Genomic DNA, 556,845 nt, shown 5'->3' on the forward strand with positions numbered 1-556,845 from the left:
GTCAACTTTGTCCCCAAATGACCTTATTTGAACACAAAATATCATGATATCTCACAATATTATTAGTTGAGGTAGTGCAGATTTATTTCTCGTATTGAGGGCGCTGTTATAGCTACAGCGGTAAATTTGAAAATAATAAATAAACATGTTGACGCGCAAGGTCAAAATCGACGTGCGCACTGAACAGAGATCAGCAATATAAACATGTTGTTTGGCCTAACAGCAAGAACAATGTGGTGACATATGACCTTTAAAGGGACATTCCTGAGTTTGCTGCAATTTTTAAGTTGTTATCGACTAACAGAGACTTTTTAACGATTGTAATTACTTATTAAATATATTTTTCAGCATCAAATATTAGTGGCTGTATATTAAACGTGTTTCTGATCGTTCTAATATTTGTACTAGGTTAAATTTATTTTGTTTCCTAAAATAATGTTTTTTCGTACGTACAAAATTATTTGAAGACAAAATCCAGTTTGGGCTTCTTACAAATATTAAGACGACCAGAAACACATTGAATATACAGACACTGATATTCTAAACAAGAAAATACATTTAATATGTAAATTTAATCGTAGAAATATTTTATTAGTCGGAAACATCTTACAATGCAGCAAACTCGGGAATGTCCCTTTAAAACAGTGTTGTAAAATGTCTATTACAGCTTTTTAACCCTTATCTTAACCTAGCAACTTTTTGCTTCGATTATTCATTTTGCTAATTCCAACGATGTTTTGTTTTGGGTTTTTTGGTTGTCGTGGTATTAGGGGTATCCACCTCCCTCCAGAAATCTCGATATGCCCCGACAGACTAAATGTTTTATAAATCTGAACGACAAAACTTAACACATGATAGACTAGAAGAGTCTCGTTCCAGCCAGTGCACCACGACTGGGATATCAATGGCCGTGGTATGTGCTATCCTGTCTGTGGGACGATGCATATAAAAGATCCCTTGCTACTAATGGGAAAATGTAGCAGGTTTCCCCTATGACTGTGTCAAAATGGCCATATGTTTGACATCCAATAGCCGATGATTACAAATCAGTGTGCTCTAGTGGTGTCGTTAAACTAAACAAACTTTAACGTTTTAAAAACTATTAGTCTATATTAGAGTTTTATACTGAGATTCTTTACTGGAGATTCCATCAGTCTTACAATCCCATAAAGAGGACTGCCACTCACATACTATTTTACTAAATGAAACCTAGCACGGGACATAAGCCGGGACTCGAGCTTATAAAACATTTAGAGTCCAAACCCAATCTCTAATGACGTCACAAGCATACAATTTGTATGGATTTGCCATGGCCTTAAAGGGACATTCCCGAGTTTGTTGTATTGTTTAAGATGTTATCGACTAACAGAGACTTTTTAACGATTGTAATTACATATCAAATATATTTGTCTGCATAACATATTAGTTGCTGTATATTAAACGTGTTTCTTATCGTCCTAATATTTGTACTAGGTTAAATTTCATTTTATTTCCTATTTTATTTCATTTTATTTCATTTTATTATTCGTACGTACGAAATTATTTGAAGACAATCTCCACAGACATTGATATTGTAAACAAGTTAATATATTTAATATGTAAGTTTAATCGTAGAAATATTTTTGTAGTCGGAAACATCTTACAATGCAGCAAACTCAGGAAATGTCCCTTTAAAGTCCTAGTCTCTATTAAATTTTTCTTTTCTTTTTACACAGTTCTTTACACTGTGTTTTTATTTAACTGTTGAATTTTTATATTGATGTTGATCATCACTTTAGATTTGCGTTTACCATAGTTTGACACCCAATAGCTGATGTATTTTCGTGCTGGGGTGTCGTTAAATATTAATTCATTCATTCTATTAAAATTTTGAGTTCAGATTAGAGTTTTATAAGCGCGCGCCAGGATACTCACGACGAAGCCTGTGTTTGCTGACGTCACAACACACACGACTGTGGTGGTGGACCCTAGGCGAGCGTCAATGTCATCTTCCTCTATGTCAGCCGATTCTGATGACTCAGCATGATTGGAGATGAGGCAGACAAAAAGTACTGAAATTACAGGACAAAGAATTCCGCCGAATTAGATATCTCTAATACCATAAACATATTCGGTGAATGAACAAATAGTTTGTGACGTTATACCGGCCTTGGTTGGCGCAGTGGATAAGCCATCGGACTACAGGCTGGTAGGTACAGGGTTCCCAGCCCGGTACCGGCTCCAACTCAGTGGGTATGTGTGAGGCCACTACACCCTATTCTCTCTGACTAACCACTAACAACTAACCACTGTCCTGGACTGACAGCCCAGATAGCTGAGGTGTGTGCCCAGGACAGCGTGCTTGAACCTCAATTGGATATAAGCACGAAAATAAGTTGAAATGAAATGTGATAATAAGATTTTTTATTATTATTCAAAACATTTTTGAGATGAATATATATCCACGTGCAGCTATGAATTTACACTTTTCTTTGATCTAGGTCTTATAATGTGTGTGTGTGATAGATGTATTGCCCGTTTGCTTGAAAAGGGAACTCTATAATGAATGTTAAATCTTATATTAAAACATATTACTGAGTTTTAAAGGGACATTCCCGAGTTGTTGTTTTTTAATTATTTTTTTTTTTTTAAACATGCATTGAGATGAATATATATATATATATATATATCCACGTGCAGCTATGAACTTACACTTTTCTTCGATCTAGGACTTATAATAGATGTAATGCGTGAAAAAAAGGAACTCTATAATGAATGTTAAATCTTATATTAAAACATATACTGATATTAGTTGTTGTTGTTTTTTATTAAAAAAATTTTTAAACATGCATTGAGATGAATATATATATATATATATCCACGTGCAGCTATGAACTTACACTTTTCTTCGATCTAGGACTTATAATGTGTGTGTGTGATAGATGTATTGCCCGTTTGCGTGAAAAAGGAACTCTATAATGAATGTTAAATCTTATATTAAAACATATTACTGAGTTTCAAAAGGGACATTCCTGAGTTTGCTGCAATTTTTAAGTTTTTATCGACTAACAGAGACTTTTTAACGATTGTAATTACATATCAAAGATATTTTTTGCATAAAATAAAATAAAATAGCATTTAACCTAGTACAAATATTAGAACGATCAGAAACACGTTTAATATACAGCCACTGATATTTTATGCAGAAAAATATCTTTGATATGTAATTACAATCGTTAAAAAGTCTCTGTTGGTCGATAACATCTTAAAAATTGTAGTAAACGCAGGATTTGTCCCTTTAATACAGGGGTGACGACAAAACACTAGCACAGCTTTAGCTGCATTGCTATCGAAGTTATCGATAATGCAGTACACTGAGACGGTGCGTTCTCTACGTTGGCTGTTCCATCAGTTGTCTTCACACCTGCGTTGTAAAACAACATATAACCTATGAAATTTGATGATAATTTGTAGAGAAACTTTTTTAAATACACTACACTACAGTTTACTATGGTGCACTACACTACTCTACACTACACTACACAACATTACTCTACACTACACTACACAACACTACTCTACACTGCACTGCATTGCATAACACTGTACTGCACTACACTACACTAAACTACACTACACTACACTACACTACACTACACTGCGCAACACTGCGCAACACTGCACTGCACTGCACTGCACAACACTGCACTATACTACACTATACTGTGCAACACTACACTACACTGCACTGTACTACACTACACTATACTATAGCATACTATACTATAGCATACTACACTACTCTACACTACACTACACTACACTGCACTAGACTGCATTGCACTACACTACCCTTGTCTTGCACTACACTTCACTGCATAGCACTACACTACACGACACTACACCATACTATACTACACTAAATTTCATTACACTACACCGTATTGCACCACACTACATTGCATTACACTACACTACACTAGTATACACTAGACTACACTATACTACACTAGAAAACACTATACTGAACCACACTACATCTTAATACACCATACTATAATACAATACAATACAATACAATACAATACAATAAACAAGGTTATACTCTACTATACCATACCATATTATACTATACTACTTGTGACGGAACATGCTCTTATCTTTTCGCCTGTGGCGATGTTAATTGTTTTAGAGGGCCGTGTGCGGCTGGGTTACATAATACCCCCGCGCGACGGTGGTCGAGCTGTTCCCAATACACACCCAGACCAAGTGTGGAGGCCATGTGGCCAGTGGTTACGTAATACCTCCGCGAGTTCTGTTTTACGACCTTGTATTCCTAGCGGAATGGCGACAGTAAGTCTGGTCATCTAAGAAAAAAATGCCGTCTTGGTCTCTGTGGAAATATCCCATGATAGGGGTAGTACCGCGATGTGCCCCCAGGCGATATTCGGGTTTTGTAATAAATAGCTAGGATTTTAGATATATCGGGGAGAAACATTGGAAGTATCCAGGGGAAACGGACGTCGTCCACTGAACGAAATATATAAGTTCAGTCCGGACGTGGTAAATATATTTTTCTGCTCTGTTGTATAACCTTGATGTGATTGATGTGACTTTAAATATTTTAATACTGTATTATACCAATATTATTTAGACAGTGTTTCCGGTAAACTGACGAAGTAAATTGTAGGCTTCACTGTCTAATATTTTATACGAGTATTTGGTAATATAAAGCTTAGCCGGTCATCCTAGAGGACCTAGGTAAACTGTAGGTTATTGTCTTTATTGTGATAGGTACCAGTATTAATTCTGTATTACAAGGTTACTGAATGAGTAGTTAAAGGTTAATTAAAAATTAACCAGTTAGGAATAGAGTTGTAATTCCTTTATTAATTAAGTTCCCCTGGAAGCGTTTCTCAATTATCACACGTGTGCGTGTTGTATCACGGTGAAGTGATTAGAATATTGTGTAAACTAGACACCTAGTGATTAACTAATTAAGTGATTAGTTCTGGGTTGTTATTATTTGTTGTTGTTAATTAACTACTGCGGCAAGTATATTTGTCAGCGTAGTGTTAATACAAATTCCAAAGAGTATTGTGTTTTGTTGTGTTTTCTAGTGCTATATATATTATATATTTATATAAGATCTTATCTCTGATATACCTAGAGCCGAGCCACTCGGGTATAGACTGCCCGATACAGAGAGATCTAATAGATATACAGTTAGGAGAGATATTTGGATAATCGAGTTTTATTCAGTTACGGGTATTATAGGATCCTCGTGACACTACTCTACAATACAATACATTAAACTGCAGTAAACTACATTACATCTTAACACTATACTACACTACACTACACCACACTACACTACACTATAAAATACAATACAATACAATACAATACACAATAAAATAATAAAATACAATAAACTAGATTATACTATATTCAATACATTAAACTACATTACCATACAGAGTAAACCACACTACACCAAGATAATACACTAGACTATAAATTAATAAATTACGCTACATTATAGTATAGTATGCTATGGTATGCTATATCTACATTTTTATATAAAATTAGGGTGCTCTCTTACCTAACACTAATAACCATAGGCACCTCGCCATTGGAGAATGCTCGTTCACTTTTATAGATTCCACGAGTGTGTTTTGTAACATAGAAAACAAAACATTTGCATTATTGCAAGTGACGTTACCAGTTCAGTAAGTTCGATATTTATGACTTATAATGACGTTTTCGTGACTTATCCGTAATGCATCCGTGATGTGTCCATGGGGTTTCCATCACATGATCATGATATATGTTCAACTGATTACCATTTAAATGCTGTAGCTAGTTATCTTGAACTTTAAAACAAAAATGAAATCCTAATTTTCCGAAGGAAATAAAAACGAATACCACGCAAAGGTCGATCAACGTATAGAACATCTACACAATAAGGAGTTATTATATTCCCTTGTTGTCACAGTAAAGTACAAACACCGTGGTTCAAATCAGCACAGTGATTCGAGACACCTAGCGTCCGTGGAGTAAAGAACATATCCTACACGTGAACAGGCACGAACAAAACAGACAACCTTGTCGAACTCCTCCTATCGACAATTCAAATATCTTTCCTTATGCTTTAAACATGGCAGCTTTTTCACCACACTCGTTTGATCCAGTTGTTTTCGGCAGTGGAACGTAAGTGACAACTGCTTTAGTAAGTGGCAATAAAACCAGAATAAATCGTCTGATGGCAAGACAATGAATTGCATTGCGGGTCAAGCTTTCCACTTGAATAAATCTGCTTCGTCATAGATGTATAGACGACTGGGCGGTCTGGGATAGAATATACCAGTGAGTCAGGGGACAATGGCTTCAATAGCGGGTGGTATTTAGTAGTAATATATCACTCAGGGAAAGACCGCTGTATTGGTGGTGTGATGGTTGAGAAATTAATGCAGTCGGTTTTAAGGGTGATGGGTAATTGGTTAGCATCCAGCACACACACACGGTTGTACGTATGATCACACATAAATGTAAACGCGCGCGAGCGCCAGTACACACACACACACACACACACACACACACACACACACGGGAAGATACATCAATACATACATACACACACGCAAACATATACATAGAATGTACGCGAGCACACGTTTACACATACACACACAGGCGCGCTCGCAAATACATAATTATATATATACGCGAGCTCCCTTCTCTCTCTCTCTCTCTCTCTCTCTCTCTCTCTCCTCTCTCTCTCTCTCTCTCTCTCTCTCTCTCTCTCTCTCTCTCTCTCTTCCCCTCACCGCCCCTTTCTAATCAATTCTGGAACCGCCCTTGCGTGATACATATGACGCACTTAGGTGTTTGTTCAAATCGTGACCAGATTTTTTATTTCTGTCTTCTTCTTCTTCTTTTTTCTTTTTTTTTCTTTTTGTTTGTTGTTGTTGTTGTTTCGGCTTATGTTTTTTTTTATCGTTTTTTCCTCCCAAAGTGCAACTGATACTTTTATATTTATTACTCGTTCTAACAAACACGGTGCGGGATGCTGGTCAGTTGTGGAGTCCTTCCCTAGGGTGCGACGATCGATCGCCTCAAGCGGAATTGAGCTCCTTGGATGGATGGATGGATGGATGGATTGATGGATGATTGGATGGATGGATGGATGGACGGATGGATGATTGGGTGGTTGGGTGGATGGATGGATGGAAGGATGGGTGGATGAATGAATGGATGCATACGAGATAGCACATATCACGGCGTTTGATATACAAGTCGTGTTGCACTGGCAGGAACGGAAAATAGCACAATGGGCCCTGCGAGAGTCGATCCTAGATCTACCGCGCATCAGACAAGCGCTAAAATATTTTAAATTAAAGTTATACAAAAAATCCATGACTCTTTTCCTATTCTGTTTTGTACAGGTGACGTGTTTCTCCGTTAAATTCTACCAATTATATAGAATTTAGAATTATGTGTACTAGTATACCGGCCTCGGTGGCATCGTGGTTAGGCCATCGGTCTACAGGCTGGTAGGTACTGGGTTCGGATCCCAGTCGAGGCATGGGATTTTTAATCCAGATACCGACTCCAAACCCTGAGTGAGTGCTCCGCAAGGCTCAATGGGTAGGTGTAAACCACTTGCACCAACCAGTGATCCATAACTGGTTCAACAAAGGCCATGGTTTGTGCTATCCTGCCTGTGGGAAGCGCAAATAAAAGATCCCTTGCTGCTAATCGGAAAGAGTATCCCATGTAGTGGCGACAGCGGGTCTCCTCTCAAAATCTGTGTGGTCCTTAGCCATATGTCTGATGCCATATAACCGTAAATAAAATGTGTTGAGTGCGTCGTTAAATAAAACATTTCTTTTTCTTTTTTTTAATTACTAGTACTACCAAATTGCGTTACGGGTGTTACAATAAATGGGAAAATCTTTTTTCAAGAAATACATTTTGCGAAAAATCGGTGTCTGGGTAATTTTAATCAAACTTGTATCATATGAGTAGGATGGCTTAGGTAATTTTTGGAATGCAGCTTAGGTCTCACTACTGAGAGTTCATTCATCACAGTCCACTATAGTTTCCAGTTGTGACATATGTTGTGGTTCAGATATTCACTTCTAGGAATTGGGGAAGAATTAAAACAATATGTATGTTTAATGATAAGCCTTCTGGCTGTATTTTGTCCATGTTATTTTGTAATATTGTGCATTGACCTTTTGGGGCATGGGTGTATAGCGCAAGAGACAGCCGGGGTGAATCGGATTGGTACTAAAGTCAGATGCGGTCATATAGCAAACAAAAAAACTGAGAAAGAAATGTTCTCAATTTTGGAATGAAAATAAATTATTATATAATGTATGTTCGCAATGGGGCACATGTCGTTAGTGCCAACGAGAACCTGTTCTACCGGCAATCTTCATTTAAAGTTGGGCAATTTAACATGGGTTTCAGTGGCTAATGACATCTGTGTAGTAAGACCTTAGTTTAACGGGTTTGCAGATATTAAGTCAGGTGTGCACATTAATATTTGTTACGGCAACGGCCAGAGAGTAAATAAAGTCTTGTCTTGTCTTGGTGTTACGTTACGGGAGTTAAATGTTTGCCCGTCACGCTAGGAGCAATAGACCATGAATTTCAGCTCCCATATTTCTTATATTTTAACTACCTAGGGGCGGGACGTAGCCCAGTGGTACAGCGCCCGCTCGATGTGCGGTCGGTGTGGGATCGATCCCCGTTAGTGGGCCCATTGGGCTATTTCTCGTTCCAGTCAGTGCTCCACGACTGGTATATCAAAGGCCGTGGTATGTACTAACCTGTCTGTGGGATGGTGCATATAAAAGATCCCTTGCTGCTAATCGGAAAGCGTAGCCCATGAAGTGGCGACAGCGGGTTTCCTCTCTCAATATCTGTGTGGTCCTTAACTATATGTCTGACGCCATATAACCGTAAATAAAAGGTGTTCAGTGCGTTGTTAAATAAAACATGTCTTTCTTTCTTTCTTTCTTTAACCATCTAAATGTGTAAACCTGGAGCCAGTTTCACAAAATATCGTAAGTTTACGTCTGCAACTAGCAGTTATACCCGTCATACCTTTACACGTGTTTGGCGTCTATTCCACGCAGAAAATGACATCATAACAGAAGATAGAGCACGTTAAGGACAAAAGAATATGAAATTTTATTATCTGTATTTATTGTTCTTTTAATAGCAATAACAATTGTGGTTTAGTCATAGATTTATGTTTAAGTGCACAAATAGGCTTACGATGCTTTGTGAAATTGGGTTATATAACACCGATTTATTAGTCTCCTAACATTACAAACAGAGATGACTGTAGATTTTCTCTCTCCGTAGGTCTGTCCATCTGTCCCTCGTGGTATTTCAGTCTCTTTTTTTTTCTTTTTTTTTCTTCTTTTTGTTCAATGCTTCGAGATATAGAGTTGTCATTTTGCGTACAACTGTATCCAGTGCCGGATTTATAACGGGGCCAAGGGGGCAATTGACCCGGTCTCCCCTGCCAGAGGGACCCCCAGACTAAGGACTTCCTTTATAAAAAAAAAATTAATACTTATAAAATTATTTTTTTTATTTTTATTTGTCATGTAATTTAATTTCTATGTTGAGGGGCCCCTGAACCTGAAGTGCCCCGGGCCCCTGCCCTGGGTCCCCCCCCCCCCCCAAGGTCTAAATCCGGCCCTGACTGTGCGAGTAATTTTTACATGCTCATATACCACTAGAGTTTCGAGCATGTCCGTCCCGGGGCCTGTCTCTGGATAGCCAGGGGATTGTCCCGGGACAGAAAATATTTAAGGGGACAATTTTGAAATTTACATCTAAAAATTAAATAGTTGGGCTTTAAAATTTTCATGCGCATCTCTAATTAATATAATTAATAAAGAAAATTGTACTTATTAAATTTGGTCGCTAGATTAGATCGGGCGGTCAAAAACAAATTAGATAAGATCGGTGGCCTGACTCGGGATTGGGGGAGGGGGTTAGAGTTGAAAATGGGCAGAATTTTGAATATAGCAATTAGTAAAAAAAAGTTATTAGAATTTAAAAAAAAAAAAAAAAAAAAGTTACAAGCCAAAAATAAAATGAATTGACTGCTTGGTCGAAAATTTATATAATTTGGAGCATTTTAGAAGGACAGTCCAAAAATAAATAAGAGAAAGAAGAGAGGATCGGACTATTTAATAATACCCAGGGGGAGGGTAAGTTGGAGGTGGGCGGAATTTGGAATACGAATTTAATAGTTAGGTCAAAGACCCAAAACCAAAATGAGCTACAAAAATTTAAGTCCAAACAATAAAATTAGAGTGCTCGACCGAAAAGGTTTTAAGGTGATTTGAGCAATTTAGACGGGCTGCCAAAATAAACTGCGTCGGACTGTTTATAAAAAACACAAACATAAAATTTTGAATGCCGGCCACAAATTTTAATGTCCGACTAAGCCCTTGGAACGGTTGGCGCCTACGGAGAGGCGATGAGGGGCGTGGTTGACATGTTCGGGATCTCGTTCTTCCGTTGCATGAGTGCAGGGATGACTTGACTATAGACGGCACCGACGACTGACTTGCAGATCCTGTGGATGGTCTGGCTATCCATTTCCCGCAGCAGGATCGCTTGGGGTAGAGGTCGTTGCGTCGTACGGTCAAGACGAGTTCAGAATGTCCCGAATCCGTTCTAATGGTGTGGAGTTCGAAGTGACTTCCATCAGTCAACTGTTGCCAGGCCTGGTTGAAACATATCCCCATCAGCTTTTTCGGGTCCTGAGTGTCCCCCTGCACGCAGTGCCGAAAGGCTGGCTTGATCTTCCCAACTTGGAGAGACTAATCAGCTTCCTGCTGGATTGGTGGGTACAAGCACGGACTGGGGCGGCTTCACCTTGTCTGGCTGGCTGGCCTCGCAGTCCCAACAACCGTCTCCATAGCCGACTCGACGGGAGCGGTTGGTAGAGTTATCCGCTGCACCGGAGTCGGCTTGAGTGATGAAGATGAACGTCGCGGCTTGGGCTGGTACATTGCTGTGTCGAGCGGTCCGCATGAGGCGTCGGTTGACTGGTCCGCCGGTGGCGAGCTGGTCTTCTTCCGCCGAGGTGAAGCGGGGGGCGGCGACGCAGACGGAACCGCCGCTGGCGGTTGAGCCGCCAGGTTAGGTTCCCCCTGTGCCGCCCCTGGCGCACGTCTCCTCTTCCCACGTCCTCTACTCTTCCTCTTGGGGGTATCGGCATTGCCGTACACCAAAGTCACGGTCGACCGTAACCCTGTGTACGTGACGCGATACTCCTTCAAAACCCCGTAACTGGCTAAAAGACCCCCCAGGTGGGGGGGGGGGGGGGGGGGGGCAGCTCGAGAGCGCAGACAGACACATCTTTCCTCATAGCTCGAGTAACTCGGAGTGTATCATATAGAGTTGGACATTAGCCTCTTTCTGACATAGGGGGCGAGACGTAGCCCAGTGGTAAAGCGCTCGCTTGATGCGCGGTCGTTTGGGGATTGATCCCCGTAGGTGGACCCATTGGGTTATTTCTCGCTTCAGCTAGTGCACCACGACTGGTACATCAAAGGTTGTGATATGTGCTATCCTGTCTATGGGATGGTGCATATAAAAGATCTCCTGCTGCTAATCGAAAAAGAGTAGCCCATGAAGTGGCGACAGCGGGTTTCCTCCCTCAGTACCTGTGTGGTCCTTAACCATATGTCCGACGCCATATACCGGGTAATCGTAAATAAAATGTGTTGAGTGTGTCGTTAAATAAACCATTTTCCTTCCTTCCTTCCTTTCTGACATATGTTATGGCCCATGAACTTAAAGGGACACTCCTGAGTTTGCTGCAATGTTTTAAGATGTTGTCAACTAATAAAATATTTCTACGATTAAACTTACATATTAAATATATTTTCTTGTTTAGGATATTAGTGGCTGTATATTAAACGTGTTTCTGATCGTTCTAATATTTGTACTAGATTAATTTTCATTTTATTTCCTAAAAAATATTTTTTGGTACGTACGAAATTATTTGAAGACAAAATCCAGTTTGGGCTTCTTACAAATATTAAGACGACCAGAAACACATTGAGTATACAGACATTGATATTCTAAACAAGAAAATATATTTAATATGTAAGTTTAATCGTAGAAATATTTTATTAGTCGGAAATATCTTACAATGCAGCAAACTCAGGAATGTCCCTTTAAGAGATATTAGCCTACAGCCATCACAACAACGTCGACTTCATATCCTACACGACGTCGCGCTCTATAGGTAGAAGACCACAGTTATTTGTAATCTTCAGCTGAGATTTATGCATGCCAGCTCATTCCATCCTAAATGTCCACCTATGGTTTAAAAATAAAGAAAGATACAGTTATTTTTAGTTTCAAGGAAATTACAAAAAGGGGTCATAATTATAAAGACAACTCATTTTAAATATTTTTAGTTAAATGTTTGTGTTACTTTTATCATAATGCATTTTTGACACCCATACAAATCACACCCAGGCGGAAGTTGATGGATATCACACATATATTTTTGACACCCATACAAATCACACCCAGGCGGAAGTTGATGGATATCACACATATATTTTTGACACCCATACAAATCACACCCAGGCGGAAGTTGATGGATATCACATATATATTTTTGGAAGCTTTGCTCATCAAACTTTACAAAAAACCTCATTTGAATAAAGCTTTAGATATTCAATTTTTCACAAAATCAGCTTGTTTGAACACTTACCCAAAATTATTGCGCCCACCTTTGTCACAAGGAAAACCCGGTGTATGAATACCAAGCCTGTTTACAGCTAAACCGGTTGCACTGCAGGGCAAAAAACAATTATTGTCATGTTTAAAAACAAAGAGCGATCTTATAGGATAAAATAATTGTGGTGTTTTTCTCTCGTCCCAACCCGTGCCCAGCGATTCTTAAACCGTTGTTTATGCGATGCGAGACAAACTTCACTTCCAAGTGTCAAACAATTGCGTGACGTCATTTGTCATTGTAACATAGTGGCAATATTCAGCTTCGGGGGTAGAGCGCGATGTCGTGTAGGATATGAAGTCGATGTTTGCTTTTTTCTAGTCGCAACCACTGACCAACGATTCTTAGATCGGTGCTGTTAATTTTGAGAGTCAAACGTTTCTGTCAAGAGTCTAACAAATGCGTAACGTAGTTCGTTAGAAATATAACGATAATATTTAGTTTAGCGGGTAGAGCACTCGCTTGAGTCGCGATGTCTTGTAGGATAATTAGTTGTGGTGTTTTTCTCGTCCCGACCTGTGCCCAGCTATTCTTAAATCGTTGTTTATGCGGTGGGAGCCAAACTTCACTTTCAAGCGTCAAACAATTGCGTGACGTCATTTATCATTGTAACATAATGGCAATATTCAGCTTGATGGCAGTCAAAATTCACTTCCAAGGAACAAGAGAATAGAAGGCACGGCGACGACCCGGCCTCAACTTGTTTAAAACCGTGGTGTCTTTATTTTCGGTCGGGTTGCGTTAAATGTTTTGTTTGTTTGTTTTAAAAGGGGGGGGGGGGGGGGGGGGGGCGTGAGCAGTAACATTAAAATACAAGGCGTAGGGGAATGCTATCAGTGTATTATAATTTTATGCACGAAAGGTTACAAAACTACGGCAGGATACAATCGCATGTGCTAAAATTATGCAAGCAGTGGTTTAGATTGTGAGATTGCGAAGTTTATGGGGGTGTATTCTTATAGCGTTGACAAACCAAATACGGTTCTCTCCATTGCGTATAAATCCGGATCAATGCGTGTTGATCTGTATTGCGTTTCGCCGTTGACACACCGCCGACCAATGCGGGTCAATACGGATCAACCCGGTTTGCACCGAGACACACCAAATACACTTCGTAGAGCTAGGAATGTGTGGAATTCCAACAAATGACGTCATACATTCTACAGGATTGTGGGATATTGGGAAGTTCCTTCTCGCGTCAAATACAAAATGGAGGAAACTTACCAACCATGGTTTTCCGCAGAAATATCGTGTTTAATTTAAATATGGTCGGACGATAGTGTACAAGGCCAGTTAAATGGTCTCATACAAATTAAGAAGGTTCATGTGAGAATTGCAGCTGAATTGGAATTTAGGTCTCACTACACAGATGTCATCTGCCATTGAAACCCATGTTAAACTGCCCAACTTCAAGCGAAGATTGCCCATAGAACGGGTTCTCGTTGGCACTAACAACATACACCATTGCAAACATACATTATATTAGCATTTATTTTCACTCCAAAATTGAGAACATTTCCGTCTCAGTTTTTTGCTATATGACCGCATCTGGCTGTAGTACCGGTCCGAATAGGTGGTTCATTAACCGATTCACTCCGGCTGTCACTTGCGCTATATACCCATGTCCCAAAAGGTCGATGCACAATATTACAAAATAACATGGGCAAAATACAGCCAGAAGGCTTACCATTAAACATACATATTGTTTTAATTCTTCACCATTTGCTAGAAGTGAATATGTGACCCATAACATGTGTCCCAATTAGGAACTATAGTGGACCGTGATGAATGAACTGTCACCCGGAAGTGATCTGTGTAGTGAGACCTTAGGCCTACGGTGTTGAACGCCGCCATTTTCCAAACGGAATGTCACATGACTTGCACCACGTGACCTAAACCGACCCGTGCTGATGCGTATTCGCCAATGTACCGATGACACACCAGAATCCAATACCGTACTGGCCCGTAAGCGTGTTGCTCAATCCATATACATGTGAGAATGGCCAACACGGCACAAATTGTAATTTTGAGTAAAAGTCAGTATCTATCTGTGATATTTGTATTTTTGTACAGTTCTTTACACTGTTTTTATTTAAATCTTGAATTTTTCTATTGATGTTGATCATCACCTTATTTGTTTGCATTACCATAGTTTGATACCCAATAGCCGATGTATTTTTCGTGCTGTGTCGTCGTTAAACATTCATTCATTCATGTATGTGAATTGAGACCAAAACGGATTGATCCGGTCTGGCACCCGTATTTGGTGTGTCACGACCCATATCCTATCTGGATCAATCCGGGTTGATACGGTTTAGACTTTGGTGTGTCAACGGTATTACACAGCTGCACTGCTTGAACCAACCGATATACGGCACTTGCCCTATTTATGAAACCAAAGCAATACACGCAATTTAAAAAAAAAAATCACAACTGGCATAGCTAGAGGGTGAGTTGGTGGGGATCACATCTTTGGGTATACTAACATATTGGCCCGTCTTCGTTTTGACACGACCTCTGTACGTTTGGGTGTCCCATCCCCTCTTTATAAAATCAGGCTGTCCAGCACACCCTTTTGAAAAAGTTGGACACAATTAGGAATGAAAATATAGAAAATGTAGGATAAAAGTAAGAAAACGTAGAACAAAAGTAGGACTGAAACAGTACGTAGCGATATTATTCATGCTCATATTGAGAAAACACCTTTTTATGTGGTGCTCAGTTTGTACATACATTTTGTGTTCTATCAAAAATAATGTAAATCTTATGTAACGGTCACGTTATACAGTTATTTCAAATTACTGTACACTATATTAATCAATGTATTATTCTATTTTTTAAATCCTCAAATACCAGGTTTTAATCAAATTTTAACATCTTTTTTGACTAAAAGTTATTAACAGCCATTTCACTTGTAGCGAACTTACGCGTCACAGAAACATGATTGTCAGGTTAAATATACGTCACATTGTAATCTATTTCCAAAGTGTTGTTTTTCATTGGCTGCATGGCACTGATGACCTAGTCATCACCTAGGAGTAGCCAGTCGTATGTCTTGAAATTGTTAACAAGTCCATGTGTTATTAAAAATAATATATGGTGTTCTCACCAGCGGATGTGTAAGAAATCAACACTTCAATATACTTTGTTCACGTATTTTCGTAACATGCTTTTTCAGGGGATAAATTTAGTTTAAGTCAACGTACTGAAATTTTTAATGGTTAAGTGTTTTAAAAATAGGAAAAGTTACTACTTGTGTCTACAGTAATGGGTTTCAAACCAATTGGTTTTGAAATATTATTTTGCACCATAGTCGTATGTGTTAAAATAATAGTGAAAAGGATATGACTATAGTCTACACTAAAATATCGCGGCTATTTCAACACAGCCTGTGGAGAAAACCGATTGTTTTGAAATTGGTACACAAAATAGTATATTAAATTTTCTTTGATTTCCAAAACACTTACATCTGTATCAATATATGGACTCAAACCAAGATTTATCTCCGAAAAAGCATGTTACCAAAAATCATCCACCAAATAAAAAATAATAATAACAATAAATACCCACACAAACATCAAAACAAAAATGTGGAGAGAGTAGGGGAAGGGAATGTTTTATTTAACGACGCACTCAACACATTTTATTTACGGTTATATGGCGTCGGACATATGGTTAAGGACCACACACAAATATTGAGAGAGGAAACCCGCCGTTGCAACTTCATGGGCTACTCTTCTCGATTAGCAGCAAGGAATCTTTTATATGCACCATCTCACAGACAGGATAGTATATACCACGGCCTTTGTTACACCAATTGTGGAGCACTGGCTGGAACGAGAAATAGCCCAATGGGCCCACCGACGGGAATCGATCCTAGATCAATCGCGCGTCAAGCGAGCGCTGTACCACTGAGCTACGTCCCGCCCCCTGGAGAGAGTAGGCCTATATACCATATATGTTTTTTTGTCAACAAGCCGCTCGTACTCGGCGGCAACAACGAAAACAACACTGACAAACAACTGACAGGCCGAATAAAATATACATTTTCTACTGAACACTCTCCGAAGTGGTCAGACTAAGCCCACAGCTAAAAGCTGATGGGGAATGACAGGTGTGTGGCACCGCTAGCCACAAGAGACACGCACCTGTCGCAGTTAGAGAGACAAGGACTGGGATGTGGAGGTGGACAGCGAAAGAAGTTGAAAGACAGGAGGAGTTGCCAGATCGGGAAGAAATGAGATGGAATTCAAAGGAGTCAAAGGAAAGGGGGCAGTGGGGTTAAAACAATAATTATATATATATATACATAATGATATATGCATTCACTGAGAAGTTGTTTACTAAGCTTAGTGGACAAGGTTGTTCGCGACATGCCCACATGGCCAGTCACACTGACAATCAACGTTCGTGGCTATCATTCAGATGTTTACAGGGAAAATATACACATATAAATTATAATTCGCATATTTATAAACAATCAAGTCAATAATTAAATAAATGAAATATCACGCACATGAAAAAAGTGTTTTAATTAACGATACCACTAGAGCACATTGATTATTAATCATCGGCTGTTGGATGTCAAACATATGGTAATTTTGACATATAGTCTTAGAGGGGAAACCCACTACATGTTTTCCATTAGTTGCAAGGGATATTTTATATGCACCATGCCACAGACAGGGTAGCACATACCACGGTCTTTGATATACCAGTCGTGGTGCACTGGCTGGAACGATAAATAGCCCGATAGGCCCACCGACGGGTATGAATCCTACACCGACCACGCATCAAGCGAGCGCTGGGCTACTTTCCGCCCATGCACATGAAATGACTTACCTATCGGCGCTGACATTGATAATGCAGATCATAGTTAGTTAGTTATGACCTCTTTTCGACTCAACCCCTATAGCCTCGTTTTGGATACCACCTTGACAAGGGTGAGTGACCGGACGCTTAGTAACGAATACCTCCAATTGTTTAACGCTTGGGAGCAATGTTTGCCTCCCAACGCATAAACAACGATTTAAAGGGACATTCCTGAGTTTGCTGCAATTTTTAAGATGTTATCGACTAACAGAGACTTTTTGACGAGTGTAATTACATATCAAATATATTTTTCTGCATAAAATATTAGTAGCCGTATATTAAACGTGTTTCTGATTGTTCTAATATTTGTAAAAGGTTAAATTTCATTTTATTTCCTAAAAAATATTTTTTCGTATGTACAAAGTATTTGAAGACAAAATCCAGTTTGGGCTTCTTACAAATAAAAAGACGACCAGAAACACATTAAATATACAGACACTGATATTCTAAACAAGAAAATATATTTAATATGTAAGTTTAATCGTAGAAATATTTTATTAGTCGGAAACATCTTACAATGCAGCAAACTCGGGTATGTCCCTTTAAGAATCGCTGGGCACGGGTTGTCACGAGAGAAAAAAAACTTATTACCTTACCCACTAAACTAAATATTGTCATTACATTACTAACAAACTATGTCACACAGTTCTTAAACTCTGGAAAGAAAAGTTCGGCTACCCATCAGGCCCGTAGGACGGATTTTCAAAGTGTGTGTGTGGGGGGTGGGGGGGGGGCTCATTTTTATGGTTGTATAAAATGTGTTGTGCGAAACCGCGAGCGCCGCCCCAAAGCCCCATAAGGAAAGAAAAAGTGGTGGGGCTGGGCCCCCCCCCCCCCCCCCCCGGCTCCTACGGGCCTGCCCATAGCAAAAGTACCGATAAAAGAATCGTTAGGCACTGGTTGGGACGAGGAAAAACAACATCAACTTCATATCCTATACGGGTTGTCTCCCATTTGTTACCCATCCCATTAGTTACACACCTGCATATTTCCAGTTCTTACATAGTGAGCCTAGGGACTAATTAAGCAAACCCCTATAAGCTTAGTGGAACAGTCTAGTCCAATTCAACCGTTCAATTCAATTCATCTTTATTCCATCAAACCAATCACATTGGTACATAATATGTGTATGCATTTGTAAATTGATATGCATACTGTAAATCGGGAAAATAACGCGTGTTTAAAACTTTAAAAAATCCAGGCGCATGCGATAAACGTTTACAGTGTCAATATCACATACTAGTACATGATCGTAGTATGCCGTAATAAGCCAGTACTCACGAATCGAAAATCAAACTCTAAATAATGCAAAAATAACACGGACAAGCTAATATAATTGTCAAGTTTTTTCTTCTTCTACTATTAATTAAAGGGACATTCCTGAGTTTGCTGCACTTTTTAAGATGTTATCGACTAACAAAGACTTTTTAACGATTGTAATTACATATCAAATACATTTTGCTGCATAAAATAGTAGTGGCTGTATATTAAATGTGTTTTTGATCGTTCTAATATTTGTACTAGGTTAAAATAATAATAATAATAATAAAAATAAAAACAATTCGTACGTACGAAATTATTTGAAGACAAAATCCAGTTTGGGCTTCTTACAAATTTTAAGACGACCAGAAACACATTGAATATACAGACACTGATATTCTAAACCAGAAAATATATTTAATATGTAAGTTTAATCGTAGAAATATTTTGTTGGTCGGAAACATCTTACAATGCAGCAAACTCAGGAATGTCGCTTTAATGCCTAGAACTTAAATCAGTTGCGACTTAGCGTTGCTTGTTTTACTTTCTAAACGGGTCTTAATTGTTAACAACTGAAGCCGTGAGCAATATTATTCCAGTTTACAATACATGAGCTACACGCATAGATCTTTTATATGCACCATCCCACAGACAGGATAGTACATACCACGGCATTTGTTACACCAGTCGTGGTGCACTAGGTGGAACGAGAAATAGCCCAATGAGGCCACCGACGGGGCAATGACGAATGACGTCCAGCAGTTGTTTGACGCCTGAAAGCGAAGTTTGGCTCCCATCGCATAAACAACGATTGTTGGGACGAGAAAAAAAAGCAAAAAAAATTATTACCCTACCCACTAAACTAAATATTGTCATTATATTACTAATAAACAACGTCATACATTTCTTAAACTCTTGAAAGAAATGATGATGATAACTAGTTTAACGTGCCCATATACCACTAGGGTTTCGAACACGCCCATCCCGAGTCCGACCTCCGATAAGATCGGCGGCCTGACTCGGGATGGAGGGGGGGGGGGGTTGAAACTGGGCAGAATTTTGAAAATAGCAATTAGTAAAGAAGTTAATAGATAAAATAAAAAAAATAAAAAGGTTACGAGCCAAAAAAAAAAAAAAATTGACTGCTCGGTCGAATATTTATATAATTTGGAGCATTTTCGAAGGACAGTCCAAAATTAAATAAGAGAAAGAAGAGAGGATCGGACTATTTAATAATATTAAAAAAAAATAATAATAATTTCTATATAAAATTTTGAACGCAGATCTAAAAGTTTAAAGTCCGATCGATATGTCCACGCGAGTGGCCTCGTTAAGGCCGTTTGGGTGCACAGCATCTACGGGGAGGTGATGATGTTCCTCTCCTCAAAGTGAGACACCAGTCTCCTGTAGCTGTGGGTGCTATGGCAGTGGACCATCTGTGGGTACTGGGCGCCGGTGACGATCTCCATGATTCTGTGGATGGTGTTGTTATCCATGTCATGGCTGAGGAATCCCTGTCGGTAAAGATCATCCCGGCGCGATGTCACTACAATAGCTTCCACTCCCCATAGTTTGATCGTGTGGATGGCGACCTGGTGGCCATCGGGAAACGTCTTGAAGTTTTCCTGAAAGAAAAGATTGGCTGTCCACAGCAAAATCACTGATCTAAGAATCGTTGATCACTGGGTGGGAGGAGAAAAAAAAACGTATCGACTTCATATCCTACACGACACCACGCTCTACCCTCTAAGGTCTCACTACACAGATGTCATCTGCCATTGAAACCCATGTTAAATTGCTCAACGTCAAACGAAGATTGCCAACAGAACGGGTTCTCGTTGGCACTAACAACATACACCATTGCGAACATACATTATATAAGCATTTATTTTCACTTCAAAATTGAGAACATTTCCGTCTCAGTTTTTTGCTATATGACCGCATCTGGCTGTAGTACCGGTCCGAACAGGTGGTTCATTAACCGATTCACTCCGGCTGTCTCTTGCGCTGTACACCCATGTCCCAAAAGGTCGATGCACAATATTACAAAATAACATGGGTAAAATACAGCCAGAAGGCTTACCATTACACATGCATATTGTTTTAATTCTTCACCATTTCCTAGAAGTGAATATGTGAACCATAACTTGTGTCACAAGTAGGAACTATAGTGGACCGTGATCAATGAACTCTCACCCGGAAGTGATCTGTGTAGTGAGAAAGCTGAATATTGCCATTATGTTACGATGACAAATGACGTCAAGTAGGAACTATAGTGGACCGTGATCAATGAACTCTCACCCGGAAGTGATCTGTGTAGTGAGAAAGCTGAATATTGCCGTTATGTTACGATGACAAATGACGTCACGTAGGAACTATAGTGGACCGTGATCAATGAACTCTCACCCGGAAGTGATCTGTGTAGTGAGAAAGCTGAATATTGCCGTTATGTTACGATGACAAATGACGTCAAGTAGGAACTATAGTGGACCGTGATCAATGAACTCTCACCCGGAAGTGATCTGTGTAGTGAGAAAGCTGAATATTGCCGTTATGTTACGATGACAAATGACGTCAAGTAGGAACTATAGTGGACCGTGATCAATGAACTCTCACCCGGAAGTGATCTGTGTAGTGAGAAAGCTGAATATTGCCGTTATGTTACGATGACAAATGACGTCACGTAGGAACTATAGTGGACCGTGATCAATGAACTCTCACCCGGAAGTGATCTGTGTAGTGAGAAAGCTGAATATTGCCGTTATGTTACGATGACAAATGACGTCAAGTAGGAACTATAGTGGACCGTGATCAATGAACTCTCACCCGGAAGTGATCTGTGTAGTGAGAAAGCTGAATATTGCCGTTATGTTACGATGACAAATGACGTCACGTAGGAACTATAGTGGACCGTGATCAATGAACTCTCACCCGGAAGTGATCTGTGTAGTGAGAAAGCTGAATATTGCCGTTATGTTACGATGACAAATGACGTCAAGTAGGAACTATAGTGGACCGTGATCAATGAACTCTCACCCGGAAGTGATCTGTGTAGTGAGAAAGCTGAATATTGCCGTTATGTTACGATGACAAATGACGTCACGCTTGGAATCCAAATTTAGCTCCCACCACATACACAATGATTTAAGAATCGCTCGGCACGGGTTGGAACGAGAAAAATAAAAATCAACTTCATATCTTACACGACATCGTGCTTTAGCCCCTTTAAGTCAGTTAACTTGCATACATCCATCCACTGCACCACGAATGGTATATCAAAGGCCGTGGTATGTGCTATTCTGTATGTGAGATGTTGCATATAAAAGATCCCTTGCTACTAATGAAAAAAAAAATGTAGGGGGTTTCCTCTCTAAGACAATATATCGAAATTACCAAATGTTTTACATGTAATAGTCGATGATTAATAAATCAATGTGCTCTAGTGGTGTCGTTAAACAAAACAATATGTTTGCTTACGGACATAATCGTTGAACTCATGGGATTTAAATAATGGGAGATAACTCACTAGCGTTATTGGATGTCAATAATATTAAAGGCATATTGTCACAGACCACTGACCTATTTAATGGCCTAACAAAGTAGTACCTGAACAAAACATAATTTGATTTAATTTTTTAACCATCTTTATAACCACCATACTCCACTTATTAATGATATTTTGTAAAAAAAACAATTGTTAAAAAATCGAATTATGGCATTGGTCCATAATTCAAAAACTAAAATTGCTGAGATTATTGACATGGATTTCACTCCATCATGGTTCAGTTAGGGTGATGCGATAGCTAGATTTGGTTTCCAACAATTAATGTAATTTTTATTTACTATTCTTTTTCAGAGAAATAAGGTCTTTAAATCCGTGACAGTATGCCTTTAATTTTTTTAATTCTGACACGTAATATTCAGAAGAAACCCACTACATGTATATATATATATCTTTTCATTTACAGCAAGGATCTTTTATGCGGGTTTTTTTTCCATAGACAAGACAGTACATACCACAATCTTTAATATATCAGTCGTGGGGCAATGGCTGGAACGGAGACAAATTAGAGAATGTGTTCGCCGAGAAGGTTCGATCCTACGACCCAAGCAAGTTTGTTTTGTTTAACGACACCACTAGAGCACATTGATGTATTAATCATCGGCTATTGGATATTAAACATTTCGTAATTCTGACTTATAGTCTTAGAGAGGAAACCTGTGTTCAGTTTTTCATTAGTAGCAAGGGTCTTTTATATCCATTATCCCACAGACAGGATAGCACATACCACGCCCTTTGATATACCAGTAGTGGTGCACTGGCTGGAATGAGAAATAACCTAGTGGGCCCACCGACGGGGATCGACCCCAAAGCGAACGGCTTTACCACTGGGCTAAAGTAAAGTAAAGTTTGTTTTATTTAACGACGCCACTAGAGAACATTGATTTTTTATCTTATCATCGGCTATTGGACGTCAAACATATGGTCATTCTGACACTTTTTTCGAGGAAACCGGCTGTCGCCACATAGGCTACTCTTTTACGACAGGCAGCATGGGATCTTTTATTTGCGCTTATGGATCACTGGTCGGTGCAAGTGGTTTATACCTACCCACTGAGCCTTGCGGAGCACTCACTCAGGGTTTGGAGTCGGTATCTGGATTAAAAATCCCATGCCTCGACTGGGATCCGAACCCAGTACCTACCAGCCTGTAGACCGATGGCCTAACCACGACGCCACCGAGGCCGATACCACTGGGCTACGTCCTGCCCCGTTACCACCCCGATTCAAATGTGGGAGACTGTGTCCCACAGTGGAATATTATATGTTCTAGCTCTGAAAAGACTACATGTAGCAACATTCCGTCCTACCTCCAGTGATTAGCAACAAAAACAGATGTAGGGTGGGGTTTGGGCGTTAGGGGAGCGACAGTCACATCTCTTTAGATCATATCATGGGACGCTACCCCATCCCTGCAAACACACACACCCTCCCCCTCATATATGCAGCATGACCACCACAAAATTCCATACAAAGTGGAGACACTCATGTCTCTTACTTACTACACTTAAACATTTTTATGAATTCGTTAACTTTTATTTTCGTGTGTTTAGCGAGAGTTAAAGTTTCTTTTGTTTAACGACACCACTGGAGCACATTGATTTATTAATTATCGGCTACTGGATGTCAAACATTTGGTAATTATGATATGAGAAAACCCGCTACATTTTTCGATTAGTAGCAATGGTACTTTTATATGCACCATCACACAGAAAGAATAACATATGCAACGGCCCTTCATATACCAGTCGTGGAGCTCTGGCTGGAATGAGAAATAACCCAATGGGCTCACCGACGCGGATTGACCCCAGACCGACCGCGCATCAAGCGAGTACTATATCACTGGGCTACATCTTATTTATTCACTAACGTGATTATTGAAGTACGACACCACTAGAGCATATTGATTTACTAATCATCGGCTATTATATTGGATGCCAAACATTTTGGTAATTTTGACATGAGGAAACCCGCTATATTTTTCCTTTAGTAGGAAGAATTGTTTTATTCACCATCCCACAGACAGAATAACACCTTTGAAATACCAGTCTTGGTAAACTGGTTGGAACGGAAACATTGGTGCAGTAACCTTACCCCTCCCCACTGAGTCGTTAAAACTCGCTGTGGGTGGGAATTGCATCCATTGCCTGCACACACACACACACACACACACACCCTCCTCCCCCCCCCCCCCCCCTACACACACACCGTTGCCGTTGGCGTTGCCTATATAGTAGTAGTAATATGCCATCAGAGAACAATATGCACATTTGGACAGGAATAGTGTTGTCATTATAACTGTTCAAATGTCGGTCTTGATTTCTGACGGCAGAGTAGTTCTCGGACAAAGGAAATAGCAACAGATAACAACAATTGAAGAAGAATTTGCTAAACACATCGGTCGTGCATTTAATCCAAGTCATTACTTTCATAAAAGACGAATTTATGAGAAACGCTCGATGATTTAGTCTCGTATTGATATTACGTGTTGATTTAATGGCCGACATTTTGTCCCTGTTCAACAAGCCAATATTTGCCTCTGTTTTTATCTATTGAAAGTACGCCCAGACTAAGCTGAACAAATTTTGTTAAGGATTTTACACACACAAAACAGCTTTTAGCCTGACCTTGAAGCTCTTGAGATAGGAAAACAAGTTAGGGATTGTCGTAAACTTCATGTATCTGTTTGTTTGACGTGAATTCAGCTTAAAATTATGTTCATATTAAAGAAAAAAAGAAAGAAATGTTTTATTTAACGACGCACTCAACACATTTGATTTACGGTTATATGGCGTCAGACAAATGGTTAAGGACCACACAGATATTGAGAGGAAACCCGCTGTCGCCACTTCATGGACTACTCTTTTCGATTAGCAGCAAGGGATCTTTTATATGCACCATCCTATAGACAGGATAGCACATACCACGGCCTTTGAAATACCAGTCGTGGTGCACTGTCTGGAGCCAGAAATAGCCCAATAGGCCCACTGACGGGGATCGATCCCAAACCGACCGCGCATCAAAACTTTAACATGGTATAAATCAATAAATAAATAAATAAATAAATAAATAAATAAAATAAATAAAAAATAAAACAAAAATAAAAATAAATATATCTTCTCTGTACAACAATATTTAAATTTTCACATAACATATAAATAACTTCAAATTGGATTGGACTTAAGCATTATCTTTCTATAATTAAAGGGACATTCCTGAGTTTGCTGTATTGTAAGATGTTTCCGACTAATAAAATATTTCTATGATTAAACTTACATATTAAAGCTCCAGTCCCTGGAATCTTTTTATTATTTACGCATTTAGAACAGATGATCCAGTTTTGTTTGGTACATATAAGGTCCACCACATCATTATAGTTTGGCAATGCTCGCTTATCTACATAATCTAGGTCAACTACAAACGCAATGGCCAGCTTTATTTTTGTTCATTTAGCGGGACGTCAGTAGAACTGAGACTTTACAAATTTAACTGTCTTGTTTGAGGAGTCGTCTCATATCTCCAAAACATATTTATATCCATAGAGGTATGGTACAACATCTTACCAGGGGTCGGTGGGGGATTTGCCTTGAAATTTTGACAGTGGCCATCGTCACATGTAAGGGGGTGTTAATAATTATGTAACGCTCTAAGGGGAGAGGAAGAGGTCAGTGTATTCGATTTACGTATCATTTATCAAGACTATATGTTATTTCTATTCATTACTTAGACATAAAAAGGGGGAGGTAATTGCGCGGTCGGTCTAGGATCGATCCCCATCGGCGGGCGCGTTCCTGCCAGTGCGCCATGACTGGTATATAAAAGGCCATGGTATGTGATATCCTGTCTGTGTTATGGTGCGTATAAACGATCCCTTGCTAAAAAAAAATTGTAGCGGGTTTCCAAGGCGCGCGTGCAGGGATTTTAGCGGGTTTCGGGGTTACAGACTGTGTTGCATATGGCGTCATGCTCCCCCAGAAAATATATTTCAATTTTGTTTAGCTTGGGCATGTAAGTGTTTCGACCCCCAATACCCTCCCCCTTCACATATACCCGTTTCCTCTTTAAGATTTTATTTCAAAATTACCAAATGTTTGACATCCAATAGCCGGTGTTTAATAAATCAATATGCTGTAACAGTGATGTCGTTAAACAAAACAAACTAACTTTACCCTTTCCATACGAAAGAATATTTATTTGAATTTGTTGATTATAACACTCGTAAAATTAAGAAGTGAAAACGTCCAATGTCTGCTATAGTATATTTTATTAAAAAATATATACATGTTCAATGTGTTATACAAACTAAACTTTGAAAGTTCTACTAACACTTTATAAAATATTAATTCTGAAATAGGAAGGTACGATTGTTGATAATACGTTGTGAAGATCAAACCGGTTTTAACGAAAGATTCTAGTACCGTATCATCAACCGAACGTTCTTCGTACAGCGCAAGATTTCTCATTTCATTTTTTGAGACGACCCCTACGATTTCAAATCCGCAAACGCACGTGTTAACTGAAACTGACAACAGGCTGTCGTTAGTGCTTTGCCGAGCAATGGCGGCATAGGCGACGAATCACATAAATTTTTTAAAAGTGCATTTGAGCTTGTATTTCATATTTGTACATAATGTTATAATATGGTAACCAGAGACTTTAACTTTAAACATATTTCTTGTTTAGAATATCAGTGTCTGTATATTCAATGTTTTTCTTAATATTTGTAAGAAGCCCAAACTGGATTTTGTCTTCAAATAATTTCGTACCTAGGAAAAAATCTTTTTTAGGAAATAAAATGAAATTTAACCTAGTACAAATATTAGAACGATCAGAAACACCTTTCATATACAGCCACTAATATTTTATACAGAAAAATATTTTTTATATGTAACAAATTACAATCGTTATAAAGTCTCCGTCAGTCAATAATATCTTAAAAACTGCAGCAAACTCAGGAATGTCCTTTTAACTCTATCATAATACCAGAGACTGGACCCAGGGTGGACATGCTTGAACTTAATGGATGTGGGCTTGGGAGAAAAAATTTGGAATTGGATATCTGTTAACAAGTATGTTATCAAAAATAACGAATGATGTTCTCACCAACAGGGGTGTAAGAATGTCATTTCTTGCACACAGCTTTTGCTCGTTAGATACGTTTTAAAACAACTCGTTGTAAGATCAATGGAATCTAATCAAGTAGTCTCTCTATATTTAGGGCCGTATTGACTTTTTTTTAAATGGGCGTTATGAATTTTTCATTTTGGCCGTTTTGACTTTTCTTAAGAACTGTTTGACTTTTACATTTTGGCCGTTTTGACTCTTTTTAGGGCCGTTTTGACCAATTATTGTTAGGGCCGTTTTGTACTGGGGCCGACATGACAGAGATACAGACAGTGAGAAGAAATAACACAATATTGTTAGGGCCGTTTTGTAGTGGGGCCGACATGACAGAGATACAGACAGTGAGAAGAAATAACACAATATTGTTAGGGCCGTTTTGTACTGGGGCCGACATGACAGAGATACAGACAGTGAGAAGAAATAACACAATATTGTTAGGGCCGTTTTGTACTGGGGCCGACATGACAGAGATACAGACAGTGAAAAGAAATAACACAAGGGAGATTTCTCGAATAATTTGTGGCTAGATAGCATGGCCACAACCTTTGTTTCTTTTGTCAGTTGAAAAATTCTGGGTAAACTTAGTGTGTTGAATGTGTACTCATAAAACAGTGACGTCACTATTTAATGCGTGTGACAAACTCTCAAGATCCCCCCCCCCCCCCCAAAAAAAAAAAAAAAAATTATTTGGTTCAAAGCTAAAATTAATCAATATGTTTGGCGAAACCGCCATTATTGCAACTTTGACATAGCACCTTTAAACATAAAATTATAAAATGCATTTAATTTTAGTTTTATAATATTATGAATCAGGAAAGAAGTCAAATAGTTTACTGTTATTTGATAAATTGTTCGCCTTCTATAGTCATTTTAAGCGACTAAAATTGCATATTAAATTTTTTTTTTTTTTTATTTATGCAAAGATAAAAATGAAAAAGTAGAAAGACAGAGAACGGACGATAAAGGGAGGTTAGTGGATAGACAGAGAAATATTATACGGTAGAGCGACAAAAACAGACAAGCTAGAAACTATGGCGAGAAAGATGAATATGCACAAAATCACAACCCCATATAATTAATTACACACACAGAGAGAGAGAGAGAGAGAGAGAGAGAGAGAGAGAGAGAGAGAGAGAGAGAGAGAGAGAGAGAGAGAGAGAGAGAGAGAGAGAGAGAGAGAGAGAGAGAGACCCAGACAGACAGACAGACAGACAGTGAGAAGAAACATATTGTTTATATTCTTCGTAAATACTTGGGAAAAGAAAACTAACTAATCAACCCCCTTTCCCCCGGCTCAAGTAAAAAAAACAATTTAAATATATTTTCCTCTACCCACCTACCTAGAACTTTTTTTCGCCACAGTTTAGACTCCACCCCACCCCCACCCTGCATAAATTGCTGCACATGCGCCTGGTATATTGGAGTTCTGCAGGGATGACCACTTCTCCCGTGTGTGTATTCAGTATTGGTGAAAGGTGTACAAAAATGCCATCTTTTTTTAATCCCGTGAACGAGATGACAAAGACTGATTGTTAAAACAACAGTACATATGCAGTACACCAGCACGTTTGGTTACGTCATGCCGCGCGTCGCCAGACCGAGACGGCGCATGGCGGGTTCTTCGGTCTCTGTGTGCAGATCGGTCTTATTACACTGTGTTACATCTGAGATAGAGAGGGGGGGGGGGGGGCAAAATATGTGGAATCGGGAATATTCGGATATTTTCGTAACATCTGTTAAAAAGTTAAAGTTTGTTTTATTTAACGACACCACTAGAGCACATTGATTTATTAAACATCAGCTACTGGATATCAAACATAATATGGTCATTTTGACAGTGTTAGAGAGAGAAGAAACCCGTTAGATTTTTCCATTAGTGGCAAGGGATCTTTTTAATGCACCATTCCATAAATAGGATAGTACATACCACGGCCTTTGATATACCAGTCGTGGTGCACTGACTAGAACGAGAAATAGACCAATGGGGCCACCGACGGGGGTTGATCCTAGACGGATGGGACATTAGGCTAAGTCCAGATGCTACCATGTGTTCAGTACGATCATTGTGTAGTATATCAACCATTTTAGTTTTCACGCCATATTAGACAGTTGGAATTGTGTGCCCAAGATAATTTCCTTTAACTTTACTTCCCAACCCTACTGACGCTCGGTATAACTTGTGTTCGTGACGTTCTTTATTTCGCGTTACCTCCCAAATATATTCAAGTTTTTCTTGCTTTTTTAAAAATTTCCATTGGGTTTTCCTTTTCACGGATCCATGTGCCTATTTCCCCTTAGTCCAACCCCAAAAACAATTACTGGAACCGCCCCCGCGAACAACAACAATCCGAACTTCACTTCAGGTTTTAAACTAAACAGATTAAGTAAATTATATGTAGTAAATTGCCCCCAGTATTCAAACAACCCCCTTTCTGTCCCGATCGAAGGAAATGTTGTATTTAACGACTCACTCAGCACATTTTATTCACGGTTATATGGCGTCACACATATGGTTAAGGACCACACATATATCGAGGGAGGAAACCCGCTGTCGCCACTTCATGGGTTACTCTTTTCGATTAGTAGCAAGGGATCTTTTATATGCACCATCCCACAGACAGGGTAGTATATACCAGTCGTGGTGCACTGGCTGAGACGAGAAATAGCCCAATGGGCCCACCAACGGGGATTGATCCCAGACCGACCGCGCATCAAGTGGGCGCTTTTCCACTTAGCTACGTCCTGTCCTCATCAGTGGATAAAGACATATAGATAGACTTTTGGCTGGTTGGTGTATGCAACAGAATTCCAGTCTTACTAGATGGTAAATTTAATAGATAAATATATTATAAATTTTCCAGTCGATACATCAGAGATGTTATACCTTCCCGTCGAAATTGTCCTATTCATTATACAAAACACCTCCCATCTCTACCCATTATACAACTCTGCATCCCTTCCACATCCATTCCACCACTACCACTACCACCACCACCACCACCACCACCACCACCACCGTCCAGGGTCCCGTTCCACGAAGCGATCTTAGCACTAAGATCACCTTAGTGTGATTGTAGCTATGCTCCATGGAACGGGGCCCTGGACTTTATTTCAACTTATTTTCGTGCTTATATCCAATTAAGGTGCAAGCACGCTGTCCTGGGCACACTCCTCGGCTATCTGGGCTGTCTGTTCAGGACAGTGGGTTAGTTGTTATAGTGGTTAGTGAGAAAAGAGGGTGTAGTGGTCTTACATCCACCCAAATGAGTCGTTAAATCTGGCTGTGAGTGGGAGCCGGTACCGGGCTGCGAACCCAGTACCTACCAGCATTATGTCCGATTGCTTAACCACGACACAACCGATGCCGGTTAGATTTAATCACTGGCAAAGTCAGAAGCTGTGTTCGGGTCAGGTCGTAGGGTTTAAAGGCATACTGTCACGGATTTAAGGACCTTATTTCTCTAAAAATGGATAATAAATAAAAATTACATTAATTGTTGAAAACCAAATCTAGCTATCGCATCACCTTAACTGAACCATGATGGAGTGAAATCCATGTCAACCCTCTCTGCACTTTTAGTTTTTGAATTATGGACCATTGCCATAATTCAATTATTTTTACAAAATATCATTAATAAATGGAGTATGGTGGTTATGAAGATGGTTGAATAAAGTACATTTAGGGACAAATCAAATTATTTTTATTCACGTAATACTTTGTTAGACCATTAAATAGGTCAGTGGTCTGTGACAATATGCCTTTAACGGGCACATTCAGAACAAGATGTTGTAGCGCACGCTTGTCATGGGCGCAGGTGTCGGCCTCGGCCGGCTCCTCCGTCCAGGACAGGAAAAAGGTTTGGGGTGGGTGGTAGGTGACCGCGCATGCTCTTAAGTGTAAGAGAACACCAGCAGCCTAAACTTTTTAGTGGACCAACAAACCAAAACTCTACTTACGTGCAGTTTAGATTGGTGTACATTTAATGTCTGTCTGAAAAAAAAGCAAATATAGGAGGTTGTTTTTAGTGGATGTTGGAATGTGAAATATCCTTGTATTTGGATTGGAAGATGAATTGTAAATTGTCTGCAGAATTCGTTGGTGCTCAGTCATTCGTAAAACATCCCGAAGTTGTCGTTATTATTTCACACCATCGCAGACATTCGGTCATTCTCTCTGGAACTAGGGCGTCAAGATTACTCTGGTAATAGCTGTGAAAGATTTTCTTTTGGCGTGTCGTTGTTTTCTTCAACCGCTTCATGTTCCACGACACGTGTATATTCGGGTCGCGACGTTGAAGAATGTGTGACGATATTTTCTCTTTAAATATGTTGTTAAACAAAATTCTGCACAGTAACGTTTGATACTACAGCATCTGATAGCCGATATAGTCTGCTCTGACGGGTTTTTTTTTTTTAGAGGAAACGATTGTGTGTTTCAATTTTTGTTTTTGGGGTAAGTTAATATTTTATTTTGGTTTATTTTATTTTATATCTAAGCAGAGGATAGCTTTTGATAATAATATTGTGAAAATTAAACGTGCATATACAGGTACGACGGAAGCAAGGAGAAATTGGGGGACGGGGGCTGACTGAGATTGATGGCACAAAGCAAAGTTTCTAGGGGGTCGGGGTATGCTTCCCCGTAACATTTTTAAAACTAGATGTCCTAAAATGCAATTTCCTGCATTCTACATTTAATCTCTGCCTTAAGATTTACTATCAATAATATATATGTATATATATATCGCGTCGTTATTTATTTTATTTTAATCTAAAAAATTACTTGTTTACTATAAATATAGTATTAGTTGTTTATAGAACAAAACATTTTGTAAATATTTTATTTTATATTCGAATTAATGACAGTTTGTGTTTAACAATACTGTGAACATTAAACATATTTCAACATTTGTTAATTTTGACATATAGTCTTAGAGAGGAAACCCGCTACATTGTTCCAATAGTAGCAAGGGATCTTTTATATGCACCATCCCAGAATTGCACATACCACAGTCTTTGATATACCAGTCGTGATGTAATGGCTGGAACGAAAAACAGCCCAATGAGCCATTGTCGGGGGGCGATCTAAGACCGACCGTGTATCAGCCGAGCGCTTTACCACTCTATAGCTTATACCTTAGATAGGTGAAACATCCAACAGTTAACAAATTAATAGAATGAAAACATTTGTTACCTTGTACTACGTCATGAATATTAATAATTAATTATCTACAATGAATTTGTGACACCCAATAGCCGATATGTATTTTTGTGCTGGTATTGGGTGTCGTTAAACATTCATTCATTCATTCATTCATTCCTACAATTAATTTGTTATTAACATTTTATTTATAGCAGAAAAATAAATTTGGCATTATTAACGGTTTATTTACAACAGAAAAATAAATTTGATATTAACGTTTTTTTATAGCAGAGAAATAAATTTGGCATTATTAACGGTTTATTTATAGCACAAACAAATTACTTTGATATTAACGTTTTATTTATAGCACAAACAAATTACTTTGATATTAACGTTTTATTTATAGCACAAACAAATTACTTTGATATTAACGTTTTATTTATTGCAGAAAAATAAAAATGGTGTTGTTAATGGTTTATTTATAGTAGAAAAATATTGATTTTCATTTTTATTTTTTACAACTATTTGCTGATCGGCTACCTGCCAAACAGTTACAGTATGTTCCAACTCCTTGAGATTTGGCCGCGAGCAAACAATAGGGAAAAGTACGGCTTCTTTAAACATCTAAACATACCATTGTTTTGTCTTCCGCGCATGCGTAAAACGAAATATGCAAACTGCTAAATATTTTTGTAAGACGCTGTATTGTGTGTTTATGTTTTGTGAAGAATGGACGTAGGAGGCGATCTTGTTGGGATTTATACTCAGTGTTTTTGAACAGAAAACAAAAGGTAACATAATCATAACTTGAACAGTGTAAATAAGTTTCACATTAAAAATTAAAATATATAGATTTAAAAGTGGCTCAGATTTTAAAGACACTAGCTTGACTTTACTGCATTGTAAAATGTTTCTTTCTGACATAACTGTTTTAACGATTAAAATTGCATATGAAATACATTTTCTTCTTTAGCATGTATGTTCTGGTAATTCTGAAATTTGTAGTAGTCCCAGTGGCGGATCCAGAAAATCTATTTAGGGGGTAATGACATGCCAAGGGAACTTTGCGGGAGGTTTGGAGGGGGATCGCAAAAAATCTTTAAATTAATATATAATAAAATTATAACTGTCGCAAAATTTAGGGGAGCGGGCCCCCTCCTAGACCCTGCCCCCCCCCCCTCCTAGACCCCGCCCCCCCCCCCCCCCCCCCCCCCGATCCGCATCTGAGTCCGAACAGGATTTTACTTGATAGGATTAATTGCCTCCCATATTTAAATTATAGGGCGCCGTTTAAGATATTAAAGGCGCAGAACCTAGTTTTAGCACGTGAAAATGGACACCAGGTTTATTAGTTAATCTACTAAAATGCAAACACAGTTGGATACGAATGAATGAATGTTCAACGTCATCCCAGCACGTAAAATACATCGGCTATTGGGTGTCAAACTATGGTAAATGCAAAACAATTGTCATTTGGATACGATTATAATAGAGAGAAGCTAGTCTGTGATTTTAAATGGGGAAAGGGGCGGGATGTAGCTCAGTGGTACAGCGCTCGCTCGATGCGCGGTCGGTCTGGGATCGATCCCCGTCAGTGGGCCCATTGGTCTATTTCTCGTCACAGCCAGTGCACCACGACTGGTATATCCAAGGCCGTGGTATGTGTTATCCTGTGTATAAAAAAAAATCCCTTGCTGCTAATCGAAAAGAGTAGCCCATGAAGTGGTGACAGCGGGTTTCCTCTTTCAATATCTTTGTGGTCCTTAACCATGTCTGACGCCATATAACCGTAAATAAAATGTGTTGAGTGCGTCGTTAAATAAAACATTTCCTTCCTTCTTTATTAGTGAATGTACTAAAATGCAAACACATTTGGGTAAGATTATAACACACAGAAGCTAGTCTGTGATATTTAAATGGGGGAAATACCTTCTAAAAATAACTAGAGCTTGTCTCGATAACCATTACTTCTCAGACGAACGTGCGTTTTTAAAATTATGGAAAATGCATTTTGGTGTATTACAAAAACCTGGATGACCAGAACTACTTCAGATGTACGAAAATTGATATTCTAAATAATAAAATGTAAGTACTTCTAATTTAAATGATCAAAAAACGGCGTTAATAGTAAAAATACGTCGTAGTGTGTAAAAACTAGGGTATGTCGCTTTAACATATTAAGTCTCTTTATATAATCCTTTTTTTCAGTGCGTTTTATTTTATTTAAAAAAAAAAATCATATACTTAATTAAGCTAGATTCATACTTTATCGGTGACTCTTGCTGACGAGTAGTTGACTCGCCCAGTCCTGCATCCTGTTTAGACCTAATCCTCAGTGAAGATTTTTCAGTGAAGTCAGTGTGGTTATAACACAGTTCATAATTACACTTTAGTGCGCGTTGGTTCAACGCTTTTTAGCTTACTGAATAATAAAAAATAATAATAAAAAATTGCATGAGGTCGGCAAGTATGAATTGATATTAAAGCAATTGTCCTGAGTTTCATGCACTGTAAGATGTTTCCGACTAATAAAAAATCTTTTTAACGTCTAAAAACACGCATTAAATATATTTTTTTGTTTAGAATATCAGTATCTGTATATTCAATGTGTTTTTGGTCGTCTTAATATTTGTAAGAAGCCCAAACTGGATTTTGTCTTCAAATAATTTCGTACGTAAATAAAATGAAAATTAACCTAGTACAAATACTAGAACGATCAGAAACACGTTTAATATAAAGCCACTAATATTTTATGCAGAAAAATATATTTGATATGTAATTACAATCGTTAAAAAGTCTCTGTTTGTCTATAACATGTTAAAAATTGCAGCAAACTCAGGAGTATCCCTTTCTTTAAGGGGAGCTGAAAAATAACGTCCTTCAACTAGTCTCAATGAGTGATGGGGAGACGGTGTGATAGCTCCCCTGGAACAGTGACGTCTACGTATGACAAAACAATATACTAGTGAAACCTGTTTAAACCGGATCACGCCGTTTACCTAATATTAATCCGATTTAAACAGGACCCGGTGTTTTAGAGGGTCGCGTTTTACATTTTAGAAAATTTGGGACCGTGAACCTTGGCCGGATTCCGGCTTATTCAGGGTCCGGTTTAGACGTTTTTCGTTGTATACAAATGTACATATATATATATATATATATATATATATATATATATATATATATATATATATATATATATATATATATATATATATATATATATATATATATATATATATATATATATACTGGTCAGTTGGTCGTTTACAAAACAAGATTATTTTTAAATACTTCTTGGTGACTTTATCATCTTGTTACAGGCAAGAGAAAATTACAATTCAAAATCCTATATATATTTAACACCTAGATTTTCCTGGTTTTATATAATGTAGTTTAGCCATAGGTACCTCATGTTAGCGTAGTCAGTCAGTCATTTCAAGAGTTAGTTAGACAATCATTTATCTAGTTATATTGGTTCATATGAAAAATGTCTGTAATTCATAGTTTAATACAAGTATAGTTGTCTGTCCACATTAGCAATGGGCGGTATATTTCATAAACATAATAATAATACATTTAGAGTTTTCTGTCAAATATCAGTGTACAATCATTTTTTAATATAAACACAAATGCATATTTATACGCATAATTATACATAAAACTCACACACACACACACTCACACATATATACAAATAGGCAAACACACACACACACACACACATTATGACACTGGCGTGCCCAGAATTTAATATGGGGGTACCTAAACAAACTTAGTACCTTAAGACAAGCCAATATGCTAGTATATAGTGGCACAAAACAATATCTGACCCTCCCCCCCCCCCCCGTGGCAACACCAGTGCACTATGACCCCCATCTTCTAGGTATATATCATCTAAGTTTTAGGAATAGTTTTTTACTCATACCATTGTCTTAAGAATCTTGACTCATCCCTCCACCCACCACTAGAATACATTGATTCATCGGTAATTTAGACATATTGTCTTAGAGAGGAAACCCGCTACATTTTTTCCATTAGTAGCAAGGAATCTTTTAATATGCACCATCCCACAGACAGATTTAGCACATAACACGGCCTATGATATACCAGTCGTGGGGCACTGGCTGTAACAAAAAATAGCCTAATGTGCCCACCGACGGGGATCGATCCCACTCCCTCCACATCCCCCTCCGCAGCTACACAAATGCACTATAACCTCCATCTCCTTAGTGTATATCATCAAATTTTAGGAATAACCATACAATTGTCTTTACAACTAAATCTTGACTTATCTCTCCCCGATCCACCCCCAGTAGCTATACAATTCACTATGACCCCCATCTCTTAAGTGTATATCATCAAAGTTTCTCGCATAACCCCACAATTGTCTTTACGATCGAATCTTGACCTCATTTTCGGACCTAAGAATAAAAGCTACACTTTGAGTTAAATATATTTATAAATACACTGGTCTCTTGCCACCAATAGACACATCTGTTCTGTTTTTGGATGGAATTCGACAGGTAAATTTCTCAAGTGGCGAGACAGGTATTTCTGTCGTTCAGTCAACTGGTCCGAGCGAAAAATAAATACCTGGTACAGACAGGTCTTAATTTGAACAACCTGTTGTCTAGCTTCGTTTTTAACACACAGTTCAAACACGCTATGTAGGCATATTTTTTATCAAGAGACTTTGTTTTTTGCAATTAGATTTTGCGATTAGAAATTGTTTTGTTTTCTCTGACCAGAACATAAGTGGTGTTGTTTTGTAAATGACGAATTTTATTTTATTTCGGTATGAAACGTTTTGTTATAAATATTTAGCTTATAGTTAACAAGTTGGGTTTTTTCATTGGTGGGGTGGGGAGGTATTATTTATTTTTAATTATTAAAACATGTCTTATGTTCTACAACAAATCATAATCAAAACTGCACTTCAGATCGTTCCAGTAGCTCGTACGGTGTGAACGCACTTTCAGTTAGTGCTGGGTGTGAAACGCTTTGTTTTAAAATATTTACACCGCAGCTGACAGCTAAGTCCTTTAACACACGGCAAATATAACAAGACAAACCCCTTGATCCAACTGTAAAAAGTCAACCATCTAAACATCGGCTAATGCGGTAATCCAAAGACCGACACACCCAGACACGTCACAAGTTGATTTTACTCAAATACACTCGGCAAAGTTGACTAAAATTAGCTATGCTAGATTTAAATATAAAGGTACGTTTACACTCATGAACAATGTTTACTAGTATCTCCATATATATACTTGTTAAATAAAATAAAATATTAGGAAGATCGTACAAATTGTATACTAGCATACAGACATTGATATCTACACAAGAAAATGTATTTTGACATGTAATTCTAATTCAGTCTGCAGAAAATGCGAAATTTTATTGGCTAATCATTTCATTTTATTTCAACTTATTTTTGAGCTTATATCTAATTAAAGTTCAAGCACGCTGTTCTGGGCACACACCTCAGCTATCTGGGCTGTCTGTCCGGACAGTGAGTTAGTTGTTAGTTGTCAGTGAGAGAAAAGGGGTGTAGTGATCTTACACCTACCCAATGAGTCGTTAAAACTCGGCCTGTGTGTGAGCCGGTACCGGGCTGCGAACCCAGTACCTACCAGCCTTATGGATGACGGCTTAACTACAACACTACCGAGGCCGGTCTGGCTATACAAATCCATTTGCGACACCAAAACCAGCATTAACGTTCGAAAATGGTTAAATATACATAGTTATCCACTAATTTTACTTGTTTTAAAGGTTCTGGTAGTCGGTAACATTTTAACAATGGCTAGTAAACTCAGGGCAGTACCTTTTAAACGAATACTGATTTCTTTCAAACGATAATTTGTTAAAGGGACATTCCTGAGTTTATTGCATTGTAAGATGTTTTCAACTAATAAAATATTTCTACGATTAAACTTACATATTAAATATATTTTTTGTTTAGAATATCATGTCTGTATATTCAATGTGTTTCTGGCCGTCTTAATAATTGTAAGAAACCCAAACTGGATTTTGTCTTCAAATAATTTCGTACATACGAAAACAATACATTTTAGGACATAAAATTAAATTTAAACAAATACAAATATTAGAAGGATCAGAAACACGTTTAATATACAGCCACTAATACTTTATGTTGAACAATATATTTCATGTGTAATTATACTCGTTAAAAAGTCTCTGTTAGTAGATAGCATCTTAAAAATTGCAGCAAACTCGGGAATGTTCCTTTAAAGGGACTGTCCTGAGTTTCCTACCATTGAAGCATACATATGACCAGTATATCAGTTTTTATCACTAACATTACATATTAAAGGGACATACTTTAGTTTTTAAACACTAAGGCATATTGTTGACTATTAGAGCCGTTTTTGATAACTGAAATCATACTTAACTTAGATTTTATTGTTTAAATTATCCATTTCCGTGCATTCGAAGTGTTGGGGTTCTTTTTGTCATCCTGGTGTTTTTAATATCACAAAATGCATTTCTCATATTTTGAAAAACGCACGTGCGTCTGAGAGGTAACAGCTATGGAGTCGAATGTTAGTTTATTTTTTAGAGGGTATTTCACCATTTCAAAGTCACAGACTCATGTTTCCCGCAATTGTAACTTTATCCAAATGTGTTACAGGTTTGTAGATTAACTAAACTCAGTGTTAATTTGCATGGGTTGAAACTAGTATATGTCCCTATAATGATAGTTTAGAATATTAGAATATTGGTACCTGCATAAACAATGTACTTTTCGTTCTAATGTTTATAGTAGCCCAAACCAATTTTACCTTCCAATAATTTCGTATGTATAAAAAAAAATATTTTACGAAGTGAAATAAAAAAGAAATTCTACAAACATTAGCACACGACTACAAACACATTGGATATACAGACACTGGTATTCTAAACAAGAAAATGTATTTAATATGTAATGTTAGTCGCCGAAAATTAGTATTATTGTTAAGTGGTTTAACGTGTCCAGACTCGGGTCTGACTCGTGACAGGGATTTCCTAACTACTACGGCCAATTTAGAAATTTAGAATATTAAAGCCAAAATAGTAATAATGGTGGAATGCAGGTTAATAAATGTTTGCTGCGCCCGTAAAAACAAAATTTATCTTTAAACTACTTAAAATAATCGCCAAAAAGTCTCCCTTAATCGGAAACATCTTACAATGGCCGCAAACTCAGGACAATCCTTTTAATATGTAAAATAATTTTACTCGTTTAAAAGGTTATGAACGTCGATAACATCTTAACAATGACAGCAAGCTAAAACGAAATTTGTAAAAGTTCACGAGGCTGTAACAATTTTACTCAATTCACAACATGACTCATAAAACGTCTATGAAATTATTGGCTGTATTTTGATAAACATAGATCCCTATTGTTAGCTTGTATTACATTGTACGTCATACTACACTGTACACTCGCAATTATTTTCTCACATATTGAAAGCCTACATAATAAAAAATGCTATAAAAAAAAAACACCCTCCATTAGCTACACACCTGTACAGATCCCACGCATTGCTAACTCATGTTTCAAATATATTTCAAGACATTGATGTTCTGTGGCTTTTTCACACCGATTTGTTTTTTTTTTTTTTTAACATCCAAACCAGACACCCACGAACTGGTTTTGCTCTCTCTCTCTCTCTCTCTCTCTCTCTCTCTCTCTCTCTCTCTCTCTCTCTCTCTCTCTCTCTCTCTCTCTCTCTCTCTCTCTCTATCTCTCTCTCTATTTCTGTCTGTCTGTATCTGTCTTTCCACGAACATATAGAACCGGCCAAGCTTCTCTAGGCTCTTTGGGTGTGCAGTTTTAACCTACCCTCATGTTTTTTAAACATGATTTTTAATATTTCTTTATTATTATTATTATTATTATTATGCAACTTTATAGCTCATTATGATTTTATGATAACAACTGTCGACTGGAAACTGATATTTTAAAATTAAAAAACAAAAACCACTAGAATAATTGCATTATTTTCAAACTTAAGACAACATATTACTTCTTTAAAAAACTGTTAATTTTCTAACGTGTACATATCGCTCTCCAAAGAGCGATAGCGTGAAAGTGCGAGGTATTTTCTCTGAAAGATGCCTTTGTAAGACAGGGATCGAAATTCACAGATACGAGACAGGGTAAACACAAAATTGCAGATGTTAGTTTGGGCTTAGACCTTCGCACCTCAGTGGTATCTGTGAAATCCAGAACAGGTGTCTGTAAGCGGGGCCGCCGTCACGTTGTCGCATAACAACGTCATGGATTTGTCGACGATGTCTTTTTACGTTGGCAGGCGCGGATTCGGGCGGCAAAAACCAGCCTCCCCCTACCCCGCCCTACAAAAACGGGAGCCCGTACGCATATGAGTAAATGAATGTTTCGTTTTTAATTTAGTGTTCGAGGATGATTTGAACATTATGAAGTAGTGTGGTGCAAATTTTATATTACTACATTTCTAGCATTAGACATGATCAAGTCAAATGTTTTTTTACCGGCCTCAGTGGTGTCGTGGTTAAGCTCTCACACATAAGACTGGTAGGTACTGGGTTCGCAGCCCGGTACCGGCTCCCATCATGAGAGAGTTTTAATGACTCAATGGGTAGGTGTAAGACCACTACACCCTTTTTCTCTCACTGGACAGACAGCCCAGATAGCTGAGGTGTGCGCCCAGGACAGGGTGCTAGAACCTTAATTGGATTATAAGCACGAAAATAAGTTGAAATGAAGCGAATGATTTTCTAACTTTTTTCACTTTGGGGGTGTTGGGCAAACGCCTCTGCTATCATTGCTTTTTGTTAATGGATCAATTAGCCAAAACATTACACAAAAGACCGGATCTATGTTTTTTCCCCATTACGGCCTGTGTTCTTACTACGTCTTGCTGCAACTTGTTCCTCTTTGAAACTCTTAACTGTAGAACAAATTAATACATGCTACATGAGCAGCCAAGCAAATAGTCCCTGTAATTTCGGCTTTTTAGTCTTACAACAACTTTAACTTGGATTTAGATGTGTATATATATTTCTAGTAAAAGATAAAGTTCCTGGTGATTTTTTGGGGGAAAAAAGGATAAATTAAAAGGTAAGCTACTATTCGAAATGTTTGTACCTGTAGATTTGAAAATTATTTAAAAAAAAAACATTTTCGTACAAATATGTTAAGGGGACTATCCTAAGTTTTCGGTAATTATTAAGATGAAAAAAAAAATACTTTGTTTAACAACACCACTAGAGCACATTGAATTTGTATTATTCATCGGCTATGGGATGTCAAACATATTGTAATTTTGACATAGAGAGGAAACCCGCTACAGTTTTCCATTAGTAGCAAGGGATCTTTTATATGCACCATCCCACTGACAGGACAGCACATACGACGTTCTTTGATATACCAGTCGTGATGTACTGGCTGGAACAAGAAATAGCCTAATGGGCTCACCGACGGGGATCGATTCCAGACCGACCGCGCATTAAGCGAACGCTTTACCAGTGGGCTACGTCCTGCCCGGCAATTATTAAAATGATATAGACTGTAAACCGGCCTCGATGGCGTCGTGGTTAGGCCATCGGTCTACAGGCTGGTAGGTACTGGGTTCGGATCCCAGTCGAGGCATGGGATTTTTAATCCAGATACCGATTCCAAACCCCGAGTGAGTTCCCCGCAAGGCTCAATGGGTAGTTGTAAATCACTTGCACCGACCAGTGATCCATAACTGGTTCAACAAAGGCCATGGTTTGTGCTATCCTGCCTGTGGGAAGCGCAAATAAAAGATCCCTTGCTGCCAATCGGAAGAGTAGCCCATGTAGTGGCGACAGCGGGTTTCCTCTCAAAGTCTGTGTGGTCCTGAACCATATGTCTGACGCCATATAACCGTAAATAAAATGTGTTGAGTGCGTCGTTAAATAAAACATTTCTTTCTTTCTTTTTAACGACTGTAATTACATAAATACAATATTGGGGCGGGACGTAGCCCAGTGGTAAAGCGCACGCGTGATGCGCGGTCGGTCTAGGATATGTTTGACATTCAATAGTCGATGATTAATAAACAAATGCGCTCTAGTGGTGTCGTTAAACAAAACAAAAACATAAAATAATATATTAGCAGTTGTATATTAAACATGTTTCTGATCGTCGTAGTGTTTGCATTACATCAAACTTGATTATATTTCCTAATATACATTTTTTTTTTGTATGTACGAAATGGAATAGGCAGGAAATGTTTTATTTAACAAAGCACTCAACACATTTTATTTACGGTTATATGGCGTCAGACATATGGTTAAGGACCACACAGATATTGAAAGAGGAAACCCGCTGTCGCCACTTCATGGGCTACTCTTTTCGATTAGCAGCAAGGGATCTTTTATATGTACCATCTCACAGACAGGATAGCACATACCACGGCCTTTGATATACCAGTCGTGCTGCACTGGCTGGAACGAGAAATAGCCCAATGGGCCCACCGACCGGGATCGATCCTAGACCGACCGCACGCCAAGTGAACGTTTTACCACTGGGCTACACCAAATTGAGTTTGGGTTACTTACCAATGTTAGAATGATCAGTAACGCCTTCAATATATTGACACTGATATTCTAAACAAGAAAATATATGTAATATGACAGTCACACCATCATTTCATTCATTTGAACTTATTTGCATGCTTATATCCAATTAAGGTTCAAGCACGCTGTCCTGGGCACACATCTAAGCTATCTGGGCTGTTTATCCAGGACAGTGGGTTAGTTGTTAGTTGGTTAGTGCTTAGTGAGAGAGGAGAGGATGTAGTGGTCTTACACCTACTCATTGAGTCCTAAAGAACTCGCTCTGGGTTGGAGCCTGTACCGGGCTGCGAACTCTGTACTTACCAGCCTGTACTCCGATAACTTAACCACTGCGCCACCGAGACCGGCCTGTACTCCGATAACTTAACCACTGCGCCACCGAGACCGGTCACACCATCAGCTGCACCACTGTTTTTATTCATGTCCGTTATTTGTATTTGAATTAATGATTTGACCAATAAAGTTATATTTTACCTACATCGTATTCATTCACATATTATTTGTATAGTCTCAATATTTAGAGAATTATTTTAAGTAGCCTGCAGTAAATACCTTTGCTTATTTAGAATCAGAAAGAGACCAACAATAGGTTATTCGGGATTTTTTATGTTCAGATCAATTTTCTAAAACAATGTTATAGGGGTGACAGGTCACCCTCCCCCTCCCCCGCCCCCGCCCCCACACTTTTAAAACAGGATCGACGCCAATGCAATGTGCTCTAGTGGTGTCGTTAAATCAAACTTCAACTTCTATAGTAATTAAGCGTTTATAGTAACTCGGTTTTAAAATAAATACGGTAAAAGTAAAAGTAGTTTCTATGTACGTGTATTTAAAATCGTACCTTTGTACACAATAGCAAGATTGGTATGTTGAAAACAAAAATGTACTATTAAATAGTAATAAGTATGCGTTCACAAATGTAATATTGTTAGCCAGATATTTTAATACGCTTTTAAAACAGAATGTGAGAAGTAGATACATTTTATAATATTATTTGATGGTTGTAATTTAAAGGTTACTTTAAACACAGTATTAACAAATTTATCTTTTCGACTTGGCAACATGACTGGGACGGTGCGTTTGCGAACAAGCTTCATGGTATCAAGCCAGACTTGAGATAGTGGCAGTCCTCCTACAGGTAGTGCAAGAAGGATGAAATAGTCTTGTGACGTGCTCGCATCGGTCATACTTACTTGACCCATTCATTTATTTTGAAGAAGGATCCTCCACCTCAGGGTGAGCATTGTCAGTGTACTCTGACGGTACGCCACATTTTGGTGGAGTGTACTCATCTCAAAGAAACTAGAAAATATATATTTGGACAACGAAATGTGATGGAATCCTTTTGATATCATTCTGAACTTTTATTACAATTTTTACGTGATACTGACTTTTATATTAAATTTTAATTTTATTTATCTGTGATGTTTGTATTTTTACACAGTTCTTTACACTGTGTTTTAATTTCACTGTTGAATTTTTATCTTGATGATGTTCATCACTTACTGTTTGCATTTACCATAGTTAGACGCCCAGTAGCCGATGTATATTTCGTGCCGGGATGTCGTTAAACATCTAGTCTATTCTATTCTATTTTAAAGGTTACATATAGTGGGAGAATATCCTACACATCAGTGTTGGTTGGCGAGGGAGTAATTTTAATCAAATATCAATTTGTAAAACGTTAGGGTCTAGTTAACATTAATCAAACACTAGGTTTTAAGTCAGATTTTAATAATTAGGAGTAATAAAACTATTTCTGTCAAAAAGAGCATTAGTGTTTTTATTCTTCAAAATGTCTCCTCTTTTATTCCCACGTTACAGACTGGTGATTTTAAGTAGCAGCATTACACTGGGGAACGCTCCCCTGCTGCGCCGTAGTGCGTTACAACATGCATGCAGTTATTAGACTGGTTCTTTGCAGGTTGACAAATCACTCGATAAAGTCAATTGGTTGAGTTCAAAGTGTTGTTTTGTATAGGAGTATTAAAAAACATAATTTAGAATTTAGAACCGACACGCGGTACTATTTTCTAAAGAACTACGCTGATATTAATTATAATTTAAATACTGGTTCTGGTATTAAATGTAATTTATTAATACAGGTATTGTAAGAGATTTATACTGCAGTAAAATGTATTATTATTTTTTTTTAATCTTTGAATTTTATAGTCATCGAAAATAATGTATGAAAAGATTAATTAAAAGACTGAATATTTTATCAAGAAGTTAGTGACGTGCAACATGTGTTGTATAGATAATATACAATGTATAATATTTAAATTCAGTATAACAGTAAATATAGGCTACATAGTAAATACACTGTATTGGAAAGAAAGAAAGAAAGAAATGTTTTATTTAACGACGCACTCAATACATTTTATTTACGGTTATATGGCGTTAGACATATGGTTAAGGACCACACAGATTCTAAGAGGAAACCCGCTGTCACCACTACATGGACTACTCTTCCGATTAGCAGCAAGGGATCTTTTATTTGCGCTTCCCACAGGCAGGATAGCACAAACCATGGCCTTTGTTGAACCAGTTATGGATCACTGGTCGGTGCAAGTGGTTTACACCTACCCATTGAGCCTTGCGGAGCACTCACTCAGGCTTTGGAGTCAGTATTTGGATTAAAAATCCCATGCCTCGTCTGGGATCCGAACCCAGTACCTACCAGCCTGTAGACCGATGGCCTGCCACGACGCCTCCGAGGCCGGTACACACTGTATTGGAAGCATAGTACTTGTGGTTCAGCGATTTTATGTTCATATTTCATTTTAATATTCATGTAATAGTAATACATGTGGCAGACGTCATAAAGTTTGTTGTAGAGATAATATACTAATTATAATATTTAAATTCAGTTTAATAGTAAACGTAGGTTACTTAGTAAATACACAATTTTGCTGAAGCGTGGTGCTAGTGGTTAAGCTATTTGCGTTCATATTCCATTTTAATAATCACGTAATACATGTGACAGTCATCGATCTATCAAAGACAAAAACTTTATTCTTAACTTCGATCACTTTTTTAAAATTCTGTATTCAGCAATCTCATGGACGGGTCGTAGCCCAGTGGTAAATCGCTTGCCTGATGCGCAGTCGGTCTAGGATTGATGGGATTTTTCTCGTTCCAGTCAGTGCAGTAAGAGTGGTATATCAAAGGCCGTGGTGTGTGCTATCCTGCAGAGTATGACAAATCAGGATTCCTGTCTGTGGGATGGTGCATATAAAAGATCCCTTGCTACTAATGGGAACATGTAGCGGGTTTCCTCTCTAAGACTATGCCATAATTACCTAATGTTTGTCATCCAACAGCCAGTGTACCAGGAGTAGTGTATTAAAGGCCATGGTATGTGCTATCCTATTTGTGAGATGATGCATATAAAAGATGCCTTGCTACTAATATAAAACATGTAGCGGGTTTCCTCTCTAAGACTATGCCATAATTACCTAATGTTTGTCATCCAACAGCCAGTGTACCAGGAGTAGTATATTAAAGGCCATGGTATGTGCTATCCTATTTGTGAGATGATGCATATAAAAGATGCCTTGCTACTAATATAAAACATGTAGCGGGTTTCCTCTCTAAGACTATGTCATAATTATCTAATGTTTGTCATCCAACAGCCAGTGTACCAGGAGTAGTATATTAAAGGCCATGGTATGTGCTATCCTATTTGTGAGATGATGCATATAAAAGATGCCTTTCTAATGGGAACATGTAGCGGGAACTATGCCATAATTACCTTGTTTGTTCCAACAGCCAGTGTACCAGGAGTAGTGTATTAAAGGATTGGTATGTGCTATCCTATTTGTGAGATGATGCATATAAAAGATGCCTTGCTACTAATGGGAACATGAGCGGGTTTCCTCTCTAAAGACTATGTCATAATTACGTTTGTCATCCAACAGCCAGTGGGAGTAGTGTATTAAAGGCCATGGTATGTGCTATGGATTTTGAGATGATGCATATTGCTTGCTACTGTTTCCTCTCTCATGTCTTTCTGGTCCAACAGCCAGTGTACCAGTAGTGTAAAGGCCATGGACTATCCGACATATATAAAAGGTTAGAATATCATTTATTAAAATGTTTGTCATGCATTATAAGTAGTGTATTTGGACATGCCATGTGCTATCCCTAAGGAGATGATGCATATAAAAGATGCCTTGCTACTAAATAAATACATGTAGCGGGTTTCCTCTCTAAGACTATTTTAATTACCTAATGTTTGTCATCCAACAGCCAGTGTACCAGGAGTAGTATATTGCCATGGTATGTGCTACTATATTGTGAGAATCATATATGCCTTGCCTTTTTATAAAACTGCAGCGGGTAAATCTAAACTATGATAAGGGACCTTCCTGTTTTGTCATTGGTGCAAGTAGTTTTAAAGATGGTATCGACTAACCTATTTGTGAGATTTATAAACGATTCTACTAATATAAAACATGTAGCGGGTTTTTTAAGGACTATGTCATAAAATGTTTGTCATCCAACAGCCAGTGTACCAGGAGTAGTGTATTAAAGGCCATGGTATGTGCTATCCTATTTGTGAGATGATGCATATAAAAGATGCCTTGCTACTAATATAAAACATGTAGCGGGTTTCCTCTCTAAGACTATGTCATAATTATCTAATGTTTGTCATCCAACAGCCAGTGTACCAGGAGTAGTATATTAAAGGCCATGGTATGTGCTATCCTATTTGTGAGATGATGCATATAAAAGATGCCTTGCTACTAATGGGAACATGTAGCGGGTTTCCTCTCTAAGACTATGTCGGAATTACCCAGTGTTTGACATCCAGTCGCCGACGATTAATAAATCAATGTGCTCTAGTGGTGTCGTTAAACAAAACAAACCTTACTTTCGACAATCTCAAAGTAAACACCGTATAACCCTGACTGGATATCCGGGATCCGGGATATGTTTTATATATCAACTTCGTGTTTGAAGTAGTTCTTTAAAAATATTTTGGATGAGATTCAAATGCTAGAACTCAATATGATTGTGAATGGTGAAACGATGAAATTTCAATCAGTGGGCGTGGATCGAGGCATGTGTTCTTGGATTGGTCAGCATTTGCTTGTCTGTCAGCTTTCTGGTCTTCAATGTCCGACTCCGACATATAAGGTTAGAAGTCATTTTTTAAAAGTGCATGCATTATAAGAATATTTGGACAGCCACTCCCAAGGAGATCCTGTACTTGATAATAAATAAATTATTTAAGTTTTAATTAATTGTTGTACATTTATATTGTTGCCACTATATATGGCAAATCAATATTTTTTTTTACTGGTAAATAAAAATGAAAGGGACATTTCTGAGTTTGGTGCAATTTTTAAGATGTGATCGACTAACAGATATTTTTTAACGATTGTAATTATATATCAAATATATTTTTTGGCATAAAATTTAGTGGATATTTGTTTCTGATCGTTCTAATAGTGGTACTAGGTTAAATTTTTTATTTCCTAAAATAAAAAACATGAATACACAGGGCACTGATATTCGTGGATATATGGGTAATTTTAATCGTTGAAATATTTTATTAGTCGGAAACATCTTACAATGCAGCAAACTCAGGAATGCCCCTTTAAATTACTTGGTTGTAATGTTTTGTGGAATTTTTGTTTATTTGTTATTGTTTGATTTGTCTTTTTTGTGGGGTTTTGTTTTTCTCAATATTCCACTTTCGTGGAAGCGGTTTTCGAGAATTTGATGTGCATTGTATATATATATATATATATCGTCCGTGGCCCTGTTTCGGTGAGGGCCCTGTTTCGGTGGTTTCGTCGTTTGTGCTCAATAGTACGCACATTTGAAGATTTCTGACATCGTTGACTTTTGCATGGGGGAAAGTAAACAAATGTCTATCACATTCACAGAAATGTTCGTAAAAATAAGGTTAAAATGAGCAAAAAAATCAAGATCGAACTTTAGCCAGTCATAAACACGGCACATTTCTTAATACCTTTTTTAATGATTTTCAAAGACTGTTATTTGAAAGAAAACTTATTTTTAAAACTATTTTTTCTGTTCTCAGCTGTACTGCTATTTTGTTATTGAAGTCACATGATTGTCACGGCGTCTGCTGGCAAAACTCTCTTTACAGATACTTGCCAAAAATATATGGTCCTTATATGTTTTAACATAAACATATTTCTGGATATCTGTATATTTATTAAAATTCAGAATGCAGCGTATATTTTTTAACCAAACAATTTTACTATTATAACTATTCATTTTTTTCAACTATTAACACAATTGCATGACATCAGAAGTGTTATATTCGTGTTCCTAAAATGTTATCCGTTAACATTGGTTCTCGAGGACTCCATTTTATAATTTGTCTTAAAATATTTAAATTATTTTTTATAAATTATTATAAGTGCATGTTTTGTTGAACAACATACATGTTTTGATAAAACACTGAAAAGTTTTGTGTTGGAAAGTTTTGGCTGTAAACTATACCACTAAACGTTTCACTCACCGAAACAGGTGACGTAGTTAACAATATTTACTGTTGATGCATGCTACAGTTTTTGACGCACGTGCCCAGTGATCTTTGTTACATAGCGGCCAGTTTATTGCTCATTTGAAGCGTAGAAATACTAATAAAAGGGTAGCTATTTGAATAACAAATCTGTGTATGAATATTGATATGATTTAGAATCGAATGTTTATGCTCACCGAAACTGGTCCACCCATGATATATATATATATATATATATATATATATAAACAAAATGTTTTGTATATAGAAAAAACAGCAATGCTCATCCACAGTGAAGAATATTGTCGGCTTATAAAAGTTAAAATTAAATTTTTTGTTGATTAGTTTAACATACAAAACTAACTGATTAGTCACAAGTAATTTGTTATTTGTCTCTACAAGTTGGAAATGATGTGCACCTCCGTTCACCCCAACCCCGATTTTTTTTCGCCGGGCCTGTCATTTGAGCGTTTATTTTCGCGAATTATCAAAGTAGATATATTTTAATTTTGTTTTTCTTCAGAGTGATCAAGATGTCGAGTCCCAACCTGAACGTTGTTATTGCGTGTGGCGGTATACTGGCAAGTGTCGGCTGCTTGATGTTTGGAATGGACTATTTTCTGGAAAGCGATTACTCCGCGATGTCAACATTGTGTCAGGTACTAAACTTAGTGCGGGCTAACAACGAGAAGTGGTTATGTCCACTATTTGCCCCCACCCCCCCCCCCCCCCCCACCCACCCCCCGCAAAAAAAAAAAAAAATTAAAAAAAATTTTTTTTAAAAGTAATCAACTATTTCAGTGGGTTGTTTGGTTTTGGGGTTTTGGGGAATTGTTTTTCTTATTCATGTCTTTTCTTCTTTCTTGTCGGGTTTTTTTTTCTTTTGTTTGTTTGGGATTTGTTTTGTTTTTTTTTTTTTTGGGGGGGGGGGGGGGGTGTAATGGTTTAGGGTGTGTGAGTGGTTAGGTGGGTGCGGAAATGTTTGTTTTTGGGTTTTGTTTTTGTTGGGAAGCTGTTCGGTTTTGGTTTTGAATTGCTTGTGTTTATTTTATTTTTTATTTTTGTATGTGTGTTGGGATAAACGTGAAACTAGTATCTTAATTATTTTTAATGTTTATCATTACCAGTATTCCAGCTGCACTTTATGACTTACAAGTAGACGACTTATCGTTTCGCTGTCGAAATACTTCACAAATAATTATTTTCCTCTTTGTTGTTTTTATTTTATTTTTATTTTATTTTATTTAGATTCGTGTGACTGCTGTTGTCATGGCAACAAGTCTTGTCTTCGGTCCTATGTTCGCAAAAGCCTGGCGGGTTCATAAAATATTCCAGCAGGCGGCCACAAGAAAAGTGGTAAGTCGGTTATTGTGCTGGAACAGGCGCCTAAACATTAATTTCGAGTTCTATGCAGTTCGATACAATTTTTGTTAGAATATATTGTGTGAAAAATACAACACTATCGAGAGGGTTATGTGACTACTAATTTCAGGGAGTGCTCTCAACTGATACCGGCCTCGGTGGCGTCGTGGTAGGCCATCGGTCTACAGGTTGGTAGGTACTGGGTTCGGATCCCAGTCGAGGCATGGGATTTTTAATCCAGATACCGACTCCAAACTCTGAGTGAGTGCTCCGCAAGGCTCAATGGGTAGGTGTAAACCACTTGCACCGACCAGTGATCTATAACTGCCATGGTTTGTGCTATCCTGCCTGTGGGAAGCGCAAATAAAAGATCCTTTGCTGCTAATCGGAAGAGTAGCCCATGTAGTGGCGACAGCGGGTTTCCTCTCAAAATCTGTGTGGTCCATAACCATATGTCTGACGCCATATAACCGTAAATAAAATGTGTTGAGTGCGTCGTTAAATAAAACATTTCTTTCTTTCTTTTGCTCTCAACTGATAAGTAACGTGTACAAAAAGTTCAACATAGATCGCAGTAGCGGATCCGGGGGGTGGGGGGGGGGGTGGGGGGGTGTGGGGGGGGTCCATGGGTCCGGACCCACCCACCCCTCCTTGAAAACCGCCCATAACCGTAAAGGAGAAACGTGATATATTAACTGTTCTAAATGCTTAAATAATAAAAAATATAACATTTTGACCCCCCCCCCCTTTCAAATTTGGACCCCCCTTTCAGAAATCCTGCATCCGCGCCTGGATCGATATTTTTCAGTTAGCTACCCTTATGCCAGAGCACTGCCTCGTGGCACTATATCATTATTGTTATAGTATACCACTTGCACAGTTAGTACTACATATAACAAGTAACTTTAAACCAATGGGTTATTTAAATGCTACAGACAATTTCAAAAGGCATATCAGAATTTTGTAGTTTTATTTATTTTTTATGAGGAACTATTTCTTAAACCGAACTATATTAATCTGCTACAACAAGTAACGACACGCCAAATGGTGGAGTGGTGCCCTTTCCATCAGCGATGCATTAACGGTTGTAGAGATCGTGGGCACTTGCATGAAACACTTTCAACTTCAGAACAGCCTATCTCTTTGTTTTCTATTAATGTTATAAATTTATAAAAATTTATGGGTTTTTTTTTAAAGGCCATTTATTTATCTTTTGTTACTGCATAGACCTATAATATATCAAATGCGAACTTTAGTATAAAAAATAAATAAATAAATAAATAAATAAATAAATTCAAGGGCAAGCACCACCTTATAAACTGATAATATCCCAAGTAGCCCAGATGGATGCTAAAACATGAAATGTTTTATTTAACGACGCACTCAGCACATTTTATTTACGGTTATATGGCGTCAGACATATGGTTAAATGAAATGGTTTATTTAACGATGCACTCAACACATTTTATTTATGGTTATATGGCATCAGACATATTGTTAAGGACCACACAGATATTGAGAGAGGAAACTCGCTGTCGTCAGTTCATGGGCGACTCTTTTTGATTAGCAGCAAGGGATTTTCTATATGTTCCATCCCACAGACAGGGTAGTACACACCACGGGTTTTGATATACCAGTGACTCGTGGTGCACTGGTTGAAAAGAGAAATAGCCCAATGGGAAAACATATTGAGATACATGTATAATTATGTCTATTATTTAGGCTCTTTGTCGGTTAAATCTGAATCAAATAATCAACACAAATATATTTATTTCATTTCTGACACTACTTTAGTTTACAGTTATATACTGAACAAAATAAGAAACTTCCGCTAACTTTGCTTGAACATAACTTGATGAAAACAAACCGGGGGAATAATTGTTATATATGCGTTTAAAGAGTGTTCCATGATGCATCGTTTGGTGCAAAAATCATGGCCATAGGTTAACAGAAACTGGGAGAAATTTTGACCAAGTGTGGTAGGGGTTAAAAAAAATAACACCCACTTAATAACAGGTATGTCCACATCTTGAATTCACCACTGCAGTGCATCGCAGGCGCATAGAATTGACTAAAGTGTTGCTTTCTGCCTGTGGAATATTGTCCCATTCCTGAATGAGCGCTTGACGAAGTTCGTTGACGTTAGCGGATGGGTTGGGACGACGCCTCAATCGTCTGTTCAGACTATCCCAGACAAGCTCGATGGGGTTGAGATCAGGACTTTTAGCGGGCCAGTCATCAATGAAATCAATGTTATTTGTCCTAAGAAAATTTACAGTGTCTCTAGCTGTATGAGAGGTGGCATTATCATGCTGAAAAATCGAGATATTGGCGTTGTTATGGAACAGAGGAATGACGTGATGAGCGAGAATGTCATTGCGGTAACGTTGAGCATTTAAATTGCCATCAATGATGACTAGTGGTGAACGATAACCATGGGCAATGGCTGCCCAGACCATGACACAACCCCCACCCCCGAAACAGTCAGAATAGCGTTCATTTCTCCTACGGTAGACGCGCACCCTGCCATCACCACTTTGTAAAGAAAATCTGGATTCATCCGAAAAAAGAATGGTATTCCAGCGTCGCCGTATCCAACGAGTGTGTACACGTGCCCAATTAAGACGATTTAGACGCTGACGTTGCGTTAAAACGCATCCGACGTAAGGACGTCGTGCATGTAAACCGTTCTCCCGCAAACGCCCACTGATTCGGTTATTATGAAGCCCAGGTGTATTAGCAGCAGTAGCAGTGGCAGTTTGGAATCGATTGCGCAAATGCGTGTTCATGATATAGCGGTCTTGACCACGCGTTATAACACGTGGACGTCCACGACGTGGCAAGTCGTTGGTGCTTCCTGTCGTTCGAAATCTTACGCGAAGATTTCGTATCGCTCGACTAGAACTCCCAACATGCCTTGCAACGTCTTCTGTCAACATGCCAGCATCAAAAATGCCAATCGCCCGTTCGCGTAAATTATTGTGTATTCTTGGCATACTGAAAATGTTACAATGTAAAAAAACGTTATTTTTTTTACAAATTTTGAAGCGTTTTCGTTCACTTGACAACAATGTCAGTAAGACAAATAAAACAAATTGACCGAATACTACACGGGACATGTCGAACCATGCATGCACGTGCAATTGAATTTCACGTTGTCGACGATTAACAGTGCAAAAATAATCAATAAAATTCATGAATCCTGATAATACAGCTCACGGCTAATACTACCTATATAATTTCATTACACAATGAATTCTTTAACACAACAAATACTATATGTACAAATCGGAAGTTTCTTTTTTTGTTCAGTATATATGCAAAGTGTATTGAATGTTATAACAGCAGGGTCTTGCCACGGTTGGATTGGGTGGGGTGGGGTGGGGTGGGTCAACAGTCCGATTCTATTTTATACTGCCATCCCCCCATTACTATAGGTTTAGTAGGCATCTAGCTATCAAAATGAGTAATCGTGTGGTTTTCATATTGTTGTTGTTATCATTATTGTTTTGTTTTTTTATTATTATTATTATTATTATTATTATTATTATTATTATTTATCATTTTAGGTAATACGGGATAACAAGCTGTTCTTGATAATCTCCGCCATCTTGGTTTGTGACGTCACTGTTATTGTCGTCTGGCAGAGCATCGATCCCCTTCATTGGATGACGTCTGTGGTAACCAGTCAGGTGAGGCTTGTCATAACCAATCAGAAGTTTGATCATCTAATTAACATAATTTAGTGATTATAAATACCAGCTTGTGATTTTGTAAGAAAATTAGTTTCGTTATGTTAAAAAGTAAATGTTTCAAATATTGCCTTGTTCCAGGAATTTGAGGTTATAACAGCAGGAGCATGTTCAGGGGAGGGTTTTGGCGATCGACACCCTTCCATGCTCAAGCAAATTCTTTTTGTATATTTTCAGGAGGAGCATGATTTGACCCTCCTATAAACTTCGCTTGTCAGTCTAGACTCCCCCATCTTCATAAATCAAGGCTAATATTCGTTCCTCGTATTCAGCCTTGATACATGTCGTCAAGAAATCGTGCCACAAAATGCTTAAATTTCATTGGATGCGATGAGATCTGATTGCAACGAATCGCAACGCTCCTTATAGATTCCCTTGTTATTGTAAACAAAGATGGCAGCGTCAGCGTCCGGCGGTTAATTTTTGATATTGCTTTCAAGATTGTCACATGTTACCGATGCTGTGATAGGTCAGCGATGTCATCGTGTAAGGGACATAATCGGTGTTACCAATTTTCTTCCAATAGAGGGCGCTAGTAGTGGATATCAGTAATCTTGACTACATGTATCAAGGCTGAATACGAGGAACGAATATTAGCCTTGATTTATGAAGATGAGACTCCCCCTGCATAAATTGTTCAGGGTCGTGTAGAAATTTAGGCAAGGGTTGGAGGAGGAATCTAAACTCTGGTCACCAGTTTCAATAGCTTGATATTGCATTGTAAAAAAAAAATGTTTTAGCCTCAGTGGGGAGTTGGAGGTGGGGGTTGGCTGAGGTCTGAACGAACTCCAAACTATACCTTGATGTATAATTAAAAACAGAAAACATTTCCTAGTATTTTGCAGTATATTATTTTCAAGTCACTATGTAGGTCTTTGTATTTAAAAACTGAACTGTACTCATTTCACACCCTTCTATCTTACTTCAGGTTCTACCCGACTCATCCTCCAACGTCTCGACGCCGAACGTGGTGACCGTGCACTGGTGTTCGTCACGTGACGCCGACATGTGGGTGGCGGGCTTGTTCACGTTTAAAGTCGTCATGCTTCTGTACGGGCTGTACCTGGCGTGGCAAGTGCGCAACGTCACACTCCCGTCCATGAACGACGCCAATCCGATCATCATCACTTCCTTGACGACCATGGTGATGGCGACATTTACGTCATCCGTGACGACGATGCTGAGGGCGTGGCCTAACGCAGTCTACGCGTGCGTCATCTTCGCGATCTGGTTCTGCAATGTGGTGGCCATGATGGCGGTCTTCTTGCCAAAGGTACAGAAACAGGTTTCATGAAATGGGCTGACAACCAGTAAATAGTTATATCCAAAGACCTGTTTTTATTCTAGAAGAAGAATAGAAACAACAATAAAAAAACACCCAAAAATCCCAAACGTTTTGACGTTTGAAAAATACAGATGAATCTGAAAGACAGCAATCACTCCTATTACAAGTATGTCCTCCCCCTTTAAAAACAAAAAGCTAAACAATTACATTTCTTTAAACGAGGGCTTTATGAATTAGCGCCCTGGTTGTCAGCCCTCGATGTTATTACATGTATAATATTTATAGGATATTAAACGAGCTTCCATTTTGTATCGTGTTTATGTCCCGAGAGAAATAATTTTCAATTGTCACGAGCTTTAGCGAGTGATAATGACAATCATTTCACGAGGGACATAAACACGATACGAAATGGAAGCTAGTTTAATATCCTATATATTACCCATAATCGATCGTAATTTATATCACTCATCTCGTTTCGTTGACATTCCTTTAAGCTTCTAGTGCAACAATTGATGACGTCATTGTGTGACGTCAAAAGTGTTACATCCCACTTGGCTAATATATCTATAACCATATGGGTAATAAACTACTTAATGATGAGTGGGACAAGAGGTTCAAAAATGGAATCTTTAGTAGTTGAATTTGTGTATGTTCAGATGTTCCGAATGTGTGCGTGTGCATGTGCGTGTTGTCCCCCCCCCCCCCCCCTATTTTTATCGTATCTCTCTAACTAGCGCCATCGTATGTGATATTATGACTTTAGCGAGAAGGTACATTTAAAGGGTCTTTGACTGTAGTCAAACTCGAATTAAAAGCAGTTAGCCTAGATATTATGAAGTGGGTTCTGTGGATGCATACTAGATATTTATTTGCATGATCAACAGAACGTGTATTAATATATATGGCAGAGTTCCATGCATGTATGGTAGATTTCTTATTGTATAATACAATTCTGTTTGGAGCATAGCTGTGAATCACTCATCTGAGATTTGCTAAAGGAGTTATGTTAAGCTCCCCTTAACAGGTAAAATTTATATGGTATCAATATGGTAATATCTTAAATGGCTCCCAGGGCTTCTAGATTATTGTAGCCCCACTCCCATGGCTAGTGATATTCAATTTTGGGCTGGTAAATAACTACTATTGTCATGCCCGACGGCTAGTGAATTTGTGTTGGTCAAATGTTGAAGTCGTCTCTTTTGTAAATATGAATATCCTGACCTCACCCCACCCCCCAATGTTAGTGTTTTAAGCTCTATCTCCCTCTTTAGACATATTTGATTATTACTATTATTTAGTAAAATTGTAAAGTAGGGCTAGTTAATGTTTAATCATGGCTAGTAAATTAAAAAAAATCACTGATCCCATGGCTAGCAGATTTTATAAAAAAAAATCTAGAAACCCTGGGCTCCCCATAATATAAATTAGGGGACAATTTAATCACTCTCCTCAATTTGCTTTTCACATTGAAGTCTGCTGGAATATGGTTCAGATTTGCTCACTCTATGCTGCCTGGTTTCAGGTTCGCCAGTGGAAGAAGACTCCGGACAGGTCTCAGTTCAGGGTGAGCATCGCCTCCGGCAACATGGCGTCAGGGCTGCAGTCGTTCGAGCAGGTGGAGGAGGAGCTGTATCACATGGTCAAAGAAAACATCTCCTTACAGAAGTCTCTACAAGATGTAAGTTAGCAACTTTTCACGAGTACTTAATAAAAGAAAACATCTCCTTACAGAAGTCACTGCAAGACTTAAGTTAGCAACTCTTCACTTGTGCTTAAGTTAGCAATTTTTCACGACCTTACTAAGCTTCTAAATCTTTAATAAACGAAAACATCTTTAGTTGAGCATTGCTTACCATTCCCAAAAAAAATCCAAGGTTTTCACCTAAGGCATATTTTAGTTGGTCATATTATCACAACTAAAATGTAATCAAAACTTAATTACATTTGTGCCAAGATTTTCATATTTATTAATGATATAGTCGCATTAGTGGTGGTAGTGGTAGCAGTAGCAATGGTAGAAGTAGTGTCAGTTGATGTTATTGCATAGCCTTCATTTTGTCGCATTGTTCTTAATGTGAATATTATTTTTTAATATAATCTTATCTGTTTTTAAACCAGAAAAATGAAAACATCCAAGTTCTTCAGAAACACCTCGACAATGCCCAGGAGAAGTTAACTCAAATCAAAGTCAACCAAGAGGGCAAGCAGGACAGTGGCCTTGACCTTTCATCTTCCATCAGCCACGAGGACGGCTGCGAGATCACAGTTCTCCACAAGGACCACTACAACATTGAGAGTTATGAGAGCTACATGGACATGAATGGGACAATAACACAGAGCTGCCAGAAGGCCAAACGACCATCAAGTCTTTACAGTATGGCCAGTGTTGCCAGCTTGAGTAAACTCGCCAAGATAAGAGATGCAGTCGTGGACGATATTTCTCAAGCCAATGTTCTGGGCTCCAATCTACGGAATTCACTCTCCAAGGACATGGACAAAGCTGGGAAGCGCAGATCCTGGATGTACGATTCAGTCAGATCGAGGCAGGAGCTGGCTGGTGCTATAGCAAAATCATACAACTTGGAAGACAATTGCGACACATATTCTTACGTCTCCAGTTACCTCCCTTCCTCTAGCTCTCTTTTCCATAACAAGGATCCTTATCACCGTCATTGTTCTTCTGATGAAAGTCTGACTACTCTAGCCAATGACAGGCTGTATCCAGAGTGTTCTAAGCAGAGGCGCGAGGAGAGAAATCAGAAAAGACGTAATTTGAAGCATGATGCAAGTAAAAGTGAAAATACTGTAGATCAACATCAGACACAGATCGAGCCACCATATTTAATAGAAAGTGATGCCCAGTCGAGAGCTTTACAGAGAGATACCTTTGTATAAAACATTTTGTATAAAAATTTTTGTATAAAACTTTTTGTATAAAACTCCAGTGTTAAATGCAGGATCTTGTGAGGGACATTGATACCTTTATATATTCACGGTGTGAAATACAGGATATCGTGAAGCATACAGATATCTGTATGTCCACAGTGTGATACAGGATATTGTGAGGATATATAGATACTTTTGTATGTTCGTGGTGTGAAATACAGGATATCGTGAAGCATACAGATATCTGTATGTCCACAGTGTGATACAGGATATTGTGAGGATATATAGATACTTTTGTATGTTCGTGGTGTGAAATACAGGATATCGTGAAGCATACAGATATCTGTATGTCCACAGTGTGATACAGGATATTGTGAGGATATATAGATACTTTTGTATGTTCGTGGTGTGAAATACAGGATATCGTGAAGCATACAGATATCTGTATGTCCACAGTGTGATACAGGATATTGTGAGGATATATAGATACTTTTGTATGTTCGTGGTGTGAAATACAGGATATCGTGAAGCATACAGATATCTGTATGTCCACAGTGTGATACAGGATATTGTGAGGATATATAGATACTTTTGTATGTTCGTGGTGTGAAATACAGGATATCGTGAAGCATACAGATATCTGTATGTCCACAGTGTGATACAGGATATTGTGAGGATATATAGATACTTTTGTATGTTCGTGGTGTGAAATACAGGATATCGTGAAGCATACAGATATCTGTATGTCCACAGTGTGATACAGGATATTGTGAGGATATATAGATACTTTTGTATGTTCGTGGTGTGAAATACAGGATATCGTGAAGCATACAGATATCTGTATGTCCACAGTGTGATACAGGATATTGTGAGGATATATAGATACTTTTGTATGTTCGTGGTGTGAAATACAGGATATCGTGAAGCATACAGATATCTGTATGTCCACAGTGTGATACAGGATATTGTGAGGATATATAGATACTTTTGTATGTTCGTGGTGTGAAATACAGGATATCGTGAAGCATACAGATATCTGTATGTCCACAGTGTGATACAGGATATTGTGAGGATATATAGATACTTTTGTATGTTCGTGGTGTGAAATACAGGATATCGTGAAGCATACAGATATCTGTATGTCCACAGTGTGATACAGGATATTGTGAGGATATATAGATACTTTTGTATGTTCGTGGTGTGAAATACAGGATATCGTGAAGCATACAGATATCTGTATGTCCACAGTGTGATACAGGATATTGTGAGGATATATAGATACTTTTGTATGTTCGTGGTGTGAAATACAGGATATCGTGAAGCATACAGATATCTGTATGTCCACAGTGTGATACAGGATATTGTGAGGATATATAGATACTTTTGTATGTTCGTGGTGTGAAATACAGGGTATTGTGAGGCATACAGATATCTTTGTGTGATACAGGATATTGTAGGGGATACAGATGCCATTTTCTCCCATCCCTAGCCATGCAAGACAAGACTCATTCCATGACGTCAGCCCATGCGGAATAAATCTGTCTAGCATCGGCTATGATGTCATTGAATTTAACATGAGGAGTATTACGACGTTGGTAGTATATGACGCCATATCAATTCGAGTTGGTTAGTTTTAGATTGATATTTTGTTATTAAAACTTTCATTATAAAAGCTATCTTGTTAATTTTTAGTGTTAAATTATATCTACATGAAACAGACGTGGCAAATATGATTCTGTAGTTTATTTGTGATAAAACGGTCAAATAAAGAAGTTACTTTTTCAGCCATCTTTGTTTGTTCGTGTAAAATAATGGTTCATTTATCGAATGGATGGGAGAAAAAGACTCCATCATATGCGGTCATGTGGGATAGAAAAAGTACACCCTAGGTGGTGGAAATTTTGACCCTGGGACCCAGCAAGCCTCGTCCCGGGTCGAAATTTCCACCACCTCGGGTGTACTTTTTCATATGATGGGAGTCTACATGTAGTATGAAAAACTATGTCGACTGTCTTGAAATTCAGAATGTCCACAATATGAGATACAGGATACATTTGTATGAGAATTCTTATGTCTATTGTGAGAACTCTTATATCCATTGTATCGAAGTGTTTTAAGTCATTCTAATATCTGTAGCAGCTCAAGGAACACTGGATACACAAATAAAATAATTCTGAATAAAACATATTGGTAGTAAATCTTAAGGCAGAGATGAATTTTACTTGTCGAATGCAGGGAATTGCATTTCAGGTCATCTAGTTTTTAGAAGTTTACAGGGGAGCATACCCCTAAACTCCCTAGAAAATTTGCTTTGAGCCTTCGATTTCAGTCTACTTGCTTCTACTGTGCCTGCAGGATATTGTTGGGGGAAGAGACACATGCTTACTGGAGTATTGATACTAAACACAACTGAGGGACGAACATAGGACTATGCTGACATAGTGCAGTTTGCAACCATCACTCTTGTAAATTCAACTGTTTTATGAGAAATATTGTATTTAGTGTGGAAGCAGCTTCTATCCATATAGATGAACTCCTACCTACCAACCATTAAAAACATCAATTAATTTCTTTGAACAATATTTTGTTGTTTTTGTTTCTTTTTGTGCTACATGAAACACAAAAAAGAAGGGGATAAAATCACAATAAAATTGTCAAAAAAAAAAAATTAAAAAAAAAAAAAACCCTAACAAATAATAATAATAATAAAAAATAAAATAATAATAAATCAATAATAAAAAGTATATAAGTAATTTTAATTACAAAAAAGGCTCTTCTAGTCTGAAATATATTACAATGGTAGCAAACTCTTGATAACAATAACATTTGATTTCAATTAAAAAACAAACAAACAACGAAACTCATTTGCACATTATTTATTTGTTTGGTACTTTTTTTTGTCTTGCACACAGCACAAGCATGACCATTCAACCATACACAGTGTACAAAAATAACTTAAAACTGACCAACCACTGTTGACGTTACAGACATCACATGACCAAAAACAACTGGCCTTGTCATATGGATTAATGTGTAATATGATAAACCTGTATGATTCAACAAATTTAACAATATATAAATAAAATATCTTAAATTTCTGCTTCCATGTCGATATGTTCTAAGCTGGTTGTGGTATTCAAAGAAAAAACAATGTGTATTGAAAAGGACATGTATTCCTGAATTGCAGCTATTGTAACATATTTTCCCACCTAATATTGTCATTGTCAAAGAAATTACACGTGGATTGTTTGTTTGTTGTTGCATTGGGTTTTTTTTGTGTGTGATTGGGGTGGGGGTGTTGTTGGTTTTTTTTTTTTTTGGGGGGGGAGGGTTGTTGTTTTTTTTGCTTAGATATGACTGTATATCTAAGTGTTTTTGGTCATTATAATGTATATCCAAGTGTTTGTAGTACCTCAAACTGGATTTTAACTCCTAATCCTTTTTTAATTTTACTACAAACATTAGAATAAAAAACATTGTATACAGATATTCTAAACATTTAATTTTTAACTTGTTTTACATTTAATTTTTATTTCACTTGCTAGCTCTAAAATGGACTGCTTTTTTTTGCTTTTTGCAGGCTGCTATTTTGACCCCTGACAGTTTATAAAAATATCTCATAGTTGAAAACATGCGACAATAACTGCAACATCAGGAATGTCCCTTTAATGTTACATTATTCTAGACTGAGATTAAAATCTAGTTGTACAAACAGTATAGTTTTACTGTTTCTTTAACTCCTTACAATGAATAAGAAAACAAATCATGAGACCTGTTAAAAGGTTGAAGTCAGAACAAAAGATATAGATATTAAAAATTCTTAACAATATTTGAGGTTAAAGTTTAAATCACAAAAATTAAAATAACAAAATAAAAGATTATTGGGGATAATCTTCATCCCTAGCACAGTACTTTGACTTAAGTGAGAATAGGTAGAATAGCATTGTGGGTAAACCATGACACATATATCTGTGATAATTAAAAATACTTTAAAATAAAGCATTAAGCACTGTATCCAAAGTGCACATTAATAAATAACAGCATGGTACGATACAATGAACAAACACATTTTGTGGAACTTACATGGTATAACAGCAGTGATTTCAGTTTTAAATTATTATTATTATTATTTAAATGTATTATCATTATCATTAATATATATATATATATATATATATATATATATATATATATATATATATATATATATATATATATATTATATAACGATGATAAATTTAAATAATAATAATTGTTTTGTTTTTTTGTTGTTGTTTTTTTGCATCTAAATTTTCTGTAAATCTGTCATTTTTTATTCTTATTTTTTTTTAAATGATTATTATTTTTACTGGTATTTATTTATTGTATTTTTTTTTTATTTTTTTTTGTAGTTAGAGGGGTTTTTTGGGGGAGAGGGGGTTCATCAAAAACCAAAACATTTTTGGTTTTTTGGGGGGGGTTTTCATTAAAAAAAAAAAGCAAAAAAGGTAAATAATAGAATAGATAGAATAGATGTTTAACAACACCCCAGCAAGAAAAATACACCAGCTGTTGGATGTCAAACTATGGTAAATGCAAAAAAAAATTAATTAGTACATTTTGCAGCAAATTTTTATTTTATTTATTTAAGACACTGTAAAGCATCATTTCTTTTTAATTTTTTTTTTTTTTTTTTTTTTTTTTGAAAACAGCAAATTGCTGAATGCTAACTTGCATGTAACTATGGATACATGTATTTTTCCCTTTTCATCTGGTGTATTTTACCTAACTTTAAATAAACGAAACCTCTACTCTAAACCATATATTCTCGTACCAACACAAAGCACTGCAGATGAGTTCGATGACAGAACAATAAAAGCACCATTTCGGCATTTCAGAAACACAGACACTCATTATGATATTAGGTGGTATACATCTGTATAATTATCTTAACATTTATTTACATTAAACTTACAAAATATACTACATATATACAATACATAATATAGCACACACACAAAAATAATGCAACTTTTTAAGAACGAAATGAAAATTATTTAATGGTTTCAAATACAAATGAATGCTTTTATTTAAGTTTATATTTCTATAAACGTACTGCAGGGATGAACCTGAATAGGTTTTTATCTTAGCTTCCTCTTCCTATTTAAGTTTATATTTCTATAAACGTACTGCAGGGATGAACCTGAATAGGTTTTTATCTTAGCTTCCTCTTCCTATTTAAGTTTATTTTTTAATATAGTAGTATCTGTTAAATGATTAAAATACTAAATATTGTTAACCAAATAAAATAAATAACAAAAATTTAATTTAAAAAAAAAATCATTACTGACAGAATAATCCCTACTATAATCTACTATAATACAATAGTTTTGTCAAATAAAACAAATTTGATAACTACTTTTTTTAGTGCATAAAAACGTAAGTGGCTACATATAAATGACGACACTGCTAACAAAGTGATGAAAAGGAATTCTGTGACAGCTTTCATACCGTGTATTCTCATCACACGAGGGGGACATTTTTGAGCACACAAATTACCAGGTAAGGATTGGTTCAGAATATTTTGAAAAATAACTGGAGAAATCTTCTTTTCATTTACTTCTTTGATTAACTGCAAGTTTTAAAAATGACAAAATATATCAAATCCAAACACCTTTGACATTGGAAGACATGGACGGATCAAAGTAAATTGATTGAAAGTAAATATACTGTATAAAACTAATATACTGGATTTCTGATGGAAAACAAGTCAATAACTTGAATTCCACGTACCGGGTAGCTCATCATAAAGCCTTCGTAATAAAGCCACTGACCCTAGCTTCAGAAATACATACCTTTTCTGTTTCACTTTAAAAAACATTTTCAATTATTAAAAATACCCGTATAATCAGAAACTCGCTGAATTTGCCAACTGTAATTTAATCAAAAAGTTCTTAAAAGGCTATAATAGCCTAAAATATACCAAAAATAAATGCAAATATTTTAATATATAAATCTTTATACTTATTAATATATATATATATATATATTAATGATAAAAATGTGTCTAAAATGTTCACAAGACATCAATAATTTCAACAGACTTAAAATCTACTGTGATTCAGATTGAATAATGTAAAATAAAATTAAAGAAAACTGAATCTTTTGTTGGTCAGTATGTTTTTCTATACCTGAAAGCTGGGCTCAGCGGCTTTAATAGTTTTAAAGCTGCAATCTCACTTCACCTTCTCATAACAACTTAATGCAAAAACAAACAAATAAAATGACTGGAATTTCTGAAAAAACAGTTAAATAGGGGTTTTGACAAAGAAAAATAATGATATAGTTTGTTATTTTTAATGTACAATGATTACTGCCAATTGATCATCGACCACTGGATGTCAAACATTAGATAATTCTGACACATAATCTTCAAAGGAAACTTGCTACATTTTTCCATTAGCAGCACGGGATATATATATATATATATATATATGCGCACTTTCCCACAGGCAGGCAGCACATATCAAAATCAGTCATGCTGGATGGGATCGGGGAAAACTCATCATACAATTAATCCATCGAGGGGATTTGATCCTATGAGCCAAGCAACCCATCGACCGAGCTAGATCCAATCCCTAAGAATAAGCATAGGAAAAGGAACAATTTGGATGACACAAAATTCAACAATTCCAAACAATGTGTGTGTATATAAAAAATATACACTTTAAAAAAACAAAAAAAACAAATATAACTACTGCCATATAGTCTTAATTAATTTACTCGAGATTGCAGCTTTAAAAGTAAAAAGACGATAAAAGGAACAAAAAGTAAAATAAACATCACCCATATAATTAAGTGACAAAGGAATTAAACCCATCTATGTAGCCTACTTCCAACACAAAATTATTAAGTACTAACATAAAATAAAGGACTCCTCCATAACATACATGTAACTAGAAAAAACACAACCTTGAGATTCCATGGTAAGAAACATCCACATAGTAAAACTAAGGACAATTAACAGTAACTAGTGCCAGTAACAACAAATACTGTATCATAGCTTGTGTGACAAAGAGAAGATTTTTATGATGGTAAAAATTAGCCAAAAATAGACTTTAACAATGTAAAATTTTGCTCTTTTAAAAAAAGAAGCTTTACACCATCAAGCCAACTTTATATAATTACTTTATCATAAACAGCACTGTTTTTGCTATTTCTAGTAAAGAATATTCAGTAAAGTTAACATTTTGTCAGATTACTAAATTTACTTTAAAATATGGTAACCATGCATGCAGTCAAAACTCCCCTTGTCAACATCTCCTGATCAAACCCCCACCCGTAAATATTTACATAATATATTGTTTGATTTATTAGTTCCATGCTTTATTGATTTAAATGAATGAATGAGTGCAACCTCTGACATTACTATAAGCCTATTATCAAGTATAGTATGCAGTGCTTTGTTTTAGGGATACATGCAATTTGGATGGAATAAAATTTATTGTATTAAACGGTTTAAATTAGTACTTGACAATGAACCATTAAATAATATAATATTAATATTTAGAAACAGTGAGATTTTTTACCAGGATGGGTTCTACACAGAAGTAGTTCTGACAAGGAAGATTCTGACTGCGAGAGGACATTTTAACCTGGTCCCGTACTTATAAACCCTGAGTCTAGACTCAAGACTTTAATAAAGTCTGAGACATTAATGCCATGACAACACCATACAAATGTATGCCTATGACATCGTTAGAGTCTAGACTCTAAAAGTTTCATAAGCCCAGGCCCTGGATACAAATATATATATATATTGCCATGAACACAGTTCACACAAACGTCACATAAATGAAACAACAACAAAGACTCTTGCCCCTGCTGCCAATGAAACCACTATAACTGGAATCCGGTAACAATGATTGGTCTAAAGCTACATACGCCAGCGATATTCACAATATTCTTGATTATACACTTTCTTAAATCCTATTAACACAGCTGCAAAATCTTGCAAACAATATTTCTAACATGATGACAAGGATAATATTACACATATAATATGATAATATAATTATTATGCATAGATTTGTTTTGTCACAACACCGCCTTCCTCATATTCTCTGTATCACGGAGGGTCCATCAGTATACAGTTTGCGAAACACATAAATCAAAGTCAACTGGCAACCCATAGTTGGTATTGTAAGCTGGGGTTTTCTATTGTGTTTACCTGAACTGAATACACCAGCGAAATGGTTATGACCCAGAAACTTCTAAAATATGCTCAACAGTTCATACAACTATTTTTGCACTCTATTCCGGTTACACCAACCACACTGACAATCTGTTAAACAATTTAAGATGGAGAACTCTAGTCCTTCCCACAACTATGGAATTTACTAAAGTTATTTCTTTCCAAGCAGATTGGGTTTCTTTTTTAAATTGCACAATTTAGTTTTTTTTTGTTATTTCCAAAACACTTTTACTTTTCTTCTTACATTAAACCAAACTGAAATTATTTACAAAAAAACAAAAACATTTTTGTAGGAGGATGGGACAGGCAAGAGCAGTGCTGTCACTCTGTATTTTAAAAAAAAGAGTATGGAATCGTGCAAAAACCAAAAGGATCAAAATGGTGTAAAAAAAAAAAAAAAGTATTAAAAAAAGTCTCATTTTTTCTGCTGCTTATGACCAACCTCAAGGAATGGTGTCCCATATGTTGTGAGGATTTGTGATTGTTGAACACTCTGTTCTGCATATTTCAGTACCCTGCCACTTGGTCACTGAGAGCAGCAGGATCAGAGAGCTCTACAAACACTCAACTAACAAAGAACAAACCACTCCTGAAAAAAAAATAGTAGCAAACTATAAATCTTACGATGGTCAAATTTGAAACTGGATTTCTTAAAGTTATTTTTGGCAGAAAAAAAAGTATTAAAAAAAAGTATTTTCATGTAAAAAAAAAAAGTATTAAAAAAGTATAAAGAGTAGTATTTCTAAGAAAAAAGTATAATAATTTTTAAAAAGTATAAAGTGGCAATACTGCTATAGGTAACCATCTATGTCTCATTGGCTTCCTCGATGGCTTCTGTACTGTAATGTTGGTATATAATACATAAATCTGCACCTACCCTTTGATCATCTGTAAGAATATCTTCCAATAAGAAACTGGAATTTAAACATTTATGATCATTAGAGAAAGAAAAAATGTCTGTATTTCTGCTCACTCCATATGTTAAGACACAGATTATAAAACCAATAATACTGTATTGTGAATCTTCTTCAAGATAACTGGAGTTGTTTCCCTTGATAAGCTCTTCTGTAGTAAATGATATGTGATACTGTATCATGAATATTCATAAAGTCTTGTAGACAAACCACCTAAAAACTTGTTACGATGAATGATATACTGGCACATGTTCGAATGTTTGCAAGCATGTAAAAGAGAATAAAAATGGTGTTCGAGGTAAACATTTAGCCAATGAAAATAGCTGTTACAAGTGAGACAAAATATTTCACACATGCCGATGACATCGTGAATCAAATTTTTATCCAATAACATTATCTTATGTGTACGATACATATTTTCATCCAATTGGATTACTTGATTCATACATGTGACACAAATTTTTATCCAGTGAGATTACTTGATATATATATGATGCAGATTTACATCCAATGGGATTACTCAATATATGTGACACAGGTTTCTATCCAATGACATCAAGTGATGCAAGTGCAATTGTTTATTGAAGTTCAAATCTCATTAACAGATAGAGACTGTTCATCATCCCATCAAAACAGATTTTGAAGCGTGAAAATTCTCTCTTAGGATTCCTCTCTTCACAGAAGGTTCCGAGTTCAAATCACACTTCCTCTTATCACATCCAACCGTGTATTTAAAATCTATATACATTTCAATTAATATCCAAAATTGACTACTGTGGAGAATAATCTTAAATGGTGAGCATCATCCATAGAACAAAGGAAGATTACCTGTGGATTTTTAAATGTTTTTTGGCACTTTAACTACTAAGCTACACAAATATGATCTTATCTCCGACCACATTATCACTCTTAAAGAACTACATATGTACCTGATCATTCCTCACACAGAACATTCTGTAATTCAAAGAAGAACGATAACATTTTAACTTCCAGTAATATCCTCTGCCTTGGAAAGATCAAAAGAACATGAATTTTCCCAGCTCCTGGAACTAACGAACATTATTTATCCAGCTCTTGGCAATAATGAACATTATTTCCCCATCTCCTGGAAATAAGGAACATTATTTCCCCATCTCCTGGAATAACAAACATTATTTCCCCAGCTCCTGTGAATAACGAACATTAATATTATTTCCCCAGCTCCTGGATATAACGAACATTATTTCTCCAGCTCCACTAAATCGTCTCATTAAAAAGGAGGGAAAATCTCCAACATAGTTACATGTACACACAAAAGAATTTTCATTTCAAATAATCGAATATAAAATTTCTCTTATTATTTATGCAGCAGCTGCAAATCAGTTAAATCTCTATTATATGTGCATAGATTGCAGGAAGGTGGTTATATATTAACACTTTTCTTCGCTATACAAGGTATCCTCGCATTTCCGAGCCATTGTATACGTGCATATCTTCCGGCAAGTTGCTCATCGTAGGCCCATCATAGTTGGGATTGTTTATTATATTGGGTGACAAAGCTCCGAAGGATCCTGAAAAAAAAAAAACACAAACAAAAAATAATAACAATGAAATGTTAAAAGATTTAACAATGATGAGACAAACTACTGAAACAAGCATTCTGAGAGTACGACTAACGCAACACATGTCCCCTAACGGGCCCAAAAGTTTTTGGTATCTTCTTAGTTCAACACTGAAATATTATAAGATTTTATCCTTATAGGCCCAAAAGTTTTTGGTATCTTCTTAGTTTAAGACTGAAATATTATAAGATTTTATCCTTACGGGCCCCAAAGTTTTTGGTATCTTCTTAGTTTAACACTGAAATATTATAAGATTTTATCCTTACGGGCCCCAAAGTTTTTGTTATCTTCTTAGTTTAACACTGAAATATTATAAGATTTTATCCTTACGGGCCCCAAAGTTTTTGGTATCTTCTTAGTTCAACACTGAAATATTATAAGATTTTATCTTTACGGGCCCCAAAGTTTTTGGTATCTTCTTAGTTTAAGACTGAAATATTATAAGATTTTATCCTAACGGGCCCAAAAGTTTTTGGTATCTTCTTAGTTCAACACTGAAATATTATAAGATTTTATCCTAACGGGCCCAAATGTTTTTGGTATCTTCTTAGTTCAACACTGAAATATTATAAGATTTAATAATGATGAGAAGCTACTGAAATAAATGAAAAGGAGAGGAAAGAAACGATTGTGTGAAAACACCCTGATACATTTTAAACTAAACATTATTCATTGTTCTGGACAGATGGCCCAGACAGTTGAGACATGTGCCCAGGACAGCATGCTTGAAGCCTAACACGATACAGGCATGAAAATAAATTGAAGAATGCATAATTATAGTCAAATTTTGTTGTGTTTAAGGACACCACTACAGTATGTTGATTTATTAATCATCAGCTGTTGTATGTCAAACATTGGTAATTCTGACATACAGTCTTAGAGAGGAAACCTGCTACATTTTCCCATTAGTACCAGATCCTTTATATGCACCATCCCACAGACAGGATAGCACATGCCATGGTGTTTGATATACTAGTCATGGTGCACTAACTGGAACAAGAAATAACCCAATGAGTCCACCAATGGGGACAGATCCCAGCTGAAACAGTACTACGGCCAGTGAACATAAAACAATAGTACTGGTGAGGTACATGATATGCCCATCAAAAGGTCACATTGACCTAATTATGTTATGTTACACACCACCATCACAAGTTGTACTTGCATGCAATATTTGATGATCCTATATGAATTGATAAGGAACATACGGCTAGGACAAGTTCATGAAAAGTAAGTCACAATGACCTAGTTATGGTATGCGACATACATTCATCCCATGTTATACCTGCATGCAAGGTTTGATGATCCTATATGAACTGATAAAAACGATATGCCCCAGAAACAAAATGTTTACAGATGGATGTATGGGCGGAAGGACAATGCCCTACCATAATATGACCCGTCAAAGGCTATGTTTCAAAATAATACCTCATAACATAGAAACATTATTTCCCCATGCTTTAGCATTTGGTATTCAAAAATCATTGCCAAAGGATTGATCTCCTATATGTTACTAAATATAAGCTACTCTAAAATGATCACTTGAGTGAGTATGTAGGCTATGGGTGTAGGTGAGATATGTATAGTATAGGTGGGGAGGCACTATATTCACATTTATTTAATGATAAACAGTTTTATTTAAATAGGGTGCAAAGTTAGGCTCATTGATTCACTGTTAATCCCATTCCATGCCACTATCCATGCCACAGTCCATGGGGAACCAGAGCATTAAATAATTACCCCACCACACCCCACCCTACCCCTCTGTGATCATCTCTGGAGAAGCCTTTATTTTAATATTTCAAAAACAATAAACAAGAGAAAACGTTTAAACAATGAATTAATAAAGAGTGCTGGTCGATACATACACTAACTGGTGAATATTAAGTAAGTAAAACATCTATAGAAACAGCCACCAAGAAGAGATTGCACCTATTGTTTGTTTCACGTGTATTGTGCAGTATTTAACAACACCCCAGCATGTTTTAAACTACAGCTATTTGGAGTCTAACATAAGGTTATTCAACAGTTGGCTAACAAAGGAAAACCTATTGTCCTGATTTGTTAAACGACACCTCAGCACATATTAAAGTACTGCTATTTCGAGTCTTAGCATATGGTTCTTTCATCACTTGGATGAGAGACAGAAAACCTGTGGCCCATTCCTACTGAAAACCAACCAACCAAAACTCTATTTACGTGCCTATATCCATTGAAGGTTTAGGCACGTCCATCCCGATTGCCACCTCCCAAAAATGTTGGTTGTACCAATGGGGACAGAAACCTACTGAAAAGCAGCAAGGGGTCTTTTTAATAGAGAATAACTAGTTAACGACATCGGATATCTGCTTTATCCTGTGACGGTAAGAATGGGAAATTCTGTGAGGCTCTGCCGAGTGGAATTTCTCATTCGGCCGTAACAGAATAAAGCAGATATCCGACGTCATTAACTAGTTATTATCTTTATCTTGCAGACCATAAAAATTAAGGGAAAAGCTATTATTTCTGTTATTTCAGCCACATTGTATGATGACCTAGAGGTCAAATGAGCTATTTTGTAATGTAGCTATGTGTGTGACGTCACATGAGTGACATCAAAAGTCATATCGTGCTAGTAGCAGCATATGACTTTCCTTGATCCGTCATCATATTCTGTCAATAGAAACGGTGGTTTCAGGATAATATCCCATATCAAGACAGTATTTACCCTGGGTTTTGGTGTACTGGTCATGAGGCAATGCATGGTTTGAGTGCAGAATAAAGCTATAGGTCCATTAAGTATGACTGATTTTATGACCCATGACACTTGAGACAAAAGTTCCAGCACTATAAGCTACATCCCTGTTTTGCTACTTGTTACATCAAAAGCAGACATTGTTTCCTATTCCACAAATGATAACTCTATAACTACATTGTATGTAGGTATGTTAAAGTTTGTTTTGTTTAACTAGAGAACATTGATTAATTAATAATAAGCTACATGTATCTGGTAATTCTGACAAACAATGTTTAGAGGAGACCACATTATATATTTTGGGGGGGGCAAGGATTTTTTTTACAGACACGCCTTGGGGTACTGGTTATGATGGGGGAAACCCAATTAGAAAAAGGGTCCATTTAGGGGATTCGATCCTTTGATCCAATCACCTCAGGCAAGCACTCTACTGACTGAGCTAGATCTTGCCCCACCCAGGTATATGTATTCAAAAATACACAACAATTAAATAAATAAACTGTGTTAAAAAATTTCAATGCTTAAAAATCAACAGGGAGCAAAAAGCAACTGCCAATCAAAATACACCATATGCTTTCTGATAATCAATTTTACAAACAGCTTTGCTTTCTATCTTAAAGCACTGTACAACTATTGAGATAAAAAGAAATTGGTGCCAACTGTGGAGATTAGGAAGACCAATATGAAATAAGATATCACAAAAAAAAAAAAGAAAAAAAAAAGATAGAGTACAAATTTACTTAGAATGGGAATAAAGTGGTATAGAACGGTTTCTCAATAATTTCTAGTATTTGCTTCCAGACTACAATGTCACAAGCAAAGATTGCTTCCTATTCCACAAAATAATTTGGTGATTTCAAAGTCCTGTACATGTACTATGGACTGATATTTATTAACTTGTGTTCTGCTTTTGTAGTCATCATCATAAAACCTAAATCAGTCGGTTATAAATAACATGAAAGCTGAAACAAAACGGTATTAGCAATGAAAACCTACGAAGCAAAGCAGAAGAAGGTTAATAACGAACTGAAAATATACTCAACAAAATTAATCTAGGGCCAGCAGAACTTTTAGTCACTGTTTTATGTTAGAAAGTTTTCATCACAGATGATGTCTAAATGTTGACCAATGATGCACGCAGAAATTGTGCATGAGGTGGTTTTATCGTATTCTGTACCATGCATAAAGACAAATGCCCAAAATATCTATTGGCCCTTAATTAATTTTGGTGACTATAAGTATAAAACCAATTAACATCACTTCAAGTGTGCTACAAACTTTTAACAATTTGAGTCAATTATCTCTGGATAAGGTTTTAACATTATATGCTAGATGCTTTAAATACCCTTTTGATTCTGCCTTGCGCAGAGATACGGTTTTGTTTACGGAAAGCAGTCTGGTCATTCAGATTCAGATTCTTTAACCAAATCATTAACCAACTGGGTTTTTTCCACTATTTTAAATTGTAAGTCAATTTAGCCCTTAAGAGTCAAATCTCTTCCAGTTGTACAATTCTACTGATGCCAGAAGTAATCTGTGACGTGGTAATGTGGGAGATACATCCCCTTCAGACAACTTGAAGTGACATTAAAAAGCAGAAACTGACACAGTTAAAGCACATGAGCAATAATAGTAGTAATAAAAATAGAAACAAGAAAAACGGAAATGATTTGAACTTACTAAACCAAGTAAATTGGACTTTCATCATCAACTAATTTCTGGGAGCTAATAAAAAATACAAACATACAATGGAAAAAAATATTAATACACATGATACAATCTATCTATTTACAATATTATATAGATAACACATAAACAGCATGCAAATATATATCATAACTATGAATAATATGCAGATTCTGATTTTAATTTCCCATATACATGTATTACAGGCAATGTCACACTGGGGTTGAATTGGGGGTGTGGGATTGGGGTGGGGATGGGGGTGTGGGGATGGGGGTGTGGGTTGGGGGTTGGATGGCAATTGTCCAACAATGCACAGAACAAAATGTAATAATTTGCACAAGGCAATAATTTTCAATTATCTACAACATAATACTATTGCAAAACATCAAAACGTTAAAAAATTTTTTACTTTTGTGTCCCTCCCCCCCACCTAATCTTCCCCATATAACATGAATTGCACCTTTATCCTCATCTACATGTATGCTTAAATTTAAATTCTATTTCAAAAGGAGATTTTAAAAATGAATTCTGGAAATGCACTTTTTCTATTTTTAAATGCATACATTGATATATAGGAACTTTGAATAGGCATCTTTCCAACAAACCGGCCCTCAGTGGCGTCGTGGCAGGCCATCGGTCTACAGGCTGGTAGGTACTGGGTTTGGATCCCAGTCGAGGCACAGGATTTTAAAATCCAGATACCGACTCCAAACCATGAGTGAGTGCATGGCAAGGCTTAATGGGTAGGTGTAAACCATTTGCACCGACCAGTGATCCATAACTGGTTCAACAAACGCCATGGTTTGTGCTATCCTGCCTGTGGGAAGCGCAAATAAAAGATCCCTTGCTGCTAATCGGAAGAGTAGCCCATGTAGTGGCGACAGCGGGTTTCCTCTCAAAATCTGTGTGGTCCTTAACCATATGTCTGACGCCATTTAACCGTAAATAAAATGTGTTGAGTGCGTCGTTAAATAAAACATTTCTTTCTTTCTTTCTAACAAAGAATGCTTATTTTTCACAATATCACTCCTTTAATATATACAAGTAAACATTACAAAAAAAATAAAAAAGGAAAGGAATGTTTGTTCACTAACACAATGTCATTAACACAGTTTAATCAAACTGCCATTTCATGTCTTAACATATGGTTACTGTGACAACTGGTCAAGTTAGTCAAATATACAGGCATAACTATCAAATTTTTTTCTTCAAAAAAATGAACTATCAATTGGAATGGGAAAAAACAACTGGCCCACTTGGTTGGGTGGATCAGACGCCCTGTAGAAACTGAGGTGGATGCTCAGTCAATGGTCTGTACATCTCGATCCAGGGAAAGTAACTGACAGGGAAACAGTACATGTAAATTAGCAGGATGATTAACATGTATGCAGGCTATACTATAGAGTGGCAAATCTTGGGCAACAGTTCTTGGGGTGTACATCCTTGCAGTATCCTTGCAATATACCTGCAAGTCCAGTGTTTAACATTTTAAAAAAACCCAACACAATGACATGCCGGCATGTGGTCTTTGAATTACACCCCCTCTCAAGATGTACTCTGAATCTGCCTTTGATGTATATATGGGAAGAAATTAAAAATGGTAAAATATCAACCAGTTAGTTGGTCAGGCATGCACTAGCTACATGTACATCACACAGAACACACGTAATACACATCCATTAGAATTCTGATTCCATGACAAATTAACAGCCCAGCTCAAACCATCAAAGATATCTGTTGCACTTGACAACTAATTATTTATTATTACCTATATGGTTAAAAATATCTTGGTACATATCAAAGTGATGTCCCACCAGAACGCCAAGTGGGAGTAACATTTCGACGTCACACAATGACGTCATTGATTGGCGATCTACAACCTTACATGAACGTTAACCTAACGAGCTGGATGATATAAATTAAGATCGATTATGGGTAATAAATAGGATATTACACTCATAAATTTTCGTATGTACCACCCATTGCATATTAGTTACTCAATGACATCATATTTGTAAGCAACATCAATCTTCCCTGGCCTTATAACTCTGTATATTTGTATGTCTCGTTGAGTTATGTTGGAAGTAATTGTCATATTTTACATTATTTGAAGGTGGGTACTAAATAAAATACTACACTCATTGTCACTAAATATAATTTTTACGAAACATGAACTTCCCGTGGTATCTGACCTCACTTTCATTCGATCAGACACTAACATGTTGTGAGAAGGGGAGAAAGACAGAGTAACAAATAAACATGGACAAACAGTACGTCAGACGTACATAATTATAGAATCAGACAGTAAGAAAAAGATATATACAAACATAAATTAATTATGGGTACATGTTAACAAGGGAAAGAAAAGCATGTTTGTTTAATGACAAGCTATAATTAAACACACAGACAGGGTGAAAGACAGCAGACCTTGCCATGAAAGAAACCCTGAGGAGAGTGATTAATTGCTCCCCATACGTAGATTTATGGGGAGACATTCAAGATATTACCATATTGATACCAATATTAATTTCACAAGCTGTAAGGGGAGCTAAAATTACTCTCCTTGAAATAGACTCAGGGAAGTGATGGGGAGTGAAAGCGATGGCTCCCCTTAAACAGCGAGGTTTGAGACAGTAATTAGATTATAAAGGAAACCTGGGTATGTCAATTGTTTGTGAAATAACACAAAGTGCAGCTAGACTCGTTACCTGGAAGTGAGGTATATCTGTTTGATGCTACTGGGGATGCAGGGGAAGCTCGACTCGATCGACGAGGGGGCGGCGTGGGAGGGGCTTTTGTCTGAAAAAGTAAAACAAAATAATATAGACTCATTTCTCTTTTCATCCCAGGCAGCTAACAGATGTGAATACAAGAATTAAAATAAAACTATATATTGTTCCTTCCAAAATAATGTTGGGGAAGTCGTGAATTTATCATCTTACAGCTACAGTGACAGTTAAAGTTTCTTTTGTTTAATGACACCACTAGAGCACATTGATTTTTTTTTTATTCATGAGCTATTTTGTGACACACTGCAAGATTGCAAAGTTTTGCGAGTGTAGTAAATTAGACCCCAGGCTTCAGATTTTGTAAGCTATCTTAGCATTACAATATCGTAAAACTGTTGTAGGCCATGACATCACTATGAAACATGCCATTGCCTATGACGGTTTAACGATCTTTTACAATGTATATGCACCATCCCACAAACAGGATAACCAGTCATGGTGCACTGGCTGGAGCAAAAAATAGCCCAATGGGCCCACCGACAGGGATCGATCCCAGACTGACCGTGCATCAAACGAACACTTTACCACTAGGCTACATCCCACCCCTCAGTCTAGATAGAGAAGAAACCTGCTGCCAAAGGCTACTCTTACCAAGAAAACATTAAAGGAATCTTTCACATACACTTTGCCATAGAACAAACAGACCATGGCCTTTGAGGGGGGAGATCTATAGAGCGTTCACCTGAGGTGTGTGGGTTTGAGGATCGAATCCCCTTGGTGGACCTATTATCCCGTGGGGGTTTTCCCATCCCTATCAATGCCCCGTGACTGGTATATAAACGGTCATGCTATGTATGGCTTGCAGGCTTTCTGTCAGAAAGTAATTTGAGGGTATGTAATAAAAACATTCCAGACAGTAAGTATACCCCTACTAATGCAGTTATGGGTTTAAAATTGGACACTGTGTTTCAAGTGTTTTGACAAATTTCAACCTTCTGACTACTAGAGGTAAGATATCTCGCCCGCCGTCACACCAGTCGACGTACTGTACACTGTATAATACAGTGCATTCCCCAATTCATATTTCCCCGCCGCTTTGCACACGGCACTCACCAGAAACAAAAATTGAATATAGGAAACGATTACTTGACAGCATGGTAGCTTTTGCTTAACTGATCTAAAATATCATAAAATTTTAAAAAACCCACAAAAATAATACTTACCGATTCAAATATGAACTTTATTTTATGTATTTATAAAACATTTAAGTAAATATATATGTGAGTTAAAATCATAAACTTGTACCCACTCAATGTTTTTTTTGTCAAAACTTAATCCAGAAGTCTAAACGTTAAACATCATTTCTTTTACTATATGTGTGGCTGCATGACAAAAGGTGCCACATGGTCAAAAAAAAGAAGAAGGTGTTTTTGAAGGAATAAGATAAAGCACATTCTACAGAGCATAATTCTGTTTTAATTATGAAAATCTGATGAAAATTTTCCGAAATATTGAACTTTTTGTACAGACAATTATGATTTTTTTCAAAGGACCATCTTTGAGAAAATGAAGTCCGAAGTTTTACACAAAAAACCTGATTCATTATTGCTTGAAATCTTCATTAATAATAATAATATATGCCAACCAAGTTATTCTGTACTCTGTAACCATGTAATATTTGTTTTAACAGTATATGCCATTGACAAGAATTTATATTGAACCTCCATTATACATTCCCCCCCCCCTTTAAAAAAAAGAAATAAATAAAAAAAAGAAATTAAAAAAAAACAAAAACAAAAAAATGCACAATAGTATCCACCATCAATAAAATGAGAAACTATCAGTGCTCACACCAAATATGAATGCTATGATTAGACAGGAATATTTAGTCAAACATAAGTCAATAGTTCTCCAGCTTTGAACATACAGTAAGTTCTCACATACCAGGTTGTAACACGGCCAGAGTAATGAGCCCGATGACCACCTCGATTTCAGTAAATAGATTCGTTTGATTAGTTTGATTCGAAATCCGATTCCGACTCACTCTGATCCCTAATTACAAAGTAGTCCATAATAATGTCTTGTAACACATCGTCAGAAGCAATGTTTCTCATACTGGCATTGATGTTTAACAGCGAAATCAACTGGCGAGCCACCTCAGCTTCCTTTGTTATTACACATGCTGGTCTCACGGGCGCCGCCATTTTCTCAATTGATACCGTGAATCGAGCAGGCACTTGTTTTTTTACATGCTCGTCTCGATTTAGCTCGATTTAAATACGTTTCACGTCTCGCATTACAACATATACAGTCTTAGTACTACTTCAAATGCATTTTTACTTCATAAATTGAACAGACGATCACACGTTTTTCTTATTTCGTAGTTTGGGAAAAAGTAATTGTTGAATTTTGCCACGGAAATTGTCTCAATGCGCATTACTCATACATGACAAATATATCTGCGCACTTGCTATATTTAGAAAGTAGAGTTCACGACCTTTCCAGTGGCATGCAATACTTGGCGTTGAAAAGTCCAAGATTTTATAATAAACTCGGCCAAATAAGTGATTAATTCTTGCGTAATTAAAGACAATTAGAATTTGACAGGTTGTACACAATCACCAAATAACATGTTTTATTGTTTTATTTTAGGAAAAACTATGTATTAGTATGAAAGTTAAGTTGTTTTAAAAACTGTTTGTGCTAAAAACGAAAAAAATATTTTTTTCATGTATTTTATTGTAATTGGCTGTTACGCGATATTACAATGCGCGACATCCGGCACCTTTTGTCGTGCAGCCACACATATCATCTATCAACTGTTTTGTTTTTTTATATCCATTAATTTCCAAGATTTTAGGGTATGTAATTTTACCCTCCGTACCCTTCTGGCACAAACCCTACCTTGACATGGTCACATTGGTCTGGGAATAATAAATATTAAAAGAAAAAAAACCCCTAAAACAACAACAACAACAAAACCCTCAGATTCAAACCTTTGCTGATGATTTGGGTGATCGTCCTGCTTGCTGATCCTCGTCCCATAGTGACCTGTCCCGTGACCGCGCTCTGTGGGCGCTCGACGAATGCGACCGGTTGTCTTTCTCGCGCGACCCCAAGCTGACGTCACTTCGCGACTCGTCGGCCCAGTCCGGGAACGATTCCCTCTTCTTGGGGCTTCTCGATCCCTCCTGCATCGCCTGCACTTTGTCCTGCATTTGAAGGAAGTCTGAAAAACAAAAGTTTAAATCAAGTTAGGTGTTTGACAGCAACATAAGTAGAGACAGCAACAACAGAAATAGTAAAACATTAGTGTTTGTCTTACTGAAAACTAAAAAAAAAATCCACTTTTTGTTTTACATAATTTATTTTTTTGGGTAGGGGGGTAAGAATTTGTAGCAAATGAAACTCAAAATAGTAGTTTTGTTCCATTAGAATCATAAACAAATATATTTATAGTCCATCCCACAAGGAACGCCTTTTTTCGAATCATACTGTGCAATTTACTACAAGTTATTTATTTCTGAGCCAATTGTTTTGTAAATTGCACACAAAAATAGTTGTTGTTTTTTGTTATTTCCAAAACATTTTTACTTGTCTTTTTAAGTCAAACCAAACTGAAATATTTACAAAAAATTTTTTTGTAGGATGGGATTGACTATAATGTGAAATCACTTTTGTTAGGTGGTCTAATTTTCATGGAATTCATAGACTAGAGCAGTCAACAAATTCAAGAACATAATGAAAATATAATACATTCATATGCCATACATGTAATACGAAATTACGATATTACCATTTCAATATATTGCAAGATTCATACACCCAGCCCTTGCCATTCAAAAAATGTATAAGCAAATACAAAAGCTGACACAAAAGTTGTCTACATCAGCTGAATTACACTTTACCTCAGCATTTGGATTTTAAACACTATTATTCCATAAAACACATTTTCCACGATAATATCCATCAGTCCACAAAAATAGGTTGACGTTAATCAGCTTTTACAATGACAATGCTGAAAACAGACTTAAATTATAAGGTAGTCTTTGCCATGGGCAAAATCAAGGTGAGCTGAAGATCACTCTCCTGAAATGGTGTTAGGGGAGCAATCACACGAAATTCCAAATAATATTTATTTTAAATATTATTTCGAGGCAAGCAATTTGCCACTCTCCTAAAACCTTTCCAGGCGAGCTGTGGAGGAGAGCTGGAGTGATCGCTCGCCTGTCCTGGCTAAGACTGGTTTTAAGGTCTACTTACCATCGTAGTGTGACGTTCGGAACGAGCCTCGTCTCATCTCTTGCTTTGGGTTCGTGCCCATATCATCGTGTCGCTGAGACAACCGGGTCATTTCCTGCTGAAAACACACACAATAACGCACAACATTCACCTACTGTTTCTATTCATTTAAGACACAACCGCAAATAAAACACAATGTCCATACCCTTTTCACATCACAAGGAAAGCGTTTGGGTTTTGGGTTGTTTTTTTCAGTTCATCAATGAACAAATTGCTGTATATAGACGGGTTTCACAACACCACTAAAACACACTTATTAATTTATCATAACATTTGATAATTCTGATATAAAGACTTAGAGGAAGCCTCCTACGTTTTTCCATCAGCAGCAAGGGATCTTTTATACGCGCTTTCTCACAGAGAGGACAAAATGGCCTTTAAAATATTAGTCATAGGACAGCAGCTGGGATGGAGAAAAAACCAAATTAGAAAATGGCTCCATTGATGGTATTTGATGCTTTGAACCAATCACCTCAGGCAAGTGCTCTACCAGTTAACTGAGTTGGTTTACCAAGATCAAATTGTCATACAGCGTAGTGAGAGAAAGAACATTTTAATTATGACAAAATACTCAAACTGAAATAATACACTTTCCAATAACCAGGGGCAGGATGTAAGTAAGTGGCCGAGTGCTTACAAAGAGTCGTTGCATGATCATAAAGCAGTAACCAGATATTATATACATGTATTTAGTTCCGCCAGGCAATGATGGATTCATGCATTTTTGCACCAAACTTAACAAAATTAAGTAATTTTTCAGGTACACATAAATGGAGAAAACCTGGAGTTTTCTTTTCTTTTCACATTACCAGTCCTCAAAACAAATCCTTGAGGACAGATAATGTGAAAAGAAATGGAGAAAACTTGGAGCGTTTTCTCTTTTATGGATACATTACTTGTCCTCAAGGATTTGTTTTGAGGACTGGTAATGTGAAAAGAAAAGAATTTTTTTATGGGTCATGGGTCAGAGCAGGGGTGGGGAAAAATAAAATTATCAATCGGTCCCACTTGATGTCGTCACAACCGGGGGGGGGGGGGGGGGGGGGGGGGGGGGGGGGGGGGAATAATTTTTATTTTTATTTTAAATTAATCACATATGATCAGTGAAAAACCCCACAAATTGTATATACTTTACATAATAGAATAAATAATAAAAAAAAAGGAATAAAAGTATGTATAAAAAGTACGAGTATTCAGTACTGTATCTTGAATTAATAAAAGATGGCACCGTTGAAGCATTTGACAGCCTGAGCTAGCACATGTTTAGACAAAGAGAGTAATAACGTCATCACTGATTGGATGAAATTTGACCTCTACTGGCTCTTGAGATAACAGTACATGTAGCTGTTCTGCTTACTCCCACTTGTTAAAAAAAAGGTGGAAACCTTTTGTTAATTTTAAAATCCTTTATAATTATTGGATACACTACATTGAACAGTCAACAATAAATACATTTATAGATTATTTCAGTATATTTTATGCTATTTCAAGCAGTTTGTATTGCACAAAAGCCTCTTGCTTCGGACTAGGACACTCGACCCGACAGAGCTCCGTACACAGGTGTTGACAGATGTTGATTGTAACCAGTTGCAAATTCTGGGTCCTTTGTTTTAATTGGAGTGTAATACATTGATGGCTCTCTAAACCAAGAATGGTGCTATCGTTAATGTCTGTGTAATCTCTTGACCCACTCAGCGACTTTGACAAATATGTAGTCTAGTGGCAGTCGATTGACACTACTGTAGGTCCGACTTCAGTGACTGGCGATATACTTAGGCAGACTTTAAAATCACAAACGTCTGAAACACCAGACCACTATTGACCACTATTTATTTATTATTTTAAATCATGCACGAGATACCGATGTCTGGGCTGGCCGGTCCGCTTGACCGATAGGAATTTGTTTCAGTAATAGAAATGGACAGGTGCTTCGGACCGACAAGAATGACAAAAGTGGGACCGGCAAACACGCGTTTTTAAAAATTAATTTCGGTCTCATAGATCGAGAATCGGTCCCAGACCGGGAAAAAAGGGCTTTTCCCCACCCCTGGGTCAGAGTGTCAAGGATGGCCAAAGCAGTTTCTTTGGGGCGTTAATTCGTGACAAGTCCGTGCTTACGTGATATTCTCCAGAGTAGTCATCAAGGTACTCATCGAGATTCTTGTCGGGCTCGTAGCTGATGTCATCGCTCGGTTCGTACGGCTTGTACATCTCAAACGTCGTCTTCGCTGAAACAAACACACAAATCTCAACGACATCCACTCACACGGACCCTCATCCCGAGTCAGGCCACCGATCTTATCGAAGGTCAGACTCGGGATGGATGTGCTCGAAACCCTAGTGGTACATGAGCACGTTAAACTAGTTATCTATCTATCTATCTATCTATCTCACACTGACTTCAACACACTGGAATTACAGACTGAAGAAACCTGCCCACCCGCCATGCATCTAAAAACAGTCAAATTAATGTTCAAAACCGTTCAGCAATATTTTTATAACCTACACATTTTTAGCTCTCAAAAACAAAACGCTGAGGTAAAAATACTTTGCTTCAGTTAAAATACTTTACTTTTAGTTAAAATACTTTACCTTTAGTTAAAATACTTTACCTTTAGTTAAAATACTTTACCTTTAGTTAAAATACTTTGCTTCAGTTAAAATACTTTACCTTTAGTTAAAATACTTTGCTTGAGTTAAAATACTTTGCTTCAGTTAAAATACTTTACCTTTAGTTAAAATACTTTGCTTTCAGTTAAAATACTTTGCTTCAGTTAAAATACACTTGGCACCGACATTTTTATTATGAACACCGAAGATAACTGCAAAATAAATGCTGACATGAATCCATTTTACTTCAGATTTTTACATCAGCAATACTGAATGCTGATGCAACTGACAAGGTCTACCATGGTTCTGTCATTCTGAAGAAAATGTAGATCACTCACAAGCCATTGTGTTACAAAATATAGCCCTAGCAATTCAGAAAATTACTCGGCAAAAACATCTGATTTTACATCAGCAATACTGAATGCCGATGCACCTGACAAGGACTGCCATGGTTCTGTCATTCTGAGGTAAGTGAAGATCACTGACAAGACATCTTGTTACAAAACATAGCCCTTTCAATTCCAAAAATTATCTGGCAAATACTGAATGCACGGCCTACCATGGTTCTGACATTCTGCAGTAAGCGTAGATCACTCACAAGCTATCTTCTTACAAAATATAGCCCTAGCAATTCAGAAAATTATCTGGCAAAAACTTCTGTTTTTACATCAGCAATACTGAATGCCGATGCACTTGGCAAGGCCTGCCATGGTTCTATCATTCTCAGGTAAGCGTAGATAACTCACAAGCCATCTTCTTGCGGCGACGCCGGATGAAGAACAATATGAGTCCCACATTAAGAGTGAGGAGAAAGACGCCCACGATGCAGACGATGAGGATGATGATGATGGGAACATCATCTTTGTCCTGCAGCGATGAGGTTGAGATGTCCGCTGTTGGAGCAACATCTGAAATTACAAATATCAAGTATTAGATGTAAGGAATGTAGGAAAGTGGAGGGGAGTGGAGGGGATGATGATGATGGGAACATCTTTCTTGTCCTGCAGCGATGTGGTTGAGATGTCCGCTATTGGAGCAACATCTGTAATAATTAAAGATTATCAGATGATCATAGATCTAAGTAGATATAAAGGAAATGTACACGAAAGAAAAGGGAAGAAGGGAAAAGGAGAGGACAGAGGTGCTGCAAAAGTAGGGGAGTGACAAGGTAGAAAGAAAGGGAAGGCGAGGTGAAAGAGAAGAGAAGAGGGGAGGAGAGCAGAGGGGGAGATAAGAAATGAAAGAAAGGGGAGTGGAGAGGGAGAAGAGAGGCGGACAGGGGGAAAGCTGACAGGAAGTGGAGGGGAACGGAAGGAGAGAAGACTGCAGAGAAGCTGAGAAGCAAAAAAGAAAAGAAAGATTAGGGAAGGAAAGGATAGGGAAGAGAATTAGAGAAGAGAGGAAAAAGGAAGGGAAGGGAAAGTGAAGAGAAACTGTAATACTGATGCAGCTATCTCTTCAAATGTGGAGAGAGGGTGGAGAATCAGGGATATGCAGTGTGTTGGGGAAGCAGTGGCAATATCAATATCAACCAAAGAAGAATATATTAAATCATGGCCAAATCACAACACACTTTTTCCAAGAGACTTTCGGCTTTTCATCTTTTCTTTTCACGTTCTAATATAATTATAACTTTTTTAACATAAACTGATGTATTTCACTCTTACATTTATAAATACAGCATTGACATTACCATGTACAAAACTGCGTAAACACTTACTGGATGTCTTGGCCCGTATAATGTTTGGCTGGAAGATGCTTCTGCCCTTCTCGTTGAACGCTAACACAGTAATCTCATACTCCTTCCCGAGCTTCAGCCCTGCAATAAAGTGATACAAACAATGTATCAGAGTTCAAAATACATGTCACTGTAAAATGTTGTGTAACAGATTCTCAAGTCATGGCACACTGAATAAAACTTTTAAATGGGATACTTTGAATTTTTTTTACTCCAAACAACAGATGTAAATTTTTACTTTACACCCTCGAAGATAAAACACCATGTTAAAATCTAGGACATACATAATTGAAAATCTAATGATATTACTACATCGTATCTTATGTCTGACAGACCGGATACTCTCAGAAAATTTATTTTAATCAGAGATACAACCCACTCACCTCAATAAATAATTTTTTAAATATTGGGGGGGGGGTGGGGGGGGGGGGGGGGGGGGGGGGGGGGGGGGGGGGGGGAGGGGTTGTATCTTCAACTATATTTTATTAATCTTAAAGATGAACTAGGTATTGTAAAGAATGTTTTCACTGTGGAACTGATGGTGCACATCTAACAAATTTGCCTGGACACTGTCAGACATTTATTTTAATTTTAAAAATTGTTTTTGGTCGTATATTAATCTTAGAAACCGTACCTGGTATTGAGAAGACCGTTTTCGCCGTGGAGCTGATGTCGATGTAGACGAATCCCCGCGCTCCCACCAGTCGGTAGCGCACCTGGAAGTTCTGGGCGAGACCGCCGTCGAAGCCCGGTTTCCATGACACCGTGATGGAATTGTGGGTCGCATTCACAAACTGGATATCATACGGAGGGTCCGGAGCACCTAGAGTACAAAGGAAAGAAACATTTGGTTATCAACACCTCGAAACATTTTAAACCATGGCTATATGGTGTCTTAACATGTAGTTATTGCAACACTTGGTCGACAGATTGAGACAAAAGCAACATTTATTTTATGACACCTCAAAACATTTTAAACTACGGCTATCTAATGTCTAACTTTCACTAGGTAAAAAAAAAAAGAAGAGAGGAAAGCAATATTCGTTTAACAAACACCTCGACATATTTTAAATCATGGCTATTTAGTGTCTAACATGATTATTTTGAAACTTGATCAACAGAGATATTTCTTTGAAGACACCTTGACACATTTTAAACTACGGCTATTTGGTGTGTAATATGGTTATTTTGACACTTAGTCACAGAGAGAAGAAAGCAATATTTGTTCAGCAACACCTAGGCACATTTTAAACTACGGCTATTTGGTGTGTAATATGGTTATTTTGACACTTAGTCACAGAGAGAAGAAAGCAATATTTGTTCAGCAACACCTAGGCACATTTTAAACTACGGCCATTTGGTGTGTAATATGGTTATTTTGACACTTAGTCAGAGAGAGAAGAAAGCAATATTTGTTCAGCAACACCTAGGCACATTTTAAACTACAGCTATTTGGTGTCTTAACATGATTATTTCGAAACTTGGTAATGGAGATAGAGAAAAGCAATATTTGACTACAGTGGCTGTACGTGTACTTGGTCTACAGTTTAAAGTACGAAACACACTGATGTGACAGAGACATGAAACGTACTTGTTCCATCCAAGACGATCTCAAAGCGGTCAGTTCCCTTCTCGTTGATGGCGGTGCACACGTAGAGGCCGTAGTCCGCCTTGACGACGTTCTTGATTCTCAGCTCGTTCTGGTAATGCACCATGTTGCTCTTCTTCGACTTCACAGAGTACTTGCCCGAGGTCGTGTCTATCACAACATCATTCTGAAAACATCAAACACAGTTATGAGGACGATAGAAAACAGTAAAAAAAAAAATAATAATAATACAAAAATAAATAAAAAAATAAAGGTATTAGCAATGGTGTCATCTTTCAGTTTGTTGTGATAGTGGACCAAGTAATTATGAAAACATCACACACAATGACAATGATGGAAAAACATTTTAAAATAATAAATATTAAAGATATTAGCAAAGTTTCTCAGTTTGTTCCGGTAGTGGACCATGTTGGTTTTCTTCATCACAGAGCATTTGCCCATGCTTATCACCAATTTGTTCTGAAAACGTCACACATGATGGAAAACATTTTAAAATAATAAATTAACGATATTAGCAATGGTGTTGACCCTCAGTTAATTCTGGTAGTGGACCACAACTGGTTGTTTTTTGTCATCACAGAGTACTAATTGTTAGTGGTCTTGTCTATTACTACATCATTCTGCAAACAGAAAACCACACAAGACATAAGAAAAAAACATTAAAAACAAAACTGAAGTAAAGAGACATGTAGGTAGGAAGCAGCCAAGCTTGGAACAACAAATTTGGCTGACCCACTTTCTCAGAGTACATACTTAAATTTGTGAAACATTCGCTGAACATGGACTTTTAAGCTTGCATGGGCACAGAATGACATGGGATCCTGTCAGATCCCACAATGGGTATTAAGCCAGAGTGGAAGTAAGATTACATTCTATCAGATTAAGAACTTGCCTTAGACCAGCTGAAGGTAATATTGGGTGCACCAGCGGCGTTGCAGATCAGTTTTCCTGTCGACTTCATCTCACTGGCGGCTTTAGCAAACTGAGGCAGCTTCTCAATCACCGGGGGATCTGTGAAAACATGAGTTAAATAATTAAATATATTAGTCAATATTTGTATATTAAAATATGTTAATAAAATATACTATTAATACACGTTCTGCTTCAGTAAACAGAGATAATTTCTCAGAAAGAAAATAAATATAATAATAAATAAAATAATATAAAAATAAGGAATACTATAAAATGAAATAAATGAAATAACGTAAAAGAAAACACAATAAATAAAAATAAATATTACAAAAAATCATAAAATAAAATAATTAGGGATTGTCTGTTATTTCTTTTACGTTCATCTGGGTATGAACAAAAAAGTCATCCACAACCTGTGTGAATCGGCGAATTAAATCATTCTCACATAAGTTTGCGGATGATTTTTTAAAAGAAATAACAAACAATACTTATAATTAAATTTGAATCATACAGACTAATAATAACACTAAAATATCATACTTTATTTTGAATTATTTTTTATCTATAAATAATAATGCTCAATAAGACAACCTGCCCATGTAAAATGACTTCATCAGTTATGACGTTCCCTGGGATGCCGTCACGTTGTAATGAATGTAACAGAAATTTAATTATAATAAAATAAAATAACACTTAAAAAATTACGAATATACACTACTACCGTATTTGACCAGAAATAAGCCCAGGGGGCCAAGACAACTCATTGTGAGCTTGGCATGGGGTGGGCTTATTCCCAGACAAGGGGCCAGTTTTGTTGGAAATTTTTTTAATAATTATAATTAAAATAAATAACAATATTTAAATGAACTAGGAAAAAAACAAAAAACGTTCAGTAGCACATCTATTAATTAGTGTTCCATTTGTTATTAATAAATAATAATTGTTTATTAATTAAATTGGGTTTTTTTTTACTAGTATCTAATTATCAGAAACACCTTCTATGTTACAATTACTTACCAGTGCTGTTTATTTACATCCAAAATTTAATGCTGAGAAGACTTAAAACAACAGCAATTAACAACAAACTCAATAGCCTATACACACGTTTCTGACACGGGCAGCTAGCTTACACTGCAAAGAATTGTCAATCTAAGGTCATTGTTCTTAGCCAATCAGAATACGATATTTGCTTAATTAGCATTAACTGCGGACCCAGTGTGGTGGTAAAAATAGACACTGGTTTTTAGTTCATACTTGGCTTGGATACTTCAGAGAAATACTGCAGGCATGAAATTGAAAACAATGTTACACACTGTTATTGTTAGACTGCTAAATCTCACTGGTGGTAAAATATTGTGTTACATTTGTGTTTAATTATCTGCAGGAGGTATGACCTTTTAAATGAACTTTGAGCAAACTTGCAATTTCATGTTATTTATAAGGTGACGAAGTTGGGGGTGGGCTTATTTATGAATGAGGGCCTAATTTCTTAAATGCTATCAAAACGGAGGTGGGCTTATTCAAAGACATGGGCTTATTTCCGGTCAAATACGGTACGTACTTTTAAACAATAAAATGTTAGGGGTTTGAAACCAATTTTGTTACATTTAAAAATTAAAAACTAAACATATCCACTACATTATAAGTGCTGTAAGCATAAATGTGATAAACACATAACAAAAATAATTCTTTCAAATCGACAAAGACCGAGTGTGATTCTCAATGTGCAATCTGAAGCTAAATTGTAAATAACAATTTTATATATCTCCTCACATTTCACAATGAGCTTGGCCGTCTTGGTTGCGGGTTTCCCGATCCTGTTATCGGCCGTGCACTTGAATACCCCCGTGTCCTCTCGCTTCAGCTTGTAGATGGTCAAGTACGCCTTGCCTGGCCCGAACGTTTGCTTGGTTTTGGACATATCGAAGTCGTCCCGCGACCACGAGACCATGTTGGTGACGATGGGGTTGGCCTCGGCGATACACTCAAAGAACGCCGTCCCACCTTCGTCTTCCATCACTGATTTGGTGATCCTCTTTATTGTGGCTGCATCTAGAAAATAAAATTATGTCAAAAAGTTTAAATGATAGAAAAAAAGAGATTATTGTTTTTGAGGGAAGTGAGAACCCCCTGTAATAGTTGTAGTCACCATTACTGTCATATTGTCATTATTGTATGTTATTAGGAGAGGGCCTCGTAAGTTGGATAACTTGTGCCCAATCCATTTGTACCTTATATCCAATAAAATACATTTCAATCAAACCCCCGATTTCAATCTGAAGGGTGTAAAATATCACATCCCTTGTCATTTGAGCAAACCACACTTTCTGATTATTTTCAGGAGTGTGATTCCCCCATGCCCCTCCTACCCATCTCCCCCTACCTATCTCCCCCTACCTGGGACATTACGAATATTCTGATTATTCTTGCTTCTAGGTTTTTATAAAAATAAAACTCTGCTACACCTCATAACGTATGGTTAATTCGACACGTCAAGAGAGAGAAAGGAAACCCACTGCCATCACACAAACTACTCCTTCCAAAAAGCAATATAAAGTTACAATGTTCGTGAATTTGGTCCCTTTAAAGACACACATGTTTGTAATAAATTAAAGATATTAGCCATTCTCAGGATGATAAATATTGACGAATGAAAATAATTCAGTCAAAATATTTAATTTTAATTTCAAATTGACAAAAACATCTTCAAATGTAAAAACCCTATATGACTATCTCCTCAATGAAATCAGCTAATATACACTGAAGCAAACATCTAGTCCAAACATCTGTCTGTCTGCTATGACATACACAGGAAGGTTGAAGGCCTTAATTTGTCTTTATTATCATTCAATCTTACTACAGTGATAAAGACATTTTGAAACGGTGTGATGAATTTATCTTGTATCGCACATACGGGCGATCTGGACCGGAACTTTTAAATGAGAAATTTCCTTTTTCCTTTTTACTGTAGTTAGCGCCTTTTATTTACTGACATCATAAATGATTTACAAATTACGTCACATCATATTTGAAACATTACATTAGATTATTAACATTAATAAATCCATGACAGGAGTTTTGATCATAGATTTAACAAAGTGTTGTTATGACGTTAAATAAAAATAAATAATTGTAAAACATAAAAGAAGGTATGTAATAAATACACAGAACTTCACATACGCTGTTTTCCCTTCCTATTTATTGCACGAGTTTATTTTGCGCAAGAATATATACCACGAGACCGCATAGCGGTTGAGTGGTATGTTCTTTCGCAAAATAAACGAGTACAATAATAGGCTGCGAAAACAACGTATGCGAAGTTCTGTATATGTATCCCATTGTGCTCACATCTGACACTGATGGTGAAGTTGAAGGTGGTCGAGCCCTCATCGTTGGTGGCCTTCATGGTGAAGTTGCCCCGGTCTGTCTTGCGGATCTTGGTGATGTTCAGCATGCCGTTGCTAAGCTTGAAGCGCGGGATATCGCTGGTCAGGGTCAGCTTGACCCCCTCGCGGTACAGCTGGTACTTCTTGGTCGGGGGGTTAGCGTATGCGCTCAGGTTGAGGCTTCGGCTCTCTCCTGCCACCATGTCTATCTCCTTCGGCGACACCACAGGACTGAATTCTGGTTTGACTGAAAAAAAGAAAGGCATGTTTAATGGTAATTATTCCCACGTTATTACACAACCGGACTGAATTCTGGTTTGACTGAAGAAAGGAAAGGAAAGTTTAATGGTAATTATTCCCACGTTATTACACAACCGGACTGAATTCTGGTTTGACTGAAAAAGGAAAGGATGTTTAATGGTAACTCATATCCAAATTAATTCTGGTTTAACTGAAAAAAATACTAAGAAAGGAAAAGAATGTTCAATGCGAACTCATCCCATGTTAAAAGGTTGCAAAGATCCACTCATATTTTGACAATATGTGGAGAATATACAGGTTATTAATTCCCCATTTATCCTAAAGAGAATAAAGCTGATAACCAATGTTATTAACCTGTTTCATCTCGCAATTCATAAAAAAAATAAAAGAGAAATCACATTTATTACAAATTTTACATCCATAAATTTTGTCTGATCAATCTATGCAAGCAAGCCTGTTGCATTATGATGTAAAACTAGATTCATGTAACAGATTAAATTTCTCACATTAAAAACTAGCTTTTAAATTATTAATTCATAATAAATATGTACATTTTGGGGGTTTTTTTACCACAGTAAAAAAATGTATTTCCAAATACTGCATTGAAATTAACAATGTTGAAAATTCAAAGTCTTAACTCATAAATAAATATGTATGATTTGTTTGGTTTACCACAATAAAAAGCTTTATTTCCATAAACTGGATCGAAATTAACAAAATATATTGAAAACTAACAACTGAAAATCTAGTCCAAAGTAATTAAGTGAGTCAAGTCAAGCTCACACATGTACATGTATATAGATAATAACAATTGTATTTTAACGTGAAAGTACTTACAGAAGACCTCTAGAGTCAGGGCATCGGTGACAGCCTGACCAAACATCAAGTTGGACGCCCTGCAGCCGTAGTAAGAGTTGTGATCATCCGACACGGGCACAAACTCAAGCACATTTGTTGTGGACATGCCTCCGTTCTCGGCCTCGACGGAGCCGTAGTTGGTGCCCCGGATCTCGCGCCCATCTCGGATCCATGTGATTTCGGCAGCGGGGTTGCTGGACGCGCACACACACGTCAGGTTCATCATCTCGCCCACCCGCGGCTTGTCGGGCCACACGCTGATCGCTACCGACGCGGGCGGGACTGGAAAATAATTTACAAGTAATGTTTTAGTTAAGAACATGGGCATTGGAAATTTACACTGAACTATAGAGGCAGGTGTGACTGAAATATAATTTACATATAATGTTTTAGTTCGATATATGAGCATTGCGAGTTTGCACTGAACTACAGACGCAGTCGGAATTGAAAAATAATTTACAAGAAATGTTTAAGTGAAGAAAACATGGGCACTGGAAGTTCGCACTGAACTACGGATGCAGATGGGGCTAAACATGTTTACAAGAAATGTTTCACTTAAGAAAACATGGACATTGGAAGTTTGCACTGAACTATAAACGAAGGTGTGACTGAAAAATAATTTTACAAGTAACATTTTAGGTAAGAACATGGGCAATGCGAGTTCACACTGAACTACGGATGCAGGCGAGACTGAAAATAATTTAAAAGTCATGTTTAAGTAAGAGCATGAGCATCAACAGTTCACACTGAATTAAGATAAATGTAATTAGTGTTTGGAATCAATCAGATTTTGTTACGGATCAGTAGTTTCTAGCAACTATTTGAATAATTGCTTATTGAATGCTGATTGAATGCTGATTGAATGCTGATTGAATGAATACACATGTAGATGTGATATATTTTAAAATAATTAAATATTTCATTTTTCTACTCATTCAGTCAATTAATCCTTCACTCTTAGTACCAATATGGGTAAAAAGAAGTGGTGAAAGAAAACTGATCTTTCCCAAGGGAAAGAAAAACCCCATTTCTTCCCATAGATAAATTCTGACATCATAATCAAGAATTTTGCTTTGTTTAACAACACCACTGGAACACATTGATTAATTGATCCATCAGCTATTGGATGTCAAACATTTAGTAATTCGGACTCACAGTCAACAGAGGAAACCTGCTACATTTTTCTAATGCAGCAAGGGATCTTTTATATGCACTTTCCCACAGACAGGAAAGCACATACCATGGACTTTGACCAGTTGTGGTGCACAGGTTGGAACGAGAAAAAACAAATCAGTTGAACGGATTCGCTGAGGTGGTTCGATCCTACGACACAAGCACCTCAGGTGAGTGCTCAACCGACTGAGGTAAATCCCATCCCCTTGCACAATACACAAATGCTACTCCTTTTTTTTTCTCTCTCTTCCTTTCTACTTTTCTTTCACTATTACATATCAGACTCACAGAGTACTGTAAGATTGACGGCAGTTTCCAGCGGAGTTGTGGTGGCATCGTTGGACGCTGTACACTTGTAGACAGCACCGTTGTCGCTGGCCTTCACAACGACAGCGATCTCAGCCGACGCGATGTTACCCATTGTCTTACTCTCTGAGGTAATCAGTTTATCTCCTGAAATAATAACAAACTATAAACAGAGAGGAAAAAACACCACTTTATTAAAGGACTATATTCACATCCCAAATAACTAGTGAAATGCAAATAAACTATAAATCAAACTTTGTTAATCGACTGGGTATCCCTCAAAAACACATAACTAAAATTAAAAAAACTTACGGGCAACAATATTTCCAAAGTTTAGATAACCAGGCAGTTAATTCACTTGATTTTTATCTAAGACACCCGACTGTTCAGTTATTTGAATTATGTTTCTTAACCAGGGAGTTATCTAATCCTAACACAGTTGTACTATGGTTCTGTACTACATTTAAAGGCATATTGTCACAGACCACTGACCTATTTAATGGTCTAACAAAGTATTATCTGAACAAAAATAATTTGATTTGTACCTAAATGTACTTTATTCAACAATCTTCATAACCACCATACTCCATTTATTATTGATATTTTGTAAAAATAATTGAATTATGGCAATGGTCCATAATTCAAAAACTAAAATTGCCGAGAGGGTTGACATGGATTTCACTCCATCATGGTTCAGTTAAGGTGATGCGATAGCTAAATTTGGTTTCCAACAATTAATGTAATTTGTATTTATTATCCATTTTTAGAGAAATAGGTCCTTAAAACTGTGACAGTATGCCTTTAAAATAATTCAGTTTTTAAAAAATCCAATTAAAATTTTAATTTTAGAAATTTCACTTTATTAAACATGTATTAACATGAACAATCACAGATGTAGGATATATAACTTGCGAGAAATGAAACTTCAGCACTGATGCCATCACCATCAGAAATGTGATAGTCAAATCTGCTTAATTGCATAGCCCTGGTGCTTGTCAAATTTATGCTAATACCTATATTTCATGTTTTCACTTTGTAAAGGAGAGACAACAAGTAATGGCTGTATATATTGTGGTTCACATACCTTTGTACCATTTGATGGTGGCGAGAGGGTTCCCGCCCACCGACAGACAGTTCATTCTCTCCAGCTCGCCAGCCTTGATCGACGCACCCTCTGTGTAACCTGATATCACTGGTGCCCTCGGTGGATCTACAATTAAATATATTGTTTAAACATCTACTGTGTAACCCGATATCACTGGCACCCTCGGCGTATCTACAATTAAATATATTGTTTAAACATCTACTGGTGCCCTCTGTGTAACCCGATATCACTTGCGCCCTCGGCAGATCTACAATTAAATATAGTGTTTAAACATCTACTGGCGCCCTCTGTGTAACCCGATATCACTGGCGCCCTCGGTGGATCTATAATTAAATATACTGTTTAAACACCTACTGGTGCCCTGTGCGGATCTACAATTAAATATATTGTTTAAACATCTACTGGCACCCTTGGCGGATCTACAATTAAATATATTGTTTAAACATCTACTGGTGCCCTCAGCGGATCTACAATTAAATATATTATTTAAACATCTACTGGCATCCTCAGGGGATCTACAATTAAATATATTGTTTACACTTCTATTTGTGCCCTCGAGGGATCAACAATTAAATATATTGTTTAAACATCTACTTGTGACCTCGGCAGATCTACCATTAAATATATTGTTTAAACCTCTACTGGCACCCTCAGCGGATCTACCATTAAATATATTGTTTAAACATCTACTGGCACCCTTGGCGGATCGACCATTAAATATATTGTTTAAACATCTACTGGCACCCTCGGCGGATCTACAATTAAATATATTGTTTACACTTCTATTTGTGCCCTCTAGGGATCTACAATTAAATATATTGTTCTATTAGTGAAGTGGGGGATCTACAATTAAATATATTGTTTAAATTTCAACTGTTGCCCTAAATGGATCTACAATTAAAAATATTGTTTAAATCTCTATTGGTGACCTCGGTGGATCTACAATTAAATATATTATTTAAGTCTCTACTGGTGCTCTAAGTGGATCCACAGTTAAATGTATTGTTTAAATGACTATTGGTGTCCTTGGTGGATTTACAATTAAATATATTGTTTAAACTGCTACTGGTGTCCTCGACAGATCTATAATTAAACATAATGTTACACTTCTACAGTTAAATGTATAAAATTCTTTGAATTTCTACTGGTGCCCTGAGCAGATATACTTTTACTGATGTCTTTAGTGGATTTACAGTTAAATATATTAAATTGTTTAAACTTCAAAGCAAAATCATCAAAGTTTGTTAAAATGTTAAACAACACCACTAGAGCATAATGAATTATTAATTATCGGCTACTGTACGTGTCAAACATTTGATTATTCTGACATATAGTCTTAGAGGAAACCTGCTCGTTATTCCAGAATTCCCCTATTATACAAGATCAACTTACAGAGCACACTGAGGGTGACCGTATCAGCTACATTCTGTCCGAGTGCCGTGTTCGTGGCCTGACACGTGTACACCAGGTTGTGGTCCTGGTCCGACAGCCGCACCTTCACCGTCGACGTGGATATGAAGCCGCCCTCGGGCGAGGCTGTGACCTTAGTGTTGGCCTCGGGCAGCTGGCGCCCCCTGGCAAACCATGTGATGACGGCCGCGGGGTTGCTGTTGGATGACACACACATCAGCTTCACAGTCTCACCAGCTTTCTTTGGTCTCTCTCCTCCACTGATCGTTACCTTGATGGGTGGAACTAAGAAAAACAAGAAAAGAAAGAAAATAATAATAATCGTAATGACATCCCAGCACATCATATAGTCACATTGCTACGTGGAACTAAGAAAAACAAGAAAGAATGAAAATAATAATAATCGTAATGACACCCCAGCACATCATATAGTCATGCTGCTAGGTGGAACTGAAAACAGAAGAAAACAAATATATTATAGTAAGAAAAGAAAGGACTGGGTTTTTCTAATGACATCCCAGCACATGATATAGTCACCTTGTTAGGTGAAAATGAAAACTAGAAAAAGAAAGAAGGAATTATAGTAAGAAAGGAAAGGAATGTTTGTTTAAAGACACCCCAGCACATCATACAGTCAATGGCTAGCAAGGTAAATGGTAAGTTTTAACATTTGGCTTTCTTCGGTCTCTCACATACACCGGCTGTTTACTTTGGTAGGAGGAACTGAAAACCAGAAGAAAGGATATGGAATCATAGTAAGAAAGGAAAGGAATGTTTGTTTTACAATACCCCAGCACACTGTTTTGTCAGCAACTATTAAGTGTCTGGCATAAATTGGTAATTAAAATAATTAATAGCTTTTTGAAAAAGACAAAAAAAAAAAAAAAAAAAAAAAAAAAAAAAAACCTATTAACCTGTTAATACCTATGAATGAGCCCTAACTGATAATTTGGGCACTGTGGTGACACACAGACATGAAAATATATATACATGTATATTGACTAAGACCGGACATGAAAATATATATACAATATACATGTATGTTGACTAAGACCAGAGGCCAAGGTTGATATTTTTTTATGCTCCATGAAACATCATATTGGTCTCATCATAGTGCCATAATTGTTTTATTACATTAATCAATTTAATATATAAAAAAAAACCCACATAAATTATATACAAAGAAAGAAAGAAAGTTTTATTTAAGGATGCACTCAACACATTTTATTTACAGTTATATGGCGTCAGACATATGGTTAAGGACCACACAGATTTTGAGAGGAAACCCGCTGTCGCCACTACATGGGCTACTCTTTCCGATTAGCAGCAAGGGATCTTTTATTTGCACTTCCCACAGGCAGGATAGCACAAACCATGGCCTTTGTTGAACCAGTTATGGATCACTGGTCGGTGCAAGTGGAGCACTCACTCAGGGTTTGGAGTCGGTATCTGGATTAAAAATCCCATGCCTCGACTGGGATCTGAACCCAGTACCTACCAGCCTGTAGACCGATGGCCTGATCACGACGCCACCGAGGCCGGTATATATACAAACAATGTAGCACAATAAAATCTAGCAAGCACAAGTCTTTTGTGTTTGATGGTATACGTGAAACACGATGTCATTATCTAAAAGACGCTACAACTTCCAAATGCTGCTGATAAAACCGATGATCGCCTTTTGAGTCTGAAATATCATGAGCAATAAATCCACAGAGCAGTGCAATATGATCTGATACAGAAAACCATGTGACCTAACATTGACCAATTGGAAATTGTGCAGCATATGCATGGTGTAATAACATATATAATGGATAAAGATTAGAACTTACTTATTACCTTTGCAACACAACAAAAATGTCCCCCCCCCCCCCAAAATAAAAATAAATAAATAATAATAATAATAATAATAATAATAATAAAAACAAAAAACAAACAAAACAAAAAACAAAAACAAATAAAAACAAAACAAAGCAAAACAATAACCAAAAAACCCAACATTTTTAAAATTACAGCAAACAACAGCAGTTAAATAAATAAAGGTTATTTCATGTTGTTTTTTTCGAATACGATTTTTATGTCACCGAGTGATGTGTGAAAAGCATATTTTAATGAATTGCGAAGCAATGAGTGAAAATATGGTTTTCACACATCACGAGTTGACATAAAAATTGTATTTGAAAAAACACCATGAAATGGTCTATTTATTACATACATCTTTTCTAATTTTGGACAATATCTTTCGCTTTTTGTTAATATTTTTTGCTTATTCTATCGAAAACATGAAACGCTATGATATATTTCTTCCTATGGAACTTTTCTAGAAAATTTACTTGACCATAGACTTTTTAAAAGAAATTTGAATAAAAATTATCTTTATTTAATTATTAAATTAACATTTATAATACTGTTGTGCAAACATACCCGACAAAGCGATCCTCCAAAAACCCCCACAAAAACAAAACAAATCAAACGCCATTAAATTCTTACACTTACACTCAATGAGCCTGCATTGTGTCATCATTAGTTAGCTTCATATTCAATTCGTTTTAGATATTTGATCGTAATTGCATTTCATATCCCTTTGTTATAGGTACCGTTGTTTAAATTACATTTTTTTTTTTTTTTAAATAAGATCAGATGCATTGGTAATCATCAGACTTAAATACAAAAAAACTAGACAAAGGGAGATGATTTAATCATGCACTTTACAAAAAAGTAAATATGATTTCTATCTTGTTCACTGTAGCTAAAATACAGTGTAAATATGACTTTTTACTGGATATCACTTTTATGGTTTCCGTAGATCTATATACTTCATTGCTATGTATATAATAATTTCAAATATGTTACATATTCATCAGTAATAATAATATAAAAATGTATATATTTCTTTTTAATTTAAAACGATGAACCAGTTTGTTTTATTGTTCTCTAAAATCTTTGGAATTTCAGTTTAGGCCAGTGCAAATTTAATAACATTCTGCATAGAATTAAGACTTTGAAACACAGAAACACTTAAATAATTTATACTTAGAATCTAAGTGCATGTACAAGATGTGTGTATTTGCATACTTTCAGACTGTCATGGTGACAGACATTTTTATCGTATAAAGAAAGTTGTCCGTATTACATTGATAGAGAAAATTAACACAGTGCAATTATGTTTATAAAATCTATGGTTGTGTTTGTGACTGCATTTTGCATTTGGAAATGATGTTATAAGTCAGGATGCTTTAATTTAATAATGTACACATCTTAAGTGAAAACACTTGGCGTAACTTTTCCTTGAAATTAAACAATTTTAAAATCTGCAATTACATTTAAAAGAGGTGTGGGGGTTACAATTATAAATTTTTCAACTGGGGATTGATGCCAAAGATAAAAATTTGAAAGGATGAATTATAATTACAAACTCTTGAATGAACAATAACAGCTAAAACAGTAACACTTTAAACAATCCTCACCAAAGCTCATGTTCACAGAAGCAAATTCTGTAATATGACAAGATACGTCTATGTTAATGAACTTACAATATTCATTAACATGCAAATATATCAGTGATATGACATACAATTAACAACAATAGTTTGCACATATACATTCTGGATCCATTGCTTACAAAATATAATGAATGAATGCATGAATGAATGAATGACCAACTGAATGAATGATTGAAGGAATGAATGAAGGAGGGAATGATTGAAGAAATGAATGATCATTCAATCAATCAATTAGTCAGTCAATCAGTTGGTCAATCAATCAACAGAAAATTAACAAAGAAATGAATGAGAGGCATAACGTTGAAAAAGTTCAATTAAAAATTTAATTTAATAAATTTCTTTCTGTTTTTAACATGCCTTGAGATGAACATTCATAGATCTAACTATAAACCAAGTTTGTCTGATATAGGACTTATAGTTTGTGAGAAATAGAGATAAATGCAAAACTTTAACACTGAACTAAATGCAAAAGTTGACGATATCGCTGCTACCTCCAGAAAGGTAACACCAATATATTTGTAAAGGTAGTACAATATGCTAAAATAAATGATTAAATGGAAAGAAATGTTTTATTTAACGACACACTCAATACATTGTATTTACAGTTATATGGCGTCAGACATATGGTTAAGGACGACACAGATATTGAAGGAGGAAACTTCATGGGCTACTCTTTTCGATTAGCAGCAAGGGATCTTTTATATGCACCATCCCACAGACAGGGTAGTACATACCATGGCTTTTGATATACCAGTAGTGGTGCACTGGCTGGAATGAGAAATAGCCCAATGGGCCCACCGACAGGGATCAATCCCACACCGACCGCGCATCACCAAATTCAAGATATATACTGGTATCAGTATTTAGCAAAAGAGAATTAATTCTTTAAAATACCTAGAGGTAGAACTAAACCAAAACACATCTGGCTGGGTCCTGCCATTGGTGATAAATGTGACAGTGTGTGTTTGTTGTGATAAAATATTGGTTCATCTGGCCAGTAAATACCTGTAGTTTAATTTGAAATAGTATCAATGTACCAACTACCGGCCGTTGTGCTTGAAACATGTACAGGGTCCTCCTAAAAATAGCACGACAATTTTTGTGCAGAACTAGGGTAGTCATAGATGCTACCCATTATCTCTAAAATAAGCAGCATAATCCTAAAACGTTCTGATTTACTTTAAGGGTGAGGGGGGTATTATTTATATCCGTGGTGTATATGTCGATTGATACCCTGCATGCAAGCGTTTAGCCACAGACGTTACTATTGTCATCTATGGGATTTGATTTGGTGGTACACACTCTATATACATACAAATGACACATAGTTTTGAAATTAGTTTTCTGGCAAATTGTAACTTTAAATGCATTGAGTGAAATGTGGAAATGACAGCTGAAATCCTGCATGGGTATATAGCCTACTTTTTATTTTAAAACTGGGAATTAAACAACCCCAACCCCCCACCATCGATATCACCCACCTCTATTTGAATACTTAACTGAAAACAATAATTATTCAACTCAACAGTAAACAAGAAAGTCAAACAAGAACATCTGCAACAATTCTCACCAAAAGTCATGTTTCCTTCAGACAAAAACGCTACAGTAAAACAAAAATCACTAATTGTAACAATTAAATGCAGCATTTACCATATCTAGGCCATGCTTATTAAAGTACAAAAACAAAGAGAGAGAGAGAGAGAGAGAGAGAGAGAGAGAGAGAGAGAGAGAGAGAGAGAGAGAGAGAGAGAGAGAGAGAGAGAGAGAGAGAGAGACAGACAGACAGACAGACAGAGACAGAGACAGAGACAGAGACAGAGACAGAGACAGACAGGGAGGGAGGGATCGAGTGGGAGTGAGGGAGAGAGGGAAACAGAGACACAGAAAAAGACAGTCTCAGAGAGGAATCACGCTACATTTTTCCATAAGTAGCAAGTGTGTTTTATATGCACCATCCCACAGACAATCGAGGTGTGCTGAAACAAGAAATAGTCCAATGGGCCCACGGACGGGGATTGATCCCACACCAACTGCGCATCAGGCGAGCACTTTACCACTGGGCTACATCGCAACCCACCTTGAATCAGGTCTATAACAGTATAGTCAAATTGTTATTTCACAAACTGTCACCTAGCTGTATCAAGTGTGTGTGGGTGGAACTGTGCTGGGTGGGCACTATTACTGACCTGCTTTTGTGTATACATAAAATGTACTGAACCGAGTGAGTGTGTGAGTGAGTGAGTGAGTGAGTGAGTGAGTGAGTGAGTGAGTGAGTGAGTGAGTGAGTGAGTGAGTGAGTGAGTGAGTGAGTGAGTGAGTGAGTGTGTGTGTGTGTGTGTGCATGCGTATGCCACGGTTGTGCAATCAAAAATCGAGAAAAATGCCACGGAGTCCTACATGTTTGCATCTGACACATTCATGCTGAATATGTATCCTTAATTGTGAAAAATAATTAAAATTTGCGAAGTAATTAATGGTTTGGTGAAACAATTTGCAAAACCAAAACCAAAATTACACTTGCAACCACTTTTGTCTCAAGCTGGTGCCCATCAAACTTGTCTTGATGCCCTAATTTTTGTTATTTAACCAAAGGCAACACTTGCCATGACCACCACAAATTAAAATTCAACTTCTGGCCCCATATTTTTGGAGCTATCTTACCACTACGATATCGTAAAACTGCCATAGGCGTGTGTCATAGGGACGTCATAACATTGCTAACACAGCTTCGAAAATCTGTAGCCATGATATATAGAGGTTATTACCCGAGTGTTTCGGTATCATCAATATGATAAGATTAGGAATAAAAATTGTATTGTGTGAGCCTCTGGTAAGCATAATCTACATTGTTTTTATTCCTAATATATAATATTGACGATACCGAAACACACAAGGGTAATAATCTCTTAATCAAATAATCTCAAGATTAATACAACATGTTTTTGTAAATTGCATACACAACTTTAATTCCAGTCAGCCATTACTCAATTTTCAAATGACGTAAGAATATGTGATGTGGGGTGTTTTTGAATGGAAATGACGTCAAACTTGAATGACATTATTTTGGACATCCTTACATAAAAATAAATTAGTGTTTACCATTTTTTCTGTTTTCTGAACACACTATAGCCTTCAGTGTAAAGTTGCTATTGAAATGTTTTTGTTTGGTGACTGGATATTATATTATAAATCTGTATACTCACAGTGTACCGTGAGTTTGAACTCAGCGCTGAGCGGTCGCGGCGTCACGACGTTGGACACCTCACAGCGGTAGATGGCCTGGTTGTCAAGAGCCTCTGCGGTGAACGTGTACTCGTTGACCGCCTTGTTGCCCCCGCTCACAAACGAGTAGTCCACCTGCTCGCTGTTACGGTACCATACGACCGTCGCCAGGGGGTTGCCTCCCCTCGACGTGCAGATCAGTTGGATGGTGTCGTTCACGCGGATGATGGTCGAGTTGGTGTAGCCGGAGATCTGAGGGGGGCCAGGAGGAACTGAAATGTAAGGAGTAATGTTTAAAAAAGACATTGTTCAGTACTGTATGTAGAGCATAAGACAGAACTATGGATGGAATGTTTATTTGATATACAACACCTCAGCAACATTTTAAACGACAGACAGACAGAGAGAGAGAGAGAGAGAGAGAGAGAGAGAGAGAGAGAGAGAGAGAGAGAGAGAGAGAGAGAGAGAGAGAGACAGACAGACAGACAGACAGACAGACAGAGACAGAGAGATGGACAGAGACAGAGAGAGACAGAGACAGAGAAAGATAGAGACATACAGACAGACAGACAGACAGCTGACAGAGATAAAGAGAGTGACACACAAAAACACAAAATGTATTTACAGTTATATGGCGTCAGACATATGGATAAGGACCACACAGATATTGAAGGAGGAAACCCGCTGTCGCCACTTCATGGGCTACTCTTTTCAATTAGCAGCAAGGGTTCTTTTATATGCACCATCCCACAGACAGGGTAGTACATACAACGGCTTTTGATATACCAGTCATGGTGCATTGGCTGGAATGAGAAAACAGCTCAATGGGCTCATCGATGGGGGTTGATCCCAGACTGACCGTGTATCAAGCAAGAGCTTTACCACTGGGCTACGTCCCACCCCTAAACTGCATTTAAAAAACAGAACATTTTTCTTACTTCCAAAACACTTTTTCTTTTCTTTTTATGTCAAGCCAAACAGGAATTACTGACAATGAAACTCTTAAAAATACTCGGTGGTATTGGGTATATCTTCTCCTACTGCACCTCACCTAGAATGCTGATCTGCACGGTGGTAGACAACACGTCCCCCTGCAGAGCGCTGTTCTTGGCCTGACACGAGTACACTGCGTCGTTCTCCTGTGAGCTGTGCTGCCAGCGCACTGTGATGATGCTGCGCGCGTTGACCCGTTTGTCGCCCGCCAGCCCCTCCGTCGAGTAGTTCACGTTCTGGGTCACCTTCTGGCCGTTGCGGAACCAGTCGAGCGCGGCCGGAGGGCGGCCCTTCCTGGCCACGCATGTCAGCTGGACGACCCTCTGCGTGTGCGGGACCTCCACCGTCGAGCCATTCTGGTAGCCCTCGATCTCAGGCATCTCCGGCGGCACTGGATAAACACAGAGGAAAGGAATGTTACACAACGCCCCAGCACATTTTTAAACTATGGGTATCTCAGGAAGAGTTAAAAGAAAGGAAGGTTACATGACGCCCCAGCACATTTTTAAACTATGGATATCTCTGTGTTAAAAGAAAGGAATGTTACATGACGTCCCAGCACATTTTATAAACCATGGCTACCTTGGGAAGGATTAAAAGAATGTTACACAATGCTCCAACACATTTTTAAACTAGGAGAAGTTAAAAGAAAGGAATGTTACATGACGCCACCAGCACATTTTATAAATCATGGCTATTTTGGGAGGGATTAAAAGAAAGGAAATTAAAATACATGGCACCCCAGCACATTTTAAAACTATGGCTATTTTAGGTGGAACTGGAAGAGAGGAAAGAAAATTACAAGACACTCCAGCACATTTTTAAACTATTGAAAGAGAAAACTTAGGAATGTCACACGACACCCCTTCACGTTTTTAAATTATGGCTATCTTTGGAGGAACTGAAAGAAAGCAAAGAATATATTTAATGATGTAGGAAGAAATAAAAGAAAAAGAAAAAAGTTTTATGTGCCCTAGCACATTTTACCACTGGACACATCCTACCCCATGAACTTTAGAATAACACTATTTTAGAATTTTTTAACAATGAGAATCAAATTTTGAGGGGCTTGTGTCTTAACTGGACGTATAAACTTTGTAACAATTAAATTACAAACTTACCGAGAACAGTGAGGTGAGCCGAAGCTTGTATCGCGGGGTTGTTGGTTCCTCCTGGCAACACCTGACAACGGTACTCCGCGTCATCCTCCAGCTTCGAGTTGACGATCATTAGGTTGTATTCATCGAGTGTGTTTGCGATCACAGAGTAGCGTGGAAACCCGGGAATTGTGCGGTCGAACCCTAGAAGAAAAAGAAACCGAAACAAAACTTTTAAAATATTATTTAACACTGTATGATTTAGGCGAGGGATCTAGCTCTGTCCACAGAACACTTGCCTGAGGTGCCTGGGTCACAGGATCAAATCCCCTCAGTTGACCCATTAATTATCTGATAGGGCTTTTATCCCATCCCAACAATGCCCCACAACTGTTATATCAGATGCTGTGACCGGTATGTGCTATCTCGCTCTCAGTTTTCAGAGATCTGTATAGTCAAACTTATTTATACGCTGCACAAATTCTCTAATAAGACTGTGCTAGTGCAGTGCTCTGTTTCATTGTCTGTAGTTCTTACCTTTAGCCATTACCATTCTAAAATTTCTTACCAATATTGCCAGTCCATAAAAACAGTATCTGACGTGGGGGCAGTACACAATCTCTAATTGGGAGCACAAGCCAAATTTTTATTTATATAGAGAGTAAAACAAAAAATCTGTACTTGTTCATCCTCAAGTGGGGGGGGGGGGGGGGGTTGTGACTGTCCCCCCACTCACTTCACACACACTGGGTCCTTATGGGCCTGCACTGAATTCAATAAGTTACAATTCAACGTTTACTATATTAAATAAGCCACAGAAAAATATAAGGAAGAATTGTTTAATATTTTGAACCATGGAACTCTGAACATGAACTTTGCTTTCTTATTTGTAAATACATGTACTAGTAAGGTATACATATCTATTTTTATTACATACCTATTCAATCTTACTATAGTGATAAAGCCTTTTGAAACCGTTTAATAAATTTATTCTGTATCGCACATATGTGCATTAAATCGGGAATCCCCTTTTTCTTTTTACTGCAGTTAGTGCCTTTTATTTACTTACGTCATATATGATTTACAAATGACATCATATCGTATTTGAAACATTACACAAGGCTGCCGCAGAGTGTGATTCTTAGCGTTAAGTAAATCCATGAAAGGAGTTTTGATCATAGATTTAAAAAAATGTTGTTATGACGTTAAATTAAAAACAGTTTTTGTAAAACATAAAAGAAGGTATGTAATAAATACAGAACTTGACATACGTTGTTTTCATTTATTTTGCAAAAGAACATAACGGCTACGCGGTATATATTCTTGCACAAAATAAACTCGTGCAATAAATAGGAAGCGAAAACAGCGTATGTCAAGTTCTGTATATATGTTTACCTGTTAGCAGTGTACATAGTTATTATGTAGCTGCATGGCTCTATATTGATAAACATACTCAAATCAATGTATGACTTTCCTACCAACCTTATAAGTAGGCTACATATGTATGGACATAAGTACCATACATTGTCTTAAGTCCGTTTAAGCAGTGTTCTCATTATGCGATTAGTCACACCGACTTGTCACATGCAATTTGTCGGCCCTACATGACTGTATAAGACTAAAGTCATTCCAATTTAGGTGTTCTTACAGTATGATTTGATTGCATGCGACAAGTCGATGCGACTAATCACATAATGACAACATCCCTTCAAGAATAAGGAGACTGAAAATGTAGCTCAATATGCAGCTTCTGTAATCTTTCATAAACAAAAATCATCAACATCTATAAATAATAATAATAAAAAGTTTGTTTTGTTTAACGACACCACTAGAGCACATTGTTTTATTAATCATCGGCTATTGAATGTCGAACATTTGGTAATTTGGCATATAGTCTGAGAGAAGAAACCCGCTACATTTTTCCATTAGTAGCAAGGGATCTTTTATATGTGCTATTTAAATGACAGGATTTCATTAGTAGCAAGGAATCTTTTATATGCACTATCCCACAGACAGGATATCACATACCACAGCCTCTGATATACCAGTCGTGATGCACTGGCTGGAATGAGAAATAGCCCAACGGGAATCAATCCTAGACTGACTGTGCATCAAGCGAGTGAGCGCTTTACCACTAGGCTACGACCTCCTCTCCCCCATAATGATAATAAGTACTTCTCAATGTTTAAACTTTGTATGACATAACATTTCTGGACTATTTCACCCTCTGAGCAAACAAAATATTCCTTAACTTCTCTATTGATGCTGAATTCCATGAAAGTGTGAAAATCCAATATATTCACTAGACTGGTGATTACTGTAAACATCACGAGTCACTTCAAATGCAATTGGTATGCCTGATGGGCATGAAATGGATGGAAATTGCTGAATTACGGGTGAGGGATCTCAACACACATGATGGTGGTGCTAGCACGCCATGTAATACAGTCTCTTTTCACACACCGTAAACACGTGTGTCCCGTCTATAAAAGCAAGAAAACTGGAGCGGTGCCACACTGACGTAACTTTTTATTATCGAACCGGGGCCCAAGTGCCAAGAATGCATTAGACGTCCAACACAAACATCGCGTATTACACGTCATAAATAACAAATTTATATCTGTGAATTAATAGGTTTTCTTCTGCATTCGGCAAAGAACTGAATCATGGGCTGTTTTGTAATATTAAACACAAAGCAAACAGAGAAGCTTGAATGTACACTAACTGAAATACATGTACATATTAAAATGTGGAAAAGATGCAGGGTTGAAAATTGGTCTTTGCCTGGTAGCCTAAGGTGACCTTTATCGACTACAAATTTATTGCTACAAATTTTACAAAAAAGAAGTTTGTTTTGTTTAACAACATCACTAGAGCACATTGATATATTAATCATTGGCTATTGGATGTCAAACATTTGGTAATTTTGACATGTAGTCTTAGAGAGGAAACCTGCTACATTTTTCCATTAGTAGCACAGACAGGATAGCACATACCACAGCCTTTGATGTACCAGTCATGGTAAACTGGCTAGAATGAGAAATAGCCCAATGGGCCCACCGACAGGGAATGATCCTAAACCGACCGTGCATTAAACAAGCACTTTACCACTGGGCTAAAAACATCCCACCCTAAAGTTTTACAAAGATAAAACTTGTCAAGCAACCAATGATTTTCAAAAGTTTCATTAAGACTACAGTCCTAGTACTAGTATGTTCCTCCATGCAGTTTATTAATTTAAGGGCAAGTTAACATTTACTGCATTTTTTAAAGGCTTATCTCAACAGTATTTAAGAACAGTTTATCCTAGGCAGATTATTTTCATAAAGTAAACTCAGACGGTTTACATCTGGTATAGATTTATCGTGTAAACATCTTCAGTGATTATTTTACAACTATAAATAAAACAACAGTGTGTTTAGAACAATAAACATGATGGTATGGCAAACAAATTTTACCCAGATTTAATCATAAACAGGTAAAAAAACCACACAAAAAACCCAAACAATCACTACACGGAGGTACATGTAAATATATACATACTCACTCCAACCATCCATTTGTCCATCCATCCTTCCATCCATCAATCTGTCCATCTACCCACTCACTCTATCATGTTTGATCCATTCAGGTATCCATCTATCCACCCACGGTGCCATTTTTTATTCATCAAGGTATTCATCCATCCATCCATCCATCCATCCATCACTCCTCTCTCATTCTATCCACCCATGTGTTTATCCAACACCCATTCTACCATTATTGACCGATTCATCCATCCATCCACCCAAACCCCAGCCATTCATCTATTCCATCCATCCATCCACCCACCCACTCATCCAACCATCCAAAACCCTCCCACCAACTCATCCATCACTTACCCGTCATTCTACCCATCTATGTATTCATTCGACACTCATTCAACCATTATTTATTTATTGATTCATACATCCATCCATCCATCCATCCATTCCTACCTATCCATCAATTCACTGAGTACACCTCTCTCACTAACAGCTGACCAATGACCCACTGTCCTGAAAAGACTGATGAGTGTGCCCAGGACAGCGTACTTGAACATGAACTGAATAAAAGCAAAAAAATTACAGTGGAACCCCTCAAAACTGAACCCTCTGTAAACCAAAATGCCTCTCAAAACTGGACATTTTTCACTGCCCTTTTTTAAATATCAGTACAGAACTGACCTTTTCTCACACCCAGTAGCCGATTTGTATTTTGGTGCTGGGGTATCGATAAACATTCATTCATCAGTACAGGAAATAACCTCTCTAAACCAGACACCCCTTAAAACTGGACTTTTTACTTGGTCCCGTGGATGTATCAGGCTTACTTAGATGGGTTTCACTGTATGATAAATGAGGAAATGGACACATCTCCCCCCTCCTCTCACCCCACCCCACCAATCTCAAAGTATAGTACAAGGTCACGGGTTCCTTGCCAACATGTACGTACACATGTTTACAGCTCTGATCAAGTGTTGTATCAAGTTTTCTGTTGTTGTTGCTGCACACCCTCGCTCAGCAGTGATTACTCTGCCGAGTTTGAAAACAAATTTATTAAACTGTTATCACTCTCCCGTGAGTGTACACACACAAACATCAAAGGGGAGTTTAAAAGTGCATTAATCACCAGTGTGTAAGGCGGCTCATCACAGAAAGGATGAGCTGTGCAGACAGGAGTGAAACCCATTGCTGTCCCGATTCGTTAACCAGATACCACCAGCTAAAGTATGTGCCCAGGACATCATGCCTGAATCTTAATTCAGGGGTGGGAATTGGCGAACTGTTAAAAAAGAGGAAATCTAGAGGGGTGCCGGAAATTCTTGAAATCCTAGGTTAAAATCTGTGCCATCTGACACATTTTGGAGGAAAGGATGATTAAAATGCGAGGAAACGCAATGTTCCATGAGAAGAAAACAGCTGATCTGAGGAGAATTCCCACCCCTGTTAATTGGATACAAGAATAGACAATAAACAAATAAACAAGTAGCATACCAGTTTCAATCTCCATATATTAAGAGAAATGGTTCCCAGAAAGATGATGTATTGTAAAAGAAAAAAAGAATAAAATGAAAGAAAAACAAAAAAATAAAATAAAGAAGAAAATGTTTTGTTTAATGACACCACTAGAGCACATTGATTATTTAATCTTCAGCCATTTGAGGTCAAACATTTGATAATTCTGACATAGTATTCAGAGAAAACCTACTACAGTTTTTTCTTTAGCAGCAAGGGATCTTTTGTTTGTTTGTTTTATTTAACGATACCACTGGAGCACTGATTAATTAATCATCTGCTACTGGATGTCAAACACTTTCTAACAAGAAGGACAGCACATACCAGAACCTTCGACATCCCAGTTGTGGGGCACTGATTGGAGTGGGAACCAAAGAAAAAAAGGAAGAAAAAAGACGAAAATAACACCAATACCCACACCCCATTTAATAATATTCACTCAATGAACAAAATTCGCTAAAACTGTCTACTAAACATGTTGCAGGAGACGGCTGAAAACAGTTAATCTGGTTGTCATATAGAAAACATTCCAATGCCACACACTTCTGCAAGTGATCACACAGTGACCAACAACCCCCTTCCCATACCGCCCCCAGTTTCCTGTAGGTCTGTTTTGTTTAGAAGACTGCTAATGTCAGAGTTCCATTAAACACTGGGCCGTGGTGCCACGACTTGTCGTGTTTACATAACATAGCATTTATTGTTCAGGCATTCGGGCAGGGTGGCAGCCATTTGATTGCAACAACATTGGTGAGCACAGACATTGCTGGCATTTCCAGCCTAGAACAACATCTTACCTGTAGCACAAGGAATTTCTGGATCCACGCTGAGATTTGAAAATCTGTTCAACCCATTCATGGTTTATGCAAAAATAAATTCAGGTACATATAACCAAAATCTGCATAACCTATTTATGGTTTATGCAAAAATATATTCCAGTACATGTAACCAAAATCTGCATAACCCATTTATCATTTATGCAGATATATATTCAGGTACATGTAACCAAAATCTGCATAACCTATTTATGGTTTATACACAAATATATTCAGGTACATGTAACCCATTATCCTTTTTAGCATAACCCATAGTAAATGCTGTCCTAAATTTAATGAAAGGGCAATGTAGGTTATGCAAAATGAGATGTGCATGAGCAACTCGTGTATACTAAATTATTGTTCTTGCCATTTTCATATTCCTATAAAATGTTCCGTGGGGCCAAGCTTAAGGAAACTATCCTGACTTTGCTGCCCTTGTGTTTTTAAAAACTAAAATTACACATTAGATACATTGTCTTGTTTAGAACATCTAAGATCGTTAACTAAAATTACACATTAGATACATTGTCTTGTTTAGAACATCTAAGACCGTTAACTAAAATTACACATTAGATACATTGTCTTGTTTAGAACATCTAAGACCGTTAACTAAAATTACACATTAGATACATTGTCTTGTTTAGAACATCTAAGACCGTTAACTTAAAAGCTAGATTTTCAATTTTTTAAAAAACACATTCAAAATGGGGGTAAGGTTAGCATTTAGGATCTATTATATATGCATATTCCCCTACAGGACAGCACACACCACAGCTTTTGATATATACCAGTCGTGGGGCACCCAATGGATTAACCAGCAGAAACGAGGTTACACAGCACCAAGGCACCTCAACTAATCAGAGTTTGGTCTCCATACATCATTGGGATGTTCCTGCAAGTCACGGCACTGCCTACATATGAAAGGAAGCAATCAAGGTGCTTTCTGTAATAACAATACCTATGCAATTATGTGCTCTGTGCACAGTCAGCAACACTAACTCGATTTGTGTCTAGCAGGAAAATGTTTATGACCACTGCCGTAAAAGCTGAGAATCCCGGATCAATTCCACCTCCCCCTCTCCCCTCCCCCTCCATCTTTACTCCCTCTCTCCCTCCCTCCCTCCCTCCCTGTCTCCCTGTCTGTCTGTCTGTCTGTCTGTCTGTCTGTCTGTCTGTCTGTCTGTCTGTCTGTCTGTCTGTCTGTCTGTCTGTCTCTCTCTCTCTCTCTCTCTCTTTCTCTCTCTCTCTCTCACCTGCCCAACCGAATTCACAACTGAAATAGAACGACGACTCACGAGAAATATCATGAAGGATATATTCCCGTAAATAGGTGTTATTAAAGTTGTTAAAAAGATGGTTCCATGTAATTTTGTGACCGTTAAAGTAAGATGCGAGATTGCGTATAATGGACGGTGGATCAAAGTGAAATGATGCAGGTATTACGTCCATGAACATGTATGTCAGTCAAACCACTTGTCTCAGATATGTTCAGCTTTCTACCAGTTCCAGCTAAAGTAACAGACCCTAGTTTTAAAACACTATGGCATATTTTTCACTGGTAGAGCCGGGGTTTTTTTTATCATTGAAATCAGACATGACTCAGATTTTAGTGTTTAGATTATTTACTTTCATACATCCAAAGTATTTTCAAGGGTGCAGAAATAGAAAATATTTCACTAGCCTGCCAGACTAGAACCAACTATAATTTACTAGCCCGCCAAAATTTCTACTAGTCTGCCATCCTATAGAACAATATGTTACTGTCTAACAATATTATAATATACACTGTCTTCACCTCAAATGATGTATATATGTATTTAATTAAAAAATCATTATTAAGGACACTTGGTAAGCGATCAACATCACGTGCAAATGAAATCAAGCTCAAAACGTTCATTGACAGATCTATAAAAAAATTATTCAAAACATACTGGAAATATCTTTCATAGTAAATAACCCATTTCTAGGAAGGATTGACCTTTGACCAGATCTGCTTTTGGAATGTCACGCTTGCGTAGTTCGAGAGTCCGAAGTCATCAATGCGGTACATTTATTGTGTATTTCGTCATCTTTATTACCCATGTGTTTTAATGGTTTGGAATTTTGGCATGCAGAATCGCAGATTCAATGAACAAAAATAAATAATAAATAGTCAGTCAATCAGACTGGTACTTGCATTTTTAAACTCCGTCAGAATGTTTACTCACATTTGGCGAGTGGGTGAGTATTTACTGCACCCCTAGTTTTTGGTTATTCTGTTGGTTCTAATTTAATGAAATGCATTTTACAAATAGTTTTAAAACACACATACGTCTGAAGAGTAATGGTTATGGAGACAAACTCTAGCCTATTTTTAAAGGGACATACTCTAGTTTTTAAACACTAAGGCATATTTTTTACTATTAGAGCCGGGTATTTTTTTTATAACAGAAATCATACTTTACTTACATTTTATTGTTTAGATTATCCATTTCCGTACATTCAAAGTGTTTTTGGTTATCCTTGTGTTTTTAATATCACAAAATGCATTTCTCATATTTTTAAAAATGCACGTGCGTCTGAGAAGTAACAGCTATGGAGTCGAGTTTTAGTCTATTTTCTGAGGGTATTTCACCATTTCAAAGTCACAGACTAAGGTTTCACTCAACTGTAACTTTATCTAGACGTGTTACAGGTGTTTAGATTAACCAAAATTAGTCAACATTTTCACGGGTTGAAACTAGGGTCTGTCCCTTTAAAGGTTACTTCCCCAATTCAACGTCACAGACGTTCAGTCTTATTGTTACTTTATCTAGACGTGTTACAGGTGTTTAGATTAACCAAAATTAGTCGCCATTTTCACGGGTTGAAACTAGGGTCTGTCCCTTTAAAGGGTACTTCCCCAATTCAACGTCACAGACGTTCAGTCTTATTGTTACTTTATCTAGACGCGTTACAGGTGTTTAGATTAACCAAAATTAGTTGCTATTTTCACGGGTTGAAACTAGGGTCTGTCCCTTTAAAGGTTACTTCCCCAATTCAACGTCACAGACGTTCAGTCTTATTGTTACTTTATCTAGACGCGTTACAGGTGTTTAGATTAACCAAAATTAGTTGCTATTTTCACGGGTTGAAACTAGGGTCTGTCCCTTTAAAGGTTACTTCCCCAATTCAACGTCACAGACGTTCAGTCTTATTGTTACTTTATCTAGACGCGTTACAGGTGTTTAGATTAACCAAAATTAGTTGCTATTTTCACGGGTTGAAACTAGGGTCTGTCCCTTTAAAGGTTACTTCCCCAATTCAACGTCACAGACGTTCAGTCTTATTGTTACTTTATCTAGACGCGTTACAGGTGTTTAGATTAACCAAAATTAGTGTTAATTTTCACGGGTTGAAACTAGGGTCTGTCCCTTTAAAGGTTACTTCCCCAATTCAACGTCACAGACGTTCAGTCTTATTGTTACTTTATCTAGACGCGTTACAGGTGTTTAGATTAACCAAAATTAGTCGCCATTTTCACGGGTTGAAACTAGGGTCTGTCCCTTTAAAGGTTACTTCCCCAATTCAACGTCACAGACGTTCAGTCTTATTGTTACTTTATATCTAGACGCGTTACAGGTGTTTAGATTAACCAAAATTAGTTGCTATTTCACGGGTTGAAACTAGGGTCTGTCCCTTTAAAGGTTACTTCCCCAATTCAACGTCACAGACGTTCAGTCTTATTGTTACTTTATCTAGACGTGTTACAGGTGTTTAGATTAACCAAAATTAGTTGCTATTTTCACGGGTTGAAACTAGGGTCTGTCCCTTTAAAGGTTACTTCCCCAATTCAACGTCACAGACGTTCAGTCTTATTGTTACTTTATCTAGACGCGTTACAGGTGTTTAGATTAACCAAAATTAGTGTTAATTTTCACGGGTTGAAACTAGGGTCTGTCCCTTTAAAGGTTACTTCCCCAATTCAACGTCACAGACGTTCAGTCTTATTGTTACTTTATCTAGACGTGTTACAGGTGTTTAGATTAAACAAAATTAGTTGCTATTTTCACGGGTTGAAACTAGGGTCTGTCCCTTTAAAGGTTACTTCCCCAATTCAACGTCACAGACGTTCAGTCTTATTGTTACTTTATCTAGACGCGTTACAGGTGTTTAGATTAACCAAAATTAGTTGCTATTTTCACGGGTTGAAACTAGGGTCTGTCCCTTTAAAGGTTACTTCCCCAATTCAACGTCACAGACGTTCAGTCTTATTGTTACTTTATCTAGACGCGTTACAGGTGTTTAGATTAAACAAAATTAGTTGCTATTTTCACGGGTTGAAACTAGGGTCTGTCCCTTTAAAGGTTACTTCCCCAATTCAACGTCACAGACGTTCAGTCTTATTGTTACTTTATCTAGACGCGTTACAGGTGTTTAGATTAACCAAAATTAGTTGCTATTTTCACGGGTTGAAACTAGGGTCTGTCCCTTTAAAGGTTACTTCCCCAATTCAACGTCACAGACGTTCAGTCTTATTGTTACTTTATCTAGACGTGTTACAGGTGTTTAGATTAACCAAAATTAGTTGCTATTTTCACGGGTTGAAACTAGGGTCTGTCCCTTTAAAGGTTACTTCCCCAATTCAACGTCACAGACGTTCAGTCTTATTGTTACTTTATCTAGACGCGTTACAGGTGTTTAGATTAAACAAAATTAGTGTTAATTTTCACGGGTTGAAACTAGGGTCTGTCCCTTTAAAGGTTACTTCCCCAATTCAACGTCACAGACGTTCAGTCTTATTGTTACTTTATCTAGACGCGTTACAGGTGTTTAGATTAACCAAAATTAGTCGCCATTTTCACGGGTTGAAACTAGGGTCTGTCCCTTTAAAGGTTACTTCCCCAATTCAACGTCACAGACGTTCAGTCTTATTGTTACTTTATCTAGACGCGTTACAGGTGTTTAGATTAACCAAAATTAGTTGCTATTTTCACGGGTTGAAACTAGGGTCTGTCCCTTTAAAGGTTACTTCCCCAATTCAACGTCACAGACGTTCAGTCTTATTGTTACTTTATCTAGACGTGTTACAGGTGTTTAGATTAACCAAAATTAGTTGCTATTTTCACGGGTTGAAACTAGGGTCTGTCCCTTTAAAGGTTACTTCCCCAATTCAACGTCACAGACGTTCAGTCTTATTGTTACTTTATCTAGACGCGTTACAGGTGTTTAGATTAACCAAAATTAGTGTTAATTTTCACGGGTTGAAACTAGGGTCTGTCCCTTTAAAGGTTACTTCCCCAATTCAACGTCACAGACGTTCAGTCTTATTGTTACTTTATCTAGACGTGTTACAGGTGTTTAGATTAAACAAAATTAGTTGCTATTTTCACGGGTTGAAACTAGGGTCTGTCCCTTTAAAGGTTACTTCCCCAATTCAACGTCACAGACGTTCAGTCTTATTGTTACTTTATCTAGACGCGTTACAGGTGTTTAGATTAAACAAAATTAGTTGCTATTTTCACGGGTTGAAACTAGGGTCTGTCCCTTTAAAGGTTACTTCCCCAATTCAACGTCACAGACGTTCAGTCTTATTGTTACTTTATCTAGACGCGTTACAGGTGTTTAGATTAACCAAAATTAGTTGCTATTTTCACGGGTTGAAACTAGGGTCTGTCCCTTTAAAGGTTACTTCCCCAATTCAACGTCACAGACGTTCAGTCTTATTGTTACTTTATCTAGACGTGTTACAGGTGTTTAGATTAAACAAAATTAGTTGCTATTTTCACGGGTTGAAACTAGGGTCTGTCCCTTTAAAGGTTACTTCCCCAATTCAACGTCACAGACGTTCAGTCTTATTGTTACTTTATCTAGACGCGTTACAGGTGTTTAGATTAACCAAAATTAGTGTTAATTTTCACGGGTTGAAACTAGGGTCTGTCCCTTTAAAGGTTACTTCCCCAATTCAACGTCACAGACGTTCAGTCTTATTGTTACTTTATCTAGACGCGTTACAGGTGTTTAGATTAAACAAAATTAGTTGCTATTTTCACGGGTTGAAACTAGGGTCTGTCCCTTTAAAGGTTACTTCCCCAATTCAACGTCACAGACGTTCAGTCTTATTGTTACTTTATCTAGACGTGTTACAGGTGTTTAGATTAAACAAAATTAGTTGCTATTTTCACGGGTTGAAACTAGGGTCTGTCCCTTTAAAGGTTACTTCCCCAATTCAACGTCACAGACGTTCAGTCTTATTGTTACTTTATCTAGACGCGTTACAGGTGTTTAGATTAAACAAAATTAGTTGCTATTTTCACGGGTTGAAACTAGGGTCTGTCCCTTTAAAGGTTACTTCCCCAATTCAACGTCACAGACGTTCAGTCTTATTGTTACTTTATCTAGACGCGTTACAGGTGTTTAGATTAACCAAAATTAGTTGCTATTTTCACGGGTTGAAACTAGGGTCTGTCCCTTTAAAGGTTACTTCCCCAATTCAACGTCACAGACGTTCAGTCTTATTGTTACTTTATCTAGACGCGTTACAGGTGTTTAGATTAAAAAAAATTAGTTGCTATTTTCACGGGTTGAAACTAGGGTCTGTCCCTTTAAAGGTTACTTCCCCAATTCAACGTCACAGACGTTCAGTCTTATTGTTACTTTATCTAGACGTGTTACAGGTGTTTAGATTAACCAAAATTAGTGTTAATTTTCATGGGTTGAAACTAGGGTCTGTCCCTTTAAAGGTTACTTCCCCAATTCAACGTCACAGACGTTCAGTCTTATTGTTACTTTATCTAGACGTGTTACAGGTGTTTAGATTAACCAAAATTAGTCGCCATTTTCACGGGTTGAAACTAGGGTCTGTCCCTTTAAAGGGTACTTCCCCAATTCAACGTCACAGACGTTCAGTCTTATTGTTACTTTATCTAGACGTGTTACAGGTGTTTAGATTAACCAAAATTAGTTGCTATTTTCACGGGTTGAAACTAGGGTCTGTCCCTTTAAAGGTTACTTCCCCAATTCAACGTCACAGACGTTCAGTCTTATTGTTACTTTATCTAGACGTGTTACAGGTGTTTAGATTAACCAAAATTAGTCGCCATTTTCATGGGTTGATCATAATTATGCAAAATAGCGTCTGTGACTTTAAGGGAAGCGTCTAGCATGTACTTGTAATTGTGACACTAATAGTATAAGAGAAGAGAGGAATGTTAATTTAAAGGCAGCTCTGCAAATCTTAAGACTTTTCATGAAAATTCATGATATTTTCCGACGGCAGATATGTTAAATGTCTGTAAGAATGTTAAAGCATTCTGTGCAGTTTACTTTTCTTTACAGAGTAGAACTTATGGCCTATTTGATTAATCACTTAAAGGGACAGTCCTGAGTTTGCTGCATTTTTTAAGATGTTATCGAGTAACAAGAGACTTTTTAACAACTGTAATTACATATCAAATATATTTTTCTGCATAAATATTAGTGGCTGTATATTAAATGTGTTTCTGATCGTTCTAGTATTTGTACTAGGTTAAATTTCATTTTATTTCCTAAAATTGTTTTTTTTGTACATACGAAATTATTTGAAGATAAAATCCAGTTTGAGCTTCTTACAAATATTAAGATGACTAGAAACATATTGAATATACAGATACTGATATTTTAAACAGGAAAATATATTTAGTATGCAAGTTTAATCGTAGAAACATTTGATTAGTTGGAAACATCTTACAATGGAGCAAACTCAGGAATGTCCCCTTAACACCCCATCACATTTCAGGATGATAAAAGGAAAGGAATGTTTGTTTAATGGCACCTTGTAAATCTGAAAACTATACTAAGTTTGACATCCAATAGCCAATGATTAAAACATTTATGTGCTCCAGTGGAATTGTTAAATTAAAACAAATCTTTAACTTTAACTTTAGTTCAAACTGCGCTGAGACGTTTTTAATATTAAAGTTAACAAACATTGCTTGCTTTTCTTGATCAGTTAACTCTGTGAATCACCCAGGCTAACCAGCCTGGTTTGTTTCACCTCCCTGTAACCATGATGGAATGTTCTATTTTAAGTTGAGGTATCCTCGTTTTGTAATATAACCAGCCTAGTTCGTTTCACCTCCCTGTAACCATGATGGAATGTTCTATTTTAAGTTGGGGTATCCTCGTGTTGTAATATCAAGGAATGAAAACAGTTTGGTTTGATTGTATGGTCTCCCTTGTGTGAGTTTTTCAGTCCACCGACAGCTTAACAAACAGTGTCAGAAAACACAGAACAATATCAAGACAGGTGCTGCCTCAGTGTTATCACCAATTTGCAGATATATACAAACACAAGACTGAACCACAGCACATTCATAAGAATACAAGACAGGGGGCTGGGAGGAGGGCAACTGGCCCCCTAGTACTGGAGTAAAATCTCAAATTTGGGCAAAATTATACAAATACTCACTAACTAAATGAGGTTATTTTACATATTAAAAAAAAAAAAACCCAAGAGTAGCAAGTCCAATTTAGCCTATAACATTTCCAAAATAACATTTATTTTAATTTCATATTTAGTCAATTACAGTTCTAAAGTACCCTTCATCGGTAATATGACATCACCATGATTGGCACAAATATACTTTAACTAAATCTTATCAAAAGGTTACACTCGGACATGCAGATCTTGCTGGTTTGTAAACAAATGACTAGAAAATATTAACCAGGGTAATACATCAAAATATCAAATGGGTTAAAGACATGGATATTATGGACAAGTTGTAGGATACATTTATTTATTAGTGCATCAAGGACTACAGAAGTAGAAGGGAAGTAACTCTAGCTTATTATCAAATCAACTAATATAGTCCAAGTGGTCTCGGTGGCACAGTGGCTAAGTCATCAGACTACAGGCTGGTAGGTACAGGGTTCGCAGCTTGGTGCCGGCTCCAACACAGAGCGAATTCTTAAGGGCTCAATGGGTAAGTGTAAGGCCACTACACCCTCTTCTTTCTTACTAAACACTAACCAACTAACAACTAACCCATTGTCCTGAACAGACAGCCCAGATAGCTGAGGGGTGTGCCAAGGACAGCGTGCTTGAAACTTACTCGGATATAAGCACGAAAATAAGTTGAAATGAAAAAAAATATAGTCCACATTAACTGTCCTGTATTAGCAGATCTGTCTTGAATAGGGAGAGCAGTGAATGTAATATTACAGGAAACAAAATAAAATTATTTACACATTTATGTAATACACACACACACACACACACACACACACACACACACACACACACACACACCACACACACACACACACACACACATTAAAAGTATATATATATTTAAAAATGCATGGTGGAGTGAAACCTCACTGTATACATGTGTCGGTGAACAATACAAGAAGTAACCAATCCCTGATGACTTTAATAACGTATGAGCCGTGCACCTGCTCGTCATTGACCTTCACACCTTAATTTCCCCAAGAGATCGAGAGTAACACCAGCAATACGACTGGAGTATAAAAGTGTTTTCGTAACACATTTCTTTAGCAGCACTGCACTGAAAAACAAGAAATACCGGACGCACACAAACACAGTGTCGACCCAAATAAACCGATTCAAAGTTTCTCTCATGTCACAACTCTCTTGCTTTTCCAGTTAGGGGAAGTTACAAACACAATGTGCGTGCATAAACTTATGACTTTTATAATTTATTCATCACATACACCTGCTATAATATTAACAAGACAAAACGGTAGATGGCAGAGAAGGTTGACTTGAGGCCCATACATGTACATGTTAGTTTGTAATGTTTAACAACACCACCAGAGCACATTGATTTAGTAATCAGCAGCTACCAGTATCAGATATCATACATTTGGTAATTTTAACTTATATTCTTAGAGAGGAAACCTGCTACATTTTTCCATTGGTAGCAAGGGATCTTTTATATAGACTATATCCCACAGCCAGGATAGCACATACCTTTGATATACCAGTCATGGGGCATTAGCTGGAACGAGAAATAGCTACGTCTCACCCCCTTCATGTACATGTAGTATGTACATGCAGACTTAAAACAACTTCAACATTATTATTTTAAATCTATAACATTTTTTCTTGTTAAATTTGTAATAATCGTTATTTATCATGGTACAGAACTTTCCACAATTTTTAAAGTAAAAGGTTCAATATTGATTTGAAGACACTTAAATGCCAGTGAAATTTTCTTCTTAGGCAACAAAATTAATTAGCAAAAGGATTTTTGAAAGATATGAAATGCTTTGAATCAGCCCAAAGCATATCTGAAGTGATCAATTGAGTTGGCGGTTGGTTCTTAATGAAACTCTGACGATACATTTCCAACAAAGAGTTTTTAAAGTGACACACCCTAGTTTCCAAAAAACGCACGTTCGTCTAAGAAGTAATGGTTATCGATATAAGCTGTAGTTTTTTGTAGACAGTATTTCCCTTTTTAAATATCAAAGACTTTAGCTTCTCTCTGGTATAACCTTATTCTAATGTGTGTTGCAGGTTTGTAGATTAACTAAACTTTGTGTCCATTTTCACGGGTTTAAACTAGGGTACGTGCCTTTAATAGCTGAGAAATTAAGGAATATGTGTTCATGGTACGTTGTATGCACATTATTTAAACAAGAATTCTGCAGAATTAAATGTGTTATATACCATAAACCTATGACAACTGCATCCATAGATGTTCATCTCAATGCATGTTATAAAAATAATAATCATCAAAATAATATTTTCATAATTTGAAAATTCAATTAAAGGTGCACACCCTAGTTTCAGCCTGTAAAAATGGAGACTTAAGTTTGGTTAATCTACAAACCTGTAACACCTTTGGATAAAGTTACAACACAGTGAAAGAAGAGTCTGTGAGGTTAAAACAGGAAATATCCTAAAAAAAATAGACTAGAACTCGAATAAATAACTGGTACTTCTCAGACGCATTTACGTTTTTTAAAATATGAAAAATGCCATTTTTGGTACTATAAAAACCAGGATGACCAGAAACACTTCGGTTGTACGGGAATGGATAACCTAAAGAGTAAAATATACGTAATGTTTGATTTCAGTGATCATAAACGGCTCTAATAGTGAAAAATATGCTGTAGTGTTTTTAAAAACTAGGGTCTGTCCCTTTAAAGATTTTTCCACATGTATTGTGATGAACACACAACGACCAAGTTTCATTGATATAGGACTTATAGTTTGTCACAAAGACAGCTGAATGCAAAACTTGAGCTAAACATACCCAGTACAAGTATATTAGTTGACAGCAACTCCGCTATATATATATATATATATATATATATATATATATATATATATATAACCTCTCAAAACCGGACCGGAATTTTCCATCAAGTGCCAATCAGATATTCACTTGCCCTATATATTTTTCCACTTGCCCATACTTCTTAAGGAAACCAATTGTGTTACTCCTATTTAATTTAATACAGTGTTTAATAATGTAATTTAATCTTGAAAGTAATTGGTTTCATTGCACAAATAAAGAATTTTGCCAGTAGGTTACAACACTTACCCAGGAAGTACTAAATGTATATGACTGTCCAGTAGTATCCACTGTCTTCTCTACTTGTTGATTTAAATTTTATTTTTTAAATAGCGTCCATTTGTTGATTTAAACTTTGTTATTTGTTTGGTAGTGTCCACTTATTCATCTAGATATAATTGTTGTGTCAATGTAAGCCTTAGTGACCACTTGTTGTATGGCCGTGGATGTGGTGAGATACCTTTCCACTTGTGAGCCATTATTTTATGGCTGGCATTGGTTCAAAATTGTTTAGGGATTTTGGCACATGTGTCATTATTGTGAGTATATTATTCAACATTCTCTGCCCCAAAACACTTCTCTGGGATGTTTTTACCCTGTTCATAGCTGAGAAACGTCTCGCAAACAGCCGTGGCTAGGATCAAAGTAAACATGAACTCTTGTTATACTGCAATGTGTTATCGAACTTTTCAACACATTGCTTTTTGTTTTGCTGTGTTAACGCATTTGTAACAAAATATTTTAAAAAGATTTAGGTGTTACATTAGTCACTTGTCATCGGGCATATGCAATTAACATAATTACTTGCCCGGCATGAAAATTCCACTTAGCACGGGCGTCGGGCGATGGGATTTTTGATCCCCCGTCCTTTTTTAAAAATCAGTAAAGAACTTAACCTCTCTAGACCGGATACCTCTTAAAACCAGACATTTTCATTTTACTTGGTCCCAAGTGTGTCCGGTTTAGAGGGGTTTCACTGTATGTATCTTATATATTAACCTCTTGATACATTTTTTACTATGCTGTGTGCTAGGAAAAGACAACATGACAGCAGTGGAAATTAATCAGGGATGGAAACTAACACTCACCCCCAGCCCAAGAAAAGAAGAAATTGCTGGGGACCAGTAGAATTTAATTAAATGGCACTATAGTACTAGTCTCACAGGCCACTTGGATATATGTTCCAACGTGATTATTATGCAATCATACAAGGCATAACATAAAATACTGTTTATTTCCAGTTACCCAACTGACTCTATTGTTAAAAAAAAGTTAAGACAAACCAATCACTTTGTCGTTCTGTTTGTCAATTTAATAATATAAAGTGATTCTCTAAACTAAACTGTTTTTCCAACCTACCTACCTAACTACATGTACATTGTACACTATTTTGGGAGTTTTCAGCATGTAATAATTAAGAAACGAACAGCCTTTTATTCTTTCCCTCTTTTTTTTGGCCCCATTAGGTTTGGTTTTTTAGGTCTACCCCAATCTTCCATATCTGTTACACACGTTGCTCCAACAAAATAATGGGAATTAGGGTTTTCCTTTTCTATTTTTTCTTTCTTTTACTTTTGTTTTTGTTTTTTCTATTTCATGAGTGCTAGGCTACTATAGTCCCCCAGGCCAAAAGAAATATTTCTTAATTTTCTAGCCCTGTAAACTGTAATAAAGATAATATGCATGGAACTCATTTTGCTTGGGACGATATACATCTGCGAAATATCGATACACCATGCAGTATACCAATTAATGAAGTTCTGAATCAATATCAAGTTAAACTTGCTCTTTATTAATAGGCCAGCCAGTGATAAATCTGTGCTCTGGAAACACAAGACCGTAGACTTAATAAACCTCACACAGTCCAAGTTATCTGACTTTGATCTTTTTGAAGAAAACTATTAGAAAACGTCCAAGAATGCACTCTCTCTCTCTCTCTGTCTCTCTCTCTCGCTCTCTCTCTCCCTTCTGTCTGTCTCTCTCTTTCTCCCCCCTTCTCTGTCTGTCTCTCTCTGACTCTCATTCATTCATTCATTCTCTCTCCCTCTTTCTCTATCCCTATGTTTTTATCCTCCCTATCTATTAGAAAATGTCCAAGAATGCATTCATTCTCTCTTCTCTCTCTCTCTCTCTCTCTCTCTCTCTCTCTCTCTCTCTCTCTCTCTCTCTCTCTCTCTCTCTCTCTCTCTCTCTCTCTCTCTCTCTCTCTCTTTCTGTCTGTCTGTCTGTATCTGTCTTTCTGTCTCTCCACAAACATATAGAACCGGCCAAGCTTCTCTAGGTTGTTTGGGTGTGCAGTTTTAACCTACCCTCACTTCACTCACAGTTGATAGATTGCCATGATGAAGGAATGATGACACTAACACACACTGCATCTCCCAATATCACACTGGTACATGCTGAATTAGCTTTCAAAGATGAAAACAAAGGTTTTGAGTGTTTAAAGATATAGCCTAGCAAAACATTTACCCTACAACTATGGGGTGTAGTGCATACAAGTATATGGTCACTGTAGTGATAGAAATCAAGTAGAATGTTTCACTTGTCCATGAATAAGTATGTCTAATCAGTGTTCGAGATTAACGGTATCCCGATATCCTGGGGATACCAGAATTTAATTTTGGATACCAGACTCCAATAACCCAGTATCACACCGGGATACCATATAATGTAACAATGTTGTTGGGTTTTTTAATCCTGCGTTTTAATTTTTCGCTGAAACAATGAACGTCGTCATTTACTGGTGAAGTAACAGTATTTTCGAGGTCGTACCCAGTCTAATGCTATGCCGTAACAACATCTCCCCCAACTCGTACCCAGTCTAATGCTACACTGGACCAATAGCGGCGTAGCGATAGACTGGGAACCGCTAAGTCGCTATTGTTTTTGTTGAATGTTTCCTCCAAATTTTATTTGAGATATTGATTCCACATCTGCAGAAAATTAATACAGGTAGGTTTATTATCAGTAATGTCAGAAACACATATAGATTACTGCTAAATATTAATTTATGTCAATATTACTCAAAAATAGATGCAGCAAATCTTTTGCCGCATCAGTTTGATTGCGAATTTCACGAATTCTGCGATCTCGTTTGCGGCGTAGCAATAGACTGGGAACGAGAACAGTGTCGTCCAAGTTTGTTACGATGTTATTTATGAATTTCATTTAAGTGGGATACTAAATTCTCAGGTGGGATACCAGATTTTGAAATGTTAGTATCCAATTGGGATACTGCCCGAAATTTTTAATCTCGAACACTGCTAATATTGCCCACCAATATCAATAAATGGAAAATTGTTTGGCAAGAGGTAGATATGTAGGAGAAATATTCAAGCCCAACGTTTCTTTTTTTAAAAATCATTTGTTTTCCAGTCACTTCAGACGGCATGGATGTAATTGGTCAAAGCTGACATTTTTCTTGGGTAAAAGTGACTTCAAAATAAGCACTTGTCCATTTGTCCTGACAAATGAAAATCTGCTCGGACAAGCAAAATGTACCTCGGTGGTTATCCGGTGGACAAATAAAAATGTTCAGTGCAGTTTCATTTTGAGCAATCAACAACATTGTCCTTGCACTTGAATAAAACAAATAATTTATTTGGACAAGAAAAATTATAGGTGGACAAGTAGATTGTTAGATGTACTTGTCCAGTGCACTAGTGAAATTTTTGCTTATTTCCATCACTGCAGAGAGAAATCAACTAAAGTCAAGATGGTTTTAGAGCTCATAATAAGTTATAAAATTAGAATAGTTTTCTGACTGAGGCATTTGGAACTCCTCATTATTCTGAATATTTATGGCCTGGGACTCTTTTTTTTTTTTCAAGAAGACTAAAGTTTGCTTCTATGCATTTGACTTACAACCCATGATGTTTGTATTGCATGCAATACAGCTTATTTAGTACCCTGGATTTGTTCTGTTTGGGATATTTTTCTGTTTTTAAGTACAACAATTGCTCATAATTATTTTACTGCTTTGTAAATTTTTTCTTGTCCACCGAATAACTACCGAGGTACATTAAGTTTGTCCAAGTAAATTTTCACTTGTCAGGATGAATGTTCAAGTGCTTATTTAAAATGCTGGTCACTGCAACACTTGGTGTAGATAATGATAGTTATATAAGTGATTCCTCAGAGGAAGATTCAGCTATGTAACCCACTCCAGAAGGGTATGGCAAAACACATACAATGTCCACACATATGCATGCACTCATCCTGTAGCCCGCTCCAGAAGGGTATTGTAAAACACACACAATGTACACACATATGCATGCACTCATCCAGCCGCATGCATGCTTAACATACACATCCACGCATGCATGCATACCACACATACACATGCATATACAGAAACACACACGCATATATTTATGCATGCATAACACACACACACACACACAGGCACATATATACTGTAAAACACACACACACACATGAATACATACATAGGCAGAACAGTACATACAATGTATTTTAATGAAGCAGTCATGAGACACTTGTTGGGACCGGAAAAAACGAACTCTGGTGGATCCTCCATTGACAACGATCAATTTTCCAAGCGATGGCACTTCACGCAAGTGCTCTACCACTGAACTACATCAAATCTCAAACAAGAGCTGCATCCCTTCCCTTCCTTAATTCAACAAATAGAAACAGACACAGTAGTTCCTAAAAACACAGAATACGCACCGAGAGCAAATCCATCTTTGGTCCACTGAATGTTTCCCACCCGGTTGATCACGATACATCGCAGAATGGCTGTCTGGCCCTGGATCACTGACGTGTTCTGAGGAGTTTCACGGAACTTCTGTTTCCCACACACTGGAATTAAAACAAGCATTCCACACAATTTAAAATGTCTCACCTACCTTAAACCGTTTTAGTGCACTGTGAGTTTCAGTGACTTCTAAGGTCTTGTAACAGTTTGTGACAAACTTATCTAAACTCGAAACTTTACCGCAAAACTTTATCGCAAAACCTAACGTAGTAGTAGTTGTTAAAAATCATATGTCATGGGATAGTTTCTCACATTGTTGGGAACTGGTTGTAAGTTCATCATCAATTATTGGTTATAATCAGCTTGCACCAACTGATCAACTTTCAACTACACAACGGTGTTAGAATGATACATGTACTTATGTGTAACAAGGACTTGAATTATTAACATCAGGACCTATATATTGTACTGTTCAACATGACAATCCCTACAAATCACTAATTTTATCTTTAATACTTATTCAGTACTTATTTGCTTTACAAATACATTAAAACAAACCCAAAACCAAGCATATTTAAAGTCAATTCCATGACAGACAGACCCTACAAATCACTAATTTTATCTTTAATACTTATTCAATACTTACTTGCTTTACAGATACATTAAAACAAACCCAAAACCAAGCATATTTAAAGTCAATTCCATGACAGACAGACCCTACAAATCACTAATTTTATCTTTAATACTTATTCAATACTTATTTGCTTTACAGATACATTAAAACAAACCCAAACCCCAGCATATTTAAAGTCAATTCTGTAATTTATACTGCATTAACAATTACAGTTAACATGTCCCACGACAATCGATTATGCATGTTTGTAATTAATCACCACATCGGTAAAGGCCAACCAATCAATTTTCTATTATAACAGGAACATCAAAAAATTCTCAACCTGAAAATATCCTGGGTTCAGGAAATAACAGAGGATGAGATAATCACTTTTGACTATAATTAAAAAAACAACAAAATAAAATGGACAATGATTACCTTGTAGGGTTAAAATTGACAGAAATATCACAAAGGCTGTTGTAGTTGAAGCTGTAAAGTGAACGGCCACCATGTTTGTCAAGACTTGAGAAGTAAATCCAGGCTAAAAATCGAGAAATCCAAGTACGCACTTCTTAAAGAATACACAACGGTCACACGCCCCAACTCTAAAACTGGTTATAGTTTACACTTGGTGTGATGATGACGACGACGATGATGATGTTGATGATGAAAACATGTCCACAAGGCACACAGTTGACTCAGCATCGACTCGGTACATCCAGTTTTGAGCAAGAATATCTTGTGGCTGAAGAGCAAGAGGTTCAGAATTATCGAAACTTATCAGGCACCCAAGTGATGAAACATTTACAAACTCAGGATTGTACAATAAGCTTCTCTTTTTTTTCTTTTAGAAAGAATCGTAATTCAGTACTAATTATATTTTAAGAAACACAATATAAGTTGTTGGGGTTTTTAAAATAAAATTCTATATCCAATATTTTAATTTACAGGTATATACAAAACATTTTTCTACTTTTTTCTAGAAAGAACTTTTTAGCCCAGTAAAACTAAATTTTAATCAAGAAATACCATTTGTGACAATACCATCATTCAATATAATTTAAGTATTAATTTTGAATCAAAATTCTTTATCCAGTGTATAGCTAAATCTTAGTTTATAAACAAACTGTTTTTCTCAACATAATTAAATTTTAAAAGAAATTTGATGGTTTAGTTTCATATTCATAAAATGAAATACAAGATTGCAAAGTGCTTCCGTACCAGTATATGTATAAACTAAGTGCAAGAAATTGACAATTTATGCTTTAAGTCTGTTTGGTTTTTGTAAATAATTAATTAAATGCTTTTTGCCCAGTTAGTAGATCCCATCTAGTATTTTATAAAAGCTCTACTTGTTTCATGTCATCAGCAGTTGGAACGAAAAACTCCCCAGTAAATGGAAGACAAACTTCAAAATAATTCTAATTTTAGTAATTTAGTACTTTTTTTATGTTTGCAGACACATGTCAATTAGAACCATATCTTCAATTTTAACTTTCAATTTGAGTTTTGTTGCTGGGAAGAAGGGTAATGAGGACAGAGTTGTTCTTAGATTACTTTCAAATATTATGTATATTACTGGCTGCACTTAAAACGCTTAAGAAAGTTTGTAAAACTCGAGAAGAAAAAAACCCAACATACTTTTTATATCATTATATATTCCACTTATAGGGTGGGGTCTCGCACGCAATACACTCTTTTCAGAAATGCACAACCAGGTTCAGCAGGTATGAATTTAAAAAACAAACTGCAGCAAAACCAACTTGATGGTTCCAAGGAGTGTGTGATTACATCAATCACAATTCAAGATATTACACTGCAGACCAAATACTCATACACTTATATCCTCTCATGCCTCTATCACAGTGACTATTTCATCGGGGTTTTTAAGCACCTTCAGAGGATGAACTGCCGACTGTGTTACTGTTTAGCACAGTCTGAACATCTTTTAATCAAGTGCGGGAGCTGGTAATGCTGGAAGCAGGGACAAGGCACATACTCCGCGACACAGTCTGGTTTGATCGGCACATGGTGTTTTCCCTGTAGTATAACTCGGACACGTCTATAGTGATAACGAATGGGTGGTTGTCTTGATGGTTACCCCTGTGTTCAGTGATGATGATATATTCCTGAAAAAGAAAAGAAAATGAAAGAACATATTAAAAATAAATTTGTGAATGAATGAAAAATGAATGGATGGATGGATGGATGGATAGAAATATAGATGAATGAATGAATGAATGAATGAATGAATGAATGAATGAATGAACAAAATTAATTCATGAAAATTTAGTAAAATTAAGTAATGAAAGTGAATGAGAGAGCAAGTCAGCAATCAAGTGAGTGAATAAATGAACATTAATTAATGACACTAATAGTAATTAAATGTAAGGAATGTAAAAATAAAGGTGAGAATCCAAGTTTTTCCATGCCCACATTCAGGCATGTCCACCCTGGATCCGGACTCTGGTATGACCAGTGGCCTGACCCAGGGTAGAAAGGTGAGAACAGTGACTTCATCTTAAAAAGTTTGATGCCACGCAAGAATAGAATTGTGAAACTAAATGTCTTGCTTTCCATACTCTTATTCTGTGTCACTCATAGCTGCATCCACAGATCTATGTATATGTTCATCTCAATGCATGTCAAAACTAAACAACAATAATTACAAAATATTACATGCTTTTAAAAAATATTCACTTAATTAAAAAAAAAATTGTAATTCAATAAATTTTAAATGTTTTTAACATGCAATGAGATGAACATTCATCCATGCAAGTATAAATCAATTTTCATTCATGTATAGGACTTATACTTTGTGAGAAATAGGAATAAACAAGAAAAATTTGCATTTAGCTACATATAAATGCTAATTTAAAGTGGGGCTTTTTTTTAATTAAAAATTAAAATTTTAACCCCCAATAAATTAACATGTACTGAGATGAACATACATGCATAGGTGCAACTATAAACCAAGTTTCACTGATCTGGGACTTATAGTCATACTGCAAGCTGTCTAATAACAAACGGTCTGGGTACAAATACTTCAGTTTACATGTCTTTACACATTTTCGAACAATAAATCATCACATTTTACAAAACTAATCCCAAAACAGTATTACAACAAAATAATGCAATTTTCAAACAAAATTCTCATCAATTTCACACACACACTGTACACACTCATGCAATAATCTCGGCGACCAGCTACCAATTCTCAATAACAATGCAGCCAATTTGACTAGGGAAAAAACCCCACTAAAATTCTGCACAAAATATCACAGTCCATATTAAACGAGTGCACGAAGATTCATCTAATATTCTCTCACACTGCGCCTTGTTGGCCTGTCGGGTCGGGTCCGCGGCAAGGCACGGCACTCTGAAATGTGCGCTAATTGTGAATGCGGAAAACCTATCAGACAGAAGATTGGCCGCCGCGTTAAGTTGCGCGCGGATTAAATTGCAGAATTATGAGCACGTCATCACACGTGTTACAAAATGTCGACAGGTCGTGCCGGTGACCCCAAGGTCACAGAAGAATACCGTAAAGCTGGAGCCATGTATATATATGTTAATAAGTGAATTGGCTAGAATCATAGAAGTTGGTTTTAGTAACACAAAGGAAAGGAATGTTTCAGCACCCCGGCACATTATTTAATCAGCAGTTATTTCATACAGTACATGAACCAACAATAAAATCAACTAACGGTCCATGGTTGGTTTCTTAAAATGTGCAATCACTGAAGCTAACCACAAATTCATGGCTTCTAAAGTGACATTCAGTCAGACCGTCACCAATGCCTTGACACTGGAGATCTTATGCAGAACCACATTAAAACAGAACTACATCTATGATCAGTGTAGATTACAGAATTACAGTATGTGACACAACACAAATATGAACCAGCAACCCATAGTTGGTTTCCTAAAGTCACCAAATGGCAATTCCTGAAGTCCTAAAGTCAATCTTTTGTCACCAAATAGTAATACCTGAAGTCTGGATTTTGTCACCAAATGGCAATTCTTAAAGTCAGTCTTTTGTCACCAAATGGCAAATCCTGGTGTCAGTCTTTTATCACCAAATAGCAATTCCTGAAGTCAATCTTTTGCCACCAAATGGTAATTCCTGAAATCAGTCTTTTATCACCATAGGACCTCATGCATAGTTATTGGTGACAAACTTTATCAAAACACATCCCACGTGACTACTTTACCAAGAGTTATATCTCCAGCTCCACAATCAACTGATCATCTGGGCTTTTGTGGCAAAAACATGCTGTGAGTGTCACGTCCCAGGCAAACACTCTACCACATAATGAAGGAAGGAAGGTTTTATTTAATAACAGACTTACATTTTATCCCAAAACCACCGCTTCTATTGACAGAGTATGATGACGGATAAAGCAAAGTCATATCCTGCTACTAGCAGGATATGACTTTTGACGTCACTCATGTGACATCACATGGATAGCTACATTACAAAATCACTCATCTGACCTCTATAGGTCATCATACGGCTCTGCCGGCAGAGCCTCGCTGAATTTCCCATTCTTACCTTCACAGAATAAAGCAGATATCCGATGTCATTAACTAGTTGTTCTTTATTTAATTTCAATTATATGGTATCGGTCACATGGTTAAGGGCTCCACAGATCATCAGAGAGGAAGCCTGCAGGTGCCATGCAATGGGCACTTCCACAATGAATTCAAACATTCATCATGTGACGTACCATATATCAAATGCAAGTGCTATAATATACAACCCACCATGAAAACAACCCACCATGCAAACGATCTACCAATAAGCTATATGTCCCACTTGACAATCCACGATATCTTCAATACACAGAATAACATCCTGTCCCAGCACAGCAAAGTCCCAACACAACAAACTTCGGCTCATGATTCTGTAGTAAATTGGATTTTACTCCTGTGTTAGCCCAGTGCCAGCCGGTACCAGCGCTGGGCCGACAGTAATATCAGGACACTGGATTCAATCAGGGCAAGTTCTCTATTACTCATTAATTACAAGATAAATCTATCATGGCTGGGAGATAAACTCAGCAAAATAAACTGAGTATAAAATGGAGGAAAGGGGAGATGAAGTGTTATAGTCCATTCCATAGAGGATGGGAAAAAAAAATAAAAGTTAAAGTGTCCTTCCGTATGCTTAATACATGTCTATAGCTGGCCCATAGGAATGGAAGTGGTGGTGGTGGTGGTGGTGGTGGTGGTGGTGGTGGTGGTGGTGGTGTTTGTTGAGGGTGGGGTCAGAGAGGGCAGTGCCCCAAACTTAATGAGGGCCAAAATATTTATTACTCTTCGTCCTAATACATACATGTATACGCCAGAATATAAAAAAAAAACATCTGTTTGTGCCCCCCCCCTCACCGCTCCCCCCCCCCCACACACACACACACTATACTGTGTGCCCATGCCTCCCATTTCACACACTGTTACTGCAGGCCTGTATAGTTTTTAATTTGCTGAATTACTGACAGTGATGAAATCTATAACAACACTGTCATCACATTCTTATGCTGGATATGCCATTTTTTCCCCAGCATATACTATGGCAAATGTTTTATTTAATGTCAATTGCCTGCTCAAACTATAAGACATAGAATTTTCGGACCCTATTAGCTTCCAAACTGGTGTGAGACTTGGACCACCTAAATGATGGGTGCGAAGTCAAATCCTCTGTCCTGAATTGAATATAAAATACCATTAAACAAAAGGTGTAGACAGGCAGTACAAATTGAACTTTGAATTTGGTTTGGCATTGCTTTTTTTTTTTTTTTTTTTTAACACTGTGTGTGAACAGGACTTGTAATTAACATAAATTTACTACTATAGTCCGTCCCACAGGGAACGCCTTTTTTCATGTTATGGAATTTACTACAAGTTATTTATTTATGAGCCAATTCTTTTCTAAATTGGAAACAAAAATAGTATTCTTTTGTTATTTCCAAAACACTTTTGCTTTTCTTCTTAAGTCAAACAAAATTGAAATTTATTTACAAAATCCATTTATAGTCAGAGTGAATAATTACAAGGAAGGAAATGTTTTATTTAACGAAGCACTCAACACATTTTATTTATGGTTATATGGCGTCAGACATATTGTTAAGGACCATGCAGATATTAAGAGAACAAAACTCACTGTTGCCACTTCATGGGCTACTCTTTTTGATTAGCAGCAGGGTATCTTTTATATGCACCATCCCACAGACAGGATAGTACATACCACGGCCTTTGTTTCACCAGTTGTGGAGCACTGGCTGGAATGAAAAATAACCCAATGGGGCCACAGACGGGAATCGATCCTAAACAGACTGCACATCAAATGAGTGCTTTACCACTAGGCTACGTCTCACCCTCGAATAATTACAAATGCAATATGGAAAAACATAAACATGTTTCTTCGACCTGTGATTGAAATAAATGTACACAATAAATGTAGTATACAGAAAATACCTTTGAGAAAACAATACACTGGACACCAAGAGAAACACAGATATAATTGTAAACATGGTACAGCTACAACATTAAATTTAGGTTTTTAAGTGTTAACAGATACTGACGTTCAGGAGAATTGCTGGTTGAAGTATCATTTATCATTGCACATAACTGAGCATTTGTGATCAAGTAAAGCTATTTTAATTACAAACTAACCATAACCGCCATCCACATGTGCATTTCTTTTGGTTTTCTCTATATTTCACCATGATCCAACTCGTGTTTTAAGATTTACACTGCAAAGCAATGTGGTACCGTAGTAAATACAGGCAATCACTTTTGGGTTAGTATGCACATTAAAACTTACAAAATTCCACGAATTCACCCACTTGCCCACAGTCTGGTGTATACAATGCTCCCAACACCCGCTCCAGAATGGACTTAAGTGCTGTATAATCTAAACACGCAACTTGTAAATCTCCCATTTTCACTAACATCATCAGTGCGAATCACAAGTTAAACCGGAAACAGACTCAACCTACTCAGGAATAGAAATCCATGCAGCACATCAGCAGGAAAGGGGGGAAAAAATAAGAAGAAAAAATCCATCGGTTTTTCTCCTACCTTCTTCCTCTCAAACATGTACATTGATTTCACGTATCTCGTAACTCCAAGACACCATTATTGCTTAATAAACTTTTGGAACTCTTGGGTTTTTTAAAGTTTTCCAAGACTACAACGCAGGGTCAAGAAAACGTTTTGAAACGTCTTGGTAAAGGTCCAAAAGACTCAGAGATAGCACAAGGCTGGTTCCATTATTCACAGCCCAGCACAGAATGGCACCGAGTCAGGTCAGGACTGTGCACATGTGGAGGAATGGAGGGGAGCAGGGAGGATGGGTGAATCTAAACACGGGGGTATCATGTTACTTTGGCGGTTCACCTGAGCGCTGTGTAGATGAAAGAAGGAAGGCAGTTCTTCCCGACTGATTACATGCATGCACGTACACCATGCTGAAAACACAGGTTTTCGTTATAACAAAGTTATGCAATGTTATGACTTGAGTAGCACAGGCAACCACACGGGCAACCACACACAGGCAACCACACACGACTACATTATCACTATTTCTCATTCTAATGAAGTTACTCAGTGTTGGGCTTAACATTTAGACTGGTGATCTGATACAGAAAGAAGTATTTTATTTCAAGGCAGGCTCAAAATATTTTAATTGCAGTTATATATGTTGTTGGACAGTTAAGGACCACACCGATAAAATAGACTAATCTTTTTTATCAATTAGTAGCAACAAATCTTTTATTAGCATTATCCCAAAGGCAGGATAGTACATACCACAGTCTTTGTTACACCGGTTGTGGAGGGAGCACTGGCTGGAATGAGACATAGCCCAATGGGGATTGATCCTAGACCTTCCGCACATAAGGTGAGCACTTTACCACTGGGCTACATCCCACCCCTATTCGCTATGCCATGGTAAAACAATGTTCCGGTTCTGATCTTCAGCAATGTTGGGCTTAGTTAGCAGATGGATGGCTTTCATTACAACATGCAAGTCTGCATGTCGCCATGTTTTCTTAATACATTGTAACATAAAATAGTGAAAGCGCATCCCTCTTAGATAATTTTAAAACAGACAGCAAGAATAGCCAAACCATATGAAAGACAGTAAAAACATTAATGTTGATAGTCTTCATAAACGTGCGAGACTGGGGGAGCAACTGCCCTTCTAGAGCTGGAGCAAAACCTCAAATTTGGGCAAACATTATTCAGATATTCAGGAAAAACGTGCTAACCTGAGACCCTTTTTATCATCATTCTACAAACAAAATTAGTAGTAATCCATGTAAAAATGTGTAGTGATTTGCTTGCAGCCCTATGTAGCTGTTTGGTAGAAATGCTAATATGAATAAATGTTGTTATGCAGATTCTGTCATTTTTCGTCCGCCTGCTCCCCTGGAAAAAATGGGAGCCTGTACACTTATGATGGTCTGAATTCTAAATGGGAGCCTGTACACTTATGATGGTCTGAATTCTAAATGGGAGCCTGTACACTTATGATGGTCTGAATTCTAAATGGGAGCCTGTACACTTATGATGGTCTGAATTCTAAATGGGAGCCTGTACACTTATGATGGTCTGAATTCTAAATGGGAGCCTGTACACTTATGATGGTCTGAATTCTAAATGGGAGCCTGTACACTTATGATGGTCTGAATTCTAAATGGGAGCCTGTACACTTATGATGGTCTGAATTCTAAATGGGAGCCTGTACACTTATGATGGTCTGAATTCTAAATGGGAGCCTGTACACTTATGATGGTCTGAATTCTAAATGGGAGCCTGTACACTTATGATGGTCTGAATTCTAAATGGGAGCCTGTACACTTATGATGGTCTGAATTCTAAATGGGAGCCTGTACACTTATGATGGTCTGAATTCTAAATGGGAGCCTGTACACTTATGATGGTCTGAATTCTAAATGATTCAAATAACAGAAAATACTCACGACACAACAACTGGTAGTTGGTCAACATACATATACTGAACTCCACTAAAACCGCACCAACCAATTTTCAGTTGTTACTGCTATATCATGTGTGAAGTTCTTATAAAACACACAATCACCCTAACTCTTGTATACATTTTGGGGGTTATATATTGCCTACCAGAATACATCCAGGTATATACAAAATCAGTTATATGTAGTATTTTTTCTTCTCACATCTTTTTTACAACTACAAATCTGACTAAAGTTAAGTTTGTTTTGTTTAACGACACCACTAGAGCACATTGATTTATTAATCATCGGCTATTGAACGTCAAACATATGGTCATTTTGACAGTTTTAAAGAGGAAACCTGCTACATTTTTCCATTAGCAGCAAGGGATCTTTTTTTAAGCACCATATCCCAGACAGGATGGCACATACCACAGCCGTTGATATATCAGTCATGGTGCACTGGCTACAACAAACAAATCTGACAAATACATTTTCAATGGAGATCAGTATAGTTTCAGTCAGTTTCTAATTGGCTGCTGAATCATCTGCATACTTCATCCGAGAGCTACAGAGACTCTTGTGGGAGTTCTAGTGTTTCAGAAACAAATACCGCTATAGTTTGTTACAGTGACAAGTAGAATGAGTCAAAAACAACTCTCTGTGGGATATGATATAGAAATCACAGAACACATTTTATCACAGCAATTGCAGTGGTTGTCCTCCTTACTTGCTGTTATGCTAAAAAAAAATCAGATGTTGTTCATAGCAAGAAAAATGACATGGTTCAATCCTGCAATGCAAGCACCTCAAGCGAGCACTCAACCGACTGAGCTAAATCCCGTAGATGTACATCCCATGATGTATATAGTAAAATTAGTATTGGTAATATGATAATTGGCATCAATATCCAATAAACTGCATAGGTTAGAGCCTTTTGGGTAGTGGGGTGAGAGGAGGCGAGTAGTGTGGTGAGTGAAGGTGGGTAGTGGGGTGAGTGAAGGTGGGTGGTGGTGTGTGCATGGTTTTTTGTAGTTATGTGAGAAAAAATTTATAATTCAAGGTGATGGAACAGTAAATAAGAGGCTTTATTATCCATATGGTTCAACATAACCAAGTTAATAATAATCATACGAATCACACGTGTAATGACAAGTGTAATGACATAATTGTGGAAAGCGACGTCATAACATGACGTTGCTTCTACAGTCCTAGCTCAGACTTTGTATTTGAAATATGACGTCATTTCGTCATCTCCTTCTAGTTGTGGCTGAAACATTTTGAGTTGGGTCTTGTTATTTATAAAGAAAACAACTATAATAATATGGATAATAAAGAAATTATTACACTCGCATATGAGTCGTACTGATTTTACGAAACTCATGTCAGGATTCATGTATTACCCTCGCTATGGCTCGGGTAATACAATAATCCTGACACTCGTTTCGTACAATCAGTATGACACACAAGCTCGTATAATAATCTCTATTTATTAGCCTATACAGCTTTGCTATTTAATTTTGAACAAAATGAAAATGTCCAAAATACATGCATCTCTATGTTAGTTTGTGAAGATTGCCTCCAAAGACTGCCTCTTAGTACCAAGTCTCAGAGCTATCCAATCAAAAGTCTAGAAGATAGACTTTTACATTTTCAATGTTAAATTTCTGTTTAATTTTTTTAAATTTACAATTCGAAAATTCTAAATTTCTAAAATATCTCTCTATTATTTTGAGGACAGTGCCCCAGAGAATCATAGTACCAAGTTTCAGAACTATCCAATCAAAACTCTAGCAGAGGATAAACTTTCAAAATTTCAATTTAACTGTTTTGGGTTTTTTTATTATTAATAAAAATTCAAAAATTCAAAATATCTCTCTATTAGTTTGTGGATGTACCAAGTTTCAGAACAATTAAATCTAAACTTTAGGAGAAGACTTGAAAGGGGAAAATTTGACAGAAGGACGGACAAACAGCCAGTCAAATCCATATCAGAAAAGCTTCACTGACAAATGTCATAGTGAAAGAAAGAAAGAAATGTTTTATTTAACGACGCACTCAACACATTTTAATTACGGTTATATGGCGTCAGACATATGGTCAAGGACCACACAGATATTGAGAGAGGAAACCCGCTGTCGCCACTTCATGCACTACTCTTTCCGATTAGCAGCAAGGGATCTTTTATATGCACCATCCCACAGACAGGATTAGCAAATACCACAGCCTTTGACATACCAGTCATGGTGCACTGGCTGTGACGAGAAATAGCCCAATGGGCCCATCGACGGGGATCGATCCCACACCCACCGCGCATCGAGCAAGCGCTGTACCACTGAGCTACGTCCCGCCCGCATGTCATAGTGAAGCTAAATGAAATACCCCAAAATACCATACATTACAGACCATCAAAACGGATGAAGGAAAAGTGCAATTATTCTTCCAAAATGAGCAGCATGCACTGGTTTGACTTCCACTTGATTACAGTCACACCAATTACCATCCACCATATTGTTTTTTATATCAGACTGAATGATGGGAATTATTTAATACGAATACTATGCTCCCAGTTGGTAATCAAGCTACCCACTATCCCTGATGGATAGACACCGTAATGTTTTCTGATGGAAATTGCCCCTCTGGTTTTTTACAACTCCAGGACACAGTTACATTTGTATATAGAGAGTTCTGTAATATTAGACTATTATTTTGCTATCCCAGCAGGATGTGCATTTGCCCAGAAGATTACAGAGGGGCTATTAATGTATAATACACCCTCCACCCCCCCCCCCACCCCCCTTCAAAATACCCAAACAAACAGAAACCCTCCAAAGAAAAAAACAAAGAACTAAACAGCAGCAAAAATATTTAGTAGGATAGTACCAACACGGGGTGAACATTGATATATAAATTGCTGTAGGTAAAAAGCATCACTGACGGCACTTTTGTGCAATCGGTAAAGCTCCTCAACAATGACAAAATGTATACACCTGGTGTACATTATCCGCCAATATTTAACATTTGCACATTTGAAATATGTCTACATACAGCAAAATAACCTTTTAGTCATATTTATTTTCTGCAAATGTCACTTTTAAAAATATTGCCATAGGCAGGCTCTAAATTGCCACCAGTGGGCTGTTTCACCCACAGCAATTCTTTTACAAATTGCTATGGGAGACAAATTCTTAAGTTCGAGCCCTGTACCAGTCTTTGTGGGGTTGTGGTTAAGCCATCAAATTTACAGTTGGTAGACATTGGGTTCACATCCCGGTACGGGCTCCCACCCAGGTGTAAGTCCACTACACTGACATCTCTCTCACTAACAATGCACCAATATAATTCACTGTCCTGGGCCCCGTTCCACGAACAAACTCTAGCTAAGGTTAATTGTAGTGATTTAAGGTGAGTTTTACAACTGGCACCGTAAACTTTACAGCTGTTCCACAATGCAACCTTACGGTAGTCGTAAGTGCCCCTTTAATTATTAATAGATTATTTGCAAAGAAGTGCAAATTAGTTAAATAATAAATTGTTTACCGACTTTTCAGAACATGTTGGATGTATTCATTGGTATAGGACAGCCATGAAGTAACTTTGTCAATTTATTCGGTAAGCGATAATTGCCAAATGAATAAGACATGAGAGTTATCTCCCTTATTTTTGTGTGAAGGTCGTTAGGCCTAGACTGTTTTTCACCGATCACAGAGTTTCATAAAAGGTATGTGGTATATATTAGATCTATTTTTACACAAAGAGTTGGCATCCTTCTTAGAAAATTATCAAATCATCATATAACTGCCATTTGACATCTACGTTAGTGGCTTACAACTGCCTCATACCAATTGTAAATTTTCACTGTAATTTACGATGATAGTAAGTTATGCCGCGTCGTGGAACAGGCTGACGATCGTAGAAAAAACTTAAGGTCTCGAATGGTAGGTATTTACGACAATAGTAGGGCTAAGATTGCTTCGTGGAACGGGGCCCTGGACAGATAGCACAGATACATGTAGCTGAGGTGCATGCCCAGGACAGCGAGCCTGGACCCTAACTGGATATAAGTAAGAAAATAACTGCTGGTGTAGTAGGCAAGTCATCAGACTTGTGCATGGTAGGTACTGGATTCAACACCTCAATACTGGCTCTCACACAGAGTGAGTTTTTACATCTCAGTGGGAAGGTTTACAGGCACAGTATAAAATACATTGCTTTCCTTTCTTAGGAACTTAATATAGAAAAGCCCCCTTGCTGCTGTCTGGCAGGAGAACCTTGTGTGGTGGCACTGGTTTTTCCACTCCCCACCTCTAGACCACTTGCAACACCATATGTTAAGACACCAAAATAGCTGTAGCTTAAAATACACTGGTGTGTAATTAAACAAACATTCCTTTCCTTTCTCAGGAAGTTAACATATAAACGACCCCTTGCTGCTGTCTGGCAAGAGTACCTTATGTGGTGGCACTGGTTTTTTCCTCTCCCGCCTTTAATACTAACTGCAACACCATATGTTAGACACCAAATAGCCATAGTTTAAAACACACTGAGGTGTAGTTAGACAAACATTCCAATCTTTTTTTCCTTTTTTGCGGACTGATTGATTGCCTGACTGTTCTAATTAAGTGCACTGTGAACACAACAAACAGGAGATGGGTCCCTCGATCCCATCTTTAATTACGTACCACAGTCGGTATCTGTCTTCTGGGACCCATAGTCACAAGCCCAAATCAAATTGTTTCTTACCCACAAACACAATAACCCTCTTCTTTATGGAGCCAGACTGGCGGTGTTTTATCACCGTCTCCTTCCCAGTCTCTCCTCTTTCAAAGGTTACCAGTGAAGAAGCAATTCATTTTCATAAAAAGGTCTCTTGATAAGAAAAAGGCCGCCTCGATATTGTAGCCAAATTAATTTTTGAAATTCAGAGTGGCTATTCTTTTCTCAACTGATGGGGTTAATGAGAAATTTATGAAGAGAGAGAGAGAGAGCGAGAGAGAGAGAGAGAGAGAGAGAGAGAGAGAGAGAGAGAGAGAGAGAGAGAGAGAGAGAGAGAGAGAGAGAGAGAGAGAGAGAGAGAGAGAGAGAGAGAGAGAGAGAGAGCGAACTTCTAGAGAGAGAGAGAGGATGAGAGAAAGAGTGAAAAAGGGAGAGACATACAGAAAGACAGAAATTATACATGTAATATGGGGAAGTACTGCAGTTTTATTTTTATCTTGAACAATATTTTTACAAATTGCATCTACAATTCTTATTTCCAAAACAGTTTTCCTTTTCTTTTCACCTCAAGCGAAATTGAATTTATGATTAAAAATTTTTTTAATATTGTAAGATGGGACAGGATACATATGATTATTGTGGGAAATATCTTTTGGAGTACCCCAGCCCTCTACATTCAGCAACCAATTTGGTCGTAAATATGTTACCTTTTTTTTTTCATTTGGCAACTAAAATATTTTATACTATCTACATAAAAAATAGCAGTAGGTGCCATCTGGCTCTTATATGGAAACGTTAACGCAGAGCACTGCACCCTTGTCACACATCACTGCCATTGGCACTAAAAAGTTAATTTTACTCTCTTTTTTTTTTTTTTCTTTCTTTTTAAAATCTGATCTGGCAGAGATTTGAACCCAGATCGCTGCAGATCAAAGAGACACAGACAGCATCTCAGGAGAGGTCCAATCTCCTGCCAACATCTCCAGGTGTTGACACAAACTCGTTACGGGCCACAATTACATCAGTTCTCGGGTGATGTCTGAAAACAAACTTTAAAGTAACATTAGTCAGCACAAATTACCCACTTACCACTGGGATACGGCCAGGCCAAGACAAGAGGGCCAGATAAGCCAATCCCCAGCCTCAGACATCAAGGTCTGATAAGAGAGGTAAGACAAATCCCCAAGCAGTTATCATTATCGCTCCCGCCAATTAACAAACGCAATTGTGTCATTTCCAAATCAAATTACGGCTATCTGGGGTGCTAGGTTTTCGCTGGTTATTGTTGTGGGTGACCCAGGGGTAATGGCAATGACAACAGATATGAATGCTCAGTGATAAAACTTGAAACGGGACCTGCCCGGCTCTGTAGTCTGGCGATTTATGGGATAATATGCCAAGATTTAATGTGCCTGCGAAGAGCCAGAAATAATTAAAGCTATTCCAAATAATAATAATCATGTCTTCTTATCTGGCATATTAATTACATTGAGATGAATCATAATTTATAAAATATTTCTAAAAGAAATACTAGTATATAACCACTGGCGTAGGGGTGGGGTGGGGGGTGGGGGGCAGATATTTTGCTTTAGATATGCTTTATAATAGTGTAAAAGTGTAAATATAAAAGTGTGCCCCCCCCCCCCCCCCCCCCCCCCACACACACACACACACACTTTTTGGCACCTTCCTACACCAGTGATGTTAACTATACAAATAAATTGAATACCACATACATGTATATTATTACAAATATTATCACAAACCTGGTGTACATGACATGTGTGGGGGGAAGGGGGTGGGGGGATATTCATGGATGTTTCCTGCCATATATGCAGCATATGATCTTTTTTTAAATTATACAAAAAAATAAAGTCTCATGCCCGTCCAATGGGATGGAGGCTGTTGGGGGTAAAACAAATCCCCTAAAATTATCAGAATAATGTAAGTCTGTAATATAATTTTTGGTCTAAACTCCACCAACCCACCCCCAAACTGTAGTCAAATGCAAAATAACCCCATAACCTACATACATATACACATGTATAAAGAAACCGCCTTATTAATGGACTATTATTGGTTTACGTAACATGATAAGAGAGACAGCTACACATCAGATAGTTGTCTTATTTTTACACCAAAACTATCTAATAAAACAAATAAATACAGAAATGAGACAGGCATGCTCTAACAGGTGTCTGTAAAAAAAAAAAAAAAAGTATAATCATAAATTATTGTTCTCAACAAATAGTCTAGATAGCTTTGAATTCAGTACAATACAGGGCCTGAGAACTTGGCATCTGGCTTAACCGAAATTCCAGTTATGTAGTTTTCTAACCAGGTTAAATCCATGTTCATTTACAACTGTCTATTGATAATTGATGCAACAAACCAGCGAAAGACAATACAGAACAAACAACTGTTTTTACAACTGGTGGTGGTGTTCGGAAATACCTGCCTCATCTGTAAGTTCAAAAAGTGTGCACTGCTAATGGCCTCTTTTAGGTACGTTCAAAACATATTTACTGTTCATTGTCCCTTTTAGTTTGAGAAGTTAAAGTTTGTTTTGTTTAAACGACACCACTAGAGCACATTACGGATTAAGTAACCACTGACTATTGGATGTCAAACACTGGTAATTGCAACAGTCTTCAGTGGAAACCCGCCAATAACCCATGTTACATATTAAAATAAAGATGCTATTATTTCTGTCCAGCAATCTATAAAAAAAAAACATGGAGAAATTATATTTATTCCTCATTTTTTATATACAAATTTTCATTCATTAATCCAAGCCATCTACTTGTTTGCCTTTTGTAGTAAGAATGAATGACTGAATGAATGTTTAACGACACCCCAGCACGAAATTTGTATTAAGATGTTGACAAAAATTAATGATGTCATTCATTGTAAGATGTTAAATTTCTGGCATAAAAAAACTGTTATATTTAGTTCAAAATAAATTAGCTGAGGAGAGCTTAGGTCACGTGATAAACTGCCATATTTTAATTGGTAATTATAATCTGCCAATTCAAACAGTGGTTGCAGGATAAAATCAGTATGCAACTGTTCAAGGTGTTAAAGTTCTGGAACCGTAACAACAGGCCCACACATGGAACAATTGATTGGTTTCTTTGCCCAGTTCCAACCAGTGTCCCATGACTGGTGTGTGCTGCCAGGTCTGTAGGGACTGCATATAAAAGTCCCCTTGCAGCTAATGGAAATAGGTAGCAGGTTTCCTCTTAAGACTTGGATCATGTAAAAAATTACCAAATGTTTGACATCCAACAGCCGACGATTAATAAATCAATGTGCTCTAGTGGTGTCATTAAACAAAACAAACTTTTCAACAAGTGATCAGAGATGAAATGACAATGGACAGATTGAAAGGGAAGTTTCTGTTCGCTTTTCATAGAAATAAGGGGGCAGGGTGTAGCTCAGTGGTACAGCGCTTGTTTGATGCACTTTCGGTCTGGGATCGATCCCCGTCGGTGGGCCCATTGGGCCATTTCTCGTTCCAGCCAGTGCATGACTGATATATCAAAGGCTGTGGTATGTGCTATCCTGTCTGTTAGATAAGTGCATATAAAAGATCCCTTGCTGCTAATCGAAAAGAGTAGCCCATGAAGTGGCAACAGCGGGTTTCCTCTCTCAATATCTGTGGTCCTTAACTATATGTCCGACGCCATATAACCGTAAATAAAATGTGTTGAGCGCGTTTTTAAATAAAACATTTCCTTCCTTCCTTCATAGAAATGAAGAAAACCAACCAGCAGAACAATTAAAACATTAACAATTCACATGACATTTTGTGTGTGTGTGTTAAATAATTAAGAGTCCCTAAACTCAGTGGTTCAGTATACCAAAAGTATTCTCTACACGACTGTTCCAAGGAATGAACTACCCACGCCGTCCAGACTGTGCTAATTACCAGTGTAGATTTATTGGACAGCCAGGGCGAGCTATTTGTTCCAGTGGACAGCGGTCTCATAAAGATGTTCATTCCATATAGCCCATTACACGCCTCGGTGGTCACGTGGTCAGCATGGTCGCTCTCTCACTGTGTGGTGCCAGTGCACCAACATGATGGCAAGAAACGGTCCGTGTCTCGGTGTAAACCCAACATAGGCTAGAGATCTGTTTTACATCTCTTCATAACTTTCCTGAAGTCTGAAAGCTAGGAACACAATTCTCCACCCTATTCTACCAGACGCCATATAGCCGTAAATAAAATGTGTTGAGTGTGTCGTTAAATAAAACATTTCCTTCCTTCTTTCCATTCAACCAATATAAGCAATTAATGTGAAATCACTTTTATTCATGGTGGTCTAATTGTCACCTATAGTCATGAGCTAGTACAGGGATTCACTGTATCAGTACAGAACATATAACCCTTCTAAACCGGATACACCTTAAAACAGGCCATATGTCCATTGGCTTAACCACGACACAACCAGAGGCCATGCAGTTACCTGAACTGGGGTTGTTTTTTTTGCTTTTAAATGCTACAGAACCTGGTTTTTATGTTCAGTCTTCTCCTGATGATGTTAATACTATATTAACAAAACATTGAGAAAATTCAGTGTTTGATCTTTATTTTGACTCATGAAAACATAAAGGAAACCTTGAGGGGTTGGGGAGGAAGGAGAAGGAAAACCACTTTTTTTTTTTCTTTTTTTTTAAATCCCAACCTCTTGAATGATTCGATTTCACTTAATTTTCATGTCTCTAATAAATCACCTGTAATTGGTGGATTGGAACTGATTGAACATTCTGCACACAAGATGGCAGATTTAGTCTCCGGCATGCAGTATTAAAACCAATGGCAATGATGGCCAGATCGTCCAATGATCGTTTACTGTAACACGATTGATGGTGATGCAAATAGGGCTGATGGGAATGAAGCCAATTTAAAAAAGAATCCAAGCATTCCTCAACGAGTCGGGCATGTGCCTTTAACAACTTCCTGTTCCAGTAGGATCATCCGGGTTGTGCTGCACCAAATCAATTCTCGAATGTAACAAAGTTAACATTCTTCAAATTAAACCGATTATGAAGGAAAGGAAAGGAATGTTTAACGACACATCAACACATTTTAAACTATGGCTATCCGGTATCTAAGATTCAGCTATTTAGTCACTTGATCAAGAGAGAAATGAACAAAGACAGAGAGACTGATAGACAGACAGATAAACGGAGACAGTCATAGAAAAAGGAAACCCACTGCCACCACATAGCTAGTCACATAGCACAGCTTGGGATCAGAAAACACACGAGTCCATCGAGTGCACAGTGGCCGTTATTCTGCAGCATATGTTAGCAACTTTTATACCTCTTTTATTACCATTATTTTTTTATTTTTTTTTGGAGGGAATGTTAAAGTTAAAGTTTGTTTTGTTTAACGACGCCACTAGAGCACATTGATTTATTAATCATCGGCTATTGGATGTCAAACATTTGGTAATTTTGACATATAGTCTTAGAGTGGAAACCTGCTACATTTTTCAATTAGTAGCAAGGGATTTTTTTTTGTATTTGCACCATCCCACAGACAGGATAGTATATACTATGACCATTAAGATATATGAACCAGTCATGGTGTACTGGCTGGAATGGTGAAATGAGAAACAGCTCAGTGGGTCCACTGATGGGGATCAATCCCAGACTGACCGCGAATCAGGGGAGTGCTTTATGACTGGGCTACGTCTCCAACACCCCCACCACCACCCTATCCCCCCGAGCTGTGCATCTGCCAGAAAATATTTTTGGGGTATGGCGCTATGAAGTTGAATATTTACAATGTGTGTAGGGGATATGGGAGGCCTCCCCTAGAAAGAAAATGGGTTAGGTTTCGGGTTGGGGTTAAGAAAATCATACAGTAATGATAAGAGTAATTAATTTTGCCAAAAAGTCAACTTCAAAAAATAAAACATGCAAAACAAATCTGGGTATGGCGCCATACCCATTTTACCCTCTGGCAGAAACCCTGCCGAGGGATGCAAGTATGATCATACCAATTCAACTGATGGGTGCAATGATTTGCTCTTCTACTGAAGAAACTAGACTTCCCCTCTGACATCAATTGTTTTGTGGAGTACACTATTCCTCTCTTTGACATTTTGAGGAGAATTACTTTTCATTTGTGTTGGTTTTTCAAAAACAAAGTCTATTATTTTGGGTTTTCTTTTAATGTAATGACAGTATATATTTCTTCTCTCATCATCTAAACCAAAAGTCATAATTATTGTACATGTCAAAACCAATAGTTGTGAGTTATAAATTCATTCACTTTTAAACTGGAAATCCTGTATACATGTCAGTTGTGACAAATGAACTAAAAAGACTGACTCTAAAACAATATAACTTAATATTATATACTACTCAAAAGAATTTAAGGGTCAAAAATTTATAACCAAATAAGTTTCAGAGTGTATTAGATTGATGATATAAACTACACCAAATGTTTTATTTATTGTTCCATATTTACACAAAAACCCACAAATAAATGTCACTGTATACAAGAAAGTCACATGACATGCTGTCAAAGTTGAAGGTTGTCAAACATGGATTTTACACATTAGAACATTCGTTTAATAGTGTGTGAATCCACCCCTGGCGCGAATACACTCGACACATCGTTGCCTCATGCTGTTGATCAGATGTCTGAAGAACTCTTGGGGAATGGCCTGCCACTCTGCCATAAGAAGTTGACCCAGATCATGAAGGTTGGCCGGAGGGGCATGGTTATCCCGAACTCTCCTGCCTAATTCGTCCCAGGCGTGCTCTATTGGGGCCAAGTCAGGCGAATATGCTGGCCAATCCATCCTGGCGATACTTTGTTGTATGAGAAAGTCCGTTACCACCCTGGCGCGGTGGGGCCTGGCATTGTCATCCTGCAGAACTGCCCTGCCGCCAATCTGCTGAAGGCCTGGGAGAACCAACGGCCGGATAATCTTATTCAGATAGCGGATTCCATTCAGATTGCCATCCACCACATAGAGGGGGGTCCTGTGGTGGATAGAGATGCCGCCCCACACCATGACGCTGCCACCACCGAACCGGTGACGTTGTCTAACGTTAACGTCAGCGAAGCGCTCCCCAGGACGTCTGTAGACACGAACCCGACCGTCGTTGAACTGGAGACTAAACTTGGGACTCATCAGTGAACATCACTCGAACCCACTGAACACGTTGCCACCACAGATGAAGTGTGCACCAGTGACGTCTGGCCGTTCTGTGATGTGGTAGGAGTGGTGGTCGAACAGCCTGGATACGGCAGCGTAGATTATTGGCTCTCAGACGATTGCGTATGGTTTGATCAGACACTCGAGTTCCAGTCGCAGTCCGCAGATTGTCACGTAATCGGCGTGCAGTGGTTTTGCGTTGACGTAGAGCCATATTGGTGATGTAGCGGTCCTCTCTATTTGTAGTGCTTCGGGGTCTTCCCGAACGTGGACGATTTCGAACAGAATTCATTGCTTGGTACCGTTGCCACAGTCGGCCAACAACACTCTGACTGACACCAAGTCTCAGAGCAACATTTCTTTGCGTATTGCCATCCTGAAGCCAAGCAATAGCCCTTCCTCGATCTTCGATAGTCAGTTGAAGTTGTACCATTGTCAAATTTGGAGTGTGCACCGTACACGAACGCAAGCTCCAATTATACGGAAATTCAGCATTGGGAACATGGAATACACGTGCAAAGCGTGCAAATGAAGGGCTTTGTGAAAAAGCAAGTTATGGGCACTTAGCAGACCTTTCGCTTTCGCCCTAATTTACGTGCAAATGTAAGCATGTTTTCGCCATTAGAACTAGTCGACAGTGTCAATGACAGTGGATTTTAATTCATTTATGGGTTGCTTAGACCCACTTTCGTCAAAATGGAACAATACCATGCGTGACATTATGGTCTAGCTAATATAATTGACATTCAGAAAATAATGTCGAAAATATCGTCTGACCCTTAAATTGTTTTGAGTAGTATACTAATAGACTCGATAACTCACTATAAAATAAAAAATAAATTAATTTTTTATATTTTTTTATAAGTGTTACTGCATTGTAAACTGATGGCAATTGTGTTCTGTATTTTGATTGGTTAATTACATTCTTTTTCTGGCATCAAATGAAAATAATAATTAGCAACTGGAACAGGCCAAGTGAATCCTATGACCCATAGACACAACAGGACTAGAGAAAAAACATGCTGCTATCATTCCTTTCAATTAGCACTTACTATATGGTCTTATAGTTTAAAGTTTTGTTTTGTTTACATCATAGCAAGAAAAGCCCAGCAAAAATCAACGTCATACCATAGGAAATGTTTTTTTAAATGTTGATGCATGAGGGTCAAAATCGACACGCGTGCTGACCAGAGACCAGAAATTTATTTTGTTTGGCCCAATAATATTAGAGATAACCTGCTACAGTTTTCCCACTAACAGAAGAGTACATACCACAATCTTTGATATACCAGTCGTGGGACACTAGCTGGGATGGGGGAAAACATAATCAAACAATAGATGCACCAAGGGACTTTGATCTTATAATTCAAGCACCTCGGCCATGTACTCTTCTGACTGAACTAGTTCACAAGTCACAGTCTTATAGACACTCTTTAAACCAATTTCAGAAAAAAAGATAGCATATGCTAGTCTTAAAAATGTCTTTGAAATGAATTTCACAAACAGGATAGCAAAAATACATGGTTTAAACAATATTTATTTCACAAAAGAATGGACTTGGCAAACAGGCCATTGGACTATATTAATGCCTCGCCACATATATGCATTACTGTCTTTAAAAAAATGCCTTCTAAATGAATTTCACAAACAGGATAACACACATACTACAGTCTTTGATCTGTGCTAGTCATAACCCAAGAAAATAACCTCGATGGATCCGCTGACGAGGATCGACCCTATGACCTATCACATTTCACACAAGTGCTCAACCACCAGCCCTAGATCTATACCATACAATACAATTCTTGATCACGTCTGGCTTGCGGCAAGATAACAGCTAATCAAACACACAACTATGTGGTCTATCATCACACTCATCTTTCCCTTTACCCAGATCTAAGGTTACCCATACCAACAGAAAGACCTGAAGAAAAAAACAAATTAAAAAAAAAAAAAAAAAAATCAACCCTCATTTTCATTCACCGATCTTTTAGAACTGACCCACTTCAACACTGGAGGAATCAGTCACGGTCCTACGGTCAAAAACGCTCGCGCAAATTAACTCAAATTTTATTCACAATACGGTCATCAACTTCAGTTTCCACACCGGTGGGTCCAGGCATGCACTATATAGCTGCCTCCAATAAAAAAAAAAAAAAAGGCTTTCGCTGAAATTGCTTTTCAGAGACATATTGCACGGCGAATGTAATTTCTTAATGCAAAACTACGGTTGCAAGTTAAAGGAAATTTTTTTTTCCACAGCAGTCGGAAAGGAAATAAAAAGGACAAACCGGCAGAAATTTGTCCCGTCTTGAAGAATTTGCATCACTCGGTGCCGACCGACTGGACACAGGCATGATGATGCCGTATCCCATCACAACCTCAGGGACATGAGATTGCCTAAATTAATCATATTAAGTGTCTGAGTTTAGAAAGCGTCTTTCCACAATTAGAGAGAGCCATTCCGTGTGCGGTGAAACGCTTCATGAAGCTATCACAGAAGTGGTCACTTCTCCGAGACGGACTCTCGGAATTACTTGCCTTCCCCCTCCTTACCCCCCTCCCCCCGTGATAAAGTTCTTCATCCTGTACTCATGATGTGGACTAAATTAATCTGATTATTGTGGTACGAAACAAGTCAGATTTCTTTATCTACTCCGTTCAGATGACCAACTACATCAACTGGTGATCAATAGTTTTAAACACGCTTCAAAAAAGGAGAGAGAGACAGAGAGAGAGAGAGAGAGAGAGAGAGAGAGAGAGAGAGAGAGAGAGAGAGAGAGAGAGAGAGAGAGAGAGAGAGAGAGAGAGAGAAGAGAGAGAGGAGAGAGAGGAGAGGGGAGAGAGAGAGAGATAGAGGGGAGGGAGAGGAGAGAGAGAGAGAGAGAGAGAGAGAGAGAGAGAGAGAGAGAGAGAGAGAGAGAGAGAGAGAGAGAGAGAGAGAGAGAGAGAGAGAGAGAGAGAGAGAAAGGGGACGGAGAATCAGAGACAGTGCGAGACATAGAGACAGTGCGAGACAATGAAAGAATAATGTTTCTTTAATGACAGCCTAGCACATTGTTTTAATCAGTGGCTATTAGAAAAGTTTGTTTTTGTTTAATGACACCACTAGTGTTCACTGACTGATTAAATATCGGTTACTGGATTTCAAACATTTCATAATTCAGACATACAGTTTTGGAGGAACGCCACTACATTTTTCCATTAGAAGCAAGGGATCTTCTGTAATATGCATTTCCCCACAGACAGGACAGCATATACCACAGCCTTTGATATATCACTCAGCTATATGGGCACTAGTCCGGGTGGAAAATAAAAACTATCGGAGAAAGGTTGAAATGTGCTAGATCCCACCTCTCTGGTTATAATGAAATATACCAATTGTGACACTTCGTCTCCTGTGTTGGAGGAGAGATGATTGTCTGACACTCCATCACATTATTTATTTAAAGGCTATTAGAACATATAGGAATTGTGACCCTTGGTCCATTTGACACCCCAGCATATTGTTTAATCACTATCTGCTGAGTGTGTAACATATATAGTAATTGTTCACTGTGTCAGAGAAAGTTAGGGAAAGTATCTTTGTATAATGCAAATGCTCATTAATCAATAGCAATTATTACATTTTTAATGTTTAAAATCAATATCAAGTTGAGCACTGCAATACTATATTTTCACATAAGAAAATAGTGACCTGTTCATGCGTTGTTACTGTCATATCTTTCAGGTACTGGGAAGAAGGAAGGAAATGTTTTATTTAACGACACACTCAACACATTTTATGTACGGTTATATGGCGTCGGACATATGGTTTAAGTTCATGTAACCGGCCTCGATGGCATCGTGGTTAGGCCATTGGTCAACAGGCTGGTAGGTACTGGGTTCGGATCCCAGTCGAGGCATGGGATTTTTAATCCAGATACCGACTCCAAACCCTGAGTGAGTGCTCCGCAAGGCTCAATGGGTAAGTGTAAACCACTTGCACCGACCAGTGATCCATAACTGGTTCAACAAAGGCCATGGTTTGTGCTATCCTGCCTGTGGGAAGTGCAAATAAAAGATCCCTTACTGTAAATCGAAAAAAATAGCCCATGAAGTGGCGACAGCGGGCTTCCTTTCAAAATCTGTGTGGTCCTTAACCATATGACTGACGCCATATAACCGTAAATATATTGTGTTGAGTGTGTCGTTAAATAAAACATTTCTTTCTTAAGTTCACGTACTGGCAAGTGTTAATAACATATACTAGGCCAATTCATGTAGAAAATAAAACCTGGTATTGTATATCATAATGATATGACTGTCTCCACTAACGTGTGTACACCTCTGTAACATGTAATAAAATAGCGTTTTCCCTAGGGAAGACCTGTATGTTAGTTTATAAGTCAACTCTCTATTGTATAGCTAAGATTTAACCCCGGGATATTATTCATCCTGGCCAAGTACATAGGGGCAAGATGTAGCTCAGTGGTAAAGGCTCGCCTGATGATCGATCCATCTAGGATGAGTGGGACCATACATTGGGCTCTTTCTAGTTCTAGCCAGTGCTCATGTAACAAAGGCCATGGTATGTACTATCCTGTATGTGAGGTGCTGCATATAAAAGATCCCTTGCTGCTAATCAGAAAGAATAACCTAATAGGTGGTGGTAGTGGGTTTCCTCTCTAATTATCTGTGCGACCCGTAACCCGCATCTCCCATGTCATATAACCGTAATTAACATATCTCCCATGTAATATAACCGTAATTAAGATGTATCTCCCATGCCATATAACCGAAATTAAAATGTGTTCAGTGCATCATTGAATAAAGCATTCCTTCATTCAACATGATTATTGGAAAGTGCATCCATATAAAAGATCCCTCGTTTTTACCACTCTTGGGGCATCTGGGATGGGTGTGAAAGCAGGACTAGCTATGGCACTCGCCAAGTTCACAAAATGAGAATTAAAAAAAAAAAAAAATGGCAAATTTTATTTCAATTCGGCTAAATATTTTCATGTAATAATTGATATTTTGCTTGAAAATAACTTAATTTTTGCAATGTTTGAAATTTAATAGATAATTTGACGAAATGATCTGCTCATCCAGAGCTAGCCTTAGTAAGCAATTAAGACCATCACGACCAATTGATCCTGCGTCACATCACACTTTAGAGAAGCATGCTACCACTGAGCTACATCCCCCCCACCCACCCTCCTCCAACAAGGGGCTCAATGGTGAAGTACATCAACCACCATTGTTCGCTGATTAACTGTTCATAATGATAACCACGTGCACGCTGATGGCATTTTGTGAAAACTCTGACATAACATAACATCAGAGAGACCTGCTAACTCCCATCCACAGAGAGCTGCATCGGTAATGATCTCATTAAACAAGGGGCATATTACGTAAATCAATGTTCGCCCGACAACAGGCATCAATCCCAGCGCGCATTAATGTGCGGCCACTTGACGAAGATGGGACGCATCTGCTCCACAAAAGAACCTCTTGGAATTTGACGGAAAAAAAAAAAGAAAAAAAAAAGTGAAATAGTTCCGTAATTCTATCAACATATGCAGGTGCACGTTGTGAGAAACGGACAGACTCGGGATCTGCAAGGAATTGATGGATTGACCATTTCACGCCCAGTCATCTGCTCAATACGTCTTTGACAAAGCTTCAGCAAGTCTCGACAAAAGTCTTATAATGTGTAATATGCAAATTGAGATTTTATCTCCGTTTTCGAGCGTCACCGCGGACCCCTCTTTCAGAAATTATCGGAGCTTATGCAGCAAATAATGCAAATACTTGAGTCTGTCTGAGAACCTAACATACACAGACGAGTGTTGTCACAGAATCAAGTTTAATGCACATTTTAATTTAAATGAAACCAATAGTCAAACCACAGAATCAATATTTCACAACACCACAAACAATTCACAATGTCTTCAACCCCTGAACTTAAGAAAATGTCTTTGGCAAAAAAACATGTCATTGAAAAAAAACATTGAATAAAAGAAATATAAAAAAAAGTTGTATAGAGAATTAGAAATTCCACAGCAATCTCCACAGCATTGTCAATTGCCATGGGTAATTGCAAGGTTTTGTTCTTATTGTTAACTTGCATTCTGGATCTATGTAGTTGGACAAATGGGTAGGGATGGATATATGAAATAGAAATGTTTTTGTCACCACAGCACATTGTTTAACCATTGGTTAAATATTTAGCATACCATGACACCTGGGCCCGTGCTTATAAAACTTGTACAGTCCAGACTCGATCTCTAATGACGTCACACGCATACAATATGTATGGCATTGCCGTGACGTTCACGTCATAGACTCTATTAGAGTCTGAGTCTAGACTCTAAAAGTTTTATAAACACCAGGCCTGGTCCAGATGATGACTCGACAGTTGTTATGGATGTGATACCCATTTAAAATTAAAATCTAAAAAAGATCATTACCGGCCTCGGTGGTACAGTGGTTATAAGCCATCAGACTTAAGGCCGGTACTGGGTTCGTATCCCGGTACTGGCTCCCACCCCAGAGCGAGTTTAACAACTCAGTGGGTAGGTGAAAAACCACTACACTGACTTATCTCTCTCACCAACCACTAACTACTAAGTACTAACCCAGTATCCTGGACAGACAGCCCAGATAGCTGATGCGTGTACCCAGGACAGTATGCTTTAACCTTGATTGGTATATAAATGTAAAAATAAGTATAAACAATAAACAAAAGGATCATTAAAAAATTCTACATACAATACTTCTATCCTGAACTGATACGTTATAGGTAGCTAAAGCATATGCCCAGGACAGTAACCATAATTGGATAATATAACCACAAACATTAATTGAACTGAAATTCTTAAGCACTCATCTTTAATTGTCTTAATTGTGATGTCTTTAAAGCTAAACACCTTGGTGTTCAATTAAGTTTTGTAGTACAAAACACTTTTGATACAAATAAAAACTACATTGAGGTCAAGTAGCACATACCTTGATGCAGAATATGTGTAATAAGGATCCCCACTGAATTTCAAAATTAAAAATAAAAACACACTGAATCATCTTCAAAGGTTATGTTCAAGTTCAAAGAGCATGTACATATGCACAATGGTAAAAAAAACACAGAAGAAACATTTGCTTTTACTGGTGCTGTGTGAACATTATATCCTAGGTGACATGTCAACAAGGGCATCAGATAAAAATCAAATCAGCTACCATGTACCTACATAATACTCTTTTCAAAAGAAAGGCACAAAAGTATTACCTCATGTGTCAGCATATTTGTTTTTTAAACTATGGCTATTTGTAAATGATAGAAAGGGGAATGTTTGTTTAACTACACCTCAACACATTTTAAACTAAAGCTACACTTAACTCTGTTGAAAATGTCATGTCAGGTTTATAGTCGTAAAAACATATGAGAAGAAATAAAATATTTGGCCAATTTTCTATGACTGGATGTATTCTGGTAGACAGCATAAATAACCCAACAAAAATGTCTCGCCTACAACAAAATGTCTTCAGTGACTGATGAACATCCATAGGTGCAACTATAAACCAAGTTTCACTGACCCATGACTTACAGTTTGTGAGATACTGATCTAAACATGAAACTTTAAGTTTGCTGCAAAAGTTGACACCGCCAGAAAAGTAATATCTAAAACCTGCCTTTTCACTTCATAATGTTGAAGCAAAAATTGTATACAAGGGTCAGGTTATTGTGTATTTTACAGCCATCTCACATATCCGACATCGATGACAAATGAAAATTTGGTGGTGCTTTTTCAATGGAGTTCAGTATATTTAGTGTCTAACACATGTTAATTGCAACATTTGATGAAGAATTAAAACAGAAAAACAGAAAGGAAACTAATCCTCAGCTCTTTTTAAACATCAACTATTTGGTGTCAAACATACGTTCAACATTTGGTGGACAGAGAGAAAGAGCGGAAACCCGCTGCCACCATGTGTGTTACTCTTACCAATAAAACATCAAGGGATCTCTAATGCTTGGTATACATCTACCAATTAACGCCGACTCAACGGTCACATCAGCGTTAATCGGTAGGTGTGTGCAGGGGAAAGACCCAACAATAGCATATAATATGTAGCTTTGCCCTGACTAGACAGTCCCATCAACTGGTGTGTTCAGATGTAAAGTTTCAAACTACTCCCAACGCAACAGTCTATTCGGCATTCATCGGTAGGTGTGCACCAACCACAAGACAGCAAGCCTTGAAATTCAAGTCATCTTGTGATGGCAATTTTGTACAAATATTAACAAAGTCAATATCCAATAATGATAAAAATGCTGTTGCCTCAATTTTGAGGACTGAAACAGGACAGTATATACCAATCATGGAGCACTGGTTGGGATGGAAAACAATCCTGAATCTGCCATAGGTGATCAATCCTGCAACCCATCTCTCCTTTTGAAGTCTCCCTCCACAAGAACTAGCAACCAGGTAATTTGTCTACCCAGGGGCGGATTTAAATCAGTTGGTAGAGCATTCACCTGTGGTGCTTTGGTCACACGATCGAACCCACTCAGAGCATTCATTCTCTGATCGGATTTCCCCCCATCCAAACCAGTGCCCCACAACTGGTATATCAAAGGCCATGGCATGTGATGTCCTGTCTGTGGATATAAAAGATCCCATGCTGCTAAGGGTAAAATGAAATGAGTCTCCTCTAAGACTACATGTCAGAATTAACAAATGTTTGACATCCAATAGCCGAAGATGAATAAATCAATGTGCTCTAGTGGTGTCATTAAACAAATAAAAACCTTTAAAACTTTATGTCTGCCCATCCCACAGAGTGCCATCTAGTGCACCGATTATGATGGCCCATGCAGACAGCACTGTTGGCCATATAGTAAGATGGAACATGCCTGCAGACAGAGACGTAACATAAATCAGTTTTCTGTCATGCAGCTTCATGTCCCTGTCTGCGTAGATGCAGCCAGCAAACGGTCTGGAAATATACCATAACTAATGAAATATGGTACAAGGCATATTCTGTCACTGACATGCACTGTACAGGAGTGCATGTACATGTAGGTCTGTGTCATTACAGACTATTTGACTTACAGTGCTTTACATGTAAATGTACCATGGACATTACAGTTGTTTGGATATAATGATCTTGATGATGATGATGATAGAAATAAGATGATGGTGATTGACGAGGGCAGTGATATGATGGTGATGATGATGGTGGTGGTGGGAGTTGTATGATGGTGATGATGATGGTGATACCAGTGGTATGTTGATCATAAAGGCAGTGATATGATGGTGATGATGATGGTGGTGGTGGAAGTTGTATGATGGTGATGATGGTGATACCAGTGGTATGTTGATCATAATGGCAGTGATATGATCATGATGGAGATGATGGCAGTTGTATAATGAAGATGATAATGGTGGCAGTTGTATGATGATGATGATGGCAGTTGTATGGTGATGATGATGGTGATACCAGTGGCATGTTGATGATAATGGCAGTGGTATGATCAAGATGGTGATGATGGCAGCTGTGTGGTGATGATGGTGGTAATTGTATAATGGTGGTGATGGTGGTAACTGTATGATGGTGATGATGATGATGGTGATACCACTGATGTGCTGCTGATGATGGCAGTGATATGATGATGGTGATGATGACAGCGATATAATGGTGGTGATGATGGCAGTTGTATGATCATGATGATGGTGATACCAGTGATGTTGATGATGATGGCAGTGGGATGATGATGGTGATGATGATAGTGATGATGAGGGTGGTGGTGGTGATGGGGATGGCAATAATGATGATGATGATGATAATGATGACGATGGTAGAGGTGGATTTGATTTGATTTGATCTGATAATTTTTCATTTCACTATGTCACTAGACAGTTTCTCAGACTCAATTTATTAAACGATTACTAAACATACAAAGAACAGACAGGCCAGACTTTAAAAATAGATTTCCATTCTTTCTTCTTTCTTCCATGAGGCCATTAGTCCAGATCTTGATGGTATGTTGATGATGAGGGCAGTGATATGATGGTAATGATGATGATTATGGCATTGTATGATGATGATTATGATGATGATGATGATGATGATGGTGATACCAGTGATATGTTGATGATGATAGCAGTTGTATGATAATGATCACGATGATGGTGATACCAGTGATGTTGATGAGGAGGGAGGGTGGTGGTGGTGGTGGTGGTGGTGGTGGTGGTGGTGATGGGGATGGCAATAATGATTATGATGATTATGATGATAATGATGATGGTAGAGGTGGTAATGATGATGATTATGTATTTTATTTTATTTGATCTGATCTGATGTGATCATTTTTCGTTTCACTAATCATTAAGACAGTTTCTCAGACTCAATTTATTAAACGATTACTAAACATACAAAGTACAGACAGGCCAGACTTTAAAATAGATTTCCATTCTTTCTTCTTTGTTCCAGGAGGCCATTAGTCCAGATCTTGCTGTTCGATGGCTGTGGGCTATTTTCCTATTATTAGTCATTAGACTGACTTGATGCCCAGGGAAACCACTGGTCATATTGCCAGCAGAAGAATCCTAACAAGCGACAAAACATTAATTGATCTATTAGTGTGCCGAGTACGAAAATACATATATGTTAAAAAACAAAATGAAGTTTGAGCTAAATGTACTACAGACATTCAGACAATCAGAACGAAATTGAAAATACAGACATTGATATTCTGTAACATTTCATGATGGGGTTGCAGGACTTAACCTAGTGATAATGCACTTGCATTATGTACAGCCTGTCTGGGATCGATCCCCATCAGTGGGCCCATGGGTTATTTCTAGTTCCAGCCAGTGCACCAAGACTGGTATATCAAAGGCTGTGGTATGTACTACCCTGTCTGTGGGATGGTGCATATAAAAGATCCCTTGCTGCTAATCGAAAAGAGTAGCCCATGAAGTGGCAACAGCGGGTATCCTCAAAATCATTCAATATCTGTGTGGTCCTTAACCATATGTCTGACGCCATATAACTGTAAATAAAATGTGTCGAGTACGTTGTTAAGTAAAACATTTCCTTCCTTCATTAAGCAACAATTTTCCACCTGTTATCCTGCCTTCTGTGGGATGGTACATATAAAAGATCTCTTGTAGAAGGTTTCCTCTCTAAAACTATATGCTAAAGTTACCAAATGTTTGACAATCAATGTGCTCTAGTGGTGTTGTTAAACAAAACAAAACAAGCTTTAAATTTAATATGTAATGGTAGTAATTAAAATGTTATTTCAATAAAAACTTAATAACATTTGGCAGCAAACTTAAGACAGTCTCCTTTTAAGTCCAGATTTACGCTATAAGAAAGGGAACGTAATGTTCAGTGGATGGCACCTCAGCATATTTTAAACGACGCCAACACGGATATTTTGATATCTGGTCAAGAAAAAAAAAAAAGAGAAGAAACCTGCTGCTGCCAATAGGGATCTTTGATATGAACTTGATGACAGACAGGACAGTACATACCATGGTTTATTATGAAGTTGTTGGGGATTGGCTGGGATGGGTGGGGTGAATCCATCGAGAGTGATCGATCCTATGACCCACTGTTCTTCAGGCGAGTGCTCTACCACTGAGCTCTACAATACAGCCCAAAACTAGAAGTGGGAAGGAGGAAATGTTTTATTTAATGATGCACTCAAAACATTTTTAATTATAGTTATATAGAATAAGACCACACAGATTTAATGAGACAGAAAACCCACTGCTGACATGCAATGGGCTACTCTAGCAGCAAAGGGATCTTTTATATGCACCATCCCACAGACAGGATAGTACATACCATGGCCTTTGTTACACCAGTTGTGGAGCACTGGCTGGAACGAGAAATAGCCCAATGGACCCACTGACAAGAATTGATCCTACACTGACCACACATCAGGTGAGCACTTTACTAACTGAGCTAGATCCCACCTTTCAAAACTAGAAGACAAAAATCATACCTTGTATTAAATTTTCTTCTTGATGGATTTCAAACTGCAGCCCACATTCAGATTGTCAACAAGTTCCATTTACATCCGAGATCATCACCGATATCAGCTACATATCTGAAATGAGAGATTTTTACTCAACAAAACAATTTACATTTTCAAATTACTAAAAGGTAATAGAAACATTGTAAAAACATTTCCCAATCAATTCCCACAATACAAAGCTGAGGTAAAATGACCAGCAGTTACTTCAGTGAGTAATTACTTCACAGTTACTGCACTGTCGGAATTTTTCGCTTGTACTGAAAACTAATTTGTTTAAAGAAACTTTAATAATCTGATATACACACGTAACATCAAATATGCAAATATAAACATCACGTTTGATATACACGGAGGTCAGGAGAGGATTTATGTGACTGAATATATGAAGGACAGATGGATGAATGGATGGATGGATGGATGGATGGGTGTTGGGTGATTGGGTGGGTGGATGGATGGATGAATGGATGGATACATGGATGGATGGATGAATATGATGGATGGATGGACGGATGGATGGACGGACAGACGAATAAATGGACGGATGGATATATAGTGAAGCTTAGATGGGCAGAGACTGTTAACTTAATAAACTCATGGATATTTTATTGTGTAATCAAATAATATGCCAGAGAAGAAAGTTGCTGCAATGGACTACTCTTTATAATTAGCAACAATGAATCTTTTATAAGCAGAGTCCCACAGACACACCGGCCTCGGTGGCGTCGTGGCAGGCCATCGGTCTACTGGCTGGTAGGTACTGGGTTCGGATCCCAGTCGAGGCATGGGATTTTTAATCCAGATACCGACTCCAAACCCTGAGTGAGTGCTCCGCAAGCCTCAATGTGTAGGTGTAAACCACTTGCACCGACCAGTGATCCATAACTGGTTCAACAAAGGCCATGGTTTGTGCTATCCTGTCTGTGGGAAGCGCAAATAAAATATCCCTTGCTGCCTGTCGTAAAAGAGTAGCGTATGTGGCGACAGCGGGTTTCCTCTAAAACAAAACTGTGTGGTCCTTAACCATATGTCTGATGCCATATAACCGTAAATAAAATGTGTTGAGTGCATCGTTAAATAAAACACTTCTTTCCCACAGACACAACAGTATATAGCACTGCCTTTGTTGCACCAGTTGTGGAGCACTTGCTGGAATAAGAAACAGCGTTAAGGGCGTCAATCCTAGACCAACCGCACATCAGACGAATGCTTCACTACTGGACTACATCTGGCCCCATGCAGAAACGGAAGCATGGTCAGACAGCCCCATCTTTCAGTATCCAGAGCACCGTTAACGTGGAAATTACTGCGAAGAAACAACCGGAGAACATGACAGACAATTAGTCTGCCGACAAAATTATGTACTATATATAGTCCTCTTTTATTATCAGACAACATAAATGCCACCAAGACTTCTAATGATGAGCAGGCACCAGCGTCCATAAAACTTCAGTACTTCATCATATATTTGTTGGAAATATCCCAAAACGGAAAGCAATGGGTAGAGTAGCCGCTATATAAAAACCAAAGGCCACTTAATACTGTGTTTTCCTCTTGTGAAAAAAATACAAGTTAATAAAATTTTATCATCTTTGAATATTATATGCAAAGGAAGTAAACCAAAGTGTCAAAATAACCTTGTTAGCTTTTCACCAACGGCCATAATTTTAAATTGTGTTGAGATTTTTTAAAACAAATATCCCTTTTCCTTCCAATTTCAACAATTGCTTACAGGGACATTCCTGAGTTTGCTGCAATGTTTAAGATGTTATTGACTAACAGAAACTTTTTGACGACTGTAATTACATATCAAATATATTTTTCTGCATAAAATATTAGTGGCTGTATATTAAACGTGTTTCTGATCGTTCTAATATTTGTAGTAGGTTAAATTTCATTTTATTTCCTAAAAACTATTTTTTCGTACGTACAAAATTATTTGAAGACAAAATCCAGTTTGGGCTTCTTACAAATATTAAGACGACCAGAAACACACTGAATGTACAGTCACTGATATTCTAAACAAGAAAATATATTTAATATGTATGTTTAATCGTAGAAATATTTTATTAGTCGAAAACATCTTACAATGCAGCAAACTCAGGAATGTCCCTTTAAATTAGATGTCAACTTAACACCAGTTTGACTGTGCATAATAATAAACAACATAATTAATTAAATTAAAATACTTTAAAAAGTAATTACGTACATGTATCATCATCTCTTAAAAACATTGATATACATTTTTCTGATGAATGTAAAATTATTATACAGTCTTCTTTTGTGGTAATCCAGACTATAGATTCCAGCTAAATCCAGAAAATATTTCTAGTTACAAGTAACCTGGCAGGATAGTGGAACAATTTTGCTTTATACATAATGACTGAAAGACTTCTTTTTTTTTCTCCGAAAAAGTTTATATTTATCAGAAGAAACAGAACCTTTATACACAACAGGTGAGGCAATCACTTTGTGAAAATTTATATTACATTTATCAGAAGAAATAGAACTTTTGCTCATGATGAGTGACATGATTCCTCTGTAAAAGCTTATACTATATTTATCAGAAGAAACAGCACACTTGACAAACAACGTGCCCTGCAGGTAAAGATAAAGCACCAGCTGAGAGGAATTCTGAGAGAAGACAAACATCAGTAAACTAACAACTCCACCTAGTACCTCCCGAGTGGATCACTCTCTAATCTTGATGTTCGGGAATTAACAGAGATATTTCCCCGTGAACAACTGCTTGTATTGGGTCAGCTTCTAGCAGCCCATCTTTCTTTCTTTCTTTCTTTCTTTCTTTCTTTCTCTTTTTCTTTTTTTCTTTGACAGCTGGGTGGGAGATTATTGCTTAATGATGTTCGGGAATTAAGAGAGATATTTCCCCCATGAAACACTTCTTGTATTGGGTCAGCTTCTAGCAGCCCATCTTTCTTTCTTTCTTTCTCTTTTTTTCTTTTACCGGCCTCGGTGGCGTCGTGGTAGGCCATCGGTCTACAGGCTGGTAGGTACTGGGTTCGGATCCCAGTCGAGGCATGGGATTTTTAATCCAGATACCGACTCCAAACCCTGAGTGAGTGCTCCGCAAGGCTCAATGGGTAGGTGTAAACCACTTGCACCGACCAGTGATCCATAACTGGTTCAACAAAGGCCATGGTTTGTGCTATCCTGCCTGTGGGAAGTGCAAATAAAAGATCCCTTGCTGCTAATCGGAAGAGTAGCCCATGTAGTGGCGACAGCGGGTTTCCTCTCAAAATCTGTGTGGTCCTTAACCATATGTCTGACGCCATATAACCGTAAATAAAATGTGTTGAGTGCGTCATTAAATAAAACATTTCTTTCTTTCTTTTTCTTTTTTTCTTTGACAGCTGGGGGGAGATTGTTGCTTAATGATGTTCGGGAATTAAGAGAGAGATTTCCCCGTGAACAACTTCTTGTATTGGGTCAGCTTCTAGCAGCCCATCTTTCTTTCTTTCTTTTTCTTCTTTTTTTTTTCTTTTTTTCTTTGACAGGTGGGAAATTGTTGCTTAAAGAAGGAAGGAAATGTTTTATTTAACGACGTACTCAACACATTTTATTTACGGTTATATAGCGTCAGACATATATTTAAGGACCACACAGATATTGAATGATTTTGAGGATACCCGCTGTTGCCACTTCATGGGCTACTCTTTTCGATTAGCAGCAAGGGATCTTTTATATGCACCATCCCACAGACAGGGTAGTACATACCACAGCCTTTGATGTACCAGTCGTGGTGCACTGGCTGAAATGAAAAATATCCCAATGGACCCACCGACGGGGATCGATCCCACACCGACTGCGCATCGAGTGAGCGCTTTACCACTGGGCTACGTCTCGCCCCTTCAAGCATCGACTAAAATACTGAGGGCTGACCACCAGTGCACATTATGATAAAAAAAACAATTAGAGTAATCTACCGCACTATTTAGTAATTTTTCTCTTCTTTTTTTAATGCAGGTTTAATTCTTTGTTTTGTTGAGGATGGGGTTATTTTTGGGGGTGATGGGTTGTTGTTTTTGTCTAGTTTTTGTTTGTTTGAGATTTGGGGGGGGTTGTTTTGGGGTTTTTTACTTTGGGGTTTTTGTTTTGTGGGGTTTTTTTTAGGGGGTCTGGGGGAGGGGGGAAATATACATGTTTTAGTACCAGTGCAAAGCTATATAATTTGACTAATTCTTTCCAGACTTTTTTAAGTTCTGGTTGTCTGACCTTGATAATATCATATGTAAAATGTAATTACAAAAAGTTACACTAAAAGATGAATGCTTAATAACATTTCATACAATTTTTCAATCTGTGACTATTCATTGTCTATCATTAACTAAACTTAGTCCAGAAACAGAGATAACAAATCTGCAGCTGCCACATGGGTTTCTCTTTTAGCAGCAAATTTGTTTGCCTTTTACATGTACTTCCAGACAGGCTAGCACATACCATAACCGTTAATACATCAGTAATAGAGCAATGGTTGGAATGAGAAAAATAGTGGACCTGTCAATCAACAACTGATTGATCTTAATTATTACTCAAACAACATCTCAAGCGAGAGCGCTACTACTGGCTTACTTTCCACTCCTAATGGATCAATTACTGGTTTCATATAAGACGTGGAAACATCTTGAACTGGAGAGAAAAAAATTATCCAGATAATATTAGTCAAATACTTACGTTTTATTGTCTCAACATCGTGAAGTGCAAGACTAAGTGATTATTACATCCAATATCGGCTGCAGTCATACATGGTGGCAGAAGTGGGATTTCGATTGATCGAGTTCCCAATTAAAGCGCTTGCGGACTGCGGTAACTTGACTTATACATTATTTTCCAGCTACCTAAGCATTGGACAAGCTATTTTCTGCACCGTTGTGCTCTTATCAATCATAATGTGGTCATAGTCATTTGTGATGCAATTGAGATAGCTGCATGGGCCAAAAGCAAGGAATAATACTATAAGTTTGTTTTACAATAAGAAATCAATCATTAAATGGATCCTACACAAAAATCTGTGATACGGTGTAGATAACCCATGATAAAAAGAAAGAAAAATCCATTAAGTAGCAGCTGAATTAACAAGAGACGTACGTTGCAAAACAAAGTCTTTGTCTGTCACTGATCTTACTGCTAACAGTAGTGCCAGTTTTAGACAGGGCTCATTTCTCAATGAAAATACAGGAATTAAATTGCAATAAATGAAAAACCAATCTTAGGGAAAAAAAACCAGACATCTTGTCCCATCATCCAATGTTAGGCAAAGTCTATTAGAAAAATAATTTTTATGTCAAAAAAATAATCATAATATTATTTATTAGTACCAAATTCTTAACTGATTTTAGTTACTCAGTACAATAAAAATAAGCCATGAAACAAAAATCGATTCTTGTGAATTCTCATAATTCACTGTAGGCATGGGGGTTATATTTTTTAAATGTATCTGCACCTTGTATTTGTTTGTAGATCCAAACCTAATATTGTATTTTTAGACTTTGGTTTTTCCCCATGAGTGTTGCAAACATACTTATATGATAAACCTTTGAAAGAGGCTCAGTATGTAAAAAAAGCCCACCAAAATATTTGTTGGTTGGGACAGAGGAAGAAACTCAATGGGTCCACTGAAGGTGAAAAATTCTATGATCCATTACAAATAAATGGTCAGTACTATTAAAAACAAATCAAACAAATACAGAAAATAAGGACGATACATGTATGGCTCAGACAAAGATTTCCTTTTATCTACAGTAATGTGTGAAAAGTAGGTCATGGTGACCTAGTTATGGTAAGCGACACATCGCCATCCCAATTTGTACCTGTATTCATAGTTTGATGATCCTACATGAATTGACAAGAAACATATGCTCCATAAACAAAACATTTATGGACAGACATGTGGATAGACAGACACACAGATGGACAGTGTCATACAATAATACGACCCATCAAGGATGGGCATATAAAAGAGCCACTTAACAATTTCTTTTTCCTTTAATGGCCCTCCAGAAAGATTTTAACTAGCACTATCATTTTCAGCAGCCACATTATTAGCTTCGTCAATAACAGCCCTTTTGGGAACTCAGTTTGTTTTCTTGGGGGTACAACATAAACAATTATTAAGATTCATCTACAATCTAATTAATACACAAAATAATATTTTAAAGATACCTTGTCCTTTAAAATCAATGTGCTGTACTTGTGGTGGAGATTTGTCATTTCTTGCTTGGAATATACCCAATTCTGTCCATCGTGTTATTTTGGGACCTAATTCAATGAACTTGTTCCAGTGTACTACAACTGATATTTCAAAGGCTGTGGTATGTGCTATCCTGTTTGTGGGATGGTGCAGATATAAAAGTTCCCTGGCTACTAACTGAAAAATGTAGCAGGTTTCCTCTGAAAGACTATAGGTTAAAATTACCAAACGGTTGACATCCAATAGCCGATGATTAATAAATCAATGTGCTGTAGGGTTGTTAAACAAAATGAACTAAATTTTAATTCGCTAAACTTTCATAGCTTTGCGATCTTGCAGTGCGATAAAAAAAATACCTGCAAGGATAATGTGATGTTGTTTACATGAGCTTAAGTGAGCTTTATTATTGAGGCCCTGATGTCTACAAAAGGTCAAAACAATGTCTTCTTATTACAATGTTTAGCACAAGCAGGTCTCTATTTCATGCATACTATTGTTTTTGGTAGCATGTCGGCAAAATCAGGGGAAAAACACGAAATTCCATTACCCTTTGTCAGGTGCTGTAATCCAACATTACCATGATTACCAAAAAATAGTTACTGATGAGTTCCGATGATCACTGGGCCCGGAAACGGAACAAGTGTTTACCATAAGTTAAAATCCTGATGAATCAGAAGTTGGGCAACATCCATCAAGATTATTTTATTCCTGGTTGGTCTGCCACAAACCTTTCTCCATGCATGCACACTTAGTTGAAAGCCACCAACCCAAGTTTCAAAAGAATGTATCTTTTTCGCATAAAATTAATTTTAAGCTATGACATAAACACCAGGACAAGCAGAAACAAATGGGATTTGCCAAATTTAAAGTCACAGACCCTAGTTTATCTGTCACAATAATTGTTATAATACAAACTTCACTTCAAATAATTATTCAGAGAAATTGGAATGTTGAAATGGGTTTATGGGTTGTTGTTTTTTTAATTCCATCCTTTATACTAATTTAAAATGTGTAAAATAAGAGTAATATAGTATAGAGTGACAGAACTAAACTGATAATAAAGCTAGATGATAGAAGAAAATGGTCACCAGTGGTTAAAAACATTTTCTAATATTATATCCAGCAGAATTTTTACTTGAATCTGGCAAACGGACAAGTACCTTTTGCACACCTACACTTTGAAAATATTAAGATTGTTAATTTAGTACTGGGAGAATTGTAATTATATACACTCTGAACACACACACACACACACACACACACACACACACAACACACACACACACACACACACACACACACACACACACAAACATACACCACATTGTGAAAAACAAAAGTCAATATTCCAATGATAAAATACCACATTATCCTGCAAGAGAACCAAATATTTTTAAGCTACCCTACACACCAACTACTAAAGAGTTGAAATAGTTGAGCTACGAATCAAACAATGAATCAAGGAAATGGTCGCAGAATGACAGCTTAACACCTTGGGAGACTCGCAGGGGCCGCTGTCTAAAATAAATCAACCAACAACTTAACAGCATTCAGCTTCCAAACAATCCTGGAGTAATTAATTCTCGCAGATAATGACTCAATTGACGAAGCTGTTTACTGTGTTTAATAGCATAAATACAAACGGCTTTCCTAACTTTCTCGCTTTCTCCAACAAGGAAAGCCTTTCGGAAATGCTTAATCATCAATAACCTGTACACGTTTTTCCGTTCACATAAAACACAGTAAATGAGAACTGATCAAATAACGCATCATAGTTCTTCCTGTCTCCACAGATTCAAAAAATGTATGTAAAAGGTTCCATAACCCAACATGTCCATAAACCATAATAGATTTATCCCAGTGTTAAGTTTGTTGTTGTTTTTGTTGGGGGGGGGGGGGGGGGGGGGGGGGGGGAGGAGAGGTATTGGGTTTTTCCCCATAAAGTTTAGCAACCCCCCCATGCCCCCCCCATAAAGAACAATTATAGCAACCTTTGATTTCTAAGAGTACAACATACTTTTAATGTATTTTACATGCAAGAATCCCATTTGTGATCATAAAGAATTCAGACAATTTATTTTATCACATTATTTTTGGGAGGGGGGGGGGGGCTGGGGGACACCAAGAAAAAAAACAATAAGAAAGGATGGCTACTTAGTTTCTCCCATGTCTATATTGACACTTGGTCAAGTGATTTAGAGAGGAAACCTGCTGTCATTACACACTATATAATAGGCTACTTTCTACCTTTTTTTTTTTTTTTTTTTTCTTTTCTTTTTTCTTGTTCAACATTTGATCAAAAGGTAAGCCCATTAGAACTGCAGCTTTTTAAACATTGCATGCTTTCAAAAATAGTTTATTTCATCTTTAATCCTTCTACTGCCTTATGAGTTAAATTACTGAACTTGAAAGTGCTCATTTTAAATTAAATTGCAAAAAGTTGTTCAAGATTTATTTTTTTTGTCTGAACTATCCTTTGTTAATATATTATTAATTTGTCCTCCATTATTTGACCTCATCACCGGTATTAACTTGAAAAAAAAACTTCCTTGATTGCAAAGTTCAAAAACATTTTTATGGTTTCTGTTATTTATATCATTATTTTTTTTCATCTTCAATCCATGTTGCCGACTTTGATCTGATATAACAACCTTTCTTTTTTACTGATTTTTAACTCTCTTTTTTTTTTTTTCATTCTGTAGTTTAAACTCTACTTTTCTTCTTTCTTTTTAAAAAAAATCAAAAATCATGGCGATTTAAATTCTACCTAAATTGCTTGCAACTTGGGTGGTGCGGGGAAGAAACTATTATTTTGTGACTTGGGTATACATGTACAAGGTATACATGTACAAACAACACTGTCTCCATCCCAAGTGATAAATTCTGGAGGAGCTGTTAAATAGCATCAACTTAGGACAAACAGTTACATTCTGTTGGGCATTAAATTAATTGTCCAATATGTTATCAAACTCAATACATTCTGGAGTAACTTAAATTAAAAAAAATAAATAAGGGGAAGAAAATGTGGTTTAAAATATTGTATCAGTATTTCTGAAAAGCTACTACTTATTATTAACCAAATATCTTCATTTACAATTAAACAGTTCTTTATTTCATATGAATTCCACACAAACAAAAAAGTGGTATAAATTTTGTTTCAGCATGTTTTTTTAAAAACAACCAGTTTTTATTAACCAAATATCTTCATTCACAATTAAACAGTTCTGCATTTTATGTGAATTCCACAGCTTATAACCCTGCTGATCATGAATATTAAGACTAGATTTTATTTTAAAATCAAACATCTTCCAGGGTTATATACACACTGGAATGTTAAACCAGTGTATTATCAAACTCATACCTTATATCTGGCCTCAGTGGGGGTGGTTAAGCCATCACCGGTAACCTGGTAGGTCTATACTGGGTTTGCATCCTGATACAAGCTCCCATCCATGTTAACAGCTCAGTGGGGAAATCTATAGGTGCTGTATTCACGTCTTGGTAATGGCTCTCACCCAGAGTGAGTTTTAACAGCTCAATGGAGATCAAGGTATAAGGCTATATTATCCAGACTTGTCACTAACTACTAACTAACTATCTGACAGCCCAGATAGCTGAGGTGTATGCCAAGGACAGCGTGCTTGAACTGTAATGGAATATACCGGTAAGCACAAAAATAAATTTAAAAAGAAAAATTTCAACTACAGTAGAATCTCGTTGGGTTGAACTCGGAAGGGTCGAATATACCACAATGCTCGAACCAAAAACAAAGTCCCAAGTTACACTTACACGATGTTGACCGAATGGTTAGGTAGAACTACCTGATGGTTCAAACACTTTCTCGAGCACTAACAGGATTTCACCATTAACCACCAGATACCTGAGCTTTGTGTCTGTGACAGGATGTTTAAGCCGTATATAACAAATAAATTAACATCCATTGACGGGATTCGAACCATGGACCCTCTGTATTAAGAGTCCAGCTCTCTACTAGGGTTTAAGCTGGACACCAAAAAATAACTGCCATCTGGTGAATTTGATCAGAAAATCTGTAGCCAAATTTAAGTAACATTTAGCTAAATAGAGATTTCAGTTTTAAAAATAGTTCCCAGTATACACATACAGACAAGAGTTTTCAAATGAGCTTTTTGGTAAATTGGTAATGACATATTAACCAAATTCAATTCTGAAATGCATTTGACGATTAGGCAAACGATTGAAAGCTTAAATCCAGCTCTACCAACTGAACTAACAGGGATATTTCAACTAGCTATATTGCCAGTAGGAGCACTTTATACCAATACTACAATACTTAATTGAATATTAGCACACGGGGGGGAGGGGGGGGGGGGGGGGGGGAGAGGGAGGCTACAAGGAATCTCCAAACATCTATCGTCTCACATGTAAGCAGGGCTCACCCTGGATCAAAAATACCTGTAGCCAAAATATTAGCCAAATGGAATTTTTATTAGCCATATTGAAAATGCTTTAGCCAAATTTGTTTTACGCAGTACTGTATAGAGTATTTATATATGAATATGAAAATGTATCTTTTTCAACTAATTGTATACAAATTGGAATAAACAGAAATAACAAAACCTCAATTGGGGTAGGGGCAGTTAATATATTACTTCGATTTTTCAGCGGGAGTGGGGTGCGGTGGGGATGGGGTTATGCATGATCTTCAGAGTTTGAAGCCAGTACCCCATACACCCACCCCCACTTCTAAGGCCCTTGGCATTAAATTAACAAACATACAGAAATATGGGGGTGGGTGGATGTTTATGGAAGGTGTTGTTTTTTCTTGCTTCCTTTTTTCCCAAATAAAAATTTGAGAGCTTTTTTATTATTATTGAGCACATTATTTCTTTAAATAGCAATCTTTATGTTAGTTTGAATTAATTTCTTTTTTCTTTTTTTTCTATTTTTTAAGTGACCCATCAATTCCCTCACAAACAATTTCATAATTTGTGTCATGATGATGCTGTTTGATGCTTATTGTGATTTCTGCTTGCAAAATACCTCGGCTAAGAATGCCAACTTCACAGTATACTCCATTTATTAAAAAAAATTAAAAAATTAAAAGAATTAATAAAATTAAAATTTACGGTCTTTTTAAAATCCAGCTAACTTATTAAATGTCACCTCACAGTCTTATATCTAAAATTATCCAACAATATGATTATTGTAAATTAATTTTATTCAGTGTACATTTAACTACAATTTGTATAAATACTGTATGTTCATTTCCCGCGATCGCGACCTGCATGCGTGCTCTTGACCATGGGTACGAAATTAACAAAGACAAAGGAATAAACAAAAACTGCAGTTAGGTATTCATTGATGCGAACAACTATTGCTTTTCTACAAATTTACATCAAGATTTACTTTTGCGTAATCGTATTGTTTAATGTCCGCAACGATGTCTCTTGACACGCGAGTGTCAGCTGACTCTGAAGCGTGATGTATTTTCGCACCGAGAGCTGTTCTCAGTTCAGCCAACGATCGTTCTTCCTAACGTTCGCGAACTATTTGATTGGTGTTCGTCGTGTCCATTTGGTTTAACATGAAGCGCACAAACCAGACTAGCGAACATTTTGTTTTCGCTCGGTCTGGCTAAGCTCAGTCCTTGAGATGGCCTACATGTCTTTCGGCCCTAAACTAGCATGTGTATTCAAATTGACACGCATTGTCAGTCTGTTTTTATTACTTTGGTTCAAAGATTTTATAAAGTAAAAATATCAAGTTACGGATCTTCCAGACATTGCTGTGATACATCTTGAATGCATACCGTTAAAATTAATAACCGTGATTATTAAAATAAGCAAACATAAGGCCTACGCTGAATTCTGCATGACACTGTTTCTTGTTACCGGTCGCGAGATCGCTATTACACTGAATTTTTGGTATTATTATTATGTTTGAGGTGTCGGATAGATTATGTAACCATTTGTTCACATCAGAAGACAGAAAATGGCTTAGCCAAAATTTTAGCCACTTGCAAATTTTTTAGCCATTTTTTGTAAAAATTAGCCAATGGCTAATTTGGCTACCGACAGCGCGACCCCTGTGTATGTACAGTGAAACCTCTCAAAACCGGATCCTCTGTAAACTGGAATCCCCTCAAAACCGGACTTTTCTCATGGGCCCTTTTTAAATATCTGTACATAAGAGAACCTCTTTAAACCGGATACCTCTTAAAACCAGACTTTTTACTTGGTCCAGATGCAGGGCTCATGCTGTCGGTAGCCAAATAATAAACAAAAAACCCACAAAAAACCTATCAGTAGCAGAAAACCATTTTGCGATAACCGATGGTCATAAAGATGATTCACAGAACATTAAATAAAAATCGACAGTCAGTAAAACGTGCGTTACCGATCAACAGGAACTGGAGAAACTGTTTTTAATTGTCCACGACTATCGGACAATAATCCCTAAGTACATCATTAGAATACCAGCAAGAGCTCTAAAACACAAACCTGGCTGTGCTGGAAAGCATGGACCCACATCGAGTGTGGATGATTAAAGCAATAAAAAAACACACAAGACAAAACATCCCATATGGTTTAATGGCCATTATCAACTGGTCTGGAGGCTTGTTTCTTGTCCACCATAAAAAATATATTAAAAAACCCCTACAATAATGAAGTGTGCTATAAAAACGCATCAAATCATCAACGTGATTATAAGTCAGGTTGGCTGATGTTATTTCCAGCTCATTCTAAATAACAGGGATTCCACCAGATCACCAGCTGGAGAGAGAACAGAAACTTGCACAAACAGAACAAACTGCATTGTCTCTAGCTGCATGGCCTCTTAAAACTACTTTTTGGGGGGTGATTCTTTTCTTTGGATGGAGAAATGTTTTTGTTTTGTGTTTTTTCTGTTTGGGTTTGTTGTTGTTTTTTTGTGTTTTTTTGGTTCCAGCACCTGTACAGAGGTGGGCTTTGGGGGGAGGGGGGTAGGGGGGGGGGGGGTAGATAAAAATTCCCCTGATCCATGAATAATTGTTTTATTATTTTTCTTTCTCAATGTATTTTCTAGAGAAGCATGACCCAACCCACCATCCTAAAAACTTTGTTTGCCACTGTCTAGACCCCCCTCCACCTGCACAATTTCCTTCATATGCACTTGTTGTTTGGTTTTTGATTTTTGTTGTTGGGTTTTTTTTGGGGGGTGTTAATTTTATTGGGTTTTAGGTTGTTTTTTTGGTTTGTCGGTTTTTTGGGAGGGGGTTATTTTTTTTTTTTTTTTTTTTTTTTTTTTTCCATAACCAGCTCTGGGATACCAATCCCAAAACAACTTACCAATATTTCAAATCATCCAGTGGGAACATTAAAGGATTTCTAAACTCCAAAACTATACATCCTATGCAGACTTCTGTAACACCTACATACATGTACATGTATATACACACTGAAACTATCCAGATGGTCTTAATGGGAGGAAAACACTGGCACGCAGTTAATTCTTAAACGCATATTCCTCAGTCCATGGATAATTTATCACGGTGGGAGAAGGAGGAAACAACTTTTGCACCTCCATCCGTCACCTTCTTTCCGTGGCCTGGCAAGGCCTCTAACTTTCTGACCCTGCCAAATAGACATTCCTTGTTTTGCCTAATCAATCACAGTGGGAAAGCATGCCGGGAGGAACAATCACTCTCAGCTGTCTGCCCATCTTCGAGATGACTCAACCAGATAATTGGGCCTTTAATAGACCCTAAATGGATTAAGCAATTACATTGGGAGAAACCCACAGAGGAAATGCTCAAAACTAGCCTGATTTGTCCTGGATGGGCCAATGTTAAACAATAACAAATCGAGGAGGTTTTTTTAAAGCATTTTGTTCGAGGCATTTCCTTTTTTGATTGTCTGTGGATGTGAACAAGAATTTTTTTTTTTTTTTTTTTTTTCATTTAATGAGAGGGAGTAAACAATAAGAATTTTTTTTTTTTCATTTTTGCCTTTGGATGTGAACGTGAATTTTTTTTTTATTCCCTAGTGAGAGGGTAATTATTTCTGAAACATCCTAATTACATTTGAACCAGCTCGATTAATAAATGGGCAGCTGTAAGTTTCATATTAATTTCTCGGTAGTCTTTTCTCACGACTTTTCCATCAATAATCAGTCGGTTTGGTGTAAGTGTTGCTATTACGTTGAAGAAAAATGATAACGTGGCGCCAAATGTTTATTTTCTGTTACACATTCAAACAATGAAAGTGTTCAAGGAAAACAGAAATGTTTTATATCAATATATTGGCACATGACCTAACACACAATTTCAAGTAATATCAAGACAAATCGTTACACTTCTACATGATAATAGATGGGGTATTTTATTTTTACTATAGCAGATGCACATTTGGTGCCAAAATCTTATGACCATTTGTTTTGTGGGGTTTTTTCCCCCCGAGTAAATCTATTTTGAGAAACTCACAAAGAAAGAAGCCTCATTTGTCCTGCCTGGGTGGCAAGTCGAACAACAAGAATTAGTTTTTCCACTCGTGTTGGATTGGCTGTCTGGCCTGTGGATGCATGTTAACTTTAGAGAAAAAGTATCTTTTCAAAATGGGTTTTTTGTGAAACAGCTTAATAACATTGTAATTGTTAAAGACACAGTTGGCGCCAAATGTTAACTTACTGAAACAGAGAACTTTATTACTGCGTCACAATTCACTATGTAAGTTTCAGAGATCGCTACACTATTTTAAACATTAAATACAAGTTGCTAATCAGGTTACTGGGAAAGGAATTGTATAGGTGCTGGCAATACAAAAATTGCTCAGTCTTATTTATAGACTGTTAATATTTTTTTGGGAGGGGGAGGGGATGTTATTGTTGGGTTTGTCTTCTTCTTTTTTTTGTCATGGGTGGCTGGATGCAGTGAGTTGTACAGTGGTAACCATGAAAAGGAGGCAGCTGTGACTGCATCACTAGTCTCCAAAAATAGCCTACTAATAAAAATGCATGTCAATTTCACAAAACCTGTCCTTAAATGTGACCTAGATTTAAAACAGGACCTAAAACAAATCTAATAATACCACATCACAGGGAGAAAACAAAAACTGATGCTCTATTTTAAGTGCATAAATAAACATTCAAAATACACTGAACATTGCATGCAATTTTAATCTTTTCTTTTAATTTAGTGGGTTCCCTCCTCAAGACTAAATGTCAAAATTACAAAATGTTTGGCATCCAATAGCTGATGATTCATAAATTAATGTGCTCTAGTGGTGTCATTAAACAAAACAAACTTCTTCTTCTTCTTCTATATTTCGAAAAGACAATACACCCATAACTCACACTTGCCATCCTATACCAAGAAGCCACTTCCCCCGCAGTAATCTGTTAGTGCTGTATCGGTTTTTACAATCTTAATGCACGCAAACCATTTACTCGCTTGTTTGTGTATTGGTTTTCAATGCTAAAAGGTGTTCCGCTGATTGCCCGGTGGCACAAGCTCGGCATCCGTCCACGTTTGTTGACCAACAAGTGTAAACATGCAGACCACTTTCTTTCTCCGAGGATATTGACTCGCGACGCTTCCTGCGTTATTTCGGACCAACTTTCAGCTCACAGAATTGGCATGGTAACATTCAGCTGTGATTGCTGAAATCTAGTATTTATTAATGTATGACATTTACAATGATGGATTAGATCGACCGGCTTCAGTCGTGCAGCACTTGGTTATATGGGCCACAAAGTTCTATGGCTGGTATGTACAGGGTTCGTATCACAATACTGGCTTCAACAGTCGTGCAGTGGTTATATGGGCCACAAAGTTCTAAGGCTGGTATGTACAGGGTTCGCATCACAATACTGGCTTCAACTGTCGTGCAGTGGTTATATGGGCCACAAAGTTCTAAGGCTGGTAGGTACAGGGTTTGTATCACAATACTGGCTTCAACTGTCGTGCAGTGGTTATATGGGCCACAAAGTTCTAAGGCTGGTAGGTACAGGGTTCGTATCACAATATTGGCTTCCACTGTCGTGCAGTGGTTATATGGGCCACAAAGTTCTAAGGCTGGTAGGTACAGGGTTCGTATCACAATATTGGCTTCCACTGTCGTGCAGTGGTTATATGGGCCACAAAGTTGTAAGGCTGGTATGTACAGGGTTCGTATCACAATATTGGCTTCCACTGTCGTGCAGTGGTTATATGGGCCACAAAGTTCTATGGCTGGTAGGTACAGGGTTCATATCACAATACTGGCTTCAACTGTCGTGCAGTGGTTATATGGGCCACAAAGTTCTAAGGCTGGTAGGTACAGGGTTCGTATCGCAATACTGGCTTCAAGTCACAGCAAGTATATTGAGCACAAACAGAAGGTGAAAAACTATTTTTCAACAACATTGAAAATACTATAGGCATAGATGTTGTAGTCATGACGTGCAAAGTGTTTAAACGAATTTACATATTTACTATTAAGAATTGGGGTGGTAAAGCGGTCGCCTGATGTGCGGTCTGTCTGGGATCGATCCCCGGCGGTGGGTCCATTGGGCTATTTCTTACTCCAGCCAGTGCACCACGCCTAGTATATCAAAGGCTGTGGTGTGTGATATCCTATCTATAGGATGACACATATAAAAGATCCCTTGCTACTAATGGAAAAATGTAGCAGGTTTCCTCTCTAAGACTATAAGTCAAAATTACCAAATGTTTGACATCCAATAGCCGATGATTAATAAATCAATGTACTCTAGTGATATCGTTAAATAAAACAAACTTTCTTTTTAACTTAAGAATTATTCCACACATCATATGGTGTGGGTGGGAGCAGTCATTATTAAATTAGTATTTGTGGGTATGTCTGTAGGAGTTTTTATGGCTATTTGAAGAACTCAAGGCTCAAAATTGACAGTGAGCAAAAGACAACTGCCACTCAAAACATACAATATGCTTTCTGATAATCCATCAATTTGATAAGCAGCTTTTGCCCTCCATCTTAATTTAATCATATATTACAACTACTTAAAGCAAGAATTAGTGCTAAGTATGTCGACACTTGGACAACTAATACTAAATAAGATATCATTACAAAAAAATTATTAGTTTAGATGTACATGGAATTGGAGTAAAGTTTATATTAAATGGTCTAAATTTTTAGTATTTGCGTCCAGATTAAAAACAAAACAGACTGCTCCCCATTTTAGTAAATTGATTTTAAGCCTTGGGAACTGGACAATATTTCCACACACACACACACACACACACACACACACACACACACACACACACACACACAGAGAGAGAGAGTTCCTTCCAGATCAACCCTACAACATGAACTAAATGAAGTGGATGCAGTCAATAGGCAATCGGTACCCAATACAGAAGGAATGGAGCTGACAACAAAGGTTATATAAGCATTCCATTTAAGTCATTTACCATTACCATACACCATACACCATACACAGCACATACATAACAGGTCACTCTGACATGCCGTGTCATATTAGCTTCATTAGTATGGTAGTTAAGCCATGGTTTCCAAAGTACACGGTTCACACCAGTACCAATTCCCACCCAGGGTCAGTTTTAACTTAATGGTTCCATGGAGGGGATGGATGTAAGACCACTACACTTACAGACACCCCAGAGATCTGAGGCATGCACCTAGGACAGAATGCTTGAACCTTAATTGGACATAACCACAAAAATCAAATTAAAGACGATAACTTCATTTGTGACAGAATTCAAAGGAAAGCAAATTGGATAACATCTTGGGGACAATGTACAGTGTTAGAAAAGTGAAACTGAATTGGCCCGTGCACGCTGCCAGACTACCTTGACGGTTACAGTGTATGATAATTAGGACATACTGCTACAAGACAAGTATATTATATAACAGGTCACCGTGACCTGTGAGCTGTAACTTCATTACATCTCTTCGTTATAGATTCCTTCAAAACTCAAGATAAATGAATGGATGTTCAATAAGTGACAGTACAATGGCAGAATCAGGCCTCTTCAAAGAGTTCATCATTCATAACTAGAACTAGGACTATGGTTGAATATGGTGGTTCCCCCATTGATTATACGTTTCCATCCTAACCATGCAATGCCACATGACTGGTATATGAAAGGCTGTGGTATGTGCCAGCCTGTCTATGGGAAAGTACACACACACATATATAAAAATATATATATATATATATATATATATATATATATATATATATATATATATTACTGTAAATCATGAAATTAATGCGAGCAAATAATTAATGCGAAAAATGCGGCGAACACATCGACGCAATAATAACTTGACGCATTTTGTTTAGACTCATTCCCAATACAAAAAAATGTGCAGGATTTTACTATAATACTTCTAAATAAAATAAAACTTTTATAATATAAAGATGAAACAAAATACAAAAACAATTTTTGTCTTTTTGTGAATACTTCAAGAATCTTTCTTTCGTTTCGATGTTGCCATTCTATTTTCACTTTCCTGGAATATCATAGCGGTTATACAGTGATGTTCCAAATGTTTTGTTTTTAAAAAGCTCATTTTGCGATGCGAGTATTTTTCCATGCGTATTTCTTCAAACCATTTGGCCCGACTCTATACATAGCATTTAAATTTAGACTGGTCGCAAGTTGTCACTATTGCAATATATCGCACTTGTTAACGTCTATTCCTGTGCTGCACATCAAGTGTAGAAAATCAGTCTAAAACATTTGTTAGAATAATACGTCTGCGTTCGCTTGAAATATTGTGCCCTGTAATAGCGACCCGTTTACCTTTTATTCCTACTGGTGGATTAATTAGAAGCAATCAACACACAAAAGTGCGAGGCATACCCTTAACAATAAGGTGTAGTTATACTAATTACACTACTTTAAGTAATTAGGGCTTCTTGGTCGACCCACCATGCGATTAGCTTCAGGTTATGTAGTAGCTGTGAAAACAACTACTGACTTCTTTTAACATGAAAGATGAAGCCCAAACAATATAATAACAACAGAACTGGTTTTTACGTGATGTGGACTTTTAACTGACGCATTAATAAAAATACGCATTTTTGTTCACTCATGTACGGACGCAATAATATCATGATGTGTTAATTACATGATTTACAGTATATATATATATATATATATATATATATATATATACAAGACTCTTTGCTGCTAACATTTGAAAAAATATACCAGGTTTCCTCTTAGACTATATGTCATTATTATATAATATCTGACATCCAATAGCTGGTGATTAATAAATCAATGTGCTCTCATGATAATTAAGGAGCTGGGGGAAAAAAACAACAAAATAAAATTAAGAGCCAGCAGATACATACATATATTTTCTGCATTTTTCTTTATGGTACAAAATACCAAAAAAACCACCACTGAATTCATGATTTTTGCACCACTGGTGCATCACTGGTTAAAATTTAATCAAAACAACCTGTGATGAAAACTTGCTAACATAATACAAGACTAGCAAAAACTGACCAAATAGTCAACTGGCCCTTAACTAATTATACATTATTCACAACTGTTGTAGACAACCACTGATCAAACTATGTGATCTAGTGCCATTAAACATTCTTCTTCTTCTTTTTTCCTTCACCCCCCCCCCCCCCCCCCCCCCCCACACCCCCCCCCCCCCCCCACCCCCCCCCCCCCCCCCCCCCCCCCCCCCCCCCCCCCCCCACCCCCCCCACCCCCCCCCCCCCCCCCCACCCCCCCCCCCCCCCCCCCCCCCCCCCCCCCCCCCCCCCCCCCCGCCTTTTTTTTGTTTTGTTATTTTCTTTTCATTTTTTTTTCACTTTAAATATCGCATTTGATTTAGGATCCAACACAGGAATCATGAAAAAAAATCTGAGCAAAAAGTAAATTAGTTTCACTTCTGTATTGATTTTTTTTCAAAAATTTAATTCAGTTTTATGTATGTATACGTTTGCCAGTATGTCTTATGAATATGAGACTGCAGTGAGAAAACCGACATTTTACGAGTACCTCAAACCAAACAGAATGATCATCTGGCTTTTACCTGGTTCTATAATGTTTATACACCGATCCAACTTCTTCAAGATCTTTTACACAATAATGCCAAAAATAACGTACAAAGTACGAAACTCGATCCGCAAAATGAGCACACCTTGTGAACAAATGAACAAACCAACAACACTAAAACATCAACTTTGTAAATAATACACATCAACAAATGTAAAAAAAAAAATTAAAAAATAGTTTTTTCAGTGAAACTTGTTTTAACCGCAACCGTTGTTAAACAGCTACCTGTCTTAACAGACCACCTTAATAATACAGTAGACCCAACAATTTGTTTTCAATAGACCATAAAAATAAGTAAAATTATTAAACAAAAGAACATGTACTTATAATCAATAGACCACCTTAATAATACAGTAGACACTACATTTTTGCAATATACCATAAAAAGACAAGTAAAATTATTAAACAAAAGAAGGAAGGATTAAGGAAATGTTTTATTTAATGACGCACTCAACACACTGTATTTACAGTTTTATGGCATTGGACATATGGTTAAGAACCACGTAGATATTGAGAGAGGAAACCCGCTGCCGCCACTTCATGGGCTACTCTTTTTCGATTAGCAGCAAGGGATCTTTTATATGCATCATCCCACAGACAGGATAATATATACCACGGCCTTTGATATACCAGTCATGGTGCACTGGCTGAAGCGAGAAATAGCCCAATGGGCCCACCATCTGGGATCAATCCCAGACCGACCGTGCATCAAGCGAACGCTTTACCACTGGGCTACGTCACGCCCCTTTATAATCAAAAGATCACCTTAATAATATACAGGACTCAGACATTATGCCAGAGGGTACGGAGGTTTAAAATTATATACCCTAAAATCTTGGATTTTAATGGACATAATATTTTTTTATTTTTTAGACAGATGACAGTAAAAGAACTGCTGTTTAAAAATTGACCAAGTGCATGGAATGCAGTGTTCATTTTCGAAGCACTACGAGCACATAACCACTTATGGTTTTATTATGTACCCTCAAATTATTTTCTGGCAGAAAGCTTAACAGTAGATGCTACAGGTAAAATTATTAAACGAAAGAATTTACAATCAGTGCTTCTCAAATGTTCTGCATTTTTAAATACGATACAGTCAACAAGACTTCAAGGCAGTTTTTGCTTTATGGAATGACACATTAAATATGATAGAGTTAGACAGACTTGAAGGCAGTTCTGGCTTCATGGAATGACACTTTAAACATGATACAGTTATAGTATGGAATGACAGCCTCGTCCATCACTATATAGACCAAACTGATGGCGATTTCCAAGCGAACACCATCAGAGTGATTTTCACCTCCTGTCTCTCATCAGCTGACCATCACCGACCACCAAGAACTCATTTACTTACAGGTCTTGCATACTTAGTCCAGCGATACACATTCTTGGAAACCTGTCATTTCTTCAGTGTAAACCTGTATACATGTACATGCACAGATGATGATTCGTTGATGGAATGTGTGCATGCGTGGTATGAAATGTCAGTTCGATCTACAGTGTGAAATACAATAGGATGCTGTGGGAATTGACCGATGGTCATGCTGAATGATGGAATATATATATATACTGGCACTGTCAAAGACCAAAGGAAATGGAATGAAATGTTTGTTAAATGACACCTCGGTATATGTAGAAGTACAGCTCTTTGGTATCTAACATATGGTTATAAATACAGTGAAACCCCTCCAAACTGGACACCCATGAGATCAAGTAAAAAGTCTTGTTTTTTTTGTGGGTTTTTTAGGAATTTCTGGTTTAGAGAGTTTCTGTTCTGTACTGTACCCGGGTTTCTGCAAGAGGGTAAAACGGGTATGGTGCCATACCTAAATGTTTTGGTAGATTTTTTTTTTTTTAAGTTAACTTTTTGACAAAATTAATTACTCTTATTATCACTGTACGGTTTTCTTAACCCTAACCCTAAACTTAACCCATTTTTTTTCTGGGAGGGCCCCCCCCCCCCCCCCCCCCCCCCCCCCCCCCCAAAAAATTTGCCACTTAATTGCCAGTTTATTTCAAAAATGGAATCAGGGCCCTGTATTACAAAGCAATCTTAGTCACCTTAAGTGTATATGATAGCTATATCCTTAAGGTGATCTTAGCACTAAGATCACTTCATAAAACGGGGCCCTGGTTTTCCGTCTTATTCTCCCAACACTCCACCCCAAATGAAACACAGAAGCTGTTGATTTACACATACATGTAGATTGCTTTCACTGCAAATGACGTTTGCTATAGAAGCACAGGAACCACTTAATTTTGTAAGTCTCTGGTTAACACAAACCATCTTCATTGGCTTAAAACAGCACTTTAAAGAAAAAGCAGGCATTCCACAAATTAGCGACGAGCAAAGTAACTAAACGCTACTTGAAGAAGCTTTTTTGTCTGTTCCATTAAAGCGCAAACAATTAAACAAATGGTTTCCTGTAACCAATCCATGGTTATAATGCCTGAAACAATATGGCCCATTATTCTGGGTAAGATAAACAAAACCTCATTGGTTTCTCTCGACTCTACCTGGTGAAAATTGCACAGCCAAATACTGACTGGAGACAAGATGTACCAGACACACAAGTCTTTGCCAGGAAAGGTGAGTGCTCACTTCCACTCACCTCCACTCTCACCTAGAAAGTTTTAAGAGAGCTGCAAACAGATCATTTGCAATCAACATTTTAATGAATTTCACTTCAAACTTCACATGATTGTTCACCTAGCTGGTATCATTTCTGGAGACGTAGCCCACTGATAAAGCGTTCGCTTGCTGAGCAGTCGGTCTGGTACCGATTCATGTCAATGGGCACATTTGGCTGTTTCTCGTTCCAGCCAGTGCACCACGACAGGCTGTGGTATGTGCTTTCCTGTTTGCGGGATTGTGCATATAAAAGATCCCTTGCTACTAATGGAAAAAGGTAGCAGGTTTCCTCTCTAAGACTATATGTTCAAATTACCAAATGTTTGACATCCAACAGCCAATAATGAATAAATCAATGTGCTCTAGTGGTGTCGTTAAACAAAACAAACAAACCATTTCAGGAGAGTAATCTTCAGCTCACCTTGATTTTGCTAATGGCGAAGATTGGATACAAAAACACAGCCTGTTTTTCACTTACATGTGTATAACTTACATACATTTACAATGCTAAAACACTTTTGTTTTAAAGGGACAGATCCTAGTTTTTAAACACTAAGGCATATTTTTGTTTTAAAGGGACAGATCCTAGTTTTTAAACACTAAGGCATATTTTTCATGTAAACTCTAGTTTCAACCTGTAAAAAAGGACACTTAGTTTGGTTAATTTACAAACCTGTAACAAATTTGATTACAACAGAATAAAATAAAGAGTCTGTGACATTGAAATACCCTTAAAAATTACAAAACGCGACTCCTTAATAGTTACTTCTCAGACACACATGCGTTGTTTTCAATATGAAAAATGCATTTTGTGATATTAGAAACATCAGGATAACCAGAAACATTTCAGATGTATGGAAATGGATAATCTAAACAAGAAAATAAAGTAAAGTTTGATTTCAGTGATCATAAATGACTCTAATAGTGAAAAATATGCTGTTGTGTTTAAAAACGAGGGTACATCCCTTTAAGAAAAACAGGCTCGTAAATTCAGCCCTTTTTGTCCTTAACTCCACAGTTGATGAAAGTGGTGGGAGCTCAGGGGGCACCTAGCTGCCCTCACAACTTGTGGGTGGGGACGAAGACTATCAAATATTACTACCAGCTAGACAAGCAATATCTGCCCGATGCACATCATACTTCGACACATTGAACTTTGACCCGGAAGTCGGTCATTTAGTGCAAGGCAACCGTATCACATAAAAATTAGTGTTAACAGCCTCTGCAAGGTTCACAAATGTTTCCCTTCCCAGACAGAGAAAATGAACAAGTCTCGAAATGACAGACAAAATGTGAAGCTGTTACAGAGGTGTGAATAATGTCAGAACCGGCAAAACGCTTGCACGCCACGCGCAATAAAGGTGACGACAGGCAAGGCAGCGAAGTGATACCCAGTGATGTTTTCCTATCATGCATTTCTGCTGTCTCTGTAAGACAGTGCGCGAGATGTATTGGTAGATAGTAAGTCAACATACAACCTTCTACAACTAAATAAATAAAGGTACTTTTTTTTCCAACTAAAGGTAAGTTCTGTCAAAATAATAAAGAAAGAAAAAACCTAAAAACGTGAAAAATTCCTCTTATTCATTTTTTTTTTTCATTTGCAAACAAAAAGGTTCGGTAAGAATTTTTTTATAAACTTAAAGAAATGCCTAAAAATGTGATTTGTGGAGGGTTATCATGATTTTTTTTTTTTTTAAATATATATATATTTTTTTAATGAGGCAAAAACTATTTTATAATGGAAGAACAACTGACTTCAAAGGTTCTGTAAATAAATGGAAAACATGGAATATACAAATTTGCTTTGAAGATGGAGTGTAAAAAGATGGAGTCAGGCTAAAAAAAAACTATGACAAATTGGCAAATTGGCGGGACCGGAAGATATAGTCAAGATAGCACTATATATAGTCTGAAAATGTGCGTCAGCTGACGTGATGGTATTGTCGGCATTAAACAAGTTCTGATGGAAGATCACGTCACAACAGTCTGGCTCGTGTGCAGCCAGTGGTTGAAGCTTCTCACTCCAAGCAAATTGTTTCCTTTTCTAAAGATATATTTTCCATGGGGAAAAGGAAGGAAGAAAGGAAACGACACACTTAACACATTATTTTTACGGTTATATGGCATCGGACATACTGTTAAGGACCACACAGATATTGAGAGAGGAAACCCGCTGTTGCCACTTCATGGTCTACGCTTTTCAATTAGCAGCAAGGGATCTTTTATATGCATCATCCCACAGACAGGCCCACAATGGGCCCACCAATGAGGACTGATGTCACACCGACCTCGCATCAAGCTTAACGCTTTACCACTGAGCTACGTCCCGCCCCTTTTCCATGGGAGTATGGCTCAATATCTCCAATACAATTTGCCTCACAACAGTCTAGAACCCCCTTCACAATTTTCTGTACACACACCTGGAAGTACAGATTAGATGTGAAAGCCACATCTTTGCCCACTATGTTTGGGATCGATTCTCATCGGTGGGCCCATTGGACTATTTCTTGTTCCAACCAGTGCAGCACAACTGGTATATCAAAGGTTGTGGTATGTGCTATCATGTCTGTTTGTGGAATGGAACATATAAAAAAAATTCCTTGCTACTAATGAACAAAATGTAACAGGTTTCCTCTCTAAGACTATATATATCAGAATTATCAAACATTTGACATCCAATAGCTGAAGATCAATTAATAAATCAATGTGTTCTATTGGTGTCGTTAAACAAATTAAACCACACACGTACCTACTATCAGGATTCAGGGATATCATCCACATACAGCTATGGTGTGGGCAATAATTGGTAAGTGTGTGTCAAGCATAAACCGACTTCTCACTCACTAATGTCACTGATCGCTAACCATTAATCTACGTTCTGGATATACGTACAGCCCAATTACCTGAAGTATGTGCCCACGGCTTGAGCCGTAATTGGTTATAAGCACAAAAATAATTGAAAATGAAATGAAACGTAATCGTGACACTTACCAAATGGTCTCAAAACAAAGTAAGTTCGTTTTATTTACTGACGCCACTAGAGCACATTGATTTTTAATCTTACCATTGGCTATTGGACGTCAAACATATGGTCATTCTGACACTGTTTCTTTTAGAGGAAACCCGCTGTCGCCACATAGACTACTCTTTTACAACAGGCAGCAAGGGATCTTTTATTTGCACTTCCCACAGGCAGGATAGCACAAACCATGGCCTTTGTTGAACCAGTTATGGATCACTGGTCAGTGCAAGTGGTTTATACCTACCCCAAATGGTCTAATTTAATTCCATATTAATTAACCTCCCAGGCAAACCAAAAAAACAAAAACAAGGAAAAAACCCTCAGTTGATCTCAATTATGTGGTTCTAAAATAGTCCTATTGATATATTATTCATGTACACATACATATTAACCTTCTCTTTTTTTTTAAACCCACAAAAAACACCCCAAAAAAGGCAAAAATGTAGTGACATAAAACTATTTTTATAAATTAATATAGACAGGAATGTCAGACGTATCTTCAAAAGAATTAATCTACATGCCTTCTGGCCATGTAGCACAGCTATGATTTTTCTACGCCAACCCAAATTTTATAAATCTACATTATTATGACAAAGTTCTGAAGACAAAACAATCTGCCTTTTGGCCTTTGATTGACAGAATGTCAAATATCCCTTGCGTCTGACTGATGACAACAGAATTATTAGTGACAGTCCTGGTCCACAAATGAATATAAAGTGCTGCACGTTACATAAGTGAAAGCCAATTAAAGAGATAAATCTACCTGAAATTATCCACTAAAAACTATTAAGAGAAACCAGGTGTCTTATTTACGACATCATTCCATCACCGTGCTGGCAGCGGCTTTATTCAATTAGGAAGATTCGTTCTTCCCTTCACTTTGATATACTGAGAATGCTGTAGAGAGATCTCGAGATACCATTTGATGTGTATTTTACAACTGTGTGCAGTTAAAACACCTGGAAAATAGTAGTTTTTGTTTTGGAAGTGTGTGGGGAGGAGGGAGGGGGTGTTTAAGACACCTGTTACATTTCAGGTCAACCCATAAACATGATCAAAATAGTGTAAAGAGACTACCAAATTTATACTTGTTTTAAAGGATGTGTACATGTAGTTCTGAGGATATGGGCAGGGATTTATTTATTTATTTATTTATTTATTTATTTTTAATAATCAGAGTTCATGCATATATATGTACTAGTACATATCATTTGCTTTTGAGTTCATACATGATATCCTGGCCACCCTACATAACAAACAACTGGACTGCCACTGACAAGATTTGAACCAATAACCTGACTGAGTGAGAGTGAGTGAGTGAGTGAGTGAGTGAGTGAGTGAGTGAGTGAGTGAGTGAGTGAGTGAGTGAGTGAGTGAGTGAGTGAGTGCACATTTAAAGACACCCTAGCATGAAACATACATCAGCTACTGGGTATCAAACAAAAGTAAGTACAATGCACATGAATGACTTGATAATGATAAGTGGTTTATTAGAGAAGTTGGTGTAGTGTTCTCCGACCTCCCAACAGAGACATGCATGTTGGAGGGGCGGGACGCAGCCCAGTGGTAAAGCGTTTGCTTGATGTGCGGTCGGTCTGTGATCGATCCCCGTCGGTGGGCCCATTGGGTTATTTCTTGTTTCAGCCAGTGCACCACGACTGGTATATCAAAGGTCGTGGTATGTACCACCCTGTCTGTGGGATGGTGCATATAAAAGATCCCTTGCTGCTAATTGAAAAGAATAGCCCATGAAGTGGTGACAGCGGGTTTCCTCTCTCAAAATCTGTGTGGTCCTTAACCATATGTCTGACACCATATAACCGTAAATAAAATATGTTGAGTGCGTCATTAAATAAAACATTTCTTTCTTTTTATTCCACGTTGGAGGTACTGGAATACAAAACAAGCATCTGCCAGTCTTAATAACCAAAATGACATGACCACTGTACATATCAGTGTTAAAAAGATAACAGATAAAAAATTTAATGATATAAACATTTTGCATATGCAAAACATGTTACTATACTTACATATACACACATGTACATGTATGCATGTACAAACTAGACATGAAATCAAAGATGCACATACAGCAGATAATTCAAAAACCATTATACCTGAAGTCTTTGCAATCATGCATATTTATTTTAAACTAAACTAATTTCAATGTATTCCAGAGATTATATATAAATATAAAAGTATTCATATTGTAGTAAACATAAGTATTCTTTAAAAACAAATTAATTTAGGAATTAACATAAAGGAAAGGATTTTTTTTTTAATGACATCTCAGTTATTTCAAAACTTGATCAAGAATAAGTAACAGGGCATCTATTGCAGCTACACAGGTTAAACAGGGCAGTACACACCACAGTCTTTGATGTGCCAGTCTTGGAGCACTGATTGGGATTGGCAAAACATAGGGTCCAATTAAAGAGGGTCTTCAATCCTGGGACCAATCACACCTCCGGCAAGAGCCCTATACCACTAAGCTACATCCCACCCCTAACATTTCGAAGAACTGCCATTTTTCTTAAAGTTAAAGATTTTATTTTTAATCTGAAAATTCAAAGTTGTAAATAAAACATCAACCTCTTACAGTGATGGATTACATTCTGTTGCTGTGGGGACATTCCTCACATAAAACTACTATTTATAGCACGCCCAGAGCTGCTAATTTCAATTATCTGCAGATGTTTCCATACCCAACCTGCAATTGTTTTGTCCATGTTAATTATTCCAACAATGTCACTATCGGCCTTAATTAGTGTTATCGGGCAGAAAACAGGTGGGGCCACCTCACCTTAGCCAGGGTTGTAGACAATGGCTAGGTGCCGATTCCAATACCCTATAAAAACTGATAACCAATTTTGCTGGGGAAACAATTGAATATCACTTTCACCAGACCGTGCCAGATGGTAGGAACTTTGTGATGTTTCATGTTACATGCAGAGCCATATAGCTAAAGAGGTTTTACATGCAGTCTCAACATTCAACATTGCCTAAGTAAAACCAGATGTAAGATTTCTCTACATGCATCCATGTAACTTCAAAAAATATACAGTATTTGTTTTAGTTTTTAGTGTTATAGGTCCCATATCTATTCCAAAAAGTGCCATTATTAGTTTAAATGTGTTCCTTATGTCCAACTACAGAGGATCCTAAATTATTGTGCCTGGATGTCCTTTTAATTATACACATTACACAACAAGCATTTTGAGAGTACTGCTAAAGCAATACACGTCCCCTACCTGTTCCAACAATTTTTCATATCTCCTAAATTTAAGGGCCAAACATCTGTGAAAAGTGGGTAAATCACCATGAAAGTTAAACTTGATCAGTAATAGTACATGATAAAGCTATATACCAAATTTCACTTCAATATTTTCAGGTATTGCAAAACAAAAGTCAGGAAATTTTTTTTTCATATATCCTAAGTTAAAGCTATACACAAAATTACAGGTTAATATCTCAAGGCCTTCTGCAAAAACACATTCCACAAACACATGTGGGACAGACGGATGGACAGACAGGCAGACAGAAGGACATGCACAGCCATTGATATACCACTAGACATGGTGCACCGGTTGGAATGAGAAATAATCCACTGTGTCCACTATGGATGATTGATCCTATATACTACAACAATCCAGACATGCACTTTTAACAGTGGGCTGTATTCCAATCACCAGTGATATAGAAGGCTGCCAATAAACCTGACGAGCATGCAGTAATGAAAACCATGCAGCTACCAGTCAAAACAATATCATATTCAAAACAAACTTGTAAAAACACTTCTGTAGTTATATATAAATAAACATAAATATGTCTATGAGCCTAATTAGACATGAAACAACTCAAAAGCTTGGAGGTTGTAATAATTAGCCATACTTAGAGGAGATGATTTTCCGCGATCACGAAAAAACGGACGGAATCGCGGAATTTAGTAACTGACACGGAATTTGCGATTTTTTAAAAATAACCTTCAAAAGTTGTATTTCTGGTTCAAGCACCGTAATAAATATTTTTGGTAGTTTTAAGATTCAATATTATTATTGATAATATACGCATAGTGTTTTGGTATGCGAACTTTCATGGAGTGCACAGTATGCCTAAATATTTTCAGAACCGTTAATTCTCGGAAGTTACGCTTAATTGCCGTACGCTTGCAACAAAGCATGTGACTGTTTACCCGTGTCACTTTACACAGTGAAATTTAACTTGAAATATAAAAACAAACATGTACTAATACAATTTTAGAATGTTGATTATATAATAAGATTTCTAGTACGTTCAATTTCGATATTTTTCAATAATACTTATTACGATTCATAAGCATAGCCAATTTACACAACGCTTTCATTGGAAAACGTAATTTCGTAAAACTTCGGGCATATTCGTTAATCTGTACGGAAACATTTCACATTTATAGTCCGTCCCACGGGGAACGCCTTTTTTCATGCTACGGAATTTACTACACGTTATTTATTTCTGAACCAATTGTTTTTTAAATTGCACACAAAAATAGCATTTTACTTTTAATCTCACCGGTTTATTATTGTAACACATGTAGCATGTGCTAGAGACCCTGCGGTTCAGGGGGTCCCGCGGTGAGGCATTGTGTACATTTTCCCCAGGTCATTTTTCCCTCCCTGAGGAGGTTGCAAAATATATATCTTGGGAATTGGGCCCAGCTATTATTTGTGCTACGGGCCCCGCTGATCCTTAAACCGGCTCTGAATATATAATTCTAGGCAAATATATATTTTTTAAAAGTTATAAAATAATGTCGAAACTTTAAACGATCGATAGAACAATGCTTAGTTTCGGTTCACTACCACTGGCCTATATCCAGATTGACCCGACCTCGTTTGAATATGTAATTTGTGCACACGGCAAGCTAGTTAGGTTACAGAGAAACATAAATGTGTAATCGAGTGAGTAGGCCTACTAGTAATTCTTACGTGTGCCCTTGTTGGGTTTTTTGGTTCATGCTTTGTAATCAAACTGGAACTAATAAAATGTTGTCATGTATTTATTTATTTATACATATTTTTTGGCAACTAATGTAAGATTACGAACCATGCATTACCAAAGTTCTTGTTCATATTTTCGTTTTGTTTACAAATGAAACTTACCCATAATACATCAGATGAAATGAAGCTGAAAGCCACGCAATCAACAATTATTTATTGTTTGAAGTTAAAGGAGAATGGATCTCTTTATTATTATTAAACACAAACAATAATTAACCGTAATTAAGTTTGTGGCTTTGTTTTAACCGCGGCTTATTTAAAGGTGCGGTTTATTTACGGATGAAGGTGGGAACCAAGTGGTGCAGTTTATACTTCTTTTTTTTTTTAAAGTTTGTTTTAATTTTTGTTTTACAGGTATTTAAAAAAATAGCAATAGCAAACCAGCTCAGAGCTGGAACAATAAAACAAATGTATATAGTTTATAACAATAACTCATGGCACTAATTGAATACAAAAACAGAAAAACACGGAATTTGCAAAAATCTGAAACGGAATGTGGCAAAATCTGAAACGGAAAATCATCCCCTCTACATACTCTATGGTAAACAACACCCCAGCATATTGTATAATATAATAATATAAACATGTATGTGTTTAAAAGAAAATATCATCATCATCATCATTGGATATTTTATGTTTGGGTTTGTTTAAATGAAGATTTTAGTATATGATTTTCTGAGATAATTTGAGCTCACACACAATATGAATCACCAATTTCTTCATTCTGCATTGGTTATAAAATAAATATATATTTAAGTTAATGTAGCTGCTATTAATTGTGTCAGAATATTTTTTATTAGTCATACAAATTTTACAAAGCTAATTTTTAATGACATTTATAATTAAGAAATGTTTAAAAACTACAATTAATAATTGTAATAAAAATAATAATAATAAAAAAAAATTAAAAAGCAAATACAAAATTACAAAAATAAATAAATAAAGAAGTTAAAATGAACACTACCTGCATAATAAAATCACCTCTTATACTGAGTGCCCCACTAACACTATAACTAACAATGACTGATCCAAGTCTGTTATATTTCACCAATCTTAGTCACGTTAAAGTCTCTGGTACACATTTCGCCAAGTGGATACAGAACAGAAACTGAAACCCCCATTCCTTGGTATAATTACCTTACGTATCGGTTACATATTCAAGCAGTGCAACGCAATTTACAATAATTACTGGCCTGCGAGAGCTCCGGCATCGTGTTCTTGGAATATTCACCTGATTAATTTTGTTTAATACCACTAATTCCGTGTATCGAGTACACAAATCTTCGGCTATAGCCCAAATAAACGACATTAACAGGAGAGTGCAGATTATACTGTTTGACTGGGCAATAAATTTCAAATGTAACTGTTCCCGACAGATATAATGGGGGCCTGTTAGTGTAAATTCTCAGACAGGATACAATATGTCAGGAGATGGCAACTGGGCAATACACAAAGATTAAGGACAAAACAAATACAGAATCCTTTTTTTTTTCTTCTTCTTCTTTTTTTTTTTTTTTTTTTTTTTTTGTAAACCTTTTTTTTCTTCCGTTTTTTTGTTGTTGTAAACCCAAATTGTGTTTAGAAGGCTATTTTAAACAGAAAAACACGAGATTCAACTCACAACTTGTATTCCCCGGAAACCGGATGTAAAACATACATGTAACAATCAACTCACAATCATCTGAACAGACCACCAATTAGGGCCGTAACACAACACCGATTCAGACTGTGCAATACACTACATTCCTCCCTTTGTTCCAAATAAAAGTATATAGTTTCTTCTTGTTGTTCCAAAATAAACCAAAATATTCCACCTTTTTCAATTTCACAGAATGTTAATGTTCGTTATATTCTTATAATTATAAACGAAATAACACTTCCATCCTAATGTTCTTGTATTAACAGTATTTGCACTTCAAAATTGAATAGTAACGCAAAAATAAACACCAACTCAAATACTATTATCTTACTACTAATAAAACCCTAATGAGGTTTGGGAAGACTACCCAAATACCTCTCTGGTGAGACAGGGATTATTCTGCCCTTCACACGTCTCCCCGTTATTCAGCTAACTTATAATCTTTCAAATAACTTGGCATTTTCTTCTTTCGTTGTGGTCTAGGTGATCTCACATCAACTGAATTGTCTTTCCCATTTGGCTCGTTAATCGAAACATCAATTCCCTCATCACTGTAACCTGGAATGTAGACCTCGGGCTGCTCCTCCTGTTGAGCGAAATTTGGATCTCCACAATATTTGTGAACGTGTGAAACATTGCGTTTGTATTATACTCCTCCTGGTGACCGTACAGTGATCTGGTTACCACATTTATCAATTACCTTGAAAGGAATATTTGCAAATCGTGTTGAAAGTTTGTTTTCCCATTTCTGTTTAAGCAAAACGGTATCTCCTGGCGAGATTTCACTGTTACGAGCTCCTCTTCTAGTATCCACATAATCTTTCCTGTTCTGCTTATTTTCCCGATCACGATCTTCTACCTGTAAATCAACATTTGAATAGTTCAACTTCAGTTGTGGCACTTTAGTACGAATATTTCTTCCATACATCAACTCTGATGGACTTACTCCTGTTGTACTGTGAGGAGTTGATCTGTATGCTAGTAAGAATTGATGAAGTTCTAGTTTCCAGTTCTTTTTCTCTGCTTGTGCAATCTGCATGACTTTCAGCAAAGTACGATTTTGTCTTTCCACTTCTCCGTTGGCTTGAGGCCACAATGGAGTCGTTCTTTTATGCTCAATATCATGATCAGACAAATATGCTTCAAATTCTTTGGACACGAAATTTGCACCATTATCAGTTTTCAGCGTTTCCGGATACCCATGTGTGCAAAATATCCGTTCCATGCTTTCTATCAGTTTTTCTGAAGTAGTTGTTTTCAAAATATCTATCTCGAAATAACGACTATAGTAATCCACTACCACAAATATGTAATTCCCATCTGGTAATGGTCCCAGTAAGTCTGCTGCTAATGCCTGCCATGGTCCTGACGGCAATTTTGTTGACTCGATAGGTTCAGGATGTTCCGGTTGACTAACTAACTGACATCCATGACATGATCTGCACTTGTATTCCATATCACGATCTGCTCCTGGCCACCACACTTTACTGCGTAACCTTTGTTTGGATTTTACAATTCCCTGATGACCTTCGTGTGCAAGATCTACAACCTGCTTTTGCAGTTTTCTTGGAATGACAATCCTTGACCCTCTCAGAATTAGCTGTCCAAGTACTGTCAATTCACTTCTGACCTGTTTATATCCATCGGGAACATCAGTCCAAATTCCATTTTGAATACATTCCCGTAGTTTTATCATCTCTGGATCAACAGCTGATTTTCGTTCTATGAAACCAATCGGAATACTCTTGGGGCTGAGTTTTCTGCAACAAATCGGATATACTCTTCTGCAACAGAGTCGTTCTCTAGTACCAAAGTTTTCGTGAGTCTCGACAGTGGATCTGCAATGTTCATATTTCCAGGAATATGTTGTACTTTGAACGTGTATGGTTGTAAACGAAGTACCCATCATTCAATACGTGCACATGGTTTTGACTTGGTAGAGTATATGAATTCCAATGGTTTATGATCCGTCCCCAGTTCAAATGTCAATCCATAAAGGTAAGTATGAAACTTCTCACATGCCCATACCAGTGCTAATGCTTCTTTTTCCGTCTGTGAATATCTTCGCTCCACATCAGACAAACTCCGACTTGCATAACTGATGACTCGTTTTTTCCCATTTTGCTCCTGAATCAACACTGCACCCAAACCTACAGGGCTTGCATCTGCAATAACTTGTGTAGGTGCATCTGCATCATAGTATCCCAGTATTTCTGCTTTTGCTAATCTCCACTTCAACTCCTGGAAACTTCTAGCTTCTTTGCTACCTCATTCAAAAGTTTGTCCTTTTCTTGTAAGTCTACGTAATGGCTCTGACACAGTCGCCAGGTCGGGAATTAATTTTCCACTGATATTTACCAATCCCAAGAAACTTCTAACCTCACTAGCCGTTTCAGGTTCTCAAGCTTCTACAACTGCTTTCACTTTCTCATGTGTTGGTCCAATTCCCCAAGATGACAGTTCATGTCCCATGTATGTCAGTTTTGTCATGCCAAAATGACATTTCTTCAAATTCAAAGTTAGTCCCAAGTCTAGGAATCTTTTTAAGACCTTCCTAACTCATTGATTGTGTTCTTCCACAGTTGGAGCATGAACAATCACATCATCTAAGAAATTACTTACTCCTTCACAACCTTGGAATGCATGTTGAATAACACGTTGATACATCTCCGGTGCACAACTAATGCCAAATATTAACCGCCGATACCGATAGAGACCCTGATGTGTAACAAAGGTTGTTATCTCCCTTGACTCTGGACTTAACTCAATCTGATGATAAGCCCACTTTATATCCAGTTTGGTGAAAATGTTACTTTGATTCATATCTTGTAGGACTTCATCGACAGTAGGAATTGGATGTCGCTCTCTGATCACTGCAGTATTTGCTTGTCTCATATCCACACAAAGACGTATGTCCCCCTTTTCCTTTGGGACAATGACAACAGGTGATACCCAGGGTGTTTGCCCTTCCACTCGTTCAATTATCTCAAGTTTCTCTAACTCCTCAAGTTTTCTGGAAAGTTTATCTCTCAACTGGAAAGGAATTCGTCAAACTGGTTGTGCCACTGGGTTCACAGTTTTATCAACTGGAATCTTTAACTGAAAATTCTTTAATTTTCCCAATCCACGAAAACACTCTTCAAATTCCTTGACGAATTCTTGGTCAGTTTTTATCAAATTTACTGGAATACCAAGCTGTAAAACACCAAATTGTACTGCAGTTTCTTTTCCAAATAAAGGCTGTCCCTCACCTTCAATGACGACAAATTCCACAGATTGGATTTCTTTACCGTTTATTGAAACATCCGCTGTGAAAGTACCTGCTGTTTCCAACGGTTTCGAACTACCATATGGATATAAGAGTTTCTTAGTCTTTTTAGACAAACATTTTATCCCCTGCCGTTTCAGATTTTCCCAGAGTTTTCGATCTATCACATTGCAACTGGCTCCAGAATCGACAATAAAATTTAGTTCGACACCACCAACTGTTGCAGTTGCTTTTTCTGTATTCTCCTCAGATTGTAGGCTGAAAGCAAAGTAATGATCGTCACCTTCATGCTTTACCTCTACATGACATACCACTGGCTTGAATTTCTGCCTAGATGTACCACCATGTTCCTGTTTTCTTGATTTGGTTTTGCATACTTTCTCAAAATGTCCCATTCTGTGACATTTTCTGCATTCTTTATTACGTGCTGGACATCCTTTATCTTTACTGATATGACCAATCCTACCACATCGATAACACGTAACTTATGGCTTGATATCCTCAATACCTTTCCTCCCTTGAACTTCGGTTTTCTGATAACTCATCTTTCTCACTTGAATTCTATTAACTTCTGTTTTCATACCTTCAATACTTTGGGCTTGTTCTTCTGACAATTCCATTGCCCTGCCAATCTCACACAGTTGTTCCAGAGTAAGTGTTCTGCCCTTTTCCAGTAACTTCCTTCTCAAATTATGAGACCGGCCTTTTTCGATAACTTGGTCAACTATTTGCTGATTTAATTTGTCCCCAAATTCACATGTTTCTGCTTCTTGTCTTAGTCTAGTAATAAATTGTTCTACTGTTTCTGATTAACCTGTGGAATGAAATGTTGATCCAACGCCAACATTGCTTTTGCATACACATTTTGTCCCCCCTCGCGTTCGTCAAGCGTATAAAATATGTCCTGAACATCCATCCCAGCACAGTGTAACAAAAGAGCCTTTTCCCTCTACATACAGTTTGAAAGCTCATTTCCATCATTTCCAACGTGGTCTTATTTTCGACGCCTCGCCGTTACACTCGAATGGAGCAATTCCTCCCAAATCGGTAAGAATAGAGACCGCCATTGTTCTAACAATGTCGATAAGACATCTTCATCGCCATTTGTTACGTTTCTTAGTATGGATGACCTGGATTTAACTCTTTCACCCCTACAGGCCGGTATACCGGCTTACGATCGCCGAGTCCTTTCACCCCGACAGGCCGGTATAGCGGCTTGTTACACCTGTTCATATTTGGCGCCGAGTGACGCGGCGTTATTATAATTAGCTGAAATCTCGCGCGACCATAAACACTCAGTAATGGCTGCGCCCATGTTTTTCCGAGTTTGCTAATAGTTTTTCAAAGTTTTTATCATTGTTTTGGTCATATTTAACCATGGATTCATGTGAACAAGATTCACGTGTTGGAAGTAATGGCGGAGATTCGGATGATGAGTTTTCAGACGATGAAATGTGGGACAATATGGATTTTGGCGAGTTTGATTTGATCGAGATTGGTGAGCGAGAACTGCCAACATGGAAGACAGCGATGCCGACGATGACTTGCAGGATGACTTGCCACTGTTTTACCATGCACCTGCATTTACCTGGACAGGTGAGCCATATCTGGTGAGGTGCCGATCAACTTTTACAACAAATCCGGGCCCCGTGAAAATGTTTGATATAAACACAAAGGCCATTGATTATTTTTCCTTGTTTTTATTCAAATACAATCTTTGAAAAATTGTAGATTTTACAAACATGAATGCCACCAGAAAAAGAATGACAGATCCCGGAAACACAAAGGAGTGTGGTAATGTGACATTCAGGAAATGAAAGCCTATTATGGCGTACATGGACATAGTAAACTTGTGACAGAGATGAATTGTACTTACCAAGGTACAGAATATCCCTTTATCCGGACTGAAATTCCTAAAATATTTTCAAGAGACTCATGCAAATACGCAGGTACCTGCACTTTTCGGATGACGCCACAGTAAATCACAATGATAAACTGTTTTAAATTTTGCTAATGATCGACAACTTGCGTCATGCCTTCAAAGCAAATTATGTTCCACATGAACATATTTCGGTGGATGAAGCTATGATTCCATTCAAAGGAAGGCTAAGTTTCAAACAATATATGAAAGATAAACCTGTTAAATTTGGATTGAAAATGTGGGTCCTCGATGGAGTTACCGCTTACTGTCACAATTTTGATGTGTATGTTGGTAGATTTACGAAAGGTGTCAACAAGTATTTTGGTCTGAGTGGTCAAGTTGTGATAGCACTGACAGAACATCTTCAAAATGAAGGAAGAACTGTGTACACCAGATAACTTCTATACAAGTCCAATTCTCGCTCATTACCTGGAATGGACATCTGCGGCACAGTGAGATGTCACAGGAAAGGTTTTCCTGTGGAATTGGGTAAAATCAAAGGCCGAGAAAACCGACAACCCCGAGGCCACATGGAATGGCGACAGAGTGGTTCACTAATCGCCCACAGTTGGAAAGACAATCGTACTGTGTACTACCTTAGTACCGGTCTCATACCTGAACAGGAAGGACTGACAACAACAAGAAAAAGAAAGATGGCACCAGAGTGGAATTCCCCTGCCCCCAGCCTCGTCGCAGTAATCGACCGAATGGACCAGATGACGAGACTGAATAAACAGAAGAAGACAATGCGATGGTATAGGAGAGGCGAGCACAAACTGCTTGAAATATCAACATACAACGCTTACATCATAGAGGGACACACCATCGACCACGATCTACCTGGGAAGAGACGGCGAGACTGTTATCTTTCAAGCTGGACTTGGCGCATCAACTCATTGAAGGTTTCCAAGGACGACAAAGAGCTGTGCTGGGTCGACAAGAAGTGATGCATCAAACGCACTGATTCGACTAGATGGGAAAAATCATCTACCTGTGCCAGGTGAAGGTACAAAACCTGTGTTATGTGTGTAACTTGAAGCATAAAGTTTATAACAATGCAAATCCTGGAGTGCACTACTCAGAAAATCCCCACAAACAGAGAAAGACCTCCATGAAATGTGACAAATGTGATGTGTACTTGTGTTGCAACCCCAAAAACACCTGTTTTAAAGATTTCCACACCCAAGTACACCTGTAGAGTACTGGAACTCTTCATGTAAATAATTGTGTTAACTGTAAATAATTATGTGTGTATATATTTTGTGTGCAAAACTGTTATTTTCTGTGTTGAAAAAGACTGATGAACAGTATAAATATTCTTTGGAACTTTGGAAATGTTCAGAACCTGTAATTAACCTGAGCATCCTGTAAACTGTAAGTACAACTTTAAAACTATGTTTGAAATGCTGTTTAACTAGGCACAATTTATTAATCAACATTGTATTTGTTTTTACACTTTTTCTCTATTTAATTTGTGAATATATGAATGATATGCAAAATTTACCTGTATTTACCTGTTTATTACCTGCTGGGTTATATTATTTCAAAATATTAATATTTTAACAGGCTAGCCTTTCTCCTTTCTGAAAATGTATAGTTTGTAACCAAAATTACTGACAATTTAATCAATTTTAACCCTTATCCAGTTTGACTCAAAATGTGCTATTTAAACTCAGTGTGCAGGGAAATAACACACATCACATACTTAGTGGTGAAAGAGTTAACCACAAATGACAACAAACACGAGATTCAACTCACAACTTGTATTCCCCGGAAACCGGATGTAAAACATAACAACCAATTCACAATCACCTGAACAGACCACTAATTCGGGCCTTAACACAACACCGATTCTGACTGTGCAATACACTACACTATTCATGCCAGGATTTGGGGGTTAGACTAAAGCACTTAAAATCATCAGAATCACGTAAATGTATTTCATTTTAAAGTCTAAGTAAGGTGCATACCCTCAGCCCCGCTCTTAAATTACAGCTAAATAACCTCTAATACTAGATCTATATATAGTGGATATACCAGTCATGGGGCACTGGTTGGAACAGGAAAACATTTGTTTAGTATAGAACAAGACAATCTGTTCTACAAATGTATATATTAAATTAGATTTGAAAAACCATGCTTATAGAACTGTTCCTGAATTGATCATACAAAGAATCAAACCTGCTCGAATGGACACCTCAATTAAACAGCCACTTTTTTAATGGACCACCTTTCTTTTCTCCGAAATTATCTAATATAAATCATCCTGTATTAAGCACCTTTTTATTCTCTCAAATCAACTAATATAATTACAAACTGACCATATTAACCTTCTGAGTACTGCAGGCGAGATATCTCGCCCGACGTCACGTCAGTCGACATACTGTACACTGTATACAGTGCATTCCCCAATTCATATTTCCCAACGTTTTGCACACGACACTCACTGGAAACGGAAATATAATAAAAGAAAAAAGATTTTTTTTCAAAATGGTGGCTTTTGTTTTGATTTTTTCAATTGAAAATACCTTGAAATTTTGAGTTCAAAAAGTGGTTTTCGGCAAGTATTTTCGCTTGACAACAATGGCGGCACGTCGCGGTCATTTTCAGGGATCGATAGCTGATTGTGACAACTAATTTGATAATAAATTTGATAGTTTTACCAACAACGAAAATTACAAAATATTGCAATATGAATCGTAGTTCGGGTTTAAAAAAAAATTCTGGTCAGAAAACCACTGTTATCGGGAATAATGGACATAAATACTGGACAGCTGGCCACAAATGCCCATAAGTAAATGCAACTTTTTCGATTTTTTGCCTAATTTTAATCACCTTTAGCCGATCTAAAAATAATAAAAATTACAAAAAAAGACACGAAAATAATACTTACCGATTCATATATGAACTTTATTTCATGTATTTATAAAACATTTAAGTGAATATATGTGAGTAAAAATTATAAACCTGTACCCACTCAACGTAAAGGTTAAGCAATTGCCGGTCTTGAAAGCCTACCTTTTTATTCTCTTAAATCAACTCACACACATAATACAAACTGACCTGTATTAAGCAGTCACCTGTTTTAAAAATACCATCTGTTGATGCTCCCTTTGGTGGCTGCTAGCTTATCACAGATATGACTGTATATACATTTTTGTAACTTTGCATGTGCTGTAAAATCCTTAAACTTAATGCTTTAAAGCAGCATATCTTGTTCCAAGCACAATTAAAGGAACTCTTTTGGAAGCAGCACAGCTAATGTGGATTAAGAGCGGTACAAACAGGTATGTGTATACAAGAGGAGATAAAAACTGGCTGGAGTGTGTATTATGAGACGGTGCCTGCGTGTGTGCTACTATTCCTGGAGAACAACCTCAAAGACAAGGTGTTTAACAAGACTATACATTCTTCATCTTTATCTACCTGTTATAAGATGCAGATGTTCAAAGAAGTAAACCTCTGCAAGTTTGAATCCAGGATAAGACAAGAAATATGTTTCCGGTATCCAGTAACATACATTTAGTGGATCTAGGTAAGAAAGACAATGGATGTAAAGACAAAAAATAAGACAATAAAACTGGAATTTCATGAAATTAAAATGTCGCTCCTATCAAAAACCATCGATCTATGTTCATATCAATCAGGGCTTCTAGATTATGGTAGCCCCACTCCCATGGCTAGTGATATTCAATGTTGGGCTAGTAAATAACTACTATTGCCATGCCCGACAGGGCTTCTAGATTGTGGTAGCTCCACTCCCATGGCTAGTGATATTCAATGTTGGGCTAGTAAATAACTACTACTGCCATGCCCGACAGGGCTTCTAGATTGTGGTAGCCCCACTCCCATGGCTAATGATATTCAATGTTGGGCTAGTAAATAACTACTACTGCCATGCCCGACAGGGCTTCTAGATTGTGGTAGCCCCACTCCCATGGCTAGTGATAGTCAATGTTGGGCTAGTAAATAACTACTACTGCCATGCCCGATAGGGCTTCTAGATTGTGGTAGCCCCACTCCCATGGCTAGTGATAGTCAATGTTGGGCTAGTACATAACTATTAGTTCCATGCTTGACGGTTAGTGAAAAACAAAGTTGTCAAATGCTGCATTTAAGTCTGTTTTGTTAATGTGAATATCCTGCGCCTCTTCCCTAAATCTAAGGGTTTTTAAGCTCTATCCCCGTCTTTAGGTGACATATCCGATTATTAGTAAAACTGTATTTACTTAAAGTAGGGCTAATGAATGTTTAACAGTGGCTACAAAACACTGATCCCATGGCTAGTGGATTTAAATAAAAATTCTAGAAGCCCTGTCAATGCATGTTAAAAAAATATATTAAACATTTGTCTTTAAAACAATAATTGTTTTTTTGTTTTTTTAATTTAATAATTTTTTGTTTTGTTTTTAGGTCATACATGGAGATGAACATTCAACTCAGTGCATGTTAACAAAATATATAAAACACTTTTCTAAAAGATATGTTTTGGGGTTTTTAACAGAAGAACACATCAGTACCAAGGACTCACAGTGTTACAACATTTGTAAGAATTAAAACACACACTGAATCTAATTTTTATTACCGTACATTACATATTGCTGAATTTAAAAGCTACATAAAAAACATTAAAATACCACCTACATGACGAAGAACACAAGCTGCATGACAACAAAATCTTTTTTCACAAGATGCTACAGCCATACTTTGGCACAGCACAACTTGGAATCTTAAATCAACCTTAAAAAAACCCTGCTTTGCTGTAACCCAATTTGGAATCTTACATGTATATCATCCTTCAAAAAAACTGCTTTGCTATACAAGCCAATCCACCATATTGATGTGTGGTAGGTGCATGCACTTGTACATGTACATGTGTGAGTAATATATTTATTTACTCATTTTATTATAGATCTCATGTATACAGAAAATCGTCATTAGTTATATTTAAAAGGTACAGTTACAATAAGTTTAACAAAACATGCTTTCACATACTCAATACTGTATATCTTCACCTTGGCACAGTACAATTCGGAACCTATTACACACAATAGCTCAGGGCTCGAAATGCAGTAGCTTCAATATGAATTGCTACAGGTTAAGGGCTTTACCGATGGCAGGTTCTCATCACTGAACAAAAATTATTGCTGTCCGTTGTAGGGATACTTTTTGGTTTTTAATTCTGTGTTTATTTGTTGCAAGAAGGAAGAAGGAAGAAAGGAAGGAAGGAAATGTTTTATTTAACGACGCACTCAACACATTTTATTTACGGTTATGTGGCGTCAGACATATGGTTAAGGACTGCACAGATATTGAGAGAGGAAACCTGCTGTTGCCACTTCATGGGCTACTCTTTCTGATTAGCAGCAAGGGATCTTGTATATACACCATCCCACAGACAGGATAGCACATACTACGACCTTTGTTACACTAGTTATGGAGCACTGGCTGGAATGAGACATAACCCAATGGGTCCACCGACGGAAATCGATCCTAGATCAATCGCACATTAGGCGAGTGCTGTACCACTGAGCTACGTCCCGCCCTAGGTAGAGGTGGGAGGTAGCTCAACAATGGAACAATCACGGATGGTACAGCAGATCATATGATCTATTCTCCTCAGCAGATCCATCAATTGTTTCTAATTCAAACCAGTGTTCCAAGCATGCATGTATATCAAAAGGCCATGGTATGTGTTGCCCTGTCCTCTTGAAACCCATGTAAAATACTATGGATTTTTCATTTCACTCTCTAGACTGTTTTACAATAACCATTATATTAGACACCTACCACACACAAGAGCTATCAGCTGAGCAAAATGTTAATGTAGACTTTTTTCTCAGCTGTTGGCTGACTAACAATTTTATCGCACACGATGAGCTAAGTGCTGAGTAGTTTGCTTAATAATGACTGTAACAAATGATGTCACTCTGATGCAAGTTTTGTGTTTCCAATGGTCAGCTGTTAAATTCAGCTCATGGTGAAACGTTTGCCATGCATGGCCAAAAATATCAAACATGACAGATACATGCAGGGCTCGAAACTCACTAAAAAAATATGGTGGCCTAAAGAATAATAATGGATGTTGGTAAATTATAGTAAGAGAACCACAAGCAAGATTTCAATGTGGAATACAAATATTAATGGTGACTCATGTGTTGTAGCTCTAAAGAAGATCGCCCACATAATATTATTTGGGCAACTAATCCCAATATTTTTTAAATATTTAAACTGCCCAAATGGAAAATTGGTTGTATTTGGCGACCTGGTCACAGGCCGTTTCGAGCCTGACATGTATATTATCCTCACAACCATGCGAGGCTAAAAACTCAGTGAAATTACCTGCACATGAGAAGTAACTTTTTGCTTAGCTGATACATGTAGCTCTTGTGTGTGGTAGGTATGTGTTAGACACCTAATAGACGCAGCATAACATACTAAAGTGTCATTAAACACATTTCTTATTTCTTATACACCCACTGGTGAGAACATCAATCGTTATTTTCCATAACACTTACTGTTAACACATATACGTGTGATAACAATTTAAAGACAAATGACTGGCTGTTCCTAGGTGATGACCATGCATGTCGCTAATGCCATTCCATCCAATGAAAAAAAAGCACAATCGAAATTGATCATTTTGTGACGTATATCAGCATGCAAGTTACTCTGAAATTGACGTATATGTGACACATAAGTTATCAAAAAGCTCCAGGGCCGTAAATAGGTTTGAGTTCAAAAAGGCATTCAAATTTATTTTAAAACTGTTTTTTGAGGATATGTCAGAAATAGTGTACTGCATTCGTGTCCATTAGATACCATTTATCTTACAAACCTTTGTTTAAAAATGTATCCAACTCACTTTTGCTTCTTAGATATGTTTTACAACTTGTAAAATAAATGAAATCTAGTGGCCACTCATGTAGTACATGCTCTATATCCTTTCCATTATGTTAAACAGCATAAAATATGTTATGTCATTTAAACATGTACTACTACATGTATGTCTTTCATTAATTACGTTAGACACAGCTTAAAATGTGCTAATGACTTAGCGTGTCATTCAACAGACATTCCCATTTCCATTCCTTCAGCACCGATGGGTTGAACAAGTTATCCCCTTTGGTCACCTATATCTGGCAGGGCAGCAAAGATCAAAGAGCAATGAGTCAATCTCTATTATGGTATGCTGCCCACTGCAATCTTTGGGTGAAACCTATGGTGATTGACTTACAAGCGTTTAATCTCGTACCACATTGTGAGCTGTAATGCTTGTTGTTACTTGCTGTGGTTGATGAACGAAAGGCAATACCAGCTAACAAAGCACTATACAGACAAATGTTATGTATCCACCTCACATGTGGCATACTGGTACAGATCCACAATTTCTTGAGGAGGGGTAAGGGATAGGGGAGTGTCCAAAAAACACTTATACATGAGAATAACTAGAAAAGTAAAACATTTCGCTCTTATGGATAAGCACTTTAGATTGAGTGAAAAAGACATTTGGAAGAAATGTTTATGTGGGGGGGGGGGGGGGGGGGTCCAAAACCAGTTATATATTTTGAGAATAAATAGAAAAGAAAAACATTTTGCTCTTATGGATAAACACTTTAAAATTAGTAAAAAGGAAATTCAGAAGAAGTGTGGGTGTCATGACCCCCAAACCCCGCTGGATCTGTGCTTGGGCATGCATGTATAAAGTGTTGTGAATTAGGTACAGTTAAAAGTCGAAGTTGAAGTTTAGTTGAAGTTGGGGGTTTTCAGGCCATAGCATTTCAAATTTCATGGGAAAAACACTCTTTCAGTTCCGTGCCTTGTGATCATGGGAACCTGTCAGACACTGTTTTATTATATACATATTATTTTTGTTGAATAGTCATACTCAATATAATAATCATGGAAAAGAAATATTGGTTCCGTGATATTACCGACACGGTACTGGAAACAATCGTTTCCATGAAATCCGAAGACCTGTATTTAAAGACACCACTGGAGCACATTGATTTATTAATCATTGGCTATTGGATGTCAAACATTTGGTATATTTTTACTGATAGGATTAAAGGAAACCCGCTACATTTTCCCATTAGCAATAACGGGATCTTTTATATGTATTTTCCCACAGACAGTACTGCACATACCTCTGCCTTTGAACTGGTTGGAACATGAGTAAAAAAAAAAAAAAATCAGAGAATGGATCCACTGAGGTGGTTTGATCCTACGATGCAAGTGGGAACAATTAAGACACATATATAGAAAATAACTAGTTAATGACGTCGGATATCTGCTTTATTCTGTGAAGGTAAGAATGTGAGATGTCTCATTTAGCATGATAACGTAGATATCTTACATCATTAACTAGTTATTATCTTTAATCTGCCGACCATAAAAATTAAGGGGAAAAGCTATTATTTCTGTTATTTCAGCCACATTGTATGATACCTAGAGGTCAAATAAGCAAATTTGTAATATAGCTATGCGTGACATGTCACATGAGTGACGTTAAAAGTCATATCCTGCTAGTAGCAGGATAGGACTTTGCTTTATCTGTCATCATATTCTGTCAATAGAAACGGTGGATGCAGGATAAATGTATGTGCATGCATGTACCAGTTATGGAGTACTAGTCTAGACAGGAAAGCTCCCAAGTCCATCACACATCAGGCGAGCACTCTACCACTGAGCTAGAGGCTAGCATAAACCAATCAGCCAGTGACAACCGAAGCTAACGTCTGAAATCCAGACCCAATCACAGCAGACTTATTATAGCAACACATCTTTTTCCAACAGACATACATTTTTTTTTTTTTTTACAAAAACCCAGTGACAGCTTTGACATAGCGCCTGAAAAGTGCTAGCTGGACCGATTTAGAAACACTTATCATCAAAACTACACATGCATCTTCTGGCTTGTACAAACTGCTAATAACTCTCACTGTTCTATTAAATTCCCCATACATTTACAGTCTAGATTTAAGACTTTAATAACGTCTTGAGACTTAACTTCATAGCACTATCTGTGGACAAACTGCATCTGCATGACATGATTAATGATTTGAGTCTAGACTCTAAAGATTTTATAAGCACGGACCCTGACCCACATGGATGTGATAGGATAGGAACCATTCTAAACATCAGTGAGCACTTCGCCACAATATCTATGTACTGAACATAACCATAGAAAATATTTTAGCTTCCTTCAGGATTCAATGTTGCCATGATGGAATGTACCTGAAGCATGAAATCAAGGACCCAACATGGCTCAACATTAACCTGTCCTAGAAGACTACTCTCTCTCCATTTTCGTTTCTGTTAAAAAAAAAAGTAATTAACCAATGTTTGACATCTAATTGCCGATGATTAATTAATTAATGTGCTCTAGTGGTGTCATTAAACAAAACAAACTTTAACTTTAACATCTATTAATAAGATCATAAATATAGATAGACATAATCATACCTGCTGAAAGCTGAAGACAGGAGAGAAGAAAAACTTGTGAATGGATGGAAGTCTTCAATTGCAAAACCTAAAATATAAAAATATACTGTTTACAAACACATACATCAACACACTTTGAGACACTGTTCATTGCATGGTACCCAACAGAGAAAACCCACTACCACCACACAGGCTACTCTTACCATGTAACAACAGCTTGATATCTTTTACATCCAGGAGAGAACATACATTTAACAACACCACAACACAATATAAACTATAGTTGAATCCAAATGGCTTGAACCCTGTCGGTGCTCGAAAAAGTGTTTGACCCATCGGGTAGTTTGACGTAACCATTCGGTCAACATCGTGTAAGTTTAACTCAGGAATTTGTTTTTAGTTCGAGCATTGCGGTGTATTCTACTCGACCCTAGTTCGACCCAACGAGATTTTACTGTATATGTGTATGGCTATTTTGTTTTTCACAGAGGAAAACTCGCCACTGGCACATAGGTTACCCTTATTCAATAACAGTGAGGAATCTTTTATGTGCACTTTTCCATAGACAGGACAACACCAACCACAATCCTTCATGTATAATTTTTGATACATTGACCAATCTTTTACATGCACTTTTTCATAGACAACTGCACATACGATAATATTTCAGGTACCATTTCTGAGACACTTGTTGGAATAGAACAATGCTGGTCCACCGAGAACGATCAATTCTAAAACCCACGACACCTCAGGAAAGGAAAGGAATGTTTTTTTCCAATATATTTTCCAGGAATTATGACTCAACCCTTCCCCATTTAGGGTTTCTGCCAGAGGGTAAAATGGGTATGGCGCCATACCCAAACTTATTTGCAGATTTAATTTTTTTTAGTTGACCTTTTGACAAAATTAATGACTCTTACCATTACTGTATGATTTTCTACCCCCTAACCCATTTTCTTTCTGGTGGAAGCCCCCCATATCCCCCATCGACTGCAGTTGCATTCACCACATACATTGTAAATATTCAATTTCATAACACCATACCCAAAAATTTGTCTCTGGCAGAAACACTGCCATTGAAGTTCAAATGCCACAGTCTAGATCCCCACTGCTAACATTCCTGCACACATGCCTGTAGCACATATTATTAAACTACATGTTTATTTGATGCCTGAATACATGTATATGGCTACTGTAACACTTGGTCAGGACATAACACCTCAAACGATTGATCGAAGGCTCTATACCACTGAGCTATAGTTCCCATCCTATCCACAAAGACGTGAAAAACAAACATCGTAATTAATTAATCACCTAATTCACTTGTAGTACAAAGAGTTCCACACCATGCAGTCAGTCCTGCCACTGGAAAATAAGGGACGTATTAATTATCGTGAAAACTGTCATTACTTTGGAAACACATTAACGTCACGTTTATGATTTTTCTGCTTGGTCATTTTCATTTAATCAACTTTTTTTTCCTCCCTCGAGTGCTGGGATATCAGCAGTCTTTGGTGTATGTACTGCATTTTTATGATAATGGACTCATTAAGTGGAAGTAATTTCCACTTCATTTCAATTAGTTTCATGCTTACAGAGTTACGTTCCTGACACGCTGTCCTTGGCACAACTACACCTCATCTATCTGGTCTATATGACAATGTATATCTAAGACAAAGGCTATTGGTTACTGTCTTGGCCAAAATTCTCTGGTGAAGTCAGAGGTTGTATGTCCATGACAGGCATGCTTGAAAAGTTTTCCAATGGACATATGTTAAAAATTACCCACACCCACCTACACCCACCCAAACCCATATGATTACTGAGAGATATATGTACATGTATGTGTGTAGTGTAATGGCATTGGTTAATACAGAAAAATATTCCGAGCCCTAATTAAGACTATTTCTTACACACCCGTTGGTGAGAACACCATGCATTATTTTTGGTAACACATGGGTTGTTAACACACGAATGTGTATTAACAATTTCATGACATACGACTGGCTGCTCCTAGGTGATGACCAGGTCACCAATGCCAAGCAGCCAGTGAAAAGCAACACGGTGAAAATAGATTACATTGTGATGTATAGTTAACCTGACAATCATGTGTCTGTGACGTGTAAGTTCGCTACAAATGCAACGGCTGTAAATAACTTTTAGTCCAAAAAGATGTTAAAACCTGGTATTTGCAGATATGTAAGAAATAGAATAATACATTCATGTCCGTTAGATACCATTTATCTCACAACTCGTTGTTTAAAAAAGTATCAAACTCGCTTTCGCTCGTTAGATACATTTTAAAACAACTCGTTGTGAGATAAATGGTATCTAACGGTCACTCATGTATTATTCTCTATATATAGTCGAGTTGTCCAGGACAAATTGTTTCGGATATAAGACAAGTAAACTACATTCTAACAACTTGTCCAACCAGACAAGTCAATTATAAATTACAACTTATTGACTAAATGCTCAGATTTGTCAACAGAAACATTTGGGTGGAACAATGATATATTTCAGACAAGTCAACTAAAAAAATTACAAAATTACCAAATGCTCCACTTTTTCAACAGAAACATTTGAGTGGGACAAATTACATTTCAGACAGGACAGGTAAAAATAAACAGGCACATGTCCTACAGCAAAAATAGCTGCTAAGACATAAAGTTGAGTCATGATTTGGAATTCCTGTAAGGGACATGTTTCAAATGTGATCTCATGTGGGGCAGCTAGGATTCAATGAAACTGCCTCTCACCTCCCCATGAGATCATTTCTGAAACTGCCCTAAGAAATTGGAACACCTCCACGGATCCTCGCTTGCCCAATAAACAAGCACGTAACATGTAATAAATAAACATCTGATAATGAATTTCACAACCATAGCTCTTGGCAATGATTAATCCACAAGACATTACCAGACCAATTTAATGTATGCTTATGCAATTGCACTGTACATGTAGCCTCTAGCTGGCATGATGATGCTGGTTTTAACAACTGTAGGTAATCAGATACTGTTGTATTATTTTATCACTGTACAACTGATGGATGAGCAACAGTGTGTCAGAAAATGAAATCATATTTATAAACATGTACAGATCAAACACTAAAATAGACAGGGAAAGCAATCTGCACTGACTTTTGTTTTGAAAAACTCAGGAGTAAAAACAATGTACTTCTAAAAAATGTTAGGGTAGAGAAGAGGGGCAGGGCAAAAATAACTGAAAATAATTTACTGAAAGCTGAAGTTTATTATTTAAAACATGAAAACAAATGAGGAAAAAAAAGAAGAAAAAAGTTTGTTTTGTTTAACGACACCACTAGAGCACATTGATTTATCAATCATCGGCTATTGGATGTCAAACATTTGGTAATTTTGACAAATAGTCTTAGAGAGGAAACCCGCTACATTTTTCTATCAGTAGCAAGGAAGGGAGGAAATGTTTTATTTAACGACACACTCAACACATTTTATTTACAGTTATATGGCATCGAACACATGGTAAATGACCACACAGATATTGAGAGGAAACTCGCTGTTGCTACTTCATGAGCTACTCTGTTTGATTACCAGCAAGGGATCTTTTATATGCACCATCTATATGGATCACTTCAGTATACTAATATTAAAGCCGCACACCCTAGTTCCATCCAGCGAAAATAAATTATAATTTGGTTAATCTACAAACCTGTAACACACTTAGATCACGTTTTTATCAAATGGAGTGAAAAAGCAGGTTTTATATCGATAAATACCATGGGAATCCCCATGTCCCAATTGCCCCATGTCACCAGTAGATGTCGCTCGAAGCACAACAATGCCTATGTCACGACACATTTCACAGACTTGGGGTGCGTTCCTTTCACCTCTCCTGGACATGTTCCAACTGTTCTGTCCTGGTTGTATCCCCTCTCCAGATATCGTAAGACTTAGCAAAATTATTGGTTTTAAGGGTTTGTAACGTTTTGTATTGAGACACTTACTTGTCTGAACTTTACTGTTACTGAAAATGTTCACGAACTGTGAAGAAAAATCTCACAAATGAACAACAACAAATCGGATGTTGATTGCGCGAACCGTGCACGAGAAAACAAACCGAACCAAAATGATAACGGTGTCACGTGGTATACCAACGTCTGTGACATTGAAATGGAAATATCCCCTCTAAAAATAGATTAGACCTTGTCTGCTCAACGGTTTTTTCTCAGACACGCGTGAGTTTTTCAGAAATACGAAAAATGCATTTTGTGGTATTACAAACACCAGGATTACCAAAAAACACTTCAGGTGAATGGAAATGTATATTCTAAATAATAAACGGTAAGTAAAGTGCAATTTTATTTGTGAAAAAATGGGTTTAATAGCGAAAAACAACGCCGTAATGGTTAACAACTAGCCGTAACTAGGGTGTGTCCCTTTAAGGAAGCCAAGAGAGGTTTTGTTTGTATTTTAAGTGCAAATGGTCTGAGGCTACAAAGGATATTTTATATTCAAATCCCACCAGACAAGACAATACATCCCACAGCAGTTGGTGTACCAGTCATGGCGCAATGGCTGGGACTGAGGTGGGGGGGGGGGGGGGGGGGGGGGGTATGGATCCACCAACGAGGGTGTACATTACAAAATAGTTAACATAAAAATAAAAACTCTCAGGATATACAATCAAAAGATGATATACAGCAAATGTTAAAGATAAAAGTATATGTACAAGTATGGATCAAGGAATTTTTATAGGGTAGATCTACAAACAACTGTGGAAGTCAAATATTAGTGGTGAATGCGCTAATAAAAAAAAGTGGAATTAAAAAAATATAATTTGTCATAAGCACAGGGGTACGGACCCTCTCAATGCCCCTTGGATCCACGCCTGATGTAGGTCTGTACACATTTACCCTGTACACATTTACCCAAAAAAACACAAAACCCTAACAAGATGCAGACAGCAACTATGGAACCTAAAGCCATGTTCATAGCACTTGCACATTCTAGACATTCCGACCAGCACTTTGATCCTGCAAGTCAGACCATCCCACCTGTACACCCAGGAAGAGAGAGACAGCGGCTGGGATATAGACTCATCAAGAGAAGAAACACAAATATTTCTATATATGAGCTGTCTCATGCAAAAAAAACCTACTAATTGGCTAAAATATGTATGTAGATATTTTTTGTAATTAATAGGTAACAACCAAAAAACCAACATAAATCTCAGGTATTAGCACTCTGTCTTAATTAGGGGCGGGATGTAGCCCAGTGGTAAAGTGTTCGCTTGATGCGCGGTCGGTCTGGGATCAATCCCTGTCGGTGGGCCCATTTGGCTACATCTCGCTCCAGCCAGTGCACCACGACTGGTATATCAAAGGCCGTGGTATGTGTTTTCCTGTCTTTGGGATGGTGCATGTGAAGGATCCCTTGCTACTAACTGAAAAAAGTATATACACACCTTCCAGCACAGGTAGGTGTACAAAGCAATTCCTGCACTGGCTGCAACCTGGTTAATAGCCAGACACTGGAAGCACATGGCCGCACAGAAATACACAAATCATAAAGCCAGTGTGCCATGGGAACATTGATGTACCGCCATAGTAGATTCCCTTTAGGTTTAATTGTCATTCACCAAGAAACGGAGAAGAATCATGGGTCTGGAAACATCCATGATTAGTCAAACAGTCAAACCCATGTGTAATAGTAATAAAAAGGGAGTATCAAAAAGTGGCCTTTTAACACAGGTGGCTGCTTAATACAGGTCACTTCATTCTATAATAGATGATGTGAAAGATAAAAATGGGACCTTTACACAGGGGTCTGCTTAATACAAGTGGCTACTAGAGCAGGGTGTGCTGTATATTCCTTTTCTTTAAAAACAAGGTAGAAATATCCATATCTTGAAGTGCGACTGATTATTCCGTGAAATGAAATTTGATTATGAATCAAGTGGTTAAAATCTTGTCCATTTCTTGGGCTAGGATGTAGCTCAGTGTTAGAGTGCTGAGTTATAGGTCATGGTATCGATCACCCTCAGCGGAATCATTAGGTTTTTAATTCATCCTAACAAGTGTCCCAGCTGTATATCAAAAACTACTATACACATTCCTGTCTATGGGCTAGTACATATAAAAGATCTGTTGCTGTTAGGTAGAAGTAGCCTATAGTGTGATGGCAGTGGGTTTCCTGTCAGTATCTTAGACCAAGAGGCAAAAATAACCATATGTTAAATACCTAATAGTCATCATTTAAAATGTTCCAGCCAGTGTACCACGACTGGTATATGAAAGGCCATGGTATGTGCTATACTGTTTGTGGGATGGTGCATATAAAAAGATCCCTTGCTACTAATCGAAAAAAAGTAGCCCATGAAGTGGCGACAGTGGGTTTTCTTTCTCAATATCTGTGTGTTTCTTAACCATATGTCCAACGTCATATAACCGTAAATAAAATGTGTCGAGTGCATTGTTAAATAAAACATTTCCTTCCTTTCTTCCTTCATTTAAAATGTTCCGAGGTATCATAAAACAGATATTCCTTTTTTCTGTATTTTCTTTAAAAACATTCTATTGAGTGTAATTATTATTTTGTTTATATTAACAAGTTAACTTCATTTTACACTAATCAAACCGTAATTTAAACATCATCTGACATTAACACCACAACCGATTAGTTTCAGGCAAAAGAAAGAAACACATTAAAGAATGATGGTAAAAGAAAATCCAATACGGAAACTGGAAAGAATCTTCCAATTAGTGCGTACTCACCCATAAAGATCTCCATTCTATATGATCGGCTTAATTTAGCTGTATAAAACTACCGGTTAACCACTCACTCTCACTCCCACACACTCACTCTCCGAGAAATGATTACATTTAATCTGTCTGCAGTTTTCCCCCCACTACTTGAGCAGAGTGTAGCAATTTGCCAATCGCTGTGGCGTGAAAACCGACACACAAAAACACGAATCCGCTACAAGATCTTCAAGCAACTGATGAACATACTTGTAAATCATACACACGTCTCCAGTCTATTACCCCGACACCCAGGGAAACCTTTCCCATCAACAGAAATTAACACTGTCCTTGTTGTTGTCAAACTCACAGGTACTCTGCAACTCATTGCAGTGAAGCAATTTTCAAGATATTATTTTTTAAATTATTATTTAATTCATTCTTTCTGCTATAAAGTTCTGTTATGATATCCTTGGAATTAAAGTTAAAGTTTGTTTTGTTTAACGATACCACTAAAGCACATTGATTTATTAATCATTGGCTATTGGATGTCAAACATTTTGTAATTCTGACATAGTCTTAGAGAGGAAACCCTTTAAATTTTAGAATCTTTTATATGCACCATCCCACAGACAGGATAGCACATACCACAGCCTTAGATATACCAGGTCCATCGACGGGGACTGATCCTAGACCAACGGCTCATCAAGCGAGCAATTTACCACTGAGCTAAGTCCCGTCCTCCTTGGAATTAATGATGCTATTTCTAGTTTCCGAAATACATTTGTCATACCTTCTTCATTTAACATAAAATCAATTTTTAACTATCACAAAAACCAGGACAACCAGAAACACATACAGTATATGTAGACCTGCATGGCCTGGTGCTTATAAATCTTTTAAAGTCTAGACTCGAGACTCTAATAGTCTCAGACATGAACATCATGGCAACACCATGCAAATTGTATGTGTGTGACGTCATTAGAGATTGAGTCTGGACTCTAAAAGTTTTATAAGCATGGGCCTGTTTTGCAAAACTTGATAAATTAAGCAAACATCTGCTAGCGACGTTTAAGTTAGCTAGTGTTGAAAAGTGGTTGGAATTTCATCATCGATAATCGGGTTATAATCTTCATGTATTTATACCAATAGGACAACTTTCAATTATACAACTGGTTAGAAATATATGGACATAAAGATTTGATTTAGTAGGACCCTATCATGTCCACAGGGATAGATGGTGACCCTACTAACAGATAAATTTATTGAGTATTCATTATTAGTTTTCTTTACGTACATATGAAAACAAACCCAAACCCCAGCATATTCATAAGACTAATTTCAACATCTAAACTGAAGGATCAATTACTTTAAGTGTTAACATTTTCCGCGACAATTAATTATGACTTTTTATAATCGATCATCACATCATCAGAGTCCAACAGAACATCACTAAAGTTAACGGTAAAAAATAGGTGTAATTAATGTCAAAAAGTAGTTTACACCATCTAATAACAGCAGCTTTAAAGGCAATTTCACTTACGAAGAAATAATGGAATCTTACAGCATAAAACACACATCATCTTCCAGCGATAAATATCTGTCCATATTCATGGCTGGTTAATCCATCTTAACCTGGCTGGCTCATGGTGTTTAATATGTTTGAAATTCGACTTGACCCCCGTGGCTCCGAGTTTGGGAAATTTTAGCACCATGGATTCTATTTAAAACTGAAGATTTTTAGTTCAATTTCCAAGACACAAAAGGAGGCTATGTTAAAATAATAATTGGCAGGCAGGTTCAGAATAACTTTCAATTTATTTGTTTGCTTTGTTTAATGATACTATTGGAGCACATTGATTTATTAATCATCGGCTATAGGATGTCAAACATTTGGTAATTTTTTACATATAGTCTTAGAGAAGAAACCCGCCACATTTTTACATTAGTAACAAGGGATCTTTTACATGCACCATCCCACAGACAGGATAGCACATACTATGGCCTTTTGGTATGCCAGTCGTAGTGCACTGGCTACAGCGAGAAATAGCCCAAGACCGACCATGCATCAAGCGAGTGCTGTACCACTGGGCTACATCCCGCCCTCTACTATAGCTTACCTCTACTATAGCTTACATTGAAGGCAGTATCTGAAAGAAGGCAGGAAGGAAATGTTTTATTTAACGACGCACTCAACACATTCTATTTACGGCTATATGGCGTCGGATATATCTGAGAGAAAAACACTGACATTACAAAAGATCTCTCGCTGCTAATCCAAAGGAACAGTTTTCATGCATGTATTATCATAAATACATCTTTGAAGGACATTTGTAACAAACCGTGGGTCCCGTTTTCACGTATATAATGGAAAAGAATAGTGTTACCCTTTAATTCTGCTATCACTGGTACGTTACACACCGTCTGCAGCCACTGTTAACCCCGGTAATCTGTGTGACCTACAGATGTGCATGTATCTCATTCCGTCTTTACAATAAATCTGTTTTCTTTTCATCACTGGGAGATGGGAAATATTAATGGGTAAATGGAGATACAGTACAACTAGCCACATTTGCAGCTAATTGTATCAGTATATAGTCTGTATATAGGTTTCAGCTGAAATTGTTTTGTGGTTGAGTGATTTTTTTTTGGGGGGGTGGGGGGGTTGTGTGGGGTTGTTTTGTTTTCAGGGTGAGTGCAAAGGTGGTTATGTCAGAAAGCTGTTTTTCCCAAGCAAAGTGATAACATCCTCATCCACAAGTGGTTATTTAGAAATTCTAGAGGGGGCATAAACTAAGCAGCAGTGGGGGGGGGGGGGGTCTCAAGAATATATGTTCTACAATGCTAAAATAATATTGTAATATTTAGCTGCTATGGCTTAACTGTAAAAACATACTTTGGGCAGGAATGTGGTAAAATTAACAGAGGTAGAAAACACTGGTTTAAATTGTTACAACCTTTTAGCAGTGGGGTGGGATTTATCTCAGTCAGTAGATTGTTTGTTTGTTTGTTTAACAACACCACTAGAGCACATTGACTAATTAATCATCGGCTATTGGATGTCAAACATTTGATAATTCTGACTCATAGTCAGTCAATAGAAAGCTCATCTAAGATGCTTGGGTCACATGACTGAACCTCTTCTGCCAATTCATTGGTTTCTGCCTCCTGCCCCTGCCCCTCCTTTCCCCCTCCCCCATCTTAAACAGTACCATAGACTAATATAAAAGAATGTGGTATGTGCTGTCCTATCTGTGGGAGAGAGCACATTAAAGATTTCTTACTTCTAGAGAAAACAATGTTGGGGAATTCTTCTGAAAACTGTGTCAAAATGATCAAAGTTAAAAGTTTAACGACACCACAAGAGCACATTGATTTATTAACCATCAGCTACTGGGTGTCAAACATTTGGTAATTTTGACATATAGTCTTAGCTACCCACTACATTTTTCAATTAGCATCTAGGGATCTTATATATGCACAGACAGGATAGCATATACCACAGCCTTTGATATCAGTCATGGTACACTGGCTAGAACTAGAAATAGACCAATGCGCCCACTGACGGGGATCGATCCTAAACTGATCAAGCATCAACCAAGTGCCTTACCACTGGGCTAGGTTCCACCCTTCAGAAATGCCAACGTTTGATATCCAGTAACCGATGAATCCGTTTACACTGTAGTAGTGTTGTTAATCAAAACAAACTTTCTTTCTTTCGTCTTTTTGTTGTTGTTGTTGCTGCTACTGTTGCCTCTGTTATATTAATATTATTACAACACATCACGCACCAGGATGAATCAACTACACTGTTTCTTTGTTACGGAAAACACAAAGCCTGTATATCCCTGGAAATAAGCCAAGCGACAGTGACCTGAAACAAATGCGGAACAAACAGGGAAGAAACCTGAAAGAGAAGCAGGTCTTTTCAACCGTGTTTATTTTGCGCTCTAATTCGGAAACATTTGCCAACATGGCTGGGCTTTGTTTTGGGGGTCTGTCTGTATATGAATGGCCGATATTCCACTGCTTATCGCAGGTGTGTGTAGGACTTAGTAACAGTGTAACTCAACCTTAACAGATGAAAGAGACACAAGATGATGAAAAATCTGCAAGGTGCATATGAAGAAGGAAACAGGGTTTTTACAGAATCTAGCTGTGTGCACAGTTAAGTGTTGGCTCCGTTTGCAATATTTCTAACAGATAATGCTTTGAAGATTATGAAGGGTTAGTAAATTAATGGTTTCGTATCTCCTTTTCCGTTCTTGATTTTTTTTGGCAAGCAACTAGAAAAAGGAAATATAACCAGTTGGGTTTATATTCCAAAACGTAAATCACTGTATTAAAATAGTCTTAGGCAGTAAATTATGAACAAGATTATAATGGTGATAGTGATGGTGATGATTATGATTATGATTATGACGATGATGATTTTGATGATGGTGGTGGTGGTGGTGGTGGTGGTGGTGATGATGATGATGATGATGATCATCATCATCATCATCATCATCATCATCATCATCATCATCATCATCATCATCATGACTGATTTTAAAAATAACAACAACAAAAAACATTCAATAAAAGACATAACGAAACGAAAGTTGTAAATAAAAAATGGAAGGGAATAGTTATTTTAATTAAAATGTCTTCATCATCATCATCATGATCATGACTGATTTTAAAAATAACAACAACAAAAATCATTCAATAAAAGACACAACGAAACGAAAGTTGTAAATAAAAAATGGAAGGGAATAGTTATTTTAATTAAAATGGCTTTCCCAAAGGAAGATGAACTTACAATTAAATTAATATAATCCCCAAGCAGTACAGTACAACTATTGAAATAAACATTAAAAAGACAGAATAAAAAATCAAAAGCTGGGGTGAACAAATACAATGTATTTCAATTGAACTGGTTTTCCCCAAGGATGTGAACCTACATGTACAGTTAATTATGTATTTCTTATCTGGAAAATTATTAGCTAGAATTTAAGAAAAACCAGGAATTAAAAACAACAAACCTACATAGTCATCAATAAAGTAAACTGCGGTGAACAGTTAGTTTTGTGCTACTTCTTACACAAGGCTCACCAGGTTATTTTAGAAGAGTTGTTTTTGTTGTAATTAACTAGTACATATTATCTTTATTTTTATTTTTATTTTTCAATGCAAATAACAGTAAAAACTATGAAAAAAGCCAAAAGAGGGTTCATTCATATAGAGCTGAAACCCTCTGGGAATGAATCATTCTTGATCTCTGCACACAATTTGAGAGTAAAATACTTTTGTGGTTGTCATTCCTAATTAGAGAAAAATTCAGTGGTATACGTACCAAGCATACGGAGCCCTGGGGAAAACATCTCCTTTTATGTTTCTCTAAAAACTCTGGATGTTATAGCTTCAGGAAATGGCACGGTTTGCACAATATGAGGCAATCAATGTGATCAGATCTGAGAAGCCAGTATGTAGGGGTATACAGTGTAAATTATTGTCTTCCAAATGTCTTATAGGAAAGGAAAGGAAGATTCATTTAACTACCTGTATGCCTGAACCCATTTTAAACTATGGTTATTTGATGTTCAACACATATGGTTATTTCGACACTTGGTCAAGATTGAGAGACAGCCAGACTGCGAGAGAGAAATTTTGAGAGGGTGTAAGAGAGCGACAGATAGACAGACAGTGAGACAGGCAGCGAGATAGAAAGTTTGAGAGGGGGTGAGACAGGCAGAGAGTGAAACAAAAAGTGAGAGACAGAGACCGAGAGATAGAGAGACAGACAGAAAGCCAAGAGATACAGAGACATGTTTGAATGTTAAAACTTGTTTTTCTGAGAACCAATGCTGGTCGTAAGCTAAATATTAATAGTTTAAAATGTGCTGAGTTGTCATTAAATGATCATTCCATTCCTCTTCTGATAGTCATATGTCAAAATGTGTTGAGTTGTCACTTTAAATAAGCATCCATTTACCACAAACCACAGATTAATATGTACCAATGCGTCATTACACAAGCATTACATTCCTTTTTAAATAGCCATGCCACTCATTAAAATGTGCTGGGGTGTCATTAGACAAATATACCTTTCCTTTCCCAACATACATATATGAATTTGTATGCCAGTGTCACATTACATAAACATTCCATTCCTTTCACAATATAGCCACAGATTAAAATGTGCTGGGGTGTCACTAGACAAACATTCCTTTCCTTTCCCAACATACATATATGTATTTGTATGCCAGTGTCACATTACATAAACATTCCATTCCTTTCACAATACAGCCACCAATTAAAATGTGCTGGGATGTCATTAGACAAACATTTCTTTCCTTTCCCAACATACATATATGTATTTGTATGCCAGTGTCACATTACATAAACATTCCATTCCTTTCACAATACAGCCACCGATTAAAATGTGCTGGGGTGTCACTAGACAAACATTCCTTTCCTCTCCTTTAATACACAGACAGTGTTCAGATCAGCCGAGTACAAGTTTCTTTTGCTGCCGGAAAACCGATTAATTATCCCCTCAACATGCTTCATTCACGGAAGTGACACGGAGCACATCACAGGGGAAATGAACAAATGGTTTGATTGACGGGCAGGCTAATATACCTGGACCGAAAGGAAGTGGGGGGAAAAATGTGTCGAGTTATTCCATGTTCATCACACTCAGGGGACATAACACAGACCGGGGCCCAATTAATGAGAAGCACCTTTGAGGTCATGTGCAGACTGCAGTCGACTTAATACTACAGTAATACCTCTGTTTCAGAGTTATATGTGTATTCTAGTCCATGTATCGAAGGCAGCCATAGATTATGATATAAAAAAAGGAATGGTAAAACAATATTTAATGACAATTCAGCTGGTTACTACATATGAAATATTTGGTTTTATGACAGATGGCTTAGTACTGGGGGAAGTGGGAATATAAAACCACTAACAGCTAGCCTGAGTGTCATAGTGGTTAACAAATTCTAAGATCATCCCAAAATCTGCCATGTTTTTACACAAGTCTACACTTGTAATACAATGTCTTTTGAAATGTAATCATCATACAATAGTTTTATAACATGCTGTCCACATCAATGATAATGGCTGAATGAGAAACAAACTGTAAACTTTCTGCTACAAACAGCTTCAAGCATTTACATCTCAGTTACTAGGATGAAGTTCACACTGAGTAATAAAATCCAAAAGTCTTTGCATGCCTGGGTTTTGAAAAGTATATGCATTTTTTTTTTTTTTAAATAGTAATAATTTTAAACAATTTAAAATCAAAGAAAAAGGGCAGAAGAGTTTTCAAGTAGCTCTAAAATCAAGGAATTCGGGAAAGATTTGGAGAATATTTATCTTTAAGATGACATTGTGACCAGTATGTCACCAAAGTTCTTGTCAGTTCTACTTGATGTAAATATTAAATCTGTTACTGCTTTAACAAGATAATATGAATAAGTACACCTCATCACCTGCTATATCCATCACATATTACAATCCATGTACCTTCATCTGTCAACAGCCAATGCAATTTCATATCACATCATTTCTTCCTCAAAGATGATCACCTGTTCAATCCCATGAAGACCAATTTTCCTTCAAGGTCATTCTAGTACATCCATTCCCACAGTCCTTATTCTTGCAGCAATAAATTTCGGATCTGTGATGAAAAGTCAAATCAGATTTCCTCTGACCTTCCAGAACATTGCTGCCATGGAATATTAAGTCAATGGAATTGCCAAATCCTCAATATGATCTATGTCCTTAACTCTAACACCCTCCCATTGGGCCAGGATGCAGTTTTCATTCAGCAGAAATGAGGAACAAATTCCAACTTGGTGATTCCCCTTAACATGGGGACAAAATATCAGGTTGTGCGTCAACAAAGCGGAACAATTAGATTGTCTCCGCAAAGCCGGGCCAAAAAGAAAGGAAAAAAATTAGCATTGTCCGGAGACAATTTCATTTCGTGGACAGACAGCAAACAGAAGTGACAGTCTGAGACAGCTCCAAACAGCGGGACACAGTCTTGTGTTACTGAATCATGATGGCCATCGGTGGACAGCAAATAAAGTGCAGTCAGGCAGAAGATCTGAGATTAGCCCGGGACAAGCATGGCATCATATTGAGACAGAAGGTCAAGGGTCATTCCTGCTCACTCCATCAAGGGCAAGTGGACAATGAACCATGGCTAAACACTGCATGCTCAGTGGACATGGTCATCAGTTAGCTGCAAAGTGTTAATGTAGCCGTATTGTATGGAAGTAATAACAATGATGATGATGAAAATGTCTCACATATATAACAGGCAGAAATACCATTCATTAAGACCAACTTAAGATGAATACATAAAACAAAATGAATAATAATAAGGTAAGGATCTTAAAAGAAATAGTAATGTATGGAAGACAGGAAAAGGAGGAAATCGTTGAAAAGGAAAGAAGGAAGAACATCAAGGTGTGTGATTTCTAATATAGCAAAAGAATGGAAGACAAGCAGGGAAGTAGGAAGAGAGGAGAAAAAGGAAAGCAGAGATGAAGGAAAGACAGAGTGAAAGGGAAGAGAGGGAAAGAGAGATGGAGTTGGGGGGGGGGGGGAATGAAAAAAGGTAGATACATAGGTAGGCAGGCAGGTAAATAAGGGAAGGAATGAAGAAAGGAAGAAGCAAAGCATGATTAAACATTAGTAAATTACACCAATGGCAAATTATAAAGGATTAAAAAAGAAAAAAAGAAAAAAAATTATAATGGGAAAGGGCAACTGTGTATTGGAATGTACACCAAAATCTGTGTCCACGTGCATGTACATGTATAATGGCTATTACATGAGACACCGCTATTACAATTATTAAGACTCCATAAGTACCACGGTTGAGATCCTGCAGCTAATCAAGTGTTAATGACTAGGGTCGAAAGACCTCACCCTGGCACACGACTCACTGCACAGAGGTGACACGTCTCACCAACACGGTGAGATTGATGACCGTGATAAAACTGGTCCTGTCTCACGGACAGTGATAGAACATGCATCACCATTCCAAGGAAAACTGTCACTATCATCAGGTGGTGCACTTTAGGATTTTTTTTGGGAGGGGGTGCAGCATCTAAAAAGGGCTGAACTATAACCCTCACCTATAAAACAAAGAGTGATGACCATAATAAAACTGGACAGTGATGAAACATGCATCATCATTCCATGAAAACTTTATCTGGGGTGACTGCAAGATTTTTTCAGGGAAGGGGTGCAGCATCAAAAAGGGGCAGAGCTTCAAGGAAAATATCACATCATCGGGCGGTGCATTATGGTTAAACACTATCATTATCGTGATCAAACAGAAAGTTAAATGTCAACATAACCTTAAAAGTTATGTGAATCGACAAAGAAGGAAGGAAGGAAGGAAGGAAATGTTTTATTTAACGACGCACTCAACACATTTTATTTATGGTTATATGCTGCATGTGGCTGCATTTAATTCCACAGCGCCATTCCCAAACATTTATTTCTGGCAGAAACACTGCTTAATAAGGTAGTAATGGGTTAAGTAAAATGAAATGAGTTGGCTGAAAAATAAACGGTGGGGGGGGGGGGGGGATTCCAATTTTTTTTAATCCTTCAGAGATCTGAATAAATATCTGTGCACATATAGGATTTAAGTCTTGATACAGCCGAAGCCCTGTACAATGATGGCACAGTAATTAATTAACTTCAGTGGGTTTTTCATCTTATAAAGATCTTCATCTAGTTTGTCGTATTTAGCAAGTAGTCTGGCTTTATATCTCTCATAGCTTTACAGGTCCTAAAAAAAAAAAAAAAACTGTCCATTCATCGAGTGTTTCACGCCGTGAGGCAAAAATCACTTCAACGTGCGACAGATCACTGTGATAACATCAATCCGGCTCACTAGCCAATTGATTTTTCTCCCCTTGTAGGATGCTGGAGATGCGATGAATTGCACTGAAGGTGGGATTAACTCTAATGCTCGGGCAAAACAAGATGATTAAAACAGCGAACAGGGCTTCTCTTGCAGAAACAGAAAGACGAACAGCATCAAGGTGCCCCCCATACACCACATCATTCACGCAATCAGCCCGAAGGCATCTATAAATATGACGGCAGTCAAGTAGTATTAATGCCAAGAGTTTAGGCTAAAAGTTTTTTCTTTTACATGATTATAAAGAAACACCATTCCCAATTTTCCTCTAAATGATATTAGATTGATTTCCAATAGACTGAAGTCATCTTCAATTTGAGGCATCTTTATAAAAAAAAAATAATAAAGAAACACCATTTTCAATTTTGCTTTAGCCTCTAAATGATATTACATTGATTTCTAATCGACTAATAAACCCTCTTCAATTTGTGGCATCTTTATAACACGGCCCATATGAAAGGGAATTCCATGTAGGGATTGAGTTTTGGCAGAAGAGTGGACGTTTTTAACAGCCAACACATTAATGTGATGTTATGAGAAAAAAAAAAGGTATCTGGTTTAGAGAGGTTCTTTTCTGCATAGATATTTAAAAAGAGATCATAAAAAAACCCATCCAGTTTTAAAGGAATTCCAGTTTACAGAGGGTCTGGTTTTTAAAAGTTTCACTGTATTGAGTTTAGGGGGATTTTTTTTTTTTTTTTAACTTTTCTATGGAAGATGGTGTATATGCTTGAAGAACACTTCTTTATGTCTTGACTTTAAAAAAAAAGAAAAAAATTTACATTACAAGTTATATTTAAAAGTTTCATGCAAAATTTAAAAAAAAGAAGAGTAATTTAACAAGGTGTATACTGGGTTCAGAAAATGAAATTCTAAATCTGAAGCCCTTTTTCAACTAGCCAAATTGATTTTCAAGAACTTGAAATTTGCTTCAGGATAGTCATGTCGGCAGTAATGTTTGTGACAAGTGTCCTTAACATGTGAATTAGATGATATTGGGAAACACTCATTCATCCTTGGATCTTTGTTTGTTAACTTTGTTTTGGGTTGTTGTTATTGTTGGGGGGGGGGGTTAGGAGGGGGGGTTTAAAGTTGAATTCCAGCTGCATATTTTTGACATTTGAAACAAGTAATGCCTTAATTGTCAATGGTAAAATGCAAATTAAATGTTAATTATTGTTATGTCAATGCTCAAGACAAACAGAAAACATGTGACAAAGAAAAAGAGACAGACAGAGATACTCGAGAGAGCGAGATAGGGATGGATGGATGGATGGATAGATGGATGATGGGTGGGTGGGATGATTGGATGGATGGATGGATGGATGGATGGATGATGGGTGGATGGATGGATGGATGGATGGATGGAATGATGGATGGACGGACAGACGGACGGGTGGACGGACAGACGGATGGACTGATGGATGGATATAGAGAAAGGGGGTGATTAAGAAAAAGAGTGAGAGACAGACAGACAAAAACAGGAACAAATACATATACAAAGAAAACCTGCTGTCACACAAGCTACAAAAACAGCATGGGATCTTATGTATGTACTTTCTCACAGGCGGGACGGTACATACCACAGTATTTAATGTACCAGTCATAGGGCTCTGGTGAAAATGGAAGCAAAAAACCCTTATGTGAACACCTCAGGCAAGTACTCTAGCAATGAATTCTATCACCCCCTCCACACACTTCTCGGATGACTAAGTATCAAGTTCTGTTGCCAATCATTGCATCCAATGAATAAAATCTGATAAAGGCACCAGTTTCCTTATTAGGTCCTGAAAGGTCATCACCCATAGCGCCTAGCTATCCCACAATGCACCTGCTGCGAAACCCCCTCATCGGAAGGCACTGGATGCCATTGTCACACCATCACACTTTAATCCTGTCCCTTTCAGTGTATAAATTATTTTATTAACTCGATTCCAGCCAGGCTTTAGTGGGAATCAAGGGTCAAATTGGCTGTTAATGAGAAAATATCAGTTGATTACTAGCAGGGCCAACAGCGGGGAGCAGTGTTTATTAACTGGTCTTACTGGGGGCTGAGTTATGACAGTGATACATCAGGAACCAAGTGACGTTTTCAATCATTGCCGAGGAAACTATTACCTGACAAGGGAGAAGTGACACCGGGCAATCATTCATCGCTCAATAATGACTACATCGCGAGCATGCAATTAAGGAGTTTAGTTAAAGACTCGGTAGAAGTTAACAATGCAAACGACAACAGTTGTACCAGCATGTGGCTCAGTGGTAGAGCACTCACATCATAACCGATGGGTTGCAGGATCAATTGCACCCAATGGAATCCAATTGCCACATTGTCCCAATCAACTGGCCGTGGTATGTACTATCATGTCTATGGGAAGTGCACATAAATCTTTGTTATTTGGTAAGTGTAGCCTCCCTCCCTCCCTGTTTTTTCTGCCTACCACCCCCACCCCACTCTCTTCCCCTTCCCCTCCCCCTCCCCCCTCTCTCTCTCTCTCTCTCTCTTCTCTCTCTCTCTCTCCTCTCTCTCTCCTCTCTCTCTCTCCTTCCTCTCACTCTCACTCTCACTCTCACTCTCACTCTCACTCTCACTCTCACTCTCACTCTCACTCTCACTCTCACTCTCTCTCTCTCTCTCTCTCTCTCTCTCTCACGTTTTCTGTTTTTCTTACTCACACACACTGTTCCATCACTTTCTCTCTGATTCTCACTCTGTCTTCTCTGCTTTTAAACTAGTTCTTTCGCTTCTCTACTTAATTCCATGATCACTTACATCTAACGAGGGATCTCCAGAGACAAATGCATGTGTTACAGCGCCCCTGTAACTGCATTACGATGAGCTGGCGCAGGCAAACCATACACACACATACACACCAGTTCCAGCCCATGATCTGCCAGTAATCCAGGCTCTCAATAAATAACATTACTCTAACAAGTTAATTGTGGACGCGTTCCAAGAAACACTCCATGCAAGATTTAGTCTAGAATAGGATCAAAATGGCTGCCAATATATAGTAATATCTTTTTTTCAACCTTTTTTTTCTCTGGTATTTTGGGGGTTTTGGGGGTTTTTTTTCTTTTTACATTGCTTTTGCTTTCCATTAGTCTGTGGTTCCTTGGATCCATACAGATATAGGGGTAGTTTTTAGTGCATAGAACACTTTGCCAAATGATCTATTTAAACTTCAATAATTGCAATTTTTTAAATAAAATTACACTTATTAATGCGAATGTATTCACCAAATGAAAATTAAATTCTCCAATTGCTTTGAAAATTTGCGAGTGGTGAGCTAGCCTTAGAGGATAAATTTAGAATGTAAACTTGTGTACTTTGTCATATTCAAATCTTTTGTTAAAATCTGAATTACCAGTATCTAAATATGTTCAATATTGGCATAAAATATTGCATACTGAAATATTAGCCAACGGGCACATGCATATACATGTATCACTCAGCAATTGGTTTAAACTGTCACATTTTTCACCTTCATCTTACATGAACTTATAACACAGAAGAAAAAACTGAACAATTTACATGTACACGAAAGCACAAAATATCAACGTTCTTATAGTCTTCGACTTGGTGGGGGGGGGGGGGGGGGGGAGAGAGACGACGACACCAGTTAAGCCCCCAGTATCTCATTATATGTGACATGCAAGATAAAAATGACGCCACTAATAGTAATAGCAAATTATTGGATTGGACATTTATTGTCAACAAAATACACAGAAAAGGTCAATACAATCTTTCTTCTCCCATAAATCATGGAAGACACTCTTTTGCAGCGTAAGCCTGCACATTGCGACAAGTTTTCGCAGCCATACAGCCGCATCACGACAACCAATTCGCGTTGTCTAATAGATTTTGTGATCTGCATAATCTGTAGTGTGCTGTTTCCACTGCCCCTCAGTTAATGGTAGCACGGACACTAAATTAACGAAACACCTTGAGAGTTCTGGCGAAGCATGATTAAAATCTACTGAGGTCAGAATAAAGGATGTGGGTAGCAATTCATCTTGTGGAATCTCTGGCAGTGACAAATCCATCTTTTTGCCAGATATGTATCAGCCACCACATACGGAGATTTGTAGAGACTTTAAGCGGTTTAAGTGGCAGAGCAAACCTCCGGTCTGTTAGAAGTCTATACAGTGGGGGTGTGGTGTGGGGGGGGGGGGGGGGGGGGGGGTAACTTAATTCTCTCAATTTTGATTATGTTTCATTTACAACTTACAGGTTATCATCTTCAATCATCATTTATCATAATAATGTGAAACTGTGCACTTTTAATATAGTCAGTAGAGTGGGGGTAGGGGTGGGAGTGGGGGTGTTTAGGGGGGGGGGACAACTTAATTCTCTCAATTTTGATTATTTTGCACCTTAAAGTTTCCCATCCTAAAACATAATTTTCCATACCGTAACGTGAACAAATACAAACTGCAGTTATAATAAAGTATTTTGTTTCAGATATTGTGAACTGTCTTGGTATAAAAATTAACCACAAGGCACATTTGTGTGTACACTTTCCCACTGACACGACAGCATATACAGCAGTGTTTAATGAACCAGATGGGGACAACACATCATTTACCATAATAATGTGAAACAAATACAAACAGTGCAATTTTACTAAAGTCTTTTGTTTCAGATATTGTGAACTTAAGAAAATGTCCACAGCAAAAAAGTGGCGTGGAAAATGAAAAACTCCACGGCAATCTCCAAGGCAATCTCCACGGCATTGCCGATTGCCATGGGCAATTACAGGGGTTGGAACTACATTGTGTCTTGGTATAAAACTTAAACACAGACATTACATGTGTGTACTTTCCCACTGACAGGACAGCATATACCATGGCCTTTAATGAACTAGCTGGGGACAACACAGTGTTCGACAAACATTTTTTTTTGTGTTAAATCACCAGCCCTCAAAGAAGCTTTCACTATTACCCTTTAAATTACAGTAACACTATTGATAATTTTTCCTAGCCAGACAACATGTTTTCAGTTTCTGATGAATTATTTCTTGGCTTTTTTGGCTCACAGAAATGTGATGCAAACACAAAGCCCTTTGGAATTTAACCTCAGCTGCTGATGATGTCTTGATTAATCACTGTTGGGACAGCAAGAACACCAATGCTGAATTACCTTGATATGACTCTCTTTGGGCGACCGGCCTCGGTGGCGTCGTGGCAGGCCATCGGTCTACAGGCTGATAGGTACTGGGTTCGGATCCCAGTCGAGACATGGGATTTTTAATCTAGAGACCAACTCCAAACCCTGAGTGAGTGCTCTGCAAGGCTCAATGGGTAGGTGTAAACCACTTGCACCGACCAGTGACCCATAACTGGTTCAACAAAGGCCATGGTTTGTGCTATCCTGCCTGTGGGAAGCGCAAATAAAAGATCCCTTGCTGCTAATCGGAAGAGTAGCCCATGTAGTGGCGACAGCGGGTTTCCTCTCAAAATCTGTGTGGTCCTTAACTATATGTCTGACGCCATATAACCGTAAATAAAATGTGTTGAGTGCGTCGTTAAATAAGACATTTCTTTCTTTCTTTCTCTTTGGGCGAGACTGGCCTCGGTGGCATTGTGGTTAGGCCATCGGCCTACAGGCTGGTAGGTACTAGGTTCAGATCCCAGTCAAGGCATGGGATTTTTAATCCAGATACCGACTCCAAAACCTGTGTGAGTGCTCCGCAAGGCTCAATGGGTAAACCGCTTGCACCGACCAGTGATCCATAACTGGTGCAACAAAGGCCATGGTTTGTGCTATCCTGCCTGTGGGAAGGGCAAATAAAAGATCCCTTGCTGCCTGTCATAAAAGAGTAGCCTATGTGGTGACAGTGGCTTTCCTCTAAAAACCAGTGTCAGAATGACCATATGTTTGACATCCAATAGCCGATGATAAGATAAAAAAATCAATGTGCTCTAGTGGCTTCGTTAAATAAAACAAACTTTACATTTTTTTACTCTTTTGGCGAGAGAACCAGTTTTCCCTGTCATCTGGTTCAGACGTGCACCAAGCTTGGAATGCATGGTCATTAAGACTCATGGGCGGATCCAAGGGGGGGGGGGGGGGACCAGGGGGACGCGTCCCCCCAAAAAATTGTTCAAGTGCCCTCAAAATGTCCAAGTGCCCTTTTTGTTTGTAGAATTTTTTTTTTTTTAAGTAAACAATAATTATATTGTAGATAAATGAAATCAAGATTTTCGTGTACATGCGCAAGCTTGCAGATATGTGTCTGTGTTATTGAGTCTCAATGGGGCCCCATTGAGGTTCTAACACGAGTGACGCCAATTTACTTCATTATTGCTAGTATATTATGACGTAGAACTGTAGGAATTCATATTAATTGTAAATATCAAAACTTGTAGTAAGGTGCCCTTTTGACGAGTCAATGTGCCCTTCTTTTTTGGTCCCCCCCCCTAAAAATATTTCCTGGATCCGCCTATGAGACTGTCTCACAAACAATGGAAATATAGAACAGCTCCAGGAATTCAGAATGGTGCCGAATTACAACTTCACATTCAGCGCTTTAAGAATGATGGTCTTCCTGGGGTTTTAAGAGAGACCAGGTCTATTCACAAGTAACACACTTGATTCCAATTGGATATTCTTAATTTGTATACCAGTCTGGTGTTGCTCTACCAACAGAACTAATTGGCAAACCTCAACCAGCTATACAGCCAATAGGAGCGCTTTAAACTAGCTAGCAAAGAACACATTTTAAGACCTCCAGTAAATATGGTTTCAACTGACAATATGCTCAAAATTGAGTTATACATGTATGTATTAAAACTATTATGAGCTTCAAACAACATGATTATATTATTTTACAACATGATGGAATGAGTGAGAAATTTACTTTCTATATAGTACAATTTGAATTGCAAGTTTCAAGGAAATGAAATTTAAAAAATATTTATTTCAAAATGGCAATTATGAACCCTGTTTTTCTCTAAGTCAAGGTATACAATTTGATTAATGTTTTAGTACATTAAAAAAAACAAAAAAACCACAAAGCATGTTTTAATTATTTATCAGCTGTGTGGTATGCCACTATGTCATTTCTGAAAGTGATCACAATTCTTCTTTAATCAGAGAAAACTCATGAGCAGAATATATTCAATGTAACACAAAATTTGCTAAATTGGACTACCAGACATTTACAACTTTGCCCATCTTCCTTAATTTCCCACACCTAATAATTCCTTAATAACAATGTTTTTCAGAATTTCCATGTTTTTGCTTCAAACTGAGATCTAAAAACCGTATTAAAAATGTGTTGAATCTGTCGTCAAATAAAATTTAAAAAATCCTTCAAACTGAGTTACATGACATTTTTACCTTCAAAGTGAGTTAAATAAAGTTCCTCTTTTTCTTTTCAACTCTACAAATCAGATTGGTACAAAATGCTGAATCACATGTACAATACATGCATGCTCCACTACGTCCAATTATTTATATGCAGTTAGCATTTCTCAAGACGCTCATTAGACGAAAATAAAGCTCCACTGGCAACAGAGGTGATCTCAGACTCATGTTCATTGGGTCAGTAACAAGTGCCTGGTAATCAAATAACGGAATTACTTTATTGTACAATCAAATTAGCCAAACAAGAGTTGGACGTCTCTGGGCCTTTTGAAAAACACCCAAGATAGCAAGGCATGATGGGATACATCTGGACGAGCAGCTTTAGCTTTCTTAATGGCAAAGGACTTAACTTCAAGCAAGGAGAGGAAAGGAAGGTTTGTTAGACAACACCTCAGTACATTTTAAAGTGGTGTTATTTAGTATTTAACATATGTTAATTGTGAACATTGGTCTAGAGACAGAGAGGTGTTCTAGAAACATATTCTAAATAATGGCTCTCTGGTGCATATAAAATATGGTTATATTGATATTTGGTCAAGTTGGAAAAAGAAATAGGGAAAGAGGAAACCCACTGTGGTCAAATAAACTACTCCTGAACAGCAGCAAGGGATTTTTTAACATGAACATTCTCACAGACAGGATAACCCATACCACAGTCTTTGATGTACTACTGATCCCTTGCTACTAATGGAAAAATGTCCTGTTCTGGACAGAAAAGGTGGCATGGACTGACATCTGCGCCCATGACAGGCGTGTGCTACAACAGCTTGCTCTGAATGTGCTTATTAAACCCTATGACCTGACCTGACCTGACTTGACCTGACCTAATGGAAGGAAGGAAGGAAATGGTTTATTTAACGACACACTCAACACATTTTATTTACGGTTATATGGCGTCGGACATATGATTAAGGACAACACAGATACTGAGGGAGGAAACCCGCTATCGCCACTTCATGGGCTACTCTTTTCGATAGCAGAGAGGGATCTTTTATATGCACCATCCCATAGACAGGATAGCACATACCACGGCCTTTGCTGTACCAGTCGTGGTGCACTGGCTGGAGCGAGAAATAGCCCACTGACAGGGATCGATCCCAAACAGACCGCTCATCAAGCAAGCGCTTTACCACTGGGCTATGTCTCGCCCCTCCAATCAGAATAGAGTAAATCGTATACGGGTGGAAAATTTGTAATTATGTCATCCATAAATTTTGGCTTTAAAGCCACTGATCCTGGAATCCAAGGTACATACTTTTTCTGTTCAGCAAACAATTTAATTCCGAGCTGTTACAAGCACCAGGACAACCAGAAAAACATTGAATTTGCAATTGATAATTTAAGCAAAATATTATATGTATGTGCAAGATAATAGTAAAAAGAAAGCTTTAACAGCTGAAAATATTTTAAACTTTCTAATAACCATGGTAAATAAATTTAAGGTCTTACTATTTGATTTCAAATTAAAACCTTCTCTTTTTTGTCTACAAGTAAATGAATTTGTAAAACAGATGTACTATTTCACATGCTTATAACTAAAGATAAACCTTTATATGTCAATAATAAAAAGGAAAAAGCAATAAATACTACTGGTCACAATCAAAGGAATGAGTATTTTTAAAGTTACAATAATGTTGATGTCAGCCATTTTTGTCTCCTCCAGGGATAGCAAGGGAAAGTGAACAGCGAATCATTCAGCAGAAAATCATTTGACGCACCACAGACCACTCTTGAACACATGCTTGGTTAGAATGGCAAATAACTCAATCGCACCTCAGGCGGGTGCTCTACAACTGAGCCATACACATAGTCACCAAGGGAAGCCATCACCAGATTGTTTCCCAGAAGCCTTAGCTTCAGCACTCATTCCCATTATCATGCCGGCATTGATCCAATCAGATCGTCAACAATAGATCTAATACAAACGCCAGTTAATTGGATTAGCTACGTTTCCTTAAGAAAATCTCTAACAAAAAAAAAAAAACCATGTTGAACATTTCAAAGATTGCCACGGTTTCCAATACCTTCCGTCAATTACCAAGCCAATCAGAAATCACAAAATGACAGCACTGATAATTACGACCATCCACAAAATGCTTTGATATGAAGGAAATTGATCACAGCCCAGGTCCTTTCATGTGACCTAAGTGAAAATATTTTGCTATGGTCTGCACAATTTGCTGTTGAATTGGACCAATTTCGAAATTCTTCTCTTTGAGGAATAAATGTAATAATTTGGTTGTACTTTTGTAATATTTGGTAAATTGGAGAAAACATGCTTATAAATAATAAGATTGTTTTTGAAAGCATGGGTATGTACAGATGGGTAGGATACAAAGCTAAAAACAATTAATTCCCAAAGATATTACAGTTAGGAAAAAAGCAAAAATAATATAGTTTTTGTTTTGGGGTTGTTTTTTTTTTTTTTTGGGGGGGGGGGGGGGGGGGGGTTTGGGGGAGGGTATGAGTGTTGTTTTTGGTGGTGGTGGTGTTGGTGGTGGTGTTTGGTTTTTTGTCTTTTCTGGGGTGTGAATGGGGTTGGTGTTTTTTAGGAGAAAGTTTTAGCTCATGTAAAACAACTATGAGAAAAAAATAAAATAGAAAGCTAAATTAATAATAAAAAATATTCTTTCATAAGCTTAAGACAGCTTATATGCTTTTTATACAAGCTGTGAAAGGAATGGAATGGTTTACTTGACAACCATTTAGCACAGTTAAAACTACAACGCTTGTCAAAATACTAGAAATATCCTGATTTTTTAAGTTTTTATTATTTTATTTTTTTTGCCATAAATGAAAAAACAATAATTCTGAACTTGTGCCAATTAAGGCCTACATACACAGATTATTAAAAATAACCATACAAACTGGCCACAACAAAGAGCCCTGACACTGTGGAAACTGAACCAAACCGCATGGGTTCAGACATATTTCATGAGATTAATGACCACTGATGAAGCCCGGCTCGATGAAGCAAAGGAGCTCTTCAAAACACAATAACGTCCTCGCCTTTGATTTGCATCATTCGAGTGACAGTTGCCACATCAAAGACACCATGGCGAGAGAAAAAAAAGACCGCTGAAATCATTGCGTATGCATGTCTTGTACAATCAGAAACGCTGCAATACACTGAGGATCAATGCCGGCACAAGTCAGGGCCATCATCAAAAGACGGTAAAGAAAGCTCCAGACAACCTGAGATGGCCATTTCACGGCATCACTAACGCTCTTAGCAAGCTGCTATCAATGGACCTCAGAAACACACAGCATTCAAAATACCATAAAGAGTGGCAGGAAGCAAGACTAAGTGCTCCGGCTGTAGTCAAAAGGTTTTCATCAAATCATGCTTCTAAAGACAAATGGTTGACTTGTTGTAATAAAAAAAAAAAAAGCATATTATATTTTTTAAAAAGGAGAGAGAGCCAGCACAAAATCAATTGAAGGATTGCAGCTAACATCAATAAGAAGTGATTTCTTTTGAATGGTGGCTCATAAACATAACAGACCAGCAATGAGGAGATCGAGATGACAAGATGTGCAACAAAATGTCAGCTTAGGGATTCATTCAAGATGGTTGTGCTTTACTCAAAGTGGCAAAGGTTCTTAAATGCAACTCTCAGAAGGGAACTAAATATTCCATTTTTAGATCATGCCAACACATAAACGTCCAACAGTGGCATACTGAAAGGAATAACCATAAAAGGCACTCAGTGAAATAGGCTGAAAACTTGGGTGGTCGTCCATGCCTTTTTGACTTTACAGATGATTTGCATACTGTACTGAAAGGACATTGAGTCTTGAATCGTGAAGTATTAGTCTTTCTTCTTGTTCTTTCTTCTTCTCATTCACAAGCTACACCAGTAGTCCAGTCTGCAGGATGAAAGAGTTGTATGTTCCAGTTCTCCTCTGTCACCTGGTGTGTAGGAAGTCTCATGGGCCACTCAGATTGTCTCAATTCTCGATAAGTTGGACACCTTTTGTAGGATATGCTCCTTTGTAGTCAGTACTAGGGCCTCCACAAGTCCAAAATATTGGATACAAGTACTCGAGGGTCAAACTCGACCCGAACCCGATACATTTATACTTGATGATAATGAGACTAGGAATAAAGTAAAATAACATTATGCAAGCATCTTAATACCAGCTCTGAACATGGATGCCAAATAATGCCATTGTACTTCATTCCACACATTCGACTTTTGTTTTCCCTTGATGTCTCATGGCCCTATAATGAAACTGGAAGCAAGCATATGGCAAAGTGACGTAAAACAAAAATAACAATTAAATGAGAGTGCTCTTCCTTGCATGGGTACTTGAGTCCTGTGAATGGAGTCGTGTCTTGTTAGACTCAGCCTGTACCTGAGTATTCGAGTACTCATGGAGACCCTACCCAGTACTATTAAAAGATTAAATATGGTAATATCTTAAATTTTGGTTCCCCACAATTGGTGTTTTTTTTTTTTTTTTTAATCATTTCAACTTATTTCTATTATTATATCCAAATAGGGTTCAAGCACGTTGTCCTGGGTACACCCCCAGCTATCTGTTTGTTAGTTGTTAGTTGGTTAGTGGTTAGTGACAGAGAAGAAGGTGTAGTGGTCTTACACTTACCCATTCAGTCATTAAAACTCGCTCTGGGTGGAAGCTGGTACTGGGCTGCGAACCCTGTACCCATCAGCCTTATGTCTGATAGCTTGACCACGACACCACCGAGGCCGGTAATCTAAGTTAGCAGTGCAATTAATCACTCCCCTCAATTTGTTTTTATGGCAAGGTCTAGTACATGTATATCAATGGCCATGTGATATGTGCCTTCTGACTGTCTTGTTGCTAACTGGTACTTAGTGCATGTGACATGTCTACATGTAAGTGTGTTTCTTTGTTCTTATTTCACATAAACAACATTCATTAAAGGCACTTTGTCCTTAAAATTAATTAGGGTCTTTACTATCAGCAATATTGATAAAGTTTAAATTTTAAAGTGTGCAACAGAAGCTGTAACATATATGACAATTATGAATCTGCCAATAGCTTATTCAATACTGTATCTCAACTTTGTTTTATGATGGTCTTGAGGGTATGCAGCCAAGAGTCACTGGCAGGTACTTGTCTACAGAGGAGAGCTGCATGGCCTAATTCACTAAACTCTTGCAACTCTGCGATATCGCAGTGCAGTGCTAAACGACTTGCAAAGAGGATGCTTTGTTGTCCAGCAGAGCCTAAGAGAGCTTTGTGAATTAGGCCCCTGATCTTGACCATGATATATGGTTCCAACTCCATCTGTAGGAGGACTGCCACTTTCACAGCACCTGCCAGTACACACATGAAAACTCTGTCTACAACTTCCGTAAACAAAGGGACAAATCTGACTGGGCACACGGATGTGCATATTATACTTCAAGCAAGGAACTGTAACTATTTTGCAATGTCAGTGCTTTAACCACATGACAACAAATATGACACAACAAATTGTTTTCTTTACAAATCTCACTCAGGCATAACCGACAGCACAACAAAACATATACATGCTTCCTTTGTCGTTAAAAAACCACAATAGTGGCAAACAAACCCGCACCATTGTGGGAATCTGCATAGCACACGCACACATGCTGACAAACACTGGGACATTGTGAAAGTCGCGCAGAACAAGTGGAAAACCCATAGAATCAATAGCGAGCAAAGGCTCGTCGATTGTGCGATATATTGACACGCTCAGGCACGCTAACATTGCTAATGCAACTCTTAACCAAGGCTGGTCAGGCAAACACTTTTTAATCGAGAAGCAATAAGCTTTGATCTCGTCTTGACACATTGGACACACACGCCAAGGTGGTGGCGGTAATGAAAGGAACACTTCCCCGGGAGATAAATGAACGTATCACACAACGGCCAGACACAAGACCTGACTTCCACAATCCACGGCTTTATTATCCGGTGCCAGCATGCTGCGTAGATCTCCACTAATCATCATTCTCTGGCATCTACATGTAATTTGCTCAAACGTTTATAAATATATATATATATTTTATATGTTCAAGAGACGGTTCTGAGTTTGCTGCAATTGTAACATGTTATCTGAATAATAGAGCCTTCTTAATGGACATAAATTACATATATTACAAATTTCCAACATGTTTACTTACTCAAAATGCTAGAATTTATGAATTTTCACATAAATATTAAATTTTCTGAAAGTGTCCAGGTAAATTAATAACTAAAATATCACACTAATTTTTGTAACATATATATTTACAAAACATGTAAACTTTCCTTGTATATGATCTCACTGTTTTTCGCCAGATACCAGGAAAGTTTGCTCGTTTTGTAAAAAAGAATCTTTAGATATCTAACAAAAAACGAGTGTACAGTATTTTATATACATGCACTTACCCACATACAGGACAGAACATACCAGCGACACTTGATGGGATGAGGAAAAAAAAACAAAGTCCTTCATGAGTGATGGGTCCTGCAACCCATCACACATCAGGCAAGAGCTCTACCACTGTCAGCGTTAGGGCAAAATATAACCCAGTGGTAAAACAATCGCCTGATGCACAGTCGATCCCCGTTGGTGGACGCATTGTGCCATTTCTTATTTCTGCCAGTCTATCACGACCGGTATATCAAAGGGTGTGGTATGTGCTATCCTACATGTGAAATGATGCTTATAAAAGATCCCTTGCTACTACTAAAAAAATATATAGCAGGTTTCCTTTCTAGGACTGTATGTAAAAATTACCAAATGTTTGCCATCCAACTGTCAATGATTAATAAATCAATGTGCTCTAGTGCAGGGAACATTTTCTTTTCAAAATCTTGATTAGCGATATTTCTACTCAAGTAAAAATTGATTAGCAAATACTGTTTAATGTTTTAAAATTGTGTAGCGATCTCCAAAACTTGTGTAGTGAAACACAACGCAATACTAAGCAAAATGTTCCCTGTAACTTATCATAAAACAAACTAACTTTTACCACTGAGCTACATCTCATCTGAGCTAACAGTGAAATTCCCACTAGCCACTGCCAGTAGGAGCACTTTATACCAACACTATACTACCACAGTATAGTGGGACTTCTGCTGTATATACTGGACAAATCAAGAGTCCAGAGCCGGTGTCGTCCAATCAATAATAAAGAAATTAGCACTTTGGTCTCCAAACCCTTCATCACTCACGGACCGAGAGCGGCATCAAAGGCTTAACCTTGTAGATTTTCCGGCAAGTCGGCAGGAAATTAAAGAAAAGTTTGAACGAAGAAATATGTTTCAGTTTATCCTCCGACTTAATGCAAATCTTTCCCAATTGCATGGCAGGATGAGCTTTAATTAGTGTTGAATTCGAAATCCTATGTGTTCTGTTTTGCAAATGTCACTTTTAATGGCCAAGCTGCCAAGCTGTCCATGATGGTTAAAATAAATAAAACCGCAGCTTGTCAATACATTCGTACTAGAGTTGCAAGTAATAGATTTAAAAACAGGAACAACTGGATTGCCCCAAACCCAATTAAACCTGCATCCATCACTACCACGTTAATTTAGTATCTTTCGTTTTCTGCTTGCAGATGGGGTTTTTTGTTGGGTTTTTTGGTTTTTAAATCGATGGGAAAGAATTCTGACACATGTTATCTAAAACAATCTTGTTATTGTGTTCCTATTTCTTTTCAAATACCAGTAGGCTTGTATCAATAAGCCACTGTATTGACAATACTACATTCCCAAATCATTTATTAATGAAAAAAAAAAAAAAAAAAAAAAAAAAAAAAAAAGTTCAGGTTTGTTTTATTTCACACAACCACCAGAGCACGTTGATAAATTAATCATTGTTTATTGAATGTCAAACATCTGATCAAAATTGTCAGAGGATGCCCGCTACTTTTTTCCATTAGCAGTAAGAAATCTTTTATATGCACTTTTTCTCAGACATGATGGCACATGCCACAGCCTTTGATTTCTTGCCCACTGGACAGGGTTATCCAGCTTTTGCACAGTGCTAGAAAAATCTGTCTGACCCTAGGGCTAGAAAAATCTGTCTGACCCTAGGGCTAGATAAATCTGTCTGACCCTAGGGTTAGATAAATCTGTCTGACCCTAGGGTTAGATAAATCTGTCTGACCCTAGGGCTAGATAAATCTGTCCGACCCGAGGGCTAGACGATTTCAACATACGTGTGATGCCATAACTCATGTTTTACGATGATTGACGTCATAACTCATGGTTTTCAAAATTTTGTTTGCCATTTCACGTTGTATCATTGTTTTAAAAATATTTAAACAAATTAATATTTTCAACTTTATATTTATTGGTTATTTGAACATTACATATTTATGTCGTTGCATAAGGTGGACTATATTTTTCCGCGTATGATTAAATGAGTTGGCAGGTGAAATGTATACGAATGGTTCTACAATAAACAGACCGTAGCTTACAAAATTAATGTTTTGTTACTGTAATTAAATGGGCAAGAAAAAGAATCAATCACCATTGTGAGGTATAGATAAGGCAATTCCAACCCTCGGGACAAAATGTTTTTGTAAGGGCCTCGGTAAACCTCGGCCCTCACAAAAAACATTTCTTATCTATACCTCACACCGGTGATAGATTCTATTAATACCAATCATGGGGCACTGCATGGCTGGGATGGAGAAAAAAAGGTCTGCCAAGGAGGTTCGATCCTACAACCCAAGCCAACTTAGGTGAGTGCTCTACCGACTGAGCTAAATCTCACTTATAGAAGAAAAACTCACAACAGGAAGAAAAGAATTTGCACCTACATTCTCTTTTCTTTTCATTCTTACTGTGCAAAGGATGAAAAAAAAAACCTAACATATTGAAACAGCTCAGCAAGAATGATCTGTATAACATCTTATGAACAATTATGAATATAAGATCTAAAATCTTTTATCAACAACATGAAGTCACTACAAAGGCCGGGACTGGCAGGATGTTCTTCAAGTCATCACGCTGAATGGAGTGCTGCCAATGTGTAATGGGAGTGAAGCCATTGTTCTCAGACCATGGTAAATCATCTTTTCTTCTCTCAGTGACGCTCACTGCTGCCACAGCAAATACATTTAAATAACCAACACTGACAAACTCAGCTGGCCATTTTCCTTCAAGTTAAAGCACACACTTATAATATTATATATATGACATTACATTTCTTCAGTGGTCCATCTCGTGGTTAAAAATGATTAATAAAATGTATAGTAATTCAAATATTACATTTAAGCCCACAGTTAGTGTTCTCCCAGTGTCGCCATAAATTTTCCTACCTGGATTGTAAATTTGAACAATTTTTTATACTGGTGATGTTAGGTCCATCATGAAACAGATCTCTAGGATTTTCTCAGGCTCAAAACACACCAAAGTTGGGTCTGGTGAATCTGGCACTCCAGTGTGTTTTGGGCTTGACCATAGCATCCCTATCCCTATACAATTAAATTCTGGAGTAGTGGGGAGTGGAGGGGGGGGGGGGGGTAGAGAATCACTTCATTTAAAGCCATGTTCAGTAGACATACACTAAGGGAAAGCCATATCATCGCTATAAAATTAAATCCTGGGGTGGGTTTGGTGGTCGGGATGGTAGAGGAACACTCCACTCAAAGCCATGTTCAGTAGACATACACTAAGGAAAGCCATATCATCGCTATAAAATTAAATCCTGGGGTGGGTTTGGTGGTCGGGATGGCAGAGGAACACTCCACTCAAAGCCATCTTCAGTAGACATACACTAAGGGAAAGCCATATCATCACTATAAAATTAAATCCTGGGGTGGGTTTGGTGGTCGGGATGGTAGAGGAACACTCCACTCAAAGCCATGTTCAGTAGACATACACTAAGGGAAAGTGTTCTTTGTTTAATGCTATTCCGAGAATACTAGATGTTTTAACATAAAAGAGAATTAGAGAGGAAACCTGATTATGTCATATACTAGTAAGCTATTGATTTTGACTAGCAGTCTCTTTTAACACTTTTCCATTGGGCAACCACTTCATAATCTGTATCAATTTCTCTCTCTTTTTTTCCCCCTGATCTTAACACTTAATTGCTAATTACAGACAACATGCATATAAATTCTACAGGTATAGATACAATCTCTAAATTCAGTCTGATAGTTACATTCCGTATATCACCTCGTAAAGAAAACCGTCCAAATTTGTACAGTAAAACTGTATTCAGATGACAAGATTAATTTCAGTGTCAATTTTATGTCATGAAACACATCACACAATATTAATTTACCTTTGTAGCAGAGCAAGTAGTCAGCAGTGAAACAGAATTAGAGGGAAAACATACCTGTAGTTCGGCTTGCATTACATAAAATTTCCTCTACCCCTTTCAACAAGCTTATCATATTTCTTGTTTTATTTGTCCACACGCACACATACACACACAAACATAATGGCACCCTTATTAGGATGTCAAGCGCCCAGGCTTAACACATGAAACAACAGCATGCAGGAAGATGTTAAATAAGAAGTCGTCTCGCATTTCCATGTGGCCATGATCCTTTCCGAGCGTTTTGTTATTGTCAATACGAGAGGCATTCTAAGCATTCACCTCCGCTGTCATGCAAAACAATGGCATCTTGTTGTTCACGTCAAATGAATATTTAGCAAATCTTAGCGACACGATGCAAAAAAATTATTTGTCATTGGGCAGCAAATTGTTAGAATAACAAATGATGGTGTTCTTGCACCAATATGGAATGTTTTTAAACTTTGCCGGACAGAGTGCAGGACAAGTACATTTGGTGAAAATGATTGCTGGTGGAATTAAATGTGTGGAAAACTGTAGACCAAACACAATGTACCAAACTTGTATAATTCAGCAACTTGTTTTATGCCTTTTGTTCAGCGTACATGCTCATATGTAAATGTCTGATTTAACACTATATTTTAAGTATATATTAAGGTAAACATCATTTAAATGAAAAAAAGTTTTAGGTTTTATACACATATATATACATGTATTTTATTATTATTATTATTATTATTATAAAGATGAGGTATTATTATTATTATTATAAAGACGAGGTACAAAAATCATTAACTTTCATGTTTTTATTTGTTACCAGTATCTTAAAAGGAAAGAAAAGATTTTTTTTTTTAATTTAGCACATTTCAAACTTGTTCCTGGTATTTGGTGTCTTGATCTACACAAGAAGAAAAGAAAATTGCAGCCACCCAACTAGGTAACCCTACCATAAAAGCAGCAATACGTTTATATCGACTTTAAACATAGCAGATACAGGTACCATGACTTGTAATGTACCACACCAGCTGGGATTAGGGGGAGGGGGAGACCCAGTGTCCAAGGTATATCGATCCTATAACCCATGATGCCGTAAGCAAATATTCTATGAGCCCACGACTGGTATGTACAGTCCTGTCTATATAAAAAGGGCATATAAAAGATCCCTTGCTTCTAATTGAAAAATGTTGCAGATTTCTTGTAAGACTTTATATGTCAGAATTACTAAATGTTTGACATCCAGTAGCCGATGATTAATTAATCAATGTGCTCTTAGTGGTGTCGTTAAACAAATTTTACTATTACTGAGCTAGATTATGTCCACTACTTCATAAAAAACCCAAAATAAACTAATATACTACATTTATATACCGTACCTTATCAATCGAGTCTAATTTATATCTATGGTATTTCTCAATTTCCTATACCAAAACCCATCGTCACTTGCGTGAAACATCCAATGTGGACACAAAACTGCATATATGTGTATGTACACATATTAAAACTTAGATAGCTTAGAGATTAATAAGATATTCAAATGACAAACATTACGAGTTGCAAAGGAAACATTCACATTTCAAAGAGGAACTATCCTAGATCAACTAGAAAGCAATAAAAATATGAATGAATTAAATATATAGCAGTAAAGAACGTTCTTGACAACTGTAAATGATCTCTGTTGAATAGAATGCTTATAAATGTATTTGACCTAACACAGTACAGTCTGCTAAAGATTATAACCTAAATCTTTCACAGTATCTGAGTCTAAAACTGAATTAATTTACAATGGGATGTTCCTGATAGCTAGCATCAGTATGTTCTATCCAAGATACATCAAAGGCTGTGACAAAGTGAGTGATTTTTGTGGGACGTAGAAATGAAAAACGAATATGTACACAACATCAGACCTCTGAAAAACTATGAGACCAATCATTTCATCTGTGCAATACTCATCCAAATTTAATTTTAAGGAGCACAAAGAAACTGAACGCAGAAGAAGAAGACCTCTTGCAGCTAATTTGAAATTTGATGTGTATTTTCGTGCTGGGGTGTCATTAAATATTTATTTATTTGTTGTGTGATGGGGGCAACCATAATGTATGGCCAACCAGTGGGGAAAGGTAGTTTGGACATCACATACAAAGAGCGTACATCTCTACGGGGATGAGAGGAATTCAGACAGATTCCTGATACTCCCTATAATGTACTGGTCAGTGTTACAATTTATATTCTAATAAAATCAGTTTTAACATGAAGTTTCTTCAAAACTTTTCATCAATAAACTTCAATTCTGCTAATTCAAGCAAGTACATGTAGCATGCTTTAAATGTCATGGTGTAAAATGTACAGGGCAAGGTGGGTGGGTAGGTAGTGATGAAACATACAAAAGGTATATGGGTGGAAAGGATTAAAACAAAATCCTAGAATCTTATTACATTTAATATGTACCATACATATGTCAAGGATGGCCCCTTATTTCAATGCTGCTAACTAAATAACACAATGGGTTTCTTCTTCTTTTTTGGCTTTCCCCAAATGCTGCAATTATTGTATGAAAAACACCCAGTAGCCACTCATCAAACCTCATGATTACCAACATTCTTTTCTTTTTATAGAGTTCACTTTTTTCTCTCTTTTTTTTTCTTTTTTTTTTAAAGAAAACAAAACAAAAATCACAGATAACTAGTGGCAGAAAACCTATTACAATACTCATTACCCCGAGACCATTTTGTTTATGCGTCTGCTAGTTCAACACTACAATCCAAACTTGGGAAGATAAATGAACAAGTGTAGCATGAAACCAAATTCCTTTCTTTTTTGTTGTTTTCTTTTTTCAACTTGGCAGCGCACGGATACCTGTCAAAGGTTTCACCTTTCGACGTGTAAATATCTGTGTATATATATATATATACTACTACAGGCTTGATGAGGAAAACAGAGAAACACCACTGGAAGCAACATAATTACCTCGTTTAATTAACAAACACAGGTATACTTAGGCCATTTAAAATGAGCTATCACTTTGGCTTCTCATCACTCTCGGGGGAGCGGGACGTAGCCCAGTGGTAAAGCACTCACATGATGCGCAGTCGGTCTGGGATCGATCCCCATCATTGGGCCCATTGGGATATTTCTCGTTCCAGCCAGTACACCACGACTGGTATATCCAAAGGCCGTAGTATGTACTATCCTGTCTGTGGGATGATGCATATAAAAGATCCCTTGCTACTATTTGAAAAATGTAGCGGGTTTCCTCTCTAAGACTATATATGTCAGAATGACCAATTGTTTGACATCCACAAGCCAATGAATAATAAATCAATGTGCTCTAGTGCTGTCATTGAATAAAAAAATGTTTCTTTCTCATCACTCCTCTAAGACTAGATCAAGGAGTAAAACTTAGCTCCCTTTAGGATATGAATTTAGAAAAAGAAATAATTCATTGAAATGATGAAATTTCAATGCTCAATATTATAATATTTTAAATGGTTCCCCATAACCTGTGTTAGGCAATCAATAAATTGCTCCCATCAGGGTTTTTTCATGGTGTACCTAAGGCAAAGTTGTTGTTTTTATATTAAATTTTTTTTAATTACACTTCATTTACAACTTCTTTCCAAGATAGTCGCCATGAAAAGAATGACATTTCTTTATAGCATCCCAGCACATTACTACAGCTGTTTGGTGTCTAACAAGGTTAATTCGATGCGAGACATGCAGATACAGAAAAAGAGATGACAGACAGAAAGCGAGAGAGAGAGAGAGAGAGAGAGAGAGAGAGAGAGAGAGAGAGAGAGAGAGAGAGAGAGAGAGAAAGGAGAGAGAATAAGAGAACTGATAACTGATGATGAATTCGGATTCCCACCATTGTTTGAAAGTAAGAGGTTCTTTATTGAAAGTAGCCAGATCTACACTTGTAGGTTTTGGTCTGTGTTAACGTTCATTCTAAAGCAAATTGTGGCATACAACAACTAATAACTAAAATAACAAAAGTTGAAATTGACCGGTTTACAAAACACATTAGCAAAAGCAGGTTAAAAGATGAACCTACATCTGGCAAATATGAGCACTAATTCCACAGTTGGTTAACAGGCTCAGATCAACTTTAGCGGCCAACCTGTCAGAAATAATTACTCACACAGGTAAAAAAAAAGAAGAAAAAAGTAAATCATTCATCAGTTGGCAAAACATTTCTACTGGTGTGAAAATCAACAGTGCTGTCAACAACCGAAAATACTTGACAACTTTTTAAATGTATCAGAAAGAAAGAAACAAGAACTAAAACAAGAATTCTGCAGAATTCAATGTCTCGCCTACCATAACAGTTTTCAGTGCTCTGTGATGATCATTCATAGGTGCAACTATAAACCAAGTTTCATTAATCTAAGACTTAATAGTTTGAGTCTCGTTCCAGCCAGTGCACAACGACTGGTATATTAAAGGCCATGGTATGCTCTATCCTGTCTGTGGGATGGTGCATATAAAAGATCCCTTGCTACTAATGGAAAAATGTACATAGCAGATTTCCTCTCTACTAAGGCTAAATGTCACAATTACTAAATGTTTGACATCCAGTAGCCGATGATTAATAAATCAATGTGCTCTAGTGGTGTTGTTAAACAAAACAAACTTTATGGTTTGAGAGAAACAGATTTAAATGCAAAACTTTAATGCAAAAGTTGATGCCATTGCTGCCACTGCCACTGCCATCGGAAAGGGTAAGACAAAAAGAAATTTGTTTCATTACAACTCTGTCCATCTTAAACAAAGTTAGTTTGTTTTGTTTAATGACACCACTGGAGCATCTTAAACAATGGCTACTAATTAGTGTATTAAGCCTGGCACATATCTCTGTGATTCCATCATACAAAATAAATGTCAGGTGTTGGTGCTGATAAATCAGAAGACATTACGTAGTTCTCATTTCAGACGAGAGATCTCATGTATGTATCGGTGATATTTGAGCTCAAATCTGTTTTCTCGTTGACATTTTGGAGTTCTCAGTATATTAAATATTATTTTTTAAACAATTTTCCTGGATTAAAATCATCATAAGTCTGCAAAGTCAGCCAGACAAATGTCACTCCTAGTATCATATCTCCATGACGCTTATTTCATCATGTAATAGATGAGAATTGGAGAAAAAGTCTGACATATCAGACAATCTCCCAACACCGATTGCACCGAACGACAGTTCCTATCCCGATAAACGACAAAAATTGGATCATAAGGTATCTCATGTTACTGCAATACTGGCTGTTTAATCCAATTCATTAAACAACATTTATCATATGACAGCTTACAGATCTACATGTCTGGCTTATCAGATATAGAGAAATAGACGTAAGTAAAAAAAAACCCACTGCCAACAGATGAACTACTCCTACAATTTACAAATAAAGCAGCAATGTGTATGTTTTATATGCATTTTCCAACTTACAGGTCAGTACATACCACAGCCTTTGATACACTAGTTGGGACCTGAAAAAAACCCAAAAGGTCCACACAGACTACTTTTACCAATAAAGCAGAAATGTGTATTTTATACACACTTACCCACTGACAGGACAGTACATACTACAGCTTTTAAAATATGTTGTGGCCTGAAAAACAAATGGGTCCACAAAGTAGGTTTGATCCTTTGAACCAACACATCAACTAAGCTAGATCCAACCCCAACAAACTATAACGCCGATAGGTTTACACTGCTCCTTGTACCGGATATATATACAGGCTGCTTTTCACAATTCCACAGTGAGATCAGCTTATGAGAAATTAATTTCAATACAGCAATGTGTATGTTTTATGTGCACTTTCTCACTGACAGGACAGTACATACCACAGCTTTTGATATACCTGGGTAAAAAAAAAGAAATGGGTCTGCCAAGTCTGCCAAGGTTTGATCCTTTGAGCCATCACATCATGTGAAAGAAAGAAATGGTTTATTTAACGATGCACTCAACACATTTTGTTTACGGTTACATAGGACCACACAGATATTGAAGGAGGAAACCCGCTGTCGCCACTTCATGGGCTACTCTTTTAGATTAGCAGCAAGGGATCTTTTATATGCACCATCCCATAGACAGGATGACACATACTACGGCCTTTGATGTACCAGTTGTGGTGCACTGGCTGGAGCGAGAAATAGCCCAATGGGCCCACTGACGGGGATCGATCCCAAATCGAACGCGCATCATGTGAGTGCTCTACCAACTGAGCTATAGTCTGTCCCAGCCGTAATGAACATTGTTTTCTGTAAATACTTTCAGTTCTGATCTGACGTAAGAAGAAAAGTAAATTGTTCTGAAAATAACACAAAAAAAACCCACCTATTTTTGTATGTAATTTAGAAAACAATCTTCTCAGAAATAAATAACTTGTAGTACAAATACCACAGTAAGAAAACGGTGCTCCCTATGGGGAGGACTATAGATCCATCCCCTATCAATTTGAAAGCCGATAGGTTTACACTGCCCCATGGATAAAGGCTGCTTTTTACAATAATTCCACAGAGTCGGTTAACACAGTGAGATCAGCTTTAGTGGCCAACCTGTCAGAGGGAATTACTCACACAGGTAAACTCAGGTGAAAAAAAACGTCCACATCGCTCATCACTATGCAATCATCTCTCCATCGGTGAGGAAATCAACAAAGAAAATACAGACCTCGTCTCGTTTTGCTACTGAGGTCCTCTGACATTTCAATATACGTTATAATCTTTCAACAGGTTCGCTTTGAAATCACTAAAACTGACGGTTAGCTCTATTCAGAACTGAAGATCTCAGGTTTACACAGATAATATATTTATCTTTTTATGTGCATGTAGTCATTATGTACAACAAAAATAAAATGAGTAAACCACAACGGTTTTAATAAACCATAATACATGTAGCTATAAAAACAGTGTCTCATTAACGTTTTCTCAGAAATACTGTTGAACACATTTGTCTTAGAAATTAATAGTCTTCAAAGCAAAATAAACTGTAAATTTAAATGAGATGCATTATACAATGTTGCAAGAAAAATATTTTCATTTTCATTAAGTATTCTAAAACAAATTGTTACTCACCAGTGCTTTGAACTGAACCAAAGTCAAGACAATAAATGTTGTGAAATAAAATATGTATGCCCAAAACAATCACACCCAAAATAACTACAAACATGCTGATTTATAAAAATGTTACCTCAAAACCAATGAAATGTTACATTTTAATAAGATTACTGCAGGGCTCAAATTTAATGATGGCATCGACGGTAACTGCCATCACTGAGATATAAATTGCATAGGTAAAGCTTCTCAACGATGGCAAAATGTATACACCTGGTGTACATTATCTGCCAATATATAACATTTGTACACTTAAAATATAGCTACTTACAGCAAAATAACCTCAGTCATTTTATTTGCAGCAAAAATCACTTTTTAAAAACTTTTTTAAAAACTGCCAAGGGAAAGAAGGAAATGTTTATTTAAAGACGCACTCAACACATTTTCTTTACAGTTATATGGCGTCAGACATATGGTTAAGGACCACACAGATATAGAGAGAAAAAACCCGCTATCGCCACTTCATGGACTACTCTTTTCAATTAGCAGAAAGGGATCTTTTATATGCACCATCCCACAGACAGGATAGTATATACCACAGCCTTTGTTACACCAGTTGTGGAGCACTGGCTGGAACAAGAAATAGCCCAATGGGTCCACCAATGGGGATCGATCACAGACTGACTGCACATCAAGCGAATGCTTTACCACTGGGCTACATCATGCCCCAAATTGCCATGGGAGGCAAATTCTTAAAGGAAACATGTCACGTGACCTATATTTGGCACCAACCATGTACAATTAATTATAAATTGAATCACCTAAAAAAAAAAAATATAAATTAAATTAATTACTTAAAATATCTCAGTTAAAAAAACCCAGATACGAGCTCTGAGCGGAAATTGCCGATCTTTAATGAGCAGAGCAATCACGAGGTCCTTGACGTCAGACGCGTCGCTTGATCTGAAAGCCTTACACTTAAAAGCATTAGTCCGTACCACTCATAAAGAATCTAAGACTTGCACAGCTTACCAAAACAATGAGTGTTCGTTTGCAAAACGTTTTGCCGTATCAATTTGAGCTGTTAGTAAATGAAGAAAGACACACATTTACTTACAACAGTGATACTGAAGAAAAAACGGATAGCGAGTCGGAGGGTGGAGAAACCGATGGTGCCAGACCAGACCGGTCGACCCAATTACAGCCCTGAGCCCGAAAGTAACCCGGAGACAAAACCAAAACCCGGTTGCTAATGCCGAGGTGTATACTGTTTATATTTAGCATAAAGATACACCTCGATATGATGTAAAAAATATAAATGTAGGACAAACCTTTTTTTTTTTTCTTTCTTTTTTTAGAAAATATCACATTTTTCATGTTCGGGCTGTACATAATGAAATCTGTATGCAGTGTAAACAAACACTCTAATTTACAACAAGGCACTTCACTTTCATTAACCTGACTTGTAAAACAACATAAATGACTTGTGAGTATAATCAACTTTTTAACTAAATATATTTCAATTTGCATCAATAGAACGAAATGGGGTTATAGTATTCTTCTCTCTTAAAAACAAAGCAGCATATTATTAGGCCTATTGGTAGGGTGCGTTAGAGTAAAAACAACCACTCACGATACCCATGTGATAATTTTCTTTTCTTTGGTACTACGTAATTGGTCAGTTTTGTAATTTTAGATGGGAAAGTTTACTTTAAAATCAAGGGTTTTACAGCATTATTTACAGTAATGAAGCAGGCGGCTGATAATGTCCATTAACATTGTACTATAGTCGCGACAGGTTATGCCACAATACCCTGTGATCTTAAAAAACTGGCAAGTATTTTGTACGTATGTCTAGACAGTGGTTAATCACTTACCTGGTCGATCCCTGCAATATACACCTGCCAATCAGGAATCACATGTGCAGGCCATGGAAAGAAAGGACCAATTAACAAAAACAACACTCCGATTCTCAAGTCAGCCCGTGGATGAAACATAATAGTTATTTCGACACCGACAGTAGTGGTATATTTTGTATTGAACTTCGTGTTACTTTGGGGCTTCAGGTGATGAGGAACGTTTTTGTGACGTACTCCGCCCGAAGATTAAAAATATTATTTAAAATTATTTTTGTTTTTTTTTAAAACATATTTAAATACATCGTACTGAGATGTATCCTCATGCCAAATCCCATGTTTGTATATGCCATATTTAATTACTTATTGACGTTTCCTTCTTCGGACGGTGAATACAGATTTTGTTATGTAGGCCTATACAGCCCTAACATGAAAAATCTTCTCTTTTTTTCAATTTTTTTTTCTCATAATTTCTACTTTTTTTTTTAACATATATAAATACATCATGCTGAGGTGTATCTTTGTGCCAAATATGTACAATGTGCAACCGAGTACTGTTTTTGTCTCTGGGTAACGTTCGGGCTCCAGGATGTAAATAGGCTGACACCAAAGTACTATGCGGTGTTGGTGTCCAATCTTTTATTTTGCAATAAAATACCCACGCCTTTCTTCGGATACAATCCTTTGGAAAACCGAAAAAAGATAATCCTTTTTCTTTTTACATCCAAAGGCCGCGCAGTACAGCACTGTTGGACTGAAAAAATCGTAAGCTCCTTACTCCATATATAAACATTTAACAAGAATGGAAGAGTACAGCGGCTCTGACGTCACTTCCCTTTTTTTCCCGAACGCTCACGAATAAATATGCATGAATCGTACTTTGATACTGATTAGTGTAATTTCTTCATTTTAAGTTAACTACGCGCATTTTATTGTTATAAACTTATTTGTATATTATTTTTATATCATTTTGCTTTTAAAATGAGCTATAATATGGTCTCGTGACATGTTTCCTTTAAGTTCGAGTCCTGTTATTGTAACTTGAAATGCACTTCAGAAGATCCACAACTCTTTAGCAGCCATTAATAACGTTTCTGTGTTAAAAAGACCTTACTTTACTAAGACCAGAGAAAAGACCTGTTAATTGTGCCCAAATTAGGGGGATCTAAATCCCTGAATACATTTGTCTCTCACCTACAAGAATGCGTACATAAAACTGTTACCTGCCACTTAACGCTGCAGAAACATTATAATAAATCCAAGATCCCAGCCTCCATCTTCATAATTATATCTAGGCAGTCAACCATTTGTACCAGCTTATGGAACAAGTGTGTCCACCTCAAAATGATTTCCACAAAGTGAACAAATTTGTACCCTATGTCATATTCGTGAATTATTAGCACTTGATTGTAAATGGATCCAATCTCATTATCACAGCTTGGGCCGAAGATTCTTTATTTAGCCAGAATAAACAGAACAGATCATGATAATTATTTAATGAGGCAAGTTAATTAGTTAGTCGTGACGGCTGGTGTGTGTCTCGCCCTCTGCTGCTAAAATGTCAGGACAGACCCAAGCTGGCTGTGATACTGTTGAAGTCTGTTCCGAGAAAATTAAAATTAACGATTGTAAATATTAAATTAGTGTGAAAACAGTTTTACTCATTGTTTGCAAAATTCACTTGTTAGTAGTCAAATAAAACCACAGTCAATAGATTACTACAGTTAACTGATTTCCGATAGACATATACATTCGAGATGTTCTAAACTGTCAGTAATTAAGGTATGTTAACAGAATATACCTTCTTCACATAGAAGATGTTCTGCTTTTGTGGAACAAAGTAAAGTTTGTTTTGTCAAACACCACAACTATAAATGCACACTGAATTATTAATCATCGGCTATTGAATGTGAAACATTTGGTAATTTTTACATAATCTTAGACAGGAAACCAACTACATTTTTTCAATTGTAGCAAGGGATCTTTTATATGCACTACCCCACAGACAGGATAGCATATACCACGACCTTTGATATACCGATCATGGTGCACTGGCTAGAACAAGAAATAGCTCAATGGGCCCACCAACAGTTTTGTGGAACAAAGTAAAGTTTGGTTTCCTTCACGACACCACTATAAATGCACACTTAGGAGATAACCATATGAAGTTATTGTCTATTTGATCCCGCAAATGGCAATGTAAACTGATGGCGAGTGTGTTCTGTATTGTGATTGGTTAATTACATTATTTTTCCGGGATCAAATGAAAATAACACCCGGAAAGCTATTGACGTCATTAGAAAGTGACGTCATTAGCAATTGAAATAGGCAAAGTTGACAATTCAAGGGTCTACATTTGGCAATTTTGACAGAGTCTTAAAACATGAAACCAACTACATTATTCCATTTGTAGCAAGGGATCTTTATATGGACCACCCCACAGCACTTCCATAGCCTTTGATATACCAGTCGTAGTGCACTGGCTGGAACAAGAAATAGCCCAATGGGCCTACCGATGGGGATCGGTACCAGGCAGACCACGCATATCAGACAAGCACTTTACAACTGGGCTACATCTCGCCCCTTGCTTTTGTGCACAAGTGCCATGACTTCATCAGACCTCGCCATTTAAGGGGAGCTTATCTCACTCCTCATCACTATCCTGAGACTAGTTCAAGAAGAGTAATTTTTAGCTCATGTTAGCATGTGAATTTATATGGTATCAATATGGTAATATTTTAAACAGCACTTATCACTTCCTTCAATTTTGTTCACTGCAAGATAGAAGTAGTGGACACAGACACAGACACAGACACAGCACACACACACACACACACACACTCACACACACTCACACACACTCACACTCACACTCACACTCACTCACACACACACACTCACACACACACACACACACACACTCACACACACACACACTCTCTCTCACTCTCTCTCTCTCTCTCTCTCTCTCTCTCTCTCTCTCTCTCTCTCTCTCTCTCTCTCTCTCTCTCTCTCTCTCTCTCTCTCTCTCTCTCTCTCTCTCTCTCATCATCATCCCCTTCTTGACCAAGTATCGAAATAATCATACATGTTAAATGCAGTAGAGAGCAAACAACCAAAGTTTAAAAAATGTGCAAACGTGTTATTAAACCAGTATTCCTTTGCTTGCCTTTCTTCAAATACAAACTGTCCGTTGTGTAATGCTGCACAGCTGGTACATGCACCCACAAGCAAAACATACCAGCACTCAAACATGTTATTTGGACTATTTATCATACGCAGGTTTTGTTAATCTAAAAATTAACAGCTTCCCAGTCACTGAAAGGTTGCAGTTGGGTTACCATGGTCGACAGTAATCATCTTACAGAGTGCAAAACTTGGTAACATCATGTTGCCATGGGTTAAATGTATACGTGTAAATTTTGTAAGTAACAGTCAAAATTTAATATCCATTAAATGTTTATTGACCACTGAATGTTGAATTGTGCGAGGACGTTATCTTTTAAAGTGACAGACCCTAGTTTTTTAAACACTACGGCATAGTTCTCGCTTTCAGAGCCATTTTTGTTTTTGATCTTTGGAATTAAGACATTATTTAGATTTCATTATCTAGATTATCCATTTTCGTTCATTGAAAGTCTTTCTGGTCATTCTGGTATTGCTAATACCACGAAATGCATTAATTATGTATTTTTTAAATGCAATTACCTCTGCAAAATAGCAGTTACGGAGACAAGCTTTAGTGTATTTTTAAGAATATTTCCCTATTTCAACATCACAGACTCTTGTTTCACTCTTTATTGTAACTTTATCCTGATGTGTTACAGATTTGTAGATTAACCAAACTTAATGTCAACTTCTATGGGCTGAAACCAAGGTCTGCAACTTTTAACAAAATACATTTTTTTTAAACTATATATATGAAGAGTTTCAACGCAAAACGCGATAAACACCATATTAAAACCCATTGTGCGCAAATTCAGTTTTCATCAAAACATGATACGATTGTCTGAGACTCTGAGGATATATCGCAGATTGCAGAGAAACTGCTGTAGTGTTTATGGTGGTTTGGAATAAAACATTTTTAGGACTGGGTGTGTTTAGTGGTGTTTATCACGTTTTGCGATGAAACTCTTCATATATATAAACATACAGTCAAAATGAGGTTTGCGTGCACACATTTTGAAACATACTGTCTTGACTATTACTAGTGGTTTTCATTCATGCTGAAGTGCACTTCAATTTCCATCCATTTTATTTTATAAAAAAAATTACAAGAAAATTTAAATATATCGGCAATTAGATAAACGAAATGTGTCGCTTGCACATTTGCACAATACGTATTGTTATCGAGCAAATAATAACCGCTACAAGAGAGATAGATTGTGTTTGCTCCAATTATTTACATTTCTCGCCACTAAACTGATGGCAAAATAGATTTGATCAGCCTGGCAATGCGTAAACGAACACAAACCAATTGCAATGGATCTCTTTTATGTCCCGCTAAGGCGGAAGGCCTCAAATGCTCATTTCATTTAGCATCAATCTTTTCAGCAATGTGTTAATACAGGGGCTGCCGATCGAAGACTTATTCACCGATCATGCTCAAATGATACTGTCATGGCAAATGAATTCTATGCTGTGATAACCCATTTAAGTCATGGGTTTCAATCCTCAAAAATGGCTTACATGTAGGATTTTGAAGTCAGATTTTACAGTCCTAGGCTCCATTTTACAAAGTGATCTTAGCACTAAAATTACCTTAAGTGCCAAATTACCACTATGATTGCTTCACAAAATGGTGCTCTGGATAATAAATATGAAGGGTACACATACATTGTTTTTATTATTATGCATTACAAATACACAAATATTTTCATCAAGGATTTTAAATTCATTTAATTTAGTTTCATGAATTTTTGACACAGCACTGACTATTGTGATGCCAACCAACTGATAAGGTACTTAATTAGTATGTGTCATTACTTGTTCTCATGAAGTGCCAGTACAGTCATGAATGTTATTAAATTTGACTTGGAACTAAATGAAGTATCAGTTTAAATGGGCATGGGTGTCAGAGAAGGTGGGAGAGAAGGGTTTCCTCTCACCTGTGAAGATTATGCCCTCTCAGTTGAAAGGCTAATTAATGTATTATAACTGACCCCCTAACCCACCCCATCCCACCCACCTGTAGCTGCTGGCATCATGTGATGTATTTGCCTGAATGTATCTATTGGCATGCATGACTCAACCTGTCCACCAATATGAAAGATATAATTTCACTATCACAGAAGCGTATCATAAATACAATGTAGTAAGTGTTATTTCGAACGGTGAGTGTATAATCAGACCTCCAGCTTTAGTCCAGCGACATGTTCATCCAACCGTGGCCATAGTCTGTGTGCCTCTGTCCCTGTCTTTATGTCAATCAGCCAGTAACGCTGTAGCCATTGTGATTAAATCAAGCGAAAGAGCCACAAAGACGACTGGCGTTTGGATGGCTGAACCAGGCTAATCACCCATTACACTTCTGTCAAGATTGTGGCTTTTTTGCTCTCCTTTTTTTTTCTTTTTTTCTTTTAAATTTTCATATCAATTAATGTTCAAGATTTCCTGGGTACATACCTCACCTATCTGTGCTCTCCGATCAAGTGCTGGTCTAGAATTTCTGAGAGAATTAAGGGGGAAGGAATTCTGCAAACTGATCCCTTGAAATCTGTAGGATCCATGGTTGGTTATTTCACCTTGGTAATCTATAGCATCTTGGTGTTTATACAAGATATAAAAAATGTCAGTAAAGTAGGAAAAATAAGACCTGTTATCAAGAGGGGTGGGGGGTGGGAGGGCAGGAATCCCATGTCAGCTCTACATATATCTGACCCTGCTGTTTAGGGACAGGATAGGATAAAAGAGGAGTATTTGATTCATGACACTTTGTCACATTTGAAACTAAACAGCTGTTTCTATTAAAGTTTGTTTTGCTTAACAACACCATTAGATCATATTGATCATCAGCTATTCGAAGGAAGGAAATGGTTTATTTAACAACGCACTCAACACACTTTATTTACAGTTACATGGCATCGGACATATGGTTAAGGACCACACAGATATTGAGGGAGGAAACCCGCTGTCACCACTTCATGGGCTACTCTTTTCAATTAGCAGCAAGGGATCTTTTATTTGCACCATCCCATATACAGGATAGCACATACCACAGCCTTTGATGTACCAGCCGTGGTGTACTGGCTGGAGTGAGAAATCAGCTATTGGAAGTCAAACATTTAATAATTTTTGACATAATCTTAGAGGAAAACCAGTCACATTTTTCCACTAATAGCAAGGAATCTTTTATACACACTTATATTCAGGTCAACAAATGGTTGAAAGAAAGTGGAAGCTTGCTGTTGCAGCTTAGGTTACTCCTAATAACAAAGCAGCAAGGGATCTTTTATATTATAAATTTTGATGTACCAATCATGGAACACTGGTTGGGATGGGAAATAAAAACCAAGTCCATCATTGGGGATTGATCCTGTGATTCATCGCTCAATGAGGCAACTATTCTTTCACTGAGCTATGTGTGTCAAAAAATAGCCATACTGGTATGTTAATTTGTATAATTTTGTAGTCAGGCATTGAATTTGTGGATTTTTTTTTTATACACAGATTGTTTTTTTTTTCCCGGAATCCTGTTGGAATTGCAAACGACTATATATAATATACAGATATTTTGGGATTCCATCTCATAATCTTACACTTGTATCCCACAAACTAGGATTTAAGGAAGCACAGAATCCTAATAAAAAAGTTTGTTAAAGTTTGTTTTGTTTAACGACACCACTGGAGCACATCGATTAATTAATCACCGGCTATTGGAACATTTGGTCATTCTGACTCGTAGTCATCAAAGGAAACCCACTACATGTTTTCTAATGCAGCAAGGGATCTTTTATATGCACTTTCCCACAGACAGGAAAACACATACCACGGACTTTGTCCAGTTGTGGTGCACTGGTTGGAACGTGAAGAATCCTGATAAATTCACAGACTGGTAGTATAAAATGTGTTGCTTAGATGTATGTTAAACATTCCTTTCTTTTCTATCATTGTAGTACAATGTATATAATGTTCAAAGCCTTAATCACCCCTGAGCAGTGCACCGGCTGACTCCTGACTTGTCCTTTTAAAATGCACCAATTTTCCACCCCATTTAATAAGGTACCACAGTGTAAAATACAGAATAAAATATTTAATTCTGTTGGCACATTGTTAACAGCCGACTGATCAAGGCTTGTTTAGTCAATAAAACAGACACAATTAAAAAAAGGAAGAAGTTAAGTGGGATGGCTCTCACAGGAATAACACTTTCGACTGTGCACGAACCAACAATAATAAAGCCAACTTGGCAAAAAATGGCCAGCTAGGTGGATAGATGGACAGACGGATGGATAGATGGAAGGGTAGGTGGATGGGTGGATGTATCAGCGGGTGGGTCAGTGGGTGGGTGGATCAATGAATTATGGATGGATGGATGGATGAGTGGGTGGGCGGGTGGGTCAGTAGGTGGCTGGCTGGCTGGATGGATGATTGGTTGGATGGACAGATGGTTGGATTGTGGATGGATGGATGGATGGATTGTGGATGGATGGATGGATGGATGGATAATGGATGCATGGGCGAGTGGGTGGGTGGGTGGGTCAGTAGGTGGCTAGCTGGCTGGCTGGCTGGCTGGCTGGATGGATGGATGGGCGAGTGGCTGGCTGGCTGGCTGGATGGATGGTTGATTGGTTGGTTGGATGGATGGATGGATGGATTATGGATGGATGGATTATGGATGGATGGATGGATGGATGAATGGATTGTGGATGGTTGGATGGTTGGATTGTGGATGGTTGGATTGTGGATAGATGGATGGATGGATGGATGGATGGATGGATGGATAATATAAATTAAACAACAACCTAACTGGTTTCTAAATTATTTTGATATTAGGATTTGAAATAATTTATCACCTGGGCAAATATTTTTCGAAACCATCTTAGCACTAATAAATCGTAAAACCATTGTAAGCATTTACATCACTATGGCATGTGCTACAGTGACAACATAGCCTACGATGGTTTTACCATTTCATAGCACATTCTTTAGGAGGCACCTTGAAAAAAGTGTTCATCACCAATATCTCCTAACTGGCTTCTGACTTGACCCACCCTGGACTCTGGACCTCTACATATTATTTCAACCCTGTCCGTTAGTGTAGCTGTCATCAAAGCCAGGCTATATGTCTCTTAAAACTAATTAAAACCATTAAGCTTTCATCCTGAAAATGCAGAGCTGATATTAAATCCTTGGCATGATCGAGTCATTCCATAAATGTAATAAAGAAAATGTTCCCCCCATTTCATGCAAGACATTTTCCCGACAGAAAAGGGAAAGGCATCAATATTTGACTCCAAAATGTCTAATAAAACAGAAACGAGTATCAACTCAGCCGTGCACCGGGGCTATATCATTTATGGATTTCTGAAATGTTCGGTCAAGCGTGAAAGGTTGATGGTGGCGGAGTGGACGTGGAGCCGCGATAAATTGATTTTTATCATCTTCGCCCGCATCCCTTAAGGCATGTGTGAACAGACTACATAAACATAAATAAGCAAACTCGCCAGTTAAAGACGCTGACAGACGCAGCACAGTTTTATATCAGCCCATAATTGAGGCCACTTTTCATAAGTTATTTTCAAAAGGTGCTGACCCTATCTAGAGTTTTAGGCAACGTAAAAGATTTTTTGAAAATTACAGCTTTTTTTAAAAGAGACCAGGTTTCCTCTTTAAGACTGCATGTCAAAATTACCAAATGGTTGCCATTCAATAGCCAATGATTTAATAAATCAATGTGCTCTATAGTGCTGTCATTAAACAAAACCAACTTTTAATTTTAAATGGACTAACCTAAGTTTTCAGCATCAGGATGACATCTGTTAGTTCCCCCACCCACCCAACCCATCCCAACAATATAAACACACATCTTGCTTTTTCCTGTTTTTAAGACACTATTTTATGTAACATGTTTTAAATATAAAGCATTATAAGGATAAATACATTTGCCGATTTATTTCAAATTTCATTTGGCCGCTGGAAAAAATAACAAATTTATATGTACAAAATTATTTTAGATAAAAATTGATATTGAGATACTACAATACTACAAAACATTACAATGACCAAAAATGCATTGGTTGTAGAGATAAACAAGAAAATGAAAGTATAATATTGTAATTTAAATAATGTAAATATACTTTATTTGCCGAAAATGTTTTAAAACGGCAAAAAACATAGGATAGTCCCTTTAGTTTCAAACAGACCGTCTCGAATTTGTTCCATTGACTTTGTTGATGTATTTTTAAAAAATTACCTTCACTTTACAATGTCTCACTTAAATGATCAATTCTGGCAAACCTAGTGTTTTATTTCTGGTCAACCCGGTCTTCATACTAACTAAAAAATGCAGTTTAAATAGAACAGAAAACGTGTGTACCTCAGTAACTATTGTTCATGAATTTGAGTAATTATGGGTTGGTCGGAAGGCATATAATTTTGCTGCTGTATACTGAGGAAATGATCAAACAGAAAACTGTGGCTGAAAACAAAGTGAGCAGGGCTGACTTTCACGAGCCAGTCATGTGTAACAGGCAATATATTTCCCACGTTGGCCTCACACCGATGAATAAAGAGAACAATACAATTTGTACCTATATGGATGGGTGAGTGGGTGGGTGGGTGGGTGGGTATGTATGGATGGATGGATGGATGCATGGATGGATATATGGATGGAAGGATGGATCAGGGCTCAAATTAGTAACTATTTAGTTGCAAATGCAACAATAATTTGATGCTTGAACCTAAATAAACTGCTTTAGTCGCATAGGCAGAACCTGAACTTTTTATGATTTATTTGGTTACCTTTACCAAATGCACAGCTAAAAGCACTTACTTGTAACATGTAACACGGGTAATTTAATTTACACATGGTCTTCTCCCCCCTCTAGTATTACTGCATGGAAACTACTTGTAATCTTGTTTATCAAAACAGATGAAGTTTCATTGATTCCAGTGTAGATCTGATGCAAGTGAGGTACGAAAACACTGGTCATTTTAATCAAGTAGTGCATGGCATGACAACTGGCTTTTAAAAACAGTGCATTATACACGTGGCACAGTATTGCATAACTTTAAAATACAGTTTAGAAAACAAAATATCAGCTTTTTGCACCTTCTCTTTACAAAGTGTTTTAATTTGACTTTTTATTTTCAGTTTTATCGATTTATTTACCTTTACCTTTGTTTGACACCCAATAGCAGATGAATTTTTCATGCTGGGGTGTCGTTAAATGGTAACTTTGAGCCTGGATGGATGGATGGATGGATGGATGGATCGATCGATTGATCGATCGATGGAAACCAACACGGATAGATGGATGGAAACAAACATGGATTGGAGGGTGAATAGGTGAGTTTCCGGTGTGTTTCAACTTTGGATGGGCGAGTTATTGGATGGATGGATAGATGGATAGATGGATGGATGGATGGATGGATCGATCGATGGAAGCCAACATGGATAGATGGATGGAAGCCAGCATGGATTGAAGGGTGAATATGTGAGTTTCTGGTGTGTTTCAGCTTTGGATGGGCGAGTTGTTGGATGGATAGATGGATGGATGGATGGACGGGCGGATGGACAGACGGACAGAATGATGTTGGTAAAGTAATGCTTATATATTTCCTTTTTACGTCGTAAAGGCCGAAAGAGCTAAACACAAAAGTATTTTAATTAAAATTTAATAATTCATTTGTTTTTGTTTTGTTTTGTTTCTTGTTACATGCATGGCAGCAACTATAAACCAAGTTTCATTGATCTACGGGACTTATATAGTTTGTCAGAAATGGAGCTAAACATGAAACTTTAACGCTGAGCTAAACACAAAAATGTATGACCCCACCCAGTCAGTAAAGTCCTAGCAAATAACCATATCTTACCTTTTTGCTTGGTAAAGGCAAGAAAAAAATACATTGTAAGTTAAGCCACACAGGTTACTCTAAGCAGGATTTCTGCTAGAGGGGAAAATGGGTATGGCGCCATACCCAAATGTTTTTGCAGATTTTATTATTTTAAAGTTAAAACTTTTGACAAAATTAATTACTCTTTATCATTACTGTATGATTTTCTTAACCCTAACCCTAAACGTAACCCATTTTCTTTCTGGGGGAGGTCAACCATACCCCCTGTTGACTATGGTTGCATTCAATTCCATAGCACCATACCCAAAAAAAAATTTCTGGCAGAAGCACTGCTCAGCTAATAGTAGTGCAGGGTCTTTGGTAAGTACATGTACATCTGCCAGATAGGGCAGTACATACTGATCATGGGGCACTGATTGGGTCAGAAAAAAAGGTTCACCAAGTGCATGGTACCTCAGGCGAGCACTCTACTATTGAGCTACATTCCAAGCCACCGTGAGCGGAATGCAGACCAGTGGTAAAGAGCTCACTTGAGCTAGGATCGATCCCCATCGGTGGGGCCATTTCTCTTTCCAGCCAGTGAACAAAGACTGGTATATCTAACACCGTGGTATGTGCTATCCTGTCTATGGGATGACGCATATAAAAGATCCCTTGCTACTAATGGGTAAATACTGGCCTTGGTGGTGTCGTGGTTAAGCCATCGGACATAAGACTGGTAGGTACTGGGTTTGCAACCCGGTACCAGCTCGCACCCAGAACGAGTTTTAAGACCACTACACCCTCTTCTAAAGATTTCACTAACCACTAACAACTAACCCACTGTTCTTTACAGACAGCCCAGATAGATGAGGTGTGTGCCCAGAAGAGTGTGATTGAACCTTAATTTGGATATAAGCATGAAAATAAGTATAAACAAAACAAACAAACAAATAGATGCTATATACGTCAAAATTACCAAATTACTGATATCCAATACCTGATAGTTAATAAATCAATGTGCTCTAATGGTGTCGTTAAACAAAACAAACTCTTAACTTTCCAAGCCACCTGATGCTGCAAACACAGACATTTGTACTTGTAGACATTATGTCCATGTCGTTCTGCACCATCAATTCACTGATCCAATAAAGTATAACACTGTTAACTCGATTAATAACAACAATCATGTTTGATCCCATGCTGTGTAAACTGGTCAGTGAATAATTAATAACAGGTTTCCAGTCTAGTGGACACTGTTAATATAGATTGGTACAGATATGATGCTAAATCAACAACCATAGATCTTTGTGACAGATAATTATTTAAGTACTGTAGTCGCTCACCTGATGGCCAGATATATGAACCAAAATGAACATGGTGGGTGGATGGAAGGGCTTATTCTGGCTGATGGGTAAATAGGGAGTTGGCTGGTTGGATGGGTAAATAGAGGGTTGGCTGGTTGGATGGATGGATGGTATGTTATGGATGCACAAATTGCTGAGTAATATTTGATGGATGGAAGTATGGATGAATGGATGGACGGACGGACGGATGGACAGACGGACGGACGGACGGATGGCTGGATGGACGGACTGATATGTGGATGGATGGTGGGTGGATTGGTGGGTAGATGGATGGATCGATGGATAGATTTGTGTGGATTGGTGACTGGATATGTGGCTGGAGGGATGGCTGATAAGATGTATGGATGGAAAGATGGATGGATGGATTGATGGCAGATGGATAGATGGTGAATGGACAGACAAACAGATGGTGGATGGCTTCCACAAATCCTAGAATTTGGTTCAGAAGTGTAAGATTATGGTACGGAATACCAAAATATTTAGATAATATCATTTTTACAATTCTGACACAATCCTTAAAATATAAGAATCTCCAAAATCAATGGTTAGGCACATTTTGAGTGAATGATAAATAAAGATTGTTTTATTTAACGACGCCACTAGAGCACATTGATTATCATCAACTATTGGACGTCAAACATATGGTCATTCTGACACTGTTTGTTTTAGAGGAAACCCGCTGTCGCCACACAGGCTACTCTTTTATGACAGGCAGCAAGGGATCTTTTATTTGCACTTCCCATAGGCAGGATAGCACAAACCATGGCCTTTGTTGAACCAGTTATGGATCACTGGTTGGTGCAAGTGGTTTACACCTACCCATTGAGCCTTGCGGAGCACTCACTCAGGGTTTGGAGTCAGTATCCGGATTAAAAATCCCATGCTTCGACTGGGATCCGAACCCAGTACCTACCAGCCTGTAGACCGATGGCCTAACCATGACGCCACCGAGGCCGGTATTTTGAGTGAATGTAACTAGACAATGGATGTGGCTGCGAATTTAGCACGATTCCATGCTTCAGTGAATCCCAGATTTTAAGTCAGAAGCATAAGATAATGAGATAAAATCCAAAATATCTATTTAAAATCATTTTACAATTCCAGAGGCAGGGTTTCTGCCAGAGGGTAAAATGGGTATGGTGCCATACCAAATTTTTTTAGCCGATTTTTTTTTAAGTTGATCTTTTGACAAAATGAATGACTTATTATTGTATCAATTTTTTAACCCTAACTCTAAACCTAACCCCATTTTCTTTCTTGGGGAGGCCCCCATATACCCTATTGACTGTTGCTGCATTCAGCACACACATTGTACCAGTAAATATATGCTTTCACAGTGCCATACCCCCCCCCCCCCAAAAAAAAAAAACCCACACAAATTCTGGCAGAAACTTTGAGGGGAATCATAAAATAAAACTGCAAAATTCAATGCCTAGGATAAATAAGAAATGAGGAATACCACTATTTCAAAATAGTTTCAAAACTTCCACCGTAACCTGCGTTTTGCATTATTGACAGCACTGCATTGATCATCATAACGATTTTCAACAGCAGACATGCCTACCACGGAGCTGGTGTGAATGCATTGATTACTGCACAATTAGACAACGGAATCATTCCACTTGTAAATAGAAGCGATTCAATCAGGCCGCCATTCAAAACAGCATGCTCGCCTGACACACCACACGACTACGCACAAAGCTGGCATCACAAATCAATGAGTCAAATTGCTCTTCATTTAAAATTGCTTTATTATCATTCAATGGATTTGAACTAAACGCCGGCGCTTTATTAGGAAATTATTATTTTGTCATAGTGAGATTTGAATTAGGGGAGTTGATAGCAAAACTCTCTTTCTGACAATCGATGACAGCAAAAGAATACTTGCTCAACGACTAACAACACCATGACACATTTTGAAGTTACAATAATAGGGCATCCAACATATGACAACTTAAATGGTTTAAATAGTGACAGAAGAAATCTGCTGCTGTCATCACATTGACTATTCTCTCCAAATACATGTAGTGTTCCCCATGGGCAAAATCAAGGCGAGCTGCAGATCACTCTCCTACCGGCATCGGTGGCGTCGTGGTTAGGCCATCGGTCAACAGGCTGGTAGGTACTGGGTTCGGATCCCAGCCGAGGCATGGGATTTGTATTCCAGATACCAACTCCAAAGTGAGTGAGTGTTCCGCATGGCTCAATGGGTAGGTGTAAACCACTTGCACCGACCAGTGATCCATAATTGGTTCAACAAAGGCTATGGTTTGTGCTATCCTGCCTGTGGGAAGCCCAAATAAAAGATCCCTTGCTGCTAATCGGAAAGAGTCGCCCATGAAGTGGCGACAGCGGGTTTCCTCTCAAAATCTGTGTGGTACTTAACCATATGTCTGATGCCATATAACCGTAAATAAAATGTGTTGAGTGTGTCGTTAAATAAAACATTTCTTTATCACTCTCCTGAAATGGTGCTAGGAGAGCAATCACATGAAAAAAGTACGACAACACTAGAGCACATTGATTTATTATTCATCGGCTATTGGATGTCAAACATTTGGTAATTTTGTCATAGAGAGGAAACCCGCTACAGTTTTTCCATTAGTAGCAAGGGATCTTTTATATGCACCTTCCCATACACAGGATAGCAGATAGCACAGCCGTTGATATATACCAGCCGTGGTGCACTGGCTGGAATGACAATGACATGAAGTAACAAATAAAATGTACTAAATGTTTTATTGCAAGGCGATCATTATGCAGGTCACCTAAAACTTTCCAGATGAGTTTGGTGAGGAGTGGGAACAATCACTCGCCTTTCCTGGCACAGATTGAATACAGGCAGCAGCAAGTGTTTATTTACGTGTACTTCCCAACAGACAAGTCAAGACAGTAGATATTGTGGCCATATTTGTACCAGATATTATTCCTGTTCTTGCTTTTTGATTACAGCCTTTGCATAAAATAAAAATGCTGAATATGCTTCAAAGAATTGCAAATTTTACAAAGATAATTCCAGAAACCACAGTCTTCTTGACCTATCACAGCTAAATCAAGTCTAAAGAAAAATAACTAAATAAAATTAATTAATTAATTAAAATTAAATTTTAAAAATCCAGTGCCTCGTTTTACAAAGCGGTCTTAGCGCTAAGATCATCATCTTAAGTCCATGACTACCTTAGATATATAATGTGATCTTAAGTGCTAAGATCGCTTAGTAAAATGGGGCCCCAAGTCTCGTAAATCAAAAACTGGCCTCGGTGGCATCGTGGTTATAGGCCATCGGTCTACAGGCTGGTAGGTACTGGGTTCGGATCCCAGTCGAGGCATGGGATTTTTAATCCAGATACTGACTCCAAACCCTGAGTGAGTGCTCCGCAAGGCTCAATGGGTAGGTGTAAACCACTTGCACCAACCAGTGATCCATAACTGGTTCAACAAAGGCCATAGTTTGTGCTATCCTGCCTGTGGGAAGCCCAAATATAAGATCCCTTGCTGCTAATAGGAAAGAGTAGCTCATGTAGTGGCGACAGCGGGTTTCCTCTCAAAATCTGTGTGGTCCTTAACCAGATGTCTGACGCCATATAACCGTAAATAAAATGTGTTGAGTGCGTCGTTAAAATAAAACATTTCTTTTTTCTTTCTTAAATCAAAAACGAAACTGTTTAGCTTTTAACAAGATGCAAACAGCTCAAGGTTTACAAAACAAAGACGTGAATTTCTTTCAACCTGTGGCAACAATGTTTTTATGAAATACTGGAATTCATGCAGTAAAGCAAGCCGAATTTTGGGACAAGCCGGCATTTCTGGTTTCCGTGGCAACTCAAATGGGCATACCTGCCCAATGAGCAGGAAATTGGCAGTGTCAACGTTGTTTGCCATGCTCATGACAAAACAACAAGGGATAATAGACTAAACCTTTTGTGTAAATGTTGGCTTATGACTTGGCGCTGCTCGCTACAATTCCTCGTCAAACGCAGGCAATGTTGCACAGACGTGACCGTTGACGCAGTTGTGCAAAGATTTGCCTTGTAGATTTACGCCAGTTAAACAGTGTGGTCTTTTCTGAGCTAGCAGGATGGTGTTACTGTTGCAAACATATTTCGCTGATGTTTTTGAAAAAAACATATTCAATAGCTATTGTCTTTGAGCGGGAACAGGAAAATATTTTCCAAATCAATTTTCAATTTTAAATCGGACTAGGATGTGCCTCACTGGGAATATTTTGTTCAATATCTTGTCGCAATTTGCTATGCAAGTTCAAGAGATCACTACATCAAATTTTTAAGCAATTATAATTTGTAATCAATTTAAAACTTTTGAATTTAACAAAATGTCATATCTGAGGTTTTCATGCTCTCCTGATAATAATTCAACAGTGATAATAGTAAGGACAGAAGTATCATAAATCTATAAAATAAAAATTGAAGCATTTCATTTTTTATGGGACACACTTTTTCAATTCCCTTGCCTTATGATCATAGGAACCCATTGGAAATTGATTTTTGGATATCATGGCAATGGATTATGTTACATGAGCAATGAAACTTTCAATTCCATTTTTATTTTTAACACGCTACTGGTTCCAAAATCTGAAGGCCTGAAGTTTCATTTAAAGCAGAACGCTGGGGTGTCATTGGAATACTACTCCATCATACATGTACATGTCGCTAGGTCTGCGTAATTCTTTCTCTCTTTTTTTGTAAACATGTATGTATGCATCTGTAAAGTATACTGACTGAAAGAAATATGGGATCACACTAACACTAACAGGAAAAGAGTGACTGTAACCAAAACCCTCATTCATAACAGGAAGATAACTGTTCCTGACATGGAATTCTACATTGCTGACATTCAGTCCCATATTGTGTCTTTGAAGTTTATGCACACATTACTACGCAATAGCAATACCAAGTGTCCCCCCTTTTTTTTTTCTCTCTCAGTATATTTTAACAAAGTGACAGAACAGTTTTCAGGGGTAGAAATTACAAAAACTTTGTTAGCCTGGGGAACTATTTGCCTAGAAATATTACTAGTATATATTCAATTTTTTTAATTTTTTTTAATCACTAGTCCCCCAATTATTGGTTGAAACCAGGTGATTGACAGTCATATACAGTGTAGCATTTGAGCCCAATCCTCAAAAAGATAAACTGCATAACAATCAAGTCACAACATATCTAACTGGCCCAGAGGAATATATGCATTGTCATTTAAATTTTCTACTTGTCGACCCCAGCAATTTCTACTCGCCTGGGGTAAGGGGACGAGCATTAATTTCTCTTCTTGATTTCAAAAACATACATCATCTTATACTCACACACAGGGACAAGCATTAATTTCAATTCTTGATTTCAACAACATACATCATCTTACACGCACACAGACACACACACACACACACACAGGTGATAGAATGAATACAGTTTGAAGCCGATCTAGTCGTAATGGATTATGTCACTCAAAAATGCAATTAAGGACAGCATTCCTGATCACACAATACCGATACAATAAGCCCTGCTTCTGCCGATTCGTGCATTAGCCGTAATAAATGGCACTGGCCACGGACTGCACTGCTCAACTTGTGTTCTGATCTCCTCACCCATTCACTCTGTCACAGTGCAATGTTAAAACCATTAGGTAAGGAATGTTGCAGCATGAACGCATGTGAGAATACATACGCTGATCGTATGACATGGCATAATCCTGCTGCTTATTTTAAAGACTATTTAATGAGAAATATAAATCAGACACACATATTTCTTTTTAACTTTCAAACAATATTCTGAAATTAAAACCGGCTTTTTGAATGCTGGATTAATTTTGTACATAATTCCAAGTGAATGTACCTGCATGTGTTTATCAATAGAAAAGAACTACTGAATTTAAGTACATATTTAATAGATTTTTTCATTAAAATCAATGTACAGTTCCTTTTTGGCGGGGAAAAAGAAACAGTCACAACTTCCAGATTAGCAAAATGGAGTATTTGACAGTGCTCAGCAGAATTCCTCTTTCAACCAAGTGTAGAAATAACCATGTTATAGAAACAGAATCAAGGCAAGCTGAAAATCTCTCTTCTGATATGGTGCTAGATAAGCAATCACATGAAGTTTCAAATTTCAAAAATGTAAATAAATTAGTTTTTATTGCAGGGTGATCAATTTGCCGTGCACCTAAAACTATCCAGGCGAGTGTTTCTAAAGGTATAGTGCAAGTGATCACTCGTCTTGTCAGACAAAGACTGCTGAACAGCTGAATGAACGAACGAACGAACGAACGAACGAACGAATGATTGTTTTAAAACACCCCAGCAAGAAAAATGGTAAATAAATTAATAAACCGATGATCAACATAAAAATTATAAACATTCAAACATTAAATTAAAACACAGGGTGATCAATTTGCCGTGCACCTAAAACTATCCAGGTGTGTATCTAGGGAAATGCAAGGGATCAATCATCTTTTTAGACAAACACTGCTGAATGAATAAATGAACGAACAAACAAACAAACAAACAAACAAACGAATGGTAAATAAATGAATAAACTGATGATCTATCATCAACATCAATATTATAAACATTCAAAGATTATTTTATTAAAACACAGTGTAAAAGCTACATGCAAAAAATATCAGTGGCTTGTAAAAGTAAACTTTAAAATAAAATGTGATATCTTGGAGTAATTTCAAAATAAGTTCAGGGTGGAATTTGTTTTGATCATGATAAAAGACAATTTCACTCCACCAAAATGTGGTGTATCATAAGAATACACTTAAGTGCTTTTAGGGTTTCTGTTAAGTGAACCTTTTGACAAAATTAATTACTCTTATCATTACTGTATGACTTTCTTAACTCTAACCCTAAACTTAACCCATTTTCTTTCTGGGGGAAGCCCCCTATACCCTGTTGACTGTGGTTGCATTCAATTCCATAGCGTCATACCCAAAAATTACTTTCTGGCAGAAACACCAGCCTAAATGTATGTAAATAGCTGTGACCAGTCTAAAAAGTATTAAGGTGTTGTTATACAAAAATACATGTACTCTGTTCCTTTTACATTATAGAGCTATTCATGCAAATTCTTCATATATAATATGTTGAATATAGGCCTACAGGTAAGCATATTTTTCTAAGACTTAATTTATTACAAATACAATGTAGTCAGAGCACTCTATGATGCAGCACACGTCTGAAAGGCATAAACAGACTTCGAACAGCAGTCCCTCTCTGTGAAAGGTTCCTAAGAATTTCCACCCTCTATTTACCCTGCATTAAGAGAAATTTCTATGCGCACTTAACTGGCATTCAAGCGCGCCCATTCAGTTTATTGAATGGCTATTCTTCAGCAAGGAGTTCACCTAAAGGAAATCCAGTCATCAATGGCGGACTGTACCAAGGGGTTAAATCATCTGTATTTTACATGTACATGTGTTTTCATGTGGTGGCCTCAAACAAGGCTTTAAAACTGAATATGGGAGGACGCCCAAGGCATTTTTTTTTTTTTTTTTTTTTTTTTTCAAGGCAGTTACTTTGAAAAACATTTAGTGTCATACAGACACTGTGTTACATTTATAAATAATAAAATATTTCTGAATATTTTCATTTGGACTTTCAAAACTTAACTTCCTTTGTTAAATTTCCTTATTTTCAAAGGTGGAAATTATATTTTTTTAGTTCAAAATGGCGCTGAAAATTTAAATGGAAAGGCATGTTTTTTAATGATGCCTCAAGACATTTCTCTAAATAACAAACAGTTATTGAGACACATGTTCTGTGGTATGGTAAGTTAAAGTTAAAAGTTTGTTTTGTTTAACGACACCTTTAGAAAACACTGATTTATTAATCATTGGATATTGGATGTCAAACATTTGGTAATTCTGACGTATAGTCTTAGAGAGAAAATCAATTAAATTTGTTCATTAGTAGCAAGGGATCTTTCATATGCACCATCCCACAGACAGAATAGTACATACCACAGCCTTTGATATATACCAGTCATGGTGCACTGACTGGAATGCAGTGTTTCTGCCAGAAAGAAAATTTTGGGTATGGTGTTATGGAATTGAATGCAACCACAGTCAACAGGGGGTGTGGGAGGACCTCCCCCAGAAAGTAAATGGGTTAAGTTTAGGCTTAGGGTTAAGAAAATCATATAATAATTATTAGAGTAATTAATTTTGTCCAAAAGTTAACTTTAAAAATAAAATCTGCCACAAATATTTGGGTATGGCGCCATACCCGTTTTACCCTCTGGCAGAAACCCTGGAATGAGAAGCAGCTAAATGGGCCCATGCACCAACAGGGATCGATCCTAAACTGACCATGTATCAAGTTAGTGTTTTACGTCTGGGCTACGTCCTGCCACTACATGTATGTATATGAAGTGGTAAGATACCTGCTGGTACAAAATTACCAAATTATTAATTTTTACAACCTACTACATCTACTGGTAAAGTCTTAATTTCCACATAGTTTCTACAAATAACTGCTTTTCTAAAAATGTATATATTCGACCTGTTACATTTCCATGCAGATCACCTGTCTGGGTTGTTATTTAAAACAAGTGCTCAAGGAATGAATCTTTTATTTAACGAACTACTCAATTTAATTATGGTTATATTGCATTGGACATATGGTTAAGGAACACATAGATAATGAGAGAGGAAACCTGCTGCCACCACAGAATGGGCTAGATATACTCTTTCCAATTAGCAGCAAAGCATCTTTTATATACAGCATATCCCACAAACAGGATAGTACATACCACAATCTTTGTTACACCAGTTGTCGAGCACTAGCCAGAACGAGAAATAGCCCAATGGGCCCTCCAATGTGGATCGATCATAGACCGATTGTGCGTCAGGCCAGTGCTCTACCACTGGGCTACGTTAAAACAGGGAACTTGCATTATGAATAATTCACTAGTTTCCACAATTGTTTTATGTTAGCTTCTTTTTCTTTTTTTACTAACTTATCTGTACACTACACCATAGACAGATGAGTAAAGTGTGTGTTCATTCATGGATGGCATCCAGCCATTAATTCTTGGCAGATGTATACATGACTTTCAGAGTTTAATTAGCCATCAGTACCTGGTCCTGCCAAAATGCTTTCTATTTAAAAAATAACAAGCTCCCTGGCCTGCAGATTAATTATAGTGACAGATTGTATGTTTGGTCTTATGTGTACATACTGTATTCGACTTCAGGAGGTCCAAACATCATAGTTTTAATGTACTTCCATGCTTAAATTAGACTTTTATTTTTGAGGGGTGTGAGCATGATTCTGCCCATGCATCCCCATAAATTCATTCTCAGTGTGAGAAAATAATGGCCTCATATATTTAAACAAACTGTACTTGTTATTTTTTGTTTAAATTTCACTATTTTAATGACTTAAGTACTGAATCCAAAGCAACTTCTTGCATTTTTTTTAACAAAATGAATTTTTTAACCATAACCAGGTGTTTTAGATTACATGCTATACACACACTTTCAAAACAAATGTTCACATATTTCTGTTCTGTCAGCATATATACATGTACTTGTGCTGCCTTTGTTTTGTTGCTTCTGGGAGTTTCTGAGCTTGGGTTGTACTCACCGGATTCTTACAAGTCCAGTGTCATTGTTTTTGTATTCAGACTTTTTTCTTAGGCCGAGGCTTTAGTGTTTTTCAAAGAAGATATATACTAGTACCATTTTCAAAAAAGAGAAGATTTGTATTTTACACACTAGCAAAGCCAGGATTTTATATTTGGGAGTAAAGACCAACCACAGTCCATGAGTCCAGTTATGTGGCAACAGGAAAGTGTAAATGTTGATTGGCAAAAAGGTGTAAAATTACATTTTAGGGGTAGAAACCATGGCCCCATGACACCCCTTTTGGCTTAATGATTAATACATGTATATAGTAAAAGGACTGTAGTTGTGTTATACTGGTATATAACTTGACTCAGGCTGAGTAGATTTTGTATTATATTCCTACATGAATAGCTAATATTCTAGTAAGTACAGATTTTCTAGTAAGTACAGATTTTCTAGTAAGTACAGATCTTCTATCAGGTATGATTATTATATCTAACTTACCATACTGGTCAAAATACTTTCATAAATGATTATTATATCTAGGCCCTAACTTATTGGTCAAAATAACAAAATGTTATGAGCTATTTGTTAAATTATACCTTATTTTATTAGCAGGTGACATCATTTTGTTAGTGTAAGACCAACATAATTCTTGTGTAAGATACTTGTTTAAAAGTTAAAGCTTCTTTTATTTAACAACACCACTAAAGCACACTGCTTTATTTATTTATTTATTGTAATTTTTGACAAAATCTTAAAGGAAACCTGCTACATTTTCCCCATTAGTAGCAAGGGATATTTTATATGCAGCATCCCACAAACAGGATAGCACATATCAGACTTGAATATACTAGTCATGTTGCACTGGCTGGAACGAGAAATATCCCAATGGGTCCACCAACGGGGATCGATCAATGACCGACCGCGCATTGAGCGGTCGCTTGGCCACTGTTTAAAAGTGTACTGTTGGTAAAAATGCTTCTAAATGAACCAGACAACAACACGTCTGGTGTTGACTGTACGAACCGTGCACGAGAAATCAAACTTCGCGGAATTTTCAGCATAACGGAATTAGGAGTAGGACGATACCGGTAACGGAACGACGTTTGAGAGGTTTCACATGGGACAAGACATATTTTAACAAAGATGAAACATGCCAAGATATTTGGTATGCAACAGCCCAATTGGTTTGGTGTTGTACAACAATGTCAAAGGAATCCAAACATCGTTAACGTATCGTTAACACAAATCAAAGAAAAGTTTCTTACCTGCGAATTCTAAGACAGGAAACAACCTGCGTTAAAGAAATTATAACGTTTTTCTGTTTGTCACTTCATGTAAATCCACTGCTTCATAAACTTGTTTTCTGATCAGGGTAGTAGTGATCATTAGCAAATAAAAATATCGGAGAGATGGAGAGAACACAAAACTCTCAGTCCGGTTGCTCTACCAACTCTAGCAGAAGACAAGTTTGCTCGCCTTGAACAACGTTTGATTCGAACACGCTAGAGTAGTCTAAAAATAGTACAAAGTATTTTCCGAAAACGAGTCTCGTTTAGCTCAAACGTGGTTTTATTATGGTACTCTGTTGACTCAGTTGTGGTTTAGATATAATTTATTTGTAACAATTAAAAGACTAAAACGTGCCAAATATTATACACAAAATTTCAAACACATATTAAAGCTAAACAACTGCATATATTTATCCACGGGTATGTGTCAAAACAGTGGGGAAGTCAGAACTAGAATACTTGCTTTGATAGTTACGGTCTGCGACACGTGTTGTGGTTCACACAGTTTGTTTTGTCTAACGACACCACTAGAGCGCATTGATTTATTCATAATCGGCTATTGGATGTCAAAATTTGGTAATTTTTACATATAGTCTTAGAGGTAAAACCCGCTAGATGTTTCCATTAGTAACAAATGATCTTTTATATGTACCATCCCATAGACAGGATAAAACATACCACAACCTTTGATATACCAGTCGTGGTGCACAGGTTGGAATGAGAAATAGCCCACTGGGCCCACTGATGGGGATCGATCCCAAACCGATCGTCCGGGCGCTTTACTACTGGGCTACGTTGCTCCCCTGGTTCACACATTCTCTTCTAATATATTGGGAAACAATTAAAGCGATTTGCAGGCACGGCAGAGCAGTGGAGGTGGGGGTGGATAGCTTTAGCATTTACCAGCATTTGTCATGATGAATTAATTTTACTTCTTGAATGCAGGAAATTGCATTTCAATGCGGTGGTTAAAATACAGGTTTTCAGCGTATTGTATAAATACACGTATGTAAATATCATTACGTAATTCGTGTAAATACAATAAAAGTTTTGCAATTAGAATCTCAAATATCATGTATTAATAACAAAAGTACATAAATATTTTGCATCCGACGCCATGTAACCGTAAATACAATGTGTTGAGTGCGTCGTTAAATGAAACATTTTCTTCCTTCCTATATATTTTGCAATGTATTATTTTCATGATAGTGCGTTTACATTAATTCCAGGATGTTGGGGTATAACTCACAGATAAATTTTGAAAATTAGATGTCTTAAAATACAATTTAAACAAAATTTATTATGACAAATGTACGTAAATGCCATTGCGTTGGTTTGGCTGCATGATAGCGATTATGTGACCTGTAGCCTGAGGTGTTTGGGAAAATACTCACCCGGGAAAATAAATCATGCAGCTGTTGATTGTAACTAGCCTAATAATTTTGAGACATGTAGCATGACAGCTAGATCGAATATGTCTGCCTCTGTAAAGCTTTATTTCATATTTCATATGTTCAGTTGCTTTTAAAAGCCATTGAACATATTACACAAATATAAAATAGACAAATCATTAAAAAACCCACAAGAAAACCATGAAATAAAGCTACATGACAGCGTATTCACATGTATACGATAATTATACATCGTGAAAAGTGTATTAAAAAGTGTGCATTTACCAGCGTTTGTCATAATGAATTTTGTTTGTAGAATGCCGGAACTTGTATTTCAGGACTAGTTTTCAAATTTTCGCAGGGGATAATACCTCTAGTCTCCTTAGAAACTCGGGCACTTCACGCCGTCAACCTCAGTTGCCTCAAACACACCCCACCCCATTGTTCACTTGCCTCCGCTATGCCTGATTTGTGTTTTCCAACGGTAAGCCCTCTGGCTGGAATTTGCGCATATAATTTGGTAATATTGTGTATACACTCTTTATGGGTTGGGGGTTTGGGGAGATTTAGTTCAGATTGTCTTTATAAACCAAGCGTGGAACACTGTTTAGAACGGGATCTATCCTATGGTCCACGGTACTTCAGGCGAGCTCTCCAACACTGAACTAGAACCCCCCCCCCCCCCCCACCCATAGTATGTCTAGTGTAGACAGAATATTTTTCTTTAAATCACATTTCATATATAATTTCTTTTGTTACTTCAGATGCAATTGGGGGCGGGACGTAGCCCAGTGGTAAAGCGATGATCCTGTTTGTGGCATGGTGCGTATATAAAAGATCCCATAGTTTGACACTCAATAGCCGTTGTAATTTTAGTACTGGGGTGTCGTTAAACATCTATTCTATTCTATATAAAAGTTCTCTTGCTACTAATGGGGAAAATCGGGAGACCAACAACGACGGCTACCAATAGGCTAGGTTCCAATACGAGTTACCATTCGGCAATCTAATTCAAAATTAAGAAGTGTCTCTTTTTCTTTTGATGAACAGTTCCAAAATCCGCAAATATTACTTCAAGAAATTTGCGCACAACTTTACTACCGTTTTTTTACTTAATCCTACGGGATATTCAAAACTCAATAGCACCAAATATGTCCCCGCTCGCTATCGACCACGGTCTGGCTTGCCAGCGCGGGCGGACCCTTGCTCCTACCCACCCCAACCCTTTTCCTGTCCTGAACGGATGACCCGGCCCAGGCCGACGCCTGCGCCCAGGACAGGCGTGCGATACAACAGCTTGTTCTGAATGTGCATGTTAAACCCTATGACCTGACCTGACTCAATGGAAAAAAAATGTAGTGGGTTTCCTCACTAAGACATTATATCAAAATTACCAAATGTTTGACATCCAATAGCAGATGATTTTTAAATTAATGTGTTCAAGTGGTGTCTGTTGGCAGGTAAGTAGTACTATATTTATGATTAGGCTACTGCACATTAACGTATCTTCACATATTTCAGATGGTTATGTAACTTATTGCCTCTCACATAAATGTCTATATTTCTGTTTAGTGTAGTGTACGGTTAAACTTTATTTTAACGGTAACTGACTTTAAGTGATGTAACTTTCGTGTGTTTCTTAGTTTCTTTAAAGCAATTATTTTTAATGTCAGGTTTCACGTCTCTTTGGACACGTTTTACGTTCATTAATTCCCTGAAACACTACAATCCCTCCACCCCCTTTTTTCTCTCCGTTGAAGTCCATCTTATTATTTCCCAGCCTGACATCTCCTATCTTTTAACTTCTTTCACTGTCCACGTCCACATCACAGTCCTTGTTTATCCAACTGCGACAGGTGGTTGTCTCTTGTGGCCATCCGTTCCATACACCTGTCATTTCAAATCAACTTTAGCTCTGTGTGTGTGTGTGTGTGTGTGTGTGTGTGTGTGTGTGTGTGTAAGCTTAGTCTGACCAAACCGGAGAGTGTTCAGCGTTACTTTCTGGTATTGTTGAAAGGCACCTGTAACAACCAACTACACTCCTCTACTACCGGCGATCGTTAGTTAGTGCCGTGGGTCAAATCAGCTTTATTAGTGGCAGAGAACGAGGGTGCCCAGGCTGGTGCAGGGAAGAACAGAGAGACTGCCCCCGTGGAGAAGGCTGAGACAGATAAGAAGACAGAGTGGAGTCAAAACAGATTGAATTTTGTTTTTTATATTAAGATAATTAGAATAATAGACAGTTGGTGATAGATGAGAATCTGAAAGATGAATGAAAATGTGAGCCAGTTTTGACGGGATTTGAACCACGGTCGTTATCTTTAAATCCAGAAGCTTATCCACTGGACTATGGAGCTCAACCTTTTGCTATATAATTTGGAATCCACATTACATAGACAGCAATATTTGGTTTTCACGCGCATTTAAGTGACCATTATTCTAGGCTCTGGTTTCGTCTGCTACGTTAAATAGCATTTTGGGTGTGCTTTTACTAAAAAGGAGGAAATCAAAAAGAGGAACACTCGACGAAGACTTCCGCTTTTTTGTGTTTGTCCGGGAGTTTTAATTTAGTTTTTTATGATTGTTTTGTTTGTTTATAGTCAAGTGCCTAAGTACTGCTGATGTCAGAATGCCAGAAATAAAAATACAACACGTTGTGTCCTGCAGTAGCGAAGACAAGGTTTGTTACATTGGTGCAATCAATTTTATTATTCTTCAACGAGACATTGTTATTATTCACCATCAATCGAAAGTCGTGCTAACAGTAACACTAGTAATTTTCGGTCGATTCGTGACATTGGCATTTTGTCAATAAATTAGGCCTACATAGTGTTTTTTAAAATAAAAGTTGGGGCAGTATTTACTTAAGTCGGTGGAGCGGGAGTAGGTCAAACTCGCCCCAAAACCAACTCGCCCCCAGCGCGGTTGGTCAACTCGCCTCACACTGTTTAATCAACTCATATCATTACCATTTTCTTAGGTCTCACTACACAGATCACTTCCGGGTGAGAGTTCATTCATCACGGCCCACTATAGTTCCTAATTGTGGCACATGTTATGGTTCACATATTCACTTCTAGGAAATGGTGAAGAATTAAAACAGTATGTATGTTTAATGGTAAGCCTTCTGGCTGTATTTTGCCCCTGTTATTTTGTAATATTGTGCATCGACCTTTTGGGACATGGGTATATAGCGCAAGTGACAGCCAGAGTGAATCGGTTAATGAACCACCTGTTCGGACCGGTACTACAGCCAGATGCGGTCATATAGCCAAAAACTGAGACGGAAATGTTCTCAATTTTGGAGTAAAAATAAATGCTTATATAATGTATGTTCGCAATGGTGTATGTTGTTAGTGCCAACGAGAACCTGTTCTATGGGAAATCTTCACTTGAAGTTGGGCAGTTTAACATGGGTTTCAATGGCAGATGACATCTGTGTAGTGAGACCATAATGTAAAACATGAAATTACTGTTTATCCAAAAATATATAAGTTTAGCAAGCCAAAATGAAAATGTACTAGTGTAGCATCCTCATAAAAGGTAATTACATCGATGTGGATTTGAGCCAAGTGTATGGGGGCACTATTTGGGTAAATATAGCAAACATGTCAATTTTATTTATTTTTATTATTTTATTTTTTATTTTTTAGGGGTGTGTGTGTCAAAATGTATATTCTAGTGTTCTTACATGTAACAAATAAATTGATATGAGTGTCTAACACTGAGTTTCTCATTGTAAAAGGTCAAAATTCAAGGTCACAAGGTCAATATCCAAATTCACCCTAATTTCTGTGATTTTGTGCATAATGATTTTTTTCGAATGTACAGTCATAGTGACAAACAGTTTTGATGGTATTGTGAATATATAACATATTATTCTACTCTGAAAGTATATTGTTGAATATGCACACCAGTCAGAGTCAAAAAGGTTGGCCTGATCATTCCTTTAAGGAAATAACTTAATAAGAGACAAACTCACAAATGTCATTAAAATAGGCTTGTAAGTTCATTGTAATAGATTATTATTTATCCGATATTAAGATCTCCCAACATAAAACCATTTAATAAGTGATCGTAATATTAATAAATACAATGACACCAAAGTTGTAGACATCCATTTTTAATTTTGTCACAATGAATCCATGACGTTTTGCCCCCCAGCCAGTTCGCCCCCGGTCAGTTCGCCCCCCAGTTTGACCTGTTCGCCCCATGTACCAGTTCGCCCCCAAGATAATTCGCCCCAACTGTTTGCCTGTTCGCCTCCAAATATTTGTCAGTTTGCCCCCAACTTTTAGTCAGTTCGCCCCCAATTATTTGTTACTTTTAAACAATTATTGTACTGTTTCTTTAGAGGATGTTAAAGTGTGTTTGTGTGTGTGTGTTGTGTGTGTTTCTTTTCTTAGAGTGGAGGGGTTGTTGTCCTTCCACAATTTGGACTGATCATGAATCATGAGAATTGTAATACAGGGTTATATTTTTTTCAGATGTAATTAAACGTAGGGTGCCGAATAAGCATCGATATTTTTTCACAAATTCACAAACCACATCATCAACATTTATTAAAACATCCATTCCTGCCAGATATGATCTGTTTTAAGAAGAAAGAAATAAAACAATGGTTAATCAGCTACATAACCTTGATGCTGATTATGCATCTTCGGCTAACACCTAAGTGGCTTTGAACAGCAATTCGATATGGCCTCTTCTGGTGAGCATTATTCTAATTGAGGGATTATTGTGGGGGTTCTTTTGGCCACTAATTAGTAACCATAAAAACACTGACTGATTATAGTTAACAGGTTAACGTGTGATAATGGCCATAAAAGCGTGTACGACCAGCCTAGCCTGGCCTGTCATGACAGGCGTGTGCTACAACAGCTTGTTCTGAATGTGCACGTAAAACCCTATGACCTGACCTGACCTGCCTAGCTTGGCATTCGTATTCAACACAGAACAAACATATATGAATATATCAAAACAGAACTTTATTACACTCAGGCTGTTCCATGACCAATATAACCCAAACTGACTTGGGGCGAACTGGTACCTTTGTAGGGGCGAACTGGTTATGCACGTGGGGGTGAACTGACATCCTATTTGGGGGCGAACTGACTGGGGGTGGACAGAACTGGGGGCGAACTGGCTAGGGGGCGAAACGTCTGATACCCTGTCACAATTATTTACGGACAGTAAAGTTTGGGGTGAGTTGTCCAAACACTGGGGTGAGTTAGTTTTGGAGCGAGTTGACCTAAGGACTGAGGTGCATGGATGAATCCATAACGTTTCGCCCCCAAGGCAGTTCGCCCCCAGTTTCACCTGTTTGCCCCATGTACCAGTTGGCTCTCAGGTCGATTCGCCCCCAACTATTTGTCAGTTTGCCCCCAACTTTTAGTCAGTTCGCCCCCAACTCCCAATTTATTTATTACTTTTAAACAATTATTGTATTGTTTCTTTAGAGGCATGTTAAAGTGTGTGTGTGGTGTGTGTGCGTGCGTGCGTGTGTGTGGTGTGTGTGTGGTGCGTGTGTGTGTGTTTCTTTTCTTAGAGGGGAGGGATTGTTGTCTTTCCACAAGTTGGATGGATCATGAGTCAGTCTTGGCACCGATGATATAATCACCAGTTTAATTAATATATATACATATATATAATGTTTCTTAAAATTAAAAAGAATACTTTTACACATATAAACCACATCATCAACATTTGTTAAAACACCCATTCCTGCCAGAGATAGGATCTGTTTTAAGAATAAAGAAATCATTTTGAGTTAAAAGAGTTATGAGTATCTACAAACTATCAGAAATAAAATGAAATAAACCTCCACCTTATTTGATTTTAAAACATTGGTTAATCAGCTACATAACCTTGATGCTGATTATGCATTTTCGTCTAAACCCTTTTGTGGGGCGAAATGTCTGGTACCCGCATGGATTTTGCTCAAGATCAAACCGTGGCAGACCCATTTTTGTTCCACATTAACCAATGCCCCCCAACTTTTACTTCAACGGTCATGGTATGTCTTATCTGTGGGAAAGTGCACATAAAAGATACCTTGCTCCAAGCTCGAAACTGTTTAGCATATATATATATATATATATATATATATATATATATATATATATATATATATATATATATATATATATCATTGGATAACATTTTTCAATCCAGCCAGTGCTATACAACTGGCATAACAAAGGCCATGATATGTACTATCCTATCTGTGAGATGGTGCATATACAGGGCTAGCTCTGGCAGTCGCCAAATTCGCCAAATGTGAATTGGCTATACAGTGAAACCTCTCAAAACCGGACCCTCTGTAAACCGGAATTCCCTCAAAACCAAACATTTTTCGTGGCCCCTTTTTAAATATCTGTACAGACGAGAACTTCTGTAAACCGGATACCTCATAAAACTTGACTTTTTACTTGGTCCCGAGTGTGTTTGGTTTAGAGGAGTTTTACTGTAGTTGGCAAATTTTATTTTAATTTGGCAAAATAATTTTGGTATAATATCTGCCCGGTCCCCCCCCCCTTTATTATTTTTAGTTAGGATTAGGGTTAGGGGAGGGGGCACCGGGCGGATATTTTTCCGCCCCCTGAATGAAATCCCTGCATTTGCCCACGGCAGTCGGCAATGCCTTGGAGGTTTCACTTCTCCACAGCACTTATATGGCTTGGACTATTCAGGTGTTTTTTTCATTGGCATATCTTTTGCTGTGAACATTTTCTTAATTGCATGGGTTGGAATAGGTTTCCTTTTGACATTATGTCTGGGGTCTTTAACCGTACATGTACGCATACAGCTATTACCATATAACCATCGATAAAAATATGTTAAAGATGTCGTTAAATAAAAAAGACTCTTTCTTTGACCAAGTTTTACAAGGGTGGAGGGATGGGGGATATTAGACCTTACTGACGTTACAAGTTTGCAAGCTGAAAAACATGTCTGCATGTAGCAGTCAGGATTTCTGCCAGAGGGTAAAATGGGTATGGCACCATACCCAATTTTTGTTTTGCAGATTAATTTTTTTTTAAGTTGACCTTTTAACAAAATTAATGACTCTTAACATTACTGTATGACTTGCTCAACCCTATCCCTAAACCTAACCCATTTTCTTTCTGTGGGAGACCCCTCATACCCCCTATCAACTGTGGTTGCATTCGGCACACACATTGTAATTATTCAGTTTCACAGTGCCACACCCAATAATTTCTTTCCTGTGGAATCACTGGCAGTGTTTCCTACTTTGTAGCTAATACGGATTTCTTTTAATTTCTTGACAGAATAATCCCGCTGACAATCTGAAGAAACCAGAAGGCAGTTACAAGTGGAAGTGTGCAGCACCGGGGGAGAAGAGTATATCAGTGGTCCTACAGGTACAGTCTCACGTAACGTATTGAGTGAACTCATTTTGTGATTGTACAGGTACAGTCTCGCGTAACAAATTGAGTGCACTCATTTTGTGATTGTACAGGTACAGTCTCGCATAACACATTGAGTGTACTCATTTTGTGATTGTACAGGTACAGTCTCGCTTAACGCATTGAGTGAACTCATTTTGTGATTGTACAGGTACAGTCTCGCATAACACATTGAGTGCACTCATTTTGTGATTGTATAGGTACAGTCTCGCATAACACATTGAGTGCACTCATTTTGTGATTGTACAGGTACAGTCTAACGCATTGAGTGAACTCATTTTGTGATTGTACAGGTACAGTCTCGCATAACACATTGAGTGCACTCATTTTGTGATTGTACAGGTACAGTCTCGCATAACACATTGAGTGTACTCATTTTGTGATTGTACAGGTACAGTCTAACGCATTGAGTGAACTCATTTTGTGATTGTACAGGTACAGTCTAACGCATTGAGTGAACTCATTTTGTGATTGTACAGGTACAGTCTCGCGTAGCATTGATTGCACTCATTTTGTGATTGTACAGGTACAGTCTCGCGTAACGCATTGAGTGAATTCATTTTATGATTGTACAGGTAACACATTGAGTGCACTCATTTTATGATTGTACAGGTAACACATTGAGTGCACTCATTTTATGATTGTACAGGTAACACATTGAGTGCACTCATTTTGTGACTGTACAGGTACAGTCTTGCGTAACGCATTGAATGAACACATTGTGATTGTACAGGTACAGTCTTACATAACACATTGAGTGTACTCGTTTTGTGATTGTACAGGTACAGTCTCTTGTAACACATTGAGTGCACTCATATTGTGATTGTACAGGTACAGTCTCGCATAACACATTGAGTGCACTCATTTTGTGATTGTACAGGTACAGTCTTGCATAACACATTGAGTGCACTCATTTTGTGATTATTCTTTTCTCCCGCTCCCTCCCTCTCCCTCCCAACCAGTGCCCCAGGACTGTTCAGCATATTCAGTGATCATAATTTTCACAAGTTGCGGGATGTAGCCCAGTGGTAAAGCGCTCGCTTGATGCGCGGTCGGTAGGATCGACCCACGTCTGTGGGCCAATTGGACTATTTTTCATTCCAGCCAGTGCACCACGACTGGTATATCAAAGGCTGTGGTATGTGCTATCCTGTCTGTGGGATGGTGCATATAAAAGATCCCTCGCTACTAATGAAAAAATGTAGCAGGTTTCCTCTCTGTAACTGTCAAAAATGACCACGTGTGACATCCAATATAACCAATGATTAATAAATCAATGTACTCTAGTGGTGTCGTTAAACAAAACAAACTTTAATTTTCACAAGTGTTCAGACATGTCTGTTGGGAGGGAGAGGTGAATGTCAGTGTAAGAGATTTATTAGAAAAAAAAAAAAACCTAGATTGTTTATAGATCTATATTCACATACAAAATAAGTCAATCTCAGAATCAAGTTGAGTCTGTGATTTCAAGCCTTGATTGATTTTTTTTTTATTGACCCATTTTAAAGTTGACCCATGAGAAACAGGCTACATGTAAATATTACAGTATTTCTTATTTTCAGCAAATGCGAGTCCTGAATGGCTCATACGTATAATGTTTTACAATATTTGAACAAAAGAAAATTATTTTAGCAACTTCAACCTTAAACATTAGTATTCCATTTTTGAATGTATATTATTCATACTATACACCCATTAACTAGGTACTTTTATTTTATTAAGTTGAAAATAATTACGATATTTTTTTTTTTTGATGTAAAAATTATTTTAATACCAGGACTGCAGAAAGCACTCGCTCACTCACTTGCCAAATGTGAGTAAAAATTCTGACGGACGAGTTTAAAAATACAACTATCAGCCAGATGGTCTACCTGTCTTTCTAATTTGGTTTGCCACGTGATGTTGATCACTTGCCAAATGTTCTCAATAATGTTTTGTCAATATATCTCTCTATTAATAAAATTTGAAGTGAAGACACTGTATGTTATAATATTGTTAATAATATGTTGTTCTATAGACTGCCGGACTAGTAGAAATTCTGGCGTACTAATAAAGTTTAGTTGGTTCTGGTGCGGCGGGCTACTTAAATATTTTCCATTTGTGCACCCCTGAATTCTTTGATTTCAGTTTGAGAAGGCGTGTCAGATCAGTGCAATTGATATCGGCAATGAAGGGTCGGCATTTGTCGAAGTTCTTGTTGGTAAATCTACAGCCAGCGGAGATCAAGATTACCAGGTGAGGTTTTGATTGACAACTCTAGCCACACCCACAGTTAAGATTGACAACTCCAACAGAAAAGGTTGACAAGTATTAACCTTTAGACTACTGGATTGATTTTTGACAAAAACCATGTTGAGTGGGTACAAGTTTATAATTTTTACTGACATATATTCACTTAAATGTTTTATAAATACATAAAATAAAGTTCATATTTGAATTGGTAAGTATTATTTTCGTGGGTTTTTATAATTTTAATGATATTTTATATCAATTAATGTTGATTAAAATGACGCACAAAATTGAAAAAGTTGCATTTACTTATGGGCATTTGTGGCCAGCTGTCCAGTATTTATGTCTATTATTCCCGATAGCAGTGGTCTTCTGACCAGAGTTGTTTTTAAACAAACGAACTACGATTCATATCCCAATCAATTTATCAATTTATTATCAAATTAGCTGTCACAATCAGCTATCGATCCCAAACAATAGCCGCGACGTGCCGCCATTGTTGTCAGGTGAAAATTCTTGCCAAAAACCTCTTTTTCAACTCAAAATTACAAGCTATTTTCAAAACAAAAACAAAAAACTAAAGATACAGGATGCTGAGTTGTCTTCTGTTCTCTGTTATACGAGTCTTTCCGGTCAATGTCGTGTGCAAAACGGCGGGAAATATGAATTGGGGAATGCACTGTATACAGTGTACAATATGTCAACTAGTATGACATCGGGCGAGATATCTTGCCTGCAGTAGTCAGAAGGTTAAACCAATCTTTTGTTGGAAGTTAAATGTTAGTTATGCAACTTAAAATTCTTGCGAATCATCATTTGGACACATGGTGAAGCAGCAATTGTAGTAAACACTGTCTGTCTGTCCTGACAAGTAAAAATGTGCTTGGACAAGCGAATTGTATTTCAATAGGTGTCCTGTATAGGTCTAGCTCTGGGCCTACAGAAATTTCCGCTAAATTATCTATAAAACTTAAAAAATTGCAGAAACCCAATTATTCTGTAATAAAATATAATTATTATATGAAATTATTTTGCCAAATTAAAATAAATTTCGCCAATTGTTTTTGAAATTTGCAATTGGCGAATTTGGCGAGTGCCGGGACTAGCACTGTTGTGGACAAGTAAAAAAAATTCATTGCAGTTTCATTTTGAGCAGTCAAAAACATTTTCATCATACTTGATTGAGGCAAACCATTTATTTGGACAAGTGAAAATATTGGTGGATAAGTACATTTCTAGATGTACTTGTCTAGTGGACTAATAAAAAATTCTGCTTATTTCTATCAATGTGAAGTATTAAGCATTCTGAAATTAATAGAGGCCAACTTCAGAAAAAAACACCTGATTAAATTGTACTAATTACAATACATGTACCTGATCAATCAGTTATCTGCATGTAGGGGACACTCACAGGAACTGACTGTCAGTCGGTTTAGGATCGATCCCCGTCTGTGGGCCCATTGGGTTATTTCTCATTCCAGCCAGTACACCACGACTGGTATATCAAAGGCCGTGGTATTGTCTGCATTAAAAAAAAGTGTAGCAGGTTTTCTCTGTTGACTATTTACTTACTTTACTTACTTAATCCTCTTCGTGTGCGGTCACACATAAGGCTGACACCAAAGAACGCCAATGTTGTTTGTCCGTTGCAAGCTTCGTCACCTGGCCCCAACTCCATCCAAGAGCCTCCTCTGATGACTACATGTCAGAATTACCAAATGTTTTACATCCAATAGCCAAAGATTAATTAAACAATGTGCTCTAGTGTTATCGTTAAACAGATCAAACGTCTTCTCACAGGAACTGACTTCGGGTTACCTAAGATCTTGAAATATTGCCCCCTTAAAACTTTGCCCAATTGATTTTATTGTTGTTTTCTGCTCTGTATTGCTGCCTAAAGATTTGTATATTGAATTTCAGGTAATTTTAGTTGCATCATCCTTCATGAGTCCATTAGAGAGTCGAAATGGAACAAACAGGAACTCGGTTCGAATCTTTGGTGCCGACAAGCTATCGAAGATGGTGGCCAGCGAGAAATGGGATCGTGTGAAAATTGTTTGTACACAACAATTTAATAAGGTAAATACTGATGCCAAAGTCATTTTAAGTTTTAAAGAAGCAATTACAGCTTATTAATTTGGCATTTACTTGTGGTTGTTAAATTAGATTTTTGGAGAATTTACGATATACATGTAATATATTTAATGAATGTCAAATTGAATTTCAGTTTGTATACCCAATTGTGTAAACAGCTACCACATGGTAAAATATCTGACCGTTACACACACACACACACACACACATGTATTGTTAGTGTTATTTTTAAGGTTAGTGTTATACATATGTATCAATATAATGGGAAGTAACAGTCGGAAATCTTTCCAAAAAAAGAAAAGAGAAGCAATAAATATTTTGTGTCTATTCAGCTTGTTAGTGTTGAAACAATTTTAAACTTCCGATCTCTTTTGAGACACCTCAACTACTCAACTATTTCTGAAAATTAATAAATTAAATTTTTTAGCAAGACATTAATTACAGCAACATGATTTCTAGCTGGTATAAATAAATATAAACTGCAGTGACTTTGAAAACTTGTCATTTTATAAATCAATAACGGTTAAACTGATTTTATAATGGGTAGACACTAGTTGTTGACATAAATATGCAGAACACTGGCTGAAATATGATTTGGACTCTCTTTTTTGTGTTTACTTTTATTTGTGTATTTTTCAGACATCACAGTTTGGTCTATCTTTCATCAAGTTCCATTCTCCATCTGACGGCAAGGAAGGGGAGGTAACTGGTGTTGTATTTCTGTAGACTGAAGGAGAAATAGTTCTCTGCCATAATGAAGTAGTTTAGCTACTCTTTATAGGTTCCATTAGACCAAATCAATTCCTATTGCCGATAATGTTAACGTTTACTAATAAAACTGATATAAGCAGCGTTTCAACACACCCAGGAAGTACAGCAATAGAAAGTGTGGCACCTCACATCTAATCTAGCTGCAAGAAAATGGGGGGTCACGTATCATTTAAGAGATTTAATTTATGTTTTTAATAGCAACCGTCATTTTTGCTGAAAATTGCAGTTCCATTTTTGGGGGTACCCCGCATTAGTTTCAACCTCTGGTATATACTGCATAACAACTGTATGACAAATAAAAGTGTATTTATTTATTGTCAATGGATAATAGTATTTGCACAAATAATCAATGTCACATATTACTACCAATCACACCCACAGCTGCTTTTACTCCGTAAATATTTGACGGTGCACGTCGAACCTCGACACGGTACTCTCTTCTTTGGTACTATGCAACCTATAATTCCAATGAACCAGATTTGTTCCTCTTTCCCAATGAACCAGATTTGTTCCTCTTTCCCAATGAACCAGATTTGTTCCTCTTTCCAATGAACCAGATTTGTACCTATTTCCAATTGAACCAGATTTGTTCCTGTTTCCCAATGAACCAGATTTGTTCCGATTTCCAATTGAACCAGATTTGTTCCTATTTCCCATTGAACCAGATTTGTTCCTATTTCCCATTGAACCAGATTTGTTCCTATTTCCCATTGAACCAGATTTGTTCCTATTTCCAATTGAACCAGATTTGTTCCTATTTCCCATTGAACCAGATTTGTTCCTATTTCCCAATGAACCAGATTTGTTCCTATTTCCCATTGAACCAGATTTGTTCCTATTTCCAATTGAACCAGATTTGTTCCTATTTCCCATTGAACCAGATTTGTTCCTATTTCCAATTGAACCAGATTTGTTCCTATTTCCCATTGAACCAGATTTGTTCCTAAATTGCTGTAGGTAGAAATGATCACCAACAGCACAAAAGTGCTGTCGGTAAAACTCCTCAACAATGACAAAATGTATACACCTGGTGTATATTATCTGCCAGTATTAAACATTTATGCATTTGAAATATGTCTACATACAGCAAAATAACCTTTCAGTCATATTTATTTGCTGCAAATGTTAATTAAAAAATAATTGCCATAGGCAGACTCAAAATTGCTGTCGGTGGGCCATTTCACCCATGACGATTCTTTACAAAATTGCTGTCGGTGGGCCATTTCACCCATGACAATTCTTTACAAAATTGCTGTGGGAGACAGATTTTTACGTTTGAAATTTAGAAATTCAGATCATCTTGCAGTGGTAATTTAGTACAGTTAATAAGAAAGTAAATGCCCAGTAAAGACAAAAATAACGTCACAAATCAATTTTGTTACAGTTTTTTGTGTCAATGCTGCTCATTGCTGTCGCGAATTTCAAGCTTTGACAGTATATAAGAAGTATTAAATTGTTTTCCAGACAAAACCGGCTGGACAGCAGACGCTAGGAGCTTTCCGTCTGAAGTCTGAATCAGGAGATGATATCCCAGTCGGGACTCTGTTTGCTCACCGTAAAGAGAAGACGGAACCAACGCCGCTGAAAGGTAAAACATGAAAGAAAGAAAGGAATGTGGGTTTAATTATGTCACAGAACATTTCTAAATTACGGGTGTAGATGGCTGGGATCTACAGGAGTTGGTTGCAATGCTCATCTGAAGTGCTTCAGTGAAATGGGTTTTTTTTTTTTTTTAATGACACCACTAGAGCACAATGAATTACCGTATATCTTCGCCTGTAAGTCGATCTCGGCTATAAGTCGAGTCCCTAATTTCAAGCCCTGAAAACGTATTTTTTTATTGACCCGTTTATAAGTCGACCCATGAAAAACTACTTATAAATATTGAAATATTTCTTATTTTCAGCACATGAGAACAATAATATTTGAACAAAAGAAAATTATTTTACAAACTTCGGTTTTCACGTTTTGTACATCGCAATATAATCAGACTATTCCAATCAAACTATCATTATTACATAGCATCAAAACGAAATATTCCCTTAGTAGAGAGTGAAAGCTGTTTGACTGTTACTGTATAGTACTGTACAGATGGTTTTGTGCACAGACAACAACTTTATTTATAAACCCTGACAACAGATCACTACGATAAAACTGAAAGTATCACGTTTTGCCGCCATATTAATACATGTAAGGAGGATAACTCTGGAAAGTACACTGGTTTTTGTACCAAATGATGTGTGTCCCTATTGCTCTAGATAGTGAACTGCAGAGATCAGTCTATTTTAAGGGAAAGCTCAGTAATATTCATGAAGTTAATCACCGCCAAAACATTGTTTGAACAACCATTAATGCCAGTGACCAGATTTCAAAATAAACTCAGGCAACAGGTAGTTAGTATTGTTTACATTTTTACTATTAGTGATGACTGTTAATTTAACTATGTGGACTGTTGTCTTGGCATGTGAGTGAGATCGTACGCCTTTTCGCATAACCAAAACCGTTCTGATGCCAAAAAAAATAGGTTATAAAAAATAAATGTGTCAAATTAACATATTTGAGTATAAATACATGGCATACTTCAACAATAAAACTTGTAAAATAATCCCCAAAACAGTAATATTTTTTTTTGAATTTTTTTTACCCTCTTATAAGTCGACCCCCCAAGTTATAAAATAATTTTTGGGTGAAAAAAATTCGACTTATAGGCGAAGATATACGGTAATCAATAGCCAGTTGATGTCACCAGTGAAAGGAGTGAATCTTCTTGGTGGACGCATTCTCTGATTAGGTTTTTGTTTTGGCCCTATGATTGGTATTTCAAATACCATGGTATATGCTGTCCTGTCTGTTCGAAAGTGCTTATTAAAAAATCCTTTTCGTCTAATGCCAAAATGTAACAGATTTCATCTGAAGACCGCATGTCAGAATTAGCAAGTTTTTAATCAGCATGTCTTAAACTCGGGACTAGCTCTGGCACTTGCCAAATTCGACAACTTCGATTTTAAAAAACAATTGGCAAATTTTATTTTAATTCAGTGAAATATTTTCATGTAATAATTAACGTTTTGTTCATTTTAATAGACAATTGGCGAAATGTTTTGCTTATATGAAAGTTATATGCTTTCTGCCAGAAGTAAACATCTCAGCCATTTTTTGTTACAAATCTGTCCCATTACAAATATTTGATATCAAATAGTCCATAGTTAATTAATCAATGAACACTAGTCGTATCGTTAAAACAAACTAGCTTTGTGTAGCCTTTCCATGTCTGTGTCTCAAGGGAAGACCCAGGAAATATTTTAGAGAGGGGACTAAGGACAAAAGGGCATATTGACCAATTCCTTGAAAAGGGTACTTCAATAAAAATTGTAGACACATTATGAAAAAAAGGGGGCACTTTAATTAGTCCCCTACCGGTCCAACCGGAGGAGACTATAGGTTTCATCTCCGTCCGTCTTTCTGTCTGTCTGTGTCTTTCTGTCTGTCCATCTGTTCCACATATAGTTTCTGGATGTTTTTTTCAGAAGGCCTTGAGATATTGAGCTGAAAATTTGTATATAGCTTTATAATGTACTGTTACAGTTTGACTTTCATGGCGATTTTCCCATTTTTTTATGGAGTTATGGCCCTTGTACTTAAGATATGTGAAAAAAATAAATTCCGTATTTTTGTTTTAGAAGGCCTTGAGATTGAGCTGAAATTTTGTGTATAACTTTATAATGTATTGTTACAGATCATGTTTGACTTTCATTGCATATTACCCATCTTTGATGGAGTTATGGCCCTTGAACTTAGGAGATGTGAAAATTAGTTTTTCGGACTTTTGTTTTGCAATGCCTGAAGATATTGAGATGAAATTTTGGTTATTTCTTTATCATGTACTGTTACTGATCAAGCTTATCTTTGATTGTGATTTACCCATTTTTTACAAAGTGTAATTAAGGAGATACAGAGCTTCTAGAATTATTATAAAATCCACTAGCCATCGGATCAGTGATTTAAAAAATGTACTAGCCATGATTAAAAATTCACTAGCCCTACTTTACTTTAAGTTAATGCAATTTTACTAAATAATAGTAATAATCAGATATATCACCTAAAGATGGAGATAGACCTTAAAAACACTAACATTGCGGGGTTGAGGTAGGGGCAGGATATTCATATTTACAAAATAGACTTAACTGCAGCATTTGACCTTTTTTGTTCACTAGCCGTTGGGCATGGCAGTAGTAGTTATTTACTAGCCCAACATTAAATATCACTAGCCATAATCTAGAAGCCCTGGGAGATATGAAAAAGTGTTGGGTTTGGTAGGGTACGTGTATTGCTTTAGGACTACTCTCATAATGCATCGGTTTGCAGGCTGGTAGGTACTGGGTTCGGATCCCAGTCGAGGCATGGGATTTTTAATCCAGATACCGACTCCAAACCCTGAGTGAGTGTTCCGCAAGGCTCAATGGGTAGGTGTAAACCACTTAAACCGACCAGTGATTCATAACTGGTTCAACAAAGGCCATGGTTTGTGCTATCCTGCCTGTGGGAAGTGCAAATAAAAGATCCCTTGCTGCTAATCGGAAAGAGTAGCCCATGTAGTGGCGACAGTGGATTTCCTCTCAAAATCTGTGTGGTCCTTAACCATATGTCTGACACCATATAACCGTAAATAAAATGTGCTGAGTGCATTGTTAAATAAAACATTTCTTTCTTTCTCATAATGCATGGGTTTTTTTAGGGTGAGGGACTGGTTCCCCATCTCTGCTTTGTTCGATCTGCCATTGAGTCTTATCAGAGTGAACTATAGGGTTTTTTTTCATGGTGAGGGACTGGTTCCCCATCTCCGCTTTGTTGGATCTGCCATTGAGTCTATCAGAGTGAACTATAGGTTGTTTTTTCAGGGTGAGGGAATGGTTCCCCATCTCCGCTTTGTTGGATCTGCCATTGAGTCTATCAGAGTGAACTATAGGTTGTTTTTTCAGGGTGAGGGAATGGTTCCCCATCTCCGCTTTGTTGGATCTGCCATTGAGTCTATCAGAGTGAACTATAGGTTGTTTTTTCAAGGTGAGGGAATGGTTCCCTATCTCCGCTTTGTTGGATCTGCCATTGAGTCTATCAGAGTGAACTATAGGTTGTTTTTTCAGGGTGAGGGAATGGTTCCCTATCTCCGCTTTGTTGGATCTGCCATTGAGTCTATCAGAGTGAACTATAGGTTGTTTTTTCAGGGTGAGGGAATGGTTCCCTATCTCCGCTTTGTTGGATCTGCCATTGAGTCTATCAGGGTTTTTTTCATCTTCTGTCCATTCATCTATCCTACATAGTTGTCCGTTCTTTGTTGGTTTTTTTTTTACAGTGCCTTAAGATCTTGAGCAGAAATTTTATGTATAGGTTTATCATGTACAGCTACAGATCAAGTTTGACTTTTTAATGTGATTTACCCATTTTTGACAGTATTTTGATTTTCATGGTAATTTATTCAAGGGCCATAACTCTGTCAAAACTCAAATTTACCCATGTTTAGCAGTTATGGCCCTTGAACATACTTTTTGGGGGTGCCTTGTAAGGGACATGTTTTAGCAGTCCTCTCGGAATGCTTGTTTTATCTGTAATTTATCTCTACAAAGTTTCACAATTAAGGTGCTGCTGCTGTGAGGGCTGCCTCTAAGCTTGCCGAAGATTCCAAACCAGCGACTCCAAAACCATCTGTGACGTTGAAACCATCGGTACCATCAAGTCGTTCTGCCGAGACGAAACCCAGTCCAGTGAGTGTTTTGTTTGTAACCGTTTGTTTTGACTGTCCTTGTTAGTGTGATTTTCCAGTGATCAATTGGATCAGTTTGGCGAAAACGACGAAATGACGTCATATTTCAAATGCACAGTCTGAGCTAGGACTGGAGAAGTATCGTCATGTTATGACGTCGCTTCCCAAAATTATGTCATTACACTTGTTATTACACATGTGCTTCGTATGAATATTATTAACTCGTTTATGTTGAACCACATGGATAATAAAGATGCATACAGGACCATCAAAACTCACACATAGGAACAACTTTGGATGGTGGTTGGTCCAAAACAAACTGCAAAAATTTCACATAATTAGAACTGAATCATACCCGTAATTTATTAATTAATACAGATTTGGTTTTCCATCAAACTCCTGACCAGTACTCTTGTTCATTTGTGTTGTATCCTCTGACCCAGCCAGTGTCCCATGACTGGTATATTAAAGGCTGTGGTATGTGCTGTCTTGTCTGTGGGAAAAGTGCATGTAAATGATTCCTTACAGCTAATACAACCAGTCTCGACTTATTTTGATGCCTGTTCTAGATCTGTGAGGTGTTTAACACCAAATCAAATCGGGGGCGGGACGTAGCCCAGTGGTAAAGCACTCACTCTATGTGCGCCCATTGGGCTTATTTCTCGTTCCTGCCAGTGCACCACAACTGGCATATCAAAGGCCTTGGTATGTGCTACCCTGACTGTGGGATGATGCATATAAAAGATCCCTTGCTGCACATCGAAAAGAGTAGCCCATGAAGTGGCAACGGCAGGTTTCCTCTCAATATCTGTGTGGTCCTTAACCATATGTCTGACCCTATATAACCGTCAATGAAATGTGTTGAGTACGTCGTTAAATAAAACATTTCCTTCCTTCCTTCGAAATCAGATCACATAAACACCAATAGTAACATGCAACATTCCAATTAACAGACACACTTGCGGGAGCGGGATGTAGCTCAAGCAGTAGCATGTCCGCCTGTGAAGCAGTCGGTCATCGGATCGATCCTTCTCAGTAGACCCATTTGCAATTTGGGCTATTTTCCGTTCCAACCACTGGTCCACAACTGGTTCATCAAAGTCCGTGGTATGTACTGCCCTGTTTGTGGGAAAGTGCATACAAAAGACCCCTTGCTGCTTATCGGAAAGAGAAGCCTATGTGGCAGCAGCAGGTTTCCTCTAAAGAAATATGTCAGAATGACCATATGTTTGACGTCCAATAGCCAATGATAAGATAAAAATCAATGTGCTCTAGAGGCGTCGTTAAATAAAACAAACTTTGCTTTGACACACTTGCATATTGCAGGCAAAACGTAAGCACAATGTGAGCAGTGACGAAGAAGAAGCGCCAGCCCCGGCCATGAAGACGCCATTACGTAAACAGTCGACCAGCATCAGTTCGACATCCACAACGTCCAGCAGACACAGTCACGAAACACCACCGCCACTCAAGAAAACTAAATGTACAGTCTTAATTTGTTACACGTAGATATTTCTGGATAGTCCTGATAACAGTTAATTTCTGAAACCAACAAACAAGTAATTGCTCCAAGTCGTATTGTTTTTGTCTCTTTAATTTGTTTTTTTTTACTTTTTGTCTCGTCTTTTTGACGACATCAACTTTTGCATTAGTTCAGTGTTAAAGTTTTGCATTTAGGTCAGTTTGTGACAAACTATAAGTTCTAGGTCAGTGAAACTTGGTTTATAGTTGCACTGAAAACATTTTATAGTAAGCGAGACATTTAATTCTTATAGAATTCTTGTTTAAATATTATGTGAAATATGTAAAGAATAACTGGTTATGGCTTTAAATATAATTTTAAATTATGTAAAGAATAACTGGTTATGGCTTTAAATATAATTGTAAATATGTAAAGAATAACTGGTTATGGCTTTAAATATAATTTTAAATTACATAAAGAATAACTGGTATGGGCTTTAAATATAATGATAAATATGTAAAGAATAACTGGTTATGGCTTTAAATATAATTTTAATTATGTAAAGAATAACTGGTTATGGCTTTAAATATAATTGTAAATATGTAAAGAATAACTGGTTATGGCTTTAAATATAATTTTAAATATGTAACGAATAACTGGTTATGAATAACTGGTTAGGGCTTTAAATATAATTGTAAATATGTAAAGAATAACTGGTTATGGCTTTAAATATAATTTTAAATATGTAACGAATAACTGGTTATGAATAACTGGTTAGGGCTTTGAATATAATGATAAATGTGTACTGACGTAAAGAAATTAATGATTTTAGTTTCATTTGAAGTAATTCATGATTCTTGTGGTATTTAGCAGCCATCTTGGATTATGGTGTTGGGTTGTGGGGAGGGGAGGTAAAAATATACTGTAAACCCTGAAAACATAAAAATATATTTTATGTGTCAGTGTTTTTGCTAGAATTATTTTTTTGGGTATGGCGCTGTGGAACCGAATGCAACCACAGTCAGCATACAGTATGAGGGGCCCCCCCCAGAAAGAAAATGGGTTAAGTTTAGGGTTAGGGTTAAGAAAAGCATACAGTATGAGGGAGCCTCCCCCAGAAAGAAAATGGGTTAAGTTTAGGGTTAGGGTTAAGAAAAGCATACAGTAATGATAAGAGTAATTAATTTTGTCAAAAAGTTAACTGAAAATAATAAAATCTGCAAAAACATTTGGTTATGGGGCCATACCCGTTTTACCCTCTGGCAGAAACCCTGTATATTGTTTTAAATATACTTATTTATGTCCACCATTTTTATTTTGTGACAAGTTTGATTTTAAATGTGGTTTTTACTTCAAAAACGATAATGACCCTGAAAACCAATATAAATTACATTATAAGACACATTCAAAGTAAAACACTCATCACAGAGTGAAAAAATCTACAATTTCTGTACTTGGTGGGACCTAAACAACTTCAAGTTTAGTTTTTCATTATTTGCTCTCTTCGCAGCCGAACCGCCGAAACCATCACCATCGAAGGAATTCTCTAAACTGATGGAGAACGTTGTGTTTGTCATCAGCGGATTCCAAAATCCGTATCGAGGAGAGATTCGGGAGAAAGCGCTTGAGATGGGGGCGAAATATCGACCTGACTGGGGGCGTGGATGTACGCATCTCATGTGAGTTAAGGAAGTAGATACTTCATTTAAGGCGAAGTCGTTCTCACAGAAGTTTATGCATGAATATATATTTTTTTCATACCCAGATGAACGTAAAAGAAATAACAGACAATACTTATATTTTAATTTGAAACATACTTACTAATAATAGCATTAAAGGAGCAGACCCTAGTTTCAACTCATAAAAATGGACACTAAGTTTGGTTTGGATTAACGTTACAAGACAGTGAAACAAGAGTCCGTGACATTGAAACAGTAAAATACCCTTAAAAATAGACTAAAAACTCAACTCCAATACTGTTATTTCTCAAACGCACGTGCGTTTTTAAAAATATGAAATGCATTTTGTGATATTAGAAACACCAGAATAACCAGAAACACTTCGGTTGTACGGAAATAGATAATCTAAACAATAAATTATAAGTAATGTTTGATTTCAGTGATCATAAACGGCTCTAATAGTGAAAAATATGCTGTAGTGTTTAGAAACTAGGGTATGTCCCTTTAAAAGTTAATATTTTATTTTGAATTATTTGTTTGGTTAAAACAGTAACACTCAGTAAGACAAATTACCACTATGAAATGATGTCATCAGGTATGACGTTCCCTGATGACGTAATTTTTACATTCATCGAGAAATTAACAAATTCCTGTTGCTATGGCTGGACCAATGGGATGATGTTAAATTGTAATGAATGTAAGGGAAATTTAATTATTTATAGTTGCAACAAAACCATTTAGTGTATGTATACTGATGGAAAGCAATAAAGGATCACACAGATAGCAACAAGAAATAAAAAAACGTAAAGTTTGTTTTATTTAACGACGCCGCTAGAGCACATTGATTTTTTTATCTTATCATCGGCTATTGGACGTCAAACATATGGTCATTCTGACACTGTTTTTAGAGGAAACCCGCTGTCGCCACATAGGCTACTCTTTTTACGACAGGCAGCAAGGGATCTTTTATTTGCGCTTCCCACAGGCAGGATAGCACAAACCATGGCCTTTGTTGAACCAGTTATGGATCACTGGTCGGTGCAAGTGGTTTACACCTACCCATTGAGCCTTGCGGAGCACTCACTCAGGGTTTGGAGTCGGTATCTCGATTAAAAATCCCATGCCTCGACTGGGATCCGAACCCAGTACCTTCCAGCCTGTAGACCGATGGCCTGCCACGACGCCACCGAGGCCGGTCAACAAGAAATAATGACGGCATCAAAAATCAATATATATTGTCAGAAGTTGACTGGGAACATATGGGCAGCACAGTCAACACTACAGACGTTCAATCAGGGGTTTCCCCAGACGCATATGGCATAGGGGGCCACTATGCCTCAGGTGTGTAAGTAAGTGCTTTGGCATCATGTAAGGGCCTTAAATCAATTGCCACTACACTTTACTTGGCTACATGTAAAAATCAACTGTTGGCTGTAACAACTTTTAAAACTTCACCGTACACAGGTATTCACACTTCTAACAGGTGAAACATGTCCTTCATACCTAATTAGGTGCAAGGCCCTCGGCACCCTTTCCTTTAACAACAGTCGATTACTATTTGTCATAGACAACCAAGCACTGAAAATGTAAGCTTTTTAAAAAATATCCTGGGGAAAGGTCTGTTCAATCCCACATTACAACTTGGTATGAAATACAGACATTACTACGCTAGTTGTGAATTAAATTTGGTCTACAATTCGATGTGTTCCCTTACTTGTTTCCATCAGTATATTTTGTATGATGCTTTGCAGTACTTAGTAAAAACAAAAGTAAGACTAACACTGTTAACTGGTTATTAAGAATACGAAGTAGACAGTAAGATAGAAAGAAAGAAAGAATTTATTTAACAATGCACTCATCACATGTTATCGGTGGTTATATGACATCAGACATGGTTAAACACTAAGACAGATATAAACCATAGTTAACCTTGATCTTTACACACAATTTCTCGCTCTAGCCAGTGCACAACGACTGGTATATCAAAGGCCATGGTATGTGCTATCCTGCCTGTAGGATGGTGCATATAAAAGATCCCTTGTTACTAATGGAAAAACGTAGCGGGTTTCATCTCTGACTGTCAAAATTACCATATGTTTGACATCCAATAGCCGATGATTAATCAATCAATGTGCTCTAGTGGTGTCGTTAAACAAAACAAACAAACTATACACACATTGAAAAATAACACGTGATGATTATTACCCGTCGTAAGTTCTGCCTGGATTTCTTTTCCTTGTTTATGGTTTATAATGTACAGAAACGTTCTTGTTAAAGGGACATTCATGAGTTCGCTGCATTGTCAGATGTTTCCGAAGGAAAAAATATTTCTACAATTGAGCTTACATATTAAATAGATTTTCTTGTTTAGAATATCAGTGTCTGTATATTCAATGTGTTTCTGATCGTCTTAATATTTGTAAGAAGCCCAAACTGGACTTTGATTTGTCATCAAATAAGTTCGTACGTACAAAAAAATATTTTTTAGCAAATAAAATGAAATTTAACCTAGTACAAATATTAGAACGATCAGAAACACGTTTAATATTCAGCCACTAATATTCTAAACAAGAAAATATATTTAATATGTAAGTTTAATCGAAGAACTATTTTATTAGTCGATAACATCTTAAAACATTGCCTCAAACTCAGGAATGTCCCTTTAAAAAAAATAAGTGTTTTATTTTCCTGTTTCAGATGTGCGTTTGCCAACACACCGAAATACAATCAGGTTCAGGGAAAGGGAATTATCGTCAAGAAAGACTGGATCACCGACTCCTTCAAACACAAGAGACTGTTGCCATGGAGAAAGTTAGTGGCACTTGTTAAGTTTGTTAGATTAGATGGCAACGAGCCCATTCCGTAAGCTGAGGGTCACAATAAAACAGGGCTCATACTTTTTCCTCATCAGTACAAACTCAGTGCTGTAGTGGTTAAGCTATCAAACATAAGACTGGTAGGTACTGGGTTCGCAGCCCGGTACCGGCTCCCACCCAAAGCGAGTTTTAATGACTCAGTGGGTAGGTGTAAGACCACTACACCCTATTCTCTCTCAATAATGACTAACAACTAACTCTCTGTCCTGGACAGACAGCCCAGTTAACTGAGGTGTGTGCCCAGGACAGCGTGCCTGAACCTTAATTGAATATAAGCATGAAAAATATAAGTACTGTCCTGAACACCTGTGCTAAGATCACTTCATAAAACGGAGGTCCAGAATTGATTAAATCATATATCTGGGGTTCACCTGGCCCCCACCACTAGTTCAGCCCTTTCTGAATTCTATTTGTAATACTTACATTGATATGATTTTTATCACTCCCTCATATGATTCTTGTTCCAGCCAGTGCACCACAACTGGTATATCAAAGGCTGTGGTATGTGCTATCCTTTGTGTGGGATGGTGCATATAAAAGATCCCTTGCTACTAAATACTATATGAAAATTGTATATATACAGATCCTATGACTGTACGGAATCCAATAATCTTTGGTCCTGGTGATGTCATGTGCGGATGTGACAACTACATAAAATGAGAGGAAACAATAATTGACTTGATTAGAAAATATCGTAAAAAAAACCCCTATACCCCTCGGGTCTGCATTAGCAATGATGTACTGATGAGGCTTAACGATTTGCTACCTACAGCAGTTTTCAAATGTTTTTGCCAGAGGCAAATCTAGGTATCGCATCACCGTAACTGAACCACGATGGAGTGAAATACACGTCATCCCTCTCGGCAATTATAGTTTTTGAATTATGGACTATTGCTATAATTCAATTATTTATCACAAAATGTCATTAATAAATGGAGTATGGTGGTTATGAAGATGGTTGAATAAAGTACATTTAGGAACAAATCTAATTATTTTTGTTCAGGTAATACTTCGTTAAACCATTAAATAGGTCAGTGGTCTGTGACAATATGCCTTTAACCCTAATAGGATAACAAAAAGTAAAGTTTGTTTTATTTAATGACGCCACTAGAGCACATTGATTTTTTTTATCTTATCATCGGCTATTACACCTACCCTGAGCCTTGCGGAGCACTCACTCAGGGTTTGGAGTCGGTATCTGGATTAAAAATCCCATGCCTTGACTGGGATCCGAACCCAGTACCTACCAGCCTGTAGACCGATGGCCTAACCACGACACCAGTGAGGCCAGTAAAAATAGGATAACAATACAACAAAAGAGAAATAATGACATTCTGTTATACAAATATTTTAATTGAGTGACATTATTATAGTCATAATTACATGTTTTTCCTTCATTGACTGCTGGGGTCCAACCACACCGCAAAATACTATAGCCCAATTGAAAATTGTATATCTACAGATCCTATGACTGTACAGAATCCAATAATCTTTGGTCCTGCTGATGTCATGTGCGGATGTAACAACTACATACAATGAGAGGAAACAATAATTGACTTGATTAGAAAATATCGTTAAAAAAAAACCCTATACCACTGGGGTCTGCATTAGCACTGATGTACTGATGAGGCTTAACGATTTGCTACCTACAGCAGTTTTCAGATGTTTTTGTCAGAGGCCAGGAGCTCACAATGAGCTATTCTGCACCTGCACACCGCTCTTGTTCCAGTATATCATCTTTCTTATCAATTATGTAGGATCATCTAACCTTGTATGCTAGTACGACTTGGGATGGTGGTGTTTTTGTGTACCATAACTAGGTCACCGTGACCTACTTTTTATGCATTACTGCACATTATTTTCCTTAATTAGAAATTGTTTTTAATCTATCCATTCATTTAATAATAATTTAATCATCCATCCAATGATCTGTTTATCCATCTACCAATTCATTCATCCATCCATTCTTTCATCTATCCATCCATCCATTTATTTATCTATCCTTACAGTGTGTGTAATATTTGATTATCACTTTCTAAGTCCATCCATCCTTCCCGTCATTCATCCATCTATACATCAATCAGTCAGTCAGTATTACCATCCATCATCATCCATCCATTCATCCATCCATTAATCTTGCCATCCACCCATCCACCCATCCAGCCATCTTATTACATCCATCCATCCATCCATCTATCCATCCATCCATCCATCCATCCATCCATCCAATCATCCATCCATCCAATCATCCATCCAATCATCCATCCATCCATCCATCATGATCTGTCCATTCATCCATCTATCAATCTATCAGTCAGTCTTACCAGCCATTCATTCATTCATCCATCCATCCATCCATCCATCCATCTATCCATCAATGATTAATAAATCAATGTGCTCTAGTGTTGTCGTTAAACAAAACAATTTTTTATATTTTACATCTACCCATTAAGTTGTTAACACTTGCTTTGGGTGGGAGCTGATACCTGAATACAAAGACCGTACCTGCCAGCCTTAAGTCCAGTGTTACAATCAGTGCACCGCAACTAGTCAAATGCTGTGGTGTGTGCTTTTCTATCTGGGAAAGTGCACATAAAACATCCCTTGTTGCTAGTGGAAAAATGTAGCAGGTTTCCTCTCTAAGACTATATGTCAGAATAATCAAATGTTGACATCCAATAGCTGTTGATTAATTAATTAATTCTAGTTTTGTCGTAAAACAAAAACAAACTATGCTATCTTACATCTTCCCATTAAGTCGTTAAAGCTTGCTTTGGGTGGGAGCTGATACCTGGATACAAATCCAGTACCTGCCAGCTTTAAGTCCAATGTACTGCCAGCCTTAAGTCCAATGTACTGCCAGCCTTAAGTCCAATGTACTACCAGCTTTAAGTCCAATGTACTGCCTGCCTTAAGTCCAATGTACTGCCAGCTTTAAGTCCAATGTACTGCCTGCCTTAAGTCCAATGTACTGCCAGCTTTAAGTCCAATGTACTACCAGCTTTAAGTCCAATGTACTGCCTGCCTTAAGTCCAATGTACTGCCAGCTTTAAGTCCAATGTACTGCCTGCCTTAAGTCCAATGTACTGCCAGCCTTAAGTCCAATGTACTACCAGCTTTAAGTCCAATGTACTGCCTGCCTTAAGTCCAATGTACTACCACCTTTAAGTCCAATGTACTGCCAGCCTTAAGTCCAATGTACTGCCAGCCTTAAGTCCAATGTACTGCCAGCTTTAAGTCCAATGTACTGCCAGCCTTAAGTCCAATGTACTACCACCTTTAAGTCCAATGTACTGCCTGCCTTAAGTCCAATGTACTACCACCTTTAAGTCCAATGTACTGCCAGCCTTAAGTCCAATGTACTACCAGCCTTAAGTCCAATGTACTACCAGCCTTAAGTCCAATGTACTGCCAGCCTTAAGTCCAATGTACTGCCAGCCTTAAGTCCAATGTACTGCCAGCCTTAAGTCCAACGTACTGCCAGCCTTAAGTCCAACGTACTGCCAACCTTAAGTCCGCAAGGCTCAATGGGTAGGTGTAAACCACTTGCACCGACCAGTGATCCATAACTGGTTCAACAAAGGCCATGGTTTGTGCTATCCTGCCTGTGGGAAGCGCAAATAAAAGATCCCTTGCTGCCAATCGGAAGAGTAGCCCGTGTAGTGGCGACAGCGGGTTTCCTCTCAAAATCTGTGTGGTCCTTAACCATATGTCTGACACCATATAACTGTAAATAAAATGTGTTGAGTGCGTTGTTAAATAAGACACTTCTTTTTTCTTTTTTTCGTTTCTGTCCTTGTTTCTGTTGTCTAGGTATCGTCTTGGCAACACAAATTATTCGTCTCTGTCCTTGTTTCTGTTGTCTAGGTATCGTCTTGGCAACACAAATTATATGTCTGTGTCCTTGTTTCTGTTGTCTAGGTATCGTCTTGGCAACACAAAGTATTCATATCTGTCCTTGTTTCTGTTGTCTAGGTATCGTCTTGGCATCACAAATTATTCATCTTTGTCCTTGTTTTTGTTGTCCAGGTATCCTCTTGGCAACACAAATTATTCGTATCTGTCCTTGTTTCTGTTGTCTAGGTATCGTCTTGGCGACGCCGACTCACCCAGTGAAAGTTCAGAAGACGAGGCTCCAGTAACACCCGTTAGTCAGAAGCCAGTGAAGCGAGCAGGTTTGTAAATTTATAGAAATTATTCAGTTAGTTAGAGAGTGTTTTTAAAAATGTCCACTCCAAACCCACAATATATAACTATGTCACTGACATTCCTCTTTTACAAAATATTTATTTAAGAATTTATATTTTTGTTTAACCTTTAGAATACTAGATTAATTTTTGACAAAAACCAAGTTTATAATTTTTACTCACATATATTTACTTAAATGTTTTATAAATACATAAAATAAAGTTCATATGTCTCGGTAAGTATTATTTTGGTGGGTTTTTTTTGTTGTTGTTGTTGCATTTCAGATCAGTTAGTGTTGATCAAAATTAGGCAAAAAATAAAAAAAGGTACAGACATTTGTGGCCAAATGTCCAGTATTAATTTCATTTCCCAATAACTGTTTTTCTGATCAGAATTCTTTTTGAAAAAACACACCACGATTCATATCCCAATATTTGATGATTTTTGTTATTGGTAAAACAATCAAATTTATTATCAAATTAGGTGTCACAATCAGCTATCGATCCCTCAGAATGATCATGACCGCAATGTTCCGCCATTGTTGTCTACAAAAATAATTGCAAAAAACCCCAAAATTTTAACTAAAAATTCCCAGGTATTTTCTATTGAAAAATTAAAAACTAAAACTACGATATTCTCAATTAATGCATTTCCTGTTGTTCTATTATTATTTCCTGTTAGTGCCATGTGCAAAACGGCGTGAAATATTAAATATGAATGTATACAGTGTACAGTATGTTGACTTGCGTGATGTCGGGCGAGATATCTTGCCTGCAGTAGTCAGAAATCTAACTTGAAATCTAAGACTAAATGTCAAAATTACCAAATGTTTGACATCCAATAGCCAATGATTAATAAATCATTGTGCTCTAGTGGTGTCGTTAAACAAAACAAACTTGAAATCTAAAACTAAATGTCAAAATTACCAAATGTTTGACATCCAATAGCCAATGATTAATAAATCATTGTGCTCTAGTGGTGTCGTTAAACAAAACAAACTTGAAATCTAAAACTAAATGTCAAAATTACCAAATGTTTGACATCCAATAGCCAATGATTAATAAATCATTGTGCTCTAGTGGTGTCGTTAAACAAAACAAACTTGATGTCTAAAACTAAATGTCAAAATTACCAAATGTTTGACATCCAATAGCCAATGATTAATAAATCAGTGTGCTCTAGTGGTGTTGTTAAACAAAACAAACTTGAAATCAAAAACTAAATGTCAAAATAAATCATTGTGCTCTAGTGGTGTCGTTAAACAAATCAAACTTGAAGTCTAAGACTAAATGTCGAACTTACCAAATGTTTGACATCCAATAGCCAATGATTAATAAATCAATGTATTCTAGTTATGTCGTTAAATAAAAACATACTTTAACATACACATAAATAGGTTTTTTCCCCCATTAATGTTGAGTGAGTTATTTCTTTGCCTGCCTACCCTGTTCATCAGCTATCAGATTAAAGATGCTGTCAGAAACGTGTCATCAGCTATCAGATTAAAGATGCTGTCAGAAACGTGTCATTACATGGCAGATTATTTAGTATTCTACATGCTCTTGGAAACGTGTAATTATATGGCAGATTATTTATCACTCTCTTCATCTCCTTGATAGATTCGACGTCATCAAAAGGATCGGCCAGCAAACTAAAGACGCAGACTTCAAAAGGTTAGTGAATTAGAAAATATGAATTGGGTCTACAAATTGAATATAGATACACTGTTATTCTTTTAAAAAATGTGTATTCAATATGTAATTTTAGTCATTTAAAAAATGTATTTGGTGTGTAATTTTAGTCGTTAATAAACTATTAATCAGGAACAGCTTATAATGGTAGCAATCTCTCTCTTTGTGACTGTCTCTTGTCTCTTTCTCTCTGTGTATAACTCTCCTTTTTTTTCTCTCTCTCTCTTTTCTGTCTCTCTCTCTCTCTCTCTCTCTCTCTCTCTCTCTCTCTCTGTCTCTCTCTGTCTGTCTCTCTCTGTATATCTCTTTTTTTCTCTTTTTTCTCTCTCTTTTCTCTCTCTCTCTCTCTCTCTCTGTCTCCCTCTATTTCTGTCTGTCTCTCTTTATGTCTATCACTCAAACTTTCTCTCTGTATCTCTGTCTCTGTCTCTCTGTGTATATCTCTTTTGTTCTCTCTCTCTCTCTCTCTCTCTCTCTCTCTCTCTCTCTCTCTCTCTCTCTCTCTCTCTCTCTGTATCTCTCTCTGTATATCTTTTTTCACTTTTCTCTCTCTCTCTCTCTCTCTCTCTCTCTCTCTCTCTCTCTCTCTCTCTCTCTCTCTTTCTGTCTGTCTCTCTTTATGCTATCTTGTCTGTGGGTAAGTGCATATAAAGATCCCTTGCTAATAATGTAAAAATGTAGCTGATATCTTCTAAGACTATATGTCAAAAATTACCAAATGTTTGACATCCAGTAGCTGATGATTAATAAATCAGTGTCATTTTATGCAAAACAGAAAAGTTACACACCTCCGGAATTAAGTACATTCTCCATTTTCAATCTATTTACCAAAGTAATTTTACTGTTTAAAAATAATTTTAAATGTTTTTGTTTTGAATAGCATATTTGCATTTCTTTTGTTGACCAGTTTAGTTTAATCCTGACTTTACTTTCTTTTGTGACTCAGCTAGTTATGGAGGTGAGACAGACAGTGGTGAGGACACAGAGGATGAAATAAGAAGGTACAGTAGGTCACACAGTGATGAGGAAGGAAATGTTTTATTTAACGACGCACTCAACACATTTTATTTACACTTATATGGCGTCGGACATATGGTTAAGGACCACACATATTGAGAGAGTAAACCTGCTGTCGCCACTTCATGGGCTACTCTTTTTGATTAGCAGCAAGGGATCTTTTATACACACCATCCCATAGACAGGATAACACATACCACGGCCTTTGATATACCAGTCGTGGTGCACTGGCTGGAGAAAGAAATAGCTCAATGGGTCCACCGACGGGGATTGATCCCAAATCGATGGCACATCGAGCGAGTGCTTTACCACTGGGCTGCGTCCCACTCCCCAGTGATAAAGTCAATTAATTAACCACAGTTGGTTTATTGAGAGAAAAACAAAATCAATAAATCTCCCATAGTTGGTTTCCTACAGTCGATAAATACCTCACTTTAACATTGTAGTTAATTAAACGGCGGGAGACTTCGTTGTTGATATTGATCAGGAAAAGGTCGTGTATTAAAAATTAAGAATAAATGTTATCGTTCCACTCCTTTTGAGTAGATAGCAGGATAAAAATTAAAATAGGTTAATACCATAGGATATTAGTTATATCCTGTTTAGGGTCAAATGCTGTTATTTTCTGTTTTTATATCTGTGCATAACGCTAATTATGATTCAAGCATTCTTTATTTACTGAATCAGTTTATTATACCATGACTGGTATATCAAAGGCCGTGGTATGTGCTGTCCTGTCTATGGGATGGTGCATATAAAAGATCCCTTGCTGCTAATCAAAATGAGTAACCCATGAACAGCATGTTTCCTCCCTCAATATCTGTGTGGTCCTTAACCATATGTCCAAGGCCATATAACCGTAAATGAAATGTGTTGAGTGCATCGTTAAATAAAACATTTCCTTTGTTCCAGTTTATTATAGACAAGACCTTTAATTTATGGAATTCTTCTTCTTTAAAAATCAGTTGAATGGATCTATACAAATTTTACACCTATAACATTACACCAAGACTCACTATACCCATTGCAGAATTAACCCATTACTACAAGTTTTAGTAGTTGGCTAATATATATACATTTCAAGACTACATTTTTCTGAAAGTTTCTAAAACAAAATTCTTTCCAATGTGAGCCCTGTTACCTCCCCACCTAAAAAAACAACAACACCCTCCCCACCACCACCAAACAAACAACAACACCCTCCCCACCACCACCAAACAAACAACAACACCCTCCCCACCACCACCAAACAACAACAACACCCCCCCCACCACCACCAACCAACAACACACACCCTCCCCACCACCACCAAACAAACAACAACACCCTCCCCACCACCACCAAACAAACAACAACACCCTCCCCACCACCACCAAACAAACAACAACACCCTCCCCACCACCACCAAACAAACAACAACACCCTCCCCACCACCACCAAACAAACAACACACCCTCCCCACCACCACCAAACAAACAACAACACCCTCCCCACCACCACCAAACAACCACAACACCCTCCCCACCACCCACCAACAAACAACAACACCCTCCCCACCACCACCAAACAAACAACAACACCCTCCCCACCACCACCAAACAAACAACAACACCCTCCCCACCACCACCAAACAAACAACAACACCCTCCCCACCACCACCAAACAAACAACAACACCCTCCCCACCACCACCACCAAACAACAACACACCCTCCCCACCACCACCAAACAAACAACAACACCCTCCCCACCACCACCAAACAAACAACAACACCTCCCCACCACCACCAAAACAAACAACACACCCTCCCCACCACCACCCACCAAACAAACAACAACACCCTCCCCACCACCACCAAACAAACAACAACAACCCCCTCCCCACCACCACCAAACAAACAACAACACCCTCCCCACCCACCACCAAACAAACAAACAAACAACAACACCCCCCCACCCACCACCAAACAAACAACAACCCCCCTCCCCACCACCACCAAACAAACAACAACCCCTCCCCACCACCACCAAACAAACAACAACACCCTCCCCACCACCACCAAACAAACAACAACACCCTCCCCACCACCACCACCAAACAAACAACAACACCCTCCCCACCACCACCAAACAAACAACAACCCCTCCCCACCACCACCAAACAAACAACAACACCCTCCCCCACCACCACCAAACAACACAACACCCTCCCCACCACCACCAAACAAACAACACACCCTCCCCACCACCACCACCAAACAAACAACAACACCCTCCCCACCACCACCACCAACAAACAAAACAACAACCCTCCCCACCACCACCAACAAACAACAACACCCTCCCCACCACCACCAAACAAACAACAACACCCTCCCCACCACCCACCACCAACAAACAACAACACCCTCCCCACCACCACCAAACAAACAACAACACCCTCCCCACCACCACCAAACAAACAACAACACCCTCCCCACCACCACCAAACAACAACAACACCCTCCCCACCACCACCAACAACAACAACACCCTCCCCACCACCACCAAACAAACAACAACCCCCTCCCCACCACCACCAAACAAACAACAACACCCTCCCCACCACCACCAAACAAACAACAACACCCTCCCCACCACCACCAAACAAACAACAACACCCTCCCCACCACCACCAAACAAACAACAACACCCTCCCCACCACCACCAAACAAACAACAACACCCTCCCCACCACCACCAAACAAACAACAACACCCTCCCCACCACCACCAACAAACAACAACACCCTCCCCACCACCACCAAACAAACAACAACACCCTCCCCACCACCACCAACAAACAACAACACCCTCCCCACCACCACCAAACAAAACAACACCCTCCCCACCACCACCAAACAACAACAACAACACCCTCCCCACCACCACCAAACCAAACAACAACACCCTCCCCCACCACCACCAAACAAACCAACACCCTCCCCACCACCACCAAACAAACAACAACACCCTCCCCACCACCACCAAACAAACAACAACACCCTCCCCACCACCACCAAACAACAACAACACCCTCCCCACCACCACCAAACAAACAACAACACCCTCCCCACCACCACCAAACAAACAACAACACCCTCCCCACCACCACCAACAAACAACAACACCCTCCCCACCACCACCAAACAAACAACAACACCCTCCCCACCACCACCAAACAAACAACAACACCCTCCCCACCACCACCAAACAAACAACAACACCCTCCCCACCACCACCAAACAAAAAACAACACCCTCCCCACCACCACCAAACAAACAACACACCCCTCCCCACCACCACCAAACAAACAACAACACCCTCCCCACCACCACCAAACAAACAACAACACCCTCCCCACCACCACCAAACAACAACAACACCCTCCCCACCACCACCAAACAAACAACAACACCCTCCCCACCACCACCAAACAAACAACAACACCCTCCCCACCACCACCAAACAAACAACAACACCCTCCCCACCACCACCAAACAAACAAAAACAACCCTCCCCACCACCACCAAACAAACAACAACACCCTCCCCACCACCACCAAACAAACAACAACACCCTCCCCACCACCACCAAACAAACAACAACACCCTCCCCACCACCACCAAACAAACAACAACACCCTCCCCACCACCACCAAACAACAACACACCCTCCCCACCACCACCAAACAAACAACAACACCCTCCCCACCACCACCAAACAAACAACAACACCCTCCCCACCACCACCAAACAAACAACAACACCCTCCCCACCACCACCAAACAAACAACAACACCCTCCCCACCACCACCAAACAAACAACAACACCCTCCCCACCACCACCAAACAAACAACAACACCCTCCCCACCACCACCAAACAAATAACAACACCCTCCCCACCACCACCAAACAAACAACAACACCCTCCCCACCACCACCAAACAAACAACTAAACTAAAATTCTGCTTTCTACTTTAAAAGGGCGAAGGAAAGAGTTGCAAAACAGGAAGCGAAAGAGGCAACACCACCGGCCCCTAAAACAAAGGGAGACAATCCGTACGGTGATTCGACTGATGAAGATGAGCCGAAGAAAGGCTCGACTAAAGATGACAGTTCTGACTCCGGATTACCGGACCTTCCCGATTTCTTTGCTGACAAAGTTTTCATGTTTTATGGAGATTTTCCCACTCAGGAGAAGAGACTGCTAACGAGATATATCGCTGCATATGATGGGTAATTAATTCGTTAGTTAGAAAATACTATATGATTGCCATTTATCTTACAATGAGTTATTAAAGAAAGCCAGTGCACCATGACTGGTATATCAAAGGCTAAAAATCCAGGTTTAAAATAAATTTAAACATCTTTTTCTATTAAAACATATTTACGGTGCTTGCACTTGCATCACAGAGCACTTTTTTTTTTCTTTTAGCATTTTAAACTTAAACTAAACTTAATATTTTGTTTATAATTATTAAAAAAAAAATTGAAGTACCAACATGTAAATGACATTATCTGACATTATCTAACTAGCTATTTTAACAGAGGTGAAGGTAAGCAGACCTTTTTTTTGTCACCTAACAGTGACAACACTAATAAATTACATATTGCGTGTCTATCATAGTCTGTCGTGCATAAATGTTTTACATTTTCAATTCCTTCTTCAAAACTACTTTACCAATTCCAAACCAATTTTGTGAGTTGCTTTCTTTGGATGAAGTGCCATAAAAGAAACTGTTCTTTTCCTAAATTTCATTGTCACAAACGGCTTTATTTGGATGAAGTGCCATAAAAGAAACTGTTCTTTTCCTAAATTTCATTGTCTCAAACGGCTTTCTTTGTTTTTAGGACAACTTCTGATTACATGTCGGACAAAGTTAGCTACGTGGTAACCCAACAATCCTGGGATGACAATTTTGAAGAGGTGAGTGTGTATGGACGAGGGCTCCGTTCCACAAACCGATCTTAGTGCTAAGATCACAGTAAGTGCATAAAGTAGTTACGCACATAAGGTGATCTTAGTGCTGAGATCACAGTAAGTGCATAAAGTAGTTATGCACATAAGGTGATCTTAGTGCTCAGATCACAGTAAGTGCATAAAGTAGTTACGCACATAAGGTGATCTTAGTGCTAAGATTGCTTTGTGGATATGGGCCCAGGGTATCATTTCATAAATGGACTGTAGTTATGGTCGGTCATAGAATGAATGAAGGCACAAATAAATGAATCGATGAATCATGGCTGGGAAATAGTAGTCTGCAAAAAGCAGTCTATTTTTTAAATCTTGCAGGTGAAATAGAAATTCATCTGTTAAATTTGTTTTTTTAAAAGAGAATCACTGGTCATTTTTCCCAGAGAGAGATGTATGTACAATAATCTTATCTGCTGTTTAACTCATGATTCTGATATATTTTAATTCCTTAATGCTGTACAATACATCTCGGAGGTCCTCATTTTTCACACATTGTCCAAAACCCTTCCCTCATCCCATGCTGTCCCTATTTGCAGCAGGCCATGTTTTTTTTTAGTAGGATATATTTCTGTTGGCCTGCTATTTAAAAACAAATAACAGCAGGCAATATTCCAGTTAATATTTTGAGCCCAGATGAATGAATGAAAAGTATATTAAGGTCAAAGGTCAGTATATTCAGGAATGGATGTGATTGTATTAACAAAAGGTGGGTTGGTTGTTTTTGTTTTGTTTAACGACACCACTGGAGCACACTGATTAATTAATCATCAGCTATTGGATGTCAAACATTTGGTAATTCTGACTCGTAGCCATCAGAGGAAACCCGCTGCAGTTTTCATAATGCAGCAAGGGATCTTTTATGTGCACTTTCCCACATACAGGAAAGCACATACCACGGCCTTTGTCCAGTTGTAGTGCACTGGTCGGAATGAGAAAAAAACCCTGATCAGCTGAATGGATCCACTGAAGTGGTTCGATCCTGCGACACCACCACCTCAACCGACTGAGCTAAATCTCGGCCCCGTATTAACAAAAGGTTTCATGATATACTGAACAACACAAGAAATTCAAATATTAACTTGTTTTTTTTAAATTTATTTAAAGGGTTTTTTAAAATTGAATTAAAATTTTTGAAAATCTAAATACATTTTTTAACATGGATTGAGATGAACATCTATGGCTATCCACGACACCAAATAAATATATAGCAGACGAAATATTTATTTCTGTGGAATTGTCTTTCTCATGTAGACAAAGTTGAAAGGGAGATGTAGATGTATCTTGATCAGTGAAGATAGCCGAGTCAACTTTTGTGTTAAGCAGTCTGTATATTTTTTTTTCCCCAGGCATTGTCTGAAAATCCCAACTTGGTGTTTGTGAAGCCCAAATGGATCAGAATATGCCATGAGAAAACCAAGATGGTGCCGCACCAGCCGTTCATCGTCGTACCCAAGTGAGGTGGGAGACTGCAGATCCGAGAATATCTTTAACATACTGACGGAAAGAAATGGGCGATCACACCAACACCAACAGTAAACAGTGACTGCAACCAGATCCCTCATCTATATTAGTCACAAAGTCAACTGAGACTTATGAAAATTGCAAGAACAATCGTTTCGTTCGTGTTTCATTCATGCAAATCTAATTTAGCGTAATCTATTTTCTGTCAGCACATTAAATTTAGGACATTATTTACAAGGACATTTTTATTGGCCTGCTATTAAAAAAACAAAACAAAAAAACCAGCTTGAACTTTTGTGTTTGGGTTACGCAAATATTAAATTCTCAGAGATCTGGAACTGTGTTACCGACACTCAATCCCACATCGAGGCTGGCTCGGGCTCTCGACAAATACGCAAATTAAGAATTTTGAAAACAATTGTCAAATTTTATTTTAAAATGACGAAATAATTTTATATAATAATTGACATTTTGTTAGAAAATAACTTTTTTTTACTAATTTTTTTACGTTTGATAGATAACTTTTCGGATAATTTTTAGAAATGTTCTGCTCACCCAGAGATAGCCCTGCACATTACTGACCTTCACAGAGCCCTCAAAAGTACCCGGTCTCCGGCGGCAAATCACTGCCTGAAACAGCTTTTGCCGCCGCCTACTTTTCGTTGATGGTAAAAAAAAAAGTGCTTTCTCTTCTTTAAGTCTCCTAAAATTGTTCAGTTGCTGCATTTAAAGGATGGTGACTGATTTGCGCTAACAGAGGCCATGAGAATGCATCTCAGAGGTTCGATTTTTCAAATGTTTCTTGGAGAGGGCCCCCAGACCCCCCGCTTTGCCCCCTACTATCATCACTGTCGTAGCCTGCTACTTCTTAAACTATTGAGGGTGCTGCCTTCAGTCGAACATCACGTCTTGGTATTTTATACAGACATTATAGATGACAAAATCTGGTGCCACAAACACTTCACTGGAGATCAAGTGCAGACAGGATCCAAGCCGATGTATTGAGCTAAGTCCATATTTTCAAAGCTATCTTAGCATTACGATATTGTAAAAATGCTGTGGTGAGTGTCGTAGTGACGTCATAGTTTATGACGGTTTAATGATATTGTAGCAGGGTACAATATATCATGAGAACTGTTGTTCTGTTGAGCAACTTTAAAATCACGAGAACCGCCAACGTGGTGAACAAATTACGTCCTAAAATTAAAAGTATCCTATATGAGTAATGAAAGTGAAAATCATTTTATGTTTTTAAATGCATTTAAACCACCAATGTAGCACCGAACCGTAGTTAAGTTTTTAGGATTAGGTAGGTCTAACTTGTCGGTTACAAGAACTATAATCACATAACCTAAGTAAAACTCGCGAGAACAGACTTCCGAATACCTAAGATTTTGAAATATTATCACCTGTTTTAGTACCAAGATAGCTTTGAAACTCAGGAGCCGGAATACTAAAACAAAGTCTATAAAATGGTATAAAGTATATTAAATTTATCACAATATTCCTATTTTAAAAAGGTTTTTAAGACCAATTTAATATGTTTTATACAAACATGATGATGTTAATAGTGAATTAAATTTAGTCTGTACTACAAGTGTTCCCTTTTTTTTGTTTTTCCGTATATTTAGGCATTTACAATAGATGTGGTTTGAGCTGTCATTCATCAGATTGTCACCAATTTCGTCGTTTAACTAAATGAAACTAATTTGGCTGCAATTTTTTTTATAAAATTAGCCAAATTGTTTTGACACTTGTTCTAGAATAGATCATCGGCTTTTTTTTATTTCTTCCCTTGATGCAATTCTTCGATTTCGTTTAGAACGTGCTTAACAAAAACTAGGTCACATTCAAATGCAGTTTTAGTGAAATTAACACCTGACGGTAGGAGTCATCATTTGACACTTGGTATCAGTTACTGCAGACTTTATTGTCTTAGTTTACAATGAATCAATCTTTAGTCTACTGGATTAATGTTTAACAACAGTTTGTTTTGTTTAATGTTTAACAACAGTTTGTTTTGTTTAATGTTTAACAACAGTTTGTTTTGTTTAATGTTTAACAACAGTTTGTTTTGTTTAATGTTTAACAACAGTTTGTTTTGATTAATGTTTAACAACAGTTTGTTTTGTTTAATGTTTAACAACAGTTTGTTTTGATTAATGTTTAACAACAGTTTGTTTTGTTTAATGTTTAACAACAGTTTGTTTTGTTTAACGTTTAACAACAGTTTGTTTTGTTTAACGTTTAACAACAGTTTGTTTTGTTTAACGTTTAACAACAGTTTGTTTTGTTTAACGTTTAACAACAGTTTGTTTTGTTTAACGTTTAACAACAGTTTGTTTTGTTTAACGTTTAACAACAGTTTGTTTTGTTTAACGTTTAACAACAGTTTGTTTTGTTTAACGTTTAACAACAGTTTGTTTTGTTTAACGTTTAACAACAGTTTGTTTTGTTTAACGTTTAACAACAGTTTGTTTTGATGTTTAACAACAGTTTGTTTTGTTTAACGACACCCCTAGAGCTCCTCGATCTATTAATCATCGGGGCGGGACGTAGCCCAGTGGTAAGGCATTCGCTTGATGTGCAGTCAGTTTAGGATCGACCCCCATCGGTGGGCCCATTGGGCTATTTCTTGTTCTACCCAGTGCACCATGACTGGTATATCAAAAGCCATGATGTGTGCTGTCCTGTCTATGGGATGGTGCATATAAAAGATCCCTTGCTACCAGTGGAAAAATGTAGCGAGTTTCCTTGGATGATGGGTCAGAAATGTCTTGACATCCAATAGCTGATGATTAATAAATCAATGTGCTCTAGTGGTGTTGTTAAACAAAGCAAACATTATTAACCATCGGCTATTGGATGTCAAACTTTTGGTAATTCTGACATGGTCTTAGAGAGGAAACACGCTACATTTTTCCATTAGCAGCAAGGGATCTTTTATATCCACCACCTCAGACAGGTTAGTACATACCATATCCTTTATTACACCAGTTGTGGTGCACTAGCTATAAAAATAGCCCAATGGGCTTACTGATGGAGATGATCCTAGACTGACCGAGCATCAGGCGAGTGCTTCACCACTGGGCTATGCCCCACCTCAATTTTTGACAAAAAACTGTAGAGGGGTTATACGTTTTTAACATCACAGGATAAGATTATTTTCAATAGTTTTTGTATATATCAAAGGCAGTGGTATGTGCTATCCTGTCTTTGGGATGGTGCACATAAAGGATGGATGTCCATCAGTAAGCTCAATGGGTTATTTCTTGTAGCCAGTGCACCACGACTGGTATATCAAAGGTTGTGGTATGTGCTTTCCGGCCTGTGGGAAAAAGAAAGAAATGTTTTATTTAACGACACACTCAACACATTTTATTTACGGTTATATGGTGTCAGACATATGGTTAAGGACCACACAGATTTTGAGAGGAAACCCGCTGTCGCCACTGCATGGGCTTCTCTTTCTGATTAGCAGCAAGGGATCTTTTATTTGCGCTTCCCACAGGCAGGATAGCACAAACCATGGCCTTTGTTGTACCAGTTATGGATCACTGGTCGGTGCAAGTGGTTTACACCTACCTATTGAGCCTTGTGGAGCACTCGCTCAGGGTTTGTGTCGCCGCCCCCACCCCCGGGACCTGACGAACCAGTGCCAGCCGACGCAAATTTATCTGAACAGACTGAGCCAGTGGACCAGTCGACACCGCAGTTGGACACAGCGATCTGCGAGACTCCACGGCTTGCATCTCCTGTTCCAACCCCTTCAAGGTGGTTGGCGTCGAGTCCCCCCACCTCCGGGGGGCTCCGCCAAGACCCCTATGGATGAGTAGTGACCAGCCAGCCGCGACCGCCCTGGGCAGTAGCGCTGCCTGAATCTAGCCATCTCCAAGATCAAGGGCCGGTACGCTCGATACTTGGTCGGGGACACCTCGGACACCAGCTCACTGCTGGGAGGCATTCTTGAGGGCAACTTTAAGAAGTTCAGTGTGCCATCCACGCCATGGAACTACGAGACGGGATGTTTGGACTTGTGGTGACGTCGTGCCGAGATGATCTCTACAGACAGAAAATACTTTTCGAAGACATGGACAACTACGCCGTGCACAGAGTACTGAAGATCATCGCCGGCACCCATTACATCGAGCTAGCCAAGACCTTGCTAGCCCACCGTTGGAGAAAACTGGTGCCACAGTTCAATGCCAAGCACTTCATCTCGTACCTGTAGTCCCCAACCGTTCCAAGGGCTTAGTTGGACTTTAAAATATTTGGCCGGCATTCGAATTTTTTAAACAAATTTTGTAAACAGTCCGACGCACTTTATTTTGGCAGCCCATCTAAATTGCTCAAATCACCTTAAAAACCCTTTCGGTCAAGCACTCTAATTTTGTTCTTTGGACTTAAATTTTTGTCCAGACATGAGTTGTATGAATGAGCTCATTTTGGCGTTAGGTCTTTGACCTAACTACTAAATTCGTATTCCAAATTCAGCCCACCTTAAACTCTCACACACACACACCCCCCAGCCTGGACCATATAGATCGGACTTTAAACTTTTAGACCTCCGTTCAAAATTATATGTCGAAATTATTCTTTTTTTATTATTAAATAGTCCGATCCTCTCTTCTTTCTCTCATTTATTTTTGGACTGTCGATCTAAAATGCTCCAAATTATATAAATATTCGGCCGAGCAGTCAATTCTTTTTATATTTGGCTTGTAACATTTTATTTAATTAAAAAAAAAATTGTATTAGCTTTTTTACTAATAGCTATTTTCAAAATTCTGACCCATTTTCAACTCTATTCTCCCCCCATCCCGAGTTAGGCCACCGATCTTATCGGAGGTTGGACTTTGGATGGGCATGTTCGAAACCCTAGTGGTATATCTATCACTCAGGGTTTGGAGTCTGTATCTGAATTAAAAATCCCATGCCTTGACTGGGATCCGAACCCAGTACCTACCAGCCTGTAGACCGATGGCCTAACCATGACGCCACCGAGACCGATGCCTGTGGGAAAGTGCATATGAAAAATCCATTGCTGCTAATGGAAAAAATGTGGGTTTCCTCAAAGACTATAAGAAAAAAAGTTACTAAATATTTGATATCCAGTAGCCACTGATTAACAAATCAACATACTTTAGTGGTGTGGACAAAGAAAACTTTTTAAGAATGCTTCTTTAAGTAATTTCTGATACAGAGGGTGGAAAGGAAGCCCAGTGAAAGTGGCTATCAAAGGTCATGGTATGTCAGATTGTGCATATAAAAGCTACTAATGGAAAAATATAGCAGGTTTCCTCTCCAAGACTACTAAATATTTGACATCCAATAGCCGATGATTAATAAATCATTGTGCTCTAGTGGTGGTGTTGAACAAAACACTTTCTTTTTTCCAACTTTGAGAATGCCATAGAACATGTATGTACTATCCTGTTTGTAGGAAAGTGCATAAAAAAAAAGATCTCTTGAATCTAATGAAAAAATATGAAACTGGTTTCCTCCGAGACAGAGTCAAAAAATTACCAAATGTTTGACATCAAATAGCTGATGATTAATAAATCAATGTGCTCTAGTGATGTCTGTAAACAATACAAATTTTAAAACTTTTTGATAATGCATCTTTAAGTAATTTGATAATGCGTCTTTAAGTAATTTGATAATGCATCTTTAAGTAATTTCGGGACGGGATGTAGCCCAATGGTAAAGCGCTCGCTTGATGCACGGTTGGTTTAGGATCGATCCCCGTCGGTGGGCTCATTGGGCTATTTCTCGTTCCAGTCAGTGCTCCACAACTGGTGTAACAAGGGCCGTGGTATGTACTATCCTGTCTGTGGGATGGTGCATATAAAAGATCCTTGCTGCTAATCGAAAAGAATAGCCTATGGAGTGGCGACAGTGTGGTACTTAACCATATGTCTGACGCCATATAACCATAAATAAAATGTGTTGAGTGCGTCGTTAAATAACACATTTCCTTCCTTCTTTAAGTAATTTCAAATCTGGTGTTTAAAAAAAAGTACAAGTTTAGGACGAAAACATCTCGAGGCTCTGTCAGAAATCGATACTTTTTGTACGACAGTAAACATGACGAGTTCTTGTTGATAATTTTATTCACTGAAAAACAACCCTGAAGGACAATTTTTTTTTTTCTATTGTAATCTTTTAATAAACACAAAACAAATAATGACAGATGAGTTCACAAAATTATGGGCAGATAACTCACTAAAACCATACTATAACAAAACGAGTACAGATAACAAAAGATTTTCAAGCCACTACAAATAATCTTGCAAACGAAATCTTATATATACATATATATGGCACAGTTAAGAGCAAAAGTCACAGTATGCATAATAAATTTTCTTCAAAAATATTAACAAATCTACAGACAAAAGCACTTTAAACAAATCTAGAAGGGTTATGGTAATTAAATCAAAGAATCCACCAAAATATACATATAATGGATATATCTGAGGTCGAAGTTCAAAAAATGATATGAGGTGTGTTGAATGAAGTGTATAATACACAATATTATAAATGAAGAAAATGAAAAAAAACAACAAAAAAAACTTCTTTTTTTTTACATTGCAATGTTTTTGTCATACAGGTACCCATACATTCTTATTCACCCATTAATCATCATCATCAACATCTTTCTATAAATTTCTCTCTCATATACACACACACACGCATTCCTGTCACATTCAGAACAAAAATTCCACAGATTTAAATGGTCTTGTCTACCATAAACATTTTTCAGTGTACTGAGATAAACATCCATATGTGCAACTATAAACCAAGTTTCAATGACCAAGGACATAGCTTGTCAGATACTGATCTAACCGTAAAATCTTAACACATAAGCTGACCTTGCCATTGTTGTCGCTGCCATTGTCGGAAAAGTAGCACGTATGTATTGTCTTTTTACTTCATAAATACGATAGGAAAACAAACAAAATAACATTAATAAACATTAATAATTTGCAAACAAAAAAGAAGCAAATATATGCATGACAATGGGTTTGTCACACTAGCTTTCAGCAGATGAAAGAAAACACTGGCATTGAAATATTATAATACTTTAATAACAAAATAAACGGTATTTTTTAACAACACAACAACAAAATTATATGTAAATTTCCTTTTCAAATTTGTGGAGAGGCATTATATAGGTCTAGTAGCCGTGGTACATCGCTCGCTCGATGTGTGGGATCGATCCCCGTTGGTGGGCCCATAGGGCTATTTCTCGTTCCAGCCAGTGCACCACAACTGGTATAACAAAGGCTGTGGTATGTACTACCCTGTCTGTGGGATGGTGCATATAAAAGATCCCTTGCTGCTAATTGAAAGTTTATGAAAGCCAAATTCAGTTATAGTTCGTTTGCAACAATAGGGAACCGCATTGGGCTATTTCTCGTTCCAGCCAGTGCACCAGGACTGGTATATCAAAGGCTGTGGTATGCACTACCCTGTCTGTGGGAAGCACAAATAAAAGATCCCTTGCTGCTAATCGGAAAGAGAACCCCATGAAGTGGCAACAGTGGGTTTCCTCTCAATATCTGTGTGGTCCTTAACCATATGTCTGACGCGATATAACTGAATAAAATGTGTTGAGTGCATCGTTAAATAAAACATTTCTTTCTTTCTTTCTTTTTTGTATAGGTCTACCACCTGTTTGCCGATCCACTCCATTTATTTGAATAAATATTGTTTGAAAACAAAAGCTTTTAACTATTTTTTAAAATGGCGTTTAAAGAAGGAAAAGTTTTTGTTTAACGACTCCACTAGAGTACATTGATTTATTAATCGTTGGCTACTGGATGTCAAACATTTGACCATTTTGACACAGTCACAGATAGGAAACCCGCTACATTTTTCTATTAGTAGCAATGGATCTTTTATATGCACCATCCCACAGACAGGATAGTACATACCATGGCCTTTGATATACCAGTCGTGGTGCACTGGCTGGAACGAGAAATAGCCCAATGCGGTTTCCTATTGAAAGAAAGAAATGTTTTATTTAACGTTGCACTCAACACATTTTATTTACGGTTATACGGCGTCAGACATATGGTTAAGGACCACACAGATTTTGAGAGGAAACCCACCGTCGCCACTACATGCGCAGCAAGGGATCTTTTATATGCACCATCCTACACAGGGTAGTACATACCATGGCCTTTGATATATCAGTCATGGTGAAATAGCCCAGTGCGGTTTCCTATTGATGAAAACGAACTATAACTGAATTTGGCTTTCATAAACTATGTTTTCAGATGGGGAGGTAAGATTACAGCTGCATGCCATGTGCTGGGGTGTTGGTTAACATTCCTTTCACTGATGTAAAAATGTCTAAAATTTAATGCCATTTGTTTTGTCTCAATAAAATTGATATGGTTGTTCACACCATATAATGGCACTAGAAAAAAAGTACACACACACACACACACACACACAACAAACTGCATGTGTAATAGCACAACATAAAATTAGTTTAACATGTAACATTTTTAATTTTATCTATAATTCATATTTTTATATAAAAAAAGATACACAAAAAGATTTATTTATTTTTCTTCTTTCTTTACAAGACCCCTGGAGAAACTATAAATTAAATAACAGATAATAGAATTTTTTTTTACATAGATACATAATGTTATGAAAACATTTACATTTATTTATGTTGTTTTAACAACACTTCTACTGCAGAGCAGAAGCAAGATAACAGTTGATTTCCCCCCACTCCCCCCCCCCCCCCCCCAACACCACAAGAGCACACTGATTTAAAAATCATCACCTGTTGGATGTCAAACATTTGGTAATTTTGACACATAGTCTAAAGAGTAGAAACCCGCTACATTTTCCCATTACTCGCAAGAGATCTTTTATAGGTGCCATCCCACACAGGATAACACATACTGTGGCCCATGGTATACCAGTCGTGCATTGGCTGGAACGAGAAATAGCCTAATGTGCCCACTGACGGGGATCGATCCTACACGGACCGCTTCTCAGGCAAGCTCTTTACCACTGGGCTACGTGCCGTGCTGACCCTCATGCGGAATCACACTGCTGTTGATAGCCACAGAATCCATTTTCTCATGTGTCCAGTTTCTATGTTTCTCGCTATACCCGTGCCAAAAACCAAAAAGGGACTGTAAAAATGTCTGGTTTTGAGGATTTTCTGGTTTACGAAGGGTCCAGTTCCGAAGGCTTTCACTGTATTTAAAAAAAAAAAAAAAAAAACCCCAGAAAACCCCCAGAAAACCCCCAAAATGATGCACATGGAAAATGGACCTAAAAACATTCAAAGCTCTCACACACAGAACCAAGTCAAAAAGTCTACTTTAAGGATATCTGGTTTAAAGAGCTTCTGTTCTGTACCGATATTTAAATAGACATCGTGAAAACAAATCCAGTTTTGATGGGATTCCAGTTTACAGAGGATCCAGTTTTGTGGCACTTTACTGTAGTTAAAAAAACAAGCAAAACAAAATTAAAATAGCACTTTCATCGATAACGAAAACAAAACAATATTCATTGAAGTGTAAAATGGAAATGTCATAATTTACAACACTTCTTCCCATAGCTGCCCTTTCTAACAATCAACGTTTCGATACCCGTTTAAACATTTCCTCTGGGGCATGCAGCTACTACAAAACATGATAAACATTTAAAACATGATAAATATGACCAAAACGAAACACCAATGCAGTGATCAATAAAATTAGTATTGTTTTTGTTTAACGACACCACTAGAGCACATTGATTTATTAATCATCGGCTATTGGATGTCAAACAGTTGGTAATTATGACATAGTCTTAGAGATGGACCTTTTTATATACACCATCCCACAGACAGGATAGCACATACCATGCTCTTTGATATACCAGTGGTGGTGCACTGGCTGGAATGAGACAGGGATCGATCCTAGACTGACTGTGCATCAGGCAAGGCCTTACCACTGGGCCTGCTATGTTTACAATGATTTGTTATCTACAATGCCATGCAAACAATCAAGTCAATATGAAAGATGGCCATGGTATACTTGTAGATGGAAGAAAATGATTTGTGTACATTTTGAACATGTATATTTAACCACAAATAAAATGTGTTGAGTGTGTCGTTAAAGAAAAAAAAAAATTCTTTCCATTTCAAACATTATTATTTGTACTGTTTGCAATTATAATAATAGTTTTTTTGTCGTTAATTTATGTTTATATGCAAATCTGGGCTACAAATCTACGATTAAAAACAAAATAATTATAGGGAGAAAAAATATACCGATACAAATATCATGTTCTTTCATATTTATTGAAATACATATTCCATAATTTTGTAATTTCATGCTAATAAATTAATACTACAAACACAATCATATAAAGGTTACAGTTGCTAACTGAATGTAAAGTTACTGTTGTGTGAAATTAGCCCCAAATCCATCAGTTTAACCAATCACATCTTCTTTTTTAGTATTACAAATTTGTTTATTGCCAATACTTATTTTGTCGAATAAAATAACAGAATATAAACTGTAGTATACTGTCACTTTGTCGAATGAATCCACTGGGTATAAATTATACTATACTGTCATATTGTCGAGTGAAAAGACAGTTTAACTATAGTATGATGTCCCTTTGTCGAATGAACCCACTGGGTATAAACTATACTATCTCTTATTTTGTAGAGTGAAATGACCAAGTACAAACTACATTGTATAATATACTGTAAATTTGTCGAATGAACCGACCGAGTATAAATTATAATACCATATTTTGCGGCCTATAAACAAGATGCGGTTTATAAAACGGTGTGCTTTAATTATGAATTTTACGGTAACTGCCATGTATATAGACCGCACCTTTTTTTTTTCATTCTTATAATAATAATATAGCATACCAAACGACTGTTTATTAATTAAGCAGGGACAGAAGTATTACAATGGAATGGCTCTTTATTGTCTAGGCAAACTAAAAACAATACAACACTTGTGTATTGTTATACTTACGGTGTTAAAGGTATACTGTCATTTTGTCGGGCGAAAAGACAGAAATTAATGATACAATACCAGGCTTTGAGCTGTCGCTTGTTAAAGCGCCAAATGCAAATTAAAATTAAAATAGAATTTGGCAATATATTTCATTAACAATTCACAAAAACGCTAATTAAAAAATCATCTGTCTATTGATGTACTGCCATTTTTGCTGTTTGGCTGAATGAAACTTGAATTTGGTGACAGATTTTCGTAGAAAATTCACCAAATTGCTAATTAGTTTTTGGGCTTAACTCTGCCTAAATCCTGCCATGCTGTCACTGTGTTGAAAGAACTGACTGGGCAGGGGTGGCGCAGTGTAAAAAATAGCGGCAAGGCTCGAGATTGCCAGACTCTCCTTTCAAATTACCTGTGTGGAACATTTTCACAGATACAACAAATATGAACAAAAAGGTGATACAGCCATGCCGTACCTCTTTGAAAAGTGGTGCCATACTGTCTGTGTCACCCTTGCTGGGTATAAACTATGCTATATTCTCATTTTGTAGATTAAAATGACCAAGCATAAACTATGTAACACTTATTTACAGATATGTGCTAGGCTCACGCTACCAACTACCAGCAGAAAGTTGGCCAACTCGACGGTTTCGTTGTAATTTCCCCAACTCCCGATTTAAGACATGTTTGCTCAGATTAACAGTGGGTTATATATGATGAGAATCGAGTTGTAAGAGTGCTCAGACTAGCAACTGGACAGTCGTAGAAGTTGTGACAGCAGAAAGTTGACCAACCTTCTGCTGGCAGTTGGTACTCTGTGTCTAGCATAATAAACAGCGGCAACATATACAAAAATAATTCCTGTTAATATTATCACAACATTTGTCTGCTATGACATATAACTGTTGAGCAACTTGGAAAGAAGAATGCACAAATTTTTTCAATATTAATAAAACACCTTTTTATAAATACATTTGTGTATATGCCCTTCAAAAAAAAAAAAAAAAAAAAAAAAAAAAAAAATGAACCCCCACCCCGAAAACAACCAAGAGGGTGGAGGCAGAGAAAATCTTCACAAGAACAATTAAAATCTCAAATTTCAGTAGAATAATATTTATATACATGTTGTATGTATTAATAACAACTTCATTATAAAGATCCCCTAAAAGGCCTCAGAAAACAAAATATGTGAAAAACCGATAAACATCCATCACAAAATCCAATTGTATCACAAAATCCAATTGTACAATTTCTATCTAATTAGCACAACAATTATTATAACAACTTTGTGGGTAAGGCCCGTTAAAGTAGTCTTTGAAAACACTAACAATGGCCTCAGTGACGCAGTGGTTAAGCCATCGGACATAAGGCTGGTAGGTACTGGGTTCGCATTCCAGTACCGGCTTCCACGCAGACTAAGTTTAACGACTCAGTGGATAGGTGTAAGGCCACTACACCCGACTTCTCTCTCACTAACCACGAACAATTAACCCACTGTCCTGAGCAGACAGCCTAGTTAGCTGAGGTGTGTGTCCAGGACAGTGTGCTTGAACCTTAATTGGATATAAGCACGAAAATAAGTGTAAACAACGACGAGAGAGGAAAAACAACGTACGTATGTCTTCACAAAAACAATCAAATTATTCAGTTGTCGTTGGATACACCGGTAAGTAACAACATAGACAAATGTAAAATATATCTACGAATAACCCCTTTCAAAAAAAAAAACCCGAAGAAAAATCAAATGCAATAAATTTACTAATGACAGAACATATTGGTAAACCAAGCAGGTTTCATACATCACACAGAGAAAATGGAAAAACTGAAATGCATTTGAATTAGGGTCTTTCCACAAATAAACAAGGGGAGGTGGTGCAATAGGGTCAGATTAATACTGTTGCATGCACATGTGTGCACACACACATACGCACTCACTCACACACGCACACACACAGATATACGCACGCACTCACACATACACATGTGCACACAGATATACGCACGCACTCACACATACACACACACACAGATATACGCACGCACTCACACATACACACACACACAGATATACGCACGCACTCACACATACACACACACACAGATATACGCACGCACTCACACATACACACGTGTGCACACACAGATATATGCACGCACTCACACATACACACGTGTGCACACACATACACAGATATACACACGCACTCACACATACACACGTGTGCACACACATACACACACACAGATATACACACGCACTCACACATACACACGTGTGCACACACACACACAGATATACGCACGCATTCACATACACACGTGTGCACACACATACACATATATACGCACACTCACACATACACACGTGTGCACACGCATACACAGATATACGCACGCACTCACACATACACAGATATACGCACAACCTCTCACGTACACACGTGCACACACATACACAGATATACGCACGCACTCACACATACACGTGTGCACACGCATACACAGATATACGCACGCACTCACACATACAGTGTGCACACATACACAGATATACGCACGCACTCACACATACACACACATACACAGATATACGCACGCACTCACACATACACACATGTGCACACATACACAGATATATGCACACACTCACACATACACACGTGTGCACACATACACAGATATACGCACGCACTCACACATACACAGATATACGCACACACTCACACATACACACGTGTGCACATGCATACACAGATATACTCGCGCACTCACACACACACGTGTGCACACGCATACCCAGATATACGCACGCACTCACACACACACGTGTGCACACATACACAGATATACGCACGCACGCACACATACACACGTGCACACACATACACAGATATACGCACGCACTCACACATACACACGTGTGCACACATACACAGATATATGCACACACTCACACATACACACACACACAGATATACACACGCACTCACACATACACACGTGTGCACACACATACACACACACAGATATACGCACGCACTCACACATACACACGTGTGCACACGCATACAGGGCTCTAACTTAATGGTGGCACTGACGGCAATTGCCGTCGTTGAGATATGAATTGCTGTAGGTAGAGAGCATTACTGATGGCACTTTTGTGTCGTTGGTAAAACTCCTCAACAGTGGCAAAATATATACACCTGGTGTACATAATCTGCCAATATTTAACGTTTTCACATTTGAAATATGTCTACCGTTCAGTCATGTTTATTTTCTGCAAATGTCACTTTAAAAACAAAAATGCCATAGACAAGTTTCAAAATTGCTGTTTCACTCATTGCAATTCTTTTAAAAATTGCCGTGGGAGACAAATTCTAAAGTTTGAGCACTGCACATATACGCATGCATTCACACATGCACACGTGCACACACACATACGCACGCACATATATTATATAAAACAAACGAAAATAGCACTTGGATGATGAGCACTATGCTGCAATATTTCAACCCTGTTCTCTCTACAACAATCAAGGCATGCCTGTTTTTGTGTTACATGTGTATTTACAAGTGAAACCCCTCTAAACCGGACACCCTCGGAACCAAGTAAAATGTCCGGTTATAAGAGGTATCTGGTTTAGAGAGGTTAAGTTCTGTATCGATTTTTAAAAAAGGGCTGTTAAAAATGTCCGGTTTTGAGGGAATTCCGGTTTACAGAGGGTCCGGTTTTGGGGGGAATTCTGGTTTACAGAGGGTCCGGTTTTGGGGGGAATTCCGGTTTACAGAGGGTCCGGTTTTGAGAGCTTTCACTGGACCATGCTTAAACATCTGCTTTTCAGAAAAAACAAAAAAACACCCAGGCCTATATCATTAAGTTCAGCCAACATTTTTTTGTGTGCTAAAAAACCCACCCTAGGCCTATCGATATGTTCAGTGAGCTAAACTTGCTCCAGATTTTGCAAATTCAACCCACTGTATTTCTGTTTGAAGTAAAATTTATACATACAGTGAAACTCCTTTAAACCGGACACCCTCGGAACCAAGTAAAACGTTTGGTTTTAAGAGGTATCTGGTTTAGAGAGGTTCTCTTATGTACAGATATTTAAAAAGGAGCTGCAAAAAACGTCCGGTTTTAATGGAATTCCAGTTTACAGAGGGTCCGGTTTTCAGAGTTTTCACTCAACATGTACATATGAACGTCCAAAGGAATAACCTATGATGTCAAATTTATGTTAATCTGATATTTTCAAATTTTGAAGTTAATAACTCTGCAATCGTGGAATATTTATACCTAAGCAAGCATGATTTACCAACAACTCTTAATGGTCAACAGGGTCGTACCTAGGAATTTTTTTTGGGGGGGTGGGGGTGGGGGGCAACCAAGTAGTCAATAGTCTAAAACTCCTTAAACAGTTAAGAACAGAATTTTCTTTAAGTTTCTATAATTTTTTCCGTATTTTTTTCTAGGGAGGGGGGCAACTGCTCCCCTTGACCCCCCCCCCCCCTCACCCACCCACCCCCCACTAGCTACGGCCCTGGTCTACCATAATTATAGGTTTTTATTTTATTGAGTCATTGTGACCTTGACATGCACGACCTAAATATAATATTGACTATCTGGACATCATAGGTTATTATCTTGGACTACACAGAGGTTACTACTTAAAAGAACAACTGGTGCAAGGGATCTTTTTATACACATCTTTTCAGACATACTTATGTAATGCGAGTTGGATGAGAATGGCATGTAGCACATACCCTTATGTAATGTGTAAACATACTTATTGAATGTGCATCACGTTCTTATGTTATGTGTACCACGAACATTTACTAACACAATGTTGCACATTATGTGTACCATATTTTAATGTAAGGCATAACACACAGACTTATATGTGTTGCACATTAATGTTGGAATTTTTCGAAAACAAAGAGTAGCACTTTAGCAGTGGAATCTACAGACAATTCTAATTTCCATTTAAACAAATATTAACACCCATTATGACCTGGTGAACACAGTGTTAAATAACACACAATAACTGCTATATACAAAACATAATATTTAATATTTCCTATATTAAACTACGTAATCTGAGGTAACCCATTCGTAGGCGTGGATATATATATATATATATTTGTAAGTCATCTGGAATAGGCATTATATCTTACACACACACACACACACACACACACACACACACACACACACACACACACACACACACACACACACACTCTAGACACATACACACTAACACAAAAGTTGAAAAATAAATGGTGCTATACATATATATACATATACATATACATATATATATATCACATGTGTTATAAATATATTTCATATACAACCCTGTAACATCACAACTTTACAAGACATTAAATTATGGTTCATCTCAAGAAGATAATTATTTCTTGAGCAAGAGTAAACATGGTTTGCTAAACTCAGAACTACACATACCCTGCATAACAATATGTGGCCTAATTTGCTCAACTCAGAACTACACATATCCCGATATAACAATATGTGGCCTAATTTGCTAAAAGACTCTAAAGATGTGAGGGAGCGGAACGTAGCTCAGTGGCTCAGCGCTCGCTCGATGCATGATTGGTGTGGGATTGATCCCCACCGGTGGGCCTATTGGGCTATCTCTTGTTCCAGCAAGTGCACCATGACTAGTATATCAAAGGCTGTGGTATGTGCTATCCTGTCTATGGGATGGTGCATATAAAAGATCCCTTGCTGCTAATCGAAAAGAGTAGCAGGTTTCCACTCTCAATATCTGTGTGGTCCTTAACCGTAAATAAAATGTGTTGAGTGCATCGTTAAATAAAACATTTCTTTCTTTCTAAAGATGTGAAATCAACTTTCATAATTACCCCCCCCCCCTAAAAGTAAAAATAAATAAATAACCATGTTTTGGCTACCGTAAACATATTTTGTGCTCATTTTCTGAAAATTTATTTTGTGTCGCTCATACTTGCACGCATAGATGGTCACCTCAACGAGTGTGTGTGTGTGTGTGTGTGTCTATATATATATATATATATATATATATATATATATATATATATATATATATATTATTATTATTTTTATTAATTTTACAAAAAAATTAATTTGTGTTGATTAATTTTTTTTTTTAAATTAGTAAATATTTATTATCATGCATTGAGTTAAAAAGTTAGTTTGTTTTGTTTAACGACACCACTAGAGCACACTGATGTATTAGTCATCGGCTATTGGATGTCAAATATATGGTCATTTAAAACAGTTATTGAGAGGAAACCCGCTACATTTCTTCATTAGTAGACAGGGATCTTTTATATGCACCATCCCACAGACATGATAGCACATACCATGGCCTTTGATATACCAGTCGTGGTGCACTGGCTGGAATGAGAAATAGTCCAATGGGCCCACCTACCGGGATCGATCCTAGACCGACCACACATCAGGTGTGTGCTTTACCACTGGGCTATGTCCTGCCCCAAAAGAAAGAGAAATTTAACACTGAGTAAAGTGCAATAGTTGATGCCGATTTCACCATCGGATAAATAATGCCTAAATTTAGCTTTTTCCATGTTATCAAAGTGAGACAAAAAGTAAAAAACCCAACAAAAACAAACAAACAAACTTCAGTAAATCCCGAAAATCATGAACATGAATGTAATAGATTTAATTTTCACACACACAATCACGGAATAAGCTCTTAATATTATACCTAAGTGACTAAACTAGGATCAAAGATTTCTACAGAATTAAAAAAAAAAAAATCTGAATAAAACAATGTCTAAACCATCTAATAAATTTCATTTGACACAAATCTCTCTGAATAATCATCACTAACTAAACATTGTTTGAAGAATTTCATAAATAATAATACAAAAGAAAAATTTCCGAAATGTATTAACTTGTGTATTACACAAAAATGTGGAATAATCTCTTAATATTATACACATTGTTGGCAATTAATATTGATTTCCAACACAATGTAATAAATTTCATATTACACACACATTTGTGGAATAATCTCTTAATATTATACATTATTAGCTAAACTGGGGTTGAAAAATTTAAATTAATTTCTAACACAATGTAATAAATTTCATATTACACACACACTCGTGGAATAATCTCATATTACATGCCATTAGCAAAATTTGTGTTGACGAATTAAAATTAATTTCCAACACAATGTAATAAATGTTATATTTCATACACAATTGTGGAATAACCTCTTTAATATTATACATTATTAGCAAAACTGGGTTCAAGAATTAAAATTAATTTTTAACACTGTAAACATTTATATTACTTACACCTGTGGAATAATCTCTTACATATTATACATCATTAGATAAACTTCGGATTGAAGAATGAAAATTAATTTCTAACACAATATAATAAATTTCATATCACACACATAGACACACACACACACACGTGGTATAATTTCTTAAATATTATACATCAGGTTGAAGTATTAAAATTAATTTCTAACACAATGTAATAAATTTCATATCACACACACACATACATACACACTCGCACACACACTTGTGTCATAATCTCTTTCAACATTATACATCGGTAGCTAAACTGGGATCGAAAATTTCCACGAGCAACGGTTCGATATCGTCTATCTTCATTGTCAGCAACATCTTCGTGTGCACCTCATTGATGTTTCGCAGATCCGTCAACTTCATCACGATGCGCGCAAACATCGTCTTCTCGTCGGGAAACCTCAACTGTGTGTAGTTCTGCAGGACTCCCGCGTAACTCTCCTGAATCTCCATCACCTGTTTCTGGTTCATCAGGTTCCCGCGATCGGCCGAAAACAGCGACATTAATATCAACACCTTCAGAATAACGAGATCCCCATGAATCGTGGTCATCAAGGATTTTATGAATTTGGAATATGTGATGAACAATTTTGCCGACTCGGCACTTCCTGATTTCAGGACTTCGGCGCTGATTTTGTCTGCGATTCCGGCCGACTGGCTGCCAGAACTGGAACCGGGGCCTGAGAGACAGCTTAACGTGCTGAGCGACCAGGTTTCCGTGTACGGGTCAAAGTTCACCGCCGACCGCAGCATCATTATATCGACGACGGAACTTTTCAACAACACAATCTGGTCCTCCTTGCAGAGCTTTTTGAAAAAGTCGATATTTTTTGCAAATTTAATTATCCGCCGAACAAATCCCTCGGCGACGTTTATGAACTCCGTCGGGTTCGTTGGTAGCACCTTCAGTGATGTGGTCGTCTCGCTTAAAAACGAGCTGATCTTGTGAGCTCGCAACACCTCCTCTATGACCTTCTGATCAGTATCCTTCAGCTTGTCGATGGCAGCGCTGACAAGTTCTTGACTCTCCGACCACGGGGGCGGTTTTGAGACGCTTTCGGTCGAACTGTTGGAGCAGCAGCTCGATCCCTGGTTGAGGAATTCGTTTTTTAAGCTGAGTAAATAGTTGCTGTCGCCGGCGATGGAAAACGGCAGATTCGAGCCATCGCCTGATAAAAGAGTTTTGGCCTTGGCAAGGATATCCGGTGTTAACTCGGGGTAACTTCCATCCGGGACCTGTCCGTGACGTCGTAGTTTATTGATCACAATCTTTTGTTTTCTCACACGTTTCTGCTCGTCGTCTGTTAATTAAATTTTTTTAATAATACACAACAATTTTGCAGAAATAATAAGCATTCTGAAATCTGAAAAACTAATTTTCGTATCTCTGAGTTCAAGGTCGATAACTCTGTGAAAAATGGATAAATTGCCATGTAAGTCAAAGTTTATCTGTAACAGTATATGATATAGCAATACACAAAACTTAAGTTCAGTATCTTGAGACATTGCAAAAAACTAAATAATAATTTAAAAAATAGACCAGGCAGCAACAGAAACAGAGAGTTGATAATAGACCAGGCAGCAACACAGAAACAGAGAGTTGATAATAGACCAGGCAGCAACACAGAAACAGAGAGTTGATAATAGACCAGGCAGCAACAGAAACAGAGAGTTGGTAATAGACCAGGCAGCAACACAGAAACAGAGAGTTGGTAATAGACCAGGCAGCAACAGAAACAGAGAGTTGATAATATACCAGGCAGCAACACAGAAACAGAGAGTTGGTAATAGACCAGGCAGCAACAGAAACAGAGAGTTGATAATAGACCAGGCAGCAACACAGAAACAGAGAGTTGATAATAGACCAGGCAGCAACAGAAACAGAGAGTTGATAATAGACCAGGCAGCAACACAGAAACAGAGAGTTGATAATAGACCAGGCAGCAACACAGAAACAAAGAGTTGATAACAGACCAGGCAACACCACAAAAACAGAGAGTTGCTAATAGACCAGACGACAACACAGAAACAGAGAGTTGATAATAGACCAGGCAGCAATACAGACACAGAGAGTTGATAATAGACCAGGCAGCAACACAGAAACAGAGAGTTGATAATAGACCAGGCAGCAATACAGACACAGAGAGTTGATAATAGACCAGACGACAACACAGAAACAGAGTTGTTAATAGACCAGGCAGCAATACAGACACAGAGAGTTGATAATAGACCAGGCAGCAACATACATGCAGAGAGTTGATAATAGACCACTCCAGCCAGCAACATATAGGTAAAGAGTTGATAATAGACCAGGCAGCAACATACATGCAGAGAGTTGATAATAGACCACTCCAGCCAGCAACATATAGGTAAAGAGTTGATAATAGACCAGGCAGCAACATACATGCAGAGAGTTCATAATAGACCAGACACCAACATGTAGGCAAAGAGTTGGTAATAGACCAGGCAGCAACATACAAGCATATATTGATGACAAGAGACTGATACATACTGAGAATCATGTCCCGTCTCATGCCCACCGTGAAGCACTTGGCGAGTCGACACCGTTTACAGAATGACCGGGATTCTACATTCACGTCGCACTTGCCCTCACAGCGCCCTCTGATAGTCTGAAAAACAGCAGCACGATTAGTGTCTGATATCAACAGATGCGGAATGATTAAAATTAAAAATCTTCTTCTTTATTTCCCCTCTTTTACTTGCTCTGAAAATAAAATGAACGGTTAATGTCACACTTGCCCTCGTAGCGCCCTCTGATTGTCTGAAAAACAGCAGCACGGTTAGTGTCTGATGTCAACAGTTGAGGAATGATTAAAATTCAAATTCTTTTTTTCTTCTTTTCCTTTTACTCTCTGAAAATAAAATGAACAGTTAATGTCACACTTGCCCTCTGATTGTCTGAAAAACAGCAGCATGGTTAGTGTCTGATGTTAACAGTTGAGGAATGATTCAAATTCAAATTCTTTTTTTCTTCTTTTCCTTTTACTCTCTGAAAATAAAATGAACGGTTAATGTCACACTTGCCCTCGTAGCGCCCTCTGATTGTCTGAAAAACAGCAGCATGGTTAGTGTCTGATGTTAACAGTTGAGGAATGATTCAAATTCAAATTCTTTTTTTCTTCTTTTCCTTTTACTCTCTGAAAATAAAATGAACGGTTAATGTCACTTGCCCTCGTAGCGTCCTCTGATTGTCTGAAAAAAGTCTTCCGATTAGTGTTTGATTTCAACATGTCAGCAATGATTAAAATTGAAATTCGTCTTTCACTCACATTGAAAATGAAACACCGGTAACTGGTATAGTAAGTGTTTGGTGATTTGAGATATAAGACATGAAAACATCAGCACTTCATATCATGAGGTTATAGTCATTAAATTTAGCTGTCTGTCTCTCTCGCTCTCCCTCTCTCTGTCTCTCTTTTTGTCTCTCCCTGTCTCTCTATTTTTGTCTCTCTCTCTCTCTGTCTCTCTCCCTCCCTCTCTGTCTGCCTCTCTCGATCTCTTTGTCCTTCTCTTTCCCTCTCTCTCACACAAATCCACACACCTCTCTCTCTCTCTCCCCCCTCCATCTCTCTCTCTCTCTCTCTCTTTTCCTATCTCTCTCTCTTCCTCTCTCTCTCTCTCTCTCTCTCCCTCCCCCTCCGGGACTCTACTGAGTTTTCAGCCCTAACAACACTTCTGTTTGTTCCCCCCCCTCCCCCCCGACAAAATAAACATAGAGCCTGCCTTTTCCTGTTAATTTAAATATTATCTTACCTTAAAAATATTTTAAATATAACACTTTATATAAATAAATACATTTCAAATTACCTATGGCCGAATTTCATCTGGCCGTTGGAAGAAATAATAAATTTGTACACATCAGTTATGAAGATAATCACATTCTATGCAAGACAATGTAAGTAAATTTTAATTTTAATAACGTAAAATATTTTATTTGTCGAAAACCTTTCATATAATGGCTACAAACTTTAAAATGTCTATCTGTGTTAAGAGGCCTCATTCTTATTCTCCCAAATCTAGTATAGTATAAAAACTGATTTGTATACAGCAGCCACCTGCTTAAAAAGGACACTTATTGATACTAACGTCCATCTGTGTTAAGAGGCCTCATTCTTATTCTCCCAAATCTAGTATAGTATAAAAACTGACTTGTATACAGCAGCCACCTGCTTAAAAAGGACACTTATTGATACACCCTTTGGTGGTTGCTTAATACAGGTTTCACTGTATACACTCACACCCCCACACCCATGCACACACACACTCACCCACACCCACGCACACACACACTCGCACACACCCACTCGCATATATCAAGGCTAAATATATTCCCATGACAGTATTGCAGAAAGATAAAAATTTATTATTTAAAATGTTAATTTCTTGTCAGCAAAACCAATATACATGTTCATGTAATTCTTTTTTTTTATACCCGATTCCCCCCTCCCCACCCCCCCCCCACACACACACTGTATACACGTATATCAAGGCTAAATATATTCCCATGACAGTATTGCAGAAAGATAAAAATCAATTATTTAAAATGTTCATTTCTTGCCAGCAAAACCTATAAAATTCTATGTTTTGCTAAATATATTCCCATGACAGTATTGCAGAAAGATAAAAATCAATTATTTAAAATGTTCATTTCTTGCCAGCAAAACCTATAAAATTCTCTGTTTTCGACATGTTTTTTTCCCACCCACCCACATACACAATGTATATGAAGGCTAAATATATTCCCATGATAGTATTACAGAAGAAGAAAAAAAATCAATTACTTGTCATATATAGCCAGCATGGAGTATTTAAAATGTTAATTTTTTGCAAGCAAAACTCTATTTCTTCGACATGACACCATATACACACAGTACAAATGTATATCAAGGCTAAATATATTCCTATGACTGTATTACAGAAAACAAATCAATAACTTAAAATGTTGTTCATTTCTTGCCAGTGAAACTTATATATATATTTCTTCAACATATGTTAAAGCCTTAGATAATTATCTTGTTTGGTCCTTTCATGACACTCCCCATCCCACCCCACAGTACAAATGTATATGAAGGATAAATATTTCCCCATGATGGTATTACAGAAAACAAATCAATCATTCAACATATGTCAATACCTTAGATAATTATCTCTTCTGGTCCTTTCATGACACCCCCCATCCCACCCCACAGTACAAATGTATATGAAGGATAAATATTTCATCATGATGGTATTACAGAAAACAAATCAATCATTCAACATATGTCAATACCTTAGATAATTATCTCTTCTGGTCCTTTCATGACACCCCCCATCCCACCCCACAGTACAAATGTATATGAAGGATAAATATTTCCCCATGATGGTATTACAGAAAACAAATCAATCATTCAACATATGTCAATACCTTAGATAATTATCTCTTCTGGTCCTTTCATGACACCCCCCATCCCCCACCTCACCGCACCCCCCCCACCCCCACCCCCCACACACACAGTACAAATATTTTCCCATGACAGTATTAAAGAAGGAAAACAAATCAATAATTTAAAATGTTGTTCGTTTTTTGCCCGTGAAACGTACATATTTCTTTGACATATGTTAAAGCCTTAGATGATTATCTCATCTGGGCCTGTGCTTATAAAACTTTTATAGTCCAGACTCTAATGACGTCACTCACGTACAGTTTGTATGGCGTTGTCATGACTATTTCTTTAACGACACCCGACTCTTAATTATTAAGAGTCTCGAGTCTAGACTCTGAAGTTTTTATAAGCACTAAGCCAGGTCCTTTCATGATACCCACCCCCCCCCCACACACACACACCCCACACACAGTACAAATGTATATCAAGGCTAAATATTTTCCCATGACGATATTTATAAAAAAAAAAAAAAAAAAAAAAAAAAAAAATCAATTATTTAAAATGTTCATTTCTTGTGGGTGAAAGTTAGATATTTTTCAACATATGTCAAAGCCTCAGATAATTATCTTGTCTGGTCCTTTCATGATCCCCCCCCCCCATCCCCCGCACACAGTACAAATATATATCAAGGCTAAATATTTTCCATTGACAGTATTACAGAATGAAAACAAATCAATCATTTTCCCATGACAGTATTACAGAAAGAAAAAAAAATCAATTATTTAAAATGTTGTCCATTTCTTGCCAATATTTTTTTTGTATAGATATTTCTTCAACATATGTTAAAGCCTGAGATAATTATCTTGTCTGGTCCTTTCAGATGTTCCGAATGTAACAAGACCTATTAGTCTTACGACAGATCTATATTAGCCACGAGTTCGTGACGATTCAAGTCTTTGCATTACATCTCTTTCGACTTAACAAGACGTCTCTAATTGGAGTTCATCCTTCAAAATAGCTTGCGTATACTGATGGGAAGACATTTAGGGACGCACGGTATTTGAGCTCAAATTTAATCCACTGCTATAGTAGTTATATGTCTGTAGAGAATTCAGAGAAGTAATGTGGGACTCGATATGTTGGACCGACCTCGGTGGTGTCGTGGTTAGGCCATCGGTCAACAGGCTGGTAGGTACTGGGTTCTGAGAAGTAATGTGGGACTCGATATGTTGGACCGACCTCGGTGGCGTCGTGGTTAGGCCATCGGTCAATAGGCTGGTAGGTACTGGGTTCGGAGAAGTAATGTGGGACTCGATATGTTGGACCGACCTCGGTGGCGTCGTGGTTAGGCCATCGGTCAATAGGCTGGTAGGTACTGGGTTCGGAGAGGTAATGTGGGACTCGATATGTTGGACTGGCCTTGGTGGTGTCGTGGTTAGGCCATCGGTCAACAGGCTGGTAGGTACTGGGTTCGGATCCCAGTCGAAGCATGGGATTTTTAATCTAGATACCGACTCCAAACCCTGAGTAAGTGCTCCGCAAGGCTCAATGGGTAGGTGTAAACCACTTGCACCGACCAGTCATCCATAACTGGTTCAACAAAGGCCATGGTTTGTGCTATCCTGCCTGTGGGAAGCGCAAATAAAAGATCCCTTGCTGCTAATCGGAAAGAATAGCCCATGAAGTGGTGACAGTGGGTTTCCTCTCTCAAAATCTGTGTGGTCCTTAACCATATGTCTGACGCCATATAACCGTAAATAAAATGTGTAAACATTTCTTTCTTTTACTGACAGGAACACGGTTTAAATTCCCAGTACAGAACATCAGTTGTGGTACTACAGTGAAACCTCATAAGATCAGACCTTTTTAAAAACCAGTACTGAACTTAACCTCTTTAAACCAGATCCCTCTTAATACCGGACATTTTTAGTGGGTAGTGGTTTGAACAGTCAAAACACGTTGTGGCTTTTCTCTTTTATAAATAAGGGAAGGGACGTAGCCCAACGGTAAAGGGCTAACTTGATGCATGGTCAGTCTCGGATCGATCCCTGTAGGTGGGGCCATTTGGCTATTTCTCATTCCAGCCTGTGCAACATGACTATCCTGCTATCCTGTCTGTGGGATGGTGCATATAAAAGATCCTAATGGAAGCTATTAATGGAAAAATTTAGTGGGTTTACGCTCTAAAACTATACGTCAAAATTACCAAATGTTTGACATCCAACAGCCGATGATTAATAAATCCTTGTGTTCTAGTGGTGTCGTTAAACAAACTTCTTTTTTGATATATGGCTCTCCCCATGTAATATTTTGTTTCACCAAAGCCACTTGACCCCCGCCCCCTATAAAATAATACTTTTCCTGTTATAATGATGTAATTTGACCAATGTTATCAGATTTTATCTTTCTATTTCTGTTTGTCTGGTTTGGTAATAAATACTAGATAGAAAAAACATCTGTTAAAAGAACAAACAGCAATGACTGGGTGTTTTTTTCCTTTATTAAAAAAAAAAAAAGAGACAAAAAAACAAACAAACCAAGACAAACTAGATAGAAAACCATCTGTTAAAGAATGAAACAATATAGCAATGGCTGCATTTTACTTTATTGAAAAAATAAACCCAAAACCCCTGAGGCAGACTAGATTGAAAACCATCTGTTAAAGAATGAAACAATATAGCAATGGCTGCATTTTACTTTATTGTAAAAATAAACCCAAAACCCCTGAGGCAGACTAGATTGAAAACCATCTGTTAAAGAATGAAACAATATAGCAATGACTGCATTTTACTTTATTGAAAAAATAAACCCAAAACCCCTGAGGCAGACTAGATTGAAAACCATCTGTTAAAGAATGAAACAATATAGCAATGGCTGCATTTTACTTTATTGAAAAAATAAACCCAAAACCCCTGAGGCAGACTAGATTGAAAACCATCTGTTAAAGAATGAAACAATATAGCAATGGCTGCATTTTACTTTATTGTAAAAATAAACCCAAAACCCCTGAGGCAGACTAGATTGAAAACCATCTGTTAAAGAATGAAACAATATAGCAATGACTGCATTTTACTTTATTGAAAAAATAAACCCAAAACCCCTGAGGCAGACTAGATTGAAAACCATCTGTTAAAGAATGAAACAATATAGCAATGGCTGCATTTTACTTTATTGAAAAAATAAACCCAAAACCCCTGAGGCAGACTAGATTGAAAACCGTCTGTTAAAGAACAATAAAGCATAGCAATGACTGCATTTTACTTGGTAGACCTGGGGTTGCGAACAGATTTGTAAACTTGCCCATGGGAATATGCCTTTAAGATTTGGAATCATGAACTTTAGCATTGGTCTATCTTCTTGTATAAACCAGAATTACATTTTCAAATTGTTAGGAGAGGCCTTGATATAGGCATTTTGCCTGTTTGCCAATCCCCAACCTGCATTATAATTGGGAATAAATATTGTTTAAACCATTTAACTTTATTGAAAAAACCCCAACCAAAAACCACTGAGACAAAATAGATGGCAAACTGTTAAAGAACAAAATAGCATGTGTTTTACTTCTTTGAAAAACAAAAACACTCACAAAAAACAAAAAGAAAGAAAGAAATGTTTTATTTAATGACACACTCAACACATGGCGTCAGACATATGGTTAAGGACCACACAGATATTGAAAGAGGAAACCCGCTGTCATCATTTCATGGGCTACTCTTTTCGATTAGCAGGAAGGGATCTTTTACATGCACCATCCCATAGACAGGATAGCACATACCACAGCCTTTGATGTACCCATCATGGTATAATAAACTGATTCAGTAAATAAAGAATGCTTGAATCATAATTAGCGTTATGCACAGATATAAAAACAGAAAATAACATTTTACCTAAGCAGGATAAAACTAATATCCTATGGTATTAATCTATTTTTATTTTTATTTGATATACCAGTCATGGTGCACTGGCTGGAACGAGAAATAGTAAATAGTAAACAAAAAATATATTCAACCTGACAACTTCATTGTTTTTCACTATTAATACACTGACATTGAGTATCATTGTAGGAAATGAATGACATTTTCTAATAACAAAGGTTTTTTTTAAAGATTTAAAAAGGAAAGATTTCCATTGATCTTGAATATCATAATTGTATTCTGCCTCAGTGCATAGTTTAAACAAAAGAAAGAAGAAATTTATTAAAATTCAAATTTAAATTAAATACACATGTATGAATGCCATAGATGTTCATTTCAATACATATTTAAAACAAAAACACAACTTAATAAAAATAATTCAATTCAAAATTTTTTACCAGGGAATTTCTTCTTTTTTAACCATGCACTGAGATGAACATTCATAGATGTAACTACAAACCAAGTTTCATTGATGTAGGATTTTATAGAACAGTTTATGAGAAATGTGAAAGTTAAAAAGTTTGTCCTGTCTGTGGGATGGTGCATATAAAAGATCCCAGTGCATGATGACTGGTATATGAAAGGCCATGGCATGTGCTGTCCTGTTGTGGGATGGTGCATATAAAAGATCCCAGTGCATGATGACTGGTATATGAAAGGCCATGGCATGTGCTGTCCTGTATGTGGGATGGTGCATATAAAAGATCCCAGTGCATGATGACTGGTATATGAAAGGCCATTGCATGTGCTGTCCTGTCTGTGGGATGATGCATATAAAAGATCCCAGTGCATGATGACTGGTATATGAAAGGTCATGGCATGTGCTGTCCTGTTGTGGGATGGTGTATATAAAAGATTCCTTGCTACTAATGAAAAAAATGTAGCGGGTTTCCTCTCTAAGACCAGATGTTAAAATTACCAAATGCTTGAATTCCAACAGCCAATGATTAATAAATCAATGTGCTCTAGGTTTAATGTGTAGTGTAAAAATCAGTCAGGCAAGCATTAGCGATCAACGGTTGGCTGAACTTGCCCTGGTTGTGTGGTTCGGTTGCAGATGTCCCGTGGTCCAGTTTGCATGCTTGGTTGATCACTTGTCAAACCATCTGTCATAGAAGCTATCTGCATCACCAACTTATATTAACATCTTTTACTCGGTTAATTGATGTATGGTGAAACCTGTCTAAACTGAATCAAAGTTTGTTTTGTTTGACAACACCACTAGAGCACATTGATTTATTAGTCATCGGGTCTTGGAAGGAAGGAAGGAAATGGTTTATTTAACAACGCACTCAACACATTTTATTTATGGTTATATGACATCAGTTATATGGCTATTTCTCGTTCCAGCCAGTGCACCACGACTGGTAACTCAAAAGGCTGTGGTATATACTATCCTGTCTGCGAGATGGTGCATATAAAAGATCCCTTGCTGCTAATCGAAAAAGAATAGCCCATGAAGTGGTGACAGTGGGTTTCCTCTCTCAATATCTGTGTGGTCCTTAACCATATTATGTCTGACACCATATAACTGTAAATAAAATGTGTTGAGTGCGTCATTAAATAAAACATTTCTTTCTTTTTTACTAATGGAAAAAATATAGTGGGATGTGGTATGTGCTATCCTGTCTGTGGGATGGTGCATATAAAAAATCCCTTGCTACAAATAGAAAAATGTAGCACGTTTCCTCTCTAAGACTATATGTCAGAATTACGTTAAATAAATCTTTCCTTTGTTTTGCATCAATGCACTGATGTAGTTTGGACAAATTCTTTAGTTCAAGCCCTGTCCTGCTGTTACTACATGTCACAGAAGAAAGGAAGGAAATGTTTTATTTAACCACGCACTCAACACATGAAGTATACTATAAATATGTAAATGCTTATTGAAAACAGTGTGGTACATATTTGAAATATGCCAGTTTGCTTGGTCTAAACAAAACATCACTGACATTGTTTACAATTGTCACAAATGAAAAGGACAATGATAAAACAATCCCCTAGTTAAAAAATTGAATTTGGCTACAGATTTGGTGATTTTTTTTCCTTCTTTCTTTCAAGGGTGTGTGGGATTGTCTTGCTTAAACCCTACCATAATTATACTAATGAAAAGAAATAAAGGATCACACAGATAGCAACAAGAAATAATGATTGCATTAAAACTCAATTCATATTGTCCGAAGTTGACTGGGAACATATAGGCAGCACATTCAACACTACAGACATTCAGTCCCACATTACAACTTGGTATGAAGACATTACTACGCTAGTAGTGAATTAAATTTGGTCTACAATTTGATGTGTTCCCTTATTTCTTTCCATCAGTATAATTCCACTTGGTATCTGCCAATATATCAAACAGAACTTTCTTGCTCAATGTTATTTATATCTGAGTGAATATTACAGAGTCTAAATCCTAACATTAATATCATCAAGGTATTGATGAAACAACAGCACCTGGTGTACACATATTGACGTAGTAATTAAAAGTCATATTTCATTGTTTTAACCAACATAAAACAACCAAAAATAGCTACATGTGTGTAACAAATGGGGAAAACAACTGAGAGGAAAAATCCCAATAAAACACGAGTATCAATACATCATGATTAGTTAGGAACAGATATTGATTGAACAGAAAGGTTTTCTTTGATGGAAGTTCATTTAATTGTAAAGAAAAATGAAGATGCTGTGTGTTGTTATTGATATTGATAATGATGTTAATGATGTTGTTGATGTTGTAGATATTGTTGTTGATTATGTTGTAGATGTTGTAGATATTGTGTTGATGATGTTGTTGATGTTGTAAATGTGGTTGTTGTTGATATTGATGTTGTTGTTGATGTAGTAGATATTGATGTTGTAGATGTTGTTGATGTAGATATTGATGATGTAGATATTGATGTTGTAGATACTGTTGTTGATGTTGTAGATATTGTTGTTGATGTTGTAGATATTGATGTTGTAGATACATGTATTGATGTTGTAGATGTTGTTGATGTTGTAGATGTTGTTGAAGATATTGTTGTTGATGTTGAAGATATTGTTGTTGATCTTGTAGATACTGATGTTGTTGATGTTGTAAATATTGATGTTGTTGATGTTGTAGATATTGTTGTTGATGTTGTAGATATTGTTGATATCTTTATTGTTTATGTTGTTGATGTTGTTGCAATTGTTGCTGATATTGTTGTTGATGTTTTAGATATTGATATTGTTGATGTTGTTGTTGATGTTTTAGATATTGTTGTTGATGTTGTAGATATTGTTGATATCTTTGTTTATGTTGTTGATGTTGTTGCAGATATTGTTGTTGATGTTTTAGATATTGATATTGTTGATGTTGTTGTTGATGTTTTAGATATTGTCGTTGATATTTTTAATATTGTTTTGTTGATGTTGTAGATATTTTTGTTGTTGACAAGGAAAATACAAAAGATATTAATTCATAAAACACTGGATTTTGGGGGCATTTCAGGTATGGGTATCAGCATGGGGTGGGTGCAACCTCCCCCCCCCCCCCCCACTCTTCCCAGCGGTGTCGGCCCAGGATGTATAAAATCTGATTTTGTGTAGTACCGGTTTGCCGAATTATGAATGTCCCGAGAAGTAGAAGGAACTAATTGGTTTACGTGTTCTGCATTGCAGTGTGAGCCGTGTTTTCTTTACCAATGAAATGAGAAGCGTTTATAGTCTAGCATTACTGTTCGGGGTAGCAATTGAGCAGGCGCTTGTGTGTGTTTTCTTTTCTTTTATTGTTATTTCTTCTTTTTCTTCTCAGTTTTGTTTCATTTTGCTCGTATTGGTCTCTACTGTTTTAAAGGATTACTGTCCTGGGTAGTATTGTATATCTGCTCACAATGCTGTACGCACTGTATACCCCACCACACTATCAACTAAATAAATATATTATTTAATACTATTTTTTACTCAACTGAAAATTGCACCAACTATGTTAATGTTAAATTCATATCCTGAAATATATATTTTTTTTAAAATAAAAATTGGTGCATTCTAAACTAATTAATTGTTTACCCCCCCCCCCCCCCCCCCCCCCATTACCTTTTGGACTAAGGTCATACCATTAAAATTTCCAAATTATCCCCATCATCTCAACTGCTCCCCTCCCATCCCCCCTCCTGCCCCGGAACTGGCCACTGGCGATGTCGGAGACTAGATCCAGGGTTGGCGTGCCTGAACCTTTAAGGATATGGGCACGTTAATAGAGTTCCCAATTCCAATTCCCCACCACACAATTGAGAGGCTATTTTTAAAATTTTCCATTAAACTCAGTGTATTTGACGTTGTACGCGCAAAAAGCAGAACTACATGCAGCATCAGAATATATTGAACACGATGATGTACAAAAGGTGGTAAGGTGTGCTTCAGCCCTTCCGATGGTTCCGCTAGACGAAGTTGAGGACGTTTGGGCTGACACAATTGCTGACAGTCCACAGAATGAAAAGGTAACATTACTGATGGACTCCAGAAATGTGGAACCACTTTGGCAATGACGACCACCGGACAAATAACAATTTGAAAGGATGACACCATAAAATAAATCAAATCGCCCAGAAGAGTCATCCAAACATATTTGAGGTGGTAGGTCTATTTAAACGTGAGCAGTCTACAGTGGAAGTTAAAACTACAGCAGTTAGATGGTCACTGGCGAGGTCCGGCACGAAAACGAAAATACCGCACTATCAATGCCAGAATCCGGCTCTCAAAATGAAACGTGGAACTGAATTATGGAAACAATTAATGTGTTACTGAAGTTTGAATAAAAATGTTATACTACTTTTAAATTGGATAGTTTGTTGTATTAACATATAAAAATTAACAAACAGACACTGTCTGAGACAGACATAGATACAAAGAGACAGACACACAGACGACGGACGGACAGACAGACATATTTACACCAGAGCCGTTAAAACTTAGGTTGGAGCTGATATTATTGTGTATCATTTTAAAATTTATTTTATTTTATTTATTTGTAATACCTACAACATAACCAGTGGCACGAATTCTTAATGCTAATAACTGCACTGTGGTACAGAATTAGTTTGTTGTTACCTTTTTACTGCACACACCATCACCTAGGTAACAGGGCAATTAATGAGTACCGGGACGTAGATAGATCCTAATTAGTACACATCAACCAGTCCCGCGACGTAGAATTCATTTTAGGACCATTTATACAAGTTTATCTACTTCCCGAGCCATAACCTTCCCAGCACCCATTCCTCAGAACGTGCACCTGTGTATCTTAAAATTAAGACCCTAGACGAGGATCCAATAGCTGACACATTTTGGCACTTGTAAAATGTCTTGACACATGCAAGCAGCTTGATAATTCAATAGTGTTCCAGTGCATGGGAAAATGACTTATTCCTGGGTGGTGAAGTGCAAATTGCGCTATTAGCTGCGGCTTGATAATCAGTTCTTACAACCAATAACAGATCCTGCGGGTTTTGTGCAGTTCCTTCTATTTTCATTTCAACTTATTTTCCATGCTTACATCCAATTAAGGTTCAAGCACGCTGTCCTGGGCACACATCTCAGCTATCTGGGCTGTCTGTCTAGGACAGTGGGTTAGTTGTTAGTTGGTTAGTGGTTAGTGAGAGAGAAGATGGTGTAGTGGCCTTACACCTACCCACTGAGCCCTTAAGAACTCGCTCTGGGTTGGAGCCAGTACTGGGCTGCGAACCCTGTACCTACCAACCTGTAGTGTTCCTTCTATGTCTTTCTGCTTGCCAAAAAAAAAAACCTCACCAAAAATCAATTTTTAGAGTTAATAGAAACAACCACTGACTAATGATGGACTAATGTCTTTCTTTAGAAACTAGCATCTTGTCATTTCATTCGGTCTTAGTTTATTTGTTTAAAAGATTATTTTTCCTTTACCGTTTATTACCATGTATAAGCTGATATTTGTCAATGCCAGAAATTATGTGATCAGGTGAATTCTTTCTTTGTGTGTGTGTGTGGGGGGGGGGGGGGGGGTGGTACGTAGCCCAGTGGTAAAGCACTTGTTTGATGCACGGTCGGTCTAGGATCGATACCTGTCAGTGGGCCCATTGGGCTATATCTCGTTCTAGCCAGTGATCCACAACTGGTTTAATAAAGGCTGTGGTGCATACTACTGTCAGTGGGCCCATTGGGCTATATCTCGTTCTAGCCAGTGATCCACAACTGGTTTAATAAAGGCTGTGGTGCATACTACTGTCTGTGGGCCAATTGGGCTATATCTCGTTCTAGCCAGTGATCCACAACTGGTTTAATAAAGGCTGTGGTGCATACTACTGTCTGTGGGCCAATTGGGCTATATCTCGTTCTAGCCAGTGATCCACAACTGGTTTAATAAAGGCTGTGGTGCATACTACTGTTAGTGGGCCCATTGGGCTATATCTCGTTCTAGCCAGTGATCCACAACTGGTTTAATAAAGGCTGTGGTGCATACTACTGTCTGTGGGCCCATTGGGCTATATCTCGTTCTAGCCAGTGATCCACAACTGGTTTAATAAAGGCTGTGGTGCATATAAAAAAAATCTCCAAGTGGAAAAATGTAACACGTTTTCTCTCTAAGTCCATATGTCAGAATTACCAAATGTTTGATTTCCAATAGCCAATGATTAATGTGCTCGAGTAGTATTGTCTTTGTTCCATCAACATCAAAAGGTAAGTAATCAATTGGTATTTAACTAATCAATTGGTATTTAATTAATCAGTTGGTTGGTAGCTCAGTGGGTAGAGTGTTGCATTGTAGGATTGAGCCACCCATCGGTGGATCCATGGCAACCAGTGCCACACACTGGTATATCAAAGGTTGAGGAATGTACTGTCTGTGGGTGTGGCGGCATATAAGAAATCCCTTGATGCTGATGAACTAAATGAAATGAATGAATGTTTTAAAGACATGTAAACACAAGGAACAGTTTGTTTGTTTACTTTGTTTTTGTTCAACGACACCACTGGAGCACATTGATTAATTAATCATCAGCTATTGGATGTCAAACATTTGGTAATTCTGACTTGTAGTCATCAGAGGAAACCTGCTATATTTTTCCATTAGCAGCAATGGATCTTTTATATGCACTTTCAAACAGACAGGAAAGCACATATCATGGCCTTTAACCAGTTGTGGTACACTGGTTGGAACAAGAAAAAACCCAGTTGAATGGATCTATTGAGGTGGTTCGATCCTGCGATGCAAGCACCTCAAGCAAGCTCTCAACTGACCGACTGAGCTAAAACTCAGCCCTAAAGTCATGTTTAGAGACATTACAACACAAATATCAAATCACATCTGCTAATGGATGTTAAATAAAGGCAATAAACTCTGAAGAACATACATAGAAATATATGATGTTAAACAGACATATACCCTAGTTTTTAAACATTAAGGCATATATTCTTTTTTTACTATTAGAGCCATTTTTTGATAACTGAAATCATACTTTACTTAATTTTATTATTTAGATTATCCATTGCTGTACATTCCAAGTGTTTTTGGTCATCCTGGTGTTTTTGACATCACAAAATGCATTTCTCATATTTTTAAAAATGCATGTGCTTCTGAGAAGTAAGAGTTATGGAGTCGAGTTTTAGTCTATTTTTAGAGGGTATTTCACTATTTCAAAGTCACAGTCTCACGTTTCACTCAATTGTAACTTTATCCAAATGTGTTACAGATTTGTAGATTAACTAAACTTAGTGTTAATTTTCACTGGCTGAAACTAGGGTCTGTCCCTTTAAATCTTTCATTTGAAGGCCAGCCAGAGCTTTTAAATGACAAGGTGACACAAATGTATTGATATTGCTTTAACATTTCACAACCAATAATTAAGCTATAAGCTTAATGGGTTTGCGATAATGCTTTGACTGTCAATAAGCCTGAAATTCTCATGTTACAACTGCCAGAGAGAAGAAAAATAAATCCTCTAAAAAAAAATACATACACAAAAGTACATGATGCCAAGTCTCCCACTCGATGGCCAAGTTAAAACACAAAGTGACGTACATTTATTTACCGATTTCACATTTACAGTCAAACGTTAATGTTTAAAGTTTGTTTTGTTTAACAACACCACTGGAAAGTCAACGGGTAATGACCGATGTTTCTTTTTAAAGTAATGAAGTAAAGTTTGTTTTATTTAACGACGCTACTAGAGCACATTGATTTTTTTTATCTTATCTTCAGCTATTGGACGTCAAACATATGGTCATTCTAACACTGTTTTTTAGAGGAAACCCGCTGTCGCCACATAGGCTACTCTTTTACGACAGGCAGCAAGGGATCTTTTATTTGCGTTCCCACAGGCAGGATAGCACAAACCATGGCCTTTGTTGAACCAGTTATGGATCACTGGTCGGTGCAAGTGGTTTACACCTACCCACTGAGGGTTTGGAGTCGGTATCTGGATTAGAAATCCCATGCCTCGACTGGGATCCGAACCCAGTACCTACCAGCCTGTAGACCGATGGCCTAACCACGACGCCACTGAGGCCGGTTTTTAAAGTAATGAATAACTAGCTATTCATAGAAAAAATATGTATAAAAACTTTGTTTTGTTTAACACTGCCACCAAAGCACAGTGATTTATTAATCATCGGCTGTTGGATGTTAAACATTTAGTCATTTGGACATATACATGTATGTATGAATTGAATGCAACCACAGTCGATACGGGCTATGGGTTGGGAGGCCCCCCCCCCCCCCCAGAAAGAAAATAGGTTAAGTTTAGGGTTAGGGTTAAGAAAATCATACAGTAATGATAAGAGTAATTAATTTTGTCAAAAGGTTAACTTAAAAAAAAGAAAAATCTGCAAAACAGTTGGGTATAGCATCATACCCGTTTTACCCTTTGGCAGAAATCCTGGTGTCACCGTCACTGGGGGAGGTGTCACCGCCACTGGGGGAGGGTCTATTTAAGATGTAGCTCGGTGGTCAGAGTCCTGGCATGTGATTGAAGAAGAGGTTTGTTTTTGTTGAATGACACCACTAGAGCACATTGATTTATAAATCATCGGCTATTGGATGTCAAACATTTTGACATAGTCATAGAGAGAAAACCTGCTACATTTTTCTATTAGTAGCAAAACATCTTTTATATGCACCAGCCCACAGACAGGATAGCACATACCATGAACTTTGGTACCAGTCATGATGCACTGGCTGGAACAAGAAATAGTCCAATGGGCCCACTCAAGGGGATCAATCCTAAACTGACCAGCATCAGTCGAACGTTCATGACTGACGATTGTTTTTGAAGTGATGAAGAAATAGTTGTTCAGAAAAATATATAATAAAAAGTTCATTTTGTTTAACAACACCACCAAAGCACACTGATTTATTTAAGAATTGTCTTTTATTTCTTTTACGTTCATCAGTGAATGAACAAAACAAAAAAATCATCCGCAAACTTTGCATTGGGCGAACACTTTACCACTGGGCTACTTCCCGCCTTCCACCGAAAATAAATCCTGTGAAAATATATACGTAGCTCAGTGCTCGCTTGATGCATAGTCAGTCTAAGATCGATCCCCATTGGTGGGCCCATTGGGCTATTTCTCATTCCAGCCAATGCACATTGATTTATTTAAGGACTGTCTGTTATTTCTTTTACGTTCATCAGGGAATGAAAATTTAAAAAATCATCCGCAAACTGTGCATTGAGCAAATACCTTACCACTGGGATACTTCAACCAAAAATAAATCCCTTGCTGCTAATCGAAGATATATACAAGAAAGTACATAACACCAAGTCTTCCATTTGAAAACCAGTTTGAAACACAAGGGGCCCTAAATTTATTTATTGATTTTGACATTTACAGCTGAACGTTAATGACCGGTTTATTTTTGACCTGATGAATAGTCAGCCATGTCTTGATCCATTAGCATCAAAAGCAAACCAATCAATTGTGTTTAATTCTACATGTGTATATATAGGTAGCACTATACCAAATGGCATGGCACTGGGTCAAAGTTCAAAGTGTATCCAACGTTTAACACGGGGCGGGACATAGCTCTGTGGTAAAGCGCTCGCTTGATGCATAGTCGGTCTGGGATCGATCCCCATCGGTGGGCCCATTGGGCTATTTCTCGTTCCAGCCAGTGCACTACGACTGGTATATCAAATCAAAGGCCGTGGTATGTACTACCCTGTCTGTGGGATGGTGCATATAAAAAGATCTCTTGCTGCTCACCAAAAAGAGTAGCCCATGAAGTGGCGACAGTGGGTCTCCTCTCTATATCTGTGTGGTCCTTAACCATATGTCTGACGCCATATAACCGTAAATAAAACATTTTCTTCCTTCCTTCCAACTTTTAACAGTTAACATTACCAATTCTGCCATGGGGTGAAAGATACGACAGTTTGTTGTAAAAAAAAACACCCAAAAAGGTGTATACTACCAAATCAAATCCCATAGACGACAATAGACTTTCCCATTTAAAATCACAAAACTGACCAATTACGTAGTCCCAGAGAAAAGAAAATTATCACTTGGGTATCGTGAGTGGTCGTTTTTGGCTCGAACGTATCCTACCAATAGTCCTAATAATATGCATTTTTTCTTTGAATTTTTAAAAGAAAAAAATACTATAACTCCATTTCGTTATATTGATGCAAATTGAAATATATTTAGTTAAATAGTTTATTATACTATCAAGTCATTTATGTTGTTTTACAAGTTAGGTTGATGAAAGCGAAGCGCCTTGTCGTAAATTAGAGCATTTGTTTATACTGTGCACAATAGAGAAGTTGGACCTGAGCTGACGTCACTTCGCCCCAAGCTATACCACCTGTCGTCACAAAAACCAAACAAAATGGCTGCCCCCAGTTAAAGTGTCAGTATGTGTTGGAGGTCCGGGTATGCATCTTTCCAACACATAAGGCTCTTGTTGGAGTTTACTCTCCCTTTAAGAGTGAGGGACTGTAATATTTATATATCCATGGCGTATATTGATTACAATGACGCCTGTAGCTGTCTTAGCTTCATGTTACTATTGGCATCTATAGCATTTGTTAAAGTGTCAGTATGTGTTGGAGGTCCGGGTATGCATCTTTCCAACACATAAAGGCTCTTGTTGGAGTTTACTCTCCCTTTAAGAGTGAGGGACTGTAATATTTATATATCCATGGCGTATATTGATTACAATGACGCCTGTAGCTGTCTTAGCTTCATGTTACTATTGGCATCTATAGCATTTGTTAAAGTGTCAGTATGTGTTGGTGGTCCGAGTATGCATCTTTCCAACACATAAGGCTCTTGTTGGAGTTTACTCTCCCTTTAAGAGTGAGGGACTGTAATATTTATATATCCATGGCGTATATTGATTACAATGACGCCTGTAGCTGTCTTAGCTTCATGTTACTATTGGCATCTATAGCATTTGTTAAAGTGTCAGTATGTGTTGGAGGTCCGGGTATGCATCTTTCCAACACATAAGGCTCTTGTTGGAGTTTACTCTCCCTTTAAGAGTGAGGGACTGTAATATTTATATATCCATGGCGTATATGTTGATTACAATGACGCCTGTAGCTGTCTTAGCTTCATGTTACTATTGGCATCTATAGCATTTGTTAAAGTGTCAGTATGTGTTGGTGGTCCGAGTATGCATCTTTCCAACACATAAGGCTCTTGTTGGAGTTTACTCTCCCTTTAAGAGTGAGGGACTGTAATATTTATATATCCATGGCGTATATTGATTACAATGACGCCTGTAGCTGTCTTAGCTTCATGTTACTATTGGCATCTATAGCATTTGTTAAAGTGTCAGTATGTGTTGGTGGTCCGAGTATGCATCTTTCCAACACATAAGGCTCTTGTTGGAGTTTACTCTCCCTTTAAGAGTGAGGGACTGTAATATTTATATATCCATGGCGTATATGTTGATTACAATGACACCTGTAGCTGTCTTAGCTTCATGTTACTATTGGCATCTATAGCATTTGTTAAAGTGTCAGTATGTGTTGGTGGTCCGAGTATGCATCTTTCCAAGACATAAGGCTCTTGTTGGAGTTTACTCTCCCTTTAAGAGTGAGGGACTGTAATATTTATATATCCATGGCGTATATGTTGATTACAATGACGCCTGTAGCCGTCTTAGCTTCATGTTACTATTGGCATCTATAGCATTTGTTAAAGTGTCAGTATGTGTTGGAGGTCCGGGTATGCATCTTTCCAACACATAAAGGCTCTTGTTGGAGTTTACTCTCCCTTTAAGAGTGAGGGACTGTAATATTTATATATCCATGGCGTATATTGATTACAATGACGCCTGTAGCTGTCTTAGCTTCATGTTACTATTGGCATCTATAGCATTTGTTAAAGTGTCAGTATGTGTTGGTGGTCCGAGTATGCATCTTTCCAACACATAAGGCTCTTGTTGGAGTTTACTCTCCCTTTAAGAGTGAGGGACTGTAATATTTATATATCCATGGCGTATATTGATTACAATGACGCCTGTAGCTGTCTTAGCTTCATGTTACTATTGGCATCTATAGCATTTGTTAAAGTGTCAGTATGTGTTGGAGGTCCGGGTATGCATCTTTCCAACACATAAGGCTCTTGTTGGAGTTTACTCTCCCTTTAAGAGTGAGGGACTGTAATATTTATATATCCATGGCGTATATGTTGATTACAATGACGCCTGTAGCTGTCTTAGCTTCATGTTACTATTGGCATCTATAGCATTTGTTAAAGTGTCAGTATGTGTTGGTGGTCCGAGTATGCATCTTTCCAACACATAAGGCTCTTGTTGGAGTTTACTCTCCCTTTAAGAGTGAGGGACTGTAATATTTATATATCCATGGCGTATATTGATTACAATGACGCCTGTAGCTGTCTTAGCTTCATGTTACTATTGGCATCTATAGCATTTGTTAAAGTGTCAGTATGTGTTGGTGGTCCGAGTATGCATCTTTCCAACACATAAGGCTCTTGTTGGAGTTTACTCTCCCTTTAAGAGTGAGGGACTGTAATATTTATATATCCATGGCGTATATGTTGATTACAATGATGCCTGTAGCTGTCTTAGCTTCATGTTACTATTGGCATCTATAGCATTAGATTTGGTGGTATGTATACCCTATAATAAATATCACCTGAGGTGCTACAGGTCACTGGTTTGATCACCCTCAGCGGAATTAGGCTGCTTCATATCTCCACCACTGCTCTGTTTATGAGGAACGGGACGTAGCCCAGTGGTACAGCATTCGCTCGATGCGCGGTCAGTGTGGGATCGATCCCCGTCAGTGGGCCCATTGGGCTATTTCTGTTCCAGCCAGTGCACTACGACTGGTATATCAAATCAAAGGCTGTGGTATGTACTACCCTGTCTGTGGGATGGTGCATATAAAAGATCCCTTGCTGCTCACCGAAAAGAGTAGCCCATGAAGTGACGACAGCGGTTTTTTTTTCTCAATATCTGTGTGGTCCTTAACCATATGTCTGACGCCATATAACCGTAAATAAAATGTGTTGAGAGCATCGTTAAATAAAACATTTCTTTTTTTGTTTATGGGAGAGTGCATATAAAAGATCCCTTGCTGCTTACTCAGCAGGAGTAGCCTATGTGGTGACAGTTTTCCTCATTTCTTTCTCCTTCTCTCGACATAAAAACTTTAATACCTCAGGACTATACCACTGAGCTACATCAAATACAGCCTCCCCCCCACCCCCAAACCCAACCTCTACCACACATACACACTTCACGGTGTGATCACAAAGAAACAATACAGCCTCCCCCCACCCCCAAACCCAACCTCTACCACACATACACACTTCACAGTGTGATCACAAAGAAACAATACAGCCTCCCCCCACCCCCAAACCCAACCTCTACCACACATACACACTTCACAGTGTGATCACAAAGAAACAATACAGCCTCCCCCCACCCCCAAACCCAACCTCTACCACACATACACACTTCACGGTGTGATCACAAAGAAACAATACAGCCTCCCCCCACCCCCAAACCCAACCTCTACCACACATACACACTTCACAGTGTGATCACAAAGAAACAATACAGCCTCCCCCCCACCCCCAAACCCAACCTCTACCACACATACACACTTCACGGTGTGATCACAAAGAAACAATACAGCCTCCCCCCACCCCCAAACCCAACCTCTACCACACATACACACTTCACGGTGTGATCACAAAGAAACAATCCACCTCATGTCACATAATTTCTGGCATTAAAAAATATCAGCTTATACATGGTAATATACGGTAGGAAAACATAACCTTTTAAAAAAAGTAAACTCAGACCGAATGAAATGAAAAGGACAAGATGCTAGTCTCTAAAGAAAGACATTAGTCCATCGTTAGTCTATGATTGTTTCTATTAACTCTAAAAATTGATTTTTGTATTTTTTTTGCAAGCAGAAAGAGAACTTCAAAGGCATGTAATTATGTTCTTTGAAGTCATGTTGTGTAACTCAGTAACTAGCCTTCGGCTGTGGAAACTTAGCTAATATTATGATAGTTACGGTCTTACTGGTCTGATTATAGTTGCATATATGTTACACTAATTGGACACATTATAAATATTATGCCAGTGATATCATTAAAAATTAAAAGTAATAACTTCCTTATTCATGTTTTTAGTCTCTCTTTCTCTCTCTCTGTCTCTCTCTCTCTGTCTCTCTGTCATTCTCTCTCTCTCTCTCTCTCTCTGTCTCTCTCTCTCTCTCTCTCTCTCTCTCTCTCTCTCTCTCTCTCTCTCTCTCTCTCTCTATTTTGGAAAAACATTTTTTGTATTTTTATATTTTTATCTCTATGGGAAAATAAACAACGGCAAAACCAAAACAAATGAGCAATCAGTAATTCTGAGAGTCAAAAGAAACATGGTACATTTCATAATGATTAATCAAAACAACTTTTGTTCAGTTTGGTTCGTTTAGCAACACCACTAGAGCACAATGATTTATTAATCATCGTCAAAAATGGATGTCAAATATGGTTAATTTGACACAGTCGTAGAGAGGAAACTAGTTACATTTTTTCCATTAGTAGCAAGGCATAATTTTTATGCATCATCCCACAGACAGGATAGCACATACCATGGCATTTGATATACCAGTCGTGGTGCACTGACTGGAACAAGAAATAGTCCAATGATTCATCAAAGGCTGTGGTATGTGCTGTTCTGTCGATGGGAAAGTGCATATAAAAGATCCTTTGCTACTGATAGAAAAAAAATGTAGTGCTCAGGTTTTTTCTAAAACTCCATGTCAAAAATTACCTAATGTTTCACATCTAATAGCCAGTGATTAATATATCAATATGCTCTGGTGGTGGTGTTAAACAAAACGTCTTTTTTTTCAAACATAGTGGTACTGGATCAAATAAAATTGAAAAGATTTATTGTCCAGCAAAAACAATCTTTCTTTTTTAATAACAAACACTGCGGGTTATCACTAATGGCAGGATTGGTAGTATGAGGTCATTTCAAACTATGACCCAGCCCAATGTTTGTCGGTATAGTGCTACCTATACTTCACAATTAGACTACTTGCTTTAAAGGGACATTCCTGAGTTTGTTTCTGACTAATAAAATATTTCTACAATTAAACTTACATATTAAACATATTTTCTTGTTTAGAATACCAATGTCTGTATATTTAATATGTTTCTGGTCGTCTTAATATTTCTAAGAAGTCCAAACTGGATCTTGTCATAAAATAATTTCATACGTACGAAAAACCAATATTTTAGGAAATAAGATGAAATTTAACCTAGTACAAATATTAGAACGACCAGAAACACGTTTAATATACAGCCACTAATATTTTATGCAGAAAAATATATTTGATATGTAATTACAATCATTAAAAAGTCAGGAATGTCGCTTTAACAAATAAATGTACAACATTTGGCAGTTAATCATATACACTTGATAATACCCCCCCCCCCCCCCCCATTTTTTTATTTATAAAAGTCACAAAAAACCCTTACATATCTTAATGTGAGTATTTATTAAATATATTGTTGATAACCTTGAACATTTGCTGTAAGCTCTTCAGGAAAAGCTTTTTTTGTCATGTAGCCTTAAGGAACACTTTTTTCTGCGAATGCTCAAAATGTTATATAATGTCATTGAAAGATGATTCAGTGCAGCTATAAATAACACTAACAGCCACAACTGTTTGTTTTTTGTCTTTTTAATCTGAATTAGCCCACTCACACTGGCACTAAAAACAGGAGAGAGAGAGAGAGAGAGAGAGAGAGAGAGAGAGAGAGAGAGAGAGAGAGAGAGAGAGAGAGAGAGAGAGAGAGAGAGAGAGAGAGAGAGAGAGAGAGGAAGAGGAAGAGAGAGAGAGATAGGAAAAGAGAGAGAGAGAGAGAGAGAGAGAGAGATGGAGGGGGGAGAGAGAGAGAGAGGTGTGTGGATTTGTGTGAGAGAGAGGGAAAGAGAGATAAAGAAGAGAAGAGAGACAGAGGAAGGGAAAAAGAAATAGGAGGGAGAGAGTGATAGACGGAGGAAGGGAGGGAGACAGACAGATAAACAGACAGACAGACAGACAGACAATCACAGACAGAGAGAGGAGAGGGAATTAAATAATTGAAAACATTTAATTACCAATTTGTTCAAGTAAGCATAAGTAAGCACATAAAATATGCTTCTATAAAGTAATATTGATTTGAAGAACCGCTTCTAGATAGCAAAGATACCACCATACAAGATATTGAAATTAGATGGTTATCAACTGTATCAGGAAGTCTTTGTTTTATCAAGACAACACTCAACTACACCTGGTGGCCCCGCCCGCTATACCAACCCAGGTCGGGCTGCTGGTGCTCTCTTGTACCTACCAGCACAGGTGGTCTCTCCTCAAACCCTTTTTCTGTCCTGGACGGAGGACCAGCTTAGGCAGAAGCCTGTGCCCAGGACAGGCGTGCGCTACAACAGTGTGCTCTGAATGTACATGTTAAACCCTATGACCTGACCTACACCCGGTCTACAAAACCATTTTTTATAATGAATGTTGGCAAATTATGGTAAGCTGATGCTTTCAGTTCTGCAAACCACAAGCAAGATTTTAATGCAGAATAAATATATGCAATACAATTATTAAAAGTGGCTCATATATTTTAGAGAAAGAAGATCGCCCAAATAATATTTTACAAAGGCAACAACACACCCACACAAACTCTCTCTCGCTCTCTCATGTACATAGATACACACACACACACACACACACATTCTCTCTTACACATACCATGGCTAGCCCTGGATGGCTATTTTTGTTTGCCCAAAAATTCGCCAATCTTCAATTTCTTTCGCCAATCTAAATATATATTCGCCAGTAACATTTCAGTGAAAAGATATTATTTTTAATCTCGTTCTTTATGATAATATAGTATATGTTAAAATGTTCTTATTATTCAGTTTACGTCTTGTAATCTAATAATGAAATGCTGCTGATGTCTAGGGCTGGCTGTAGCCCAGTGGTAAAGCACTTGTATGATGTGTGGTCAGTCTAGGGTCGATCCCCGTCGATGGGCTCATTGAAATCAGTGCATCACAAGTGGTATATATCACAAAAGAGACAATTTAACTTTTTGTATGCATCAGAGAATGATATAAATTGTATGTTTCTCTGTAATTTGAAAGAATCAAGTGAATTTTGATCCAATATATATGTTCCCAAAAAGATTCACCGGACTAAGATATACACTATACATATATTTTTGCACCAAAAGTGTGAAATGTAAATACCGGTACATAATGTTTACATATTTAATAGCCTAACAACTTATATCATTCAGTATCTGAGCTTTTGAGATATGTGTGCAAAATGCGGGAATAAATGAGGTCCCGAACAGGACCCAATGCCCTTCTTTTTTTATTACAATTTTTAAAAAATATGATGAGACATCAAAATAATTTGAAAATGACAAAAGAAGTTTATAGATGTCCAATTATGGAGACGTTCAACAATTACATAATGTAAAATCCAACTTTTTTTTGGTAACCCTGCCCGCATTATGTTTTGTAATGACAATAATCGCCCCTCTAAAGTTCTTTAACAATTGTCTCCCACACACTTCCTTCTTTCCCTGTCACTGGCATTAATTTTACCAACATTATAAATTTATAAACATTAGATTTTCTGTTCTTATTTTGGTTATCTTTTTTCTTTTCTGCTTTATATAAAGATAAAACTCAATAATCCCACCAGAGACTGTGCTACCCCCTCCAGATATTGTTCCAATGCCACAGGCCTGTAGGCATGTATCTTTAATCTCTTTGGTAATAGATGTATTATTGTATATATAACAGAAAAATCTTATTTTAAAAGAAACAAAATGGCCAGACTGGCCGTTTTATTTTATGAAAAAACAACTATTAATTAAAAGTGCGTAACTCTTGATCATACCCTATGCCATGACCTCCTTTTGTAACTACCCTCCTAACTTCCCGGTATGATTTATAACTATAATTAGTATGGTGTCCAAATAAACATTATAGCCAGTCACCCAACATAAAGACAAAGGAAACGTCTTTATTTTATTGCTATCAAAACACTGGCGTGCGACAACTGGGGGAAAAAACTTTTTCAGTTTTACGCCGGTTTCGAATTTTGTATTTCTGTGCAAAGGGCGGAAGGATGTATCATGTCGGCGTTAGTATTATATCAGCAGATATAGCACAAATGAATTATAATTTTGCCATTTAATATGTTTGAAATATAATCTGTAAACGTAGAAAGTTTTAACTAATAATGATTGTATATAAGTGAGAAACAATATATATTCCTTCGTGGAAATGAACTCAACTATGTGACCTAGATTTATAACATTAACCGGTATGACAAAACATGACTAATAAAAAGTAAAACTTGTAGTCGATAGTAATCAAACATTTAGTATCAACAATGCAACATGTCTTAAAAAGTATTTCATTTTATTTAATCGCGTTTTCTAGCTTTACGACAAGCAGCTGGCAGTACGCTGCTGAATAGTAGACTGGCCACGTGGACATGCAAATAACGCTTATTCACATCGCGAGGCGGATCAACTGAACAAAACTGGTTGAACACGTTTGGTTCTAAAAATCGAGATGGAAAACAAATCGTTCACAATTTTTTTTGCCAAACCGAAAATTCTTTCGCAAATTTTTTTTTTTTTCGCAATTGGTTGACTTTGGTGAACGACAGTGCGAGCCCTGCATACACGCACACACACACATTCATACATACAGAAGATTGATGTAGAAAAAGGTCAACAGGTTTTAGACAAGTCCCGAGTTATATATATCTATCATATGTAACAAACTATATTATCAACCTTACATTTCTCTGCTATTATCTCAATGTGTTTCTATTAATTGTTACTTGTTGCTAATACACTGAACCAAGGCCATCATTATTTCTATATACAAACTGTTTAAACATGGTTATTTTGAATATTGTTTTACTTTCTATATTGTATCAGCCATGTAAGGGTATCACCAACCAAAATTAACCGATATGATTAAAAGGGTTAAGGTGACCAATACTCGTCAAATTCTTTATATACTTAACAAAAAAAGAAACTTCCGATTTGTACATATAGTATTTGTTGTGTTAAAGAAAGAAAGAAGTGTTTTATTTAACGACGCACTCAACACATTTTATTTACGGTTATATGGCATCAGACATATGGTTAAGGACCACACAGATTATGAGAGGAAACCCGTTGTCGCCACTACATGGGCTACTCTTCCGATTGGCAGCAAGAGATCTTTTATTTGCGCTTCCCACAGGCAGGATAGCACAAACCATGGCCTTTGTTGAACCAGTTATGGATCACTGGTCAGTACAAGTGGTTTACAACTACCCATTGAGCCTTGCAGAGCACTCACTCAGGGTTTGGAGTCGATATCTGGATTAAAAATCCCATGCCTCGACTGGGATCCGAACCCAGTACCTACCAGCCTGTAGACCGATGGCCTAACCACGACGCCACCAAGGCCGGTTTGTGTTAAAGAATTCATTGTGTAATGAAATTATATAGGTAGTATTAGCCTTGAGATGTATTATTAGGATTCATGAATTTTATTGATTATTTTTGCACTGTTAATTGTCGACAACGTGAAATTCAGTTTGCACATGCATGCATGGTTCGACATGTCCCATGTAGTATTCGGTCAATTTGTTTTACTTGTCTTACTAACATTGTTGTCAAGTGAACGAAAGCGCTTCAAAATTTGTAAAAAAATTAAAGGTTTTTACATTGTAGCATTTTTAGTATGCCAAGAATACCCAATAATTACGCGAACGGGCGACTGGCATGCTTGATGCTGGCATGGCGACAGAAGACGTTGCAAGGCATGTTGGGAGTTCTAGTCGAGCGATACGAAATCTTCGCGTAAGATTTCGAACGACAGGAAGCACCAACGACTTGCCACCTCGTGGACGTCCGCGTGTTACAACACGTGGTCAAGACCGCTATATCATGAACACACATTTGCGCAATCGATTCCAAACTGCCACTGCTACTGCTGCTAACACACCTGGGCTTCACAATAACCGAATCAGTGGGCAAACTGTTCGTAATCGTCTGCGGGAGAACGGTTTACATGCACGACGTCCTTACGTCGGATGCGTTTAACGCAACGTCATCGTCTAAATCGTCTTAATTGGGCATGTGTACACACTCATTGGATACGGCGACGCTGGAATACCGTTCTTTTTTCGGATGAATCCAGATTTTCTTTACAACGTGGTGATGGCGTCTACCGTTGGAGAAATGAATGCTATGCTGACTGTTGTGTTCTTGAACGAGATCGTTTCGGGGGTGGGGGTTCTGTCATGGTCTGGGCAGCCATTGCCCATGGTTATCGTTCACCACTAGTCGTCATTGATGGCAATTTAAATGCTCAACGTTACCGCGATGACATTCTTGCTCATCACGTCATTCCTCTGTTCCATAACAATGCCAACATCTCGATTTTTCAGCATGATAATGCCACCTCTCATACAGCTAGAGACACTGTAAATTTTCTTAGGACAAATAACATTGATTTCATTGATGACTGGCCCACTAAAAGTCCTGATCTCAACCCCATCGAGCATGCCTGGGATAGTCTGGACAGACGATTGAGGCGTCATCCCAACCCACCCGCTAACGTCAACGAACTTCGTCAAGCGCTCATTCAGGAATGGAACAATATTCCACAAGCAGAAATCAACACTTTAGTCAATTCTATGCGCCTGCGATGCACTGCAGTGGTGAATTCAAGATGTGGACATACCAGTTATTAAGTGGGTGTTTTTATTTTTAACCCCTACCACACTTGGTCAAAATTTCTCCCAGTTTCTGTTAACCTATGGCCATGATTTTTGCACCAAACGATGCATCATGGAACACTCTTTAAACGCATATATAACAATTATTCCCCCGGTTTGTTTTCATCAAGTTATGTTCAAGCAAAGTTAGCGGAAGTTTCTTATTTTGTTCAGTATATAACTGTAAACTAAAGTAGTGTCAGAAATGAAACTTACAACTTTTATAAAATCTAAATTTTTCATACTTTCAACCTTTCGTATATAATATTTTTAATGGCATCTTTGCTCAATTTGGCTTTTTATATTTTCATAATATAAATACAATATTTTATATTGACAATTACCCAGTTTAAAAAAAAATTAGTTTTGTTTACAATTCCAAACAGTACCACATATTTATCAAACTTCGTATGTTCACCTTTGAGATCATGTTATAGGAAGGAAGGAAATGTTTTATTTAACGACGCACTCAACACATTTTATTTATGGTTATATGGTGTCGGACATATGGTTAAGCACCACACAGATATTGAAGGAAGAAACCCACTGTTGCCACTTCATGGGCTACTCTTTTTGATTTGCAGCAAGGGATCTTTTATATGCACCATCCCATAGACAGAATAGCACATACCACAGCCTTTGATGTACCAGTCATGGTGCACTGGCTGGAGCGAGATGTTAATAGGAATGGAATCTGTCTGAACAAACCACATGTGTAAATATTCAACACTGACCCAAACTGACATAAAACAGTGAATGTCAGGTGTGACCAAATTAACATAACACAAACCTGTCAGGGTTATTGGCTGCAAACAGTCACACCAGGGTGCAAGTTATAACACAAAAACAATGAAATTTTGTCAAGATAGGCAGAGAGTATGGAAACAGAACACTGAGGTGAGAATTCTGAGGAAGTAAATGTCTCACCTACGATAAACTTACAGATGCATCCATAGATGTTAAAGGGGCGGGATGTAGCCCAGTCGTAAAGTGTTCGCTCGATGCGCAGTCGGTCTGGGATCGATCCCCATCGGTGGACACATTGGGCTATTTCTCGTCTCAGCCAGTGCTCCACAACTAGTGTAACAAAGGCCGTGGTATGTACTATCCTGTCTGTGGGATGGTACATATAAAAGATCCCTTGCTGCTAATCGAAAAGAGTAGCTTATGAAGTGGCGACAGCAGGTTTCCTCTCTCAATATCTGTGTGGTCCTTAACCATATGTCTGACGCCCAATAACCATAAATAAAATGTGTTGAGTGTGTCATTAAATAAAACATTTCCTTCATTCCTTCATAGATGTTACTTGCAATGCATGTTAAAAACTTTTAAATTAAATTTTTAAAAATTAAATCAATTTTGTTTATTTAATTAAGGATTGTTTGTTATTTCTGTTAGATTCATCAGGGTATGAAAAAAAAAGCATGTGCAAACTGTGTGAATCGGCAAAATGAACAAACTCCCATTGCTACGGCTGGACCAATGGGATCACATTAAAGGGACATTCCTGAGTTTGCTGCATTGTAAGATGTTTCCGACTAATAAAATATTTCTACGATTAAAATTACATATTAAATATATTTTCTTGTTTAGAATATCAGTGTCTGTATATTCAATGTGTTTCTGGATTTTGCGAGCGCTTTACCACTGGGCTACGTCTCCCCCCCCCCCCCCCCACCCCATCTATAGAATCCAAAATGATCAATTCTCTGACAAAGAAATCGAGTACTATAGATCCTGAAATTAACGCATCCCTAAATTAATGCAAGTGACGGTGGGCAGACTAAAATGTGACATGAAATTAATACGAGTGGCCTCCCTTTAAAATATTAACTTTCCTAATAACACATACAGTGAAACTCCTCTATTAAGACCACCTGTGGGACTTATGAAAATTGGTCTTAATAGTGGGGTGGTCCTATTACCAAATTACTAACATTTAGAAGGTTTTTAAAATTTTAATTGTGTTGTGTATAAAGTGATAAAAAAAATCTTTTCCATCCACTTCGCGACATCCTCGTCTGAAACGCTGGCACTTTCTCCACTGATTATTCCAAAGGCTATATTGTGTCATTGCCTGAATCTGTTTAACCAACCATTTGAAGCCTTAAACTCACTTTCTGCAATTCCAAGTTCAGTTGCATATTTCAAAGCTTTCATTTTTAATATGGGGCCTGAAATTGGTACATCTTGACCGCGCATGCATTGAAACCATTCCCACATTAATGTATTCAGCTGTTCTACGGGAGAACGTACACAAAAACGTTTTCGATCATTATCTTTATTTTTCTCGTAGCCATCCAAAATCTCTGCCTTTCTTTTCAATATTAACTGTACTTGCTTTTTTCCGATACCGAATTTCTCTGCAAGCGTGCGTTGACTTTTTCCTGGACTGTCATTTATTAAAGTAACTTTTTGTTTCAAAGTCAATTCACAGCGTGATTTACCCTTTTTGGGGGTTCCCATTTCAAACATTGATATTACCTCTGCCGATGTAACGGAAGAAATACGGCATTCGTAGTGTTTACCGTTTACCTCACTTCGACAGGGTCAAAAAAAAAAAAAAAAACACAACTCACTTTGTGGCCTCAGTCATTACACATCTCAATAATGGATAACAACACTTCTTTTGTTTCCTAATGAATTAGTCGGTAAATTTATTCTATTGTGTCCTAATTATCATTGTAAACTGACTAGGGTGTGTTCTGTATTTTGATTGGTTAATTACATTTTTTTTCCGGGATCAAATAGACAATAACACCCGGAAAGCTAATGACGTCATTAGAAAGTGACGTCATTAGCAATTGGAACAGGCGAAGTTGACGATTCAAGGGTCTACAGTTAAATTGTAGGCAGGTATTTTTTTCAAGAAATGCCAAATATACAGTTAGTTCTGTAGAAAAACAATTCAGTTTACAATGGACATAACCATATGGAGTTTTTAGATCTGTGGGTGTTATTGTCTATTTGATGCCCGCAAATGTTTCAACAGGTACAACAGGTACATAAGCATTAAACACGTGTCATGCCGACTTCTGACCTGTATCGTTTCTTTCAACATCAAACGTGATTATAGCGACTTTCCGCTGGAATAGCTATTGCAATTTGTATAGACAGTTTATTGGTTACAATGCTATTTAATTGACGCGTGGAACGCCTGTTCTCGTAATCCGAATGAGTGTCGGCTCTAGAGTCTGATGACTGGCTTGCAGCCAATCAGCGCGTTACATCGCTTCATTAATATTAATCAGTTGACAATGTTTTCCGGAAACAGAAAGTTGGTTATGTGAACAGATTGCGATGGTCGGTTTTTCAACGACTTAAACGTGTATCTCTCTTTAACAGTTTTAATTCATTTCAAAAGACAGAACATTGGTGTTTACTTTACTTCCTGTTACCTGTTCCAGTCTCGGCTAAAACAAAGCAAGCATTAAATTTAGATCAGTTATTGTTGAACAGCCCTGGGAATGAACAAATATGAGATATTGATATCGTAATTTGATCGCACTGGCGGGGTCGAAATATACGCAAAACGACGTTCAGGTCTGACTTTACTGGTCGTAATCCGCAATAGCGGGGTGGTCTGAATACCGGGTAATTTTTACTATTAAATATGAAGGAAATATTCCGGTCTTCTAAAAAGTGGTCTGTTTAGTGGGGTGGTCTTAGAATCGGGGTGGTCGTTAGGTGGGGTTTCACTGTATTTATCTGTACTTTTTTGTTAAATCCAAGTTAAAGGTCTCTTCAATGAGATCAACTCACTACTGTACCATGTCTGTGTACAGATCAATTACCTTGTTTAGTCCCTATTGTTTTTAATGAGATCAACTCCCAGCATATTTTCCAACAATCATTTAAATAACGTGTAACCTACATCTGGCGAAACATTAAAATACATGTATCATTACAACTGTATGCCAACAAAGTTGCAGAGAACTTGAACAGTAAAGACAAAGAAACAGTCGACTGCAATATTAGCGTGCTAAAACCCATTCGTGTGCGATGGATCGTGTTGGCTTTTGACAGGGAGGTCAAAGACCCTGCAATCGTCACACGTGACTGGCAGCTTGCTTGACTATTGGACAATTAGTCTGCCTCGTCTACAATGAACTTTGCTCCAGTTGTTTTAACATTTTTTATTTTGTTTTAATAATGTGGGACACATAGACAAAACATAGAAATAAATGCCTAATATTATTAATGCGAATAACACAAATTCGCATTTTTCGCATTAATATTATGATTGCATTAATTTCAGGATCTACACTATTCTATCATCTGCCCTCCAGGTCAATAAACTGTACCATTAGCCTTCATTCTGGTGATTAATTTTCGATCACGCAATAAATTTGGTGAAAATATTAATACAGAATCAAAACACTGTTAACACAACATATGGTACACAGATAATTTCTCACATGCCTGTTACGATAAGCGTAATTCAATGGTAATGTGCAATAAACAACTTATTGTCCTGCAGAAAACAAGTTGTAGATGTGTATCCGATGTTCAATATTTAGGTACTTTTTAAACTCTCGGTTAGCCAAGCAAAATGGAAGAAAGTTCCTGTGTACTATTAATACATGTATTTTTATTTTGTAATAGATCAAAGCCTTTTGTTTGCCATACGTGTATGGTTTAAACAATATTTATTCCCAATTATAATGCTAGTTGGGGATTGGCCAACAGACAAAAATGCCTATATCAAGGCCTCTCCCTACAATTTTATAATGTAATTCAGGTTTACACAAGAAGACAGACCAATGGTAAATTCAATGATTCCAAATTTTGAAGGCATATTCCCATGGGCAAGTTTACAAATCTGTTCGCAACCCCAGGTCTACCAAGGATTATAAATAAAAGTAATCTAGATTGCTACTGAGATGGAAGAAAAGGTGGATTATTTCTATAGTCACGTGATAACCCCCCTATATGCCTTTAAGAGTGGGAACCAAAATATAAAATCTAAATCATACGTGTATTATATATATACAGTGGACTCTGTACAAACCGGCATTTGAGTAATCCGGATTTCTGTGTAAACCGGCACGATATCAAAGTCTATTAGGAACAAAACTCTGGCTAATCAAAGCTGTGTACTTCGGATTACGGATGCAAATTCCAGAACAAAAGAATGGTTTACATAGTAATTAGCTCTGTCTATACCGGCACACAATTTTGCAAGTTCGGTCTGCCTTTGGTCAATTGTTAAACAAAGACGACAATTTGCAAGTAATTAGGCTACCGACTGTAACCGAGTGAGATGACATAATCTTTGAATGTTTAATAAACAATGATCCACACTTCTTGTAATTACAATATGCAGCTAGATCAACTGGATTAGTATTAGTGTGTGTTGAAACCTAAATGAATTCACTCATATCGACTTAGTGTCAAGCAGTCTGCATAAATACGTATGGCGAATGTTTTGCTGTGTCTTATTGAATTAGTAATGGCAGGGCGACCTAGAAAACGGCAACACACAGAACTTTCACTGCAGAATAAAGTTAAATTAATAGAAGAATTTTTATCGAATCCACCATGTAAACAGAAGGATTTAGCAGTGAAATTTAAGATAGGAAGACAGACAGTATCTGACATTCTAAAACGTGGTGATCATTACTAATGCTTTAATGGATTAATGCATCAGTGGTTTAAGCAGGCAAGATCCAAAACACTGCCAATTTCCGGTCCGATTTTAAAAGAAAAAGCCCTTCAGTTCGCCGAACAGCTAGGAGTACCTGACTTCAAAGCATCCGATGGCTGGCTGACGTCATGGAAAATTCGGTTCAACATAAAACAGTTCAAAGTTAGCGGGGAGAGTGCAGGTGTCAATCTTGATATCATGGACGACTTTAAGACACGCCTACCAACCATTCTTGGAGATTACGAGATGAAGGATATCTTTAACTGTGACGAGACAGGTCTGTTTTTTCGTGCATTACCAGACAGGACACTGGCTTATAAAACACAAGTGGCAAAAGGTGGGAAGGTTTCAAAAGAACGATTAACTGTTTTATTGTGTTGTAGTGCAACAGGAGAAAAAACGAAACCATTGGTAATAGGGAAAGCCCACAATCCTCGCTGTTTTAAGAACATTAGAAAGGAGTCACTCCCTGTGACCTGGACAGCCAATCGGAAAGCGTGGATGAATTCACAACTGTTCAATGATTGGTTAGAGAAACTTAATTGACAGATGCGCCGACAGGGAAGAAATATTCTTTTATTCATCGACAACACACCATCCCACGGCTGTGATCTGAGAGTGAGCAATGTAACTGTTAAATTTCTACCAGCTAACAACACCTCAGTGTTACAACCATTAGACCAGGGCATAATTAAGGCTTTCAAGACCAGGTACAGAAAACACATGATGAGATCGCTCATTTTACGGATGGAAGATTGCGCTAATGTAAGTGAACTATGCAAGGCAATCACAGTGTTGGATGTGATTAATTGGATTAACGTTGCCTGGAAGGAAAGACAGACAACAACAATTGTCAAGTGTTTCATGGTTTGTGGTTTTCCTGTCACTTCTGATTCCGATGATGCTGATGATGACTATGCTGATGACGACGATGTTCCTCTTTCTACGTTGGTAGCCACCATATCCCGTGATATTAATGCGGCCGAGTTTGTTGACTTTGATCACGACATCCCAACAGAGAATCCGGATACGACAGAGTGGGAAGCTCAGCTAGTAACTGCCCTTACACCTGTTGCTAAAACCGAGGAGAAACCAGCAGACGACAGTTCGGGAGATGAAGATGACACACCTTGTGACACAACACCAGAACTTTCTTACGCCGATGCGCTTAAAATGTTAAGACAACTGAAAACCTTTGCTGCTACAACCGATGACGAACTGTTACAACCAATATTAAACCGGGAGGCCATGACAGAGAAGTCTGCTTTGAAGAAGCACGTAAAGAAAACACAATCAACAGTTACAGACTTTTTCTCAGCTGACACTCGATAGACTGTGACATTCATAATAAACAATGAACTCAAATTCTAATTATTATGTGATTTTAATTATTAAAATGATATTGTGTTTATCAAGTTTGAATTCCATTTCATGTGATTATAATCAATAAAATAAAATTGTGTTTATTCAGTTTGTGTGTGTTTATTATTATTTTTATGGTTTTGTTTTGGTAATTTTTACAATTCAAGTCTGGTCCGAACTTCTGTCCCAGCCATGCCTGATCTCGATTGCTACTGTCGATCTTTAATTTCATTGGTTGAAAATGTAGGTCTCGGCTATTCCTGTTACTGTTAGTCAGGTTGTTGTGGATAATGACATTTTATTTACGTTGGTAATTTACGATTTTGATAATTATGGCAAGAACCATAACTCTTGGTCCTGTTCCGTCTACTGAATTTGGGTTTAAACAATATTTATTTGTCAGAAACATATCGGCATTGGTCAACAGGCTTAACCTATATTAAGACCTCTCCCTACATGTTACAAGCGCATACATATTAAAATACAACAGACTTATATAGACTTGAAGTGGTCAGACTAAGCCCATAGCTAAAAGCTGATGGGGAATGGCAAGTGTGTGGCACAGACAGCCACAAGAGAGAAGCACTTGTTGTGGTTGAAGAGAGACAAGGACTGGGATGTAGAGATGGACAGCGAAATAAGTTGACAGTTAGGAGGAGTTGCCAGATCGGGAAGAAATGAAATGGAAGTCAAAGAAGAGAAAGGGAAGGGGGCAGTAGGACAAAAAAAAGAGAGAGAGAGAGAGAGAGAGAGAGAGAGAGAGAGAGAGAGAGAGAGAGAGAGAGAGACTTGAACAAACAGGAAGAGAAAGAGAAGAGGTGAGTAGAAAACTGCAGAACACTTTTGAACTTAATGTTTTGAATTGGTTGGAATTTCATCATCAATTATAATTGGTTGGCACCAACCAATCAACTTTCTATTACACAATTGGGTTAAACAGAGCTAGCTCTGGGATATCAAAAAATGTGGTCAAATTGTCTATTAAGACTTTAAAAATGGCAGAAACCCTGTCATTTTCCTGCAAAATATAAATTATTACATGAAATTATTTAGTCAAATTAAAATAAAATTTGCCAATTATTTTTTAAAATTCACAACTGGCGAATTCGATGAGAGCCATATCTAGCCTTAGGTTAGAATTATATGAAGAGAAGGATTTGAACTTTCCCTCCCTCCGTCCATCCGTCCGTCTGTCTGTTTGTCTCTCTCTCTCTCTCTCATATCTTTTTTTTACTTGTTATATAATAAGATGGTTTAATTTTATCATATCACTTGATTGTTGCATCTGTATATTCTATATGATGTAATGGAGAGGTCTTAATATAGGCATGGCCTGTTGACCGACCCTAGACCATTATAATTTGGTAATAAATATGTTTAAAACTAGGATTTGAACTGAAAGCATCATGCACCTGTTGTCACGTTCACCGAGACCTAATTCCCACAGATGGTTAATTTTACATTTAAAAACAATTGCCTATTAGTCTTTACCATACATCTTCACCTATAGGGGCGGAATGTAGCCCAGTGGTAAAGCATTCGCTTGATGCGCGGTCGGTCTGGGATCGATCCCCATTGGTGGGCCCATTGGGCTATTTCTCATTCCAGCCAGTGCACCACGACTGGTATATCAAAGGTCGTGGTATGTACTACCCTCTCTGTGGGATGGTCCATATAAAAGAACCCTTGCTGCTAATCAAAAAGAGTAGCCCATGAAGTGGCGACAGCGCCTTTCCTCTCTCAATATATGTATGGTCCGTAACCATATGTCTGACGCCATATAACCGTAATTGAGCCTTGCGGAGCACTCACTCAGGGTTTGGAGTCGGTATCTGGATTAAAAATCCCATGCCTCGACTGGGATCTGAACCCAGTACCTACCAGCCTGTAGACTGATGGCCTAACCACAACGCCACCGAGGCCAGTCCAAATCTGTCCAGGACTTCATTATAAATAGTAAACATTTTGAGACGACTTACCCCCCCCCCCCCCCCACCTGTCCTGGACAGAGGAGCCGGCGTGCCCAAGACAGGCGTGCGCTACAACAGCTTGCTCTGCATGTGCATGTAAAGCCCTATATGACCTGAGCTGACCTGACGACTTAACCATTCACTTACACCCATTCTCTTTCTTTCTCTATTTTTATTTTTCTCTCTCTCTCTCTCTTTCTATCTCTCTCCTTTCTCTCTCCCCCCTTTCTCCTTTTGTTCACTTCATTTGTCTTTGTTTACAAATATCAATTTATTAAATTTATCATCTTGGCTGTATATGTCTTTGTATTTGTAATATAGGCTCATGCCTGTTGGTGACAGACCCTAGTTTTTGAACACTAAGGCATTTATTGAGGCACTATTTACTATTTACTAAGGTACTATTAGAACCCTTTAAGATTACTGAAATCAAACATTACTTATATTTTATTGTTTAGATTATCTATTTCCGTAGAACTGACCTTTTTCTGGCCATCATGGTGTTTCTAATACAACAAAGTGCACTTTTCATATTTTTAAAAATGCACGTGTATCTGAGAAGTAACTGTTATGTAGTCACGTTTAATCTATTTTTAAGGGTATTTCAATGTCTTACGACTTACAGCCGAGACCGACTTTCAGGCAAAGATACACGATAGAATATACACATGAAAACAAACACCATCCCCAACATATTTACAGCAATTCTATTACCTAAACTGAAGGAACAATTATGGATGACATTTTCCTACAATCTTTTCAATTTCACTTCAACTTATTTTCGTGCTTATATCCAATTAAGGTTCAAGCACGCTGTCCTGGGCACACAACTCAGCTATCTGGGCTGTCTGTCCAGGACAGTGTGTTAGTTGTTAGTGGTTAGTGAGAGAGAAGAGGGTGTAGTGGCCTTACACCCACATGTACCCATTGAGTTGTTAAAACTCGCTCTGGGTTGGAGCTGGTACCGGGCTGCGAACCCTGTACCTACCAGCATGTCGTCCAATGGCTTAATCACTGTGCCACCAAGGCCAGTATTTTTCTACAAAATCAATTATAGATTTATTTATAATCGATCATGAATCACATCGTTGGAGCCAAACCGATCAGTTTTCAATTATACATGATCACAGGAAGATCACTATCTGAAGCTAAAGCATGGTTTACACCCCGCGTGGTGCGCCGCGGGTGACAGTTTAACACGACTGCGTATTGCTGGAATCTGGTCAAGTAACAGCTTGCGTACACTTCTTCCACTAATTGGACTGATAACTCAAGGATGCTCTCGGGCGCCAGACTTGTCGTTTCCAAATGATTCCGTAGGTCTGCTAGATTCATATAGACATTTTGCTGATATGTCTCATGTAGGCTTCTTCAATATTACGGAAGATCTCCGATATTCCCAAACTGGTAAAAACATCTCCACAAATACGGTATTATACTCTAGTGGGTTTCCTCTCTAAGACTATATGTCAGAATTACCTCTTTTTTTTTTACATCCAATAGCTGATTAATAAATCAATGTGCTCTAGTGGTGCTGTTAAACAAAACAAACTTTCTTTAAATAAATGAAAGAAAACAGGAGTTAGCCTATATTACGGCCTCTCCCAATGAAAGAAAACAGGAGTTAGCCTATATTACGGCCTCTCCCAATGAAAGGAGTTAGCCTATATTACGGCCTCTCCCAATGAAAGAAAACAGGAGTTAGCCTATATTACGGCCTCTCCCAATGAAAGAAAACAGAAGTTAGCCTATATTACGGCCTCTCCCAGTGAAAGAAAACAGGAGTTAGCCTATATTACGGCCTCTCCCAGTGAAAGAAAACAGGAGTTAGCCTATATTACGGCCTCTCCCAATGAAAGAAAACAGGAGTTAGCCTATATTACGGCCTCTCCCAATGAAAGGAGTTAGCCTATATTACGGCCTCTCCCAATGAAAGAAAACAGGAGTTGGCCTTTATTACGGCCTCTCCCAGTGGAAGAAAACAGGAGTTAGCCGTAATATCTCTCCCAATGAAAGAAAACAGGAGTTAGCCTATATTACGGCCTCTCCCAATGAAAGAAAACAGGAGTTAGCCTATATTATGGCCTCTCCCAATGAAAGAAAACAGGAGTTAGCCTATATTACGGCCTCTCCCAATGAAAGAAAACAGGAGTTAGCCTATATTACGGCCTCTCCCAATGAAAGAAAACAGGAGTTAGCCTATATTACGGCCTCTCCCAATGAAAGAAAACAGGAGTTAGCCTATATTACGGCCTCTCCCAACATTTTACAATATGAATATATTACAAGCCATACAAATAAAACATAACGGTTATAACTTGTTCCACATTTACTCAGAGAGGAAATAGAAGGAAGAAAGGGTAAAGAGGATGAACAGGTTTATTACCTTCAACCATTGTACATTATTTAGAATTAGATGTCAGATGAGATTCAAAGTAAAGTTTGTTTTATTTAACGACGCCACAAGAGCACAGTGATTTTTTATCTTATCATTGGCTATTGGACGTCAAACATATGGTCATTCTGACACTTTTTTTTTTTTTTTTTTAGGAAACCCGCTGTCCCCACATAGGCTGCTCTTTTACGACAGGCAGCAAGGGATCTTTTATTTGCGCTTCCCACAGGCAGGATAGCACAAACCATGGCCTTTGTTGACCCAGTTATGGATCACTGGTCAGTGCAAGTGGTTTACACCTACCCATTGAGCCTTGCGGAGCACTCACTCAGGGTTTGGAGTCGGTATCTGGATTAAAAATTCCATGGCTCAACTGGGATCCGAACCCAGTACCTACCAGCCTGTAGACTGATAGCCTAACCACGATGCCACCGAAGCCAGTCAAAGATGAGATTCAAAGAATGTGAATGGTTAATTAATCTAAAGAAATGTTTGCTATTTATAATGAAGTTCTGGACAGATTTGAATATAGCATTATTTTTTTGCATTTGGTGCACAGGAATTTTTTCTGTCAGTATACAACAAAATTGGCTTTTTGAAGAATTCGATTTATTTAATTCTCAAAATGAGTTGTTTTTTTTTTTACAATTCTCAAACGAGGTTTTATTGGAATTTAATTATAAAATGCATTTGCCAAATTCAACTTCAATTTGTATTTTGCACTTTGGCAAATACCGTAACATTTTAAAGCCTAATGCAGTCTGCCAGTTCAATACGTCTGTGATTTTAACAAATGGATTCCAACCTGATGACCATGTAACAGTTTTAGAAGGTAATGTACTATTTGATCCTTCAAGTTCACTTGCTTTAGGCAAGTGATTAGCATTCAGTGTACAGGTAACATGCTGATAAAAATATATTTTGAATGGCATAAATATAAACACAATGTAAATACAGGAGGGAAGGAAATGTTTTATTTAACGATGCACTCGACACATTTTATTTACAGTTATAAGGCGTCAGACATATGGTTAAGGATCACACAAGATAAAAAAAAAAGGAAAGGAAATGTTTTATTTAACGATGCACTCGACACATTTTATTTACGCTTATAAGGGCGTCGGACATATGGTTAAGGATCACACAAGATAAAAAAAAAAGGAAAGGAAATGTTTTATTTAACGATGCACTCGACACATTTTATTTACAGTTATAAGGCGTCAGACATATGGTTAAGGATCACACAAGATAAAAAAAAAAGGAAAGGAAATGTTTTATTTAACGATGCACTCGACACATTTTATTTACGCTTATAAGGGCGTCGGACATATGGTTAAGGATCACACAAGATAAAAAAAAAAGGAAAGGAAATGTTTTATTTAACGATGCACTCGACACATTTTATTTACAGTTATAAGGCGTCAGACATATGGTTAAGGATCACACAAGATAAAAAAAAGGAAAGGAAATGTTTTATTTAACAATGCACTCGACACATTTTATTTACGCTTATAAGGCGTCGGACATATGGTTAAGGACCACACAAGATAAAAAAAAGGAAAGGAAATGTTTTATTTAACGATGCACTCGACACATTTTATTTACGCTTATAAGGCGTCGGACATATGGTTAAGGACCACACAAGATAAAAAAAAGGAAAGGAAATGTTTTATTTAACGATGCACTCGACACATTTTATTTACGCTTATAAGGCGTCGGACATATGGTTAAGGACCACACAAGATAAAAAAAAGGAAAGGAAATGTTTTATTTAACGATGCACTCGACACATTTTATTTACGCTTATAAGGCGTCGGACATATGGTTAAGGACCACACAAGATGAAAAAAAAAAAGGAAAGGAAATGTTTTATTTAACGATGCACTCGACACATTTTATTTACGCTTATAAGGCGTCGGACATATGGTTAAGGACCACACAAGATAAAAAAAAAAGGAAAGGAAATGTTTTATTTAACGATGCACTCGACACATTTTATTTACGCTTATAAGGCGTCGGACATATGGTTAAGGACCACACAAGATAAAAAAAAAAGGAAAGGAAATGTTTTATTTAACGATGCACTCAACACATTTTGTTTACAGTTATAAGGTGTCAGACATATGGTTAAGGACCACACACAGAAAATGAGAGGAGAAACCCACTGTCGCTACTTCATGGATAACTCTTTTCGATTAGCAGCAAGGGATCTTTTATATGCACCATCCCACAGACAGGGTAGTACGTACTACCCCCTTTGATATATACCAGTCGTGGTGTACTGGCTGGAACAAGAAATAGCCCAATGGGCCCACCGATGGGGATCGATCCCACATCGACGGTGCATCGAGCAAGCACTGTACCACTGGGCTATGTCCCCCCCATCTTTGCTCTAGGCAAGTGATTAGTATTCAGTGTACAGGAAACATGCCGAGTATAGAATGCACATTGACAGAAAGAAAGAAATGTTTTATTTAACAATGCATTCAACATATTTTATTTACGGTTATATGGCATCAGACATATGGTTAAGAACCACACAGATTTTTAGAGGAAACCCGCTGTCGCCACTACATGGGCTACTCTTCTGATTAGCAGCAAGGGATCTTTTATTTGCACTTCCCACAGGCAGGATAGCACAAACCATGGCCTTTTGTTGAACCAGTTATGGATCACTGGTCGGTGCAAGTGGTTTACACCTATCCATTGAGCCTTACGGAGCACTCACTCAGGGTTTGGAGTTGGTATCTGGATTAAAAATGCCATGCCTCAACTGGGATCCGAACCCAGTACCTACCAGCCTGTAGACCGATGGCCTAACCATGACGCCACCAAGGCCAGTCAATATATATTTTGAATGGCACAAACACAAACATATCGGTAATGTAAATGATTCAATCTTATAGTAATACAGTAACAACAGTAAGTGACGGATGTATAAAATACTGGGGCTGGCTGAGGTTAAACCAGTTTCTGTTCAAACAACCAGTGGAAAAAAAAAAAGTTTTGTTTAACAATACCACTAGAGCACATTGATTTATTAATCATCGGCTATGGAATGTCAAACATTTAGTAATTTTGACATATAGTCCAAGAAAGAAAACCAGTTACATTTTCCCATTAACTCTCTCCGTCCGGTTGTCGAGTGTACTCGACTTTAGCCGTTTCACTGTGAAATCCGGTTGTCGAGTTCACTCGACAATCGAAGTAAGGTATTCCCTGATTACTATAAATAGCCCTGTATAGACTATTTATAAGCTACCTTCTGCGCATGTACGGATGAATGGTCCAACTTCCTTCCTGTATCGAAAAATCTAATGCTTACATGAAATTTTTTTACTTTTTTATCTGTTGAAATCCTTTATCGCGAATCGATTTTTTTTGGCCCAAATAAACATGGCGGCCGACGAAGATGCTATTTGGAGAGAATTCTTTGATGATAGCGATTCAGATGAAGATTTGTTTGAAGGTTTTATGGCGAGTGATATCGATGGAGAAATGGATAGTGAAGATTTTTCGGAATCTGATGTTGACGTTCCGACACCAGGTGTTTCATTATCGGATTCGTTTGAGGATTCTTGGCTTCCGCGATTCGACAAACGGACCGGCGTTTTGCTCGATACAGATGGAACAGAAACTGCGTTTGAAATATTTTGTAAGTTTCTTGACGAAGATTTCATTTCGATGCTAACAATTCAAACGAACTTGTACGCAGAACAGTATTTTGAAAAGCACCCCAAAGATACATTACCGCCTTGTTCTACAACACGTGGATGGGTACCTGTAGTGAACACTGAAATGAAATCATTTTTGGGCATTTTGTTGTTCATGGGCGCTGTCAAGTTGCCCAATTATGCTTCCTATTGGTCAACAAATGCATTGACCCAAATGAAAGGATTTCGAGAGATCATGAGCCGTGATCGCTGGCAAATAATATGGATGTTTTTCCATGTGTGTGATAACACAACAAACCTTCCAAGAGACCATCCAAACCATGACCCAACTTTCAAAATCCGCCCTGTTGTTGATAAACTGATTGAAAGATTTCGCGACATTTATTACCCCGAGAAAGAACTTTCTGTGGATGAAAGCCTTATTGCATTCAAGGGCGTTCATCTATGGGTCAGTATATGCCACAGAAGCCACATAAATGGGGACTGAAAGCATGGGTACTGTGTGAATCCTCGACAGGATATTGCTACAACTGGTTTATGTATGTTGGACGAAAACAAAACACAGAGGTGGGACTAACTAATTCAGTTGTCATGCAGTTGTGTGAAGTTGTCAAGGATGCAGGACATCATGTATACATGGACAATTTTTTTTCTTCACCACAATTGTTCAAAGATTTATCAGAATGCAGTGTTGGAGCTTGCGGCACTCTACGGGCAAACCGACGCGGAACTCCGCCTCAAATACAGAGAGCTAAGTTGAAAAAAGGAGACGACCCAATGTTTGTTCGGGACGACAAGTGTTTATTCATTGCCTGGATGGACAAGAAGCAGGTAAATGTGCTGTCTACCATCAACAACACCCGTATGATGATCAAGTACATTCGATGCAGGGACCCAGCCAATAACAACAGGAGAGAGATCAACAAACCAAAAGCTATCGAGTGTTACAACCAGTTTATGGGTGGAGTGGATTTATTGGATCAAAAGATTTGGACCTATCTTGGTGTGCACAGAACAGTAAAATGGTGGAAAAAGGTGTTCCTCTATTTATTGGAACTGGCATTTGTGAATTTCACAGTTGTCTGGAAACGGTTGCATCCAGGTGTGAAACTGGACAAATACAAACTACGTCTTTCCATCATTTCGTCGCTTGTAGCAACACACGATCGTGCCACAACTGCCAAGCCAAGATACAGCATTGACGATGTTCCAACAAGACTGGAAAACAAACGCCATTTCACCGGGATCAACAACAACAAGACAAAAAGTGGAGCTCAGGCATTTCCGGATTGTGTTGTGTGTTCGGATCGAAAAGTTCCAAAAGGTCGACATCAAACACAGTATATCTGCAAACAATGTGATAAACCTATGTGTCCTTATCCTTGTTTTGAAAGGTACCACACATTGCTGAGTTTCAAAATTCAGTGCACAAAGGACTTGCATAAAGAGTAACTGACAAATAAAAACATTGTGCGAGTAGAAATGTGGCAAAATTTGTTTACCGTGTGTATTTATTTTTTCAAATTTATGTACAACATTTATAATTTCAAAAAATTTCACTACAAATATTTACAATTGTAGAAAATTATATTAGTAATAAATCTTTCATTACATGTTGTGGTATTATTCCAATAATTAATAAGTTATAATCATTTTTAATGAACCACTACTAATTTCCTCCATTTCACAAAAGGAGCCAGTTTTTGGAACCTGGTGGGCAAAATTTTGTCCAGGTTGGAGAGAGTTAATACATGTACTAGCAAGGGATCTTTTATATGCACCATCCCACAGACAGGGTAGCACATACGGCAGCCTTTGATATACCAGTCGTGTATGGTGCACTGGCTGGAATAAGAAATAGCCCAATTAGCCCACCGATGGGGATCGATTGCAAACTGACTTCGCATCAAGTGAGCACTTTACCACTGGGCTAAGTCCAGTGTTTGAGATTAACAGTATCCCGATATCCCGGGGATACCAGAATTTAATTTTGGATACCAGACTTCAAGAACCCAGTATCCCACTAGGATACCATATAATACTAAATTCTCAGATGGGATACCAGATTTTGAAATGTTAGTATCCAACTGGGATACTGGCCAAAATTTTTAATCTCGAACACTAAAGTCCCACCTCAAACAAGGCTCAGTGGAAAGCGCTCTGTTACCACATTATAGGTGGATGTTAAAAAATGCTTCCGAGATAAAATAAAAGTGTGTCTTGGCACAGAAGCACGACCATGCACCTCTGATGAGAAGGATTGAGAGTTGGACATTGATTGGAATTTCACCAGTAATAATTGGTTTGCACCAACTGATCACAGGACACATTATTTCACGTGAAACATTTGGCAAATTACAGTGGAAGGCTATTTGGTCTTGACTGATGGAATTTTGTTTAGGGCAAAGCAACATGACAAATTTCAATACGTGTCTTAATACAAGTGTAAGAAATAAATTGCCCTCCAGTGAGGGGATTTGAATCACACACTCCAGCACTCTACCAACTGTTGTTCCAGCTAGTGCACCACGACTGGTGTATCAAAGGCTGTGGTATGTGCTATCCTGTCTGGGGGATGGTGCCTATAAAAGATCCCTTGCTACTAATGGAAAAGAGTAGTCCATGAAGTGGCGACAGCGGGTTTCCTCTTTCTATATCTGTGTGGTCCTTCACCATATGTCCGACGCCATATACCCGCAAATAAAATGTGCTGAGTGCATCATTAAATAAAACATTTCCTTTCCTTTCTACCAAATGAGCTAAAAGAGAAATTCCCACTAGCTACTTATGTCATAGATTTCAGTGTGCATTCAGAACAAGCTGTTGTAGCACACACCTAGCAACATAGCCGGCAGAAGTACTTTATACCAATACTACTACATAAGAGTGTATGCATGACTCGAGATTCATACACAAGTTGGAAGGCAAAATTCAAGCACTTTTTAAGTACTTTAAGCACTTTTAAAGCACTTTTAAAGCACTTTTTAAGTACTTTTAAAGCACTTTTCATTGCAGAATTGCAGTTTTCAAGTGCTTTTGCATTCATATTCAACCGGTAACACTTGGTCTCATGAATATACAGTCATCAGTATTTGTAACAGTGTATTAATTAATTTTTAATATTTTGTGGCCAGTAGAAAGGGTCAATAATACAAATAGACTAATTTTGGAATTATGAGAAAAATAAACTTGAGGAAGGTTAATTTTAATATTTATTAACATAAATATGCAATTTAAGCATTTTTTCAAGATGATTTTCTCTCTCTGTCTCTCTCTCTCTTTCTGTCTCTCTCTCTCTCTCTCTCTCTCTCTCTCTCCGTGTGTGTGTGTGTGTGTGTTTCCTTAGAAGGCACTCATATGCTTACTTGAACAAATCGGTAATTAAATGTTTTCAATAATTTAATTCCCTCTCCTCTCTCTGTCTGTCTGTCTCTCTCCCTCCCTTCCTCCCTCCCTATATCTTTTTTCCTTCCTCTATGTCTCTCCTCTCTTCTTTCTCTCTCTCCCCCTCCCCATCTGTTTCTGTCCCCCCTCTCTCTCTCTCTCTCTCTCTCTCTCTCTCTCTCTCTCTCTCTCTCTAATACATGTAGTTGAACTAACCCTATGTTAGACACTAAAAATAGCCACAGTTTAAAATATGTTACATATTATGTTACATATTAAACAAACATTTTTTTTCCTTGGTCTACAACATAAAAATCCCACAGCCCCACATATGGTAACACACTCTTACCAATTAGCATCAAACAATTTTATATGCATTTCCCCATTTAAAACTAGTACATATACACCTATGCCATTCTTTGAAATTTGATGCATTGACAACTGTTAATTTTTTCGAGCCCTGCACTGAGATTTCGTCAAACAAACATTCCTCTACTTAGCGGTTTCCAAGACTGCTTCAATAAACAATCAGCTGCTTGTCATATAGCATCAAGTACACTTGTAGGTTTTTGTCCCATTATACAATGCTAGATGCATCAGCAGCACCATACAAACAACTGTGGCAAAAACTTGTTTTAACAAAATTGTCATTGAGTTATTATCTGCACTTAAATTACCTTCAAAAAAGAAAGAAAAAAAGAAAGAAAAAGAAAAAAGAAAAAAAGAAACATGCATGTACTGAAACAAGTATACTGAATAACAAAGAGAAAGAAAAGAAAGAAATGTTTTATTTAACAATGCACTCAACACATTTTATTTACGGTTATATGGCGTCAGACATATGGTTAAGGACCACACAGATATTGAGAGAGGAAACCTGCTGTCGCCACTTCATGGGCTACTCTTTCCAATTAGCAGCAAGGGATCATTTATTTGCGCTTCCCACAGGCAGGACAGCACAAACCATGGCCTTTGTTGAACCAGTTATGGATCACTGGTCGGTGCAAGTGGTTTATACCTACCCATTGAGCCTTGCGGAGCACTCACTCAGGGTTTGGAGTCGGTATCTGGATTAAAAATCCCATGCCTCGACTGGGATCTGAACCCAGTACCTACCAGCCTGTTGACCGATGGCCTAACCAAGATGCCACCAAGGCCGGTAAATAACAAAGAGAATGCAAGTACAGTGAAACCTGTCTTAAGCGGCCACACAAGATAAAAGTGGCTGCTTAAGGCAGGTGACCGCTGATTACAATTTGCCACATACAGTCTTTAAAACATATGTTGTCTCTTAGTTTACCGGCTGTACTGCTAATAAATGGATGTTTGATTCACAGTTGACTATAAATGAACTACAAGTCAGAATTACCAAAGGTCTGACATCCAATAGCTGATGATTAATTAATCACCAGTGTACCATGACTGGTGTATCAAAGGACGTGGTATGTGCTATCCTGTCTGGGGGATGGTGCATATAAAAGATCTCTTGCTACCAATAGAAAAATGTAGCAGGTTTCCTCTCTGAGACAATTTGTCAAATGTTTGACCCAGTAGCTGATGATTAATTAATCAATGTGCTCCAGTGGTGTTGTTAAACAAAACAAACTTAACTTTTTTGAAACAAAATTCACTAAAACAATTTTTTGTCAACAATTTAGGTACTGAATTAATTGTATCATGAAAATAAACCTATTAACAAATTTATTTTGATTTTCCTGTTCAGGATATTTCAAAGGCTGCCATTTTAAACAAAATTCACTGAAACAATACCACCTACTTTATCAATGTTTTGTCAACATTTTAGTCAGTCTATTCAGCAAATTAAATATATCATAAAAACGTATGTATTAAAATATTGCTGTTTCAATTTTATACATATATATACATTTATTACACACCAGTGTAAGATATTGCTTTTGCTTGTCAGATACCAGAAGTGTTCACTTATTTCATAAAAATGGTATGACAGGCAAGCTCGTTTAGTATTCTCTATGTATCTTGTGAGGTCACTTCCTAGTTGTTATCTTAAGCTTCTGGTCTTGTTGACCAGCTGTCCCCTGCTTTCACCCATGACACAGGGTAGTCCTTTATATTTTTAAAAGGAAATGGTGAATGATAAAAAAAAAGATTTTTTTTTCTTTTGTTCAGACTATTTCAAAGTTCAAACAGAATTCCATACCTCTGAAAATTGCGAGAACAATCATTTCGTTTGTGCGTCATTCACACAAAAGTACTTCAGTGTAACCTATTTTCTGTTCGCACATTAAATTTAGGACATTATATTTACATGCACATAACGAAGTTATGCGAAAAGAAAATGGGTTACCTGAATTTTTTTGTGTAATCCATTCATATCAACTTATCCTATTAAAGTTTAAGCATGCTGTCCTGGGCACTCACCTCAGCTATCTGGGCTGTCTCTCCAGGACAGTGAGTTAATTGTTAGATGGTTAGTGGTTAGTGAGAGAGAAGAGGGTGTAGTGGCCGTACACCTACCCATTGAGCCCTTAAGAACTCGCTCTGGATTGGAGCTGTCACCAGGCTACAAATCTTGTACCTACCAGCTTGTAGTCCGATGGCTTAACCACTGCACCACCAAGGCCGGTGTGTAACCCATCAATGGATTGCACACATATTTAATTATCAGAGGCCTGGAATTCACTAAAAACAGCGCCACCGAGGCCGGTGTGTAACCCATCAATGGATTACACACATATTTAATTATCAGAGGCCTGGAATTCACTAAAAACAGCGCCACCAAGGCCGGTGTGTAACCCATTAATGGATTACACAGATATTTAATTATCAGAGGCCTGGAATTCACTAAAAACAGCGCCACCAAGGCCGGTGTGTAACCCATTAATGGATTACACAGATATTTAATTATCAGAGGCCTGGAATTCACTAAAAAACAGCGCCACCAAGGCCGGTGTGTAACCCATTAATGGATTACACAGATATTTAATTATCAGAGGCCTGGAATTCACTAAAAACAGCGCCACCGAGGCCGGTGTGTAACCCATCAATGGATTACACACATATTTAATTATCAGAGGCCTGGAATTCACTAAAAACAGCGCCACCAAGGCCGGTGTGTAACCCATCAATGGATTACACAGATATTTAATTATCAGAGGCTAGGAATTCACTAAAAACAGCGCCACCAAGGCCGGTGTGTAACCCATCAATGGATTACACAGATATTTAATTATCAGAGGCCTAGAATTCACTAAAAACAGCGCCACCAAGGCCGGTGTGTAACCCATCAATGGATTACACACATATTTAATTATCAGAGGCCTAGAATTCACTAAAAACAGCGCCACCAAGGCCGGTGTGTAACCCATCAATGGATTGCGGAAATATTCAATTATCAGAGGCTAGGAATTGGCTAAAAACAGTGCCACCTACTTTGTGCGCATTCCTGCGGAAGAAAGCTTTACATGACTCGCACGACACGGCGTTGAAGTTGTAGCCGAGTGCGCGGTCTCCGCACACCAGACAGATCTTGTCTTTCTTCCCCGCGCTCGCCGACGTCACCGTCATGTCAGGCTGGCTTGTTGATGCGTCGCTTGCGGCGCCCTCTACGTCATCCTCCATTTTGACCGCCGTCAAATCCTGAAAAAAACAATGTCATAAAAATATGTTAGAAAGAAATTCTCCATTTTGACGACCATTAAAATCCTGAAAAAAACCCATGTCATAAAAATATGTTAGAAAGAAAATCTCCATTTTGTTCCCCGTCAAATCCTGAAAAATTGTGTCGTGAAGAGATGTTAGAAAAGAAATCTCCATTTTGACCATAATCAAATCCTGACAAATTGTGTTGTGAAAAGATGTTAAAAAAACAGTCTCCATTTTGACAACTGTCAAATCCTGAAAAATCATGTTGTAAAAAGATTTTAGAAAAATTCTCAATTTTGACGACCATTAAAATCCTGAAATATTGTGTCGTAAAAAAATGTTAGAAGGAAATGGTTTATAACGATGCACTCAGCACATTTTATTTACGGTTATATGGCATCAGACATATGGTTAAGGACCACACAAATATTGAGAGAGTAAAGCCACTGTCGCCACTTCATGGGCTACTCTTTTTGATTAGCAGCAAGGGATCTTTTATATGCACCATCCCACCAACAGGATAGTACATACCATGATCTTTGTTACACCAGTTGTGGTGCACTGGCTGGAGCGAGAAATAGCCCAATGGGTCTCAGGCTTGGGAGGTCATAATTTGTAAATTTGATTCCCCATGTGCGAAGGAAGCTTCCCACAAAATTTGGTGGACATTGGTCAAGTAGTTTTGGAGAAGAAGTCAAAATTGTGAAATATGAATAAAACTTTGTTTTGTTTAACGACACCACTAGAGCACATTGATTTATTAATCATTGGCTGTTGGATGTCAAACATTTGGTAATTTTAACATATGGTCTTAGAGAGGAAACCCGCTACATTTTTTCCATTAGTAGCAAAGGATCTTTTAAATGCACCATCCCACAGACAGGATAGCACATACCACGGCCTTTGATACACCAGTCGTGGAAGGAAGGAAATGTTTTATTTAATGACGCACTCAACACATTTTATTTACAGTTGTATGGTGTCAGAGACCAATCGTGGTTAAGGACCACACATATATTGAGAGAGGAAACCCGCTGTCGCCACTTTGTGGGCTACTCTTTTCGATTAGCAGCAAGGGATCTTTTATATACACCATCCCACAGACAGGGTAGTACATACCACGGCCTTTGATATACCAGTTGTGGTGCACTGGATGGGATGAGAAATAGCCCAATGGGTCCACAGATGGGGATCGATCCTAGATGACCAATAAAAACAGATTATAATGGGTCACTTGAGCCTTCCATGAAAACAATTTGAAATTCAACGTATTCCCATGACTTACATTAACACAAAGTAATATGGATCGTGGTGCAATTGGACACCCCCTCTAAAGAAAAACTACACCAGTAAATACAACTATTGACTGTTAAAAACCTATAAAAATGATTTATGATGAGGTGATAATGCCTTGTGTTTCCACTTCGCTGCCCTGTGGTTAAAGTGAAATGACTGACGTGACTGATATCGGGTTCAGTGAAGGAGATATTCCCAGGCGATTTGCTCTTCTCACACACAACTAGAATCAAGTAATTAGGACAGTGTCACTGTATTATTAATGTGCTCTGGTGTCGAGAGAGAGTTCTTCAATGACGGGTGACATACTGTTTAAACAGTGGCTAACACTAGTGGCAGGGAAGAGAAAGGAGTATAAGTAAGGGAAGGGAAGGGAAGGGAAGGGAAGGGAAGAGAAGGGCTCTTCTCACACACAACTAGAATCAAGTAATTAGGACAGTGTCACTGTATTATTAATGTGCTCTGGTGTCGAGAGAGAGTTCTTCAATGACGGGTGACATACTGTTTAAACAGTGGCTAACACTAGTGGCAGGGAAGAGAAAGGAGTATAAGCAAGGGAAGGGAAGGGAAGGGAAGGGAAGGGCTCTTCTCACACACAACTAGAATCAGGTAATTAGGACAGTGTCACTGTATTATTAATGTGCTCTGGTGTCGAGAGAGAGTTCTTCAATGATGGGTGACATACTGTTTAAACAGTGGCTAACACTAGTGGCAGGGAAGAGAAAGGAGTATAAGCAAGGGAAGGGAAGGGAAGGGAAGGGAAGGGCTCTTCTCACACACAACTAGAATCGGGTAATTAGGACAGTGTCACTGTATTATTAATGTGCTCTGGTGTCGAGAGAGAGTTCTTCAATGACGGGTGACATACTGTTTAAACAGTGGCTAACACTAGTGGCAGGGAAGAGAAAGGAGGGTTGACAAGACAAGGGAAGAGAAGGGAAGGGAAAGGGAAGGGAGGGGCAGTGTAGGTAAGGTAGGGAAGGTGAAGGGAAGTGAAGAGGAAGAGAATGGAAGGGGAGGTAAGGTGGGGAAAGAAAGGAAAGGTGAAGGGAATGGAATTGTAGGGTATGGTAAGAAAGGTGATGGGAAGTGAAGATAAAGAGAAGGGAGGGTAGTGAAGAGAATGGAAGGGAAGGGAAAGTGAAGCCTACAGAATGGCAGGGAAGGGAAGCTAAGGTGAAGAGAAGGGAGGATAGGGTAGTGAAGAGAATGGAAGGGAAGGGAAAGTGAAGCCTACAGAATGGCAGGGAAGGGAAGCTAAGGTGATGGGAAGTGAAGATAAAGAGAAGGGAGGGTAGTGAAGAGAATGGAAGGGAAGGGAAAGTGAAGCCTACAGAATGGCAGGGAAGGGAAGCTAAGGTGATGGGAAGTGAAGATAAAGAGAAGGGAGGGTAGTGAAGAGAATGGAAGGGAAGGGGAAAGTGAAGCCTACAGAATGGCAGGAAAGGGAAGCTAAGGTGAAGAGAAGGGAGGGTAGTGAAGAGAATGGAAGGGAAGGGAAAGGAAAGTGAAGCCTACAGAATGGCAGGAAAGGGAAGCTAAGGTGAAGAGAAGGGAGGATAGGGCAGGGAAGAGAATGGAAGGGAAGGGAAAGTGAAGCCTACAGAATGGCAGGGAAGGGAAGCTAAGGTGATGGGAAGTGAAGATAAAGAGAAGGGAGGGTAGTGAAGAGAAGGGAAGGGAAGGGAAAGTGAAGCCTACAGAATGGCAGGGAAGGGAAGCTAAGGTGAAGAGAAGGGAGGGTAGTGAAGAGAATGGAAGGGAAGGGAAAGTGAAGCCTACAGAATGGCAGGGAAGGGAAGCTAAGGTGAAGAGAAGGGAGGATAGTGAAGAGAATGGAAGGGAAGGGAAAGTGAAGCCTACAGAATGGCAGGGAAGGGAAGCTAAGGTGAAGAGAAGGGAGGATAGGATAGTGAAGAGAATGGAAGGGAAGGGAAAGTGAAGCCTACAGAATGGCAAGGAAGGGAAGCTAAGGTGAAGAGAAGGGAGGATAGGGCAGGGAAGAGAATGGAAGGGAAGGGAAAGTGAAGCCTACAGAATGGCAGGGAAGGGAAGCTAAGATGATGGGAAGTGAAGATAAAGAGAATGGAAGGGAAGGGAAAGTGAAGCCTACAGAATGGCAGGGAAGGGAAGCTAAGGTGAAGAGAAGGGAGGGTAGTGAAGAGAATGGAAGGGAAGGGAAAGTGAAGCCTACAGAATGGCAGGGAAGGGAAGCTAAGGTGAAGGGAAGTGAAGATAAAGAGAAGGGAGGGTAGTGAAGAGAATGGAAGGGAAGGGAAAGTGAAGCCTACAGAATGGCAGGGAAGGGAAGCTAAGGTGAAGAGAAGGAAGGATAGTGAAGAGAATGGAAGGGAAGGGAAAATGAAGCCTACAGAATGGCAGGGAAGGGAAGCTAAGGTGAAGAGAAGGGAGGATAGTGAAGAGAATGGAAGGGAAGGGAAAGTGAAGCCTACAGAATGGCAGGGAAGGGAAGCTAAGGTGAAGAGAAGGGAGGATAGGATAGTGAAGAGAATGGAAGGGAAGGGAAAGTGAAGCCTACAGAATGGCAAGGAAGGGAAGCTAAGGTGAAGAGAAGGGAGGATAGGGCAGGGAAGAGAATGGAAGGGAAGGGAAAGTGAAGCCTACAGAATGGCAGGGAAGGGAAGCTAAGATGATGGGAAGTGAAGATAAAGAGAATGGAAGGGAAGGGAAAGTGAAGCCTACAGAATGGCAGGGAAGGGAAGCTAAGATGAAGAGAAGGGAGGGTAGTGAAGAGAATGGAAGGGAAGGGAAAGTGAAGCCTACAGAATGGCAGGGAAGGGAAGCTAAGGTGAAGGGAAGTGAAGATAAAGAGAAGGGAGGGTAGTGAAGAGAATGGAAGGGAAGGGAAAGTGAAGCCTACAGAATGGCAGAGAAGGGAAGCTAAGGTGAAGAGAAGGAAGGATAGTGAAGAGAATGGAAGGGAAGGGAAAGTGAAGCCTACAGAATGGCAGGGAAGGGAAGCTAAGGTGAAGAGAAGGGAGGATAGGGTAGTGAAGAGAATGGAAGGGAAGGGAAAGTGAAGCCTACAGAATGGCAGGGAAGGGAAGCTAAGGTGATGGTTATGAAGGGAAAAAGATTGTTTTGTTTAACGACACCTCTAGAGCACATTGACTTATTAATCATCGCCTATTGGATGTCAAACATTTGGTAATTTTGACATATAGTCTTAGAGAGGAAACCCACCACATGTTTTCATCAGTAGCAAGGGATCTTTTATATGCACCATCCCAGACAGGATAGCACATACCACGGTCTTTGATAAACCAGTCGTGGTACACTGGCTGGAACGAGAAATAGACCAATGGGCCCATCAAGCGAGCGCTTTACCTCTGGACTACGTCCCGCCTCGGTATATCATTCGGTATCGGTATCATGTTAATACAATTTACCATACTGAGCAATATTTCAAAATACTGAAATTTCGGAATTAAAATATGCTATCCACCATTTAGTAAAGCACTAACAAGATACCAGATGAATGCAAAATAACTAAAAAGAAGAGAAAGATGAGAGCATTACGAAGGGAATGGAAGGTAAAGTGATGGTGAGGAAAGGAAAGAAAAAGGAAGGATAGAGTCCGGTAGGGAAGGGTAGGGTATCTATAGGTTCTGATAAAGTAGGGTAGGGAAGGGTAGGGAAGGGTAGGGTATCTATAGGTTCTGATAAAGTAGGGTAGGGAAGGGTAGGGTATCTATAGGTTCTGATAAAGTAGGGTAGGGAAGGGTAGGGTATCTATAGGTTCTGATAAAGTAGGGTAGGGAAGGGTAGGGTATCTATAGGTTCTGATAAAGTAGGGTAGGGAAGGGTAGGGTATCTATAGGTTCTGATAAAGTAGGGTAGGGAAGGGTAGGGTATCTATAGGTTCTGATAAAGTAGGGTAGGGAAGGGTAGGGTATCTATAGGTTCTGATAAAGTAGGGTAGGGAAGGGTAGGGTATCTATAGGTGCTGATAAAGTAGGGTAGGGAAGGGAAAGGAAGAAGAGAAGGGAAAAGAGTAAAAGGGGAGGGAAGGGAAGTAAGAAAAGGGGAAGGGAAGGAAGTAAAGGGACTGAAGGGATAGGATGGGACAGGAACAGAAGGGACAGACAACAGGAAAGGAGAGGACATGAGAGGGGGCTCGGGAAGAGAGCAGATGAGGGGAGTGGACAGGAGGGGAGACGAAAGGAAAGGACAAAAATGGGACTTCCTGTACACATAGGCGTCAAAGCAGAAGTGAAATTTTAACCAAACTAATTTAATCAAACTGTAATCACACGAAGAGCTGGGTGGTATACCATATATATCATTCCAAAGGAAATGTTTTATTTAACGATGCACTCAACCCATTTTATTTATGGTAATATGGCATCAGACATATGGTTAAGGATCACACAGATATTGAGAGAGGAAACCCGCTGTCGCCACTTCATGGGCTACTCTTTTCAATTAGCAGCAAGGGATCTTTTATATGCATCATCCCACAGACGGCCTTTGTTACACCAGTTGTGGAGCACTGGCTAGAACCAAAAAATAGCCCAATGGGTCCATCGACGGGGATCTATCTTACACAGATCATGCATCAAGCTAACGCTTTACAACAGGGCTAAGTCCCCACCTCGGTATATCATTCAGTATCGGTATCATGTCAATACCAATTTACCATACTGAGCAATAATTTCAAAATACTGAAATTTCGGAATTGAATAATATTATCCACCATTTAGTAAAGCACTAACAAGATACCAGATGAATGCAAAATAGCTGAAAAGAAGAGAAAGATGAGGGCCTTGTGTATAGAATTTAATTTAATTTTGATGAAATTAGCGGACCGTGAGACTTAACTCAAGCATGCATTTAAAGCTGAGTATACCGAAAATACCACTCGATATCAGTATTGTATCAATACCGAATACTGTACCAATACCAAAGTGAATCACCCCAAAAATACCAATACCGAACCTGAAATTTATATACTGCCCAGCTCTAAATTAATCAGGGTTTCTGCCAGAAAGATATTTTTGGGTATGGCGCTATGGAATTGAATAGTTACAATTTGTGTTCTGAATGCAACCACAGTCAACAGGGGATATGGGGACCTCCACCAGAAAGAAAATGGGTTAAGTTTAGAGTTAGGGTTAAGAAAATCAAACAAACGTAATGGTAAGAGTAATTAATTTTGTCAAAATCTGCAAAACATTTTGGGTATGGCGCCATACCTGTTTTACCCTCTGGCAGCTAGAAGCCCTACTAATCACATGTAGATGTGTTCAGGCGGACACAAATCCTCATTTATTAACTCACATAATTCACTGCATGCGAGTCAGTAAAAATAACTTCCAACAGACTGCTTATCAGCTTTCTTTAAAGGCGCACACCCTAGTCTGAGGCCGTGAAAATGGACACTAAGTTTAATTAATCTGCAATCTAGCGCACATTTGGATACGGTCATAACACAGAGAGGCTAATATGAGATGTTTAACTATTATTTCTCAGACGAACGTGCGTTTTAAGAATTAATATGAAAAATGCATTTCGGGGCATTACAAAAACCTGGATGACCTGAATAACTTCAGATGTACCCTGTATGAAAATGAATATTCTAAATAACAAAATGTAAGTACTTCTGACTTAATTTTTTTTTTTTTTTTAAATGGCTCTAATAGTGAAAAATATGTTGTAGTGTTTAAAAACTAGAGTCTGTCCCTTTAACTGTTCATATTAATACTCAATTACAACATTTAATGCATTCCACAACCTAATTTCACAAAGAAATAACAAACAAAACAAAAATGTCTGAAGATAAGTTTGCTGTCAACTATATGTATGTGTACCAGTACACGTACACATATAAGGGAGAGTTGAAATCACTTTTGTCTGCCTGGATACACAAGTTACATAAATAGTTCAGTTCGGGGAACTGAAAATCAATTCTCTGTCATTAAAGCTGTCAGTTTTCAATCTACACCATACATGTACATGTTGTGCTGAAAGCAAATGGAATTTTGTCATGGACAAATAGTGCAAATGGTGAGTAATTTAATTTACACACAATTTTCCATGACAAAATTCACTAGTTATATATATATATATATACATACACACACACTTATAATGCACACACACACACACACACACACACACACACACACACACACACACACACACACACACACACACACACACAGTGTGGTTCATTAAGGGCTAAAATAAGTCTTACCATGACCAGTGTGGTCTATTAAGGGCTAAAATAAGCCTTATATTCACTAGTGTGGTCAATTAAGGGCTAAAATAAGCCTTATATTCACTAGTGTGGTCTATTAAGGGCTAAAATAAGCCTTATATTCCCTAGTGTGGTCTATTAAGGGCTAAAATAAGCCTTATATTCACTAGTGTGGTCAATTAAGGGCTAAAATAAGCCTTATATTCACTAGTGTGGTCTATTAAGGGCTAAAATAAGCCTTATATTCACTAGTGTGGTCAATTAAGAGCTAAAATAAGCCTTATATTCACTAGTGTGGTCAATTAAGGGCTAAAATAAGCCTTATATTCACTAGTGTGGTCAATTAAGGGCTAAAATAAGCCTTATATTCACTAGTGCAGACCTGTCAACCCTCCCGGATTCCGCGGGAGTCTCCCGATATTTGATCAAATCTCCTTTCATCTGTGCGGGAGACAGTTTCTCCTGTTAAATGACATTTTTGTAAGCATAAAAAAAAATCGATCCTCTTTTGTCAAAATAACATAAGGGAAGTAACTCTACCTTTTTTTTCTCATTCGGAAAATGTCGACTACTTTCGGTTTCTGCGAATGTAACAGGCCGAATTGTCCCGACTGTTTAACCTTTGCCGAAGTGAGAATTGTGGGATAGCCTATTTATATTGTTAAAAAAAGCCCATGGAGTTTATAAAATGACGTGTTATTATGTTTGTTGTCATCGTAATGGCTACGAAGCGTGCTGCCGCTAATTCAACAGGTTGTGTATTGACATTCAGTGTTGCATATATAAATAAAAAAAAACTATCCAATTTAGTTCTAATAACACCTCTGAATTGTAAAATGTCTTCCCACTGGATTACATAATGCAACTATGACGAATCTGAACTGCCAGACTCCCGAGTTGACAGCGATACACACAATGCTTGTTAAAATCACATGTCACTGCAAGACAACGAAAAGACCAATTAGCTGTATAAACATACTTGTGTCAGTTAATTTTGTATGTTTGTGCAGTAAAATGTTGGTTATAAGGGTACTCTTCAAGAAATTATTTTTGTTCAATTAAAAAATGTTGTGTTTGACATTGACATAAAGTTACTCACGATTAATGAAAATACAATGTTTATTGCATCATTATAATGATTTTAAATAAGTACCACGCCACCGTTCCTCATTATAGTAAAAACTGAATATTAATTTATAAGATTTATATAAATTTGTCTTTGGTACTTAGCCTTAGGTACACTAACCACAAATGATAATGTAACGCAACCTGTAAGGCTTAAGTGTAATACCGTAAATGTACTAATTAAAATTTTTATTTCTTGTTCATGTTCTTAACATTTTTGGATAAAATATTATTATTTTTTTTTTAATGCCAAGATCTAAGGTTAAGAAGTATATATGACATTATATAGTATTCATATAACTTTTTGTAATAATTTTTTTTTTAAATCTTGCGATTTTGGGTTAAATTGTGTGAATTTAAAAAATCTCCTGCTTTTTGACAAAATCTCCTGCTTTTTCAACACACACCTCCTGCTTTCTCTTGACTAAAGGTTGACAGGTCTGCTAGTGTGGTCTATTAAGGGCTAAAATAAGCCTTATATTCACTAGTGCAGGCCTGCTCAAATTGCACGAACGATCGTTTCGTTCGTGCATCGGTTATGTCATTTTATTTGGCATAACCGATTTACCGTTCACGTAAAATTTACTGAATGGTTAGTCCCGGCAACGTACCAACATACTTTTATCACGAGTACAAACATTAGACGCAGTGCTTTTTCGTAGCGTGTAACGTAACCAGTCAAGTTTGTATAAATATCTTGTGAAGTAGGTGCATTCCCATTGGTTGTTAGAAGGCATTATAGCCGAATTTAAGAAATCAGAAATGGCGACATTGTGGTGGTCATTACAATCTCTAACTGGATATCAGCAACCAGGGTAAACCAGAGTCACAGTGACCCTACTATTACCTGTAGTTCCAAATCTAATAGTGACAGTGACGACGACGACATTGTCAATGATAATTGCAGTGACAGTATTAGTATCCACTGTTCCTCAGATGAGGAGGATAGCACCGAGTCTCCCACTCACGACTGAATGTCATGACATTATATACACATAAAAGACGAATATTATAAAATTAATGGTAAGAAATTGCCTTGCACTTGCAATGAGTTCTTATTTATTCACACGTAGTTATGCACACATGATGATGTATTTTATATAATAGGCCAAGCCAGACATTCATTATGTTTTGGTAATTTATTACAATTGTACTAATCTTCTTCTTTTTTAAAATTTCTTAAACATTTGTATACATATACTGTTTACTTACCATTGCCACTCTCTTGTTTCTCAAAATTAAGTTGTTGGGGTTTTTTAATTATAAAGAAAAAAATACAGGTTATGCAAACCAAAATAGGTTATGCAAAATCTTTTGGCATAACCCCTTTTCAGGTTATGCACATTTTTTATTTGCGCAGGCCTGCTAGTGTGGTCTATTAAGGGCTAAAATAAGCCTTATATTCACTAGTGTGGTCTATTAAGGGCTAAAATAAGCCTTATATTCACTAGTGTGGTCTATTAAGGGCTAAAATAAGCCTTATATTCACTAGTGTGGTCTATTAAGGGCTAAAATAAGCCTTATATTCACTAGTGTGGTCTATTAAGGGCTAAAATAAGCCTTATATTCACTAGTGTGGTCAATTAAGGGCTAAAATAAGCCTTTCCATGACTATAGTGTGGTTAAGGGCTAAAATAAGTCTTACCTTGAATGAAATATATCACCAGGAAATCAGATCACGATATCAAAATGGATACTGAAATGGAACCCCTGATTTTTCTAGATAATACACAGTAGAACAATGAACATATTTAATGCCAGTTACAGCGGAAATGATGTGACAGGTGTTTCATTCTATGAAACTGTTTGTGCTGTGAAATCAGACCGGCCTCGGTGGCGCAGTGGTTATGCCATTGGACTATAGGCTGGTAGGTACAGGGTTCGTAGCCCAGTACCAGTTCCAACCCCAGAGCAAGTTCTTAAGGGCTCATTGGGTAGGTGTAAGGCCACTACACCTCTTCTCTCTCACTAACCAACTAACAACTAACCCACTGTCCTGGACAGACAGCCCAGACAGCTGAGGTGTGTGTGCCCAGGACAGCGTGGTTGAACCTTAACTGGACATAAGCGCGAAAATAAGTTAAAATGAAATGAAATTAAAATCAGTCTGAACTGCAATCATGCATCTCTGATTGTAGAACAAAGGAATGGAAAATAATAGAAAAATGCTGTTATCACCTAGATTTCTATACCTGTACAGGTAGATATACAGGTACACATGTTGGAGATTTCTATACCTGTACAGGTAGATATACAGGTACACATGTTGGAGATTTCTATACCTGTACAGGTAGATATACAGGTACACATGTTGGAGATTTCTATACCTGTACAGGTAGATATACAGGTACACACGTTGGAGATTTCTATACCTGTACAGGTAGATATACAGGTACACATGTTGGAGATTTCTATACCTGTACAGGTAGATATACAGGTACACATGTTGTAGATTTCTATACCTGTACAGGTAGATATACAGGTACACATGTTGTAGATTTCTATACCTGTACAGGTAGATATACAGGTACACATGTTTGAGATTATTATTAAAAAAAAGAAAGAAATGTTTTATTTAACGACGCACTCAGCACATTTTATTTACGCTTATATGGCATCAGACATATGGTTAAGGACCACACAGATTTTGAGAGGAAACCTGCTGTCGCCACTACATGGGCTACTCTTTCCGATTAGCAGCAAGGGATCTTTTATTTGCGCTGCCCACAGGCAGGATAGCACAAACCATGGCCTTTGTTGAACCAGTTATGGATCACTGGTCGGTGCAAGTGGTTTACACCTACCCATTGAGCCTTGCGGAGCACTCACTCAGGGTTTGGAGACAGTATCTAGATTAAAAATACCATGCCTCGACTGGGATCCGAACCCAGTACCTACCAGCCTGTAGATCGATAGCCTAACCAAGATACCACTGAGGCCAGTTTGATTATTATCAAAGGCAACGTATAAGACAATACGAGTGCCTTGAACAAGAATAGCCGTTATGCATAGCAACGAATGAAATGGTAATGTCGTCTTGTTACAACTGGAAGGGCGGGAAATAGCCCAGTAGGTAAAGCACTCACCTGATGCGCGATCAGTCTAGGATCGATCCCCATCGGTGGGCCCATTGGGTTATTTCTCGTTTCAGCCAGTACACTATGACTGGTATATCAAAAGTCGTGGTATGTGCTATCCTGTCTGTGAGATAGTGCATATAAAAGATCCCTTGCTACAATGTAATGCTTGGTGACTGCAATGTTATCATGTGCAGGCTGTATTATTTATATTATATAGGTCAAGGTTTCGGCAGGATGCACTTTTGAAGTGACAGGGCGGGACGTAGCCCAGTGGTAAAGCGCTCGCTCGATGTGCGGTCGGTGTGTGATTGATCCCCGTCGGTGGGCCCATTGGGCTATTTCTCGTTCCAGCCAGTGCACCATGACTGGTATACCAAAGGCTGTGGTATGTACCACCCTGTTTCTGGGATGGTGCATATAAAAGATCCCTTGCTGCTAATCAAAAAGAGTAGCCTATGAAGTGGTGACAGCGGGTTTCCCCTTTCAATATTTGTGTGGTCCTTAACCATATGCCCGATGCCATATAACCGTAAAGAAAATGTCTTGAGTGCGTTGTTAAATAAAACATGTCTTTCTTTCTTTTTTTCTTTTGAAGTGACAGACATTGCAGGAGCATTTAGCTGCTATATTAAATATATAAAACACGAGCAGAATAAGAAGGGTGCACCCACCAAACCCATTTTGAAATACTGTAGAATACTTTATTTTCGCGGGATGAAATGTTCGCGATTTAATGAAAATGGGTCAATTCGTGAACATTTATTTTTGCGAATCCCCCAATCCCCATCAATAAAAAAAAGTAGTACAGATGTAAATAATTTTGTTTTAAAAACGGAACTTAGTTTTGCCAGTTGTTACGCTAATCTGTAAAGTACGAGTACGATTAAACACATTCATGCCCAGTAGCTTATTCGCACACATGATGCTATGAAAGGAAAAACAGATTTAATATGAATTTAAACCCCCAATACTCGACCAGAAGCGGTCAGGCCCTTTATAAGGGCCCTATGGGCAACCTAGGAGACACCACAGCATCGTAAAGGTCTCAAATTAATGAGCTACTCTCGATTCACTAATATCAAAACCTATATTAGCTCAGCCATTTACCTTTCGACCGACCGTTCAAAATTGTGCCAAATTCCCTCAATCAAAATTGCGCACCCTTTTCTCTTTGGCATTTAACTGCTCCATTCAAATTCCATAGCACCACCACCACCCCCACCTCTCCCCTCCCCCCACCTTTCCTGTCATGGACGAAGGAGCCGGCCAAGGCCGGCTCTTGTGCCCACAACAGGCATGCGCTACAACACCTTGTTCTGAATGTGCACGTAAAACCCTATGACATGACATATTTTTTTCTTTTTTGTCGGCCTTTATTTTCGCGTGGAATATATTTTCACGAATTTCATTCACACGTGAAAAACGCGAAAATAAATTCCACGCGAAAATAAAGTATTCTACTGTATATAAGACTCTCTTCTTTTTTTTTTAAAGCAAAAAAACATTCATTGCATTCCCTCCTTTTGTTGGGAGTGGGGGTGCAACCCAGTGGCACAGCATCCCACAGACAGGACAGTACATACCATGCACTGGCTGGAATGGGAAACAGCATTCCACAGACAGGACAGTACATACAGTGTACTGGCCGGAATGAGAAACAGCATCCCACAGACAAGACAGTAGATACCATGGCATTTGTTAGAATACCAGCTGTGGAGCACTGGCTGGAATGAGAAACAGCATCCAACAGACAGGACAGTACATACCGTGCACTGGCCGGAATGAGAAGCAGCATCCCACACAGGACAGTATATACCGTGCACTGGCTGGAATGGGAAACAGCATTCCACAGACAGGACAGTACATACAGTGTACTGGCCGGAATGAGAAACAGCATCCCACAGACAAGACAGTAGATACCATGGCATTTGTTAGAATACCAGCTGTGGAGCACTGGCTGGAATGAGAAACAGCATCCAACAGACAGGACAGTACATACCGTGCACTGGCTAGAATGAGAAACAGCATCCCACAGACAGGACAGTACATACCATGCACTGGCCGGAATGAGAAACGGCATCCAACAGACAGGACAGTACATACCGTGCACTGGCCGGAATGAGAAGCAGCATCCCACACAGGACAGTATATACCGTGCACTGGCTGGAATGGGAAACAGCATTCCACAGACAGGACAGTACATACAGTGTACTGGCCGGAATGAGAAACAGCATCCCACAGACAAGACAGTAGATACCATGGCATTTGTTAGAATACCAGCTGTGGAGCACTGGCTGGAATGAGAAACAGCATCCCACAGACAGGACAGTACATACCATGAACTGGCCGGAATGAGAAACAGCATCCAACAGACAGGACAGTACATACCGTGCACTGGCTAGAATGAGAAACAGCATCCCACAGACAGGACAGTACATACCATGCACTGGCCGGAATGAGAAACGGCATCCAACAGACAGGACAGTACATACCGTGCACTGGCCGGAATGAGAAACAGCATCCCACACAGGACAGTATATACCGTGCACTGGCTGGAATGGGAAACAGCATTCCACAGACAGGACAGTACATACAGTGTACTGGCCGGAATGAGAAACAGCATCCCACAGACAAGACAGTAGATACCATGGCATTTGTTAGAATACCAGCTGTGGAGCACTGGCTGGAATGAGAAACAGCATCCCAGACAGGACAGGACAGTACATACCATAGCTTTTGTCAGAATACCAGCTGTGGAGGATTGGTTGGAACGAGAAACAGCCCAATCAGTCCACCTATCATGGGGATTGATCCTAGACCGACCATGCATCAGGCAGACACTTTACCCCTGGGCTATATCACACCCCTGTAAAATGTGAATTCATAAAATAAAACAATTACCGTAATTTGCCCACTACAGGATTCGTGAATTATTTGTCTTGAATTAATCCACGTCTTCATCCATTTTTCACTGCATAATGTCTGATCTGAAGTTGGGAAAGTGACTGAAATCTATGCCACTACACCACACCGACTATAACAATACATCTTATTGATTATTGTGACCACATGTCCTCATACCTAACTACAATATTCACCGTCTCATTTCAAACTCTATGTAGGTGATGGACTTAACTGTTAGGGGCCGTCCATAATTTTCAACATTTTCACGAGCGTACAAACCGTACAGTGTGTGTGAGTGTGTGTGTGTGTGTGTGTGTGTGTGTGTGTGTGTGTGTGTGTTTGTGTGTGTGTGTGTGTTAAGGGGCCATAGTACACTTTTTTTTGAAAATGAAAAATGTCAATCAACATTTTTATTTGGGGGATGTACACTTTTAGAGGGGGGAGGGGGGTCAAAAGTGTACAATTTGTACACTTGTGAAAATATTGATAATTATGGACAGCCCCTTTGGTACTTGGTTTTAGTAGAACGACGACGTTACAGGGTTATTTGAGACTTGAGTTTAGACTTTATAGAAGCCTTACGTTCTGTCTGACACCCGGCCCCTGGCCATGCCAAATACCCGGCATGGGATGGACGTGCCTGAACCTTTATAGAAGCTTTATGTTCTGTCTGACACCCGGCCCCTGGCCATGCCAAATACCCGGCATGGGATGGACGTGCCTGAACCTTTATAGAAGCTTTACGTTCTGTCTGACACCCGGCCCCTGGCCATGCCAAATACCCGGCATGGGATGGACGTGCCTGAACCTTTATAGAAGCTTTACGTTCTGTCTGACACCCGGCCCCTGGTCATGCCAAATACCCGGCATGGGATGGACGTGCCTGAACCTTTATAGAAGCTTTACGTTCTGTCTGACACCCGGCCCCTGGTCATGCCAAATACCCGGCATGGGATGGACGTGCCTGAACCTTTATAGAAGCTTTACGTTCTGTCTGACACCCGGCCCCTGGCCATGCCAAATACCCGGCATGGGATGGACGTGCCTGAACCTTTATAGAAGCTTTACGTTCGGTCTGACACCCGGCCCCTGGTCATGCCAAATACCCGGCATGGGATGGACGTGCCTGAACCTTTATAGAAGCTTTACGTTCTGTCTGACACCCGGCCCCTGGTCATGCCAAATACCCGGCATGGGATGGACGTGCCTGAACCTTTATAGAAGCTTTACGTTCTGTCTGACACCCGGCCCCTGGTCATGCCAAATACCCGGCATGGGATGGACGTGCCTGAACCTTTATAGAAGCTTTACGTTCTGTCTGACACCCGGCCCCTGGTCATGCCAAATACCCGGCATGGGATGGACGTGCCTGAACCTTTATAGAAGCTTTACGTTCTGTCTGACACCCGGCCCCTGGTCATGCCAAATACCCGGCATGGGATGGACGTGCCTGAACCTTTATAGAAGCTTTACGTTCTGTCTGACACCCGGCCCCTGGCCATGCCAAATACCCGGCATGGGATGGACGTGCCTGAACCTTTATAGAAGCTTTACGTTCTGTCTGACACCCGGCCCCTGGTCATGCCAAATACCCGGCATGGGATGGACGTGCCTGAACCTTTATAGAAGCTTTACGTTCTGTCTGACACCCGGCCCCTGGTCATGCCAAATACCCGGCATGGGATGGACGTGCCTGAACCTTTATAGAAGCTTTACGTTCTGTCTGACACCCGGCCCCTGGTCATGCCAAATACCCGGCATGGGATGGACGTGCCTGAACCTTTATAGAAGCTTTACGTTCTGTCTGACACCCGGCCCCTGGTCATGCCAAATACCCGGCATGGGATGGACGTGCCTGAACCTTTATAGAAGCTTTACGTTCTGTCTGACACCCGGCCCCTGGCCATGCCAAATACCCGGCATGGGATGGACGTGCCTGAACCTTTATAGAAGCTTTACGTTCGGTCTGACACCCGGCCCCTGGTCATGCCAAATACCCGGCATGGGATGGACGTGCCTGAACCTTTATAGAAGCTTTACGTTCTGTCTGACACCCGGCCCCTGGTCATGCCAAATACCCGGCATGGGATGGACGTGCCTGAACCTTTATAGAAGCTTTACGTTCTGTCTGACACCCGGCCCCTGGTCATGCCAAATACCCGGCATGGGATGGACGTGCCTGAACCTTTATAGAAGCTTTACGTTCTGTCTGACACCCGGCCCCTGGTCATGCCAAATACCCGGCATGGGATGGACGTGCCTGAACCTTTATAGAAGCTTTACGTTCTGTCTGACACCCGGCCCCTGGTCATGCCAAATACCCGGCATGGGATGGACGTGCCTGAACCTTTATAGAAGCTTTACGTTCTGTCTGACACCCGGCCCCTGGTCATGCCAAATACCCGGCATGGGATGGACGTGCCTGAACCTTTATAGAAGCTTTACGTTCTGTCTGACACCCGGCCCCTGGCCATGCCAAATACCCGGCATGGGATGGACGTGCCTGAACCTTTATAGAAGCTTTACGTTCTGTCTGACACCCGGCCCCTGGTCATGCCAAATACCCGGCATGGGATGGACGTGCCTGAACCTTTATAGAAGCTTTACGTTCTGTCTGACACCCGGCCCCTGGTCATGCCAAATACCCGGCATGGGATGGACGTGCCTGAACCTTTATAGAAGCTTTACGTTCTGTCTGACACCCGGCCCCTGGTCATGCCAAATACCCGGCATGGGATGGACGTGCCTGAACCTTTATAGAAGCTTTACGTTCTGTCTGACACCCGGCCCCTGGCCATGCCAAATACCCGGCATGGGATGGACGTGCCTGAACCTTTATAGAAGCTTTACGTTCTGTCTGACACCCGGCCCCTGGCCATGCCAAATACCCGGCATGGGATGGACGTGCCTGAACCTTTATAGAAGCTTTACGTTCTGTCTGACACCCGGCCCCTGGTCATGCCAAATACCCGGCATGGGATGGACGTGCCTGAACCTTTATAGAAGCTTTACGTTCTGTCTGACACCCGGCCCCTGGCCATGCCAAATACCCGGCATGGGATAGACGTGCCTGAACCTTTATAGAAGCTTTACGTTCTGTCTGACACCCGGCCCCTGGTCATGCCAAATACCCGGCATGGGATGGACGTGCCTGAACCTTTATAGAAGCTTTACGTTCTGTCTGACACCCGGCCCCTGGCCATGCCAAATACCCGGCATGGGATGGACGTGCCTGAACCTTTATAGAAGCTTTACGTTCTGTCTGACACCCGGTCCCTGGCCATGCCAAATACCCGGCATGGGATGGACGTGCCTGAACCTTTATAGAAGCTTTACGTTCTGTCTGACACCCGGCCCCTGGCCATGCCAAATACCCGGCATGGGATGGACGTGCCTGAACCTTTATAGAAGCTTTACGTTCTGTCTGACACCCGGCCCCTGGCCATGCCAAATACCCGGCATGGGATGGACGTGCCTGAACCTTTATGTTCTGTCTGACACCCGGCCCCTGGCCATGCCAAATAACCGGCATGGGATGGACGTGCCTGAACCTTTTTTTGGATATATTCACGTTAATAAAGTTAGAAGAAAGAAAGAAGCTTTACAAGCACAGGCTGGAGGGGGGGGGGTGGGAGAGGTCGATATTAATTACTAGTAATGCATTGGTTCAGGGGGGTAATAAAATCCTTTCTAGTTTCAAAAATTCGGGGAGTGTCAGGGGGTTGAATCCCCCACCCCCACCCCCACTCAAGCAGATTTTGTTTTCTTGTTTTATCAATATATTTTACAGTGAAGCATAATTCAACCCCATATAAATTTTCGGATGCTAGTCTAGATGCCCCTCTGCAAAAATCCCTTCTCGTTTCACAAATTCAGGCAAATGGGGTTTATTGGGGGGGTGGGGGTGGGGGTTGGGGGAGTGGGGGGTTGGGGGGAGTGGGTGGTTGGGTGGTTGATCCCCTGCTTAAGCACCTTTTATCTTCTTCTTTTTTCAATATATTTTACTCTTTACCGGGAAGCATGATTCAACCCCCTATAAATTTCTGATGCCACAGTCTAGACACCCCCTGCATAAACCCCTGCACACGTGATTGAAATTCTCTCATGCAGCTATGTATATTGGGATCCAGGCTCCGTATTCATAAACGTACTTAAGTCAATGTATGATACCTAAATACATACTTAAAGTACATAGATAAGTATCATACATTAACTTAAGTACGTTTATGTATACTGGGATCCAGGCTCCGTATTCATAAACGTACTTAAGTCAATGTATGATACCTAAATACATACTTAAAGTACATAGATAAGTATCATACATTAACTTAAGTACGTCTATGAATACTGGGATCCAGGCTCTGTATTCATAAACGTACTTAAGTCAGTGTATGATACCTAAATACATACTTAAAGTACATAGATAAGTATCATACATTAACTTAAGTACGTCTATGAATACTGGGATCCAGGCTCCGTATTCATAAACGTACTTAAGTCAATGTATGATACCTAAATACATACTTAAAGTACATAGATAAGTATCATACATTAACTTAAGTACGTTTATGAATACTGGGATCCAGGCTCCGTATTCATAAACGTACTTAAGTCAATGTATGATACCTAAATACATACTTAAAGTACATAGATAAGTATCATACATTAACTTAAGTACGTTTATGAATACTGGGATCCAGGCTCCGTATTCATAAACGTACTTAAGTCAATGTATGATACCTAAATACATACTTAAAGTACATAGATAAGTATCATACATTAACTTAAAGTACATAGATAAGTATCATACATTAACTTAAGTACATAGATAAGTATCATACATTAACTTAAGTACATAGATAAGTATCATACATTAACTTAAGTACATAGATAAGTATCATACATTAACTTAAGTACATAGATAAGTATTATACATTAACTTAAGTACATAGATAAGTATCATACATTCACTTAAGTACGTTTATGAATAGAAAGCCTGACCTATAGGTTTGATTATTTTCTTCTTCTTCTTTTTTCACTTTTCTTTAAAAAAAAAAAAAATCAAAATAGGGTCGGTGAATTTCTTTTCCATGTGTATATCTGTTATTGAGGCTACATATTGTATGTTAGATACATGTATGTTACGCAGAGTGCTCTTGAATGGTGATCTTGAATATCATGAAAAAAAACCCTACTTAGCAACAATACATGCATATCACTCCAGCTCTTAAAGCCTGTATGAAATAAGACTCTTTTTGGGGGGGGGGGGGGGGGATGAGGGGAGTTATTGGCTACAATTATTTTTTTTAATTCTTGCTCGATTTGAGGCATTTTACGGTCTTCAAAACATAAATTAAGAAAAATAAAATATCTAAGCCCTAAGTCCCATTTTGAAGAAAAAAAATGTGCATGAAAATCTGACATTTAATTTATAACAGCTTATGGAAGATGGAGAAAGGAAGAGGAAGAGAAAGAAAGCAGAGAGGGAGGAAGATAGAAAAATAGAGAAGAGGAGGGAGGGAGGGAGGGAGGGAGGGAGGAGGAAGGAGAGAGAGAGAGAGAGAGAGAGAGAGAGAGAGAGAGAGAGAGAGAAGAGAGAGCAGAAAGCAGAGAGCGAGGGAGGGAGAGCAGAGAGATGAAGGAGAGAGGAGGGGCAGAGAGGGGAGAGGGGAGAGGCAGCGAGGGGGAAGTGAGGAGGGTTAGAGCGGGGGAAAATGAGGAAGGGCAGAGAGGGGGAGAAAGGAGGGAAAGAGAGGGGGAGAGATGAAGGATGAAGAGGGGGAGAGAGGGGGAGAGAGGAGGGGCAGGAAGGGGAAGAGATGAAGGAAGAAGGCGAGAGGAGGGGCAGAGAGGGGGAGAAAGAAGGGAAAAAGAGGGGGAGAGACGAAGGAGGAAGAAGGAGAGGAGAGGGGGAGAGAGGACGGACAGAGAGGGGGAGAGAGGAGGGACAGAGAGTGGCGGGATAGAGGGGAGAGAGTGGCGGGATAGAGGGGAGAGAGTGACGGGATAGAGGGGAGAGAGAGACAAATACAGAGAGGTAGAGACACAGAGAGTTTCTAAGCATTTATTACTTACTTACAGCTACACATCGAAGGTTGAACTGCTTTACAATTAAGTATATTTATCATTCAAGGATGCTATATGCAGCTGTGTGAAGTGATGCTAAACGCTTCCTTTCATTTTCTTACAGTGTTAAATGATGTATTACCCACATCTGTATACCCATACATGTATGTACATGTATCTCAACAGAAAACAAGTGCATATCAACTAAGTACAGTGGAACCTGTCAAAACCGGACCCTGAACAAAACAGAATCCTGTTCGAAACCGGACAAGTTTCATGGTCCCCAATTTTCTGAACTTTAAAACACAACTCTTTAAACATGGGATCCCGTCTAATTCGGATAAATATTACGTCCCCAACGAGATCCGGTTTAAACAGGTTTCACTTTAGCAATGAACACAGTTCACCAGTGATGTTTATACATGTATGAATGTTGTATTATATGCAGTATTTAAACTGAAAAAACAACATTTACCTTTCTACCTTAGTCCTTGTGACGTCAGTGTACAAAAAAACATAACACCATCGCCACCTGGAGAGCGGCAGGACATAGCTTAGTGGTACAAAGCTTGTCTGATGCGCGATCGATCTAGGATCGATTCCCTCCATGATTCCACCTTCGTCTCCCGGAATTTGATTAAACCTCCCAATAACCTACGCAGGAGAAAATCATCCTGGTAAATACAATTTTTGTAAGCATAAAAAAAATTTGACCTACTTTCGCTAAAATAACATAAGGGAAGTAACTCCGCCTTTTTTTTTTATTCGGAAAACTTGGCCTAATTTCAGTTTCCGACAATGTAACAGACCGAATTGTCCTGACTAACATTTACCTAAGTGAGAATTGTTGGATATATTGTTAAAAAAGCACACGGCCTTTATAAAATGGTGTGTTATTATAATGTTAAGTTTGTTATTGTAATGGCTACGAAAGAAAAGTAAAGTTTGTTTTATTTAACGACGTCACTAGAGCACATTGATTTTTAATCTTATCATCGGCTATTGGACGTCAAACACATGGTCATTCTGACACTGTTTTTTAGAGGAAACCCGCTGTCGCCACATAGGCTACTCTTTTATGACAGGCAGCGAGGGATCTTTTATTTGCACTTCCCACAGGCAGGATAGCACAAACCATGGCCTTTGTTGAACCAGTTATGGATCACTGGTCGGTGCAAGTGTTTTACACCTACTCATTAAGCCTTGCGGAGCACTCACTCAGGGTTTGGAGTCGGTAGGCTACGAAAGAAAGAAAGAAAGAAAGAATTGTTTTATTTAACGACGCACATTTTAACGACGCACATTTTATTTACGGTTATATGGCGTCGGGACATATGGTTAAGGACCACACAGATATTGAGAGAGAAAACCTGCTGCCACCACTTCATGGGCTACTCTTTTTGATTAGCAGCAAGGGATCTTTTATATGCACCATCCTACAGACAGGATAGTACATACCACGGCCTTTGATACACCAGTTGTGGTGCACTGGCTGGAACGAGAAATCGCCCAATGGGCCCACCGACGGGGATCAATCCAAGACTGATCGCGCATCAAGCAAGTGCTTTACCACTGGGCTACGACCCCCCCCACCCCCCCCGACTAGACCATGGAGCTCACTTAGTAATTAGTCATCATACACAAACACAACTTCTGAAACTGGTTTTATTACACAAACTTGAAACTGTTCAAAATTTTTTTTTTTTTAATGGGTGCTATTATGCTATATTAATATTAATACACTTGTTAAAGCTTGCCTCGTTTTCCAAACTTTTGGCCATAATGTCCTAAGAATATTCTCCATTGATCGAGGCCGAATGGCCATGCCCTCTTATATGCCAATTACAATTTACTTGTTTTTGCTTAGAATATGAATATCTCTATTTCTGGAGATTGCAATGTTTTGTAATACATTGTATCTCAATATTGATTTTTGTCTTTAAAAAATGTGTATACAAAACAATGGTCAAACAAAATTTTAAATAATTCAAACAAAGGTCATTTCAAATGCATTTATCCAAATAGTGCTTTAAAATAAATCAGGGAATGTTTTTTTTTATTTAACGATGCACTCAACACATTTTATTTACGGTTATATGGCGTTGGACATATGGTTAAGGACCACACAGATACTGAGAGAGGAAAGGTGCTGTCGCCACTTCATGGGTTACTCTTCTCGATTAGAAGCAAGGGATCTTTTATATGCACCATCCCACAGACAGGATAATACATACCACAGCCTTTGATGTGCCAGTCGTGGTACACTGGCTGGAACGAGAAATAGTGCTTTAAAATATGTCAGGGTAATGAAGGGCCAAACTGACAAAGTCTGTTTTTCTTAAACGCAGGTATTTAAGCACCGTAAATGTATGTAATCAATGTGCTCTAGTGGTATCATTAAACAAAACAAACTTTTAACTTTTGTTAATGTATGTAGCTACATGTGTGTTACCCATAAAAAATTAAATTATTATTTAAAAAAAAAAATATTTAATCTATGAACATGCACATGGACATAAACCTTCAACTATTCTGTAAGCTGACTACAGATGTTTACAATCTCTGAAACAACAATTTCCATCTGCTTAATGTGACTTGTTATGTCTGACAATGTCTATTGACCACTTGGAAATGTCTCTATTAGGCCTGCTGTGTCATATAAGTGGAACACACCACCTTCGACACATGACAAAGGTGTAATAAACATTAATGCACACAAATAACATTTCAAAGAGGAATGGCAGACATGTATTTAATGACAGTTTGGTAATGCAGAAAAAGAGAGAGACACACACAGATAGATACTGAAAGACCGAGAGAGGGAGGGATGGACAGAGAGAGAATGAGGGAGGGAGAGAGACAGAGACAGAGAATGAGGGAGGGAGAGTGAGACAGAGAGAGAGTGAGACAGAGAGAAGAGGGAGGGTGGGATGGAGAGACAGACAGAGAGAGAGAGAGAGAGAGAGAGAGAGAGAGAGAGAGAGGGAGACAGAGAAAGAGACAGAGAGAGACACATAGAGAGACAGAGAAAGAGACAGAAAGAGACAGAGGCAGAGAGAGAGAGAGAGAGAGAGAGAGAGTGAGTGAAAGACACACACACACACACACACAGACAGACAGACAGACAGACAGACAGACAGACAGAGAATGAAGTCAAGCACTTTTCAAGGCTGTTTCAGCATATCTGTGTGGAGAGCGAAGAATTGATTATTACCGATATAGAACTGACTACATAACTACATGTACCTTCCTATAGGTCACAGCGATTTTTACATTCTACCATCCTGCTCACAGCAATTGTTACATACCTCAGGATATTGGGATTCTTTTTCCTGGGGGCATTTTTGTTTTGTTTTTGTATTTTTCAAGAAAACTATTGCTACAGCTGCTTCCTAAAAGGTTGCCGATTTCAATCAGAATGCAGTTTTATCTGCTTGTTATAATATGCTGCACATAAAAAGAAATGCAATTCAACCTCATGATAGTCCGTAAATATAATGGAAGGAAGGAAATGTTTTATTTAATGACACACTCACCACATTTTATTGTGGTCCAGCCTGTGCACCACAACTGGTATATCAAAGGCTGTGGTATGTGCTATCCTGTCCGTGGGATGGTGCATATAAAAGATCCCTTGCCACTAATGGAAAAATGTAGCGGGTTTCCTTTCTGTGACTGTGTCTAAATTACCAAATGTTTGACATCCAATAGCCGATGATTACTTAATCAATGTGCTCTAGTGATGTTGTTAAACAAAACAAACTTTCATTTGAAATTCAGACTCTGTACCATTGTTCCATGATCCACTCAAGCATTAAATGGGCCAACATATGTTTTTAAATCCAGCTAAATGATATACAGCTTTGCCTTAGGCCATCTAGTTCATTTTTTTTTTTATCTGGGGCAGCTTGCAGAACACACTTCAGTCTTTGTTATACCATTAAAGGGATACTGGTTGGAATGGGATTTAAAAATACCTATCATATCTCAAGCGGGCATTCAAGGCTGAGCTACATGTCCACCCTATTCCTCCAACATGACACAATCAATGGCGTAGGAAGGTGCCAAAAAGTGTGGGGGAGGGGGGGGGGGGGACACACTTTCATATTTTTCACTTTTACACTATTATAAAGCAAATATCTGAAAAGTGGGGGGGGGGGGCACATGCCCCCCACCCCCTCACCCCCACACATCCTCACCCAACCCGCTTCCTACACCTGTGACAATTGATATCATAGGACACTACACTACCAATCCAACACTGCAAGTAGTTTGTTGACCCTGTGTCTCTTAACTGGGTGGTAGAAGCCAATATACTGTGACCTTGGGCCTTCACCTAAATATATACACATACCACACAGCCATGTGTCATGTGCTGTCTCATCTTACAGACACGTAATAATATATAGTCTGCTTACAAAATTAGTTCTTCATTACAATTGTTTGGGGTTTTTTAAATGTCTTTTCGAAATCTTTTTTTGATGATTACAAGCAGATTGATCTCTGCAGTATTTAAAAAACTTAACCCATTGCTTTGACGTTTCTTGTCATATTTAGTACTAAATGTTAACAGATGTGCCACTTAACCCATTGCTTTGACATTTCTTGTCATATTTAGTACTAAATGTTAACAGATGTGCCACTTAACCCATTGCTTTGACGTTTGTCATATTTAGTACTAAATGTCAACGGATGTGCCACTTAACCCATTGCTTTGATATTTCTTGTCATATTTAGTACTAAATGTTAACGGATGTGCCACTTAACCCATTGCTTTGACGTTTCTTGTCATATTTAGTACTAAATGTCAACGGATGTGCCACTTAACCCATTGCTTTGACGTTTCTTGTCATATTTAGTACTAAATGTTAACGGATGTGCCACTTAACCCATTGCTTTGACGTTTGTCATATTTAGTACTAAATGTCAACGGATGTGCCACTTAACCCATTGCTTTGACGTTTCTTGTCATATTTAGTACTAAATGTCAACGGATGTGCCACTTAACCCATTGCTTTGACGTTTCTTGTCAGTACTAAATGTATGTGTACTTTATGTTTCTTGCCAATGTCAACGGATGTGCCACTTTACCCATTGCTGTTAACAGATGACCCATTGTTTCTTGTCATATTTAGTACTAAATGTCAACGGATGTGCCACTTACCCATTGCCCATTGCTCAACGGATTGATTGCTTTGTTTCTTGTCATATTTAGTACTAAATGTCAACGGATGTGCCACTTAACCCATTGCTTTGACGTTTCTTGTCATATTTAGTACTAAATGTCAACGGATGTGCCACTTAACCCATTGCTTTGACGTTTCTTGTCATATTTAGTACTAAATGTCAACGGATGTGCCACTTAATCCATTGCTTTGATGTTTCTTGCCATATTTAGTACTAAATGTTAACGGATGTGCCACTTAACCCATTGCTTTAACGTTTCTTGTCATATTTAGTACTGTCAACAGATGTGCCACTTAACCCATTGGTTTCAAGTTTCTTGTCATATTTAGTACTGTCAACAGATGTGCCACTTAACCCATTGCTTTGACATTTCTTGCCATATTTAATACTAAATGTTAACAGATGTGCCACTTAACCCATTGCTTTGATGTTTCTTGTCATATTTAGTACTGTTAACAGATGTGCCACTTAAACCATTGGTTTCAAGTTTCTTGTCATATTTAGTAGTTAACAGATGTGCCACTTAACCCATTGCTTTGACATTTCTTGTCATATTTAGTACTAAATGTTAACAGATGTGCCACTTAACCTATTGCTTTGACGTTTCTTGTCATATTTAGTACTGTTAACAGATGTGCCACTTAACCCATTGCTTTGACGTTTCTTGTCATATTTAGTACTAACTGTTAACAGATGTGCCACTTACATAACAGCTTATTGTAATATTGAGGAAGTGCTTATGTGCATCAGGCTGGATAATTCAACTTTTCATGGTCAATTACCTATATTGATTTTGTTATTGCTTGCAAGGAAGCAAATGTCCTTCCTAAAGATAGCCGTCATGTATTCCTTTTGACATTGTCCTATTTTTCACAGCATATATTCTGATACAGTAATTGTATTTGAAATGCATGCAAAAATAAATGGTGTGTAACCTTTATATTTGAACGGAAGGAAGGAAATGTTTTATTTAACGACACAGTCAACACATTTTATTTACGATTATATGGTGTCATACATATGGTTAAGGACCACACAGATATTGAGAGAGAAAACCCGCTGTCGCCACTTCATGGGCTACTCTTTTCGATTAGCAGCAAGGGATCTTTTATATGCACCATCCCACAGACAGGATAGAACATATCACGGCCTTTGTCACACCAGTTGTGGAGCACTGGCTGGAACGAGAAATAGCCCAATGGGCACATTGACGGGGATCAATCCTAGACAGACAACGCATCAAGCGAGCACTCTACCACTGGGCTACGTCCCGTCCCCATAAAGATAATAACTAATTAATGACGTAGGATATTAGCTTTATCTTGTGATGGTTAGAATGGGAATTTCTCATTCGGCTTAACAGGATAAAGCCAATATCCTGCGTCATTAACTACTTACTCTATGTATCTCTTTTTACCTGCTATTTTAAAAAGAGAACAGCAGGCCATATTTTGTTTGCTATATTTCGAGCCCTGCTCAGGTGAGAGACACTGAAACAATGAGTCTGATAAAGATGGACATTAAAAGTCCATGAAGTATGAAACCAAGGCTTGGATTTCATTCTGTTGAGTGGGAAGCAATATCTGCTTGTTAAATTTTATTCTGGGACCAAAAGTGAGAAAGAAAGAAATGTTTTATTTAACAATGCACTCAACACATTTTATTTACGGTTATATAGCGTCAGACATATGGTTAAGGACCACACAGATTTTGAGAGGAAACCCGCTGTCGCCACTACATCGGCTACTCTTCCGATTAGCCGCAAGGGATCTTTTATTTGCGCTTCCCACAGGCAGGATAGCACAAACCATGGCCTTTGTTGAACCAGTTATGGATCACTGGTCGGTGCAAGTGGTTTACACCTACCTACTGAGCCTTGCGGAGCACTCACTCAGGGTTTGGAGTCAGTATCTGGATTAAAAATCCCATGCCTCGACTGGGATCCGAACCCAGTACCTACCAGCCTGTAGACCGATGGTCTAACCACTATGCCACCGAGGCCGGTCCAAAAGTGAGAACCCAAGAAGCAGTTCGAGAAAGTAGTCTTGAAATTAAGACTCTTTATGAAACTCATCACGTCACATTCAATAATAATGTGGAAAGTTTATAGTGACAGCCACTTGTTTTTAAACATCATGGCATAGTTTTAACTGTTTTAGCCGTTTATAGTGACAGCCACTTGTTTTTAAACATCATGGCATAGTTTTGACTGTTTTAGCCGTTTATAGTGACAGCCACTTGTTTTTAAACATCATGGCATAGTTTTGACTGTTTTAGCCGTTTTTTATCAATAAAATCAGCCACTTGTTGTTTGAAATTATCATTTCATAGTTCTGAGTGTTTTTGTATCCTAATGTTTATAGTGACAGAAAAGCTTTTTTTAAAAACATCATGGAAATAGTTTTGAAAGAAAGAAATGTTTATTTAAGTGACAGCCACTTTTATTTAAACATGGCATCAAACATAGTTATTGACCACACTGATATTTAGGAAACCCACTGTTGCCACATATGGGTCGACAGCCATCTTTATTTTTCCCAAGACAGGATGGCATACCACAGCCTTTTATACCTGTTTTAGTGCACTTTTAGAACGAAAAGATGTTAGAAAATCTTGTAGACTCCACTTAAAAGAAATATTTGTTTATTCAGTGTTATAAGCACTTTCTATTTCTGGACAGTACTACCACTGTTGATACACTGGTCATCCTACCGACTGCTGCTCGATACCACGCGTAAACTGGGCTTTCCTAAAAAAACTTACATAGAAAAAGAAGAAGAAAGAAAGAATTTTTTTATTTAACGACATACTCAACACATTTTATTTACGGTTATATGGCATCAGACATATGGTTAAGGACCACACAGATATTGAGAGAGGAAACCCACTGTTACCATATCATGGGCTACTCTTTTCGATCAGCAGCAAGGGATCTTTTATATGCACCATCCCACAGACAGGATGGCACATACCACAGCCTTTGATATACCAGTTGTGAAGCATTGGCTGGAACGAGAAATAACCCAATGAGGCCACCGACAGGGATCGATCCTAAACCGACCGTGCATAAAGCGAGTGCTTTTACCACTGGGCTACTTCCCGCCCCTAACGGTTATGAAGAAAAGCTCTGGTCTATTTTTTAAGGGTATTTCCCCATTTTATTATCACAGATTCTTGTTGCACTCAATTATAACTTAGTCTATTTTTTACGGGTATTTCCCCATTTTATTATCACAGATTCTTGTTGCACTCAACTATAACTCTATTTTTTACGGGTATTTCCCCATTTTATTATCACAGATTCTTGTTGCACTCAATTATAACTTAGTCTATTTTTTACGGGTATTTCCCCATTTTATCATCACAGATTCTTGTTGCACTCAATTATAACTTAGTCTATTTTTTACGGGTATTTCCCCATTTTATCATCACAGATTCTTGTTGCACTCAATTATAACTTAGTCTATTTTTTACGGGTATTTCCCCATTTTTATTATCACAGATTCTTGTTGCACTCAATTATAACTTAGTCTATTTTTTACGGGTATTTCCCCATTTTATTATCACAGATTCTTGTTGCACTCACTTATAACTTAGCTATTTTTTACGGGTATTTCCCCATGCCCCCCCACCTTATTATCACAGATTCTTGTTGCACTCAATTATAACTTAGTCTATTTTTTACGGGTATTTCCCCATTTTATTATCACAGATTCTTGTTGCACTCACTTATAACTTCCATCAGATGTGTTACAGGTTTGTATAGATTAACCCATCATAGCACTGGTGTAGGAAGCAGCAGCAATAGTTTTTATATATTTATACATTGATTTACATGTGTATGTGTGTGCGTGCATGTGTGTGTGCGTGTGCATGCGTGCATGTACATGTATTTGTGTGTGTGTGCGCGTGCATGCGTGTTCCTGTGCATAGTGTCCATTCTGATGTGTTGAAACTAGGGTCTGTAACTTTAACATAATTAACACAGATAAAAGTTTTCTATTTTTTTTGCTGAATTGTGACATCTTTTTGAATAACAACACATTTTTACCAACAAAAATTACACATCAAATACATTTTAAACAAGAAAATATATATACAACATGTTGCCTGTTATCCTAATAATTTTGTACGTATGAAGAAACTTATAGAAAATATTAGAAAGTAAAATGAAATCCGAGCCGCTACAAACAATAGAATCAAAAGTACATTGCATATACAGAAACTGATATTCTTAACAATAAACTGTATTCAATATGTATATTTAGTTGTTAAAAGGATTTATTATTTATAGCTGATTTATTATTTTGAAATATGCTATAATGGAAGCTGGGAAGGAAGGAAATTGATATATATATACTGGCATATTGATTAATTAATCATCAGCTATTGGATAAAAGAAGAAAGAAATGTTTTATTTAATGATGCACTCAACACATTTTATTTACAGTTATATGGTGTCAGACATATGGTTACGGACCAAACATATAGTGAGAGAGGAAACCTGCTGTCGCCACTTCATGGGCTACTCTTATTCGATTAGCAGCAAGGGATCTTTTATATGCACCATCTCAAAGACAGGATAGCACATACCACGGCCTTTATTACACCATCATCCACAGACTGGATACTTTCTAGTCTTAGAGGAGTGATGAGAAAGAAATAAAGTTTGTTTTATTTAACAAAACCACTAAAGTACATTGATTTATTATTCATCAGCTAGTGGATGTCAAACATTTGGTAATTCTGACATATAGTCTTAGAGAGGAAACCCACTACATTTTTCAAATAGTAGCAAGGGATCTTTTATATGCACCATCCCACAGACAGGATAGTACATACCATGTCCTTTGATATACCAGTCGTAGGGCACTGACTGGAACGAGAAATAGCCCAATGGGCCCACCGACGGGAATCGATCCCAGATCGATCACACATCAGGCGAGCGCTGTACCACTGAGCTATGTCCCGCTCCGTGCTACAATGGTTACTAACTGAGAATCAGCCCTTTAACAATGTTGCAAGGCTTGAGATAAAGGTGGGGAAAAGATTACCCTATTTATTATTAGCGTAATCTTGAGCACAAGGAATTCTGGATCTACATGTATCTGGATCTACATGTATCTGGAATCCTCTCAAAACAAGAATTCCATGCAGGGCTAGCTCTGGCATTCGCCAAATTTCGCCAGCTGCACATTTTTAAAGCAGTTGGGAAATTTTAATTTAGTTTTGCAAAATAATTTGATGTAATAATTAACATTTTTAAAGAAAATAACTGAAAAATTCTTAAATTTTTTAAGTTTGATAGACTACGACAATCTGACGAATTGTTTTGCTCACCCAGAGCTAGTCCTGCCATGGAATTAAAAAGTAAAGTAAAGATTGTTTTATTTAACTACACCACTAGAGCACATTGAGTTTGTTTTATTTAACGATGCCACTAGAGCACATTGAGTTTGTTTTATTTAACGACGCCACTAGAGCACATTGAGATTGTTTTATTTAACGACGCCACTAGAGCACATTGAGTTTGTTTTATTTAACGACGCCACTAGAGCACATTGAGTTTGTTTTATTTAACTACCACTAGAGCACATTGAGTTTGTTTTATTTAACGACGCCACTAGAGCACATTGAGTTTGTTTTATTTAACGACGGCACTAGAGCACATTGAATTTGTTTTATTTAACTACACCACTAGAGCACATTGAGTTTGTTTTATTTAACGACGCCACTAGAGCACATTGAGTTTGTTTTATTTAACGACGCCACTAGAGCACATTGAGTTTGTTTTATTTAACTACCACTAGAGCACATTGAGTTTGTTTTATTTAACGATGCCACTAGAGCACATTGAGTTTGTTTTATTTAACTACCACTAGAGCACATTGAGTTTGTTTTATTTAACTACCACTAGAGCACATTGAGTTTGTTTTATTTAACGATGCCACTAGAGCACATTGAGTTTGTTTTATTTAACGACGGCACTAGAGCACATTGAATTTGTTTTATTTAACTACACCACTAGAGCACATTGGTTTGTTTTATTTAACGACGGCACTAGAGCACATTGAGTTTGTTTTATTTAACGACGCCACTAGAGCACATTGAGTTTGTTTTATTTAACTACCACTAGAGCACATTGAGTTTGTTTTATTTAACGATGCCACTAGAGCACATTGAGTTTGTTTTATTTAACGACGGCACTAGAGCACATTGAATTTGTTTTATTTAACTACACCACTAGAGCACATTGGTTTGTTTTATTTAACGACGGCACTAGAGCACATTGAGTTTGTTTTATTTAACGACGGCACTAGAGCACATTGACTTTGTTTTATTTAATGACGCCACTAGAGCACATTGAGTTTGTTTTATTTAACTACACCACTAGAGCACATTGAGTTTGTTTTATTTAACGACGCCACTAGAGAACATTGATTTTTTTATCTTATCATCGGCTATTGGACGTCAAACATATGGTCATTCTGACACTATTTTTTAGAGGAAACCTGCTGTTGCCACATAGGCTACTCTTTTATGGCAGGCAGCAAGGGATCTTTTATTTGGGCTTTCCACAGGCAGGATAGCACAAACCATGGCCTTTGTTGAACCAGTTATGGATCACTGGTCGGTGCAAGTGGTTTACACCTACCCATTGAGCCTTGCAGAACACTCACTCAGGGTTTGGAGTCTGTATCTGGATTAAAAATCCCATGCCTCGACTGGGATCCGAACCCAGTACCTGCCAGCCTGTAGACCGATGGCCTAACCACAACGCCGCCGAGGCCGCTCTGCCATGGAATTAAATGTCTCATCAACCATAAAAACACATTTGTGCTGTGATGAACATCCATAGGTGCAACTATAAACCAAGTTTGACTGACCTAGGACTTATAGTTTGTGAGAAACTGATGAAAATGCACAATTTTTTAACGTTAAACTTTAACACCAAAGTTGACATCCTCACCACAGCCACTGTCTAAAAAGTAATATCATTATACAGGCAGTGTCTGCGCTTAACCTTTTTTTTTGAGTCGCCATCCAGGCAAGTGGTGACAGCACTTTCACTTGCCCGGATCTATTTTCACTTTCCTGAATAATATTTTCTCAAAAAAACAAACAATATTGCAATAGATTATAAGAGAAAACATTTATTTTGAGTATTTTCCTGCACTCAACCAACCCACTCTTTAAATAAATAACAGACATGCCACTGTGACTCCCCACTGTCACTGTCAATACATTTGTGGTATTTCCAACAAATAAAGATGCTTGTGTTCACCAAACGTTGAGCACTGGTATAACCAACACAACCCCTTCCTCCCCCCACCCCATCTCAATGAAATAATAATAATTAAAAAAAAACCCTAAAATATAACGTTCAGTGGATATGATCTATGATGTGTACACATAACCAGGGCTGAATCTTGTCGACATGAATGTGTGCCCAATTTTACATGCCACTTAACTTACCTTACACCTATTCTTATTTTGGGCATATGTTTATATGTAAAAGCAGACCTACACTTTTTCATGGCGCAAAGTAGGCTACATAGCTGTACTTTTATTTATTTATTAATTATTGATTTAATTTTTGTTTTGTTTTTTAAATCGGTCGCCAGGCGGGCAACCTTACTGTGGGTTTTCAGTCGCCCGTCGTCATTTTCAGTTGCCAGGGGCGATCGAGCGACCATTAAGTTCAAACTCTGTACAGGGGTCGAATAGTAAAACAATTCTTCCAATATTCCGCCATGAAAGTGAAAATAAAGCACAGAATACCGAAAATCGCCTGCGACTATTCCGCTTACGCTTTTTCTTCAGCTACATTTTTCTGCAGAACAAATCCTCGCGCTACTAAGTCCTTTCTCATGCACTTAATGGTACAAAATAAACGTCTTTTTGATCGAGACTAATGTTTGGAGTGAGTTCATTTGTAATTCCAGCTAGTACGCAGTAATGCATAGACTGGTATATAAACAATTGTTCGTTACGCCATGTTGTACAGGGCGACATAGCACAGTCAGGAAAACTAGTGGTACATTAATAATTGAAGGGATAGTACATTTTTAGACGGAATAGTGTTTTTTGAAATTCACTATTCCTTTGGGATAGTGGTAAAAAAATAATTTCAACCCCTGATATACTGTAGATCCTAAATTAATGTGTCCCTAAATTTTGTCCCTTGCTACCAGGGTTTCTGCCAGAGGGTAAAATGGGCATGGCGCCACACTCAAAACATTTTGCAGATTTAATTTTTTGAAGTTATCCTTTTGACAAAATCATTACTATATGATTTTTCTAACCCTAAAATTAACCTATTTTCTTTCTGTCAACTGTGGTTGCATTCAGCACACACATTGTAAATACAGCCAAACCTGTCTATAACGGCAACCCAAGGGACCTGACAAAAGTGGCCATTATATACAGGTGACCCTTATATACAGGTTCAAAATTAAAACCCATATATTAAAAAATATCACAACTGTCGCATTTTTAAACCATTCCCACACTAGCTTGTGCATTGCCTGTTGCTTTCTTCTGCCTTTTTCTTTTGGCTAAAACATTATTGTCAAAATCGGTCAGAACATCAGCTTTTCTTTTTAAAATAGAATTAATCTGATAACGTCCTACACCAAAATGATCGGCGATCTTTCGCACACTTAAATTGCCTTTCTCAGATTTGTTAATAACGTCGATTCTCTGTTCTAACCTTAAAGCAGTACTATTTTTCGGTGGCATTTTGCATGCAAACGTATTCGTTAATACATTTCGCAAACACTGACATTCACTTGCAGAAGATATTTTGTTTAATTGAAGGTTATTACCCATGTGGCATGTTTAACTCATTTGTTTGTTTCATGTCACCGCTAATCCTTCAGTGGAGTATGATCATTGATTACAGCTGAATAAGATCAGGAGTCATTAAATAATCCTAACACAGGGAATCTTTAATGACCACCGCCTGCTGCAGTTCATGTTTATTTACCAATCATGTCTGGCTACAAATAATCAGACACCTAACATAACACCTCATTTGTTTTGTTTCTCGAAAACTAAATAGAGTGACCATACATACAGATGGCATTATGTACAGCCAATGGGAAGTCGTCTACTGTTCAGTAGATGCTGAGAACCAATCGAATTACACCACCAGTAACTGCGTGTCACGGAAGTTATTGAGTGTCCGTTTGTTTTTCAATTACGATCAGAGAATTACAATGGAACTTTACTTTGACGGAAAATAAACCCAAAGCTACAGACATGGCCATATAAACATATTTAATTTATAACTTTTAAGATGATGGAAAAAGTAAAGACAAAACCAGGGTCAAAAAATAAACAAAAAGACGTCTTCACGACGATCATCTTGTGACTGTTATAGCAGGTTCAACCTGTGATTTTGGGTGAAAAATAGTGACCGCTGGCCGTTTAGGACAGGTGTCCGTTATGTACAGGTCAAATAAGGAAGGAAATGCATTGGGGGGATTTATAGTGGCCGTTATAGGCAGGTGACCATTATGTACAGGTGACTGTTAGACCAGGTTCAACTGTATTCATAGCGTCATACTCAATAACCAAAAATTTCTTTCTGGCAGAAACACTGGCTACTAATGAAAAAATGTAGGTTTCCTTTATAAAACTTTATGTCAAAATTACCTTATGTCTGACATCCAATAGCCAATGATTAATAAGTCACTCAGGGTTTGGAGTCGGTATCTGGATTAAAAATCCCATGCCTCGACTGGGATCCGAACCCAGTACCTACCAGCCTGTAGACCGATGGCCTGCCACGACGCCACCGAGGCCGGTATAAGACTTTAGATTGCCATAATTAATGCGAATGACAGTGGTCAGACTAAAATTACTGCAGATAATCTCCCTTTGAAATATTGATTTCCTGAAACACGGTTGTGCACATTGAGTTAAATGTGAGGTACAGCCATATTCGTTATCTAGATCAACTCCAAGGCCAACCCAACATATTTATTTCAAATTAATTAACCTGTTAAGTTGACAAAGTGTTAGCAGCCAACTATGGTATTAGCTGTGTGTGTGTGGGGGGGGGGGGGGGGGGGGGGGGGGGAGAGTGCATATAAAAGATCTACTGTTGTAAAAAACAGGGGTGGGAATTGGTGAACTGTAAAAACAAGAGGAAATCTAGAGGGGTCCCGGATTTTCTTGAAATCCTAGGTTAAAATCTGTGCCATCTGACACATTTTGGAGGAAAGGACGATTAAAATGCGAGGAAACGCAATGTTCCATGAGAGAAAAATAGCTGATCCGAGGAGAATTCCCACCCCTGAAAAAATATAGCGGGTTTCCTCTCTGAGACTTTATATGTCAGAATTACCAAATGTCTGACATCCAACAGCTGATGATTAATTAATCAATGTGCTCTAGTGGTATCATTAAACAAACAGGGGTAGGACATAGCACAGTGGTAAAGCACTCACTCAATGCACGGTCGGTCTGGGATCGATCCCCATCGGTGGGCCCACTGGGCTATTTCTCGTTCCAGCCAGTGTACCACGACTGACATATCGAAGGCCATAGTATGTACTAACCTGTCTGTGGAATGGTGCATATAAAAGATCCCTTGCTATTAATTGGAAAGAGTAGCCTATGAAGTAGTGACAACGGATTTCCTCTCTCAATATCTGTGTGGTCCTTAACCATATGTCTGACGCCATATAACCATAAAATAAAATGTGTTGAGTGTGTTGTTAAATAAAACATTTCTTTCTTTTTTACTAATGGAAAAAATATAGTGGGATGTGGTATAGTGCATATAATAAATCCCTTGCTACTAATGGAAAAATGTAGCAGGTTTCGTCTCTAAGACTACATGTCAGAATTACGAAATGTTTGACATCCACTAGCTGATGTTTAAGTAATCAATGTGCTCTAGTGGTGTCGTTCAACAGAACAAACTTCTTCTTCATGAAATTATGCAATTTTGAACAGTAAATGCTAGCTACACTCTGTCAACTTTGAACCTTGGCAGTTACTGATACCTTGTATACAAACCAAACCAGCTAGCCACAAGTATATATAATAAGGTGGTATTTCACAGCTCATTATAGAGCCCACTGGTGGTGACAAGGAAAACTAAAAATATGTCATGCTTATACACTAAACCAATAACTGCTAAGTTGTTTATTTATACTTATTTCAGTGCTTATATCCAATTAAGGTTCAAGCACGCTGTCTAGGGCATACACCTCAGCTATCTGTGTTATCTATCCAGGAGAATATGGTAGTAATTAGTTGTTAGTGATTAGTGATAGAAAGGTCTGTGTAGTGTGGCCTTACACCTACCCACAGAGTAATTAAACTTGCTCTGGGTGGGAGCTGATACCGGGACCTGAACACAGTACCTACCAGCCTTAAGTCCAATGGCTTAGCCACTACACCACCGAGGCTGGTACTACTAAGTTGAATGAACTCAGCTTGTCACGCTATCACCTGTATAATATAATATTCACAGCTTCCTACAGAACCTAGTGAAGCCTATCACACAATAAGTATGTCATATCTGTACCCATATATACACATAAAAACAAACTATATACACACACCCATACACACACACACACACACTATCCATACACACACACACACACACTACTCATACACACACACACTACTCATACACACATATACACACACACACACACACACACACACACACACCAAAAACCCTAAGAAAATATGTAAGATAGTAAAACTGGTTACCGTGAATGAAAGCTGCCGGTAGCTCATGTAAATCCGTTTAGATTTAGCCAAGCTCGGTAGATATATATATACACACACACACACATAAGATATATATATATATATAACACAATGCACCTCTTCGCAGTGTCAAATATTGATCGACATACCGTAGAGGCTATTAACCACAAACAGATACATACGACACACAAACCTGCTCAGAGATCGAAAAAAAAAATCCAATCACTTTCACAGATGCGAAGATATACGACCACAGATATGCATCATCAGGTATACGTCATCGTATGCCAGTAATATCAATACTCTATATTAACTAAAAACATCCTTTGATAACCTTGTCATTATTCCTTACAATTTTCCACCCCAGGCCGGGATATATCAGCCAAAGTGTCTTTGGACACGCAACTGTGAGTGTGAGGGCGCGTGTGAGAGAAGTGAGCAAATTGACTAAAAAGACTGGGTCAGATAGATAGATTTTGACTTGTGTGGTAAACGGAGCATTACTGACTGACCCAATTCAAGCAAAAATAGGTCTTCTGGCTGGCAGAAATATGGCTATTTATAGGAATGTATGTATACCAGGGTCTAACCTGTGATGGCTGTATAGTTGTAGTATTGAACACATAACATCCCTTGGAAATGATACACAATACTTTTAGGGAAATCGTTATATATCAATGAATGAATTAGGGGATGAAATAACTGAATGCACGGATGGAAGACATTTTGTCTTGTTTAACGACACCACTAGAGCACATTGATTAATCAATCATCGGCTATTGGATGTCAGACATGTGGTCATTTTGACTGGTAGTCATCAGAGATAACACGGCTACATTTTTCCTAATGCATTAAGGGATCTTTTATATGCACCTTCCAACAGACAGGATAGCACATACCTCACAGACTTTGACCAGTTGTGGTGCAGTTGTGGTGCACTGGTAATGCATGGATGGAATGAATGATGAACTGAATAAAGGAATGAATGATGAATGAATGATAGAATGAATGATAAATGAATGACAATTGAATGTTGAATGAATGATAAATGAATGTTGAATGAATGATAAATGAATGTTGAATGAATGATGAATTAATGAATGAATGATGAATGTATGATGAATGAATGCATGATGAATGAATGATGAATGAATGGATGATGAATGAATGAATGATGAATTTAATGAATGAATGATGGATGAATGATGAATTCAATGAATGAATTAAATGATGGAATGATGAATTTAATGAATGATGGAATGAATGATGAAATGAATGAATGAATAGATGAATGGATGAATGATGGAATTAATCATTAAATGAATGAATTAAATATCACCACAACCGGACTCCAAATCTAAAAGCATGATTAACTATAGCTTGAACGCAGAAGAAGAAGGAATCAAATGAAACAGACAGATGAAATGAATGAACAATGGAAAGAATTAATTAATTACAGAATAATGATGGATGAAATGATGGGCTACAATTAATGAACGAGAGAATAATGAAATGACTGATGGAATGTCTGCTACTAGCAGGATAAGACTTTTGACAAAATCGCTCATTTGACCTCTAGGTCCTGGTACAATGTGGCTGAAATAACAGAAACAATAGCTTTTCCACTTAATTTGTATGGTCTGCAGGATGAAGATAGTAACTAGTTAATGGTGTCGGATATCTGCTTTATCCTGTTCAGGCTGAATAAGAAATTCTGCAAGGCTCTTCCCATTCTTACCTTCACGGGATAAAGCAGATATCCGACATCATTAACTAGTTATTGTTTATTTATTTTACTGGAAACATATTGTATTGCATAAACAACAAAAGGATTAGCACAAGTTAGCTAACTCACTAGGTCTCCTATTGGGTCGTCTCCTATAAAGTACTTCAATCAAAGACAAGCTGTGTACACACATCTGCGATCGAGTTATATAATAAATATTATACACTGAAATTGGGTTAAAACAGTTGCTGTCGCATTTGTTATATACCGTAAATCTTTGAACAGATTCCTGTCTCGTTTAGAAAGAAAGAAATGTTTTATTTAACGACGCACTCAACACATTATTTTACGGTTATATGGCGTCAGACATATGGTTAAGGACCACACTTATTTTGAGAGGAAACCCGCTGTCGCCACTACATGGGCTACTCTTCCGATTAGCAGCAAGGGATCTTTTATTTGCGCTTCCCACAGGCAGGATAGCACAAACCATGGCCTTTGTTGAACCAATTATGGATCACTGGTCGGTGCAAGTGGTTTACACCTACCCATTGAGCCTTGCGGTACACTCACTCAGGGTTTGGAGTCGGTATCTGGATTAAAAATCCCATGCCTCGACTGGGATCCGAACCCAGTACCTACCAGCCTGTAGACCGATGTCCTACCACGACGCCACCGAGGCCGGTATGTCTCGTTTAGAGGCCTGGTCTCATACAGTCGCAAAAAAACTAAAGGCCTGCCTTGAATAGATTCCTGCCTCAATTAGAGGTCAGGACCCATATTCACAAAAAGGTGTAAATATACGTCTACGACTAGCACTTACGTCTGCAGTAGATTTACCTTTACGTACAAAAAGCACCTTATTCTCAAAGACGATTTTAACACTCTCACTGGAGAAATTAAAAAAACAAACATTAGAAATGATGGCTACCAGGTAAATAACAAATGCGCAAAACACAATTTCGTTTGTCGCCTGCTAACAATAACATCGCGAACGGCGAACCATGGCATTTTAGTATTGTTGAGGATCCGCGTTTTGGTACAAACTTGAGGAAATTTTTTAAAAAGGAAAAGATAACTCAGGAGAAATTGGTCGAGTCCTGGTCTCAGACAGTCGCAAAAAACCCTGAAGGCCTGCCTTGAATAGAATCGTGCCTCGATTAGAGGCCCGGTCTCAGAGTGTCTCAGAAAAACCCCTAAAGGCCTGCCTTGAATAGAATCGTGCCTCGATTAGAGGCCCGGTCTCAGAGTGTCTCAGAAAAAACCCTGAAGGCCTGCCTTGAATAGAATCGTGCCTCGATTAGAGGCCCGGTCTCAGAAAAAACCCTAAAGGCCTGCCTTGAATAGAATCGTGCCTCGATTAGAGGCCCGGTCTCAGTGTCTCAGAAAAACCCCTAAAGGCCTGCCTTGAATAGAATCGTGCCTCGATTAGAGGCCCGGTCTCAGTGTGTCTCAGAAAAAACCCTGAAGGCCTGCCTTGAATAGAATCGTGCCTCGATTAGAGGCCCGGTCTCAGTGTGTCTCAGAAAAAACCCTGAAGGCCTGCCTTGAATAGAATCGTGCCTCGATTAGAGGCCCGGTCTCAGTGTGTCTCAGAAAAAACCCTGAAGGCCTGCCTTGAATAGAATCGTGCCTCGATTAGAGGCCCGGTCTCAGTGTGTCTCAGAAAAAACCCTGAAGGCCTGCCTTGAATAGAATCGTGCCTCGATTAGAGGCCCGGTCTCAGTGTGTCTCAGAAAAAACCCTGAAGGCCTGCCTTGAATAGAATCGTGCCTCGATTAGAGGCCCGGTCTCAGAGTGTCTAAAAAAACCCCTTAAAGGCCTGCCACTGCTACTGTAGCTTTGTCAGGTTAATGACCAGTTATACTTGTCAGACCTTTTGTGCAAGGGATCTTTCATATGCACCATCACACAGACAGGAAAGCCAATACCTCGGCCTTTGATGTATACCAGTCGTGGTGCACTGACTGGAACAAGAAATAAGACCAATGGGCCATGGACGGGGATCGATCCTAGACTGACCAAGCATCAGGCAAGCACTTTACCACTGAGCTACATCCTGCCCCAGGCTTCTATAAATTCAAGGATATACAATACCTTACAATCCAATTTCTGTTGGGTTTGTCATATAACGGGATCAGTAGTGGCAGGAAGACTAACATGTCACTTTTTTTTCAGTACAACTCTCACACATCGCACAATGAAATCGGAGTTGTGGAGATATGATACCAACAATGACATTTACCTGGCTGACTCTGCAGACCTATAATTATTTTGTTGCAGGAAACTTAATACAAAATACAATTGTGTCAAATACACTAACACTAACTGTTAGCAGGGAAAAAAAAGAGAGATATTTTTTTATCAAATAATACAGAAATATGAGCACTCTCATTTCAACTAACTGACATTTTCAGATTTATCGGATGACAGATGACATTTGTCGTACGATGGAATTGCAAAGATATGTGCCTGGCTAAATGAACAGCTTTACCCTCAACTCAGTAAAGTGAAGTTTGTCTTGCTTAACGACACCACTAGAGCACATCGATTTATTATTAGCTATTGGATGTCAAACATTTAGTCATTTTTGACTTGGTATTCTTAGAGGAAACACGCTACATTTTCCTATTGTCAGTAAGGGATACTTTATATGCACTTTCTCACAGACAGGGCAGCATAAACCACGGCCATTGATATACCAGTCGTGGTGCAATAGACAGAATGAGAAACAGCCCAATGGCTACATTGGCCAGGATTAGTGGTAAAGCACTCACTCGATGTGCAGTCGGACTGGGATCGATCCCCGTCATTGGGCCCACTGGGCTATTTCTCGTTCCAGTCAGTGCACCACAACTGGTATATCAAAGGCCGTGGTATGTACTACCCTGTCTGTGGGATGGTGCATATAAAAGATCCCTTGCTGCTAATCGAAAAGAGTAGCCCATGAAGTGCTGACAGCTGGTTTCCTCTCTCAATATCTAGGTGGTCCTTAACCATATGTCTGATACCGTATAACTGTAAATAAAATGTGTTGAGTGCGTTGTTAAATAAAACATTTCCTGCCCTCCTTAACCATATGTCTGATGCCGTATAACCATAAATAAAATGTGTTGATCTTGTCATTAAATAAATATTTTCTTCCTTCCTTCCATTGGATAGGAACAATCAGGTGAGCACTCTACCACTGGACTACATCCTGATTGAAAGAATACTTTGATTATGTAATGTGCATTATATATATTTATATTTGTATATAGATATATTTGTATTAATCTGTCTTGTTAAATTTAGTATATTAAATATTAGCATTTTGTATGGTCATTAATATTTTACGCCCACTAACATTTTCTGATAAATTTACAGTTGATCAGCTATCTTTTAATGTTAACAACCAGACTTGGTGGCGTCGTGGTTAGGCCATCGGTCTACAGGCTGGTAGGTACTGGGTTCGGATCTCAGTCGAGGCATTGGATTTTTAATCCAGATATCCGACTCCAAACCCTGAGTGAGTGCTCCGCAAGGCTCAATGGGTAGGTGTAAACCACTTGCACCGACCAGTGATCCATAACTGGTTCAACAAAGGCCATGGGTTGTGCTATCCTGCCTTTGGAAAGCACAAATAAAAAATCCCTTGCTGCTAATCGGAAAGAGTAGCCCATGTAGTGGTGACAGCGTGTTTCCTCTCAAAATCTGTGTGGTAAGAGTAGCCCATGAAGTGCTGACAGCTGGTTGCCTCTCTCAATATCTGTGTTGTCCTTAACCATATGTCTGATGCCGTATAACCATAAATAAAATGTGTTGAGTGCGTCGTTAAATAAATATTTCCTACCATTGGCTAAGATCAATCAGGTGAGCACTCTACCACTGGACTACATCCTGATTAAAAGAATACTTTGATTATGTAATGTGCATTATATATATTTATATTTGTATATAGATATATTTGTATTAATCTGTCTTGTTAAATTTAGTATCATGACATATTAGCATTTTGTATGATCATTAATATTTTACGCCCGCTAACATTTTCTGATAAATTTACAGTTGATCACCTATCTTTTAATGTTAATAACCGGACATAATAAGAGTAGCCCATGTAGTGGCGACAGCATGTTTCTTCTCAAAATCTGTGTGGTCCTTAACCATATGTCTGACACCATATAACCGTAAATAAAATGTGTTGAGTGTCGTTAAATAAAACATTTCCTTCTTTCTTTAATGTTAACATAACAATGACAAGTTACCAGCAGCTCCTGATTAGTGAATCAATTTTCTCTAGTGATGTTGTTAAACAAAATAAAATAACTGTTAACATAATGGGCAATGGGAAATTATTTGGTGTAAGGTAACCTTCAATGAAGAGTCATGGACCAGTTTCACAAAACATTGTAAGTGTACAACTGCAACAAGCTGTTAAACAGGTCATAGTTTACATGTGTTTGGCATCTATTTCATGTAGAAAATTACATCATTACTGAAGATAAAGCATTTTAAGGATGAAATAAAATTAAATATCTATTGTTCAAACAATATTAGTTATACTACAATAATAAATAATATAAGAACTGTGGTTCAGTTGGTAAGGCACTCACTTCATTCGCGGTCGGTGTTGGGGATCGATCCCCATCGATGGGCCCATTGGGTTATTTCTCTTTCCAGCGAGTGCACAACGACTTGTATGTCAATGGCTGTGGTATGTGCTATCCTGTCTCTGGGATGATGCATATAAAAAAAGATCGCTTGCTGCTAATGGAAAAATGTAGCGGGTTTCCTCTCTAAGACTATAATTCAAAATTACTAACTGTTTGACATTCAATAGCTGATGATTAATAAATCAATATGCTCTAGTTGTGTCGTTAAACAAAACAAAACTTTTAAAACTATTGTATATCCTTGAATTCATAGAAAAATGAAGTGGGTTTCCTCTCTAAGACTATATGTCAAAATTACCAACTGTTTGACATCCAATAATCAATTATTAATAAATCAATGTGTTCTACAAAACAAAACAAACAAAAACTAGGCTTACAATGTTTTGTGTAAGTGGGCCCTGTTTACCAACTTGTTACAAGATACACATATTTTCTGGTTGGATACACACACACACACACACACACACACACACACACACACACACACACAGAGTAAACAGTGGGTCTTATGTAGCACAAAAATGTTGATGAGTAAAGCAGACTGGAACAAGGATAATAATTTTGATCTACACGGGTTAAGTGATGACGACGTTTAACTACCACGCGAATCATACACCTCTCTGTTCACGTGTCTTATTGTATGGTGTTTTCTTACAACACAGTTTGTTTATTTTCGTCTTGTGTTTATGTAGGTACAAGTACACAAATAAATATATCTTTGTCAGCCTCAAGGTCTCCCAGGGGTGAGGGGGAGGGAATGGTGCCTATTTATCACAGTATTAGTTACATAGAGAATAATATATTTGTGGCCATTAGATACCATTTATCTCACAACGAATTGTTTTAAAGTGATACATTTTTAAACAATGAATTCTGAGATAAATGGTATCTAATGGACACGAATGTATTATTCTATTTCTTGCATATCCTCAAAAACCAGGTTTTAAGCAAATTTTAACATTGTTTTTGACTAAACGTTATTTACAGCTGACTTACGTATCTCAGACACATGATTGTCAGGTTAACTATATGTCACAGTGTAATCAATTTCCACTGCATTGTTTTTTATTGGACACATAGCATTGGTGACCTGGTCATCACCTAGTAGCAGCCAGTCATATGTCTTGAAATTGTTAACACACGTACATCTGTAAACAACTATGTGTTCTCACCAACAGGTGTGTAAAAAGGTTTGTTTTTGTTTAACAACATCACTAGAGCACATTGATTAATTAATCATCGGCTATTGGATATCAAACAGTTGTTAATTCTGACACGTAGTCATCAGAGGAAATCTGTTACATTTTTTTTTTTCTAAAGCAGCAAGGGATCTTTTATATGCAGTTTCCCACAGACAGGAAAGCACATACCATGGCTTTTGACCAGTTGTCGTAATAAAAAAAAAAAACTTAATCGGTTGAATGGATCCACTGAGATGGTTCGATCCTGTGACACAAACACCTCAAGCAAGTACTCAACTGACTGAGCTAAATCCCGCCTTTGGCCAGTTGTGGTGCACTGGTTGGAATAAGAAAAACCCTAATCAGTTAAATGGATCCACCGAGGTGGTTCGATCCTGCTAACCAAGCACATCAAGCGAGCAGTCAACTGACTGAGCTAAATCCCGCCTTTGGCCAGTTGTGGTGCACTGGTTGGAATAAGAAAAACCCTAATCAGTTAAATGGATCCACCGAGGTGGTTCGATCCTGCTAACCAAGCACATCAAGCGAGCAGTCAACTGACTGAGCTAAATCCCGCCTTTGGCCAGTTGTGGTGCACTGGTTGGAATAAGAAAAACCCTAATCAGTTAAATGGATCCACCGAGGTGGTTCGATCCTGCTAACCAAGCACATCAAGCGAGCACTCAACTGACCGAGCTAAATCCCGCCTTTGGCCAGTTGTGGTGCACTGGTTGGAATAAGAAAAACCCTAATCAGTTAAATGGATCCACCGAAGTGGTTCGATCCTGCTAACCAAGCACATCAAGCGAGCAGTCAACTGACTGAGCTAAATCCCGCCTTTGGCCAGTTGTGGTGCACTGGTTGGAATAAGAAAAACCCTAATCAGTTAAATGGATCCACCGAGGTGGTTCGATCCTGCTAACCAAGCACATCAAGCGAGCAGTCAACTGACTGAGCTAAATCCCGCCTTTGGCCAGTTGTGGTGCACTGGTTGGAATAAGAAAAACCCTAATCAGTTAAATGGATCCACCGAGGTGGTTCGATCCTGCTAACCAAGCACATCAAGCGAGCAGTCAACTGACTGAGCTAAATCCCGCCTTTGGCCAGTTGTGGTGCACTGGTTGGAATAAGAAAAACCCTAATCAGTTAAATGGATCCACCGAGGTGGTTCGATCCTGCTAACCAAGCACATCAAGCGAGCAGTCAACTGACTGAGCTAAATCCCGCCTTTGGCCAGTTGTGGTGCACTGGTTGGAATAAGAAAAACCCTAATCAGTTAAATGGATCCACCGAGGTGGTTCGATCCTGCTAACCAAGCACATCAAGCGAGCAGTCAACTGACTGAGCTAAATCCCGCCTTTGGCCAGTTGTGGTGCACTGGTTGGAATAAGAAAAACCCTAATCAGTTAAATGGATCCACCGAGGTGGTTCGATCCTGCTAACCAAGCACATCAAGCGAGCAGTCAACTGACTGAGCTAAATCCCGCCTTTGGCCAGTTGTGGTGCACTGGTTGGAATAAGAAAAACCCTAATCAGTTAAATGGATCCACCGAGGTGGTTCGATCCTGCTAACCAAGCACATCAAGCGAGCAGTCAACTGACTGAGCTAAATCCCGCCTTTGGCCAGTTGTGGTGCACTGGTTGGAATAAGAAAAACCCTAATCAGTTAAATGGATCCACCGAGGTGGTTCGATCCTGCTAACCAAGCACATCAAGCGAGCAGTCAACTGACTGAGCTAAATCCCGCCTTTGGCCAGTTGTGGTGCACTGGTTGGAATAAGAAAAACCCTAATCAGTTAAATGGATCCACTGAGGTGGTTCGATCCTGCTAACCAAGCACATCAAGCGAGCAGTCAACTGACTGAGCTAAATCCCGCCTTTGGCCAGTTGTGGTGCACTGGTTGGAATAAGAAAAACCCTAATCAGTTAAATGGATCCACTGAGGTGGTTCGATCTTGCTAACCAAGCACATCAAGCGAGCAGTCAACTGACTGAGCTAAATCCCGCCTTTGGCCAGTTGTGGTGCACTGGTTGGAATAAGAAAAACCCTAATCAGTTAAATGGATCCACTGAGGTGGTTCGATCCTGCTAACCAAGCACATCAAGCGAGCAGTCAACTGACTGAGCTAAATCCCGCCTTTGGCCAGTTGTGGTGCACTGGTTGGAATAAGAAAAACCCTAATCAGTTAAATGGATCCACTGAGGTGGTTCGATCCTGCTAACCAAGCACATCAAGCGAGCACTCGACTGACTGAGCTAAATCCCCCCCCCCCCACCCCACCCCCCATCACACACAGTATTAGAAGCCAGTGAATAAATATTCTTCTTGTCCTTTTCTTCTAAATAAGGTGGGCAGGGCGTAGCCCAGTGGTCAAGTGTGCACTTGATGCATGGTCAGTCTAGGATCGATCCCCGTCGGTGGGCCCATTTCGCCATTTCTTGCTCAATCTAGTGCATCACGAATGGTACATCATGGTATGTGCTATCCTGTCTGTGGGATGGAGCATATAAAAATCCCTTGCTACTAATGTAAAAATGTAGAGTGGGTTTCCTCTCTAAGACTATATGTCAAAATAACCAAATGTTTGATATTCAGTAGCCGATGATTAATAAATCAGTGTGCTCTAGTTTAAACAAAACAAACTTTACTTTAATGTATCTCTAAATAACTAGAGATTATTGCATGAGCTTGTGTGTTGCACTGATTTTACAAAACGAGTGTCAGGATTTTTGTATTGTCCGAGCGAGAGTGAGGGTAATACATGAATCCTGACACAAGTTTCGTAAAATCAGTATCATTAACACAGGAGTGTAATAATTTCCTTATTATTCATATAATCCATAATATTATTTTTATGAATAACAAGGACCACGTCAAAAAGTTTCAAATGTAACTAGAAGGAGATGAAGAAATGACTTTATTTTGGTAAGCGATTACGCAGAGCTAAGACTGGGGAAGCCGAAAAATGACGTCATTCGTTGTGCACGTGAAATCATTATGACACACATGGGTCATACTGGCTATATTTCACGGGATATCTTGAATTATGTGGATAATAAATAAAGGATATTTTATATTTTTTGTCAACTATGATTTATATCTCATCAAGTGAAGTTTGCAAACTTTACGAGATGAGATATAAATCATATTTGACAAAAAACATGATTTTTATTTTTCATTATATAACATTTGGCAATTTACCTTTATTTTTAAAATGCCAGCAGGAAAATAGTTCCAGCTTTCTTACAGTGAAGATAACACTTTCTAGAGTAACGATAACACATTTTAGAGTGAAATAATGAAATTTTCACTCTAAAATGTGTTATCGTCACTGAGTGACTGACTTTGACTTCAATGATATTTTAAGATATTTCACTAAATGTTATATAATAATATATATAATTTAACCATGCAAATATATAAATCTTGTATATGAAATCTGCTGTGAAATAACCCATGTGTTTTAATACATGTTATACCTTCCTGAAACATCAGCTCTACATACTTGTAATTAATTACGTGCTGTGTGTATATTGTTTGGGGTTTTTCTTTGTACTGCGTAATATATATCTTTTGTAAACTGTACCATTGCCAATATACTGACAAACAAAAAAAACTATATAAAAAACAAAAGTTCTAGGAAATTTTTCAATTAGCGAAAAAGGATTTATGAGTGAGGCAAACACATGTTGAGGTAATCAGTTTTTGTTTTCGCATCACCTGTCAGGTGACCAGGTAAATGGTTGTCTTATAAGTAATATTCAAATGAGAAACAGGTTATGCAAAACTAGGCCTGTGGGAAAATGAAACAAAAAATGTTTTGTTTGACAACACCACTAGAGCACATTGATTTATTAATCATCGGCTATTGGATGTCAAACATTTGGTAATTTTGATATATAGTCTTAGAGAGGAAACCTGCTATATTTTCCCATTAGCAGCAAGGGATCTTTTATATGCACCATCACACAGACAGGATAGCACATACCACGGCCAGTTGTGGTGCACTGACTGGGATGAGAAACAGCCCAATGGGCCCACTGACAGGGATCGATCCCAAACCAACCATGTATCGAGCGAGTGCTCTACCACTGGGTTACATCTCGCCCCTGTGGGAAAAACGAGTAACATTAAAACTGAATATAATTAAACTGTAGTCCTTCCCAGCAATAAATGTCATTTTATTCTGCAACCACCGTTCTTGACCCGACCCGACCCGACCCGACCCGACCCGACACTTTTTAACATGCTCACATACAACTAATGCCCGGTGCAGACGAGCGTTTTTTAACGAATGCGTCTTGTGTTAAAAAATGCATCCGTACGAACGCAGTAAAAACGCATCGTGTGCGACCCCCTCTGCGTTGCGTTTTTTAGCGCTGTATCGATTTTTCAAATATCAAACATGTTTGATTTTAGACGCACAAACGCATCCGTCTCCTGCCGCATCCGTCTAAAAACACACGTGTGCACCTACTTGTGTCTGCGTTGCATTCACATTTTTATATTGACCAATCATCTGTCTATTCAGTAACATGCCTTTCATGTTATCTACAGTGGCTACCATTCTGGACATGTCAAACGAAGTGTTATTCCAAATTCACTTTCTATGAAGTTAGGGTATTTATAGCCATATATTACGAAAGCATATTGCGAAAATAGTGATCCAGTAAAATCACGGTATTTCGTGCATACCACCGTAGGAAATGTATTGCAATTTATGAAAAATACCCAAGGCAATGTCATATATCAGTGTGAAACAGCATATAACGAAATTAACAATTATTGGTTTCAGTGATGAACAGAACTGTGAAAACAGACCCGACCATTGAAAATGACTAACAATGTAAATGTTTTAACACAAATAATTTCTAAATAGATGAAATTAAAAAATATAAATTATTGCATTCATTGTACTATGCCTAATAATAACAATTAAAACAAACAACTGTGAAATAAGAAAGATTTATATCGTAATACTGTACATAATGTTTTAAATAAAGTTTATTATGTTTTAAAATGTATTAATAAATTACATTTAATTTTTGTTCTTTTTCCTAGAGTAAAGTATAAATAAATTAATTAATAAAAGAAATCGTCAGTGGATCGCAGGAATGCATCACAGGTAGGTGCACACGAGACGCATCCATCTGCGTCGAGTCTGCATTTTTTAACGCAGACGCATGCGTTAAAAAACGCTCGTCTGCGCCGGGCATAGGGAAGAAGAAGAAGGAAATGTTTTATTTGACAATGCACTCAGCACATTTTATTTACGGTTATATGGCATCGGACATATGGTTAAGGACCACACAGCTATTGAGAGCGGAAACATGCTTCTGCCACTTCATGGGCTCTCTTTTCGATTAGCATCAAGGGACCTTTTATATGCACCATCCCAGACAGGGTAGTACATACCACAGCCTTTGATATGCCAGTTGTGGTGCACTGGATGGACTATACCACTAAGGTTTCAGGCATGTCCATCCCAGGCCCGGTCTCTGGATAGCCAGGGACTTCACCCCAGACAGATATCCGTTTATGATGCTACCTTTTCAATCCACGAATTTAAGCATCCAACAAAATGTGTGGGTTTTTTTGTTTTTTTTAGCAAAAAACATGAAACTTTTAGCCCATGAAATACAATCGTTCAAGTTACATGGAAGCTATCTCACATGTCAAGAATGTTGAGAAGTGTACTTTGTTCACTACAATGTAAAGTTTGATCAATTGTGTGCTGTTTATATATGACACAGATGTATTACTACAAGGACAAAAGTAATAATACTGAATAGAACAAAGTATATAAAGATAGGGAGGATTATAATAGCAATTGTAAACTTCAGGAAGTTTGCAATCATATGTCACTTTTTGCACCCTTGGTTTGGCTTCATACACAATAAATATAGCATATCTTACCGTAATTTCACTTGAAATCCTATTTCGTAAAAGGTACATTAGTAATGTTCAAACATTTAAAATTGGAATTTTTCCAGCATTTTTAAAATGGAACGTCATGTACCCAGTTTATGGTTATTAAAAGGAGATGCAAAGTGACGTCATTGGAATACTGATGTCATTCAAATTCAAAATTAGCTATATTATTACAATGCTTTGCCACATTAAAATAAAAACTGCAGGGCTTGACAGTAAGGATTGTCCGCCTGTCCGGGACAGGTAGAATTTACTGGGGACATGTGAATACCCCATTTCACCTGTCCGACCGGACAGGTGCTTCAAAATCCGATGATATCGCTAATTTTTTGCATTTATTCAGTGTGAACACGATCTTGTTGATTCTGTCCCAATGTCGGAAGTTGATATTTCGGTAACTTCCAATACGCATACGTTAAAATGCCATAACGCAACAGATCAATCGTGATACTTCTTATGGCAAACCATGGCTTTATGTAGCGTGCTGTCATTGGTCAATTGCTGTCGTCTGCAGTACGTCATCTGCTGGACTGGAAAAAGGCCAGGGGCGGCATATATTTACATAAGTATTTTCTCACAAAACAACTCTTCTTAATCAATTAAAAACTATGCAATGATTTCAGTAAAATTCGGAAGTAATTGGCAGAGTAGCAAATGTAAACGGCGAAAGACCTACATATATCATACTTCCATCTGTATAAATAGTTGAATCAGCAAGATTGAAAGTAGACGGCAAAATAATTTAATTAGGGTAACATAAGCGGACAATTTCGCACCATAGATTATAAGTTGTCAATGCCGGCACCTATTGAAAACAATAACATGTGACATCCAGTAAAAAAAACCCATCAATTATCTGCCAAATATTTATCACTTTCTGACGAAGCATTAACTTGTGTTCTGCAGGATAATTAATATAAACACATCATGAAAACATGTTTAGAAGTCTATGGTGTGAACTTGTTATGATCTTTGGAATAATATGGAGCTGAAGTTATTGTTGGTACAATATTAATGTTCTGTCTGATGAATTGTATGTAGAGTTATTTCTCGTATTTGACAACCTATATTTTTCTGTTTTTAGCCTTATTTTTAGTATAAAGGAATACAATCATGTGTTTATTTACATATTTCATGGTCAATATTTTGCATGTATAATTCATATTTGGTCAGTTGCGGCAATCAATGTATGCCATTGTGTGTGCTTAAACTGCTTCAGTGGTGCATGCAATTTAATATGCATTAACACATCAGATATAATATATTCGCACCATCACAACCTACACTGATGTTTGGTCATTTGTTTTTTTTGTGTGTTTTTTTTTACTGAGATTTGTGACTCACTGACTACATTGAAGATTTTATTGTTACGTTCACAATCTTATTTTGTGATGCAATAAAGATTCTTCTAGTCGACTCCTGGATACTGATTTCTAACTCATGTCATGTGAAGAATGCAGAAAAAAAAAAAAAAAATATATAAATATATATAATATATATATATATATATATATATATATATATATATATATATATATATACATGTATACAAGGACATGTGGTATATCTGATGGGACAGGTAGTTTTAGTTTTTGCATGTCCTACAGGACAGATGCCTTAAAAAGTTAATGTAGAGCCCTGAACTGGTCTACTAACCTTGACCCCTGTCAAATTTCTATAACAAGCAGACAAGGCTGTTTACAGGTCGTTATTTTTTTATTTTTCATAATTCTGGACAAAATATTAATTTTAAGTTTTAAAAGATGAAAAAAATAAAAAGTACCTTTTGTCAAGTATATCATATCACAAAATTACCATTGGATATGTTTCATTTATTGTGTACGAAGCCAAAACAAGCGTCCGAAAAATGACTGTCGTCGACCTTAATGGATTAATTACGGCTGGTTCTGAAAAATTAACCAAATTAGCTATTAACCTTTAGACTACTGGATTAATTTTTGACAAAAACCATGTTGAGTGGGTACAAGTTTATAATTTTAACTCACATATATTCACTTAAATGTTTTATAAATACATAAAATAAAGTTCATATTTGAATCGGTAAGTATTATTTTATGGGTTTTTTAAAAAAAAATTATGATATTTTAGATCAGTTAATATTGATTAAAATTATGAGAAAAAAAAATCGAAAGCAAAAGTCGCGTTTACTTATGGGCATTTGTCCAGTATTTATGTCCATAATATTTCTGATAAAAGTGGTTTTCTGACCAGATTTAAAAAAAACCCCCCAAAACTACAATTCATATTCCAATATTTGGTGATTTTCATTGTTGGTAATATTAATTGGGTAATGCACTGTGTACAGTTTGTCAACTAATGTGACGTTGGGCGAGACATCTTGCCTGCAGTAGTCAGAAGGTCTTGCCTGCAGTAGTCAGAAGGTTTTGCCTGCAGTATAGCAGAAGGTTTTGCTTGCAGTAGTCAGAAGGTTTTGCCTGCAGTAGTCAGAAGGTCTTGCCGGCAGTAGTCAGAAGGTCTTGCCTGCAGTATAGTTAGAAGGTCTTGCCTGCAGTATAGTCAGAGGTTTTGCCTGCAGTAGTCAGAAGGTCTTGCCTGCAGTAGTCAGAAGGTTTTGCCTGCTGTATAGTCAGAAGGTTTTGCTTGCAGTAGTCAGAAGGTTTTGCCTGCAGTATAGTCAGAAGATTTTGCCTGCAGTAGTGAGGTCTTGCTTGCAGTAGTCAGAAGGTTTTGCCTGCAGTAGTCAGAAGGTCTTGCCTGCAGTAGTCAGGTTTTGCCTGCGGTATAGTCAGAAGGTTTTGCTTGCAGTAGTCAGAAGGTTTTGCCTGCAGTATAGTCAGAAGGTCTTGCCTGCAGTAGTCAGAAGGTCTTGCCTGCAGTAGTCAGAAGGTTTTGCCTGCAGTAGTCAGAAGGTTTTGCCTGCAGTAGTCAGAAGATCTTGCCTGCGGTAGTCAGAAGTTCTTGCCTGCGGTAGTCAGAAGGTCTTGCCTGCGGCAGTCAGAAGGTCTTGCCTGCAGTAGTCAGAAGGTTAAAGTGACTATTATGCTGCCATTATAACATGTTTACGACTAATGCTTGACACACACCTATCGATTAATGCCGACTCGACAGTTGCGTCAATGTTAATCGGTAGGTCTATGCAGGGCAAAAATACGACAGTGACGTATATCTTCAATTTTCCCCCTCATTAGACTGTCGTGTCAGCTGATGTGTGTGCAGATGCACCTTATCAGACTACTTCCGACTCGACGATTCGACGATTCGACAATTGAATCAGTGTTAATCAGTATGTCATAGCCCAATGGTAAAGTGCTTGCTTTGATGCACAGTTGTTCTGAGATTGATCCCCGTCGGTAAGCCCACTGGGCTATTTCTCTTTCCAGCCAGTGCATCACGACTAGTACATCACCATATATTTAGTAGGATCTGTCACATATATGTTTCAGTGGGCGGGACGTAGCGCTCGCTTGATGTGTGGTTTGGGATCGATCCCCGTCAGTGGGCCCATTGGGCTATTTCTCTTTCCAGCCAGTGTACCACAATTAGTATATCAAAGGCTATGATATGTGCTATTCTGTCTGTGGGATGGTACATATAAAAAAATCTCTTGCTACTAATGAAAAAAGTAACAGGTTTCCTCTCTAAGACTATGTCAGAATTACCAAATGTTTATCATCCAATAGCCGATGATTAATAAATCAATGTGCTCTAGCAGTGTCATTAAACAAAACTAATTAACTAATCAGTGTGTGTGTGCCAAGCATAACAGATCATTTGTGACAACTAAAATAACATATTAAAGATATTTTCCTGTTTAAAATATCAGTATCTGTAAAAAGAAAGGTGTCTGCTGTCATCCTGATGTTTGTAGTAACCCAAAAGAGAAAGAAAGAAAGAAATGTTTTATTTAACGACGCACTCAACACATTTTATTTACGGTTATATGGTGTCAGACTTGTGGTTAAGGACCACACAGATTTTGAGAGGAAACCCACTGTAGCCACTACATGGGCTACTCTTTCCGATTAGCAGCAAGGGATCTTTTATTTGCGCTTCCCAGAGGCAGGATAGCACAAACTATGGTCTTTGTTGAACCAGTTATGGATCACTGGTCGGTGCAAGTAGTTTACACCCACCCATTGAGCCTTGCGGAGCACTCACTCAGGGTTTGGAGTCGGTATCTGGATTAAAAATCCTATGCCTTGACTGGGATCCGAACCCAGTACCTACCAGCCTGTAGACCGATGGCCTAACCATGATGCCACTGAGGCCTGTTAACCCAAAAGAGATTTACCTTTCAATAATTTCGTACATACAAACAAATATATATTATGAAGAAAAATTAAAAGTGACTGAGCACACAACCGCAAACACATTGAATATAAGGAAGGAAATGTTTTATTTAACGATGCACTCAACACATTTTATTTTTGGTTACATGGTGTCCAACATATGGTTAAGGACCACACAAATATTGAGAGAGGAAACCCGTTGTTGCCACTTCATGGGCTACTCTTTTCGATTAGCAGCAAGGAATCTTTTATATGCACAATCCCACAGACAGGACAGTATATACCACATCCTTTGTTATACCAGTTGTGGAGCACTGGCTGGAACGAGAAATTGCCCAATGGGCCCACAGACAGGGATCGATCCTAGATCGATCACGCATCAGGTGAGCGCTGTACGACTGCCCCACATTGGATATACCAACAGTGGTAAATTCTTAACTTTACTACAAAGGTTCTGTTAGTTGGAAACATCTTACAATGGCTGTCAACTCAGGACAGTATCTTTAAACTTCACAAAATGCAGACATACAGTTAGTTTATAACAAAAATATCCATTACAATTATTATTATTACCTTATGCAAATCTTTCACCACATTAAAATAAAATCTGACAATAATTATTTATAAAAATTCCAGCTGGCGAATTTAGTGAGTCCCATATCTATTATTATTATTGTTATTAACATAACAGACCCAGATTTCATTGTAGGCCATTAGCTAGTCCCGATACGTTTGTCGATATATCTGCCATTAAACTGAATTTGATGACAATTCCTGTCGGACAGCAGTTGGTGCGGTTAACCATCTGTGTAAACCAGGTTAATAACACCTGGTGATTTATTAAAGAGACTATCCCCAGATTGTAGCCATTTCAAAATGTTTTCAGCAAATACAATTAATAGTGTTTTCTATAGCTTGTTTTAGCATGGTGCGTGTGCAGTGTGTCCACAGACTTGAAATGAAAGTAAAGGAGATAAAGCAGTGTTTATTGCAGAATGAGCTCAATTTAAAAGTATAAAAGTCACTTGAATACAATTACACTCTCAGTTGTGAGAAAATAAGCCAATAAAAATGCAGACAATTTCCTTTTTCCAAAAAAAAAGGGAGATTTGTCCCAAAAAAAGGAGGAAATAAAGGAGATCTAACCGAATCATGAAATAAAGGAGATTCTTTGAAATAAAGGAGATATGGACACACTGATGTGGCGCCATGCCTCAATAGTCTAGCGCCATCTTGTCTTAATCAAAGTTAACCAATGGCAATGGATTTCTGGACATCGTAATGTTTTGTGGGCGAGACGTAGCCCAGTGGTGAAGCGCTCACTTGATGCACGGTCGGTTTGGGATCGATCCCTGTCAGTGGGCCCATTGGGCTATTTCTCACTCCAGCAGGTGCACAACGACTGGTACATTAAAGGCCGTGGTATGTGCTATCCTGTCTGTGTGATGGTGCATATAAAAGATCCTTTGCTGCTAATCGAAAAGAGTAGCTCATGAAGTGGCGACAGCAGGTTTCCTCCCTCAATATCTGAGTGGTCCTTAACCATATGTCTGACGCCATATAACCATAAATAAAATGTGTTGAGTGTGTCATTAAATAAAACATTTCCTTCCTTCGTAATGTTTTGTAGTATCTCAACATTAATTTTCAATGGATTATTTCTTCCAAAGGCCCAAGATCATTCAAAATGTGTTTATCCGTATAAAGCTTTATATTTAAAACATATTGAGGTAAGATAGTGTTTTAAACAACAGAACAAAAGAAGAAGAAGAAGGAAATGTTTTATTTATCCGTATAAAGCTTTATATTTAAAACATATTGAGGTAAGATAGTGTTTTAAACAACAGAACAAAAGAAGAAGAAGAAGGAAATGTTTTATTTAACGACACACTCAACACATTTTATTTACAGTTACATGGCGTTGGAAACAGAACAAAAAAGCAGGATGTGTGTTTATTTTGTTGGAGGAAGGGGACAAATGGAATGGATAAATGAATGAATGAATGTTTAATGACACAATCAGCCATTGGGTGTCACAAAAGGTAAGTATATGATGGCAACAAATGGAAGTCTTGCTAGGGCTGAAAACTCAGGATAGTACTTTTCATAATTCCTACAACAGAATTCAATGTCACAACAGGCCTGATGCTTATAATACTTTTAGAGTCTAGACTTGAGACTCTAGTAAGAGTTTGAGACACAAGTGTCATGACAATGCCATACAAACTGTATGTGTGTGACGTCATTAAAGATTGAGAGTCTGGACTAAAAGGTTTTATAAGCATGACCCCAGGAATTCAATGTCACAATATGTTCAGGGGGGTGTCTGTGTGGGAGGGAGGGGGTGGGGGTGGGTGTTATGCAGCTCAGTGTTAGAGTGTCGGCCTAAGATGTGATGCTGTCATAGGATCGATCGCTCTTTATTGAACCAGGGCTGGATGTAACCTAGTGATAAAGCACTCACTTGATGCGTGGTCGGTCTAGGATCGATCCCCGTCGGTGGGCCCATTGGGCTATTTCTTGTTCCAACCAGTGCACCATGACTGGTATATCAAAGGTTGTGGTACATGCTATCCTGTCTATGGGATGGTGCATATAAAAGATCCCTTGCTGCTAATCGAAAAGAGTAGCCCACGAAGTGGCAATAGCAGGTTTCCTCTCTCAATATCTGTGTGGTCCTTAACCATATGTCTGATGCCATATACCGTAAATAAAAATGTGTTGAATGTGTCGTTAAATAAAACATTTCTTTCTTTCTTTCACAACTGGTATATATAAAAAAAGGCCATGGCATGTACTATCCTGTCTGTAGGAAAGCGCACATAAAAAATCCCTTGCTACTAATGGAAAAATGTAGTGGGTTTCCTCTCTAAAACTATTAGTCAAAATTACCAAACATTTGACATCCTACAGCCGATGATTAATAAATCAATGTGCTCTACTGGTGTCATTAAACAAAACAAATAAACAAACAAACAATGTATGTTTCAAGCACATTATTAGCTGGTACACTGATACCAGTTCAAATTAATTAAATTACAGGCATTTACTGACAAGATGATACATTTTATTACAACAAACCTTGTCACATTTATCACCAATGGCAGGTAATAACACAGATACATATCAATGACATCGCATGTGTTACAACCATTTTGGAAGGAAGAAAATGTTTTATTTAATGACGCACTCAACACATTTTATTTACGGTTATATGGGCTACTCTTTTCAATTAGCAGCAAGGGATCTTTTATATGCATTATCCCATCAACAGGATAGCACATACCACTGCCTTTGATGTACCAGTTGTGGTGCACTAGCTGGAGCGAGAAATAGCCCAATGGGCCCATTGACGGGGATCGATCCTAGACCGACCGCACATCAAGCTAGCGCTTTACCATTGGGCTACATCTCGCCCCCTATAACCATTTTGAATTTGAAAATGCCTACTTGATAAATATAGCACACACATGCATAATGATCCTGGCAGTGTTAAGTTAACTACAGAACCAAACGTTGGTCAAACCTTGGACTGGCCGTGGTTAGGCCATCGGTCTACAGGCTGGTAGGTACTGGGTTCGGATCCCTGTCTAGGCATAGGATTTTTAATCCAGATACCAACTCCAAGCCCTGAGTGCTCCACAAGGCTCAATGGGTAGGTGTAAACCACTTGCACCGACCAGTGATCCATAACTGGTTCAACAAAGGCCATGGTTTGTGCTATCCTGCCTGTGGGAAGTGTAAATAAAAGATCCCTTGCTGCTAATCAGAAAGAGTAGCCCATGTAGTGGCGACAGCGGGTTTCCTCTCAAAATCTGTGTGATCCTTAACCATATGTCTGATGCCATATAACCGTAAATAAAATGTGTTGAGTGCATCGTTAAATAAAACATTTCTTTCTTTCTTTGGTCAACCTTGACCCACTGAGATGCTATCAGTTATAGTGTACTGTTACCTACACAATTAACTTGGCTACCTCCAACAATCTACTTCCACCACTTTCCAATGATGTTGTCACTATAGTCCGTCTATTAAAATGTTTTTTTTTTTTTTTTTATATTTCAGTTTGGTTTGACGTAAGAAGAAAAGTAAAAGTGTTTTGGAAATAACAACAAAAAAACAAACACTATTTACATGTGCAATTTACAAAAAAATCAGTTCAGAAATAAATAACTTGTAGTAAATTCTATAGTATGAAAAAAGGCGATCCCAGTTGGACGGACTATAGACTTGTCACTAGATTTGCGTGGGGGTGTTATTGCGTATTTGATGCCCGCAAAACAAAGTAATTAACTGATCAGACTACAGAACAGAGTGAGACATGATATCAGCTTATACATTTTTTTTAAATCAACAGGCCTGGTTTTTCTTGCCTGTCTTTCTAATAGATCAGTTCATCTGCCTGGTAGTGGCTTCAGTGTCTCAGCTGAAAACACCGGTAATCTAATGAACCAATCGAGTTAACACACATAACAAGCACACACTGAGAGAACAGATACATGGAAGGAAAGTTAATACATTGTACACTTGGACTATTTGTTGTATATTTGATTATTGTAATGGATGCAGGGGGGCAGGGAAATATGGAGGGAAAGAGGTGGGAATGAAAATAGGGGAGACTGCAAGACAGGGATGAACGGATGAAGAAAGAAGGATGGAGAGAAAAAAGATATACAGGCAGAGAAAAAAGTTATGCAGGCTGAGAGAGAGAGAGAGAGAGAGAGAGAGAGAGAGAGAGAGAGAGAGAGAGAGAGAGAGAGAGAGAGAGAGAGAGAGAGAGAGAGAGAGAGAGAGAGAGAGAGAGACCTTCAGACAGACAGACAGACAGACAGACAGAGACAGACAGACAGACAGAGACTAGGACAAAGACACAGAGAGAACAGATACTTGGAAGGAAACTCAATACTTTGAGCACTTGGGCTATTTGCTGTATGTTTAATTATTGTAATGAATACAGGGGGGGAGGGGGTATGGAGGGAAAGATGGTTTAGGTGTGAAAATAGGGGAGACTGCAAGACAGTGATGAATGGATGAAGGAGGATGGAGATAAAAAAAGATATATAGGTAGACAATTTTTAATTATTGTAATAGATACGTGGGGGGGATGGGGGGGTGGGGTGGTGGGGAGGTTAGTTATGGAGGGAAAGAGGGTTTATGTGTGTGAAAATAGGGGAGACTGCATGACAGTGATGAACGGATGAAGAAAGGAGGATGGAGAGAAAAAAAAGATATGCAGGTAGACAGAAAAAAGTTATACAGGCAGAGAGAGAGAGAGAGAGAGAGAGAGAGAGAGAGAGAGAGAGAGAGAGAGAGAGAGAGAGAGAGAGAGAGAGAGAGAGAGACAGAGAGAGAGAGAGACAGATAGGGAAAGAGAGTGGGAGGGAGGGAGGGGAGGGAGGCAGAGAGGGGGATGAAGAGAGACAGCAGTTCTCTTACTATAATCCATCTAAAATGTAAAAATATATATCAATTTATTTCCAATATTTTAGGGGTATGTACTTTTACCCTTAGTAATCTCTGGCACAAACCCTGACACATTTAACAAAGTTATATTTCAATGATGGCCTGCATCACTTTCCAATCATTTACTATTTGCATTTCCCACAGTTTGACACCCAATAGCCGATGTATTTTTTCGTGCTGGGGTGTCGTTAAACATTCATTGGTTCGTTCGTTCATTCATTCGTTTGTTCGTTCGTTCACTCTTTCATTTGTTCTTTGGTTCGTTCATTTGTTTATTGGTTCATTCATTCATTCATTCACTTTTCTATAACGCTGTAGAAAATGACTAACACAAAACCCTAGCCATGCATGACACAAAAATGACTGAAAGCAATTTTCTTTCTTCCTTCCAGATTTTCTTTCGATCTGTGCATGTTTGTCATAAACTGTCTGTCTGCTAATCAGTGCATAAACTTATTCAAGATTTCTCTTTCACTGTCACGTATGTTTACCAGCCTCGGTGGCGTAGTGGTTAGGCCATCGGTCTACATAAACTGGTAGGTACTGGGTTCGGATCCCAGTTGAGGCATGGAATTTTTAATCCAGATACTGACTCCAAACCCTGAGTGAGAGCTCCACAAGGCTCAATGGGTAGGTGTAAAATAAACTTTACCTTTTTCTTTCACTGTCTATACAATGTGTTGAGTGCGTCATTAAATAAAACATTTTTCTTTTTTTTTCTTCTTTTTTTTTCTTTCACCGTCTAACAAAGGATTATTCAAGATCTATATGTCTATGAATAGTTCATTCCCATATTATTTCGCCAAGTGGAGAAACCAGACTGAAGCTAGGTCATCAGATTCTGTGGTCACCAGCCGAGAAGACACGATACCGTGACGATATAGCACAGCGCAAGGATACACATGATCTGATCAATAGTATAAATATGGTCATACCTGAGTGGGTGGGGTGGGGGGTAATACAGAAGAAAGAAAGAAATGTTTTATTTAACGACACACTAAGCACATTTTATTTAAGGTTATATGGCATCGGACATATGGTTAAGGTAATACAGAAGAATAAAAGTAGTATCTAGCATTCTCAATCGTATTTCAGAACACAAATAGAAAGGAAAGGAATATTTTATTTAACGACGCACTCAACACATTTTACAGTTACATGGCGTCGGACATTTGGTTAAGGACCACACAGATATTGAGGGAGGAAACCCGCTGTCGCCACTTCATAGCCTAATCTTTTCGATTAGCAGCATGGGATATTTTATATGCACCATCCCACGGCCTTTGATATACCAGTCGTGGTGCACTGGCTGGAACGAGAAATAGCCCAATAGGTCCACTGATGGGTATCGATCCCAGACCGACCGTGCATCAAGCTGTAGGTTAGTATAAAAAACAAGGTGGTTTAGCTATGGCGTGCGCTACAACAGCTTGCTCTGAATGTGCACGTAATGCCCTATGACCTGACCTTAGCTACGGCTCCGCCTGTTACCGATCACGGTCGGACAGTACAGGCCCCCCACCCCACCCCTCCAAGTCACCCCACACCTTTCCTGTCCTGGACGGAGGAACTGGCTGAGGCCGACACCTGCGCTCAGGACAGGCGTGCGCTACAACAGCTTGCTCTGAATGTGCACGTAATGCCCTATGACCTGACCTTAGCTACGGCTCCGCCTGTTACCGATCACGGTCGGACAGTACAGGCCCCCCACCCCACCCCTCCAACTCACCCCACACCTTTCCTGTCCTGGACGGAGGAACTGGCTGAGGCCGACACCTGCGCTCAGGACAGGCGTGCGCTACAACAGCTTGTTCTGAATGTGCACGTTAAACTCTCTGACCTGACCTCAGCTACGGTTTAATCAATAGTATAAATGAAGTCATACCTAATGGGTGGAAGGGGGTTAATACAGAAGCAATAGTTAATAGTATAGCAATATCTAGCATTCTCAATCGTATTTCAGAACACAAATAGCTGTCGAGACATGGGATTTTTAATCCAGATACCGACTCCAAACCCTGAGTGAGTGCTCCGCAAGGCTCAATGGGTAGGTGTAAACCACTTACACCGACCAGTGTTCCATAATTGGTTCAACAAAGGCCATGGTTTGTGCTATTCTGCCTGTGGGAGGTGCAAATAAAAGATCCCTTGCTGCTAATCGGAAAAAGTAGCCCATGTAGTGGCGACAGCGGGTTTCCTCTCAAAATCTGTGTGGTCCTTAACCATATGTCTGACGACATATAACCGTAAATAAAATGTGTTGAGTGTGTCGTTAAATAAAACATTTCTTTCTTTCTATAAAAAGCAAAGTGGTTTAGGTACATTTTAATCAATAGTATAAATAAGGTGATACCTGGGGGAGGGGGGTTAATACAGAAGAATCAAAGTAGTATAGTTCTGAATGTGCACATAAAACCCTATGACCTGACCTATGACCTGACCTGACCTGACCTATGACCTATGACCTGACCTGACCTGACCTGAGGGTGGGGGTAATACAGAAGAATCATATTTCAGAACACATTCATTTCATTTCATTTCCACTTATTTTTATGCTTATATCCAATTAAGGTTCAAACACGCTGCCCTGGGCACACACACACACACCTCAGCTGTCTGGGCTGTCTGTCCAGGACAGTGTGTTTCTTGTTAGTTGTTAGTGAGTGAGAAGTTGGTGTAGTGGTCTTACACCTACCCACTGAGTTGTTGAAATTCGGTCTGGGTGGGAGCCGGTACCGGGCTGTGAACCCAGTACCTACCAGCCCTATATACGATGGCTTAATCGCGACACCATGCACCAAGGCCAGTTCAGAACACAAATAGCTGTAGGTTAGTACAATAAGCAAGGTGGTTTAGGTACGGTTTAATCAATACATTGTAGTGTAAATGAGGTCATACCTGGGGTGGCAGGGGGGAGGGGAGAGGTGTTAATACAAAATAATTAGGACATAGTAATGAAGGGTCTCCTTAACTATACATATATATACCAAATAGCTGTAAATTAGTATAAAAGTCAAGGGAGTTTAGGTACGGTTTAATCAATAGTATAAATAAGGTCATACTTGGGGGGGGGGGGGGGGGGGGATGGAGTGGCATAAATACAAAATAATCAGTAATGCAGGGCCTTGAATTGGTGAACTGTAAAAAAGAGGAAATCTAGAGGGGTCCTGGAAATTCTTGAAATCCTAGAAAAGACGATTAAAATGCGAGGAAATGCAATGTTCCATGAGACGAAAACAGCTGATCTGAGGAGAATTCCCTTCCCTGCATAATTTAAAGTTAAAAGTTAGTCTGTTTTCTTTAATGACACCACTAGAGCAATTGATTTATCGGCTAATGGATGTCAAACATTTGGTAATTTTTACCAATAGTAAACTCGCTACATTTGTCCATTAGTAGCAAGGGATGTTTTATATGCACAGGCCACAGACAGGATAAAATATACCACTGCCTTTGATGCATCAATTGTAGTGCTCTGGCTGGAACAATAACCATAATTTAGATACCAAACAGCTGTAACTTAATATATAAAGAGCAAGGTGGTTTCGGTACAATATGATCAATAGTGCAAATAATGTATATCATACCTTGGGGGTGAGGGGTGAGGGGTGAGGGGTGGGGGTGTAATAATAAAAAACCCCAGAGTAGTGTAATAATACCTAGAATTCTTAAGCATATTTTAGAAACCAAGTAGCCATAGGTTAGTATAAAAATCAAGGAGATAACGGTATGCTTTGATCAATAGTGTAAATAAGGTCATACTTGGGGGGGGGGGGGGGGGGAGAGGGCAGGTGTTAATAATAGGACACGTGGTATATGATTAATAATACAAATAAGGTCATACCTGGGGGGGGGGGGGGGGGTAATAAAAAGGAATCAGGACAGTGTAGTAATATGTAGCCTTCTCAACCATATTCTAGAAACTATGTAGCCGTAGGTTAGTACAAACATCAAGGCGGTTTAAGTACAATTTGATCAATAATACAAACAAGGACATATCTGGAGCAATATTACTGTTATAAAAAATATCAAGGTACAAGATGTTGTGTATATATATATATATATATATATATATATATATATATATATATTATGGGCATAGCAAGGTGCCAGAAAGGGGGGGCCTATACACAAATAAATATATATATATATATATAATATAAATACATGTATAAATATATATAAAGCATCGCTGCTGTTACAAAGTTGGGGGCACATGCCCACCCCTCCTCCCCTGCTTCCTACACCAGTGTATATATCCTAAGAAATATTCCTCATGGGGTCTTTTTCTAGAATGTATACCCTGTAGGAGATTTCCAGACAGGAAGACTTCCTGTGTAATCAGTGATACAGTTTGTTTTGTTTAATGACACCACTGGAGCACATTAATTAATTAATCATTGGCTATTGGATGTCAAACATATGGTTATTCTGACTCGTAATCATCAGGGGAAACCCGCTACATATTTCCTAAAGCAGCAAGGGATCTTTTATATCAGGCCTCAGACCACAATTAATTTCGCTATATGTTTCTATATAGCCTTAGTGGCTATAACATTTTTATTAATATCAGCAGGCCCGTGAAGTTTTGTATGTACCTTTGCCTGCATGGGGGACACATACCCTGAAAAGGACAACCCCTGTTGTCCAGCTCTTTCTCCCAGCATATTGGTTTAAACAGACACACCCTCTAAACCAGGCCGGAGTACACCCATTTTACACAAAAAGCACTACTTTTGCATGGGCCGGAATTACCACAAACAAGTCTTCAATGTCAACAAGTTACACATGTTTACAAACTACATGCTATCCCCTGTCACTTCAGTCAAACAGTTGCCACTTCATAGCTGTCTGCCATGAAATAATCACAGTCAAACAGCAGACTACTTGCGCGGTGAAACTTCCGGATTTTGGACAACCAAATGGGAAGATAACTGTAATCTGAGGCCATATGCACCATCCCACAGACAGGATAGAACATACCACGGCCTTTGATATACCAGTCATGATTTGATCTATTTATCATCAGCTATTGGATATTAAACATGGTCATTTTGACACAGTCATAGATGAAACCTGCCACATTTTTCCGTTAACAGCAAGTGGTACACTGGCTGGAACAAGAAATAGCCCATTGGGATACATTGATTAATTTATCATCGGCTATTAGATGTCAAACATTTTATAATTCTTCCACTAATAGAAAAGGAAATTAAGTAACGATCCCCACAGACAGGATAATACATACTATAGCCGTTGATATGCAGTTCATGCGATACTGGTTAGTATAGCATTTGATAATTCTGACATTTTCCCACTAGTAGAAAAGGAAATTAAGTAACAATCCCCACAGACAGGGTAACACATACCATAGCTGTTAATATGCAGTTCATGCGATACTGGTTAGTATAACATTTGATAATTGTGACATTTTCCCACTGGCAGCAAGGGAAAGTACACAGGCAGGATAGCATATACCACGGCTTTTCATATACAGTTCATGGGATACTGAGCCCGTACTTAGAATCAAGTCTTGAATTTAGACTTTATTCAGATTTGTAGAATGGGATGTAGCCCAGTGGTAAAACGCTCGCTTGATGCACGGTCGGTCTAGGATCGACTCCTGTCAGTGGGCCCATTGGGCCATTTCTCACTCTAGCCAATACACCACGACTGGTATATCAAAGGCCGTGGTATGTGCTATCCTGTCTGTGGGATGGTGCATATAAAAGATCCCTTGCTAATAATGGAAAAATGTAGCATGCTTTATCGCTATGACTGTGTTAAAATTACCAAATGTTTGACATCCAATAGCCGATGATGAATAAATCAATGTGCTCTAGTGGTGTCGTTAAACAAAACAAAGTTAAACAAAATTAATTATTAAGATTTGCATTAACCATAGTTTGACATCCAGTGGCCGATGTATTTTTCATGCTGGAGTGTTGTTAAACATCTATTTTATTCTATTAAACCATTTTCAGTGATATCAACGATACAGATCTGGTGTTACAGAGTGCACGGCTTCTGGATAATTAGGGGTAGATAAAATCAGTCAATTAATTCCTGCCGCAAGCAACCAACGTTGATTTTCTGATAAATCACCACGAGAACCTGAGTGTTGATGAACATTTCATTGATCTTTTAGTATACTATTACCGTATTATTATTAACTTATACATGTTGGTGAACCTTTTTTTTCTTTTCTTTTTTAATTTTCTTTTTTTTGTAAGGTATTTGAATCCTCATTGGCGTCAGAAGCTCAGGGAATGAATAAATATTTAATGACACCACAGCACAAAAAATACCTCGGCTATTGGGTGTCAAACTATGGTAAGTCAAAACATGAAGTGTAGAAGCTCAGGGAGCCAGGGGGACACTGCTATACTCATCCCCCCCCCCCCCCCCCCCCCCCCCCACCAAACTCTGAACTTGGAAGAGCTAAGAGTATGCTTTGGTTCCAGTTGAAATTCGATCCCAACATTGATTTGAATGTATTCTCCTTGATGTTTGAAACTGTTTAATAAGTAAAATGAAAAGTGACTGCAAGAAAGAAATGTTTTTATTTAACGACGCACTCAACATATTTTATTTACGCTTATATAGCGTCAGACATATGGTTAAGGACCACACAGATATTGAGAGAGGAAACCCGCTGTCACCACATCATGGGCTATTCTTTCCGATTAGGAGCAAGGGATCTTTTATATGCACCATCTCACACACAGGATAGTACATACCACAGCCTTTGCTACACCAGTTGTGGAGCACTGGTTGGAACGAGAAATAGGGAGGCAGGGGGACACTGCCATACACATCCCCCCACCCAACTCTAAAGTTGGAAGGGCTAAGAGAATGCTTTGGTCCCATTGCAAATTCGATCCCAACACTGATTTGAATGTATTCTCCTTGATGTTAGCTGTTTAATAAGTAAAATGAAAAGTGACTGTTTTTTTTTAAAATAATTTGTTTGATGTAAGAAGAAAAGAAAACGTTTTTTGGAGAAAAAAAAGAAAAAAAGAATTGTGTGCAATTTAGAAAACAATCGGCTCAGAAATAAATAACTTGTAGTAAATGCCATAGTATAAAAAAAGTGTTCCCTGTGGGAAGGACTGTAGATATATATACTCTGGTATTGTAAAAAAGCGTTATACAGTTAGCTCCCTTGTGTACCCAGGCGCGCAAATAGTTCGCTACTTGGTTTTGCACAGATCCATCTTTGAAGGCTAATTATTTGGAATAGGAAGAAAATTCTTAAACTTAATGATAGCAAAGGAGTTATTTTTTAAAATGACAATTGGTTTGTCACCAACAGTGCAAATGGTTTAGCTGTAATGAGGCTTGGTATTCATACACCAGGTTTTTCTTGTGACAAAGTGTGGCGTGAAACCTAGTTTTTCTTGTGACAAAAGTGTGGCGCGATCAGTTTGAGTAATTTTCAAACAAGCTGATTTTGTGAAAAATTGAATAGCTAAACCTTTATTCAAATGAGGGTTTTTGTAAGGTTTGATGAATAAAGTTTCCATAAATATATGTATGATATCCACCAACTCCCGCTTGTGAGTGGTTTGTATGGGTGTGAACATTGTCAAAAATATGTGCCCAAAATCATGTAGGTTGGACACATAATGATGAAAGTAACACAAATATTTAACTGAAAATATTTTAAATAAGTCCTTTTTATAATTAAGACACTTTTTGTAATTTCCTTGAAACTAAAAATACCTGTATCTTTCGGGTATAGTATTTACATGCTCATGTGTCACTAGAGCTTCAAGCATACCTGTATCTTTCTTTATTTTTAAACCATAGGTGGGCATTTAGGAAGGAATGAGCTGGTATGCATAAATCTCAGCTGAAGATTCACAAATAACTATGGTCTGCTACCTAAATATGAAAATGTATTTATTATGTAATTTTAAATCACGAAAAAACTGGCCACATACCACAATTAATTACGCTATATGTTTTTATATAGCGTTAGTAGCTATAAAGTTTTTATTAATATCAGTAGGCCAATGGATTTTTGTATATACCTTTGCCTGCCTGGGGGTAAACATACCCTGAAAAGGACAACCCCTATTGTCCAGCTCTTTCTCTCAGGATATTGGTTGAAACAAACACCCCTACTAAACCTGGCCAGAGTACACCCATTTCACACAAAAAGCACTACTTTTGCATGGACCGGAATATACCACAAACAATTCTTCAATGTCAACAAGTTACACATGTTTACAAACTACATGCTCTCCCCTGTCAACTTCAGTCGAATAGTTGTCACTTCAAAGCTGTCTGCCATGAAATAATCACAGTGAAACAGCAGACTACATGTGCAGACAGCAGACAAATTTCCGGATTTTGGACAACCAAATGGGAAGATAACTGTTATCGGAGGCCAGACTGTTAGATGAAAAAAAGTAAAGTTATTTATTTAACGACGCCTCTAGAGAACATTGATTTTTATCTTATCATCAGCTATTGGACGTCAAACATATGATCATTCTGACATATTTCTTTAGAGGAAACCTGCTGCCACCACATAGCAGCGCTCAATTTTTACGGTCGTCCGGTCGTCTGTGACGACCTAATATTCAGTCGGGCAACTTAATTCTATGATACTAGTTGCCCGTCGGACGACTGACTTTTGTTTAAACACCAAAAGGCGAGTTGTGTCATATAATAATGTGCAGTTTCCTTGCCCACAATCGCTTTTAAACTGTAGTTATCTAAAGTAGAGGGGATGATTTTCCGCGATCACGAAAAACATGGACGGAATCGCGGAATTTAGTAACTGAAACGGAATTCACAATTTAAAAACAAAACAAACGTTGTATTTCTGGCTTAAGCACCATTATAAATCTTTTTGGTAGTTTTAAGATTCAATATTAATAATATACGCATATAGTGTTTTTGTATGCCAACTTTCGTATGCCTAAACACTACCAGAACCGTTCATTCTCGGAAGTTACGCTGTAAGCTTGTAACAAAAGCATGTTGACTGTTTACCCGTGTCACTTTACACAGTAAAATTTAATTTGAAATATAAAAATAAACATGAACTAATACAATTTTAGAATGTTGATTATATAACAAGATATCTAGTCTGTTCAATTTCAATATTTTTTAATAATACTTATTACGATTCGTAAGCATAACCGATTTACACAACGCTTTCGTTGGAAAACATAATTTCGTAAACCTTTGGGCATATTCATTAATCTGTCTGTACGGAAGCAATTCACATTTATAGTCGCTCCCACAGGGAACACCTTTTTTCATGCTATGGAATTTACTACACATTATTTATTTCTGAACCGACTGTTTTCTAAATTGCACACAAAAATAGCATTTTACTTTTCTTCTTACTGGTTTATTCTAGTAGCACATGTAGCACGTGCTACGTCCTCGCGCTTCAGGGGGTCCCGCGGTGAGTAATTGTGTACATTTATTTTCCCCAGGTAATTTTTCCCCTCTCCCCGAATGGGTTGAAAAATATATACTACTCAAAAGAATTTAAGGGTCAAAAATTTATAACCAAATAAGTTTCAGAGTGTATTAGATTGATGATGTAAACTACACCAAATTTTTTATTTATTGTTCCATATTTACAAAAAACCACAAATAAACGTCACTGTATACAAGAAAGTCACATGACATGCTGTCAAAGTTGAAGGTTGTCAAACATGGATTTTACACATTAGAACATTCGTTTAATAGTGTGTGAATCCACCCCTGGCGCGAATACACTCAACACATCGTTGCCTCATGCTGTTGATCAGACGTCTGAAGAACTCTTGGGGAATGGCCTGCCACTCTGCCATAAGAAGTTGACCCAGATCATGAAGGTTGGCCGGAGGGGCATGGTTATCCCGAACTCTCCTGCCTAATTCGTTCCAGGCGTGCTCTATTGGGGCCAAGTCAGGCGAATATGCTGGCCAATCCATCCTGGCGATACCTTGTTGTCTGAGAAAGTCCATTACCACCCTGGCGCGGTGGGGTCTGGCATTGTCATCCTGCAGAACTGCCCCGCCGCCAATCTGCTGAAGGCCTGGGAGAACCAAAGGCCGGATAATCTCATTCAGATAGCGGATTCCATTCAGATTGCCATCCACCACATAGAGGGAGGTCCTGTGGTGGATAGAGATGCCGCCCCACACCATGACGCTGCCACCACCGAACCGGTGACGTTGTCTAACGTTAACGTCAGCGAAGCGCTCCCCAGGACGTCTGTAGACACAACCCGACCGTCGTTGAACTGGAGACTAAACCTGGACTCATCAGTGAACATCACTCGACCCCACTGAACACGTTGCCAACGCAGATGAAGCATGCACCAGTGACGTCTGGCCGTTCTGTGACGTGGTAGGAGTGGTGGTCGAACAGCCTGGCGACGGTAGCGTAGATTATTGGCTCTCAAACGATTGCGTATGGTTTGATCAGATACTCGAGTTCCAGTCGCAGTCCGCAGATTGTCACGTAATCGGCTTGCAGTGGTTGTGCATTGACGTAGAGCCATATTGGTGATGTAGCGGTCCTCTCTATTTGTAGTGCTTTGGGGTCTTCCCGAACGTGGACGATTTCGAACAGAATTCTTTGCTTGGTACCATTGCCACAGTCGGCCAACGACACTCTGACTGACACCAAGTCTCAGAGCAACATTTCTTTGCGTATTGCTATCCTGGAGCCAAGCAATAGCCCTTCCTCGATCTTCGATAGTCAGTTGAAGTCGTACCATTGTCGAATTTGGAGTGTGCACCGTACACGAACGCAAGCTCCAATTATACGGAAATTCAGCATTGGGAACATGGAATACACATGCAAAGCGTGCAAATGAAGCGCTTTGTGAAAAAGCAAGTTATGGGCACTTAGCAGACCTTTCGCTTTCGCCCTAATTTACGTGCAAATGTAAGCATGTTTTCGCCATTAGAACTAGTCGACAGTGTCAATGACAGTGGATTTTAATTCATTTATGGGTTGCTTAGACCCACTTTCGTCAAAATGGAACAATACCATGCGTGACATTATGGTCTAGCTAATATAATTGACATTCAGAAAATAATGTCGAAAATATCGTCTGACCCTTAAATTCTTTTGAGTAGTATATATCTTGGGAATTGGGCCCCGCTGTTATTTGTGCTATTGGTCCCGCGAATCCTTAAACTGGCTCTGAATACATAATTCTAAACAATTGTTGTTGTTTTTTTGGGGTTTTTTAAAGGCCTTCATTTAAAAGTTATAAAACAATGTCGAAACTGTAAACGATCGACAGAACAGTGCTTAGTGTCGGTTCACTACCGCTGGCCTATATCCAGCTTGACCCGACCACGTTTGAATATGTAATTTGTGTACACGGCATGCTAGTTAGGATACAGAGAAACATACATGTGTAATCGAGTGGGTACTAGTAATTCTTACTTGTGCACTTTTTTTTTTTGGTTCACGTTTTGTAATCATACTGGACCAAATAAAATGTTATCATGTATTTATTTATTTATATATTTTTGGCAACTAATGTAAGATTACAAACAATGCATTACCAAGTTCTTGTTAATATTTTCATGAAAATAGCGGGGTTTGTCAAATGTGTGTTTTGTTTATGAATCTTAACCATAATCCATTAAATGAAATGAAACTGAAAGCCACACAATCAACAATTATATATTGTTTGAATTTAAGGGAGAATGGATCTCTTTATTATTATTAAATACAAACAATAATTAACAGTAATTAAGTTTGCAACTTTGTTTTAACAGCGGCTTATGTACGGACGAAGGTCGAAACTTTGTCTAAAACCAAGTGGTGCGGTTTATACACCAATGTGTATAATAGACCAGAAAATATGGTACATCACTTTTTTAGTCTTTATTAGTGGCAAGTAAACATTACTTAACTTCTTCTTTTTTTAAGTTTGTGTCAACAAAAATGTTTACAGGTATTTAAAAAATAGCAATAGCCAACAAGCTCAGAGCTGGAACAATAAAACACAAATGGATATAGTTTATAATAATAAAACATGACACTAATTAACACACAAAAAGGAAAAAACCCACACAGAATTTGCAAAAATCTGAAACAGAATGTGGCAAAATATGAAACGGAAAATCATCCTCTCTACTAAAGCATCAGTCGAAATCATGTGGGTTTGTTTGCCACTCGGAACTCCTCAGCCGATTCTGTGAGACATCAGGAAAAATTGTAATCAGCTGAAGTATTCCGAATAGTAAACATTCCAGTGCATTTGATTGGAACATAGAGTGCATTCGATTAGAAAATACATGTAGCTGATATGTCGCCAAATCACAACAATCTTAAGCAATTAGGCCCTATGTGTACATGTGTATAACTACAAACATTTAAAAACATTATTAAAAAGTAATGTATTTTATTGTCAGACAGTACATATTATATTTTACATTGACAACATATTAATTCCAAACCTGTTGGTTACTGTTTTATTGGAATATAAATATAACTCTAGTTTCAAAACACGGATGAAATCAGGGCAACCAAATTTTTGGAGGGGCAACCTCAGTGTGAACCCATACTTGCCCTCCAGTCAAGCAACCAAAATCCTTAAAATTGAGCACTGCATAGGCTACTCTTTCCGATAAACAGCAAGGGGTCTTTTATGTGCACTTTCCCAGACAGGACAGCACATACCACAGTCTTTGATGAACCAGTGGTGGACCACTGTTTGGAACAGAAAATAGCCCAAACAACAAATTGTGTCTACTGAGAAGGATCGATCCAATGACCAACCACTTCACAGACGGCCACGCTACCGCTTGAGCTACATCCCGCTCCCAAGACTGTTAGATGAAAACATCTTACAATGGACCAGCCTTGGTGGCGTCGTGGTTAGGCCATCGGTCTACAGGTTGGTAGGTACTGGGTTCGGATCCCAGTCGAGGCATGGGATTTTTAATCCAGATATCGACTCCAAACCCTGAGTGAGCGCTCCGCAAGGCTCAATGGGTAGGTGTAAACCACTTGCACTGACCAGTGATCTATAACTGGTTCAACAAAGGCCATGATTTGTGCTATCCTGCCTGTGGGAAGTGCAAATAAAAGATCCCTTGCTGCTAATCGGAAAGAGTAGCCCATGAAGTGGCGACAGCGGGTTTCCTCTCAAAATCTGTGTGATCCTTAACCATATGTCTGACGCCATATAACTGTAAATAAAATGTGTTGAGTGCGTCGTTAAATAAAACATTTCTTTCTTTTCCTTTATAAGTACATATATCTAATTGATGGTATAATAATGTTATACAGTCATATGTAACAATTTAATACATAAAAGCATTTGTAATGATTCTGTACAAAAAGAGTAGCCTATGTGGCGACAGCAGGCTTCCTCTAAAAAACAGTGTCAGAATGACCATATGTTTGACGTCCAATAGCCGATGATAAGATAAAAAAATCAATGTGCTTTAGTGGCGTCGTTAAATAAAACAAACTTTTTACATCTTACAATGGCTGCAGTCTTAGGACAGGCCCTTTAAACTTCAGTTTTGCCCACATCTAGTAAGTAAGAGGAATTAACTTTTAGAGTGTGTACCATACTAATAATTACTAGACCCTGAATTTGTAAGGGGTTCAATTTAGCTCAGTCAGTTGAATGCTTGCCTGAGGTGCATACTTGCATCGCAGAATTGAATCACCTCGGTAGATCCATTCAGCTGATTGGGTTTTTCTTGTTCCATGCAGTTCCCTACAACTGGTCAATGGTCGTTGTATTTACTTTCCTGTCTGTGGGATGGTGCATATAAAAGATCCCTTGCTGCTAATCAAAAAGAGTAGCACATGAAGTGGCAACAGCGGATTTCCTCTCTCAATATCTGTGTGGTTCTTAACCATATGTCCGACGCCATATAACCGTAAATAAAATGTGTTGAGTGTGTCGTTAAATAAACCATTTCCTTCCATTATTGTGTGTTCAGTTAAATCTCTCTCCCATTCTTGACTGCAGTCGAGATGCGCAAAACTAACGTAAAACCCAATTCTCGACTGTAGTCGAGACGAAACCAGTCTTCACAAACACAGCAGTCAACATTTCTCATGTCTTGATTCTGTGAACACTAGAATGACAATCAAACATATTGAGTGTATTTTGTTGACTGGTATTCGTATTTAAGTTGTTATCGCAATATGGAAAAGAAAACAAAAAAAACTGTCTAAATTTGTGTAATCGTTATTGATGACGTAACACGCATATGGGTTCGATTTTTCGCTATTTGTATAATTATTTCTTTTAAAACATGTTGGACATTATTATTTAATGAAAACTGAAGATTTGTAATGGATGCATTAAACAAAAATAACTGATAATACAGACTTTGAAGTACATGATGAAAGGTATTAATTGTCTTCGATTGAAAGTGAAAATAAACTTTGTTAAAGCGTAATAAACAATGATGTCATGGATCATAAAAATATATTTTAAACAATTAAGTTCTTCTGTAATTTTTAATTGGTAATTAGAATCACTAATATGTCCTCTAAACTATGACACACATCAAAATAGTGTTACATTAGGTTTTTTTTTTACTGTTTGAGTTTGAAAAATGTAGTTTCAAAATTCCATATTTCATGTTGGAAACTTGGATCAGTGATGACGTTTTCTGGTTGTAAAGCTGGGTGCATACGAGTTAATCACCGACAAAACAATTTTAAAATGTATGCTCGCTAACATTTCTGATTGACATAACTGTTAACACAGTTTTGCTTTGCTCCCAAAGGAGGCGACAGCATCAAATTAGAGATCTATGGCCATGGCCATGCACAATTAAGTAAATCTGTTGTTACCGGCACTCAAGGGAAATACTAGACTCCTTTTGGTGTTATGTCTACTTCAGCTGTGCAGTATTGATTTAACAATTTGTTGATGTGCAATCACATGGTTAACCAAACATCACTGTTAATTGCCACAATTAGCCTTATCCAGGCATTCTTATAGGCCAGGGATTTATCCAGGCATTCTTATAGGCCAGGGATTTATTCAGGCATTCTTATAGGCCAGGGATTTATCCATACATTCTTATAAGCCAGGGAGAATCCAGGCATTCTTATAAGTCAGGGATTTATCCAGGCATTCTTATAGGTCAGGGATTTATCCAGGCATTCTTATAGGTCAGGGATTTATCCAGACATTCTTATAGGTCAGGGATTTATCCATACATTCTAATAGGTCAGGGAGAATCCAGACATTCTTATAGGTCAGGGAGAATCCAGACATTCTTATAGGTCAGGGATTTATCCAGACATTCTCATACGCCAGGGAGAATCCAGGCATTCTTATAGGTCAGGGATTTATCCAGACATTCTTATACGCCAGGGAGAATCCAGGCATTCTTATAGGTCAGGGATTTATCCAGACATTCTTATACGCCAGGGAGAATCCAGACATTCTTATAGGTCAGGGATTTATCCAGGCATTCTCATACGCCAGGGAGAATCCAGACATTCTTATAGGTCAGGGATTTATCCAGACATTCTCATACGCCAGGAAGAATCCAGACATTCTTATAGGCCAGGGATTTATCCTGACATTCTCATAGGTCAGGGATTTATCCAGACATTCTTATACGCCAGGGATTTATTCTGGCATTCTTATAGGCCAGGGATTTATTCTGGCATTCTTATAGGCCAGGGATTTATTCTGGCATTCTTATAGGTCAGGGATTTATCCTGACATTCTCATAGGTCAGGGATTTATCCTGACATTCTCATAGGTCAGGGATTTATTCTGGCATTCTTATAGGTCAGGGATTTATTCTGGCATTCTTATAGGCCAGGGATTTATCCTGACATTCTTCATGTCCTGGACGGAGGAGCCAGCTAAGTCGACACCTGCGCCCATGACAAGTATGTGCAACCAGAGCTGGTTTAAACAATATTTATTCCCAATTATAATGCTGGTTGGGGATTGGCCAACAGGCAAAATGCCTATATCAAGGCTTCTCCCTATGATTTGAAAATGTAATTCAGGTTTACACAAGATGACAGACCAATGGGAAATTCCACAATTCCAAATTTCAAAGACATATTCCCACGGGCAAGTTTAGAAATCTATTTGCAACTCCAGGTCTACCAAGGATTATGAATAAAAGTAAAGTAGATTACTACTGAGATGGAAGAAAAGGTGGGTTATTTCTATAGTCAAGTTTCAACAGCTTGCTCTGAATGTGCATGTTAAGCCCTTTGACCTGACCTGACCAGGCATTCTTTGGTACGGAAAAGCAAGTGGCACTGAAAATTCCCAATTTGACATCTGAATATTTCTGTAATTATGTCTACTTTAATAAATCAATTCAGCAATGGTGCAGTGTATCATTCATTGACCTAAAAATGTCCCAATTATGAATAAATTATGCTTCTCAAGTCACTTCCATCACACATAGGACCCTGCTGAAAAGTTCTGGATATATCTCTGTAGGCTCCCATTTTTTCAGGTTGATTTGTGTCTGAATTAAACAAAAGTCCCTGAATCTGTATAACAATGTTTATTCAAATCTGCATTCCTACCATCAGACCAGCCTCGGTGGCGTCGTGGTTAGGCCATCGGTCAACAGGCTAGTAGGTACTGGGTTGGGATCCCAGTCGAGGCATGGGATTTTTAATCCAGATACCGACTCCAAACCCTGAGTGAGTGCTCCGCAAGGCTCAATGGGTAGGTGTAAACCACTTGCACCGACCAGTGATCCATAACTGGTTCAACAAAGGCCATGGTTTGTGCTATCCTGCCTGTGGGAAGCGCAAATAAAAGATCCCTTGCTGCTGCAGTGGCGACAGCGGATTTCCTCTCAAAATCTGTGTGGTCCTTAACCATACGTCTGATGCCATATAACCGTAAATAAAATGTGTTGAGTGCGTCGTTAAATAAAACATTTCTTTCTTTTTTTCCTACCATCAGAGAGGGGGGACGTAGCACAATGGTAAAATGCTCGCTTGGTGTGCAGTTGTTTTGGGATCGGTCCCCCTACATTTTTTCAATAATAGCAACAGATCTTTTAAATGCACCATCCCACAGACAGGATAGCACATACCACGACCTTTGATATACCAATCGTGGTGGACTGGCTGGAACGAGAAATAGTCCAATGTGTCCACCGATGGGGATCGATCCTAGACTGCCTGGGCATCAGGCATGCACTTTATCACTGGAGTATGTCCCGCCCCCTCGGTAAAGCTAGTGCAGTGGATTCAGTTTTTTCTTATTCCTATTCTTATTCCTAAATGGCCCTGCACTCTTATTAGTCATCAATCCCCATCAGTGGACCCATTGGGCTATTTCTCGTTCCAGCCAGTGCTCCACAATTGGTGTAAAAAAAGGCTGTGGTATGTACTATCCTGTCTATGGGATGGTGCATATAAAAGATCCCTTGCTGCTAATCGAAAAGAGTAGCCCATGAAGTGGCGACAACAGGTTTCTTCTCTCAATATCTGTGTGGTCCTTAACCATATGTCTGATGCCATATAACCATAAATAAAATGTGTTGAGTGCGTCGTTAAATAAAACATTTCCTTCCTTCTTAATTATTAGCCAAATTCAATGGCTGCACATTACCATCTAGGGACCTGTAGCAGACTGTTTTTCTAGCATGGCTTTCTGACACCTTTCTGCCAAATTCAATGGCTGCACATTACCATCTAGGGACCTGTAGCAGACTGTTTTTCTAGCATGGCTTTCTGACACCTTTCTGCCAAATTCAATGGCTGCACATTACCATCTAGGGACCTGTAGCAGACTGTTTGTCTAGCATGGCTTTCCGACACCTTTCTGCCAAATTCAATGGCTGCACATTACCATCTAGGGACCTGTAGCAGACTGTTCTTCTAGCATGGCTTTCCGACACCTTTCTGCCAAATTCAATGGCTGCACATTACCATCTAGGGACCTGTAGCAGACTGTTCTTCTAGCATGGCTTTCCGACACCTTTCTGCCAAATTCAATGGCTGCACATTACCATCTAGGGACCTGTAGCAGACTGTTCTTCTAGCATGGCTTTCCGACACCTTTCTGCCAAATTCAATGGCTGCACATTACCATCTAGGGACCTGTAGCAGACTGTTCTTCTAGCATGGCTTTCCGACACCTTTCTGCCAAATTCAATGGCTGCACATTACCATCTAGGGACCTGTAGCAGACTGTTCTTCTAGCATGGCTTTCCGACACCTTTCTGCCAAATTCAATGGCTGCACATTACCATCTAGGGACCTGTAGCAGACTGTTCTTCTAGCATGGCTTTCCGACACCTTTCTGCCAAATTCAATGGCTGCACATTACCATCTAGGGACCTGTAGCAGACTGTTCTTCTAGCATGGCTTTCCGACACCTTTCTGCCAAATTCAATGGCTGCACATTACCATCTAGGGACCTGTAGCAGACTGTTCTTCTAGCATGGCTTTCCGACACCTTTCTGCCAAATTCAATGGCTGCACATTACCATCTAGGGACCTGTAGCAGACTGTTCTTCTAGCATGGCTTTCCGACACCTTTCTGCCAAATTCAATGGCTGCACATTACCATCTAGGGACCTGTAGCAGACTGTTCTTCTAGCATGGCTTTCTGACACCTTTCTGCCAAATTCAATGGCTGCACATTACCATCTAGGGACCTGTAGCAGACTGTTCTTCTAGCATGGCTTTCTGACACCTTTCTGCCAAATTCAATGGCTGCACATTACCATCTAGGGACCTGTAGCAGACTGTTCTTCTAGCATGGCTTTCCGACACCTTTCTGCCAAATTCAATGGCTGCACATTACCATCTAGGGACCTGTAGCAGACTGTTCTTCTAGCATGGCTTTCTGACACCTTTCTGCCAAATTCAATGGCTGCACATTACCATCTAGGGACCTGTAGCAGACTGTTCTTCTAGCATGGCTTTCCGACACCTTTCTGCCAAATTCAATGGCTGCACATTACCATCTAGGGACCTGTAGCAGACTGTTCTTCTAGCATGGCTTTCTGACACCTTTCTGCCAAATTCAATGGCTGCACATTACCATCTAGGGACCTGTAGCAGACTGTTCTTCTAGCATGGCTTTCCGACACCTTTCTGCCAAATTCAATGGCTGCACATTACCATCTAGGGACCTGTAGCAGACTGTTCTTCTAGCATGGCTTTCCGACACCTTTCTGCCAAATTCAATGGCTGCACATTACCATCTAGGGACCTGTAGCAGACTGTTCTTCTAGCATGGCTTTCCGACACCTTTCTGCCAAATTCAATGGCTGCACATTACCATCTAGGGACCTGTAGCAGACTGTTCTTCTAGCATGGCTTTCTGACACCTTTCTGCCAAATTCAATGGCTGCACATTACCATCTAGGGACCTGTAGCAGACTGTTCTTCTAGCATGGCTTTCCGACACCTTTCTGCCAAATTCAATGGCTGCACATTACCATCTAGGGACCTGTAGCAGACTGTTCTTCTAGCATGGCTTTCCGACACCTTTCTGCCAAATTCAATGGCTGCACATTACCATCTAGGGACCTGTAGCAGACTGTTCTTCTAGCATGGCTTTCCGACACCTTTCTGCCAAATTCAATGGCTGCACATTACCATCTAGGGACCTGTAGCAGACTGTTCTTCTAGCATGGCTTTCTGACACCTTTCTGCCAAATTCAATGGCTGCACATTACCATCTAGGGACCTGTAGCAGACTGTTTGTCTAGCATGGCTTTCTGACACCTTTCTGCCAAATTCAATGGCTGCACATTACCATCTAGGGACCTGTAGCAGACTGTTTGTCTAGCATGGCTTTCCGACACCTTTCTGCCAAATTCAATGGCTGCACATTACCATCTAGGGACCTGTAGCAGACTGTTCTTCTAGCATGGCTTTCTGACACCTTTCTGCCAAATTCAATGGCTGCACATTACCATCTAGGGACCTGTAGCAGACTGTTCTTCTAGCATGGCTTTCCGACACCTTTCTGCCAAATTCAATGGCTGCACATTACCATCTAGGGACCTGTAGCAGACTGTTCTTCTAGCATGGCTTTCTGACACCTTTCTGCCAAATTCAATGGCTGCACATTACCATCTAGGGACCTGTAGCAGACTGTTCTTCTAGCATGGCTTTCCGACACCTTTCTGCCAAATTCAATGGCTGCACATTACCATCTAGGGACCTGTAGCAGACTGTTCTTCTAGCATGGCTTTCCGACACCTTTCTGCCAAATTCAATGGCTGCACATTACCATCTAGGGACCTGTAGCAGACTGTTCTTCTAGCATGGCTTTCCGACACCTTTCTGCCAAATTCAATGGCTGCACATTACCATCTAGGGACCTGTAGCAGACTGTTCTTCTAGCATGGCTTTCTGACACCTTTCTGCCAAATTCAATGGCTGCACATTACCATCTAGGGACCTGTAGCAGACTGTTTGTCTAGCATGGCTTTCTGACACCTTTCTGCCAAATTCAATGGCTGCACATTACCATCTAGGGACCTGTAGCAGACTGTTTGTCTAGCATGGCTTTCTGACACCTTTCTGCCAAATTCAATGGCTGCACATTACCATCTAGGGACCTGTAGCAGACTGTTCTTCTAGCATGGCTTTCCGACACCTTTCTGCCAAATTCAATGGCTGCACATTACCATCTAGGGACCTGTAGCAGACTGTTCTTCTAGCATGGCTTTCCGACACCTTTCTGCCAAATTCAATGGCTGCACATTACCATCTAGGGACCTGTAGCAGACTGTTCTTCTAGCATGGCTTTCCGACACCTTTCTGCCAAATTCAATGGCTGCACATTACCATCTAGGGACCTGTAGCAGACTGTTCTTCTAGCATGGCTTTCCGACACCTTTCTGCCAAATTCAATGGCTGCACATTACCATCTAGGGACCTGTAGCAGACTGTTCTTCTAGCATGGCTTTCTGACACCTTTCTGCCAAATTCAATGGCTGCACATTACCATCTAGGGACCTGTAGCAGACTGTTCTTCTAGCATGGCTTTCCGACACCTTTCTGCCAAATTCAATGGCTGCACATTACCATCTAGGGACCTGTAGCAGACTGTTTTTCTAGCATGGCTTTCTGACACCTTTCTGCCAAATTCAATGGCTGCACATTACCATCTAGGGACCTGTAGCAGACTGTTTTTCTAGCATGGCTTTCCGACACCTTTCTGCCAAATTCAATGGCTGCACATTACCATCTAGGGACCTGTAGCAGACTGTTCTTCTAGCATGGCTTTCCGACACCTTTCTGCCAACTGATTGCACTAGAACACTGATTTCTAGAAACACTGCCACAGGTGTTAATGATCTCGAACTGTGAGGATTACCGGAGAAAGACAAATCTCTAAAGAGAGCCCAACAGGAGCAGAACATACCGACTTACTCTCTGAATACTGAATCTATCAACGGTGATTACTCCCGAGTCTCGAAGCATATGGTAGTCATAATAGAAATAATCTACAAGGTCTAGATAGAGAAAATTGCTTCTGGTATACAGGTACTCTCCCCCCCTCCCCTCTCTCTCTGTCTCTCCCTCTCTCTCTAATATATATATACACACACACACATACAGTCAAACCTGTCTTAAGCAGTCATTAGGTAGTAGATATAAGTGTCCGCTTAAAGCAGGTGGCCACTGAGTACAGGTTGCCACATATACAGTCTTTAAAATATGTGTTGTTGTTTCGTGCTTTACCATTTGTACTGCTAGTCAACCGATGTGTGTTTCACTGATGACTATAAATCAACATTTGACATGTCGACTCCTGCAGAAATAATGCAAATGGAAAGTATTAAATTAACCGTTTGTTTTCTTTTTCCATTTAATTATTTAATTCCTACTTCATGCGGTGTATTGTCATAGTACGTGAATCTACAACTGTCAAGCGTAGCCTGCCCAGATGCAATTAGATGCAATCCAGAGTCATACTTTCTTACTTGATACACAGTAGAGATGTCGGGACTGAATGGGTACTAGTATTCCTGAAGGTGTGAAGACCGGTTATTTGCTGAACCATATCGCTGTTGCTAAAATATCCCTTTTATATAATAGCAAAATGTAACTGTGGCCGCTTAATACAGGTATTTTAACGATTTGGGATCCGATTTAGGTGGCCGTTGGCAGCGTTATACAGGTGACCGCTTATTACAGGTGCATTTACATTATAAATCGTTTAGGAGGGAAAAAAGTGGCCGCTTAAGGCAGGTGACCGCTGAATACAGGTGGCCGCTAGGACAGGTTTGACTGTATATATATATATATATACACAAACACACACACACACACACACACACACACACACACACACACACACACACACACACACACACATATAAAATATATAGACACACACTTTGTATGAAAAAGAAAGTGTGGATTCGTGAGAAACAAATTAACGCACAAGTCCTGTGGGATCGAGAGAGTACTTAGTTCATGAATTCACACTTACGAGTGCATTTTGCTACTTTTTTCATTACTCATTAATGAGTGTTCCTATAATAAAATGTTCATAAACACAAAAAAGACCAAATATATGACAAGACAAGAAGCTGCAATTCAAAATGATATTTCTCTTATAATAAATTCAGAACGTCTGCAAACACTGATTGTGAAAAACTTTTAGGAATCAAAGTTGATAATAATTTTAAATGGACAAATCAGGTTAAACATGTCTGTTCCTTGATCTCTAAAAGTCTGTATCTTTTATCGAAAATCATTAAGCATTTAAATTTAGATACAAGAAAACTTTTCTACAATGGGTATATTTTACCACTCATCGATTACTGCTGTGTAATTTGGGGAAACTGTAATCAGGATGGATTAGAACGTTTACTAAAACTGCAAAAGAGAGCTGCAAGGATGATATTAGATGTAGATCCTATTACTCCATCTGCCCCACTATTTAAACAGTTAAAATGGATGACAATGGAAACACGAATCCACTATCACAAATGTTTACAAATTTATAAATGTCTATACAATGAAGCCCCAAACTATCTTTCAAACTTATTAATATATGTTGGAGAAAACAATCCCTACAACCTTCGAAATGTAGAGGATAGAAATCTATTAATTCCAAAACCTAAAATGTCTTTATTTAAACATGCTTTCAGTTACTCTGGACCAGTACTTTGGAATCAATTACATAAAGCTATCCAATCATCGCCAAATACTGCTGTTTTTAAATATAGACTCAAGAAATATTTTCTAAAATAATATCATTTGTACATACGTTTATTGCCATATACTGGGTATGTATTTTCTATTTGTTCATAAATGTATGTATTGTAATTCTGTATTGTTTGTACCTCAGGGTCTCAGGGAAGATTAGCTTTTGCTAAGTGTGTTACCCTCGCTAAATAAAGAATTTATTATTATTATTATTATTATTATTATTATTAAAAATAAAAGGCTCAGGGTGTATACTACCAAATCAAATCCCATAGATGACAATATAGTACCATATGTGGCTAAACCTCCTACCTGCAGTGTATCAATCGACATAAACACAAATTGAGGGTAAAGCTGCTAATTTCAGAGATAACGGGTAGTATCTATGACTACCCTAGTTCCACACAAAATTTGAGTACATTTTTCCACAAGTACCCCATACGTTTCAAGCACAAGGCTACTTGACACAGTGGTACTAGATGAAATAAATAAAATTGCATACATCTTTTGCGTAGATGAAACTTTTTTTATTTTTTTTTTACAACCAACAAACTCACATTTATCACCAATCACAGGATTTGTGGTCTTAACTTCTCTATCAAAAGGTTGGTGCACCTCGAACTTTGACCCAGCCGGAAGTTATTTGGTTTAGTACTACCTTCAATGTGACTGCCAAATTTATAATATAGACCGTGAAACCCAACTAAACTGGATCATGCCGGGCAGCTAATATTTATCCAAATTAGACAGGAGGGTCATGTTTTATAATTTAGACAGGATTCCAGTTTATTCAGGGTCCTGTTTAGACAGGTTTCACTGTATATATATTTGGCAAATGATCCAACAAAGAATTATTTTCTGAAAAGGTGAAATAAACAATTAAAAAAAGTTTTTTTTTTTTAATGACACCACTAGAGACATTTTGACTGAAGGCGTTTGCCTAAGGTTACAAAATGAAACATTTGCAGGCATCAAAATAGACAATAACACCTGCAAATCTAAAAACTCCATATGGTAAACTGAATCGTTTTTCTACGGGACTAACTGTACTTCTTGAAAAAAATACCTAGCTACAATCTAACTGTAGACCCTTGAACCGTCAACTTGGCCTGTTCCAACTACTAATGACGTCACTTTCTAATGACGTCATTAGCTTTCCGGGTGTTATTTTCATTTGATCCCAGAAAAAATATATAATTAACCAATCACAAGACAAAACACATTCGCCATCAGTTTACGATTATTAATCATTGGTTATTAGATCCATTGGCGTAGCATGGGCGTGGCCACTGAGGCGGTTGCCGTGGGTGCAAAATTCTGGACTGGTGGAAGGGACTCGGGGAGTGCTAAAAGTCCACTGGTTAGAGGGTGCAATACTTGCCGTGCCCCAGGCGCTGGCAACCCACGCTATGCCACTGATTGGATGCCAAACATTTGGTAATTCTGCCATATACATATAGTGTTAGAGAGAAAACACGCTACATTTTTCCATTAGAAGCAAGGGATCTTTTATATGCACCATCCCACAGAGAGGACAGCACATACAATGACCTATGATATACCAGTGACATCGTGATGCAATGGCTGGAATAGTAATGGTACAATGAACATAAACATACAAACAGCCTAATTAATTTACATTTCAGCCACAAAGACTTTTTTCAATAGCAGGCTGCCAATTTAGCAAGATTCAGATTCAATGCTTTCGCGAATCACCGATTTTGGGTGACAAGCATATATTAAGATTATGCAATGGAATCGAAATATATCTATATTACATGTACGTCCAACCATTTTATAATTCTAGTGTTATTATTATTATTTTTTTTTTTTTTTTAAATCCTCAAATTCAATGCCTGAATGATTAACAAACCTCACTGACCTAATTTTTTTATATTTAAAACAAACATGCATCTGCTTTATTTCGATCATATTCAACGGAATATTCGATTTGTGGTACCGGCAATAATTGTTGGTAACAAATGTGTATTTCCAATGCATTGTTTGTTCTTTATTACGGCACACAGATTTACTGGCAGGTGTATAACTGTAATTAGTAAAGTTATTTTGTCAAATTGCCACAACTCTGAAAACCGGCTATTTCTCGATCCAGCCAGTGCACCATGCCTGATATATCAAAGCATACCGTATTTCCTCCAGTAAGTGCCTGGGCGCTTATTCATATCAAAATGGTCACAAAGCCGGCACTTATTGGAAACCAGGCCTTTATTTTTTCAAACAAATTTTAGAAATTAAAGCTTAAAAATACAAACTTAAAATTATATTTATTTTTAAACTTTAATTTCAAACTGTAACAAAACTTTTAAACTTTAACGAAACAATGAACAAATTAATATTATTTGTTCACATTAAGTGCCTAAATTATGCCAGGGAGTAATCCGTTTTTGGCTGGCTTACCCAGTGTTTATTGGAGGCCCGGCATTTATTTTGTTGCAAAGTGTTACAGACCCAGTGCTTTGCTTTGTTTAATGACACCACTAGAGCACATTGATTTATTAATCATCAGCTATTGGATGTGAACAGTGCTTATTGGAGGCTGGCGCTTATTTGAGGCCCTGCACTTATTAGAGGAAATACGGTATCTTTTTTATGTATCCATTATTTAAAATACGAGCCAGTTCTTTATCAGTATGGAGTTGCAATTCACACTGTGATACTGCATTAATCTGCTGCCTTCATTATTGGATGTTGCAACATTAATATAGACGTAAAATATAACCTTTATAAAAAGTAGGAAATGAAATTACTTGGATGTCTTTTTCTTTCTTCTTTTTCTGTGCAGGTAACTGAAGGTATAATCTTTACATTGCACAAGAAACATTAATAAATAGTTTGGTCATTATGCAACTCTGAGAGGGCTCCTTTGGAGTTTGATTAAGATTTTTTGATTTTTTTTTTTTTTTTTTTTTAATTATTATTATTAATTGTTTTAATTATTATTATTATTATTTATTATTTTATATATTTATTACCCCAGATCGCAATAGCAGTGTCAGGGTTGGGTCCCTGATTTACTGCTGTAAATATACGTCTTACAAATTAGCGTGACACATTAAAACAACAGTTTATATACATGCGTATATATAGTGTTTTTCTGATCTGGAATTTTAAATAAAAAAGAGCGAAAGAAAAGAGGAAACAGGAGAACAAGATAAAGCAACATAATAATGCTGCAGAATAGAAGAAAAATCACCGTTATTGCTAATGATTGTTGTCCATGAGTGCCTTCTTTTCCTTGTCTCAAAACAGATTAAGATTTTTTTTTTTAACGAGTTAAAAAAAATGCTCATGAACTAGATGCTAAAGTTTATTTTGTTTAATACACGTAAAGAGACAGATATTTCTTCTCTTTTATTCTTCTGGGTTTTTTTTAAGTAAATAAAGTTAGTTGTGTTTAATGATACCACTAGAGCACATCGGCTATTGGATGTCAAAATATCTGAGGGCTACATTTGTAGCTATGGGTCAGCAGAATTTTTGCCAAATTATGTATAAAACTTCAAAAATTGTACAAACCCAGATCTTTTCTAACAAATTATCAATTATGTCATGAAATTATTTTGCCAAATTAAAATAAAATTTGCCAATTGTTTTTGAATTTCACAATTGGCGAGTGAGTGCCAGAGCTAGACCTGCATCTGATCATATGGTTATTTTGACACCATTTTTTTTAAAGATGCCACAAACATATAACATAAATAATTTTTTAATTTTTTTTGAAAGAACATCACAAACACATATACATGTATATAGGTAAGGGGGCAGGACATAGTCCAGTGGTAAAGCACTTGGGTGATACAGTTGGCCTGGGATCGATCCTCGTCAGTGGGCTCAGTAGGCTCATTGGGCTATTTCTCTTACCACCCGGCTGTGGTATGTGCTATCCTGTCTGTGGGATAGCAGGGATTCTAGAATTTTTACAAAATCCACTAGCCATGGGATCAGTGATTTAAAAAATATATACTAGCCACGATTAAAAATTCACTAGCCCTTCTTTACTTTAAGTCAATACAATTTTACTAAATAACACTAATAATCAGATGTCACTTAAAAAGGGAGATAGAGCTTAAATACACTAACATTGGGGGATTGGCGTGGGGCAAAATAATTGAAATGCATTTCTGAATATTGACAACTCTAAATCGGCTCTAGAGACAGTCTGTGACCATTTTAACCAATGAAAATGAGTGTATTATGTTAAGAAAGTAGACAGCCGTTGTTACATTGTGTCTGTCTGTATTCATAGCACCAGCCAAGTACAATAAATTGTCATTATACCGTAACAGTTCAGGACTAGAAATGAAAAAATAAATCTACATGCACCAGGTGCATGCTGAAAAAAAAGTTATATGCACCCTTAAAATTCTGCATGCACCAAAAATAAGGCAATTTCGTTTTGTTTTTTGTTTTTATACGAAGCTATTCGGAATTATTCGGCAATACGTTTATTACTGATTCTTGATCAAATTTGAAAATTTCACCCAACGTAAACGCCTTACAGAAATCTATAATAGGCCTATTACAAAAACGTACAAATATTTGTGTTTTGTATTCAGCAAGTTATCAACTTTTTGAACTCGATAAGATCTGTTGGTATAATATAAATTAGCCTATGGAATTCGACGAGAAGTTGCGATTGAAATTATCACTGGCTGACTTCGAGTCAACTATGCGAATAACGCACCTGCACGTTCGCAATCATCTGATCAAGTGCCCATATCTGAGGTCGAAAATGTTCAAGGCAGTTACAGTACTTTGCATTGTTCACAGATCTTGTGGAGCTCAATTTGTCAGTGACGACAACAACTGTGTTATGCGCGTGGATACCTCAAAGTCGGTCCCTAATACCGTTCACGGATATAACCGAGATATTGCCGGCATTTTCGCAAATATATTTCATGGAAATGACCGAAAGGGCGCCATTGTTGTAAGTAGGATTATGGGATACAAAATGGATGCACCAATAAGATAAAAGTTATCATTTTCATGTGCCATGTGGCGAACAGATTACGAAATGCATATGCAAAATTCAACAACTTGAGTCTGAATCTGGTAGACAACAGCATACTAGTATACACAATACACAGTACTTGGAAAATATTAGCATGCACCGCGTGTACCCAGTTTTAAAAGTTACATGCACACGCAAAAATCAGCATGCACCGGTGCATGTACTAACACTGCATTTCGAGCCCTGCAGTTATATAAATGTTTATTGTACACTGTGCATGTGAATGCATTGTCAAATAAATTGATATCAAAGTACAACAAAGTATATCAACGTAATAATACAACCATTAGAGACCATATTCAGAAATTGTGTAATAAGGAAGAAATGTTTAATTTGATGACACAAGAAAGAAAGAAAGAAAGAAATGTTTTATTTAACTATGCACTCAACACATTTTTATTTACGGTTATATGGCGTCAGACATTTGGTTATGGACCACACAGATTTTTAGAGGAAACCCACTGTCGCCAATACATGGGCTATTCTTTCCGATTAGCAGCAAGGGATCTCTTATTTGTGCTTCCCACAGGTAGAATAGCACAAACCATGGCCTTTGTTGAACCAGTTATGGATCACTGGTCGGTGCAAGTGGTTTACACCTACCCATTGAGCCTTGCGGAGCACTCACTCAGGGTTTGGAGTCGGTATCTGGATTAAAAATCCCATGCCTCGACTGGGATCCGAACCCAGTACCTACCAGCCTGTAGACCAATGGCCTAACCATGACGCCACCAAGGCCAGTAAAAAAAATAATTCTACAGTAGCTCTTGAGCCAGTCAGTGACCATTTTAACCAATGAAAATGAGTGTATTACATTAAGAAAGTAGACAGCCGTTGTTACATTGTGTCTGTCTGTATTCATAGCACCAGCCAAGTACAATAAAGTGTCATTATACCGTAACAGTTATATAAATGTTTATTGTACACGTGTGCATTTGAATGCATTGTCAAATAAATTTATATCACAGTACATATATAATACAACCATTAGAGACCATATTCAGAACTTGTGTAATAATGGAATGGAATGGAAATGTTTTATTTAACGACGCACTCAACACATTTAATTTATGGTTATATGGTGTCACACATATGGTTAAGGACCACAGATACTGACAGAGGAAACCCGCTGTCGCCACTTCATGGGCTGCTCTTTTTGATTAGCAGCAAGGGATCTTTTATATATGCACATCCCACAGACAGTATAACACATATATCACGGCCTTTGATATACCAGTCAAGGTGCACTGGCTGGATTGAGAAATATCTCAATGGGCCCACCGACGGAGATCAATCCCAGACTGACCGCACACCAAGCAAATGCTTTACCACTGGGCTACGACGTCTCACCCTCAAATTGTGTATTAAGGAAGAAATGTTTTATTTAATGATGTATGCACTCAACACATTGATAGATCGATTCCTATTGGGCTATTTCTCACTCCATCAGGTCAGGTAACTAGTTTAACATGCTCATGTACCACTGGGGTGTCGAACACGTCCATCCAGAGTCCAGCCTCAGATAAAATCTGGGGCCCCGACTTGGGACAGGAAATCTCACTCCAGCCAGTGCACCACAACTGGTATATTAAAGGCTGTGGTATGTGCTATCCTATGTGTGGGATGGTGTATATAAAATATCCCTTGCTATTAATGGAAAAATGTAGCGGGTTTTCTCTCTAAAGACTATATGTCAAAATTATAAAATGTTTGACATCAATAGCCGATGATTAATAAATCAATGTGCTCTAGTGGTGTCGTTAAACAAAACAAACTTTCAACACATTTGTGGACATATGATTAAAGTTGCAGACCCTAGTTTAAAATTAAAGTTTGTTTTGTTTAACAACTCCACTAGAGCACATTGATTTAGTAATCATCGGCTATTGGTTGTAATTTTCACAGTCTTAGCGAGGAAATCCGCCACATTTTTCCATTAGTAGCAAGGGATCTTTTATATGCACCATCCCACATACAGGATAGTACATACCATGGCCTTTGGTATATACCAGACCCTAGTTTTAACTCATGAAAATGGACACTTAAATTTGGTTAATCTACAAACTTGTTGCATTTGGATAAAGTTACAATAAAGTGAAAGAAAGAAATGTTTTATTTAACAACACACTCAACACATTGTATTTACGGTTATATGGCATCAGACATATGCTAAAGCACCACACTCACAAAGACTAAAAAATGATTTTTGATAATCAAGTTCACAAGCAGCTTTTCTCTACATCTTAAAGTATTCATAACTACTGAGATTAAGAAATCAGTGCCAACCATATTGATGTCAGCATTACCAATACTAAATTAGATTTCATGAAAAGAAAAAAAAAAGAAGAAAAAAAAATAATTACTTTGAATTTATGAACAATTACTGTAAACTACAAGAGGTTTATGTCAGGACGACCAATATTAAATTAGGTATCATACAAAGAAAATAAAAACAAGAAAAACAAAAGAAAAAAAAACTAATAAAAGAAAATTATTCATTTAAATTTATGTACAATTACAGTAAAGGACAAGAGGTTTACGTCAGGATGACCAATATTAAATTACACATCTTACAAAGAAAAGAAGAAAAGAAAAAAAGAAAAATAAAGGAAAAAAATTATAAAAGAAAATTATTCATTTAAATTTATGAACAATTACAGTAAAGTACAAGAGGTTTACGTCAGGACGACCAATATTAAATTAGATATCTTACAAAGAAAAGAAAAAAGTAAAGAAAAAAATAATAAAAGAAAATTATTCATTTAAATTTATGTACAATTGCAGTACATGAGGTCTATGTCAGGACAAACAATATTAAATCTGATATCGTACAAAGAAAAGAAAAAAAAGAAAAACTAAAGGACAAAAATAATAAAAGAAAATTATTAGTTTAAATTTATGTAAAATTACAGTAAACTACAGGAGGTTTATGTCAGGATTACCAATATTAAATTAGATATCGTACAAAGCAGAAAAAAGAAGAAAAGACAACAAAATTGTTTATTTAAATTTAATTAAAATTACAGTGAAGTACAAGACGTCTATAACAGGATGACCATTATTAAATTAGATATCGTATACAAAGGAGAAAAAAAGAAAAGATAATAATTAGTTTAAATTTACATACATTTACAGCAAAGTACAAGAGCTCTAGACATGTATCATGATGACGAAAATTAAATTAAATCGAACAAAGGAAAATAGACAAGACAATAATTAGTTTTAATTTACGTAAAATTACAGCAAAGTATAAGAGCTCTATAATTGATTCTCAGTTTCTAGCATTTGCTTCCGAATTAAAATGTCAAGCGGCTGAAATTGAGTTGCATTCCACAAAATGAATTCGGAGCCATGATTGTAGATACAGTGGTTACTACTGGTTACAGGGGCAGGACATAGCCCAGTGGTACAGCACTCGCTCGATGCACGGTCGGGTATAGGATCGATCCCCGTCGGTGGGCCCATTGGGCTATTTCTCGTTCCAGCCAGTGCACGAAGACTGGTATATTAAAGACCATGGTATGTACTACCCTGTCTTTGGGATGGTGCATATAAAAGATCCCTTGCTGCTAATCGAAAAGAGTAGCCCATGAAGTGGCGACAGTGGGTTTCCTCACTCAATATCTGTGTGGTCCTTAACCATATGTCTGATGCCATATAATCGTAAATAAAAATGTGTTGAGTGCGTCGCTAAATAAAACATTTCTTTCTTTCTGTGTGGTCCTTAACCATATGTCCCAACGCCATATAACCGTAAATAAAATGTGGCGAGTGCTTGGTTAAACAAAACATTTCCTTCTTTCTTTCTGGTTGCATGTCCCAATGTTTGTAGTAGCCTGAAAGGTATTTTACATCCTAATAATTCTGTACATACAGGTACAAAATGTTTGTTTTTCTTTTGCACAATCTGCACATAGAAGTAAACAATGCTGTTCCAATGAAAACACTTTTCTTTTTCTTTTTACCTAAAGCTAACCAGGAATTATAGAAAAACAAAAAAAACACTTAAAATTGTTATTCGTATGAAGTATATCTGATTTCACTGTCAGTTTGAAAATATAATTAGAAAATATTTTGTACAAAAAAAAACCCTTCAAAAAACCAACTTGGCATGTATTGCATTCATTTGTAGCTCATGAATATTGTGAATGAATAATTTCCACATTGTGAACACGACTTCACCAAGTGGAAAACGTTCAGGCAATTTATAGACAATCTGCCCTGTAACTCCAATCTCACACAAAGTGTTCGCTTGATGCACAGATCCCCATCAGTGGGCCCATTGAGCTATTTCTCGCTGTAGCCAGTGCACCATAACTGGTACATCAAAGGCTGTGGTATGTGCTATCCTGTCTATGGGATGATGCATATAAAAGATCCCTTGCTGCTAATCGAAAAGAGTAGCCCACGAAGTGGCGACAATGGGTTTTCTCCCTCAATATCTGTGTGGTCCTTAACCGTATGTCCGACGCCATATCACCGTAAATAAAATGTGTTGAGTGTGTCGTTAAATAAACCATTTTCTTCCTTCCATCATACAGGGATGCGAGAGGGACTGGAATAAAAAAGCTTACTGCGGCCGGTGTCTAAGGAAATTGCAACCCCTGGATCTGCCAAAAATTGCATTCAATACTAACAAATCTATATTGGTTATAACTTACAATATAAGGCACACATCATAAACTTGAAACCGTGAAAACATGCAAATGAACTTTGTGTGGTCAACAGTATTGTACATCATGTCTTTTTGTTTTTTCAGACGAAATGGAAAAGCGCATTTACACGTTTCCATGTAGCTCTCACAACCCTGATCATATGTGGACATGTGGGATAGAAAAAGTACACCCGAGGTGGTGGATTTTTCAAAATGTTCACCACCAATCACATGACAACATATGATGGAATCTTTTTCCTATACCTGAGATTGAGAGATAATTGGTAACGTTCATGAATGTTTAAAGAAAAGAACAGATTTGCATACTGTGTGACTGGTGTAGCGTGTTAGCACGCAGCCATTCAAATACATCAGTGTGAAAAGGTTATGTGGTTCATACTCACATGAATGTAAACAATTATCATGTTCAATTTTTATCATTTCAAGAGAATAACTATTTCAATATACGATACTTTGAAATAACAATTGAACTCTTTCTTTCAGGATATTAATACAGAGTGTGAAATAACAATTGAACTCTTCCTTTCAGGATATTAATACAGAGTGTGAAAAGGTTATGTGGTTCATACTCACATGAATGTAAACAATTATCATGTTCAATTTTTATCATTTCAAGTGAATAACTATTTCAATATACGATACTTTGAAATAACAATCGAACTCTTTCTTTCAGGATATTAATACAGAGTGTGAAATAACAATCGAACTCTTTCTTTCAGGATATTAATACAGAGTGTGAAAAGGTTATGTGGTTCATACTCGCATGAATGTAAACAATTGTGATGCTAAATTTTTAACATTTCAAGTGAATACCTATTTCATCAATATACAAATCTTTGAAATAACAATCGAACTCTTTCTTTCAGAATATTAATACAGAGTGTGAAATAACGATCGAACTCTTTCTTTCAGGAAATTAATACAGAATGTGAAATAACGATCGAACTCTTTCTTTCAGGAAATTAATACAGAGTGTGAAATAACGATCGAACTCTTTTTTTCAGGATATTAATACAGAGTGTGAAATAACGATCGAACTCTTTCTTTCAGGATATTAATACAGAGTGTGAAATAACAATTGAACTCTTTCTTTCAGGATATTAATACAGAGTGTGAAAAGGTTATGTGGTTCATACTCGCATGAATGTAAACAATTGTGATGCTAAATTTTTAACATTTCAAGTGAATACCTATTTCATCAATATACAAATCTTTGAAATAACAATCGAACTCTTTCTTTCAGAATATTAATACAGAGTGTGAAATAACAATTGAACTCTTTCTTTCAGGATATTAATACAGAGTGTGAAATAACAATTGAACTCTTTCTTTCAGGATATTAATACAGAGTGTGAAATAACGATCGAACTCTTTCTTTCAGGATATTAATACAGAGTGTGAAATAACAATTGAACTCTTTCTTTCAGGATATTAATACAGAGTGTGAAAAGGTTATGTGGTTCATACTCGCATGAATGTAAACAATTGTGATGCTAAATTTTTAACATTTCAAGTGAATACCTATTTCATCAATATACAAATCTTTGAAATAACAATCGAACTCTTTCTTTCAGAATATTAATACAGAGTGTGAAATAACGATCGAACTCTTTCTTTCAGGAAATTAATACAGAGTGTGAAATAACAATCAAACTCTTTCTTTCAGGAAATTAATACAGAGTGTGAAATAACGATCGAACTCTTTCTTTCAGGAAATTAATACAGAGTGTGAAATAACGATCGAACTCTTTCTTCCAGGAAATTAAGAAGGAAGGAAATTAATACATGGCGTCAGCATAAGGAAATTAATACAGGGAATCCCCATTCTGCAGTTCATCTTTTCCGAGGATTGTCAGAAGATGAATTAGGAAATTAATACACAGCATAAGGGGAATCCCCATTCTGCAGTTCAGCGTTTCCAGTCAGAAGATGAATTAGGAAATTAATACACAGCATAAGGGGAATCCCCATTCTGCAGTTCAGCGTTTCCAGTCAGAAGATGAATTAGGAAATTAATACACAGCATAAGGGGAATCCCCATTCTGCAGTTCAGCGTTTCCAGTCAGAAGATGAATTAGGAAATTAATACACAGCATAAGGGGAATCCCCATTCTGCAGTTCATCTTTTCCCGTCAGAAGATGAATTAGGAAATTAATACACAGCATAAGGGGAATCCCCATTCTGCAGTTCAGCGTTTCCAGTCAGAAGATGAATTAGGAAATTAATACACAGCATAAGGGGAATCCCCATTCTGCGGTTCATCTTTTCCCGTCAGAAGATGAATTAGGAAATTAATACACAGCATAAGGGGAATCCCCATTCTGCGGTTCATCTTTTCCCGTCAGAAGATGAATTAGGAAATTAATACACAGCATAAGGGGAATCCCCATTCTGCGGTTCATCTTTTCCCGTCAGAAGATGAATTAGGAAATTAATACACAGCATAAGGGGAATCCCCATTCTGCGGTTCATCTTTTCCCGTCAGAAGATGAATTAGGAAATTAATACACAGCATAAGGGGAATCCCCATTCTGCAGTTCAGCGTTTCCAGTCAGAAGATGAATTAGGAAATTAATACACAGCATAAGGGGAATCCCCATTCTGCAGTTCATCTTTTCCCGTCAGAAGATGAATTAGGAAATTAATACACAGCATAAGGGGAATCCCCATTCTGCAGTCAGCGTTTCCAGTCAGAAGATGAATTAGGAAATTAATACACAGCATAAGGGGAATCCCCATTCTGCAGTTCATCTTTTCCCGTCAGAAGACGAATTAGGAAATTAATACACAGCATAAGGGGAATCCCCATTCTGCAGTTCAGCGTTTTCAGTCAGAAGACGAATTAGGAAATTAATACACAGCATAAGGGGAATCTCCATTCTGCAGTTCAGCGTTTCCAGTCAGAAGATGAATTAGTAAATTAATACACAGCATAAGGGGAATCCCCATTCTGCAGTTCAGCGTTTCCAGTCAGAAGATGAATTAGGGAATTAATACACAGCATAAGGGGAATCCCCATTCTGCAGTTCAGCGTTTCCCGTCAGAAGAAGAATTAGGGAATTCTCACATATTTTCAAACATTAATACAAACAATTTAAACATTAAAAAATAACATAAACAGTTATTTTATAAATACGAAAGTAAAGAAATCAGTTAAAACAATCTCTTTTGTTTTATATACGTATTTCCGAACGTAGTACAAAACGGAGATTTCATGTCGTTTATGAATGTCGATTTTTAATGTTACATGATATCATATATGTACTATCCTATTTGTGCAATTGTGCATATAAAAGATTCCTTACTACTAATGGAAAAATGTGGCGGGTTTCCTCTCTAAAACTTTCAGAATTACCATATGTTTGACATCCAATAGCAAATGATTAATAAATCGATGTGCTCTAGTGGCGTCGTTTAAGAAAACAAACTTTAAACTTTAACGTAAAGGTTGGAATGGGAAAAAAAACAGAGAATGAGTCCACTGAGGAAGGAAGAAAATGGTTTAACGACGCACTCAACACATTTTATTTACGGTTATATGGCATTGGACATATGGTTAAGGACTACATAGATATTGAGGGAGGAAACCCGCTGTCGCCACTTCATGGGCTACTCTTTTCTATTAGCAGCAAGGGTTCTTTTACATGCACCATCCCACAGACAGGATAGCACATACCACAGCCTTTGATATACTAGTCGTGGTGTACTGGCTGGAGCGAGAAATAAAGAGGAAGAAAATGTTTTATTTAACGACACACTCAACACATTTTATTTATGGTTATATGGCGTCGGACATATTGTTAAGGACCACACATATATGGAGAGAGGAAACCCGCTGTCGCCACTTCATGGGCTACTCTTTTCGATTAGCAGCAAGTGATCTTTTATATGCACCATCCCACAAACAGGGTAGTACATACCACGGCTTTTATATACCAGTCGTGGTGCACTGGCTGGAGCGAGAAATAGAGAGGAAGGAAATGTTTATTTAATGACGCACTCCACACATTTTATTTACGGTTATATAGCGCGGACATATGGTTAAGAACCACACAGATATTGAGATAGGAAACCCGCTGTCGCCATTTCATGGGCTACTCTTTTCGATTAGCAGCAAGGGTTCTTTTACATGCACCATCCCACAGACAGGATAGCACATATCACAGCCTTTGATATACTAGTCGTGGTGCACTGGTTGGAGCAAGAAATAGCCCAATGGGCCCACCGCCGGGGATCGATCCCAGACCGACTGCGCATCAAGCGAACGCTTTACAACTGGGCTACGTCCTACCCTCTCCACTGAGGAGGTTCGATATTATAAATTCAAAACTAAAAATAACTAAATTCACTGTCTGCTTCTGCTAAACACCGCATTTTCAGGCTACTTCAAAATTCTGTGGAAGGATACATACCCCACTGTCATACCCTTCCCCTGGGTCATGTATGTAGGATTATGCAGTACTTTTTATAAAAATCCACTAGCCATAGGATCAGAGATTTTTTAAATGTACTAGCCATGATTAAAACCTCACTAGCCCTACTTTAAGCAAATACAATTTTACTAATTGGAATCATCAGATACATGTATATATGTCACCTAAAGAAGAAGATAAGAGTTTAAAAATCCGTAGATGGGGTGGGGAGAGGGGGCAGGATATTCATATTTTACAAAATAAGACTTCAATGCAGCATTTGACAACTTTCTTTTCACTAGACATCGGGCATAGCAATGTAGTTATTTACTAGCCCAACACTGAATATCACTAGCCATGGGAATTGGGCTACCATAATCTAGAAGCCGTGTGGTATGATGTTGATTTTTTTAACTTCCAAATACATATAGCAATATTGGGTTTAAAACTGAATGGATTTCAAACTCAATCATTAAACTTTCATACGATTTTCAGTGTTATTCTTGTAGCTATAGTCCGTCCCATCCTCCTACAAAAATGTTTTTTTTTGTAAATAATTTCAGTTTGGTTCAACGTAAGAAATCTAAAAGTGTTTTGGAAATAACCAAAAAATACTATTCCTTTTTTGTGTGCAATTTAGAAAACAATCGGCTCCAACAAAAATAAATTGTAGTAAATTCCATAGTAAGAAAAATGGTGTTCACTGTGGACAGGACTATAGCTAAATGTACATACCACTCAATTTTGCATAGGTTTAAAACTTAATCATTAAACTCTCATATGATTAGACCATCTACTTCCCACAGTATCACAGAGCATTAATAAACCACAGTGAAACCTCTCAAAACTGGACCCTCTGTAAATCAGAATTCCCTCAAAACCAGACATTTTTCATGATCTCTCTTTAAATGCAGAAGAGAACCTCTCTAAAACAGATACCTCTTGAATCCAGACATTTTACTTGGTCATGAGGGTGTCCAGTTTAGAGGTGTTTCACTGTATAATACAACTGATAGGAAACTAATCACATGTATACAATTGGGTTTTTTAATTAAGTGATGTTGCATACTTGTGTGTGTGCGTGTATGCTTTTTTAATGTTAGAACTATCTTGCTGTCCTGTTTTTCTTCATATCTCTCTGTCCCTCTATCTCTCTCTGTTCCTCCCTCTCGCTCTCTCTCTCTCCTTCCCTCTCCCCCCTCTCTCGCTCTCTCTCTCTCTCTCTCTCTCTCTCTCTCTCTCTCTCTCTCTCTCTCCCTCCCTCTCTCTATGCAAAAAATGTACAATCAATCTGAACATATTTAGTCTAACAATACTCTTTATGTATTGTATATATATTTAATGTTATTTATGTTCCGACATTATTTGTAAGACAGTGATTCTGGGCCCCATCCGATACTATCAACATTTCTGGGCCAATAAAAACAAAAACAAAAACAAAAAAAACTTTCATATGATTTTAGAGTTATTATTATAGTTACACAGGATACAGTATGCAAGTCTGAGTGAGTGGGTTTAAAACTGAATCATTAAATTTTCATATGATTTTTAGAGTTATTCTTATAAAATTACACGTGTGGCGTCAGTATGCAAGTCTGAGTGAGTGGGTTTAAAACTGAATCATTAAATTTTCATATGATTTTTAGAGTTATTCTTATAAAATTACACGTGTGGCGTCAGTATGCAAGTCTGAGTGAGTGGGTTTAAAACTGAATCATTTAATTTTCATATGATTTTTAGAGTTATTCTTATAAAATTACACATGTGGCGTCAGTATGCAAGTCTGAGTGAGTGGGTTTAAAACTGAATCATTAAATTTTCATATGATTTTTAGAGTTATTCTTATAAAATTACACGTGTGGCGTCAGTATGCAAGTCTGAGTGAGTGGGTTTAAAACTGAATCATTAAATTTTCATATGATTTTTAGAGTTATTCTTATAAAATTACATGTGTGGTGTCAGTATGCAAGTCTGAGTGAGTGGGTTTAAAACTGAATCATTAAATTTTCATATGATTTTTAGAGTTATTCTTATAAAATTACACGTGTGGCGTCAGTATGCAAGTCTGAGTGAGTGGGTTTAAAACTGAATCATTAAATTTTCATATGATTTTTAGAGTTATTCTTATAAAATTACACGTGTGGCGTCAGTATGCAAGTCTGAATCAGTGGGTTTAAAACTGAATCATTAAATTTTCATATGATTTTTAGAGTTATTCTTATAAAATTACACGTGTGGCGTCAGTATGCAAGTCTGAGTGAGTGGGTTTAAAACTGAATCATTAAATTTTCATATGATTTTTAGAGTTATTCTTATACATGTATAATTAAATTTCCATTACACTGATTACAGTTTAACGTCATCCCATTGGTCCAGCCGTAACAATGTGAGTTTGTTCATTTAAGAATTGACCACAATTAGTTTTTGGTTCATGCAAATATGAACCGAAAAAACTATTTGCACACTGTATGATCCCGCGTAGAGGGTCATACAAAAGTGTGCACCACGTTTTTTCGGTTCATACTTGCATGAACCAAAAAATAATTGCGGTCAAATCTTATAATTAAATTTATATGCATACTTTAACAATACATAACTGAATTTATTTTGTTTAGCTTTAAATATGCCTGTAGTATTGTTTGTGTAAACTTCATTGATACTTATGTTGCATAAGAATGCAAACGTTCATTCACTATTATTTGAATCAGGTGATTTTTTTTAAATGACGTCATTTCCTCTAGCTGCTGTGCATTTTTACGGATCATTTAGTTGGAAGGAATTGTCCTATTCGTGTTTAGTTTACATTTTATGAAAGTGAATGAAGGAAACGTGTCTAACATTATGCTGTCTGTGGAACCGTTTAATTTTCGCCAACAGCTGTAGAACATCGCTTACAAGTAAGTTACAGGCGTGAAGTTTCCTACATGATTTCTTTGGCCAACGACAGTCTCATGATTAGCGAAGAGGTTTTTTTTGTTGTTTTTTTTGTTTTTTAATGAATGCGTATAGATCCATATGTCTACTCTGTTAGAGCATTTTCCATTAACTTATCGTATACATTTTTTGTAGCTTTCATGTGTGTTTTCTTCAAAATATCTAAATACGATTGCCAGAATAATCCGGCTTGTTGCACTAAAGTAGTCCAAGTCGGAGGTGGGGGGGGGGGGGGTAGTAGGCGTGGCTTAATTTTTGGGGGGTTCATCGAGATATGAACGGGAAAAAAAAGCACTTCTGGACCAATCAGATTGCCGTAAAGTGTATAGACGCAAAACAAAATGTTATTATTTCTTGATGAATGTAAAAATTACATGACGTCACTTAAAAGGTATATTGGTAGTTTGTCTTACTGAGTGTTATTGCTGAAGAAATAATAATTCAAAATTAAATATGAACTTTTAGCATTATTATCAGTAAGTATGTTTGAAATTTAATTATAAGTATTGTCAGTTTCTTGCCAATCTTTAATTTATACAGAAACATTACAAATGCTTTTATGTATTAAATTGTTACATAGGACTGTATAACATTATTATACCACCAATTAGATATATGTACTTGTATATAAATTATAAAGGAAAAGAAAGAAATGTTTTATTTAATGACGCACTCAACACATTCTATTTACGGTTATATGGCGTCAGACATATGGTTACGGACCACACAGATTTTGAGAGGAATCCCGCTGTCGCCACTACATGGGCTACTCTTTCTGATTAACAGCAAGGGATCTTTTATTTGCACTTCCCACAGGCAGGATAGCACAAACTATGGCCTTTGTTGAACCAGTTATGGATCACTGGTCAGTGCAAGTGGTTTACACCTACCCATTGAGCCTTGCGGAACACTCACTCAGGGTTTGGAGTCGGTATCTGGATGAAAAATCCCATGCTTCGACTGGGATCCGAACCCAGTACCTACCAGCCTGTTGACTGATGGCCTAATCACGACGACACCGAGGCCGGTAAATTATAAAGGAAATAACAAGACAATCCTTAAATAGGAAGGAAGGAAATGTTTTATTTAACGATGCACTCAACACATTTTATTTACAGTTATATGGCGTCACACATATGGTTAAGGACCACACACATATTGAGAGAGAAAACCCGCTGTCGCCACTTCATGAACTATTCTTTCGATTAGCAGCAAGGGATCTTTTATATGCACCATCCCATAGACAGGACAGCACATACCACGGCCTTTGATATAGCAGTCGTGGTGCACTGGCAGACTGACTGGTGTCTAACATGTATTAGCAGTGTCACTTGGTGTACGTGAGGAGATGAGACAATCACTGTGATAAATCAGATGCCGTTCCCATGGAACCGATGCCATATAACCGTAAATAAATTGTGTCGAGTGTGTTGTTAAATAAAACATTTCCCTCCTTCCCCATGGAACATCAGATTAGACCAAAATTTATTTTAAAAAACCCACCTATTCATTCTACCAACAGAAATCAATTGTACGTGTCATTACACACGCACACTGTATGTATTAACAGGTGCTGATCAAAGGGGTTTTGGAAAGGTGGGTCGGGTCATCACGCACACACACACTGTATTAACAGGGGCTGATCCAGGGTTTTGGAAAGGTGGGTCAGGTCATCACATGCACACTGTATTAATAGGGGCTGATCCAGGGTTTTGGAAAGATGGGTCGGGTCATCACATACGCACACTGTATTAACAGGGGCTGATCCAGGGTTTTGGAAAGGTGGGTCGGGTCATCACACACGCACACTGTATTAACAGGGGCTGATCCAGGGTTTTGGAAACGTGGGTCAGGTCATCACATGCACACTGTATTAACAGGGGCTGATCCAGGGTTTTGGAAAGGTGGGTCGGGTCATCACACACGCACACTGTATTAACAGGGGCTGATCCAGGGTTTTGGAAACGTGGGTCAGGTCATCACATGCACACTGTATTAACAGGGGCTGATCCAGGGTTTTGGAAAGGTGGGTCGGGTCATCACACACGCACACTGTATTAACAGGGGCTGATCCAGGGTTTTGGAAAGGTGGGTCGGGTCATCACACACACGGACACTGTATTAACAGGGGCTGATCCAGGGTTTTGGAAAGGTGGGTCGGGTCATCACATGCACACTGTATTAACAGGGGCTGATCCAGGGTTTTGGAAAGGTGGGTCGGGTCATCACATGCACACTGTATTAACAGGGGCTGATCCAGGGTTTCGGAAAGGTGGGTCGGGTCATCACATACGCACACTGTATTAACAGGGGCTGATCCAGGGTTTTGGAAAGGTGGGTCGGGTCATCACACACACACTGTATTAACAGGGGCTGATCCAGGGTTTTGGAAAGGTGGGTCAGGTCATCACACACGCACGCTGTATTAACAGGGGCTGATCCAGGGTTTTGGAATGGTGAGTCAGGTCATCACACACACACACTGTATTAACAGGGGCTGATCCAGGGTTTTGGAAAGGTGGGTCGGGTCGTCACACACACACACACACACACACAGTATTAACAGGGGCTGATCCAGGGTTTTGGAAAGGTGGGTCGGGTCATCACACACACACACACACTGTATTAACAGGGGCTGATCCAGGGTTTTGGAAAGGTGGGTCAGGTCATCACACACACACACACACACACTGTATTAACAGGGGCTGATCCAGGGTTTTGGAAAGGTGGGTCGGGTCATCACACACGCACACTGTATTAACAGGGGCTGATCCAGGGTTTTGGAATGGTGGGTCAGGTCATCACACACACACACACTGTATTAACAGGGGCTGATCCAGGGTTTTGGAACGGTGGGTCGGGTCATCACACACACACACACACACACTGTATTAACAGGGGCTGATCCAGGGTTTTGGAAAGGTGGGTCGGGTCATCACACACACACTGTATTAACAGGGGCTGATCCAGGGTTTTGGAAAGGTGGGTCAGGTCATTACACACACACACACACACACACACACTGTATTAACAGGGGCTGATCCAGGGTTTTGGAAAGGTGGGTCGGGTCATCACACACGCACACTGTATTAACAGGGGCTGATCCAGGGTTTTGGAAAGGTGGGTCGGGTCATCAAACGCGCACACTGTATTAAATGGGGCAGATCCAGGGTTTTGGAAAGGTGGGTCGGGTCATCATCACACGCACACTGTATTAACAGGGGCTGATCCAGGGTTTTGGACAGGTGGGTCGGGGGCTGTATAACAGGGGCAGATCCAGGGTTTTGGAAAGGTGGGTCGGGTCATCATCACACGCACACTGTATTAACAGGGGCTGATCCAGGGTTTTGGAAAGGTGAGTCGGGTCATCACACACGCACACTGTATTAACAGGGGCTGATCCAGGGTTTTGGAAAGGTGAGTCGGGTCATCAAACGCGCACACTGTATTAAATGGGGCAGATCCAGGGTTTTGGAAAGGTGGGTCAGGTCATCACACACACACACACACACACACTGTATTAACAGGGGCTGATCCAGGGTTTTGGAAAGGTGGGTCGGGTCATCACACACGCACACTGTATTAACAGGGGCTGATCCAGGGTTTTGGAAAGGTGAGTCGGGTCATCAAACGCGCACACTGTATTAAATGGGGCAGATCCAGGGTTTTGGAAAGGTGGGTCGGGTCATCATCACACGCACACTGTATTAACAGGGGCTGATCCAGGGTTTTGGAAAGGTGGGTTGGGTCATCACACACGCACACTGTATTAACAGGGGCTGATCCAGGGTTTTGGAAAGGTGGGTCGGGTCATCAAACGCGCACACTGTATTAACAGGGGCAGATCCAAGGTTTTGGAAAGGTGGGTCGGGTCATCATCACACGCACACTGTATTAACAGGGGCTGATCCAGGGTTTTGGAAAGGTGGGTCGGGTCATTATCACACGCACACTGATGTACTAACAGGGGCTGATCCAGGGTTTTGGAAAGGTGGGTCGGGTCATTATCACACGCACACTGATGTACTAACAGGGGCTGATCCAGGGTTTTGGAAAGGTGGGTCGGGTCATTACACAGACAGGGTGTCTTTATGACACTTAAATTTATTAAACCAAAATTGCACTATGGATGATATATATTTTTTTTAAATGTCATTGAAAAGGGTACTTAAGTCTGATTTTGTCATACAATGCTTAAGCAATTATGTTTTAAAAAAAACAGACTTCATAACTTTGGCCTGGTTTCTTCTTTAGAATATCTGTATATTCAGTGTGTTTCCGATCATCCTAATTATGTCAGTAGTAGCTTAAACATCTTTCTATTTTGTAAAGTATATTTTTTCCGTCTGTGTGTCATTGCTGAGAGGTATGGGAAAGGCATTTAGCTCAGTGGGTTGAGTGTTCGCCTGATGTGCTTGTGTCGCAGGATCGAACCACGTCGGTGGATTCATTCAACAGTTTTTTTCTTTCTCATTCCAACTAGTGCACCACAACTGGTCAAAGGATGTGCTATGTGCTTTCCTGTCTATGGGAAAGTGCATATAAACGATCCCTTGCTAGTAAAGGAAAAGTGTAGCGGATTTCATCTCTAACAATATATATCCTCGAAGGATCGTGAAGCGTCCTATTAACGGGAAAATGGCTACAACGCACATGCATTGTAATCGCACGATCAATTTGATTATTTGATCTAGTACCTTATTCAATTAACTACAAATATCAATTAATAAAATGTGTATAACCTTACCAGTGTATTCCGTCGATAGATAAAACACATGCCACATTTGAATGTGTACATTCCAAGGCTTGGATCGGAAAGTGTCCTATAGGTAAGATGGGCTTCCATAATTAGTTTTTGTTGAAAGAATACATACGTCACGTGACCTGACCCAAAGATGAAAGCAGACATGACAGCGACAGGATTCTTTCGCTGTTGACAAGTGCCGATTATTTAGATGCAGGTAGGTATCAATATAGCATATGATTTTATTTGATGCTACTATTTAAAATAACAATAATGTATAATGCATTTTGTATAAAAATTACTTTTTACCTGGATTTTTCCTCTCTTTTTTTCTTTATCGGTAGCAAGTACTTCCTGGTTCAGAATTATTGTGTTGTCAAAGTTCACGCGCGTGCAGATTCATAATAAACAAGCCATATGTAAAATAGGACGCTTCTTGACGTAGGACGCCTTTTGATCTTTAGCGATATGTCAAAATTACCAAATGTTTGACATCCAATAGCCAATGATGAGTAAATCGATGTGCTCTAGTGGTGTCATTAAACAAAAGACACTTTTTCTTCCAATAGCCAATGATGAGTAAATCGATGTGCTCTAGTGGAGTCGTTAAACAAAAGACACTTTTTCTTCCAATAGCCAATGATGAGTAAATCGATATGCTCTAGTGGTGTCGTTAAACAAAAGACACTTTTTCTTCCAATAGCCAATGTGCTCTAGTAGTTTCGTTAAAAAAAAAAGGAAAAAATTCTTACGCAGTAAAATACAGGCCAATCCTTTTGTTCTTTATGAAATAAAATGTCTAGCCTTCCAATTTTACGGAAATGATTACATTGTATTTCCTGTAATTGTGTCAGTAATGTATCAGAAAAATGATGGAACATAAAGTTTGTTGCCCATTATGTTTCATGATGTAGCCATACCATGATTACTACAATCTTGTCTTCATGGGGATCCGATGGCAAAAACTAGGACATCGAAACTACTAAGTGTTTCCCATAAAATTTGAAGTCCCTGAGGCTTGAAATGTATCCAATTCAAGTTTCACTAAATTGTCACTAAGACATCTGCTATTCCGAAGTCAGGAAGTACTGAAATAACCATATATCAGATACCAAAGAGCTGTTGTTAAAAAAAAAAAAAATTGCCAAAGTCAGTAAAAACAAAAACATCCATGTATTTCTAACCATTTCTTTCTACCGGTACTGCTCATACTCTGAGCATAAGACGCTTCTAAAGATAAAATCAATAATGTAAGCTAAAGATAGAACAGAAGCTAAAATCCGCTAAGATAATATCAATCAGCTGAAAAACATAATAGTTATACCAAATGTCGCGTTCCTGCCAACCATATTAAAAACGACTAACAGAATGAAAACCGTTAATCAAGGCAATTCAGTCCACCAGACGATATAATCAACGTAGGTTTAACTAAATCTAGTATAAGAGTAACTGAATCAGAATCCAATTACAGGTCAACATATAATCAACGTAGGTTTAACTAAATCCAATATAAGGAATGAAGGAAATATTGTATTTAATAACACACTCAACACATTTTATTTTACAGTTATATGGCGTCAGATGTATGGTTAAGGACCACACAGATATTGAGAGAGGTAACCCGCTGTCACCACTTCATGGACTACTCTTTTTGATTACAAGCAAGGGGTCTTTTATATGCACCGTCCCACAGAAAGGATAGCACATACCAGTCATGGTGCACTGGCTGGAACGAGAAACAGCTCAATAGGCCCACTGACAGGGATCGATCCCAGACTAACCGCGCATCAAACGAGTGCTGTACCACTGAGCCACGTCATCCCTCCCCCTAAATCCAGTGTAAGAGTAACTGAATTAGAATCCAATTAAAGGTCAATATATAATCAACGCAGGTTTAACTAAATCCAGTATAAGAGTAACTGAATTAGAATCCAATTAAAGGTCAACATATAATCAACGCAGGTTTAACTAAATCCAGTATAAGGTCAACATACAGTCAACGCAGGTTTAACTAAATCCAGTGTAAGAGTAACTGAATTAGAATCCAATTAAAGGTCAACATACAGTCAACGTAGGTTTAACTAAATCCAGTATAAGAGTAACTGAATTAGAATCCAATTAAAGGTCAATATATAATCAACGCAGGTTTAACTAAATCCAGTATAAGAGTAACTGAATTAGAATCCAATTAAAGGTCAACATATATCAACAGCAGGTTTAACTAAATCCAGTATAAGGTCAACATACAGTCAACGCAGGTTTAACTAAATCCAGTGTAAGAGTAACTGAATTAGAATCCAATTAAAGGTCAACATACAGTCAACGTAGGTTTAACTAAATCCAGTATAAGAGTAACTGAATTAGAATCCAATTAAAGGTCAATATATAATCAACGCAGGTTTAACTAAATCCAGTATAAGAGTAACTGAATTAGAATCCAATTAAAGGTCAACATATAATCAACGCAGGTTTAACTAAATCCAGTATAAGGTCAACATACAGTCAACGCAGGTTTAACTAAATCCAGTGTAAGAGTAACTGAATTAGAATCCAATTAAAGGTCAACATACAGTCAACGTAGGTTTAACTAAATCCAGTATAAGAGTAACTGAATTAGAATCCAATTAAAGGTCAATATATAATCAACGCAGGTTTAACTAAATCCAGTATAAGAGTAACTGAATTAGAATCCAATTAAAGGTCAACATATAATCAACGCAGGTTTAACTAAATCCAGTGTAAGAGTAACTGAATTAGAATCCAATTAAAGGTCAACATATAATCAACGCAGGTTTAACTAAATCCAGTGTAAGAGTAACTGAATTAGAATCCAATTAAAGGTCAATATATAATCAACGCAGGTTTAACTAAATCCAGTATAAGAGTAACTGAATTAGAATCCAATTAAAGGTCAACATATAATCAACGCAGGTTTAACTAAATCCAGTATAAGGTCAACATACAGTCAACGCAGGTTTAACTAAATCCAGTGTAAGAGTAACTGAATTAGAATCCAATTAAAGGTCAACATACAGTCAACGTAGGTTTAACTAAATCCAGTATAAGAGTAACTGAATTAGAATCCAATTAAAGGTCAATATATAATCAACGCAGGTTTAACTAAATCCAGTATAAGAGTAACTGAATTAGAATCCAATTAAAGGTCAACATATAATCAACGCAGGTTTAACTAAATCCAGTGTAAGAGTAACTGAATTAGAATCCAATTAAAGGTCAACATATAATCAACGCAGGTTTAACTAAATCCAGTGTAAGAGTAACTGAATTAGAATCCAATTAAAGGTCAATATATAATTAATGTAGGTTTAAGTAAATCCAGTATGGTGTCGTGGTTAAGCCATCGGACATAAGGCTGGTAAGTACAGACCAAGTTTTAACGACTCGATGGGTAGATGTAAGACCAAAGAAGTGTTTTATTTAACGACGCACTCAACACATTTTATTTACGGTTATATGGCATCAGACATATGGTTAAGGACCACACAGATTTTGAGAGGAAACCCGCTGTCGCCACTACATGGGCTACTCTTCCAATCAGCAGCAAGGGATCTTTTATTTGCGCTTCCCACAGGCAGGATAGCACAAACCATGGCCTTTGTTGAACCAGTTATGGATCACTGGTCGGTGAAAGTGGTTTACACCTACCCATTGAGCCTTGCAGAGCACTCACTCAGGGTTTGGAGTCGGTATTTGGATTAAAAATCCCATGCCTCGACTGGGATCTGAACCCAGTGCCTACCAGCCTGTAGACCGATGGTATTTTTTTCTTTTAGCCGAATAGCAATTTAAATATTTAAATGTTTTTTTTGTTCAAATACACCACAAAAGGACATAGATTTATTAATCATCAGCTATTGGATGTCAAACATTTGGTATTTTTGACATATATTCTTAGAGATGAAACCTGCTACATTTTTCCATTAGTAGTAAGCGATCTTTTATATGCACCTTCCCAGAGACGACAGCACATACCACAGCCTTTGATATACCAGTTGTGGTGTGTACTGGTTAGAACAATAAATAAACAGAGATTTAATGCAGTATTTTCAATATACTTTATAAAACTGAAATGGTCTTTATTGGAAATAAAAACATTCGTAACGCCATATCCTGGAATTTGACTACAATTTTGGAAAAAAAAAAAAAAGAGTCTAGTTTTATCTTTACTCGCCACTAAACTGCATGGAACAGTCACTGAACTAATGAAAACTGCCTCTTTTGGAGGAATGACTGGTCTGATGATTTGACTAACGAAGAACGAGAAGAAGATCTTTACTTTATTAAAAAGTTAACCTTTAAGACAATTGATCTATTTAAAACAGCTCAATCTATTTACAGTAATTCAATCTAATTAAAGTAACTCAATCTGCTTGTGGTGACTTTATGTTCTCTCGACGGAGCCCACTGATAAAGCATCCCTCTGATGTGTGGTCGGTCTAGGATCGATCCCCGTTAGTGGGCCCATTCTCGTTCCAGCCAGTGCACCACAACTGGTATATCAAAGGCTGTGGTATGTACTATCCTGCCTATGGGATGGTGCATATAAAAGATTCCCTGCTACTAATGAAAAAAATGTAGTAAGTTTCCTCTCTAAGACTATATGTCAAAATTACCAAATATTTGACATCCAATAGCCAATGATTAATAAATCAATGTGCTTTAGTGGTGTTAATAAATAAAACAAACATTTAACTATTCAAGGGCATTAACTTAAATGGTACTTTTCCCTTTCAGCCAAATACCAATTTACCGTATATTGCCATGTATTAGTCGACTCCTTGGATTAGCCAACCTCTTAGTTTGACCCTAAATATCTAGTACAAAATCATCGGCCTTGTGTATAAGCCGAAGTCATCTTTTCTCCAGCTGTATGTTGTATTGATTTCAATCATACTGTCAACAAATAGACTTCTGCTTTTCTTGTTCAATATATTTGTTTTCCATTTAATTATTACAACGGTAATCACGATCGCAATCAATGCGGCAATGCTAGCATCTACCATGCCGTGAAAAATAATTTAGAACTGATAAAGCATAACAGAAAAATAAATAATTCAAGCTGTAACAACATATCACTGCACACAAGTAATTAATTTATTCACTGGAAAGCAAAAAGTAAAATCATTGAGGCATGTTTAATCCACCACCACACACAGAAACAAAAGATCATGCGGTCCGTGACTGCAGCTGTTCCCTGTATATGGTATAGTCATGTGACAGAACAGAACAGAACTTTATTTCACTCAGGCCGCTATTCAGCGGCATATAAGGTACATTAACAATAATTATATGACAGTGACAAGATGGAGTTTACAGGAGAAAATTTACATGTACAATATCAAAACAAAAAAATTCTAATAATAATAATAATACAAAATGAAATATATTTCTAATAGTAATAATCTATCTATATATATGCAAACATGGATAGTAGTAGTCGGAATACGACAGCATAAGCTTGAGAGACAATTCTTTTTAAGGTTTACCGAATTTATCCGCAATTTCTTTTATTAATTTGCACAACTTTTTTACAAGACTTACTTTGTCATTTGTCATTACTTGTTTAAATTTCAGCATATTGGGTTTGTTATAATAATATATCTTTAACAAATTTTTTTCGGGAGTTATTAAAGATATTAGATAGTGAAATTCGTCTCCGATGTCATTTTTGTTACATAGTGTACATAGTCTGCTTTCTACTGGGGTGTTGTTCCATCGTCCTGTTTCGATTGGTAAGTAATGGTTTGATGTTCTAAATTTTAGTAACGTAGTCCAGGATATTTGTGGTAATTTTATCATATATTTTTCTAATGTCAGACATTCTTTAAATGTGGTGTACATTTTACCCCTTGATGATGAAGCTATGTCGCTATTCCATTGTTGTAGGTACTGATTGTTTTGTCTTAATTTAACGTTATGAATAAGTAGTGGTATAGATGAAAAGTTTTGTGACATCCAAATACTGGTCATACCTAGTTGGTTAAATATATTTTCCACGTGTTTTATCCACTTATAATTATATCCAGATATGTTAGAGTCGTGTAACATTAGTTTATACAATAAGAGGGATGTTTTTGTTTGTTTTCCAGAAACAATTCGGGCCCAGATACTTATCATCCTTTGTTGGATAATTAATTTAAGGGGTTTTTTTCCAAGTTCACTGTATATCATGAATAGTGGGGTTCTTTTCCTTATTGGTAGGATGTGTTTTAAACATTTAATATGAATAGCTTCAATAATATCAATATTTTCATGGCCCCATATTTCACATCCATATAAAAGAATCGGGACAACCATGGAATCAAATAATTTTAATTTACATTCAACTGAAAAGTTATTGTCTTTAGATTTTGATAGGATAAAGTACATTACTTTTGTCGCCTTTTGTGTTAGGTTTAAAATCACCAAAAAAATGCTATTTAATTTGGTAAAAGTTAACCCTAAATATTTGTACTCTTTTACGTTTTCGAGTGTTTGGTTTCCTGATGTAAATACCTTCTTGTAGTCAGTAGCAGTACCATTAAAAATTATTATTTTAGTTTTGTTTACGTTAACTTTAAGTTTCCATTTATTGCAATATTGTGAAAAGGCATTAAGGGATTGTTGTAAATCGAAGGCGTTTGTTGGCATATAATAAGCATAGAAAATAAAGAATGGTTTCCAAGATTGTTGCTATGTCAATAGTGGGAGTAATTATCATCCTGAAATGCATGTATTTTTTTTCAGTCGGTAATGTTAATAATGAGCTTAATTTATTTATGGCATTACTTTACAGTTTAATGCACCCTCCCAACAAAACAATAATATTAGAAATATAATACTTGTTTGAAGCAAAAATACTGTTTTGTATTTTAAATTTGCTATATGAAAGACTGGTCCCAGCACAGGTCAAACAAAGATGGCGGACAGTTGGAAAGAATACGTTTTTACCATTGAAATGACAATAAAACAAGTAATTTTTTATTATTATTCATCAAACTTATAATACATTCAAGAACAAAACACTGCATAGTATTGCATGATGGGGTGTTTTATTTATACTGTGCACAAATTATTGTTACATACTCTGTGAAAAGCTAAGGGTCTGATCAAAATTTATAAGTCACAGTCGGGAGTATTTTCGATCGGAATTTTATGCTCCAATTTGTTGCCTCCATGTTTAAGCCGACTCTCTTCTTTTGGAAAGTATTTCTAGACTTCAAAAGTCGGCTAATACACGGCAATATACGGTAATGCAATACTGAAAATACAATATATTTTATAAAACTGAATTAGCCTTCATTGGAAATAAAAATATTCGTAATTCCATATCATGGTATTTGACTACAACTTGGAAAAAAAAAGAGAGAAAAAAAGTCTAGTTTTGTCTTTACTTTATTAAAATGTTAACCTTTAAGACAACTGATCAAATTAAAACAGCTCAATCTATTTACTGCAACTCAAGTCTAATTAAAGTAACGCAATCTGCTTATGGTGCTTTATCTCCTCTCAATCTAGTGATTTTAATACTTGTATGTCATATGTGAAATTTCTGTCATAGCATACATGTACATGTTCATGAAAAGACTTTCAAACTATGGCAATTTAGAAGGAAGGAACGTTTTATTTGAAGTTAAAGTTAACGTTTGTTTTGTTTAACAACACCACTAGAGCACACTGATTTATTAATCATTGGCTATTGGATGTCAAACATTTGGTAATCCTGACATATAGTCTTAGTTTGTTTTGTTTAACAACACCACTAGAGCACACTGATTTATTAATCATTGGCTACTGGATGTCAAACATTTGGTAATCCTGACATATAGTCTTAGTTTGTTTTGTTTAACAACACCACTAGAGCACACTGATTTATTAATCATTGGCTACTGGATGTCAAACATTTGGTAATCCTGACATATAGTCTTTGAGAGATAACACACCATATGTTTCCAATAGTAGCAAGGCATCTTTTATATGCACCGGCCTCGGTGGCGTCGTTGTTAGGCCATCGGTCAACAGGCTGGTAGGTACTGGGTTCGGATCCCAGTCGAGGCATGGGATTGTTAATCCAGATACCGACTCCAAACCGCAAGGCTCAATGGGTAGGTGTAAACCACTTGCACCGACCAGTGATCCATAACTGGTTCAACAAAGGCCATGGTTTGTGCTATCCTGCCTGTGGAAAAGGCAAATAAAAGATCCCTTGCTGCTAATCAGAAAGAGTAGCCCATGTAGTGGCGACAATGGGTTTCCTCTCAAAATCTGTGTGGTCCTTAACCATATGTCTGACGCTATTTAACCATAAATAAAATGTATTGAATGCGTCGTTAAATAAAACAATTCTTTCTTTCTTTCTTTTATATGCAACATCCCACAGACAGAACAGCCTTTGTTGCACCAGTTGTGTAGTACTGGCTGAATCGCGAAATAGCTCAATGGGCCCAGTGGGTCCACCGACGGGGATCGATCCTAGACTGACTGTGCATCAGGCGAGTGCCTTACCACTGGACTACATCCCGTTCCTTGTCAACATTATAAAGACAGTAACAGTCGCAATAAAAATATTATTTTAACATATTAGGTTTTAATTAATGATCCCTGTCATGGACAAAACTCTCTGCTGTGCCCATGGCAGGCATGCTTTAACAATTTTTCTGATGGAAGCACACCAAAAATAACCATACTTATACTCAATGAATGATCATTTGAAGTTTTAATTACGGCTATATTATACTGTCCTGTTGCAGGGTGTATATTACCAAATCAAATCCCATAGACAACAATAGTAACATATGACATGATATGTGGCTAAAACACCTACCTACAGCATATCAATCAATATATATAACACAGATATAAATACTTTCACTCCTCAACCTTAAAGTAAATCAGGGGAAAAAAACCCTGGTTACATGTATATAAGTTGCTCATTTCAGAGATAACGGGTAGCGTTTATGACTACCCTAGTTCCGCACAAACTTAGAGTACTTTTTTTTACAGGTACCCCATACATGTTTCAAGCACAAGGCTACTTGATACAGTGGTACTAGATACAACAAACACGGTCACATTTATCTCCAATCACAGGACTTATGGCATTAAATGCTCTATGAAAAATTGGGTGAACTTTGACCCAGCTGGAAGTTATTTGGTTTAGTACTACCTGCAGGGCTTCAAAAAAGCAGCTTGTGAAAAGTTAAAAGCAGTCCACTTTTTAGATCTAGTAAGTAAAATAGAAATTCAGCTGCTAAAACCTGAAACAAATGCAGGTAATTTCTCCAAGATATGCATGTACGATTATTTCATCTGGTGGAACTAGAAATAGCTCAATGGGCCCACCGAGGGGGATCGATCCCAGATTGACCGCTTTACCACCGAGCTACATTCTGGGATGTGATGCGCGGTTGGTTTGGGATCGATCCCCATCAGTAGGCCCATTGGGTTATTTCTAGCTTCAGCCAACGCACCACGACTGGTACATCAAAGGCTGTGGTATGTGTTATCCTGTCTATAAGATGGTGCATATAAGAAGATCCCTTGCTGCTATCGAAAAGAGTAGCCCATGAAGTGGCAACAGCGGGTTTCCTCCCTCAACATCTGTGTGGTCCTTAACCATATGTCCGACGTCATGCATATAACCGTAAATAAAGTAAAACAGCATTATGCATCTTAATTCCAGCACTGAACATGGATGCTAAATTATACTATTGTATTGCATTCCACACATTCAGTTTTTCTTTTTCCTCCACGTCTCATGGCCCTGATATGTAACTGGCAGCAAGCATGTGGCAAAATGACGTAAAAAATATAACTAAATGAAACTGTTCTTCCTTTAACGGGTACTCGAGTCTTGTAAACTGAATCGAGTCTTCGTAGACTCGGCCCGTGCCCGAGTACTCGAGTACTCGTGGAGACCCTACTCTTGACATACCAGTCATGGGGCAATGGTTGAGATAGGGGGAAAACCTATCTGTGAATGGGACCACCAAGGGGGTTTGATCCCTCAACCAAAGCACATACCTCAATTGAGCGTTCTACTGATTAATCCAGATTCTGCCCTCCCTATATACTGGTACATGTAGAAGGAAGGAAGGAAATGGTTTTATTTAATGACACACTCAACACATTTTATTTATGGTTATATGGCGTCGGACATATGGTTAAGGACCACACAGATAATGAGGGAGGAAACCCGCTTTCGCCACTTCATGGACTACTCTTTTCAGTTAGCAGCAAGGGATCTTTTATATGCACCATCCTATAGACAGGATAACACATACCACGGCCTTTGATATACCAGTTGTGGTGCACTGGCTGGAGTGAGAAATAGCCCATTGGGCCCACCGACAGGATCGATCCCACACCGACCGCGCATCAAGCGAGTGATATACTACTGGGCTATGTCTCACCCCAGTACATGTAGAAGTACAATAGGCCGAGTTGCATCAGTTGCGTGATTGTGTACAGGAAACGCCAAGAAGATCCAACTGATTGTAATGAAGTTTATTCGGGGCACCATGACCTACATCCATCAACGCCCCACGATCCATCAAAGATGTCCAATACGGAAAAACGTCCTTTAAAAGATCCATAATCTTGTTACATTTATAAATGGTTTGGCTAAACGAAACATTCAGATTCACCAAAATGGAAGTCACTTTTTGTTCTCAATCACGTCCTTTAAAGGAAGGAAAGAAATGTTTTATTTAAGGATGCACTCAACACATTTTATTTACGGTTATGCGGCGTCAGACATATGGTTACGGTCCACACAGAAAGAAAGAAATGTTTTATTTAAGGATGCACTCAACACATTTTATTTACGGTTATACGGCATCGGACATATGGCTAAGGTCCACACAGAAAGAAAGAAATGTTTTATTTAAGGATGCACTCAACACATTTTATTTACGGTTATACGGCGTCGGACATACATGTTTGTGTATGATTACGGTCCACACAGAAAGAAAGAAATGTTTTATTTAAAGATGCACTCAACACATTTTATTTACGGTTATACGGCGTCACACATATGGTTAAGGTCCACACAGAAAGAAAGAAATGTTTTATTTAAAGATGCACTCAACACATTTTATTTACGGTTATACGGCGTCACACATATGGTTAAGGTCCACACAGAAAGAAAGAAATGTTTTATTTAAGGATGCACTCAACACATTTTATTTACGGTTATACGGCGTCGGACATATGGTTAAGGTCCACACAGAAAGAAAGAAATGTTTTATTTAAGGATGTACTCAACACATTTTATTTACGGTTATACGGTGTCGGACATACGGTTAAGGTCCACACAGAAAGAAAGAAATGTTTTATTTAAGGATGCACTCAACACATTTTATTTAGGGTTATACAGCGTCGGAGATATGGTTACGGTCCACACAGAAAGAAAGAAATGTTTTATTTAAGGATGCACTCAACACATTTTATTTACGGTTATACGGCGTAGGACATATGGTTACGGTCCACACAGATATTGAGCACTTCATGAGCTACTCTTTTCAATTAGCCGCAAGGGATCTTTTTAAATGCACCATCCCACAGGCAGGATAGTACATACCACGGCCTTTGTTACACCAGTTGTGGAGCACTGGCTGGAATGAGAAATAGCCCAATGGGTCCAACCACGGGGAGCAATCCTAGACCGACCACGCATCAAGCAAACGCTTTACCACTGGGCTATGGACCTAATGTAAATAATGAATGTGGTCATGGTCAATATATACAATTTTCTTTTACTCCACAGCATTTTAAACATTTATTTTGTTACAGAATATAAATAATTACACTAGTAAATCTCTAAAATTATCTTTTATCAATAAACAGAGTAAAACACTACTTATATATACAATTATGTTAAAGTTATTTGTCTATCAATAGTCTTTTGAATTATTGAAAAAAGACTGATCCAAAGGTTGCCATTTTTAACACAACTGAAATAAAATAAAAATTAGAATATTGTTATAAAATAAATATTATTTAGAATAGATTATCCCTGCAGTATACTTATTATATTGTCCACTATTAAACTACTGTGGTTTACATAGTCATTCAACTGTGGACAAGTTTATTCTATTAATTTGATCAAACCATTATTATTGCTAATAAAAAAATATTCAATTAAAAGTTGCGTATCATATTATAAGACTTTTACACGTAATTTGGTAGACATATCCAGTAAAAGATTTTGAAGAAATGAATTATATCATGTGACTGGCGCCATTGTGTGCAATGTGACGTGGGGTACTATTTTTGTGTGTGTTGTTTGTTTTTGTTTTAAAGTATCACCAGGATAAAAACAGAAACATGGATTTTTAAGAACTATCTGTGGCTTCATTAGCAATTTGCAGATAATAAAATGAAATGTTTGCTGTACAAAAATTAAATATAGCAGCAGTATGGTCGAGATTGTCCACATTTTGCCGATGTCCACAGTTACCCGAATCTCTCCTATTGAGAAAATAGTTTGTTACGGTCTTTTTCTTCTTTTAAAAAAAAAAATTCCATGTATAATCACTACATAACTGACATTTATGCAAAAAAATATAGCTATAACAGAACATTGTTATACATCTTCAATGTATATTTTCAAATGACAACAAACCAAATGCACAATAATTACTTAAGAAAAGGGCAAACTACTTGTAATAATAACTCAAGAAATCCTTTTAAAGGCCATGCATGAGTATCAACTTCTATTAAAAAATTACTTCAGAAGATCAGTCTTTAAATCCTACAAAGATTAACCCACGCAGTTCTGTAAAATTGCTGATGGGGAATGGCAGGTGTGTGGCACAGATAGCCACAAGAGACAAGCAAATGCCGTGGTTGGAGAGACGACGACTGGGATGTGGAGGTGGACAGCAAAAGAAGTTGAAAGATAGGAGGAGTTGCCAGATCGGGAAGAAATGAGATGGAATTCAAAGGAGAGAAAGGAAAGAGGGCAGTGGGATTATAAAAAAAAAAAAAAAAAGATTAACCCACACAGTTCTTGTAATCATGCAAGAAACATTTAAAAGACCTTTAGCATTTTATATCACAGTAACTTTTTAAAGGCATAAATTGGAGTTGACAATATTACATTAAAATATATAAAACAATATACTGAGATAAAAAAAAAAGGGAACAACTGGTGTTAGAAAACAAATTTAATTCCCAGTAGTGCTGTAATGTTTATTTATCGAAAAACCAAAGCATAATATTCATGTCATAAACCCATTTGTTATTTACCATTCTTACACACCCATTGGTGAGAACTTCAGTCATCATTTTTAATAACACATAGTTGTTTACACATGTACGTGTGTTAACAATTTCAAGACATATGACTGGCTGCTCCTAGGTGATGACCAGGGGCTTAATTCTCGCAACTTTGTGATCTCGCAGTGCAATGCTAAAAGACTTGCAAAGAGGATGCTTTGTTGTCTAGCAGAGCCTAAGAGAGCTTTGTGAATTAGGCCCCAGGTCACCAATGCCATATGTCCAATAGAAAAACAGTGCAGTAGAAATTGATTACACTGTGATGCATAGTTAACCTGGCAATCATGTGTCTGTAACGTGTAAACAGCTACAAGTGCAAACGGCTGTAAATATCTTTTAGTCGATAAAGATGTTAAAATTTGCTTAAAACCTGTTTTTTAAGAATATGTGAAAAATAGAATAATACATTTATGTCCGGTAGATACCATTTATCTCACAACTCGTTGTTTAAAAACATGTCAAACTCGCTTTCACTCATTAAGATACATTTTAAAACAACTCGTTGTGAGATAAATGGTATCTAACGGCCACTCATGTATTATTCTCTATTTAACCCAGTTAATAATGTTTTGCTGTCAATGGGTTATCAGTTTACAAGCTAACAATACCTGAGCGTAATGTTTTTATAAGATTTAGTTGAAGTGTGTGACGTCAAACTACATCTGTGCTAATCGTGATGCTGTCATATTCTGGGCTAGCTCTGGCACTCGCCAAATTCGCCAAGTGCAAATTTTAAAAGCAGTTGGCAAATTTTATTTTAGTTTGGCGAAATAATTTCATGTAATAATTGACATTTTAAAAAAACATAACTGTCGATTTCTTGCAATTTTTAAAATTTAGTGAAATGTTTTGCTCACCCAGAGCTAGCCCTTAGAGCATGATTTACTCAATACTGAATTAAATGTTATTTTAAAGGGATATACCCTAGTTTCAACCAGTGAAAATGACATTAGAGCATGATTTACTCAATATTGAATTAAATGTTATTTCAAAGGGATATACCCTAGTTTCAACCAGTGAAAATGACATTAGAGCATGATTTACTCAATACTGAATTAAATGTTATTTTAAAGGGATATACCCTAGTTTCAACCAGTGAAAATGACATTAGAGCATGATTTACTCAATATTGAATTAAATGTTATTTCAAAGGGATATACCCTAGTTTCAACCAGTGAAAATGACATTAGAGCATGATTTACTCAATATTGAATTAAATGTTATTTTAAAGGGATATACCCTAGTTTCAACCAGTGAAAATGACCTTAGAGCATGATTTACTCAATATTGAATTAAATGTTATTTTAAAGGGATATACCCTAGTTTCAACCAGTGAAAAATGACCTTAGAGCATGATTTACTCAATATTGAATTAAATGTTATTTTAAAGGGATATACCCTAGTTTCAACCAGTGAAAATTAACACCAAGTTCAGTTAATCTACAAACCTGTAACACATTTGGATAAAGTTACAATTGAGTGAAACATGAGTCTGTGATTTTGAAATAGTGAAATACTGTCTAAAAATAGACTAAAACTGGACTTCATAGCTGTTACTTCTCAAGACGCACGTGCGTTTTTAATAATATGAGAAATGCATTTTGTGATATTATAAACACTAGGATGACCAAAAGCACTTCGAATGTACGGAAATGGATAATCTAAACAATAAAATCTAAGTAAAGTATGATTTCAGTTATCAAAAACGGCTATAATAGTCAAAAATATGCCTTAGTGTTTAAAAACTAGGGTATGTCCCTAGTGTTACTGGATAAATGGAAAATCGCTACTCATGTTTTTTTAATATGTAAAATATAAACCTCGTCTAGTTAATCGTTATTTTTCTCGGCAGTCTCAACAAATACTGATTAATATAGACTCAGTTTATATTTTCTGTATTAAAAAACCACTCAGAAGCATATTAAAAAAACACTCAGAAGCATATTAAAAAACACTCAGCTCAATCCTCTATACCGTAGATATTTTTATACAGGCCTGGTTGCTTTTAAATAGAAGCTTGGCTCAATTAGAAAGAAAGAAAGGTTTTATTTAACGACACACTCAACACATTGCATTTACAGTTGTATGGTGTTAGACATATGGTTAAGGACCACACAGATATTGAGAGAGGAAACCCACTGTATTTATTTTACTTTGTTATGCAGTCGTTCCAGCCAGTGCTTCACAACTGGTGTAACAAAGGCTGTTATATATACTACCCTGTCTGTGGGATGATGCATATAAAGGAAATATTTCATTTAACGATACACTATGGCATCAGACATATGGTTAAGGACCACACAGATATGTAGAGACAGGAAACCCGCTATCACCACTTCATGGGCTACTCTTTTTGATTAGCAGTAAGGGATCTTTTATATGCACCATCCCACAGACAGGGTAGTACATACCACAGCCTTTAATATACCAGTCATAGTGCACTGGCTAGAATGAAAAATAGCCCAATGGGCCCACCAATAGGGATTGATCCTAGACCGACCGCGCATAGATTAGAGGCCACGGGCACATTTCACAAAATATCGTTAGTTTACGTCTGCGACTAGTAATTATACTTTATTATATATATATATGAAGCATGTGGACAAAATGATATATTAAATAACAACAGTAATTGAAAGAGGATTTTGTTCAAATCTGAATTTGTTTTTAATAAAATGTGTCTGAAGCAAAAACCATAACTTGGTGTTTGTTGCAAAACCACAGCATTCATAAGAAAATCTTTATGAAAATGCTTTGGCTGTACTGGTCTCCCTACGAAAACAACCATTATTTTGACTTCCTTCCCTTTTTCAATATTCCATGAAAAGTAATGCTGAAAACATTGAGTTTTATTGTTAAAAAAACCAAAAAACTTTTCAATGTTTCAAATGCATTTTATTCGATTTTGTTTTCCCCGAATGAGATCTTGTTTCTCTTACAGTTGATACCAGTATTTCATTTGTTCGCATGCATAATATATATGATAGGACATTTCTGTTGTTTTTTTTAAATCACTGAAAAAAACATTCCGTTATTTATGCCTCTCAGTATATATCATGCAGAAAATTACATCATTATGCATTTTAAAGACCAAAAAAAAAAATGAAATGTGTTAACTTCAGACTACATTAGTTGTGTAGTCAGAGGTAATAAGAACTGTGCTTTAGTCATAGATTTATGTTTACATGTAAAACTTAGCTTACAATGTTTTGTGAAATTAGGCCCAGGGCCCATGCTTATAATAATTTTAGAGTCCAGACTCAGTCTTTAATGATGTTACACGCGTACAATTTGTATGGCACTGTCATGACCATACTGGCTCAGACTATTAAGAGTCTCGAGTCTAGACTCTACATGTTTTATAAGCACTAGGCCAGGGGCCTAATTCACAAAGGTCTGTTAGGCCCTGCTAGACAACATGAACGCATCCTCTTTGCAAGTCTTTTAGCATTGCACTGCGAGATCACAAAGTTGCGAGAGAGTTTAGTGAATTTGGCCCCATGTCTTTTGCTTATAGTTGAGAGTTGATCGTGACCACAATATATGGTTACAACTTCGTTTGTAGGAAAACAAAAAGAAATGTTTTATTTAACGATGCACTCAACACAATTTATTTACGGTTATATGGCGTCAGACATATGGTTAAGGACCACACAAATTTTGAGAGGAAACCTGCTGTCGCCACAACATAGGCTACTCTTTCCTATTAGCAGCAAGGGCTCTTTTATTTGCGCTTCCCACAGGCAGGATAGCACATACCATGGCCTTTGCTGAACCAGTTATGGATCACTGATCGGTACAAGTGGTTTACACCTACCCAATGAGCCTTGCGGAGCAGTCACTCAGGGTTTGGAGTCGGTATCTGGATTGCAGAACTATGATAGACATCATCACACCACCATTGCCCACGTCATTAACCGATGTACTAGTGTACTTGCAGAACTATGATAGACAGACATCATCACACCACCATTGCCCACGTCATTAACCGATGTACTCGTGTACTTGTAGAACTATGATAGACATCATCACACCACCATTGCCCACGTCATTAACCGATGTACTCGTGTACTTGCAGAACTATGACAGACAGACATCATCACACCACCATTGCCCATGTCATTAACCGATGTACTCGTGTACTTGCAGAACTATGACAGACAGACATCATCACACCACCATTGCCCATGTCATTAACCGATGTACTCGTGTACTTGCAGAACTATGACAGACAGACATCATCACACCACCACTGCCCACGTCATTAACCGATGTACTCGTGTACTTGCAGAACTATGACAGACAGACATCATCACACCACCATTGCTCATGTCATTAATTGATGTACTCGTGTACTTGCAGAACTATGATAGACATCATCACACCACCATTGCCCATGTCATTAATCGATGTACTAGTGTACTTGCAGAACTATGATAGACATCATCACACCACCATTGCCCACGTCATTAACCGATGTACTAGTGTACTTGCAGAACTATGATAGACAGACATCATCACACCACCATTGCCCACGTCATTAACCGATGTACTCGTGTACTTGTAGAACTATGATAGACAGACATCATCACACCACCATTGCCCACGTCATTAACCGATGTACTAGTGTACTTGTAGAACTATGATAGACATCATCACACCACCACTGCCCACATCATTAACCGATGTACTAGTGTACTTGTAGAACTATGACAGACATCATCACACCACCATTGCCCACGTCATTAACCGATGTACTCGTGTACTTGTAGAACTATGACAGACAGACATCATCACACCACCATTGCCCACATCATTAACCGATGTACTAGTGTACTTGTAGAACTATGACAGACAGCCATTATCACACCACCATTGCCCATGTCATTAACTGATGTACTAGTGTACTTGCAGAACTATGACATACAGACATCATGACACCACCGTTGCTCACGTCATTAACCAATGTACTCGTGTACTTGCAGAACTATGACAGACCGACATTATCACACCACCATTGCTCACGTCATTAACCAATGTACTCGTGTACTTGCAGAACTATGATAGACAGACATCATCACACTACCATTGCCCACGTCATTAACCGATGTACTCGTGTACTTGTAGAACTATGACAGACAGACATCATCACACCACCATTGCCCACATCATTAACCGATGTACTAGTGTACTTGTAGAACTATGACAGACAGCCATTATCACACCACCATTGCCCATGTCATTAACTGATGTACTAGTGTACTTGCAGAACTATGACATACAGACATCATGACACCACCGTTGCTCACGTCATTAACCAATGTACTCGTGTACTTGCAGAACTATGACAGACCGACATTATCACACCACCATTGCTCACGTCATTAACCAATGTACTCGTGTACTTGCAGAACTATGACAGACAGACATCATCACACCACCATTGCCCATGTCATTAACTGATGTACTAGTGTACTTGTAGAACTATGACAGACAGCCATTATCACACCACCATTGCCCATGTCATTAACTGATGTACTAGTGTACTTGCAGAACTATGACAGACCGACATTATCACACCACCATTGCTCACGTCATTAACCAATGTACTCGTGTACTTGCAGAACTATGACAGACAGACATCATCACACCACCATTGCCCATGTCATTAACTGATGTACTAGTGTACTTGCAGAACTATGACAGACAGACATCATCACACCACTATTGCTCACGTCATTAACCGATGTGCTCGTGTACTTGTTGAACTATGACAGACAGACATCATCACACCACCATTGCCCACGTCATTAGCCGATGTACTCGTGTGCTTGCAGAAGATTAATATAGGTCTTCATTAAAGGTGAAGAATTGCAGATTACTGGCTTCGTTTCTTGTATAATATTAGATTGTAGGAGAAAATGATATTCATTTGGCATTGTAAGCCTCTCTATTGTACTGAAAACCATGTTTCTATTGATCTGTGGCTGAAGACATCCTGTGTGTGTGTGTGTATATATATATATATATATATATATATATATATATATATATATATATCGTGTCCTCTGAAATTATTCATGGCTCGACCTACATACATGGTGTGAACGTCCTCTTTGGCTTATGTTACACTTTACCATATAAAATACATTTTGCAAACATTCGCTTGATGTGCGGTCAGTCTAGGATCGATACCCATCAGTGGACCCATTGGGCTATTACTCGTTCCAGCAAGTGCTCCACAACTGGTGTAAAAAAAACCGTGGTATGTACTATGCTGTCTGTGGGATGGTGCATATAAAAGATATCTTGCTGCTAATCGAAAAGAGTAGCCCATGAAGTGGCGACAGCGGGTTTCCTCTCTCAGTGGTCCTTAACCATATGTCTTACACCATATAACCGTAAATAAAATATGTTGAGTGCGTCGTTAAATAAAACATTTCTTTCTTTCTTTTGCAAACATATATCAAATAGCTAAAATGTATATTAAGACAAAAAAGATTCAAAAAAAGACTTTAAAAAAACCCACAAAAAAAACGGTTTAGCTGTTTGATACTACTGCATTAATGAAATTTAAAAATACAAGCTATATTTAGTAATATGACAGGTTTAAAGTATTTCATGTTGGACTGAAAATATCCAATTACTTTACTGACAAATGAAACTTAAAAAAAAAAAATTGTTTTGTTTAACAACACCACTAAAGCACATTGATAAATTAATAATTGGCTATTGGATATCAAACATTTGGTAGTCATCAGAAGAAACCCGCTACATTTTCCCATTAGCAGCAAGGGATCTTTCTTGTGCACTTTTCCACAGCCTTTAACCAGATGTAGTGTATCGGTTGGAAACACGAAAACTCCCAATCAGTTGAATGGGTTCACTAAGATGGTTTGATCCTGTGATACAAGAACCTCAAGCATCTTAGTTGAACTCTCTGCCAAATGATGTAAATCCCAACTCGAAAAATAATGAACTTAAAAGACTGACTTATGTCTTTTATGACCGGCCTTGGTGGCATCATGGTTAGGCCATCGGTCTACAGGCTGGTAGGTACTGGGTTCGGATCCCAGTCGAGGCATGGGATTTTAAATCCAGATACAGACTCCAAACCCTGAGTGAGTGCTCCGCAAGGCTCAATGGGTAGGTGTAAACCACTTGCACTGACCAGTGATCCATAACTGGTTCAACAAAGGCCATGGTTTGTGCTATCCTGCCTGTGGGAAGTGCAAATAAAAGATCCCTTGCTGCTAATCGGAAACAGTAGCCCATGTAGTGGCGACAGCGGGTTTCCTCTCAAAATCTGTGTGGTCCTTAACCATATGTCTGACGCCATATAACCGTAAATAAAATGTGTCGAGTGTGTCATTAAATAAAACATTTCTCTCTTTCTTTCTGTCTTTTATGAAGAACCATTTCCTGAAGTGGACTGTACACTTATCAAGGGGCAGGACGTAGCCCAGTGGTAAAGTGTTCACCTGATGTGTGGTTGGTCTGGGATCGATCCCCATTGGTGGACCCATTTGGCTATTTCTCGGTCCAGCCAGTACACCATGACTGGTATATCAAAGGCCGTGGTATGTGCTATCCTGTCTGTGGGATGGTGAGTATAAAAGATGCCTTGCTACTTATGTAAAAATGTAGCAGGTTTCCTCTCTAAGACGTATATGTCATAACTGTTTAACAACACCACTAGAGCAGATTGATTTATTAATCATCAGCTATTGGATGTCAAACATTTTGCAATTCTGACATTAGAGAAATATAAAATATTAAGCTAAACAAACAGCAATAACACAGAATATGGTGGTGCACGTATTGTCTTTATGTCATTGCTTCCGAAAAATAATCAACTTAAAACATTAAATTCATTTCTATAATTAAATACTAATTTCCTAAACAGATCTATATATATATATATACACCTAAGCTAGCTGCTATACAAACAGAACTGCACGACACAAAGATTTTGTTTTAGTTTTGTTTAACGACACCACTAGAGCACATTGATTTATTATTCATCGGCTATTGGATGTCAAACATTTGGTAATTTTGACCTATAGTCGTAGAGAGGAAACCCGCTACATTAATAGCAAGGGATCTTTTATATGCACCATTCCAGACACAACAGCACATACCACAGCCTTTGATATATCAGTCATGGTGCACTGGATGGAGCAAGAAAAAGCCCAATGGGCCACCGACGGGGATCGATCCCAGACCAACCGCGCATCAAGTGAGTGCTTGAATGACACAAAGAATGGTTATGCATGTGTTGTCTTTAAAACACGCTTCATACCTTGAAAAAGTAATCAACATAAAACACTGAATTCTATACCTACATACATGAATATAACAAAGACTGATTTCCTATATTTCAGGGTTTCTAAAATTTTATAGAAATCCACTAGCCATGGGATCAGTGATTTTAAAAATGTACTAGCCATGATTAAAAATTCACTAGCCCTACTTTAAATAAATAAAATTTTACTAACAGTAATGATCAGATGTCACCTAAAAAGGGATATAGAGCTTCAAAATCCTTAGATTGGGAGTGGAAAGAGGAGGCAGGATATGCATATTTACAAAATATGTAACTGCAGCATTTGACAAGGTTTTTTTTGCACTAGCCGTTGGGCTAGTTGTAGTAGGTATTTACTAGCCCAACACTAAATATCACTAGCCATGGGAGTGGGGCTACCATAATCTAGAAGCCCTGATAGTTAGATGATACCAACAGCAATGACGTATTGCATAGATCCTGTTATGCCACGGTTTCTTTGGAAAAATAATCAACTTAAAGGAAACATGTCACGTAAACCATATTTGGCACCAACCATGTACAATTAATTATAAATTGAACCACCTAAAAAAAAAAAATATATAAAAATTAATTACTTAAAATATCTCCATAAAAGAACCCCAGATACGAGCTCTTAGCGGAAATTGCCGATCTTTAATGAGCAGGGCAATCACGAGGTCCGTGACGTCAGAGACGCGTCGCTTGATCTGACGCCTTACACTTAAAAGCATTAGTCCGTACCACTCATAAAGAATCTAAGACTTGCACAGCTTACCAAAACAATGGAGTGTTCGTTCGCAAAACGTTTTGCCGTATCAATATGAGCTGTTAGTAAATGAAGAAAGACACACATTTACTTACAACAGTGATACTGAAGAAAAAAAATGGATAGCGAGTCGGAGGGTGGAGAAACTGATGGTGCCAGACCAGACCGGTCGACCAATTTACAGCCCGGAGCCCGAAAGTAACCCGGAGACAAAACCAAAACTCGGATGCTAATGCCGAGGTGTATACTGTTCATATTTAGCATAAAGATACACCTCGATATGATGTATTTAAATATGTAAAAAAAATATAAATGTAGGACAAAAAAAAATTGGGTTTTTTTTTTTAGAAAATATCGCATTTTTTTTATGTTCGGGCTGTACATAATGAAATCTGTATGCACAGTGTAAACAAACGCTCTAATTTACGACAAGGCGCTTCACTTTCATTAACCTGGCTTGTAAAACAACATAAATGACTTGAGAGTATAATCAACTTTTAAACTAAATATATTTCTATTTGCACCAATAGAACGAAATGGGGTTATAGTATTTTTCTCTCATAAAAAAAGTAGCATATTATTAGGCCTATTGGTAGGGTGCGTTAGAGTAAAAACGACCACTCACGATACCCAAGTGATAATTTTCTTTTCTTTGGTACTACGTAATTGGTCAGTTTTGTAATTTTAGATGGGAAGTCTACTTAATCAAGGGTTTTACAGCATTATTTACAGTAATGAAGCAGGGCGGCTGATAATGTCCATTAACATTGTACTATAGTCGCGACAGGTTACGCCACAATACCCTGTGATCTTTAAAAAACTGGCACGTATTTTGTGCGTATGTCTAGACCGTGGTAATCACTTACCTGGTCGATACCCTGCAATTTACACCTGCCAATCAGGAATCACATGTGCAGGCCACGGAAAGAAAGGACCAATTAACTAAACAACACTCCGATTCTCAAGTCAGCCCGTGGATGAAACATAATAGTTTATTTCGACACCGACAGTAGTGGTTTATTTGTATTGAACTTCGTGTTGCTTTGGGGCTTCGGGCGATGAGGAACGTTTTTGTGACGTATTCCGCCCGAAGATTAAAAAAACATTATTTAAAAGTATTATTGTTTTCTACACATTTTTTAAAAACATATTTAATACATCGTACTGAGATGTATCCTCATGCCAAATCCCATGTTTGTATATGCCATATTTAATTACTTATTGACGTTTCCTTCTTCGGACGGCGAATACAGATTTTGTTATGTAGGCCTACAGCCCTAACATGAAAAATCTTTTTTTTTCTCCAAAAAAAATAAATAAATAAAAAATTCTACAATTTTTGTTTTAACATATATAAATACATCATGCTGAGGTGTATCTTTGTGCCAAATATGTACAATGTACACCTCGGCATTCGCAACAGAGTACTGTTTTTGTCTCCGGGTAACGTTCGGGCTCCGGGCTGTAAATAGGCTGACACCAAAGTACTATGCGGTGTTGGTGTCCAATCTTTTTGCGATAAAATACACGCGTCTAGAAAACCATAAAAAGACAATCCCGATCGTTTAAACTGTTTATTTTTACACCCAAAGGCCGCGCAGTACGGCACTGTTGGACTGAAAAGATCGTAAGCCCCTTACTCCATATATAAACAGTTAACAACAATGGAAGAGTACAGCGGCTCTGACGTCACTTCCCTTTTTTTCCGAACGCTCACGAAGAAATATGCATAAATCGTACTTTGATACTGATTAGCGTAATTTCTTCATTTTAAGTTAACTACACGTATTTTATTGTTATAAAGTTATTTGTATATTATTTTTATATCATTTTTCTTTTAAAATGAGCTATAATATGGTCACGTGTCATGTTTCCTTTAAAACATCGAAAGACAATAGAAGCTTTCATGAGTTACTCAAGATTAATTTTCATTTATAATGTTACGGTTTGTTTTGTTTAACGACATCACTAGAGCACAATGATTTATTAATAATCATCAGCTATTGGAAATAGAAGGAAATGTTTTATTTAATGACGCACTCAACACATTTCATTTACGGTTATATGGCGTAGGGACATATGGTTAAGGACCACACAGATATTGAGGGGAAACCTGCTGTTGCCAGTTTATGGGCTACTCTTTTCAATTAGCAGCAAGGGATCTTTTATATGTACCATCCCATAGACAGGACAGCACATACCACAGCCGTTGATGTACCAGTCGTGGTGCACTGGCTGGAGCGACAGCTATTGGATGTCAAACAGTTGGCAATTTTGGCATATACAGTAAAGTACACTTATAACAAATATGCTTAGAACGAATTGATCGTAAAGTTCCATTTTAACTCCCTATACATTAGTACATTAATAACCAACTTCTTCCAATATATACAACGAACTACTGCTATAGGAAACTAACTATCGTGGTCCCTTTGGATTAATTACAAGAGTACTTTACTATAGTCTTAGAGGGTAAACCTGCTAAATTTTCCCATCTTTTATATATATATCATCCCACAGACAGGTAGCACATACCACGATATTTGATGTACTGGCTTATATGAGAAATAGCACAATGGGTCCACCAATGGGGATCAATCCCAGCACTTTACCACTGAGCTAAGGAAGGAATGAATGAATAAAGGAAATGTTTTATTTAACAACGTATTCAACACATTTTATTTACGGTTATATGGTGTCGGACATATGATTAAGAACCACACAGATATTGAGAGAGGAAACTCACTGTCGACACTTCATGGGCTACTCTTTCCGATTAACAGCAAGGGATCTTTTATATGCACCATCCCACAGACAGGCTAGCACATACCACGGCCTTTGTTACATCAGTTGTGGAGCACTGGCTGGAACGAGAAATAGCCCAATGGGCCCACCGATGGGGATCGATCATAGACCGACCGCGCATCAACCGAGCGCTATACCACTGGGCTACATCCCGCCCCTCACTGAGCTGAGTCCTGCATTCAGAAACATACAGTATTATGTTTATTGCAATGGCTCGGATGTGGAACAGTCATACATACTGCTTGGTAATAGTATAATACGAACAAGTTGAGGGGCTAAACAAAATGTAATTATTCTACCAGTCGAAGTGGTGCTATGTATAGTGCGGAATTGCAATGGCTCGGATATTTAATTATTCTACCAGTCGAAGTGGTGTTATGTATAACGCGGAATTGCAATGGCTCGGATATTTAATTATTCTACCAGTCGAAGTGGTGCTATGTATAGTGCGGAATTGCAATGGCTCGGATATTTAATTATTCTACCAGTCGAAGTGGTGTTATGTATAGTGCGGAATTGCAATGGCTCGGATATTTAATTATTCTACCAGTCGAAGTGGTGTTATGTATAACGCGGAATTGCAATGGCTCGGATATTTAATTATTCTACCAGTCGAAGTGGTGTTATGTATAGTGCGGAATTGCAATGGCTCGGATATTTAATTATTCTACCAGTCGAAGTGGTGCTATGTATAGTGCGGAATTGCAATGGCTCGGATATTTAATTATTCTACCAGTCGAAGTGGTGCTATGTATAGTGCGGAATTGCAATGGCTCGGATATTTAATTATTCTACCAGTCGAAGTGGTGTTATGTATAGTGCGGAATTGCAATGGCTCGGATATTTAATTATTCCACCAGTCGAAGTGGTGCTATGTATAGAGCGGAATTGCAATGGCTCGGATATTTAATTATTCTACCAGTCGAAGTGGTGCTATGTATAGTGCGGAATTGCAATGGCTCGGATATTTAATTATTCTACCAGTCGAAGTGGTGCTATGTATAGTGCGGAATTGCAATGGCTCGGATATTTAATTATTCTACCAGTCGAAGTGGTGCTATGTATAGTGCGGAATTGCAATGGCTCGGATATTTAATTATTCTACCAGTCGAAGTGGTGTTATGTATAGTGCGGAATTGCAATGGCTCGGATATTTAATTATTCTACCAGTCGAAGTGGTGCTATGTATAACGCGGAATTGCAATGGCTCGGATATTTAATTATTCTACCAGTCGAAGTCGTGCTATGTATAACGCGGAATTGCAATGGCTCGGATATTTAATTATTCTACCAGTCGAAGTCGTGCTATGTATATTGCAATGGCGGATTTAATTATGCTACCAGTCGAAGTCGTGCTATGGCGGAATTGCAATGGCTCGGATATTATTATTCTACCAGTCGAAGTCGTGCTATGTATAGTGCGGAATTGCAATGGCTCGGATATTTAATTATTCTACCAGTCGAAGTCGTGCTATGTATAGTGCGGAATTGCAATGGCTCGGATATTTAATTATTCTACCAGTCGAAGTCGTGCTATGTATAGTGCGGAATAGCAATGGCTCGGATATTTAATTATTCTACCAGTTGAAGTGGTGTTATGTATAGTGCGGAATTGCAATGGCTCGGATATTTAATTATTCTACCAACCTCAGGGCTCAAACTTAACGGTGGCACCGATGGCAATTGCCGTTGTTGAAATATGAATTGCCATAGGTAGCGAGCATCACCAATGGCACTTTTGTGCCATGGATAAAGCTCCTCAACAATGGCGAAATGTATACACCTGGTGTACATTATCTGCCAATATTTAACATTTGCACATTTAAAAGATTTCTACATATAACAAGATAGCCTTTCAGTCATGTTTATTTGCTGCAAATGTCACTTTTAAAACAATTGCCATAGGCAGGCTCAAAATTGCCATTGGTGGACTGTTTCATCCATTGCAATTCTTTCAAAAATTGCCGTGGGAGACAAATTCTTAAGTTTGAGCCCTGCAACCTCGGTGGTGGTATGAATATAGTGCGGAATTGTATCAGTCTGAATGTGGAACAGTCATACATACTGCTTGGGACAATACATACAAGCTGAAGAACAATATTTAATTATTTTATCAACCTCAGTGGTGTTATGAATATAGTACAGAATTGCAATGGCTCGAATGTGGAACAGTCATACATACTGCTTGGGACAATACATACAAGCTGAAGGGCTGAACAATATTTATTCTACCAACCACGTGGTGTTTATGTATAGTGTGGAAATGCAGTGGTCCGAATGTGGAACAGTCATAAATACTGCTTGGTATAATACATACAAGCTGAAGGGCTGAACAATATTTAATTATTTTATCAACCTCGGTGGTGTTATGAATATAGTGCGGAATTGCAATGGCTCGAATGTGGAATAGTCATAAATACTGCTTGGTACAATACATACAAGCTGAAGGGCTGAACAATATTTAATTATTCTATCGACCTCGGTAGTGGTATGAATATAGTACAGAATTGCAATGGCTCGAATGTGGAACAGTCATACATACTGCTTGGGACAATACATACAAGCTGAAGGGCTGAACAATATTTAATTATTCTATCGACTTTGGTGGTGGTATGAATATAGTGCGGAATTGTATTAGTCTGAATGTGGAACAGTCATACATACTGCTTGGGACAATACATACAAGCTGAAGGGCTGAACAATATTTAATTATTCTACCGACCTCGGTGGTGTTATGAATATAGTGCGGAAATGCAGTGGTCCGAATATGGAACAGTCATACATACTGCTTGGGACAAACAAGCTGATGGGCTGAACCAAAATGCAATTATTCTACCGTCCTCTGTGGTGCTGTGGTTAAGCCATCTAACTTGAAGGAAGGAAATGTTTTATTTAACGACGCACTCAACACATTTTTTTTACGGAAAGGAAAAAGAAAGAAATGTTTTATTTAACGACGCATTCAACACATTTTATTTACGATTATATGGCGTCAGACATATGGTTAAGGACCACACAGATTTTGAGAGGAAACCCGCTATCGCCACATAGGCTACTCTTTTACGACAGGCAGCAAGGGATCTTTTATTTGCGCTTCCCACAGGCAGGATAGCACAAACCATGGCCTTTGTTGAACCAGTTATGGATCACTGGTCGGTGCAAGTAGTTTACACCTACCCAGTGAGCCTTGCAGAGCACTCACTTAGGGTTTGGAATCGGTATCTGGATTAAAAAACCCATGCCTCGACTGAGATCCGAACCCAGTACCTACCAGCCTGTAGACCGATGGCTAACCACGACGCCACCAAGGCCAGTTTTTTTTTTTTTTTTTTTTTTTACGGTTATATGGCATCAGACATATGGTTATGGACTACACGGATATTGAGAGAGGAAACCTGCTTTCGCCACTTAATGAGCTACTCTTTTTGATTAGCAGTAAGGAATCTTTTATATGCACCATCCCACAGACAGGATAACACATACCACAGCCTTCCGACTCGAAGCTGTCCCACCTGAGGCAAAAGTTGTAGTTTTTTCTATTTCAGTACTAATTCCAGCCAAGAATGAATGCACCGCTAGGCTCATGGGGGATGTGAAAGGCAGTGTTCGAAATAAGCACTTGTCTGTTTGTCCCGACAAGTGAAAATCAATTGGGACAAGCAAAATGTGTCTCGGTGGTTGTCCAGTGGAAAAGTAAAAAAATTCAGTGTAGTTTCATTTTAGCAATCACAAACACCATCCTGATACTTGAACAAAATAAACCATTTATTTGGACAAGTGGAATATATTGGCAGACAAGTAGATTTCTACATGTATTTGTCTGGTGGACTAAAGTAGTGTCGGAAATAGAATAATGTCTTTCATATTAAACTGACAAGTAAATATTTTGTAAATATCTATTTGATGATACTCTACCTAATTTAGCATTTACTAGTTTTGGCTCTCATTATGTACAAGGTGGTGTTTACTCTTGAAATTAAAAGAAAGATGTCAGTAAACAGGCGATTTGTGTACTTTATTGGAACAGACTATAACCAATTTTGATCATCAAAATCATCATTAATGTATCATCAAATAGATATTTAACAAATATTTACTTGTCAGTTTAATATGAAAGAAATAATCGACAGAAATCAGTTTTATTCTACACTACTTTAGTAAAACAAATTCTGTTTATTTCTATCACTGCATACCACATACACCCTGGTTCCACCTCATGAGTGTGATAACGAGTGTGTTTACCAAGTGTATGTGACCTCAAATGGTGGACGATTAGCTCATAGATACTGCAGGTTCCATGTAACCACCCACCCACCCCCCAGCTTGGGTGATACCGAGATAGCTGAAGTGACAGCAAGCATGAAGAACAGCCCTGCCAAGCGGTACCAAGTACCAAACGGGAATAATCCGGCTTCACCATTTATCCTATTATCAGAATCTACAGATCTGTGATGTCCTAAATAATCCGGCTTCACCATTCATCCTATTATCAGAATCTACAGATCTGTGATGTCCTAAATAATCCGGCTTCACCATTCATCCTATTATCAGAATCTACAGCTCTGTGATGTCCTAAATAATCCGGCTTCACCATTCATCCTATTATCAGAATCTACATATCTGTGATGTCCTAAATACTGCGGCTTCACCATTCATCCTATTATCAGAATCTACAGATCGGTGATGTCCTAAATAATCCGGCTTCACCATTCATCCTATTATCAGAATCTACAGATCTGCGATGTCCTAAATAATCCGGCTTCACCATTCATCCTATTATCAGAATCTACAGATCTGTGATGTCCTAAATAATCCGGCTTCACCATTCATCCTATTATCAGAATCTACAGCTCTGTGATGTCCTAAATAATCCGGCTTCACCATTCATCCTATTATCAGAATCTACATATCTGTGATGTCCTAAATACTGCGGCTTCACCATTCATCCTATTATCAGAATCTACAGATCGGTGATGTCCTAAATAATCCGGCTTCACCATTCATCCTATTATCAGAATCTACAGATCTGTGATGTCCTAAATACTGCGGCTTCACCATTCATCCTATTATCAGAATCTACATATCTGTGATGTCCTAAATACTGCGACCTCATCATTCATCCTATTATCAGAATCTACATATCTGTGATGTCCTAAATAATGCGACCTCATCATTCATCCTATTATCAGAATCTACATATCTGTGATGTCCTAAATACTGCGGCCTCACCATTCATCCTATTATCACAATCTACATATCTGTGACGTCCTAAATACTGCGACCTCATCATTCATCCTATTATCACAATCTACATATCTGTGATGTCCTAAATACTGCGGCCTCACCATTCATCCTATTATCACAATCTACATATCTGTGATATCCTAAATACTGTGGCTCCACCATGCATCCTATTACACAGAAATGGCTGCCAATGCCTGGTCAATGATGTCGTGTACCTAAAACGTCGTCTTGTGTTGTGTTTTTAAATCAAGTAGTCTCCTTCACGTTTTCAAATCAAATCCGTTTTTCTTTTTCTCTTTTCAGCTTTTTTCTCTCTTTTATTTCTGCTTTACATGCTTCGTATTATTGCCGCTTCACTGCTGACATGCTGCCAACGTGCTACTAGTGAGGGATGGTTTTCAGAATTGTCACAACAGTTTCATGTTAAAAGTATTATTTAGTTTCTTTATTATTTACTTAATCATTGTTCACAAATTAATTATAATAGCATTCTTTTGAAGCTACTTGTAGTACAAAATAATTAGTAATAACTATCTATGTTTAATATTAATTAAATACAGTTTTCAATTATATTTACACTTGTTTTTTTCTGTAACGTACAAATGTATTGATCCTTTGTTTCGGTATTAGGTTAAAAAAAAGTTTGTTTTGTTTAACAACATCACTAGAGCACACTGATTATTAATCATCGGCTACTGGATCTAAAACATATGCTAATTTTGACATATAGTCTTAGAGAGGAAATCTGCTATATTTTTCCATTAGTAGCAAGGGACCTTTTATATGCACCATCCAATAAACAGGATAGCACATACCACGGCCTTAGATATACCAGTCGTGGTGCACTGACTGGAATGAGAAATAGCTCAATGGGCTCACCGATAGGGATCGATCCCAAACCAACCACACATCAAGCGAGTGCTTTACCACTGGGTTACGTCTCACCCTAACTAGTTAGGTATGCAATAAAAATAATCAAACACTTGTGGCTGTTGAAGACAGCTGATCGTCCAGGGTGGGACGTAGCACAGTGGTAAAGCGCTCGCTTGATGTGCAGTCAGTTTGGGATTGATCCCTGTTGGTGGGCCCATTGGGCTATTTCTCATTCCAGCCAGTGCACCATGTCTGGTATATCAAAGGCTGTGATACGTGCTATCCTGTTTGTGGGATGGTGCATATAAAAGATCCCTTGCTGCTAATCGAAAAGAATAGCCCATGAAGCGGGTTTCCTCTCTCAATATGGTCCTTAACCATATGTCCGACGCAATATAACCATAATTAAATGTGTTTAGTGCGTCGTTAAATAAATCATTTCCTTCATTCCTTAACCATATGTCTGACGCAATATAACCGTAAATAAAATGTGTTGAGTGCGTCGTTAAATAAATCATTTCCTTCATTCCTTAACCATATGTCTGACGCCATATAATCGTAAATAAAATGTGTTGAGTGCGTCGTTAAATAAAACATTTCCTTCCGTAACCATATGTCTGACGCCATATAACCGTAATTAAATGTGTTGAGTGCGTCGTTAAATAAAACATTTCCTTCATTCCGTAACCATATGTCTGACGCCATATAACCGTAATTAAATGTGTTGAGTGCGTCGTTAAATAAAACATTTCCTTCATTCCGTAACCATATGTCTGACGCCATATAACCGTAATTAAATGTGTTGAGTGCGTCGTTAAATAAATCATTTCCTTCCTTCCTTCCTGTTGAAGACAGAGAAATCCCAACCCTTGAGATAACACTGTTTTGTCTGAAACTTGCCAAGGCTCGCCAAGTATATTTCTCAGCTTTGGATTTTCCCATCTTCAACTGCCACTCATGATAGATTATTTTATTCTTGCCCACTGCACGATGCTAGAATAATCTGTCTGACCCAAGGGCTAGATAAATCTGTCTGACCCTAGGGCTAGATAAATCTGTCTGACCCTAGGGCTAGATAAATCTGTCCAACCCGAGGGCTAGACGATTTCTACATACACGTGACGTCATAACTCATGTTTTACGACGATTGACGTCATAACTCATGGTTTTCACAATTCTGTTTTCCATTTCACTTTGTATCATTGTTTTAAAAATATTTAAACAAATTAATATTTTCAACTTTATATTTATTGGTAAGTTGAAAATTACATATTTATGTCGTTGCATAAGGTGGACTATATTTTTCCGCATATGATTAAATGAGTTTGCGGGTGAAATGTATACGAATCGTTCTACAATAAACAAACTGTCGCTTACGAAATTAATGTTTTGTTACTGTAATTAAATGGGCAAGAAAAAGAATCAATCACCGTTGTGAGATATAGATAAGACAATTCCAACCCTCAGGACAAATATTTTTGTAAAGGCCTCGGGTAAACCTCGGTCCTCACAAAAAAAAGTTTTGTCCCTCGGGTTGGAATAGCCTTATCTATACCTCACAACAGTGATAGATTCTATTAAGACTTAACCCAGAGTTAATTTAACCATGCTATGAACAACTGGTCCATGACGTCAGAGTTTTAATCTGAAAGGTAGATCTTCAGATCGGCAAAAAATAGGCAAAGATTGTATGCGGAATCAATCAATATGCGGTTATTTATCACAAATACCCATACCATTCCGCAGCATTGAGAAAGTATTTTTTTAAATCACAAGAGACATCTCAAGCAACAAAAAGCCTTATAGTGTTAGAGTGAGTCGCACATTAATAAGACATAGCTTGCGTCAGTCTAAAGATTCATACCTGGCACAACGATACATTGTACTGACACCATAGCAACGCCATTGAGACCCAAACAAAAGTGACCTAATTGTAGCATATCTGTGTACCTGGAAGCTAAACCCATAGTGAAAGGAACATGTGTTTTAAGACCACCACCCCCAACCCACAACAAACAAATCACCTACCCCAGCACTAAGTTTCACTATTTAGTTTGTTTGTATCAAAAGGGAACCGATGAATTGGCAAATAATTCTAATGAAAAATGAATGAAGTTAAAAAAAAAAAAAAACCCATACTAACTAAAATTTAATTTTAAAAAAACATCAGTGTAAATAAAAAAGTATCTTTACAAATGACCATCAAATTGCATAGGTTAAATCTTATTCTACAATACAGGTATAAAAGTTAAAAGTTTATTTTGTTTAATGACACCACTAGAGCATATTGGTAAATTAATCATCAGCTATTGGATGTCAAACATTTCGTAATTCTGACTCGTATTCATAAGAGGAAACCCGCTACATTTTTCCTAATGCAGCAATGGATCTTTTATATGCACTTCTCCACAGACAGGAAAGCAAATATCACAGCTTTTGTCCCGTTGTGGTGCACTGGATGGAACAACAAAAAAACACCCAATCAGTTGAATGGATCCACTGAGGTGGTTCAATCCTGCAATGCAAGCACCTCAGGCGAGCACTCAACCGACTGAGCTAATATTCATTACAGAGTTATATGCCAATTCATTGGTTCTCTATTCACACAGACGGACTATAGAGGTGGGTTGACAGGGATTGAAATTTCATTTTGTGGAATGGGCCTTAATTAATTAAGCAATCTCCACTTCTAACATCTTGATCCAGAAGCAAGTTGTCAGCCAATTTGCATAACTGCATTACAAAAGAGCTTTTGAAACCAATGAAAATATACTGATTTTTATACAAATTTATTTCTATAAAAATTAATTCTTTAAAAATTATTTGAACAAGAATAAGAAGAACAAATGTTACAAGTTCTTGTTTTTCTTCAAATATTTTGTTTTTAAAAGTTTAACGTCACCACTAGAGCACATTGATATATTTATCATCGGCTGTTGGATGTCAAACGTTTGGTTATACTTCAGAGGTCACTGTGATAATATGGAAGTTAAATGCTCTGTGAATTCAGAGGACATTGTACAAGATTAATAGTAAGAAAGCCTATCGATACATCAATATTTAATGAACTCTAGGTAAAACTATGAAGCTACGAATGTATGGTAATTAACTATGAAGCTACGAATCACCCTGGTAATTCATTCATGTCATCTCAGGAAATACCCAGCAGATACATGTACATAATATGTAAAAACTTTCTGACTCAATATCTGGTTAAAACCTTACAGTCAGTATGAAAAAAACACTATTTCTCAGTGTCTTTTTTGGCTGCAATACAATCCCGGTGGGGCTTAATTAATTTCCTGATATATCCCATTGACTCGAACCCTGTCCATGTTCAAGAAAGTGTTCGACCCATCAAGTAGTTCGACCTAACCATTCGGTCAACAACGTGTAAGTGTAACTCGGGACTTTGTTTTTGGTTCGAGCTTTGCAGTGTATTCAACCCTTCTGCGTTCAACCCAACGAGATTCTAATATATATATATATATATATATATATATATATATATATATATATGTGTGTGTGTGTGTGTGTGTGTTGATACCTAGCTGATTTCACTCCTATGAATTCGGCGAGTTATACTTGTCAATTTGTTTCCAAAACCATCCATGGGATCAAATGTCGTTGTTGATCGTGAGTTGTCGATCATTCAAGAACCATAACTCTGGATGAACTCTGTCTAAACCGGTCCTCTATGTAAACCGGACTATTTCGTCGGTACGAAGTGAGTCCGGTTTAGACAAGAGTCCACTGTATATATATATATATAGGGAACCAACCTCGTCGCAAAATTTGTTCTAGTAAAACATGAAGGAAAACAAACAAAAGACATTCATGTATTGATGTAACACACCAGTCAGTGACAAATAAATGTACTGGAACATGTATATTAATTGTTAACACCTACAGCCGTGACTGGATCTGTGTTTCTGTTACCTGCAACGTGGGTAAATCTTACAATAAGTGTAACTTGGGACTTCATTTTTGGCACTGACACCCCCCCCCCCCCAACTCTGAAACTGGGGGGCCACAATATGAACTCTCATTTAATAAGTGCCTATCCCCGCCCCGCCCCCCCCCCCCCCCCCCCAAGTTGCTGCCATCTTCCGATGCTTATACAGATTTTAATTTTTGAAAAACCCAAGAGTGCTAAAAATCACTCCTCAAAATGCTTACGATGGGGGTGGAAATCACACTCCTCAAAATGCAGAGGAGGGAAAAATCACACCCCTCAAAATAATCAGAATTAGAAGCAAGAGACCGAGAAGAATTGCACCCATGAACATGATTAAGTTTGAGGAGTAATAGTGTCTAAATTAAATATCTTAAGGGTTAATGTCTTGTGTTTTCAGAATAAATATCCTAATGTAACTAATATGATGGTGGTTCTCAAAGATAGAAGGAATGGGTCATTGCAGTCTTACACAAGAAAAAGAAACACCATGAACACAACATTTATCGATTTCTTATGTATTATATACATATCATGTTGCATTACAATTCTGAATCATGATAATCTGTTGACTATTTATGAATATTGAAACTGATTTGTTTGTGCTTATTCTGTTTTATTTAAACAAGTGCAATAATTTTATTTTTCACCACAGAATATGATTTCTTCATGGACACAAACCTGTGAACTGAATGTAAAAGTGTAACAACCACATGGTACAGGGTTATCACATTTATCATGATATCATAATATACATGTTATGTACCTGCAAATTCTCTATTTTAAAAAATAATAATAATGTCATACAAGAGAAACTGTCAACATCTTTTGTTTTCTACCCAAATATATCTTACTACAGTTTTTATAAATATATATTTTTACAAACAGGATGAACTTTGATTATCGGTGTACTGTAGTTAACACATCATTTATTATACTACTAACTCGAATCATAGCAACCCAACAAAAAAACAAAAACCCACCACCAACCTGATGTAAATTTAATTTTAAAATATACATGCTTTACATTCGATAAATTTGAATTACTGAGTTGCAATTAAATCGGTTTCAGGTGCCCGTCAACCGATCACATGTACTAGAAATCTGACTCTACCACGGTCAATGTCCTTGGCTTGAAATCATGTTGCAGTATCGTGAAACAGAAATAACTGGAGCATGCTATACTATTATTAGTATTAACAAAAATAAAACCTGCTTTACTAAATTTGTTTTTTGTTGGTGTACGCGTTTAATGTGATATCAACATGTATAAACATTATACACATCATAGAATTATTGGACAACGCACCTACCGTATTATGTTTTCTGTACGTGATCAAAATGACGACAGTGTAAAATATATTTTGCGATGTTACCTGCTTTGTACGAAATTAAACAACAAAACCGACGAGATCTTAGTAATATGTGAACTCCTAGCTGATTGACTCAGTATAAAGATAACCAACCAATCGTATATCAATTTATAAAAAGTATTCTAGGAAGTTCATTGTGAACAGAATGGGAAGGTTGGTGGCGTTGTGGATTGGATTCAATAAACAATTAAGGCATTGTACTTTGTAGCATCGATCAAAAAACAAAAGCAGGATGCTTATGTATATGTTGCTGGTGCTCTAGATCATGTATTGCAATATGTTACATATCTACAGAGTAACAGTACTAAAACTGAGAATTAAAATTTAAAAAAAAAAAGTAGGTCACTGTATCTAGTGAAGAGAATGAGTTGCATATGGAGAATGATACATGTACATTTATGAGTGACAGTGAATTGTTTAAAAATGTATCTTAACTAGCGAAAGAGAGTTTGATACATTTTTAAACAACAAGTTGTGAGATAAATGGTATCTAACGAACACGAATGTATTATTCTACTTCTTACATATCCTCAAAAACCAGGTTTTAAGCAAATAAAAAACCAAATTCTACAAAAAAATAGTTACAACCCTTTGCACTTGTAGCTGACTTACGCATCACACACACAATTGTCAGGTTAATGGATTGTCACAGTGTAATCGATTTCCATCATGTTGTTTTTCATTGGATATATGGCATTGGTGACCTGGGGCCTAATTCATTAAACTCTCACAACTTTGTGATTTCGCAGTGCAATGCTAAAAGACTTGCAAAAAAGATGTTTTGTTGTCTAGCAGAGCTTAAGAGAACTTTGTGATTTAGGCCCCTGGTCATCACCTAGGAACAGCCAGTCATATGTCTTGAAATTGTTAACACACGTATGTGTGTAAACAGGGTATGTGTTATAAATAACGCATGGTGTTCTCACCAACGGATGTATAAGAAAATTATTGTAGTGTTTTGCCTAGCTTGTTTTAGCATGGTGATCCACCATGCCTCAATAGTCTAGCACCATCTTGCCTTTATCAGCGCCATGCATGATGCCCTGAGATTAAATGTAAACAAGCCTTTTACAATAATTAATTCAAAAATAGATTTATAAAACACTCGGACAATGTGTTATTAATTAATAAAAATATATCCCTGTTATATATTTTGCTATTCATCTTTTAAAGCAAGCACATTATTACATTTATTTGTATTTCAATTAATTTTTGGACTTTAATGAAAAACAAGTGCCTTGAAAATGGTGAAAATGCAACCAAAAGGTTTTAGTCTGCCATGTCTTGACAAATTATTCAGGAAAACATTATTATTGTAAACATGAAATGTTGGTGGCATTGGCAACAACAATACATGCCAAAAGTCATAGCCAGCATTTTAGTACACTGTAAGAGGGCACAATATTGTCAAACACTCACCTATGAGAGTAAAATTCTACTATGGTAATTAAAAGGAACAAAACACTTGTCTTTTTGCAAGTATATGTAGATTATCTTGTCAGCATCTGACTGGGGGTTTTTGACATACAGTTTTATTTTACAAAATTAGTAAAACAATACAGTAACTGACGATCAAAAATATAAACATAACATCACGGTTTGGGGCTGCATGAAGTCACCCAAGGTATACCAGTGTGCGATTTTGAGGAGAGTCCGGGAGCCCAAGGCTTGCAAAAATCATACAAGACTCTCTCACTTGGCTAGCATACAAACCTGCATGGCTCATAAAAATTATTTGTACAAATTACAGTGATTCTTTGAAATGACAGTCAAAATATACCTCAAAATCCTGGGAAACCAGAGTCTTGAATAGCAATTTTTTTTATAATTTCATGCAAAACATTTAGTGTATCTTCTATTCTACTGGAGATGCACGGTAGAGCTCGCTGGGTTGGTGGCAGGCTCAAAAGATTTTCATACAGGGAGACCGTATGACACTTAAATTTTTTAAACCGAAATCACACGCTGTATTGCAAACCGTCAGAGGTTGAAAAGGCTAATTCAACGAATCGATCGATAGAGGTGTTTTACACTTTTCAAAGCTTTGCAGAGCTAGCTCTACCACTCGCCAAATTCGCCAATTGTGAATTTTAGGAACAATTGGCGAATGTTATTTTAATTTGGCGGGAAAAAAATTGATATTTGCTAGATAATAACTGTTTGGTTTTTTCATTTTTGGACATACTTTGGTGAAAGTTTTTGCACACCCAGCGATATTAATTAATACTTAATATGTTGCCTGATGAGGAATAATCTAGGGAATATTGTGTTCAGTGTCATGCTGCGATCCAGAGATTACTATACATTTTTAAAACATTAAAAAGTACTCAGGAATGGCTAATCAATTTTCAACTGATTAGAAATATTGCTTTTCATGATTTTGAAAACACAATTCCAAACTGGTTAGTGATTTGTTTTCATTTGCTCACCAAATGGTTAAAGGGACATTCCTGAGTTCACTTCATTGTAAGATGTTTCCAACTAATAAAATATTTCTACGATTAAACATACATATTAAATATATTTTCTTATTTAAAATATCAGTGTCTGTATATTCAATGTGTTTCTGGTCATCTTAATATTTGTAAGAAGCCCAAATGTATAAAATAAAAAAAACTTTAGTAAATAAAATGAAATTTAACCTAGTACAAATATTAGAATGATCAGAAACATGTTTAATATACAGCCACGAATATTTTATACAGAAAATATATTTGATATGTAATTACAATCGCTAAAAAGTATTGATTCAGACTAGATAACATGTTTAAAATTGCAGCAAACTCAGGAATGTCCCTTTAATAAATATTAGTGCTACTTTGTGCCTTGTTCCATACATACTGGCCTCGGTGGCGTTGTGGCAGGCCATCGGTCTACAGGCTGGTAGGTACTGGGTTGGGATCCCAGTCGAGGCATGGGATTTTTAATCCAGATACCGACTCCAAACCCTGAGTGAGTGCTCCGCAAGGCTCAATGGGTAGGTGTAAACCACTTGCACCGACCAGTGATCCATAACTGGTTCAATAAAGGCCATGGTTTGTGCTATCCTGCCTGTGGGAAGCACAAATAAAAGATCCCTTGCTGCTAATCGGAAGAGTAGCCCATGTAGTGGCGACAGCGGGTTTCCTCTCAAAATCTGTGTGGTCCTTAACCATATGTCTGATGCCATATAACCGTAAATAAAATGTGTTGAGTGCGTCGTTAAATAAAACATTTCTTGTTCCATACATATATATTGAATAAAGGTGTAATGAATACACATGGTGACAAATCTAAACAGATAAAGAACAGATGTTTAAAGACACCCCAGCACGAAAAAATACATCAGCTATTGGGTGTCAAATGATGGTAAATCCAAAACATTAAGTGCTGAACATCATCAAGATAAAAATTCAAGAGTTAAATAAAAACAGTGTAAAGAATTGTGCAAAAAATACAAATATCACAGATGGGTAAAATTAAAATTTTAAATAAAAGTCAGTATCACATAAATATTGTAAAAAAGTTCTGGATAGAATCAAAAGGATTCCATCACATTTCGTTGTCCAAATATATCTTTTCAAGTTTCCTTGAGATGCTTACACTCCAACAAAATGTGGCCTACCGTCAGAATACACTGACAGTGCTCACCCTGAGGTGAAAGATCCTTCTTCAAGATAAATGAACGGATCAAGTAAGTATGACAAATGCGAGCACGACACAAGATTATTTTATTTTTCCTGCACTGTCTACAGGAGGACTGCCACTCTCCCAAAACTATCTTGATAGTGTGAAGCTTGTTCACAACCGCACCGTCCCAGTCATAATAAATATTGAAGTGCTGCTTTGTGCCTTGTTCTGTATATATATTGAATATAGGGTGTAACGAATATACATGGTGGTGAATGCCATACATATCATGAATATGAGGTGATGAATATGAATATTTATTCATGTCCATGAATATTAATGTGAAAAGGTTTTGCAGAAAGGAAGAACAGTATATTTTTTAAAGTAAAAACAGATTAATCATGAGCAGAAATTTAAGGCCATTTTGTTTTTTGTAAAGTTGGGCAAAATATATCAGTATCAGTATTTTCAGGTTGATTTACCTCGGTATCAGTACAGTATTCAGTATTGATACAATACTGTTATCAAGTGGTAAAGTTAAGTCTCACCCACTAATTTATCTAAATAAAATTAAATTTCATACACAATGCCCTAATCTATCTCTTCTTTTCAGCTATTTTGCATTCATCAAATATATTGTTAGTGCTTTACTAAATGGCGGATAACATTTTTTAATACCGAAATTTCGGTATTTTGAAATTTGCTTGGTACAGTAAATTGGTACTAACATGATACTGATACCGAACGGTAGATACGGTATACCGCCTATCTCTAGCTTTTTTTATATGTATCAATAAACTTAAAACCATGTTTGTATTGCCAGGGCAATCTCCTGGACAGATAGCCCAGATAGTTGAGGTGTTTGCCCGGGCAGCGTGCTTAAACCTTAATTGGATATAAGCATGAAATCAAGTTGAAATGAAATGAAAGTATTACCAGAATTCTCATAATAATAATAATAACAATACTACTAATAATAATAATAATAATCTTTATATAAAGAAGGTGACACATTCAGTACAAATAAAGACTTGTACTATATTTATAATTATAAACTAACCGTGTGACCCTTTGGCATATGACCGTAAGTGTTTTTGTTTGAAAGAGCAGGGGATCAAAAATCCCATCCGATCGTTCGAGCATTTACACAGCTAAGGAGAACTAACCCTAACCCTAAATGCTAGAACGATTGGAACTCTTGCCAATGCGTTAACATACCAAAATGGAAAACAGTGTGTTGAAAAGTTTTATAACAACTTTAGAGTTATTCCCCTTTTACTATCGACTAACATCAGTAATTTTTGCCACTCAACGTTCGACTGAATTTGTTCAAGTAATCGGATTCGATGGTCTTCAAACTTGAAAATAGCGTCTAATACGGTTTACAGCTTATATAAAAATAAAGTATACATGCTTGTGTGCGCAATCAAAATGTTTAATCCTTGCAAACATGGTATATAAGGTGGGATAGTTTAAAATGGTCATATTCAAATTAAATTAGACGTTAACGAGGTTCCGGAATCTGCTCTTTGCAAATGAACAGGGGTGTAAAGCAAGTTTATAATTTCCGAGTTCACTTGAACAAAGCATAAATATTATGAACTGTGTTCTTATAAAAGTTGCAAGATATTTTAGTTTAGATATAATAAACCTTGTAGCAGAACATACTTAATGTTTTTCAGTACTTCGCAAATGTAAATCTACGTTCGTGTAAAATAATTGTGATGGTGCGATGCCCTCTAAGCATACATGAGCTCATGTTTATTTTGAGCCCAACCACGGCTGTTTGCAAGAGACTTTTCCCAACTATGAACAGAGTAAAAACATCCCAGAGAAGTTTTTTGGGGCAGAGAGTGTTAAATAATATACTCACAATAATGACACATGGGCCAAAATCCTTAAACATTTTTGAACCAATGCCAGCCATAAAATAATGGTTCACAAGTGGAAAGGGATCTCATCACATCCACGGCCATATAACAAGTGGTCACTAAGGCGTACATCGACACAATAATTATATCTAGATGAATAAGTGGACACTACGAAACAAATAACAAAGTTTCAATCAACAAGTAGAGAAAACAGTGGATACTACTGGACAGACATATACATTTAGTACTTCCTGCATAAGTGTTGTAACCTATTGGCAAACTTCTTTATTTGTGCAATGAAACCAAGTACTTTCAAGATTATTACTTTATTAAGCACTGTATTAAATTAAATAGCAGTAAGACAGTTAGCTACCGTAAGAAGTGTGGGCAAGTGGAAAAATGTATGGGGCAAGTGAATATCTAATTGACACTTGCCCTGTGGCAAGTAATTTTTTGGAACATTTTTGAACCCTTGAAGAGGCTATAGATGGTGCATTTTTGACATTCTCATTGAGCTCATTAAGAATTCTATAAATTTATTTTGCTTTAATTAGCTAATCAAACACTTGCATATTGAATTTACATTGCATGTACACTAACAAAATACACTCATATCATCAAAACAATTGATATTGATCGCTGTTCAGTGTAATGAATACTCCGAGTATATAGTTACACTCCTCAGTGTTCTACACTCGGTTTCATAACTTACTCTTCTTTGGCTAGTGGACAAAAAAAATTTACTTGCCAAGCTTAAAATGTTACTAGCCAGACGACTCTTTTTGTATCATTTATGCATGTGTTGTAGCCATCTAAATATTATACATGACTTATGCCGCTGGATTAATTAAATAGTTTGAAACAATGAAATTGTTTAGTTTTCACTCAATCATGAATTTGACATGAGGACCATTTCAGAATTGATCACATGAGGAAGGTGGGAGGGACTTTAATTATAATTTCATGCCTCACATGACTACGTTTTTTGGCTGGCTCTGTTTTGGTTTCAGCTGCAGATTTCTCAGATTGGCCTTCATTTTACTTTTCAGTACTTGTTTCACTCATCTCGTCTTCTTGATTAGCGTTTGAATTTTAGATTTTCATTTTCCTAAAGAATTGTAATATTTTAACATTTTGTCGCTTTGAAAGTTTTCGTCATGCTTCTACATGCTGGGTGGAAAAAACATATATACATCTACACAGCAAGAAAAACAAAAACACTGCAATTTATATCTCAATGATGACAACTGCCGTCGGTGCCATGATTCAGTTTTATCACTGAATATAGTCCGTCCCACAGGGAATGTCTTTTTTCATTCTATAGAATGTACTACAAATTATTTATTTCTGAGCTGACTGATTTGTAAATTTCACACAAAATTTGTAATTTTTTGTTATTTCCAAAACATGTTTACTTTTCTTCTTACGTCAAACCAAACTGAAATTATTTTCAAAAAACATTTTTACAGAATGATGGGACGGACTATAAATACACGTCCCGCCTTTTGATTATCATTTATGTCAAGGCAAACAAAAAATTATGAATATTCATAGGATTTGAAATAGATCAATAAAAATAAACTCTCCATTCATTGCTGACATTTAAAAACCTGTATAAATTGGTTCTAAGGCATATATATATTTATAATCAATATTTATAAACAGACAGTTGTTATTCAAATAGCAGCTATTATAGCTATCTTTTTATTAGTATTTCTATGACTCAAAAGAGCATTGAATTGGCTGCTATATGCAGCAAAGTTACCTGCATGTGCATCCAGACGTGTAGCATGCATTAGCCATAAATATTGTTAAAGGGACATTCCTGAGTTTGCTGCAATTTTTAAGATGTTATCAACTAACAGAGACTTTTAACGATTGTAATTACATATCAAATATATTATTCTGCATAAAATATTAGTGGCTTTATATTAAATGTGTTTCTGATCGTTGTAATATTAATTTTGTACTAGGTTAAATTTCATTTTATAAAATAAATATAGTTTTTTTCGTACATGTATACGAAATTATTTGTAGACAAAATGCAGTTTGGGCTTCTTAGAAATATTAAGACGACCAGAAACATATTGAATATACAGACAATGATATTCTAAACAAGAAAATATATTTAATATTTAAGTTTAATCGTAGAACTATTTTATTAGTTGGAAACACCTTACAATGCAGCAACTCAGGAATGTCCCTTTAACAATATGTCACCTGTTTTGGTGCATGAAACATTTAGTGGTATAGTTTATAGCCAGATCTTTTTAAAATGACATGTTTCTGTGTTTTTATCCAAACGTGTGCTGTTCAACAAAACGATGTGTACATTGTACTTATAATAATTTATAAAAATAATTTTAAATATTTTATGGCAAATATTACAAAACAGAGTCTTTGAAAATCAATGTTAACAGACATTTTTGGAAAATTAATACAACAATTCCAATGACTTGCAATCATGTTATAATTTGAGCAAATGAATGGTTATAATGGTAAAATTGTTTGGTTAAAAAATATAAGGCAGATTTTGAATTTTAATAAATATATACACGGACATCCAAAAAGATATTTATGTTAAAACATGTAAGAACCATATATTTTTGGCAAGTATCGGTGCAGATGATTTTGCCAGCAGATGCTGTGACAATCATGTGACTTCAATAACTAAATAGCAGTAAGCTGAGGACAGACAATTTTTTTTTTTTTTTAAATTAAGTTTTCTTTCAAATTTCATTATTTGAAAATCATAGAAAAAAGATATATATGCTGTTTTCAGCATTCAAAATAAGCACTTATCCGTTTGTCCTGACAAGTGAAAGTCTGCTCAGACAAACAAAGTGTACCTCAGTGATTCACTGATTGTCCTGTGAACAAATAAAAAATTATAATGCTGTTTCATTTTGAGCAATCAAAAAATGTTGTTCTTGCACTTCAATAAAATTAACAACTGAACAAGTAAAAATATTGGTGGATAAATAGATTTTTAGATGTACTTGTCCGGTGGACTACTGAAAATTTATGTTTATTTCTATCACTGGTTTTTATGAGTGGGTTAAGTTCAATCTTGCTTCTTTTTTTTTGCTTGGTCTAACCTCATTTTTACTAACATTTCTATGAATGTGACAGACATTTGTTTACTTTCCTCATGCAAAAGTCAACAACAAAAATCTTCAAATGTGCATACTGTTGCATGCAATCAATGCATCCACCGAAACAGGCCCCTCACTGAAACTGGGGATAAAATATCTGATGGTTACCCCAGTTGTTATGGTTAGGTTTAGTTAGTTTTTGGGCTATGGTGTGGTTCCCTCTTTATACATATATCAATATAATGGGGGATAATGGAGAGGGGATGGTAATAGGCGGAAATATGTCCCTTAACTGATGGAAAACATGTTTATCGGAGGATATTTTGCATGTTATTTTTAAGAATATAAAATGAAAGATCTATCAGAGATTGCACCTTTAAATTTTTGTGCTCTCTTTAAACATCTCGTAACTTACCGTTTTGTCATCCATGACGAAAGTAAAAACGTACAGGTTTGGCTGATTCCTTTTCAAAAATCCACATGTACTGTCATTCTTGTAAACTGAAGGACAAATGCAAGAATCACTAAAAAACTTCCAACCATTACCATTGCTGCTATCTTTCCAAGGCGACCGACTTTTACAAAATGTTCCGCATGTTCTCGTTGAGCTTATCGCATGACCGCATTTTTAGTTCATTCGAAACCTGTTACCGTAGAATATCTAAATCCTATTACACACCAGTGTAAGATATTGCTAATGTCAAAGCAATCACTCGGTATCTAACTACTGTAATATTGGCATGACGTAAGCGTGACGTAGATCACTTGCTGACCTAATTCATACAAAAATAACATGTAGTAGGTCTCGACATCTGCTTACTTCTGCATTGCGGCTTCTTTGCAGTTGGTTTGTAATAAATAAAATACTAAACTAGCTTGCCTGTCATACCATTTTTATGAAAGAAAGAAATGTTTTATTTAACGACGCACTCAACATATTTTATTTACGCTTATATGGCGTCAGACATATGGTTAAGGACCACACAGATATTGAGAGAGGAAACCCGCTATCGCCACTTCATGGGCTACTCTTTTCGATTAGCAGCAAGGGATCTTTTATATGCACCATCTCACAAACAGGGTAGTACATACCACGGCCTTTGATATACTAGTCGTGGTGCACTGGTTGGAACGGGAAATAGCCAAATGGGCCCACGGACAGCGAGCTCTTTACCACTGGGCTATGTCCCACCCTGATAATTTTTGCGAAACTCGTAAGTTTACAGTGTTAGTATCTACCTCTCTAAGACTGTATACATAGCAAAATTACCAAATGTTTGACAACTAATAGCAGATCATTACTTAAAAAAAAGTTTGTTTTGTTTAACGACACTATACTAGAGCGCATTGATTTATTAATCATCGGCTATTGGTCATTTTGACAAAGTCATAGAGATGAAACCCGCTACATTTTTCCATTGGTAGCTAGGGATCTTTTATATACACCATCCCACAAATAGGATAGCACATACCATGGCGTTTGATATACCAGTCGTGGTGCACTGGCTAGAGCGAAAAATAGCCCAATAGGGCCACCGACGGGGATCGATCCCAGACAGACTGCGCATCAAGCGAGCGTTTTCCCACTGGGTTACGTCCCGCCTCAGATCACTAATACATCAATGTGCTCTAGTAGTGTCGTTAAGCAAAACAAACAAACATGAGAGTGCTTAAGAGTGCTATATGTACTTTGCTGGAAAACGGCATAACTCAATCAATCAACATGACAGTTCTTACAAGCCCATCACTACACTCTTCCACGTAAATACAGAGTCAGCTTATTCTAGTGCACATGTAGCACGCGTTACGGGTCCCGCGCTTCAGGGGGCCCCGCGGTGATGTGTACATTTATTTCCCCCAGGTCATTTCCCCACTCTCCCCCAGGGAGTTGCAAAATATATATCCTGGGAAGGGGGGGGGGGGGGGGTCCTCGCTGTAATTTGTGCTACAGGCCCCGCGGATCCTTTTAAACCGTCTCTGCGCAAATATCCGAATAAGGAACGTGTACTGGGGGATGGTTCCAGGGGTAGAAACCCCTCCATGTTCAAGAACATTTTCTTTTTTCTGAATATATTTTCCGAGGGAGCATGACTCGACCCCACCACCACCACCACCATAGGTCTATATTTCGGTCGCCACAGTATAGATATATACACCAGGGCCGTACCCTCCGGAAGGGGGAAATTTCTCCCCGAGAATCTCACTTTTTTCTTTTCCTGTTTTTTTTTACTCCAGAAAATAGCATACACATCTCAGGGTTTAATTTGTATAGTGTTTCATTTGTTTATAAAAAGTAGTGCCCCCCCCCCCCCTCCCCTCCCCCACCCCAGGATTTTGATCAGGGTACGGCCCTGTACACCCCAATAATATTACTGCAAATGCACCTGCTTTGCACGTCCATATGTCTATGAAAAAAAGTAAAGTAAAAGTCTGTTTTGTTTAACGACACCACTGGAGCACATCGATTAATTAATCATCGGCTATTGGATTTTTTAATGCAGAAAGGTTTTTTTTGTTTGTTTTTGTTTGTTGTTGTTGAGTGTGTGTGTTTTTTCTTTGTTTTTGGGTGGGTGGGTGGGTGGGTGGGGGGGGGGGTGTTGTTGGTTTTGTTGGGGTTTTTTGTTGTTGTTGTTTTTTTTGTTTTTTGTTTTTGTTTTTTGGGGGGCTGTTTTAAAAGTACCATTAAAATTATTTTAATTAACAAATATTATTACTATTAAATTCAGCGTTTTGATTTATTTTTTTCGCAATTTGGTATTTGCTTAGCCCGAGTACTCTGACTGTAGGGGGCTGGACGGACATTAGCCAGCTGAAAATCTGTCCAAATGTCCGTCCATCCCCCTACAGTCAGAGTACTCGGGCTAAGCTTTGGTTAGAAAAGGTTGAAATATAGAATTATGGTAGCCTGCGTTTATCCAAAATACTCAAAACATTTCCTTTCTTTCAAATACTCAATAAACTCAATAATAATATTTAAAAAAAATTAGAAATAATTTAATCTTTAAAGGGACATACCCTAGTTTTTAAACACTAAGGCATATTTTTTACTATTAAAGCCATTTTTGATATCCGAAATCATGCTTTACTTAGATTTTATTGTTTAGATTATCAATGTCCGTACATTCGAAGTGTTTTTGTCATCCTGGTGTTTTTAACATCACAAAATGCATTTTTCATATTTTTAAAAACGCACGCGCGTCTGAGAAGTAACAGTTATGGAGTCGAGTTTTAGTCTGTTTTAGAGAGTAGTTCATCATTTCAAAGTCATAGACTCATGTTTCACTGAAATGTAACTTTATCTAAATGTGTTACAGGTTTGTAGATTAACTAAACTTAGTGTGCATTTTCACGGGTTGAAACTAAGGTCTGTCCTTTAAAGTATTGTTTGGCTTTTGATAAAACAAATTCATAATAAATACAAAATTAATTAAAATACAAAAACCCACCGCAGTGGGGTTTTTTTTCAAAATGAGAAAAAAAAAAGGATATATGAACGGATATATTGATATGGATATATCGCGTTTACGCCAAGTAAAGTAAAAGCGACGCTCTTTGCACTTGATTGCCCTTCGCATTTTTTTACTTACAATTTCGAATCTGTTGCTATTTTAATACCATTTGACCCATGGGCCCAACATTTTCGCTGACTGTGGGGAATAGACATATAATAGCAGGTGTGAAATATTAAAGTCTGAGTCTCCATACTTTTAAAATAATTTCATATAATCAGCAGGGTTAATGCTTTTTTTGGTCTGTTTGTTTTTTGTTGTTTAACCAGAACATCATTGAAATGTGGTGCTTTCGTCTTTCGTCCTGTAGTGTTTGTATTAGTGATAAATATGTCCAATATTTTTTTTTTATCCAGGGCCGTACCCTGATCAAAATCCTAGGGGGGAGGGGGGGGGGCACTACTTTTTATAAACAAAATGATAAAACACTATACAAATTAAACCCTGAGATGTGTATGCTATTTTCTGAAGGGTACGGCCCTGTTTTCAACGTACTCTAAAATGACCAATCTAAAGGTATTACGTCAAACATAACCGGCCTCGATGGCCATCGGACTACAGGTTGGTAGGTACAGGGTTCGCAGCCCGGTACCGGCTCCATCCCAGAGCGAGCTCTTAAGGGCTCAGTGGGTAGGTGTAAGGCCACTACACCCTATTCTTGCTCACTAACCACTAACAAACTAACAACTAACCCACTGTCCTGGACAGGCAGCTCAAATAGCTGAGGTGTGTGTGCCCATGACAACGTGCTTGAACCTTAATTGGATATAAGCACGAAAATAAGTTGAAATCAAATCAATCAAACATAGAATTTTTGTTGTATTAGAGAGGAAATCTTTGACTACCGTTTGGTAGGCACAGTTTGCGCATTTTTGATATAGTTTTCTCTGGCCGTAAAGAGAGCGTCATAACTGTCCAAACGTCCGTCTTGCTCTCTTATGGTCAGAGTACCAGGACCCCGTTCCACGAAGCGATCTTAGCCTTAAGATCACCTTAAGTGCATAGCTGTCTTACGCACTAAGGTGATCTTAGTGCTAAGATCGCTTCGTGGAACGGGGCCCTGAGCTAGACACTAGGACCTTCGAGTCCAAAATATTGGACTCGAGTACTCGTGGGTCAAATCGACCCGGACCAGAGTACCCGCAACTTACACTAGATAATAATGAGACTAATGAATAAAGGAAAACAGCATTATGCATCTTAATTCCAGCGCTGAACATGGGCGCCAAATCATGCCATTGATACAATGGCCCGTTATATTGCATTCCACACTGTCATACCCCTGCGCGTGTTGTAACCTCACCGTGGTGCAGGGGTGTAACATTCTCTTTGAGAATGGCCAATACAGCACAAATCCCCTTGGGGTTTTTTCGAGATATAATTGAAATTTTGAGTAAAAGTCAGTATCTATCTGTGATATTTGTATTTATGCACAGTTCTTTACACTGTTTTTATTTAAATTTTGAATTTTTATATTGATGTTGATCATCACTTTATTTGTTTGCATTACCATAGTTTGATACCCAATAGCCGATGTATTTTTCGTCGTGCTGAGGTGTCGTTAAACATTCTTTCATTCATTCCAACTGTCACATTCGGCGTTTCTTTTCCCTTCATATCTCATAACACTACAATGTAACCGGCGGGACGTATAATATGGCAAAATGACGTAACGCAAGATAATTAAATGAGAGTGCTCTTCTTTTCACGAGTACTCGAGTCCTGCGAGTCTTGCTAGATTCGGCCCGTGCCCGAGTACTCGTGGAAAAAAGTAAAGTTTGTTTTGTTTAACGACACCACTAGAGCACATTGATTTTTTTTATCTTATCATCGGCTATTGGACGTCAAACATATGGTCATTCTAACACTGTTTTTTTAGAGGAAACCCGCTGTCGCAAAATAGGCTACTCTTTTACAACAGGCAGCAAGGAATCTTTTATTTGCGCTTCCCACAGGCAGGATAGCACAAATCATGGCCTTTGTTGAACCAGTTATGGATCACTGGTCGGTGCAAATGGTTTAAACCTACCCATTGAGCCTTGCGGAGCACTCACTCAGGGTTTGGAGTCGGTATCTGGATTAAAAATCCCATGCCTCGATGGGGATCCGAACCCAGTACCTACCAGCCTGTAGACCGATGGCCTAACCACGACGCCACCGAGGCCGGTAAGTACTCGTAGATATCCTACTAGACACCAAACAACAGGCACGTGACATATACTGACGTACACTCACTGACGGTTCTGTATAATCAGAACAGAACAGAACTTTATTTCACTCAAAGCCACCATCCGGTGGCATCAGAGGAGTACATTATATACATTATATACTGACACACAATGAAAACGCAAAACAGATATTTTTCAATATTTTGTTGTGATTAATGAAAAATGTATTTATTGGACTTAAAATAGCAATTTATGAGAGGAAGATGGTGGATGATTACCATTCTGGAGAGCAAACTGTAGTCTCGTAGCACGATGTCGAGGTGTCATGATGTTACCGTTGTACGGGCGTCTGCATCTGAGTCCAGCCGTTCTGAGTCGACGGATGACCGTCATCGGATGGATAGGCCTTCCATGACATCCTATCGTGTTTCTTGCTGTCATCGTCGCGGTCACGGAGGTGGTGTCGTCGAATCTGCCGATCTTGGCGTGGGGTCATAACGGGACGTTGACCAGGTCGAGGTCGATCACGGACACTCCCGGTCTGTTGATGACGTTCAACAAGTCGTCCAATAGTTGAAGGTCCTAGCAACTTGGCTTTGCGAAGTCCCCCCTTGAACCATGCCCAACGCTCGCTCCCTTTTTCCTTCTCTGAGTCGTGGCATTCTTAATGTGACGAGGAATATGACACCGTTACGTGACTTTTATGTGTCCACATACTGCCATTTCACGTGCATTGCATGCAGCATGACTGAGCATGTAGTGAACGCATTTCACACCATTTTGTGTGTTTCTGCTTTGTTTGAATGTCCTGCATTTTTGACAGAAAGAAAATTATTTTTAAAAAAAGAAATTATAACACGACCAAACTTCTGTAAGTTTTCTATGTTGTTGCAAGAGAAACGGCTGTCAAGATTACGAAAACTTAGTAAATTTGTTAGTCTTATAATGACAAAATTTAGAGATCAACAGTAATTAAGTTTATTATTTGTAGCAGTATATATTATATGTATGTACAGTATGTTATGCATGTATATTGCCACCATCCACCTTGGCACATGTACCACCGTTGGTGGTCTTTATGTGAATAAAGAAGTTAAAAAAAAGAAGTTATTGTATGTGTAACAAGAACAAAACCAGGATTAAAACCCAGACAAAAGTACCAATCAAAGGCTTCCTCTCATAAATTGTTATTTTAAGTCCAATAAATATATATTTCATTAATCACAACAAAATATTGAAAAATATCTGTTTTGCGTTTTCATTGTGTGTCAGTATCTTTACATATACACGCATACGTTAAGTGACAAGCGTTTATAACAAACAAATAAGTAAGATTAAATTATATAAAATGGGTTTTCAGGAGGTAAAGTTGTTATTTATAATATTAATAAGTTCACAAAGTTTTTTAAGAATGCTGACACATTTACAGTTGAACAGTTTACACACAAGACATACGGGTTTCTTTTCTCTTTCTTTTTTTCTTTTTTTTTGGTGGTTTTTTTTAATTATTTTTTTTTAATTATTTTTATTATTACTATTTTTTACAACAATAGTATTTCGTGCACTCCTAACGTTTCTTTTGCAATTACATAAATTTAAATATTTCGTTAGAACAATAGAAGTGCAACATCGGGTGAGTACAAAGACGGCGGTCGGCAGTACAAATCGAAAGAGGAGAAGCGTGTATTGTTACCGTTGGAATGTTCGGAACCTTTTCAAAGCAGGCTTAAAGACATATTGATTTAAATAACGTAATGCACTTGTCAATTGATTGTTGCACAATGACACCAAGATTAATACATATTTTATTAAACACGTTTCACAAATAAACTGATGACTTGAATTGTACTGCACCCTGGTTTTTATAAATATTGCTATGTATATTCACGAATGAATGAATGAAATGAAATGAATGAATGGATGTTTAACGACACCCCAGCACGAACAATACATGTGTCGGCTATTGAGTGTCAAACTACGGCAAATGCAAACATGAAGTGATTCACAAACTATTTACGGTGACATTAATTACCATACTACTTAAAGGGATATTCCTGAGTTTGCTGCAATTTTTAAGATGTTATCGACTAACAGATATTTTTTAACGATTGTAATTACATATCAAATATATTTATCTGCCTAAAATATTAGTGGATGTATATTAAATGTGTTTCTGATCGTTTTAATATTTATACTAGGTTAAATTTATTTTATTTCCTAAAAAACCCAAAAACATTCGTACGTACGAAATTATTTGAAAACGAAATCCAGTTTGGGCATCTTACAAATATTAACACGACCAGAAACACATTGATGATATTCTAAGCAAGAAAATATAATTAATATGTAAGTTTAATAGTAGAAATATTTTATTAGTTGGAAACATCTTACAATGCAGCAAACTCAGGAATGTCCCTTTAAAAGAATAATATATGTCATTTATGTCCACCAGAAGTAGGCCTAGTCCCAATCTAATTAAAGACATATTGTCACAGACCACTGACCTATTTAATGGTCTAACAAAGTATTACCTGAACAAAAATAATTTGATTTGTCCCTAAATGTACTTTATTCAACCATCTTCACAACCACCATACTCCATTTATTAATGACATTTTGTAAAAAATAATTGAATTATGGCAATGGTCCATAATTCAAAAACTAAAATTGCCGAGAGATATGACATGGATTTCACTCCATCATGGTTCAGTTAAGGTGATGCGATAGCTAGATTTGGTTTTCAACATTTAATGTAATTTTTAATTTATTATTCATTTTTAGAGAATGAATGAATGAATGAATGAATGAGTGTTTAACGACACCCCAGCACGAAAATTACATCGGCTATTGGGTGTCACACTATGGTAAAAGCAAAACAGTAAACCATTTTCAGAGAAATAAGGTCCTTAAATCCGTAACAGTATGCCTTTAAAATTAGCTCCACTGATTAATTACCTGTTAGACCAGTAGAGCTAATTTTAATCAGATTGGCCTAGTCCATCTTCAAACTTTATATTTCAAAACAAAACCTGATGGGGTCCAGGTGCATGTGCGGGGGGGGGGGGGGGGGGGGGAGGGGGGGATTTCTTTTTTAATTTTTATATATATATATATATATATATATATATATATATATATATATATATATATTTTAATTCCGGAGTAGCCAACAAAAAACTTTGCTCGCTACAGTATAGACAGTCAGACACATACACACATACATAACACACACACACACACACACACACACACGCGCGCGCGCGCACACACACACACACACGCACACACACATGCACACACACACGCACGCACACACACACAGACACACAGTGGGGCGTAGCGTGATTTGGACCGGGGGGGGGGGGGAGGTTCGAATATGAACCAAGTGGATCTTTTTTTATTTTGTTTTTGCACCACCAGAAACTCCTTATGTATAAACCTGTATGTTTTAGTTCTGTAAGCGGACCATTTGCTTCAGCGAGGGGGGGGGGGGGGGTCCGTCCGAACCCCCCGTCCCCCCTAGCCTACGCCCCTGTCACACACACACACACACACACACACACACACATGCAGACACACAAACACACGCACACACACTGTACAATTTCTGCACACGCGCCTGGGGTCCCAAATTTGCTCGTATTGTCAAAACCGTATTCCATTAAAATGTAAAAACAAGAAATTCCATTTGACTCTTTATGTAGCATAACTGACGTCATATGTTACAAACGCACAAATTTATGTCGTACAGATGTCGCCCCGAACATTTTACGAATTCCATTATTGTAATCTATTCACCAAGAGGACTGCCACTTCTGAGGACGTCACATTCTTTGTGGTTGTACTATACCAAATAAAAGCCCATAGGCGATAATGTTAACGTATGCAGCTAAAACTAAGTGAAAGTTAAAGTTTGTTGTTGTAGTTTAACGACACCACTAGATCATATTGATTTATTAATCATCGGCTAATGGATGTCAAACATTTGTTAATTCTGACACAGTCATCGACAGTGGCATAGGAAGGTGCCAAAAAGTGTGTGTGGGTGTGGGGGGGGGGGGGGCACACTTTTATATTTACACACTTTTACACTATTATATAACAAATATAAAGCAAAATATCTGAAAAGTGGGGGGGGGGGCACCTGACCGTACCCCCCCCCCCCTTCCTACGCTAGTGATTGATCAGAGGAATTTTTGTTTATATAAAAGCAAAAAATAAACAAGAAAATGATATACATTGGCAGCTTTGCTAAAACCACTATAAAGATTGAATTTTGCATAAGAACATTTATATGTCTCTGTGGCGTCGTGGTTAGGCCATCGGTCTACAGGCTGGTAGGTACTGGGTTCGGATCCCAGTTGAGGCATGGGATTTTTAATCCAGATACCAACTCCAAACCCTGAGTGAGTGCTCCACAAGGCTCAATGGGTAGGTGTAAACCACTTGCACCGACCAGTGATCCATAACTGGTTCAACAAATGCCATGGTTTGTGCTATCCTGCCTGTGGGAAGCGCAAATAAAAGATCCTTTGCTGCTAATTGGAAAGAGTAGCCCATGTAGTGGCGACAGCGGGTTTCCTCTCAAAATCTGTGTGGTCCTTAACCATATGTCTGACGCCATATAACCGTAAATAAAATGTGTTGAGTGCATCGTTAAATAAAACATTTCTTTCTGTTTTACATTTTTATATTTTATATATGTGCACTATACACTGAAATGTAATTCACTGATTGTGATATGTGCCGGAGGCCTAAAATACTTTGAATAAAACGATTGATTGATCAGAGGAAACCCGCTATATTTTTCCATCAGTAGCAAGGGATCATTTATATGCGCCATTCCACAGACAGGATAACACATACTGGATCTGGTTGGAACGAGAAATAACAAAAAGAAAAATAAGTGCTACATCAACCAAATTGTGATCCATTAATATGAATATTCCAGTCCTAAAGTATTAAAGGGACATTCTTGAGTTTGCTGCCGTTATCGACTAACAAAGACTTTTTACATATCAAATATATTTTGTTTTTGCATAAAATATTAGTGGCTGTATATTAAATGTATTTCTGATTGTTCTGATATTTATACTAGGTTAAATTTCATTTAATTTCCTAAAATATATTTTTTTCGTACGTACAAAATTATTTGAAGACAAAATCCATTTAACATGTAAGTTTAGTGGTAGAAATATTTTATTAGTCGGAAACATCTTACAATGCAGCAAACTCAGGAATGTCCCTTTAAAAAGAATAAAACCTTTCATGGCTCATTTTCCATATAACTGGAAAGGTTCTCGGTCTAAAGTTAGGAAAGGAAAAGAAAGAAAGAAATGTTTTATTTAACGACGCACTCAACACATTTTATTTACGGTTATATGGCGTCAGACATATGGTTATGGACCACACAGATATTGAGAGAGGAAACCCACTGTCGCCACTACATGGGCTACTCTTTCCGATTAGCAGCAAGGGACCATGGCCTTTGTTGAACCAGTTATGGATCACTGGTCGGTGCAAGTGGTTTACATCTACCCACTGAGCCTTGCGGAGCACTCACTCAGGGTTTGGAGTCGATAGGGGACCATATGGATTAAAAATCCCATGCCTCGACTGGGATCCGAACCCAGTACCTACCAGCCTGTAGACCGATGGCCTAACCACGACACCACCGAGGCTGGTCAGGAAAGGATAAGTTACACAAATGAAAGTTGCCGTACTATATGCATGTACGATACGTTGAAGACCTTTGAAAGTTGCCGTACTATATACATGTACGATACGTTGAAGACCTTTGAAAAAAAGTAAAGTTTGTTTTATTTAACGACGCCGCTAGAGCACATTGATTTTTTATCTTATCATCGGCTATTGGATATCAAACATATGGTCATTCTGACACTGTTTTTAGAGGAAACCCGCTGTCGCCACATAGGCTACTCTTTTAACGACAGGCAGCAAGGGATCTTGAAGATCTTTGAAAGTTGCCGTACTATATACATGTACGATACGTTGAAGACCTTTGAAAGTTGCCGTACTATATACATGTACGATACGTTGAAGACCTTTGAAAGTTGCCGTACTATATACATGTACGATACGTTGAAGACCTTTGAAAGCTGCCGTACAATATACATGTACGATACGTTGAAGACCTTTAAAACTTGCCGTACTATATACATGTACGATACGTTGAAGACCTTTGAAACTTGCCGTACTATATACATGTACGATATGTTGAAGACCGTTGAAACTTGCCGTATTATATACATGTACGATACGTTGAAGACCTTTGAACTTGCCGTACTATATACATGTACGATACGTTGAAGACCTTTGAAACTTGCCGTACTATATACATGTACGATATGTTGAAGACCGTTGAAACTTGCCGTACTATATACATGTACGATACGTTGAAGACCTTTGAAACTTGCCGTACTATATACATGTACGATACGTTGAAGACCTTTGAAACTTGCCGTACTATATACATGTACGATATGTTGAAGACCGTTGAAACTTGCCGTACTATATACATGTACGATACGTTGAAGACCTTTGAAACTTGCCGTACTATATACATGTACGATACGTTGAAGACCTTTGAAAGTTGCCGAGCGTACGTGAACTAAATATTAGACATTTGCTGATTAATTTATAATTTTTTTTTAATCAAAGCCGTGGAAACAACTGTTCACTCCAGCTTGTGTCACCTTTCCAGCAATGGCGGAGCAGGGAGGAGGGGGGCTGGGGGCTCTAGCCGTTCTGAATAAAAAATATTATTTGTAGTAAATCTTAGGGTAAAGATGAATTTTACTTGTAGAATGCAGGAAATTGCTTTTTAGGACATCTAGTTTTCACAATTTTAGGAGGGAGCATACCCCCGAAACCCCTAGAAACGTTGCTTTGCACCCTCGATCTCAGTCGGCTAATATGAGAAGTTAAAAAAAAATTTGAGTAAATATTTACAATTGTTAAAGGGACAGACCCTAGTTTTTAAAACACTACAGCATATTTTCACTATTAGAGCCGTTTATGATCACTGAAATCAAACATTACTTATATTTTATTTTCTGGTCATCCAATGTACGTGCATCTAAGAAGTAGCAGTTATTGATTTGAGTTCTAATCTATTTTTTAAGGATATTTTCTGGTTTTAATGTCACAGATTCTTCTTTGATTTTATTGTAACTTTATCCAAATGAGTTACAGGTTTGTAAATTAACTAAACTTAGCATCCATTTTTTACAGGTTAATACTAGGGTCCGATCCTTTAACAATGAACAAACATGCAAGCTTTATAATTATATGCTTTGTAAAACCATAAAAAGAAGAAGGAAGTATTTTGTATCATAGAGAAAAATGCCAAATATATCTACTGCAGTTGAGACTTACTTAAAGGCATACTGTCACAGACCACTGACCTATTTAATGGCCTAACAAAGTATTACCTGAACAAAAATAATTTTATTTGTCCCTAAATGTACTTTATTCAACCATCTTCATAACCACCATACTCCATTTATTAATGACATTTTGTAAAAATAATTGAATTATGACAATGGTCCATAATTCCAAAACTAAAATTGCCGAGAGGGTTGACATGGATTTCACTCCATCACGGTACAGTTAAGGTGATGCGATAACTAGATTTGGTTTCCGACAATTAATGTAATTTTTATTTATTATCCATTTTTAGAGAAATAAGGTCCTTAAATCCGTGACAGTATGCCTTTAATTGTGTTAAGTATATAACAAATGTGTAAATAGTTAAAGAAGTTACTTGCTTTAATTGCCATCCAGATTTTTTTCTTTCTATTTGTTTTACTGTACATTTTATAAAATCAGACATGCATACATACACACACACACACACACACACACACACACACACACACAGTGTGGGTTACCCCCTCCCCCAATATAAAATCCTGACTACACCAGTGTTGCCACCATGGTAATGGATTATAAAAAGTTCTTTGCCCTCCAAATAATTTGGGCAATATTTTTGTTAAATATGTACATTTTCTTGCTTGAAATATTCTATGTAGAGGAATGGCCGAGTAATTCCATTCCTGGAAAATAATGGAGACAAGGCCAGCTAGGGGCGAGGTACATTAAATTGAAAGTATCTGGAATAACCTATAGCTCTCCCTTTATGTGGTTTCAGTGGAGGGCTAGAGATGACTGTAATACTTCAGGAATTGTCGACGACTAAAGCTACTGTTTCTAAAATACAATTTCTTTTCCTGACAGAGAGCTTTAAAATTTACTACAATTTTTGTGGGGTTTTGGGTGAACAGATTAATGCATATTATTGTCAATTTTGTTCAGAAAAGCACATCCCCCCCAAAAAAAAGAAATACAAAAAGGAAAAAAGAAGAACAGGAACCCCCTCCCCAAAAACCCCACCCCCAACACTTCCTTTCGATGGCAAAGTATCTTTAACAGAATTAATCTTGAGGTGTAATTTCCCCATCCCAAACTACATCAAACACAGCCCATACTACAAGTGTATGCCATCTATGGGAAAGTGCATTTAAAAAATCCAATGGAAAAATGGGTCTCGTTTTCCCCGTGAACACTACATGTATGTGTCTCATTCAGCCAATGTTTGATATCCAGTAGCCAATGATTAATTAATCAGTGTGCTCTAGTGGTGTCATTAAACAACAACTTTAACTTGTAGTTTACCTGAGGAGCTGGGAAAAATATTGAACAAGGAAAAAAGAAATGCTTTATTTAAAAACACATTTGACATATTTAATATTGATGTTTATATGGCGTCGGACATGTGGTGAACTTGTGGCCAAGGACAATTAACAACACATTTGACATATTTAATAATGATGTTTATATGGCGTCGGACATGTAGTGAACTTGTGGCCAAGGACAATTAACAACACATTTGACATATTTAATATTGATGTTTATATGGCGTCGGACATGTAGTGAACTTGTGGCCAAGGACAATTAACAACACATTTGACATATTTAATATTGATGTTTATATGGCGTACCTTGATGTTTATCGGACATGTAGTGAACTTGTGGCCAAGGACAATTAACAACACATTTGACATATTTAATATTGATGTTTATATGGCGTCGGACATGTAGTGAACTTGTGGCCAAGGACAATTAACAACACATTTGACATATTTAATATTGATGTTTATATGGCGTCGGACATGTAGTGAAGTTGTAGCGTCGGACATGTAGTGAACTTGTGGCCAAGGACAATTAACAACACATTTGACATATTTAATATTGGATGGCGTCGGACATGTTGAAGTTGTGGCCAAGGACAATTAACAACACATTTGACATATTTAATATTGATGTTTATATGGCGTCGGACATGTAGTGAACTTGTGGCCAAGGACAATTAACAACACATTTGACATATTTAATATCGATGTTTATATGGCGTCGGACATGTAGTGAAGTTGTAGCGTCGGACATGTAGTGAAGTTGTGGCCAAGGACAATTAACAACACATTTGACATATTTAATATTGATGTTTATATGGCGTCGGACATGTAGTGAACTTGTGGCCAAGGACAATTAACAACACATTTGACATATTTAATATCGATGTTTATATGGCGTCGGACATGTAGTGAAGTTGTAGCGTCGGACATGTAGTGAACTTGTGGCCAAGGACAATTAACAACACATTTGACATATTTAATATTGATGTTTATATGGCGTCGGACATGTAGTGAACTTGTGGCGTCTGACATGTAGTGAAGTTGTGGCGTCGGACATGTAGTGAAGTTGTGGCGTCGGACATGTAGTGAAGTTGTGGGGTCGGACATGTAGTGAACTTGTGGCGTCCGACATGTAGTGAACTTGTGGCGTCTGACATGTAGTGAAGTTGTGGCGTCGGACATGTAGTGAAGTTGTGGCGTCGGACAGGTAGTGAACTTGTGGCTCGGACACGTAGTGAAGTTGTGGCGTCGGACAATTCAGATTAATGAGAGTTAAAGTTAAAGTTTGTTTTGTTTAACGACACCACTAGAGCACACTGATCTATTAATCATCAGCCTTTGATACACCAGTCATGGTCTACTGGCTGGAATGAGAAATAGCCCAATGGGCCCACTGACTGGGATCGATCCTAGACTGACTGCACATCAGATTAGTGCTTTACCACTGGGATATGTCTCGCCCCTAGATAATGAGAGTTTGTTTGTTTTACGACACCACTGGAGCACATCGATTATTTAAAGGGAGGATCAACTCAAATATGAGCCTGGTGTGTTTGTTTTACGACACCACTGGAGCACATCGATTATTTAAAGGGAGGATCAACTCAAATATGAGCCTGGTGTGTTTGTTTTACGACACCACTGGAGCACATCGATTATTTAAAGGGAGGATCAACTCAAATATGAGCCTGGTTTGTTTGTTTTACGACACCACTGGAGCACATCGATTATTTAAAGGGAGGATCAACTCAAATATGAGCCTGGTGTGTTTGTTTTACGACACCACTGGAGCACATCGATTATTTAAAGGGAGGATCAACTCAAATATGAGCCTGGTGTGTTTGTTTTACGACACCACTGGAGCACATCGATTATTTAAAGGGAGGATCAACTCAAATATGAGCCTGGTGTGTTTGTTTTACGACACCACTGGAGCACATCGATTATTTAAAGGGAGGATCAACTCAAATATGAGCCTGGTGTGTTTGTTTTACGACACCACTGGAGCACATGGATTATTTAAAGGGAGGATCAACTCAAATATGAGCCTGGTGTGTTTGTTTTACGACACCACTGGAGCACATCGATTATTTAAAGGGAGGATCAACTCAAATATGAGCCTGGTGTGTTTGTTTTACGACACCACTGGAGCACATCGATTATTTAAAGGGAGGATCAACTCAAATATGAGCCTGGTGTGTTTGTTTTACGACACCACTGGAGCACATCGATTATTTAAAGGGAGGATCAACTCAAATATGAGCCTGGTGTGTTTGTTTTACGACACCACTGGAGCACATCGATTATTTAAAGGGAGGATCAACTCAAATATGAGCCTGGTGTGTTTGTTTTACGACACCACTGGAGCACATGGATTATTTAAAGGGAGGATCAACTCAAATATGAGCCTGGTGTGTTTGTTTTACGACACCACTGGAGCACATGGATTATTTAAAGGGAGGATCAACTCAAATATGAGCCTGGTGTGTTTGTTTTACGACACCACTGGAGCACATCGATTATTTAAAGGGAGGATCAACTCAAATATGAGCCTGGTGTGTTTGTTTTACGACACCACTGGAGCACATCGATTATTTAAAGGGAGGATCAACTCAAATATGAGCCTGGTGTGTTTGTTTTACGACACCACTGGAGCACATCGATTATTTAAAGGGAGGATCAACTCAAATATGAGCCTGGTGTGTTTGTTTTACGACACCACTGGAGCACATGGATTATTTAAAGGGAGGATCAACTCAAATATGAGCCTGGTGTGTTGGAAAGATGCATACCCGGACGACCAACACATACTGAGACTTTAAGAAATGAAAAACGCGTAATTTTAGAATTAAAAAAAACCCATAATTATTCCTGGGGGCAGCCATTTTGTTTTATTTTTGTGACGTCCAGTGGTATAGCTTGGGGCTAAGTGATGTCAGTTCTGTACAACGCCTCTATGCACATTGTAAACAAACACTCTAATTTACGACAAGGCGCTTCGCTTTCATCAACCTTTTAAAACAACATAAATGATTCAATAGTATAATAAACTATTTAACTAAATATATTTCAATTTGCATCAGTAGAATGAAATGGAGTCAATAGTATTTTACCGTTTTAAAAAATCCAAAGAAAAAAAAGAAGCATATTAGGTCTATTGGTAGGGTACATTCGAACAAACACGACCACTCATGACTTAGTTGGGAAAGTCTACTTAAGCAAGGGTTTTACAGAATTACTTACAGTAATAAAGCAGGACAGCTTTATACACCTGCCAATCAGGAACCACAGGTACAGACCACGGAAAGAAGAGACCAATTAACCAAGAAAACACACCGATTATTGTTTCAGTATGTGGGTTAATTTATGTAGAAAACATAAGACAGTTATTTCAACACTTTGACAATGGTGGTTTATTTTGTACTGAAAAATAATATATACTTGGTGCTGGCTTACTGAGATGGACATTATTACAGAACAATGTGATGCATCCGCAAAAATTGGGTATGTTTTGTTTCTTCAGTTTGAAGACCCAATTCCTGACGTGACACATTAGTTATTATGTAACCACCAGCTTGCCAGAGAGCGTATTCACTGGGATGGTACAAAATGGCTGCATCCATTATATATAATAGCCTTCACATACAAGCGTTTTATTAATTAACTATATGATTATACTTGTTGATATTAAGCAATAATGTGATTATATATCGTTGACTATGCATACCAGGCTAATGCCTTGATTGTCCCTTCCTTTAACCACCGGCTATTGGATGTCAAACATATGCTAATTCTGACACGTAGTCATCAGAGGAAACCCGCTACATTTTTCCTAATGCAGAAAGGGATCTTTTATATGCACTTTCCCACAGACAGAAAATCACATACCACAGCCTTTGTCCAGTTATGGTGCACTGGTTGGAACAAGAAAAAACCCAATCAGTTAAATGTATACACAGAAGTGATTCTAGATGATGACAGAGGAAATCTGCTGCTGCCATATAATTAACAGCAAGAGATCTTTTATATGCATCATCCCACAGACAGGGTAGTCCATACCGCAGCCTTTGTTACAACAGTTGTGAAGCTGGAACGACTGCATAACAAAGTAAAATAAAAACAAAAAACAATAAAATGTTTTCTAGTCTTTTTTTTAATTCATTGTGAACATATTTACAAAACGTTTTTCCTAAAAAAAAAAATTAAGAAATTAATGACTTGTTGGAAAATAAGAACATACCACTTGGGCAATGAACCAATGAAATGTTATAAATAATGAAAACTTTGATACAAAAATAGGCAGAATCGTGGATACAAAACATTGATAATAATTCACAGAATATACATGAACAAATATTTAATTTATTATGAATATTAACACTGTATGAACATGTACAATGTAACTATTTGAGAAAAATATATATTGCAGAATATTGTAAATGATTTTTATTCTTTAAAAAAAGAAGAAAAAAGCCACATTTTTGTTATCCATTTTCTATAAATAAACATGGAAGCACAAAGCTACACTTCAATAATCTTGAGATCCTTGGGTTCCTTTTCACTCATTTCCATTAAAAATGTATATTTCATATATTATCAGTTTATGTAAGTAAGCTGACTTTTTCAAATTATGGACTTTTTCAAATTACCGCATTTAATATTTTAAACACCGTGTAATTTAACATCACAGTAAGTATTTTAATTTTATACCGTTTTAAAGGGACTATCCAAGTTTGTAGCTTATAAAATAGCAGATTAATACACTCATATGTAATATATCAGGGTAAAAAAACCTATTAAAAAGTTTCAAATATAAAGGATTAAATTGAAAAATGTATTAAGAATTCTTTCGAACCAATTATTTGAAATATAGATGAAAAACACGCAGAGAAGTATGAAATTACAGTAGAAAAAAAAATCAATATGGAGTTGCTACAAATAAAGTGAATTAGCAGGACCAGAAATACATTGAATACATAAAATATCAAGTTACGATGGGTTTTTTTTTATACCAAGGCCTCTGAAACTTGAAAGAATGATCCTTTCTATCTGGCGTCTCTCACGCAAATCTAATTTTGTGTAACCTATTATTTTTTTTGGCATAATAAAATTTGGACTGTATCAGTAAAGGAGAAAAAAGTAAGCTTCCGTCACATAACTGGAACAGGAAATGGAGGACTTGTCAGAAACTTTTTAGCCATTCCGTTGGCTGTTGAAAAGTTTGGACCAGTCAACCAGTCCAATGAGGGTAAATGTAATTTGTTTGATGTCAGGTTAAGTATTCATGAAAAGAGAATCGGTTTACTTACTTGGACATAACAGGTGATCACATAAAAACAGGGAACTGGGTTTTTGCACAACCCATAAATGGAATGAATGAATGGATGTTTAATGAAAGAAAGAAATATTTTATTTAACGATGCACTCAACACATTTTATGTACGGTTATATGGCGTCAGACATATGGTTAAGGACCACATAGATAATGAGAGGAAAGCAGCTGTCGCTACTTCATGGGCTACTCTTTTTGATTAGCAGCAAGGGATCTTTCATAGGCACCATCCCACAGGCAGGATAGCACATACCACGGCCTTTGATATACCAGTCGTGGTGCACTAGCTGGAACAAGAATTAGCCCAATGGGCCCAAAGCGGGGATCGATCCCACACTGACCGCGCATCGAGCGAGCGCTGTACCACTGGGCGGATGTTCAACGACACCCCAGCACAAAACCCATAAATGAGTTACGTACAATTTCAATTCTCAGAGACCGGTAGTGTGTTCATGTGATGAGGTTCAGTGACAGTGTTAACGGACGAGCTTTAGCGAGCCTGTTATTGAACTGAACAAAATAAACTTAATATCAAAACTTAGTAACCTGATTTTTTTAAAATTTTATATCATGTACCCCTTTCAAGCTATATTTTTCACTGCTTTTCTGATGATGAGGTTCAGTAACAGTGTTAACAGACGAGCTTTAGCGAGCCTGTTACACGGTTACTGAACTGAGCGAAATAAACTTGATATCAAAACTTAGTAACCTGATTTTTTTCTTTTATATCATGTACCCCTTTCAAGCTATATTTTTCACTGCTTTTCTGTAAAAATACACAATGTCATATCTGACTTAGGAAGATCTACGCCACTGGCTGTTGAGTGTTTCGGTGTCACTACTATCTACATGTACATCACTAATTGCCAGTGGCCATGTGGCTACTTGGGTTTTTAAACATTTAAATCAGAACTAGCTCTGGGTCAAGCTTAATAAACAAATTGCGAATCCTAGTTATTTAAAATAAAATAAAAATCAATTATTACATGAAATTATTTTGCCAAATTAAAATAAAATTCACCAATTGTTTTTGAAATTTGCAATTTGCAAATTTAGTAAATTTGTTGAGTTTCAGAGCTAACCCTGTAAATGTTAAATTCATTTGGAATGGGGACAAAGGAGACAGAATTGAAAAATACAAACATGTATAAGGTATTCTTATGTTATAGAAATTGTAGAAGTTATATTTATTAAATTAAAAATTTACTGCTGGAATTGGTTGTTTGCAAAATAGCCACCAACCCAAATTCAGGCTCTGAATTAATTTCCTAGTGACATACATGTAATAATACACAGCAACGCCAATGTTATCATGTGAGAAAGTAAGTGTTATACCTGTTAACCCTGTTATAGGTGTTATCACGGCATAGGAAGTATGGCTGTATGATAAAAATTTAATACAGATCCATGTGTATATTCGTATTCTACGAAAGAAATATATTGGCAATAGCCCCTTTAAAAATAATTTGGTGCTGACTTGGAAACATTTCTATTGGTCTAGAAAATTAGTAACAAATATTAAACTGAATGTATGTAACATTTAAAGCCCCTATCTCACTTTAGATATTTTATTAAAGC

The 556,845-nt window shown here is 37.8% G+C and overlaps 5 protein-coding genes across 9 annotated transcripts in view; 2 read left to right on the forward strand and 3 right to left on the reverse strand.

Annotated features, from left to right (window-relative positions):
- The window catches only part of LOC121386776 (fibroblast growth factor receptor 4-like), a 47,362-nt gene extending 41,108 nt beyond the window's left edge, over positions 1-6,254 (reverse strand). Inside the window, exons 1-2 of the mRNA XM_041517787.1 lie at positions 5,585-6,254; positions 1,915-2,051 (exon numbers count right to left, since the gene is read on the reverse strand). Coding sequence (XP_041373721.1) covers positions 1,915-2,051; positions 5,585-5,666 — 219 coding nt within the window. The 5' untranslated portion in view covers positions 5,667-6,254. The remainder of the gene's footprint in view (positions 1-1,914; positions 2,052-5,584) is intronic.
- Positions 6,255-55,871: 49,617 nt separating this feature from the next.
- Positions 55,872-59,160, forward strand: LOC121386929. Its single transcript, XM_041517980.1, has 3 exons — positions 55,872-56,227; positions 57,762-57,917; positions 58,358-59,160. The coding sequence occupies exons 1-3, from the start codon at positions 55,961-55,963 to the stop codon at positions 59,132-59,134; spliced, it is 1,200 nt and encodes a 399-aa protein (XP_041373914.1). The 5' UTR covers positions 55,872-55,960; the 3' UTR covers positions 59,135-59,160.
- A 4,534-nt stretch (positions 59,161-63,694) lies between these two features.
- LOC121386944 (nephrin-like) lies at positions 63,695-274,717 on the reverse strand. Of its 5 annotated transcripts, XM_041518002.1 has the most exons (28): positions 274,498-274,717; positions 208,097-208,163; positions 160,838-160,942; positions 129,853-130,087; positions 128,397-128,703; positions 127,318-127,449; positions 105,532-105,711; positions 104,469-104,801; positions 103,399-103,689; positions 101,766-101,795; positions 100,160-100,186; positions 96,675-96,977; positions 95,262-95,387; positions 94,160-94,324; positions 92,678-92,980; positions 91,542-91,826; positions 89,967-90,245; positions 88,174-88,292; positions 87,264-87,447; positions 86,307-86,495; positions 85,655-85,753; positions 84,681-84,842; positions 83,443-83,552; positions 81,286-81,382; positions 80,019-80,251; positions 77,002-77,092; positions 74,288-74,332; positions 69,686-69,822 (listed from the first exon to the last, which is right to left on the reverse strand). In XM_041518002.1, exons 5-27 carry the CDS (start codon positions 128,467-128,469, stop codon positions 74,319-74,321), a joined length of 3,825 nt encoding a protein of 1,274 aa, XP_041373936.1. In that variant the 5' UTR covers positions 128,470-128,703; positions 129,853-130,087; positions 160,838-160,942; positions 208,097-208,163; positions 274,498-274,717; the 3' UTR covers positions 69,686-69,822; positions 74,288-74,318. The 5 variants fall into 5 exon arrangements, with proteins under 5 accessions (XP_041373934.1, XP_041373931.1, XP_041373933.1 ...); XM_041518000.1 differs by lacking the exon at positions 74,288-74,332 and having other exon boundaries at positions 63,695-69,822; positions 81,286-81,379; XM_041517997.1 differs by lacking the exon at positions 74,288-74,332 and having other exon boundaries at positions 63,695-69,822.
- Positions 274,718-278,434: 3,717 nt separating this feature from the next.
- LOC121386531 (DNA repair protein XRCC1-like) lies at positions 278,435-315,173 on the forward strand. Its single transcript, XM_041517467.1, has 16 exons — positions 278,435-278,592; positions 283,205-283,297; positions 285,470-285,577; positions 287,492-287,650; positions 288,305-288,367; positions 289,901-290,024; positions 294,071-294,195; positions 295,521-295,677; positions 297,167-297,335; positions 300,033-300,146; positions 304,295-304,386; positions 306,019-306,072; positions 307,037-307,091; positions 311,131-311,382; positions 311,998-312,073; positions 313,468-315,173. Exons 1-16 carry the CDS (start codon positions 278,542-278,544, stop codon positions 313,576-313,578), a joined length of 1,803 nt encoding a protein of 600 aa, XP_041373401.1. The 5' UTR covers positions 278,435-278,541; the 3' UTR covers positions 313,579-315,173.
- Positions 315,174-331,607: 16,434 nt separating this feature from the next.
- Positions 331,608-536,089, reverse strand: LOC121386287 (nuclear hormone receptor HR96-like). Its single transcript, XM_041517138.1, has 4 exons — positions 535,957-536,089; positions 384,367-384,573; positions 334,442-334,559; positions 331,608-333,230 (listed from the first exon to the last, which is right to left on the reverse strand). Exons 1-4 carry the CDS (start codon positions 535,969-535,971, stop codon positions 332,167-332,169), a joined length of 1,404 nt encoding a protein of 467 aa, XP_041373072.1. The 5' UTR covers positions 535,972-536,089; the 3' UTR covers positions 331,608-332,166.
- Between the last annotated feature and the right edge of the window lie 20,756 nt (positions 536,090-556,845).

Source organism: Gigantopelta aegis, chromosome 12 (genome assembly GCF_016097555.1).
Source record: "Gigantopelta aegis isolate Gae_Host chromosome 12, Gae_host_genome, whole genome shotgun sequence".
In the NCBI taxonomy this organism is placed as follows: Eukaryota; Metazoa; Mollusca; class Gastropoda; order Neomphalida; family Peltospiridae; genus Gigantopelta; species Gigantopelta aegis.

Excerpts from the sequence above, each read along its gene's own strand:
- LOC121386929 (XM_041517980.1), top strand. The coding sequence starts at position 55,961 with ATGTGGGTGGCGGGCTTGTTCACGTTTAAAGTCGTCATGCTTCTGTAC. Across the intron at positions 56,228-57,761 it reads TGGCGGTCTTCTTGCCAAAG|GTTCGCCAGTGGAAGAAGAC; the intron begins GTACAGAAACAG and ends GCCTGGTTTCAG. Across the intron at positions 57,918-58,357 it reads TACAGAAGTCTCTACAAGAT|AAAAATGAAAACATCCAAGT; the intron begins GTAAGTTAGCAA and ends TTTTTAAACCAG.
- LOC121386944 (XM_041517997.1), bottom strand. The coding sequence starts at position 128,469 with ATGGTGGCCGTTCACTTTACAGCTTCAACTACAACAGCCTTTGTGATA. Across the intron at positions 105,712-127,317 it reads CAAAGATGGATTTGCTCTCG|GGTTCGACCGCACAATTCCC; the intron begins GTGCGTATTCTG and ends TTTTTCTTCTAG. Across the intron at positions 88,293-89,966 it reads GGCCAAGCTCATTGTGAAAT|ATCCCCCGGTGATTGAGAAG; the intron begins GTGAGGAGATAT and ends ATGTTTTCACAG.
- LOC121386531 (XM_041517467.1), top strand. The coding sequence starts at position 278,542 with ATGCCAGAAATAAAAATACAACACGTTGTGTCCTGCAGTAGCGAAGAC. Across the intron at positions 285,578-287,491 it reads GCGGAGATCAAGATTACCAG|GTAATTTTAGTTGCATCATC; the intron begins GTGAGGTTTTGA and ends ATTGAATTTCAG. Across the intron at positions 300,147-304,294 it reads AGACTGTTGCCATGGAGAAA|GTATCGTCTTGGCGACGCCG; the intron begins GTTAGTGGCACT and ends TCTGTTGTCTAG.
- LOC121386287 (XM_041517138.1), bottom strand. Across the intron at positions 334,560-384,366 it reads TCCGCAGGAATGCGCACAAA|ACTATCAGAGGGCGCTGTGA; the intron begins GTAGGTGGCACT and ends GCTGTTTTTCAG. Across the intron at positions 333,231-334,441 it reads GAGACGGGACATGATTCTCA|ACGACGAGCAGAAACGTGTG; the intron begins GTATGTATCAGT and ends TTTAATTAACAG.